The 507,869-nt window shown below is 42.5% G+C and overlaps 5 protein-coding genes, 1 long non-coding RNA gene, 1 other non-coding gene and 3 pseudogenes across 21 annotated transcripts; 4 read left to right on the top strand and 6 right to left on the bottom strand.

Moving 5' to 3' along the window:
* Positions 1–24,915: 24,915 nt before the first annotated feature.
* On the bottom strand, positions 24,916–46,481 carry LOC105476863 (uncharacterized). 2 transcript variants are annotated; one of them, XR_011615675.1, is made up of 4 exons: positions 45,771–46,481; positions 43,396–43,488; positions 30,748–31,142; positions 24,916–28,113 (listed from the first exon to the last, which is right to left on the bottom strand). It is a non-coding gene; the product is annotated as an uncharacterized lncRNA (long non-coding RNA). The 2 variants fall into 2 exon arrangements; XR_011615676.1 differs by having other exon boundaries at positions 24,916–25,272.
* Positions 46,482–80,715: 34,234 nt separating this feature from the next.
* On the top strand, positions 80,716–159,555 carry LOC105476862 (amyloid beta precursor protein binding protein 2). 4 transcript variants are annotated; one of them, XM_011733143.2, is made up of 13 exons: positions 80,716–81,164; positions 103,710–103,798; positions 109,747–109,898; positions 124,692–124,815; positions 137,989–138,157; positions 140,340–140,429; positions 142,685–142,752; positions 142,831–142,936; positions 143,954–144,078; positions 148,670–148,755; positions 150,876–151,066; positions 153,336–153,501; positions 157,200–159,555. In XM_011733143.2, exons 1-13 carry the CDS (start codon positions 81,027–81,029, stop codon positions 157,451–157,453), a joined length of 1,758 nt encoding a protein of 585 aa, XP_011731445.1. In that variant the 5' UTR covers positions 80,716–81,026; the 3' UTR covers positions 157,454–159,555. The 4 variants fall into 4 exon arrangements, with proteins under 4 accessions (XP_011731445.1, XP_070938908.1, XP_070938907.1 ...); XM_071082807.1 differs by lacking the exon at positions 80,716–81,164 and adding an exon at positions 106,931–107,031 and having other exon boundaries at positions 103,711–103,798; XM_071082806.1 differs by lacking the exons at positions 80,716–81,164; positions 103,710–103,798 and adding an exon at positions 107,942–107,963.
* LOC112425749 (splicing factor 3B subunit 6 pseudogene) lies at positions 93,711–94,101 on the bottom strand (annotated as a pseudogene).
* A 4,137-nt stretch (positions 159,556–163,692) lies between the features above and the next one.
* Positions 163,693–169,821, top strand: LOC105476864 (non-histone chromosomal protein HMG-17 pseudogene; annotated as a pseudogene).
* A 3,050-nt stretch (positions 169,822–172,871) lies between these two features.
* Positions 172,872–186,537, bottom strand: CHCT1 (CHD1 helical C-terminal domain containing 1). 6 transcript variants are annotated; one of them, XM_071082801.1, is made up of 7 exons: positions 186,413–186,537; positions 181,110–181,211; positions 180,665–180,840; positions 180,185–180,284; positions 177,396–177,603; positions 174,747–174,887; positions 172,876–173,115 (listed from the first exon to the last, which is right to left on the bottom strand). In XM_071082801.1, exons 2-7 carry the CDS (start codon positions 181,149–181,151, stop codon positions 173,030–173,032), a joined length of 753 nt encoding a protein of 250 aa, XP_070938902.1. In that variant the 5' UTR covers positions 181,152–181,211; positions 186,413–186,537; the 3' UTR covers positions 172,876–173,029. The 6 variants fall into 6 exon arrangements, with proteins under 6 accessions (XP_011731447.2, XP_070938902.1, XP_070938903.1 ...); XM_071082802.1 differs by lacking the exon at positions 186,413–186,537 and adding an exon at positions 186,031–186,052; XM_071082799.1 differs by lacking the exon at positions 186,413–186,537 and adding an exon at positions 185,303–185,458.
* Positions 185,514–439,619, top strand: LOC105476867 (ubiquitin specific peptidase 32). 6 transcript variants are annotated; one of them, XM_071082798.1, is made up of 35 exons: positions 218,363–218,470; positions 218,896–219,094; positions 267,949–268,076; positions 312,737–312,842; positions 320,206–320,324; positions 326,611–326,770; positions 344,722–344,853; positions 346,648–346,755; positions 350,450–350,565; positions 351,082–351,144; positions 362,078–362,161; positions 364,910–364,971; positions 380,645–380,747; positions 390,378–390,570; positions 393,424–393,599; positions 394,462–394,602; positions 396,900–397,059; positions 401,855–402,009; positions 402,978–403,059; positions 405,111–405,185; positions 405,697–405,835; positions 406,093–406,198; positions 407,966–408,139; positions 408,682–408,856; positions 409,297–409,448; positions 410,362–410,473; positions 411,822–412,033; positions 419,112–419,296; positions 425,284–425,370; positions 427,516–427,636; positions 432,572–432,763; positions 433,399–433,687; positions 435,099–435,523; positions 436,190–436,282; positions 437,400–439,619. In XM_071082798.1, the coding sequence occupies exons 3-35, from the start codon at positions 268,014–268,016 to the stop codon at positions 437,571–437,573; spliced, it is 4,734 nt and encodes a 1,577-aa protein (XP_070938899.1). In that variant the 5' UTR covers positions 218,363–218,470; positions 218,896–219,094; positions 267,949–268,013; the 3' UTR covers positions 437,574–439,619. The 6 variants fall into 6 exon arrangements, with proteins under 6 accessions (XP_024647031.1, XP_011731449.1, XP_011731448.1 ...); XM_011733147.2 differs by lacking the exons at positions 218,363–218,470; positions 218,896–219,094 and adding an exon at positions 185,515–185,703 and having other exon boundaries at positions 396,900–397,017; XM_011733146.2 differs by lacking the exons at positions 218,363–218,470; positions 218,896–219,094 and adding an exon at positions 185,515–185,703.
* LOC139359589 (large ribosomal subunit protein eL21-like) lies at positions 260,533–261,034 on the bottom strand. The gene has a single exon (XM_071082804.1). It carries the CDS (start codon positions 261,012–261,014, stop codon positions 260,535–260,537), a length of 480 nt encoding a protein of 159 aa, XP_070938905.1. The 5' UTR covers positions 261,015–261,034; the 3' UTR covers positions 260,533–260,534.
* On the top strand, positions 384,931–385,062 carry LOC112425763 (small Cajal body-specific RNA 20). The gene has a single exon (XR_003016907.1). It is a non-coding gene; the product is annotated as a small Cajal body-specific RNA 20 (non-coding RNA).
* Positions 439,620–439,675: 56 nt separating the features above from the next.
* LOC105476868 (protein FAM106C-like) lies at positions 439,676–451,340 on the bottom strand (annotated as a pseudogene).
* Positions 451,341–455,001: 3,661 nt separating this feature from the next.
* Positions 455,002–464,840, bottom strand: LOC105476870 (carbonic anhydrase 4). Its single transcript, XM_011733151.3, has 8 exons — positions 464,681–464,840; positions 459,159–459,212; positions 457,829–457,984; positions 456,983–457,128; positions 456,767–456,865; positions 456,430–456,496; positions 456,113–456,276; positions 455,002–455,331 (listed from the first exon to the last, which is right to left on the bottom strand). The coding sequence occupies exons 1-8, from the start codon at positions 464,745–464,747 to the stop codon at positions 455,137–455,139; spliced, it is 948 nt and encodes a 315-aa protein (XP_011731453.2). The 5' UTR covers positions 464,748–464,840; the 3' UTR covers positions 455,002–455,136.
* Positions 464,841–507,869: the final 43,029 nt, after the last annotated feature.

The following is a 507,869-nucleotide window of genomic DNA, read 5'->3' as shown; positions in this document are numbered from 1 at the left end:
CCCCCAGCGAGTGGAGAATGAAAGGAGAAGAGTTCACCCTCCTCCTGAGCGAAATGGCGGGAAACCTCCCTTCCGAGGGGCGATTGTGAGCTGGCCGGAACAAGTGCGGCACCCTTAAACTGGATCTGGGTGGGACGTATCCGACTGGGAATGGAGGAGGGAGGCCGTCCAGTTCTGTTTTTAAAAAGCATTTGGGAAATTTCCACCGTCAGCTGCACAGTCTCGGTTCACGTAACTAGGTATTGTCAGAGACGAAAGAGGGCTGTATTCTAACAAATTCTTAGCAGATCTTTTCAGCTTTTGTTAAAGGCAGTGCTTGTTCCGACCAGCTCTGGATACAGCATTTTATTCCTGCGGTATCACTTCAAGTTATCACTTGAAAATAACTGACAAAACCTGCCAAGAGCCCTAGTGCTCTAACGGTTTGGTGATCGTCCCGTCTCTTCACCGAGTCGGTCACAATCCCAACGCTAAAACCTTTGCACTGATTTTCACGGAATTAAGCCGCAGAGCGAGGAATACACTAGTATTTGCTCAGCATACGTTTTGTAGTTGAATCACTTTAAAGTTCACTTTTCCCGTTTTTGGCCACTTCATCATCAATCTGTACTTTACAACCTTTGAGAACTTCAAATGGCCTGAAAACAGTATGGAAACGGGAATGGGGGGAATGTACATACAGTTGGCACAAGAAATACAAATAGAAAAGATCTTTATACCAATAAAAATATAAATAAGAAAAAGCAGCTCAAGAAAATGTAGAAAATCTGAATAGATCAACTAAATAAAAATAAATATAATCGAAGATATTCATTACCCCAAAAAGCACTAGACCAGATGGTTCCAGGGCATGGAAACGCTTGAAAAAGAAAAAAATCCCAGCTTGTTTGGAAAGGTGATCATAACCCTGTTAATAAAACCTAAGTGTTATGAACACTAAAAGGAAACCTACGGACCCTGTTTTGTAACGATGAATACAAAAATCCTAAATGAAATATTAGCATTGTAATAAATCCATATCACAAGACCTGCAACAAGAATGGTTTGTGTAGCTCTATATTATTCATCTTAACCGTTCACCACGTTTCACCCAAGAGATTACCAAAAGATAATTCCATCATGCTTTATAATCCTTTCCACTTCAATCACAACCAATGGGATCTGCGTCATCCCTTTATTGCTCTGGTATCTCCATGCTACTCTACTTCAGCCACTCTGATTCCATATCCCACTCTTCACCAAACATCCTAACCATTTCACTTCACACTTTGGATTTCAACATCTGCCATCAGCCACTTCCCCTTTATTCTTAGCCTCTTCTGTAAGTGTTCCCATCAACTTCCCATTCCAACTGAAACCCGGTTTATCACTTAGCAAAACTACCTCCCTTGCAACTTTTCAAGTACAGGAGGTTATTTTTCCTCTCACAGGTATTCTTATCTGTGGCCTACTCCTCATATTACCTCCAAACCACTTCTCTTCCATCCTCCCTCAGAAACTCAAGTTCTTTTAAAATTTATGCAGACTGGGCCGGGCGCGGTGGCTCAAGCCTGTAATCCCAGCACTTTGGGAGGCCGAGGCGGGCGGATCACGAGGTCAGGAGATCGAGACCATCCTGGCTAACACGGTGAAACCCCGTCTCTACTAAAAATACAAAAAAAAAACTAGCCGGGCGCGGTGGCGGGCGCCTGTAGTCCCAGCTACTCGGGAGGCTGAGGCAGGAGAATGGTGTAAACCCGGGAGGCAGAGCTTGCAGTGAGCTGAGATCCGGCCACTGCACTCCAGCCTGGGTGACAGAGCAAGACTCCGTCTCAAAAAAAAAAAAAAAAAAAAAAAAAAAAAAAAATTTATGCAGACTGCTACTACTGTGAGATGCTGTCAGCAACTGATCCCTGGTGTCTCCCCGTCATTTTTCATAGCCCACTGTCTTCGTTTCTTCCACTATTCATGTCACTTCTCATCCACTTTATTTTTCAAGATACTATCCATATCTTCCATACTGTCTCCTTTTCAAGAGCTTTACTGCTCCAACAGTTATCCTCCTTGCTTGTGCCTTGTCAATCTCTCCTTTCTCTTTCTAAATCTTAAAGACAGGGACTTGCTATGATGCCCAGGCTGGGGTGCAGTGATTATTCACAGGCACAATTATAGCTCACTGCAGCCTCAAACTCCTGACCTCAAGTGATCCTCTAACTTTAGCCCCCAAGTAGCTGAGATTAAGCATGTGTCACCACACCCAGACTAATTTCTCCTCTTCTGGGTCATTTCCATTTGTGTAGAAATATGTTCTGTTTTCTTTCTTTTTTTGAGACAGAGTCTCCCTCCATCACCCAGGCTGGAGTGCAGTGACGTTATCTCGGCTCACTAGCAACCTCTGTCTCCTGGGATCAAGGAAATCTCGTGCCTCGGCCGCCCTAGTAGCTGGGACTACAGATGTGAGCCACCATATCTGGCCACTATTACCTCTTACCTGGACCACTAGACTCGCCTCCTCACAAATCTTTCTTTCACTCTTGGCCTTCTGCAATTCTTTTTCCTCTAGCTACTATAGCGATCTTTCAAAAACCATAAATCAGATCAAGTCATTCTTTTACTCAATACACTCATGGCTTCCATCACATTTAAAATAATATGGGCCAGGCGCAGTGGCTAACACCTGTAATTCCAGCACTTTGGGAGGCCAAGGCGGGCAGATCACTTAAGGCCAGGAGTTGGAGACCAGCCTGGCCAAGATGGTGAATTGAAACCCTGTCTCTACTAAAAATACAAAAATTAGCCAGGCATGGTGGCGTGCACTTGTAGTTCCAGCTGCTCGGGGGAGAGGCTGAGGCAGGAGAATCACCTGAACCTGGGAGGCAGAGGCTGCAGTGAGCTCAGGTCACACCACTGCCCTGAAGCCTGGACAACAGAGACTTTGTCTCAAAAAAAATAAAATAATATGCAAACTCCTTATGAAGGCCTGAATCATCTGTTTGGCCCCTAAATGTTTGTCTAACATCTTTTCATAACACTTTCCCCTTCGCCACTAACTGCTAGCTCACTGGCCTTTTTTCTGTTCCTTGAACAGAAAATATCAAACTATTAGGAGACTTAGTGATTTTTTTTTTTTTTTCATTAGCAGTTCCCTCTCCTTGAAATGCCATCCCCGCTCCCAGCAGCTTTACAAAGCTGGATTCTTCTTGCTACTCAGATCTCAGTTGAAATATTGAGGCCGGGCGTGGTGGCTCATGCCTGTAATCCCAGCACTCTGGGAGGCCGAGGCAGGCGGATCACGAGGTCAGGAGATTGAGACCATCCTGGCTAACACAGTGAAACCCCGTCTCTACTAAAAAATACAAAAAATTAGCTGGGCGTGGTGGCTGTAGTCCCAGCTAATCGGGAGGCTGAGGCAGGAGAATGGCGTGAACCCAGGAGGCGGAGGTTGCAGTGAGCCAAGATCGTGCCACTGCACTCTAGCCTGGGTGACAGAGTGAGACTCCGCCTCAAAAAAAAAAAAAAAGAAAGAAAGAAATATTGAGGGACTTTCTTAACTACCCAATCTAACGTAGCCACCCAATATCTCTGTTTCACATAACCCTATTTTAATTATCTGCAGAGGACTACTCACTAGCTGATCTTTTTTATTTGTCCCAATTAGACTACAGTCTCCATGAGAACAGGGAACTTGTCTTGTTCATTGCTGTACACTCTGAGCCTCGGACAAAGAGTTGTTGAGTGAGTTAATTAATTAATTTACTTAGCAAGAAATGTATACAATTAATATGAGGAAAACCAGGAAAATTTGCTAAAGAAAAAAAGTCCTAAATAACATAAAAAGATACCATGTTTCTAGATGAGAAAACAATTGGTCTCAAATTAATCTACAAATTTATTATAACTTTAATCAAAATTCCAACTGGATTCTTTTTTTGTAACTTGACAAGTTGATTCCAACATTTATCTGGAAGAGAAAATGGATAAGAATAGCCAAGACATTGTTGAAAAAGAAGGTGATTAGTTGTTCTACAGATATTAGAATATTCTTTTTTATTGTTATGAATTTTTTTTTTTTTTTTTGAAGACACACTCCAGCTCTGTCACCCAGGCTGGAGTGCAGTGGCACGATTTGAGCTCCCTGCAACCTCTGCCTCCTGGGTTAAAGCAGTTCTCATGCTTCAGCCTGCCGAGTAGCTGGGATTACAGGCATGCACCACTACACCAGGCTAGTTTTTGTATTTTTAGTAGAGACGGGTTTTCACCATGTTAGCCAGGATGGGCTCAATCTCCTGACCTCTTGATCCGCCCGCCTCCACCTCCCAAAGAGCTGGAATTACAGGTGTGAGCCACCGTGACCGGCCATATATATTTTTTTAAATACTAAAAGAAAACATGGGATAAAAATATCCTTAAAAAAAACACAGTGAAACCCCGTCTCTACTAAAAATACAAAAACTTAGCCGGGCGAGGTGGCAGGCGCCTGTAGTCCCAGCTACTCGGGAGGCTGAGGCAGGAGAATGGCGTGAACCCGGGAGGCGGAGCTTGCAGTGAGCTGAGATCCGGCCACTGCACTCCAGCCTGGGTGGCAGAGCGAGACTCCGTCTCAAAAAAAAAAAAAAAAAAAAAAAAAATCTTTTTAAGTTTCCTTTGTTATATTTCCAGTGGTTTTAAGCTTAAAATGTCCTCAGTGTCCTTTTAAGCTAGGTATTGTGGCTCATGCCTGTAATTCCAGCACTTTGGGGGGCCAAAGTGGAAGGGTTGTTTGAGGCCAGGAGTTCCAGACTAGCAAAGGTAACATAGCAAAACCAGGACCTCGTATCTTAAGGAAAAAAAAACAACAAAAACCCAGAAAATAAAACGGTCTTTTTACTTCTGAGATTACTTATGACTAAAATTTTATGTTTTCTTCTAGTATTTTTCTGGCTAAAATGTGTTTTTACATTCAAATTTATCTGGAATTATTTTGGCATAAAGTGAATTTGAGTTTCTTTCAAACAAGTGTGTTTCCCAATTGGTTACTGATACTCCCTTTATTAGTAAGTTTTTATATATGCTTGGATCTGTTTCAGGGTTAACTGTTGTCATCCACTGATTTGTTCATTTTAGGAGTCATGTCTTTAATTACAGAGTTCAAAATCTTCAAACATACACTCTGAGAATTAATTTTAGGCCAGGCACAGTGGCTCACACCTGTAATCCCAGCACTTTGGGAGGCCGAAGTGGGTGGATTGCTTGAGCTCACAGTTCAAGACCAGCCTGGCCAACATGGCAAAACCCCGTCTCAACTAAAAATACAAAAATTAGCCGGGCATGGTGGTGCCTGCCTGTAATAATCCCAGCTACTCGGGAGGCTGAGGCACAAGAATCACTTGAGCCTGGGAGATGGAAGTTGCAGTGAGCCAAGATCACGCCACTGCATGCCAGCCTGGGTGACAGAGCAAGGCTCTGTCTCAAAAAAAAAAAAAAGAAAGAAAGAAAGAATTAATTTTAGAAACAAAATAAAAATCCAATTAATTTGCTATCGTTTCTTCCCATAGCTAGAAAATATCAGTGAAGTCTACCACGTAGAGTAGTAGTCCATTGTCCATCTATTAGAGCCACTTTGTGTATTTACGGCTGTGAGATGACGTGTCTCAAGAGGTTGAATTCTGTACACCTGCCTTTACTCTGACCCTGTTGCTTTCATAACTCAGTATTTAACAAAATAATCACTCTAATCTGACTACCACTGTCACATTCATTGTGTGTGAATGTAAATTGGTGGGAGACGCAAAATTAGAATCACAGCTGCCAAAGTCCCAAAGGTGTCAAACCTGTTTTGTTCTTAATTAGCCATGGAAATTCAATCTGTCATGTTTCTGCAGATAAGTGGTTTCTGAGTCAATAATGGGGAAAGAACATTTGTACCTTTGTCTCTTCAGATAGTTCTACTGATACACTTGGCCTTTTTTTTCTTTTTCTAAAGAGATGTGGCCTAGTCTTTATTGCGTCATTGCTTTTACTTTATACAAAGTTCCTTGTTTTCCATTTTATGAAAAGTTAAATAAAAGCTATTTGTTTAAATAACTTAGAAAAAGCATCTTTTTCCTTGAGGTAATTACTGCATGGTTTAGTTTTATTCAGCAGTACTATTTACTATACTTCTGCTGCAGAAGATTTTATGCCCTTAATAGTGTACCATCCAGAATTTGAGACGAAATTAGAGAAACCACCTTTAAGATAGAAACTAGGAGTCCGAGGCGAGTGGATCACGAGGTCAGCAGTTTGAGACCAGCCTGACCAACATGGTGAAACCCCATCTCTACTAAAACTACAAAAATTAGCCAAGCATGGTGATGCCTGCCTGTAGTTGCAGCTACCTGGGAGGCTGAGGCAGGAGAGTTGCTGGAACCTGGAGGGCAGAGGCAGCAGTGAACCCAGATGGCACCACTGCACTCCAGCCTGGGCCACAGAGCGAAACTGTCAAAGAAAAAAAAAAATAGAAACTAAAGTTAAACATTCCATTTGTTTGCAGATGTTAACGAAATTTTGGTTTCTGAGCTAGCATAGGAGGAGATTATCTTAAAATACTCACTGTTCCTTTGTGTTAAATAGGCACATTTTTTTTCCACATTTTCCTGCCTCTATCCAGTATGTGGGACTTAACTGAACTTAGAAGGGACTTCAGAAGTATTTATTTATTTATTTATTGAGACAGAGTTTTGCTCTTGTTGCCCAGGCTGGAGTGTAATGGCGTGATCTCAACTCACCGCAACCTCTGCCTCACGGGTTCAAGTGATTCTCCTCAGTAGCTAGGATTACAGGCACACACCACCACGCCCGGTTAATTTTTTGTATTTTTAGTAGAGACAGGGTTTCTCCATGTTGGTCAGGCTGGTCTCGAACTCCCGACCTCAGGTGATCTGCCTGCCTCGGCCTCCCAAAGTGCTCGGATTACAGGCACAAGCCACTGCGCCCGGCCCAGAGCTATTTATTTAGAAACAGAGTCTTGGCCTGTTGCCCAGGCTGGAGTGCAGTGGCGTGATCATAGCTCACTGTAACCTTGAACTCCTAAATCACCTATTTAAAGAGAGGAAGCTTGGTCCAGGTTGGGTGGCTCAAACCTATAATCCCAGCACTTTGGGAGGCTGATCACCTGAGGTCAGGAGTTCAAGACCAGCCTGCTTAACATGGTGAAACCTTGTCTCTACTGAAAATATAGAAATTAGCCGGGTGTGGTGGTGGGTGCCTGTAATCCCAGCTACTTGGGAGGCTGAGGCAGGAGAATTGCTTAAACCCAGGAGGCGGATGTTGCAGTGAGTGGAGATTGTGCCACTGCACTACAGCCTGGACAACAGAGCGAGACTCCATCTTAAAAAAAATTAATTTGCCTTTTTTGAGTCTTTCCAGAGTATTAAATTTATTTTCATAGAGAGAAGTTATTTTTCCTCCACTCTTATTTCATCACGTAATGTAACATTTACTTAAATATGTAATTAATTCAAGAACAACTGGAACAAACAGGTTAGTGAACAAGCATTAACTCAACAGTGGGAGCAGCAGTGTGTGGATGTATCAGAGGATCAGAGGGTTGAAGTCTATCTCCAAGGGTTCAGCACGCACTGGGCTTCTATATCTTTTTTTTTCCTGAGACAGGGTCTTGCTGTATTGCCCAGGCTGGAGTGCAGTGGCACATTCATAGCCAACTGAAGCCTCAAAATCCTGGGCTCAAGTGATCCTCCCACATCAACCTCTCACATAGCTGGACTACAGGGGTATGCCACCACATCTAGCTAATTTTTGGATTTTTTTGTGTAGAGACAGAGTCTTGCTATATTGCCCAGGCTGGTCTCGAACTCCTTGTCTCAAGTGATCCTCCTACCTCAGCCTACCAAACTACTGGGATTGTAGGCGTGAGCCACTGTGCCTAGCTCAATATCTTTTTTTACAGGCAATCGAGGGCACTGATTTAGCTTTATCATTTAATGAATAGGTTTATCATTTAAGTGGTGATTGGTGGAAAGCGGTTCTGGCCCCTAATTATTCTTGGATGGGTTTAATGAAAAATGAGGTAAATAAGTCAAAGGATTTATGGATAATGACAGACTGTCTTTGTAATGAGATTAATATGGCTTATTCTACCTGCTTACATATAATTAACTAAAAATCATATAAAGTGTGTTCTGATACTTTAGTGGACATTTTGGTTTTTCCTTTCCAGTATCCATAACATCCATTCACCCTTCTTTTTTCTTTTTCAACTTTTATTTTAGAATTAGAGAGTACATATGCAGATTTGTTACAGATATATTGCATGATGCAGAGGTTTGGGGTATGAGTGAACCCATTACCCAGGTAGTCAGCATAGTACCCAATGGGTAGATTTTCAGCTCTTGCCCTCCACCCCCCTTCCCCCTTTAGTCCCTAGTGTCATTGTTCTCATCTTTATGCCCATGTGTCTCCAATGTTTAGCTCCCACTTATAAGTGAGAACATGAGGTATTTGCTTTTCTGTTCCTGTGTTAATTTGCTTACAATAATGGCCTATACTCTATCATGTTTCTGTAAAGGACATGATTTTGTTCTTTCTTATAGCTTCATAGTATTCTGTGGTGTATGCGTACCACATTTTTTAAATCTAGTTCACCATTGAGGGCACCTAGGTTGATTCTGTTGTCAACAGCACTGCAATGAACATATGGATGCATGTGTCCTTTTGGTAGAATGATTTATTTTCTTTTGGGTCTATACCCAGTAACAAGATCGCTGGGTTGAACACCCTTCTTTTGTTGAAACAATACAAAGATTTTATCCTGGGTAATCACGCCCTCCCCTACTCTCAAGCTATGTGATTTGGTAGAATTGGTCTCAGCCTCAGCTCTGAGAGAGCTCAGACTGGGTTAGGCCAGTCAACATATTCCATCTCCATGGCCTTACTGAAGGTTCATTAATGAACTCATAACCTAGTCAGAAGCCCAGTGAGATATGAGGACATTTGTTGGAGCTTCTGGGAAAGAAAAACTTCTCCCTAATAAAATGAAGCTACTGGAAGATAAGCTAATTCTTCTTCAGGATCCTGTGTCCTATAAATGTGAAGTTGAGACTGCTACAGCCATTCTGTTACCAGGAACGGAACTTGCCTGAAGATGAAGCTGACACTCAGAGGAAGAGGACCTGGGAGCTAGGTCCTACTAACATGATTTGAACTTTGGATAAAGTCACGACCATCACTGGACTTAGCAATAGACTTTTCTGTTTCCTCTTCTAATGAAAGCAGTTTGCCTTGGATTTTTCTTCACTTGCAATATGAAGAATCTTTACTGACACACATAAAAATCTCGTGTTCCTCGTTGCTAGGGAATTGAGGATACCCTGTAACTAGTATGATTGGTCTTGTTTGTTTGAGCTCCTAACTATACCTAATTCTTGTGTTGCAGTGTTCTTTTCATCCTGTGTGGTCTGTTCTGAGATTTCTGCTTCTTTGTGAGTCTTTTTGATGTCCCAGTTTTTGTTTATGTACTAATTCAGAATATGATTTTTAATATATTAAGACTTTACTCATTTCTCTATAGCAGGAAATTATTTTTATAATGTTCACTAGCTTTCCACCCCTAGACATCCCTACTCCCTCTTGATCCTTCCCTCACTGAAGGACATTTGGGTTTGTGCCTCAGGAACATGATGTTATAGAGGAAAAAAAGTTAAACATTCAGCTTTTTTGTTTCAAAAACATATCCTGGTATACAAAAATATACAATTTAGCAGAGCCAGTTTTTTTGTGCAATGGAGGTGATAAAGATTTTACAAACTCACAAGAAGACACATACAAGGTTGTTCATTGCATCATTGCTTGAAATAGCAAACATTGGCAACATCCATCAATAGTGGAATAAGTAAGAAAATCCCCATAACTGTGATAGCAGTCACAAGAAATATTCTTTTAGGAATGATATACTAGACATTGACTGACTGTCAGCAACCATTCCTGACTCTTTTCTCCATTTGCCACCTTCTCTATGGGACTGAAAAGACTAATTATCCCGTTTCCTAAGCTCCATTGCACGTAGGCCATGGGAAAATAATGATCAATGAGAGGTTTTTTTTTTCTTTTTTTTTGAGAAGGGGTATCATTATTTTGCTCAGGCTGGTCTCAAACTCTTGGGCTCAGCCTTTTGAGTAGCTGGGACCACAGGTGCACCACTGTGCCCAGCTGATCAGAGATATAAATGGAAGTTTGTTGAGGGATTCTAGAGACAAATGCAGCTGGCACTGCACTTTCCCCCTGCATACAGCTGTGAAGAAAGTGCCAGAAGTACAGAGATTCTGTCCCTGACATAACTGAGTTAGGGAAAAAATGCCACAGCTATTGACCTCCAAAATATCTGTATGTGAGAGAAAAAAGTTGGTTCGTTTAAATCACCCTTGGTTGGGTTTTGTGTTATCTTTAGCCAGAAGCATTCCTAACTGGTACACTGTGTCAACATGGAAACATCTCAAAAATAATATTACAAGATATTAAAGGAATAATTGCTTTTTTTTTTGACAGTGTCTCTCTCTTGTCACCCAACCTGAAGTGCAGTGCTGCAATCTTAGCTCACTGCAACCTCCACCTCCCAGGTTCAAGCAATTCTCCTGCCTCAGCCTCCTGAGTAGCTGGGATTACAGACACCCACCACCACACCTGGCTAATTTTTTATACTTTTAGTAGAGATGGGCTTTCACCATGTTGAACAGGTTGGTCTCAAACTCCTGACCTCAGGTGATCCACCCACCTCAGCCTCCCAAAGTGCTGGGATTACAGGTATGAGCCACCACACCCAGCCAAATAATTGCGTTTTTATAATTCTTTTTTTGAGATGGGGTCTTGCTCTGTTGTCCAGGTTGGAGTACAGTGGCAGGCTCATAGCTCACTGTAACCTTTAATTCCTGGACTCAAGTGATCCTCCCACCTCAGCCTCCTCAGTAGCTGGGACTACAGGTGTACATTATTACACCTGGCTAATTTTTGTATTGTTTGTAGAGACAGGGTCTGACTACGTTGCCCAGGCTGGTCTTAAAATCCTGGCCTCAAGCAATCCTCCTGCGTTGGCCTCCCAGAGTGCTGGGATTACAGACATGAGCCATGCACCAGCCTAAGTGTATTATTTTATTTTAAATATTTTAATTTAATTTAATTTAATTTAATTATTATTATTTGAGATGGAGTCACACTCTGTGGCCCAGGCTGGAGTGCAGTGGTGTGATCTAGGCTCACTGCAATCTCTGCCTCCAGGGTTCAAGCAATTCTCCTGACTCAGCCTCCCAAGTAGCTGGGATTACAGGTGTCCGCCACCATGTCCAGCTAATTTTTGTATTTTCAGTAGAGATGGGGTTTCACTATGTTTGCCAGGTTGGTCTCAAACTCTTGACCTCAAGTGATCTGCCCACCTTGGCCTCCCAAAGTGCTGGAATTACAGGCGTGAGCCACTGTTTCCAGCCAATATTTTAATTTAATAAAATAGAAATGGGGTCTCACTATGTTGGCCAATCTGGTCTCAAATTCCTGGCCTCAAGCCATCCTCCCATCTTGGCCTCCCAAAGTACTGGGATTACAGGTGTAAGGTACCATGCCCAGTCCTAAGAGGACGATTTGTTTTTTTATTTTTTTATTTTTATTTCTATTTTTGAGACGGAGTCTTGCTCTGTCGCCCAGGTTGGAGTGCAGTGGCGTGATCTTGGCTCACTGCAAGCTCTGCTTCCTGGGTTCATGCCATTCTCCTGCCTCAGCCTCTTGAGTAGCTGGGACTACAGACGCCCACCACCACGTCTGGCTAATTTTTTGTATTTTTAGTAGAGATAGAGTTTCACCTTGTTAGCCAGGATGGTCTCGATCTCCTGACTTTGTGATCCACCTGCCTCGGACTTCCAAAGTGCTGGGATTACAGGTGTGAGCCACTGCGCCCGGCTGAGGATAATTTAAAATGAATACACAAATTGATATGGCATAGCATATTTATATACACTTCATACACATTCAAGACATTATTATAGGCCAGGTGCGGTGGCTCATGCCTATAATCCCGATACTTTGGGAGGCCAAGGTGGGTGGATTACTTGAGGTCAGGAGTTCAAGACCAGCCTGACCCACATGGTGAAACCCCGTCTCTACTAAAAATACAAAAATTAGCTGGCCATGGTGGCACATGCCTAATCACAGCTACTCAGGAGGCTGAGGCAGGAGAATTGCGTGAACCCAGGAGGTGGAGGTTGCAGTGAGCCGAGATCGCGCCACTGCACTCCAGCCTGGGTGACAGAGCAAGACTTCATCTCAAAAAAAAAAAAAAGACATTATTATATATTGCTAAAGTAAAATAATTTGTGTAATATATATAGTAGAAAGTAACCTAATGTACGTAAAATCTAAAAATTGTACTGGAAAAATACAAACAAATACGGTAGTTGTTATCCTTGAGGGGAGGACATGGTTAATGGGACTCTGGGGTGCAGAGCAAGAGGTAAAAAGAATATAAAATTTATCTGTAATTTTTGTATTTCTTTAAAATAGGGCAGAAATATGACAAAATGTTAATAATCTTTGATCCTTGGTAGTGATGACACACGTTCATTTTATTATTCTCCATATTTTTCTGTATTTAATTAAAAAAGACTGGACTCAGTGGCTCAGTGCTTTGGGAGACTGAGGTGGGAGGATCACTTGAGGACAGGAATTTGAGACAACAAAGCAAGACCCCCATCTCTACAAAAGAAAAATTTAAAAATCAGCTAGGCATGGTGACACGCACCTGTAGTCCCAGCTACTTGGGAGGCTGAGGCAGGAGGATCACTTGAGCGTAGGAGTTGGAGGCTGCAGTAAACTATGATCTGCACTCCAGCCTAGGTGACATCAAGACCCTGTCTCAAAAAACAAAACAAAGCAAAATAAAATGTTTTAAAGTTCTCAGGAAAAAAAAAAATTCTACAGGCTATAAGGGGAGGAGAACCGGAGAAGAAAACTAAATAAATTAGATAGTGGCGTGTTCAAAAGTAAGTTATCCTGTTCCTGGCCCTCTCCACATGTAAGGGCCTGGCGGGGGGAGTCAACTGAATTCCCCCAGATGGTTTGGGACTCAGTTGCAACAGAGTATGTGCCTCATTTTCTTGGACCAACCTGGGAAAGCAGGCACCAGTTTTTAAGCCTTACCTCTATCTTGCCCAGCATGGAGAGGTTGTAGGATAGTAGAAATTGTGCTCCTGGGATTTGGGAGATGCACCCAAGGAACATCATGGTCCTCACAGGGGCCAGCGTGTCAAGAGAAGTAGCAGAAAAAGCTATGTCAGCAGATGCCAAAGCATAGGAACAATGATTTTTTTTTTTTTTTTTTTTTTTTTTTTTTTTTTTGGAGACAGAGTCTCGCTTAGTCGCCCAGGCTGGAGTGCAATGGCGTAATCTCGGCTCACTGCAAGCTCCGCCTCCCGGGTTCACGCCATTCTCCTGCCTCAGCCTCCCGAGTAGCTGGGACTACAGGCGCCCGCCGCCTCGCCCGGCTAATTTTTTGCATTTTTAGTAGAGACAGGGTTTCACCGTGTTAGCCAGGATGGTCTCGATCTCCTGACCTCGTGATCCGCCCGCCTCGGCCTCCCAAAGTGCTGGGATTACAGGCGTGAGCCACCGCGCCCGGCCGGAACAATGATTTATTAACGTTTGCCCCTTTCACCCTTCAAATTAAGTAAAGCTCCATATATGGGACCCCCTGAATGGAATCAGCCCATCTGAATTATTTAAAAGAATGTTCAGGGCCAGGTGTGGTGGCTCATGCCTGTAATCCTAATGCTTTCGGCAGGCGGATCACTTGAGGTTGGGAGTTCGAGACGACCCTGACCAACATGGAGAAACCCCGTCTCTACTAAAAATACAAAATTAGCTGGGTATTTTGGCAAATGCCTATAATCCCAGCTACTCGGGAGGCTGAGGCAGGAGAATCACTTGAACCCGGGAGGCGGAGGTTGCAGTGAGCCGAGATCGTGCCATTGCACTCCTGCCTGGGCAGCAAGAGCGAAACTCCGTCTCAAAAAAAAAAAAAAAAAGAATGTTCAGTTTATTGGCTAGGCTTGTTGGCTCACGCCTGTAATTCCAATGTTTTGGGAGGCGAAAGTGGGAGGATCACTTGAGCCTAGGAGTTCAAGACCAGCCTAGGGCTGGTCACAGTGGCCCACATCTGTAATCTCAGCTACTTGGGAGGCTGAGGTGGAAGGATCACCTGAGCCTGGAAAGCTGAGGCTGCAGTGAGTCATGATGGTGCTACTGCATTCCAGCCTGGGTGACAGAGCAAGACCCTGTTTGAAAATAAAAAGAAAAATAAAAAAAAGACTGGCAATCTATGCCTGAACCCCTCAATATAATACAAGAAAAAAATGATTTGTTGCACAGATATAGGGATATCTCATAGAACCAGAGGGCAGGAAGCCTACATAAGCCTCATTGAGGACCTTGGACAGGGACTTGTCAGGAACCAAGGCAATTGTTCTCTGCTTCTTTCTAGGAGCATAAGGGTCTCCACTATACCTTTCACAGCAGAACAGCCTTTTGCTTGCTCATCAGCACAAATATTCACTGAGCACTTACCATGGACTAAAACTGCTCGAAACACTGGGAATAGAGAAGGGAATCAAACAGACAAAAAACATATTCAACTCTCTCAAATCTACATGTCCTATCAATTCCAAGGACTCATCATTTTTGTATTTTCTATTTCTCTTTTCCTATTCTTCAACATGAGAAAGCAGAGGTCTTAAAACCCTGCTCCAAGTTTCAAGTTGGAACTGTGCAGCCTCCCGACCTAGCGTCAGCAGAGGGCACAATTGAGCCTCAGGTGCAGTGAAAGACGTTTCTTGATCCCAGCCAGTTATCTTCCTAACTTCTATGTCCCAGGTGCCCCTCAGCTATACAAAGAGAGTTGCTTCTGAGATTCCAGGTTGAGGCCTGGGAGCTGGCAGTCATTGTGACAATGATGAGATGCTAGCCTCCATGTAAAATGTGGGAAAAAGATAGAGGAAAAGTTAGTATCCACTGGGAAAAATAAATTAGAAAACCAAACTGCAAATAAAATGTCAATCTGAAGGGGACGGGCTGAGAGACAAAGAGGTAGAAGGAAATGGGACAACAGGAGACCAGATGAGTAAGTGAGTTTGAAAGGTGTATTAGTCAGGACTAAATCCAGAGGAAGGGCTGACATCAGAACTGGTTGATCCAGCAATGTCATCAGAAACCACCTCATTCTTCATCCAGAGCTATAGGATGGCTACCTGTGGCAATCAATACTACATGCTTCCCCATGTGACGGGAGAGAAAGAATAACATCCCATAGCTTCTTCTCAAGTCAAGAACTTTCCTAGCAGGCCAGGTGTTGTAGCTCTCGCCTGTAATCCCAGCACTTTGAGAGGCCGAGGTGGGAGAATCACTTGAGGTCAGGAGTTCGAGACCAGCCTGGCCAACATGATGAAACCCCATCTGTATTAAAAATACAAAAATTAGCTGGGTGTGGTAGCACACACTTGTAATCCCAGCTATTCGGGAGGCTGAGGCAGGAGAATCACTTGAACCCGAGAGGTAGAGGTTGCAGTGTGCCAAGATCGTGCCACTGCACTCCAGCCTGGGTGACAGAGCAAGACTCCATCTGAAAAAAAAAAAAAAAAAAGAACTTTCCTAGAAATCTTCAGCAAGGCTCTCTTACTATTTACCAGAACCAGGTCACATCTGATCTGATTGCTTTTAGACCCGTTCTTCTCACCATGGGCAATTTTTCCCCTGATGGGACATTTGGTAATATCTGGACACATTTTCGATTGTCACAACTTGAGGAGAGGAAATGGTACTAGCATCTAGTGGGTAGAGGCCAAGGATGTTACTACTAAACATCCTTCAATGCACATAAGGACACCCCCACCCTGGAGGCCTCCCCCTGCCACCCTCCTACCCCCTGCAACAAAGAGTCAAGAGTGCTGAGACTGGGAAACTCTGTTTCAGATCAAGTAGGCCCACTCCCTGGCCGTACCCAGGCTAGGGGACAGGGGACACCAAAGAAAGATGATAATGAGTGGTCAGAGAGGTAGAAGAAGATGGAAAGAATGTCCTATTCAAAAATCTAAGGAGACTTTTAAGAAGGCAAACATGGCCAATATCGTCAAATGCTGTAGAGAGGTCAAGTGAGTTTACAACTGAAAATCATCCAGTGCATTTATCCATAAGGGGTTTCTTGTTACCCTTGCTCAAGAAGTTCCAGTAGGGTGGCAGGGACAAGTCAGGCTGATAGGGATTGAGGAGTGAGTGAGGTGATGAGAAAAAGACTCTGGTTACAGTATAGGTAAGTCATTTAAGGAGCTTGTCTGTGAATAAGAGAGAGAAGTAGCTAAAAAGTAAATAGAATAATGACTTTTTTCTCTTTTCATTAAAACTTTTTTTTTTTTTTTTTTTTTTTTTTTGAGATAGGGTCTCACTCTGTCAACCAGGCTGAAGTGCAGTGGCTTGATATCGGCTCACTGCAACCTCTGCCTCCCGGGCTCAAGTGATCCTCCCACCTCAGCCTGCTGAGTAATTGGGACTACAGGCGCATAGTACAAAACCTGGCCAATGTTCTGTATTTTGGGTAGAGACAGAGTTTTACCATGTTGCCCAGGCTGGTCTCTAACTCTTGGGCTCAAGTGATCTGCCCTCCTCAACCTCCCAAAGTGCTGGGATTATAGGTGTGAGCCACTGCGCCCACCCAGAATAATGATTTTTTATTATTAAAGAGACATACTCATTTTAAAAATGCTGACAGGGGCCAGGTGCAGTGGCTCACGCTTGTAACCTCAACACTTTGGGAGGCCAAGGCAGGTGGATCACCTGAGGTCAGGAGTTCAAGAGCAGCCTGGCCAGCGTGACAAAACCCCCGTCTCCACAAAAAAATACAAAAAATTACCCAGGTGTGGTGGCACATGCCTATAATCCCAACTACTTGAGAGGCTGAGACTGGAGAATCGCTTGAACCCAGGAGGTGGAGGTTGCAGTGAGCCAAGATCACACCACTGCACTCCAGCCTGGGCAACAAAAGCAAAACTCCATCTCAAAAAAATAAAAATAAAAAAATAAAATGCTGACAGGAAAAATTCAGAACAGTGGAAAAAGTAAAAGAGAGAGGGAAAAATGAGGAACATCCCTGAGAAGAGATTGTTATTTAGAGCAGAGCTTCTCAAACTTTAGCATGCACATGAACCATCTGGGGATCCTGGAATCATCTGGAGGATCCTATTAAATGCAGATTCAGCTCCATTAGGTCTAGGGGGTGCTCAAGAATCTACAGTTCTAATATGCTGTCAGGTGGTACCAAAGTTGCCAGTCCATGGGCCCCACTTTGAATAATAAGGATTTAGAACAAGTGTTCTCAAACTTTAGCATGCATCAGAATCACCTGGATAGGCTGGATAGCTTGATGAAAGCAGGACAGACTTTATTTATTTATTTATTTATTTATTTATTTATTTATTTATTTGAGACGGAGTCTCGCTCTGTCGCCCAGGCTGGAGTGCAGTGGCCGGATCTCAGCTCACTGCAAGCTCCGCCTCCCGGGTTTACGCCATTCTCCTGCCTCAGCCTCCCGAGTAGCTGGGACTACAGGCGCCCGCCACCTCGCCCGGCTAGTTTTTTTGTATTTTTAGTAGAGACGGGGTTTCACCATGTTAGCCAGGATGGTCTCGATCTTCTGACCTTGTGATCCGCCCGTCTCGGCCTCCCAAAGTGCTGGGATTACAGGCTTGAGCCACCGCGCCCGGCCAGGACAGACTTTAAATGAAAACTTTCCCCGTAGAGATATAGAAGACTTGAGAAGAACCATGTTTAAGAATGAGCAGCCGGGCGCGGTAGCTCACGCCTGTAATCCCAGCTACTCTGGAGGCTGAGGCAGGAGAATGGTGTGAACCCGGGAGGTGGAGCTTGCAGTGGGCCAAGATCGCGCCACTGCACTCCAGCCTGGGCGACAGAGAGAGACTCTGTCTCAAAAAAAAAAAAAAAAGCTGAGCGCGGTGTCTCAAGCCTGTAATCCCAGCACTTTGGGAGGCCGAGGAGGGCGGATCCCGAGGTCAGAAGATAGACACCATCCTGGCTAACACGGTGAAACCCCGTGTCTACTAAAAATACAAAATAATTAGCCGGGCGTGTTGTCCAGCTACTTGGCAGACGGAGGCAGGAGAACGGCGTGAACCTGGTAGGCGGAGCTTGCAATGAGCCGAGATCGCGCCACTGCACTCCAGCCTGAGCGACAATGCGGAACTCCATCTCAAAAAATAAATAAATAAATAAATAAATAAATAAATAAATAAATAAATAAATAGAATAAGCTTGCCCTGCCTGGCGCGGTAGCTCACGTCTGTAATCCCAGCACTTTGGGAGGCCGAGGCGGGTGGATCATCTGAGGCCAGGAGTTTGATACCAGCCTGACCAATATGGTGAAACCCCGTCTCTACTAAAAAATACAAAAGTTAGCCAGGCGTGGTGGCGGGCACCTATAGTCCCAGCTACTTGGGAGGCTGAGACAGGAGAATTGGTTGAACCCGGGAGGGGGAGGTTGCAGTGAGCTGAGATCGTGCCACTGCACTCCCGCCTGGGTGGTAGAGTGAGATTCCTTCTCATTAAAAAAAAAAAAAAAAAAAAAGAATGAACTTGCTTGGAGATTAACTTCCAGAATAGTTCACCTTCGGTGAACTTGCTCTCCCACAAAAACAATGAAAAATCCTGCAAAACCACTAAGACCAACCATTTCAGAACTCTAGAAAGAGAAGCTATTAAACTTTGCTAAGACAGTGTGATCTGTGATATTTTAACTTGTGGCTGGGATGCTATTCCCATCCACCCTCCCTCATCAGCTCAGTAGAGGTAGCTGTGAGCAGCAGTCTCAGCCAATGGCAAGGGCTGACCTCTTGTGGAGCTCAGTTAAAAGAAAGATCCCCCGAGTACAGCCAATATTTAGTTCAAAATTGCAGCTCTCTGGAAAATCTCTATTCCTAGGGAGTTGTAATTACTTGATGACTTAGAACTCAGCTCATCAGAAAAAATGCCCGACTCCCAAGGCATTAACAAAACAAGAGCCATCTGCTAGCAATGTTGAGGCTGACTAAGACTGCACTTTCAGTTGGGGTAAGCAAGAGACAGGTTGGGAATCTAAAAGTACATCATGGAGAATTAGACAATATAGGGAACTAGAAAAGGGAACTAGACATAGGGAACTTTGAAAAGTTCCAGCATATTCCAGGGGATCTAAAAGGCTGCATGCATGCACAAAGCTCTGCACTTACCCAGGAGAGAGATGAGAATTAAGATGTTTCCAGTCACTCGCTTCTGGCTGACCTTAAGGCTCGTAGCAAGCAGAAAATGAAAGCTAAGTCTGTCTTGTAAACAGCCTGAAGTATGAAGGCATGCCTTCTCACACAGATTCCCTTGGCAAAGAAGAGAGGACAGAAAGACAAAGCATTAAAGGAATTCTGACTGATCATTACTTGATCACTAAATTATATTGACCCAGGGATCACACCTAGGAATTCTGGCTTATAATTTTTTTTTTTTTAAGCTAGCAGAGAACTCAATTGCCACACAATGCAGAGAATACAGAATCTACAGAATTATTAGAAGAAAGTCACCAAAGAAGCAGCAACAACAACAAAAAAACAACCACCACCACCACCTCTGGAAGGTATGCCACATATGCAAAACAAAAAGCAGAAAACAGAAAATGTCGGCCAGTCACGGTGGCTCACGCCTGTAATCCTAGCACTTTGGGAGGCCGAGGCGGGTGGATCACCTGAGGTCAGGAGTTCGACACCAGACTGGCCAACATGGTGAAACCCTGTCTCTACTAAAAATACAAAAATTAGCCAGGCGTGGTGGCAGACACCTGTAATCCCAGCTACTCAGGAGGCTGAGGCAGGAGAATCGCTTGAACCCAGGAGGCGGAGGTTGCAGTGAGCCAAGATCGCGCCATTGCACTCCAGCCTGGGTGACAAGAACGAGACTTCGTCTCCAAAAAAGAAAAAGAAAAGAAAAAGATAAAGAAAAAGAAAATGTCCCTGGGTGCATCCAGATTTTGACCTTAGCAGACAAAGACTTTAAATCAGCTATTATAAATATGTTCAAAGAACTAAAGAAAGTGAGTCTAAAGAACTAAAGGAGAGGGCTGGACACAAGGACTCACGCCTGTAATCCCAGCACTTTGGGAGGCCGAGGCCAGCGGATCACCTGAGGTTGGGAGTTCAAGACCAGCCTGACCAACAGGGAGAAACCCCGTCTCTACTAAAACTACAAAATTAGCTGGGTGTGGTGGTACGTGCCTGTAATCCCAGCTATTCAGGAGGCTGAGGCAGGAGAATCGCTTGAACCCGGAAGGCAGAGGTTATGGTGAGCTGAGATCACGCCACTGCACTCCAGCCTGGGCAACAAGAGTGAAACTCCATCTCAAAAAAAAAAAAAAAAAAAAGAACTACAGGAGAGTATGACAAACATCTCGCCAATAGAGGATATCAATAAAGGATATAAATTAGCTCACAATAGAAATTTTGGAGTTGAAACGTGTAAGAACGAAAATGAAAAATTAACTAGAGGTGCTCAATGGTGGATTCAAACTGACAACGAATGACCAAACCTGGGACTGGGTGCAGTGGCTCACACCTGTAATCCCAGTGCTTTGGGAGACTGAGGAGGGAGGACTGCTAAAGGTCAGGAGTTTAAGACCAGCCTGGGGAACATGGTAAGACCCCATCTCTACAAAAAAATTTAAAAATGAACCACACATGGTAGCATATGCCTGTAGTCCTAGCTCTCAGGAGGCTGAGGCACAAGGATCACTTGAACCCACGGGTTTGAAGCTGCAGTGAGCTATGATTGTGCCACTGCACTCCAGCCTGGGAGACAGAGTGAGACCTCATCTTGAAAACGAACACACAAAAGCAGCTTGGTGTGGTAGCTCACACCTGTAATCCCAGCACTTTGGGAGACCGAGGCAGGAGGATCACTTGAGCCCAGGAGTTCAAGATCAGCCTGGGCAATATAGAGACCCCATCTCTAAAAAAAAATAAAAATTAGCCGGGCATGGTGGCTGAGGTGGAGGCTGAGCTAGGAGGATCACTCAAACCCAGGAGTTCGAGGCTGCAGTGGACCATGATTGTGCCACTGCACTCATCCTGAGTGACAGAGCAAGATCCTGTCTCAGATTTATCTTCAGCAAATCTCAAGACAAGTCCACTGACAGCCAATCTGGGGGACAGCAAGAAAATAAGAATAAAGGCCTTAGAGAATTGTGGGAAACCTGCAAGTGCACCAAAATGCAAACAATAAGAGTTCCAGAAGGAGAGAAGAGAGAGAAAAGGGTGGAAATAATATTTGAAGAAATAACGGCCGGGCGCGGTGGCTCACGCCTGTAATCCCAGCACTTTGGGAGGCCGAGGCGGGCAGATCACAAGGTCAGGAGATCGAGACCACGGTGAAACCCCGTCTCTACTAAAAATACAAAAAATTAGCCGGGCGCGGTTGTGGGCGCCTGTAGTCCCAGCTACTCGGGAGGCTGAGGCAGGAGAATGGGGTGAACCCGGGAGGCGGAGCTTGCAGTGAGCCGAGATCGCGCCACTGCACTCCAGCCTGGGCGACAGAGCGAGACTCCGTCTCAAAAAAAAAAAAAAAAAAAAGAAATAACGGCTGAAAACTTCTCGAATTTGAAGAAAGCACAATGCAATCAACATCAAGTGGAATAAACTAAAAAACCTTAGCTAAACACTTCACAGTCAAATGGCCTCTGCTAGCTTCTGGTGGATGCTAGCCCACCTTGGCTTGTGGCCACATCCCTCCAGTCTCCACCTCCATGGTCACATTGCCTTTTCCTCTTCTGTCTGTGTTAAATCTCCTTCTGCTTTCCTCTTATAAAGATACATGTGATTTTATTTAGGAGTGCCCTAGATAATCCAAGATAATATGCCCATCTCAAGATATTTAACTTAGTAACATCTGCAAAGTTCTTTTTTTTCCCCACATAAGATAACATTCACAGATTCCAGGGATTAGGATATAAATATTTTATTTTAGGGAGGATCATTATTCAGCCTACCACACTTAGTATTAATCTGAACTACACATATATTTTTGTACTTTCTGAGTTTTATAACTCATACAGGTATAACATATTCAAAATATATTTGAGAGGGAGAGAGAAGAGTGGGGAAAGAGGGAGGGGAGAAGAGAAAAGATGGTGGGTAGGAAACTTCTTTAAAGTCATGTATCCTCTTCCTCATGCAGGGACAGTTTCTCAACTCTGGGAAGCAGTTTTGTGTGTGTGTGTGTGTGTGTGTGTGTGTGTGTGTGAGAGACAGAGTCTCACTCTTGTCACCCAGGCTAGAGTGCAATGGGGCAATCTCAGCTCATTGCAGCCTTTGCCTCCCAGGTTCAAGCAATTCTCCTGCCTCAGCCTCCTGAGTAACTGGGATTACAGGCGCCTGCCACCACGCCCAGCTAATTTTTTGTATTTTTAGTAGAGACAGGGTTTTGCCATATTGGCCAGTCTGGTCTCGAACTCCTGACCTCAGGTGATCCGCCCACTTTGGCCTCCCAAAGTGCTGGGATTACAGGTGTGAGCCACCACGCCTGGGCTGGGAAGCACTTTTGATTCTGTGATAAGGTGGCAAAGTCTTTCAAAGCTGGATTCTGGGAATGGCCTACCTTAGTGTTATATCTATTCTATTTTTTCATAGTTACTTTTTTTTTTTTTTAAAGAAATGACAACCTTTATTTAGATCTTATCAGTTTTTTTTACTAATATCCTTTTTCTGTTCCGGGATCCAATCCAGGATCCCACATTGCATTTAGTCGTCATGTCTCCTTATGTTACTGACCATGGGTTCTTGGGCTCTCAATGCAAAAGAAATTGACATGAGGCCAAAAGAATTTTCCCTGACAAGGCTTCATTGGAGCTTATGCTGAGACATAAGGGAGGCAGCACAAGAGAAAGAATTCCCTGAAGAGCTGGTAGGGCTTTTTTAGTAGGCAAAGCATGAGAATTGACATCAAGGGTAGGGTATGCAGGCTGGGCTGGACAAAACACGTGAGGGGTAGGGTATGCAGGTCAGCGCAGCTGATTGTGATGGTTTTCTTCAGTAATGGGCCACCTGGTGGTCTGGCCAGGGCAACCAGGCTGTAAATCAGTTGTTCAGCATTCCTTCCTGAGGGGGAACACTTTGCGACCTTGATTATCTCCAAGGCCAGTTCCTGGAATTCTTTAAGTAAAAGGACTATTAGCAGTGACGTCGTCGTGTAAGCATCTCAATGGGAATGCTGTAGTGGGGGGTGCGCTGAAGCCAAGCCCCAACTCTACTCTGTCTTGCTTGTACTCCTCCAATCTGTGACAAACCTAGACTTTGTAAAAACGAAACAAAAAATTCCACATCTATGACAAATTTAGACCTTGCCAAAGAGGTAAAGAAGCCGTTGGAGTAAGGTAATGCAAGCCTAACCAAGTACTGAAGGTGAAACAAATTATTCAGTGGAGAGCTAAATTCTTAGTTCCTCATAAGGCAAATGGAATGTTCATAGAGATTTTCCTTCAGAAGTTTCTACTTAGATCATTCTTTGGAATGCTCTATTTCAACCCTTTGATATATGTAGAGGTAGAGGCCCTTTCCCAGACACTGGTGAGCTGAGCAGTCTCTGTTAAAAACCCGTATTTATTTTTGCACACAAGTCCGAGAAAACATTTTCAATTCTTTACAGGCAAAAGGAGATTTGTTGGGTTTATTATTATTATTTTTTGAGACAGAGTCTCGCTCTATAATCCAGGGTGGGGTGTAGCAGTACGATCTTGGCTTATGGCAACCTCTGCCTCCTGGGCTCAAGAGATCCTCCTATCTCTCCCTCCCCAGTAGCTGGAACCAAAGGCATGTGCCACCATCCCCAGATTATTTTTTAATTTTTATTTTTTGTAGAGACAGGGTTTTGCCATGTTGTCCAGGCTGGTCTCAAACTCCTGGGCTGAAGCAGTCTGCCCACTTGGCCTCCCAAAGTGCTGGGGTTACAGGTATAAGCCACCATGCCTGGCCCAGGAGATTTATTGATCAGCAAATGTATGTTGAGTACCTACTTGTATTTGGATCTTAGGTTTTGAGGTGGAAATAGGTGACCAATAAACAATTGAACAAATTAGCCAGATAAATTTATACCAGCTATGAAGAAAATAAATCAAAGTGATATGGTAGGGTGTTGGGAGTCTGTGTATGGTGGCTACTTTTGGTGGTCAAGGACATTTTCTTTGAGAAAGTAACAATTGAATTAAGATTTGAATGACAAGATGCTGCCAGTCACGTGAAGCCACAGAAGGAAAGTGTTCCAGGCAGAAGGAACAACTCCTCCACATACCCTAAGACAGGAATAGGCTAGTTTGTTTGAGAAACAGAAAGGAGGCCAGTGTGGCAATAGCATAATAAGCATAGAGAGATGAAAAATGGGAATAGACGTCACCCCACTTAACCAAATAAAACATCGGGAGTGAATGAGTATACTTTTCTTTTTACTTTTTTTGAGATGGAATCTCACTCTACTGCCCAGACTGGAGTGCAGTAGTGTGATCTCAGCTCACTGCAACCTCCTCCTCCCAAGTGTAAGCAATTCTTCCGGCTCAGCCTCCTGAGTAGCTGGGATGACAGGTACCCACCACCACGCCCAGCTAATTTTTGTATTTTTAGTAGAGACAGGTTTTCACCATGTTGGCCAAGCTGGTTTCAAACTCCCGACCTCAAGTGATCTGCCCACCTCGGCCTCCCAAAGTGCTGGGATTACAGGCATGAGCCACCGCACCTGGCTCAGAATAAGTATACTCTTCTTAACTTACTAAGAGCAAAAATGGACTTCAGAATACTTTCTCGCTTGTCTCCTAGTGAACACGGATTGGGTTCCATTGAAAGCAGAGGCTGAGACAAGGAATTGAATTAAGGTAGTTTATTTGGAAAGTGATCACAGGAGAGATGGAGGAGAGTGAAATAGAAGAGTAAAAGATCTTATAAAAATAATTATCCAGGTTGCAACTGTGGAGATCAGGCACTCCAGTCAGCCAGGGCCTCCTAGAATGATTCTTCCGAAGGAAAGGAGGCTGGATCATCACTTATTCCCATCCCCCTCTGCCTGAGGGTTGCCTTGGACTGCACTTGTCCATGAGTCTAGCAGGCTCCTGTGGCACTGAAGAATGTCCTGGGCATTGAACAAGATGCACACGTGTACTCATGAGCACCATCAGTGCTAGGTGCATCTGAACTTGCATGGAACTATTCAGCACAGCTGTGTCTAAAAGCAGAGAAATGTGGAGGGGACATTATATAAGACCCTAGGGGGTCTGTCATAGGTCCCTCTCATGATTTTTGAAACTTTCTCATCCAAAAAATTATTCCACCCCATAATTTCTAATAGGTATTTATTTGTGTCCCTTCCTCTAGCTGAAATTGAAATGTGAAATTGCTAGTGGGCAGAGAGGAGGAAATGCACCATTTCCCAAACCTAGGATGGAGCAACACAAAGGAAGAAACAGAAAAGGGCTGTAATGGCTGCTGTGTGACTCAGTAAAGGTGGAGTCACAGATAATTTGAAGTTCCAAGTACTCTCAAAAGTTTCAGTAATTATCTGTCTAAACTCAGAAACTGGATCTCAGTTTTGCCCTGACATTTCTCAAAAGAAGATTTCAGGGATCTTATCTGCAAGTACTCTATATTTGAAACAAAGGAATGCGTCCTATCTTTGTTTAAAAGATTTCCAGAGTTTTCAATTACTACTCTTAGGGGTGGGGAGAAACAGTCATGATTTATATGTTTTTTCAAACAATAAAGTACCTATTGAATTCTCATATTATGTTTGGAATTTTAGTTTAGTGATTTTCCTGCTGAGTGTAAACTATTCTATGCAGTTGGAGAGTGGACATACTAATTACTAACTTCCCATCACTGCCCAGCACATGAACCTTTGTTCCATATACTTTCCCCAAATATTTTGCCATTACAATAGCTAGCAACTTGGACGTCATAACAACATGAATTGGAACAACCAACATTTTCTTCTTGATGTTAATTATTTTGTTTCTTTTCAGACGGAGTCTTGCACTGTTGCCCAGGCTAGAGTATAGTGGCACAATCTCAGCTCACTGCAACCTCCTCCTCCCTGGTTCAAGTGATCCTTCTGCCTCAGCCTCCTCAGTAGCTGCAATTACAGGCATGAACCACCTTGCCCAGCTGATTTTTGTATTTTTAGTAGAGATGGGGTTTCACCATGTTGGCCAGATTGGTCTTGAACTCCTGACCTCAAGTGATCCGCCCACCTCAGCCTCCCAAAGTGCTGGGATTACAGGTGCGAGCCACCATGCCTGCCCCCCAATATTTTCTTTTAAATTATTATGTCATGATTAATTTGGAGGGAAGCAGAAAAGACAGGAGAAAAGTCTTCACAGCGCAGGATGCGGTGGCTCATGCCTGTAATCCCAGCACTTTGGGAGGCCAAGGCGGATGGATCACCTGATGTCGGGAGTTCTAGACCAGCCTGACCAACATGGAGAAACCCCATTTATACTAAAAATACAAAATTAGCTGGGTGTGGTGGTGCATGCCTGTAATCCCAGCTACTCTGGAGGCTGAAGCTGGAGAATTGCTTGAACCCAGGAGGTGGAGGTTGTGGTGAGCTGAGATCATGCCATTTCACTCCAGCCTGGGCAACGAGAGCAAAACTCCATCTCAAAAAAAAAAAGAAAGAAAGAAAAAAAAGAAAAAGAAAAGTCATCACAGGCCATTTGTCTGGTTTGCGTGCTGAAGTGGATCCAGCTGGAGGGTTTGTTAAACCCCTGGGCTCACTCTAGCGATTATCCCATGACTGGTTGTTATCATGAAAACCTTACTAGTTCTGTCCACTAGGTGGCATTTTCAAAATTGAAAGTATAAAATTATTTTGCAAGATATGCTTTTGCCTAATTAGAGAATGATTCAAAGTTATAAGGTTGATGTCTAGTTTCAGAGAGGGTGCATCCTTTATGAAGAAACTAGACCCTTTAAGGACTCTCATTACTAGACGAGAAAGGTAGTATATTACATATTGCCAGGATATAAAAGAGATTTCTGTTGCCAGCCCTCTGTCAGCTACAGAGAATCAGATGTCATCTGGGCTCATGTGCGACTTTTAATACAAATTTGGCAGAGGGTAGAATAGGGGTTTATCAGGATGCGAGGGAGAAAAGAGAGGGGCCTGTCATGAAGAAAGGCTGTGACCATGTAAGTCTAAAGGATACATGAAAAAATCTTTTCTCAGCTGTAACAGTCCTGAACATTTTTCTTTTTTCTTTTTTTGACATGGAGTCTCACTCTTTCGCCCAGTGCAATGGCACCGTCTCGGCTCACTGCAACGTCCGCCTTCCAGGTTCAAGCGATTATCCTGCCCCAGCCTCCCGAGCAGCTGGGATTACAGGCACATGCCACCACACCAACTGATTTTTGTATTTTTAGTAGAGATGGGGTTTCACCATGTTGGCCAGGCTGGTCTTGAACTCCTGACCTCAGGTGATCCACACACCTCAGCCTCCCAAAGTGCTGAAATTACAGGCATGAGCTACCATGCCCGGCCAAAAATATTCTTAAGAAATAGGGAGGATGTCTGGGACCTGAAAGGATTTTGTAAACGAGCAGTTAGTGATTTCAGAAACTGCTGGATCTCCCTCAGAGAAGGTCCAAGTTCAGGAAAATGTTGAAAGATACCCTCTGAAAGCAGCAAATGAAGAGCAGGGCTGGGGCTAGGGCGACGCAAGTGAAGGAACTGGTCGTGCACAGATGCTCACCCACAGGATCCTCCAAGTGCAGATATATAGAATATAGAACTTTTTAATCGGGAGCAATGGCTCACACTTGTAATCTCAGCGCTTTGGGAGGCCAAGAGAGGATCATTTAAGCCCAGGAGTTCAAGACCAGCCTGGGCAACATAGTGAGACCCTATCTCTACAAAAAAAAATTTAAAAATTAGCAGGGTGTGGTGGTGTGGGCCTGTGGTCCCACCTGCTTGGGAGGCTGAGGAGGGAGGATCACTTGAGTCCAGAAGGTCAAGGTCACAGTGACCTGAGCTGGCGCCAACTGCATTACAGGCTGGGTGACACAGCAAGACCTGTCTCAAAAAAAAAAAAAAAAAAAAAAAGAAAGAAAGAAAGACAGAAAAGAAAGGTTATATTTAATTTAGTTAATTGGGTTTTTTGAAATGAGGGTCTCTCTCTGTCACCCAGGTTGTACAGTGGCATGATCAAAGTTCACTGCATCCTTAACCTCCTGGGCTCAATTGATCCCCCCACCTCAGCCTCCCGAGCAGCTGGGACCACAGGTATGTGCCACCATGTCTGGCTAACTTTTATATTTTTTGGTAGAGTCAGAGGTCTCCCTATACTGCCCAGGCTGGTCTTGAACTTCTGGCCTCAAATGATCCTCCTTTCTTGGCCTCCCAAAGTTCTAGGATTACAGACATGAGCCACCATGCCCAGCCAAATAGAACTTTCCTACAATTCAGTCTTAATTTATGACCTTGAGTCCCCATCCTGCCTGAAGCAGAAAACAATCTTGTTAATCTAAGGCAAACTAAATCAAATTCAATTATATCTCAATTCATGTTTAAAATACCTTAGTTCACATTTCTTTCTACTTGATCTTTCTTCCTTTTGAAGTTAATATTCCTGGGAAGGGGGTTAAAAATGCTACCAGGGTGGTTGTAAGAGTGAGCAGAGGTTGTGACATTCTCAGTCTCTACCTATCTGGTCATCTCTGCTGACTGATTTTATCTTCTTTCTTAATATTTTTGCTTTATGAGACATAAACCGCTTTTGAACTTACAAACCAAAATTTACTGACTTTCATTTCTGACATTCCACAGTGATGTCCCCACCCTCCACTGTTGTTTTCTCAAAGCAAGGGGAGATTCAGAACTAACTTTAGGTTGTGGAAAAATCTCATCTGGAAGAAACAACAACAACAAAAATGTGATGATGATCTAGAGGGTAAGGAAATGCACATTAATATTTGAAATATTATAGCCCACTCCACACGCAGAAAAAGACACATGCTACGAGCAGCCTGTGTAAGGGGGTTTGTGAAGCTGGGCATCTGAAAGAACCCACAGGCATTGGAGCCCCTCAATGGGAGCCAGACAGCATCTGTGTGAGAGCAGGCTGGATGCGGGCTCACTAGAAGGCGAGTTCCCTGAGAACTCCACCAAGGAGGTACAAAGTGAAGAGGAAGTTTTTCAGATCTCAAGCTCATTGACTTCGTATCTGACTATAAAACATCTCCATAGGGCAAGAGCATATTATGAAAAGAATTCCTTTTGTTTTTTTTTTTGAGACGGAGTCTCGCTCTGTCACCCAGGCTGGAGTGCAGTGGGGACATCTCGGCTCAGTGCAAGCTCCGCCTCCTGGGTTCAGCCATTCTCCTGCCTCAGCTTCCTCAGTAGCTGGGACTACAGGCGCCCGCCACAACGCCTGGCTTTTTTTTTTTTTTTTTTTTTTTGTATTTTTAGTAGAGACAGGGTTTCACTGTATTAGCCAGGATGGTCTCGATCTCCTGATCTCGTGATCTGCCCGCCTCAGCCTCCCAAAGTGCTGGGATTACAGGCATGAGCCACCACGCCTGGCTTATGAAAACAATTCTAGGCCGGGCGCGGTGGCTCAAGCCTGTAATCCCAGCACTTTGGGAGGCCGAGACGGGCGGATCACGAGGTCAGCAGATCGAGACCATCCTGGCTAACACGGTGAAACCCCGTCTCTACTAAAAAATACAAAAACCTAGCCGGGCGAGGTGGCGGGCGTCTGTAGTCCCAGCTACTCGGGAGGCTGAGGCAGGAGAATGGCGTAAACCCGGGAGGCGGAGCTTGCAATGAGCTGAGATCCGGCCACTGCGCTCCAGTCTGGGTGACAAAGCGAGACTCTGTCTCAACAACAACAACAAAAATAAATGAAAACAATTCTAAGTGTCTGTGTTAGATTCCTAGGCTCTGTAGCAAATTATCACAGACTGGATGTCTTTATTTTCTTCTCTCTCCCTCCCTCAAAGTGTCTTTACACTTTTTGTTTTTTGTTTTTCTGGGAAACAGTCTCACAGTGTCACCCAGACTGGAGTGCACTGCTGTGATCACAGCTCACTGCAGCCTCCACCGCCTCAAGCAATCCTCCCACCTCAGCCTCCTGAGAAGCTGGGATTACAGGCATGTAACAACATGCCCTGTTACTTTTTAAATTATTATTATTTTTTACTTTTTTTGAGACAGTCTAGCTCTATCACCCAGGCTGGAGTGCAGTGGTGGGATCTTCGCTCACTGCAACCTACATCTCCTGGGTTCAAGTGATTCTCCTGCCTCAGCCATCCGAGTAGCTGGGACTATAGGCGCACACCACCTTGCCTGGCTAATTCTCGTATTTTTTTGGTGGAGACGGGGTTTTGCCATGGTGGCCAGGCTGGTCTCGAATTCCTGACCTCAAGCGACCCACCCGCCTCAGGCTCTAATTTTTTTTTTTTTTTTTTGCTTGTTTTTATGGAGACAGGGTCTGCTTATGTTGTCCAGGTTGGTCTTGAACACCTAGCCTCAAGCAATTTCTCCCATCTTGGCCTCCCAAAGTGCTGGGATTACAGGCATGAACCACCAGGCCCGGCCCTGGGTGTCTTTAAACATCAAACATTTGTTCCCTCACAGTTCCAGAGGCTAGAAGTCCAAAATTGAGGGGTCATGCTCTCTCTGAAGGTCCTAGGGGAAGAAACTTACTTTACTTTTTTTTTTCTTTTTGACTTAAACAACATTTATTTCCCACAGTTTTGGAGGCTGGGAAGTCCAGGATCAAGATGCCAGCAAATTTGGGGTCTGGGGAGGGCACTCTTCCTGGTTTGCAGATAGCAGTTGCCTCATTGTATCCTCATTTGGTGGAGAGCTGAGAGAGCAGTAAAATCCCTCCTTGATTCTTCTCAGTTTTTGGTAGTTGTTGGCAATCTTTGGCATTGTTTTGTGGACGCATGACTCCAGTCTCTGCCTCCTTTAGCGTTCTTCGGCTGGGCACGGTGGCTCACTCCTCTAATCCCAGCACTTTGGGAGGTTGAGATGGACAGATGACGAGGTCAGGAGATCGAGACCATCCTGGTTAACACGGTGAAACCCTGTCTCTCCTAAAAATAAAAAAAATCAGTCAGGCGTGGTGGCACACACCTGTAGTCCCAGCTACTAGATAGGGCGAGACAGGAGAATCACTTGAACCTGAGAGGGGGAGGTTGCAGTGAGCCGAGATCACGCCACTGCACTCCAGCTTGGGCGACAGAGTAAGACTCCATCTAAAAAAAAAAAAAAATCACCTTCATTAAGATGTAATTTGTATATGATAAAATGTACTCATTTTAGCTAGGCATTGTGGCTCATGTTTGTAATTCCAAAGACTGAAGGGCTGAGTGGGGAGGATTGCTTGAGGCCAGGAATTCGAGATGAGCCTGGGCAACATAGTCAGGCCTTGCCTCCAAAAAAAAAAATTAAACAATTACCCAGGCATGGTGGCACATGGAGTGCAGTGGCTCAATCTCAGCTCACTGCGACCTCCGCCTCCTGGGTTCAAGCGATTCATGTGTTTCAGCCTCCTGAGTAGCTGGGATTGCAGACATGCACCACTATGCCTGGCTAATTTTTGTATTTTCAGTAGAGACAGGGTTTCATCATGATGGCCAGGCTGGTCTTGAACTCCTGGCCTCATGTGATCTGCCCACTTTGGCCTCCTAAAGTGCTGGGATTACAGGTGTGAGTCACCCTGCCCAGTCTTAACTTTTTTTTTTTTTTTTTTTTGAGGCTGGAACTTTTTTTTTTTTTTTTTTTTTTTTTTTGAGACGGAGTCTCGCTCTGTCGCCGGGGCTGGAGCGCAGTGGCCGGATCTCAGCTCACTGCAAGCTCCGCCTCCCGGGTTTACGCCATTCTCCTGCCTCAGCCTCCTGTGTAGCTGGGACTACAGGCGCCCGCCACCTCGCCCGGCTAGGTTTTTGTATTTTTTTAGTAGAGACGGGGTTTCACCGTGTTCGCCAGGATGGTCTCGATCTCCTGACCTCGTGATCCGCCCGTCTCAGCCTCCCAAAGTGCTGGGATTACAGGCTTGAGCCACCGCGCCCGGCCGAGGCTGGAACATTTTTATGGGACCTTCTAAAAGTCAGGAAAAGTACAGAATTGGGTTGGAACATCCTGGGAGGAGCTGGAGGAACCACAGTGGCTCTAGTGGAAGATGGCTAGAGCTACACTTGTCAAAAGGAGAGCCCTGACACCGAGCTGGTACGTGAGTGAGGCCCTTCCAGCTAGAACCCTGCAAAAGGAGAACTGGGAGAGGGGAAATCTGGAGACTCTAGTGCTTCTTTGGGAGTAAAGAACGGGTGATTCATTTTATGAACATCATTTTCTCTTAAACCATAAGGGAAAAGGAACATACTGTTACATTTCAAATGTTATGACTTTAAAAAATAACTGGCACAGGATCATTGGGGTGATAACATCTAATAACCTCAATTTGAAAATGTAACTGAGTAGTGAATAAGCTATGATTTCTCTTGTAGCGTATAATGCAACTCTTGGATAAAAAGTAAATGTTCTGCCTTGACCCATTTCAAAGGCTTCAGAGGCCAGTATCAAAGAGCCATTCATAAAAGCCTTGAGGAGCTAGACCGCTTGTCTTATCTGCCCCAGTCCAGTGTCTGGGAGGCCAGCCCGGGATGTGTGGGCAGAATTGTCTGATATTACCTTGATCTCCTCCCTTGGAACATGCAAAGGGTACACTGTGTTCCAGGAAAAACCTGACACAAAATGTCAGCATGGGGACAAATTCCGAAAAACTTGCTTACTGGCCTTCCAGTCTTAAGAAGATACTAGAAAACACTGAAAGCCTAAAACAGAACACATAAAAATTTAAACTACTTTTTCTTAGGTCAAAAATTACCAATAATGAAGACAAATTCCAAATGATACCCAGAAAACATTTTGTACCACTTTATAAAGGATTGGTGTTCTCTCTCTCCTCTTTTTTTGTTTTGTTTGTTTTTTTTGGAGACAGGGTCTCACTGTCGCCCAGGCTGGAGTGCTCACTGCAGCCTTGACCTCCCAGGCTCCAGTGAGGAATTTCCAGGAATTTATTTATTGGAATTCCAGTAATTAATTTAATTTCCAGTAAAAATTACCACACTTGGCTAATTTTTAAATTCTTTGGTAGAGACAGGTCTCACTGTGTTGCCCAGGCTGGTCTCAAACTTCTGAGCTCAAGCGATCCGCCCACCTCGGCCTCCCAAAGTGGTGGGATTATAGGCATGAGCCACCGCACCTGGCCAGGATTAGTATTCTTAATATATATTAGAAGCAAACAACTCCCTAGAGGGGAAAAAAGGAGAACAACATAAATAAGAAACTCATAACAAATAACAAACAGCTAATAACATTAAAAATTTTCAATTCGGCCAGGCGCGGTGGCTCAAGCCTGTAATCCCAGCACTTTGGGAGGCCGAGGCAGGCGGATCACGAGGTCAGAAGATAGACACCATCCTGGCTAACACGATGAAATCCCATCTCTACTAAAAATACATAAAAATTAGCCAGGCATGGTGGTGGGCGCCTGTAGTCCCAGCTACTCAGGAGGCTGAGGGAGGAGAATGGCGTGGATTCGGGAGAGGGAGCTTGAAGTGAGCCGAGATCGCACCACTGCACCCCAGCCTGGGCGACAGAGCAAGACTCCATCTCAAAAAAAAAAAAAAAATTTCAATTCACCAATAATTTAAAAATACGAATGAGAAGCCAGGCACAGTGGCGAGTGCCTGTAGTTCTGGCTATTCAGGAGGCTGAGGCAGGAGGATCACTTGAGCCCAGGAGTTAGAGGTTACAATGAGCTACGATTGCACCACTGCACTCCAGCCTGGGCGACAGAGCAAGAACTTGTCAAAGAAAAAAAGAAAAAGAGAAAGAGAGAGAGAGAGAAATCAAGGAGGGAGGGAGTGAGGAAGAGAGGAAAAGACAGAAAGAAAAGAGAAAGAAAGAAAGAATGAAAGAAAAGAAAAGAGAAAGAAAGAAAAAACCCAGAATGAATGCAGTAGTGAGAAAATGCTTTCACCTACTAAAGGCAGCAATGTAAAAGACCAACACTACTCAGTGAATTTTCAGATTATGGAAATTAGGCAACCATGTCCTGTGTGAAAATGCAAATTGTTACAGTTTTTTTTTTTTCTGCAGGGTTTTATGACAATATCTAACAACATTTACAGCATGTATTTCTTGTAAAGCATCAGTTTCTCTATTTAGAAATATATCTTACAGATATATTCATAAAAATGGAAGAAGTTATACAAGGTTGGTCATGACAGCATTATTATAGGAATAACAACCTAAAAACCTAACGTAAATGTGCAATCAATAGAGAGATGGTTAACTAAATTAGTAAACATCCATCCAATGGAAGACTCTGGAGCCATTAAAAATAATGAGATCAATATCTTTTTACTGCATCAGTGTTCAGCTCAATAAATTATCACAATGCAATCACACCCATTAATAGCCGAAATGCCTTCTTATACATCCTCGTAGTCACAGCCATCTCCCCAAAGGTAACTACTTGCTGATTTCTACCATTATGGATTGTTTTGAACTTTACAGAAATGTAATCATACAGCATATTTTCTTTTGTCTGGCTTCTCTGGTCATTATTGTTTATGAGATATATTCAAGTTGAATATACCACAATTTATTTATTTCTACTTTGGGGCTACTAAGAAATCATGCTTATATGAACATTACTTTTATATTTTTTTTAGTTCACAGATGTCTACATTTCTGCTGAATATATGCCTAGGAGTGAGACTATTGTGTCTATGTATATATTTAGTTTTAGTAGATGGTGCCAAACAGTTTTCCAAAATAGTGTGCCAATTTATATTCCCACCAGCAATGTATGAGATTTATCAGCTGCTTATATGAAAAATCTGGAAGCATATATATTAAGCTTAACTAGGTACTTCTGGGCAGTGGAGTTAGGGAAGAATGTGTGACTGTATAGTTTATACGCTTGAGTACTTTTTCTTTTTTAACAACTGCATGTATTTCTTTAAAAAAAAAAAAAAATAGGCGTGGTGGCTCATGCCTGTAATCCCAGCACTTTGGAAGGCTGAGGCAGGCGGATCACTCAAGGTCAGGAGTTCAAGACCAGCCTGGCCAACATGGTGAAATCCTGTTTCTACTAAAAATACAAAAATTAACCAGGTGTGGTGGCACGCCCCTGTAGTCCCAGCTACTTGGAATGCTGAGGCAGGAGAATTGCTTGAACCCAGGATACAGAGGCTGCAGTGAGCCTAGATTGCACCACTGCACTTCAGCCTGGGCGACTGAGAGAGACTCTCTCAAAAATAAATAAATAAATAAATAAAATTTAAAAATAACATTTCAAAATATTTTTCTTCGTTTCTATATCTCACTTATTTTATCATTTAAAGAAGTAGTCTTAAATATAACAACAAAAATATGGTCCAAAGAAATAGAAATGTTAATTCGGCTACTAAGAGTTAGTAATAAGAGTTAGTGAGTAGGCACTAAATTTAATTGTAAAAGCTAGGTGCAGTGGCATGTGCCCATAGTCCCAGCTATTCTGGTCACTGACATGAGAGGATCACTAGAGTCCAGGAGTCTAAGGCTGTAGTACACCATGATAGCACCTGTGAATAGCCACTGCACTCAAACCTGGGTGACATAGCAAGATCCTGTCTCTCTCGGTTTTTTTTTTTTTTTTTTTTTTTTTGAGACGGAGTCTCGCTCTGTCACCCAGGCTGGAGTGCTGTGGCCGGATCTCAGCTCACTGCAAGCTCCGCCTCCCGGGTTCACGCCATTCTCCTGCCTCAGCCTCCTGAGTAGCTGGGACTACAGGCGCCCGCCACCTCACCCGGCTAGTTTTTTGTATTTTTTAGTAGAGACAGGGTTTCACCGTGTTAGCCAGGATGGTCTCGATCTCCTGACCTCGTGATCCGCCCGTCTCGGCCTCCCAAAGTGCTGGGATTACAGGCTTGAGCCACCGCGCCCGGCCTCTCTCGGTTTTTTATTGAGACAGGGTCTCACTCTGTCATGCATGTTGGAGTGCAGTGACATGATCATAGCTCACTGCAGCCTTGACTTCCCGGACTCAGGTGATCCTCCCACCTCGGCCTCCTGAGTAGCCGGAACGACAGGCATGCACCACCACGTCCAGCTAATTTTTGTATTTTTTGGTAAAGATGGGGGTTTCATCATGTTGCCCAGGCTGGTCTTGAACTCCTGGACTCGAGCAATCTGCCTGCCTCGTTTTCCCAAAGTGCTGGGATTACAGGCATGAGCCACCACATCTGGCCATGTCTCTTATAATAAAAAATAAAAATTTAACTTTGAGCTGCCTGACAGCCCAGGCAGGATATAGTCTGAGTAATCAGGGTCAACAGGTATTCCCAATATTGGTAAGCTACTTCAGGAGCCTGGAGAGTGTGATTCATCATGTCTTACCTGATTAGGCAATGACCAGATTTTTAGCATGGTTGGAGACCAAATTTCAAGAAATAGGCTGGGCATGGTGGCTTATACCTGTAATCCCAGCACTTTGAGAGGCTGAGGTGGGAGGATCACTTGAGCTCAGAAGTTCAAGGCCAGCCAGGAGAACACATCGAGATGCCATCTCTATATATAAAAAAAAAAAAACAACAACCACCCAAATTTCAAGAAATAGGGGAGTGACATCAGAGGTAGGGTGGGAATAAGGAAAGAGGCTGAAGAGTAGGTTTAGATTAGATTGTGAAGGGCTGTGAGAGCCATATCATGAAATATACACTTTATGATTTGGGCAATGATGAATCATCAGAAGTTTTCAATCAGGGAAGTAAAATGGTATATTTATACCTTATAAACATACCCTGGCATCAATAACTATGTAACGGTGAGCCAATATCCCATCTTTGTAGCTACATACTTCAAGGAATATGGTTTAATATGTATAACCATTGGCAACAGGGGTCTGGCCTGACTTCCTTATCTACCAAGTGGACCAGCAGATCAACAATGAAGTACGGGCCGGGTGTGGTGGCTCATGCCTGTAATCCCAGCACTTTGGGAAGCCGAGGTGGGTGGATCACCCAAAGTCAAGACTTTGAGACCAGCCTGGCCAACATGGTGAAACCCCATCTCTACTAAAAATATAAAAATTAGCCAGGCATGGCCGGGCGCGGTGGCTCAAGGCTGTAATCCCAGCACTTTGGGAGGCCGAGACGGGTGGATCACGAGGTCAGGAGATGGAGACCATCCTGGCTAACACGGTGAAACCCCGTCTCTACTAAAAAATTCAAAAAACTAGCCGGGCGAGGTGGCGGGCGCCTGTAGTCCCAGCTACTCGGGAGGCTGAGGCAGGAGAATGGCGTGAACCTGGGAGGCGGAGCTTGCAGTGAGCTGAGATCCGGCCACTGCACTCCAGCCTGGGCGAGAAAGCGAGACTCCGTCTCAAAAAAAAAAAATTAGCTGGGCATGGTGGCACTTGTCTGTAATTCCAGCTACTTGGGAGGCTGAGGCACGAGAATCACTTGAACCCAGGAGGCGAAAGTTGCAGTGAGCCAAGATTGCACCACTGCACTCCAGCCTGGGTGACAGAGCCAGACTCCCTCTCAAACAAACAAACACACAAAAAAACAGTGACGTAGACATGAACCCTTTCAGTCCCCAATCAATTCTTTTTCAAACCATGTCTAAGCAACAGGGTATATTTCTAAAGTGAGATTTAGCTACTGTTTTTGGAAACCAGACTCATCAGGCCAAATAAAAATTGGGGCTAGCCGGGCACAGTGGCTCATGCCTGTAATCCCAGCACTTTGGGAGGCCAAGGCGGGTGGATCATGAGGTCAGGAGTTTGAGACCAACCTGGTCAACATGGTGAAACCCTGTCTCTACCAAAAATACAAAAATTAACCGGGCGTGGTGGCACATGCCGATAATCCCAGCTACTTGGGAGGCTGAGGCAGAAGAATTGCTTGAACCCGGGAGGTGGAGGTTTCAGTGAGCCAAGATCATGCCACTGCACTCCAGCCTGGGTGACAGAGTGAGACTCCGTCTCAAAAAAATAAAAAGAAAGAAAAATTACTGGCCGGGAGCAGTAGCTCATGTCTGTAATCCCAGCACTTTGGGAGGCCAAGGCAGGCAAATCACGGGATCAGGAGTTTGAGACCAGCCTGACCAGCATGGTGAAACCCTGTCTCTATTAAAAATACAAAAATTAGCCAGGTGTGGTGACATGCATCTGTAATCCCTGCTACTCAGGAGGCTGAGGCAGGAGAATTGCTTGAACCTGGGAAGTGGAGGTTGCAGTGAGCCAAGACTGTGCCACTACACTGTAGCCTGGGGAACAGAGTGAGACTCCCATCTCAAAAAAAAAAAAAAAAAAAAAAAAGGCCGGTGCAATGGCTCACGCCTGTAATCCCAGCAGTTTGGGAGGCTGAGGTGGGCAGATGACCTGAGGTCGGGAGTTTGAGACCAGCCTGGCCAACATGGAGAAACCCTGTCTCTACTAAAATATACAAAATTAGCCAGGCATGGTGACACATGCCAGTAATCCCAGCTATTCAAGAGGCTGAGGCAGGAGAGTCGCTTGAACCCAGGAGGCGGAGGTTGCGGTGAGCCAAGATCGTGCCATTGCACTCCAGCCTGGGCAAAAAGAGCAAAACTCCATCTCAAAAAAAAAAAAAGGCCGGGCGCGGTGGCTCAAGCCTGTAATCCCAGCACTTTGGGAGGCCGAGACAGGCGGATCACGAGGTCAGGAGATCGAGACCATCCTGGCTAACATGGTGAAACCCCGTCTCTACTAAAAAATACAAAAAACTAGCCAGGTGAGGTGGTGGGCGCCTGTAGTCCCAGCTACTCGGGAGGCTGAGCAGGAGAATGGCGTAAACCCAGGAGGCAGACGTTGCAGTGAGCTGAGATCCGGCCACTGCACTCCAGCCCGGGCGACAGAGCAAGACTTCGTCTCAAAAAAAAAAAAAAAAAGGAAAATAATCAAATATGGGACTTTAACTTATAAGAAGAAGGAAATTGCATTTTGTTTTTACTGATTTATCTGCAAGAATGCATGATTGTGTGGGTCATAAGATCTGGAATCACACTGGAAGTAAGATGCCCAATTGTAACCTCAGACCTAAGGTAAGCTACAATTCAGGAGTACTAGAGTCTTGTGCATATTAACAGAACTGTATGTCAGTTCCCATTTGACCATTTTTTAAATATGTATTCTTCATTAATCAGAACTGGAGTGAAAGTGAGGAAAGGAGCATCCAAAGTCTCCAACAACACTATTCACGAAGGTGTACATCGGTATGACTTTTTTTTTTTTTTTTGCAGGGAAATTTTGTGATATTCATCAAATCTTTAAATGTACATACTCTCTCAGTACTTTCTTTCTTTCTTTTTTGAGACAGAGTCTTGTTCTGTCACCCAGGCTTGAGTGCAGTGGCGCGATCTGTGCTCACTGCAACCTCCGCCTCCTGGGTTCAAGTGATTCTCCTCCTCAGCCTCCCGAGTAGCTGCAATTACAGGTGTGCACCATCATGCCTGGCTAATTTTTGTATTTTTAGTGGAGATGGGTTTTCACTGTGTTGGCCAGGCTGGTCTCAAACTCCTGACCTCAAATGATCCGCCTGCCTCAGCCTCCCAAAGTGCTGGGATTACAGGCATGAGCCACCGTGCCCAGCCCTCTCAGTAATTTCATCTCTAGGATGTTGGGACTACAGGTGTGCACCACCACGCTTGGCTAATTTTTGTATTTTTAGTAGAGACAGGGTTTCACCATGTTGGCCAGGATGGTCTCAATCTCTTGACCTCGTGATCCGCCCACCTTGGTCTCCCAAAGTGCTGGGATTACAGGTGTGAACCACCGCGCCTAGTCTAATTTTTATATTTTTAACAGAGATGGGGTTTCACCATGCTGGGCAGGCTGGTCTCGAACTCCTGACCTCAGGTGATCCACCCGCCTTGGCCTCCCAAAGTGCTGGGATTATAGGCATGAGCCACTGCGCTGGGCTGTCCGAACACACGTTCGTCTTAGGCCATAGGGTCATTCTCAGGGTATGCTTAAATTGTTGCTGTTAGGCACATCTGCCATACAGCAGCCTCCAAGATGGCCTCCAGTGATCCCTGCCTCCTGATGTTTACCCTTTTGTAGTCCCCTCTCATATTGTACCAGATTTGCTCTGTGTGACTACTAGAAAATTGCAATAGTAATGGTATGTCCCTTCAAAGGCAAGTGTATAGAAAGACCTTGTGGCTTTTGCCTTGCTGTCTCTTGGATCAGTCACTAGCTGCTATGGTGTGAAGACATTCAAGCAGCCCTATGGAGAGGTACTTGTAGTGAGGAACTGAGGCCCTCAGCCAAGAGCCAACAAGAAACTGAGGCCTCCTGCTAACAGTCATGTGAGTGAGCCATCCTGAAGGTGGATTCTCTAGCCCCAGTCAAGTCTTAAGAGATTGTAGTGAGCCTAGATCTCACCACTGCACTCCAGCCTCCGTCTCAAAAAAAAGAAGAATGTGTGTTCGGAACTCTGAGCTAAAGAATCTCAATTGCTCAATTAAAGTTCAATTGCTGATCGGTTCACTCCTGGAACCTTCACTAACCAGATCCAGGCAGCCTTCTGGGAGCCACAGCTTCTGGTGGTTATTGATTCCAACGATGACCACCAGCCTGTCACAGAGGCAACTTACGTTAATCTATCTACCATCGCTCTGTGCAACACAGATTCTCCTCTGTGCTATGGGGACATTGCCATCCCATGCAACAACAAAGGATTTAACTTATGGGTTTGATATGATGGATGCTGGTTTGGGAACTTCTGTGCATGCATGGCACCATCTCCTGTGAACACTCATGGGAGCTCAGGCCTGATCTCTGCTTCTACGGAGATCCTAAAGAGGTTGAAAAGGAAGGCCAGGTGCAGTGATTCATGCCTGTAATCCCAGCACTTTGGGAGGCCAAGGTGGGTGAATCACCTGAGGTCAGGAGTTCAAAACCAGCCTGGCCAACATGGTGAAACCCAGTCTCCACTAAAAATACAAAAATTAGCTGGGCGTGGTGGCACGTGCCTGCAGTCCCAGCTACTTGGGAGCTCACTGCGGAGGCTGCAGTGAGCTGAGACAGCACCATTGCACTGTAGCTTGGGCAACAGAGTGAGACTCTGTCTCAAAAAAAAAAAAAAAAAAGATGAAAAGGAAGAGCAGGCTGTTGCTGAAAAAAATCTGTGACCAAGGAGGAATTTCAGGGTAAGTGGACGGCTCTGGCTCCTGAGTTCACTGCTCCTCCGCCTGAGGGTGCAGACTGATCTGAAGGTGGCAGGTGCCCTCTGTGCCTATTCAGCAATTCCTTACTGAAGATTGGAGAGCTCAGCCTGCCACAGAAGCCTGGTCTGCAGCTCCCACTGCTCAGGCCACTTGAATGGGTAGGAACAACCACCAAGTTGTCTTACAGGCTCATAAGCCACATGGAAATAAGTTTGACAGAAAATAAACATGTTTCTTAAAACAAAAACAAACAAACAAACAAAAGGAACCTGGGAGTTGCCAATCAGGAGATTTATTCCTTACCTATGAGGAACATAGGAAGCCCCATCTCATCCCATGGAATGCGGGCCATACAGGGGATCGAGGCCCTTTGTTTTGGGTTAAATCAAGGTTGCCAGGTGGAGGTTGCTAGGGTGAGAATGCTAAGTGAAAATGCTATATAACCAGTATGCCTTTTTTTTTTTTTTTTTTTTGAGATGGAGTCTTGCTCTTGCCCAGGCTGGAGTGCGGTGGCACGATCTCAGCTTACTGAAACCTCCACCTCCCAGGTTCAAGCAATTCTCCTGCCTCAGCCTCCCAAGTAGCTGGGATTACAGGCACGCACCAGCATGCCCAGCTAATTTTTGAATTTTTAATAGAGACGGGGTTTCACCATGATGGCCAAGCTGGTTTCCAACTCCTGACCTCAAGTGATCCACTTGCCTTGGCCTCCCAAAGTGCTAGGAGTACAGGTGTGAGCCACTGCGCCCAGCCAGTATGCTTTTTATAAGCAAATGCAGTTCTCCTGTCCAGCCTGCCACCACAGGATTGCCCTGTATGTAAGTCTCCTCAATAAACCCTATGTCTCAGCCTGGGAAACATAGTGTGGCCTCATCTCTATAATTTTTTTTTTTTTAATTAGCCAGAACGAATGCCTGTAGTCCCAGCTTCTCAGGAGTCTCAGGCAGGAGGATTGCTTGTGTCCAGGTGGCTGAGACTGCAGTGAGCCATGAATACACTACTGTATTCCAGCCTGGGTGACAGAGTGAGACCCCGTCTCAAAAAGTAAATAAATTAATTAAATAAACCGTATGTCTCATTCACTGGCTCTGCATCTCGTCTTCAGCCTCTCAAACATGGTGCCATTCCTGTTGAAGTCAATAGGGGTCCAGCATGACAGCTACCTACCAACATAACATTTTGGTTGCCTCTAGGGAGGGGAGATAGATGGTTTGTGCCTGGAAGGAAAGGAAGATTTTCACTGTGTATGTTTTTGTACTTTTTGAATTTTGAACCCTGTTAAATGTATTAGTTAGCAAAGAAAAACCAGTTCCCCATAATTTAGGCTGCCGATTGTGAAATTTAACATGTCATCAGAATCACCTGAAAGGCTTGTTAAACCACAGGTTGCTGAGCCCAGCTATCTGAGTTTCTGATTCAGTAAGTAGGTCTGGGGTGGAACCTGAGAATTTGTATTTCTAACAAGTTTTAGGGTGATGCTGATCCTGCTGCTCCAGGGACCACATTTTGGGAACCACTGACTTAGACCTGCTTGTCCAATATGGTAGCCACATGTGGCTATTAAGAACTTCAAATGTGTCTAGTTCAAATTAAGATGTGCTGTAAGTATAAAACATACACCGGATTTTAAAGACTTAGTACAAAAAAAAAAGAATGCAAAATATCTCTTTAATAAATTTTATATTGATTTATGTTTAAAAATGTTTTAGATATATTGGGTTAACAAAAAATATGTTATTAAAAAAATTTCACCTTGGAAGAGGAGGAAGTAAAAAAAAAGAAAAAAATTCACCTGTTTCTTTTTACTTGCTAATTACTAGAAAATTTCAACTTATATGGCTCATATTATATTTCTGTTGGACAGTGCAGACTTAGACAATTCTTTCTTCTCTCCTGTTTCTGTGCTGTTTAACAACAGTATTTTGCTACAAGACTAGTTGATAAATCTGATAAGCTGATAGTCTAAATTATTAATAGGTGATGATAACTTAATAGGTTTAAACTGTTTTCATTTTAACAACAATTGCTAATGTCCACGTATAAAAGAGTATCTACCAGGGAGAATTTTCTGACCTCTTGGAAGTCAGGTGGAAACAATACCTTTGGTTAGGCAGTTCTTTTCCCTGCTTCTCAGTCCCTACTAAACTCCAAACACATATGCTGCTGCCTCTTCAGCTCATGGTAGGACAGGGCCTGAAAGCAAAAGAACAACTCATTTCTCACGCTTTTTTCTCATAAAGTAGACATGTTGAGAGAGAAAAGCTAAATTAATTTGGAGCTACAGAACAGCTGTTTTAAAGTTATTAAGTTACTATTTCATGAATGTCACATGTTCTGTTTAAGTGGGTCAAAGGAATTCAGTGAATCCACATACCAGGAAACACTTTCACAACATTTAATCATTTGCTAGTTACTTTATCAAAAAGAAAAATTCACTTTTAATATCCATTTAAGGGCAATAATTAACCAGCTTAGTCACTATGAGTTATTTAATTTTTTTATCTAATACCCTAAATAGAATGATATAAAATATTTTTAATTAGTTTTTTCAGGTTATACAATCATATAATCTAGAATCAAATAGTTCCATAAGTTGAATAATGTAAAAAGCTATTTTTTATTTATAAAATATTTTAATTTGTGCACATTAAAATTCATTGCCATTATATTTATGATAAAATGAATGTTAACGACTTGCTTCCAATAGGGATGAAAATAGAGCTATGAGAAAAGTGTTATAAAGGTGTTTGCATTTTCTCGTGTGTTTAGTGTACATATCACTTTGCATTTCAGAGGTCTTGAAACTGAACAGAACATCAATATTTCATAGCCCTTTTGGATTTCTTGATCTCTACACAATCCTGCTGGATGAATGTCAAGAGCGGCTTTTCGTGGGAGGCAGTGACCTTGTGTATTCCCTCAGCTTGGAGAGAATCAGTGACAGCAGTTTTCAACAGTTCACATTGTTTTGGTTTTCTAATTGAAGGTATACTCCATGCTCCACTTGTCCTGCTGGAGCTTAGCTTCACCATCACCTGGAGCATCCTCTCAGCCCCTGATGTGTATAGAAATTCAGTTTCTCAGGTCCCCCATTGATTATCTGCCATGTTGTGCAGGCATATCCTCTCCTAGCTTAATCACGGTGGAAGGAAAAGGGGAAGCAAAGCACCTTCTTCACAAAGTGGCAGGAAGGAGAAGTAAAAAATGCTATATATTTTTTTTTAGATGGAATTTCGCTCTTGTCACCCAGGTTGGAGTGCAATGGCACAATCTTGGCTCACTGCAACCTCCACCTCCAGGGTTCAAGCGATTCTCCTGCCTCAGCCTCCTGAGTAGCGGGGATTACAGGTGCCCGCCACCACAGCTAATTTATGTATTTTTTTTTTACTAGAGATGGGGTTTCACCATGTTGGCCAGGCTAGTCTCAAACTCCTGACCTTAGGTGATCCACTGACGTCGGCCTCCTAAAGTGTTGGGATTACAGGTGTGAGCCACAACACCCAGCTGAAAAACGCTATTTTTATCCATGCTAATATTATAGTATGATTACTTTCCCTTTTATATTTTTGTTTTTCTGGGGGTTATTGTTTGTTCATTTATTTGTCTTTTTAATTATTTATTATTAATTTAACCCCAAACTTACTCCAGTTATATAAATCTGCTCTTGATACATTAAAAACAGTGGTGTAAGGTATATGGATGTGCTGTGGTTGATAGGCCCAGGTGGATATCCAGGTCTGCATAACTCAGTGAGTTTGGCCCACAGGCACACACCTCCACTTGTTATATAACCTATTTGTGTAAGTTCATACTTGGCTCTGAGCCAGTATTGTCTGTAAAAGGTATAATTGCCCTGCTAATGCTATACAGGGGCTCTGGGCTTGGCTCAATATGGTTTGACATGGAGAGTGTGCTGGCGCCCAGAGAAAGAGAGCCAAAGCTGTCTGTCTTGCAGAGGGACAGGAGGGAGCCATGACACAGCTCAGCTTGCTCCTGCCCAGAGAGAAAAAGAGTTAAGCTGCTGACCCTAAAGGCAAGGCAGAGCTGGCCACACAGGTGTGTGTGGGAGTCGCCGGACTAAGCAGCCAAGACAGGGTGGACAGTTTAAAAGAGCTAGTTTGAGTAAGCTGTGTAAGACAGCTGCTGCTAAACAGAACCAAATTCACCTGCCTATGGCTGGCCACCCAAGTGTTCTTTCTGCTCATCCACCCACTGCCCTTAGACTTCAGCATGGGCTGGACCCAGACCCCAGGATATAACAATTGGTGACGAGGACGCAATGAGGTGAGTGGGTCTTCAGCCCCTGAGGGCTCCCGGGTGGGCTATGTAGCCACAGCATGAGCTGTGGTACCTGGTCGTAGTGGTGCTGCTTGGATAAGCCCCAATGGAAACATGGGAGGCAGTGGCCAGATCCCCCATGAGTGTGGAGAAGGCGCTGAAGCACCTGCAAATGCACAGCATTGAAAGGAACATACCTTTGCCAGCAGAGTCAGATGGGCATTTGCGACTGTGCTGAGGGAAATGAATGCCCAATCCCAGCAGGATGCAGCACAGGGAGGAGAAACCTCCGTTGCAGGCCCGCCGGGTAGTCCGTCAGAAAATAGAGCATGAACAGCTGTTGGGTCCCAAGAGGAGGCCCAGAGACTCCCCCATTGTGGTGGAACACATTTCCTATGATGCCTGTGTCCCCGCTGAGTTGCGGGAGTTAAGCAACTAATGTCTGCAGTTGTGTACAGACTTAGCGCAAGTCATTTGGGAGAAGGATCATTGCTGCGCAACCCAGTCCTGCCCGAGCATTCCAGTTCAAAGAGTACCTGCTGCAGCTGGCGGAAGGGTAAAGCCTTTTCTGCTTGATAAGAGAACTGGCCAAGGTGCCCGGCTTGCGGGGCACTGGACAACCAGAGCCACATGTGGATTTGGCAATCCACTGGTCTCTGAACCCGGATAAGTTTCCGGGCAGAGCTGCATAAACAGCTACGAAAGTTGGTCAGTGAAAGCAAAATCTGGGTCTTTGCATCTTGGCATCGGCTGCTTGGCTCTCCACTTATGCACTATGTATGTGTCTCCCATACCTGAAGACATTCTGAGGGTGGATGTTTTGTAGGGCTTGGCAGCTGTACCGTCTGTCACGGACTTGCTGGACCACTTGACAACGGAACTGGGACTTCTTGTTCAGAGAGCCAGGAACAGTTTGCCTTCATGGGAGGGCAACAGTGGACTTTCTTTTTCTTTTCTTTTTCTTTTTCGTTTTTTTTTTTTTTTTTTTTGAAGTGGAGTCTTGCTCTGTCGCCCAGGCTGGAGTGCAGTGGCACGATCTCAGCTTCTGCAACCTCTGCCACCTGGGTTCAAGCAATTCTCCTGTCTCAGCCTCCTGAGTAGCTAAGACTATAGGCACCCGCCACCACGCCCAGCTAATTATTATTATTATTATTATTTTCAGACAGTCTTGCCCTGTCACCAGGCTGGAGTGCAGTGGCGCGATCTCGGCTCACTGCAACCTCCGCCTTCTGGGTTCAAGCGATTCTCCTGCCCCAGCCTCCCAAGTAGCTGGGGCTACAGGCACGTGCCACCACACCCGGTTAATTTTTGTATTTTTAGTAGAGACAGGGTTTCACCATTTGGCCAGGATGGTCTCAATCTCCTGACCTCGTGATCTGCCCACCTTGGCCTCCCAAAGTGCTGGGATTACAGGTGTGAGCCACCATGCCCAGCCAATTTTTGTATTGTTAGTAGAGATGGGGTTTCACCATATTGGCCAGGCTGGTCTCGAACTCCTGACCTTGTGATCTGCCTGCCTCGGTCTCCCAAAGTGCTGAGATTACAGGCATGAGCCACCGCACTAGGCCCGACAATGGACTTTCATAGTGTTGCTGATGGGCTATTGTATAGCCCCGCCATATGCTGTGGTTTTGTTAATAATGTTCTGTTAACCTCTGATTCTCTTGCAGGTTTAAAAGTGGCAGCACTCCTCTTGCCTGGGACTGGGATGATGAGGCTGAGACAGCCTTTCTGGGTAGTAAACCGAGGGTGCCCATTTACACTAGATGTACATGTAACCACAGATAGTTTTGGCTAGGGACTATATCAGTGCATGAGCGCTTGGAAGCAGCTGTGGAAGAGAGCTGACCTCCAGTGTTCATTAACAGAGAAGCAGTTAGTAATAGTAATAGTAAAAGCATCCCACAGTTAGTAATAGTGGGATGAGTGTGTTCATGCGTAACCACCACCCCAGACTGGGAAAGCAGTTAGTAACTGCATATTCTGCCCTTCAGGCTCATAAGAGCATGGCAGTACGGGCTACAGTCGTGCTGACAACTAACCCAATAGCGGGATGGGTGTGTTCATGGATAACAATCCCTGGACAGGGACAGTGAAGACATCCACTTTGGCGAAGTGCAGTGCCTACTTACTTAGAGCAGCAGAGTATGCTGAATGCAAGTTCCTTAACAGCAGAGTTACAAGAGGTTTTGGGACCTGAAGTCCTAATGCAAGATGAGGCCATGGGGCCCGAGGCACCTCTAGACACTAAGCCTTCACCATTAGGAAGGGCCTCCCCCATTCCTAATAGGGTATCATGTACAAGTGGGTCCAGCTGGGGTGCTACTGCTGGTGCAGTCCAAGCTAGTACTGACACCATATGGTTTGAAAGCAGGTATGGGCAAAGTAGTTAATAAGTTAAAGTTAAGGCAATGTGAATGGTAATCACCAAGGAGGTGACACCTAAGGTAATCTGTGCCAATAGCTGGGCAGTTTATCATAGCTTATGTATGCAAGGGGCCTGCATGCCCAGAAGCTTATGTATGTATTGGGCTTGTGTGCCCAAGGCTTGTGTGTCAGGCTTATGTGTCAAGCCTGTATATGTATCAGACCTGCATGCCCAAAGTTTATATGTCAGGCCTGTGTGCCAAACCTGTGTATCAAACCTGTGTGTCCAAGGCCTATGTCTCCCTCAGCCTAGGGGGTGGAGTGTAAGGTACATATGGATGTGCTTTGGCCAAGGAATAGGCCGAGGTGGATATCCAAGGCCTGTGTAACTCAGTGAGTTTGGTGCATAGGCGCACACGTCCACTTGTTATATAACCTATTTGTGTAAGTTCATACTTGGCTCTGAGCCACTATTGTCTGCCCTGCTAATGCTGTACAGGGGATCTGGGGGCTTGGCTCAGCTCAACATGGCTTGACATGGAGGACACACTGGTACCCAGAGAAAGAGAGAGAGCCAAAGCTGTCTATTTTACAGATGGACAGGAGGGAGCCAGGACACAGCTTGGCTTGCTCAAGCCTAGAGAGAAAAAGAGTTAAGCTGCTGACCCTGAAGACAAGGGAGAGCTGGCTGCACAGGTATGTGGGAGCCACCAGACTAAGCAGCCGAGACAGGGTGGACAATGTAGAAGAGCTAGTTTGAGTAAACCATGTAAGACAGCTGCTGCTAAATAAAACCATATTCACCTGCCTACAGCCCATCAAGTGTTCTTTCTGCTCACCTACCCACTGCCCTCGGACTTCGGCATGGCTGGACCCAGACACCGGGATCTAACAAGTGTTTTTCTAGCAATCGTAATCTATTAATTGACTCTTTCTTTGGAAATCTATTCCAGACCCTTCTGGCCTGCTCCAATCTGTATTAGTTCCTCTCTAAGCCTATACCACTGTCTCATTGGTATCTCCCTTTACCACCATCCTAGGATGGTTTACTTTATACCTCTCTTTTGGTTGTACCCTTCATTTTGTGTCATATTTTTCCTCCTTCTTGGTTTGCTTCTTATTTTGGAGGACTCCATCCCTAGTAGCTTCCTAAATTTTAAAAATATTTTAATTTTTTTTTTTTTTTTAAGCGACAGGATTCTGCTATGTTCCCTGGACTGGCCTCAAACTCCTGGGCTCAAGGGATCCTCCTGTGTAAGGAACATGGCTGCAATGCAGCAAGGGAGGCATGGGCCAAGGTAAACATCCTGCATGACTCAGCAAGTTTGGAGTGCAGGTGCATAACTTTACTTGTTATATAATCACAGCTACATAGCCGTAACATGGGAAGGCTCATCACTTGGCTTGGAGCCACTATTGTCTGTAAAAGGTATAACTGCCCTGCTGATGCTGTACAGGCATGCTTGTGCCCAGAGAAAGTGTTAAGCTGCTGACCTGTAGGGAAAGCTGGCTGTGCAGCTGTGTGTGGGAGTGGCAGAAGTCACAGAGCCAGAAGAGGTAGCCGAGACAGAGACACACAGTGTAAGAGAGCTGCTGAATGAAACCATCTTTCACGTGCCTATGGCCCATTAAGTGTTCTTTCAGCTATATAAGATGAGGGTATCACCATGTTGCCCAGGCTGGTCTCAAACTCCTGGGCTCAGGCGATCCTCCCACCTTGGCATCCCAAAGTGTTGGCATTACAGGTATAAGCCACCATGCCTGACCTCCATATTGAAGGTAGAACTAACAAGATTTACTGATAGGTAGAAGGTGGTGGGGTGTGAGAAAGAGAGGGATGAAGAGAATTCCAAGTGAGTCTGGTGACTTTTCCGTATTCCAAAGATAAAAAGAAACTCATAACTTTTCATGTTTTCTCATATGCAGCAGTAGATACAAAATGACAGTGGAGCAGGGTTTACTGTTTTAGGGAAAAAGGATAATTTTACACTGGTATGCTTGACTCTTTTTGAAATTGCAATTTACCTAGGCAGCCAGAGAGATTGGCTAGCTGAGATCCAACTAATTTTAGGCAACTACAACAAACAAGAAGAGAGAGAACTGGGGACAAAAAGAGAAAGACTCAGCACAACAGTCAAATCACATCAGCAAAGTCCCTTAAGCCTCCACTACTTCCCTTGCTTTCTTGTTCCAGCAGGGTCTTAGCTTGTCAGCCAGTTCCATGGCTACTCATCATACTCAGGGTGAAGCCGGCCAGCAGAATGCTGCAGCCTTGGGGTGGGAGGCCTAGCTCAGAAGAAACTGAATAGCCCAGTAACTGACACAAGTTTTGAGGGAGTGCAAACCATCTATCAACAGAGATTTTTTTTTTTTCCCCTTAAAGAAGCACTGTAGCAAAATGACAGATGAATTACAATAAAAAGCTCAAAAAAGGGCAGGGGTGATATATAAGAAACAGTGATGAGTAGGCTGGGTGCAGTGGCTCACGCCTGTAATCCCAGCACTTTGGGAGGCAGAGGCGGGCAGATCATGAGGCCAGGAGATAGGGACCATCCTGGCCAACATGGTGAAACTCTGTCTCTACTAAAAATACAAAAATTAGCTGGATGTGGTGGCACCTGCCTGTAATTCCAGCTACTTGGGAGGCTGAGGCAGAAGAATCGCTTGAACCAGGGAGTCGGAGGTTGCAGTGAGCCAACATCATGCCACTGCACTCCAGCCTGATGACACAGCAAGACTGTCTCAAACAAACAAATACCAGGCACGGTGGCTCATGCCTATAATTCCAGCACTTTGGGAGGCCGAGGCAGGCAGATCATGAGGTCAGGAGTCTGAGACTAGCCTGGCCAACATGGCGAAACACCATCTCTACTAAAAATACAAAAATTAGTCGGGTGTGGTGGCAAGCGCCTGTAATTCCAGCTACTCGGGAGGCTGAGGCAGGAGAATTGCTTGAAGCCAGGAGGCGGAGGTTGCAGTGAGCCAAGACTGTGCCATTCCAGCCTAGGTGACAAGAGCAAGACTCTGTCTCAAAAAAATAAAAAGAAAAAAAGAAAAAGAAACTGACAACGTTTACAGCTGTATAGGTTAAATAGTTGTCGATAGTGGTTTTTATGTTTAGTGCAATTTGTCAGAAAAGATTCTTAGAAGAGACATAATAAGAAAGATGAATAACAATCTTGAACTAAATCACAACAAAAGCAGAAGTGAGGTATAAGGCAGAGGAGAAAGAAAATCTTGCTAAAGATTTTCTGTAGCAAGCAAAATTATAGGGGAGCAAAATTATAGATACTGTTTCTTGATGGTCATTAAAAATATTGGGCAGAGTGTGGTGGTTCACGCCTATAATCCCAGCACTTTGGGAGGTGGAGGCAGGAGGATCACTTGAGCCCAGGAGTTCGAGACCAGCCTGGGCAACACGGCGAAACTGTCACTACAAAAAATACAAACATTAGCTGGGTGTGGTGACATGTGCCTGTAGTCTCAGCTACTAGGGAGGCTGAGGTAGAAGGATCACCTGTGCCCAGGAGGCAGAGGTTGCAGTGAGCTGTGATCGCGCCACTGTACTCCAGCCTGAGTGACAGAGCCTGATCCTGTCTCAAAAAAAAAAAAAAAAGAAAGAAAGAAAAGAAAAAAAGTAAAAAAAAAAAAAGAAACCAGTGACTCATAACATAATTGTTAACAATTTATATGTAACCAATTGTAAAAGAGAAACAGAATTAAGACAGAAAATGCACACCCAAATGACCACAGGGGCCAGAAGGGTAATGCAGAAGTGGATATTTTTACTTTCGTTTCTTGAAATACAGCTCTTTTGGGTCTTCAATAAAAGTAATAGAGTCATGGAAACAGATATTCTACCATAAAAAAAAAATAGTGCAAGGAGAGATCATAAATATAAACTAAAATTCTCTCCACTTTGGAAAAATAACACAGAATGGGGGGCACTGTGGTGAACCAGAGGGTACATACCCCATCTGGAAGGGCCAGCCACCACTCAGTGATGTGAGATTAGGGGACTTCACATTATAGAGCCTCTAATTTTTAAAGTGTGGATACGCAACTGAATTTCTACATGAAAGATCCAGATTTTAAAACGTTGGATGAGCCAGGCATGGTGGTGCACGCCTATATTCCCAGCTACTCAGGAAGCCAAGGTGGGAAGGATCCTTTGAGCTTAGGAGTCAGAGGCTGCAGTGAGCTATGATCATGTAGTAAATTCTCCCAAAGTCAAAGTCATGTTGAGAAAATAAAACAATCCCAGCTATTTACAATTTACGTAAGATATACCTAAAACAACATGACTAAAAGAGTTTGATAATACTGGGAAGTGTTTCCATCAAAGCAAATGCTAACATAAAGAAGGCTATTGTGACTAATATGATAAGGAAATGTATTGGTTCATAAAACCAGAAGGTTAAAGTTAAGGAAGGGTTTATGGTTATTTATTTCAGTAGCTCAATAATTTCATCAATGACCCAATTTATTAGGTCCATCTGATTTGCTATCTACAATATTATATTCATCCTAAAGTTGGCTTTCTTTTATTTTTTTGGAGACAGGGTCTTGCTCTGTCGCTCAGGCTGGAATGCAGGGGTGCAATCACGGCTTGCTGCAGCCTTGACCTCCCAGGCTCAAGCGATCCTCTTACCTCAGCCTCCTGAGTAGCTGCCACCACAGGCGTGTGCCACTATGCCCAGCTAATTTTTGTATTTTTTGTGGAGACGAGGTTTCCCCATGTTTCCCAGGCTGATTTCAAACTCCTGGGCTCAAGCTATCTGCCTGCCATGGCCTTCCCAAGTGCTGGGATTACAGGAATTAGCCACCACACCCAGCCACTTTCTTTCTTAAGACTCATCAAGTACACTAGTGAGGGCTTTATTTATAATGAGATGGCTGCCAGCCACACTCTGAACATAGGTTTTCAGGTTTATGGGTTGTAGAAGAGAGCTATTTACCCAACTGTTTATAAGTCTGTCCCTGGGTCTAACTGAGACAATTTAGTAACATATCTATTCTTGAACCAGCAAAGTTCGCAGGGGAATGCCACGTGCTGATTGGCTTAGGTTTGGATTCCTAAACTAATCTTGTATTAGTTATCTATTGCCACACAACAAATTACCTCAAAACTAAGTGGCTTATGGCTGAGCATGGTGGCTCACGCCCGTAATGTCAGCAATTTGAGAGGCCAAGGCAGGTGGATCACTTGAGGTCAGGAGTTCAAGATCAGCCTGAACAACATGATTCAACTCTATCTCTACTAAAAATACACAACTTAGCTGGGCATGGTGGTGCACTCCTGTAGTCCCAGCTACTTGGGAGGCTGAGTTGGGAGAATTGCTTGAGCTGGTTAGGTGGAGGTTTTAGTGAGCAGAGATTGTGCCACTGCACTCCAGCCCGGGCAATGGAATGAGACTCTATCTCAAAAAATAAAAACAAAACAAAAAAAATAAACAAAAAAACTTAGTGGCTGAAAACGACAACAAACATTTATTATCTCTCAAAGTTTCTGTGGTCAGGAACAGATTAGCTGAGCAGTTCTGGCTCAGGATCACTCGTGAGTATGCAATAAAGATGTCATCTGAAGGCTTGACTGAGGCTGGAGTATCCACTGTCAAAGTGGCTAACTCTGGCCAGGCACAGTGGCTTATGCCTGTAATCTCAGCACTTTGGGAGGCTGAGGCGGGTGGATTGCTTGAGTCTAGGAGTTTGAGACCAGCCTGGGCAACATGGCAAAACCCTGTTTCCACAAAAAATACAAAAACTAGCCAGATGTGGTGATGTGCACCTGTTCCGGCTACTCGGAAGGCTGAGTTGAGAGGATCACCTGAGCCTGGGAGGTGGAAATTGCAGTGAGTGGAGATCATGCCATTGCACTCCAGCCTGGGTGACAGAACCCAGGTGACAAAACAAGCAAACAAACAACCCCAAAGTGGTTCACTCACATGGCTGATGCCCTAGTTCTTCTTCACAGGGTCCTCTCTTCAAGGCTGCTTGGGTGGCCTCACAATATGGTGGCTGCCTTCCCCCAGAGTGAGTGATTCCAGAAAGAGTGTACTGAATGGAAGCTATGTCCTTGGAAGTCACACGGCATCACTTCCACCATATTCTATTTGTTAGGTGTCAGTCACAGTAGAGAAAGGGAACCTCTCTTTCCCAATAGTTTCAACTAAAGTTCCATAATTGATTTCCATTAGCCTTGCCAGGTTCATCATCACTCTGGCCAAGCCTGGGTCCTGGCTAGTCTCTGGAGCTCAGAGTTGGGCTCAGTCCCATCTGAAACACATGAACGGAAAGTGGAAGAGAGATAGTTCCTCAAAGGGAAATCAGGTGGTGTTACCAGAAGAGAGAATAGATACTAGATGAGCAAAAATAAAAGATGTCCTCTATAATGCCTCAATGTGATTGGAAATCTTTACAGCAATTGTGCATTACTTCATGAAAAAATTTAAGAATACAAAAAATTAAAGATATTAATAGTGATTATCTCTGCATGACACTTTCCTTTTAGTTTGCTATTTATTCCAAATTTCCGTTCATGAGTATGTATTACTTTTATAATCAGAAAATAAAAATAACTATTATTGGCCGGGCGCGGTGGCTCAAGCCTGTAATCCCAGCACTTTGGGAGGCCGAGACGGGCGGATCACGAGGTCAGGAGATCAAGACCATCCTGGCTAACACGGTGAAACCCCATCTCTACTAAAAAATACAAAAAAAAACTAGCTGGGCGAGGTGGCGGGCGCCTGTAGTCCCAGCTACTCGGGAGGCTGAGGCAGGAGAATGGCGTAAACCCGGGAGGCGGAGCTTGCAGTGAGCTGAGATCCGGCCACTGCACTCCAGCCTGGGCGACAGAGCCAGACTCCCTCTCAAAAAAAAAAAAAAAACAAAACTATTATTTTCTAAAAGGTAAAATTCACCACCATGAGAGTGGAAACAGGATACAGTACTTCTGGCCGGGTGTGGTGGCTCATGTCTGTAATCCTAACACTTTGGGAGGCCAAGGCAGGCAGATCACCTGAGGTCAGGAGTTCGAGACCACCCTGGCCAACATGATGAAACACTGTCTCTACCAAAAATGCAAAAATTAGGCCGGGCGCGGTAGCTCACGCCTGTAATCCCAGCACTTTGTGAGGTCAAGGCGGGCAGATCATGAGGTCAGGAGATCGAGACCATCCTGGCTAACACGGTGAAACCATGTCTCTACTAAAAATACAAAAACTTAGCCAGGCATGGTGGCACGCACCTGTGGTCCCAGCTACTTGGGAGGCTGAGGCAGGAGAATCACTTGAACCTGGGAAGTAGAGGTTGCAGAGAGCAGAGATCATGCCACTGCTCTCCAGCCTGGTTGACAGAGCAAGACTCTGTCTCAAAAACACAAAACAAAATGAAAACAAAATTTAGCCAGGCATGGTGGCACGCACCTGTGGTCCCAGCTACTTGGGAGGCTGAAGCAAGGAGAATTACTTGAACCTGGGAGGCGCAGGTTGCAGTGAGCCAAGATCGCACCACTGCACTCCAGCCTGGGTGACAGTGTAAGACTCTGTCTGAAAAAAAAAAGGGATACAGTACTTCTAATCCCAGCATTTTCGGAGGCTGAGGCAGGAGGATCACTTGAGGTCAGGAGTTCCAGGCTGCAATGAGATTTTTGGTTTGTTTTGTTTTGTTTTCTTGAGACAGGGTCTCCCTCTGTCACCAAGGCTAGAGGGCAAAGGCACAATCTTGGTTCACTGCAACCTTTGCCTTCTGGGCTCAAGTGTTCCTCCCATCTCAGCCTCCCAAGTAGCTGGGACTACAGGCATATGCCACCACACCTGGCTAATTTTTTTGGTACTTTTTGTAGAGATGGGGTTTTGCCATATTGCCCAGGCTGGTCTCGAACTCCTGAGTTCAAGCGATCCGCCTGCCTTGGTCTCTCAAAGTGCTGGGATTACAGGCGTGAGCCACCATGCCTGGCCTTGAAGTGAGCTTTGATAGTGCCATTGCAATCTAGCATGGGCGACAGAGCAAGACCCTCTCTCTTTAAAAAAAGAAAACAAAATCCATTTAGCCAAAGTCAAAGACTTTTCTTTCCAGGGAAAAGAAAGAAAGCAAGAATATACAATGAGTGGAAAGTGTAAACCATGATGGCTGAAAGTATAAACATGATGGCTGAAGCAAAATCAGATACACCAATTATTAATATATGAGTTTAATTCTTATATTAAAGGGCAACAACTGTCAGATTTAGCATTTACCAAAAAAAGATACATTACAACGATATGCTGTTTTGACCAGAAAAATGAGTTTTGACCAGAAAAATAGAAGTCAAAATTTCGCAATATTGTCTTTCTGGGAACAAAGCACGTCCCTCCTTTCATTAAAATCCTCTTTTACCTCCCCCTATTGTCTTGTAGCTTTTTCACACAGGTCCATTGCATTTTTTTGTTGACTTTATTCTTCCATATTTTATGTTTTTATTGCTCTTATAATCTTTCCTTCCATTATAGTTTTAACTTATCTATATGTTTTATATATAGTGTATATATACTGTGTGCTTATATATGGATGTATTTGTATATAGGAAAATTACTGCCACTACTGGAAGAATTATAAATGAGTACAACATACTAAGATAAAAATTTCGTCAAAAATAATTGTATCTTTCCATATAATTAGATCTATAGGAAGAAAGGTAAGAGTATCAATTGTTGAAAATAATTGCTAAGGCTGGGCATGGTGGCGGTGGCTCACGCCTGTAATGGTAGCACTTTGGGAGGCTGAGGCGGGTGGATCACCTGAGGTCAGGAGTTCCAGACAAACCTGGCCAACATCATGAAACCCCGTCTCTACTGAAAATAAAAATTAGGTGGGTGTGGTGGTGCACGCCTGTAATCCCAGCTTCTCAAGAGGTTGAGGCAGGAGAATAACTTGAACCTCAGAGATGGGGGTTGCAGGGAGTCAAGATTGTGCCATTGCTCTCCAGCCTGGGTGACAGAGCAAGCCTCCATCTAACAACAACAACAACAAAAAAAAAAAAAAAGAAAGAAAAAAGAAAAGAAAATTGCTAAACATACGAGATTCTGTGGCAGGGCGCGGTGGCTCACACCTGTAATCCCAGCACTTTGGGAGGCTGAGGCGGGTAGATCACTTGAGGTCAGAAGTTCAGAACCAGCCTGACCAACATGGCAAAACTATCTCTCTACTAAAAAAATACAAAATTAGCCGGGCATGGTGGCGCACACCTGTAATTCCAGCTACTTGGGAGGCTGAGGCAGGAGAATTGCTTGAACCCGGAAAGTAGAGGTTGCTGAGATCGTGCCATTGCACTCCAGACTGGGCAACAAGAGCAAAACTCTGTCTCAAAAACAAAACAAAACAAAACAACACTATCACATCTTTACTTGCAGATAATTTTCTGGGAAGAAAAACAAAAACCCAACAAACTATTACATCTCTGACACTGTAAGTCCATGTGGTGAATTCAGATATTTGCAGTTTTTGCTTGCCAGACATTTCTGATCCCATCTTTTGGTAACATCCCCTGATTGTTTTCTTAGGTTATTACCCTTTTTCTAGTTGATGTAGTTTTGGTGAACAATTACATTGACCTGTCCTCTGGCCAAAGGTGGACATGTGACCAAGCGAGCCAATCAGCCTTTCTATCCCTGGAATTTTAATTTTGAGTCGTGTGATCTAAGGACCAAAAAATGCTTAGAGCTGTTTCATCCTGCTAGTGATCAGCATCAGCAAGATGGCCAATGTGTGCCCATCACTGCTGTGCTTTCCTCCTTCTGGATCATAGAGCTTCTTGAGAGGCAGATTTCTCTCTCCTTTCTCCAGGGCACCTTGGAATTGTCAACCCCTGTGACAGGCTGCCAGTGGCCAGTTCGGGAGGCTGCCTAAAGTTCCTAAACACACAGAAATCATTCTGTTTTTCTAAGCAACTCTTGAGTTACCCAAAACACTTCACAGACGCTAGTTACTACCAGATAATTCAAGAGCATCATTGTATGACTCCCATATCATGCTGGGGGGCCGGGAGATGTTGTCTAAGGCCTATCAGCCTGGGCATATCAGGCAGCTGTTCCACTTTGGGTTCCTACTGCCTTTCTCAAATCTTCCTGTGAAAGTAGGTCCTATGTACTCAGACACCACAGATCTTTAGTTTTTGATTCCTACTCTGGGATCCATGGGGTGGAGGTAGTGGTGGGGTGGTGAGGGGACAGGGTGCAGGGTACTTTCTACATAATAAGATTCCTATGCTTTCTACTTTGGGCTTTCCCTCCTTTTCCTTTCTCCTCTCCAGGGAAACTGGCTGGTCTAAGGGATGCAGAAGCTCTATTCATCAAGTTGCTCCCAAATCTACTGCTGTGTCTATGCATATTAGCTCTTTCTATTTCCCTGCAGGGGCTAGACTTTCAAACAAAAGGCTCCTGTTTCTCTTTTCTGTGCCCTCTCACTTAAAACAAGTAAACATAGAACCACAACAGCTGCTGCCTCAATGCGGGGGAGGGGTTGCAGAGTAACTTCAGTGCACATATTAAAACGGTTATGCTAGTTGGGCATGGTGGTCCACGCCTGTGGTCCCAGCTCCTCAGGAGGCTGAGGTGGGAGGATCACCTGAGCCCAGGGAGGTTGAGGCTACAGTGGGCTGTGATTGTGCCACTGTGCTCCAGCCTGGGCAACAGAGTGAGACCCTGTCTCAAAAATAAACAAACAAACATACAAACTGATATCTTACCACATAAACAAACTGTATAAACATCCTCATACATAATCTCCTTGAAGATGGGAGAAAACATTTATAAAACCAGTTGGAATTGAACATTTTTAAGGCTCCTAATATGTTTGCCTAAACATTTTCTAATGTAACTTTAGTGTCTTCAATTCTAAACTTAATATTCTTTTCTTATCAGGCTAGCTCACCCTTCTGTGGATTTTATGAGACAAAATTTTTAAAGTGTATTTTAATTAATTAGAGAGAGCATTTTGCTCTGTCACCCTGGCTGAAGTACTGTGGGGTAATCATCACTCACAAGTGCAGTCTTGACCTCCCAGGCTCAAGCGATCCTCTCACCTCAGCCTCCCAAGTAGCTGGGATCAAAAGCATGCACTACCACAACTGGCTACTTTTTAAAATTTTTAAAAAAATTTTGTAGAGACAGGGTCTCACTATGTTGCCCAGGCTGGTCTTCAACTCCTGGGTTCAAGTGATCAGGAGCCACCACCCAGTCTTTTTTTTAAGAGACAGAGTCTCTGTTGCCCAGTTGCCCAGGCTGGAGCACAGTGGTGCCATTCTAGCTCACTGCTGCCCTAAACTTCTGGGCTCAAGTGATCCTCTCTCATTGGCCTCCAAAAGTGCTGGGATTACAGGCATGAGCCACTGCACCTGGCTACAAAAATATTTTAATACCATTTCACACCCATTAGAATGACTATTATTTTATTTATTTTTATTTTAAATTTATTTTTATTTTATTTTTATTTATTTATTTTTGAGACAGAGTCTTGCTCTGTTGTCCAGGCTGGAGTGCAGTGGCCTGATCTCAGCCTACTGCAACCTGTGCCTCCTAGGTTCCAGCGATTCCCCTGCCTCAGCCTCCTGAGTAGCTGGGATTATAGGCATGCACCCACATGCCTGGCTAATTTTTTAATTTTTAGTAGAGACAGGGTTTCACCACGTTGGGCAGGCTGGTTTTGAACTCCTGACCTCAAGTGATCCACCTGCCTCAGCCTCCCAAAGTGCTGGGATTACAGGCATGAGCCACGGACCCAACTTTTTTTTTTTTTGAGATGGAGTCTCACTCTATTGCCAGGCTGGCGTGATCTTGGCTCATTGCAACCTCCACCTCCAGGGATCAAGAGATTCTCCTGTCTCAGCCTCCCAAGCAGCTGGGATTACAGGCGCTTGCCACCACACTTGGCTAATTTTTGTATTTTTAGTAGAGACAAGGTTTCACCATGTTGGCCAGGCAGGTCTCAAACTTCAAGTGATCCACCTGCCTTGGCCTCCCAAAGTGATGGGATTACAGGCGCGAGCCATCGTTCCCAGCCAGAATGACTATTACTTTAAAAAAGGAAAATAACAAGTGTTGGTGATAATGCTGAGGAACTGGAACCTTTGTACATTGCTAGGGGGGATATAAAATGGTGCATATGCTGTGGAAAACAGTTGCCAGTTCCTCAAAAAGTTAAAACATAGAATTACCATATGGTCCAGCAATTCTACTCCTGGATATATTCCCCAAACAATTAAAAACAGCGACACAAATGAGTACTGTACACTGATGTTCACTGCAGCATTATTCACATCTGCCAAAAGGCAAAAATAACCCAAATGTCCATTGACCAATGAATGAATAAATGAAATGTGGTATGTACATACAATGGAATATTAAGCCTTAAAAAGGAATGCAATTCTGATACATGCTATAGCATGGATGAACTTGAAAACATTATGCTAAGTGAAATAAGCCAGACACAAAAGGGCAAATATTGTATAATTCCACTACATTAGATATCTAAAATAGGCAAATTCAGAGACAGAGTCAAAAGGTGGCTGCCAGGGCCTGACTGTGGGGACAAGAGAATAAGGCTTTTTGTTTGGGATGATGAAAATTTTCTGGAAATAGATAGTGGTGATGGTTGCACAACATTGTAAATATACTTAATGGCAATGAATTGTACATTTAAAAATGGTTAAAATGGGTTGGATGTGGTGGCTCATACCTATAATTTCAGCACTTTGGGAGGCCGAGGTGGGTGGATTACTTGAGGCCAGGAGTGGATCACTTTGAGACCAGCCTGGCCAACATGACGAAACCCCATCTCTACTAAAAATACAAAAATTATCCGGGTGCAGTGGTGCACACCTGTAGACCCAGCTACTCAGGAGGCTGAGGCACAAGAATTGCTTGAGCCTGGAAGGCAGAGGTTGCAGTGAGCCATGATTGTACCACTGCATTCCAGCCTGGGTGACAGAGCAAGACTCTGTCTCAAAAAAAAAAAAAAAATTAAAATGGTACATTTTATGTTATAGCACAATTTTTTTTAAAAAAGAAAGAAAATTTTTCTTTTTTTTTCTTTTTTTTTTTTTTTAGAGATGGGGTCTTGCTATGTTACCCAGGTCAGAGTACAGTGGCTATTCACAGGTGTGATCACAACTCACTGGAGCCTCAAACTCTTGGGCCCAAGTGATCCTCCTGCCTCAGCTTCCTGAGTGGCCGGGATTATTGTTGTGCACCACCACACCAAGCATGAAAAAATATTTTAAAGTGTATGTTTTTGCTACTTTGGGTTTTAAAGAAAGTAAATGTTTTGCGATGCAGCAAACACCTACATAAACACCTATGTACAAAATGTGCTTTTCCCCCCTAGAGAAAAATAGGAAGGAGCTTTCCTTTTCACCCAATTATTAAATGCTCATCCTATATCTGCACTATGCTTGGTACCTGAAATACATATTTATGTTTCTGTCCTCAAGATGCTTATGAGGGCTGGGCACGGTGGCTCATGCCTGTAATCCCAGAACTTTGGGAGGCCAAGGCAGGCAGATCACTGAGGTCAGGAGTTCAAGACCAGCCTAGTAAACATGGAGAAACCCCATCTCCACTAAAAATACAAAAATTTGTTGGGCATGGTGGCACATGCCTGTAATCCCAGCTACTCAGAAGGCTGAGGCAGGAAAATTGCTTGAACCTGGGAGGCGGAGATTGCAGTGAGCCAAGATTGTGCTACTGCACTCCATCCTGGGGGACAGAGCCAGGCTCAATCTCAAAAAAAAAAAAAAAATTATGGACCAGTTTGGGAGATAAGGCACCCATATACAGCAGTCCCTCCTTTTCTGTAGTGGATACATTCCAAGACTCCCAGTGGGTGCCTGAAACCTCAGATAGCATCAAACCCTATATATAGCATATTTTTTCATATACAGTAATGGGTATATACAGTATAGATATACTGTACAAAAAGATGATTCATGTCCTGGGCAGGACAGAGCAGAATGGAGTGGGACCATGTGAGATTTTTTTCACACTACTCAGAATGATGGGCAATTTAAAAGTTATGAATTTATTTCTGGAATTTTCCATTTAATACTTTTGGACCCCAGTTGACTGTGAGTAACTGAAACTGCAGAAAGTAAAATAGCAGATAAGGGGTGACTACTGTATATTACACTATAATATAAATTATAACAAATCATTCTAAGAGATCTTAGGGGGCAGATTATAATGTGATCTCTTTTTCTTTTCTCTTGAATTACACATTTGTCTTAGTCCATTTCTGTTGCTACAACTGAATATCTGAGATGGGGTAATTTATAAGAAAAATAAATTTACTTCATACAGCTCTGGAGGCTGGGAAGTCCAAGGTTGAAGGCTACATCTGGTGGGGGTCTTCTTGCTGGTGGGGGCTCTCTGCAGAGTCCTGAGGCAGCACAGGGCATCACATGGCTAGGGAGCTCAGGAGAGAGAGTCAACCTGGCTTTTCATAACAGATCCACTCTCACAATAACTAACCCATTCCCATGATAATTCATTAATCCATTAACACATGAGTAGATTAATCTATTCATGAGGTCAGAGCCTTCATGACCCAATCACCTTTTAAAAGCACCACCTCCCAACACTGTTACACTATGGATCAAGGTTCATTTTTTTTTCCGTTGAGACAGTCGCTCTATCATTCATGCTGGAGTGCAATGGCATGATCACAGCTCACTGCAGCTGCAAACTCTTGGGCTCAAGTGATTCTCTCACCTCAGGCTTCCAAGTAGCTGGGACTACAGGTTTGTGCCACCATACTCAGCAAATTTTTAAAATTTTTTGTAGAGACAGAGTCTCACTATGTTGCCTAGGCTGATCTTGAACTCCTGGCTCAAGAGATCCTCTCACTTCAGCCTTCCAAAGTGCTGGGATTACAGGCATGAGCCACTGTGCCCAGCCTAAGTTTCAACATGAGTTTCAGAGGAGACAAACATTCAAACCATAGCAATATTCCTTCTCTCTTTTGATATACTATACTCTCTTATCTTTACCTATCATCAACAATTACCATGTTATTTCCCTAGTCCTAAAGCTTTTTCCCAGTCTTCCTGAACATGTATGTGTGTGGTTTTATGTATACATAACATATATTTTGTATATAATATATATTATAATGTATTATACATAATATATAAATATATATTTTATATATTATATAGTATTATTATATGTTGTATATGATATAATATATAATATTGTTATATATCATATAATATATATTATGTATAATCCATATTATATATCATATGCATATATACATATTGTATAATACATTATATATTATGTATTATAATGTATTATATATAATGTATACATTATGTATTATAATGTATTATATATAATGTATACATTATGTATTATAATGTATTATATATAATGTATACATTATGTATTATAATGTATTATATATTATATACACTATATTGTATATATACATTATGTATGATACATATTATATATTATATGTATACACACATGTATATTATGTATATTATGTACATACACACATATATGATGTATATCATATATAATGTATCATATATAATGTGTGTGTGTGTGTGTATATATATTTTCTTTTAAGAGATGGGATCTTGCTATGTTTCCCAGGCTGGATTAAAACACCTCAGCTCAAGAAGTTCTCCTACTTCTGCCCAGCTTCCAGAGTAGCTGGGACTATAGCTGCCTGAACATCTTATAGATACATCAACCTTAATATAATAAAAAGCTGGACCCAAATTCCTCAGTATTTGTTAAGCTCAGTAGATGGCCTCACCATATATGTTGTATTCTAAGTTAAAAACGTGTCATTTGCACATTTTAACTAAAATGTTTGGTGGGAGGTTGGAGGTATATGGGATCACTTAGGATAATGGTATTTCTACCAGATGGCTCAAGAGTTATCATTATTATACGACTATGTTATATTGCCTATAGTTTTCCTTGTTCCTATTTTTTCTTTTCTTTTTTTTTCTTTTGGAAGACAAGGTCTCACTCTGCTGTTCAGGCTGGAGTACAGTGGCACAATTATGGCTCAGTGCAGCCTTGAACTCCTGGGCCAAGCAATCCTCCTGCTTCAGCCTTCCAAGTAGCTGGGACTACAGGTGCACACTACCATGCCTGGCTAATTTTATTTTTCTTTTGTAGAGATAGGGTATCACTATGTCGGCCAGGCTCATTTTGAACTCCTTTTAAATTTTTTTCCTGATCCATGATCTTTGCTATTTTCTATCTCATTAAAGAAGTCATATCACCCTCACAAATAAAGAACTACAATTTTTTGTTGTTGTTGTTTTGGAGACAAGGACTCACTGTGTCACCCAGGCTGGAGTGCAGTGGCATGGTTTTGGCTCACGGCAATCTCTGCCTCCCAGTTTCAAGGGATTCTCCCCTCAGCCTCCTGAATGGCTGGGACCACAGGTGCACGCCACCATGCCTGGTTAATTTTTAAAAATTTTTTCATAGAGACAGGGTTTCAACATGTTGCCCAGGCTGGTCTCAAACTCCTGAGCTCAAGCAATCCAGCCATCTCAGCCTTCCAAAGTGTTGAGATTACAGGTGTGGGCTGCCACAGCCAGTCAAGAACCACAACTTTTATTCACAAACTTCTATGTATTTTATACATTCTGATAATTAGAAAAGATTCCAGAAAATTTTACTAGGTGCAATGTCAAGGTGAAAATGAACCCACATTAAAAAAAAAAAAAAAAGAAAGAAAGAAAGAAAATGAACGCACTTAGAACTGCCCAAGTAAAACTGTTCCAGTATTATTTTCCTATGAGTTTCACTGCAACTAAAAATACTTGAGTATTGACCTATATTGGAACTGTTACAGCATTATTACAACCCAAATCAAGTCATTATCTCCTCCTCCATGTTCCCATAAAATTTTGTGCAAACCCTACCACAGACTTTTCACAATGAATTATCATCGGTTACATGTCTGTCTTTCCACATATATGATCCTTAAGCCTTTATTCTACACATTAAACCAGCCTTCGCAGCACAAATCCAGAACTACTCAGTCCTTCTATGCTGGGTTTCTACTTCAGATTGTCAAGTAGGCAGATTGTATGTGCACAATCTGATCTCCCAGGCTCAAGCAATCCTCCTGGCTTCAGCCTCAGGTGGGCTTCTTCAAAATAAGGACTGGCCTAATCAGAGGTTATACCGTGTTTTGCTTCTTAGAGCCAAATAGGGATGATGTTTTTCGGGGTTTTTTTGTTTTTTTGGAGATGGAGTCTTGTTCTGCCGCCTAGGCTGGAGTGCAATGACATGATCTCAGCTCACTGCAACCTCCGACTCCTGAGTTCAAGCGATTCTCCTGTCTCAGCCTCCCAAGTAGCTGGGATTACAGGGGTGCACAACCATACCCAGTTAATTTTTGTATTTTTAGTAGAGCCAGGGTTTCGCCATGTTGGCCAGGCTGGCCTCAAACTTCTGCCCTCAAGTGATCCACCCTCCTTGGACTCCCAAAGTGCTGGGATTACAGGCATGAGTCACAGTGCCCGGCCTGTTTTTTGTTTTGTTTTGTTTTGTTTTCTCTGAGGCAGGTCTTGTTCCATCACCCAGGCTGTGGTGCAGTGGTGCAATCACAGCTCGCTATAGCCTTGAACTGCTGGGCTCAGGTGATCCTCCCATCTCAGTTTCCCAAGTAGCTGAGACTACAGGTACGCCACCATGCCCAGTAAATTTTTGTATTTTTTTGTAGAGATGGGGGGGTTTCACCATTTTGCCCAGGCTGGTCTCGAACTCTGGAGCTCAAGCAATAACCCTTTCCTCTGCCTCCCAAAGTGGTGCAATTACAGGTGTGTGCCACGGCAGCCGGCAGGGATAGGATTTTTTTGAGACAGATTCACTCTCTGTTGCCCAGGATGGAAAGAAATGGTGTGAACACTGCAGCTCTGATCTCCCGGGCTCAAGCAATCCTCCTGCATCAGCCTCAGCAAACCAGCTGGATGCACCCCACCATACTTGCGTAATGTTTTTAAAAAATTTTTGTAGAGATTTTGTCTTGCCATGTTGCCCAGGCTGGTCTTCAACTCTTGGGCTCAAGTGATCCTCCTGCCTCAGCCTCCCAAAATGCTGGGATTACAGGTGTGAGCCACCACACCCAGCAGGGAGATGTTTATGTTAGTGGTGACAGTAAAGATCAAGAACAAGGGAACAGCCTAGCAGGTAGCGATTTGGATTAATTTTGGCCATAGGATCTATGTCTAACAAGCAGGGTGAATTTAAAAGGGCCAGGACAAGATGGATGGTAACTATGAACATGTTCAGAAAACTCTTTAGTTTTCTGCAAATACGGGTGATGAGGGATGATGACAATTAGGCTGGATTTAGGCCAGGTGTGGTGTTTCACACCTGTCATCCCAAGACTTTGGGAGGCTGGTGGATTGAGACTAGGAGTTTGAAATCAATCTGGGAAACACAGCAAAACCTTGTGCCTACAAATATATACATTTAGCTGGGTGAGTGTCGTATGCCTGTAGTCCCAGCTACTCAGGAGGCTGAGGTAGAAGGATCACTTGAGCCCAGGAGATCAAGGCTGCAGTGAGCTGTGATGGCGCCACTACACTCCAGTCTGGGAAACAGAGCAAGACCTTGTTTCAAGACAAGCAAACAAAAAAAGAATTAGGCTGGATTTCTTATCTACATTGTTTTCTCAGGTGACCAGAACTTGTTGACAAAGACTTGCTTTGATTTTTGGTAGTTTCAAGTTACATGGGTCATTACAAAATGACCTAGTCATTTAGCTTATATGATGTGTGGTGCCATAGGTATGCCACAACAAGACCTTATTTATTTGATGGGCAGGGAATACGTGCATTTTAGACTTGGAGGGCTCTCAAAAAGACCTCGGATTTAGGACAAAAATCGTTGTCTCTATCTTGACACTTTGTGACTAGGCAGTTCACTTTTTTTTTTTTTTTTTTTTTTTTGAGACACTCTCACTCTGTCGCCCAGGCTGGAGTGCAGTAGCACAATCTTGGCTCACTGCAAGCTCCGCCTCCTGGGTTCACACCATTCTCCTGCCTCAGCCTCCCGAGTAGCTGGGACTACAGGCACCCGCCACCATGCCCGGCTAATTATTTTGTATTTTTAGTAGAGATGGGGGTTTCACTGTGTTAGCCAGGATGTTCTTGATCTCCTGACCTCATGATCCGCCCGCCTAGGCCTCCCAAAGTGCTGGGATTACAGGCATGAGCCCAGCCCAGTTCACTCTTTAAAGTGTAGCACAGTCAGAGTCTGTAAATTATGAAAGTTCTCTAGTATAGGCTACGAATCCTATCATTTTCTTTTTTTTTTTTCTTTTTTGAGATGGAGTCTCACTCTGTTACCCAGGCTGGAGTGCAGTGGTACAATCTCGACTCACTGCAACCTCTGCCTCCCAGGTTCAAGTAATTCTTGTCCCTCAGACTCCCAAGCACCTGGGATTACAGGCATGCGCCACAATGACCAGCTAATTTTTGTACTTTTAGTAGAGACAGGGTCTCACCATGCTGGCCAAGCTGGTCTTGAACTCCTGACCTTGAATGATCCACCCGCCTCAGCCTCCCAAAGTGCTGGGATCACAGGCGTAAGCCACTGTACCCGGCTTGAATTTTCATTTTCACGAATGTATCCACGTGCTTAGTGATACATATCCCTGAAAAGGAATAGGTTTATTATGGAGTCTAAGATAATGAGTTCCTGGGAACTTTAGAGGATTGGGATGGGGTGTTCCAGTTATCTATTTTGGCATAACAGACCACCCACAACATTAGTGATATAAATGAACAACCATTTTATTATGCTTTTGTGAGCAAGGAATTCAGAGTACAGCAGGGATGCTTGTTTCAGCTCCATGATGCTGGGCCCTCATTTAGGAAGACTGAAGGTACAGGGTCTCCCAGTTTCCCCCACTTTCTGTGTCCTGACCAAAAATCAGAGCACCTGGACGGCTCTGTGACTCTGCCAGATGTATGTTTTCCCCAGCAAGCTTGAATTCAAACTGGGGCCTTGAACATCCCCAGGCCCTGATAAAGGTATTTAGGTTTACTACAAAGAAACTGGCCCCAGCACTGAGCCAAATTGCTTAAACCCTCATGTAAACTCTCTGCTTTGACCCCTTTGCTGCAGACATACCCAGGTAGAACATTCTTTTTCTCTCGCCCTCTGTCAGGAGGATATGAGGCAGTCCTCTGCATCTAAGTTCCACTAATACATGCTTGGGACTGATCAGCCTGGCATTTAGTGCATCTTTCTTGTGAATCCCAACCAGCCTCATCTTGAGATGGTTTGGAGCACTTCGTGGGAACATTCTTGCCTCCACTTTTGGGGTGACCCAAGCTACAGGTTCAGTGGGATAAAATAAAGAGTGATTCAAATATCTTAGAGTTGGAATCGTCTGAAAGTTCTTCACCGAAACATCTGGTAGCTGGGCTGGGATGACTCAAGGGCTGTACTCTGGGGCTGTAGACCAGAGTGCTTACGTGTAGCCTTCCATGAGGCTTGGGCTTTGTCAGGGTATGTATGAGTAGAAAAACAAACTCAGTTTCTCCTATGATACCCTCATAACATGCCCATGACACCAGCTGTGTGGACTTTTTCCCTCTACACATCAAGCAATCAATCAATTCTGCAGCAGACACCAGGTGGGTATCCTCTAGTTCAATTCAGACACTATCTACTTGGAGAAAGCATCAGATCCCACAGGCTGAGGGCTCAGTCCCATAAGACTGCCCCCAACTTTTGATGCCAACAAATGCCAATTGCAAGCCCCAGGCTGTTTTACTTATGCTTCTGACAGACTGGCTATAAATCAGGGTTCTCATGTAGCTCTTCTTGGGTTTGATTAATTTGCTAGGTGGAACACTTACTTACATTTACCAGTTTATTATAAATGAATTTTTTTTTTTTAATTGAGACAGAGTCTCACTTTTGTTGCCCAGGCTGGAGTACAGTGGCACGATCTTGGTTCACTGCAACCTTTGCCTCCCTGGTTCAAGCGATTCTCCTACCTCAGCCTCCCGAGTAGCTGGGATTACAGGCGCCTGCCACCATGCCCAGCTAATTTTTGTTTTTTTAGTAGAGATTGGGTTTCACCATGTTGGTCAGGCTGGTCTCAAACTCCTGACCTCAAGTGATCCACCCGCCTCGGCCTCCCAAAGTGCTAGGAATACAGGCATGAGTCACCGTGCTTGGCCAGGATATTTTAAAGGATACATATTGTAAAAGAAAATAAAAACAGGACCCTCTAAATTTATTATGCCACTTAAGAAGTTAAGCCCTAGAGACCGAGTCAAATAGCATGTTTGCAAGTTCTGGTTCTTACAGATTAACTCGCTTCCTCATTGTTCTTGTTTTATAAGTGACTAAGGGAGACCACAGCTCCTCCCCTTCCATTCAACTTTGTTGTAGATTAACTGCCTCCTTTATTGCTGTGTACCTAACTCAGACCAGAGGGCACAAAAGACCCCATGACTGCTACATTTTCAGTGTGTAATGTTAAATATACCTTTCCTGAAAGAAAAAGACCACCTGACTAATCAGATTGTTGTAACTATGCAATAAGCCTTATATAGAGCTGGATGCAGTGGTTGGCGCCTGTAATCCCAGATACTCAGGAGGCTGAGGCGGGAAGATCCCTTGAGCATGGCAGTTAGAAGCTGCAATGAGCTATGATTGTACCACTAGACTATAGCCTACACAACAAATAAGACCCCAGAGAGAGAGATGTTGAAATTCTGTTAAGCTTCCCCAATCTCTATCTATATAAACAATCCAAATTTCACATTCACAAAACACTGACTTCCATCCTTTGGAATCTGTATTTCCCAGGAGGCTGTTCTCAAACTGTGCTTGAATAAACTCTCTTTAAACCAGACTCTGGCTGGGTAAGGTGGGTCACATCTGTAATCCCAGTGCTTTGGGAGGTCAAAGTGGGAGGATTGCTTGAGAACTCCAGCCTGGACGACACAGCAAGACCCTGTCTCAATAAATAAATAAATAAACTAGATTCTCACCCTTTTGACTATTTTAGGTTGACAAAACGAACAGCCAGATTAAGAGATACATAGGGTGAGGAAGTCTGGAAGGGTCCCAAGTGTAAAAACTTCCATCCTCGGCCGGGCGCGGTGGCTCAAGCCTGTAATCCCAGCACTTTGGGAGGCCGAGACAGGCGGATCACGAGGTCAGGAGATCAAGACCATCCTGGCTAACATGGTGAAACACCGTCTCTACTAAAGAATACAAAAAACTAGCCGGGCGAGGTGGCGGGCGCCTGTAGTCCCAGCTACTCGGGAGGCTGAGGCAGGAGAATGGCGTAAACCCGGGAGGCGGAGCTTGCAGTGAGCTGAGATCCGGCCACTGCACTCCAGCCTGGGTGACAGAGCCAGACTCTGTCTCAAACAAACAAACAAACAAACAAACAAACAAAAACTTCCATCCTCATCAAGTTGGGATGAACTGCCTTTTAGGCATGTAGATGTATTTTTCTTCAACTTTTTGGAAGCCCCCTGCACTCAATCCTTCTGGTTTTCATGGAGGCCTCATTACACAGTCACAACTGATTAAGTCATTGGTCATTGGTGGCCTTCAGTCTCTCTTTCCTCCCTGGAGGTGGAGGGTGGGGCTATGAGTTCCAACTCTCTGAGCACTCGGTTCACATTTGGTTTATATGTCTCCTTTTAACCAATGCCCTCTTTGGCTATTATATCCAAAATTGCTGCTTTCCCTTCAAAGTTAACCTGTCTCTGGTGATACCCTTCACTTATTCCCCACTGCACCCAGTAATAATCTTGTCTGGGCACTTCTTCGGAATATCTGCAAGCTTTAGGGCAGGAGAGTACTGTGATTTGATCTGACTGATGACTTAGAAAGAAAACTGACATGTAGTGTGAGACTGTTTTGGGATTAGAGGCTGTAAATCTGGGTTATTCTTTAGAATTGCTTCCCTATCATTCTCCCATTTTAAATAAGCATCCCTTGATGTGGAATTTCTTATAGAGCATCATCTTTCCATGCAAGGAAAACAATTTTTACATACTCTCTTCAAATGAAAAATTTATATACTTGGCAAGCAGCAACCCCATCCAGTGGTTATCAAGGGCTTTCTAAAAACCACCTCGTTAATATAAGCTCAGGTGTGGTTGCAAGGGGCTTGTTATAAATAACACAAAACTATCTTTCATCTTTGTCCCGGGAGCTGTTTCTGAGCTGTTTCAGAAACCAAGGACAACAGGTCAAATATTTTCACAAAAGATACTCATATTGCTCTAGTCACTGAGGAAATTACAAGGGTTACAGGAGCTATGAGTTAGGAACCATGGGGAAAAACCAAAAAATATATATCATATCACACAGGGCATGGTGGCCTCAGAGTAGCTGATTTTCTTATATGGTAGCTTAGGAGTCCAAGACTGTTTATTATAGATAACAAGGTGACCTCTGAATGTCCTTTTCTTTCTTTTTTTTTGAGATGGAGTCTTGCTCTGTCACCCAGGCTGGAGTGCAGTGGCGTAATCTCGGCTCACTGCAAGCTCCGCCTCCCGGGCTCATGCCATTCTCCTGCCTCAGCCTCCTGAGTAGCTGGGACTACAGGCGCCCGTCACCACGCCCAGCTAATTTTTTTTTTTTTTGTATTTTTAGTAGAGACGGGGTTTCATGTGTTAGCCAGGATGGTCTCGATCTCCTGACTTCATGATCTGCCCACCTCAGCCTCCCAAAGTGCTGGCATTACAGGCGTGAGCCACTGTACCCAGCCAAATGTCCTTTTCTGATCTAGCCTCAGAAGGTATGCAGCATCACTTTCACTGCACTCCATTGGTTCGAGCAGTCACAATCCACCCAGATTGAAGGGGAAGGTATTTAGATCTCATCTCAGTGAAGGAATCCTTAAGGAAATTTCAACTTAAAAGTTATCACAATGGGGCCAGGCACAGTGGCTCATGCCTATATAATCCTAGCTCTCTGGGAGGCTGAGGAGGGTGTATCACCTGAAGTCAGGAGTTCGAGACCAGCCTGCTCAACATGGTGAAACACCATCTCTACTAAAAATACAAAAATTAGCCGAGTGTGGTGATGCATGCCTGGAACCCCAGCTACTTGGGAGGCTGAAGCACAAGAACAGCTTGAACCTGGAAGGTGGAGGTTGGAGTGAGCCGAGATCAGGCCACTGCACTCCAGCCTGGGTAACAGAGCGAGGCTCTGTCTCAAAAAACAAAAATCAAAACAAAAAACATTGTCACAATGCGCATCACAGTCTCTTAGGATTCTCAGAAATCTATTTGGACAAGACTCATGTCTCAGATATCTCTGTCTGGTGCAAGGCCTCCTGGCAAATTTGAAGGTACCAAAAGTCAAGAGTTAAAGGGGATTTGGTGGACTGTAGGGGTAATTTTGTGATACTATGGTCCTGTGTCTAAAATGGTATAGGTGGCCACAACAGTTTAGGCCTCTTTTGTATTCTACCCTTTTCTATTTTACCCTTCTGGAGCTGGGAGAGCATGATTCTGGATCTTCTTCTGGTTCTCTGTGCTGGTCACAGATTATTGTCATCTTCTTTCTGACGCACAAATCTGATCTGTTTACTTCCCTGTTTACAATGCCTTAAGGATTGCCTATCAGCTCCGAGATAAAGTCCAAGGCCATTAGCATCACATATATGCCCCTTTATGTTCTGTTTCTGATCACCAGAAACTCAGATTCTATGTTCTAGTCCAAAACATGGAAAGCAGCATGGTATAATTACTGAGTCCAAATCAACACTCTGGTAAGCTTCTGGGCTTTCATTAATTTTCTGGGGTGCAAGGGAGGACCTTTCTTCCCTTAGTCCACAAAAAAATGGCCTAGTTTCCACTGGTTTCTCTAGTCAGCCAGTTCTGGAGGGCCCAAGCCTGAAAATGGATTCTAATTCTAGAGCCTATGCTTCCTTTTGACCTTTGACCCTTAGTATAGATGCCAGCCTATTGCTCCTGACTCCTCTAACCCTCATGGTGAATTGTTTTTCAGGGATCTTATCCTTTTTGAGATAGGGTCTGGCTCTGTCGCCCAGGCTAGAGTGCAGTGGTGCTGTCTTGGCTGACTGCAACCTCCAGCTCCCAGGCTCAAGTGATTCTCCCACCTCAGCCTCCTAAGTACCTGGGACTATAGCTGCATGCCACCATGCCTGGCTAATTTTTGTATTTTTTTTTTTTTTTTTTTGTAGATACAAGGTTTCACTATGTTGCCCAGGCTCATCTGAAACTCCTGAGCTCAAGCAATCCGCCCACCTCAGCCTCCCAAAGTGCTGGGATTACAGGCATGAGCCACCACACCTGGCTCCTTATCCTTTAAAAAAAAAAAAAAAAAAAAAAAAAAAATATATATATATATATATATATATATATATATATATATATATATATATATATATATATAAAACTCTTCTGGAGCTGGGAGGGCATGATTCTGGATGTTCTGGTTCTCTGCGCTGGTCACAGATTATCGCCATCTTCTTTCTGACACACAAATCTGATCTGTTTACATATATGTGTGTGTGTGTATGTGTATATATATATATATTTTTTTAGATGGAATCTCCCTCTGGAGTCTCCCAGGCTGGATTGCTGTGGCACCATCTTGGCTCACTGCAACCTCTGCCTCCCAAGTTCAAGCCATTCCCCTGTCTCAGCCTCCCAAGTAGCTGGGATTACAGACATGAGCCACTGCGACTGGCCCAAAAAAAGATATAAATTTTTAATTTTTGTGGGTACATAGTAGATACATACATTTATGGGGTACATGAGATGTTTGATACAGGCATGCAATGTGAAACAATCACATCATGGAGAATGGGGTATTCATCTCCTCAAGCATTTATCCTTTGTGTTACAAACAATCCAATTATGATATTTTGGTTATTTAAAAAAAATGTACAATTGTTATTATTGACCACAGTCACCCTGTTGTGCTATCAAATAGTAGCCTTTATTCATTCTTTCTATTTTTTGGTAGCCTTTAACCATCCCCATCTCCCTCCCAACCCCCCACTACCCTTCCCAGCCTCTGGTAGCTATCCTTCTACACTCTATGACCATGAGTTCAATTGTTTTGATTTTTAGATCTGACAAATAAGTAAGAACATGTAATATTTGTCCTTCTGTGCCTGGCTTATTTCACTTAACATAATGATTTCCTGTTCCATCCATGTTGATGAAAATGACAGGATCTTTCTTTCTTTTGAGACGGAGTCTTGCTCTGTCACCAGGCTAGAGTGCAGTGGTGCAATCTCAACTCACTGCAACCTCTGAATCCCACATTCATTCAAGTGATTCACCTGCCTCAGCCTCCCAAATAGGGGACTAGAGGCGTGCACCACCACGCCCAGCTAATTTTTGTATTTTTAGTAGAGATGGGGTTTCACCATGTTGGCCAGGATGGTCTCAATCTCTTGACCTGGTGATCCGCCTGCCTCGGCCTCCCAAAATGCTGGGATTACAGGTGTGAGCCACTGCGCCTGGCCTGGATCTTTTTTAAGGCTAAATAGTACTCCATTGTGTATATGTACCACATTTTCTTTATCCATTCATCTGCTGATGAACACTTAGGTTGCTTCTAAATCTTAGCTATTGTGAACAGAGCTGCAACAAACATGGGAGTGCAGGTATCTCTTTGAAATACTGATTTCCATTCTTTGGGGTCTATACCCAGCAATGGGATTGCTGGATCACACAGTAGCTCTAGTTATAGTTTTTTGAGGAACCTCCAAACCATTCTCCATAGTTGTTGTACTAATTTACATTCCCACCAACAGTGTATGAGGGTTCCCTTTTCTCTATATCCTTGCCAGCATTTGTTATTGTCTGTCTTTTGGATAGAAGCCATTTTAACTGGAGTGAGATGATATCCCATTGACTACTCTTGCTCTTTTTTTGGTTTCCATTGGCATGGAATATCTTTTTCCAACTCTTTACTTTTAGTTTATGTGTGTCTTTATAGGTGTAGTGTGTTTCTTGTAGGCAACAGATCAATGGGTCTTGTTTTTTCACCCATTCAGCCACTCTGTGTCTTTTTATTGAAGAGTTTAGTCCATTTACATTTGATATTACTATTGATAAGAACTTATTCCTGTCACTTTGTTTTCTAATTGCTTTGTAGTCTTGTTTCCTCCCTGTGTTTTCCTCTAGTGAAAGTGATTTCCTCTGACAATATTATTTAGTTACTTGCTTTTTATTTTTTGTGTATCCATTGTTTGCTTTTTGGTGTGAGGCTACCATGAGGCTTGCAAATACGATCTTATAACCCATTATTATAATCTGATAAAAATTTAACACCATTTACATAAACAAACAAGAAAAAAAACTAATAAAAACTCTATGTTTTAATTTCATCCCTGTTTTTTTAACTTTTTGTTATTTCTATCTTATTATATAGTCTATGTCTTTTAAAGTTGTCACAGTTACTATTTTTGATTGGTCCATCATTTAGTCTTTCTACGCCAGTTTCTATACCACAGTTACAGTGTTATAATGTTCTGTGTTTTTCTGTTTATGTACTATTACCAGTGATTTTGTACCTTCAGATGATTTGTTGCTCATTAATATCTTTTTCTTTCTCATTGAAGTACTTCCTTTAGCATTTCTTTTTTTTTTTTTTTTTTTTTTTTTTTTTTTTGAGACGGAGTCTCACGCTGTTGCCCAGGCTGGAGTGCAGTGGCGCGATCTCGGCTCACTGCAAGCTCCGCCTCCCGGGTTCCCGCCATTCTCCTGCCTCAGCCTCCTGAGTAGCTGGGACTACAGGCGCCCGCCACCGCGCCCGGCTAATTTTTTGTATTTTTAGTAGAGACGGGGTTTCACTGTGGTCTCGATCTCCTGACCTTGTGATCCGCCCGCCTCGGCCTCCCAAAGTGCTGGGATTACAGGCTTGAGCCACCGCGCCCGGCCTCCTTTAGCATTTCTTGAAGGACAAGTCTGATTTGAAATTCCTCAGCTTTTGCCAGGGAAACCTTTATTTATCCACAACCTTTGGGAGTTTGATTATTAAATGCTTTGAGATAGTCTTCTTTGGGTTCAATCTGTTTGGTGTTCTATAACCTTCATGTACTTGGATATTGGTATCTTTCTCTAAGTTTGGGAAGTTCTCAGTTATTATCCCTTTGAATACACTTTCTACCCAATCTCTTTCTCTACCTCCTCTGTAAGGTCAATAACTCTTAGATTTGCCCTTTTGAGGCTATTTTCTAGATCTTGTAGGCATGCTTCATTATTTTTAATTCCTTTTTCTTTTGTCTCCTCTGATCATGTATTTTCAAATAGCCTGTCTTCAAGCTCACTAATTCTTTCTTCTGCTTGAACAATTCTGCTACTAAAAGACTCGAGGCTGGGTATGGTGGTTCACACCTATAACCCCAGAACTTTGAAAGGCTGAAGCAGATAGATCACTTGAGCCCAGGAGTTCAAGACCAGCCTGGGAAACATAGCAAAAACTCTATCTCTACAAAAAAATACAAGCTGAGCATGGTGGTACACACCTGTAGTCTCAGCTACTCAGGGAACTGAGGCAGGAAGATTGCTTGAGCCTGTGAGACTGAGGCTGTAGTGAGCTGATATCCTGCCACTGCACTCCAGCCTGGGTAACAGAGTGTGGCCTTGCCTCAAAAAAAAAAAAAAAAAAAAAAGATTCAGATGCTTTCTTCAGTATGCTAATTACATTTTTCAGCTCCAGAATTTCTGCTTCTTTTTAATTATTTCAATTTATTTGTTAAATTTTCTGATAGAATTCTGAATTCCTTCTTTCTGCTATCTTGAATTTCTTGGAGTTTCTTCAACGTGGCTATTTTGAATTCTCTGAAAGGTCTCATAGTTCTGTTTCTCTAGGACGGGTCTCTGATGGTTTCTTTCTTTTTTCTTTTTTTGAGACGGAGTTTCACTCTCGTTGCCCAGGCTGGAGCACAATGGCGTGATCTCAGCTCACCACAACCTTCACCTCCCAGGTTCAAACAATTCTCCTGCCTCAGCTTCTTCAGTAGCTGGGATTACAGCCATGCACCACCACACCCAACAGATTTTGTATTTTTAGTAGAGACAGGGTTTCTCCATGTTGAGACTGGTCTCAAACTCCTGACCTCGGGTGATCTGCCCACCTCAACCTCCCAAACTGCTGGGATTACAGGTGTGAGCCACCGCACCTGGCCGGTTTCTTTAGTTTATTTGGTGAAGCCATGTTTTCCTGGATGGTGCTGATGCTATAGATGTTCTTCAGTGTCTGGGCATTGAAGAGTTGGATATTATCAGAGTCTTCACTGTATGGGCTTGTTTGTACTCGTCCTTCTTGGGAAGGCTTTCCAGATATTTCAAAGGACTTCACTACTGTGATCTAAGCTGTATCTGCTTTAGGAGGCACCCCAAGCCCAGTAATGCTATGGTTCTTGCAGGCTTATAGAGGTATCACCTTGGTGTTCTTGGGTAAGATCCAAGGAAAATCCCTGGATTACAGGCAGAAACTCTTGTTCTCTTCCCTTACATTCCTTAAACACACAAAGTCTCTCTCTGTGCTGAGCTGCCTGGAGCTGTGGGAGGGATTACCCCAAACCCAGTAACACCATAGTTCTTTGAAGTTCTTACAGACTCTTAGAGGTACCACCTTGATGGTCAAGGACAGCATCTGGGAGAAATTCTCTGGATTACCGGGCAGAGACTCTTGTTCTCTTACCTTACTTTCTCCCAAACAAATGGAATTTCTCTCTCTGTTCTGAGCCACATAAAGTTGGGAGTGGAGTGACAGAAGTACCCCTGTGGCCACCACCATTATGACTGGACTGTGTTAGAGATGAAGCCAGCATAGCATTGGGTCTCACCCAAGACCTGCTGTAACCACTCCCTGACTACTACCTATGTTCACTGAAGGCCCTGGGGCTCTACAATTAGCAGGTGGCAAAGCTATCCAGGCATGTGTCCTTCCCTTCAGGGTGGCGAGTTCCCCCAGGCCCTGGGTAGGTCCAGAAGTATACTCCAGGAGTCATGGACTAGAGTAAAAAGTCTCAGAAGTCTACGTGGTGTTCTATCGTACTGCAGCTGAGCTGGCTCTCAAACCATAACAGTCCTTCCTACTCTTCCCTTTTCTTTCCAAAAGGAGACTAGCCTCACTCTGTAGCCACCACCACCACAGGCCACAGGGAGTACTGCCAGGCTACCACCGATGTTTCCTTAAGGCCCAGGGGCTCTCAAGTCAGTGTGTGGTGAATGCTGTCTGGCCAGAGACTCACCCGTCAGGGCAGTGGGCTCTATTCTGGACCAGGGCAGGTCAGAAATGCCATTTAGGAGTCCAGTCCTGGAATCAGGAACCAACCCCAAAGGCCCACGTGGTGCTCTACCCCTCTACGGCCATGCTGGCACCTGAAGCCAACAAGTCTCAGAGGCTCACCCAAGGTCCTCAACGTAGTACCCGGGTATATCTGCTGGTTATTTAGGGCCCAAGGGCTCTTCAGTTAGAAGGTGATGAATACTGCCAGGACTAAGTCCTTCTCAGGGGCCTTATCCTTTCTGGCAGTTTATCTGCTCTTGGTCAGGACCTCCTAGTCCATCACACACATCTGAATAACTTTCAATCTGAAAGCAGTGAAGAAGGGATTAAGAGGCCCTTTCATCCAGAGTCCCCTTTGTGACTATATACATTTTTTAATGTCTAACTCAGTGATATATGGTTTGGCTCTGTGTCCCCACCCAAATCTCATCTTGAATTGTACTCTGATCATTCCCACGTGTTGTGGTAGCGACCCAGTGGGAGATCACTGAATCATGGGGGTGGTTTCTCCCATACTGTTTTGTGGTAGTAAGTCTCATGAGATCTGCCGGTTTTATAAGGAGAAACCCCTTTTGCTTGTCTCTCTTTGCCTGCTACCATCCACATAAGATGTGTACTTGCTCCTCCTTGCCTTCCGCCATGATTGTGAGGGCTCCTCAGCTGTGTGGAACTGTTAGCCCAATAAATCTCTTTCTTTTGTAAATTGCCCAGTCTCAGGTATGTCTTTATCAGCAGCGTGTAAATGGACTAATATACTCAGCATCTAAGGTCCATATAGCAATCAATATGTGTGTCTGACACACCTTTACCTGTTTACAGGACCTTAGTACAGATCCTGATTTAGCCAAAATGTCCAAGAACATGTGCATTCAATTTCAGGGGATTCATGGATCCCTTCAGGTAGGATTGCTAGATAAAATACAGATGTTCAGTTAAATGTGAATTTCAGATGAACAACAAAGTTTTTTGTTGTTTTTTTTTTGAGACAGGGTGGCTCACTGCAGCCTCAACATCCTGGGCTCAAGTAATCCTCCTGTCTCAGCCTCCTGAGTAGCTAGGACTACAGGTGCACACCACCACACGTGGCTATTTTTAAATTTTTTTGTAGAGATGGGGGCTTGCTATGTTGCCCAGGCTGGTTACAAATAAGTTTTTAGTATAAATATGTTCCCTGCAATATTTGCAGAGATAATAGATAATTATTCTTTTATGTGGGGCAGGGATCCTGAGCTTCAAAAGCACTAGTGTCTACTTAGTGATGAAGGATTTGCTGAATGAACTAATACACTTGAGTGACTCCGAAGGCATGAGCAAAACTATTGCATGGAACATACTTACATTTCAAAACCATTTGTTGGTTATATGACATTAAGATGTGACTGGGCATTTGTATTTTTTTACTTGCTAAATCTGCCAATCTGATCTTGAGGCCATCCACAGCTTTACTAGGTTCATAGATTATAGAACAAGAATTTATATAGACTGAAAAAGATTAAGAGTGTTTGTTTATTTTTTTTGTGGAATTATTTAATCACTTAACCCCGAAGTAGCAGGTGAAGGGTAAACTGAAAGAACTCTTTCCACTTCTTTTAGCTCTAAATATCCACCAGGACATTATTATTATTGCTGTTTTCAGGACTCACATCGTTATACAGTGACTATGAGTTTGATAGTGTCACCAACCATTATGGCCAATAATTTCCATGTTAAATTCCTAGAACAGAAAGATGTTGCATCAAATTCTTGAAATCGCAGACTTAGGAAATTAAGTTACATAAACAGCAGATGTTCAGGCTGAGGAAGGAAAGAAGTTGATACAAGTACTCCCAATTATTCAACAATCCCTTGAAGCCACCACTGTAAGGGAATTGAAACACCATTAAGTCCTATCACGGCCACCACTTAGCCTTTTTTCTCTTACTATTATTTGTAATTCCATAATCAAGCTAGTTTTCCTACTAAGTTCTAGGGCAGGAGTTTTCTTTTTTCGGAAATTTTATTTGGATAAAGAAACATGGTCAAAAAGTTAAAACGGTGCATGCAAACGGTTATACAAAGAAAAACAAGTCTCTTCTATCGTTACCCCTAGTTCCTGGACCGCGGGTTCTTAACTTGGGTTAGGAACTGCAGTCTAAGAATTTTTACAGTAATGTGAATTTTCTCAATGCATAATTTTCAATGTGCAGATAATTTTGCTCGTTTGTGGGGAGAGGATCCAAACTTTTACCTGAGCCTTAAAAGGGTCCGTGATGCAGAGAACCTGCTGAAGTAACCGATGCGCCCGAGTGACTCGGAATGGGGGGTGCAGATATCCTGTAATAATTTGTCCCCGTGTGAAAAGTCTACCCCTATCCACTCCACTCCACTCCACTCCGGGGCCGCTTGGAAAGCACGCTCTCCGTGGGAGGAATCCAGCTCTTCCTAAGTTTTCCGCCTGCCGCATTCCTCCCCTCCGGCGCGTCGGCGTGCTTTTACGTCATGACGCCGCACACGCAGCCCCGCCCCTGCAGAGATCGGCGCTGGGACGGAACCCGGGTTCCTCTCAAACCCGGAATGTGAGGCTTTGGCCTGGCTGGCCCCTGTTTTGTCTCCCACTTTTTACTCGGGCCTGCGTCCGCTGCCGCCGTCCCTCAGTTTGCCCTCGGAGAAGGCAGGGCGGCCGTGCCTCCTGCCGTGCGCCCGCGTGGCTGCCACCGCCCCTCCGAATCCTCCGGGGCCGCAGAGGGGTTCGCTACGGAGGGAGGTGCGGGCCTTCGGGAGGAGGAGGCGGAGGAGGCGGAGGAGGAGGGAAGGAAGATGGCGGCCGTGGAACTAGAGTGGATCCCAGAGACTCTCTATAACACCGCCATCTCCGCTGTCGTGGACAACTACATCCGCTCCCGCCGAGACATCCGCTCCTTGCCCGAGAACATCCAGTTTGATGTTTACTACAAGGTATGCGCCGTGGGCCTCCTCTCTGCTCTCCTCCAGCAACCCCGGGGGCCGCACCCCCTTCCACGTCTGCGAACCCCCGCAGTTAACCCCTCACCCCTCGCAGCAGGCTTGCCTCCCGAAACGTCTGGTGTGGTGTCCGCGTTGCCAATGGAGAAGCACCCTATCTGCCCATGCCGTCTCTTAAGCTTTGGGGCATTGAAATCTTCCTGAGGAGTCTTGTCCCCTTTTGGTGTTCCCTTCTACACAGTGGCCCTCTTGGGTAGGCCTTTTGCGTGGACTTCCTCTGTCGCGCCCCTGTCCCATCTAGTCCTTTCCTTCTAGCCGGTATCTTCAAGATATTTTCCACCCTCTCCATCAAGTGTCAGCATCAGCTGGACTTTTTTCCGTGCTCCTCCCCCTACCCCTTCCTACTTTCTCATCTCGCCGCCTTCCTTACCCGAGTGTTTTGGTGTTTTTGCTTCGTGTTCCTTCGTTTCTCCTTTCCCAATTGGGAAGGAGTTAGGGATTATTGGAAATGATCTGTGTGTTTTATTTGCATGTTCTTTAAAGCTTTGTTTTTTTGTGGGAGAGGAGGGGGTCTGTACTTGAAGTTGAATTAGGGATTTTGTGAAAATGGGAGTGCTGATCAACTGTTTGAAGAGGACAGGGAGAGATCTTTACTGAAAGAAAAAAATACTTTAGATTGTGTTCCTGTGTTTGAAAGTTGCAATCTTGCAGCATTCTTAAATCGCTCCCCCTCAAAAATCTGAACAGAATGTCTCCCAAGCCACTCTCCAAGGAGTTTCAAGGGTAAGTGTCCTTAGTTGTGTTTTGAGAGTGTGGAGAACTTTATGGACTCAGAGCCTGCCTTTTTCTTTCCCCCACATTTGAATGTGAACACTGGATTTATTATTCAGCCCTCCTTGTCTTGAATCTGCGTCGATAACTCCTAAGTAGAATGTAATTTATTTTTTTGACCTTAAATACTTCCTCTTGATCTGTAAGTTGGCTGGAACAGTGTAAACTGACGTTTTAACAAATGTGTATGTTCTTATGTATGTACGGTGTTTTATGGCAATTGTTTTATGGGGAAGATTGCCTGCTTTCTCCACCCCTAGAAAGTTTTTTTTTTTTTTTCCAGAATTAGCAGTTGATGGACTGCTTTCTACTAAATCCAGCTGCTTTGCACCAGTTCTAACAATTAAAGTGGGGTTTCCCCCCTAAATATTTGGAGAAGATTCATTTAGGTCATGCATATTATTATTTTGGATTTAGAGAAAAAGCTCCCTTTATTCCTAATCCCTTTGATACGTTGATTTACTTTTGTGTATATCTAAGGAAATTTTGTTCATTTAAGATACATTCCTCCCCAGGAAGGACAAATTAGATGTGTCTTTCTCAGCCTGGGAAACTGCAGCTTTGTGTGTGCTCTCTGTCCATTTTATTAAATCATATGTAATCTTGTACCGCGTATGCAGTCTCTCAGAGGAAATCATTGGGAATGTCATCAAAGTATATTTACTAGTTGAATTCGCTCAGAATACTTGAATGTTTTTTAGTAACTTTCACTTCTAATTGAAGCTTTTCATTTGAAGATTATTAGTATGAACAGATGGTGGTTTTGTCAGAATTTCTGTTTCACATAGTTCACAGTTTTAATATTGCTTCTTTTTGGTACACTTTTACTTCTTATTGGGAGTATGGCATTGTGCTAAGATGAGGGAAGTGTTAAATATGTGCCTGTAACTGTGTTAAGTAGTTTTATGTGTTATCTTGTTTAATCTTCAGAATTAAACTGTGAAGTAGAGTACAGTATAACCCTGCTTTATTGGTGAGAAGGTTAAGTAATTTAATTAAAGTCTCAAACCTGATATTTAGTTTCTGAGTTCCTTGCTTTTTTACTTAGCTATCTATCTTAAGATAATGGATTATTTTAATGAAAGATATTATAACACTAATTTTTTTGTTAGCCTCTGTAGAAGTAGAGTGAAAGTCAGTCCCAGGACTCTATTCTAGTCTTCAGTGGAGATAAAAGAATAAATTATTATTTTTATTAAAATAAAAAAAAATAGATGAGGTCTTGCTATTTTGCCCAGTCTGGTCTTGAACTTCTGGGCTCAAGCTATCCTCCTGCCTCAGTCTACTGATTAGCTGAGACTACAGGCATATGCCACTGCACCTGGCTTTTCTTCCTTTTGAACACTGTATTAGCATATACATATAAGAAACTTTTTTTGTGGAGACAGGATCTTACTCTGTTGCCCAGGCTGGAGTGCAGTGGTGATCATAGCTTACTGCAACCTTGAACCCCTGGGCTTAAGCAGTCTTTCCATCTCAGCCTCCTGAGTAGCTGGGACTACAGGTGCATGCCACCCGTGCCTAGCTAATTTTTTGTATAGATGAGGTCTTGATATAGTGCCCGGGCTGGAGAAACTTTTTAAAGCAATATAATTGCACACATAAATATAAGATACTCATCCCCTGCCCAACTTGTGAAAATTTTAGGAAGCTTACTGTTTACGATTTCCAATTTTCTGCACTTTAAAGCCAAGGAGAATTTCATAATTACACCTCTCTTGCAGTTCAAATTTCCATTAGTAGGCATAGTCATAGCCAAAATGGTAGTATTTGTGGAATCGTAAATTTCCCTCTTCTGCTTGTTTGGTGTAGTACAGTATGACTGTGTTAATTTTTGTAATAGCTTCAGATAAAGGCACAATCATAAAGCATTAGGAGATGGGGTTATGAAATGAGTGGAAAGTAAGGAAGTGGGCCGGGCGCGGTGGCTCACGCCTGTAATCCCAGCACTTTGGGAGGCCGAGACGGGCGGATCACAAGGTCAGGAGATCGAGACCATCCTGGCTAACACGGTGAAACCCCGTCTCTACTAAAAGTACAAAAAAAACTAGCCGGGCGAGGTGGCGGGCACCTGTAGTCCCAGCTACTCGGGAGGCTGAGGTTGGAGAATGGAGTAAACCCAGGAGGCGGAGCTTGTAGTGAGCCGAGTTCGCGCCACTGCACCCCAGCCTGGGTGACAGAGCAAAGACTCCGTCTCAAAAAAACAAAAAAAAAAAAAGAAAGAAAGTAAGGAAGTAGGAATATTGACTGCTCCATAAGCAGGGAAGGGAGAGAATAGAAAGGGTAAAATATGAATTTTTTTTTTTTTTTTTTTTTAAAGAATGGAAGACATTAGAATGTATTTGTTGGCTGAATGGCAGAAACCAAGAGAGTGAGGTTGAATATCCAAGTGAGGTGGGAAATAAGTTTTGGAACAAGATCCCTGAGCAGGAACATGAGTTGTTGAGTCTTGCCTGTTTTTGGTCTTTCCTCCTTCACCGTGCATAAATTAAGGTATTATCCTTATATTGGAGTTGGGGAAAGAAATCTTCTAAGATCAGAATGAAAGAATTAAAGATATAAAGGCGCAGGGCTCACACCCATAATTCCAACACTTTGGAAAGCTGAAGCAGGAGGATCGCTTGAGCGCAGGAGTTCGAGACCAGCCTAGGCAACATAAGTGAGACCCCCGTCTCTACAAAAAGTAGAAAAAATTATCCAGGCATGGTGGTGCCTGCCTGTCATCCCAGCTACTCGGGAGGCTGAGGTGAGAGGATTGCTTGAGACCGGGAGGTCAGAGCCTGCAGTGAGCTGTTATTGTGCCAGTGCACTCCAGCCTGGGCAACAGAGGGAGAGCCTATCTCAAAACAAAACAAGTAATTAATATAGGTAAGTTTGTAAGAACGATTGTCATGAATGAGGAGGTGAGTTCATTTGCTGAGGGTAAGTGATAGGAGTGGTAGCTTTTATGTAGAAAGTCTAAACAGAAGTTGGGAATGTCTAGTGAGGTGTATGAGAAGGAAAGATGACTAAAAATATGTAAAAGAATTGACAGTTCAATAAAAATCAGAACCCTACAAAATACAGTCATGTGTTGCTTAATGACAGGGATATGTTCTGAGAAACACATTAGGTGATTTCATGCTTGTGGGAACATCAGAGAGTATACTTATACAAGCCTAGATGGTATAATCTACTACACACCTAGGTTATATGATAGCCTATTGCTTTTAGGCTACAAACTCGTACAGCATGTTACTTTACTGAGTACTGTAGGCAGTTGTAAGACGATAGTAAGTACTTGTGTATCTAAACCAGGGGTGTCCAATCTTTTGGCTTCCCTGGGCCGCATTGGAAGAAGATAAAAGTCTTGGGCCACGCATAAAATACACTAACGATAGCTGATAAGCTGAGGAAAAAAAATCTCATAATGTTTTAAGAAAGTTAACGCATTTCTGTTGGGTTGCATTCAAAGATGTTCTGGGGACCAGGTGCTGTGTCTCATGCCTGTAATCCCAGCTCTTAGGGAGACAGAGGTGGGAGGATAGCTTGAACACAGGAGTTCGAGGCCTCCCTGGGTGATAAAGTGAGACCCCATTCTTCACAAAAAGAAAAAAAAAGTAACTCAAAGCTGACCTAGGCCGCATGCGGCCCACTGGCTGTGCATTGGGCAAGCTTCATCTAAACATAGAAAAGGTACAGTACAAATACAGTATAAAAGATAAGAAATGGTACACCTGTATAGGGCACTTACTGTGAATGGAACTTTTAGGACTGGAAGTTGCTCTGGTAAGTCAGTGAGTGAGTGGTGAGTGAATGTGAAGGCCTGAGACATCACTGTACACTACTGTAGACGTTATAAACAGTGTATACTTAGTCTACTCTAAATTAATGTTAAAAAAATAAAGTAATTGGACTACAGTGTCACTAGGTAATAGGAACTTTTCAGCTCTATTATAATCTTATGGGGCCACCTTTGTGTCTGCAGTCGATTGTTGACTGAAACTTTACGTGGCATGTGATTGCAATGGCTTGGATTCTGAAGTTTTCTCTCCAAGGGCGTGCAACCATTTTGGTATAAAAGCTGATAAGATGAAGTGAAAGAATTGTAAGTCAGATGGAGTGATATATGCCTGTAGTCCCATCGTAGCTACCCAGGAATCTGAGGCAGGAAGATGGTTTGAGTCCAGAAGTTGGGGGTTGTAGTGTGCTAGCTGTGGTTGTGCCTGTGAATACTGCACTCCAGCCTGGGCAGCAAAAATCATCTCTTTTTTTTTTTTTTTTTTTTTTGAGACGGAGTCTTGCTCTGTCACCCAGGCTGGAGTGCAGTGGCCTGATCTCAGCTCACTGCAAGCTCCTCCTCTCGGGTTCACGCCATTCTCCTGCCTCAGCCTCCCGAGTAGCTGGGACTACAGGCACCCGCCACTTCGCCCGGCTAGTTTTTTGTATTTTTTAGTAGAGACGGGGTTTCACCGTATTAGCCAGGATGGTCTCGATCTCCTGACCTCATGATCCGCCCGTCTCGGCCTCCCAAAGTGCTGGGATTACAGGCTTGAGCCACCGCGCCCGGCCAAAATCATCTCTTAAAAGAAAATTCTAGAACTCTATACAGAGTGAAAGGAAATAGAGACGGGGCTGGGTTCTTATTCTAAAGAATGAAGTTTATGGCCAGGCGTGGTAGCTCATACCTGTAATCCCAACAGTTTGGGAGGCCAAGCCGGGAGGGTCTCTTGAGTCCAGGACTTAAAGACTGGCCAGGGCAATGTAGTGAGACTCCATCTCTAAAAAAAAAGAATGAAGTTTATGATCTTTTTATTTTAACTACTGAAGGTCTATTTTGTGTTTTTTCCAAATACAAAGTCTGCCATAGAGTTAAGCTTTGTCTGGGTGAAGTGTTTCAGTAGTATGTTCTATGTATAGGTTTCACTGTCTTAATGATTTTTTTTTTTTTTTTTTTTTTGAAACAGTCTTGCTCTGTTGCCTGGGCTGGAGTGCATAGGCACAATCTCAGCTCACTGCAACCTCTGCCTCCTGGGGTCAAGTGATTCTCCTGCCTCAGCCTACCAAGTAGCTGGGATTATAGGTGCCTGCCATCACGCCCAGCTAATTTTTGAATTTTTAGTAGAGATGGGGTTTTATTACCTTGTTGGCCAGGCTGGTCTTGAACTCCTGAACTCGGGTGATCTTGGCCTCCCAAAGTGCTGGCATTACAGGAGTGAGCCACTGCACCCGACCTCCTTAATGATTTTTTTAAAAATTAAAGTATTATGCTGAAAAGAAAAAAAAATAAAAATAAATACTATGCTGAAAACCATACTAATTAGGTTTTGATTTAGGATCAGACTTAATTTTTTATTTTTCTCTGTACATTTCAGTTGTATAGCTATATACAGCCTGAACCAACATTCAGTTTTCTGAGAATTTAAAAAAATTCACTGATGGCCAGGCATGGTGGCTCATGTCTGTAATCTCAGCACTTTGGGGGCCATGGTGGGAGGATTTTGCTTGAGTCCAGGAGTTTGGCAACATAGTGAGATCCCGTCTCTAAAAAAAAGAAAAAATTAGCCATGTGTAGTGTTGCATGCCTATAGTCGCAGCTACTCAGGAGGCTGAGGCAGGAAGATTGCTTGAGCCCAGGAGGCTGAGGTTGCAGTGAACTGTCATTGCACCAGCATACTCCAAACTGGGTGACAGGACGAGACCTTGTCTCAAAAAAAAAAAAATTAAATTTGGCTACTAAAATTATAAAAGTGTCAGAATAAATTATTGGGTCAATGTTTTGCAATGGGAAATGACCAGAATGTCTTCTTTAAAGAAATTGTTTTTCTTTCTTTTTTAAGACACAAGGCCTCCCTCTGTGTCCCAGGCTGTAGTGCAGTGGCATAATCATAGCTCACTGCAGCCTTTGAACTCCTGGCCCCAAGTGATCCTCCTGCCTCATCCTCCGTGCATGCTACCACACCTGGTTAATTAAAAAAAAAAATTTCTCCTTCCTGTAGGAGATAACAACAACAAAAAACACCTTAATTTTTTTTTTTTTGGTAGAGACTGACTGTATCTCACTTTGTTGCCCAAGCTGGTCTTGAACCTTAGCCTCAGGCAGTCTTCCCACCTCAGCCCCGCAAAGTGCTGGCATTACAGGTGTGAGTAACTGTGCCCAGCCTAAAAAATTATTTTTAAGGTAATGTACAAATTATGAAAATGTCAGGCCGGGCGCGGTGGCTCAAGCCTGTAATCCCAGCACTTTGGGAGGCCGAGATGGGCGGATCACGAGGTCAGGAGATCGAGACCATCCTGGCTAACACAGTGAAACCCCGTCTCTACTAAAAAAATACAAAAAACTAGCCGGGCGCAGTGGCGGGCGCCTGTAGTCCCAGCTACTCAGGAGGCTGAGGCAGGAGAATGGCGTGAACCCGGGAGGCGGAGCTTGCAGTGAGCTGAGATCCGGCCACTGCACTCCAGCCTGGGCGGCAGAGCGAGACTCCGTCTCAAAAAAAAAAAAAAGAAAAAAAAAGAAAATGTCAAACACTATAAAAATAAGTGGCCAGGAGCAGTGGCTCATGCCTGTAATCCCAGCACTTTGGGAGACCAAGGCAGGAGGAGGATTGCTTGAGCCCAAGAGTTCGAGACCAGCCTTGGCAACATAGGGAGACACTGTCTTTACCAGAAAAAAAAAAAAAAAAAAATTCAGGCAGGGTGGTACATGCCTGTGGTCCCAGTTGCTTGGGAGGCTGAGGTGGAAGGATCATTTGAAGCTTGGGAAGTCGAGGCCACTCAATGAGCTGTGATTGTGCCACTGCACACTAGCCTGGGCAACACAGCGAGAACTTCTCTCAAAGGAAAAAAAGTAATGTAAAAATAATTTTGAAATCTATCTTTACCTCTTGTCTTATCTTGCCAACACTGTAATGCCATCTTGGCATGAAGAAGGCATTTCTAAGAATGAAACCAAAACCCAGAAGGAAAAAAAAGAAATTGTTGTGTTGGAATGCATTAGAAAGTAGAGCCAGGAGCAGTGGCTCACTCCTATAATCTGAGAACTTTAGGAGGCCAAGGTGGGAGGATGGCTTGAGCCTAAGAGTTTTAGATCTGCCTGGGCAACATAGGGAGACCCCGTCTCTACAAAAAAATTAAAAATTATTCAGGCGTGGTGGCACATGCCTGTGGTCCCAGCTGCTCAGGCGGATCGCTTGGGCCTGGGAGGTTCGAGGCTGCAGTGAGTGATTATCATGACACTGCACTCTCAGCTTCCGGAATAAGACACTGTCTCTCACACACACACACACAAAAAGGTTGGGCATGGTAGCTCATGTCTGTAATCCCAGCACTTTGAGAGGCCGAGACAGGCAGATTGCTTAAGCCTAGGAATTCAAGACTAGCCTGGGTAACATGGCAAAATGGTGTCTCTACCAAAAACAATAAAAAATTAGCCAGGCATGGCGACATACACCTGTAGTGCCAGTTACTTGGGAGAATTGCTTGAGCCTAGGATGCGGAGGTTGCGGTGAGCCAAGATCATGCTACTGCACTGCAGACAGATTGAGACTGTCTCAAAAAAAAAAAAAAAAATTGTAAGCACACTTTAAAAAAACACTATGCAAATGACAGCATTTGACAGATGAAGGGCATGTTTTCTAATACAGAAAGATCTAATACTAATCAGTTTGAAAAAGGCAACTAAGGCAACTAATTCATGTCCCAAAAACCAGCTTACAGAAGAGGAAATATGAATGGCCAGTGAACATTAAAGGATACTCAACTGAAATACAAATTCAAATGCAAGATGAAGCCAGATGCAAGGTAATCATGATGATGATGAAAGAAAATCTGGAGGAATTAAACTTAATTGTTACCTAGCTATAACAATTAAGGTAATATGGTATTGCAAATAGACCAGTGGACCAAAATGAACAGTCCAGAAACAGACTGGCACATATACTATAACCCATATTATGATAAAAGTGACATGGCACTATGATAGGAAAAGGAAAGTCAAATCAATGGTATTGGTTAATTAATTTCTGTATCAGGGAAGAAAGTATCTTGACTTTACCTCACACCACACACAAAAGTCATTTCCAGATAAATTGCTGATCTAAATGTGAAAAAAGTGTTTTAGAAAAAAAGTTTCATGTCAGCAAAGATTAATTTGGATCTCAAAGTGGTTAAATATAAAGGAAGTGTGATAAATTGGTGCTATATTAAGAGCAAGAACACCTCATCAAAAGATATCATTAAGCAAGTGAAGAGTCAAGCCACAGAGTGGGAGAAGATATTTGCAGTACCTGTATCTGACAAAGGACTCCTTGTACACTAAAGAACTATACATTAATAGCAGAGAAAAGGCTGGGCGCAGTGGTTCATGCCTGTAATCCCAGCACTTTGAGAGGCTGAGGCAGGTGGATCACCTGAGGTCAGGAGTTCGAGACCAGCCTGGCCAACATCATGAAACCCCATCTCCACTAAAAATAAAAAAATTAGCCAGGCATAGTGACAGGCACTTGTAATCCCAGCTACTTGGGAGTCTGAGGCAGGAGAATTGCTTGAACCCGGGAGACGGAGGTTGCAGCGAGCTGAGATCGTGCCATTGCACTCCAGGCTGGGCGACACAGCAAGACTGTGTTGCAAAAAAAAAAAAAAAAAACTCAGAGAAAAATACTCACTTTTTTGTTTGTTTGTTTGAAGAGAATTTGAATAGCATCCCAAAAGAAAATACTCAAAAGGCCAAACATTTAGAAAGCAACTCAACCTCATTTTGTCTTCAGAGAAGTACTGTTTTACTGTACACCCATCACAGTGACTCAGTGAAAATGTTAGGAAGGATATGGAGAAATAAAAAACTCTCATACGTTGTTAATGGGAATGTAAGTTGATATGCCATTTTGGAAAAGTAGCATTATGTACTAAAACTGAACATAAACATGCACTGTAACCCAGTAGTGCTACTTCAAGATATATGCACTTATGAATGTTCATAGCACTGCTATTCATAATAGCCCAAAGGTGGAAACTGTCAAATACCCATCAATAGAAGAATATTAATAAAGAGTGGGATAATCATATAGTTGAATATTACACAATGAAAATGAACAACAACTACTTTAAATAATAATATGAATGAATCTTGCAGATGATACTAAGTGAAATAAACCAGTCACAGGAATGTGTACCAGAGGTTCCTAAACTTTTTCCCTTTATGGTTCATGGCAACCCCAGGCCAAAAGAAATACCTGACAGTTCTGTTTATTAAGTAGTTAGATCCAAATAACTTCATATTATTTATGTCCTAACAACTTAAGATCTGTTTTTTAAAATGCACAAAAATTGAAGAAAAAAACTTTCATTCTTAGACAACCGCCTTAACTAATGGGATGTTTGTGTGTTGGGCACTGTACAGCATCTCAAACCTTGGAATCAGATTGGATACCACCACTCTCATCTTTTTTTTTTTTTTTTTTTTGAGATGGAGTCTCACTTTTTCGCCGAGCCTGGAGTGCAGTGGCATGATCTCTGCTCACTTGCGCCTTTGCCTTCTGAGTTCAAGCAGTTCTGCCTCAGCCTCCCCAGTAGCTTGGATTACAGGTGCGTGCCACCACACCTGGCTAATTTTTTATATTTTTGGTAGGAACAGGTTTCACTATGTCGGCCAGACTGGTCTCGAACTCCTGACCTCAAGTGATCCGCCTGCCTTGGCTTCCCAAAGTGCTGGGATTACAGGCGTGAGCCACCGCGCCCAGCTTCATCTGATGTTCCATATTGACTTTTGCATATTACTCTTTTTATCACAGCAACCACTGAAAACACAGCTTCATAAAGATGTCATTGAAAGCAATGTAGTGTAGCAATCTAGTATTTGGGATAGTGCAATGCAGATGTTGAATGTTGTTTCTCTCTAAGAATATCTTGCAGTGCGTCAGGGTACCTTGTTGCAGTTTGGAAACTGGGTGTATAATACATGATCCCATTTATATGAAGTTCAAAACAGGCAAAATTTAGTTGTTGGAAGTAGACACTATCCTTGGACAGTAGTGATGATACAGGGACAGATATGAGGGGAGGCTTCTGAGATTCTGGTTATACTTTTTTATTATCTGGATGCTGGTTACAAGTGAAAATTTATCCAGCTTCACATGTAAAATATGAGTTGTGCACTATTCTGTATGCATGTTGTACTTTGATTTAAAATTTTTAAAATAGGCTGGGTGTGGTGGCTCATGCCCATAATCCCAGCACTTTGGGAGGCTGAGGTGGGTGGATTACTTGAGGTCAGGAATTTGACACCAGCCTGGACAGCATGGTGAAACCCCGTCTCTACTAAAAATACAAAACTTAGCTGGGCGTGGTGACGGGTGCCTGTAATCCCAGCTACTCAGGAGGCTAAGGCAGAAGAATCACTTGAACCTGGGAGGTGGCGGTTGCAATGAGCTGGGATTGCACGGCTGCACCCCAGCCTGGGCTACAGAGTGAGACCCTGTCTCAAAAGAGAAAAAAAAAAGAAGTTTTAAAATAACATCAGCCTTCACCTATCAGATTGTCATGCTTTAAAAATTCAAATCACTCATACCCTTTAACCAACAATACCATTTAAAGAATTTTTCCTCCAGGAATACTTGTTGAATGTGTGGAAAATCCTATTAAAGGATATTCAGTGTTTGTTCATAAATAGCATTGTTTATGATGGCAAAAATTGAAAACAACTTTATACTAATCAGGAATGGAATATCACAGTGCATTTATAAAGAATGAGTATTCTATATATACTAGAGATGCCAGAACATAGAGCAAGTAGGGAGAATAAAAAGTTTGTTACAAAGTAGCGTGAATAGAATCATCTTATGTGTGTGTTTTGTTTCTGTTTTTTTGGTAGAAGTGGGGTCTGGCTCTGTTCCCCAGGCTGGTCTTGAATTCCCAGCGTTAGGCGGTCTTCCTGCTGTGGCTTCCTAAAGTGCTGGCATTATAGGTATGAGCCACTTTGCCTAGCCACCATTGTGGGTTTTTTGTTTGTTTGTTTTAAGATAGGGTCTTGTTCTGTTATCCAGGCTGGAATGCAGTGGTGCAGTCACCACTCAATACAACCTCTACCTCCTAGGCTCAAGTGGTCCTCCCTAGTAGCTGGGACTTACAGATGTTTACTGCATGCTCAGCTAATTTTTGTATTTTTTGTAGAGATGAGGTTTTGCCACGTTGTTCAGGCTGGTGTTGAACTCCTGGGTTCAAGTGATCTTCCTGCCACAGCCTTCCAAAGTGTTGGAATTATAGGCGTGAGCCACCATGCCTGTGTTTTGTTTTTTTTTGGTTTTTTTTTTGTTTTAAATATGGGGAAAACATGTATATTTATGCATTTGCATTGAAAGAAGAATATAGGGGAACACAACAAAAGTTTAATGGTGTTTACTCAAGGGGTAGGATCGCAGTTGCTTTTTACTTTGTACATATATGCTCTATTTTTTTTTTTTTTTTTTGAGACGGAATTTCACTCTTTTTGCCCAAACTGGAGTGCAGTGGCATCTGCAACTTCCGTTTCCCAGGTTCAAGTGATTCTTCTGCCTCAGCCTCCTGAGTAGCTGGGATTACAGGTGCCCGCCACCACGCCCAGCTAATTTTTTGTATTTTTAGTAGAAGTGGGGTTTCACCATGTTAGGCTGGTCTCAAACTCCTGACCTCAGGTGATCCACCTGCCTTGGCCTCCCAAAGTGCTGGGATTACGGGTGTGAGCCACCGCGCCCGGCCTCAAAATAAAAATGTGGAAAACAACATTTCTTTTGGTGCATCTATCTTGATACCATATTTCTCCGTGAGAAGCTTCAGCTGTTCCTCCTCCTTCGTGTCCATCTTCTGAACTGCCTTGTTGGCATTGTAGTACAAAACCGCAAGTTATCTGTCACAAAAATTGAATCTCGGTAGGTGATCACAAGCATTCTCGGCAACAAAGATGTATTCATAGACCACATAAGCTGTTCCTCTAGTTTCAGGTGTGTTCCCTACTCTGATTTGATGAATAGGTCCATATTTCCCAAATATACATTGATTCAACTGTGATTTTGTATGGCAAATTTCTTACGTACAATATCCGATTTACTTCAGGTGGAAGTCGAATGCTTACCCTCTTGGCCGCTTGCATTGCTGTCTTGGCAGACTGATGAGGTTACTGTAGCAAATACTGAAATTCTTCTGGATAGCTTCCAAGCTCACTGGGCTTCAGGTGCTGCATAGCGTCAGGGGCAGGATATCAACACCCAAGCACTGCTGGAAGCTGTTACAGCACCCTCAGAATAGCACTGTCTTATGCCAAGACACATCCGTGTAGCGTTCCATTTCGAATCGACTCCCTGGGCTTTTAAGTGAAGACTTTCAGACTTATTTCTGACACTGTATACTACATATTCAGCATTTCATTCTTTTTTTTCTTTTCTTTTCTTTTTTTTTTTTTTTTTGAGATGACATCTCACTCTGTTGCCCAGGCTGGAGTGTAGTGGTGCAGTCTTGGCTCACTGCAACCTCCACCTCCTGGGTTCAGACTATTCTCCTGCCTCAGCCTACTGAGTAGCTGGGACTACAGGCGCGTGCCATCACACCTGACTATTTTTTGTATTTTTAGTAGAGACGGGAATTTCACTATGTTGGCCAGGCTAGTCTCGAACTCCTGACTTCATGATCTGCCCGCCTCAGCCTCCCAAAGTGCTGGGATTACAGGCGTGAGCCACCGCACCCGGCCCTATTCAACATTCTTGAGGTGCTAACCTGTACAGTTAAAATTAGTAAAAAGCCAGCAAAGTCAACTGAAAAAATATAACAGTAAGATAATTTGGTAAAGGCGTTGATTACATGTTTATAATTAAAAATTCAGTTTTTCTGTGTGCAATATAGGAAGGATTATATCTGACTCAAAATAATAAAACACCTCTTTGGGAGGCCGAGGCGGGCAGATCACGAGGTCGGGACATCAGGACCATCCTGGCTAACATGGTGAAACCCCGTCTCTACTAAAAATACAAAAAATTAGCTGGGCGTGGTGGTGGACGCCTGTAGTCCCAGCTACTTGGGAGGCTGAGGCAGGAGAATGGCTTGAACCCGGGAGGCCGGGCTTGCAGTGAGCCGATATTGGGCCACTGCATTCCAGCCTGGGCGGCAGAGTGAGACTCCATCTCAAAATAATAATAATAATAATAATAAAACACCTCAAGGAGTAAAAAGACACCCAGAAGTCTTCAATAAATGTAGAAGAGACAATATTTTGTTCCTAGATTGGAAGATTTGGGGTTTTAAAGATGTAACTTTTCCCAGAATCTGTATATTCAGTGTGAACTTAATCAGAATCCCCAGAACAGTTCTTAGAACCAAGTTAAAAAAGTTAAAAATGTGTAGTGAGAAAAAATATATCTGTTATATAATAGAGGATTAAAGTTTATTAAGCATGTTCAAAACTCTTGCAAATCAATAAGAAAAGGAGGACTGAAAAGAAGTGTGCCATTATGTTGACAGTGATTTTCCTCTGTAGATGGTAACATTGAGCAATTCTTTATGAAATTCCCTACATTTTCTAATGTTTTTAAAAACTAATGTTTTTAAATACTGAAATCAGAGGAAACAAATGTTTTACAGTTCCTTATCTAGAATACAGAATGAGTTTTCTTATAGAGACAGAAAGTGGTTTTTTTTTTTTTTTGAGATGGAGTCTTAATCTGTCACCAGGCTGGAATGCAGTGACGCGATCTTGGCTCACCACAACCTCTGACTCCCTAGTTCAAGCATTTCTCCTGCCTCAGCCTCCCTTGTAGCTGGGATTACAGGCATGCACCACCACTCCCAGCTAATTTTTGTATTTTTAGCAGAGATGGGGTTTCACCATGTTTTCCAGATAGTCTTGATCTCCTGACCTCGTGATCAGCCCACTTTAGCCTCCCAAAGTGCTGGGATTACAGGTGTGAGTCACTGTGCCCAGCAGAAAGTGTTTTCTTATAGCCATACTGCCCTCTCCTTCTGCCTCATGGAAACACTTTTGATTTTCACCACATATTGGTAGTGAAGCTTCAAGAAGAGAAGCTGAGAAACTTATCCCAAATATAGAGATTGTTGGTATACATTGTGTTATGTATGACTGGTTATCTATCGCCGGCTAGGCTTTACATCTAACTAGATTTTTGTTTTGAATTTCCATTTGTGCTATGGTAACATCTCCTACCACTAACACAGTCATACTATTTTGAAAATTATGCCATTGACTTAGAAAGTGAGCTATAGAGTTGGAGCATCTCGGTAAATACACATAAGTTCGTTATTTTAACCATTGGGGGAAAAAACTCCTGATTTCTTGTTTCATGGATGATTGACCTAGTGACATCATCATCATAAACGGACAGTATATTTAAGTTTTAGTAAAGGGTTGCCCTTTTATTTGAATATTCTCTGAAATAACACTTTAAAGAAGCAACAACAGATAAAAGACCTTAATTGTAAGGTATAAAGTACAAAGAAAAGGAATATCAATATTCTAATATAATTTTTTTCAGAGTACATTTCAGATGAATTTTTTTCCCCACAGAAACAGGATCTCACTTTGTCGCCCAGACTCTGGTATAGTGGAGCAGTTATGGCTCACTGCAACCTCAGCCTCCCAAGTACCTGGGGCACACGCCGTCACACTTGGCTAATTTTTTAAATTTTTTGTGGCAGTGGGGGTCTCCCTACGTTCTCCAGGCTGTCCTCAAACTGCTGGTCTCAAGCAATCCTCCCACCTTGGCCTCCAAGAGCGCTGGGATTACAGGTGTGAGTCACCACGCCCAACCGCAGATGAGTTTTTTACTTTTTAAAATTATTTGTTTTTGAGACAGGATTTTGCTGTGTTGTCCAGGCTGGAGTGCAGTGGTACAGTCATGACTCACTGCCGCCTCGACCTTCAGGGCTCAAGTGATCCTTCCATCTCAGCCACCCAATTAGTTGGGACTACAGGTATGTACTACCATGTCTGGCTAATTTTTTATTTTTTGTGGAGACAGGGGTCTCGCTACATTGCCCAGGCTGATCTCAAACTCCTGGTCTCAAGCAATCCTCTCGTCTCTGCATGCCAAATTGCTGGGATTACAGGTGTGAGCCACCATGCCAGCCTTCAGATGAGTTTTGAGATCAGAGGATAGTAATAAATGAATCATGTAAGTGACAATAACTCATGTTTGTTAAATGAAACATAGTCTTTTATGTTAGAGGTAAAGGATACATTTGTAAGACTTTCTTTTTTAAAAAAATTAAATACGTACAAAAATAGAATAGAATAATGGATTCCTGTCTGTCACCTAGCTTTAACAGTTACCAATTCTTGGCCAGTCTTGTTACTGAATCTGTTCTCCCATTCACTTTCCCCTTTCATGTGGCATTTGGAAGCAAATCTAGACATCAGATGATTTCTTTGTTTTTGTTGTTTTTTGAGACAGAGTTTCACTGTTGTTGCCCAGGCTGGAGTGCAGTGGTGCAATCTCGGCTCACTACAACCTCCACCTCCCAGGTTCAAGCAATTCTCCTGCCTCAGCCTCCTGATAGCAGGGACTACAGGCACGCACCACCACGCCTGGCCAATTTTTGTATTTTTAGTAGAGATGGGTTTTACCATGCTGGCCGGGTTCGTCTCGAACTCCTGACCTTATGATCCACCCGCCTCGGCCTCCCAAAAGTGCTGGGATTACAGGCGTGAGCCACCGCGCCCGGCCTAATTTTTGTATTTTTACTAGAGATAGGGTTTCACTATGTTGGCCAGGATAGTCTCAATCTCTTGACCTCGTGATCCACCCACCTTGGCCTCCCAAAGTGCTGGGATTACAGTCGTGAGCCACCGCGCCTGGCCCAAAATATTTTTTTTTAAAAAGAAAATATTGAATGTATATCTTGTACTAGGCACTGTGCTAGGTATTGAGAATATAGTGGTAACTATGGTCACCTCATAGAATGTAGAGTGTGATGGAATAATATATTTAACAAATGACTGTTTAAGTGAATGCATGCATGTCTTGATGTTACCATGGAGGTAAAAAAACAGTGTGTCATGAGAAAGTTTAACAGGACACAATTTAGATTGCCGAGTCAGGGGAAGATCTCTGAGGAAGTGACATAGTAGTTGAGAGGATTTGGATGAATTATAAACTAACTAGGCAAAGAATTATGTTACCAGTGCTTCATGTAGAGGTAGTAGCATATGTGTGCAAAAATTATCAGCCAAAAGAAACCTAAGGTGGCAGGAATGTAGGAGACAGGGAGAAACAACAATGAGGTCAGAAATATAGGCAGGCATCAAGGCCGGAGGCAGTGGCTCGTGCCTGTTTCCCAGCACTGTGGGAGGCCTCGGTGGGAGTATCACTTGAGCCCGAGTTCATAGACCAGGCTAGGCAACATAGTGTGACCCAGTCTCTACAAAAAATAGGAAAATTAGCCAGGCATGGTTGTGCATGCCTGTAGTACCAGCTACTATCTGGGGCTGAGGTGGGCGGATTGCTTGAGCCCAGGAAGGAGATTGAGGCTCTAGTGAGCCATGATCATGCCACTGCCCTCCTGCTTGTGAGACAGAGGCCAGACTGTCTCCCAGGGAGAAAAAAAGAAAAAGAAAAAGAAAGAAAAAAAGGCCAGGCATGGTGGCTCACACCTGTTATCCCAGCACTTTGGGAGGCCGAGACAGGTGGATCACCTAGGTCAGGAGTTCGAGACCAGCCTGGCCAATATGGTGAAACCCCATTTCTACTAAAAATACAGAAATTAGCTGGGCGTGGTGGTGGGTGCCTGTAATCCCAGCCACTCGAGAGACTGAGGCATGAGAATTGCTTGAACCTGGGAGGCAGAGGTAGTGAGCCGAGATGGCACCACTGCACTCCAGCCTGGGTGACAAGAGCGAAACTCCATCTCGAAAAAAAAAAAAGCAGGGGTCACGTGGCTTTTAGGAGCTCAGAGGTAACATTACAGATTTTGGGTTTTGTTCTACAGGGAGGGTGGCATTTAAATAAAGGTTTTAAACAAGAGAATGGCCTGATACGAGTTTTTCTTTCTTTTTTTTTTTTTTACGATTCTGGCTACTGTGTGGACAGTGATTTTGAGGGAGACAAGTGGTAGTGGAGAGACTAATTCTATCAAACTTTTACAGTAATCTAGGTGAAATATTTGAGACATAAATCCTATACATATATATAAGCATTGTATTATTTCAGGTTCTTATATGATGCATATATAATGTAGATATACAATTCAGAAGCAAAGGTGGAATTTTATTACACTTTTCAGGAACTTGTTCACTTCATTTAGCATGGTCATTTTTCCTTGATAACAACCCCTTTTCATTTCTGAAGTTTTTGGCTATTTAAAGAGTCTCTGAGAGAGTTCCAAACATGAATGAGATGCACAGGTTTCATTGGTATATGTGAGTGTGTGCATGCAATTATGTGCCTTCAGGTTTTCTTAGACCATAGGTGTTTTTTGGTTGGTTGGTTGGTTTTGAGACAGAGTCTCGGTGTCACCCAGGCTAGAGTGCAGTGCACAAATATCAGCTCATTGCAACCTCTGCCTCCTGACTTCGAGCAATTATTGTGCCTTAATTTCCCAGGTAGCTGGGACACGCAGCCATGCTGGGCCAGTTTTTGTTTTTTTGATACAGTCAAGGTTTCACCATGTTGGCCAGGCTGATCTTGAATTTTACCCGTGATGTAGTGCTTAGCAAGGCAATGTTAGCAGGTAGCTTTTAATAAGGCTCTGATATAATTTATTCCATTTAAAATTTTGATAAATCTGGAATTCATTTTTGTTACATTTTATTAGGTAGGCATCTTTGTTTACCCATTTTTATGAACTCTTTATTAAGCAATTTTTTTCTTTCCTCAGTGGTCTTAAAATGCTTTTGTCATACGTTAATTTTTATATACACTAAGGTCTGTTTCTGAACATTGCATTTTGTTCTGTTGGTTGGTCTGTCTTCATACCTGTATAATATTGTTTTAATTGTATTTTTATTGTCTGTTTTTATCTCTGGTGGGAGATAATTTGCCTACTTCTAGAAAAGTAATTGATATAGCCCTTTAATAGCTTCATTATGCTACGGGTACATAATATAAATACTGTAATGAACTAAAATAAGTTTTAAAAATCTTATATGAGAATCATTACCGGAACACAAAGCATCAGTTTTCTCTTTTCTAAGCTCTGTTTCATAAGATGTATGAATCTATGAGGGGATTAACCTTTAAATCTTCTATCATTTCTATAAAAATATTTTAAATTGTCCATTTAATACTTTAAAAAATTTCCTTTTATATTATCTTCAAGAGGCAATGTAGGGTAAGTTGTTAAGAACATGGATATAGAGACAAACTGCCTGGGTCAGATTCCTGCTTTGCCCTATCCTAATTTTGTGATTTTTGAGAAGGTTATTTAACTGTGAATGCCTCAGTTTCCTTGTCTGTAAAAGGATAGAATGAATAATTTATGAAAAGCACTGAGAACAGTGCCTGACACATAAAAGATCTCTGTATGATTAGAAGCTATTTTTATTCTGGATTGGTATCCAAAAGCCCCTTTAATTCATAAAAATGTATTAATTTCAGGCCTGGCACAGTGGCAGACACCTGTAATCTCAGCACATTCGGAGGCCGAGGCAGGTGGATCACCTGCCTGGCCAACGTGGTGAAACCCCGTCTCTACTAAAAATACAAAAATTAGCTGGGTGTGGTGGCGGGCACCTGTAATCCCAGCTACTCCAGAGGCTGAAGCAAGGGAATCACTTGAACCTGGGAGATGGAGGTTGCAGTGAGTCAAGTTCATGCCACTGTACTCTAGCCTGGGCAACAAGAGCGAAACTCCGTCTCAAAAAAAAAATTACTTTGCATTTTTTAGATAAACTTGGTAAGGATGAGTTGAAACAAATTACCCTTGCCCCACAATTTAAATGTGATCCTATTTTATTAACTAGAGAAACTCATACCTGTAATCCCAGCACTTTGGAAGGCCGAGGTGGGCAGATCACGAGGTCAAGAGATCGAGACCATCCTGGCTAACAATGGGGAAACCCTGTCTGCACTAAAAATACAAAAATTACCTGGGCGTGGTGACGCGTGCCTGTAGTCCAGGCTATTCAGGGGTCTGAGGCAGGAGAATCACTTGAACCTGGGAGGCGGAGGTTGCAGTGAGCTGAGATCATGCCACTGCACTCCAGCCTGGGGACAGAGTGAGAGACTCTGTTCCCCTGCCCCCCAAAAAAAAAGAAAAAGAAAATTTAAACAGCCAAATATAGAATCTCATTTAGTAGGATACACCAGTTTTTAGTCATTAAAGGAATACGATGAATTGTAAAATAACATAAATTTTGTTTTTAGGCAAAGTAGTTGTATAACTTGTTTTTGTTTATTCTTTTTTTGTTTTTTTGAGACAGAGTTTTGCTCTGTCACCCAGACTGGTATGCAGTGCATGATCTTGACTCACTGCAACCTCTGTCTCCTGAGTTCAAGCGATTCTCTGCCCCAGCCTCCTGAGTAGCTGGGATTACAGGTGCCTGCCACCACGGGCCTGTTTAATTTTTGTATTTTTATTAGAGACAGGGTTTCTCCATGTTGGCCAGGCTGGTCTCGAACTGTTGACTTCAGGTGATCCACCCGCCTTGGCCTCCCAAAGTGTTGGGATTACAGGTGTGAGCCACCATGCCCAGCCTATTTATTCTATTTTTAAAAAGAAATTCTAAGCCTTAAGTTTGATAATGATGAGTCAGTCATTTTGGTAAGAAGCGAAGATTTTTATCTTAGTGTTTTTGGAGTGTGTTTTTATATTTATTGTGATAATTCTTCTGTCACAAATCAGAAATTTATCCCCTTGTTAAGCCCATGTTACGAGAATGTGGTCATAAGTTCTCAGCTTTATTTTCCCTGAGTTATTCTGTTTTGGTTGTCAAGTAAATAAGACAGCAATTAATAGTAGTGAATTTTACAGGATGCATTCCCAGAAACTCTTACTTTTCTGTAGCAGAAAACAAAGTCCTCTATACGAATAGCAAATATAGGCTGAACGCAGTGGCTTACACCTGTAACCCCAGCACTCAGAGAGGCTGAGGCAGGAGGATCACTTGAGCCCAGGAGTTCGAGACTGCAGTGCTGCATTGAGCTATAATTGTGCCACTGTACTGCAGCCTGGGTGACAGAGTAAGACCATAAATAAATAAATAAATGAATAACAAATCTTTCCTGATGAAGGTTTTAACGTTAACATAAATGTCTAACTATTACGTGAAGATAACATTGCTGCCTTTCCTTCCTGAGCATGTGGTGGTCCCTGTCCCCTCTCCCCTGTAGCAGTTATACATTTTTTGAAGTAGTCATTATGGATTTGGATTAATATATTTACCTAATTTGACCTGACCTCCATTGTGACTAGTGATTTATGCCCAAGAGTGTGCTCAGGTTTTTTTATGTTTTCTGTGCACCAAGTAAACTGGCCCATTTTGAGAGTGACCTTGTCCTCTTTATGAAACCCATGTTCTCATCAACTGAGCTGTTAAGTGTCTGTAATATAAAGTCAAATAAATCCTGCTTTCTAGGGCACTGTATTATTTATATAGCACATGTAAATTCAGAAGCATTTGGTCTTGAGATCAGGAGTTCAAGACCAGCCTGGCCAACATGGTGAAACCCCATCTCTGCTAAAAATACAAAAAAAAAATTAGGCGTGGTGATGCGTGCCTGTAATCCTAGCTACTAGGGATCCTGAGTGGGAGGATTGCTTGAACCCGGGAGACAGAGGTTGCAGTGAACCGAGATTGCACCACTACACACTGTTGGTATTGTATCGCCTGGGCAGCAGAGCAAGACTCCGTCTCAGAAAAAAAGCATTTGGTGACATTGAGGTGGGTTGCAGGGAGGGACAATAGTATTTGTCTTTTTGTTTATTTATTTATGTTTTTGAGGCAAGGTCTCACTCTCACCCAGGCTGTTTTGTAGAGACAGGGTGTCACTCTGTTGCCCAGGCTGGTCTCCAGCTCTTGGGCTCAAGCAGTCCCCTTGCCTCAACCTCCCGAATAACTGGGACTACAGGTGCAGTTTATATTTTATAAATTTATTTATATTTATAAATAGGATCTTATTATGTTGCCCAGGCCTGTCTCAAACTCCTGACCTCAAGCAATACTCCCTCCTTCGCCTCCTTAGTAGCTGGAATGACAGGCTCAAACCACAGCACTCAGCCTTAAAATGTTATTTTAAATTGTAGTTCTAAAAAGTCAGAATGTATAAACGATTATGACATGATTAGAAATCCTGCCATCCTGTATTACTATAGACATGCTTTACTATTGGTGTGTTTTTGAAATGTTATACCCAGGACTGAACTGAGATTTTTGAGGTGGCCGTATTGACCAGCTCTGTTTTTGCTATTATTTTGATAATTTTACATTGACTCTCCAGTTGTAAGTAAAAAAGTTAACAGTTTAACATTTCTTTAATGATTTTTATCTGTATTTAATAAATACATAATTATACAGCGCTTTGTAGTACTTGCCATGTTCCAGGTACTGTTCTAGGTGGTTTACAAATACCAATTTGTAACGATTATATACTACTATTAAAATATTTTTATATCAATTGCAGAAATTTGTTAGTGTTACATTTCTCTTAAGCATCTTTTCTGAAATTAATCAAGTTACATTTATCAAATATGATTAAAGTAAAAATGAGAATTAAATTGCAAAACTTTTAAGTCATAATTAATTGTTTTTTATTTCAGCTTTACCAACAGGGACGATTATGTCAACTGGGCAGTGAATTTTGTGAATTGGAAGTTTTTGCTAAAGTACTGAGAGCTTTGGATAAAAGGTAAATTCTTTTTTTTTTAATTGTAAAATATACATAACACAAAATTTACCATTTTAACCGAATTCAGTGGCATTAAGTATATTCACATTGTGGGCCAGGTGCAGTGGCTCACGCCTGTAATCCCAGCACTTTGGGAGGCTGAGTTGGGCAGATCACGAGGTCAGATCGAGACCATCCTGGCTCACATGGTGAAACCCCGTCTCTACTAAAAATACAAAAAATTAGCTGGGCGTGGTGGTGGGCGCCTGTAGTCCCAGCTACTTGGGAGGCTGAGGCAGGAGAATGGCATGAACCCGGGAGGCGGAGCTTACAGTGAGCCAAGATGGCGCCACTGCACTCCAGCCTGGGCGACTGAGCAAGACTTTGTCTCAAAAAAAAAAAAAAAAAGAAAAGTATATTCACATTGTGCAACCATCAACACCATTTATTTCCAGAACTTTTTCATTACCCTAAACAAAAGCTCCTTACCCACTAAATAGTAACTCCCCATTCCCTCTTCCCCTTATCCTGTGTAGCCACCATTGTACTTTAGATGAGTTTAACTGCTCTGATATCCCATATAAGTGGAATCTTATAATGTTTATCCTTTTGTATGTGTTATATTTCATTTAGCATCATGTTTTTAAGGTTCATCTATGTTGTAGCACAAGTTAGAATTTTATTTTTTTTTTATGGCTAGATTATATTCCATTGCGTGCATATACCACATTTTGTTTATTCATCTATCAGTGGATATTTGGGTTCTTTCTACCTTTTGGCTAGTGTGAATAATACTGCTGTGAACATGAGTGTAGAAATACCTCTTCAAGTCCCTGCCTTCAGTTATTTTGGTTATATACCCAGAAGTTGAATTGCTGGATTATATGGTAATTCTATTTTTATTTGTTTATTTTTTAAGACACTTAGTTTCACTATGCTGTACAGGCTGCCTTTGAACTCCTGGGCTTAAGGGATCCTCTTTCTCAGCCTCCCTGCCAGCTGGGACTACAGGCGCTATGCCACTGCACCCAACTCCTATTTCCAGTTTTTTTGAGGAACTGTCATACTGTTTTCCATACTTTTTTTTTTTTTTTTTTTTGGAGACGGGGTCTTGCTCTGTTGCCTAGGTTGGAGTTCAGTGGCATGTTCGTAGCTCACTGCAAACTGAAACTCTCCTTGGCTCAAAGCCATCCTCCCACCTCAGCCTCCTGAGTAGCTGGGACTATAGGCACATGCTACCACACCCAACTAACTTTTTTTATTTTTAGTAGAGACGAGGTCTCACTATGTTGCCCAGGCTGGTCTTGAACTCCTGGACTCAAGTGATCCCCTTGCCTCAGTCTTCCAAAGTGCTGGAACATAAATTCATTTTTAAGTTACTTGTTTTTTAAAATTCCACTACACCTCTTGTTAATGCATGAAGTTATGTTTATTTTTGACTAATTTCTTATATAGTTTAGAAATTATTTCATAAATATGATTGTATCAGAAAATTTAGAGTGGATAAAATAATTTTGCCTCATAAGTGTAATACCAATATAAATCTATAACATTGTTTCATTGAGAAATTGTCTCAATTAGTTTTTCCATATACCTGGTATTATTTCACTATGAATTATATTTATTTGCAGTTGCTACCAGAACCCCTGTCTTACCTGTTTCCAGTCACTACTTCCCCTCTCCTAGGGTAACCACTAGATTAATTTTATGTGTTTTAGAACATATTACATAAAATATACAGTTTGTGCCCTTTTGTGTCTGGCTTTTTTTTTCTCCAGTATTGTTTTATGAGAATCACCTATGTTACGTGCAAATACAGTGTGTTCATTCTCGTTGCTGTATATATATGGTGTTTTATTACATCAAAATAGTATTCATTCTATTGTTGATGAACATTTGGGCTGCTTCCAGTTTTTAGCTATTATAACTCAGGCTGCCCTGAACATTCTTGTAAATGTTTTTTGGTGAACATATGTATACATATCTATTAGATATATACCTAGAATTAGAATTTGAAAGCAATTTAAGACAACTCAAGGAGTCTTTGCCAGCATCATAGAGAATATAGTAAAAATATTGTGGCACTAATTGTACAACCCAAACAGAAGCTTGGCGACAAAAAGAAGATCATTTGTTCTGCCTCCTCCTATCACTTTTGGAAAGTTAACACTTTGACAGTTTAGCTTTTTGAGTTCAAGAAAGGGAGATTGAATTCATCTTCCTGTTGTAAGTATCATCATGTAGTAGTATTAGCTACAGATCTGGCTTTTCATTGTACTTGCTGTTTTGTGGTTTTTTTTTTTTTTTTTTTGGAGGCAGGGTCTCTCTTCCATCACTCAGCCTGGAGTGCAGTGGCAAGATCATGGCCCACTGTAGCCTAGACTTCCAGGGCTGAGGTAATTCTCCCACCTCGGCCTCCCAAGTAGCTGGGAATACAGGCATGTGCCACCACACCTGGCTAATTTTCTTGTATTTTTAGTAGAGACGGGGTTTCGCCATGTTGCCCATGCTGGTCTCAAACTCCTGAGCTCAAGCCGTCCACCTGCCTTGGCCTCCCAGAGTGCTGGGATTACAGGTGTAAGCCACCGTGCCTGGCCTGCTTGCTGTTCTGTTTAGCGTTCTTCCCTAAGTTTAACTGCCATTAAGTTTTCAGGGGTACATAGTAGGTGCATTTATTTATGGGTTAAGATACTTTGATACAAGCATGCGATGTGTAATAATCACATCAACATAAATGAGGTGTCCATCACCTCAAGCATTTATCCTTTGTGTTACAGACAATCCAGTTACATTCTTTCAGTTATTAAAATGTAGAACTAAATTATTTCTGACTATAATCCTGTTGTGTTAGCAAATAATAGGCTTTATTCATTCTTCTTTTTTTTTGTACCCATTAACCATCTTCATTTGCCCCCCCTCCCAGTTACCCTTCCCAGCCTCTGGTAACCATCCTTCTTCTCTCTATATCCATGAATGCAATTATTTTAATTTTTAGCTCCCACAAATAAGTGACTACATGCAAAGTTGTTCTTTCCTTGGCTGGCTTATTTTACTTACCATACAGTTCCATCCATGTTGTTGCAAATGGCAGGATCTCATTCTTTTTTTATGGCTAAATAGTACACCATTGTGTATATGTATCACATTTTCCAGATGCTGTTTTAGATGCTGGGGCCATAGCAGTGAGTAGGATCTACAACGTCCCTTCCTCATGGAGTTTGTATTTTCGAGAGGGATGATAAGATAATAAACAAGTAAGTCGGCTGGGCGTGGTGGCTCACACCTGTAATCCCAGCACTTTGGGAGGCCAAGGTGGGTGGATCACCTGAGGTCAGGAGTTCCAGACCAGCCTGGCCAACCTGGTGAAACCTCATTTCTACTAAAAATATAAAAATTTAGGCCAGACACGGTGGCTCACGCCTGTAATCCCAGCACTTTGGGAGGCTGAGGTGGGTGGATCACCTGAGGTTGGGAGTTTGAGATCAGCCTGACCAACATGGAGAAACCCCGTCTCTACTAAAAATACAAAAATAGCCGGACGTGGTGGCACATGCCTGTACTATCAGCTACTCAGGAGGCTGGGGCAGGAGAATCGCTTGAGCCCGGGAGGCAGAGGTTGCAGTGAGCCAAGATCGCGCCATTGCACTCCAGCCTGGGCAACAAGAGCAAAACTCTGTCTCAAAAAAAAAAAAAAAAAAAAATTACCTGGGCATGGTGGCGGATGCCTGTAATCCCAGTTACTTGGGAGTCTGAGGCAGGAGAATCACTTGAACCCAGGAGGCCGAGGTTGCAGTGAGCCGAGATCGCGCCATTGCATTCCAACCTGGGTGACAGAGTGAGACTCCGTCTCAAAATAAATAAATAAATAAACAAGTAAGTAAATAGCATGATTTCAGTGTTCAGGGGTAACTTTGAAATGTGGCCTGTGTACTAAGACTATAGAGAAACTTCTTGATTAGTTGATTAAAGTTAGTCTGTAAAAAAAAAAAAATCTAATAAATAAGAACTTCTCATTTTGGTAAAAGAAGACTAGAAAAACTTTTAAAAACATTCCTTACTCTAAAGAAAGGATAACTTTGGGGGTTTGAATCTCTCTAGGTAGTTTTAAACATGGCTGTTGTAAAGATTTAGTGGAATACCTCTTTTTCATCTCTTAGGTTATCTTTCACCAAATCCAAATCTTTTGGTAAGTGTTTTATGTATTTGTGAAACTAAAAGCATGTAATTTGACCTTTTTTTCCTTTATCCAAAGCAGTGACTCTGTTATTTACAATTTTGTTTAAAAGGTTTTTTTCTATTGAAATGTAATTCACACACCATAAAAATCACCATTTTAAATTCTACCACTCAACTATTAAAAGATTTTGCAACCATCACCACTGTCTAATTTTAGAAAATTTGGTCACCACAAAAAGAAATCATTAACAGTCACTCCATTTCCTCTTACCCTGGCTGACCATTTCCTCAGTTAACAGTACCTATTTCCTCAGTTTCTAGCTGACCATTAATCTACTTTCTGTCTGTATGGATTTGCCTAGTCTAGATATTTTATATAAATTGAGTCTTATACTGTATGGTCTTTTGTGACTGACACTTTCACTTAGCATAATGTTTTTAAGGTTCATTCATGTTTTGCTTGCATCAGTACTACTTTCCTTTTTAATGGCTGAATAATTTTCCATTGTACGGATAATACTACATTTTGCTTATCCATTCATCTGTTGATGAACATTTGAGTTGTTTCCACCTTTTGGCTATTATGAATAATGCTGCTGTGAATGTGATTGGGCAATATTTTGTGTGTGTGTTTATATAGTCTCAATTCTCTTGCGTATATACTCAATTCTCTTGAGTATATAATATGGTAACCCTATGTTTAACTTTTTGGGGAACCGCTAAACTGCTTTTCACAGCAGACGTATCATTTTATATTCCCACCACCAATGTATGAGGATTCCCATTTTTTCACCTCATGACAACACTTCAAAAAAAATTATAGTAGGGTGCAGTGATGGGCGTCCATAGTCCCGGCTACTCTGGAGGCTGAAGCAGGAGGATCTTAATTGAGACCAGTTCAAGGCTACAGTGAGCTATGATCATGCCATTTCTCTCCAGCACGGGTGACAGAGCAGGACCTTGTCTCTAAAACATAAATTCAATAAATAAATAAATGCATATTTTAAAAAATTATATTGGGTATAAAGGGGTATCTCATTATGATTTTGGTTTACATTTCCCTGATCATTAATGATGTTGAGCTTCTTATTTCATATTTATTGGCATTTGTATATCTTTTGTGGAGAAACATCTGTTCATATCAGCTGGGCGCGGTAGCTCACGCCTGTAATCCCAGCACTTTGGGAGACTGATGCGGGTGGATCACGAGGTCAAGAGATTGAGACCATCCTGGCTAACACGGTGAAACCCCGTCTCTACTAAAAATACAAAAAATTAGCTGGGCATGGTGGCCCGCGCCTGTAGTCCCAGCTACTCGGGAGGCTGAGGCAGGAGAATCGCTTGAACCAGGGAGGCAGAGGTTGCAATGAGCCAAGACCACACCACCGCACTCCAGCCTGGATGACAAAGTGAGACTCCATCTCAAAAAAAAAAGAAAAGAAATCTCTCTTCTATCTTCATTGCCTTTTAAAAATTGGGTTATGTACCTTTTTATTGTGAATTATAATTTGGTTTTTAAAGCCGATTTTAAAAGTTAACTTCATCCTTCTTTGTCATCAAGTTACACATTGTGTACTTTTCCTGAATGTTGTAGGATCACTCAGTTATCCACTGAGTAAAGAGGTTAGGCTAAATTTTGAATTATGGCCTCATAATTGATAAGGCAAAATGCTTTTTATCTTATTCCATCCTGGAAAATAATGATGCTATTATTTAAAAGAGAAGCAGTTAGCACTTTCTAAAAGGAAAAAAATAAATTACCTTTATAAAATAATCGTTTTCTTTTCTTACAGACATTTGCTTCATCATTGTTTTCAGGCTTTGATGGATCATGGTGTTAAAGTTGCTTCAGTCTTGGCCTACTCATTCAGTAGGCGGTGCTCTTATATAGCAGAATCAGATGCTGCAGTAAAGGAAAAAGCCATTCAGGTTGGCTTTGTTTTAGGTAAGTAATAGTAAAACAGAAGTATTTTGTCGTGTGATGGACTCAGAATTAAACTTGCTAACAAAGAATTATTCCAGGACTTTCCCAAAGTCTACATAAGAAGGTTATGAGAAGAACATCAGAACCACTTAACCCTGTGCCAAAGCATTATACTATACGTTTAAGTAGTATCTTTCTAAATCCTTACGACATTCCAATGAAGTGATTGTATTAATAGCATTTTACAAATGAGGAAACAGACTCAGAAAAGTTGAGCAACTGGCTCAAGTCACATAGCTAGTAGTAGAGCTAAGTTTAGATTCCTGTGTCTCTGTGACTCTATAATACATGTTTTTCTACCAGCCTCTTTCACCTGCTTACTGTAGGCTGTGGCAGGGAACTTCATCCTTTTGGAGCCTCAGTTTTCCCATCTCTAAAATGAGGGTTATTCTGTATTTCCTCGTGGGGATGTTATGAGGATAGTGAAAACAAATGTAAAAGGAACATAGTAAGATCTTAAAAATATGTGATAGGGCTGGGCATGATGGCTCATTCCTGTAATTCCTAGCACTCTGGGTTACTGAGATGGGCGGATCACTGTCAGTAGTTCGAGACCAGCCTGGCCAACATGGCGAAATCCTGTCTCTGCTACAAATACAAAAATTAGCCGAGTGTGGTGATGCATGCCAGTAAATCCCAGCTACTTGGGAGGATGAGGCATGAGAATTGCTTGAACTGCACTCCAGCCGGGGTGACAGGGAGACTCTGTCTCAGGGAAAAAAAAAAAAAAAAAAAAAAAAAAAGGCTGGGCATGGTGGCTCTCACCTGTAATTCTAGCACTTTAGAAGGCTGAGGTAGCAGTATCACTTGAGCCCAGGAGTTCAAGACCAGCCTGGGCAACATAGCAAAACCTCATCTCTCAAAAAATTTTTAAAAAATAATGATAAATATAAAAGTAGTTAGAAAAATGTTTTGTGTGCTATACATGTAGAAAAATATTGTTTATGTATAATATTTTATATGGTTTTCACAAATCTGTATAGATAAGTGTGTTTCAGGCAATTTCTTATTAAAGTTTTTGCTACTTTTTTTTGTTTATTTTGTTTTTTTATTTTATTTTGAGACAAGGTCTCTGTCACCCAGGCTAGAGGGCAATGGCACAATTGTATTAGTCTGTTTTCATGCTGCCATTAAAAACATACCCGAGACTGGGTAATTTATAAAGCAAAAAGAGGTTTAATGAACTCGTAGTTCCACATGACTGGGGAATGCTTCACAATCATGGCAGAAGGTGAAAGGCATGTCTTACATGGTGGCAGACAAGAGAGAATGAGAGCCAAGAGAAAGGGGAAACACCTTATAAAACCATCAACTCTCATGAGACTTGTTCACTAGCATGAAAACACTATGGGGGAACTGGCTGGCCCCATGATTCAGTTGTCTTTCACCAGGTCCCTCCCACAACACATGGAAATTATGGGAACTATAATTCAGGGTGAGATTTGGGTGGGGACATAGCCAAATCATATCATTCCGCCCCTGGCCCCTCCCAAATCTGATGTCGTCACATTTCAACACCAATCATACCTTCCCAACAGTCCTCCAAGGTCTTATTTCAGCATTAACTCAAAGGTCCACAGTCCAAAGTCTCATCTGAGACCAGGCAAGTCCCTTTTGCCTGTGAATGTGTAAAATCAAAAGCAAGTTAGTTATTTCCTAGATACAGTGAGGGTACTTGCATTGGATAAATACAACCATTCCAAATGGAAGAAATTGGCCAAAATGAAGGAGCTAAAGGCCCCATGCAAGTCTGGAATCCAGCAGAGCAGTCAAATCATAAAGCTCCAAAATGATCTTTTCTGATTCCATGTCTCACATCCAGGTCATGCTGATGCAAGAGGTGAGTTCCCATGGTCTTGGACAGCTCCACTCCTGTGGCTTTGCAGGGTACAGCCTCCCTCCTAGCAGCTTTCACAGACTGGCGTTGAGTGTCTGTGGCTTCTTCAGGCACACAGTGCAAGCTTTCGGTGTATCTACCATTCTGTAGTCTGGAGCACAGTGGCCCTCTTCTCATAGCTCCACTAGGCAGTGCTCCAGTGGGCACTCTGTGTAAGGGCCTCAACCCAGTATTTCCCTTCCACACTGCCCTAGCAGAGGTTTTTCGTGAGGGCCCCACCCTGCAGCAGACTTCTGCCTGGACATCCAGGCATTTCCATACATTCTGAAATCTAGGCAGAGGTTCCCAAATCTCAGTTCTTGATTTCTGGGCACCCACAGGCTCAACACCACGTGGGAGCTGCTAAGGCTTGGGACTTGCCGCCGCTGAAGCTATTGTCTGAGCCGTACCTTGGTCCCTTTTAGCTATGGGTAGAGCAGCTGGGACATGGGTTGAAGTCCCTAGTCTGCACACAACAGGGGGGCCCTGGGCTCAGCCCACAAAACCATTTTTTCCTCATAGACCTCTGGGCCTGTGATGTGAGGGGCTGCCACAAAGTTCTCTGAAATGCCCTGGAGACATTTTCTCCATTGTTTTGGAGATTAACATTCATCTCCTCATTACTTATGCAAATTTCTGCAGCTGGCTTGCAATTCTCCCAAAATGGGTTTTTCTTTTCTATCACATCCTGAGGCTGCAAATTTTCCAAACCTTGATGCTCTTTTTTTCTTTTAAAACTGAATGCCGACTGGGTGCGGTGGCTCATGCCTCTAATCCAAGCACTTTGGGAGGCCAAGGCAGGTGGATTGCTTGATATCAGGAGTTTGAGACCAGCCTGGCCAACATGGTGAAACCCCATCTCTACTAAAACTACAAAAACTAGCCAGGCCTGGTGGTGGGCGCCTGTAATCCCAGCTACTTGAGAGCCTGAGGCAGGAGAATCACTTGAACCTGAAAGGCAGAGGCTGCAGTGAGCTGAGATTGTCCCACTGCACTGCTGAGATCACCCCACTGCACTCCAGCCTGGGTGACAAAGCAAGACTTCATCTCAAAAAATAAAAATAAAAAATAAAAATAAATAAAACAGTGCTTTTAACAGCACTCAAGTCACCTCTTAAATGCTTTGCTGCTTAGAATTTTCTTCTGCCAGGTACCCTAAATCATCTCCATCAAGTTCAAAGTTCCACACATCTCTGAGGCAGGGACAAAATGTCACCAGTCTCTTGGCTAAAACATAGTAAGAGTCACATTTACTTCAGTTCCCAACAAGTTCCTCATCTCCATCTGAGACCACCTCAGCCTGTATTTCACTGTCCATATCATTATCAGCATTTTGATCAAAGCCATTCAACAAGTCTCTGGGAAGTTCCAAACTTTTCCCACATTTTTCTGTCTTATTCTGAGCCCTCCAAACTGTTCCAAGCTTTACCTGTTACCCAGTTCCAAAGTCGCTTCCACATTTTCAGGTATCTTTATAGCAGCTCCCCACTCTGCTGGTGCTAATTTACTTTATTAGTTCATTTTCACGCTGCTGATAAAGACATACCTGAGACTGGATAATTTTTAAAGGAAAAGGAGGTTTAATGGACTCACGTGGCTAGGGAGGCCTCACAATCATGGTGGAAGGTAAAAGGCACATCTTACATGGTGGCAGGCAAATCAGAATGAGCCAAATGAAAGGGGAAATCCCTTATAAAACCATCAGATCTCATGAGACTTATTCACTACAACAAGAACAGTATTGGGGAGACCACCCCCATGATTCAATTGTCTCCCACCTGGTCTCTCCCGCAACACGTGGGAATTATGGGAGCTACAATTCAAGAGGAGGTTTGGGTGGGGACACAGAGGCAAACCATATCAACAGTCATAGCTCACTGTAACTTCAGACTTGGACTCGAGCAGTCTTTCTGCTTCAGTGTCCTGAGTAGCTAAGACAACAGGCATGTGTCACCTTATCCAGCTAACTTTTATTTTTGTTGAGACTAGATCTTGCTGTGTTGCCCAGGCTGTTCTTGAACTCCTGGGCTTAAGCATTCCTCCAAAACTACTGGAATTATAGACATGAGCCACTGCACTTGGCTCTTTTTTCTCTATTAAACAAATTTTTTTTGAAGTGACTGTAGATTCATAGGAAGTTGCAAAAGAGTACCCAGAGTTCTTTGAACCACTCCTCCAGCTTCCCCCAGTGGTCATGTATCATATAACGGTAGGGCAATATCAAAACCAAGAAATTGAAAAATGGTGTTATGCCATCAACTAGTCTGCTGACCTTACTTAGTTTTCACCAGTTTTTACATGCACTCATTTGTGTGTGTATATGTCTGTGCAGTGGATTCCATGTAGAGTCATACAACTACCATCACTATCAAGCTATAGTACTGTTTGATCGCCACAAACTACTTCAGTTTTGGGTTTTTTGGTGGTTGTTTTCTGAGATGGAGTCTCGCTCTGTCACCCAGGCTGGAGTGCAGTGGCATGATTTTTGCTCAGTGCAACCTCCGCCTCCTGTGTTCAAGCGATTCTCCTTCCTCAGCATCCCAAGTTGCTGGGATTACAGGCGTGCACCACCACCACACCCAACTAATTTTTGTGTTTTTAGTAGAGACGGGGTTTCACTGTGTTGGCGAGGCTGGTCTCAAACTCCTGACCTCAAGTGGTCCACCCACCTCTGCCACCAAAAGTGCTGGGATTACAGATGTGAGCCACTGCACCCAACCCTACTTTTGTTTTTAACTTCTCTCATTACTGTGTGCATGTGCCGTTTATGTGTTTTCTGTCTTAAAGCATACACACATGTGCATGTACATCCTTCCCAGCATATTTTAATAGTCATCTTTAATCTTTTCCTTTTTTGGGGGGGGGGGGACAGGGTGTCACTCTGACGCCCAGACTGGAGTGCAGTGGCACAATCTCAGCTCACTGCAACCTCCACCTCCTGGGTTCAAGTGATTCTGCTACCTCAGCCTCGCAGGTGGCTGGGACTACAGGCATATGCCACCACACCCAGCTGATTTTTGTGTTTTTAGTAGAGCCAGGGTTTCATCGTGTTGGCCAGGCTGGTCTCGAATTCCTGACCTAAGGTGATCTGTCCACCTCAGTCTCCCAAAGTGCTGGGATTAACAGGCGTGAGGCACCATGCCTGGCCTGTTTAATCTTAGAATAATTATTTGTAGTACTCAAAGATAGGTTGCTGAAGGGACTTTAGAACATATATTTTTTGAAAAGGACCCTCAGCATTATTCTTGTTATTATTATTATTTTAAGATGTGATCTCTCACTGTCACCCGGGCTGGAGTGCAGTAGTGCGATCTCAGCTCACTGCAGCCTCCACTTCCCAGGTTCAAGCCATTCTCCTGTCTCAGCCTCCTGAGTAGCTGGGATTACAGGCACCCACCACATGCCCAGCTAGTTTTTTGTATTTTTAGTAGTGATGGGATTTCACTATGTTAGGCAGGCTGGTCTAGAACTCCTGACTTCCTGATCCACCCGCCTCAGTCTCCCAAAGTGCTGGGATTACAGGCATGAGCCACCGTGCCTGGCCAGCATTTCTTTTTTAAATAGTCTTATGGAATGTCAGTAGCGATAAAGAATTGTCCAAAGAAAGTCTCTAAAAACTTGTGGTCTTGACTAATGTTAAGGATAGTTCTGTACGATCATGTAAAAATGTGTGTGTGAGAGAAATTTAGTATCAAAGAAGATGAAAGGAAGACTAGTGTTCATTGAGGTCCTCTGTCATCTCCACATCTACTTATGCCAATCTGGCCACTGTAATGACCCACATAGATACCTTGGAGAGAGAACCAAGTCCTGGCAAACTCATAGTTATCAGTCGTAATCCTAAAGTTACCCAGAGAGAGAAAAAAATCATACCAGAAGAGTTGTGCAGACATCACAATAAGTTTTAGAACATTGTTACCACCCCAAAAAGAAAACAGTACCCATTAGCAGTCCCTCCCATTTCTCTCCCACATGAAGCAAACATCATCCACTTTCTGTCTCTATAGATTTGCCTTTTCTGGACATTTTATACAAGTGGACTCTTGAAATACATGGTCTTTGTGACTGGCTTGTTTTATTTATCAGAATACTTCCAAAATCCATCCATGTTTTAGAGATAGAATTTAATACAAATAATATTTGTTGACCTCTGGGGGCAGGGCATAGCTGAACAAAAGGCAGCAGTAACTTCTGCAGACTTAAACATCCCTGTCTGACAGCTCTGAAGAGAGCAGTGGTTCTCCCAGCATGTAGTTTCAGCTCTGAGAACAGACAGACTGCCTTCTCAAGTGGTTCCCTGACTCCCATGTAGCCTAACTGGGAGACACCTACCAGTAGGGGCTGACTGACACCTCATACAGCCAGGTAACCCTCTGAGACGAAGCTTCCAAAGGAAGGATGAGGTAGCAATATTTGCTATTCTGCAGCCTCCACTGGTGATAACCCAGGCAAACAGGGTCTGGAGTGGACCTCCAGTAAACTCCCAACAGACCTGCAGCTGAGGGACCTGACTATTAGAAGGAAAACTAACAAACAGAAAGGAATAGCATCAACATAAACAAAAAGGACATCCACACCAAAACCCCATCTGTAGGTCACCATCATCAAAGACCAAAGGTAGATAAAACCACAAAGATGGGGAGAAACCAGAGCAGAAAAGCTGAAAATTCTAAAAACGAGAACGCCTCTTCTCCTCCAAATGATCGCAGCTCCTCACCAGCAACGGAACAAAGCCAGACAGAGAATGACGACGACGAGTTGAGAGAGGTAGGCTTCAGAAGGTCGGTAATAACAGACTTCTCTAAGCTAAAGGAGGATGTTCAGACCTGTCGCAAGAAAGCTAAAAACTTTGAAAAAAGATTAGAATGGCTTACTAGAATAAACAGTGTAGAGAAGACCTTAAATGACCTGATGGAGCTGAAAACCATGGCATGAGAACTGCATGACACATTCAGTAGCCAATTTGATCAAGTGGAAGAAAGGGTATTAGTGATTGAAGATCAAATTAATGAACTAAGAAGAGAAGTATAGAGAAAAAAAGAGTGAAAAGAAACAACAAAGTCTCCAAGAAATATGGGACTATGTGAAAAGACCAAATTTATGTTTGATTGGTGTACCTGAAAGTGACGGGGAGAATGGAACTAAGCTGGAAAACATTCTTCAGGATATTATCCAGGAAAACTTTCCCAACATAGCAAGGCAGGCCAACATTCAAATTCAGGAAATACAGAGAACACCACAAAGATATTCCTTGAGAAGAGCAACCCCAAGACACGTAATTGTCAGATTCACCAAGGTTGAAATGAAGGAAAAAATGTTAAGGGCAGCCAGAGAGAAAGGTCAGGTTACCCACAAAGGGAAGCCCATCAGCCTAACCATGTATCTCTTGGCCGAAACTCTACAAGCCAGAAGAGAGTGGGGGTCAATATTCAACATTCTTAAAAGAATTTTCAGCCCAGAATTTCATATCCAGTCAAACTAAGCTTTGTAAGTAAAGGAGAAATAAAATTCTTTACAGACAAGTAAATGCTGAGAGATTTTGTCACCACCAGGCCTGCCTTACAAGAGCTCCTGAAGGAAGCCCTAAACATGGAAAGGAACAATCGGTACCAGCCACTGCAAAAACATGCCAAATCATAAAGACCATCGATGCTAAGAAGAAACTGCATCAACTAATGGGCAGAATAACCAGCTAACATCATAATGACAGGATCAAATTCACACATAACAATATTAACCTTAAATGTAAATGGGCTAAATGCCCCAGTTAAAAGACACAGACTGGCAAATTGGATAGAGTCAAGACCCATCAGTGTGCTGTATTCAGGAGACCCATCTCAGGTGCGGAGCCACACATAGGCTCAAAATAAAGGGATGGAGAAAGATCTACCAAGCAAATGGAAAGCAAAAATAAATAAAAGCAGGCGTTGAAATCCTGATAAAACAGACTTTAAACCAACAAAGATCAAAAGAGACAAGGCCATTACATAATGGTAAAGGGATCAATTCAACAAGCTAGACCGAACTAACCTAATATATATGCACCCAATACAGGAGCACCAGAGTCACAAAGCAAGTCCTTAGAGATCTACAAAGAGACTTGGACTCCCACACAATAATAATGGGAGACTTTAATACCCCGCTGCCAATATTAGACAGATCAACGAGACAGAAGGTTAGCAAGGATATCCAGGACTTGAACTCAGCTCTGCACCAAGCAGATCTAATAGACATCTACAGAACTCTCCACCCCAAATCAACAATATATTCTTCTCAGCACCACATTGTACTTATTCCAAAATTGACCACATAGTTGGAAGTAAAGCACTCCTCACCAAATGTAAAAGAACAGAAATCACAACAAACTGTCAGACCACAGTGCAGTCAAATTAGAACTCAGGATTAAGAAACTCACTCAAAACCGCACAACTACTTGGAAACTGAACAACCTGCTCCTGAATGACTACTGGGCAAATAACGCAATGAAGGCAGAAATAAAGATGTTCTTTGAAACCAATGAGAATAAACACACAACATACCAGAATCTCTGGGACACATTTAAAGCAGTGTGTAGAGGGAAATTTATAGCACTAAATGCCCACAAAAGAAAGCAGGAAAGATCTCAAATCAACAGCCTACCATCACAATTAAAAGAACTAGAGAAGCAAGAGCAAACAAATTCAAAAGCTAGCAGAAGGCAAGAAATAACTAAGATCAGATCAGAACTGAAGGAGATACACACACACACGCAAACCCTTCAAAAAATCAGTGAATCCAGGATCTGGCTTTTTGAAAAGATCAACAAAATTGATAGACCACTAACAAGACTAATGAAGAAAGAGAAGGATCAAATAGACACAATAAAAAATGATAAAGGGGATATCATCACCGATCCCACAGAAATGCAAACTACCATCAGAGAATACTGTAAACACCTCTAAGCAAATAAACTAGAAAATCTGGAAGAAATGGATAAGTGCCTGGACATATACAGCCTCCCAAGACTAAACCAGGAAGAAGTTGAATCTCTGAATAGACCAATAACAGGCTCTGAAATTGAGACAATAATTAGTAGCCTACCAACCAAAGAGAGTCCAGGACCAGACAGATTCACAGCCGAATTCTACCAGAGGTCCAAAGAGGAGCTGGTACCATTCCTTCTGAAACTTATCCAATCAATAGAAAAAGAGAGAACCCTCTCTAACTCATTTTATGAGGCCAGCATCATCCTGATACCAAAGCCTGGGAGAGACACAACAAAAAAAGAGAATTTTAGACTAATATCCCTGATGCACATCGATGCGAAAATCCTCAATAAAATACTGGCAAACCGAATCCAGCAGCACATCCAAAAGCTTATCCACCAAGATCAAGTTGGCTTCATCCCTGGGATGCAAGACTGGTTCACCATATGCAAATCAGTAAACATAGTCCATCACATAAACAGTACCAAAGACAAAAACCACATGATTATCTCAATAGATGCAGAAAAGGCCCTCAACAAATTTTAACAGCGCTTCATGCTAAAAACTCTCAATAAACTAGGTATTGATGGAACATATCTCAAAATAATAAGACCCACAGCCATTCATACTGAATGGGCCCAAACTGGAAGCATTCCCTTTGAAAACTGGCACAAGACAGGGATGCCGTCTCTCATCACTCCTATTCAACATGCTGTTGGAAGTTCTGACCAGGGCAATCAGGCAAGAGAAAGAAAGAAAGGGTATTCAAATAGGAAAAGAGGAAGTCAAATTGTCCCTGTTTGCAGATAACATGATTGTATATTTAGAAAACCCCATCATCTCAGCCCAAAATCTCCTTAAGCTGATAAGCAACTTTTTAACAAAGTCTCAGGATACAAAATCAATGTACAAAAATCACAAGCATTCCTGTACACCAATAACAGACAAACAGGGAGCCAAATAATGAGTAAACTCCCATTCATAATTGCTACAAAGAGAATAAAATACCTAGGAATCCATTACAAGGGATGTGAAGGACCTCTTCAAGGAGAACTACAAACTACTGCTTGAGGAAATAAAAGAGAACACAAACAAATGGAAGAACATTCCATGCTCATGGATAGGAAGAATCAATATTGTGAAAATGGCCATACTGCCCAAGGTAATTTATAGATTAAATGCCATCCCCATCAAGCTACCAATGACTTTCTTCACAGAATTGGAAGAAACTAAAGTTCATGTGGAATCAAAAAAGAGCCTGCATTGCCAAGACAATCCTAAACAAAAAGAAGAAAGTTAGAGGCATCGTGCTACCTGACTTTATACTACAAGGCTGTGGTAACCAAAACAGCATTGTACTGGTACCAAAACAGAGAGATAGACCGATGGAACAGAATAGAGGCCTCAAAAATAACACCACACATCTACAATCATCTGATCTTTTACAAACCTGACAAAAACAAGAAATGGGGAAAGGATTCCTTGTTTAATAAATGGTGCTGGGAACACTGGCTAGCCATGTGTAGAAAGCTGAAACTGGATCCCTCCCTTACACCTTATACAAAAATTAATTCAAGATGGATTAAAGACTTAAATGTTAGACCTAAAACCATAAAAAACCCTACAAGTAACCTAGGCATTACCATTCAGGACATAGGCATGGGCAAGGACTTCATGACTAAAACACCAAAGCAGAAGCCAGAATTGACAGATGGGATCTAATTAAAGAGCTTCTGCACAGCAAAATAAACTACCATCAAAGTGAACAGGCAACCTAAAGAATGGGAGAAAATTTTTGCCACCTACCATCTGACAAAGGGCTAATATCTAGAATCTACAAAGAACTTAAACAAGTTTACAAGAAAAAAATCAACCCCATCAAAAAGTGGGCAAAGGATATGAACAGACACTTCTCAAAAGAAGACATTTATGCAGCCAACAGACACACAACAAATGCTCATCATCACTGGTCATCAGAGAAATGCAAATCAAAACCACAATGAGATACCATCTCACACCAGTTAGAATGGCGATCATTAAATTGTCAGGAAACAACAGATGCTGAAGAGGATGTGGAGAAATAGGAACGTTTTTACACTGTTGGTGGGAGTGTAAACTGGTTCAACCGTTGTGGAAGACAGAGTGGCGATTCCTCAAGGATCTAGAACTAGAAATAGCATTTGACCCAGCAATCCCATTACTGGGTATATACCCAAAGGATTATAAATCATGCTGCTATAAAGACACATGCACACGTATGTTTATTGCGGCACTATTCATGATAGCAAGTACATGGAACCAACCCAGATGTCCATCAGTGATAGACTGGATTAAGAAAATGTGGCACATACACACCACGGAATACTATACAGCCATAAAAAAGGATGAGTACCTGTCCTTTGTAGGGACATGGATGCAACTGGAAACTATCATTCTGAGCAAACTATTGCAAGGACAGAAAACCAAACACCACGTGTTCTCACTCATAGGTGGGAATCGAACAATGAGAACACTTGGACACAGGGCAGGGAATATCACACACCAGGGCCTGTTGTGGGGTAGGGGGATAGGGGAGGGATAGCGTTAGGAGAAATGCCTAATATAAATGATGAGTTAATGGGTGCAGCAAACCAACCTGGCACGTGTAACCTGCATGTTGTGCACATATACCATAGAACTTAGAGTATAATTAAAAAACTTTTTTTTAATCCTAAAAAGTAAAATTAAAAAATTGTTTTTTAGAAAGGACTGCATTATTAAGTAGGACTATCACCCTGACCAAGATCTTTTCTGACAGGCCACATCTTTATTGTGATGAGGCTATTCAAAGGGAAAACTAAACATTTTTTAACAGGCATATGTTTTTAAATGGTTTGAATTTATTTATTTCTTGTTTACAAGTGTTTAATTTGATGCTTATAATCAAGGAGCACATTTCTTAAAATTAAGTTTTTAATTGAAATAGTAACCTGGCCAGGCATGGTGGCTCACACCTGTAATCCCAGACTTTGGGAGGCTGAGGCGGATGGATCATCTGAGGTCAAGAGTTTGAGACCAGCCTGACCAACATGGAGAAACCCTGTCTCCACTAAAAATACAAAATTAGCCGGGCGTGTTAGCGCATGCCTGTAATCTCAGCTACTCAGGAGGCTGAGGTAGGAGAATCGCTTGAACCCAGGAGGCGGAGGTTGCGGTGAGCCTTGATCACACCATTGCACTCCAGCCTGGGCAACAAGAGCAAACCTCTGTCCCTAAAAAAAAGAAATAGTAACCTATCCTGCGGTTACTGGACTGATACTTCTTCTAATTATAGCAAATGTCCACTTCATTTTCAAGCACAAATGGTCATTGTAAGAAACTGTGACAGCTGCCACAGTTGTGCTGTTGTCTTCTTTTCATAACTCCTTTTGAAAACAAGGATCTCATTCGTTTTGAACAGAGAAAATAAATTTAGTTCTGGATTTGACTTAGCTGAAACCCAGCTCTCTTGTAGTATTTTCCTTGAGTTTAGGTAAATTCTAGGGTCAATATTACAAGTTTTGATTTTATGCTCTAGAATAAACCTAAATTTTTAGGGATTTCAAACTAAGAACCAAATGAAATTAAGTACATTGTATAAATGTTTTCCTTCTCAACAACATGTGGATGAAATAGATGTTATATGTGAATAGTTCATTTCACTAGGCTATAAAATCAATTATCAAGATAAAAAAATAGTATTTATTTAGGAGACAGGGTCTCACTGTGTTACCCAGGGTAGTCTTGAACTCTTGGCCTCAAGGGCTCCTTCCACCTTGGCCTCCAAAAGTGCTGGAATTACAGGCATGAGCCACTGTATCTGGCCTAATACAGATCATTTTTAACCAGATATTAGAGAACTAAAAACGCAAAAAGGGAATAGTTGGTTATTATGGACAAAGCAGCTGTGAGAATTGGCTGCCATACCTATGGCTTGGGGAACCAAGGAAAGAGATTGGAATTATTAAAAATTATAATTTTTAATTATAATTATATAGTTGGAGGGGTTTGCCCCATGGAGCTAGGATGCTGCTAGACTGTTACTAGTGCCTTAGAGGTCTGAAAAGAGGGCCCTTGGGTCTAGGATCTAGACCTCTAGGAGGGGCAACCTGGATGTCTATTGCTGGTGTTTGATGGAGTGCTGTGAAACTGGTTTTGCAAGCATTGGAAAACTGCAAATGGTATTGACTATTATTTAATGGAATGAACTACTACCACCAAAGTAAAGAAGCAAACCCTGGGGTGTTTTTGTCAACAGGAACCTCACTAACAGATACAGGAAGGAGAGTGTCCTTTGCTCTTCCAGTCTTGCAGCCCTTTTCTCTAGTGCCTCCTATGGGCTGAGCCAAACAGGGAGCTAGCTAGCAAAAGAGAAATGTGGTTTGCAGAGTCCTTGTTCAGCATCCTCAAACAGACTCTAGTAGTGTGGGTTTGAAGCTGAGAGACAATATTCTAATAACCAGCACAATACACAATATGTTGGGATGATAAGTAGAATATTACTTAGTAGGAATATGAATAATAACCTCATTATTCTGCTCAACTTGGTGAGGAACCTAGAAAGATCTAAAGCACAGTTCTCTCCAGCTAATTAAAAAATTGCTTAATTACATGTAGCTTTAATTAAATATAAAACATGAGTCTGTGCAAAATATAATATTTTGTTGACTCAGACATTAATACTATTAAGACACCATATTTTTTGTGTGCCAAGAAAAAAAATGGAGCCAATTATTGTAATATACCATTCATTTTATGACGTACTCTAATTTCAGAGTGTTATTGTTGTTGTTGTTGTTTGAGACAAGGTCTGACTCTGTTGCCCAGGCTGGAGGGCGGTGGTGCGATCTCCGCTCACTGCAGTCTCTGCCTCCCAGGTTCAAGCCATTCTCCCACCCCAGCCTCCTGAGTAGCTGGGACTACAGGCACTTGCCACCACATCTGGCTTACTTTTGTTTCTTTTGTAGAGACAGGGTTTTGCCATGTTGCCCAGGCAGGTCTCAGATAATTTTAGATATTTTTTAATGTCCAAAAATTGTATTTTAGAATATACCATGATGGTATGTTACTTTGTGTTTTCTGGTTATTGTAACTAATCCTGAATAGCACTAAGAAATTATTCCTTAATAACTATTGCAGTATAGGGACTACAGACTTAGCCTCTGGAGTCACATTGTGTGCATCCAAATCTTTTCACTTACTAGATTATAAGCTTTGGTTTTCCTGTGACTCAACTTTTTTCATCTGTTACTTTGGGGCAGTTACTGCATTTAAGTTGAAGTTGTGTTGTGAAAGTTAGTGAGTTGAAGTAGTTACCACAAAAAGAAGTGTTTTACATGGTGTAGTAACAGTGTATTAAATGTTAGTCATTTTTAGGGGTCAGAATCCTCAAAAAGATAATATGTTGAGGAAACATTATCCAGGACAGTAATTTCTTGTTTAAAAAAAAATGAGATAATCAATTAAGCATCATGGTCTTTTTATAATCTGTGTATCATCCGTTATGTGCTGCTATATTAAGATTAAGTATATTCAGATTTATCTTTGAGATTGTGTATTGGGAGATGCTAACGTTATGTGTACTCTCCAAGATGAAAATAGCAAAATAATTAGTTAGCTCATTAGCTGGAAAATAACAACTCTTAGGCCATGGAGTATTCTTACAAGGTTGAAACTTTTGATTCCTTATTCAAGGCCTTAGCCTTAATCCTCCTTCCCCTAGTTCAAAACCTTTTTATAAAAATCTCACAATTCATACCTGTGTTTTATGCTAAACACAAGACTTTTAATATCATGGTTTTTTTTTTTTTAATTTAGGTGATATTCACTGTCAGCATGTCATTTTAGCTTTCAGGCTATTAAGTTATCTAAAGTTGGTGTTTCTTATTTTTTTAGGTGGCTTTCTTTCAGATGCAGGCTGGTATAGTGATGCTGAGAAAGTTTTTCTGTCCTGCCTTCAGTTGTGTACTCTACACGATGAGATGCTTCATTGGTTTCGTGCAGTAGAATGTTGTGTGAGGTAAGTTGGAACATATCCTGTAATTATGTGCTATAATGGTATTTAGTGGTTTTTATAGTTTTAGCTCTTATAAGTATATGCCAACATTTGAGTAAATCTCTGAGATGATATTTATATGTCATAGTTTCACTAGTCTGGCATCCTCTCATCTCTAAAATATAGTTAATCTGCTATAGACAGTTAGGTTAGATTTGAGTGTTATGAACCAGAATGTGTTTCTTTTTTTGTTTTTATTTTTGAAATGGAGTCTCGCTCTGTTACCTAGGCTGGACTGCAGTAGTGCAATCTTGACTCACTGCAGCCTCCACGTCCTGGGTTCAAGTGATTCTCCTGTCTCAGCCTCCCAAGTAGCTGAGATTACAGGCATGCGCCACCATGCCTGGCTAATTTTTTTTATTTTTAGTAGAGATGGGGTTTTGCCACATTGGTCAGGCTGGTCTCGAACTCCTAACCTCAGGTGATCCACCTGCCTTGGCCTCCCAAAGTACTGGGATTGCAGGCAGGAGCTACTGTGCCCGGCCCAGAATGTGTTTCTTATGTATCTTTTTGCTTTATCATAGAGCTTGTTTGTTTATTCATTCAACAAGTATTTATTGAATACTTATGTACTAGGAACTGTGGTAGATACTGGATGCTAGGAAACTCCAAAAATGTACTTTTTCTTGAGTGTTACTTTTGTACCACGTGCTTTGTTTACATTTCCATAATTGTGCATAACAAGATTAGTGCTTTACTTATGAGTAACTTTTCTTTGAGGATGCATTTATTACCTTTTTACAGATGTCCTTAAAGTCAAGCAAATCTAGAAGTAACTCTGCTTTATTGTCCTTATTTTTTTTATGCACATGTTACATCTACCTTTACTTTCATACAGGTTTTCTCTTTGTCTCCCAATTTGATTTGGCATTTCTTAAAAAGAATTTTTTATATAAAACTAAAAATTAAAGTCAAAAAATTAAACAGCAGAAATTCTTTATCCTAAGTTAATTAAGTCTAATCAATTTATTGAATTTACAGTCTTCTATTTTTATGGAATTAAGGTACATATTTCCTAGGTATTTTTTAGATGAGTTAATTGAATCTGAATCCCTTCAAAACTAGAATATTCTCCTGTAAAACCATTGTATTTTTGTTTTGGGGTTTTTTAAAATACATTTTTTATTTTTATTAGAAGTGGTGTTTCGCTGTGTTGCCCAGTCCGGTCTCCAACTCCTGGGCTCAAGCAATCCTCTTGCCTGGGCCTCCCAAAGTGCTGGGATTACAGGCATGAGTCACCACACCCAAGCTAGATTATTGTTGATTTAAGCTAAAATTGAGTAAAACTCTCTCTCTTTCTTTTTATTTGGCCAGTTCAGTCTTTTGAGGCTGTCATTGCCCTTTTTTATACAAGGCTTATCTATGTCAGACAGACATTCAAATCCTGAAGTTAATTTTGTAATATGGAAACTTAATTATAAATAATATTTTAGAAGGTGATAATTTCCCACATATACTTTAGAAGTGTATGATAAATTATAGGAATCTTTGTGTGCAGAAACTGTAAAAGAATTAGTATTTAGCCCTATAATTTATAGTACTCATAAAAATAATCGCTCATTTTTTCCCCCTCTTCTGCCTATTTTATATTTTTAGGAATAGGAGACTAGACCATCCCATATGGGATTTGAGGGGTTAGTTATATATTTCTGTGTACATAAACTGGTTAATTTGGAACAAAAGGGGATTTTGTATGATTTTATCATAGATTATTCACTATAGCAATCTTGACCAAAAGATAAAGCACTTTCTTTTTTGTATGTGCTTTATTTTTTTATTCACATATTCAGATTTATTTCACCCAAATACCTGTGTTTCTTCTGATTTTAAAATTCTTGTATAAATTTGACTTTAGCCTTATCAAAAAGTTTAGTTTTTTCACAAGACAAGTCAGTTTCCTTCTCTCCTTCCTAGTATGTCATCTTTAGCAAGTAGCTCACATCATTATGGTTGCAAGTGTTAATAGGCAGTGAGAAGAAGGGAGGGCAAAAAGTGCATGACAGCTGACTCTTCTTTTTTAAATCAGAAAAAAATTGCTTTCCCAGAAGTCTAACTCTCTCTCTTAGATTACCTTTCTTTTAAACTGGAAACTGGGATACATTCTACACAACTTCTAATCTGTGTAATATAGTCTGAGGAGCAAAACATTTTCAATTGTGCATGAATTAACTCATGGGTCTACATTAAGGAAGAAAACATGAGGAATATTGGGTAGATAACTGACTGGGTGCAGTGGCTCACGCCTGTAATCCCAGCACTTTGGGAGGCCAAGATTTGAGGATTGCTTGAACTTAGGAACTGGAGACTAGCAAGATCCCATTTCTATAACAAATATTTAAAATAAATAAAAACAATAGTTAATTAACAATTCAGAACTAGCTGTCTTTTTAGCAAGCACATGTGAAACTAGAATATTGTCTGGACCAAGGAACAAAGCCATTTATAATGCCAACTCACTGCCTGTATACCAAGACATTAGTCTTTATGAATTTGAAATTTCAAAATAAAATTTGCCTCTATTCAACTAACCTTGCCAAATTCTTGGTCATTACAAGTGTATTTAATATAATTTTTTTATAATAAGTACTTTTTTTCATCTACTTAGTATCATTTGAAAAGATGATTAAAATTTTATGGCTTAGTCTTTTTTTAAGGCAGAGAGAAATTTGAGGTATTAATTGACCATGTGTTTAATTGAATTGGAAAAGAAGTGTTTTGCAGAACAGATACGAATCAAATCCTTTGGCCAATCCCAGGGGCTTTGAGCCTGAGGGAAGAATAAAAGTATGTTTTTCAATTTAATGTCACAAAACCAATTTCTAATATGGGGCTAGTGGCAAAACATTATACAACAAAGGTCAGAGAAACTTCCTAGCCTTTCTTGATAGAAAGTAGTTAAAACTGGCACCATTTTTCAGTCCTTTTGTATTCTTTGGAGACTCTGCCTGTTTCCATTTATTCATTTTCTATTTAATGGCTTTGTTTTTCTTGCTTATACGTGTCTGTGGCCAAACATATCCAGAAAGCTATGAGGAAGAAAATTGTTGTCTATAACCCTGCTGCTCAGAAATAACCACAGTTGCTGAATTGGTTTGTTTTTGGGGGATGACAAACTTAAAATCACACCTGCAACCCGCTTTTCAATTTTTTCTTTGTAGCTACTCAGTCCATGTGAGCATGGTTTGTTTAAGGTCAAGAATTTTCTAGAACCTCCAGATAAGGGAACAGAGATTACCTTTGGGCTTGTGAGAGTTGGGCAGAACAAACTCACTTTTTATTTTAAATCCTTTTCTACTGTTTATTATGTTTTTAAACAATTGGCATGTATTCCTTTAGTGGTTTTTTTTTTTTTTTTAATGATAAAAACTTCTTGAACTACTCGACAGTGGGGTGGGGTTGGGGAGTGTATGTATGTGTATGTGTGTGTGCATGCATATGTTTGTAAAGAGTTGAATGTGGCCGGGCATGGTGGCTCACGCCTGTAATCCCAGCACTTTGGGAGGCCGAGGCAGGTGGATCACGAGGTCAGGAGATCGAGACCATCCTGGCTAACATGGTGAAACCCCGTCTCTACTAAAAAGTACAAAACATTAGCTGGGCGTGGTGGTGGGCACCTGTATTCCCAGCTACTCAGGAGGCTGAGGCAGGAGAATGGCGTGAAGCCGGGAGGGTGGAGCTTGCAGTGAACCAAGATCGCGCCACTACACTCCAGCCTAGGCGACAGAGCAAGACTCTGTCTCAAAAAAAAAAAGGGGGGGTTGAATGTGGATTGAAAGAGAACCCTGGGCAGTTGCATTTCCTGAAAGCCAAAGATAAATAGAAATTAGAAGCTAGAAGAAAGCAGCAGTATCTTAGTTACCGAGAGAAAATACTGTACCTCACCAGTTCAAAGGGCAAAAAAAATAATTTTCAAATAAATGAAGACCCAGTATGTTTCCATTTACCTTATCTGAGGGAAATAATCGAGGAACTTCTCTAACTAAATATAAGTTCCAGCCAGGCATAGTACCTTACGCCTGTAATCCCAGCACTTTGGGAGGCCAAGGCAAGAGGATCGTTTGAGCCCAGGAGTTTGAGACCTGCCTGGGCAATATAATGAGACATGTTATGTTATGTTATGTTATGACTGAGTCTTTTAATTTTTTTATTTTTTGAGACGGAGTCTTGCTTTGTCACCCAGGCTGGAGTTCTATGCGATGGCGTGATCTCGGCTCACTGCAAGCTCCGCCTCCTGGGTTCATGCCATTCTCCTACCTCAGCCTCCTGAGTAGCTGAGACTACAGGCACCCACCACCACGCCCAGCTAATTTTTTTGTGTTTTTAGTAGAGACGGGGTTTCACCATGTTAGCCTGGATCGTCTTGATCTCCCGAGCTCGTGATCCACCCGCTCTGGCCCCCCGAAGTGCTAGGATTATAGGTGTCAGCCACTGCACCTGGCTTCTATTTTATTTTAAAATAAAATTTTTAAACTTTTATTTAAGTTCTTATAATAACAAATCCCAAGGTAGGGGAAGATGATATAAAAAGAGTGGTAGGTAATGAATATTGTAATATATATTTCACATATAGATGGAGTAGGAAGAGAATGAAGAACAAATTGAGAATTTGTAATAGACCTAATAAGGATGCTTTTCAAACCAGAGATGAAAAGGAAATTTTAGAAATAACAAAAGACAAAAATTTACCATGTCAAACCTATTACAGGTTTAGTGTCCCTAATCCAGAAATTTGAAATCTGAAACACGATTGGTCCCAAACATTTCAAATAAGGATACTCAACCTGTATTTTGAACAAGAAAGTAGTACTTAGGAAAGAAATGTTAACCTGAAACTTCAGTTAGTGCTAATGTCAGGAAGCTTTATAGAGACCACCTAGCGAAATTTTCTTTCTAAAGAAGTAATGAGGCTGGGTGTGGTGGCTCAATGCCTGTAATCCCAGCACTTTGATAGGCTGGGGTGGTGGATCACCTAAGGTCAGGAGTTCTAGACCAACCTGGCCAACATGGTGAAACCCTGTCTCTACTAAAAATACAAAAAAATTAGCTGGGCGTGGTGGTGGGCGCCTGTGATCCCAGCTACTTCGGGAGGCTGAGGAAGGAGAATTGCTTGAACCTGGGAGGTGGAGGTTGCAGTGAGCTGAGATTGTACCATTACACTCCAGCCTGGGTGATGAGAGCAAAACTTTGTCTCAAAAAAAAAAAAAAAAAAGTAATGAAATTTAGCATATTTAGAATATTCTGGAGGTCATGACCTTATAGTTGTAAGAGTTGGATAATTTTATTAACTGGCTTTTTAAAGATTACTTTGGAAAGTGATGGAGTAGTTCAGTTGTGGAGATCATGGATGTCTACTTGCCATAGGAGAAATTGAAAAGCCCAGCAGTCCTAATGCTTTGCAAATGGCTACTGGTAGCTTTGGATTAAATTTCTGGTGACATCATACAGAGATTCAGAAGTACTGGTTTTCAAACAAATGAAAATGTTTTACTCTAAAAAGCTGTCATTCCAAAGAAGGATTTATTTAGCAGATAAAATAAAAACTGTCAGATGACTCCAGAAATAACTATGGTGATGATGAAGCTAAATGTTTAAGGTACATGTGAATAATTTGGATAAAGTTTTGTAAATTGTGAGGAGGAAAAGTGATTTTTGAAAATTTAATTTAGATTTTAAATATGTAGGTATAAGGAAAGATTTAAATGTTATAAATTTTTATTCTTTTTGTTTTTAATAGAAAAGGGACCTCAGTATGTTGCTCAGGCTGGTCTCAAACTCCTGAGCTCAAGTGATCCTTCTGCCTTGGCCTCCCGAAGCACTGGGCTTACAGGCATTACCACCACACTTGGCCTTAAATAAAAATTATAAGTGTTTTAATGTTATCACATATATCCCCAAAACTTGATATATATGAGTTGGCAAAAATATTTTTAGATGGAAAATGGAAGTTCATCTTACATTCAGGTTTTTAAATAGACATATAGCCTATTTTTAAAATACACATTTGGGAGAATGGAGGAGTTAAAGTGTTACAAAGTTCTCATCTTAGTGGGTAGAGTAGGAAAGGGCATCATTATTTAATGTTTAAACATTATCAGTGCTAGAGATGGATATTTAATGCCTTGGTTAATAGAAAAGTGTGATAGAACTCCCAAACTAGGATGGTGCGAATATGGGTGAGAATGATTTGAAACTTGACCAAGCTAGATATAAGCAAAGAGAATAGAGGACATAACTGATTATGATAAATGAAAAATAAGATGAAAAGGTTAGACCAAATACAATTATTATCACAATACATGTGAATGGGTTCAATTATCCTACCTAAAGATGGTGGTTACCAAGAGGGTTAAAAAATAAAAGCTAGTGCTATATCATAAAAAGAAAACACCCCAAAACAATAATACTAACAATAAGGAAGAATTCAGGATAAAAGTCATTAGTTGATACAGAAGGGATATTGATAATAGAATGTATAATTCACAAAAAGGTCATAAACCTATGTGTAGCAAATAAGATAGGAGCCACCTACATAAGCAGTGCACCTTAAAAATACAAAAAAGATAAAAAGATAATCAGTACAATGTTGAGTGCCTCCAGGGTAGGGTAATTATGAATATATAGAAGTTATTAAGGAACTAGGTTCTTTCAATCTGTCTGCTAATTCTTTGTGTACCAGTCATTTCTTTGGCTAGCTCTCCAGTGCTTGTAAGATTGCTGCCATTGTTTGAGGTATCACATGCAGATTCCACATTCTCTAGCAGAAGAAACACTCTCACACTGATGTCCTCCCTGACTTGAAATTAAAACCATACCAGACTAACAAAGAGAAAAGGAAGACTCAAATAACTAAAATCAGAAATGGGACTTGGAACATTACTACCAACCTTCCACAAATAAAAAGGATTTAAGGAGAATCCTATGAACAGTTGAACACCAGCAAATTAGATAACATAAATAAAATGGACAAATTTTTTGGAAATGGACAAATTACCTAAATGCTCTAAGAAGAAATAGAAAATCCTTCGGGACCTATAACAAGTAAAGAAATTAAATCCATAATCAAAAACCTTCCAATAAAGTCCAGGACTGAAGACTTCACTAGTGAATTCTATCAAACATTTAAAGAATTAGCACTAGTTCTTCTCAAACTCTTCCAGGAAATTGCAGAGGAAACAACACTTCCTAACTCATTTTGTTTTGTTTTTATTTTTATTTTTATTTTCATTTACATGTATTTGCTTTATTTTATGAGACAGAGTCTTACTCTTTTGCCCAGGCTGGAGTGCAGTGGCACAATCTCGGCTCACTGCAACTTCTGCCTCCCAGGTTCAAGCGATTCTCCTGCCTCAGCCTCCCAAGTAGCTGGGATTACAGGTGCCCACCACCACACCTGGCTAATTTTTATATTTTTAGTAGAGATGGGGTTTTGCCATGTTGATCAGGCTGGTCTCAAACTCCTGACCTCAGGTGACCCGCCCACCTTGGCCTCCCAAAGTGCTAGGATTATGGGCGTGAGCCACTGCGCCCAGTCCCTAACTAATTTTAAAAGGCTAACGTTACCTGATACCAAAGACCAAAAATGACATCACAAAAGAGACCATTTCAGACAAGTATCTCTTATGAATATAGATGAAAAAATCATCAACAAAATACTAGCAAATCTAATAGAATATTAAAAGGATTTTACACTATGACCAAGTGAGATTTATCCCAGGAATGCAAGGGTGGTTCAACATAAGAACATCAGTGTGATACACCATGTTAATAAGGTGAAGGGAAAAAAAAAAAAAGTTTATCTCAGTTGACACAGAAAAGTCGTTTAGCAAAATCTAACACCTTTTCATCATTAAAAAAAAAAAATTCACAAAGCTAGGAATAGAAAGGAACTTCCTCAATATGATAAAGAGTATTTATGAAAAACTCACAATTAACATCATACTCTATAGTGAAAGACTAGAAGATTCCCCCATAGGATCAGGAACAAGACATAGATGCCTGCTTTCACTAGTGGTTTTCAACGTTGTACTGGAAGCTTTAGCAGAAGAAATTTGACAAGAAAAATAAAAAGCATCGGTATTGGAAAGGAAGAAGTAAAACTATAGATTTGTTGGACTTAATCAAAATAAAAAACTTTTGTACATCAAAAAACATCAAGAAAATAAAAAGACAATCTATGGAATGGGAGAAAATATTTGCAAATCATATGTTAATTAGGGTTCTAGTATCCAGAATGTATCAAGAACTACAACTGCAAACAACACAATTTAAAAATGAGGCTGGGCCCCGTGGCTTACACCTGTAATCCCAACAGTTTGGGAGTTCAAGGCAGACAGATCATCTGAGGTCACGAGTTCGAGACCAGTCTGGCCAACATGGTAAAACTCTGTCTCTACTGAAAAATATAACAAGAGTGAAACTCTGTTAAAAAACTAATTAATGAATTAATTTTTATTTTTATTTTCATTTACATGTATTTGCTTTATTTTATGAGACAGAGTCTTACTCTTTTGCCCAGGCTGGAGTGCAGTGGCATGATATCGGCCCACTGCAACTTCCGCCTCCCAGGTTCAAGCGATTCTCCTGCCTCAGCCTCCCAAGTAGCTGGGATTACAGGTGCCTACCACCTGTAATTATTAATTAATTAATTAATTAAAATAAAGAGTAGGCTGGGCATGGTGGCTCACATCTGTAATCCCAACATTTTGGGAGGCTGAGGCAGAAGGATTTCTTGAGCTCAGGAGTTTGAGACCTGCCTAAGCAAAATAGCAAGACCTCGTCTCTATTAAAATAATTTTTAAAAAAATCAACCAGCTGTGGTGGCACGAGCCTCTAGTCTCAGCTACTTAGGAGGCTGAGGTGGGAGGATCACTTAAGCACAAGAGATCATGACTGTAGTGAGCTTGATCATGCCACTGCTCTCCAGCCTGGGTGACAGAGTGAGACTCTGTCTCATAAAATAAAAAATAAAAAATGGGCAAAGGACTTGAATAGACATTTTCCCAAGGAAGATACATAAAAGACCAGTAAGCACGTAAAAAGATACTCAGTGTCATTTGGCATTAGGGAAATGCAAATCAAACATAATGAGCCACCACTTTATTCCTATCAAGATGGGTACAATTAAAAAAAAAAAAAAGAAAAGAAGTGTTGGCAAGGATGAGAAGAAATCGAGTGATTCTGCTGAGAGAGCATTTGAAAAAAAGAAAACGAAATTGGAAACTTTGTGCACTGTTGCTGGGAATGTAAAATGGTGCAGCTGCTGTGGAGTACAGTTTGGCAGTTTGTCAAAAAGCTAAACATAGAATTACCATATGACTCAGCAGTTTCACTCCAGCGTATATGCCTAAAAGCATTGAAAGCAAGGAATCAAAAGATATTTGTGTGCTAGTGTTTATAGCAGAATTTTTCACAAGTCAAAAGATAACAGTCCAAGTATCCATCAACAGATAAATAGAGAGATAAAATTTGGCATTTTTACATATATACTCATACAATGATTCAGCCAGTTTTGGTACATGCTACGACATGGATGAACCTTGAAAATTTTATCCTAAGTGAAATAAGTTAGACACAAAAGGACAAATACTGTATGGTTCCACTTACATGAAATATGTAGAATAGGCAAATTCATAGAGACAGAAAGCAGATTAAAGGTTACTAGGGACTTAGGGGTAAGGCAGAAGGGGAAGCTATTGCTTAATGCTTACAGAATTTTTCTTTGGGGTGATGAAAAAGTTTTGGAAGCGAATAGTATTGATGGTTGTATGATACAGTTAATATAATTAATGCCACTGAATTGTATACTTTAAAATAGCTCATATGGCACAAAGTTTTATGTATATTTCACCATAGTAAAAAAAAATTATTAAACCCATACTGGTCTTTATTTTCATTATGCAGCTCTACCCTTTCAAGCTATCATTTATTTCCATTTTTTATTTTTTTGAGATGGAGTCTTGCTCTTTCACCAGTCTGGAGTACAGTGGTGCAATCTCAACTCACTGCAATCTCTGCCTCCCGGGTTCAAGCAGTTCTCCTGCCTCAGCCTCCTGAGTAGCTGGATCTACAGGCACGCACAACCACGCCCGGCAATTTTTTTTGTATTTTTAGTAGAGATGGGATTTCTCCGTGTTTGCCAGGATGGTCTCAATCTCCTGACATCGTGATCCACCCACCTCAGCCTCCCAAAGTGCTGGGATTACAGGCGTGAGCCACCACACCCGGCCAAAATTTTAAACTAGTTGTAAGAAAAAGACACTTATAAGAAGGAAAGAAATTCTTTTCCTTTAGTTTCACTTTTAGTGTATTTTACTTTCGTTATGTCTGGCTGATGAGGCTCTAACTAGTCATGTTCAGTCTTATGGTAAATATATTAGTAAACTAATGACTTACATATGTGTGTATTTTTCATTTCAAACAATGAACAATCAGATAGTAGTTGCTCTTGACAATAGGTGTTGATCAGGTAGACAAGATTTTATGTTATTGTGAAAGTAAAATACTGTGTTTGCATGATAGTGCCACATTTTGAGAACCTGCGTTTTCCTTAGGCCGAATGTTGGGATAAAATTAGACCATAATGAGTTGGACCGCAAGTTCCTTGAATTCAATATACTGCTTAGTGTCAGCCCAGATGGACACACAGAACCTTAAAGAGTCTCCATATGTTTAATTTGCCCTTTTGTTTAAATAGATATTCAGCAGGGACTGGAGAAAATATCAAGCTGTGCCTTTCTGGCCTACAATGTTTATTTTGTTACCTCATCATGTGCCAATTACTAAATAATTTCCACAGATTGTTATTTCAGGAGAATACTTAGAGTGAAGGTCTTTGGAAAGGAAATTCTTAGCATTTTGGAAATGAGAAGTAAGCACTGTTCTTTTTATTCTCTAAAATTTCAACCTATGGGTTTCTCATTTTTTTTTCTTTCAGCTGTTTGGCTATCAAATCTGTGTTTCAAATACTAATCCTTTTTTTCTCAAGGAATTTTTTTTTCTGGACTGTTACAGTATCTTCTGCCTTGGTGGCTTTGCTTCCACTCTTGGCTTTGCTATAATCCATTCTCCACACTGTAGCCAGAGCATTCTTGATACAGTTGCATTGTCCCATATGGTAGCCATTAACCATATGTGATTATTAAGGTTAAGATAATTAAAAGTAAAATGTGCCTCAGTCACACTGGGCACATTTCTAATACTCAGTAGCCACTGTGGCTAGTGGCTACCAAATTGAGCAACACAAGTATAGAACATTTCTAACATCTCAGGAAATTATATTAGATAGTGCATAAGTCAAATCACCTCCCTTACTGTTGCAACCAAAACTCCTTTCCAAGGCAGGCAAGGTGCTATAAAATCTTGCTTATCTCTGCCTTCTCATTTCTCTTTACATAATCTTTTATTCACTGTAGTCTAGATGAATTGGCCTTCTCTGTTCCTTTGACTATGCCAGAATTTCTCCCCATCCCTTCTCAGGGGCTGTTCCTTCTATTTTGCAGTTCCTTCTGTTTTGGAACATGCTTCCCCACCAGATCTTCACTTGGCTGGCTACAGTGTCATCATTTAGGTGTCAACTTAAATTACCACCTCAGGAGAATTCTTCCCTGTCTACCCTAAACACCTCTTTTGAGAATCTTTTGATCATATTACTCTACTTTTTTTTTTATCATCTTTATAGCATTCATCCTTAAATGAAAGTCTTATGTATTTGTATATTTGCCCACGCTAATACCCTTGTCACCACTAGAACATAAGCTTCTTATGGTAATAGATTTTGCAGATAACTGTGTGGTACATGTTGACAGGATACACACTGGCATTGTATAGTAGTCATTACTTTATTGATTAGTCCTGGTTCTTTTGAAGTTAATCTGTTTCCCTGACTATATAAAGGAATGATAGATATTAAAAGATTGTCTGAATTTTTATCATCATGGGTTATTAATCTGTTAATATTTGTGGTATAGATAGAAAAAATAAATTTTATGTATCTGTTGATTTGATGCTCCTAAAGAATACTTCCTAACCTCTCCATCCTTGGTTTTTTTTAAAGTAGCTTTTATACCTTTGTTCCTTCTCAGGCTGAGCATTTCAGAAAGTTGTATTGGCTTGATACATGAACATAATGTTCTAGCTAGCATTTAATAAATAAATAAATAAATATTTGTCCAGTCCTAACACTGTTTGCCTATGTTGTATAGTCTATATAGACACATAGTCTGTTGCTATCTAGAAGCATTGTACTATTTTGGCATATCGTTAAATAGTCAGCATGGTTGTACAGTTACTTTGTGTAAAGAACTCTGTATTTCCACTATAGAGGATAAAGATTTTAAAAGAAATAATTGGCCGGACGCGGTGGCTCACGCCTGTAATCCCAGCACTTTGGGAGGCCGAGGCGGGCAGATCACGAGGTCAGGAGATCGAGACCATCCTGGCTAACAAGGTGAAACCCCGTCTCTACTAAAAATACAAAAATTTGCCGGGTGTGGTGGCGGCGGGCGCCTGTAGTCCCAGCTACTCGGGAGGCTGAGGCAGGAGAATGGCGTGAACCCAGGAGGCAGAGCTTGCAGTGAGCTGAGATTGTGCCACTGCACTCCAGCCTGGGCAACAGAGTGAGACTCCGTCTCAAGAAATAGTTGACACTACTGGTATTTTTGGTAAATTTATCTTATTAGAAAGAAAAATGAACATTATGAAGCATCATGAAATAAGTGGTAACTGATCAAGTGTTAGACTGTACTAAAAATAAGAAAAGATATTTTATGTTGATTTTACTTTCTTCATTATTTTCCAAGTTTCTTATACTGAAGCTATATTACTTGTGGATTTGGAACAAAAAGAGCAAATGTCATTTTTTTAGATGCAGTACATGCTGAGTATACAAAATATATAAAATATTTAGAGAAGATAAGGAATCAACAATTGATGAAATTAATTATGGGAAGCTTTCAGGAAAGAGCATGTACTTCTTTATCGGCATGAGGTCAGCTCCAATTTGGTCCACACATGTATTTTCAAATGCTGCCTTGTAATTGCATTTAATTACCTTAAGTCATTTAGGTGATTGATAAGAGGTCATCAGGTCTACCAAGCTGGAAATATCAAAAATAGAGCAATGTTATTTGTGTTTTATAGGTTGCTTCATGTGCGAAATGGAAACTGCAAATATCATTTGGGTGAAGAAACATTTAAATTAGCTCAGACATATATGGATAAACTATCAAAACATGGCCAGCAAGCAAATAAAGCTGCACTCTATGGAGAACTGTGTGCACTCCTATTTGCAAAAAGTCACTATGATGAGGTAAGTGTTTTAAGGTACATTTCATTGTGACCAATAAGTACCTATAAAAACAGAGAGTAAATCAAATAGTCTTCTCTTATTTTTCTTACAGATCTTTTTTGCTTATTAGGTTTATATAAGGCAGTACACATTTGTAATGGAATATTCAAAATCAGTCAAGCTGAGCACTGTGGCTCATGCCTATAATCCTAGCACTTTAGGAGGCCAAGGTAGAGAATCAGTTGAGCACAGGAGTTTGAGGCCAGCCTGGGCAACAAAGTGAGACCCTGCCTCTACAGAAAATTAGCCGCATGTGTAGCACACACCTGTGGGGGTCACAACTAGATGGGAGGCTGAGGCAGGAGGATCCCTTGATCCCAGTAGGTTGAGGCTGTTGTGAGCCATATTTATACAATCCAGCCTGGGTGACAGAGTGAGACCCTGTCTCAAAAAAATAAAAATGAAATCAGACAAAAGGAGTATTTGTGAGATGAATTTGAAATATATACATGTATAATTTAGAGCCCTTTCTTTTGTTGTTTTTGTTTTAATTTAACCAAATGTTTACCTAAATTGTTTGGATGGGCTTCTTGTAGTTTTTGAGACAGGGAGGGTCTTGCTTTGTCACCCACGCTGGACTCAAACTCCTAGGCTCAAGTGATCCACCTTCCTCAGCTTCCCAAAGAGCTGGGATTGCAGGCATGAGCCACCATACCCAGCCTGACAGTTATTTTCCTTCTACATTTGGATTTAGGGGTTTATACTATGCCTTATTCATGTCTTTGCAACTCTCATCACATTCGTGAGGAATGTTGAAGTCTTGGATAATTTTGAAAGTTCAATCTTTTAGTGATAAATAAGCTTTTCACTGATATCTACAGAAAAGTAAACAAATCTTACAGACATAGTTTGATGAATTAGCACCATGTTTTTGTGTTAGGATAGGCTAGGCTATGCAGAGGTAATATCAACCCCAGAATAGCTTGGAACAATGAAAGTTTCTTTCTGGCTCATAATATATCCCTGTCTTCAGATGGCTATGGCTGTTCTTAACATTATATCTACAGTTTGATCAAGACCCAGTGTGGTTTTGGGTCTATCTGGAACATACCTATCTAGAACATTACCCGCCTGGGCACAGGGGCAGAAACTTCATGGAGTAGTACTGTTGGCTCTTGGACTTTTCTTCCAGAAATGGCATACTTCACTTTTCATATTTTAATTGCCAAAAGAAATAACATGGCCACACTTGTCTTTGTTTGTTTACTTGTTTGTTTGAGACAGCGTCTCACTCCATAAGGCCTGGAGTGCAGTGGCATCATCATGGCCCACTGCAGCCTCCACGTCAGCCCCACCAAGTAGCTGGAACTACAGGTGCACATCCCCACGCCCAGCTGATTTTTTTGATTTTTGATAGAGACAAAGTCTCACTATGTTATAACCCAGGCTGGTCTCAAACGTCTGAGCTGGGTGATCCTCCCACCTCAGCCTCCCAGAGTGCTGGGATTACAGGTATGCTTCACCACAGCCAGCCTGATAATTTATTTTGACTTTTTTATTTCTTCCACTAAGCACCAGGAGAGGAAGGACATTTTTTGTTTTGTTTCCCACTTCATACCTAGATACTAGCATATTTGCCTGCCACTTAACCTCTCCACACCTCAGTTTCCCATAATAGTACATATCTTATAGGGCTGTTGTGTCAGGTAAATGTGTTAATGCACATAAAATACCTTGGACAGTAGCTGGGACAAAGTAAGCACTCAACTAAACAGACAATTCATACATAAAATAATAAATCTTACAGTAGGAGGATGGAATGTATAGGAAAACACAGGAAACCTTGTCTGGGACTGAAACCTGCAAGACAGATGAGTTTAAGGAGTTGGAAGAAGGGGGAATGTATTTTAAGGCAGAGGGAACAGTATGTGCAAAGGCTTCTAGGCAAGAGAGAACATACCTCTGATTTCTGGAAAATATTATACACAAGGTCTGATTCAGACAAGCTATAGATATTAAGAGTAAAAATAATTTAACAGATTTATACTTTGAAGAAAGTTTAGCCTCAGAAAATTCTAACTGTAAATATTTTGTGTGTGTTCTTATTGAAGTGCTTGTAGAAAAATTTTGCAGTCATCTTGTTAAATATTGTCAACTTGATTTACCACAGTTCTGTCTCTTCTATAAATAATAATTTTTTTAGGCATACAAATGGTGCATTGAGGCAATGAAAGAAATTACAGCAGGCTTACCAGTGAAAGTTGTGGTGGATGTTTTAAGACAAGCTTCTAAGGTAAATATACTGTTAAAATTATTAAATGAATTATAGGATTTATCAGGCTTTAAGTTTGTTTTAATTAACCTATTATTTAACATTTTAGTTATTTGTACACTCCATAGACATAGGTCTGTTTTATAAGTTTCTGTGCTCATTTTTAGAAATCTGGTTTCTAACTAAAACTATCACACGTAGATTTTTAGCTAATTTTTCTTTACCAAGAAAACCAGTGAAATAATTCATTTTGATAATTGTTTCAGTGCACTAAAGTACAGATCAAAGTAGTATTTGGGTGCTATTCTGGCTTGAGTTTCTTTTTGTTGTTTTTTTTTTTTTAATATTTATAGCAACCTAAATTCCTTATGCCAAAATCCTGTGAACTTTGGTCACTCTTCTGCTAAAGGATAGCCTGGTGTTAAATCTCTTTGTCATTGTATTGCAGTCTCACAGCAAGGCAGCTTGCTATACTTGACCTGCTAGGCAGTCCTTACTTGATTTTTCTCTAGTTTTTTCTTATTCTGTAAATAAATGCATTAAATCTTTTACATTTTTATTTTATTTTAAATAGAGACAGGGTCTCACTATGTTGCCCTGGCTGGTGTCAAACACCTGGACTCAAGCGATCCTCCCACCTGAGCCTCCAGAAGTTCTAGGATTACAGGTGTGAGCTGCCACGCTTGGCCTGCATTAACTCTTGAGGATATTTAGTAGTAGTTTAAAACTACTGCTTTGGTGCAGTGAGGCCTTAAAGCATTAATGTACTTTTCAGATACACTCTTCTACCCAGAAGTTTCTCAGATTTGAATATTTCATTTTGGTTTATTTTACTTACGAAAATTCAACTAGAAGATAGAGTCCAAAATTATATCTGGGAGAATCCAAGATTTCTGTATTAAGTCAGTCATTTTAGAGTAAGTAAACAGTGTAAATATTCAAGTTATGAGAGCTAGAACAGGGATATTCTTATGTTTTTAATTAATTGAAATAATTGAATATTAATTTAATATAAAGCCAGTGTAATATTTATGCAAGATTAATATTTCTATATACAAATTATATTTAGAGTTTTTAAAAAACGACTAGCTATACTCATGGATCAAAATATTTTAAGAAATAATTGGGAGCTGTGCACAGTGGCACATGCCTGTAGCCAGGAATTCAAGTCCAGCCTGGGCAACATAAAACCTTGTCTCTTAAGAAAAGAAATTATAAGAAAACTTGAAATTCTATGCATTTAAAAATTAGTAAATGAAAATAACAAAAGATTGTTGTAAGCCACTCCAGGACTGGGATATAAGGACCTTAGAAAATGCTGTGGTAAATGCTGCCCCCTTTATTTTATTTTAATAATAGGGAAAAATGGGAGTATACCAGCTTTGTAAGGTGACTTTATTATGACAGATTTGTACTAGGACTGACTGTCAAATTTTTTTTTTTTTTTTTGTTTTTGTTTTTGTTTTTGTTGAGACAGAGTCTCGCTTTGTCGGCCAGACTGGAGTGCAGTGGCCGGATCTCAGCTCACTGCAAGCTCCACCTCCCGGGTTCACGCCATTCTCCTGCCTCAGCCTCCCGAGTAGCTGGGACTACAGACGCCCGCCACCTCGCCCGGCTAGGTTTTTGTATTTTTTAGTAGAGATGGGGTTTCACCGTGTTAGCCAGGATGGTCTCGATCTCCTGACCTTGTGATCCGCCCGTCTCGGCCTCCCAAAGTGCTGGGATTACAGGCTTGAGCCACCGCGCCCGGCCCCAAAATTTTAAACTTTATAATTTTCCCAGCTTATATACATATCTGTTTGTAATAGAATTTTTTTTTTTAAACGGTGTCTCTCTCTCTCGCCCAGGCTGGAGTGCAGTGGCACTCGGCTCACTGCAAGCTCTGCCCCCATGGGTTCACGCTATTCTCCTGCCTTAGCCTCCCGAGTAGCTGGGACTACACAGGCGCCTGCCACCACGCCCGGCTAATTTTTTTGTATTTTTAGTAGAGATGGCGTTTCACCGTGTTAGCCAGGATGGTCTGGATCTTCTGACCTGGTCATCTGCCCGCCTTGGCCTCCCAAAGTGCTGGGATTACAGGCGTGAGCCACCGCGCCCGGCCTATAATAGAAAATTTTTAAGTACTTGGAAGGAAAGAAATTACAAATAGAACCTTTGTATTTATGTTTGGAGGGTTTTTTTCTTATTAACTGTTATAGCCAGAATATATAAACTACACTTATTTTAGCACACTAATGAACTGTTTGAGAGTTAACCGTTTTTCACTTTATCTTTAGGCTTGTGTAGTAAAACGTGAATTTAAGAAGGCAGAACAGTTAATTAAACATGCAGTGTATTTGGCACGGTAGGTGATTATTATTAAAAATATCCTTTTAAATTGTCTCTATACTTTATATGCTAATAATTTTGTATTCTTTTATAGGGATCATTTTGGATCAAAACACCCAAAATATTCTGATACATTGCTAGATTATGGGTTCTACTTACTCAATGTAGATAATATCTGTCAGTCTGTTGCAATTTATCAGGTATGTTAATGGTTACCCTTTTTTTCTTTCAACCTATATTGACTTGCTGACCTGTATTTGTTTGTGGTGTATAAACCACTCTTCAAAAATGACTTTTTAACACCTACCCTTCCCACCAATATAGGTTGCATCATTATTTTATTAAGTATTGCCTAGAAGGCGTAAAAGTTAATGCTTTGGGAACTAAAGAGAATCATTCAGGAAAGGAATTGTTGGGTTGTGAGCTCATATTTGGGAGTAGTTTTCCATTTTTTATTTACCCATATAATGGCTTGTCTTTGTTGTTAATTTAGTAAATGTCGCTAAAGCTGCCTTTGTAATAACAAAGATGGCTGATAATTATTTTAGGCCTTTCTTACTCATTCTCAGGTAAATGATGTATTATGCCATCGGTCTAGACAAGGCATACTTGACTTTAAGGTTCACTTTTTTTTTTTTTTTTTCTTTTGAGACAGTTTTGATCTGTCGTCCAGGTTGGAGTGCAGTGGCGCAATCTCAGCTCACTGCAACCTCCGCCTCCTGAGTTCAAGCAATTCTCGTGCCTCGGCCTCCTGAGTATGTGGGATTACAAGCCCGTGCCACCATGCCCGGCTAATTTTTGTATTTTTAGTAGAGACGGGGTTTCACCATGTTGCCGAGGCTAGTCTTGAACTACTGACCTCAGGTGATCCACCCACCTCGGCCTCCCAAAGTACTAGGATTACAGGTGTGAGCCACCGTACCTGGCCTAAGTTCACTTTTGAAGAAGGACACAGAGAAAAACATTCCCAATGTCTTGATTCTCAAGACATAGGAATGATTATTATTATTAAGCCATTGCCTTTTAAGTCAAACTCTATCTTCAGAAATTCAGGCCTTCTAGGTGACTTTCGTGTTCTGTAATTTAAATATAGCAGGACTTTCTGGGCTTCATAATTTTGTGGTGTTAGGCATATAGATATATATTTAAATTACTAGGATGTTTAATTTAGGTGGTATTTTCCACAGTATTGACAAATATTTTTATGATTCTTTCAGGCAGCACTTGACATTAGACAGTCAGTGTTTGGTGGCAAAAATATCCACGTAGCAACAGCTCATGAAGATTTGGCTTACTCTTCTTATGTCCACCAGTATAGCTCTGGGAAATTTGACAATGCACTGTAAGTTCCACATTCCTTTTCTCTGAAGGAGGAAATACTGTTTTTGTTTTATTTTGTTTTTTCCCATTAGGGAACTATTATTATATTAATAATAGTACTTGATATACTTTATAGATTGAATTTGTCTTCCTGGAGCTTTAACAGAATGCCTAAAATGTTCTTGAAGTCATTTAAAATCATACCAGTTTTCAGGTGCAGAGGCTCTTGCCTATAATCCCAGCACTTTGGGAGGCTGAGGTGGAAAGATTGCTTGAGCCCAAGAGTTTTGAGACCCTGTCTACTCAAAAAATTTTAAAAATTAGCTGGATGTTTTGGTGCATGTCTGTGGTCCCAGCTTCTCTGGAGGCTGAGGCAGGAGAATTGCTTGAGCCCAAGAGGTCAAGGATGCAGTGAGCCATATTCACACCACTGCATTCCAGCCTGGGCAACAGAGTGAGACCCTATTTCCAAAAATAAATAAAATCATACTAATTTATAGGTTATTCACTTAGCCTTTATGTGATTTAATATTGAGACTTGTATATTTTCATGTAGAATGTAACTTATCTTTTGAGTATTTACTTGAATAATTTTTGAGTAATACAGTAGCAAACTTAACCTGAAAACTTCTTGGTCAGAACACATAGAAATACTGAATCAAATATAACAATTGTCTTTTTAAATGTGTAACTGAGCTTGCAAGAGTGAGGGGGAAATCCTCCAAGGGCCAATAATGGACACTAAAATTCAAAGGATTAAGCATGGCCTGTGGTATAACTGCTCTGGGGTGATGGGAAAGTTTAGAGATTTCTGTAACCTTGGTTTAAGAAATAGCCTATAGGAGGCTGGGAGTTAGAACTGAAACCCTCACATGAAGCAGAGTCAAGACTACAGCCCGGCTGGGCACGGTGGCTCATGCCTGTAATCCCAGCACTTTGGGAGGCCAAAGCGGGTGGATCACCTGCAGTCAGGAGTTCAAGACAAGCCTGGCCAAGATGATGAAACCCCATCTCTACTAAAAATAGAAAAATTAGCCGGGCGTGGTGGCAGGCACCTGTAATGCCAGCTACTCGGGAGGCTGAGGCAGAGAATTGCTTGAACCCAGGAGATGGAGGTTGCAGTGAGCCAAGATTGTGCCACTGCCCTCCAGCCTAGGCAACAGAGTGAGACTCTGTCAAAAAAAAAAAAAAAAAAAAGACTACAACCCCAGGGAAAAGACAACAGGTGGACATCTATCTAATTAATAGATGATAGGGAAAGCTGGCCATCTGAGTTTGGTATCACAGTTGAACCCAAAAAGAAGCCTCACAAAACATAATTCTTTACCTATAACACTCTTGAGCTCTTGAGACAGGGATAATGCCTGAGGATCTCCAAACAGAAAAATATTAAAAAGCACTTTGGGACTGCAGGTTTTCCTGGGATGCCTTGTGAGAGAAAATGCAAAACTTGGAAATAATTACCTGTCAACCCAAAGTACACAGACATTTCATAGACAAAGCTTTACCTAAAATGAACTCACCATTAAAAATTACAAAACATAAGAAAATATTTCCTCTGAGTCAGCAGACATAATGAACAGGATTAGAATCCTGAGAACTTTAGTTAACAGAACTTTTTTGGCCAGGCGCAGTGGCTCACACCTGTAATCCCAGCACTTTGGAAGGCCAAGGCGGGCGGATCATGAGGTCAGGAGATCAAGACCATCCTGGCCAACAGGGTGAAACCCTGTCTCTACTAAAAATACAAAAATTAGCTGGGTGTGGTGGCACGCGCCTGTAATCCCAGCTACTCGGGAGGCTGAGGCAGGAGAATCGCCTGAACCTGGGAGTTGGAGGTTGCAGTGAGCCAGGATCGCCACTGCACTCCAGCCTGGTGACAAAACGAGACTCCATCTCAAAAAAAAAAAAAAAAAAAAAAAAAAAAAAGTTTTTTGATTGATGCTATAGTATGTATTCTTTCTATGATTAAAGATACAAAATAGGGGCCGGGCGCGGTGGCTCAAGCCTGTAATCCCAGCACTTCGGGAGGCCGAGATGGGCGGATCACGAGGTCAGGAGATCGAGACCATCCTGGCTAACACGGTGAAACCCCGTCTCTACTAAGAAATACAAAAAAAATAGCCGGGCGAGGTGGCAGCGCCTGTAGTCCCAGCTACTCGGGAGGCTGAGGCCGGAGAATGGCATGAACCCGGGAGGCGGAGCTTGCAGTGAGCTGAGATCCGGCCACTGCACTCCAGCCTGGGCGACAGAGCGAGACTCCGTCTCAAAAAAAAAAAAAAAAAAAAAAAAAGATACAAAATAGGTTGGCAAACTAGGCCTGCAAGTAAATTAAAGTTTTATGTTTTACTGGAACATAGCCATGCTCATTCATTCATGTATTTTCTATAGCTTCGTTCACACTGCAGCAGCAAGAGTTCAATAGTTGCAACAGAGAATGTGTGGCCAACACAACCTAAAATATTTACTATCTGGCCCTCTACAGAAAAAGCTTGTTAACCCTAATATAAAAGAAAGAATGAAGAAAATTCCTGTAAAGGAAATGGGAAGTTTTTTTGTTTTGGTTTTGGTTTTTTTTTGAGACAGAGTCTCTCACTCTGTCCCCAGGCTGGAGTGCAGTGGCGTGATCTCGGCTCACTGCACTCTCCACCTCCCAAGTTCAAGCGATTCTCCTGTCTCAGCCACCTGAGTAGCTGGAATTATAGGCACATGCCACCACACCTGGCTAATTTTTGTATTTTTAGTAGAGACAGGGTTTCACCATGTTGGCCAGACTGGTCTCGATCTCCTCATCTTAAGTGATCTGCCCACCTTGGCCTCCTAAAGTGCTGAGACCACAGATGTGAGCCACCGCGCCTGGCTGGAAAAGGGCAGATTTTAAAATAAAACAACTGATACATGCTACAGCATGGATGAACCTTGAAAACACTGTGCCCAGTGAAAGAAGCCAGTCACAAAGGATCACATATTGTATAATTTCATTTATGTGATGTGTCCAGAATAGGCAAATCTGTAGAGACAGAACATAAATTGGTTTTGTCTAGGCTGGGAAGTTGGAGGGAAATGGAGAGTGACTGCTAATGAGCATGGGTTTCTTTCATCATGGGGTTATGAAAATGTTGTAAAATTGATTTTGGTGATTGGCATACTACTTGGTGAATACACTAAAAATCATTGAATTGTACACGTTAAATGGGTGAATTGTGTGGTATACTAATTACATCTTGAGTCGTTATAAAAATAAATGGCTAGAAATGGAAGTAGTCATTGACATTAAAACTCAGCAGATAGGCCAGGCATGGTGGCCCTCTCTTGTACTCCCAGCACTTCAGGAGGTCAAGGTGGGTAGATCACTTGAGCCCGGGAGTTTGAGACCAGCTTGGGCAACATAGCAAATCACCGTCTCTGCAAAGAAAATGCAAAAAAAATTAGTTGGGCATGGCGATGTACGCCTGTAACCTACCTATCCGGGAGGCTGAGGTGGGAGGATCACCTGAGCCCAGGAGTTTGAGGCTGTGGTGAGCCATGATTGCACCACTATACTCTAGCCTGGACGACAGAGCAGGATCGTGTCTCAAAAAAAAATAAAAACTCAGCAGACAAGTTTAACAGCAGGTTAGTTAGAATAAAAGAGAGAATCAGTAAATTGGAGACAGATTTGAGAAAACTAGTGGTTACCTGGAAGATGGGGGAGAGGAGGCTTGGTGTTGTTTGAAAGGAACTGACAATAAAACAGCTTACCTTCTGTTTGGTGATATGGGCCATAAACAAATAACCAAACTTGTCAGGCGAGAATACATGTTGTGAAGAAGAGTAAAGTAGGCTAAGAGTTGAGAGAATGATGGTAAAATTTTTTTTTTTTGAGACAGTCTTTGTCATCCAGGCTGGAGTGCAATGGTGCAGTCTTGGCTTACTGCAACTTCCACCTCCGGGATTCAAGCAGTTCTGCCTCAGCCTCCTGAGTAGCTGGGATTACAGGCGTTCACCACCACACCTGGCTAATTTTTGTATTTTTTTAGTAGAGATAGAGTTTCACCATGTTGGCCAGGCTCGCCTTGAACTCCTGACCTCAGGTGATCCACCCACCTCAGCCTCCCAAAGTGCTGGGATTACAGGTGTGAGCCACCGCGCCTGGCCAATGGTAAATTTTTTTAGGGCCTTTTATATGATCTGTTCTGGAAAGACATGTTCAGTGAGAAGCGAGCTGTGAGAATGTTCAGGGGAAGAGCATTGCAGAGAGGGTAAAGCCAGGGTGAGAACATGCTCTGCATGTTCAGGAAACTGCTAGGCCTGTGTGGCTGGAGGGGAAGGAGAGGGTTGGTGTGAGAATGGCAGGAGACGAAGTCAGGGAAGTAGCAGGCTGAAAGATCATACAGTGTTGTAGACTGTAGTAAAGACTTTCTCTTTCATTCTGAGGGAAATGGGAGTCTCTGTTGGGTATTAAAAGTTCAGTCTACAGCAGATTGGAAATTCAAAGCAAAAAGCTGAATCTTTACCATAGATAGTTTTAGAAGTACTTTCTATCAGTATTATATTACAGATTGTGATTTTTAAAATTCCTAAATCATTTGTAACTAAAAAGAAATACCAGACTGTATCTATCTGTATTACAGATTTCATGCAGAAAGAGCTATTGGTATCATTACCCACATCCTACCTGAAGATCATCTTCTTTTGGCTTCTTCAAAGAGGGTGAAAGGTATCTTTTGTAATCTAGACTCAGATATTTTAAAATAGATAATATATGGTATAAAATAGGGATATTTGTTTATTTTCTCAGAGGATTGGAGGATTTTCTCAGAGGATTAGACTGTGTCTACGTATTACTAGATAGCCATTTTACCACAACTCTACTTAAGGGATTCCAGTGGTTCATAATGAAAGACTGCATCTCTCATAAAACATTGTTAATAGGCCGGGCTTGGTGGCTTATGCCTGTAATCCCAGCACTTTGGGAGGTCAAGGCAGGCGGATCACCTGAGGTCAGAAGTTTGAGACCATTCTGGCCAACGTGGTGAAACCCCATCTCTAATAAAAATACAAAAATTAGCTGGGTGTGGTGGCACACGCCTGTAATCCCAGCTACTTGGGAGGCTGAGTCAGGAGAATTGTTTGAACCCAGGAGTCAGAGGTTGCAGTGAACCAAGATCGTGCCACTGCACTCCAGCCTGGGCAACAGAACAAGACTCTGTCTCAAAAAAAAAAAAAAAAAGTTAATAAGCCAGAATTTATTTCTTTTCTCTCTCCTTTTTGTCATTCACTCATGCATGCATTAATTTTTTTTGATGATTTCGTGGAAGAATAATACAGATGTTTCTGCACAACATGGATAGAAGATGGGTTTCATAACTTCAGCTTTGTAGTGCAGGATTCTTATCCTGAGCTTCATATCAGGTTACACTGAATGTTGCAAGACTCTTGCCAAATACCCCTATCTTCCATTTCTTATTTTAACTTTCCTTCTGATTACTACCAAGGCTTTTTCATGTAATGTATTTATTTTGCTAACATGATTGGGTTACCTATGTGGTAATTCCATGCATGTTGGGTATGTTCTACCTTAGTTCTGGAACTGAGGTTTTTCTCCCTCTAGGTTTGTATTTTTTAAGTTACACAAGTAATACATGATGTTAGATAGAAAAGAGAAAAAATAAATTGCCTTAAAATCCCACCAATCCTCAATCAACATTTTGGTGAATATTATTTTAGACTTTTATTACTTCAAATAAGATAACTAAATTTTTTTTTTTAGTTTTATAATCTGATTTTTTCACTCAATATATTACAAACATTTTTTCATGTCTCTACATATGTTCTTTTTTCTAATGTATTTAACCTTACCTTTTTAATTTAACTCTTACAATTGTTTTTAACCTTTTATTTTTTAAAAATGCTACAGCGAAGTAAATCTCTTTTTCTTACCTTTGTGTACATAGACAGTTTTCCAAGAAATCAAATTATCTGGTAAAATAATATGTATATTCTTAAGACATTAGATAGAATTTGAAAGTCTTGAATGCAGCTTTGAAATTGAAATGTTTTGCCTGATTTGGTTGGTCAGATGAGGAGGAGGAAACCAGTTCTTAGCTGTGTTTGGTTAAAGGTTATGTTTTATAAAGTGTGGTTTCAAAATTTTCAAAAGTGCTTAGGTACTCCTTGACACAGTTTCATAACTTTTAAAAACTTGCCTTGTCGGCTGGGCGTGGTGGCTCACGCCTGTAATCCCAGCACTTTGGTAGGTCGAGGTGGGTGGATCACAAGGTCAGGAGATCAAGACCATCCTGGCTAACACGGTGAAACCCCGTCTCTACTGAAAATACAAAAAATTAGCCGGGCGTGGTGGCAGACACCTGTAGTCCCAGCTACTCGGGAGGCTGAGGCAGGAGAATGGCGTGAACCCATGAGGTGGAGTTGCAGTGAGCCGAGATCGCACCATTGCACTCCAGCCTGGGTAACACAGAGAGACTCCATCTCAAAAAAAAAAAAAAAAAAACACTTGCCTTGTCCTTCCATTTAATTTGAAAAATAAATTCACATCAACAAAGTATAGCAGTCTATTAAAATAGAAACTAATTCTGCAAAATCGTTTATACCATTGTTTTTCTTAAATTTGAATTTATATACTGTGCAAAATAGAATGACCACCAAAAAGTGTACTTTTTTGTTAAAGTGGAATTCTTTCATCTTGACCAGTTCCAAACCATAATCACATATAAATATAATCAGTAAACATTTTTATTATTTAAGTTTAAAGTAAATGTTCTTATTAGCTTTGGTAGACAGTTTTGAAGTACACTAATTTATTGCCTTCTTTTTTAGCACTTATTTTAGAGGAGATTGCAATTGACTGTCATAATAAGGAAACTGAACAGAGGCTGCTTCAAGAAGCTCATGATTTGCACCTGTCTTCACTCCAACTAGCTAAAAAAGCTTTTGGGGAATTTAATGTACAGACTGCAAAACACTATGGAAACCTTGGAAGACTTTATCAGTCAATGAGAAAATTTAAGGTAGAATCATGTTTTACTATATTTTTCTCTCTTAATCTTAAGTAATGAAATAGAATCTTAAATAATCTTAAGTAAGCTCAAATAAATTATACACTTATATTATTCACAAAGGAATTGAGAGGATAGCGAGTATAAAACAACATAGGCCAAGCACAATGGCTCATTCCTATAATCCTGGCACTCTGGGAGGCTGAAATGGGAGGGTCTCTTGAGACCAGGAGTTTCAGACGAGCCTGGGCAACATAGGGAGACCCTGTCTCTACAAAAATTAGCCAGGTGTGGTGGCACATACCTGTCTTTCTAGCTACTTGGAAGACTAAAGCAGGAGGATGAGTTGAGCCCAAGAAGTTGAGGCTGCAGTGACTGATCACACCACTGCACTCTAGCCTGGGTGACAGAGTGAGACCCTATCTCTAAAACAAACAAAAAATAGTCAAAATATAAATAAAATTTAAAAATCAGGACCGTGGGCCAGGCACAGTGGCTCTTGCCTGTAATCCCAGCATTTTGGGAGTCCAGGGTGGGACAATCACCTGAAGCCAGGAGTTCAAGACTAGCCTGGTCAATATAGGGAAATCCCATCTCTACAAAAAAGAAGAAGTTAGCCAGACGTGGTGGCTCGCACCTGTAGTCCCAGCTTCTCCAGAGGCTGAGGCAAGAGGATGGCTGGAGCCCATGAGGTTGAGGCTGCAGTGAGCTGTGATTACACCACTACACTCCAGCCTACGTGACAGAGTGAGAGCCTGTCTCCAGAAAAAAAAATACATATATATCATGAAAAATTAGGAAACATATCAAACCAAAAAGATTAATATATGAGGCCAGGCACAGTGGCTCGCGTCTGTAATCCCAGCACTTTGGGAGGCCAAGGTGGGCAGAACACTTGAGGTCAGGAGTTCGAGACCAGCCTGGGTAACATGGTGAAACCCGTCTCTACTAAAAATACAAAAATTAGCCAGGCATGGTGGTATGCACCTGTAGTCCCAGCTACTTGGGAGGCTGAGACAGGAGAATTGCTTCAACCTGGGAGGTGGAGATTGTAGTGAGCCGAGATCTGCACTCCAGCTCCAATGGGTGACAGAGTGAGACTCCATCTCAAAAAAAAAAAAAAAGATTAATATATGAAAGTAGTACTTGAGATAAGGAAAAAAAAAAGACAAATATGATTGCTATACTTGACTTCAAACATAGTTCTTAGTATATAATTATTGATATATAATTCTTAGTATATACTAAGTATAGCTCTTAGAATGCCTGGCACATGGCAGGTGTGCAAGAAATGTCAGCTATTGCAACAAGTATTATTAATTGTAGCAATAAATATGACTAACTTCAATGTCTTTTAGAATTTTGAGTTACAAATTTTTCTTTTTTTAATGTAGGTTCTTACTCTGCTGTCCAGGCTGTAGTTCAGTGGTATGATCATGGCTCACTGCAGGCTCAACTTTCCTGGGCTCAGGCGATCCTTTCACCTCAGCCTCCCAAGTAGCTGGGAATACAGGCACACACCACCACACTGCCTAATTTTTGTATTGTTTGTAGAGACAGGGTCTTGCCCTATTGCCCAGCCCTGTTGCCCAGGCTGATCTCGAACTCCTGGGCTCAAGCAATCTGCCTGCCTCAACCTCCCAGACTGTTGGGATTACAGGCATGAGCCACTGTGCCCAGCCTATAAATTCTTAATATTACTAATTTTGGGATCACAGTAAGGAAAGAGTGAGAGGTCTTCTTTACCTGAAAAGCAACCTATATATCCCTGAAGTACCTTGAGTTTAGTTTGTTGGAATAAAAATTGTCAGAATTCCAAAAAATGAAGTATATACCCATGTAAATTAACATATTATGATATAGAGCTTGTTAAGAAGGTTCAACTAAATTTTGGACTGTGTTAACTGTGTTAACCAAACGAAGTAATTTTTGTTTTAGAATGTTTTGTTAATTTCTTGTAACAGTTTCTTGTAATAATTAATTTTGCAAATTTCTTTGTTCTAAAAAATTGTTCTTCTAACAATTTTTTATTACCAGGATAAGTTTTCACTTGTTACTTTTGGCATAGGATACTATTGCTGTCATCAGTTTATCTGCAGTTTCCAAAACTCTGTAATGCTTCCCATAGGCAGTTTTTGGAATAACATAGTATGTTCTTTGATATGATTACTTAATGGCATTCATAAGATGTCTTTGGCATTTAGATCAGTTTTGCTCATTGAGTAAGAACTGTTAAGATGAGAAAAAGTATAATGATTGATATGGCATAATTGTTTTTCAGGAAGCCGAAGAAATGCACATCAAAGCAATTCAGATTAAAGAACAACTTCTTGGTCAAGAAGATTATGAAGTAGCCCTTTCAGTCGGACATCTGGCTTCTTTATATAATTATGACATGAATCAGTATGAAAATGCTGAGAAACTTTATTTGCGATCTATAGCAATTGGTATGTTACATTTAAATTTTCTTTAGTCAGTTGATTACAAATCAGCATGTCAGCATGTCTTATATGTTGTATAAGGAAAATGTTATTAAACACTTAAATGGGGCTGGGTGTCGTTGCTCATACCTGTAATCCCAGCACTTTGGGAGGCCGAGGTAGGCAGATCACTTGAGGTCAGGAGTTGGTGACCAGCCTAGCCAACATAGTGAAACCCCATCTCTACTAAAAAAATACAGAAACAAATTAGCTGGGCATGGTGGTGCGCGTCTGTAGTCCCAGCTACTCAGGAGTCTGAGGCAGGAGAATCGCTTGAACCTGGAAGGCAGAGGTTGTCGTGAGCTGAGATTGGGCCACTGCTCTCCAGCCTGGGCAACAGAATGAGACTCCATCTCAAAAAAATAAATAAAATAAAATAGTAAAATAGTTAATAAAATAAAATAGACTTAAATGGGATAAGTTGCTAAGAATATTCAGGAACCACTCAAAAATCATCTGGAACATTTTGCTAAAGGTGCTTTTTTTGATACTGAAGCCAGTAGTAAGAAGTGTGACAGCAGAGTGTCATGTGTAGGCAAAAGTAGTTATTTTAAAGTATTTGTGCAGTTACTGCCCACTCATTCCTCCCCCTCCCTTCTCCTAACTTTTAACATCATAGATCAGGCTTACCTGTTTTTGAACTTGATAAAGTTATACAATGTGTATTTTTATGTGTCTGACTTATTGGTGAACAATAATGGTAAAATCTGTGATGTTGCATATCACTGCCATATGCTAGATTAGGATGTCATCATTTATCCATTCCACTGTTAATGAACATTTGGAACATTTGGATTTCCATTTCAGGACTATTACAAAATCAAGATAAGGAATCTGTGGCCATCATCTTATGAAGTGCCTGTTAAAACTCTTGCCCATTTTTATACTGATTTATCTTGTCGTTTTCTTACTGACTTGTAGAAGTTCTTTATATGATACGAATATGACAGACCTTCGTTGGTTACATGTGTTGCACATATCTCTTATTCTATTGCTTGTTTCCTAATGGAGCCTTTTAAATAACAATAATTCTTTTTTGTGTGTGAGACAGGATCTTACTTTGTCACCCAGGCTGGAGTGCAAATCAGGGCTCACTGCAGCCTCAATCTCCTGAGCTCAGGTGATCCTCCTGCCTCAGCTGAGTAGCTGGGACTACAGACATGTACCAGCACAGCCGGCTAATTTTTTTTTTTAAATTTCAATAGGGATGAGGTCTCACAATCTTGGCCCAGGCTGATCTCAAACTCCTGAGCTCAAGTGATCCTCCTACCTCAGCCTCCCGAAGTGCTGGGATTGCAGGCGTGAGCCACTGTGACCAGTCAGCCAGTCCTTAATGTAATCAGATGCATCAGTATTTTCTTTCTTTCTTTCTTTTTTTTTTTTTTTTTGAGAGGGAGTCTCGCTGTGTCACCCAGGCTAGAGTACAGTGGCGCGATCTTGGCTCACTGCAGCCTCCAACTCCCAGGTTCAAGCGATTCTCCTGCCTAAGCCTCCCGAGTAGCTGGAACTATAGGTGCCCGCCACCACACCCGGTTAATTTTTTGTATTTTTAGTAGAGACGGGGTTTCAGTATGTTGGCCAGGATGGTCTCAATCTCTTGACCTTGTGATCTGCCCGCCTCGGCCTCCCAAAGTGCTAGGATTACAGGCCTTGTGAGCCACTGCACCTAGCCTGCGTCAGTGTTTTCTTTTGTGAATAGCACTTTTTGTATTCTGTTTAAGAAATCTTTTTGACTGGGCGCAATGGCTCACTCCTTCCCAAAGTAATAAAGATATTTTTCTAGAAAATTATCTTTAGGAAACTTTATTTATATTTAGATCTACAGTCCTGAAACTGATTTTTGTTTTTGGTGTGCAGTAGGGATTCAATTTTTTTTCCCAGTATGGACATAGAGTTAAGCCAAGACCATTTCTTCAAAAGACTTTTTTTGGTTTGGTTTTGTTTTGAGACAGTCTCAAACTCTGTCATCCAGGCTGAAATGCAGTGGCGTGGTCTTGACTTGCTGCAGCCTCCGCCTCCTGGGTTCAAGCGATTCTCCTGTCCCAGTCTCCCAAGTAGCTGGGACTACAGATGCGCATCACCACACTTGGCTAATTTTTTTGTAATTTTTTAGCAGAGGCAAGGTTTTGCCATGTCGGCCAGGCTGGTCTTGAACTTCTGACCTCAGGCAATCTGCCCGCCTCGGCCTCCCAAAGTGCTAGGATTACAGGTGTGAGCCACCACACCTGGCCACAATACTGTTTTTTTCCCTCTGCAATACTGTCTTCATCGTAAATCATTTATCCATATACATGTGGTTTCCCTATTATCTATAATGTATTGACTGACTTGTTCATTCCTCAGGTGCATGTAGTTTAAGAGTTGCTAACCCATACCACTGTGAAAAACAGACCTACTACTTAGAGTTCAATATTCATTTACAGTTTTTGTTTAGCCTGAAGGTAGTATATATTCAGAATACTGTGTTCAAAAGTTACTTGGGGTTATTTACACCCCCTTCCTTCAATGTGGTTATGTTATTCTTTTGCAAAACAATTAGGTTTATTTAACATGTTAAATTTTGCTCCTATCCATCTTTCTTTATTTTGTTAATTTTTTGAGTTAATTAATGGACTGTAATTAGAACTATACAGAAAGATATGCTCAGAGACATGTCATTTTCTCTGATTTCTTCTACCCAGTTCCCACCCACTCACTATGGATAACCAGTCTCACTAGTTTCTGGTTTATTGTTTTTGTATATCTTTTTGCACAATGAACAGATACATATTTTCTTATTTTCCCTATCATACACAAAAGATAGCACACTATAGATACTCTTTGGTATTTTACATTTTTGAATCTTAACAATATACCATCAGTCACTCCGTAACCATTTATAGAGAGCCCAGAATTTCCCCCTCAGTTTGCAGCTACATAGGATGCCATTGAGTGAAGGTACCACAGTTGATTAAACCATTCTACATGTTTTCATTTGTTTCTGTTACTTTGTAATTACAAATACTGTTGCAGTGAATAGCCTTGTGCGTGTGTTTTGGTTTTTTTGTTTGTTTTGAGACGGAGTCTCTGTCACCCAGGCTAGAGTGCAGCAGCCTGATCTTGGCTCACTGCAACCTCTGCCTCCTGGGTTCAAGCGGTTCTCATGCCTCAGCCTCTCCAGTAGCTGGGATTACAAGCATGCGCCACCATGCCCAGCTAATTTTTGTATTTTTAGTAGAGATGGGGTTTCACCATGTTGGCCAGGCTGGTCTCTAACTCTTGACCTCAGGTGATCCACCCACCTTGGCCTCCCAAAGTGCTGGGATTACAGGCGTGAGCCACCATGACTGGCCTGTGCATGTGTATTTTTCTGTTGTTGGAGATGCTGCTGCTGTTCTTTGAGATCTCTTTAAAACAGTTCCTTCAAACCATGAATTTTTATAATTCTGTTCTAGTGAGGCCAGCTTTAGACAAGAGAAAAATTTTTTAAAGTCTTAATGATAGCTCATGGACTGATTTGGGGGATGCTGATACAAGAATTACATCTATTCCTTGCAGGAGAATAAACCTAAGCCTGCCTGTTTAAAGAATTGAACTTGTTCCTATTATAGAAATTGCTTGTTATCTCATTATTTGTGCTTTTGTGCTTTCTTTTTTTTTCTTTTTTCCTTTTTTGTTACTTTCAGGGAAGAAACTTTTTGGTGAAGGCTACAGTGGACTAGAATATGATTATCGAGGTCTCATTAAACTTTACAACTCCATTGGAAATTACGAGAAAGTGTTTGAATATCACAATGTTCTGTCTAACTGGAACCGGTTGCGAGATCGGCAGTATTCAGTGACAGATGCTCTTGAAGATGTCAACACCAGCCCCCAGTCCACTGAAGAAGTTGTGCAGTCCTTCCTGATTTCTCAGAATGTTGAGGGACCGAGCTGCTGAGGGAGGACCTCAGTTAACCAATTACCTTTTCCCGGATTCCAGGGAATTCATACTGTGAAATCAAAACCATGTTGTTTTGGGGGGCTGGAATTTGCATTGAAACACTGGTCCAGTCCATTGAAGACCCTATTTTGGGTGATCCCTATCTTGCAGAGTGTCTGTAGGAATAAGCATATATTCAGTTATATTCAGCATGTACCGCATGTGTAAGTAGTCTGGCCCACATTTTCAACCTCGTAGAACAAACAACAGGAAATCTTTTTTTTGTTTGTTTTTAAAAAATTCATTTTGCAGAAAGCCTGAAAGAATAAAACACACCCCTAAATAAAACTATTTAAGAGTTTAAAAGAGTTGCATTCTTATTATGTAAGGATGATTTTAACAACTTTTTAATATGTAATTCTTCCATGTGGAGGTATTCAATACTGTAGTGTAAAGGAATTTTATGGGAAAATCTTTATATGCAGTATAGAAAAGTTAATACAAGTACTAATAAAAGAGGGACATCCTGACTTATGTTTGGCTACCTTGCCCAGATAAGTGGATACAACCACTCTGTATTACAAGGAAAGGACTGTCAGATTCATCTGAACTGGACCAGTGTTGATCTGTAAGTAACAGAAAATCTGATAGACCAGCACTTCTGACTTTTTTTTTTTTTTTTTTTTTGGTACAACAATGTAAGATGCTCTGATAGCATTTGCTAACAGGACCAGGAGGATCTAAAAAGGACCAGCCTTATGTAGAAGGTGGTTATTTGGACCAGAGGCTTTAGATGATTATTTTAGATCCTATGTATACTTTTATCAGTAGAATGATTTCATTTAGATGTATAATGAAAAAGAATAATGCAAAAATTATGTAATAGATACCAAATTAGGGAAGTTTGGCAATTTCAATGGCATATTTTTAGTCAAGGTACACAGATGGCAGTGCCATAAGCAAGTCTATAAATATCGGCTACAGCCATCCCCCTCATTTTGAACGTTGCCCTAGTAATCAATGCAGTTAACAAGTATACTGACTGTGAGTCATGAAAAAGTTCATGTTCAGATGGAAATGTTAGGTTACTGTATGGTTTATAGAGATTAATGAAAATGAATGCCCAAAAATAAGTCTTAGAAAACCCTCCATTTTTATGGTAAATAGTAATACAACTAGTATTGTCAAATGGAAAGATCCCCTAATAATACAACTATTTCACTAACTTGTCTTTCTGTTTATTGGGTTTTGATTTGATTTTTTTGTAAGCCAGTCAGGTTATTTAATTATGAGGTAATAATCAAATTTAAGAATTTGTGACATGTAGCAATTCAAGAAACAAAAAGGTATTTTGCTGTTACCTCAATTCTTACTGTAGTAGCCCATCTGATGCTTCTATAGTTAAGAATCTGGGTTCCCCCCTATTTTCAGGGGTTCATGACTTGGCTGTTAAAGATGTTGCTCTTAGCTAATGCTTGGAGTAGTCTGTGGGTGAATGGATGTGTGTTGAATTTTAGTTTTCTTTTAACATACATGTTGGGTGAGAGGCGAAAAAATCTAAGCTATCTGCCACATTGAGTATCGAAAAATTGTAGATTTCAAATTTTATTAATATTTTAAGCACTTTTTTCAACTTCCCAACCTTGTTTGAAGCTGTTATTTGCAGTCCTATTAGTTTTGAGCCAGTGCATTTAAGTTCTCTAGGAGGGGGTTGGTTGGGGGATGTACTGAAAGAGATGAAGCATGCCCACACCCTAAGATGATAACTGTGTGATTTAGAAACCTGAGTTTATTCCTTAAATTGAATTATTTTCTTTTTAAATTTTGGAAAGAGTAAATTGATGTACTTGCAGTTTATGAAGCTGCCCCCCACCCCTCAGTTAATTGCAGTCTAATGTCAAGAGGCACTTCTTTATTAATTACCAAATAGTCTTTGTGACCAAGGACTAACATTTTTAAGTTACTCAGCTCTATCCTCATGGGCCTATATATTTAATACCTCCAAAGATATTTTCAGGATAGGCTTTGTATACTTTTATTGGTTATTTAGAATCTAGTGGTATGTTTGTGGTATAGGAATGTCATGGTAAATTGTTTTTCAATAAATATTTTGAAACATGTTTCCATATGAAGTTTTTTTTTTTTTTCAATCTGTATTTTTTGGTTTTGTGCACATACAGCATTTCCTAGGATAAAAATAAACAAATGACCTACAGCCTCATCCTCCCTAACTCAGTTTGAACTCAACTTAGCTCACACTCAGTGATAAAACAACATGATATGTAGAAGCCTAGGATCACAGGGTGATAATGTCAATTGGCAGCCAGTTGTGTTTTTTTGAAACATCATTATTGGCAATTTCTCCTAATCACCACTGCTTTAATGTAGGTTTTTTTTTTTTTTTTTTTTTTTGTAAATCCATATACTTTTGTGCATACACTAGCTAAGAAAACAGATTGCCATTTTTGGTTAGGGATATGACTTAATATGTTATTATTTCTGGTTCTAATGAAGAATAATACCCTATGACTTTTAAGTGTAAGATTCATCCTTTAAGTAGGGATGTTTAGGATAAGTTAGATGTGTGCCACTATGATTTATTGGGTTTTTTAAAAATCTGAAAATAATAAAATTTATCTCACAATAAGTTAACTTGCACAAACTTTTTACATATGGTGAGGTATGTAAGGAAGCCCTGGCCAACTTAAAGATTTTTCTGGAGGTTCAGCAAAGTCATGTTAAATTAGGGGCCTTTGGTCTCATCCTTCTCTGACTCTTCTCTTCTACCCAGTCTCTTCCTAAAGTTCGGTGCTACTCCAGTTGGGTGCATCAGGGAGCTCCGTCAGCACTCGCATGTGTCGCTCAGGTGGCCATTCATGCCTGCATTCCATTTAATAGAGCCAATTGGAATTTTTAGAGCATAATCTTTATGGGTCCTCAAAGCTGACTTTGCCAAAGGGATTGAGACCCTTATTACCATCAGATCTCTGTCTCTGCCTGGTTAAAAACTGACTCACTGTTGCTTTGTAGTAACCCCTGCCCAGGTATTTTTTCATTTGTGAAAATAAAGGATTTGAGAAAGACCTTTGTTCCTAGCCTGTTGGGAAGAGTTTATAATTTTATGAAAATTAAGTACAGAGGCTGCGATCTTAGAAATAATGAAGGTGCCATTTGGCTGCTCCTTAATAGTGCAGACAGAAAACTCAGTAAACACATGCCGAAACATGATTGAAGCCTTTGGCGGAAACTTTATACGTAGAAATAATGATTTGCTCATAACAGGTATCGTTAACTGCCAGTTTTTATGTTTTCCCTAGAATTTGTAGCCTTGCTGCTCCTTTTTTTTTTTTCCCCCTGGGTGGCAAAGTTACTACTGGAAAAACACTAATTTATAAGTACAAATTTTTTAGAGTTTTACCTTTGCTTTAAAAGTGAATGTGTATTTCACCTCTTGGCTGTGGAGGACCTTAGTTGCCAGGAAATTCTTTTTTTTTTTTTTTTTTGAGACGGAGTTTCGCTGTTATTGCCCAGGCTGGGAGGGCAATGGCACCGTCTTGGCTCACTGCAACCTCCGCCTCCCGGGTTCAAGTAATTCTCCTGCCTCAGCCTCCCGAGTAGCTGGGATTACAGGCTCCTGCCACCACGCCTGGCTAGGAAATTTTTTGTTGTTAATATGACATTTGGATTAATCTCCAGCTTCAACACTACTTTTGTCCATAAATCTCAGGAATGTTTTAGGCAGAAAACTGGTTTTACCCTGTTGATAATCAGAAGGAGTGTGCTTTAGGACTTATTGCATAATACTGTTCTTTAATTGCAATCCTAGGTATCTATAGCATGAGTGGCCTTAGTGAGTTTGTTGAAGTGCACATGTTTTTCAAGAGTAAAATTTAAGATTAAAATTATATGCTATATATAGATATCTAGAAAACTTGGTTTGTGGTGCACAGTTAAGTGTTGGATCACTAAATAACCATTGCAGGTACTGTTTGTGTAACATTACTCATTTCTGTATATTCCTTTTATGGGAAGATATTTTGCCATGGTAACTAAAACTTTTCAGTTTAGTTCTACTTTTACGATGTGAATGAATGCTACATTTTATTAAATATTACCAGGTCAGTACTATTTTTATACTTTATTAAGCATCAGGGGATTTTAGTTTAATAGGCTCAAAATTAAAAGTTCTTAATGTAACAGTTAAAAGCAAAACACTAACAATCTTTACGTGAAAATCCCCACTAATAGTGCCACAATAATTTCTATAGAAATATCTAAGGTCATTAAATAGATTTTTGAAGACAGTTCTTCATTGTGTCAGGATGACCTTTCATATCATTCTCACCAACTTGTGCCCACCGTTATTTGTAACTATTAAACCATACTAAGTATGTTTGTAACCAGCATTGTGATATTATTCTGTACTTGTATTGCTAAAAATGAATTATTGACCTAATAAATATAGTGTTCCTGCATTCATAGTGTATCTGTTTCCAATTCGGTTTTGATTGCTTTTGGTTGGGATTAAGCTTTGCAGACTGTTTTTATTAGAGAACAGTGTGAGAGAAACTGTTGGAACTAGAACAAAAGTGCTCTTGTTCAAGAAAATTAAGATGTGTGGCAGAGGAGGCACATGGTAACATCTGGAGATTGTGCTGATGAAAAGCACTTTGAAAAAAACAAAGCACTGCATTAATGCAAAGGGATTTTTTAGTCTTTACAAAAGTATACCATTCTTTTAAGAATCCTGTCACGCTAAAGGCTGAAAATGAATGATGAGACCTGATAAAGTTCTGTTGGAATAGTAAAGAAAACCCTAGATTGGAGTTTCAGTTCCAGCTGTCTCTGAACTGGAAGACTGAGTGATGTCATTCCAGCCCTCTTTGTGTTTTATTTCCTCACTTGAATAAGGGGGTGAAATTAGGTCTTTAAAAAACTTCACCATGAAACAGCATAAGTCTGAAGTACTCAGAAACCAGTTGCAGGAAACGAAGCCATATTTTTAAAGATTAGGAAGAAAATACTGTAGACAAAATCCCCTCATCACTTGGAATATAGTGAGCACCAGCTTCATTGCCTGCCACCTTCAGTGATACTGAGTTTAAAAATGTTTCTTTTTACATCTCCATGACAACCTCTGAACATGCTATTTCATCTGCTTTGTGGAATGTCATTTCCTGGATAGTCTTACTCATCTGTCAAGCTCAAAGATCAAGGGAACCCTTCCCTTAAAGTTTGAGTTGCCACTTGGTAGTAATGCAGTATTTTAGAGCTTTGTGAAAGCAATTACCATGTGGCCATATAACTTGCAGTATTAAGACTATTTCCAACTTGTAAACTGCTGAGTTGTGTATTTTTTCAAGAAACAAAGATTACCCTGTGACAGATACCGTCCTGAGTGTGTTAGCAAACCACACTCAGTTACTTTAAGCACACATTTCTATAGACAAATGCCCATTAGGATGGCTATTACAGAAAATAAGTGTTGGCGAGGATGTGCAGAAATGAGAGCCTTTGTGCACTGTTGGCAGGAATGTAAAATGCTGCATGTGCTGTGAAAAAGTCACCTGTGCCCAAAAAATTAAAAATACAATTACTCTGTGATCCAGCAATTCAACTTCTGGGTATAGATCCAAAAGAATGGAAAGGGTCTTGAACAGATATTTAGGTAACTGTGTAGAAGCATTATTTGCAATAGCCAAAACCAAAAGCAACCCAAATGTCTTATCAGTGCATGAACAGATCAATATAGCAGGCCAGGCGTGGTGGCTCACGTGTATTCCTAACATTCTGGGAGGCAGGCTGACGCAGGATTGAGCCCAGGAGTTCAAGACCACCCTGGGCAACAAGGTGAAACCCTGTCTCCACAAAAAAATACAAAAAAAAAATAATTAACTGGACATGGTGGCACACACCTGTAGTCCCAGCTACTCAGGAGGCTAAGGTGGGAGGATTGCTTGAGCCCAGGAGGTCGAGGCTGAGTGAGCCATGATCACGCCACACTGCACTCCAGCCTCGGTGAGGAATGAGAACCTGTTGATTAATATGGCATGTACATACAGTGGGATATTATTCAGCCATAAGAATATAGGAAATTCTGACATAAGCTATAATGTGGACAAACCTTGAAGACATTATGCTAGGTGAAATAAGACAGTCACAAGTGTATGATTCTATTGTATGATGCACCTAGAGTAGTCAAATCTATAGAAGCAGAAAGTAGGATAGTGGTTGCCAGGAGCTGGGGATAGGGGAAAATGGGGAGTAGTTGCCTAATGCAGGGGTCCCCAACCCCCGGGGGTCCGTGGCCTGCTAGGCATCGGGCCACATGGCAGGAGGTGAGCAGTGGGTGGGCGAACGAGCGGAGCTTCTGTATTTACAGCCTCTCCCTATCACTTGCCTGAGCTCCACCTCCTGTCAGATCAGTGGCAGCATTAGGTGAACCCTATTGTGAACTGCCCATGTGAGGGGTCTAGGTTATGCACTTCCTATGAGAATCTAATGCCTAATGATCTGTCACTGTCTCCCATCACCCCCAGATGGGACCATCTAGTACAGGAAAACAAGCTCAGGGCTCCCACTGATTCTACATTATGGTGAGCTGTATAATCATTTCATTATGTATTACAATGTAATAGTAATAGAAATAAAGTGCACAGTAAATGTAATGTGCTTTACACGGTGGCTCACACCTGTAATCCCAGCACTCTAGAAGGCCAAGGCAGGCAGATCGCTTGAGCTCAGGAGTTCAAGACCTGAACATGGCAAAACCTCATCTCTGCCAAAAAATGCAAAAAGTTAGCTGGGTCTGGTGGTACATGCCTGTGGTCCCAGCTGCTCAGGAAGCTGAGGTTGGAGGGTTGCTTGAGCCTGGGAGGTTGAGGCTGCAGTGAAATGTGATTGTGCCACTGCACCCCAGTCTGGATGACACAGTGAGACCCTGTCTCAATTACAAAAAAATGTAATGCACTTAAATCATCTCAAAAGCACCCCACCTCCCCCTGCTTCCAATCTGTGGAAAAATTGTGTTCCACAAAGCCAATCCCTGGTGCCAAAAAGGTTGGGGACCACTGCACCAATGGATCTAGAGTTTGTGTTTTGCATGATGCAAAAGTTCTGGAGATTAGTTTCACAAAACTGTGAAAATTAATACTAGTGAATTTTACACATAAAATGGTTCAGACGGGGCTGGGCACAGTGTGGCTCATGCCTGTAATCCCAGCACTTGGGGAGACTGAAGCGGGTTGATCACCTGAGGTCAGGAGTTTGAGACCAGCCTGACCAATATGGTGAAACCCTGTCTGTACTAAAAATACAAAAATTAGCCGGGTGTAGTGGTGCGTGCCTGTAGTCCCAGCTACTAGGGAGGCTGAGACAGGAGAATTGCTTGAACCTGGAATACAGAGGTTGCAGTGAGCTGAGATTGCGCTACTGCACCCCAGCCTGGGTGACAGAGCAAGACTCCGTCTAAAATATATATATATATATATTTCAGACAGTAAACTTTATGTGTATTTTACCACAATTTTTAAAAATCAGACTTCATGCCAGGCATGGTGGCTCAGGCCTGTAATCCCAGCCCTTTGGGAGGCCGAGATGGGCGGATCACGAGGTCAGGAGATTGAGACCATTCTGGCTAACACGGTGAAAACCCGTCTCTACTAAAAATACAAAAAATTTGCCTGGCGTGGTGGAGGGCACCTGTAGTCCCAGCTACTTGGGAGGCTGAGGCAGGAGAATGGCATGAACCCAGGAGGCGGAGCTTGCAGTGAGCAGAGATCGCACCACTGCACTCCAGCCTGGGCAACAGAGTGAGACTCCTAAAAAAAAAAAAAAAAAAAAAAAATCAGACTTCACTTTACATAAGCAGTTAAATATGATGCATAAATTTTGAAAAAAAATCTGTGAATGATCACTTCCAGAAAGTGCCTTGAAAAACCTCTAGCGTAATTTAGTTTTGAATTAGAACTTTGGTGTAACAAGTGAAAGTTGATTTGCATTTAAATTCTTTCCAAGTACAGAATCAGGCTTTTTCACTCTTGCTGCTATTTAAATTTTAAAGTTTGAGTATTTTTCTTTCCTGTTACATAATGACTGGTTATTTCTCTCTATGAGCTAAGAATGATCCAGATGTTGCCTTCTGTATTCACTTAGCCATGAGGTGTGTGTTTCTGTTTTGTTTTTGAGGCAGGTTCTCACCATTGCCCAGGCTGGTTTCAAACTCCTGGGTTCAAGCAATCCTTCTGCCTCAGCCTCCTGAGTAGCTGGGATTACAGGCTTGAGCCACTGTGCCTGGCTCATGAATAGTTATTTTTCATTTCTAAACGTTCTATTTTTTTTCAAGTCTGTATACTCTTTTCCTATCACAAATTCTCATGCCTGTAATTCCAGCACTTTGGGAGGCCGAGGCAGGTGGATTGCTTGAAGCCAGGAGTTTGAGACCAGACTGGGCAACACGGCGAGAATCCATGTCTACAAAGAAACTTTTTTGAAGTGAGCCAGGCGTGATGGTACACGCCTGTAGTCCCAGCTACTCAAGAGGTTGAAGCAGAAAGGTCACTTGAGCCCCGGAAATCGAGGCTACAGTGAGCTATCATCATGTCACTGCACTCCAGGCTGGGTGACAAAGTCAGACCCGGTCTCAAAAAAAAAAATAATTAAAAAAATAATAAAAGGCCAGGCGCGATGGCTCATGCCTGTAATCCCAGCACTTTGGGAGGCCGAGGCGGGTGGATCACAAGGTCAGGAGATCGAGACCATCCTAGCTAACATGGCGAAACCCTGTCTCTACTAAAAATACAAAAAATTAGCCAGGCGTGGTGGCGGGCGCCTGTAGTCCCAGCTACTCGGGAGGCTGAGGCAGGAGAATGGCATGAACCCGGGAGGCGGAGCTTGCAGTGAGCCAAGATTGCGCACTGCACTTCAGTCTGGCAACAGAACAAGACTGTCTCAAAAAAAAAAAAAAAAAAAAAAAAGCAAATGTCTGTATACAAAAACAAGAAAAATCATAAAAAGACAGAGCACTGTGTGTGGAGGAGTCAAAAAAGCTTGGACAGTCAGCATCTCAACTCAACTAAGTCAGCCCCTAAGCCCCTGTTTTCTTTTTCCTCCTCCTCCTCCTCCTCCTCCTCCTCCTCCTTCTTCTTCTTCCTGTTATTCCTCTTCTTCTTCTTCTTCCTCCTCCTCCTCCTCCTCCTCCTCCTCCTCCTCCTCCTCCTCCTCTTCTTCTTCTTCTTCTTCTTCTTCTTCTTCTCCTCCTCCTCCTCCTCCTCCTCCTCCTCCTCCTCCTCCTCCTCCTCCTGCTTTTAGAGAGTCTCACTCTGTCACCCAGGCTACAGTGCAGTGGCACAATCTTGGACCACTGCAACCTCCACCTCCTAGGTTTAAGCATTTCTCCTGCCTCAGCCTCCAGAGTAGCTGGGATTACATGCACGCACCGCCAAGCCTGGCCAGGCCAATTTTTATATTTTTAGTAGAGATGGGATTTTGCCATGTTAGCCAGGCTGGTCTCGAACTCCTGACCTCAAGTGATCCATCTGCCTTGGCCTCCCAAAATGCTAGGATTACAGACGTGAGCCACCCAGCCTGGCCCTAGCCTGTTTTCTTTGTAATGGGGAGAAGGAGTTTCCCTCACAAGTTTGACACAAAAATCCAATGAGAATGGATGTAAAACTCTGCCATTTCTCCCGAGTTACATGCATTTGTGATAATTATTATAAAGAGGAAACTGGGTGACTCCTGAGAGACTGGGGTAAGAGTGGGTCAGGCAGTAGTTAGCCATTACATTGGCGGTTAGGAGCCTCTTCCATTTAAAGCTAGGAAAAGTCACCTGGTGCCGTGGCTCCTGCTTGGAATTTCAGCTATTTGGAAGGCTGAGGCAGGAAGATCGATTGAGATCTTCAGAAGTTTGAGGCTGCAGCGAACTGTAATCATGCCTTTGCACTCCAGCCTGGGCAACAGAGTGAGACCTCATCTCTTAACAAAATAAAAGTAAAACTTTAGGGAAAGAACCCTTTATTCTCCAAGGAAAAGGACTCTTCTTGAAGGCTCCGTTAGTGAGGTATTTTCTCTAGGATGAGCCTCATCTCTAAGACAGCATGGGCCAAGGTATGATTTGGGGATTTCCACCAAGGCTTCCCACTTCCCAACAGCTTCTCCAACAACCTGTTTATGGTGTTCCCAATCCAGTGTTATACTTTTGGGTAGAGATACTTTTAAAAAATTAAAACAATCCTAAGAGAAGTAATACATTTTGGCTAGGCACAGTGGCTAATGCCTGTAATCCCAGCACTTTGGGAGGCTGAGGTGAGCGGATCACCTGAGGTCAGGAGTTCGAGACCAGCCTGGACAACATGGTGAAACCCCATCTCTACTAAAAATACAAAACTTAACTGGGTGTGGTGGGGCACACCTGTAATCCCAGCTACTCTGGAGGCAGGGCAGGAGAATCGCTTGAACCCGGGAGGCAGAGGTTGTGGTGAGCCGAGATTGCACCACTGCACTCCAGCCTGGGTGACAGAGTGAGACTGTCTTAAAACAAAACAAAACAAAACAAAAAATAGAAGAAGGAGAAGAAGTAATACATTTTAGTCTTGAGGGTTATTTCCATCTTGTGAGAAATGAGTGTGTGGGCCGAGAGTAGGTGAAACATACATTATTGGTATGTAGGAAGTGCGCTGGCCTGGGGGACCTGAGTGGTGGTTCCAGTTCTGCTTAGAAGAGTCGCCTTTCTTCTTGGGCCTCTGTTTTCCCCTCTGAACCAGGAGGTGGTTGGTCAGAATTCTCTGTTTTGGGTTCGTTCATTCATTAAAAGTTTGCTAAGTACCTATTACATGCTGAATACTATTGTAATTGTTTTGGATACAGCAATGAACAGGACAGACAAAAATCTCTAACGTTGTAGAACTTACATTCTAAGGGAGAAGACAGTTAATAAACAAGAAATATAATAATTGGCCAGGTGTGGTGGCTCACTCCTGTAATCCCAGCACTTTGGTAGGCGGAGGCCAGCAGAGTTCGAGACCAGCCTGGACAACATGGTGAAACCCCGTCTCTACTGAAAATACAAAAAAAAATTAGCCAGGCATGGTGGCGCCCTCCTGTAAGCCCAGCTACTTGGGAGGCTGAGGCAGGAGAATCGCTTGAATCTGAGAGGCGGAGGTTGCAGTGAGCCGAGACTGCACCATTGCACTCCAGCCTGGGTGACAGAGCGAGACTCCATCTAAGGAAAAAATAAAAATAAAAAAGAAAGCTTCAAAACCAAGCCTCACTTATTGTCTATTTTTGCCTTTAGGCGTCCCGATTGGTTCTCAAAGTTGATAAGGGAACCCCTGGCCCCCTTCTCTCCTCTTCATCTTTTGTACACGCTGGTTTGCACACGTTGGTTGAAAGAACAAGGCTGTAGTGTCTCATAATTCCTCTAGGTGGCAGTGCTGCCTTGCCCACTGGGGACACTTCGTATTTTGGACTGTTCCCAAAACAACCACATTCCACTTGTCAGTGAAATCTCTCAGGAGTAGAAAACATTGGAAAGCCCGTAGTCATCATGGACACCCTCCTGCCCGACTTCCCGTCTCTCTGAAATCCTCCCTGCTTTGGCAAAACTGTCAGGGTCTAACCAAGCCAGGCTGGCCCCAGGCCTGTGCCTTGGCCGTCTTATCTTGCCACTTCTAGGAGGCGGTGACGATAAGGAAGAAAGAAATGGCTGCTTCCCCCATTCATGCTTCCCTGAACTCCTTCTTCGAGACTAGACTGATGTTCAGTTTAGCGTTGTAAGTCTATGACGATACTCACTTCTGAACACAAATCGAGGGAGGGAGGGAGAAGAGTCACACCCATCGGCCCTGGCCTCTCCTGCTCCAGGGCAGCCCTGCACCCTAAATGCCGCTGCCTCAGGCAGAGCCCTTGAGAATATGTCATTTATGTTTTTGGGGAACGATTGGACCTACTTTCCCTCCTGGAAATGACAAAAGTTCACAAAGTTTGGAGGAAGAAGAGGCGAGAACGATCCCCGGACCAACCAAACCCTGCGCCCCTGCATCCTGCGCCCAGTGCCTAGTCCCGATGCCATCATCGCCGCCACCATGCCCAAGAGAAAGCTGAAGGGGATGTTAAAGAAGATAAAGTCAAGATGAAGGACGAACCACAGAGAAGATCCCCGAGGTTGTCTGCTAAACCTGCTTTTCCAAGGCCAGAGCCCAAGCGTAAAAAGGCCCCTGCAAAGAAGGGAGAGAAGCTACCCAAAGGGAAAAAGGGAAAAGCTGATGCTGGCAAGGAGGGGAATAACTCTGCAGAAAATGGAGACGCCAAAACAGACCAGGCACAGAAAGCTGAAGGTGCTGGAGATGCCAAATGAAGTGTGTGCATTTTTGATAACTGTGTGTACATCTGGTGACTATACAGTTTGAAATACTATTTTTTATCAAGTTTTATAAAAATGCAGAATTTTATTTCACTTTTTTTTTTTAAAGCTATGCTGTTAGCACACAGAACAGTTCATTGTCGTTTCTGGGGGAAGAGGCATATGTCACTAATAGAATGTCTCCGAAGCTGAACTGATGCGGGGAAAACACCTTTCACTTCTATTTTTGAGAGACTTCATTTTGGCTCTCAGGAAGAGGGATTCCCTACTTTTGACACACATGGCTACCTTGGCACAAAAGCCTTGTGGTATGGAAAAACAAATCTGTTTTTATGTCCTCTTCTCCCTTCACACCTTTCAGCATACACTTAACTCCCTTAAGCCCAGACGTCTGTTGGGACCTGATCCCTAGTCATTGGTTACCAGTGTGTCAGATAATCTGGACTTTCCAGTGATGCCACTGAGATGGCACCTGTCAAAAGAGCAGTGGTTCCATTTCTAGATTGTGAATCTTCAGGTAAATTCTGCTATTTTCATTTCACTTCCTGAAAGTCAGGGTCGGCTTGTGAAAAGCTATTAAACAACATGCTGAATGTGAAACGTCAACCTCTCTCTAAACTTTCCCTGTTAAGAGCATCAGATGAAGACTTCATTGGATTTTATAGTGACTTTCTTTTTGGTAGTCCATTGAAGAATCCTGGGAGTTTGAAAGTTGTTTTATACTGTTAATGATTGTCTGGCCATGTCCTACCTGAAATACCATGATTGTTTATGGAAAGTATCTTTAATAAAGCTGGATACAGTTTGGCTTGGAAAAAAAAAGTTCACAAAATTTGCAGCCTGATGATGTGATAGAAAAATAAAAACTCATTTTCTGGGGAGAAATTCAAGCTGCAGCAGAAATTGGCATAAGTAAGGAGGACCCTAATGCTAATCCTCAAGACAATGGGGGAAAATATCTCCAGGGCATGTCAGAGACCTTCTTGGAAACGCCTCCCATCACAGGCCCAGAGGTCTAGGAGGGAAAAAATGTTTTTCTGGGCCAGGTCCAGGGGTCTCCTGCTATGTGCAGCCTCGGGATTTGGTGCCCTAGAGCCCAGCTGCTCCAGCATGGCTAAAAGGGTACAGCTTGGGCCATAGCTTCAGAAGGTGCAAGCCCCAACTCTTGCAGCTTCCACATGGTGTTGAGCCTGTGGATGCACAGAAGTCAAGAATTAAGGTTTGGGAACCTCCACTTAGATTTCAGAGGATGTATGGAAATGCTTGAATGTCCAGGCAGAGGTATGCTGCAGGGGTGGAGCCCTTATGGAGAACCTCTGCTTGGGCAGTGTGCAAGGAAAATGTAAGGTGGGAAAACTCCACACAGAGTTCCCACTGGGGCACTGCCTGATGGAGCTGTCAGATGAGGCCCACTGCCCTCCACACCCCAGAATGGTAGATCCACCAACAGCTCACCATGTGCCTGGAAAAGCGGCAGACACTCAATGCCTATGAAAGCAGCCAGGAGTGGAGCTGTATCCTGCAAAGGCACAGGGCCAGAGCTGCCCAAGACCATGGGAACCTACCTGTTGCATCAGCATGACCTTGATGTGAGACATGGAGTTCAAAAGAGATCTTTTTGGAACTTTAATATTTGACTGCTCTGCTGGATTTTGGACTTGCATGGGACCTGTAGTCTTTTCATTTTGCCCAATTTCTCCCATTTGGAATGGGTGAATTTACCCAATGCCTGTACCTCCATTGTATCTCGGAAGTAACTAACTCAGCTTTTGATTTTACAGGTTCATAGGTAGAAGGGACTTGCCTTGTCTCAGATGAGACTTTGGACTTGAACTTTTGGTTAATGCTGAAATGAATTAAGACTTTGGGGAACTTTTGTGAATGCATGATTGGTTTTGAAATGTGAGTACATGAGATTTGGGAAGGGCCAGGGTGCAATGGTATGGTTTGGCTCTGTGTCCCCACCCAAATCTCACCTCTAATTGTAATAATACCCACTTGTTGTGGGAGGGACCCAGTGGAAGGTAATGAATCATGAGGGTGGGTTTCTTTCCATGCTGTTCTCATAAGTCTCATGAGATCTGATGGTTTCATAAAGGGGAGTTCTCCTGTACACACTCTCTTGTCTGCTGCCATGTAAGATGTGACTTTACTCCTCATTTGCCTTCTGCCATGATTGTGAGGCCTCCCCAGCCACATGGAACTGACTCTATCAAACCTCTTTCTTTTATAAAGTACTCAGTCTCAGGTATGTCTTTATTAGCAGTGGGAGAAAAGACTAACACATGGACTCAATCGACTCTCCCACCTTAGCCTCCCAAGTAGCTGGGACTACAGGTGCATGTCACTATGAACAACTAATTTTTTTGTAGAGATGGAGTTTTGCCATATCGCCCTGGCTAGTCTGGAACTCCTGAACTCAAACGATCTTCCACCTCAGCCTCCCAAAGTGCTGGGATTACAGGCATGAGGCATCATGCCCAGCCTTAAAGTGTTTTAAACAAGTAGAACATGACCAGGGACAAACAAAACACATCGGTAGCCTTACTTTAGTGCGCAGGCTGTGGTTTTGTGACTGCTGGCTCGAGCCATCATGTTAGCTAAGACCATCAGTGTTGTTTCCTGTTTGGTCTCCTGCCTCTAGCCTTGCTCACTACCATGCACTTTGTTCACAGTCACCAGAACATCTCCCCAATACCCTAGTCACACCCATTCATTCCACTGCTTGACACATCCCTTGCCACTGCCCATCCCAAGCTACCCACTAAATGAAGTCCAGATGATGCAGGCGGGCTGCCAGGCTTGCCATCCTGACCCCAGGCTCCCTCCCTCCCTACCTGTGTGCTCCCCTGGCAAACACCCAGCTCCTTTGTTAACTCCCCTGAGGCCTGCTCCAGTCACCTGCTGTTGTGTCTTTTCTATGTCTGTCTGCTCCACTAGACTGTGATGGTCCTCAACAAAGTGACCACATCTTATTCATCTGTGCATATGTGGGACACCTGCCACTTAGAAGGTGGCTGGCAAATATTTTTCAAACAAATTAAAAATGTATGAATGATGGCTGTTGGCCAAGTGAGGTAGAACTGTCATAAGAATGTTTATTTCCCACTTCATTTATTCCTAATTAAGACCTGAGAATCCTTTTGATAAGGACAATTCTTTTCCCTTTTTGGTCTCCATTCCCCGTGCTCTGAGAGCCAGGGCAAGCTGGCCCTTTGTCCCAGCTGGTCTTCTTATGGGTCAGTCTCTGGAGTTTCTGGGGCTTCCTTTATTCTCCTTCTCTTGAGTTTTGGTTTTGGAGAAAGCTCCCTTAAAGAATCTGAAAAAGAGAAGGTCAGAGACAGTCAGTGACATCACAAACAGTAAGAATCTCAGTCTGTAATACATGGGGGGTGTTGTAGGGGCAGAGAGGAAGAATAGCAAAATCTTATCTTGCTTCCCACCTATATCACTTAGTCTTTTCTCAGAGAAACCCTGTAGAGAGATGGCATTGTCCCCGGTTTACAGACGAGGACTGTCACCCAGGTCCAGGGTAAGGCAATGACCTGCCCAAAGTCTTAACAGCAAGTTAGTGGAAGAGTCAGGGCAAGACCCAAGTTTCCTTGACCTCTGGCTCCAACCTCTGATTCTTCCTTACTCGTCTCCTAGGCCTCATGACCCAATTCCCAGTACTGTTTGCAAACCCCATTGCCAAGTTTTAATTAAGAACTGACTTTATGGCCAGGCATGGTGGCTCACGCCTGTAATGCCAGCACTTTGGGAACCTGAGGTGGATGAATCACTTGAGGTCAGGAGTTTGAGACCAGCCTGGCCAACATGGTGAAACCCCCATCTCTACTAAAAATACAAAAATTGGCCGGGCATGGTGGCACACGCCTGTAATCCCAACTACTCCGGAGGCTTGAACCGGGGAGGCTGAGGTTACTGTGAGCTGAGATTGCACAACTGCACTTCAGCCTGGGCCACAGAGTGAGACTCTGTCTCAAAAAAATAAATAAATCAAAAATAAAATCACTGACTTTATTAACATAGTGCCAAAGAAATACCACATAGGTGATTTTCATTGCAAGGATAGACTCGGTGACTAATCTTAGCCCATTCCCGGTGGGTCCACGAGTTACTCTGTGCTTTGTCAGGTAGTAATGGGAAGAGCATAACCTCATCTCTTATGTAGCCTCTAGCCAAAAACACGTTTAATTTGAACCCATGAAGACTTTCAAATCCTGTTTCTAGAGGAACAAGCTAAAAGATGTCAAAAAGAAGCAACAGGGAATAAATCAGGAAGGAGAACATACTGCTGAATAGAAGTCTCATCTTTTCAACAGGTCAGGAATGTAAAACAAACAAACAAACAAACAAAGAAAACAGTTAGGCACGGTGGCTCAAGCCTGTAATCCCAGCACTTTGGGAGGCCGAGGCAGGCAGATTATTTGAGGTCAGGAGCTCGAGACCAACCTGACCCCGTCTCTACTAAAAATACAAAACTTAGCTGGGCATGGTGGTGTGTGCCCGTAGTCCCAGCCACTCGGGAGGCTGAGGCAGGAGAATCGCTTGAACCTGGCAGAGATTGCAGTGAGCTGAGATCATGCTATGGCACTCCAGCCTGGGTGATAGAGCAAGACTTTGTCTCAAAAAAAAAAAAAAAAAGGACTTTCTTAGGTTTAAAGATTTAAACCTAAGACATGACCAGGTGAAATGCATGGTTTGAGAAGCCAGTGCAAAAGTTCTCTGGCTGTAGGGAAAATTTGCATATGGAGTGTTTAGTCCAATTATTAGATGAAATGAAAATGTTGACATAGAAATCTTGATACAGGGCCAGGCATGGTGGCTCACGCCTGTAATCCCTGCACTTTGAGAGGCAGAGGCAGGTGGATAGCTTGAGCCCAGGTGTCCCAGAGCAGGCTGGACAACATGGCAAAACTCCATCTCTACAAAAAATACAAAAATTACCCAGGCACAGTGGTGTGCATCTGTAGTCCCAGCTACTTAGGAGGCTGATGCAAGAGAATCGCTTGAACCTAGGAGGTTGAGGTTGCAGTGAGCTGAGATCAAGCCACAGCACTCCAGCCTGGGTGCGAGGACTGAAAAACCCTGTCACACACCAAAAAAAAAAAAAAAAAAAAAAAAGAGAGAGAGAAAGAAAAAAGATAGGTTGATACCATTAACTTAAAAAAAGCAACTCCATTGAGACCAGCCTGACCAACATGGTGAAACCCCGTCTCTACTAAAAATACAAAAATTAGCACGGCGTGGTGGGGCGTGCCTGTAATCCCAGCTACTCAGGAGACTGAGGCAAGAGAATCACTTGAACTCGGGAAGCAGAGGCTGCAGTGAGCCGAGATGACGCCATTACACTCTAGCCTGGGTAACAGAGTGAGACTCCATCTCAAAAAAAAGAAAAGCAACTCCAAATCAAAATTGCATGTACAGCATGATCTCATTTCATTTAAAATATATATATTTAGGCCAGGCATGGTGGCTCAGGCCTGTAATCTCAGCACTTTGGGAGACCAAGGTGGGTGGATCACTTGAGGTCAGGAGTTCAAGACCAGCCTGACCAATATGGTGAAACCCGTCTTTACTAGAAGCACAAAATTAGCCAGGCATGGTGGCGCATGCCTGCAATCCCAGCTACTTGGGAAGCTGAGGCAGGAGAATCGCTTGTACCCGGGAGGCGGAGGTTGCAGTGAGCCAAGATCGCGCCACTGCACTCCAGCCTGGGCAACAAGAGCAAAATTCCATCTCAAAAAAATAAAAATAAAAAATATATATTTATGGCTGGGCCCAGTGGCTCACACCTGTGATCCCAGCACTTTGGGAGACTGAGGCAGGAGGATCACGAGGTCAAGAGATTGAGACAATCCTGGCCAACGTGGTGAAACCCCATCTCTAATAAAAATACAAAAATTAGCTGGGCATGGTGGTGCACCCCTGTAGTCCCAGGTACTTGGGAGGCTGAGGCAGGAGAATCGCTTGAACCCGGGAGGCAGGGGTTGCAGTGAGCCGAGATCGCACCACTGTATTCCAGCCTGGCAACAGAGCAAGACTCCATCTCAAAATATATATATCTGTTTTATGTATATATATATACACACACACACACATATATACATAAAAAAGATCTGGAAAGTGTTAATAGTGGTGATGACAATGTGATGTTTATATTTCCTTATTTTTGCTTATCTGTATAATCAAATTTTCTCTATGTTTATATTTATACTAATAAAAATGTTATTAATTTTAATAACTGCATGAAACCCATCATCAAAGACTTTTTCCTGTTACTTCCCTCCGTGTACCTCTCAAATCCTCTTCCATTCACCACCAAGCCCAGGCTGCCTACTCATTGCCCCTCACCTCTGCACTTTATTCCCACTTCCCTGCTTTCCTTCATCCATATCCTTATCCCTTTCTTTAAAGCCTGTCCCAAATTTACCTCCTTCAGGCAGCCTGTCTCGTTTGACACATCCTTTGCCCTGTGGCCTCAGACAGCTGTTTGTAAAAGGGAGATAATAACACCTATCTCATGAGGATGCTACAGAGGTTGAGTGAAATTAACAGATACAAAGCCCCTGGTACAGAGAGAAGCCAGTCCAGAAGCCCAGAGCTCACTTTCCTCATCTGAGTCATGGACTGCTTGGCCCAGAGCATCTTTGTTATAGACTGGTCTTCATTCTCTTGTCTGTTTACATCCTCAACTTAAACTGGGATGGTCCGGGCACAGTGGCTCACACCTGTAATCCCAGCACTTTGGGAGGCCGAGGTGGGCAGATTACTTGAGGCCAGGAGTTTGAGATCAGCCTGGCCAACATGGTGATACCCCCGTCTCTACTAAAAATACAAAAGCTGGGCATGGTGGTGTACACCTGTAATCCCAGCTACTGGGGAGGCTGAGGCGGGATAATCACCTGAACCCGGGAGGCGGAGGTTGCAGTGAGCCAAGATTGCACCACTGCACTCCAGTCTGGGCGACAGAGTGGGGCTCCATCTCAAAAAACAAAACAAACAAAAAAACCTAAAAATAATAATAATAAAATAAAAAAGGCCAGGCATGGTGGCTCATGCCTGTAATCCTAGCACTTTAGGAGGCTGAGGCGGGTGGATTGTGTGAGCTCAGGAGTTCAAGACCAGCTTGGGCAACACAGTGAAACCCTGTCTTTACTAAAAGTACAAAAATTAGCCAGGCATGATGGTGGGCACCTATAATCCCAGCTACAGGGGATGCTGAGGCAGGAGAATCACTTGAACCCAGGAGGCAGAGGTTGCACTCCAGCCTGGGTGACAGAGAGAGACTCCATCTGGAAAAAATAACATAAATAAAATAAATAAATAATAAAATAAAATAAAACAAAAACCTTTCTATAATGAGCACACCTGGGGAAGAGGGGGACTAAAAAGAGAAGAGAAAGTAGAGAAGGAGAAGAAAAGATGGACAGAAAGGAAAATGCAGGATGAAGAGAAGATGGAAAGGAGGGAAGAGGAACTTGTCAGGCTCGGGGCAGAGGCTCCCGGCTGCTTGAGTCTACTCTTGGGGAACACCCAGACACCACTCACAAACCCCTGGGTCCAGGCATCACCCCAACACCAAATGGGCATTACCTCTCTTGACATGATCCTGGGATCTTGGCTCCCCGGGCAGGGGGCTCCCTTGACCCGGGGCCTGCATCTTGGACAGCCTCTCCTTCACACCGCTGATGTTGCCGTGCAGTCCCCAGGCATTGCAGAGCTTCGGCAGACTGTCTTCCTGGTCGGCCAGCAAGGATCTCTCCGGTGCATCCGAGGCGCAGAATGCCACCTGCCACGGAGCCTCCATGTTAAGGAGAGTGTTGAGAAGAGGGGGACCTGAACTTCAGAGTCCCGGCCCCGCATTTGTTGAGAAATACTGAGGTCTGCCTGCCCCTCACACTCGCTAACCAAAAGGATGGGGTAGGAATCACAGATGTGGGAGAGAAAGGACTGTGGGGACATGGAGGGAGGCTGCCAATGATGTCTTCCTGGGTCGTCCTTTATTTTGAGATCATGTCTTCCATCTCTTTTTGGAATTGCAGTGTCTTACTGGTTTTTTGCAATGAAATGATATTTGTTTAAAAGACCTAACTTAACAAAAATTAAATTGGGAGCCTTACTCGGTTAGCTGAGGCAGGAGAATCCCTTGAACCCTGAAGGCGGAGGTTGCGGTGAGCCGAGATCATGCCGCTACACTTCAGCCTGGGTGACAGAGCAAGACTCCGTCTCAAAAAAAAAAAAAAAAAAAAAAAAAAAAATGGGAGCCTTTGTAGGCTTTGAGTCTGTTTAAAAAAAAGTAAAATTTTTAAAAATGAAATAAATTGACAGCCTGAATTTTGAAATTAAAATTCAAAGACTATATATATAAATGTTTCTGCCTGGTGTGGTGGCTCATGCCTGTAGTCCTAGCACTTTGGGAGGCCGAGGAGGGCAGATCACTTGAGGTCAGGAGTTCGAGACCAGCCTGGCCAACATGGTGAAACCCCATCTCTACTAAAAATACAAAAATTAGCCGGGCGTGATGGTGCATGCCTGTAATCCCTGCCACTCAGGAGGCTGAGGTAGGAGAATCACTTGAACCGGAGGTGGAGGTTGCATTGAGCCAAAATCTTGCCATTGCACTCCAGCCTGGGTGACAAGAGCTAAACTCTGTCTTGAAAAGAAAAAAAAAAAAAAATTCAGGCCAGTGAAATCCAGAAATCTAGAAATCAGTAAAGTGGCAGCTCCTCTTATTAAGAAGAGAAATCTTTGAAATGATCCAATCATTACATGGTCAGAGGAAGAATCAGTTGCAGAGAGGGAGAGGACCTGGTTAGGGCTGCACCGCGAGAGTGGTGAGAGGAGGGCGCCGTTAGAGCACGGTTCTCATCCCAGACAGATGGAGGCTGAACCCTGCCTCTTCCTTCCTACTTGCTATAAAGACTGTGACAAATTAACTTACTTCCCTGTATTTGGGATCCTCTTTTACACACTGCGGACAATAATCCTAATTACCACTTAGGGTTACTTTTGAATATTACTCGAAGGGACATAAAGTGCCTGGCACGTAGAATGCCTTTACAACTGCTTTATCTATGATTATTATTCTGGACCAGTGGTTCTCAAAGTGTGCTCTGCAAACACCCAGGAGTCCCTGCAATATTTTGACCTCATGGACCTCCTGAAACCAATGGATTCTAATGAAACCTAGTATGAAAATTTCATACTAGGTTTGATATGAATCTGAAAAGGCTACATATTGTATGATACCAACGATATGACATTCTGAGACAGCAAAACTACAGAGACAGTGAACCAAGATCAGTGGTTGTCAGGGGAGTGGGGGCAGGAGGGCAAGGACAAATAGATGGAGCACAGGGGGTTTTTAGGACCGTGGCACTCTTCTGTATCGTACTGTAATGGTAGATACATGTCATCATACATTGGGCAAAACCTATAGCCCGTACAACATGAAGAGTGGTAGGCTGGGCGCGGTGGCTTACTCCTGTAATCCCAACGCTTTGGGAGGCTGAGGCGGGCAGATCACCTGAGGTCAGGAGTTCGAGACCAGCCCGGCCAACATGGTGAAACCTTGTTTCTACTAAAAATACAAAAATTAGTCAGGCACAGTGGCATGCACCTGTAATCCCAGCTACTCGAGAGGCTGTGGCAGGAGAATCACTTGAACCCAGGAGGCGAAGGTTGCAGTGAGCCAAGATCACGCCATGACACTCCAGCCTGGATGGCAGAGTAAGACTCCATCTCAAAAAAAGACTAGCTGAAACAGGGAAGGGGTGTAAGCACCTCTCCCTAAGACACGCCTACCAATGCTATGTCAGTTTACTATTACCATAGCAACACTTAGAAGTTGGGACTCCTTTCCATGGCAACAACCCAGAAGTACTACCCTTTTTCTGGTAAATTCCAAATAACCGTCCCACAATTTGCATGTAATTAAAAGTAGGGATAAATATGAGCACAGAACTGCCCCTGTGCTGCTACTCTGGGCACACTGCCCATCGGGTAGCCCTGTTCCGCAAGGAGCAGTGCCTCTGCTGCTACTCTACACTGCCGCTGCCATAAACTTACTGTTTAATACCACCAGCTCACCCTTAAATTATTTTCTGGGCAAAACCAAGAACATTCCCGGGCTGAGCCCCAGTTTGGGGGCTCGCCTGCCCCTGTATCAAATACATATGGAGAACTTGATGCTAAGCCTCGGCCTCTTCAGCCCACTGTGCCCAGGGCAGGGGTAAAGGTCGAGCAGCAGAGTCTTGCCCTGGCAGTGAGCCCTGGGAAGAACCAGAGGGGCTCTGGGTGTGTCAGTCCCAGGCCTCCCCCCAAGTCTAAGGACACACCAACCAACCCTCAGCTGTGCCCGGGTGGAAGGTCTCATGCCTCACCAGGAACTTGGCCGGCTGGTTGCTCTTGGTGTACTTGTAAAGTCGGCAAAGCTGCTTTGCTTCCAGCTCTGAGAAGAGGGAGACGAACCGCCAGAGCATCCTGCAAAGGGGGAGACCTCAGGCTGGGGAGGCGGAGCACATGCTTCCTCACTCCAGCATTTGTCTCAGGGTCAGGACCCACCCAGGGGAATATGGACCACATGCCCCTTTGGGGTTTGGGGTTGGGGGAATGGAGGGGTGGGGATTTGCCCAAACTTGAACATCCTATCCTGGTGTTGAGCGCCTGCACGCAGTTGTTCAGTCAGAGACAAGGTGCAATCAGGGCTGTCCTGAGTGACTAGTAGCTCTCTCCATCCCACTAGGCTCCTGACTCCTCCACATAAAGATGAAGGACTGGGGGATCCACTAAGGTGTCCCCTTGAATGAAGAGAAGGTTGCCCAGGAGTAGGTACGGGGAGCAGAGCAAAGAGACTGCCTTACTTCCTCCAGTGTTTGATTTCCCAGGCTCGGCAGTAATGTTGCAGAAAGGTGTTGATGTGGTCCCCTAGGACCACAAGGCTCTGCTTCATGTACTTCAGCTTCTTCTTCTGGGGAAGGTCCCTGGGCAGGTGCAACTTTCGCAGGAACTTCTTTAGTGGTCTTAGATATTCTTTACACTGAGGAGGCAACAGGTGAGGTGAGGGGCCGTGGGAGAAAAGAAGAGGCAGATGGGCAGTCCCAGGTATCCAGCAGATACCACAGCCCTGAGTGGCCCAGTGCTGCGTGTTTTGGGAGGTGGCTCCGGTGCACATCTCACCAAAAGTCCTTCCCAAGAGTAAGACAAGTGGGGCAATGCACTGTGGGCCTGAGGCTTGTCATTTCCTGACTCAGGCCTCCTGACCAATGGGGAAAAGGGGACAGGGTTCCAGGCTGGCTCTTTACTCACAATTTTGAAGGTGTCCTGATCCAGGCCCTTGGCATGGCGCATGAGCGAGTCTCTGGCAGGGCTGGTGCTGGAGCTTGTCTCCAGGCATGGCACATTCGTCACCTGGGAGGAGGCAGGGGGCACTAAGCCGGGGGCTTGGACTGTTACTCCTGGGGGCAGTGCTGGGCAGGGGACTGACCCAAATGGCGGCCAAAGCCCTTCTCCACTGCCCTCTGACCTTCTTGACCCAGCACGGATGTGAGTGAGCCTTGGGCAAAGAAACCCATCTCTGAAAATCTCTGCTTAGAAAACCTAGAATATTCCACCTGTTTCTTTTATAATAATCATAGCATATTCTACTAGGTAACTTTACAAAGCACTTGGTAAACATTAACTCACTTTATCCTCCCACAAACTCTGTCAGGTTAGATGTTGTTATAGGACCAACAGGTTTATATGCCTGCTGGACACTCACAATCCAATATATAGAGACAGCAAAAGTTGCAGCAGACCAGTCTAGGCAATATAGTGAGACCTGGTCTCTACAAAAAATATAAAAATTGGCTGGGCACGGTGGTGTGCACCTATGGTCCCAGCTACCCAGGAGGCCAAGGTGGGAGAATTGCTTGTGCCCAGGAGGTGAAGGTTGCAGTGAGCCGAGATCATGTCACTGTGAGAAAGAGTTTATTGATTGCTGGGTGCTCAGTGAGGAGATGGAAGGAGTCCTTCAAGTCTATCTTCCCAAGGAGCTCTGGACTGGGGTTTTTAAGGAGATCATGGAGGAGGAGGGATTGAAAAAACTGTGGTCATTGATTGGTCAGGGTCAGGGGGATGAAATTATGTGGACATGGAAACTGCATTCTCTGGTGAATCAGGTTTTTGAGGGCTCTTTAGACCCCCTGCCATCTATCTGTAGTTTGAGTGATATGTAGAACCTGAAATAATATTTTAAAGAGAAACCTCAATGCTTCGTAATGTTCGAGCTGTTATCTACAGAGCAGTTAAGGAAATATCATCTCGTAACAATGTCTATGGAATTCTTTTTTTTTTTTTTTTTTGAGATAGAGTCTCACTCTGTTGCCCAGACTGGAGCGCAGTGGCGCGATCTCTGCTCACTGCAACCTCCGCCTCCCGGGTTTACGCCATTCTCCTGCCTCAGCCTCCCGAGTAGCTGGGACTACAGGTGCCCGCCACCAAACCCGGCTAATTTTTTTGTATTTTTAATAGAGACGAGGTTTCACCGTGTTAGCCAGGATGGTCTTGATCTCCTGACCTCAAGATCTGCCCACCTGGGCCTCCCAAAGTGCTGGGATTACAGGCTTGAGCCACCGCGCTTGGGTAGTCTCTTTTTTGAGATGGAGTCTCGCTCTGTCACCTAGGCTGGAGTGCAGTGGCGCGATCTCGGCTTCCTGTAACCTCCGCCTGCCAGGTTCAAGTGATTCTTCTGCCTCAGCCTCCCAAGTAAGCTGGGACTACAGGCACGTGCCACCATGCCCAGTTAATTTTTTGTGTTTTTAGTAGAGACAGGTTTTCACCGTGTTAGCCAGGGTGGTCTCAATCTCCTGACCTCGTGATCTGCCCACCTTGGCCTCCCAAAGTTCTGGGATTACAGGCGTGAGCCACCGTGCCCGGCCTTTTTTTTTTTTTTAAATTCACTCTATCACCCAGGCTGGAGTGCAGTGGTATGATCTCTGCTCACTGCAACCTCTGCCTGCCGGGTTCAAGTGATTCTCCTGCCTCAGCCTCCTGAGTAGCTGGGATTACAGGCATGCACCACCACGCCTGGCTAATTTTGTATTTTTAGTAGAGACCATGTTGACCAGTCTTGTCTCGAACTCCTGACCTCAAGTGATCCACCCACCTTGGCTCCCAAAGTGCTAGGATATTACAGTGAGCCACCGCACCCAGCTGCATCTACGGAATCTAAGGAAACAGGCACCAAAGAACTCCAAGGAAGTGCATCAGAGAGCAGGCTGACCTCATGATTTATGCTGAATGGGCTGCAAGCTCAGTTAATTTTCATTTTTCCCCTCTGTCTTCCTGATTAATTTTATAAAGTTTCTAGGGACAGTTTCAATATCATTAACCCTGGTCACAGATTAGAACAATGAGGCATCAAAAGATTGAAGCAACTCCTTGGGGGAATGAACAGGGATTCATTGACTCACTCACTTGGCAAATGTTTACTGATTGCATCAGACTGGGCCCACTTCTTTGCATCCCTAGCCTCTAGCATCATGTCACGTGATACGGTTTGAATGTGTGTCCCCTCCAAATCTTATGTTGAAACATGATCCCCAGTGTTGGAGGTGGGGTCCAGTGGGAGGTGTTTGGGTGATGGGGGTGGATCTTTCATGAATGGGCTTGGTGCCCTTCCTGCCCTAATTAAGTAAGTTCTCACTCTGTCAGTTCATGTGAGAGCTGGTTGGTAACAAGAGTCTGAAAGGTCCTCCTCTCTCTCTTGCTTGCTCTCTCACCGTATGACAAGCTTGCTTCCCCCTCATCTTCTGCCATGCTTGTAAACTTTCTGAGGCCCTCACCAGAAGCAGATGCTGGGACCATGCTTCGTGTACAGCCTGCAGAACTGTGAGTCAAATCAACCTCTTTTCTTTATAAATTGCCTAGCCTCAGGTATTCCTTTATAGGAATGCAAAATGGACTAATAAACCATGCATCCAATGACCATTCAGAAAAAGTGAATGAGGCCGGGCATGGTGGCTCAAGCCTGTAATCTCAGCACTTTGGGAGGCCGAGACGGGTGGATCATGAGGTCAGGAGATCGAGACCATCCTGGCTAACACCGTGAAACCCCGTCTCTACTAAAAAAAATACAAAAAACTAGCCGGGCGAGGTGGCAGGCGCCTGTAGTCCCAGCTACTCGGGAGGCTGAGGCAGGAGAATGGCGTAAACCCGGGAGGCGGAGCTTGCAGTGAGCTAAGATCCGGCCACTGCACTCCAGCCTGGGCGACAGAGCGAGACTCCGTCTCAAAAAAAAAAAAAAGAAAGAAAAAGTGAATGATGGTGATGACAAGAAAGAACCTTTGACCATGACAGTGGGGCAAAGAAAGCTGAAAATTAGGCCAGGCACAGTGACTCACGCCTGTAATCCCAACCCTTTAGGAGGCTGAGGTGGGTGGATTGCTTGAGCCCAGAAGTTCAAGACCAGCCTGGCCAGCATGGCAAAACCCAATTTCTACCAAAAATACAAAAAAATCAGCTAAGTGTGGTGGTGCACGCCTGTAATCCCATCTACTTAGGAGGCTGGGGCAGGAGAATTGCTGGAACCCAGGAGGCGGAGGTTGCAGTGAGTGAGACGGAGCCACTGCACTCCAGCCTGGGTGATGGAGCAAAACTGGGTGCAGTGGCTCACACCTGTAATCCCAGCACTTTGGGAGGCCGAGATGGGTGGATTACCTGAGGTCAGGAGTTCAAGACCACCCAGGCCAAAGTGGCAAAACTTTGTCTCTACCAAAAATACAAAAATTAGCTGGGTGTGGTGGCACATACCTGTAATCCCAGCTACTCAGGAGGCTGAGGCAGGAGAAATTGCTCCAACCCAGGGGGCAGAGGTTGCAGTGGGCCAAGATCATGCCACTGCAGTCCAGCCTAGGTGACAGAGTGAGACTCCATCTCAAAAAAAAAAAAAAAAGGAAAAAAAAAAAAGAAAAAGAAAAAAGAAAGCCGAAAATGAGTAGCAGCAAAGTGACTGTGAAACAACACTGGACATCAGAACTGGATTTGCCACCTTTCAACATCTTCTCAGAAAAGTATGAATTTTGGTCTGTGTTGGGGGAGAACAAGGAATAACCTGTCCAGACCACTCTGAAAGGAAAGGCCTGGGAAAGGGAGGGAGGTGCATGGAGAGGAGATGGGACACAGGCTCCTCCAGGTCCTGGAGACAGGACTCTGGCCGATCCACTCTCCCAACACAGCACACACACCACACAACCACACACAGACCATGTGTATACACACACATACTCTCAAGTCTTAATAACCAACAACGAGAGGCGACCTCTTCCCCATCGTATCGCCGGGAACACAGGTCAAGCATAAACTTCTGAATGAATGAACATTCTTGTGCTTTAGGCCTCTTGCTATCTCAGGTACCCTACCATTGTTCTTCTCTTCTCTCCTGAATTTCATGTTCTCTACTTTCCAAAACCAGCCCCTCCGGGACGCTCTTTCCCTCCCTCCCTCACACCCCACTTCACCTTCTCTAGTGGCTTGTCCCCTTCACCCCCTTGCCCATCTGAGGCCTCCATCTCAGCAGGTGTGCCGGTAGGCTCCAGGGTGGCACTCCCCACGTCCCCTCTGGCTTCTGACCTACTGCTTCTGTGACCTGGCCGTCTCAGGGAGTGGGCAGATTGGCTCCAGAACTCGGAGCAAAGCCATGGCAACTGCCAACACAGAGCCCAGCCCCCCACCCCGCTCCCATCTCCTCATTCTTAGGGGTGGCCGCAGCTGGCTCCTCCTGCTGGGATCTGGACTAGGGAACGGAGCAAGATGTGCGGGGTCGAGCGAGGACTTTGGCAGAGCGCACAGCTCGCCAGGAGAGGCTGGCGCCCCTTCTCCCAAGGGTACTGTCAGATGCTGTTGATTCTGACACCACCTGGTAAGGCTTTTGAACTCATTTTCCTGCACGTGTGCCATTCCTGCCTGCTGGGTTACGCCGTGGTGGGGGCTCCCCAAGAGAAAGCACAGTTTGTAAGATTGTTTTCTGATTTGGGACAGAGGTCTAGGGAGCGCTGAAAGGGAGAAGGGACACAGCACGCACTGCCCCTGCGGCCTCCAGGAAGTTGTTAATAATAAGCCCTCGGTGCTGGGTGTTGGGTGCGGGGTGCTGAGTACTGGGTGGGATGTGTTTTGGGGGTGTATAAAGATCCCCGCCAGTGCCCACGGGCTCTGTAACCCTCCCCGCGGCCTTCCCTGGGGCAGGTACCCCAGCGGTCTCGCTTCACAGAGGAGGGGCTGAGACGCGGGCAGTCCCGTCGGCTGCCTAGTGTGCGCAGCCACCAGGCGGGGCGCGGGGTGTCGGCGAAAGTCCCGCCACCCCGGCTCTTCCCACCCGCGAGCCCACCAGGGACCCGAAGCCGACGGCGGAAACACGGTGGGCAGAGTCCGGCTGTAGCCTGAGCCGGCCGGGCAGGGCCGGGAGGCGCTCAGGGGACCTCAGGACCCTGGCCCCTGGCGCGGCAGCAGCGCCCCCTCGCGTCCCTGGGCGGCACACGGCGGGGTCCCGGCAATGAGAGACCGTTGCTGCCACGGTTTCCCCACTCGAGCCACCTTTTCTTCCCTGAAACTCGGAATTTCTTCTCCCGGACCTTCCTTCGTGTCCTCTGGGCCCGCGGCCCAGTTGTCCCCACTCAGTGTGGCCCTGTTCTTCGCCTTCCTTCGCGACAGTGCGGTGGGACCGCCGTCGGCCCGGGCCTCCCCTCGCCACCCAGCGGCCACCCCGGCCACAGGACAGGGTCATAGCGGCTTCAAGTAGGGGTAGCCCGGAGGCCCGGGGCTTTGGAGGAGCACCTTTGAGTCCCGAAACTTTTTCACTTGTCCTCTATGCCAGGATGTTCAGCAACCGTCTTTTTTTTTTTTTTTTGGTAAGGGGAAGAATGAACCTTCCACTTATCCGCCTCCAAAATGGAAGGTCTATTTTCTGAGCATTAATTCTGGATTATTTTGTGAGTATTAAGAAGGATAATTATATTGGCAAGAGCAAGGGGAAAGGAACCTTTACATACGTTTCTACTGGCAGTGAGACTGGTAAACAATGTATTTAAAAGTGTTTAAATGTGCATGCTCTGTGACGCATCAGTTCTACTTATAAGAATTAGTCCTAAGGGGAGAAGATGAGGACTGTTACAATAGTGACAATTTGGAAACAATTGCAATGTCACTAATAGAATATATAAATCATGGTATATTCATAAAAACATTAAACATGCCGCTATATATTTATTGATATGGAAAACAGGAACTAAAACCATGTATGGTATGATTCCATTTTGGCTCAAGCCTCTAATCCCAGCACTTTGGGAGGCCGAGATGGGCGGATCACGAGGTCAGGAAATCGAGACCATCCTGGCTAACACAGTGAAACCCCGTCTCTACTAAAAAGTACAAAAAAAATACTAGCCGGGCGAGGTGGCGGGCGCCTGTAGTCCCAGCTACTCGGGAGGCTGAGGCAGGAGAATGGCGTGAACCCGGGAGGCGGAGCTTGCAGTGAGCTGAGATCCGGCCACTGCACTCCAGCCTGGGCAACACAGTGAGACTCCGTCTCAAAAAAAAAAAAAAAAAAAAAGTCTTGAAGGATACACTTCAAAATATCCAACGTAGTTTTTCACTTTCTTCACATATGATCTGTATTTTTTAAAATGACAGATATGCTTTTCTTTTACAGTCAGGAAAGAGGTATTTTGTTTTGTTTTGTTTTGTTTTGAGAGGGAGTTTTGTTCTTATTGCCCTGGCTGGAGCAATGGGGTGATCTCGGCTCACTACAACCTCTGCCTCCCAGCTTCAAGCGATTCTCCTGCCTCAGCCTCCCAAGCAGCTGGGATTACAGGCATGTGCCACCACGTCGGGCTAATTTTGTATTTTTAGTACAGACAGTGTTTCTCTATGTTGGTCAGGCTGGTCTCAAACTCCCGACCTCAGGTGATCCGCCTGCCTCGGCCTCCCAAAGTGCTAGGATTACAGGTGTGAGCCACCGCGCCCGTCCAGGAAAGAGTCTTTTTAAAAAATCTACTCATAAGGACTAAATAACATTATTAAAAACATTATATAATGCTAAGTTTAAAAACAACATAATTCTGCCAGGTGTGGTGGCTCACGCCTATAATTCCAGCAGTTTGAGAGGCAGAGATGGGTGGGTCACCTGAGGTCAGAAGGTTGAGAACAGCCTGGCCAACATGGGAAAACCTCGTCTCTACTGAAAATACAAAAATTAACTGGGTATGGTGGTGCCTGCCTGTAATCCCAGCTACTCAGGAGGCTGAGGCAGGAGAATCACTTAAACCCGGGAGGCAGAGGTTGCAGTGAGCCAAGACCATGCCCCTGCACTCCAGCCAGAGCAACAGAGCAAGACTCCGACTCAAACTAATAATAATAATAATAATAATAATTATTATTATTATTATTATTCTTTATTTTTAACCTTGCATTCAAGGGTACATGTGCAGGTTTGTTATATAGATAAACCCGTGTCATGGGGTTTTGTTGCACAGATTATTTTGTTACCCAGGTATTAAGCTTAGTACCCATTAGTTATTTTTCCTGATCCTCTTTCTTCTCCCACCCTCCACCTTCCGGTAGGCCCCAGTGTATGTTGTTCCCCTCTACGTGTTCATGTTTTCTCATCATTTAGCTCCCACTTATAAGTGAGAACATGCGATATTTGGTTTTCTGTTCCTATGTTGGTTTTCTAAGGATAATAGCCTTCAGCTCCATCAATGTTCCTGCAAAGGACATGCTCTCGTTATTTTTTATGGCTGCATAGTATTCCATGATGGATATGTACCACATTTTCTTTATCCAGTCCACCGATGGGCATTTAGGTTGATTCCATTTAGAAGCGATTGTGAATAGTGCTGTAATAAACATACGAGTGCATGTGTCTTTATGGTAGAACTATTTGTATTCCTTTGGGTATACATCCAGTAACAGAATTGCTGCGTTGAATGGCAGTTGTGTTTTTAGCTCTTTGAGGATTCACTACACTGCTTTTCACCATGGTTGAACTAATGTACACTCCCACAAACAGGGTAGAAGTGTTTCTTTTTCTCTGCAACCTTGCCAGTATTTGTTATTTTTTGACTTTTTAATAATCATCATTCTGACTGGTGTGAAGTGGTATCTCATTGTGGTTTTGATTTGCATTTCTTTAATGACCAGGGATGTTGAGCTTTTTTTCATATGCTTATTTGTTGCATGTATGTTTTCTTTTGAAAAGTGTCAGTTCATGTCCTTTGATGGCTTTTTAATGGGGTTTTTTTTTTCTTGTAAATTTGTTTAAGTTCCTTATAGATGCTGGATATTAGACCTTTGTAGGATGCATAGTTTGCAAAAATTTTCTCCCATTCTGTAGGTTGTGTTTACTCTATTGATAATTTATTTTGCTGTGCAGAAGCTCTTTAGTTTAATTAGATCCCATTAGTCAGTTTTTGCTTTTGTTGAAACTGCTTTTGGTGACAGACACAATTCTGAGAAGATGCAGTAGAACACAAAAAAGGAAAAGTTAATAGTTAAAAAACAACAACAACAACAACAAAACAGAGGCCAGGCGCGGTGGCTCACACCTGTAATCCCAGCACTTTGGGAGGCGGAGGCGGGCGGATCACCTGAGGTCAGGAGTTTGAGACTAGCCTGGCCAACATGGTGAAACCCTGTCTCTACTAAAAATACAAAAATTAGCTGGGTGTGGTAGGGCACACCTGTAGCCCCAGCTACTCAGGAGGCTGAGGCAGTAGAATTGCTTGAACCCAGGAGGCGGAGGTTGCAGTGAGCTTAGATTGTGCCACTGCACTCCAGCCTGGGTGACAGAACAAGACTCCGTCTCAAAATAAAAATAAAAACAAATAAATACATAAAAATTTTAAAAATCAGACCAGGCACAGTGGCTCAAGTCTGTAATCCCAGCACTTTGGGAGGCTGAGGCAGGCAGATCACCTGAGGTCAGGAGTTTGAGACCAGCCTGGCCAACATGGCGAAATCCCGTCTCTACTAAAAATATGCGAAATCCCGTCTCTACTAAAAATACAAAAATTAGCCGGGTGTGGTGGTGGGCGCCTGTAATCCCAGCTACTCAGGAGGCTGAGGCAGGAGAATCGCTTGAACCTGGGAGGCAGATGTTGCCACTGAGATCGTGGCACTGCACTCCAGCCTGGGCGACACGAGTGAGACTCTGTCACACACACACACACACACACACACACACACACACACACACACAAGAAAATTAAAAAATCAGCTGGCATGGTGGCTTACACTTGTATTCTCAGCACTTTGGGAGGCCAAGGCAAGAGGATCTTTTGAGCCTAGGAGTTCGAGACCAGCATGGGCAATGTAGAGAGACTCCCCACCAAAAAAACAGAACATAAAAGGGTATGTATGCTACGTTTCATAAGTGGAAGCAAATATGGATCAAGACTGGGAGAAAATACAGTTAAAAAAAAGAAAAGAAATTTGCCGGGCACAGTGGCTCACACCTGTAATCCCAGCACTTTGGGAGGTTGAAGTGGGTAGATCACCTGAGGTCAGGAGTTCGAGACCAGCCTGGCCAACGTGGTTAAAACCAGTCTCTACTAAACATATAAAAATTAACTGGGTGTGGTGGTGCACACCTGTAATCCCAGCTACTCAGGAGGCTGAGGCAGGAGAATGACTTGAACCCAGGAGGGGGAGGTTGCAGTGAGCTGAAATCACACCACTGCACTCCAACCTGCGTGACAGGTTGAGACTCTGTCTCAAAAAAAAAAAAAAAAGAAAAAAAATTGGGTATATACATACCTATATAAATACATGAATATATGTGTATGTGTGCATGTGTGTGTATATATATCCCTGATTCAATTCAGAAGGAGGAAATAAATGTTAGAACTTCAAAGTTTAGCTTCCCCTTCCTGTTTCCTAATCCCAAGCTACCATTTTCCCTGCCAGAGCTTTCAGCAAGCCCTAGGCTTTGGATGACTGCCCTATTCTCATAATGGTTTTATTATCAACCATGGGGAGTAGCCTGAAGAGACAATTGAACCTAGCAGCAGCCAGGAATAATGGCTCAACATTAACTAAGACAAAACAAAAATCCATTGCCTTTGGGAGCGTTCTTCAAAATTTCATTGGTTAGCATAAAATGACACTATAGGGCAAATCAAGTTATTCAACAAAGCCATCCCTCCACCACAGTTTTTTTTAATCCAAATATGTGCCATATACTTTAGGCATCTGGTAGGTTGGCGGGGGGTTGGGGGTTGTTAATTTGTCCACCCTCCACTTTATGCAGGTTGGCATGCTCTTTGATGGCACACACCTGTTTCATAATCATCACACTTTACCTCCATCCCCCAGTATATGTGATGGAACTCACGAAATTCTTGTTGTATATCCTGAATTAAGCATACATAGAAAATAACTCAGCATCTACTGCTTATACTTCCCCTCATAGATATGAAATCTGCCCATCTCTCTTTCTGAGTTGAACAGTGATGTAGAATCCTTGTATTATCCTAAAGAACTCTCCTCTATCCCCTTTTCTTTATAAGAAACCCAAGAGTAAGCCAGATGCAGTGGGTCACACCTGTAATCCCAGCGCTTTGGGAGGCCAAGGCGGGCAGATCACGAGGTCAAGAGATTGAGACCATCCTGGCCAACATGCTGAAACCCTGTCTCTACTAAAAATACAAAAACTAGGTGGGCGTGGTGGCACGTGCCTGTAGTCATAGTTACTTGGGAGGTTGAGGCAGGAGAATTGCTTGAACCTGGGCCGTGCAGGTTGCAGTGAGCCGAGATCATGCCATTGCACTCCAGCCTGGGCAACAGAGTGAGACTCAATCTCACACACACACAAAAAAACCCCACCACCAAACGTATCTTAAAATTGCCAAAAGAGACTTTTTGATCTTGCTCCAAATTATCCAATTAGAATTGTATAAAGACTCCAAGAAAAGTAAGGTCATTGAAATCCCTGTCATAGCTGGAGTGCTGGGTCTGAAGAGCATGCCAGCACCTCCCAGCTAAGGCAAAGTGACCCTACTCCAAGGCTACCTGGATCTGAATCATTACCTAAGACACTGTCTTAATCCATCAATGGACTTAAGGGAGTCAACAAACCCTTGAAGTGCTATCCAGTGAATTGTATGCAAAGACTCATCAAAGAGGTCTAGCCCCAAAGATATTAGGAACTAAGGATCTAACAAGTCTAACCTAAGCTTGTGGACCTTCTCAGCAGTGATTCTGAAAGTTAGATGGGTCTTTAACCCATGGAAGCCTTCAAATGGAGACACTGTGACAAACACCAGACACAGGGCTGGTCTTGAGAGAAAAAAGGCAGAGGAAGAAGCCAAGCAGGTTTAAAGCCCAACTAACCATAATCCAGGCCCAAGCCAAGGAACCAGGGAGTAAACAGAAGGCCAGTAAGATCTTTGACCATGTACAGTGAAGTCCTGTGTCTTCCCTGCCAGCAGCCTACATCCAGCCCTCCCCAGTGGACAGGAATCTCCTCTTGTGCTAATACAAGGCATCAGGACCTTCCAAGACAGGCTGCAGGTGAGACTAAGCAAGGAACTTTCTTAGGGACCTGCTGGTTACCACCCCCCCAAGCATGAAAATAACAAAAAATTTATTTTCTTTATAGAGGATTATAAACAGAGGACTGAACTCCAACCACCCATTCTTTGTTTTAAATTTCTTCCTGTAATCCCAGCTACTCAGGAGGCTGAGGCAGGAGAATTACTGCTTGAACCCGGGAGACGGAGGTTGCAGGGAGCCCAGATTGCACCACTGCACTCCAGCCTGGGCAACAGAGCAAGACTCCATCTCAAAAAAAAAAAAAAAAAAAAAAAAGGAAAAGAAAAGAAAAAAAAGAAAGAAAAATAAAAACCTAGAGTTCCTTCTAGGGAAATTCCAGGCACCTAGCTAGCCTGGAGAAGTAAATGAGCAACTTGATGAACAAGAAGGCAATAGCACTTTAAAACAATAACTGGCTGGGCACGGTGGCTCATGCCTGTAATCCCAGCACTTTGGGAAGCCGAGGTGGGTGGATCACCTGAGGTCAGGAGTTCGAGGCCAACCTGACCAATATGACGAAACCCCGTCTCTACTTAAAATACAAAAATTAGCTGGGCCTGGTGGTGGGTGCCTGTAATCCCAGCTACTCGGGAGGCTGAGACATGAGAATAGCTTGAACCTGAGAGGCAGAGGTTGCAGTGAGCCGAGATTATACCATAGAACTCCAGCCTGAGTGACAGAGCAAGACTCTGTCTCAAAAAAATAAACAAATAAATCAATAAAACAACAACTAAGGAAGTTAGAGTCAGAAGATATTTTATTCCCTATAGAAACTAAAGATACCATCTTGTCTGGCTCTGTCACCCAAGCTGGAGTGCAGTGGCATGATCTCGGCTCACTGCAACCTCCGCCTCCCAGGTTCAAATGATTCTCCTGCCTCAGCCTCCCAAGTAGCTGGGACTACAGGTGCATGCCACCATGCCTGGCTAATTTTTGTATTTTTAGTAGAGATGAGGTTTTGCCATGTTAGCCAGGCTGGTCTCGAACTCCTGACCTCAAGTGATCTGCCCACCTTGGCCTCCCAAAGCACTGGGATTATAGGCGTGAGCCACCACGTCTGGCTGATAACATCTTAATACGTGTCCCTGAGTTGTTTTTCAGAAACCCAGACCCCCATCCAACTCTGCTGGCACATAGACCTCAAATAAGGGGGAACAAAGGACTGAACTCCAAACCAACCATTCTTTTTAAAAAATTTCTTCCTGAGGAGCCTGGAGAAGGTCACACTCATGAACCAGAGGTAATATTTTTGGTTTTTTTTTGAGACAGAGTCTAGCTGTCACCAGGCTGGCGTGCAGCTGTGCGATCTCAGCTCACTGCAACCTCCACCTCCCAGGTTCAAGCGATTCTCTTGCCTTAGCCTTCCAAGTAGCTGGGATTACAGGCATGTGCCACCATGCCAAGCTAATTTTTGTATCTTTAGTAGAGACAGAGTTTCACTATGTTAGCCAGGATGGTCTCAATCTCCTGACCTCGTGATCCGCTCACCTTGGCCTCTCAAAGTGCTAGGATTACAGGCATGAGCCACTGCGCCCAGCCAGTAACATTCTTTTCTGCTGATCCCAAAGTTTTAGACAAAAGCTTTGCCTTCTTAACCAATCAGAAGTCAAAAATTTTTTGAATCCACCTGTCCTCCCTTCCTTTTTAAGTCAAAATAATATATAACCTTTCTGTACTGGTTTATGACTTTGCCTATAACATCCGTCTCCCTGCGTTTAAAAACTCTTACCTGTAAGCCATCTGGGAGATCAGGGCTTAAGTACGAGCTGCCGACTCTCCTTGCTTGGCACCCTGCAATAAAGTCCTCACTTTCTTTCACTGCTATTCTGACATCAGTATTCTTTTTGCTGGGCCAGGTGAGTGGACCCAATTTCTATAACACAGGGATAAGTCTTTGCCTTCCCCACTGGCAAGATATAGACACACCTTTGCACATAAGTCATGAGCATCTCTCCAACTCCTGCTTCTCTCAAAATAGTTTTCAAAAATGTTTTATACTCTTTTCTTCACTCTTATCTGATATTTACTGTAGTTTTCCATTTAATAGACCCCTGGTTGGATTTCACTTTTTTTTTTTTTTCCTGTAGCAATGTTTTAATTTGGGCTTCATGTGCTCTAAAAATATCTTGTCAGGGTATCAAAATAACACTGCAGAATAGCAACCTCAGAACTTTAGAGCATGTTTCTAAATAGTCTAATGATATGCAAGCGACTGTGATCTTGTCAAATTGCTGGGGCCTAATGATTTCCTCTTGGCTCTTTCTGGAAGGTTTTCTTTGCTAAGACAGAATTCAGGGAGATGAGCAGGAGAGAATTGAATGAATGTCAATGAATGTTGGAGCTGGGAATGATTTTGGAGAGCAAAAAAATGCATCTCAAATTTTGCAGCAATTTCTCCACAAAGGACTCACTCTTACCACCTTTATTCCAGGGCACCATATCTGTACCCTACTCCTTCCCTCCCTTCAGGCCCAGATTTGGTGAGACTGGGGACTAATATCAGAGTTTTTCAGGCTGAGAAAAATCACCTTGTTTTAGATCTTCAGAATCAGAATGCCCCAAGAGGGTTTGGAAATCAGTACTTTTTTTTGTTTTTTGGAAACAGGGTATCACTCTGTCACCCAAGCTGGAGTGCAGTGGTACAGGCTCACTGAAGCCTTGACCTCTCAGACTCAGGTGATCTTCCCGCCTCAGCCACCTGCCCCCACTCCCTCGCCACCCCCATTCCCCACTAGTAGCTGAGACTACAAGTTCGCATCACACACCAGGTTAATTTTTGTATTTTTTGTAGAGATGGGATTTCACCATGTTGCCCAGGCTGGTCTCAAACTCCTGGGCTCAAGCAATATGCTCCATCTTGACCTCCCAAAGTGCTGGGATTATAGGCATGAACCACCACACCTGGCTTGGGGATCAGTATTTTCATAAATATCCTAGGCAATTATCATCATCAGGCAAATTTGGAAAATACTGGTGTGGTAAGCTTGAATTCCAAGTTGGGCTTGTGGGTCCAGTCAGGTAAATTACAGATTCTTTGATATTGTGCTAGAGCTGGCTCTAACAGGCTCATCAGAGCTGATTATTAAGTTTTTGCAATTTTGCCAGTTGTTTGCTAAACACAAGCATTATTAAATATTAAATTATATTGAATGCAGGGACTCAAACAGATACTTGTACACCAATGTTCACAGCAGCATTGTTCACAATAGCCAAAAAGTGGAAACAACCCAAATGTCCATTAATAGATGAATGGATAAACAAAATGTGGTATATGCATGCAATGGAATATTATTCAGCCACAGAAAGAATGAAATCCTCATATATGTACAACATAAATGAATCTTAAAAACTCTACTAAGTGTGGGCCGGGCACGGTGGCTCACGCCTGTAATCCCAGCACTTTGGGAGGCCGAGGCAGGCGGATCACCCATTAGTTTGAGACCAGCCGGGGAAACATGGTGAGACCTCTCTCTCTAAAACAAATAAATAAATTAAAATTAAAATTAAAAAATAGTGACAGAATCTCACTTTGTCACCCAGGCTGGAGTGCAATGGTACAATCAAGGCTCAAAGTGAAGCCTCGACTCCTGGGCTCAAGTGATCCTCCCACCTCATCCTCCTCAGTAGCTGGGACTACAGGCATGCACCACCATGGCTTGCTAATTATTTATTTATTTATTTTTGAGACAGAGTTTTGCTCTTATTGCTGAGGCTGGAGTGCAATGGGGCAATCTCAGCTCACTGCAACCTCCACCTCCTGGGTTCAAGCGATTCTCCTGCCTCAGCCCCCTAAGTAGCTGGGATTGCAGGCATGCACCATGCTCTGCTAATTTTGTATTTTTAGCAGAGACAGGGTTTCTCCATGTTGGTCAGGCTGGTCTCGAACTCACAACCTCAGGTGATCCACCTGCCTCAGTCTCCCAAAGTGCTGGGATTACAGGTGTGAGCTACCGTGCCTGGCCTGGCTGGCTAACCTTAAAAACTTTTTTTTTTGTTGTTGTTGTGGTGAATGTCTCATTATGTTGTCCAGACTGATCTTGAACTCCTAACCTCAAAGATTCTCCCACCTCGGCCTCCCAAAGTGCTGGGATTACAGGCGTGAGTCACCATGCCCAGCCAAATTAAAACTCTTTAAATAAAAAAGTAGAATCACCTGGGCAAGGTAGCTCATGCCTGTATTCCTAGCACTTTGAGGGCCCAAGGCAGGAGGATTACTTGAGCCCAGGAGTTTAGACCAGCCTGAGCAACATAGTAAGACCTTGTGTCTACAAAAAGTTAAAAAATTAGCTGTGCGTGGTGGCACATAGTCCCAGCTACTTGGGAGGCTGAGGTCAAGGCTGCAGTGAGCTGTGATTGGGTCACTGAACTCCAGCCTGGGCAACAGAGCGTGACCATCTCAAAAAGAAAGAAAAAAAGAGGCCAGGCATGGTGGCTCATGCCTGTAATCCCAGCACTTTGGGAGACTGAGGCACACAGATTACTTGAGGTCAGGAGTTCGAGAACTGCCTGGCCAACATGGCAAAATCCCGTCTTTACTAAAAATACAAAAATTGGGTCAGGTGCAGTGGCTCATGCTTGTAATTCCAGCACTTTGGGAGGCCGAGGCAGGTGGATCACCTGAGGTCAGGAGTTCGAGACCAGCCTGGCCAACATGGAGAAATCCCATCTCTACTAAAAATACAAAATAGCAGATGTGGTGGTGGGCAACTGTAATCCTAGTTACTTGGGAGGCTGAGGCACGAGAATCACTGCACAAAAATTATCTGGGTGTGGTGGTGTATGCCTATAGTCCCCTCGGGAGGCTGAAATGGAAGAATCACTTGAACCCAGGAGGTGGAAGTTGCAGTGAGCCGAGATCATGCCACTGCACTCCAGCCTGGGTATGAGAGCAAGACCCTGTCTCAAAAAAACAAAAACAAAAACAAAACAAAACAAAACTCATTTTTAAGTGTAAAGTTCAGAATTTTAATAAATACACCCTTATATAACCATGATCAATGTATAGAAAATTTCTGTCATGCCCTGAAAGTTCCATTTGTTCTTTCCCAATCTTCACTCCTCACACTCCACCCTCCTGACCACCACCCCCAGCCCCAGACAACCGTTGGTCTGCTTTCATCACCCTGGACTGGACTTATCTTTTCTACAGTTTCATAGGAACAGATCATACGGAATGGACTGTTCCCTACCTAACTTCTTTTGCTGAGCATAATGTATTTGAGATTCCTCCATGATGTTGCATGCTCATTCCTTTTTATTGCTGAGTTGTATTCCATCCTATGAATATACCAGTTTTGTTTTGTCTTTTTTTTTTTTAAACATGTGGATATCCAGCTATTCTAGCAGTGTTTGTTGAAGAGACTTGCATTAGTTATCTACTGCTAAGAGATATATTGTTTTAAACTTAATGGTTTACAACAATAAATACTTATTATCTCACCCAATTTCTGTGAGTCAAACGAATCCAGCAGTGGCTTAGCTTGGTGATTCTCAGTATTTCTTATGAATCTGCAGTCAAGATGTCAGCCAGGGCTGTAGTCATCTGAAAACTGGACTGGGGCTGGGAGATCCACTTTCAGCATGGTTCATTCACATGCCTGGCAATTTAGTGCTGGTTGTCTGCAGAAGGCTTCAGTTCTTCATGACCTGGACCTCTCCATAAGGTTTCTTAAGTCTCCTTACAACATAACGGTCATGTCAGACTTCTAACATACAGAAGTATAAGATAGTAAGTTTGGGCCGGGCGCAGTGGCTCAAGCCTGTAATCCCAGCACTTTGGGAGGCCGAGACGGGCGGATCACGAGGTCAGGAGATCGAGACCATCCTGGCTAATACGGTGAAACCCCGTCTCTACTAAAAAAAATGCAAAAAACTAGCCGGGCGAGGTGGTGGGCACCTGTAGTCCCAGCTACTCGGGAGGCTGAGGCAGGAGAATGGCGTAAACCCAGGAGGCGGAGCTTGCAGTGAGCTGAGATCCGGCCACTGCACTCCAGCCTGGGTGACAGAGCGAGACTCCGTCTCAAAAAAAAAAAAAAAAAAAAAAGATAGTAAGTTTGGGCTGGATGCAGTGGTTCACACCTGTATTCCCAACACTTTGGGAGGCCAATGCAGAAAGACTGCTTGAGGCCAGGAGTTCATGACTAGCCTGTGCAACATAATGAGACCATATCTCTACACAAAATTTTTAAAAATTAGCTAGGCATGGTGACACATACTTGGAGTCCCAGTTCTCAGGAGGCTGAGGTAGGAGGACTACTTGAACCCAGGAGTTCAAGGCTGCAGTAAGCTATGATTGCACCACCGTGCTCAGCCTAGGTGACAGAGTAAGACTGTTTCTAAAATAATAATAATAATAATAAATTGTGTTGTTTTAAGTCCATGGCAGGGTCTTTTTGTCTGCTGTACAGATAAAAATTCACTGAGAAAGTGGTATTGCAGTAGAGAAAGAGTTTAATCATCGTACGGCTAGCCAAGTAGAAGGACATGAGTGACTGCTCCACTTGGCCTTCCCTAAAGGTCAGAGGCTAGGGTTTTTAAAGGATAGTTTGGAGGGCAGGAGACTAGGGAATGGGGAATGCTGATTGGTTGGGTCAGGGATGAAATCATAGAGGGTCAAAGCAGTCTTCCTGCACTGAATCAGCTTCTGGGTGGGGGTTACAAGACCAGATGAGTCAGTTTCTTCATATATGTTACTGGGGGTTACAAGACCAGATAGCCCATCAGAATGCAGGGTCTGGAAAATACCTCAAATATCAATCTTAGATTTTACAATAGTGATGTTATCTATAGGAGTAATTGGGGAGATTACAAATCTTGTGCCCTCTGGCTACATGACTTCTGAACCACAATTTTAACTTTGTAGCTAGTTTGTTAGTTTTTCAAAGGCAGTTTTAGTCCCTGAACAAGGAAATTGTTAGTTTTGGGAAAGGGCTATTTTCATCTTTGTTTTAAACCAAGCTTGTCCAACCCTTGACCCATGGGCTGCATACAGTCCAGGACAGCTTTGAATGTGGTCCAACACAAATTCATAAACTTTCTTAAAATATTGAGGCTTTTTTTGAGATTTTTTTTTAAGGTCGTGAGCTATCATTAGTGTTAGTGTATTTTATGTGTGGTCCAAGACAATTCTTCCTCTTCCAATATGACCCAGGGAAGCCAAAAGATTGGACACCCCTCTTTCAAACTATAAATTCCTCCCATAGTTAGTTTGGCCTATGCCCGGAAATGAACAAGGGCGGCTTGGAGGTCAGAAGCAAAATGGAGTCAGTTAGGTCAGATTTTTTTTCACTATCATACTTTTTCTATGTCAGATTTATCTCACTTGTAATTTTTGCAAAGGTGGTTTCAAAGCCACTAAGCTTGTGGTAATTTCTTACTGCAATAGAAAACTAATGCATTAGGTAACCCTTTTTTTGTTTTCCCTCTGATTGCTTGCTCTGGAGTAAGCTAGCTGCCATGTTGAATTTTTTCATTTTGTTACTGAGCAATCAATGGGCTCACTGCCTGACGTGCATAGAGGCCAATACTGTGGCACTGGTTTTTGAGAAATGTTTTTTGTTTTTGTTTTGTTTTGTTTTGTTTTTGAGACAGAGTCTCGCTCTGTTGCATAGGCTGGAATGCAGTGGCACCATCTCAGCTCGCTGCAACCTCTGCCTCCCAGTTTCAAGCGATCCTCCTGCCTCAGCCCCCCTAGTAGCTGGGATTATGGGCACGTGCCACCATGCCCAGCTAATTTTTGTATTTTTAGTAGAGATGGAGTTTCGCCATGTTGCCCAGGTGGTCTCGAAGTCCTGACCTCAGGTGATTCACCTGCCTCAGCCTCCCAAAGTGCTGGGATTATAGGCACGAGCCACTGCACCCAGCTGAGAAAAGTTTTACTGTGAGTCAACTGATAAGGAAACAGGAGGAAATGCTTGACTATGTCTCCCCAAGCTGGGATCTGGGTCATGTTTTATAAGCATAGAGTAATGAGGTATTATCTGATTGGATCTTGCAATAAGGTAATGCCAGAAGGCATGATCTCACTGGACCCTGGCATGGGGTGATGCCAGAGTTTGATCTGATTGGATCCTGGATCAAACTATGTGGTGTCCACTTAGTTCCATCTCTGCTCCTTGGTCTGAGCCTTAGATTCCCCCTATTGTAGCATGCTTGCTTCATCTGGGCATGCTCAGGTTACATAACCTTCAACCTGGGGAGTCCACAGCAACTGAAAACTCACAACTTTGTTATATAGAAGTTGAGCCAGGGCCGGGCGCGGTGGCTCACGCCTGTAATCCCAGCACTTTGGGAGGCTGAGGCAGGCAGATCACAAGGTCAGGAGATCGAGACTATCCTGGCTAACACGGTGAAACCCCGTCTCTACTAAAAATACAAAAAAATTAGCTGGACGTGGTGGCGGCGCCTGTAGTCCCAGCTACTCGGGAGGCTGAGGCAGGAGAATGGCGGGAACCTGGGAGGCGGAGCTTGCAGTGAGCTGAGATCTGGCCACTGCACTCCAGCCTGGGCGACAGAGCCAGACTCTGTCTCAAAAAAAAAAAAAAAAAAAAGAAGTTGAGCCAGATTGGCTGGGCATGGTGGCTCACGCCTGTAATTCCAGCACTTTGGGAGGGCAAGGCGGGCGGATCATTTGAGGTCAGGAGTTGAAGATCAGCCTGGCCAACATGATGAAACCCCCTCTCTACTAAAAATACAAAAATTAGCTGGGCGTGGTGGCATGCACCTGTAATCCCAGCTATTTGGGAGGTGGAGACAGGAAAATCCATTGAACCTGGGAGGTGTAGGTTATAGTAAACCAAGATCGTGCCACTGCACTCCAGCCTGGGTGACAGAGCGAGACTCTGTCTCAAAAAAAAAGTTGAGCCAGATTGATACAATGTGGTTACAAGTTCAGATACTATATTTTTCACCACTAGAAGTTCCATTTGGTTCTTTTTTCTATCTTCTTTCCTCATTATAGTCATGTTTTTCTTTAAATATAGTTATAATAGCTATTTCATCATTCTTATCTGCTAATTCCATAATCTCTGTTATTTCTGGGTCCATGTCTATCACCTGATTTTTCTCTTGGTTTTCCCCCGTGCTTCTTGGTATAAATAGTAATTTTTTATTGGATCCCAGGATGTCACGTTGTTTTTTCTTTTCTTTTTCTTTTCTTTTTTTTTTTTTTTTGAGATGGAGTCTCGCTCTGTGTCCCATGCTGAAGTGCAGTGGCACCATCTTGGCTCACTGCAATCTCCACCTCCCAGGTTCAAGCAATTCTCCTGCCTTAGCCTCCCCAGCAGCTGGGACTACAGGTGCTTGCCCCCACGCCCAGCTAATTTTTGTATTTTTAGTAGAGATTAAGTTTCACCATGTTGGCCAGGCCTGGTCTCGACCTCTGCCCGCCGTGGCCTCCCAAAGTGCTGGAATTACACGCGTGAGCCACTATGCCCGGGCTTTTTCTGTTGTTGTTGTGGTTGTTGTTGTTGTTTTTGAGACAGAGTCTTGATCTGTCACCCAGGCTGGAACACAGTGGCTTGATCTCAGCTCACTGTAACCTCCACCTTTTGGGTTCAAGCAATTCTTCTGCCTCAGCCTCCTGAGTAGCTGGGATTACAGGTATGGGCCTTCATGCCTGGCTAATATGGATGTCACATCGTTGAATGTCTGTATTTTGTAGTCTTCCCTTAAAGAGCATAGGTCTTTGTTGTACCAGGTTGTTAACTTATTTTTGGATTAGTTTGATGTTTTTGAAGCTAGTTTTTAAGCTTCGTTAAGCAGTTCTAGCGTGTACTTTACTCTAGATCTAGTTTAGACCTTTTAGTAAGGTTTATCTCTGCTGCAATTTCTCCTGAACATCTTGGGAGGTCACTAAGTTATTTCGACTCCAATTGGTCATAATTTGAATGTTTCCTAGCTCTGGGAATTGTTCAGTTACATCTCTTCAATTGTTCTTTGCTCAGTCTCCTGGAACTTAGCTCTACTTACAGCTTAATACTCAGGAAAGACTCAAGATCCTATGCAAATTTCTGAAGGTTTTTGCATACCTTCTTCCTTTTTGGAATTTTACACAGCAACTTCCAGCTGCCTCAGGTTCCATGAACTCCAATCTGTGTATCCTCAGCGAGATTGCCATGTTCTGATTTTGTGATCCAGTTTGCACCCCTAGGCAAAAAGCTAGGAAAATCGCAGAATTTACCTCATTTGTTTTCTTTCTCTCAATGATGTCAGTTCTGCACTGCCAGTTGTCCAATGTCTGAAAACAGCTGTTCTGTATGTTTTGTCTAGTTTCCTAGGTGTGTATGGCAGAAGGGTTAATCTGGTCCCTTTTAACTCCAACATGATTAGAAACAAAATCCTCTGTTTCACTGAAATTTGATTAGCATGTCAGTCTTTGAGCAACCGATCAACCTTAAAAAATGGAGTTTGAAAAAAAAAGAAAAAGAAAAAAGAAAGGCTGGACGCAGTGGCTCACGCCTGTAATCCCAGCAGTTTGGGAGGCCGAGCAAGTGGATCACGAGGTCAGGAGTTTGGGACTAGCCTGATCAACATGGTGAAACCCTGTCTCTACTAAAAATACAAAAATTAGCTGGGCGTGGTGGTGGTCGCCTATAATCCCAGCTACTGAGGAGGCTGAGGCAGGAGAATTGCTTGAACCTGGGAGGTGGAGGTTGCAGTGAGCTGAGATCGCACCATTGCACTCCAGCCTGGGTGACAGAGCAAGTCTCCGTCTCGAAAAAGAGAAAAAAAGAAGCAAAAGAGGAATTTCAATGTAGAATTTCGGAATAATGGGCCAGGCGCGGTGGCACATGCCTGTGATCCCAGCAGTTTGGGAGGCTGAGGAAGGTAGATCACTTGAGGCCAGGAGTTTGAGACCAGCTTGGGCAACATGGCAAAACCCTTTCTCTACTAAAAATACAACAATTAGCTGGGCATGGTGGCATGGGCCTGTAGTCCCAGCTATTTGGGAGGCTGAGGCAGGAGAATCACTTGAACCTGGGAGGCGGGGGTTGCAGTGAGCTGAGATGGTGCCACTGCACTTCAGCCTGGATGACAAGAGCAAGACGGTTTAAAAAAAAATTTTTTTTTCAGAATAATAAGTTTTTTTTTTTTTTTTTTTTTGAGACAAGGGCTTGCATTGTCACCCAGACTGGAGTATAGTGGTATGATCACGGCTCTCTGCAGCCTTGACCTCCTGGGCTCAAGTGATCCTCCCACCTCAGCCTCCCAAGTAGCCGAGAATACAGGTGTGCACCACTCCACCTGGCTAAATTTTAAAAAGACATTTTGGAAAGGTGGTGTCTAACTATGTTTCCCAGGGTGGTCTCGACTTCTGGGCTCAAGCAATTCTCCCACACTGGCCTCCCAAAGTGCTGGATTACAGGAGTGAGCTTCTGGGCCTAGCCAAATAATAAGCTTTGAAAGAATAAAATTCTATGCACCATGGTTATGGATGAATTTATTAAATGGCCCTGAGGTGCCTTTTATTTATTTATTTATTTTTATTTTATGTTTTGAGACAGGATCTCACTCTGTTGCCCAGGCAGGAATGCAGTGGTGTGATCATGATTCACTGCAGCCTCCACCTCCCCAGGCTCAGGTGATTCTCCCACCTTAGCCTCTTGAGCAGCTGGGACATTAGGCAACATGCCACTTTGTCTGGCTAATTTTTGTATTTTTGTAGAGATGGGGTTTTGATATGTTGCCCATGCTGGTCTCGAATTCTTGGGCTCAAGCAATTCAACCGCATGATTTTAAAAATACTAACAGTGGACTGTCTGAGCTCAGGAGTTCAACACCAGCCTAGGCAACACGGTGAAACCCCATCTCTACTAAAATACAAAAAAATTAGCTGGGCATGGTGGCATGTGCCTGTCATCCCAGCTACTTGGGAGGCTGAGACAGGAGAGTTGCTTGAACCCAGGAGGTGGAAGTTACAGTGAGCTGAGATTGAGCCACTGCACTCCAGCCTGGGTGACAGAGCGAGACTCTGTCTCAAGAACAACAACAAAAAACTAACAGCTTCTATTTTCTGTTCTTTTTTTTTTTTTTTGAGACAGAGTTTTCCTCTGTCGCCTATGCTGGAGTGCAGTGGTGCAATCTTGGCTCACTGCAACCTCTGCCTCCCTGGTTCAGGCAATTCTCGTGCTTCAGCCTCCCGAGTAGCTGCACAGCACCACACTGGCTAATTTTTGTACTTTTAGTAGAGACGAGGGTTTCACCAAGTTGGCCAGGATGGTCTCCAATTCTTTACCTCAAAAGATCCGCCTGCCTCGGGCTCCCAAAGTGCTGGGATTACAGGTGTGGAGTCATCGTGTCCACCCAAACAGCTTCTAAAATGGGACATTTAGTAGTGATTACTCCTTGGTTGTTTGGAGATTGTGACACTGTAAGTAAAAAGACCAGCCTTCTATTTAAGTGTCCTTTTCACACAGGAAAGATGAGAAGGTTGTTTCTCAGCAGCCACTATTTTTAGAATTTGAACTTTGGGAACACAATGATGGTTCTTCAAGGCAGCTAATCCCAGTCTCTTTTGTTCCAAGGAGGCTGAGGTGCACTCTTCTATAATTTCTGTATAAACCATACATAGCTTCAAGATGCCTTTAGTGTGGTAGGTCATACAAAGATAATTGAAAAGTTGAGTCTCGTTATGCCAAATCTCCTCTCTCAAAGAGGGTTTCTCCTAGAACTAGTTCTTTTAGGAAATGAGATCTGTCTTCTTGTAGAAATCTGGGCAAAGGGGGAACTAAAGGGTTAGTACAAAAATCAAGTCGGGATTTGCCCTGGAATTAAAAATATCAAAATATTTAAAGCTCAGGACCTCTTCCATGTACATCACATTAAAAAAAACCTTTTTATTTGGAAATAATTTCAAGCTTACAGAACAGTTGCAAAAACAAGAATAGTACAAAGAACACTTGCATATACCCTTTATTCAGATTCACCTATTAACATCTGCTCAATTTGCTTTATTGTTTGCATTCTCTCTCCCTCTCCCCCACCTCTCTCTTTCTCTAAAACCTAGCCCCAAATGTAACAGTGTCACTTCTGCTCCATTCCATCATCGAAGCAGTCATACAGTTCTGCCCACGCTCAAGGGATGGGAAATAATCTCCAGAAATATGTGTGTGTGTGTGCATATTTCTTTTTCTTTTTCTTTTTTTTTTTTTTTTTTTGAGGCAGGGTCTGGCCCTGTCACCCAGGCTGGAGTGCAGTGGTGTGATTGCGGCTCACTGTGGCCTTGACTTCCCAAGCTCAAGCAATCTCTTACTTCAGCTGCCCAAGTAGCTGGGACCCACCGGTGTGTGCCACCATGCCTGGCTAATTTTTTAAGTTTTTGTAGAAACAGAATCTCACTATGTTACCCAGGTTGGTCTTGAACTTCTGGGCTCAATCAATACTCCCGCCTTGGCCTCCCAAAGTGCTGGGATTACAGGTGGGAGCCACTGCTCCTGGCCCATGTTTCTATATGTATATAGTCTTCAAATATATATGTGTGAAAAAAATATAGTTTGTTTGTCCCTGAACCATTTAAAAGTAAGTTCAATACATCATGACCCCCTTCTCTTAAATAAACTCAGTGTATACTAAGAGCAGATATTCAAGTCAAAAGGCACTGTATTCGAGGATCCACACCTGAGGAGCCTTAGTCCCCCTGGACCTGATCTAGCTGATGAGATCCTAGACCTCAAGGTGGTTTTAGAAGTGGTGTATGCATCTTACAAGTGGGAGGAATCTAAATTGTAACCCGAGAGCAGACTGTGGCATGACAACATTTCTGGAGATTATTTCGCCTCCCCTTAAACCTGGGCAGAACTTTGTGGCTACTTCAATGACTAAAATGCAGCAGAAGTGACACTGCATTTACATCTGAGGCTAGGTCATAAAAGAGTTACAGCTTGGCTGGGCACGGTGGCTCATGCCTGTAATCCCAGCACTTTGGGAGGCCGAGGCTGGCAGATCACGAGGTCAAGAGATCGAGACCATCCTGGTCAACATGGTGAAGTGCTGTCTCTACTAAAATATAAAAATTAACTGGGCGTGGTGGTGCGTGCCTGTAGTCCCAGCTACTCGGGAGGCTGAGGCAGGAGAATCACTTGAACCCGGGAGGTGGAGGTTGCAGTGAGCCAAGAGTGTGCCACTGCACTCCAGCCTGGCAACAGAGTGAGACTCCATCTCAAAAAAAAAAAAAAAAAAAAAAAAAACAAAAGAGAGGTATAGCTTACCAGCCCTCTACACCAGCCCCCTTTTCTCTCCTCCTTTCTTTTCAAGGTGCTCACCTTTGGAACCTAACCACAGTGTTGTGAGGAAAGAGGAAGCACAATGGGCTTAGCTGTTTTCACTGATGGCTCCAGCTAAGGCCTTAGCTGACAACCAGCATCAACTGGCAGACATGTCATTGAGGAAGCCTTCAGAGGATTCCAGTCCCTAGCTTTCAGCCCACTGCAGCTGACACTAAATGGAGTACAGATTAGCTCTCCCCACTGAGCTTTGCTCATTGCAGTTTCATAAGCAAAATAAATGTCATTGTTTTATGCTACTCAGTGTTTGCAGTAATTTCTTCTTCTTTTTTTTTCTGAGACAGAGTTTTGTTCTTGTTGCCCAGGCTGGAGTGCAATGGTGTGATCTCAGCTCACCATGACCTCTGCCTCCTGGGTTCAAGCAATTCTCCTGCCTCAACCTCCCGAGTAGCTGGGATTACAGGCATGTACCACCACACCTGGCTAATTTTGTATTTTTTTTTAGTAGAGACGGGGTTTCTCCATGTTGGTCAGGCTGGTCTTGAACTCCCGACCTCAGGTGATCCGCCCCCCTCGACCTCCCAAAGTGCTGGGATTACAGGCATGAGCCACCGAGCCTGGCCGGGGTGTTTGCAATAATTTTTTATAAAGCAATGACAACCCAGAATTACAGTAGCACAGGTATACTCATGTAAGCAAAGTGATGCATACTGTGCTGGAACGTAATTCTGACTACTAATTTAGCATTTCAGAAGAATAACTGATCAATAAGGACCAGGCACAGTGGCTCATGCCTGTAATCCCAGAACTTTGGGAGGCCAAAGAGGTAGGATCACTTGAGCCAAGTTCAAAGTCAGTCTGGGCAATGTAGTGAAGCCCTGTCTCTACAAAAAAATAAACAAATTAGCCGGGTGTGGTGGTGTGTGCCTGTGGTCCCAGCTACTCAGGAGGCTGAGGTGGGAGAATCACTTGAGCCTGGGAGGTTGAGGCTGCAGTGAGCCATGATTGCACGGCCCAAACTTTTGTGCACATTAGTAGATAATATAGTAGATGGGCAACAGAGTGAGACCCTGTATTTTAAAAAAAAGAAAGATAAATGAGGGATAGAACATTGAGGATGGAGAAAATACTGTTCCCCTACCAGGCTTTCTCTTTTGAGGGGACAACCACTAGAATGAAAGATCCTTATATTAGTGTTTGTACAATGCAAAATTGGGTGCAGCTAATAAATGCACACAGTGACCTATTAACTAGAATTTCACTTTGTCCACCTTTGTTTTCATTTCACTCAGACAAAAACTAGAATATCTGGGATAAGTTAGCACCCTTTTCCAGAAAGGTTGTCCATGAGGCTAGAACACAGTCTGAGCTACTACAATAGTTAGGGGAGAGTTTGTCTCAGAGGGGGAAATTTGAACCCTTTCTCTATGGGTTTTCTGGGGACAACTTTGTATCTACTGGCTGCTCCCTTAGATTTTTGCATGAATTGATTTGTTTGTTAATATTATCTACTAATGTGCACAAAGTTTGGGCCCCAGTAATCTCTGAGTGACAACCAGGCTGAAGTTCATGCATAGGCAGAGACAGACCGACCGACCGACCGACCGACCTACCTACCTACCTACCTTCCTTCCTTCCTTCCTTCCTTCCTTCCTTCCTTCCTTCCTTCCTTCCTTCCTTTCTTCCTTCCTCTCCTCCTCCTCCTCCTTCTTCTTTTCTTTCTTCCTTCCTTCCTTCCTTCCTTCCTTCCTTCCTTCCTTCCTTCCTTCCTTCCTTCCTTTCTTCCTTCCTCTCCTCCTCCTCCTCCTTCTTCTTTTCTTTCTTTTCCTTTCTTTCCTCTCTCTCTCTCTCTCTTTCTTTCTTTTTCTTTCTGTTTTTCTTTCTTTTATAGAGATGGGGTTTCACCATGTTGGCCAGGCTGGTCTCAAACTCCTGAACTCAAGTGATCCACCTGCCTCAGCCTCCCAAAGTGCTGGGATAACTACAGGTGTGAGCCACTGCACCTGGCCCCCAGAGGTCTACTTTCAACCCTTGATTATCACACTTTAACCAAACACATTCTTTTAGAACAAATTTTGAGGGTGCCCAGAACTTCCTGTCAAGTATTGGACATTGATAGCCCCCAAATTAAAGTAAAACAGAAACCTGACAAAAACCAATAAAACTCTTAAGATCTACTTGAAAGCATTCGTCAACTGCTTATAATTCTTTCTTTCTTTCTTTTTTAATTGAGACAGAGTCTCACTCTATCGCCCAGGCTGGAGTGCAGTGGCGTGATCTTGGCTCACTGCAAGCTATACCTCCTGGGTTCACGCTATTCTCCTGCCTCAGCCTCCTGAGTAGCTGGGATTACAGGCGCCTGCCATCACACCTGCCTCGGCCTCCCAAAGTGCTGGGATTACAGGCATAAGCCACTGAGCCCAGCCTTTTTTTTCTTCTTCTTCTTCTTTTTTAGACAGTCTCGCTCTGTTTCTGTCACCCAGGCTGGAATGCAGTGGCATGATCTCAGCTCACTGCAACCTCCACCTCCCTGGTTCAAACCATCCTCTCACTGAAGCCTCCCAAGTAGTTAGGACTACAGGCACATGCCACCATGCCGGCTTTTTAAAATGTTTTTGTAGAGATGGGGTTTTGCTATGTTGGCCAGGCTGGTCTCAAACTCCTGGGCTCAAGCAATCCTCCCGTCTCAGCATCCTAAAGAGCTGGGATCACAGGTGCGTGGCACCATATCAAGCTAATTTTTAAACTTTTATTTCTTGTAGAGACTAGGTCTACCTATGTTGCCCAGGCTGGTCTCGAACCCCTGGCCACAAGTGATCCCCCCAACTCACCATTCCAAAGAGCTGGGATTACAGGCACGAGCCACTGCACCCATCTTGGTCTTACAACTTTCATACCATCAATCTCTAATGACTCCTCAACCTATGTCTCCAGCCTGTACCTTTTCTAACTTCAGATTTAAATATCTAACTCTCTATTTAACCTATCCACTTGGATGTCTAATAGACATCTCAAACGTAAAACGTCCAAAGCTCTGCTTCTGATCTTGACCCACAAACCTCCTCCTCCTGTTGTCTTCCTCATCTCAGTGAGTAGCAATTCTGAAGTAGTTACTTAGGTCACTAAGTTTGGAGTCATCTTTAAATATTCTCTCATTCATCCCAATCTAATCCTGTTGGCTGTTCTTTCAAAATAATATCTGGGACCTAACCTCTCACCCCTTAACCCTCACGCCTGGATTAATGCAGTCGCCCCCTAATTGGTCTCCCTGTGTTTGCCTTTTTGTCCCTTCTTCTCTCACTCCAGTCCACTTTCAACACAGCAGGCAGAGATATCTTTTTTAAATGGATGACAGCCTGGGTGCCGTGGCTCACGCCTGTAATCCCAGCACTTTTGGAGGCCGAGGCAGGTGGATCACCTGAGGCCAGGAGTTTGAGACCAGCCTGGCCAACATGGTGAAACCCCGTTTCTACAAAAAATACAAAAGTTAGCCGGGCATGGTGGCACACGCCTATAATCCCAGCTACTCAGGAGGCTGGGTGGGAAAAATTGCTTGAACCTGGGAGGTGGAGGTTGCAGTGAGCCGAGATCACACTACTGCACTCCAGGCTCAGCAACAGAGCAAGATTTCATATAAATAAATAAATAAATAAATAAATAAATAAATAAATATGACAGATCTCTTCTCCATTCCAAAACCTGTGACAGTTTCTGATTTTGTGAGCAAGAGCCAAAGTCTTTAAGGAGGATTTGACCCCATCCCCTACTCTCACTGTTCCAGGCACATTTGCTTCCTTGCTGGCTCTTACACCTGGCAGAAGTGCTCTTGCCTCATTCCTCGGACAATCGTCCCTTGGATATCCACAAGGTCTGCTCCATTATTTCCTTCCAATTTTGGCTTATATATCACCCTTTCTGCTTCTCTCTGACCATTCTATTTTTATTTATTTATTTTTATTTTACTTTAATTTTTTTTGTTTGTTTTGAGACAGGGTCTTGCTCTGTCATCCAGGTTGGAGTGCAGTGGTGGATCATGGCCCACTGGAGCCTCGACCTCCTGGGCTCAGGCAATCCTCCCATCTCAGCCTCCCACGCATCTAGGACTACAGGCACATGCCACCATACCCAGCTAAATTTTGTGGTTTTTAAAAATTTGTTTTTGTAGAGACAGACTCTTGCTTTGTTTCCCAGGCTGGTCTCAAACTCCTGGACTCAAGCAGTCCTCCCCCTTGGCCTCCCAAAGTGTTGGCATTACAAGTATGAGCCACCATGCCCAGCCCCATTCTAGTTTTAAATTACAATCTTCATCTCAGCACTTCTTGCCTCCTTCCTGGGCATTTTTTTTCTGTTGAACAACTGATGTACTATTATACTTATTTTGTCTCTCTTTTCCTACTAGAAAGTAAATTCCACGAGAGCAGGAACTTTTACTTTGCTCAATTCTGTATCTTCAGCGCCTAGAACAATGCTTGCCACAGAGTAGGCACAGTGGATTTGTTAGAGTAAATGAATGTCTGAATTCTTATTTATCTTTCAAGATTCACATTCCCCAGGCTTCCTGCCCTCCTCCCACTCCTTCAATCTGGACTAATACCTCTCCCTACTCTAAGTTCCCATAACATCCTGTATTGTAGTACTTTCCAGAGATTTTTCTTTTTGTTATTTCATTTTTTAAAGACAGAGTCTTGCTCTGTCACCCAGGCTGGAGTGCACTGGCATGATCATAGCTCACTGCAGCCTCAAACTCCTGGATTCAAGTGCTCTTCCCACTTTAGCCTCCCAAGTAGCTGGGACTGAAGGCACACACCACTACACCCAGCTAATTAAAATTATTTTTCGTAGGGACAGGGTCTTGCAGTGTTGCCCAGGCTGTTCTTGAACTCCTGCCCTCAATCAATCCTCTTGCCTCAGCCTCCCAAAGTGCTAGGATTACATATGGGAGTGTAATTTCTGGCCAGCCACTGTACCTGGCTAAGCAACTTTGGAAAAAAAAAAAAAATTTGTATTCCTCAGGATTTAGCACACAAAAAGTGCTTTATGAATATTAAAATGAAGTTTTCGCAGCAATTATACTCAATTGTTAGGGTAGTGGGAAGATGTTAAATAGGCATGAGTGAGGGGCTTGCCAACTTCCTCTTTCTTACATGAATTTCCTTCCTCTTTCTAAGAAACCCACATTTGATTCTCTTTGCTTCCCTCCCACCAGAACACCAGTGACTACACAGAGTTGCCAAAATACCTTTTTTTTTTTTTTTTTTTTTTTTTTTTTTGACGCAAGATCTCACTCTGTTGCCCAGGCTTGAGTGCAGTGACGCAGTCATAGCTCACTGTAGCCTCTACCTCTCAGGCTCAAGTGATCCTCCCACCTCAGGTTCCTGAGTAGCTGAGACTACACAGGCACACCACTGTGCCCAGGTAATTTTTAAGATTTTTTTTAGATGGCTATTTAATTTTTATTTTTGTAGAGACAGAGTCTCTCTATGTTGCCCAGGCTGGTCTCAAACTCTTTGGCCCAAACAATCCTCCTGCCTTGGCCTCCCAAAGTGCTGGGATTACAGACATGAAACACCTTGCCTGGCCTGCCAAAACAATTTTAACCAAATGTTATTTTATAGCTTTCAAATCCGTTTGGAAGAAAATATTGGGATTTTTAAAGATGTTAATTGTTGAGTTACTACCACCATGCAAAAACGTTTTATCTTCACCTAGAATCATAAATCACATGGTGCATTTCCTAGCTCCTTTTAAGACTCTAATGATTAACCCCATTCTCACTCCCACTGTAAAACTCTGAAAATTTGAGTTTTCAAATTATACCACAATTGCTAACTATTAAATACCTATAGGTAGGCAGGCCCATCTCTGTCTCAGGATTTTTTTGAGTATCAGGATAATAGTTATTGAACAAAAGGAGGCCTGGGGTCCAAAATGGAGGACAATTGGAAAAACAACAGACCAGTATTTCAGCAAAAGGTGCAAAACAGAATGGAAGCACTGTACTAACAGGCAGTGTGGTGGCTATGCATGGTGGCTCATCCCAGCACTTTGGGAGGCCCAGCCAGGAGGATCGCTTGAGTCCAGGAGTTTGAGACCAGCCTGGGCAACAAAACGACACCCTGTCTCTACAAAAAATTAAAAAATTAGCCAGGTGTGGTGGTGTGCACCTGTAGTTCCAGCTACTCCGGAGGCTGAGGCAGGAGGATTTCTTGAGCCCAGGGTTTAAGGTTACAGCGAGTTATGATCACACCACCGCACTCCAGCCTAAGTGATAGAGAGAGATCCTGTCTCTTAAACAACTGGAAAAAGCCTGATTGACTTTAAATCTCTCATCTACAAGATGAAGAAATCAAAGCCAAAGGTACACAGCTGGAGTTGGCATTTCCCAAATATCTAAGAAAGCATATCAAGATGATAAACTGGTCTTTAAGTGACTTGACAATGTTATTTATTATCTAGAAACTGAAGTAAGGTATATTCTAATGTGTTCAAAGTTGGAGTCTATATTATTCTATGCATTTTAATTGCTGATTAGAATTCAAGTGATGTACTTATTCTCAAGCTTGTAGTTTGTATTTTGCTGAAAGAGACTGGCCTAAGTGTACAATCCAGCTGCCACATGGGAAGAAGTAAAGAGATCAAGGAGAACTGAAAGGATGCTACTTGATTTTTTCAGGAGCTTAGGAAGAAAAAGCAGCCACTGGTGGTACTGTCCATAAGACCCTTCTCCTAACCTTTGTAAACTATTAATTTGAAGGAGATACGAATATAACTTCATTGCAGTTGGAGTACAGAAGGGCAATACAGGAATATAACATAGGGTAAACTTTAATTCACACAATCAGTGAGTAGTTTGTTTGCCACAGATTGTAGTAAAACTAAAAGAGAATCTCCAAGGTAGGTCTAAGTTAAAAGTCGTTATCTTAATGTTTTCTTTCCTAGTCATAGTTTTATTTATTTTTATTTTTTTAATTTTTTTTTTTAAATTTTTTTACTAGTCATAGTTTTAATGTAGGAGTCTTCTGTGTCTTAAACTCTTAGGGGATGGCTCCCGTTGAAATGTTGCCAATTTTAGGCACTTTTTATCTCAAACTCCTGGCCTCAACAATCCTCTTGTCTTGACCTTCCAAAGCACTGGAATTACAGTTAGGGTGTGAGTCACTGTGACCAGCCAGCACTTTTAAAAGAATGATAAACAGAAAGGAGAAATTTCTTTACCTGCAGATTACAGAATGACATAGTTTTAGTCATTCTTTCAATATTTTGGAAGTGATCTTTTTCATTATATACTTGTGTACTGATGGAAAATGAGCATGTATTACTTGTACAAAAATAGCTTCGGGATGGGAGTGGTGGCTCACACCTATAATCCCAGCACTTTGGGAGACTAAGGCAGGTGGATCACTTGAACCCAGGAATTTGAGACAAGCCTGGGTAACATGGTGAAACTCTGTTTCTACAGAAAATAAAAAATTAGCCAGGTGTGGTGGTGTATGCCTGTAGTCCCAGCTACTTGGGAGGCTGAAGTGGGAGGACTGCTTGAGCCCGGCAGGTCAAGACTGCAGTGAGCTCTGATTGTGCCATTGCACTCTAGCTTGGGTGACAAAGCAAGACCCTGTCCCCCCCCCCAAAAAAGCTTCAAGTGCTTTAGTGTAAATAAAAATACAATACACGTAACCACATCCTCATATTGTTTTACTGTAAGGTAACAAGTCCATAATACTGAAAAATCAATTCTCTTAATGTATAGTCACACTTCGTAGAGTGTTGGTCTCACGTTGTGGCAATGAAGTTATACATAAATCAGGTGCTTTTCCACCTCTGTTGTATTGACCTCCCTCTCTCTAGCTTACCCAAGATTCTTTGGCAAGTACTAAAATGACTGTCCTATTCTTATGTCATTTCTCTGGGAGTACAAACTGAGGAACACTGTCATTTATGTTGCCCAATTGGAAGTAGAAATTACATGCCAATCTCCTATGCATTAAATCTTTATATGGATAACCCTTTTGCAGGCATGTAATTATAGTTAAAGCAATGGTTTCCTAAGTACACCTGAGTACTTAAAAGTGAGGTGGCTGGCCAACTCTTCAATGGATTAAGTTAAATATAATAAACTTGAACAAACGAAATGATTAATAGAATTCCTTTCAGCATGACAAGTAGACTTCAGACTTTCTACATTATTAGACTTAAGTACTATATCAATTTTAAGTTTTAGAGGGATGTTTAACATTTCGCTGCCTGCTACTGTGTAATACAAACCAAAATGCAGGTTTTAATCTGGGTTTAACATTTAAAATTCACATCAGACATAACTATCTGCTTCACTGGCTTCAATAATATGCGTAATTTAACTCAAACAAAGGAGAAATAGTATTTCCTAGTCTGCTATCTCAACTTACAATTTTTAGAAGTGCTTAATCCACGGAGTGGAAATTTTTATGGCCTTAGGGGATGCCAGGCCTGAAACTTAAGGAGGAAATCTTAAAAGTTCATGTTAGTACTGCTGTAAATCTTACTTTATAATAACTTCATACAGTCATGCGCTGCAGTCATGTGTTTCAGTCAAAGGAGGACCGCATATATGATGGTTGTCACGTAAGATTACACTGTTTTTTAAACTGTACCTTTTCTATGTTTAGATACACAAATACCATTGTTAAAATTACCTATAGTAGGCCAGGCGTGGTGGCTCATGCCTCTAATCCCAGCACTTTGGGAGGCCAAGGTGGGTGGCTCACCTGAGGTCAGCAGTTCGAGACCCCTGGCCAACATGGTGAAGCCCCCTCTCTATTAAAAATATAAAAATTAGCCGGGCGGGGTGTGTGCCTATAATCCCAGCTACCCAGGAGGCTGAGGCAGGAGAATCGCTGGAACCTGGAAGGCAGAGGTTGCAGTGAGCTGAGATGGCGCCACTGCACTCCAGCTTGGGTGACACAGCAAGACTCCGTCTCAAAAAAAAAAAAAAAAATATTACCTACAGTATTCAGTACAGCAACATGCTGTACAGGTTTGTAGCCTGGGAGCAATAGGCCTAGGTGTGCTGCAGGATATACCGTTTAGGTTTGTGTAAAGTAGTCTATGATATCTGCACCGTAACAAAATAGCCCAATGTATCTCTTAGAATGCACGGAAAAGGACACATGAGGTCATATTCTATTCTTTCCTGAGTATTTTGTAAATCATTTACTATCTCATGAAAGCAGCTAAGCTGCAACTCTAGTCCTATCTTTCAAGTGGGGCAAGTGCCACAAAGAGATACATTAATTTGCTCCCAACTCCACTGCAAATCAAGTGGGTAGATCAACACCCAAGCCTATCCCTTGTATAGCAAAGCCATCTGTAGGTACTGACTGTTTAGGACAGTAATAATGCGTAGTATATGTTGCAATTGAACTCTTGAGGGTTTTCTTCCCTTACAGCTGGGCCCTTTCGTAAGATTCACTTCCCATTAATTACGATAATCTAACTCGGAACTCACACTCTGCAGGCTGAAGATGACTGAGGTGTTTTGCCTGATGTCTGTCTATACCGAACTAATGACCTGGAAATTAAAGGCTTTGAAATGTATTCCCAACCCCCTGACTCATGGCCTTTCAGTAATGCAGCTAATCTGAGGTCTTAAAATTAACCGCCTCACAGTGAACTGGAAAGGGCAGCACTGTGATTAATGCCATGTTGCTGATCTGGTTTGCCAGGAAAGGTGAGTAGACAAACACGGAATATTGGTGGGGTGCGGTGGCTCGCGCCTGCAATCCCAGCACTTTGGGAGGCCGAGGCGGGCGGATCACCTGAGGTCGGAAGTTCGAGAACAGGCTGACCAATACGGAGAAACCCTGTCTCTACTGAAAATACAAAATTAGCCGGGCGTGGTGGCGCATGCCTGTAATCCCAACTACTCGGGAGGCTGAGGCAGGAGAGTCGCTTGAACCACAGAGACGGAGGTCGTGGTGAGCCGAGATCCACCATTGCACTCCAGCCCGGGCAACAAGGGTGAAACTCCGCCTCAAAAAAAAAAAAAAAAAAAAAAAAAAAAAAAGAAAGAAAAGAAAAGAAAAAGAAAAGAAAAAGAAAAAAAGAAAAACACAGAATATTACCTTCTTTATCTAGCAGGGTATATTAGAATCTGTTGGTTTTAGGAACTAATAACCTTTCCCTGGCCCTAAATTACCTAACCGGCACCTTGGGTCTAATCTAATCCAAATGGTTACTTTTTCAATATTGCTTCCTTTTCCAGAAGCTTTATTCAGTGACTTTTAGGTTGAAGACTAACTGAAGCAAACTAAATAGAGTTGAAAATCAAGGAACTAAATAATAATTCCACTGTACATATAGACCCTATTTGGTTTCTCCGTTTATGGCTCCCTATAGGTTGTGTTCACCTTTTTTGGCTCTATAATAATGAGTGAATAATGCTGCTATAAACACGCGCGCACGAATAGCTGTTCACATCCCTGCTTTTCATTCTTTGGGAAGTGGAGAGGCGGACTGGGAGAGTCAGACACATGCTGCCACACCATGAACCTGGAAGGCACGATGCCAAGTGAAATAAGCCAGTCACATAAGAGAAAGGTTGCAGAGTTCCACTCAGAGAAAATACTTAAGAGCAGTGAAATTGATAAGAGTAGGACAGGGGTTGCCACGGGCCCCAGTGGGAGGGGGATTGGGGAGTTACCGTTTAATAGGCAGAGTTTCACTTTTGCAAGATGAAAAACGGTGGGAAATGGGACGTGGCAATGGACGCAAAACAATGTCAATGTTCTTAATGCCACTGAACTCACTTACAAATGGTGAAAATGGTACATTTTGTTACGTATGTTTTACCACAGATTAAAACGACCCCAACGCTAAGCCTTGTAGCCCTCCAGAAACTCTGGGAGAGAGGATAAGCCTTTTGCACAGCGCTTTCCAGAGAATGTGTACAAGAGGCAGGCTCAGGCGGAGAAGGTGGGCCAGGCGGGCGAGATGTCCCGAAAAGGCAGAGCCACTTCGTTACAAGGTCCACTTTCCTCAGGGATTTCCCGCTAGGAGTGAGCATTCTTTTGTCACAGGAAAGCCTTGAGATTCTCCTTTCCTTTCACAAAGCCCTCCCAGTCAAAGACGTCCCTAACGTTGGGAGTTCCCTGCCTGCCCACTCCTTTCTCTCCTGAGCCATATGCCGCATCCCTCAGAACCCCGTTCCTTAAGACTCCACGGTCTTCCATGTTGGGTCCCGGCCACCGCCACACTAACCGTCAGCTGCTCGGACCGCACCCGCCGAACGCCAGAACGTGTGGGCGGGTTAGGGGGGCGTCCTCAAGCGCCCCGGAAGTCACCACCCCCCGTCGCCGGCGGAGGCGCCCGGGCGGGGCGCGCGGCTTTGATTGGCGGCAAGGTGGGACGATGCGTTACGTGCGACGATGCGTCCCCCTCCCCGCCGCTCCCGCGCGCGGTTAGCTTGGGGAGGGGCGGAGCATGCGGCCCTGGGCGGCCATTACCCGGAACAGTCTCCGGGCTCGGGTCCCGTGACCCTCGGCGGAGCTGGCGGGAGGGGGCGGGGGTGGGAAGAGGGCGTGAGGAGGGAAGGGGAGGGAGGAGAGAGAAGGGCGGAGTAGGAGGGAGGGAAGGGGGCGGGGTGGAAGCGCGTCACGTGATCCGGCATGGAGGCGGTGGCGGCGACCGAGAGGAGCCGCCGGGGCAGAAGCCGCACTTGTTAGTGTGGGGGGAGGTGGGGGCGGGGGACGCCGACACCGTCACCGTCACCCAGGGACGCCGAGGAGAAGGCGGGAGGGGGGTGGGGGCGAGATCAGGCTCCGACCCCCTGCCGAGGGGATGAGGGGAGCATGGGTGCCAAGGAGTCACGGATCGGATTCCTCAGCTACGAGGAGGCGCTGAGGAGAGGTGAGGGGGGGAGGGGTCTGGGCGAGCTGCCTGGGAGGCCCGCGACGGGCAGCCCAGAGGGTGGGTGACTGGGAAGGAGAAGGGAGGTTGAGGGCGTGGGGCGCCTGAGGCGGAAGGGAAAGGCGGCCGGCCTTGGGGAGTATGGTGGGGGAGAGAGGTCTGGTGGGAAGCAGCGTTTGGGAATTAGGGCCGTTTGGAAAGGGGCGAAGCTTGCCCTGAGAGAGGGGGATCGGGATCGGCGTTGGCAGGGCAGCGCTCGTGCTCCCTGGTGGCGTTGTGATCCTGGATGTGTCCAGGGAAGTCCTCCTCTCCCCGTTTTCTTGGGCGGCTCCAGCCCTTCCAGCCCCCCTCATCCTTCACTGCCATTTTCTCCTATCATTCCTTCATAAAAACCTCCAATAACATCCTAACCTCGTTCCTAACAGGCTTAGCTGGAAGGGGGCGAGGAGGCGGCTGAAAAGCGCTCCTCCCTGCTACTGGAAGCCCCTTCGTATCTGGGGAGTCCCTGCCTTTTCCGAGGGCCTATGCCTGCCTCTTGGGGGCTGTGGCCATCCACTTCTGCCCCGTTCACCGTTTGAGCGGCTGACTTTGATAAGAACGATCTGAAATGAAGTTGTGTTTGAGGTGAGACTGGACAGCTGGCGTTGCCACCAGACCTTGTCTTAGGTTTCATCTCCTCCGACGTTGACCAGCGCCTTTGACTGCACTTGATTCCCAGTTCTCGCTCCATCCCTCTCCGTGAAATGGCATTGGGAAGTCCAGCATTCGTATATTGTGTTAAAGCTCCCTTTAGAGACTGGCCTGGCTGCCAGTCCCGGCCTGCTGCTTATTGGCTCTGAGGCACAGTATATTGTTGGCAGCCCCAACCCCCTACCACTCACTCTGATACCGCTGTCCGTGTTCACTAAAGCACACACTAACTGAAGTGTCTGTTGCACAGTTTATGGCTGGAATGTCTTAATTTTTCATGACTGGGATTTCAGTGTGTGTAGATCTGTGCATGCTTGTATTTCTTTTAGACATTTAATGGATATTCTTGGTAAGAAGTGAAAAAACATTAAGGAGATTAGGAGCTAGGCATTACTGTTAACAGGTTTCCAAGTCAAGAAATCAGCCATGCTCCAGGTGGTTTTAGTAGCTAAGGATATAAAATGGAAATTAGATTAAAAGACATGTATTCAAAATGAGGCTTGAGAAGGGAACTCTTGTTCGTATATAGGAAGAAGAGGGATAAGTTCAGTTGACCATCACCTGACCGCAAGATACAGAATTGAGATGTATTGGTGGTGGTGGATTTACCAGAATAACACAAATATGCCTTTTATGTCTTTCTTTTTTTTTCCCCCTGTGGAACAGTATAATGATTGTTTTTATGGAGAATCTCACTTGAACTTTTTTCTCTGCCCCAATATGAGAAATAGTCCAAATTCTTGATGTGTTTCCAGCTCTAGTAGGCTAGTCATTTCCGGGATGCTGTTGAGCCTGACAGGTCTGGCGTCAATTAGGCAATGGCTTACATGGTATGAAAGAGGACATTAGTCAAACTGATTTACAGCTTCAAGGTTCAGAAGTGTTTCTTAAGTTTGAGGGTGTGAATACTAGTGATGTACCTGGCATTGAGAAATTCTAAAATTAAACTTGTATTCAGCTCTAGCCTGCTTAATCTCCTTTCAAACTAGAATTGTACGTTTGTAAATACAAATGAAGTTAATTGCGTTTTAAACTGATCTGACTGGAAGGTTTTTGTTCAATTTCTTATACAGTGTCTGTCTGTTGAATTTTAAAACACATGTATTTGAAGAGATAGCAAAATATTTGTTAAGAGCTTATTTGTAACCATTGGAATGAATTTATGTTTTACCAGTTTGCTTTAGAGGAAAATTAAAGCAAAAGAGAGCAGCAAGTTGATAAAATTGTATTTCTAAATGTAAAACAGAAGCCCCCTTCTTTAAGCATGGTACTGTTTAGTAAATGTCAGACTTTAATATAGAATTTAAGATTACAGAAAGAGTTTATGAAGCTTTTTTTTTTTTTTTTTTTTTTTTGAGACGGAGTCTCAGTCTGTCTCCTGGGCTGGAGTGCAGTGGTGTGATCTCAGCTCACTGCAGCCTCCGCCTCTGGGTTCAAGCCATTCTCCTGCCTCAGCCTCCCCAGTAGCTGGGACTACAGGCACATCCCACCACGCCTGGCTGATTTTTTGTATTTTTAATGGAGACGGGGTTTCATCATGTTAGCCAGGATGGTCTTGAACTCTCAACCACAGGTGATCCACCAGCCTCGGCCTCCCAAAGTGCTGGGATTATAGGCGTGAGCCACTGTGCCTGGTCCCAGAAGCTTTTGATAGAGCTAAAAATGGCTTGGAACCTCTTTTGGGCACTTGAATAATATAAATAGTTGCTAAAACCTGCATTCATTGGTTTCATCTACTTGTTTATATTTTGTAAAATGAATGGGGGTACGGGTAGATAGGATTTGACAAACACACATTAGTCCAGTGTGTGCAAAACAAGCTTGACAAAACTACTGAAATACTTGTCTCCTTGGCTTTACTTAAAATTATTGAACGCTAAATAATGCCTAGATGCGATTAGGTAGTATTGAAAAAATAGGCATATATTACCACATACAAACATGGAATTGCAGGCAGTTTATCTTGCAAAGTGGGGCCTTGGAAACAAAGTGTTATGTTAATGACAGATAACACTGGGCCTGAGTGGAAGGGCAGTCTAGTGACTTCAGTTACATTTTAGAAGCACCTAGAAATTAGGAAGATTGGTTTTTGCACGCTATTTTAGCTAGACTGTCAGTTATCTAAACCTTAACATTTTCTGAAAGTGTACATTTAAACACTGGTAGGGAGATGTATTAGTGGTAACTTTTATCTTTTGGCTTGAATATATCTTTCTTCAATATCTTGAGTAAAACACCAGGAAAGCCTTGACTGTTGTTTATATTACGTGTGTTTTCTAAGGAATCATACTTGTACTTCGCGGATACTGGAAATTTGAGCAGCATGTTCTTCATCTCTTTATTTCACCTCCTTGTTGCATCTAAGTTTGTGTCTTGTGTATTCTTAAAAGTGTATTTTAAATGTGTGGAACACAGCATTCAAAAAACACTCAGTGAAAGATGAGTTGCATTTTAGATCCTTTTAGAACTCGAAGACATCTTAAAAATCTTTACCAGTTTTTTAATTCTTCTGTCTTATCTGCTCCTCTGTCCTTACTTTCGTCTTTCTGGAAACAGGATTATAAGGTGATGTGTGTGTGTGTGTGTGTGTGTGTGTGTGTATAAGAATCAGCTGAATTAAAATGATTCTTAACTTTTAAATTGTAGTAATAAAATACAGTGGGTGAATTTCTTCTAATTCCTTTCTTTAAAATCTGGCATTTATATTGCGCTTAGTAGCTGAGTGAACTATAGTGTGTCAAAAAGTTATGTTATGGATTCATATTTTAAAATGTCCTTTTGCTCATTAATTCAGCAGATTTTTTTTTTTATACTTTAAATTCTAGGGTACTAATTCAGCAGATTTTTACTAAAGGCTGGGTGTGAATTAGGCACTAAGGAAATGGATAACCAAGACCCCTCTCTCTAGGATCATATAGCTTGGTTCAGTGATCTCCACTAAGTGTATATAGACAATCCCTGACTTACAATTTAACTTTACGATGGTGCAAAAGCTATATGTGTTCAGTAGAAATCATAGTACAGTATTAATATTTAGTATTAATAACCGTAATAGTATTAATAACCATATTTCAGTATGCTAATAAATTACATGAGATTTTTCAACACATTACTGTGTTATTTTGTCCAACACTATACTAATATAAGTATTCTAAGCATGTTTAAGGTAGGCTAAGTTATGATGTTCAGTAGATTTGGTGTATTAAATACATTTTTGACTTAATGGTATTTTCAACTTATGATGGGTTTATTGGGAGGTAATCTCACTGTAAGCTGTTGTATCAAAGAATGTAAGCCTATTCATAGAGGATGGGAGTAAAATACTAGAAATTCTGTTTATAGTTCTAACTTATATATGTTTAATAATGCACATAATATGTTCAAAAGTAGTATATATGCATATCATTTATAAATGATCAGCTTATGGTATAATAAGTGCTGCAGTGCTATAGGAGAAAGTGCTATGGAAATATAGAGTGTGTATGGTTTCTCTGATGGCCTGGAAGGGCCACTAGCACTATGCTCATTTTATAGTGTATGCTCAATATAGTCACTTACAGGTAGTTGTGTTTACTAGTGGAATAATTAAGCATGTAACAGTTGACAGTTTAGTACTTTTCATTTTGCTTATCCACCAAATCTAAGATGCTTTAAAACAATGACTCCCAACTAAGATTTTGTTTTCCAATTTCTCAGTATTAATCTTAAAATTTCATTACATTTATGCTACCTATGATGTGATGTTAGCTGGTTTAGCATAATGTATCATTCTATACATGGAAATTGAATTTCACAGTCAGTACCTTCTGGGATGCAGTATTTATCTCCCTTATTAAAGCACTTATTTTACCTTCCTATGAATTTTTAAAATTCACCAGTGAACTTTCTAGCATTAGTTTGGAATTGTTGGTTTCATTTAAGCCTTTTAAAAGTATACCTAGCCAGATCTGACTATTTGTAAAGGAGAAAATGGGGCAGTTTTTAATTAGTCTGCTTATATAGTCACCTGAGTGGTTACAAAGGTGCTGTTTTCACAGATCTCATGGTTTCACTAATTTCACTGTTTTCACCTCACTAATCTTCAGTTCGTAAGTTTGGTGTGTCACTGACAAAGAGGAGATAAATATATTGATGAACTCTGGATTTGGGGGGATGAGCAAAATGAGGTGACATCACTTGCTGGTTAGTGAGCTCCGCATTTACCAAACTGGACAGCTCTTGTTTGTTTTTTCTTGTTCATTGTCTCTCTTTGTGCTTAGTGAGACTTTACAGTGACAGCACTCAGAGTTGCCTTCCAGAAAGATGTGTAAGGAAGTTAGAGTTGGGACTGTGATGCCCAACCAATAGCCAGATATTTTCTCAGGATGAGAAAGGGAAGATTTTTGACACTTGATTATATACTTGGATCACTGGAAAAGTTAGAGAAGTTATTATTTTTGTTGTCACTATAGAAAAATCTGTTTTTGCAGCACTGGAGTAATACTGAGAGTTTGAATTAGAAGCTTTAATGTTAAACAGCTGCAGTGGTGGAGGGATTTTTTTAAATTTATGGACTAAAAATTAGTAGTTGGATAGTGTACTGAGAAGATTAAGGTGGGACTGACAGTTCTTTTCATACTGTATCCAGGAAGCATGGCTTCTCTTTTGAGAGCTTGTTTATGCCTCTGCTTTTGCTTTCTGGGCCTCATGACATATTTGTGTTTAAGTTGAGCAATTTCATGTCTTTTCTGCATTCCAATAAGTCGTCTCATTTAATAATAAAGAACTCTTGGAAGTTAGAGGTATGTAGTTAATTATTGATACAAAAGCCTGATAAAAACTAGCTTTTCAAGTGTTTATTGTTCTTTCTGTTTGTTTCTTTTGTGTTGTGTGTGCGTGAGATATGCAGCAATAGAAGAGAATTTTCTTTTATAGTCAGCAATCTTTCCTAAGACATATCTATTCAAAGATGACCAGTATTCAAGGCCTTCCATTAACACCCCTCTTTATTAGGGATTTAGTATTCATTAACATAAGGCTCTTTTTAATTTGTTTTTATTTCTTTTTCTTTTCTTTTTTTTTTTTTTTTTTTTTGAGACTGAGTCTCTGTCGCCCAGGCTAGAGTGCAAGTGGCACTATCTTGGCTCACTGCAGCCTCCGCCTCCCGGGTTCAAGCTATTCTCATGCGTCAGCCTCCCGAGTAGCTAGGATTACAGGCACCTACCACCATGCCCGGCTCATTTTTGTATTTTTAGTAGAGACAGGGTTTTACTATGTTGGCCAGGCTGGTCTCGAACTCCTGACCTCAATCCACCTATGTTGGCCTCCCAAAGTGCTGAGATTACAGGCATGAGCCACTGTGCCCGGCCTATGTATTTATTTTTGAGACAGAGTCTTGCTCTGTCACCCAGGTTAGAGTGCAGTGGCGTAATCTTGGCTCACTGCAACCTCCACCTCCCCGATTCAAGCAATTCTCCTGCCTCAGTCCCCCAAGTAGCTGGGATTACAAGCACGGTGCTACCATGCCCGACTAATTTTGTATTTTTACTAGAGATGGGGTTTCTCCGTGTTGGTCAGGCTGTTCTCCAACTCCCGACCTCAGGTGATCCGCCTGCCTCGGCCTCCCAAAGTGCTGGCATTACAAGCGTGAGCCACCGCGCCTGGCCTAGGGAATTCTTAAGCTCTTCGCCATCTCGTCTATAAGATTCAGGAGAACTGATGTTTTGAAACCTTGCCTATAACATGTTTCTTGGGATACTAGACACTGGACTGCATTAAAAGCAAAACTATGCTAAAATGAGATTTTATAGAGGAAGTTCTCCAGTGTCTTTCATTTCTATAAAGAAGCTTGGTTGTCCCAGCATCTTATCCTGTGGCAAAAGCCTTTTAACATTTGCTGTGGTTGCCTTTTGGTAATGACTTGTGAAAGGGTCTGGAGAGATTCCATTATGGAAAGGATCCTTCTATCAAGATAGGCCTCCACTAGTCTTTCCCATGACAGCAAATGGCATCACTATTGCAACCCAAGTACTATACTGAAAAATCTAGAGATATCCTCAGTTTCTCCCTTTCTCTCATTTCTGACCATATCCCCTTATCTCCAGTTAGAATCTGTCACCAAATTTTATTAGTTTGGTATTCAGTTTAGTCTGTTAGCTTCTGCTTAATTGCCTGCACTTTAGTCCCCACTGCCATCTTTTGCTCCAAGACACTGCAGTAGTTTCCCACAGTCAGTGTATTCTTAAAATCCAAATCAGATCTTGTTATTCCTTTCTTTAAAGTCTATAATTAATTTTTAAAAATGTAGTCTTTATAATGGTCTACAAGGCTGTAAATAATTTGGTTCCTACTTAAAACTCCAACCTCAGTTGTAGTAATTTACCCCTTGCCTCCTATACACTAGCTACACTAGCCATCTTCTTGTTCTTGGAACCTGTTCTGGCTTGCAGCCTTTGCATTTGCCACTTTCTCTCATCCTGGAAAGACTACGAATTTTTACATGTCTGGCTCATTCTCGTATCTGATGCCCACAGCTCAGATGGCCTCAAGGATGCCTTCTTTTATCACCTCATATGAAGTGGTATTTGTCTATCACTATTGTGCAATATTCTGAACAGTTTGTGTACAGCCTTTATCATAATACGTAATTATCATGTTTATTGTCAGGTCTGTTGCTGAATCCCCAGTGTCAGGATAGGTGCAGTGTCTAATGTATTTTAAGTGCTCAGTAAATATTGGATGTCTGGATGAATGTATAAATGTATAAATGATGGAGAGAAGATGTGGAGAGCTTTCATGTTTGTAAGGTTGGGGGGTAAAAAATAAAGACAGGGATCAAGTTATACTAAATGTATCCACCTCAAAATTTCTTTTCCTTTCAGCAGCTTTTAAAAAGTTTGTGCTTAAAGTTTTTTTTTTTTTTTTGAGACGATGTCTGTCTCTCTTCCCAGACTGCAGTGCAGGTGGTGCGACCTCGGCTCACTGCAACCTCCGCCTCCTGGGTTCAAGCAATTCTCCTGCTTCAGCCTCCTGAGTAGCTGAGACTACAGGCACAAGCCACCACGCCCAGCTAATTTTTGTATTTTTAATAGAGATGGGGTTTCACCATGTTGGCCAGGATGGTCTTGATTTCTTGACCTTGTGATCCACCTGCCTTGGCCTCCCAAAGTGCTGAGATTACAGGCGTGAGCCACCACACCCAGCCTGTGCTTAAAGTTTTTTTTTTTTTTTTTTTTTTTTTGAGACGGAGTCTCGCTCTGTCGCCCAGGCTGGAGTGCAGTGGCCGGATCTCAGCTCACTGCAAGCTCCGCCTCCTGGGTTCGGGCCATTCTCCTGTCTCAGCCTCCTGAGTAGCTGGGACTACAGGCGCCCGCCACCTCGCCCGGCTAGTTTTTTGTATTTTTTAGTAGAGACGGGGTTTCACCGTGTTAGCCAGGATGGTCTCGATCTCCTGACCTAGTGATCCGCCCGTCTCGGCCTCCCAAAGTGCTGGGATTACAGGCTTGAGCCACCGCGCCCGGCCTTAAAGTTTTAAATGATAGTTAAAAATAAAGTCTTAATTATATTACGTAGTTTTGTCTGTTTAGTTCAAATACTTGAAGCTGGTAAATAAATTCCTGAGAGATTAGTATGGGGTAAGTATTGTATTTATGAACACTTGAGAATTTCCTTTGGGTATATATAAAATTTAATAATTTTATATTAATTTTTATATGAAATAATCATTTTTATATGATGACCTTCATGTACTTTTCATTTATGATGACAGGTATTATCCTACTGCTGTATGTGAAGTTAGAGTTGGAAAGTTATTTGCTTAAAGTGTTTTACAGAGTTATATAAAATTCAACACACAGAGCTCTATCTTGGTTCTAAATAATCCAGGTGCTTTTAAATTAAATTTTATGATTAACTTTTTTTTTCTTGGTCTAAGACTCTTTTTCTCCTATGTTCCATGGCTGATGCTTCCCTCCCTCTTTTCTTAGTCTTTTGGGTTTTGTTTTTATTACAATGGTATATATACATAGTTTAGAATCAGGTGGGAATACAGGGCTTGTTATGAAAATGGTACTGTTAGCTGGGCATGGTGGTTCAGGCCTCCCAAATAGTGGGGACTACAGGTGTGCACCACTACACCTGGCTAATTTTTTTTTTTTTTTTTTTTTTTTTTTGAGACGGAGTCTTGCTCTGTCACCCAGGCTGGAGTGCAGTGGCCGGATCTCAGCTCACTGCAAGCTCCGCCTCCCGGGTTTACGCCGTTCTCCTGCCTCAGCCTCCCGAGTAGCTGGGACTACAGGCGCCCTCCACCTCGCCCGGCTAGTTTTTTTGTATTTTTTAGTAGAGACGGGGTTTCACCGTGTTAGCCGGGATCGTCTCTCGATCTCCTGGCCTCGTGATCCGCCCGTCTCGGCCTCCCAAAGTGCTGGGATTACAGGCTTGAGCCACCGCGCCCGGCCCACCTGGCTAATTTTTTAAAAATTTTGCAGAGACGAAGCCACACTATGTTGCCCAGGCTGGTCTCAAAATCCTGTCCTCAAGCCTCAGCCTCCTAAAGCATTGGGATTATAGGCATGAGCCACTGTGCTGACTGGCTGAGGCCTCTGAGAGAACTTGACATCTGGGCTTAGTTTTGACAGATAAGGATCTAGCAAGGCAGGTAGTTCAAGGAGAAAGGTATGTGCCAGTTTGTTGGTGAGGTTATTCAGTATGCCAGCCTCTGGAAATAAAAATCATATACTGGCCCTAATTTCAAGACACTAATAATCTTGTCAGGATTTTCTACACAGAGAAGATGCATAAAATTTGTTCTTAAAAATGAGTTCACCATGCACACATACACACAAAAAAAGTAAATACTGCATTACTCTGTATATATGAGGTTCAAAAATAGGCAAAACTAATTTGTGTTGAAAGAATAGTGGTGACCTCTGAGGGTTGGTATTGACTACTGGGAGAGAACAGGAGAGAGCCTACTGGGGTGCTGGAAATGTTCTGTATTTTAATTTTGCATGATAATTTCTTGGATGCATCCCTAAAAATTCAGTCAAGCTATATAGTAAGATTTGTGCAGTTTATGTAAGAGGAGAGATACTAAGGGGAACCTGTGGAGAAGCAGAGCATTTCAAGATCTAGAAAGCAACATTTGCAAGGGTACACAGTGTTCAGACAGGGTCCAAATCATAGAAACTACTAGGGCTTGCCATGCTGAAACAACTGACTTCAAACCATAGGGCATAGGTACCTTCCACTGAAGAAGAACATCTGAGTAAAATGACTAGAGGTGCATTTCAAAGATTATTTTATTGGACATATAAAGAATGAATTGGAGGAGTAGGAGGCAAATAGTCCAAGGAACAGATAAAGACCTTTTTTTTTTTTTTTGGAGACAGGGTCTCCTTCTGTCACCCTAGCTGGAGTGCAGTTGTGCAGTCATGGCTCACTGCAGCCTCTACTTCTTGCGCTCATTCAGTCCTTCCATCTCAGCCTCCCAAGTATCTGGGACTCCAGATGTGCGTCATCACACCTGGCTAATTTTTTTATTTTGTTGTAGTGACGGGAATCTCACTGTTGTTTCCCATACTGGTCTTGAACTTCTGAACTCAGGCAATCTTCTGGCCTTGACCTCTCAAAGTGCTGGGATTACATGTGTGGGCTACAGTACCTGGCCTTATTAAAATGTTGACATAATAAATGGGACTACCTAGTGCTGTGCGTTCTCCTTAAAGGAGAAAGCTGACAGAATACAACTACCAGTAATAGTCTGGTAAACTGTTTTCTACAGAGTAGATTTTGTTTGTCTCATGACATTTGTGCAAATACTCAAATGTTTCAGGAATGTAAACATGTAAAATTTGGGTTATAAATAATGCCTCCTGGCTCTAAAATTATCTGAATCCATGAAGCAATCAGTAGTAAATATGAAGGAAAAATGAAACAGCCTTATATGCAAGGACAAGCACAAATTTCTAATTTGTGTTATAATTTGGGTGCCCACCTGGTTTTGAAGGTGAACCTTGGTTTAACTGGTTCTGAGACATTTCTCTCAAATAGCAAATGAGTAGTGGGTATGAATAGAGTACATTGTAAAGTCATGTCAAAATTCCATGCAATTTTTGGAGCCTTTTTTCTCCCATGTAATTTATATAATTTGACATGTATTCCTGTGTAAAATATTTAACCTCTTTACAATAAGCACTAAGTGGGCTAATTAGTATGCTCTTCTTATTTCATATTTCTGTGGTTTCTCTTATCTGGAATGACTTTTTTATGCCACCCAGGCTGGAGTGCAGTGGCACATTCACTGCTTACTGCAGCCTCAACCTCCCAGGGTCAAGCAGTTCTCCTATTTCAGCTTCCCTAGTAGCTGGGACTACAGGTGTGCACCACTATGCCCCATTAATTTTTGTGTTTTTTGTAGAGACTGGGTTTTTCTGTGTTGCCCAGGCTGGTCTTGAACTCTTGAGTTCAAGAGATCCGCCCACCTCGACCTCCCAAAGTGCTGGGATTACAGGCATGAGCCACCGCACTCAGCTTTTTTTCTAATTTATTTATTATTCTGAGATCAGATGAGATTGGGCATGTTCAGGTTGGTATGGCCATAGACTGCTTTTATCCTAATAATTTTGTATTGTACAATGTGTTGGAAAGGCAAGATGAAGTTAGATTATGAAGGGTTCATTCCCTTTCAATTCTGTCTATCCTTCTGGTCTTTGCCTAAATCTTACCTTCTTTGGAGCTTTCCTGAATTTATTTATCTCCCTTGAATTCTTACATTTGCATCCTTTGTATTTGAGTATTTTTACATACATATGTACTTAAATAAAACATGTTTTATGTGTATTAATTTACTCTCCCAACTAGATTGAAAGCTGCTTGAAGAGTAACCTTTTTTAAAAACCACATTGGGCTGTTTTAAGCACAAATAGGTGTTTAGCGTATGCTTGATGATTGAGAGAACCATATGGTTACAGTTATTGGTGTGTCTATGATTGTGATATATTGCTATTTAAAAATCAATAGTTATTTCTTATTTAGTTTTCTTTTAAGCTATAACCTTTTGCTTTCATTTATATGTCTTCTGAATGTTAAGTAACATGTGGCTCATATTTCAAACTCCTAATTTGGAAGTTTAGAGAACTGCACTACACAGCAGTTCTCTATATGTTAGAAGAATTTATTAGAATATAGACAATTGTAGGTTACAGTGTAATTTAGAAGACTTTTGCTCATCTCATGTATTTGTGTCGGTTTGAGAATTTGAAAATGCCCCCAAAATGTCTGTTCTTAACTAGTGCCTCTTGTGATCCTGGCAGGGATAAGCTAAACTGAAACGGTAGACTTTTTCTGTTTATCTTAGTATCCTGAGTCCCTATATCTGGAATGTAGTAGATGTTTGTGCATTTCCCTATGTGAGTGAAGTCAAAATACTACAGATGGATTTTTTAGCTTTTCAAAGTTTTCACATTTACCAAGTCCTTCACAGTTATCTCCTAATAGTTAAAAAACTATTTGCCTTAATTTGTGCTAGTGCTACTTTGACATTTGCATTGCTGTGAAACCCTTACTAAAAGGTATATTTTTCTAATACACAAATACATGTATGCAGCTTTTTCTCGTATCTTTGAGAAAGCAAAAAATTGTACTAAATTATGATTTCTGACTGTAATAGGAATATGGCTTAGTCATGATCAGTATTATATTTTCAGCTATGTCTTATTAGGATTATTGTAAAACACTTTCAAAATAGTTCATGTGAATTTTTGTCTGATCTTCACAAACTCAGGTATATACATAGCTCTCCCCTACCTTCCCCTGGCTTTGCCAATTTATTTTATTTTTATTGTGGTAATATATATATAACATACCATTTACCATTTGAACTATTAAGTGTACAATTAGTGGCATGAAGTACATTCACAATATTGTATAACCATCACCACTATCCATTTCCAGAAGTTGTTCATCATCCCAAACAGAAATTCTGTATCCCTTTTTTTCCCCAGTCCCTGCCAACCTCTATTCTACTTTCTGTTTTTATGAATTCGCCTACTTCATGTAAGTAGAATCATAAAATATTTGACCTTTCCTATCTTATTTCACTTAGGATAATGCTTTCAAGGTTTATCCATGTTGTAGTACATAGCAGAATTCAATTTCTTTTTGGCTGAATAATTTGTATATACTACATCTTGTTTGTACATCCATCTGTTGATGGGACATGTTTGGGTTGTTGTCACCTTTTGGCTATTTTGAATAATGTTGCTGTGAACGTTGGTGTACAAATATCTGTTTGAGTCCTGCTTTCACTTCTTTTGGGTATAAACCTAGGAATGGAATTGCTGGGTCATATGGTAATTCTATATTTAACCTTTTGAGGAACAGCTAAACTGGTTTCCACAGCTTCTGTACCATTTTATATTTCCACCAGCAATGCACAAGTACTCCTTCCATTTTCTCCATATTCTCTATCCAATACTTGTTATTTTCTGTTTTCTTTCAATTAATAAGCATCCATTCTAATGGGTGTGACATGGTATTACTGTGATTTTGATTTTTAGTTCCCTAATGGCTAATGCTAATGAGCATCTTTTTATGTGCTATTGGTCATTTGTATGTCTTTTTTTGAGAAATGTCTATTCAATCCTTTGCCCATTTTTGAATTGAGATGTGTGCTTTTTTGTTGTTGAGTTGTAGTTCTTTATACATTCTGGATGTTATTCTCACATCAGATATGTGATTTACAAATAGTTTCTCCCAAATATTTCTGTGGGTTGCAGATATATTAATATCTGTGCTTTGTCTTTCATGGTCTTGATAGGATCTTTTAATACCTAAAAGTTTTTAATTTTGATGAAATAATGTATGTAGTTTTGAACTTAAACAATGTTACAGATTGTGCAAAGGATACAACCACGAAATTCTGATAGATTGACCCCACAGCTGCGGAAAACCAGAGTAGAAAGAAGCCTACTCTAAAACCCAAAAGACCTCCCCAGATAGAGTCCTTTGAAAATAATTTTCCAAATGATTTAAATAGCCTGTGGGTAAATTAAGAGGAAATGATATCTGTAACAGTGCTGCTTGTGATGAAAACACAGAAGAGTCAACCATATTATCAAATCTTAGCTGGAATGGAAAGTCAGAAGGATATTTATTAGCAAACATTAATAAAAGGTTGGCCTTTATTATTGTAAGCATGTACACAGACGACAGCAGGTAGTCTCTACTGTAAGAATGAGAAATGCCTCCGATCTTTATGAATTCTGAAATTTAACCTTTCTTAACCCAATTGCTATAAGGGCCTAGGCTTTATTTGTTATGCGTGTTATTGGAGTAGAGACTGTTTGAAGGTTAGGGGGGTATTTAGTGATGCAAGTAACATTTATTTGTTTTAAAATCTGCTTTTCTAGGCAGTTTTTAAAATGAAATGCTGTATTTTTAAACTTTAAAAACATTTTTATTATTTTTTGTAGAGATGGGGTCTTGCTCTGTTGCCCACACTGGTCTCAAACTCTTGGCCTCAAGAGATCCTCCTGCCTTTGCCTCCCAAAGTGCTGTGATTACAGGCGTGAACCACCGTGCCTGGTCTAAACTTTTTGAAGACTTTATTTCTGGAGGCAGGTTCTCAAAAGATGCCCTATCATAATGGGCATACATAGAGAGAGTAGTAGGTGATTTTAAGGGGGATGTAAATATTGGCTAAAAGAGGTTTCTTTTGGGTACCCCTCAAATGTAGCCCTTTGAATATCAAAAGTTTGTTATGGCAATGTTCTTTGTGCATTTTTATTCGATGTCAGCCATTCATCTAATAACTCTTCAGAAGATTTTATCTCGGGGCAGTGGCATTTTATAACTTCATATGTGGAAGAAAACTTTTATCCGACTAATAACTGATATGCCAATGTGTTAGTATGAAAAATTTTTCCCAAAACTCATACCAGCTGTGGTGGCTTAACCTGTAATCCCAACACTTTGGGAGGCGGAGTCAGGCAGATCACCTGAAGTCAGGAGTTCGAGACCAGCCTGGCCAATGTGGTGAAACCCTGTCTCTGCCAAAATACAAAAATTAGCTGGGCGTGGTAGCAGGCACCTGTTATCCAAGCTACTTGGGAGGCTAAGGCAGGAGAATTGCTTGCATCCGGGAGGTGGAGGTTGCAATGAGCCAGGATTGCCTCACTGCACTCCAGCCTGAGTGACAGAGTGAGACTCTGTCTCACAAAAAGAAAAAAAAAATGGAAAAAAAAAAAAGAAAAAACTTTGCCAAAATTCAAACGTTGTTTCATTGAGTGGCCTTGTTTGATTATCAATACTTTAATAGTGTGTTTAAAATTAATGTTTATTATTTTTAAAAATCAGCTTCCTTAGGTTGAAGAAACACGTTTAGTATTAAGCTATTATTGTAGCTTAGTGTAGTTACAATAAGATACTGGAACTCATGGAAGGGGTTAGATTTTCTTCATCTTAGAAACTTACTTTTCATAAAATATATATTGTGTAATTATATATGAAATTACATAATAATTAGATATAAAAATAAAAAGTCGGATTATAGTTGGGCTCAGTGGCTTGCATTTGTAATCCCAGCTCCTTGGGAAGCTTAGACTGGAGGATATCTTGAGTTCAGAAATTTGAGGCCGCAGTGAGCTATGATTGTGCCACTGCATTCCAGCCTGGGCGACAGGAGTGAGACCCCATCTCTAAAAATAAAAACTAAAAAAAAATTAGATTGTAATTGGCAAAAGACTGAGTGACAGTAAAAATGCAATGAATATTTTTACTACTGTGTTTTGATTACATACATAGGAAGATAGGAATTTTTCTGTCTTTCCAAATTAGTTTAGAAATTAAAGATTTGGCCGGGCATAGTGGCTCACGCCTGTAATCCCAGCTCTTTGGGAGGCTGAGACGGGCAGATCACCTGAGGTCAAGAGTTCGAGACCACCCTGGCCAACATGGTGAACCCTCGTCTCTACTAAAAATACAAGAAAAATTAGCTGGGCATGGTGGCGTGCACCTGTAGTCCTAGCTACTTGGGAAGACTAAGGCAGGAGAATCACTTGAACCCAGGAGGTGGAGGTTGCAGTGAGCCAAGATCGCGCACTGCACTCCAGCCTGGGCAACAGTGCAAGACTCCAAAAACAAACAACAACAAAACACCAGAAAAAGGAAAAATAGTGTTAACTAAAGAGATAATCTAGTATGTATTGGTTGTACACTTAATGGGTGTGTATATATGATGTGTTTGGTTTTATAGTGAAAATCCTAACAGTCTGCTATATGGTTTATGGTGCATTGTAGATGTTCCTTTAAGCACTCAATGATAAAGATTAAAATTACTAAGAGAGTAAATCTATATTATATGTAGTCATTTCTCAATTTGCATAGTAGTATGGGACTGTAAAAATGACATGCTAGCTGAGACTATTCAAAGGGATCATAATAATCAGTGGAAAAAATTACAATTGTTCTGTGTGACCTTTAAAAATTTTTGTCAAAATATTAAATACGCTCTCACAGTTGATTATAGATATATAGGGTAAGAAGCAGCGTGGTATCCACAGAGGAGGGAGCTTCGTAAACAAAGACAAACAGGAATATCAACCACCAGCCACCAACAGCACTTTTGTAAAACTTATTTAAATATTACACAAAACAATATAACAAGATTACTAAGAGATTGGAAAATAAAGGGAGAACATTTCACTTATGATCCTATCACCAAACACATCTAATTATTTGCTCTTACTCTTTTTTCAAATTAATGTTTAGTATTGTTTTAATCATAATACACATAACATTTGGCATCTTGTTTTTTCTGAGGTGTCTGTTTCTATCAATGTTATACATACCTATACAGTCATGTGCTGCATAATGATGTTTTGGTTAACAAGGGACTGCATACACAACTGCGATCCCATAAGATTATAGTAGAGCTGAAAAATTCCTGTTGCTTAGTGACATTGTAGCCATTTACTTTTTTTTGCTTTTTGCTTTTTTTATATAGTCATTTACTATATTATACCTTTAATCATTATTTTAGAGTATACTCCTTCTATTTATTTAAATAAAAATTGGCTGAATGTGGTGGCTCACACCTGTAATCCCAGCATTTTGGGAGGCCAAGGTGGGTGAGTTGCTTGAGCCCGGGAGTTTGAGACCAGTCTGGGCAACATGGTGAAAACCTGTCTCTACAAAAAATACAAAAATTAGGCACGCACCTGTGGTCCTAGCTACTCAGGAGGCTGAAGTGGTAGGATCACTTGAGCTTAGGAGGTTCAGGCTGGGGTGAGCCTTGATCACTCTGCTGCACTCTTCCAGCCTGGGAGACAGAGTAAGACTCTGTCTCAAAAAAAAAAAACAAAACAAAACTTAACTGTAATAGCCTTAGGCAAGTCCTTTAGGAGGTATTTCAGAAGAAGGCATTACTGTCATAGAAGATGACAGCTCCAGGCCGGGCGCGGTGGCTCAAGCCTGTAATCCCAGCACTTTGGGAGGCCGAGACGGGCGGATCACGAGGTCAGGAGATCGAGACCATCCTGGCTAGCACAGTGAAACCCCGTCTCTACTAAAAAATACAAAAATTAGCCGGGCGAGGTGGCGGGCGCCTGTAGTCCCAGCTACTCGGGAGGCTGAGGCAGGAGAATGGCGGGAACCCGGGAGGCGGAGCTTGCAGTGAGCTGAGATCCGGCCACTGCACTCCAGCCCGGGCGACAGAGCAAGACTCCGTCTCAAAAAAAAAAAAAAAAAAAAAAAAAAGAAGATGACAGCTCCATGTGTATTACTGCCCTGAAGACTTTCCAGTAGGCCAATATGTGAAGGTGGAAGACAGTGATATTGATGATCTTGATGCTGTGTAGGCCTAGGCTAAGGTATGTGTTTATGTCTGTCTGTTTTTTTTTTTCTTTTGGAGACAGAGTCTTGCTCTGTCCCCGAGGCTAGAGTGCAGTTGCGTGATCTCTGCTCCTTGCAACCTCCGCCTCCCCGGTTCAAGTGATTCTCCTGCTTCAGCCTCCCAAATAGCTGGGATTACAGGTGCATGCCACCACGTCCAGCTAATTTTTGTATTTTTAGTAGAGACGGGGTTTTGCCATGTTGGCCAGGTTGGACTCGAACTCCTGACCTCAGATGATACGCCCACCTCGGCCTCCCAAAATGTGTGTCTTCATTTTTAACAAGAAAGCTTAAAAAGGAAAATAAAACATGAATAGTAAAAACTTGTAGAATAAAGATATAAAGAAAAAATATTTTTGGACACTGCACAATGTGTTTTAAGGTAAGTTATTATAAGAGTCAACAAATTAAATTTAAAAGTTTATGAAGTAAAAAAGTTACAGTAAGCTGGCTTGGCCTGGTGGCTCACGCTTGTAACCCAGCACTCTGGGAGGACAAGGCAGGTGGATCATTTGAGGCCAGGAGTTTGACACCAGCCTGGCTAACATGGCGAAACCCTGTCTCTCCTAAAATATGCAAAAATTAGCCAGTTGTGGTGGTGCACGCCTGTCATCCTAGCTACTCAGGAGGCTAACTCTGAGGCATGAGAATTGCTTGAACCCCGGAGGTACAGGTGGCAGTGAGCCAAGATTGTGCCACTGCACTCCAGCCTGGGTGACAAAGCAAGATTCGGTCTCAAAAAAAAACAAAAAACAAAAAAAAAAACCCAGTAAGCTACAATTAATTTGTTATTGAAGAAAAAGTTAGTAAATTTGGTGTAGCCGAATTGCACAGTGTTTATAAAATCTACTGCAGTGCTCCATGGTAATGTCCTAGGGCTAGGCCTTTGACATTCACTCACCCCATGTCTCTCACTGACTCACCCAGAACAACTTCTCATCCTGCAAGCTCTATTCATGGTAAGTGCCCTATATAGGTGTACCTTTTTTTTTTTTTTTTAATTATTTTTTGTCTTGAGACAGGGTCTTATTCAGTCACACAGTAGATTGAAGTGGCGTGATCACGGCTTACTGTAGCCTCAAGCTCCTGGGCTCAAGAGATTCTCTCCCACTTTAGCCTCTAGCTGTCCTCCCACCTGAGCCTATAGAGTAGCTGGGACTACAGGTGCATGCCACCACACCTGGCTGATTTTTTGTTTTGTAGAGACCTTGCTATGTTAGCCAGGCTATTCTTGAACTCCGGGGCTCAAGTCCTCCTGCCTTGGCCTCCCAAAGCTCTGAGATTGTAGGTGTGAGTCACCAAGCCCAGCCTAGGTGAACCATTTTTTTAATCTCTTTCTCTTTTTTTTTTTTTAAGACAGGATCTCACTCTGAGCCTGGAGTCGTATAATCATAGCTCACTGCAGCCTGGACCTCTTGGACTCAAGGGCTCAAGTTATCCTCCTGCCTCGATGTCCTTAGTAGATTGGAGGCACATGCCACCAAGCCTGGCAAATTTTTTTTTTTTTTTTTTTAATGTAGAGAGCGGAGTCTTACTGTGTTGTCCAGACTAGCCTCAAGTGATTCTCCCACCTTGGTCTTCCAAAGTTCTGGGATTACAGGCGTGAGTCACCATACCTGGACATTTTTTATCTTTTAGACTACATTTTTACTGTACCTTTTCTATGTTTAGATATATTTAGGTACACAAATACTATGTTACAGTTGCCTCCAATATTCAGTACAGTGATGTGCTGTATAGGTTTGTAGCCTAGGAGTGCTAGGCCATCCCATATAGCCTAGGTGTGTAGTAGGCTGTACCGTCTAAGTTTGTGTAAGCACGCTGATGTCTGCACAGTGACGAAATCACCTAACGATGCATTCCCGTCATTTGTGATACATGACTATAGTTTAAAGTGTTAAATAGCTTGAACAGGATTTGTTAAATGATAACCAGCTCCCTAATCTTACTTGGCATTTTCTTTCTCTTAGAGGAGACCACTTTATATTCTTTTAGTTGATCTTTGGTATTTGGTCGTGATTTTTCAGTTTTAGCATTATCTGTTGACTTCCCTCTTCTGAGCATGAGAATTTAGTTGTCTCTCCCTTCCTTCCATCTTAGCCACTTCCCCTTCCCCTCTCCCTGTTACTTCATCCTACTGCAATAGTTATATGGTAATTTTAGTTAGATAACTGTTAAATGTTTACCTTATTATAAGCATATGCATAGGATTCACAGCTGAAATTAGGTAGTAAGTTTTGATTACTTTTCTAGCACAATGTTTGTTTTCCTTGGAGCTAATGACTGTGATTTTATTTGTGTTTGCTTAGTATTCTAAGTGTTTATCACTAATTCAACCCTAAACACTGTCACTTGCCTACGCCTCCTTTCAAGACTATGAGTTATTAGTGGTTTCTTCTTCTAATGTCTCATGTGTCCTTTTTACTGGCTTCAAACTGGACTGTTTGGACTCTGAATCTGTCCCATAGTTAGACTCCTATGAATTTCCTTAACTTTATCTTGGGGATTCTCCTGTACTACTTTGTTTGTTGTCTGTATTCCCTACCTTCTGCTTTCTACATTGTATCTCATTTTGGTAGATGATTTCCTCCAAGAACTTTTTGAGAAAGCGTTTTTGTGAGGTAATTCATTTTGAGATTCATAAGTCTGGAAATACCATTTTTCTGAGTTAATTTTAAGTTAGAAATCATTTTTCTTCAGAGTTTTAAAAAGGTATTGCTTCATTTTTAACCTAGCTTCTCATGTTGCTGTTGAGGTATCCAGTACCATTCTGATTTTTGCACTGTTATTTGTTTTTGTTTCTAGAAGTTTGTAGATATTCTGGAATTTCACAATGATGCCCTTGATTAAATTAATTAATTTATTTAGAGACAGGGTCTTGCTCTGTTGTCTAGGTTGGAGTGCGGTGGTGCAGTCATGGCTTACTGCAGCTTCTACCTCCTGGGCCCCAGCAATCCTGTCACCTCAGCCTCCTAAGTAGCTGGGACTACAGGTGTGTGCCACTATACCTAGCTAATTTTTTGTTTTGTTTTGTTTTGTAGAGATGGGAGTCTCACTGTGTTGCCCAGACTGGTGTTGAACTCCTGGGTTCAAGCGATTCTCCCACCTCAGCTCTCAAAGTGCTTGGATTATAGGTGTAAGGCACTGTACCTGGCTTATGATACCCTTTGGTATGGCTCTGTTTTCATCTTTTTGCATGTATAAATGGGTTCCTGTAATGTAAGGCCAATGTCCTTCAGTTCTGGGAAATTTTCTTTAGTTATTTAATAATTTTCCTTTTACATTTTCTTTTTTCTGAAACTTCTTTGTTTGGATGTTAGACTTCCTGGATGGATCTTCAAATTTTTCTTTTTTCTTTTTGTTTTTTTGAGATGGAGTCTCACTCTTTGCTCAGGTTAGAGTGCAGTGACACGATCTTGGCTCACTGCAAGCTCCACCTCCCGGGATCACACCATTCTCCTGCCTCAGCCTCCAAAGTAGCTGGGACTACAGGCGCCTGCCACCACACCTGGCTAATTTTTTTTTTATATTTTTGGTAGAGACGGGGTTTCACCGTGTTAGCCAGGATGATCTCAATCTCTTGATCTCGTGATCCGCCCACCTCAGCCTCCCAAAGTGCTGAGATTACAGGTGTGAGCCACCACGCCTGGCTAATTTTTTCTTACTTTTTTCTTCTTTTTTTAATAGGCTTTTTAGTTTTAAAATTGCATATAATAGAGACAGGTTCTTGCTATGTTGCCCAGGCTGGTCTTGAACTCCTGGTCTCAAGTGATCCTCCCACCTTAGCCACATTTTTTCATCTTTGTTATTTTACTACTTTTTGGGAGATTGCTTCAACATGATCTTCCAATTTTTCTATTGATCTTTGGTTTTCTGCTCTTTTTAATTTTTAAGAGCTCTTAGCTTTTATACTTTTTTCTTTCTTTCTCTCTCTCTCTCTCTCTCTCCCTCCCCTCCCCTCCTCTCCCCTCCCTCCTCTTCCAAGATGGTCTTGCTCTGTCACATAGGCTGGAGTGCACTGGTGCAATCTCGGCTCACTGCGACTTCCGCTTCCCAGCTCAAGTGAGATTCTCCTGCCTCAGCCTTCTGAGTAGCTGGGACTACCGGTGCATGTCACCATGCTTGGCTAATTTTGTTTTTAAGGTTTTTGTAGAGACAAGGTCTCGCCATATTGCCCAAGCTGATCTTGAACTCCTGGTCTCAAGCAGTCTTCCCACCTCAACTTCCCATAGTGCTGGGATTACAGGAGTGAGCCACTGTGCCTGGCCACATTTTTTATTTTTATTGTAGAGATGGGGGTCTCACTGTGTTGTCCAGGATAGTCTCAAACTCCTGGTCTCAAGTGATCTTCCAGCCTTGGCCTCTCAAAGTGCTGGGATTATAGGCATGAGCCACCATGCCTAGCTGCTTTTAATTTTTTTAGATATGGAATCTTGCTATGTTGCTCAGGCTGATCCCAAACTCCTGGCCTCAAGGGACACTCTTGCCTCAGCCTCCCAGTTGCTGGGATTACAGGCATTGAGCCACCACACCTTGCTGCTCAAAATGTATTTTTTTCTCTTTTCTTTTTTTTTTTTTTTTTTGAGACAGGAGCATTTCACTCTGTCACTCAGGCTGGAGTATAGTGATGTGATCACAACTCACTGCAGCCTCAACCTCTCGGGCTTAAGGGATCCTTCTACCTCAGCCTCCTGAGTGACTGGGATTACAGGTGGGCACCACCATACCCAGCTAATTTTTTTTGTATTTTTTTGTAGAGGCAGGGTTTTGCCATATTGCCCATGCTGGTCTTGAATTTCTGACTTCAAGTGATCCACCCGCCTCGGCCTCCCAAACTGTTGGGATTACAGGCGTGAGCCACTGTATCTGGCCTCAAATAATTTTTTGAAAGTGGAATCTGAGTGTTAATTTACTAAAACCCTTTCACCATTTGGTATTATCATTTGCAAAAAATTCTTTGCTAATTGGATAATCTAAAATGATAGCTTGTTTTAATTGGTATTTTTTTGGATTGGTATCAAAGTAGAACCTTTCCCATTTTTGGTAGTTGTATTTCCTCATTATTTCATTGTCTTTTGTCCTTTGTTGTTGTCATCATTTTAGTTCTTAAAGATGTGTTTGTTTAAACATTTAAAATTTTTTTTTTTTTTTTTTTTTTTTGAGACGGAGTCTCGCTCTGTCGCCCAGGCTGGAGTGCAGTGGCCGGATCTCAGCTCACTGCAAGCTCCACCTCCCAGGTTTACGCCATTCTCCTGCCTCAGCCTTCCCGAGTAGCGGGGACTACAGGCGCCCACCACCGCGCCTGGCTAGTTTTTTGTATTTTTTAGTAGAGACGGGGTTTCACTGTATTCGCCAGGATGGTCTCGATCTCCTGACCTCGTGATCCGCCCGTCTCGGCCTCCCAAAGTGCTGGGATTACAGGCTTGAGCCACCGTGCCCAGCCTAAACATTTAAATTTTTAAAAAAAATTTTTATAATTTTTTTCTTTAAGTTTCTGGCTAGAGGCTGAGACAGGAGAATTGCTTGAACCCAGGAGGTGGAGGTTGCAGTGAGCTGAGACCGGGCCATTGCAATCCAGCCTGAGCAACAAGAGTGAAACTGTCTCAAAAAAAAAAAAAATTATTTTGTAGGCTGTGCACGCTGGCTCACACCTGTGATCCCAGGAGTTTGGGAGGCCAAGGTGGGAGGATTACTTGAGGCAAGAGTTCGAGAGTAGCCTAGGCAACGTAGTGAGACGCTGTCTTTACAAAATATTTTTTGAAATTAGCTGAGCATGGTGGCAAGTGCATGTAGTCCTAGCTGCTTGAGAGGCTGAGGCAGGAGAATCACTTGAGCCAGGGAGTTCAAGGCTGCAGGGAGTTATGATTACTGCACTCCAGCCTGGGTGACAGAGCAAGAATCTGTCTCTTAAAAAAAAAAAATTATTGTGTAGAATTTAATAAGTACCTTGAATTTAATCAGCTCTTTCACTAATTTGCTGCAAGTATTTTCTCCAGTTAGTTTAACATTGCTATTTGTTTTGTATTGCTGCTTTTAACGTGTATGAGTTAAAAATTTGTATATAAGTCAGATCTTCCAATTGTGTTTCTGTTTCACTTCTGAAGTTTTACATTTTTACTCTTACATATATCTGAAAAACAATTCTAACTTATGACTTCATATTTCTAGTATTTAACTTTTTAAAATTCACCCAAAATTTATCTTGGAGTGTAGTAAAAATTTAGGATCTTTTTTGCTTTTTTTTAGGTAGGCGTCTTGCTATGTTGCTTAGGGTGTCTTGAACATCTGGGTTCAAGTGATCCTCCCACCTCAGCCTCCCAAGTAGCTGGGATTACAAGCAGACATCACCACGCCTGGTTTAAAAAATATCTTTTAAAAAATGATTTGTATATGCATAATAACTCCTTTTCTGCCTCATATGTTTTGTTTTAATTTTCTGCATGTTGTCTTGCATCAGAAACTTGCATTTTCTCAGAGAAACTTGGACTGCATCGTATGAAGTCCAGACTTTTGTTTGTTTTGGTTTGGTTGTTTAGGAAATGTTTGTATACTTTTGCTTATATGTATTAAAACTTAATAATGTTGCCATTTCGAGGTTGTGTATAGAACCATGTATGATTCTTAAGAAATTGCTGACAACTGTGAAGTGCTTACTATGTGCAGTTAAAACATAAGCCCCTAGACTTACTTTATGTTTACTATTTTTTGATGGGTAGATTTAATTCTTAGTTTTAATAGTTTTTGTGTGTATGTGGGGTTTTTTTGGTAATGTTTTTGGTTTTTCACTAGGACCTCAGTTTAAACATATTTTCCCTTTGTTTCCCACCCCCCACCCCAACCTCAGTGGCCCTTTAACTAGTAGCCTTGTTTTGTTTGAAGCAGGGTCTTCTGTTGAAAAGATTTTCCTCTAGTAGAGAAGCTCTTTTAAATGTTTATATCGGGATTTCTTACTAACTATAACAATAGAACACTTTTCCCTGTTGACGTCTATGAAAAAATATTTACTACAGAGTGAAATAAAAAGCAATCTAATGCATATTTAATTCTATTGGGTTAAAAATTACGCTAAAATAAACAGGAAGCATTATACTATCCAGTACTGTTGTACAATGTGAAATGCTTCAATGTCTCTAAATACTGTATTTCTCTTGCAGCAGGAAGGATGGAATTGTATGAAACAGGGTGAAGTTGATTAGGTGGAATTTTAAGTTTTTTTGTTTTGTTGTTGTGCTGGTTAGCTTATATGGCTCTTTGAGGGACAGGAGTCCCTTGGTGTCTGTGGGGGATTGGTTCTAGGACCCCTTGCAGTTACCGAAATCCAAGGATGCTCATGTTTCTTATATAAAATGGTGTAGTATTTGCATGTAACCTAAGCAGAGCCTCCTGTTATCTCTAGATTACTTACAATGCCTAATACAGTGTAAATGCTGTGTAAATGGCTGTTACACTGTATTGTTTAGGAAATGATGACAAGAAAAAAAAAAGACCTGTATGTGTTTGGTTCAGAGGTAGCCTCCATTATTTTTTGGCATATTTTGTTTTTGTTTTGTTTTAGACAGGTTCTCACTCTGTTGCCCAGGCTGGAGTACAGTGGGGCCATCTCAGTTCACTGCAACCTCTGCCTCCCAGGTTCAAGTGATTTTCATGCCCCAACCTCCCAAGTAGCTACAAGTATAGGCATGTGCCACCATACCCGGCTCATTTTTGTATTTTTGGTAGAGATGGGGTTTTACCATGGCGGCCAGGCTGGTCTTGAACTCCTGACCTCAAGTGATCCACCCACCTCAGCCTGCCAAAGTGGCTGGGATTATAGGTTTGAGCTTCCATGCCTGCTCTGAATATTTTCTTTCTTTTGATTTTGTGAGACAGGTTCTGTTGCCCAGCTAGAGTGCAGTGGCATGATTAGGACTCACTGCAACCTCAACCTCCTGGGCGCAAGTGATCCTCCCACGTCAGCCCTCCAGTAGCTGGGACTACAAGCATGAGCCACCATGCCCTGCCAATTGTTTTTGAATTTTAGTAGAGACGAGGTCTTATTATTTTGCCTCAGCTGGTCTTGAACTCGTGAGCTCAAGCAACCCTCCTGCCTTGGCCTCCCAAAGTAGTAGGGTTACAGCTTGAGCAAACACTCCCGACCTCTGAATATTTTGTATCCTCAGTTGGTTGAATCTCTGGGTATGGAACCCATGAATATAAAGGGGCAACTGTATGTGAGATTCTTTTCAAAAGTGGGTTTAGGCCGGGCGCGGTGGCTCACACCTCTAATCCCAGCACTTTGGGAAGCCGAGCGGGGTGGATCACAAGGTCAGGAGATGGAGACCATCCTGGCTAAAATGGTAAAACCATGTCTCTACTAAAACTACAAAAACAAAATTAGCCGGGTGTGGTGGCGGGCGCCTGTTGTCCCAGCTACTCAGGAGGCTGAGGGGAGAATGGCGTGAATCTGGGAGGCGGAGCTTGCAGTGAGCCGAAATCGCACCATGGCACTCCAGCCTAGGTGACAGAGCAAGACTCCGTCTCCAAAAAAAAAAAAAAAAAAAGGTGGGCTTAAAAATCTTTGTATACTCTAATAATATAATAGCAGTGTGTCTCTGTTTCTTCGAGAAAAGCAGCATGAAAAAAAAAACTTTTTTTTGAGATGTCTCGCTGTGTTTCCCAGGATGGTCTCAAGCTCTTGGGTTCAAGTGATCCTCCTGCCTCAGCCTCCTGAGTATCTAGGATTACAGGTGTGCATCACTACACGTGGTTCATTTTAGTTCTAAATGTCATCCAAGAACTATTACCATTAAAAAATGGGGGGCTGGGCACAGTGGCTCACACCTATAACCCTAGCACTTTGGGAGGCTGAGGCGGGCGGATTACCTGAGGTTGGAAGTTCGAGACCAGCCTGACCAACATGGAGAAACTCCATCTCTACTGTGGCTCACGCTTATAATCCCAGCACTTTGGGAGACCAAGGCAGGTAGATCACGAGGTCAGGAGTTCAAGACCAACCTGGCCAACATAGTGAGACCCCATCTCTACTAAAAATACAAAAATTAGCTGGGCGTGGTGGCATGTGTCTGTAATCCCAGCTACTTGGGAGGCCAAGTCAGGTGAATCTCCTGAACCTGGGAGATGGAGGTTGCAGTGAGCTGACATGGCGCCACTGCACTCCAGACTGGGCAACAAGAGCAAAACTCCATCTCAAAAAAAAAAAAAAAAGAACAAGATCCTCTCTCTAAATAAAAAATTAACTGAAAAACCCCACATAACCCTCCAAATGGATTAATTTCTCATGTCAGTTTGGAGTTGACACTTTGCAGAAGTTTGTATTCAAGGCCAAACTCTTTGGTAGATTTTTTTTTTTTTTGAGGCGGAATCTTGCTTTGTTGCCCAGGCTGGAGTGCAGTGGCGCGATCTCGGCTCACTGCAAGCTCCGCTTCCCAGGTTCACGCCATTGTCCTGCCTCAACCTCCCAAGTAGCTGGGACTACAGGTGCCTGCCACCACGCCCGGCTAATTTTTTGTGTTTTCAGTAGAGACAGGGTTTCACCATGTTGGCCAGGATGGTCTCGATCTCTGGACCTTGTTATCTGCCTGCCTCGGCCTCCCAAAGTACTGGGATTACAGGCGTGAGTCACCGCGCCCGGCCACTCTGGTAGATTTATTCTGGTTTTTCTCTTACATACTTGTTCTGTGGCATTATTTTTGGTATTTTAATAAAATTACATACAAAATTTTATTTATAAAAATGATTTATCGTAATGAATTCTTTTAATAATTACTTTGTTTTCTGACAACTTCATAACTATTACCGTGAAGTTACAATATAGACTAATGAAAAAAGTAATAAAAGTTTTGTACTTAACTAGGACAAGAGTTCCTTGGGGAAATATTGAGTGAATGATTACAGGGAAGGTAATTCTTTAGTTACAGATTAATTGCCTTGAAAGTTAAATTCAACTTTAAAACATGGTCATTTTTATTTTATTTTATTTATTTATTTATTTTTGAGATGGAGTCTCGCTCTGTCACCTAGGCTGATTGCAGTGGCCTGATCTTGGTTCACTGCACCCTTCACCTCCTGGGTTCAAGCGATTATCCTACCTCAGCCTCCTGAGTAGCTGGGATTACAGGCACGTGCCACCACACCTGGCTAATTTTTATATTTTTTCAGTAGATACGAGTTTTCACCACGTTGGCCAGGCTGGTCTCGGACTCCTAACCTCATGATCCACCCGCCTTGGCCTCTCAAAGTACTGGAATTACAGGCATGAGCCACTGCGCCTGGCTAAAACATGGTCATTTTTAAAGAAATAAGCTTGTTTATGAAATTAGATTAACTGAATAGAGCTTAGTTGATAATGAAGACTGGAAAATAATGAACATTTTCTTCATTTAAACAAAACTTTCACTTGTTGAAATAACGTGATTTCTTAACTAAAAGGTATGAGGAATTAACTTTCAACTTGAATATTACGGGTTTAGATAGTACTAGTAGTAATGTATAAGATCTGATCTTTTTGTAATCATTTGATGAAGATGTAAATCTATGATGTTATTTGTGGCTTTCTTTACAAATATAAAATTTGAGTCTAAAATACAAGGTTTGATTTGTACACAGAAGATGAATCTCATTAGAGGATTAGGTTTTTGTTTCTTCACAAACATATTAGTGAACAATGGAATTTATGGAAAGAGGAAATTTAGGATAAATTATGTTGGCCTTTATTATGTTGTAAAAGACTGCTCATAAAAGTGAAATAGAATGGACATAGTAAATGATTGTACATTCATGAATATTAAATATGATTGGCTTGGGCCGGGTGTGGTGGCTCACGCCCGTAATCCCAGCACTTTGGGAGGCAAGGTAGGCAGATCACTTGAGGCTAGGAGTTTGAGACCAGTCTGGCCAACATGGTGACACCCTGTCTCTACTAAAAATGTAAAAATTAGCCAGGCATGGTAGTGCACACCTATCCGAGCTACTCGGGAGGCTGAGGCACGAAAATCACTTGAACTTGGGAGGCAGAGGTTGCGGTGAGCGGACATCGCGCCACTGTACTCCAGCCTGGGTGATGGAGTGAGCTTCTGTCTCAAACAAACAGACAACTCCCCCAAAACCAAATAAATAAATATGATTGGCTTAGCAGTTGCTATATGATCTGAGTGTGTGTTCCCTTACACCACGAAATTCATATGTTGAAACCTAATTTCCAGTGTTATTGTATTAAGAAGCGGGGCTTTCAGGAATGATTACTTCATGAGGGCTCTGCCGTCATGAATGGGATTAGTGCCCTTCTAAAGAGGCCTAAGAGAACTTGCTTTGTCCCACCATGTGAGGACACAGAAGGTGCCATTTATGAAGAAAAGGCTTTCACCAGACACTGAATCTACTGGTACTTTGATCTTGGACTTCTCAGCTTCCAGAGCTGTGAGCAGTAAATTTCTGTGGTTTATAAATTATCCAATCTGAGACATTTTGTTATAGCAGCGTGAACAGATTAAGCATGTTTTGGGGGAATAACAGTGAAAGAGAATCATCACTAGTTCCTTTAGGGAACCTGAAAACGTGTAACCTTGTGTGTAAGGTGCCCCCCACCACTTCCTTCTTTTTCCCTCCCTTCCTCCTCCCTTCCTTCTCCCAAAAACAAAAGAACCAACACAGAGTTGATAAATTATAAGAATTTTATGAAATTATACCTATTCAGATATAGTGACTCACGTGTATAATCCCAGCACTTTGGGAGGCTGAGGTGGGAGGATTGCTTGAGCCCAGGTGTTTGACACTAGCCTGGGCAACATAGGGAGACTCCATCTCCACCAAAAAACCCCTCAAAAAAAACCAAAAAATTAGCTGGGCATGGCAGCATTGACCTGTGGTCCCAGCTACTAAGGAGGGTGAGAGTGGGAAGTCAAGCCTACAGTGCACCACTGTACTCCAGCCTTGGCAACAGAGTGAGACCCTGTCTCAAAAAAATTTTTTTTTTTTGAGATGGAGTCTCGCTGTGTCACCCAGGCTGGAGTGCAGTGGCACAATCTCGGTTCACTGCAACCTCCACCTCCCGGGTTCAAGCAGTTCTTCTGCCTCAGCCTCCTGAGTAGTCGGGACTACAGGCGCATGCCGCCATGCCCAGCTAGTTTTTTGTATTTTAGTAGAGACGGGGTTTCATCGTGTTGCCTAGGCTGATCGCAAACTCCTGAGCTCAGGCAATCCGCCTGCCTCAGCCTCCCAAAGTGCTGGGATTACAGGCATGAGCCACTGCACCTGGCCTCAAAAAAATTTTTTTTTAATTTAAAAAATGTAATACTATTTTTAAAAATAGAGATGGGGTCTCACTTTGTTGCCCAGGCTGGTCTTGAACTCTTGGTCTCATGTGATCTTCCCTCCTTAGTCTCCCAAATGTTAGGATTATAGACCTGAGCCACTGTGCCTGGCTGAAAATTCTTTTTAAAGAGTAAAATACTGGATTAGATGTGACTTTTATTATTAATCTTATTTTGTTTAATGAGTTAAAGACAATCAGTTATTACAATTTGGTTAGATTTGTAAAGGAAATTGGGCTGTTAGCTATCTTTTGACTAAGGTGGTTTTTTTTTTTTTCTTTCCTGGGGGAAAGAAGGATACTTGGAAACATTTTTTAATGTAGTTGAACTGATGAGTGCCCCATTTTTGATAGCTTCAGAAGTTTATGAACCAGGAGAATGATAAATTGTATATTTGATTTGAGAAACTGCTGGAAGCAAATGAATAAACTAGAATATTTGTCATCAACATATGTTAAATAGTCATTTTGTTATATTATGGAAACGAAAAAAACTAATGAATACTTAAGGACAATTCTCTCCATGATATGTTTAAAACTCTCCTGCAGTGTTTAAATGTACAACAGATTTCCTGTGACAATAAGTGATATCTTTTTAAATTTATGTTCTGTTCTTATGGGCAGTTTTCAAAGACACATTCCTCCTCAGAAATTAATTGAAATTGTTAATTTTATAGTGGCATATTTTACATGTTTCAGAATGGGAGCATTCATTCTTAGTAGAGGAAAACCCATCCAACTTGCATATTTCTCCATTTGTCCTCTAAAGTTTATAAATTGTTACTGGTTGATTCACGGATGAAGTAGCTTTGTTGTACAACATACAGATTTCATTTTATATTTTTCTTCACATTTTTATGCTTGTTAATAAGAACTTTCTGATAGAAAAGAGCAGAATTTTCTCAGACTACAATTTTTTTAGTGTGATGAATTCAAGCTCGGGGATGCTGGGGGAACAGAAGTAGTGGCAGATGGGGCAACCTGATGCTTTGCAAAGATGGGGTGGTTCATTTTGATTACAGACACTGGCAGTCTGTGAAGTAAAGATATGGAGCCACAATCCATTCTACAGGCTGTACTAACCATGTGTATTGTGGTAAAGCCAATAACAACTTTGTATGGACATAGTAGAAGGGAAGAGTGGATCCACTTTTAGTTTCCAGGCACACACCCACATATGGTAATACTGTTAACACTATATCTTTGTGTTAACATTGAGCATTGAGGCCAAATGGCATATATATATATATATATATATCTCCATACTGCTTTCTACTTTGAATTACAGATGATCTGCTTGGGAATAGAAATTAGGATATAATAGCAGGGTGCCAGATTTATACCTTCTGAATGACAGGATAAGTGGATATTTATTTTTCTTCATTGTTTAAACAGCTACCCTTAGCTATACAGGATAGATTCTTTTATAATTTTTAAAAAGTTGAATTGTAGAAACTATATAAGCAGTAGTGAACAGGAGGCTAGGAAAAGCACAATTGTGGGAATGTAAATTGGTAGAGCCACTTGGAAGAAAGTTTGGCAATATGTATTAAACCAAAAAAATGGGAATGACCCGAGTGCTCACTGGAGAAGCACTCTCTATATGTATCTAAGGAGGCATGTATATGATTTTTCATGAAAAGTGTGTGAAGGAAAAAAATGGGTAACAGCCTAAATATGAACAGTAAGTGAATACCTGTATATTACTAATGTTATATAATGAAATACTATATAGCACATAAGGAATGAACTAAATCTATATGTAGTAAGTTGCATTATAACATGTATCATATGCTAACCACTGTTTCTGTGGGGGTACATCTTATAATAGCATGGAAAAAGATCTGAAAGGAGACAAACCAAACTGATTATCTCTTGGGGAAGACTGAATGGGTATGGGAGGGATCAGGACTGAAGGGAGGAAGTAAGTAGGATTTTATGGTACTGGTATCTTTAGCTTTATATATACAGGGTTTTTGTTGTTGTTTGTTTGTTTTGAGGCAATGTTGCTCTGTTGCCCAGGCTGGAGTGCAGTGGCATGTTCTCAGCTCACTTCAACCTCCACCTCTCAGGTTCAAACAATTTTCCTGCCTCAGTCTCCCCTGTAGATGGAGTTACAGGCATGTGCCAACACATCTGGCTAATTTTTGTATTTTCAGTAGAGATGGGGTTTCGCCATGTTGGCCAGGCTGGTCTCAAACTCCTGACCTCAAGCCATCTGCCTGCCTCAGCCTCCCAAAGTGCTGGGATTATAGGTGTGAGCCACCACGGCCGGCCTACTTTATGTATACTGTTTGAATTTAGAAGAAGAATGCATTCACTTACTGCTTGTGTAATGAAAAACTAATTTAAAAAATTAATCCCAGCACAACCACATTTTTTTCACATTATCATCTACTTCTGTATATATTTTGTATAGTTTTTTTTTTTTTTTTTGAGATGGAGTCATGTGATCTCAGCTCACTGCAGCCTCTGCCTCCCTGCAACCTCCGCCTCCAGGCTCAAGCGATTCTCCTGCCTCAGCCTCCCAAGTAACTGGGACTACAGGCACATGCCACCATGCCTGGCTACCTTTTGTATTTTTAGTAGATGCGGGGTTTCTCCATGTTTGCCAGGCTGATCTTGAACTCCTGACCTCAGGTGATCCACCTCAGCCTCCCAAAGTGCTGGGATTACAGGTGTGAGCCACTGCACCCGGCCTAATTTTTATATTTTTAGTAGAGACAGGGTTTTGCCATGTTGGCCAGGCTGGTGTCAAAACTCCTGACCTCAAGTCAGGAGGCCACCTTGCTTCCCAAAATGCTGGGTTTACAGGTGTGAGCCACTGTACCTGGCGAGTTTTAAGAATCTTTGTCTTACAGGGCTGGGCGTGGTGGCTCACGCTTGTAATCCCAGCACTTTAGGAGGCTGAGGCAGGCAGATCACAAGGTCAGGAGATTGAGACCATCCTGGCTAACACGGTGAAACCCTGTTTCTACTAAAAATACAAAAACATTGGCCGGGCATGGTGGCAGGCGCCTGTAGTCCCAGCTACTCTGGAGGCTGAGGCAGGAGAATGGTGTGAACCTGGGAGGTGGAGCTCGCAGCGAGCCGAGATTGCACCACTGCACTCCAGCCTGGGCAACAAAGCAAGACTCCGTCTCAAAAAAAAAAAAAAAAAAAAAAAGAAAAAGAAAAAAGAATCTTTGTCTTACAAACATTTTCATGTTTCTATGAACTCTTCATTTATCTATTATTTTCAGAGACAAGGTCTTGTTCTGCATGGAGTGCTGGAGTACAGTGGTTCAAACATAGGTCACTGCAGTCTCTAATCCTGGACTGAAGTGATCCTCCCACCTCAGCCTCCTGAGTAGCTGGGACTACAGGTGCACACCACCATGCTAATATTTTAATTTTTTGTAGAGACAGGGACTCCCTGTGTGGCTCAGGCTGGTCTCAAACTCCTGGGCTCAAGTGATCCTCTCATCTCATCCTCCCAAAGTTCTGGAATTACAGGCTTGAGCCACTGTGTCCTGCTTGAAAAAACATTTTTTCTGAGTTCTTACTGTGCGTCAGAAGTTGTACTAGATGCTGAGGTTCAGTAATAAGCATAAGGCCTTGGACAAGAGAAGAGATAGCACATTCATTTGATCATTTAAAAAATTCTGTCTTTATCCAAAAATATCAATAATATTTAAGGTTCTTTGCTGGGTGTTGGGGATACATATAAATAAGGCAGTTTCTCTGTTCTTAAAGAGCAGAGGGAGATATACAATTCAATAAACAAATTCCATATAAGCTGTGTTATTTTAAAGTTGAGAATTTGATATTGAATAAGTGATTATAAGGAAAATTATTTTATAGGAGGGACATCTAACTTTAGGTGGTGGGGCATGGAAGCAATTAGAACAGGCTTCCAAAAAATAAAGGAGGGATGTTAAGCCAAGCCTTGAAAGATGTTGGATTGTTGTTCAGAGTATGATAGGAGCTCACAGGCAGAGGACACTGCAAGGACAGTAACAGTGAACATAATGTGGTTAGGGAATGATAAGTAGTTTGCAACAGCTAGAACTTCTCGTATGTCTCTACCTTCTGGTTCTAAGGTTTGCATTTTTAATTTTTATCAGTTTATTGTGTGTTAAAACATTTTAAATCTTTTTGGCCAGAGATTCTCAATCTTGTCAAGTGACATCCCTCTGGGCCCTGTAACCATAGACTAAGCTATATTTTCTTAGTTGTCAGTGGTGCCCCATGATGTAATATCAAAACCTTATGAAGCACTGTCATTCTCAATATCTGGTCTCATCTAGTTTCTCAAAATTACATCTGTGATAAACTCCTTCTGTAAGAATAATGCTCATTTTTAAATCTCATTTTTAGATGTTAGAAACTTACTTGGCCTTCTGTTTTCCTAGTGGTCTTTCATCTTGATGCACAGAGGATTATTACCTTTATTTTTATTTTTATTTTTTTTGAGACAGAGCCTTGCTCTGTTACCCAGGCTGTAGTGCAGTGGCGTGATCTTGGCTCACTGCAACCTCCACCTCCTGGGTTCAATGAATCTCCCACCTCAGCCTAGCAAGTAGCTGGGACTACGGGTACCCGCCACCACACCTGGTTAATTTTTGTATTTTTGGTAGAGGTGAAATTTTACCATGTTGGCCAGGCTGGCCTCGAACTCCTGACCTCAAGTGATCCACCCACCTCAGCCTCCCAAAGTGCTGGGATTACAAGTGTGAGGTACTGTGCCCAGCCTGGATTGTGTTCAAAAGTTTATCTGGAATTTAAAACTTATTTTCCCATAGAAATAATGTTTTAAGTGATGATTAGGTTCATAGGGTGGTGGCTTACAGAAAATTAAGTCATAGTATAGCTGAAATACTCTATATTTGCAATAAAAAGTAGTAGAAACAATACTATGGGAATGCTAGATGAAGCAGATAATTAAATGGAAAAAGTCATTTAAAAATGTATCTAGGACTGGGTGTGTTGGCTCACACCTGTAATCCCAGCGCTTTGGGAGTTGGAGGTGGGTAGATCACCAGCGATCAGGAATTTGAGACCAGCCTGACCCACATGGTAAAACCCCATCTCTACTAAAAATATAAAATTAGCTGGGCGTGGTGGCACATGCCTGTAATCCCAGCTACTTGGGATGCTGAGGCAGGAGAACCACTTGAACCTGGTAGGCGGAGGTTGCAGTGAACTGAAATCGCACCATTGCACTCCAGCCTGGGCAACAAGAGTGAAACTCCGTCTCAAAAAAAAAAAAATCTAAATGCTAAGACTTGAGAATATGAATAATCTTCACTGCTAGGTCATCCAGCCCTTTCCAGAGATTAATTCAGCTTCAGCCTGAGAGTGTTTAATGATGTTAACTACTATTAATCACTTGGAAAGATAAAGGTACCCTTAGGAAATTTTTGTCCTTTTGTATAAGGAATTGGGAATTGTCAGTAAGAGATGTATGATTATGCATATAATGTATATATATATATCATATATATTTATATATATATTTATTTTTTAGTGTTTTTTTTTTTTTTTTTTTTGAGATGGAGTCCCACTCTGTCACCCAGGCTGGAGTGCAGTGGCACCATCTTGGCTCACTGTAAGCTCCACCTCCTGGGTTCGCCATTCTCCTGCCTCAGCCTCCCAAGTAGCTGGGATTACAGGCGCCCGCCACCATGCCCAACTAATTTTTTGTATTTTTAGTAGAGGCAGGGTTTCACCATGTTAGCCAGGCTGGTCTCCATCTCCTGACCTCGTGATCCACCCACCTCGGCCTCCCAAAGTGCTGGGATTACAGGCGTGAGCTACCGCGCCCGGCCTATTTTTTAGTTTTTAAGAGACAAGGTCTTGCTCTGCTGCCCAGCCTGGAGTGCAGGGGTTCAGTCATAACTCACTGCAGCCTCCAACTCCTGGGCTCAAGCAGTCCTCCTGCCTTGGCTTCCCATGTAACTGGAACCATAGGTGTGTGTCACCATGCCTGCGTGATTATTATTTATTTTTTGTAGAGATGAGGAGATGAGGTCTCCTTGTGTTGCCCCAGCTGGTCTTGAACTCCTGGTCTCAAGCTGTCCGCCCACCTGGACCACTCAGAGTGCTGAGATTGGAGGTGTGAACCAGTGCCTGGCCTCTTCATTTATTGTTCTTTCTCTTCCTCAGACTGGATAATCAAAATTGACTATCTTCAAGTTTTGTAATTGTTTTATTTTTTTGAGACAAGGTCTTACTGTGTTGCCTCAGCTGGAGTGCAGTGATGCAGTCACAGTTCACTGCAACCTCATACTTCTCAATTCCAGAATTGTTAATTGGTTTCTTTTTATCATTTCCCATCTCGTCTCACTATTGATATTCTCCATTTGGTCTCAAGTATGAGACAGTGTTCTCATACTGGAAGTCATTAGGCATGTTTTTTTCTCCTTCTTTGAACTTGTTTATAAATAGTTCATTTAAAGTGTTTACCTAGTAAATCAAATATCTGGACTTGCCTACAGTTTCTACTTAATGCCCTTTTTCCTGTGTATGGGCTTCATTTTCTTGTTTGAATGCTTTGCAATTTTTTGTTGAAAATGAGACATTTTAAGTACTGTAGTGTGGCAGCTCTGGAAATTGGATTTCCTACTTTAAGGTTTGTTACTGCTATTTGTTGTTGTTCCTGCTGTTATTTATTTGCGTAGTGACTTTCTTGGACTGATTTTATAAGTTTGTATTCTTTTTTGTGTGTGCTTATTTAGCTTAGTGGTCAGCTAATGATTGGACAGGGATTTTTAAAAATGCCTTGAACCTATAAGTTCAGCCTTAGTTGAGGGGTTCTATACTACTCAGGTGTGTCTTCAAATGTTGCACAGTCAATTTACAACTCTGCTTTAGCCTTTACTTCCTGCTTCTGTGGAGCTTTAAGGTCAGCCAAAGTGAGAGATACGGGAATTTGGGGGCACATGCACAGCTCTCCATATGCAGGTGGCCTTTTGGATTTCCAGGAATATATCAGAGCCTTTCAAAGCCCTTGAGGACTTGCTGTTTTCCAGGTTTTCCTTTCAAGTTTTTTGGTTAGCCTCTTTTTTTTTTTTTTGAGACAGAGTCTCGCTCTGTCGCCCAGGCTGGAGTGCAGTGGCCGGATCTCAGCTCACTGCAAGCTCCGCCTCCTGGGTTTACGCCATTCTCCTGCCTCAGCCTCCCAAGTAGCTGGGACTACAGGCGCCCGCCACCTCGCCCAGCTAGTTTTTTGTATTTTTTAGTAGAGACGGGGTTTCACCGTGTTAGCCAGGATGGTCTCGATCTTCTGACCTCGTGATCCGCCTGTCTCGGCCTCCCAAAGTGCTGGGATTACAGGCTTGAGCCACCGCGCCCGGCCTATGGTTAGCCTCTTGTTAGCCCCCTCTGGCAATGCTTTCTCAGGCAGCTGTGAAGTTATGTAGTTGCCACTGATTGTTTTTAATGAATGCCTGGGAAAAAGTAGTGAACTCAAAGCCAGATCAAATAAAGACAAATCTTGAGAATGAAACTTTTTAGTGAGCTACCAGATAGGTCAAATATTGACACTTCTTTTGAGAAGCTCTAAACCCATTCTGCCTCCTTCAGTGGCTGCTTGACTGTTGGTTTTTACAGCTTAGGGAGATTTTTGGTTTTCAAAGCTATTGCATAACTGGGGAGAAGGTGATGGGAATAGAACATGTTAAAACACCACAAATATTGCTTTTTTTATTTTTTATTTTTTAACAGAGGTTCAGCCATTATTATTTTTTTTCTTTCTCCTTTTTTTTTTTTTTTTTGAGAGAGTGATCTGTCACTCAGCCTGGAGTGCAGTGGCGTGATCATGGCTGACTGCAGCCTTGACCTCCCAGGTGCTAGCGAGCCTCCCACCTAGTCTCCTGAGTAGCTGGGACTACAGGCGTGTGCCACCAATTTTTGTAGTTTTTGTAGAGACAGCGTTTGCCATGTTGCCTAGGCTGGTCTCAAACTCTTGGGCTCAAACAATTCATCTGCTTCAGTCACCCAAAGTGTGAGCCACCACACTCGACTCAGTCATTTTTCTGGAATAAAGCTCTATGGATTATTGCAAGCATTTGGTTGATTTGTAGAGTTCTGAAAAAGTTGGGTTTTGACAGTTTTTGATAGTGTTCTTGCTGCTTTTTTTAGAAGAATGGATTTTCAGAGGTCTTTACCATTCCAGCAATCAGCCTCCTTACATATTTTTTTTGGAGGGAAAATTTTTATATCCTAAAATACAAAAGTTATGTGTTCATGCATTTTGATAAGATACAGAAGATTTCTATCACCTATGAAAGTTGACTTGTTCCTCTTTCCAGTAAATCTAGCCCATCCTCAGAGGCAATAACTGTTCTGACCTGTCATCATTGATTAGTTGTTCCTGTTCTAGAACTTGGGGAATCATAGATTATCTGTTCTTTTTTTAATCAGCCTTCTTTTACTTTGTATAATATCTGTGAACATTATCCATGTTGTTACATATATCAGTACTTCTGTTTTTCCTTTTTTTTTTTTTTTTTTTTTTTGAGACGGAGTCTCGCTCAGTCGCCCAGGCTGGAGTGCCGTGGCGCGATCTCGGCTCACTGCAAGCTCCGCCTCCCGGGTTCCCGCCATTCTCCTGCCTCAGCCTCCCGAGTAGCCGGGACTACAGGCGCCGCAACCATGCCCGGCTAGTTTTTTGTATTTTTAGTAGAGACGGAGTTTCACCGTGTTAGCCAGGATGGTCTCGATCTCCTGACCTTGTGATCCGCCCACCTCGGCCTCCCAAAGTGCTGGGATTACAGGCGTGAGCCACCGCGCCTGGCTGTTTTTTCCTTTTTATGCTGAAAAGTATTCTATAATAAGAATGTATCATACTTTTAAGTTTTTGTTTTTGAGGCAGAACCTCACTATGTTGCCCAGGCTGGAATGCAGTGGCGCTATCTCGGCTCACTGCAACCTCCACCTCCTGGGTTCAAGTGATCCTCCTGCCTCAGTCTCCTGAGTAGCTGGGACTACAGGCATTGCCACTATGCCCAGATAATTTTTGTATTTTTAGTAGAGAGGGGGCAAACTCTGTTGGCCAGGCTGGTTTTGAACTCCTGACCTCAAGTGATCTGCCCATCTTGACCTCCCAAAGTGCTGGGATTACAGGCGTGAGCCACACACCTGGCCTTATATCATACTTTTTTGGATTCATTTGTTCATGGACATTTGGTACAAAGTCACCAGTAGCAAAAAAATTGCTAGTTGTAGGCCCGCTCTTGCCTGAGATGCCCCATCTAGATTTTATCATCTACCTGAAGTGGCTCTGCAGTAGCTCTTTTTAGCAGGGACCCTACCAAAGTGACTTTTGGTGGTAGGTTAATTCACTTCAGATCAGCTGCACCAAGCAGATTTACAAATAGTTGGTTGTGTTTCTTTGCTGCATTATACAGTTTCTTGTCCTAGGTTTGTAAATTCTTAGCCCACTTTGGCAGTGAAAGGCATATTTCCCAATGTTTATTTATCTTTGTGGTTATCCTCTGATTCAGATGTTGTTAAATTTTCCTCTTTGCCTTTGGAACCAAACTGTTAAAACAGCAATTCCTATCCTGTAACAGAAATCTGAATGCATGGTCCTGCCTTGGCTGTCTTAAGAGAAAGAAATAGAGATGAAGAATAGACTTGGTCTTTGCTCTTAAGATACTTAAATATACTTGGAGAGATAAGACAAATATTACCTTTGGAAAAAAGTTATGATATAAAGCAGCATATAATAGGGGAATAGAACACCAGTATTGTGGTTTATTGTGAAATATTTTATACCATCTAATGAGTAATAATAATAAAGTACTGAATTTTAAGAAAAAAAGCTTACCTTTACAAAAATGGATTTAATTTCATGCATTTTACACATGCATCTGATTTCTTGATTGGAAGTAAAGAGTATAGTTGCCGCTAGAATTTAGGGAATGCTCATGGTAATGACAACATCCATCCTGTGTCACTGCAGAAAAGGTGAATAACTACTGGTGTAGACAAGGTAACTTCTAAGAGTTTAGAGCATGACAGTGAGCATTGTGCTGCTCTCATGTTTGTTTTGTGCATTGTTAAGTACATAATTTTATTTTCCTTTCATGGACAGTGAGTTCCAATCTCTTCATATGACTTTGTAAAAGCCATTTACATAGATTATCTAAATTATTTTTTATTTTTATTTTTTTTTAGACAGAGTCTCTCTCTGTCACCAGGCTGGAGTGCGGTGGTGCGGTCTCTGCTCACTGCAACCTCTGCCTCCTGGGTTCAAACGATTCTCCTGCCTCAGCCTTCTGAGTGGCTGGGATTACAAGTGTGCACCACCATCCCTGGCTAATTTTTTTTTTTTTTTTTGAGATGGAGTCTCGCTCTGTCGCCCAGGCTGGAGTGCAGTGGCGCGATCTTGGCTCACTACAAGTTCTTCTTCCGGGGTTCAAGCGATTCTCTTGCCTCAGTCTCCCGAGTAGCTGGGACTACAGGTGCCCGCCACCACGCCCAGCTAATTTTTTTTGTATTTTTACTAGAGATGGGGTTTCACCATGTTGGCCAGGCTGGTCTCGATCTCCTAAACTCAAGTGATCCACTCGCGTCTGCCTCCCAAAGTGCTGAGATTACAGGCGTGAGCCACCGCGCCTGGCCATTTTTGTATTTTTAGTAGAGATGGTGTTTCTCCGTGTTGGCCAAGCTGGTCTTGAACTCCTGGCCTCCGGTGATCCACCTGCTTTGGCCTCCCAAAGTTCTGGGATTACAGGTGTGAGCCACCGTGCCGGCCTCTATCTAAATTAAAATGGAGGAGTTGGTCTATTTACTATTGGTACTATAGAAATGATAGTAGTCAGCTTGGGCTACCATCACAAAATACCAAAGACTGGATGCTTAAACGACAGAAATATTATTTCCTGTTGGAAATAACGTTTGGTTCCAGCAAGGTTTTGTTTTTGGTGAGGGTTCTCTTCCTGGCTTGCAGAAGATAATCTTTCCTGCTCACTGCGTCCATATATGCTCTTTCCTCTGTGCCTGTGTTGCGCTTGAGCCCTCTGGTGTCTCTTCTTATATGAACACTAATCTTGCAAGGTCAGGGTCCTGTCCTTACAAGCTTATTTAATAATAATTGCTTCCTTACCCCAAATACAGCCACACTGTGTGTTAGGGCTTCAACATATGAATTTGAGGGAAGGACCCATACATTCAGTTCATAAGAGAAATGTAAATACAATGTAATATATTTAAATTCTCCCCTAGACTTATCTTTATCAGTAGCACTGACTATATCTTAGAAACAGGCAGACACCTTGAAATCATCAAAGATCGTTTTTTCTTTCTTGTCCTTTGGTAGCTAATTATTCAGTGAACCCTGTTCAGTTACCTTTATCTCTTGAATCTGCCTTCTTACCTCCCTTTTTACTTTATGCCTTAGGCCTGTAATCCCAGCACTTTGGAGACAGAGGCGGGAGGATCGCTTGAGGCCATGCCTTGGAGTTCTTCTCTTGAGTTCATCTCTTGTGTGAACAAAAGCAGTAACCGCTCAACTGGTCTTTATATGGCCATTCTGACCTTTTCTCAGTCTGTTTATTGCATTGACACCAGTGTGCATGTAAACCTGATTGTTAGTTCTTTGTTTAAAGCCAGGAAAGGATTTTTAACATGGCTTAGAATGTCCTTCCATAAACTTGTACCTGATACCTTTATCAGTTAGGTTTAAGTCTGGATGTATATTAAACAAAATAATAGTTTAAATAAGATATAAGGGTTTATTGTTTTTCACACGTAAATCTGGAAGTAGGATATCCAAGGGTCATATGGCAGTTCCATGGTCATCTAGGCTTTTTTCTTTTTTTCAGCCCAGAGGTCTTTTATTTTATTTTATCTTATTTTATTTTATTTTATTTTATTTTATTTTATTTTATTTTTTTTTGAGACGGAGTCTCACTCTGTCCCCCTTGCTGGAGTGCAGTGGCCAGATCTCAGCTCACTGCAAGCTCCGCCTCCCGGGTTCAGGCCATTCTCCTGCCTCAGCCTCCCAAGTAGCTGGGACTACAGGCGCCCGCCACCTCGCCTGGCTAGTTTTTTTTTTTTGTATTTTTTAGTAGAGACGGGGTTTCACTGTGTTAGCCAGGATGGTCTCGATCTCCTGACCTCGTGATCCACCCGTCTCGGCCTCCCAAAGTGCTGGGATTACAGGCTTGAGCCACCGCGCCCGGCCTATTTTATTTTTTTTAACATCTATTATGCCATGAATTCATAGGGAATAGGTTCCAGCAGCTCAGGCTCCTTCCTATTGGTTCTCACAAAGTGTGCTTCTCTGGGTGGAGCAGGCTGGCGCTTCAGTTGAACCCAGGTACCTTTCTCTTTGGCTTCTTTCTTTTTCTGATCATTTTCCTTCACGCGTTTCAGGAAGCTATCTCGGCTCTTAGAGTGCTTAATGTGCTCAATACGCACATTAATTCTCTTGGCAAGAATCTTGCCCTTAACTTGTTTGTTTACAATGCCAACAGCATGCTGGGTAACATGGTAGACTCTTACAGTTTTGCCATGGTAACACTTGTGGGGCATTCCTTTTTGAACAGTACCCATTCCCTTGATGTCTATGATATCACCTTTCTTACAGATTCCCATATATGTGGCCAAAGGAACAACTCCATGTTTTCTAAAAGGCCTAGAGAACATGTATCGGTTGCCTCTCCTCTTTCCCTTTGTGTTCGTCATTTTGGCAAATTACTGGAAGATGGCGGTTCTGGCCGAAAGGCCATCTAGGCTTTTAAAAATCTTTTTGATCTCGCCATCCTTACTGTATGGCTTATAACTTTTGACGTTCACTGAAATATAGATGTGTAAAATGGCTGCTGGAGATGCAGTCATTGTATCTGAGTGCCAGATGGGAAGAAGAGATAAGGGCAAAAGGATATTTGCCAGCTGTTACCTTTTAAGAAGCCTTCTTGGAGGTCCCCCCTAGTCATTTCTACTACATTTCATTGGCCATTTCTAGTTGCAAGGGAAACTGAAAAGTAGAGTCATTTAGCTAAGGACATTACTATCTTGACTAAAGTCAGGGTTCTGTTTTGTCTGCCATTATCATTCTAACCTCATTTCTGGCAACTCTGCTTCTTATACCCTATACTCCATTTATATCATACTACTTGCAATTATTTGATTATCCATGTCACTTTATTCTTTTATATGTGTTTTCCCTGCACAGAATAGCCCTTTGCTTTTTTTTTTTTTTGGCCAGGTGAACCCCTACTCTTTAGGAATCACCACTTCTTAGAAGCCTTTCCTGATTATTCCCTATTTTGCAACTCCATTGAATACCTCTACTTTAATGTTTCCTATCTGGTATTATAGTTATTTTTGTTGTGTGCTATCTTTTCTACTAAATTTTGAAGTATTAGAATATGGAGACTATGTATTACTCATCTTGACTGATATAAGTAGACATTTAATAAATGCCTGACAGCTGGGTGCGGTGGCGCATGCCTGTAATCCCAGCACTTTGGGAGGACGGGAAGGTGGATCACCTGAGGTCAGGAGTTCAAGACCAGCCTGGCCAACATGGTGAAACCCTGCCTCTACTGAAAATACAAAAATTAGCCGGGTGTGGTGGTGCGCATCTGTACTTCCAGCTACTCGGGAGGCTGAGGCAGGAGAATTGCTTGAACCTGGGAGACGGAGGTTGCAGTGAGCCGACATCACTCATTCTAGCCTGGGGCAGACAGAGTGAGACTCCATCTCAAAAAAAAAAAAAAAAAAGAAAAGAAGAAAAAAAAAAAAGCCTGGCACAGTAGACATTTAATTAATGCTTGTTGAAAATAATCAGATAAAAGTACAATTTAAAAATAGCTAGGAAGGGCCTGACACAGTAGTGCATGCCTGTAGTCCCAGCTACTTGGGCAGCAGAGGTGGGAGGATCACTTGAGCCCAGGAGTTGCTGAAAGGTTGGTGTGAGGGTGATGGGGGTTTGGGTAGGTGGTAGATTGGTGCCTGATTGCCGTGTGCTGCAAGGAACCAGAGAGTCTAACCACTCCTTGTAGACTTTCAACCAATCTCTATTTTTTTTTCACAGCCTCACCTTTTACCCCCCTGACTTTTGTGGTAATTGGTACCATCCATTTCTGAGCCTTTTGGGGCTATGGTCAGGGTAAATTCGTTTGCTTCTTGTTTGAATTTCTCGGCTGCTAGTGCTTAGGTTTTAACTTTCTTGGGTTGGCTTAGGTCAGTGACCACTTCAGATACTTAATGTGCACCAGAAAATTTTGACTGTCTCTTAGGTTCTCATTTCTCTCTTCTCCTATTGTTGTCTTTGTGAGTTTAAAAAAAAATTTCAATAGCTTTTGGGGTACAGGTGGTTTTTCGTTACATGGATGAAGTGTACAGTAGTGAAATCTGAGATTTTAATGCACCCATCACCCAAGTAAGGTACATTGTACCCATTATGTAGTTTTTTTTGTTTGTTTGTTTTATTTTTTGTTTTTTTGAGACGGAGTTTCGCTCTTGTTGCCCAGGCTGGAGTGCAATGGCACGATCTCGGCTCATCGCAACCTCCGCCTCCCGTGTTCAAGCAATTCTCCTGCCTCAGCCTCCCGAGTAGCTGGAATTACAGGCATGCACCACCATGCCCGGCTAATTTTTTTTGTATTTTTAGTAGAGATGGGGTTTCTCCAAGTTGGTCAGGCTGATCTTGAACTCCCGACCTCAGGTGATCCGCCCACCTCGGCCTCCCAAGGTGCTGGGATTACAGGCGTGAACCACCACGCCCGTCCCATTATGTAGTTTTTTATCCCTCTGTCCTTGTGAGTTTATATCTTCTTTTATTCTCACTGTAATTTTACTGAGAGAGGGATAGAGGGAGAGAGAGATTTTTAAAAAGTCCCTTTTTCCTTTTCTGAAGCTGCTTTTTCTTTCTAATACGAAGATAACTAATATCATTTCCTTATTTAAAAAATTTACCACACCTGGGCCGGGCACGGTGGCCCATGTGTGTAATCCCAGCACTTTGGGAGGCCTAGGCTGGCAGATCACTTGAGGTCAGGAGTTTCAGACCAGCCTGGCCAACATGGTGAAACCCCCTCTCTACTAAAAATATAAAATTTACCCAGTGTTATGGTAGGTGCCTGTAATCCCTTCTACTGGGGTAGCTGAGGCAGGAGAATCGCTTGAACCTGGGAGGTGGAGGTTGCAGTGAGCTGAGATCATGCCACTGCACTCCAGCCTGGGCAACAGAGCGAGACTCAGTCTCAACAACAACAAAAAAAAATTACCACACCTGTAATCCTAGCACTTTGAGAGGTCAAGGCAGGCGGATTGCTTGAGCTCAGGAGTTTGAGACCCCGTCTGGGCAACATGACAGAACCCCATCGCTACTTAAATATTCAAAAAATTATCCACACGTGGCAGTGGGAGCCTGTGGTCCCAGCTACTTAGGAGGCTGAGGCGGGAGGATTGCTGAGCCTGGGAGGCGGAGGTTGCAGTGACTGAGATCATGCCACTGCACTCCAGCCTGGGTGACAGAGTGAGACCCCATCTCAAAAAAAAACAACAACAACAAAGCAACGACAACAACAAAAACCACAGAACAGAAGTTAGGCTTGATTCTGTTATATTTTCTGTCTTGCTTAAATTTTTATTTTCAAAATTTTCAACATTTCACTGTATGGTGAACATTTTAATGTATTTATTTTCAGTAAATATGGATCTATAGGAACATTTCAGTGTCTGATATTCTAAGTGTATACAATAATTTATTCAATCTGTCCTTTGTTGATGGACATTGTTTGCTTCTTATAAATGCTTTAAAAGCTTATTTATATGTACATTTCCCGACAGTTTAAATGAATAAATTCATTAGTTATCAGATGGCTATATATATATGTATATACTTTGTTGGTTTTTTTTTTGAGACAGAGTCTCACTCTGTCATTGTCCAGGTTGGAGTGTAGTGGGGCTATCTCAGCTCACTGCAACCTGTGCCTCCTCAACTCAAGCAATCCTCCTGCCTCAGCCACCTGAGTAACTGAGTAACCCACCACCTAGGCTGGCTAATTTTTGTATTTTTAGTAGAGGCGGGATTTCACAATGTTGGCCAGACTGGTCTTGAACTCCTGGCCTCAAGGGATGCACTTGCCTCAGTTTCCCAAAGTCCTGTCATTACAGGTGTGAGCTATCATGCCCGGCCACCAGATTATATTTTTAAAAAGCATGTTACCAAGTAGTTCTTCAAATAATCTGTAACTAACAGTATAGGTGATTATCTATACTGTTATATAGGTAATCTGTTAGATTAATATACAATTAATAGATTAATTTTATGATAATATATTCTAATATGTTATTCTAATATTTAATTATATATTATTCTAATGTTATTCTAATAATATATTATTCTAATGTTTAATTTTCTTGTCTCCTTCACTGGAATGTGAGCAACCTAATTTGTTGCTAAAGCCATTAATGAAAATTAGGCATCTTGAAGAAATACGTATTCTGCAGCCGAAGTTACCTCCTTCAATTGCAAATGTTAATATTATAAATCCAATTTTAAATAAAGTACCTAATAGTCATACTTTTCTCTAGCTACTTATTAAACTAGTCGTTCTTATTGTTTTATCATTGCTCTACATGTTGATGAACCATGAACCCTCCCTTCCTACCACAAGCATTTATTGAATTGATTAGCTGTGTGCCAAGCACTCTTTAGTCTTTATCTTTTTTTTTTTTTTTTTTTAAGACAAAGTCTCGCTCTGTCACCCAGGCTGGAGTGCAGTGGCATGATCATGGCCCACTGCAGCCTTGACTTCCCGGGCTCAAGTGATCCTCCCATTTCAGCCTCCTGAGTAGCTATAGGCACGTGCCACCATGCGTGGCTAATTTTTCTGTTTTTGTAGAGACAGGGTCTCACTATGTTGCCTGGGGTGGTCTCTGACTTCTGGCCTCAAGCCATCCTACTGCCTTGGCCTCCCAAAGTGCTACGATTATAGGTATGAGCCACTGCACCCGGCCTAATCTTTATCTTACTGGTCCTTTCGGCCTTAACTTGGTAAGTCCCCTTTTCCTGACCTTTGGAGCACATACTCTTCTGCTTATCCTTCTTTTCTCCTGACTCTTCCATATCAATTTTCTTCCTCTCTCTTAGTTTTTCCCTCTGTTTCCTTCCTCTTGTAGACACTACAAACACTGGCTTCTTGTAGTTTGGTATGTCTCATTATGCTTCTTCCTCATGGTTTTAATTACTACCTCTATACTGATGACTCCTATCAAACCTCTCTTAAGCTTTATATTTAACATTCTAAAACCCCATTGCATTTTCCAAAGTTTCCCATATTCAGTGTCCTTAAAGTTTATCATCTTTTTTCCTGACTTACCCTTTTTTTTTTTTTTTTGAGACAGGGTCTCGCTCTGTCGACCATGCTGGAGTGCAGTGGTCTATCTTGGCTCACTGCAAGCTCCGCCTCCTGGTTTCACGCCATTCTCCTGCCTCAGCCTTCCAAGTGTCTGGGACTACAGGTGCCCACCACCACACCCAGCTAATCTTTTGTATTTTTAGTAGAGACAGAGTTTCACCGTGTTCGCCAGGATGGTCTCGATCTCCTGACCTCGTGATCCACCTGCCTTGGTCCCCCCAAGTGCTAGGATTACAGGCGTGAGCCACCGCGCCTGGCCTTTCCTGAGCCTCCCAAAGTGCTGGGATTACAGGCGTGAGCCACTGCGCCTGGCCTTTCCTGACTTACTCTTACATTCTCTGTCTACAAAATAACATAATCCTTGAAGTTTCTCAGTACTGGCTGGGCGCGGTGGCTCATGCCTGTAATCCCAGTCAAGGTGGGCAGATCACTTGAGGTCAGGAGCTCAAGACCAGCCTGGCCAACATGGTGAAACTAAAAATACAAAAATTAGCCTGGCGTGGTGGTGAGTGCCTGTAGTCCCAGGTACTTGGGAGGTTGAGGCAGGCAAACTGCTTGAACCTGGGAGACAGAGGTTACAGTGACCTGAGATTGTGCCACTGCACTCCAGCCTGGGCGACAGAGCGAGACTCCATCTCAAAAAAAGAAAAAAAAAGCTTCCCAGTACTGCTTCTACTCTCAGTCTAGCTTCAAGTTCTACTGACCCGCTGGATATTTCCCAAATTTAGCTCCTTTTCTTGTAGTAGCAGGCTGTCGCATCCAGATTTGTTCTGTTCTCTATATTATTGGTAAAGCAAGCTATCTGAATTATATCTAACTGTGTTTTGTTTCTTGGCTGCCTGCAGTTTTTATCTGAGTTGTATCTGACTGTGTCCCTTCCTTATGACAGGACAGAATCTCTGTGACTTGGTCTCACTACCTCTCCAGGTTTATCATTTGCTGCTCTGTGCTTTGTTTATTTTGTTGTAGTAAGATACTTTTATCATACGTTTCTATACTTCATTGTACTTTGAAGCAAACTGTAATTTCTGACCAGCATGTCCCTGTTCATTTTGCTTGGTTTAGCCTTTAAAATTTAATGTAATCCTCTTCATCTGGAAGAATTTGTTTTCTCTAGCGTGGGTCAAAGGTACCATTTCTGTCCCTCTATTGTGATTGTGGTACTGATCATGTAATAGTAAAGGGTGTTTATTTCTTTGTTCTTGTAGATAGAGATTGTTCCGTATAGTGAAAAAAAGTTTTCGATGCATAAAATAATGGCTCAGTAATTTTTTTATTTTTGATAATGAGTATCTAAAAATTTTAGGTTGTTAATATCATCTATTTATTAATTATTTTCTTTGTAAATAATGACAAAATCCAAGCTAACCTTGAGAACTGTTCTCCACATGGATGGAGATGTACTCAAAGAGTACAAATAATGTAATTTTTGTCACAAAGGAGATTAATGTATTGCTACTGAAAACATCAATGCCAGAATCCAATGGCATTTAGCTTACCTGCTAATTTGAAATATTCGTTACTTCTTCTTTGCCCCTGCCTAAAATTTGTATGCGTGTATTAAAGTTTTGTCTTTTGAAAATTGAGGGTTAAGAATTTTGGCTTGGCATGGTGGCTCATGCCTATAATCCCAGCACTTCTGGAGGACAAGGTGGGAGGATTGCCTGAGCCCAGGAGTTCAAGACCAGCCTGGGCAACATGGCGAGATCCATCTCTTTAAAAAAATATATATGTATATATACTTATTTTCTAAATTAGATGTGAAAATATTAGAATTATGACTAAATGTCATAGAGTTTGTTTTACTTAACCAAAAAAGAAGTGTAATGTTTGCCAAGTTTTCTTTTTTTTTCTTTTTATTTATTTATTTTTTTGAGACAGAGTCTCGCTCTATTGTCCAGGCTGGAGTGCGGTGGCATGGTCTTGGCTCAGTGCAACCTCTGTCTCCCAGGTTCAAGTGATTATCGTGCCTCAGCCTCCCAAGTAGCTGGGATTATAGGCGTGCACCACCACGCCTGGCTAATTTTGTAATTTTTGTAGAGATGGGGTTTCGCCATGTTGACCAGGCTGATCTTGAACTCCTGGCCTTAAGTGATTCACCTCTCTTGGCCTCACAAAGTACTGGGATTATAGGCATGAGCCACTGTGTCTAGCCTCAATTTTTCTTAGGAACCAGGTTGAAAAAAATTATGAGAGACCTCTTTTCTCTCCTGATTTCTTACCCATCTTCTGTTTCCAAATTGCAGTTACAGATGTAGAGCTAAAACGACTGAAGGATGCCTTCAAGAGGACCTGTGGACTCTCATATTACATGGGCCAGCACTGCTTCATCCGGGAGGTGCTTGGGGATGGAGTGCCTCCAAAAGTTGCTGAGGTAATCGTTTTGTTCTAAGTTTTCCTTTGAGGTAGTTATCCACCAGCCTAAGTTCCTGAGGGGCCTTCTGCTCTTAAAAGATTTGATCTTACCTGTAGTTATTTTTCTTCCTGAGTGGGTAAACAAGGTTTTGTTTTAGATGTCAACATGGCTATGTTCTTAGAGGCCAAATGGGAGTACTACAGAGCTGTAATTCTGTTTCTTTTGTACTTTTGAGCTTTAATAGCCACTGATTATGATCATGGGAACATTTCCATGATTGGCTTCTTATTCTTAAAAAGTTAATCTCTGTGACATAAAAATTTTTATGTTGCAAGTATGTTTTATAAATTTTATGTTAAATAAAACTTTTGCATATAGTAAAATGTAGTTAATTCTATAAAATTCAATGTTGCAAATGAAATACTAGCTTATTGGGACTTAATTAAGTTTTTATTTAAGTTCTACTAAAATGTTTAGGTAGAGATAAAATGTGCTAACTTGATATAAATATTCTCTTTCTAAAAATAATATGTTGAACCAGGCGCCACTGTGCGTACCTATCGTCCTAGCTACTTAGGAGGCTGAAGCAGGAAACTTGCTTAAGCCCAAGAACTAGAGTCCAGTCTGGGCAACATAGTGAGACACTGTCTCTAAAAAAATAAATAAAAGTTTACTATTTTGTAGTTATATACACAGATATGCATTTTGTGATTCTAAATGAGAAATAAGAATAAAATTTATTGGCTGGGTATGTTGGCTTATGCCTGTAATCTCAGCACTTTGGGAGATCGAGGCAGGAGGATCACTTGAGCTCGGGAGTTCCAGACCAGCCTGGGCGACATAGCGAGACCTCGTCTCTACTTAAAAACAACAACCAAAAAAAATTAGCAGACGTGGTGATGTGTGCCTGTAAGTCCCAGGTACTCAGGAGGCTGAGGCAGGAGGATTGTTTGAGTCCGGGAGATTGAGGCTAGAGCGAGCTATGATTGCACCACTGTACTCCAGCCTGGGTGACAGTGAGACCTTGTCTCAAAAGAAAAAAAGAATAAATTTTATAAGATAATAAAAATTATGGCTGGGCGCAGTGGCTCACGCCAATAATCCCAGCACTTTTGAGAGGCTGAGGCAGGTGAATCACAAGGTCAGGAGTTCGAGACCAGCCTGGCCAACATGGTGAAACCCTATCTCTACTAAAAATAACAAAAAATTAGCTGGGCTTAGTGGCGGGTGCCTGTAATCCCAGCTACTCAGGAGGCTGAGGCAGGAGAATTGCTTGAACCCAGGAGGTGGAGGTTGCAGTGAGTCGAGACCATGCCACTGCACTCCAGCCCGGGAGACAGAGTGAGACTCTGCCTCAAAAAAAATTATATATATTACAGCAATTTTAGGCTTGGTATATTATATAGAACCATTCTTTGCCATTTTTAATTAACCCTAGTTTCTATTTTATTTTATTTTTTTTGAGACAGAGATTTGCTCTTGTTGCCCAGGCTGGCATGCAATGACATGATCTTGGCTCACTGCAAGTTTCGCTTCCCAGGTTCAAGCGATTCTCCTGCCTCAGCCTCCCGAGTGGCTGGGATTACAGGCACCCACCACCACGCCCAGCTAATTTTTTTGTATTTTTAGTAGAGACAAGATTTCACCATGTTGGCCAGGTTGGTCTTGAACTCCTGACCTCAGGTGATCTACCTGCCTTGGCCTCCCAAAGTGCTGGGATTACAGGCATGAGCCACTGCGCCTGACAGACAGTTTCTTTTTTTTTTTTCTTTGAGACAGAGTGTTGCTCAGCTGCCCAGGCTAGAGTGCTGTGGCATGATCTTAGCTCACTGCAACCTCCACACCCCCAGGTTCAAGCGATTCTCCTGCCTTAGCCTCCTAAGTAACTGGGACTACAGGCACGTGCCACCTTGCCTGGCTAATTTTTGTATGTTTAGTAGAAAAGGGGTTTTACCATGTTGGGTAGGATGGTCTCAATCTCTTGACCTTGTGACCCCCTACCTCAGTCTCCCAACGCAGGCGTGAGCCACCTCATCCAGCCAACAGTTTCTATTTCTTTCGGAGTCTCGCTCTGTCGCCCAGGCTGGAGTGCAGTGGCTGGATCTCAGCTCACTGCAAGCTCCGCCTCCCGGGTTTACGCCATTCTCCTGCCTCAGCCTCCCGAGTAGCTGGGACTACAGGCGCCCACCACCGCGCCCGGCTAATTTTTTGTATTTTTTTAGTAGAGACGGGGTTTCACCGTGTTAGGCAGGATGGTCTCTATCTCCTGACCTCGTGATCCACCCGTCTCGGCCTCCCAAAGTGCTGGGATTACAGACTTGAGCCACCGCGCCCAGCCAACAGTTTCTATTTCTAACATATGTTGTGTGCTTTTGACTCTTGTGATTTATATAGTATTATATAGTATAGAGATTGCATTTGTTTTTGTTTGCTCTTGCTTCTCTAGTTTTTTTTTTTTTGAGATGGAGTCTGACTCTGTTGCCCAGGCTGGAGTGAAGTGGCGCGATCTCGGCTCACTGCAACCTCTGCCTTCTGAGTTCAAGCGATTCTCCTGCCTCAGCCTCCCGAGTAGCTGGGATTACAGGCATCTGCCACCATGCCCGGCTAATTTGTTGTGTTTTTAGTAGAGATGGAGTTTCACCATCTTGGCCAGGCTGGTCTTGAACTCCTGACCTCGTGATCCACCCGTCTCGGCCTCCCAAAGTGCTGGGATTACAGGCGTGAGCCACCACTCTGGCCTTCTCTAGTTCTTTTAATTGTGATGTTACGGTGTCGATTTTAGATCTTTCCTGCTTTCTCTTGTGGGCATTTAGTGCTATAAATTTCCCTCTACACACTGCTTTAAATGTGTCCCAGAGATTCTGGTACACTGTGTCTTTCTTCCATTGGTTTCAAAGAACATCTTTATTTCTGCCTTCATTTCATTATTTACCTAGTAGTCATTCAGGAGCAGGTTGTTCAATTTCCATGTAGTTTTGTGGTTTTGCGTGAGTTTCTTAATCCCGAGTTCTAATTTGATTACACTGTGGTGTGAGAGACAGTTTGTTGTGATTTCTGTTCTTTTACATTTGCTGAGGAGTACTTTACTTCTAATTATGTGGTCAATTTTAGAATAAGTGTGATGTGGTGCTGAGAATGTATGTTCTGTTGATTTGGGGTGGAGAGTTCTGTAGATGTCTGTTAGGTCTGCCTGGTGCAGAGCTGAGTTAAGTCCTGGATATACTTGTTAACCTTCTGTCTCATTGATCTGTCTAATATTGACAGTAGAGTGTTAAAGTCTCCTGTTATTATTGTGTGGGAGTCCAAGTCTCTTTGTAGGTCTCTAAGGACTTGCTTTATGAATCTGGGTGCTCCTGCATTGGGTGCATATATATTTGGGATAGATAGCTCTTCTTGTTGAATTGATCCCTTTACCATTATGTAATGGCCCAAGATGGCCAAATAGGAACAGCTCTGGTCTGCAGCTCCCAGCGTGATTGATGCAGAAGACGGATGATTTCTGCATTTCCAACTGAGGTACCTGGTTCATCTCATTGGGACTGGTTGGACAATGGGTGCAGCCCACGGAGGGCGAGCTGAAGCAGGGCAGGGTGTCTCCTCACCCGGGAAGCACAAGGGGTCAGGGGATTTCCCTTTCCTAGCCAAGGGAATCTGTGTCAGACTGTACCTAGAAAAACTGGACATTCCTGTTCAAATACTCACTTTCCCCAAGGTCTTAGGAACCAGCAGAGAAGGAAATTCTCTCCCGTGCCTGACTCCGCGGGTCCCATGCCCACGGAGCCTTGCTCACTGCTAGCGCAGCAGTCTGAGATCAAACTGTGAGGTGACAGCCTGGCTGAGGGGCGTCCGCCATTGCTGAGGCTTAAGTAGGTAAACAAAGCTGCCAGGAAGCTTGAACTGGGTGGAGCCCACCTCAGCTCAGCAAGGCCTACTGCCTCTAGACTCCACCTCTGTGGGCAGGGCATAGCTGAACAAAACGCAGCAGACAACTTCTGCAGACTTAAACGTCCCTGTCTGACAGCTCTGAAAAGAGCAGTGGCTCTCCCAGCATGGCATTTGAGCCCTGTCTGACAGCTCTGAAAAGAGCAGTGGCTCTCCCAGCATGGCGTTTGAGCTCTGAGAATGGACAGACTGCCTCCTCAAGTGGGTCCCTGACCTCCGTGTAGCCTAACTGGGAGACACCTCTGAGTAGGGGCCTACAGACACCTCATATAGGTGGGTGCCCCTCTGGGATAAAGCTTCCAGAGGAAGGATCGGGCAGCAATATTTGCTATTCTGCAATATTTGCTGTTCTGCAGCCTCTACTGGTGATACCCAGGCAAACAGGGTCTTGAGTGAACCTCCAGCAAACTCCAACAGACCTGCAGCTGAAGGACCTGACTGTTAGAAGGAAAACTAACAAACAGAAAGGAATAGCATCAAAATCAACAGAAAGGACACCTACACCAAAATCCCATCTGTAGGTCACCAACATCAAAGACCAAACGTAGATAAAAACTACAAAGATGGGGAGAAACCAGAGCAGAAAAGCTGAAAATTCTAAAAAAAAGAGTGCCTCATCTCCTCCAAAGGATCGAAGGAACAAAGTCAGACAGAGAATGACTTTGACGAGTTGACAGATGTAGGCTTCAGAAGGTCGGTAATAACAAACTTCTCCGAGCTAAAGGAGGATGTTCGAACCCGTGGCAAGGAAGCTAAAAACCTTGAAAAAAGGTTAGACGAATGGCTAACTAGAATAAACAGTGTAGAGAAGACCCTAAATGACCTGATGGAGCTGAAAACCATGGCATGAGAACTTTGTGATGCATGCACAAGCTTCAGTAGCCGATTCGATCAAGTGGAAGAAAGGGTATCAGTAATCAAAGATCAAATTAATGAAATAAAGTGAGAAGACAAGGTTAGAGAAAAAAGAGTAAAAAGAAATGAACAAAGCCTCCAAGAAACATGAGACCATGTGAAAAGACCAAATCTACGTTTGATTGGTGTTCTCTCAGCAAAAGCCCTACAAGCCAGAAGAGCGTGGGGGCCAATATTCAACATTCTTAAAGAAAAGAATTTTCAACCCAGAATTTCATATCCAGCCAAACTAAGCTTCATAAGTGAAGGAGAAATAAAATCCTTTACAGACAAGCAAATGCTGAGAGATTTTGTCACCACCAGGTCTGCCTTACAAGAGCTACTGAAAGAAGCACTAAACATGGAAAGAAACAACTGCTACCAGCCACTGCAAAAAGTGATGGGAAGAATGGAACCAAGCTGGAAAACACTCTTTAGGATATTATCCAGGAGAACTTCCCCAACCTAGCAAGGCAGGCCAACATTCAAATTCAGGAAACACAGAGAACACCACAAAGATATTCCTCGAGAAGAGCAACCCCAAGACACATAATTGTCAGATTCACCAAGGTTGAAATGAAGGAAAAAATGTTAAGGGCAGCCAGAGAGAAAGGTCAGGTTACCCACAAATTGTAAAGACCATCAATGCTGTGAAGAAACTGCATCAATTAACGGGCAAAATAACGAGCTAACATCATAATGACAGGATCAAATTCACACATAACAATGTTAACCTTAAATGTAAATGGGCTAAATGCCCCAATTAAAAGGCATAGATTGGCAAATTGGATAAAGAGTCAAGACCCATTGGTGTGCTTTATTCAGGAGACCCATCTCACATGCAAAGACGCACACAGGCTCAAAATAAAGGGATGGAGAAAGATCTACCAAGCAAATGGAAAGCCAAAAAAAGCAGGGGTTGCAATCCTAGTCTCTGATAAAACAGACTTTAAACCAACAAAGTTCTAAAAAGACAAAGGATTTTTGTATTTTTTGTAGAATCATGGTTTTGCCATCTTGCCCAGGCTGGTTTTGAACTCCTGAGCTCAAACGATCCTCCCACCTCAGCCTCCCAAAGTGTTGGGATTACAGGTGTGAGCCAGTGAGCCTGGCAGGGGTGGTAATTTTGAAGCTTGAATTTAGTTTTAGAGGGTAGATAGACTCGTGGAATGGATGATCTATATTCCACAACTGCAGGGAGATCAAGTTAAATGATGGGATTTATAAACAAGGTAATTAGTTGCAAAGCTTGGGAAGGGTCAGTACATATGACCCTTGTGAGTTCTGTTTTAAAATACTACGGAGAAAAAAAAATCCTATGGAGAGCTTGGACCTTTAAGTCTGAGTAAACAGAGGATCATTATTCTTGGTGAGATTTTGAAAGTAACGTTTTGAGATATAATAACAATATTTTAATATCAATATATCTATAAAGAACGCTACAGGACTATACAAGCTGCCAATTGTAGATGGAAACAACTGTATTCCCTAGCTAATAATTTGTTTTTTTTTGTTATACTTTAAGTTCTAGGGTACATGTGCACAACGTGCAGGTTGTTACATATGTATACATGTGCCATGTTGGTGTGCTGCACCCATTAACTCGTCATTTACATTAGGTATATCTCCTAATGCTATCCCTTCCCCCTCCCCTCAATGTTTTGTTTTAATAGTAAAAGTAATAACATATTTTTTAAGAGCAAGGAAAGGTTTTTTGGGATTTTAGTATAAAAGGATCATGCACTTAAAAAGGATAACTATTTTAGCATATATTATATAAGGGAGCAGTGTAAGTTTCTAAATTGTTTTCCTGAAAACAGTAGCTTTACATTTTTATTTATTTATTTTATTTATTTATTTTTTTTGAGACGGAGTCTTGCTCTGTCACCCAGGCTGGAGTGCAGTGGCCAGATCTCAGCTCACTGCAAGCTCCGCCTCCTGGGTTTACGCCATTCTCCTGCCTCAGCCTCTGGAGTAGCTGGGACTACAGGCGCCCGCCGCCACGCCCAGCTAGGTTTTTGTCTTTTTTAGTAGAGACAGGGTTTCACCGTGTTATCCAGGATGGTCTCGATCTCCTGACCTCGTGATCCGCCCGTCTCGGCCTCCCAAAGTGCTGAGATTACAGGCTTGAGCCACTGCGCCCGGCCAAATATTTTTAGAGCAAAAGAGAGATTTATCTAGGATTAATGGAGCTCTAATTTTCACTTCTGAAGACTTACTGTTATAAATTCCAATGCAGACAATATTTTAGGTGAGGAATAAGAACTCATGGTAGTTTATACTTTTTTTTTTTTTTCCGAGATGGAGTTTTGCTCTTGTTGCCCAGGGTGGAGGGCAATGGCATGATCTCAGCTCACTGCAAACTCCGCCTCCCAGGTTCAAGTGATTCTCCTGCCTCAGCCTCCCAAGTAGCTGGGAGTGCAGGTGCCCACCACCACACCTGGCTAATTTTTGTATTTTTAGTAGAGACAAGTTTTTAGCATGTTGGCCAGACTGGTTTCGAACTCCTGACCTCAGGTGATCCCCCTGCCTCGGCCTCCTAAAGTGCTGGGATTACAGGTGTAAGCCACCGTGCCCGGCCATTTATACCTTTTAGCACTTATGTGTATATCTCATTAGACACACTGTTTTGAGAATAGATTAGTGTACTTAATATTTTTTGTTCTTCTAATCCGGGCACAGTGACTCATGCCTGCAATCCCAGTACTTTGGGAGGCCGAGGTAGGCAGATCACCTGAGGTCAGGAGTTTGAGACCAGCCTGGCCAACACGGTGAAACCCCCGTCTGTACTAAAAATGCAAAAATTAGTTGGGCGTGGTGGTGGGCGCCTGTAATCCCAGCTACTCGGGAGGCTGAGGTAGGAGAATTGCTTGAACCCAGGAGACAGAGGTTGCAGTCAGCCAAGATAACGCCACTGCACTCTAGCCTGCACTCTAGCCTGGGCGACAGAGTGAGACTCTGTCTCAAAAAATATATATATATATTTTTATGTACTTCTAATCTTGCTTATAATAGTAACCATGTATTTCTTGAATAAAATAATGAACAGAATTTGAGGGGATTGAGAAAACAAGGTAAATGGAAAATAAATGAAAAATATATTCTCCTTGAGATTAGTCTTTTTCTGAACCAAGGCCACTATATATTTTTTTGAGACAGGGTCTCACTCTGCCACCAAGACTAGAGTGCAGTGGTGCAATTTCGGCTCACTGCAGCCTCGCCCTCCTGAATTCAAGCCTCTCAAGTAGCTGGGAATACAGGTGCATGCCACCACGCCTAGCTAATTTTTGTTTTTTTTGTAGGGATGGGGTTTCATCATGTTGCCCAGGTGGTCTTGAACTCCAGAGCTCAGGTGATCACCCTGCCTTGACTTCCCTAATTGCTGGGATTACAGGTGTGTACTACCATGCCTGGCCTCACCCACTCTGAATTGTCTAGTGTTTTTATTTTCTTTAGGGTGCCACCTCCTCAGAACATCTACTCCCCTCAAACAAATTTAATAACAAAACATTTCTATATAGTTTTTTTTTTTTTTTTTTTTTTTAGATAGAGTCTTGCCCTGTCACCCAGGCTGTGCGGTGGCGCCATCTTGGCTTACTGCGACCTCCAGTTCTCAGGTTCAAGAGATTATCCTGCCTCAGCCTCCCATGTAGCTGGGAGTATAGGCATGTGCCACCATGCCCGGCTAATTTTTTATATTTTTTGTAGAGATGGAGTTTCACCATGTTGCACAGGCTGGGCTTGATGTTTTGGACTCAAGCTATCTGCCTGTTCCAGCCTCCCACGGGACTGGATTACAAGGCTTGAGCTACCGTGCCTTGCCTGCGTCCAACAATTTTAGCCAACATTGTTTTTCTCCTATCCTGAACTCTCTTTCAGGCGTTAAAGTCTGAATCTGTAGTACGTAGCACATTTTATTAGATAATGGCCCATTCACTAATTGTTCATGTATGTCTTGTCTAAACTTATTCATGTAAATCTTGAGACAGTCTCACTCTGTCTCCCAGGCTGGAGTGCAGTGGCACGATCATGGCTCATTGTAGCCTCGACCTCCAAGGCTCAAGCGATTTTTCCCACCTCAGCCTCCCAAGTAGGTGGGACAGAGGCATGTGCCACCATACCCAGTTAATCAGTTTATTTATTTTTTGTGGAGACGGGGTCTCACCATATTGCCTAGGCTGGTCACAAACTCCTGGGCTCAAGCAGTCCTCCCCTATCAGCCTCCCAAAGAACAGATTACAGGCGTGAGCTACCATGCCCAGCCAAAGTTGTTATTCTTGATGAGCAGACTTTACTTCTTAAAAAAAAATAATATGCCCCAGAGTGCTGTGCATATTGTGTAAACTTAGCAAATGTTTTATTTATTAATACTTTCTTTTTAATAGTTGTATTATTCTGCAAAATCCTATTAAAAGAATGACTAAGACAATAACCAAGAGATGAGGAGACCTGAAGTTAGTTAGCTTTGCTAACTTTGCAAGCTTTGAACACTTAACCTTTTTCTAGATTAGAGGAAACTGTATATATTAATCAAAAGCCATGTCAGATTCTGGAGTGTTTTTAAACATAGTGATCAACATGTGAAAACAAACAGCTGATTAGTAGGATATTTTCCTATTAGTGTTGGTGAATTCATGTTGAAGTAGTCTTGTTGTATTTAGATGTCCTCTGGCTGGGGGTGCCTGCATATTTACCAGATAGTCTAGGTTTAGGGAGAGTATCACAGAATAGTGATTTGTATTTGGTTTCTTTGATGTTAGTTATCTATATTATTGATTAAATCCCTTTATGTTAGACTTACTAGCATTAAGGGCTAACAACTTTCTTGACAACTCTAGTCATTGATAGCTCCTGATACTGTTGGTCGCTGACTGTTGTAATATAGTAAAATGACTAACTTGTTTATATTAACTAGAGAAAAGCAGCTAACATTTTTGTTATGGTAAATCTTGATCTTGACATTATAGCTGACAGAACAACAAACAGGTTACTGGTTTGAAATCTTTCCCTGTAACTAGAATCTGTGAGATATTCACTAGTACATTATGTTGATTGCCTCTCTTTTTGTTCATAGTGTAACATTCATGCTAGTTCTTAAATTTCATTATCTTAATACATTTCTTTTTTTTTTTTTTTGAGATGGAGTCTCGCTCTGTCACCCAGGCTGGAGTGCAGTGGCCGGATCTCAGCTCACTGCAAGCTCCGCCTCCCGGGTTTACGCCATTCTCCTGCCTCAGCCTCCCGAGTAGCTGGGACTACAGGTGCCCGCCACCTCGCCCGGCTAGTTTTTTGTATTTTTTAGTAGAGACGGGGGTTTCACCGTGTTAGCCAGGGTGGTCTCGATCTCCTGACCTCGTGATCCGCCCGTCTTGGCCTCCCAAAGTGCTGGGATTACAGGCTTGAGCCACCGCACCCGACCCTATCTTAATACATTTCTTTTTATAAGACAGGACAAAAAAGATTTCACGGGTTCTGTAAGATGACAGTACAACAGAGTGTATCACTCTGTTCTTTCAAATGTATATGAACTTTAAAAAATGTGTGCATTATTATCTTGATGGTCCTTAATTGTCAAGTTTTAAGCTAGAGCAAATTTAAACAGCTTTATAAGCTATTGAAAAACAGAGTTTGTAATAGAAGATCTAACATATAGTTAAGCATAATGGGACTAGTGAACTCCTTGTAGAAAACTTTACATCAAGAACATTACATAAATTATGGATGTTCTAAGTGGTATGCCAGATGTTGAAGAAATAATTTGTACAAAAACACTCTTAGAGAAAATACCTTATGTATAATTACTTATTTCAAATTCTTGGTGTATTAACTGAACTACTGACATGACTAGTGTAGTAGATGATAAAAACAGTTGGAATCCTATCCAAGTGAATCTTTATGAGAAACTTCTATCCTTAATTGGTATTATAAGGTAAAATAAGGTTAAGTTTATAACTGTCAGTGTTACAGACTCTGCCAAAATTTAGCTGATAAAATTTATCTGAATTTGGTCATACATGTTGTAAAATTCAACGCAGCCACAAGATCTGTGTGATCTTCAACAAAAGCACATGACCCATTGCCCACTTCTTGAAAAATAATTGCTAAGGAATAAGGTTAAGGGCCAGGGAGTGCTGTAGACAGTGTATTTCTCTCAGGGAACAAAACCTGGACTTGTAACTGGGCTGACCAAGAAATGTACTCTCCTGCCCTGGCAGTTTACCTTCATGACTTCCATATGTTTTCCACTTTTCCCTTTTCTGAATGGAAATTTCTATTGTAGATATATTTTTTCTGCTTCACCATTGCATAATACATGTAAGAGATCAACTTGCTTTTTAGTTTATAGATCACTAGACCACAATGAGTCACCTTTAGAGTTAGTGGAAAGAATTGAAAATCACATAGAGACCTTGGACTTGAATGTAGGACCTGGATAGGACTTTGTGGAAGTCTTTGTTAGGAATGGAGACGTTTTATGTGTAGAAGAAAGATTTTGTGTGTAGGAATAAGTCGGTGTTTGGATGACGAAAGATACATACTTAATATTTGCAGGGACTGAGGCAAGGATACAAATGGAGGGCCGGGTGTGGTGGCTCACACCTGTGATCTCAGCACTTTTCGGAATCTCAAGGATTGCTTGATCCCAGGAGTTTAAGACCAGCCCTGACAACATAGTGAGACCTCTTCTCTACAAAAAATAAAAACAATTTAGCTGGGTGTCGTGCACGCCTGTAGTCCTAGCTACTTTGGAAGCTGAGATGGGAGGATCACTTGAGGCTGGGAGATTGAGGCTGCAGCGATCATGCCACTGCACTCCAGCCTGGGCAATAGAGACCCTGTCTCTTAAAATATATCAAAAAACGTCAGCAACTATGAAATCAAAAAATGTGACTGGGCACGGCGGCTCACGCCTGTAATCCCAGCACTTTGGGAGGCCGAGCGGGTGGATCATGAGGTCAGGAGTTTGAGACCAGCCTGACCAACATGGTGAAACCCTGTCGCTGTATATATATTGAGCTGCTGAAGCTAGATACAGTTGACCCTTGAACAACATGGATTTGAACAGCGCAGGTCTACTTATACACAGATTTTTTTTCAATGAATATATTGGAAAAATATTTGGAGATTTGCAACATTTTGAAAAAGCCACAGATGAACCGCATAGCTTAGAAACATCAAAAAATTGAGAGAGGTATGTTGTGAATGCATAAAATACAAGTAGATATTAGTTTATTTTACCAGGTACTACCATAAAATATATACGTCTATTATTAAAAGTTAAAATTTATCAAAACTTATGCATACAAACAGATCATACATGGCATCATTTGCAGTCAAGAAAAATGCAAACAGAAAAATGTAGTATTAAACCATAACTGCATAAAATTAACTGTAATATATATTATATTACTATAATAATTTCATTGTTGTTTTTATGGTAAACTCAAATATTGTAAGTATTTGAGGTGCTAATCATCTCCACGTGAGCACTTCATCTTTCCAGTAAATGGCATATCACAGTAAAAGTGATCTCTTGTGTTTTTTATATTTTTTATTGTGTTTAGTGCAGTACCCTAAACCTTGAATAACACCATGTGACCCATATCAAGTGCCACTGGTGATCCTGGAAGTGTTCCCAAGAAGCAGAGAAAATCATGACATAGGAAAAAATTGAACTGTTTGATATGTAAAGTAGATTGAGGTCTGCAGCTGTGGTTGCCTGCCACTTCAGACGGATGATTCTTACTTTAAACAGATGACATAAACTTATGATATATACAGTAGAGTACTGAAAATGTATTTTCTCTTCTTTATGATTTTCTTTCCTTTTCCTTTCTTTTTCCTTCCCTCCCTTCTTCCTCCACCTCCCCTCCCCTCTCCTCTCCTCTCTTTTCTTCCCCTCCCTCCCTCCTTCCCTTTTCTCCCTCCCTTTCTTTCTTCCTTCCTTCCTTTCCTACCTTTCTTTCTTTTTTTTTTTTTTTTTTGAGACAGAGTCTTGCTTTGTCACCCAGGCTGGAGTGCATTGGTGCAGTCTCAGCTCACTGCAACCTCCACCTCCCGGGTTCAAGTGATTCTCCTGCCTCAGTCTCCCAAGTAGCTGGGACTACAGGCACATGCCACCATGCCTGGCTAATTTTTGTATGTTTAGTAGAGACGGGAGTTTCACCATGTTGGCCAGGCTGGTCTTAAACTTCTGACCTCAAGTGATCCGCCTGCCTTGCCTCCCAAAGTGCTGGAATTACAGGCATGAGCCATCATGCCCTGCCTTTATGATTTTCTTAATAACATTTCCCTTCTCTGCTTGCTTTACTGTAAGAATACAGTGTGGAAGGCACATAATATGTGTTATCAACTGTTTATATTTTTGGTAAGGCTTTTGATTGTTAGGCTATTAGTAAAGTTTTTCTGGACTCCAAAGTTATACTCAGATTTTCAACCTTGAGGGGAGTAGTGCCCCAGCTTCTGTGTTGTTCAAGGGTCAACTGTAATTGAAGTCTTTAATTTCTTTTTATTTTTCCTTAAGTATTATGATACCAGTAATTTTTTTTCGTTGAGCAGTCTTTCTTTGACATTCTCCCTTTCAAAATAGAAATATCTTGAAAATATAAGTTCTTTGTACTATAAATAGAATAAGATGTTTTCACAATGAGGATTTTCTTTTTACTTCTTCGTAAAATTTTATTAGATGATTCAGTGATAAAAAGGAAGCTCTATTGATACATGCAACAACATGAATGAATCTCAGAAGCATTATGCTGAATAAATTAAGCCAGGCAAAAATAGCATGCATGTTTAAGATTCCATTCATATAAAATTCCAAGAAATGCAAACTAATCTATTGTGAAAGGAAGCTTGCCTGGAGACCGGGTACTGGTATTGGTGCAGGAGAAAAGGGAAAGGATAGATTATATAGGGGCAGAGTAAACTTTTTTTTTTCTTTTTTTTTTTTAAGACAGAGTTTCTTTCTTATTGCCCAGGCTGGAGTGCAATGGCACGATCTTGGCTCACTGCAACCTCCGTCTCCCGGGTTCAAGAGATTCTCCTGCCTCAGCTTCCCGAGTAGCTGGGATTACAGGCGCCCGCCACCACACCCGGCTAATTTTTGTATTTTTAATAGAGACGTGGTTTCACCATGTTGGCCAGGCTGGTCTCAAACTCCTGACCTCAGGTGATCCACCCGCCTCGGCCTCCCAAAGTGCTGGGATTACAGGCTTGAGCCACCGTGCCCGGCCCAGAGTAAACTTTTGAGGTGATAGAAATGTTTGGTTTTTGTTTTCTTATTTGTGTTTAGTGACTGGTATATACTCATGACAAAACTGATCAGTTGTACACTTTTTTTTTTTTTTAACTTTGAGACAGCATCTCGCTCTGTCACCCAGGCTGGAATGATCTCTGCTCACCTCAACCTTCACCTCCCAGGTTCAAGAGATTCTTGTGCCTCAGCCTCACTAGTATCTGGGACTACAGGTGTGTACCACCATGCCCAGCTAATTTTTTTTTTTTTAGGTAGAGATGAGGTTTTGCCATGTTGCCAAAACTGGTCTTGAACTCCTGAGCTCAAGCAACCCTCCCACTTCAGCCTCCCAAAGTGCTAGGATTACAGGTGTGAGCCACTGTGCCTGACCTCAATTGTATACTTTAAATGTGTGCAGATTTTTTAATATTAAAGTTTATTTTACTTATTTTTTTGAGATGGGGACTTACTCTGGTGGCCAGGCTGGAGTGCAGTGGTACAATCACAGCTCACTGCAGCCTTGACTTCCCCAGGCTCAAGCAATCCTCCCGCCTCAGCCTCCTGAGAAACTTGGACTACATGTGCATGCCACTATCTCTATTTTTTGTAGAGATAGAGTTTTGCCATGTTCCCCAGGCTGGTCTTGAACTCCTGGGCTCAAGCCGTCCACCTGCCTTGGCCTCCCAAAGTGCTGGTATTACAGATGTGAGCCATCATACCCAGCCTAAGTATGTGCAGTTGTATTGTATTTCAGTTGTTCCACAAAAGTTGGTAAAACGTTAAATTAAATATACTTTTTGGGTTTTTCAGGAAGAATACTTAACACTATTTAGGAAAGTGAGCCTGGGATATAAAAGTTGACTATTGGACAGAACTATCATTTCCTTTTCTATCTTTGTTAGGATATTTGTGTTTTGGTTCTAACTTTATTATTTACTTAATGGTCTTTTCCTGGTCATTTAAATTCTGAGACAGAAGAACTTCCAAAACTTTGATCGGAATTGTAGGAATTTAGGTATATGACTAGCTTGACTGAAATTAGAAAAGTTACAAGTACAGTTAAATCGTGATGTTCTACCATTGACTTGGAAACTTGCCTGGAATGGAGGGGAGAAGGCTGAGGACTGGGTTAGGCTGGGGAAGTTGGGATAGCGAAAAGAAGAAATGTTCAGTGATAAATTTGGAACTCTCCCTTTTCCTTATGATACGAAGTTATATTTGGGTTTAACTAAGCTTTTAGAAAATCTCCAGCCTGGCCAACACAGTGAGACCTCATCTCTACAAAAAATACAAATATTAGCCGGATGTGATGACATGTGTCTGTAGTCCCAGCTACTCAGGAGGCTGAGGCTGGAGGATTGATTGAGCCTGGGAGGTTGAGGCTGCAGTGAGCCATGATTGTGCCACTGCACTCCAGCCTGGGTGACAGAGTGAGACCCTGTCTTTAAAAAAAGAGAGAGGGAAAGAGAGGAAGGTTGGGGAGGGGGAGGAGGAAGAGAAAGAAAAAGAAAAGAAAAGAAAAGAAAGAAAGAAAAGAGAAAAGACAGAAATCTAAGTTAAAGCAAGGAGACTCCAGAAAGAAAGAGAGAGAGAAGAGAAGAGAAGGGAAGGGAAGAGATCTAAGTTAAAGCAAGGAGACTCCAGAATGAGGTTACTGAGGATAGAAGATCCAAGATAATTCACTTCAAGAAAAGTATGGATAATAAAGTAGAATAAGGACAGATAGGAGGAGCCAATTGTGAGGACAGGGAGGCCAATTTTAAGATCATGGATGAAAGTGTAGAACAGCAAAGAAAAAAGCTACTCAGGAAGTCTCAATAGGCAAAATTCAGAGCTACTAATTTTAAAGAGAGCAATTTTGACTTGAAACCTAGTAGTTGAACCGGAAGCCTTAATAGGCATTTTTGGGCACCAGCAGACCTGAGGGGAATTCAATTTCTTCCTTGGGTTGGGAATAGATCAGCTATTGAGTAGGGACAAATATTGCTTTAAAGGAAGCTAGTGAGTGGAAAGGGAGTTACAACCTAGAACTTCAAAGAAATTATTTAATTATTTTAAACCAGTGCCAAGCTAATTGCAAGGGCATATGAGTAACTTACTTCATTGATCTCTAGTAATACTGTAGCTTACGCTCTGAGTATCTCTTATAGTTGTGTATTTAAATAGACCTAAATAGATAAGGTACCTTCAGAGGCAAGAAAAGGAGACCGAGTCGCAGGACTTAGTGTTCTATGTGTTGGCAGCAGGAAGTTGCCTAAGGCAGAGTGGTAATCTGGTTTGTGGAATCAGTCCTGGAATTGGTTATTGGTCTGACAGTCTGTCAGATATAAGTAGGTAATATTCTGAGGTATTCTAGGTATTTTGTGTAGAAAAGGCTCCTTTGCTTTTAGAGTTGAGGAAGGGAGAAAAGTAATAAGGAGTGTTCTATTCTCTAAATTTAAGAAGAGGCTGGGTACGGTGGCTCATGCCTGTGTCCCAGCACTTTGGAAGGCTGACGTGGGAGGAATGCTTGAGCCCAGGAGTTCAAGGCCAGCCTGGGCAATATAGTAAGACCTCATCTCAAAAAAAAAAAAAAAAATTATAATGATAAATTTAAGAAGAGTATTAGTAACTTTCTGACGATCGTGTTCTATAAACATTTTATGGTATGCGCTCATATCTAGCATATAATAGTCAACAATTCTGTGGGATATATTGTCTGACACAGTCCTATCTTAAGACCGCTCTGGGACTCTTAGGATAATTCTTTTTTTTTTTTTTTTTTTTTTTTTTTTTGAGACGGAGTCTTGCTCTGTCACCCAGGCTGGAGTGCAGTGGCCGGATCTCAGCTCACTGCAAGCCCCGCCTCCCAGGTTCACGCCATTCTCCTGCCTCAGCCTCCCGAGTAGCTGGGACTACAGGCGCCCGCCACCTCGCCCGGCTAGTTTTTTGTATTTCTTAATAGAGACGAGGTTTCACCGTGTTAGCCAGGATGGTCTCGATCTCCTGACCTTGTGATCCGCCCGTCTCAGCCTCCCAAAGTGCTGGGATTACAGGCTTGAGCCACCGCGCCCGGCCTTCTTAGGATAATTCTTACATGAAAAAGAAAAAAAAAAAAAAAAAAAAAGAACACACACATTGTCAGACAAAAACAATAAAATATACCAAGAAGATGGAGCAACTAATATCTTTTTGTTTTTTTCTGGAAGTATTACTTGATGCTTTCTTTTTAAGAATAAACAGTTTCCTTTTTCTTTTCTTATATTAATTTACTTAATAATTATACATATTTATCTAGTACAGTGTTGTTACAGGATCTTTAAGATGTCTCCTTTCTGGCCAGAAACCTGTGGCTGGTGGTGCCTTGGCCGGGCCCGCTGGGCTTGTTGCATCCACTTGGCCTGGCAGGCTCACGCCATGGGCCTGGATTTCATGCCTCCAAGGGAGACTGCAAGTTAGGCATGGAGCCGAGGATGGGTGTGTGAGCTAGAGTGGGGTCCAGCCAGTGCGCAGTCAGACACGGTGGCTGCTGCTACGGAGCAGGTAGCTCCAGGTGCTGGCATGGGCATTGCCTTCATGCAAGGCTGCAGCTGGACCAGGTACACTGTAGGCAGCTTCCTTGGCTGCTCCTGGGGAGTGTGATGGCATCTGGAAGCTTGGAGGCACCAGGAACCGCAGGGCCCCAAAGAGGGACTCAGCCCTGGCTCAGGGAGCTCCCAGGTCTGGGCTTCCCGAAGGGCTGCAGCTCTTTTCTCCTTCTCTTTGCCCACAATGTGGTAAGCAAGGGGAATGTTTCAGCTCTGTTTATGTTACAACTCTTTTAGCCTCACCATTTAGTGGATCCTAAGTTTTTGTCCTACAACCAGGAAGAATGAGGTATGCAGATGGAGGGTGAGGAAGATGAAGAGGAGCTTTATTGAGCAATAGAACAGCTCAGAGGAGACTTGCAGTGGGCAGCTCCTCTCTGTAGCCAGGGTATCCTGATGAGTGTTCAGTTCTCAGCAGAGAGGGTAACTTCTCTCTTCAGCTGGTCATCCCGTCCTCGGTCCGGCTCTCAGCAGAGAAGGTAACTCCTCCCCACAGCTGGTTGTTCCATCATCTGTGCAGCTCTGGCTGATCCTGTGGCTTTTATGGGCCTCAGAGGGGAGGAAGTATGCACTGATTGGTCTATGGATTGCTGTGCCTGGAAAAGGCACCACAAGTTCCCACTCCAGTCCACAGGACTGGCAGCCGGGCCCCCAGCCTTCAGGCCCTCCCTGGCCTGAAGGTGGGGCCTCACTGGGGACCTGCCCCCTTCTGCCCAGGAGCCTGTCTGCTGCCTGCCAACATCCATGGCTCTCAGGCTGCTCCTGCCAAGGGGCACCTGCAGGCCAGCACCAAGCTGTGCTAATCTCCCCTTGACTCCCCTGTCTTGCTTGTTGGTGCCCAAAGTCCCAATGGGGCTTAGGCAGCAGGCAGCTGGCATATCAACACTGCCCTAAGTGTCTACATACCTGGCCAGGCTGTGACAGTGCCCGGGCTTGGCCTCAACCCTGCTTCAAGATCGGAGCAGGTGCTGGGAGTCGGGAGAGGCCAGGCAGCAGGAGCAGACGCTCCTGAGCCTGCAGGGGCAGGGAGGCCTTCCCAGATCCCTGAGGGTGCAGAGTCCAGAGATGTCTGGGTCCTGCACCTGAGAGGGCGGGGCTTTCGCTCACTCCCTGGAGCTTGTCGGCAGCCCTGGCTGCATCTCCTTGCAGCCTGGGGTGGGGGCTCCAGGTCCTCGCTGGGCCCCTCTCTGCCTGCCCGTCCTGTGCAACCATGCTGCTCTTCTGCTGGTGGGCAGCTGAACCTGGCTCCCAAGGTGGGGAGGTGAGGGGGGCTTCCACTTGTCCCTGGGTTGCGCTGTCTTTGTGGAGCAGGCCACTGTCACAGACACAGGCCCATCTCCGCCACCCCTCTCCCCCCAACAACCCACATTGACAACTGTGCAGTGGGCTGCCTCGGGGATGTGGAGCACAGGGGACCCACTGCCACCATTGCTGCTCTTGAAGTCAATCCTGCCGCCACCACCTGTGTCTCCCTGCTGCAGCTGGCGTGACGTCAGCGGCCACTCCAGAAGGCCCACTGCTGCAATCAGTGTGATGTTTAGATATATGTATATAATGCCAAATAGGCCATTACACATGGCCATTAGCATATCCATCATCTCAAACATTTATCATTTCTTTGTGTTGGGAACATTAAAAAATCTGTTCTTCTAGCTATTTGAAAATATACAACCAATTGTTGTTAATTATAGTCACCCTAACATGCTACAACTTTTTCCTCCTATCTGGCTGTACTTTTCTATACATAACCAACTTTTAGCTATCACTTCCTCCCACATCCCTTTCCTCACCTCTAGTAACCACTATTCTACTCTCTACTTCTATGAGATCAACTTTTTTAGCATCTGCATAAGACTGAGAACTGTTTACCTTTCACGAAGTGTTTATTTTTTAACAATAAAATAACTTGGCAGGATAGTAATCTATATAAATATAACTCAGAACATCATATGGAAATAACTGGTTTTATTTTCATAAAACTTAGTAAGCCTTTTACGGGGGGATATTTTATACTCTGTGCATGAATTTTCTTTTGGTGATTCTCTGAGGGAACCTAAAAGAAATAAACATCTTACATAGTATCTCATACTGAGATCCACAAATTAAATGTGCTGCTGCTATAAGTATTAAGTCCCAGTAGAATGAGAAAATAAACCATCGCTGGGCGCAGTGGCTCATACCTTTAATCCCAGCACTTTGGGAGGCCAAGGCGGGTGGATCACCCAAGGTTAGGAGTTCAAGACCAGCCAACATGGTGAAACCCCATCTCTACCAAAAATATAAAAATTAGACAGGTGTGGTTGTGGGTGCCTGTAATCCCAGCTAATTGGGAGGCTGAGGCAGGAGAATCGCTTGAACCCAGGAGGTGGAGGTTGCAGTGAACCGAGATTGTGCCATTCCACTCCAGCCTGGGCGACAAGAGGGAAACTCTGTCCCAAAAGGAAAAAAAAAAAAAGGAAACAAACCATGGTGTCAAATAAGGACCCGAAATCAGGTTACCAGGGCAGAGGGTGTGATGAAATGCAATCTTTGATTTACGATGAATCTATGTATCAGTAGGAAATGCATCACCTGTTTTGCAAATAAATCTTATTTATTTATTTTATCAAAGTGACATATGCACGTAGTTAAAATAGAATAAAAAAGAGTTAGTGAAAGCAAGAGTTCCTATCCTTACCTACCTCAATGTTATCAGGGTTCCAGAAGCAACCAGTTTCTAGTAGTTGCTTCTGGTATACCATTTAGTTGTAAATATTATTATTTACTTTTTTTTTTTTTTTTTTTTGAGACAGAGTCTTACTCTGTCACCCGGACTAAAGTCCAATGACTTAATCTCAACTCACTGCAATCACCTAGGCTGGAGTGCAGTAGCGGGATCTCAACTCACTGCAACTTCTGCCTCCCAGGCTCAAGCAATCTTCCTGCCTCAGCCTCCCAAGTAGCTGGGACTACAGGAATGTACCACAAATGCCCGGCTAATTTTTGTATTTTTTGTAGAGACGGGGTTTTGCTGTGTTGCCCAATCTGGTGTCAAACTGCTGAGCTCAAGCGATCTGCCAGCCTCAGCCTCCCAAAGTGCTGGGATTACAGGTGTGAGCCACTGCACCTGGCCCTTTACTGTTATTTAAAAATTAATTTTAAACTTACCTTTTGCTTTGCAGTTATAGAAGAGATACGTATTTAACTTTCTTACATCCCTCCCCGACAAAATCCAGTGCAATTATGTCACAATTTTTGGTTGAATCGGTGTTATTTATAATATTATGACTATGTAAATATTCCTTGCAACATAGTGTACTATGATATAGGTTTCTTTCTTTTTTTTCTTTTTTTTTTTTGCATTTTGAGACAGGGTCTTGTGCTGTCACTCAGGCGGAAGTGCAGTGGTACAACCTTGGCTCATTGCAACCTCTGCCTCCCAGGTTCAAGAGATTCTCCCTCCCATCTCAGCCTCCCAAGTAGCTGGGATTACAGGCGCACACTGCCATGCCTGGGTAATTTTTGTATTTTTTCGTAGAGATGGAATTTCACCATGTTGGACAGGCTGTTCTTGAACTCCTGACTTCAAGTGATCTGCCTGCCTCAGGCTCCCAAAATGCTGGGATTACAAGTGTGAGCCACCGTGCCCAGCTAGGTTTCTTTCTTATTCAATATTTTGTTTTTCCTGGTTTTAAAAATTGCCTTAATTTTTCCTATGCTTAGTTTTCATAATACCTGTAGTTAAATCATTTCAAGCTTTCCAACAGTTTTTTTTTTTTTTCTTTTTTGAGACGAAGTTGCACCCTTGTTGTCTAGGCTGGAGTGCGATGGCATAATCTCAGCTCACCGCAAACTCTGCCTCCTGCGTTCAAGCCGTTCTCCTGCGTCAGCCTCCTGAGTAGCTGGGATTATAGGCATGCACCATGAAGCCCGGCTAATTTTGTATTTTTAGTAGAGATGGGGTTTTCTCCATGTTGGTCAGGCTGGTCTCGAGCTCCCAACCTCAGGTGATCTGCCCGCCTTGGCCTCCCAAAGTTCTGGGATTACAGACGTGAGCCACCATGCCTGGTTTCCAACAGTTTTTTAGTGTAATTTTCTGAAACAAAGGTTAATTGTTTATATTGCTTTTCAAAATGTATTTTTTATTTCTGTTGAAGTAATGTGACACATCAAGATAAAGTATCAATGCATTCAAACAAAGAAAAGATAAAGTATCAAAGGTGAAATGAGGGTGACTTTTAACCATACCATTTACATGTTGTTAATTACCATTACTAACAATGGGAAAATATAAATATAAAATTCTATCTACAGGAAGCCATGATCTCAGGGGTAGGGGAAATCAGGCTTAAGAATTGGTTTCTTCTCTTGCCTCATATGGAAGACACTGAGATAGTCTTTTTAGAATCAAGTCAGTAGCATTTTTGAAAATGTGTTTTTACTTTTTTGAAGAATCTGGTTAGTTTTTAAAATAGTTTTTAATTAAAAAAAAAATATATATTTGAAACACGGTCTCACTCTGTCGCCCAGGGTCAAGTGCAGTGGTGCAATCATAGCTCATTGCAACCTGGAACTCCTGGGTTCAACCAATCCTCCCACTTTAGGCTCCCAAGTAGCTGGGACCACAAGTACACCACCATGCCCAGCTAACTTTTAAAAATGTTTTTGTAGAGATAAGGTCTCACTATGTTGCCCAGGTTGGTCTTGAACTCCTGGCCTCAAGCAATCTTCTTACCTTGACCTTCCAACATGCTAGGATTACAGGCACGAGCTACTGCACCTGGCCTGGTTTATATTTTTAAAAATCATTTTATAGTTTGCACTGCTGATGGGATCTAATAATAGATAAAGTAGTTTGCTTAAGTTATTTCATGTATGGGTGGCAACTTTACTAGTATTCTACCTTTGAAGAATTTCTTAATTTCCAAATGACAGAAGCTGTAGAGATGTTTTGACATTTTTAAGAAAACAGTAAAGCATATAATTCTTCACATGGAGGTTTATCTTGAACTATTTTTCCAGTCTTCTTTCTTGTTATATTTAAGAAATTATAAGTGAGAAATAAAAAGCCTTGTAGGAGCAGTATTCAGCAAAGTGTGTTTAACCAACTTTGTTACATACACCAGTTCTTTGCTTTAAAAGAAATAGTGTTTTGTTTTTCTTAAAAGCTTTTATTGAGCTATAATTTACATGTCATACAATTTACACATTTGAAGTATACAATTCATTGGCTTTTAGTATGTTCATAGAGTTGTGTACCCATTACCACAGTTTCATCTCCCCAAAAAGAAACCGTACTTAACAGTCATCCCTGTTTTCTTCATCCTCTCCTCTCACAGCCTTTGGCCAACTAATATACTAATCTACTTTCTTTCTGTCTATATAAATTTTACTATTCTGGTAATTTCATATAAATGGAATAATGGTTTTCTGTGATTGGCTTCTTAGATGAATCTTGAAAACATGTATCAGTCCTTTATTCCTTTTTATTGTTGAATAATATTTCATTGTATGGATATATACAACATTTTGTTTATTTCATCAATTAATGAATATTTGGGTTATTTCCATTTTTTTGTTATTATAAATAATGCTGCTGTGAACACTTGTATACATTTGCGTGGACATATATTTCAGTTTCTTTGGATATATACCTTGCATAGAGTTTCTGGGTCATATGGTAACTCTTTAACTTTTTGAGGAACTGCCAGACTATTTTCCAAAGCAGCTGACCATTTTACATTTCTACCAATAGTATATGAGGGTTCCAATTTCCCTATATCCTTAAAGTTTAATTATCTGTGTTTTTGATTATAGCTGTCCTAGTGGGTGTGAAGTTGTATCTCATTGTGGTTTTGATTTGCATTTTCCTGATCTCCAGATGTTCAAATTTCTTGATTAAATGGACTAGTAAATCTGAAATGAAAATGTTTATACATTCCTGTGGTGTACAAGTATATGGAAATTTGTGATTGGCATAATTGCCTCAAGCCATTTTAGTGCTTTGAAGAATGTTAAATCTTTCTGTTTTTTAGCAATAAATATCTTTAAAATTTTAAAGTAGTGATTGTTAACCAAATTTAATGTTGATATATGGTATTTATATTTTATATGGTAGTTCTATAAATTTAAGTCCAAGTCTAGAACCTAGGGTCTATCTCCTTTTTTTGAACCCTGAGTCAGTTATTTTTCATGTTTTCTAATCTTGACCCTTTTTTTAAATTCTTTTTTTTAGTATGTAGAACAAACATCAGAACTTTTCTGAAATTACATCTATTTATTACAATCTATTTTTTAAATATCCATTAAGTTACTAATTTTGTGTAAATAAATTTTTGTGAAGATTTACTAATAAAGAGAGCCAAAATGAAATCCATGTGGATTTCAAGTTGTACATACCATGCTTTTTCTTGGCTTTTAGTATGATACTTATTAAATTCATTGATTTAATAACAATATCTTAAACACTTAAATATGATTTAGGGAGCCAAGCATAGTGGTATGTTCCTGTAGTCCCAGCTACCGAGGAGGCTGAGGTGGGAGAATCCCTTGAGCCTAGGAGTTTAAGGCAAGCCTGGGCAACATGGCAAGAACTCATCTTGAAAAAACCTTAAAAAAAAATTGGCCTATAGAGTTACCTACTCATTTCACTTTAAAGAACCAGCATGTTGAGTGTTATATTAAACACATCTTATAAAACAGTGGGCCTATTTTGTATCTAGTTGTCACATTTTACTTACCTTTTTTCTCTGTCGTATAAAGACATGCTTTTATTCTATTTATTTCTGTTTATTAAGTTTTCTCAACAATCATTGAATGCCAGCTGTGGGCACTTTATTGCAAAGGATTGACTAAAGTTGTGGCTAAGTTCAAAGACAATTTCTTTTTCAGTTAATATCACTAGGGCTAAAAAAAAAAAAAAGCCATCTGATTAAAATAGTTACCACTGAGGTGTTAATGATTAATAGAGTTGACCGTCACAAGGAATGGTCACTGTTAAAAGAGAAGCTTGTCTTTCCAGATTTCCAGTTGATAGATTTAGGGAAGTGGCTTAGATTTTTGTTGTTGTTGTTGTTGTATTTTCCATTGTAAACTTTTCATTTGGTGTTCTATATCTTCTTTTTCTATGTTTAAACTGTCTGTGCTTCCATTCATTTCAAGAGTGTTTGCCCTCATTTCTTTGGGAATTTTTATAATAGCTGTTCTAAAGCCTTTGTCTATATCCAGTGTGTCTCACCTGATTGTTGGTACGTGTTGATTGTTGTTTCCTAATTGAGATGATAATTTCCTGGTTCTTTATGTGCTGAGTGATTTCAGATTATATTCTAGACATTTGGAATATTTTGTTATGAGACTCTGAGTCTTGCTATGGAGATGTTGATATATTTGTTTTATCAGATCATTGATAATGATGGGCTCAGGACATCAGTTCCCACCAGTCTTATGTTGGTTGTAGTTCCAATGTCAGTTAAGTTTTTAGAGTCTTTATAGTGGTATTTGGATCTGTCCCATATTTGTACCACCCAGTGGCTAGACTGGGACCTGGGTTTTGGTCTATGCTGAATTTTAATTCTCAGACGTTGATAAGCAATTTAGGCTTATAGCCACTCATATACAGCTAGGAAGTATACCAAGGAGTTCAAAAAACAACTTTCCTGAGCTTCTTCCTCTCCTCAGTATTCATTTTACTTTCCATTTCCCTGGATCTCCAATTTTCAGTCCTCTGGTTAGAGAGTTAGGGCTTTTAGTTATACTACTGTGCTACATTCTTTCTGCTACTGCCTCTGTATCCAGAGCCAAGCTGTAGGAGGTAAGAGGACAGAGATAGGGAAAAAAAGCGATGAGAATTTGTCCCATTCTCCTAGGACCATAGCTACTCTGTTTGGAGAGGGTTGTAGGCTAAATAATGGCTTCAAAGATCTCCAGATCCTAGTTCCTGGAACCTGCATGTGGCATTTGCCTGGAATTCTAGTAATCATTGTACATGTTCTAAAATGCTAGTTTTATTGCTTATTACCCTTTCTGAAAATATTTTTATTTATTAGGGAAACTCTTCCTTGATTACTAAATAGGTTTATATAACTGTGCAGCAGGTCCTCAAATAATGTCATCTCATTCACTCATTCAGTGTTGTTTTTCATTGTAATGTTGATGAAAAAAATATCAATTTCTGGCCAGGGCCACTGTGTGGTTTGCATGCTCCCCCACATGTCTGTGTGGGTTTTCTCCAAGTACCCCAGTTTCTTCCCTCATCCCAAAGATGTGCACGTTAGATGACTTGGCATGTCTAAATTGTCCCAGTCTGAGTGAGTGTAGATGTCTATGCAAGTGTGCCCTATGATGGGATGGTGTCCTTGAGCTGCTGACATAGGCTCTGATTACCTGTGACACTGAACTGTAATAATTGGGTAAATATAGTCATTTATCTTACTTGTTTTGATTAATCTTTCTCAAATGTATGTATAGCTCACGTTTATTTCAATGTTTAATATTTGAAACTTTTTGGGGTATTTATTTAGAAGTTTGGTGATGTTTTTGTGACCAGAAATATACCTCAGGAACTTGACTCTTGTTTATATCAATTAACCTGTGGTAAAATTGGTTTCATTTTACCAGGTTTCATTTGAAGTTGCAGTTTCCAAGAACCTATCCATGATGTTAAATGAGGACTTAATTGTATTCTTGGTAGTTTGTTTAAATAACAGTTTGGGATTTTCAACAGATTACTCCCTGAAAATGTATTATGTGAGAGAAGAGTTCCAATGCTGATACTGAAGATACTTATACAGTCACCCTTGGTATCTGTCGGGGATTGATTCTAGGCCCACCAGGGGCCAAAATCTGCAAATGCTCAAGTCCCTTAAATAAAATGTTTAGTATGCGCACACCCCTCACCCCCTGTGTACTTTAAATCATCTCTAGATTATTTACAATACCTATTGCCATGTAAATACTATGTGAATAGTTGTGATAGTGTATTTTTAAATTTTGTATGATTTTTATTTTTGAGATGGAGTCTCACTCTGTCAACCAGGCTGGAGTGCATTGGCGCTGTCTCAGCTCACTGCAACCTCTGCCTCCTGGGCTCAAGCAATCCTCCCACCTCAGCCACTTGAGTAGTTGGGACTACAGGTGCACGTCACCACTTCTGCCTAATTTTTACATTTTTTTGGTAGAGATGGGGTTCACCATGTTGCCCAGGCTGGTCTCAAACTCCTGGGCTCAAGCAATCTGCCTGCCTCGGCCTCCCAGAGTGCTGGGATTACAGGCATGAGCTACTGTGCCTAGCTCGCAGAAGTACTTTTTATCTAAGTGTTTATTATACTTGTATTTATTATCTGAATAGTCTTAATCTGAGTCCCTGTATTTTACTATGTTTTAAAATTTTTATTGTGGCAAAATATATAAAACGTAATATTTGCCATTTTAACCATTTTAACGTGTACAGTTCACGGACACTAACTACATTAACAATATTTTGTAGCCATCACCACTATCTTTTTCTAAAACCTTTCATCATCCCAAACAGAAACTCGACCCATTAACCATTAATGCTCCCAACCCCTTCCCCTAAACCCTCATAACACCCAGTCAACCTTTGGTCTTTATGAATTTGCCAATTCAAATTACTTCACGTAAATGATATCATATAATATGTGTCCTTTTGTGTCTCTGGCTTATTTCACTTAGCATAATGTTTTCAAAGTTCATTCATGTTGTAACATGTATCAGAACTTCATTCCTTTTTATGACTGAATAATATCCCATTGTAACTAATAACTTATTTTAAAAAGTGGTCAGTTTTTCACTCACATCCTTCTGTAACATTTCTCTCAAGGCTACAGTTTTTGTATCATGCTAAATGTTGGATGTTATAAATTGATGTAGCACACCAACTTGAAAATGATGTAGGATATCATTAATTCAGTAAAATTTTTGTGTTTTGGTTCTACTCCATTTAAGTTTGGGGGCAGTAAAACAATTCTGTAAATTCCCCTGACCTAGTCCCAGCCTCGTTTTCTGGGTTTGGAGGTGGGGGTGCAGCTAAAAGTCACTAATGATTTTGTCACACTTTCATAATCCTTAAATTTTTGTTGTCTTTACTTGAGTCTCAACTGGAAATCCGCTGCTTCTTGGAGGTGGAATTTAGCTGTTTGAATTGGGAAACTGGAACTTTCCCTTCTAGAGATGTGAACAAGTCTTTTTTACTGCTGCTTCTTAACCACAGTTAATATACATAATGGTTAATCCCATGCTGTTCTCTAGATGGAATTAGATTAGTGAACAGTAGGAGAATATTTAATTCTTTAATCACTACCATTCAGCATGAAATTATATTAGCCTAAACAAGCAAAAAGGTCATCACTTTGTTGGCTAAAAATTTCAAGCTTGATCTTCTTCTATATATTTATATATGCTGAGTTTATAAGGAAACTGCAATTTAAATAGATTAAATGTAATTTTGTTGCTTTTAGCCTAGTGTCACAGCCTAAGATGAATTTGATTTAATTCTATTACCTTTTAGCTATCCCTACCAACTTTGTCATTTACAAAACTGATACACATGCTTTCTATGTCATAATTTGTACCACTGATTTTAAAAATGTTTAACAGTCATGATCAACAAAAAAGCCAGTTGGCTGTTTTTTTGTTGTTTGTTTTCTGTTTTTTTGAGACAGAGTCTGGTTCTGTCGCCCAGGCTGGAGTGCAGTGGCACGATCTCAGTTTACTGCAACCTCCACCCTCTAGGTTCCAGTGATTCTCCTGCCTCAGCCTCCCAGGTAACTGGAACTACAGGCGCACGCCACCATGCACAGATAATTTTGTACTTTTAGTAGAGACGGGGTTTTACTATGTTGGCCAGGCTGGTCTCACTGTGTTGCCTAGGCTGGAATGCAGTAGTACCTCAATCTCTGAGGCCCAAGAAATCCTCCCACTTTAGCATCCTGTGTAGCTGGAACTATGGGTGCATGGCACTACACCTGGCTAATTCTTGAATATTTTGTAGTGGTAAGGGTCCTGGCATTAAGCGATCTTCCTGCATTGGCTTCCCAAATTATTGGGATTTATGACATAAAATTAATCATTTTAACTTTTTTTTTTTTTTGAGACAGGGTCTCACTCTGTCACCCAGGCTGGAGTGCAGTGGCTTGATCACGGCTCACTGTAGCCTTGACCTCCTTGGCTCAAGTAATCTTCCCAGCTCAGCCTCCCAAGTAGCTGGTACTACAGGCATGCGTCACCATGCCTGGCTAATTTTTAGGTTTTTTTTAGTAGAGATGAGGTCTCACTACATTGTCCGGGCTGTTCTCAAACTCCTGGGCTCAAGTGATCCTCGTGCCTTGGCCTCCCAAAGTGCTGGGGTTTTAGGCATGAGCCACTGTGCCTGGCCCATTTTAATCACCTTTAAGTGAACATTTCAGTGGTATTTATATTCACAGTGTTGCCCAATCACCACACCTATCTATTTTCCATCACTCCATTTTTCTCAAATTCACATGGAAAAATAATTCTTCTTTCATCACACCAAACAGAAATACTGTACCTGTTAAGCAATAATTTCCCATTCCTCTTCCTCCCCAGCCCCTGATAACCTCCAGTCTACTTTCTGTTTTTATGAATTTGCCTGTTCTAAATATTTCATATAGTAGAATCATACAATATTTGCCATTTTATGCCTGGCTTATTTCACTTATCATAATGTTTTCAAGATTCATACATTTGTAGCATATATCAGAACTTCATTCCTTTGTTTGTTTGTTTTTTTGAGTTGGAATTTTGCTCTGTTGCCCAAGCTGGAGTACAATGGCATGATCTCTGCTCACTGCAACCTCCACCTCCCAGGCTCAAGCAATTCTCCTGCCTCAGCCACCCAAGTAACTGGCACTACAGGCGCCCACCACCACACCCGGCTCATTTTTGTATTTTTAGTAGAGACGGGATTTCACCATGCTGGCCAGGCTGGTTTCGAACTCCTGACCTCAAGTAATCCATCTGTCTCAGTCTCCCAAAGTGCTGGGATTACAGTCGTGAGCCACCGTGCCTGGCCCATTCCTTTTCTTTGCAGTTACAGGAACAACACAGAAGAGAGACAATATTAAAAATATGTACTTACTAGTTGAACTGTGGAAACTTGCTCACTGAAACACTCTGACTTGCATGAATGCTTTATATACCCATATTTATATTAAAAATTCTCATGCAACATGAAAATAGAAAAACTCCTTGTACCTGATTTCTGTTCCCCGTTTTCCCACTTGCAGTCATTTACTTAGGTAGCTTTTTACCCCATGGGGGAAAAAAATCTAGGGTTCAGAACTACCAGTAACAGGGAAGAGAGAATTTTTTTTTCTTTTTTGAGAATGAAGTGTTTCTCATCATAGCATATTCTTAAGCATGTGCTCCATATATGCTGCAAGGTAGCTGAATGTCTTTTGGCATAATTGTTACATGTTTGGCATGGCTGGCAGAGTGGTTGATGTCTCCAAAAAGGTCAACCATCATTGCAGAGCACCAGTAGCTGTATTCTGGAAGCACAGATCTGTTTTGAAGTCCCATACCAGATGCTGGAAGGGAGGTTTGTGAATCAGAAGTTCAGTGTCACAGAGTACCAGGCCTGTAATGATGGCATTTCTTTACCCCTCCAACAGAGGGTGCACTCTTGTGAATGGCTTTTATGGCTAATTGCTTCCTGTGTGCTTTACCATGGTCAATTTGCAGGCTCTCTTTTGTACAGGCCATGCTGTGTTTGAGAATGTTTACTTATTCTTCAGCTCCCTCTGCAGGAGCTCAGTGAACTAGAGGTGCTGGAGAGCTGTAATGGCTGCAAACACCCATTTTTTTGTGTGTGTGGCTAAATAATACTTCACTGTGTGTATATACCACATTTTATTCATTCATTTTTTATGGGTTGTTTCCACCTTTCTTCTATTGTAAATAATGCTGCTGTGAATATTGGCATACAGGTATCTGTTTGAATCTCTGTTTTCAGTTCTTTTTGGATCAGAATTGTCAGGTCATATGGTAATTCTGTGTTTGCCTTTTTGAAGAACCACCAGGCTGTTTTCCAGAACAGCTGTACCCTTTTACATTTCAACCGACAGTGTATGGGTGTTGCAGGTTTTTTTACATTCTTGTTAATTTATTTTATTTTATTTATTTTTTTGGAGATGGTGTCTCACTCTGTCGCCCAGGCTGGAGTGTGGAGTGCAGTGGCGCGATCTCGGCTCACTGCAACCTCTGCCTCCCAGGTTCAAGCCATTCTCCTGCCTCAGCCTCCCAAGTAGCTGGGACTACAGGCACATGCCACCATGCCTGGCTAATTTTTTTGTATTTTTAGTAGAGATGGGGTTTCACCGTGTTGCCCAGTGTGGTTTTGAACTCCTGAGCTCAGGCAATCCACCCACCTCAACCTCCCAAAGTGCTAGGATTAATTACAGGCGTGAGCCACCATGCCCGGACTTATTCATTTTATTATAGCCATTCTTGTAGGTGTGAAGTTGTATGTCATTCTGGTTTTGATTTACATTTCCCTAATGACTAAAGATGTTGCATCGTTTTATTTAAGTCATTTGCCCTTTTTAAAATTATTTGTGATTTTGTTGTTGGATATATAATCTTAGGCTGAGCTTTTTTCTTCTTTCAGTATAGTAAAGTTGTTTCTTCTGTTGTCTTGTGGCTTGCATTGTTTCTGATTACAAGTCAGTGATTATTCTTATTTTTGTTTCACTGTATATCTTTTTCCCTCTTAGTGCTTTCAAGATTTTCTCTATTACTATTTTTCAGGAATGTATGATATACCTTTGTTTGGACATGTGAGTTTCTTTGAGCATTTTGGATCCATGGGTTTATCATCAAATTTGGGAGGTATTTCAGTACTGTTCTTCAAATATGTTTTCTGTTCATCCTTCCCTTTTCTTGGTCTCTAAGTACGGGTATGTAAAAAGCTTGGTGGTTTTTCACAGGTTACTGAGACTGATTATTTTCTTTCCTTTCCTCCCCACCCACCCCCAGTTCTAGCTCTTTTTCTTCACTGTACTTCAGATTGGATAGTTCCTATTCCCCTTTCTTCAAGTTCACTGCTCTTTTATTCAGTAGTGTTTAATATGCTTTTAAGGCTACACAGGGCCAGGCACAGTGACCCACCCCTATAATCCAGCACTTTGGGAGGCCTAAGCAGGTGGATCACTTGAGCCTAGGAGTTCAAGACCAGCCTGGGCAACATGGCGAAACCCTTCCTCTACAAAAAATACAAAAAATTATCCAGGAGTGGTGGTATACACCTGTAGCCCCAGCTACTTGGGAGGCTGAGGTGGGAGGATTGTTTGAGCCTGGGAGGCAGAGGTTGCAATTAGTCAAGATCATGCCACTGTATTCTCCAGCCTGGGCAACAGAGAAAGACCCTGTATCAAAACAAACAAACAAACAAACAAAAAAACACCACACAATAACTTTTTAGTTCAGATATTATATTTTTCACTCTAAAGTTTCATGTTTCTTTTTAAAATATAGTTTCTATTTCCATGTTTTTATTTTTGTTTAAATTCTTGAGCATATTTATAATAGCTGTTTTAAACTTCTTGTATACCAGTTTTTATCATCTCTGTCACTCTTTTGCCTAATACTTTTCTGGTGATTGTTTACAATTTTCTGTTTCTTGTATCTAGTAACTTTTTGATATCTCGTAGACACTGTAAACCTTATAAGTACCTGAATTTGTTGTCTTTATTTTTAAAATGTTGGATTTTATTCTAGCACACACTTAAACACAGATTAGCTAATCCTCTTGAATCCTGTGTTAAAGCTTTGTAATGGTGAGTCTTGAATAGACTTTAGTATAAGTATGGTTTGCCTCGATACTAAGGATTAACTCTTTTGGGGTCTCTCCTAAATACTCTGGATGTTCAGTGAGGTGTCTCTTCTGCCTGACTGATCAACTCAGTGTGGGCTTTGGGTACTATTCTGCTTTCTAATCCCTGGTAGTTGTTTCCTCAGTATTTGTTCTTTGCTTAGACTTCAGGAATTTATACTTTGCATTTGTATGTTATTATTTACAGAATTTCAAGGGGCCCTTTATTATTTTTTTGGAGCTAAGCATGACTCTACCTTAAGATATTTACATACCGGAAAGAAATGAAATGGTTAGTACTATGAAACACATTTGAAGTAAAGAAACATTTTGTTCTATTGGACTCTGCACTGAAGAAACAGTAATGTAAACACACATACTTTTTAGTTTTAGAAGGAACATTTTTTTCAAAACACACACATATAGGAACAGAGCTTGCATTTTTTAATCTTACTTTATTTTATTTATTTATTTATTGAGATGGAGTCTCACTGTCACCCAGGCTGGAGTGCAGTGGTGTGATCTTGGCTCACTGCAACCTCCACCTCCCAGGTTCAAGCGATTCTCCTGCCTCAGCCTCCCGAGTAGCTGGGATTACAGGCACCCGCCACTATGCCTGGCTAATTTTTGTATTTTCAGTAGAGATGAGGTTTCACTATGTTGGCCAGGCTGGTTTCGAACTCCTGAATTTAGGTGATCCACCCAGCTCGGCCTCCCAAAGTGCGGGGATCTGGGATTATAGGTGTGAGCCACCACCCCAGCCACGGAGCTTGCATTTAAATGTTAACATTTGAAACTATCAGTAGTAAGTATGTTTTATGCAAATGAGTACTTAATGTTTTCATAGTGTATATACCATGAGCCTTATGTTGTGTTTGAGTTATTCTTCGAAACTCACCAACATACAACATGACTTATTTTATGAATTCATAGTTCATCTTTGTCATTACCTAAAGATGGTTTTTAAGCATGTATGTTGGTGACATCAAGTTCTTTGGGAAGGTATATATTTTTTGCCTTTTTAACTTATGTATACTTTACTTTTTAACTCTGTGTCAGTCAAGATAATTTTTTTTTAGCCTGGGCAACATAGTGAGATCCCATCTTTACCAAAAAATGAAAAAATTAGCAAGGTGTGATGGCATGTGCCTGTGTTCTCAGCTACTTGAGAGGCTGAGGTGAGAGGATCACTTGAGCCTGGGAAGTCAAGGTTGCGATGAGCTGTGGTTGTGCCACTGCACTACAGCCTGGGCAATAGAATGAGACCTTGTCTCCAAAAAAAAAAAAAAGTTGAAAAGTATTGATCCTCATGAGAATTATATAAAATGAAAATTTGAAAACATTAATTTGGTTCTGTTGATGAATTAATCAAGCAGTTAGATTGGTGTACTAGAGTTTACTCTGGAAAAATATTTTCAAGCAAAAGTTATGAGCTCATCAGTGCTGAATTCTTACTAGTTAACAAAGTGACTTCAAACTCTGGCTTCCCCCTGCTGTCCTGAGATAAACCACCCATGGGCTGCTTTCCAGCTTAGGTCCTAGAATGAGAAGACTTGGCACATTGCTTCAACATATGTGTCATGGAATGCAACTAAGGCTCAGAAAGTTAAGTGATTTGCTTAAGACCACACAGTTGGTATATTAATAAAGCCTGGCTTCAAAGTCAGGCCTTTCTGATTCTAAAAGCCATGATAAAACAGTATCTGTCACGTAACTATTTCCTCTAAGGAACTGTGGGATAAGGGATAACCCTTTACCCTATATCCATTAGACAGTGGAAGGACCAGTATCTGAAAGCAGCAGTTGAAATGTGCTACAACTGTTTCTGAACTCTGGAGACCTACACACATCTACCTTTTTTTTTGTTTTGTTTGAGATGGAATTTCACTCTTGTTGCCCAGGCTGGAGCGCAATGGAGCGATCTCGGCTCACTGCAACTCCACCTCCTGGGTTTAAGGGATTTTCCTGCCTTAGCCTTCCCAAGTAGATAGGATTACAAGCGCCAGCCACCACACCTGGCTAATTTTTTTGTATTTTTAGTAGAGATGGGGCTTCACCATGTTGACCAGGCTGGTCTCGAACTTCTGATCTCAGGTGATCCTCCTACCTCGGCCTCCCAAAGTGCTGGGATTACAGGCGTGAGCCACTGCACCCATCCTACATCTACCCGTTTTTGACTTCTTAACTATTAGGCAAGAGGTAGATTTTTGGTATATTATAGTATAAGTCTTTTTCTTTGACAATACAGACAGATTTCCCTCTAATCATATTATTTACTGGGCTAATCATATTATTTACTAATCGTATTGTTTAGCTAATCATGTTATTTACTGGGATGACATCATTGTCTGAGAGGAGGCTAGTGAGATCATTACCACATACATCAATCTTCTATATTAGTATGACAGTATACTGAGTCTCTGACTAGATATTCATGGCTACAAAATGTTTAAGAAAGTGTTTTCTTTTCCTTTAACGAGGCATAATAGATGTATATTTTTGGGGGGGTACATGTGATCATTTAATCCATTCATAATTTGTAAATATCAAATCTCAGTGTACTTGGGATATTCATTACCTTAAATGTTTGTCCTTTATGCTAGAAACATTTGAATTAATTTTTTCTGGTTATTTTGAAATGTACACTAGATTATTATAAGTTATAGTCACCTTACTGATCTAACACTACATTTTATTTCTTCTGCCAAACCGTATATTTGGGCCCATTAATCAACTTATCTTTATTCCCCTTTCCTCCCCACTACTCTTCCTATCCTCTGGTAAACACCAATCTACTCTCATCTTCATGAGATCTATTTTTAGCTTCTACATATGAGTGAGAACATGTGATATTTGTCTCTCTGTGCTTGGCTTATTTTTGTTTTTTGGTAGTGATGAGGTCTCACTTTGTTGCCCAGGTTGGTTTCAAACTCTTGAGCTCAAGTGATCCTCCTGCCTTGGCCTCCCAAAGTGCTAGGATTACAGACATGAACCACCACACCTGGTCTGCTTGACTTTTTTCACTTAACATTATGAACTCCAGTTCCATCCATGTTGTTGCAAATGGCAGTATTTCTTTTTTTTTTTTCCTTGGAGGGAGTCTTGCTCTGTCGCCAGGCTGGAGTGCAGTGGGGCGATCTTGGCTCACTGCAACCTCTACCTCCCAGGTTCAAGCGATTCTCCTGCCTCAGCCTCCCGAGTAGCTGGGACTACAGGTGCGTGCCACCACACCCAGCTAATTTTCGCATTTTTAGTAGAGGCAGGGTTTTGCCACATTGGACAGGAAGGTCTTGATCTCTTAACCTCGTGATCTGCCTGCCTCGGCCTCCCAAAGTGCTGGGATTATAGGCGTGAGCCACAGCACCCAATCTCTTTTTTCTGGCTGAATAATATTCCATTGTGTGTGTATATACCACATTTTCTTTATCCATTCATCTGTTGATGGGCACTTAGGTTAATTCCAAACGTTGGCTATTATGAATGGTGCTGCAATAAACATGGTAGTACAGGTATCTTTTTGATACATTGATTTCCTTTCTCTTGGATATATACCCAGTAGCAATTTTCTGGATCATATGGTAATTTTATTTTTAGTCTTTCGAGGAACAGCCGTGGCTGTTCTAATTTACACAATGCCTGTACTAATTTACATTTCTCCACATCCTCACCAGCATTTGTTATTGCCTGCTTTTCTTTTTCTTTCTTTCTTTTTTTTTTCCCCCCCTTGATGGAGTCTTGCTCTGTCACCCAGGCTGGAGTGCAGTGGCACAATCTCGGCTCACTGCAACCTCTACCTCCTGGGTTCAAACAGTTCTCCTGCCTCAGCCTCCCGAATAGCTGGGATTACAGGCGCATGCCACCATGCTCGGCTAATTGTTGTATTTTTAGTAGAGATGGGCTTTCACCATGTTGCCTAGGCTGGTCTCGAACCCCTTACCTTGTGATCCACCTGCCTTGACCTCCGAAAGTGCTGGGATTACAGACGTGTGCCACTCTGCCCAGTCTGCCTGCTTTTCGATATAAGCCATTTTAACTGGGGTGAGATTTTATCTCATTGTAGTTTTGATTTGCATTTCTCTGATGATTAGTGATGTTGAACATTTTTTCATGTGACTGCTGGCCATTTATTATGTCTTCTTTTGAAGGTTTCAGATCATTTGCCCATTTCTTTAATTTTTTTTAGACAGACTCTCATTTCATTGCCTACGCTGGAGTGCAGTGGTGCAGTCTTGGCCCACTGCAACATTAGCCTCCTGGACTCAGGTGATTCTCCCACCTCAGCCTCCCGAGTAACGGTGATTACAAGTGTGTGCCACCACGCGCAGCTAATTTTTGTATTTTTTACAGAGACGGGAGTTTCTGCCATGTTGCCCAGGCTGGTCTCGAACTCCTGAGCTCAAGTTACCTGTCTGTCTTAGCCTCCCAAAGTGCTGGGACTTTCCCCATTTAAAAATAGAATTTTTTGTGGGTTTGTTTTTGTTTTGTTTTTTGCTAGTAAGTTGTTTGAGCTCCTTATACAGTCTTGAGGGTATTTTGCAAATGTTTTCTTCCATTCTACAGGTTGTCTCTTAATTTTATTGATTGTTGCCTTTGCTGAGCAGAAGTTTTTAGCTTGATGAAATCCGATTTGTCTATTTTTGCTTTTGTTATTTGCCCTTTTGAAGTATTACACAAAAAACATCTCTTCCCAGATCAATCTCCTGGAGCATTTCCCCCAATGTTTTTTTCTAGTAGTTTCATAGTTTCAGGTTTTGGATTTAGGCCTTCAGTCCACTTTGATTTATTTTTTGTGTATGGTGAAAAATGAGGAGTCTAGTTTCTTGTTTTTTATTTTATGACAGTCTTGCTCTGTCGCCCAGGCTAGAGTGCAATGGCACGGTCTCGGCTCACTGCAACCTCCGCCTCCCGGGTTTAGAGCAATTCTCCTGTCTCAGCCTCCCCACTAGCTGGGATTACAGGTGCATGCCCCCATACCCAGCTAATTTTTGTATTTTTAGTGGAGACAGGGTTTTGCCATGTTGGCCAGGCTGGTCTCGAACTCCTGACCTCAAGTGATCCACTTGCCTTGGCCTCCCAAAGTGCTGGGATTACAGACACGAGCCATCCTGTCTGACCTAGTTTTTTCTGCATATAGTTATCCATTTTTCTTAGCACCGTTTTTTTTAAAAGACTGTTCTTTCCCCCCATTGTATGTTCTTTGTGCTTTTTTGTGAAGATGAATGGATTGTAAATGTGTGGATTTATATCTGGGTTCTGTGTTGTCCACTGGTCTGTGTCTGTTTTTATGCCAGTACTGGATCGGAAAGGTTTCCTTGTCCCCCTTGCAGGGTGTGTGACGGGGGTGTGGCTTTCTTCTTTAGTGCCCTGCTGTTCAAACCTCTAGGGAAAAACATACAGATGGGCAGGTTGTGGGGCTCTGACACCACAGGCAGCGTCTAGTGGTGAATGTTTACAGCTCCTGAAGCCCCAGTGGGTTTGTGTTATTGTGTGCTCTTTTAGTTTTGCCATCTCTAGGTGACTTGTGTTTATCAGTTCATTAGACACTCTGCATTATCCCAAGGGCTTTCTGTATCCTGGATTCTTGCCTTGGTGTACCAGAAAAGTCGGATCACTTGTGGGCTTGGAGAATGAGTGTAAGATTTTTTTGAATGGTGGAAGTAGCTCTCAACAGATGGACTGTGAGCCAAAAGGGGATTGGGAAGGCGGTTTTCCCCTGGAGTTGGGCCGCTCAGCTGCTGGACTTTCCTCTGACTGCCCCAGCCAAACTCTGCGTTGTTCTGTTGGTCAGTGGCTTGCCGGCATCTGCCAGTGCCTGTCAGTGTGCTTTTCAACTGATGTGTTCCTCTGGACATCCAGCCACTTGTGCGTTCTTCTGCTGATATGTTCCTCTCAACTTCCAGCCACTTGTGTGTCTTTGCTTGCTAGGGTCTTGGGATTTTTATAGGCACACGATGGGAGCGTGGCAGGCCAGGTTGGTCTTGGAAAATGCAACATTTGGACACCAAGGCAGGAGTGCCTGTCCTCACCTAGGTCCGTGGGCACAGGCCTGAGGGTGGAGCCCTAGCCAGGCACCTGCCTTTCTCTACCCAGCACTTCCCTGCCCTCCTCCTGTACCATGCTGTTTCGGTTACTATAGGTTTTTAGTAAATTTGAAGTCAGGTAGTTTGATGCTGCCAGTTTTGTTATTTACTCAGGATTGTTTTGGCTATTTGGGGGTCTTTTGAGGTTTCATGTACGTTTTAGAATTCTCTTTTTCTTTCTCTATGAAGAAAGTCATTGATATTATGATAGGGATTGCATTGAATTTATAAATAGCTTCGGTTAGTATTGTCATTTTAACAAAATGAAGTCTGGCTGGGTGTGGTCGGCTCATGCCTGTAATCCCAGCACTTTGGGAGACCAAGGCAGGCAGATCACTTGAGGCCAGGAGTTCAAAACCAGCCTGGTCATCATAGTGAAACCCCATCTCTACTAAAAATACAAAAAGTTAGCTGGGTATGGTGGTGCGTGCCTATAATCTGAGCTACTCGGGAGGCTGAGGCAGGAGAATCGCTTGAACCTGGGAGGTGGAGTTTGCAGAGAGCCAAAATGGACCCACTATACTCCAGCCTGGGCGACACAACGAGACTGTCTCCAAAAAAAAAGGAAAAAAAATTAATTATTCCAATCCATGAGCATAGAATATCATTCCATTTTTGCATGTGTCCTCTTCAATTTCTTTCATCAGTGTTCTATAGTTTTCCTTTTATAGACCTTTCACATCTCTGGCTAAACTGATTCCTAGGTATTTTATATTCTTTGTAGCTATTTTAACTCGGATTACTCACTTGGGATTTCTTTTTTAGATTATTTACTGTTGGTGTATATAAATTCTATTGATTTTTGTATTTTGATTTTCTATCCTGCAGTCTTTCCTGAATTTATCAGTTCTAACAGTTTTTTGGTGGAATCTTTTTAAAATACAAAGTCATGTTATCTGGTAACAAGGCTAATTTGATGACTTCCTTTCAATTTGCATACGCTTTATTTCTTTCTCTTGCCTAGTTGCTCTGGGCTTTCCTTTTTTAATAGCTAAATAAATTTTTTGTTTTTCTTTTGAGACACAGCGCTCTGTTGCCCAGGCTGGAGTACAGTGGTGCAATCTTGGCTCATTGCAACGTCTGCCTTCTGGGTTCAAGTGATTCTCCTGCCTCAGCCTCTCAAGTAGCTGGGATTATAGGTGCCTGCTACCATGCCTAGCTAATTTTTGTATTTTTAGTAGAGACAAGGTTTTACCACATTGGCCAGGCTGGTCTGGAGCTCCTGACCTCAAGTGATCCACCCGTCTCGGCTTCCCAAAGTGCTGGGATTACAGGCATGAGCCACTGCACCTGGCCAGAAAATTATTATAGGGATTTTAAAACAAAAGTCTTGCAACAAATTGTATAAATAACACTTTACCTTTATTAAGTGCTTTTCAAAAAATGACATCAAGACCACCCTGGACTGCCAGCATCCTTGCTGTCCTATTCACACTCTGTCTTCTAAATCCGAAAATGAAAGCTGATTAGTAATGAACATGGCACTTAATATTCCCTAAATGTTTAAATGGTCACCTATTATAAGGTCTTTAAATATTTAAATGGTCACCATAAATGATCACCTTATAATAGGTGACCATTTAAATAGTTCTTTTTTTTTTGAGTGAAAAAAGAGTACTTAGACATTAGAGGTGTTAGATGCATACTGCTTTCTGAAACATTGATAAAAGGCGGAAAATATGTACATCCTAGAATTTAGGAAATGGTTTGTTTTTGGGGGCTTTCTCTTAATCATTTGTCAGATGAATTGGGTGATTCTAGAAGGTTATTGCTGTACTTGTATTTTGGGAGTGATAGGGAGGTAGCAGTATATTCCAACCAAATTTATTCCATACAAAATCTGTTACATTTTACAAGTACTTGCAAAACTGAAAGTCATACCCTACTCAAAATTTCCTTGTTAATTTTACCGTCACTGCTTTACTCTTTGTATTAAAGTCAATGAAATTGTCAAAAGTGAAGAGACTGGATTATCAAGATACAGTGAATGGAAAGGGATGCCAAAAACACAGTGTTTATAAATTGAATTTGTTACCGTTTGAAATTTGTTTGTTTAATCTTCAGGAGATTTCACCAAAATGATGTATGTCTTGCTGATGATGTCTTTCATATAATTCTAGACAAATTAACTAGAAATGAATGTATATAATTGATATAGTTTGGATATTTGTCCCCTCCAAATCTCATATTGAAATGTGATCCCCAGTGTTGGAGGTGGGGGCTGGTGGGAGGTGTTTGGATCGTGGAGTCAGATCCCCCATGAATGCCTGGGTGCTTTCCCCACAGTAATGAGTGCACTGTCACTCTGTTAGTTCATGAAAGAGCTGGTTGTTTAAAGGAGCCTGGTACTTTCTCTTCTCGCACATACTTCCTCTCTCACCATGTGACATGCTTGCTCTCTGTTCCCCCTTCACTTTCTGTTACAAGTGGAAGCTTTCTGAGGCCTCATGAGAAGCTGAGCAGATGCTGGTGCCATGCTTATACAGGCTGCAGAACTGTGAGCCAAGCAAACCTCTTTTCTTTATAAAAATTACCCAGCCTCAGGTATTCCTTTATAGCAATGCAAAACAGACTAACATATTACTTGTACTATAGAACTAAAAGTTAGTTAAAAATTCAGTTTCAGAAGCCTGTCTTTCCTAGGTTAAAATTCTGACTCTGCTGCTTCATTGATGTATGACTTTGGACAAGTTACTTAATCTCTTTGGGCTCTGGTTTCCCCCAGCCCTAAAATGAGGATGCCAGTATTCCTTGTGGAGTCATCTAAAGGCTTAATACTAGTAAAGAACTTACAGTAGTAAAATGCCACATAATAAGCATTTAAATATTAGCTATTGTTTTTATTATTATAAAAATAAGAGTTTATTATTGAGGTCAATGTTAGGCTTAAACACTAGAGTACTAAGGTCATGTAATTTCCTGGTGACTGGCAATTTAAAGATGAGATATACCACATGTGAATTGGTATAATAAACCATTTAATGGTGTATTAGACAACATTTATGTGTACTATACAACAGTATACTTCCAATTCCTTTCTCTCATCCTCTGTGCTATTGTTACGTGTTTTACTTTTACATATTCTATAAAGACACATTACATTTCTTCTCTTACTGCTGTAGACTGCTAGTTATCTTTCACAGTGTTTAAAAATAAGAAAAATGCTTTTATGTTTATCTTCATTTATGCCATTTCCAGTATTCTTATTTCTTTATGGAGGTACATGTATCTCTAATGGCATAATATTTCCTCCAGCCTGAGGTACTTTTTTGTGTTCCTTTTTTGCTGGTAATGACTTCTCTGTTTTTGTTTCCACCCCCCCAACAACAAAAAAGAGAAGCAAAATATATTTTCTTTTTGAAAGATATTTTCACCAGGTACAGGACTTATGGTTGAGTTTTTTTCTTTTAGTGCTTTCAACATTTCACACCATTGATTTCTGGCTTACATAAGTTTTGATGATAAATCAGTTATAATTTTTTGTTTCTTTCGATGTAATTTTTTTTTTTTTTTCTTCTGGCTTTCTTAAACATTTTTTTATTTTTGGTTTTGAGAAGTTTCAATATAATTTGTCTAGTTAGTTTTTGGGATTAGAAGTGTAATCTATTCTGCCTGTTCTCTGAGCTTCTTACTATCTGTGGTTTTGTGTCTATTTGTTTTGAAAATCCCCAACCTTGTCTTCTCCTTAGATATTTCTTTTGCCCCATTCTCTTTTTTTTTTTGTAGGATATCAGGATTACGTGAATGTTATGTCATTGACATGATCTCACAGCTCTTGGGTTTTCTGTTCTGTCTACCTTCCCCTGCTAGCTGTCCTCACATTTTCTGCCTTTTGTTTCGTTTTGAATAATCTCTTATGCAACTCTTTTGAGTTTACTCTTGAGCTGTTCCAAAGCATTTCTTCAACTCCGTTAGCATATTTTTCCTTTGTCTTTGACAATATATTGGAGTTTTCCTTTTTCTTTCTGTGACTTAAAATTTATGGTTGAAACATAAGTGTTTCATATAGGACAGAAGAGACTGAGCCAAGTAGTATCCTTTTTCAGCTTGGGAGGTTGAGTCATTATAGTCTGTAGTTAAGCTTAATTTTGGTCTTGTTGCTATGGTTACCCTCAGTGCTATATAGGCTTCAATTTCCATTCTAGGGTTAATTTTTTTTTTTTTTTTTAAGGGGTTTGGGCTCTTTCTTAGAGATTTTTTCTAATGTTTGCTCTACCCTCAACTTTTGATCTTACCTTCTATTTGTTATCACACTGCAGAGAAGGTCTCTGTCCACAAACTCTTCTTCCCCTCCAGCTGTATACTATAGTTATTTATTCCTCAGTGCTTGCTAGCGGAAGGGTGGACGGTGGGGAGTGGTAGGGAGGGGACGCTCTCTGTAGTCCTATTTCTGTCTCAGTTTTAGGCAGGTGCTGTGTCCCCAGAAATTGGGAATGGGACCTTTACATAGATCTTCCTTCTTCCCAGTGGTAGGGGATCTGTAAGGTCTGGGGCCATTATGTTTTCCTGCCCTTCCCCAGGGATAAATGTGTTTTTGTTTTTGTTTTTCGCTGTTATTTTCTTCTAGTTCGGAGTGGGAGATGGGGCAACTAAAAATAGTTACTGTATGAAGTGTGTTAGTTCTGTTTGTTTTTTTAAAAAATATTTTTAATGTTCTGTAGCTGTTTCCTTTGGCTAGTTATTGCTGGGTTGAGTTATCACTGGCACTAGGATAAATAGTTTTTGACATCAGTTGTCAGGTGTTATTAAATATATAAATATTATTTGGTGAATAGTATATATTTTCAGTTTTCATGTTGACTGTTAAACTTCTCGAATTATTTTTTAATCATGCATTTTTATTGACAGAAATTTTGCCTGACAAATAGTAGGCACTCAACAAAGAATTGTTGAATGAATGAATTTATTGTGATTTCTGTTGTCCCTTTCCTATGCATAGTTCTTCTTTATTTCTGATTGCTATAATACTTATTTCTGAGAGTGTTAAAAAATGTTTTTTGGAGTCTCTTTGAATTTCTGAACATTCAGTTAGAGAGTATCTTTTTTTCCAATCAAAGTAATGTGCATGATATTTCCAAAGGTTGAAGGAAGTTATGTAATTGCACAAAATTCTTATCACATTATTGTGGCTGTTGGAGGACCTTTGTACTCTCGGACCGTGGTAAGGACTCCCAAGAGAAAGAATAAATAATTCAATTGTGTGAGTCTGTAATATGCAGATACTCCTCTACTTACCCTGGGATTACAGCCGGTAAACCCATTGTAAGCTGGGAATATTGTAAGTTGAAAAGGCATTTCATACACCTAACCTACCAAACATCAGAGCTTAGCCTAGACTGTTTTAAACGTGCTCAGGGCGGGCGCAGTGGCTCATGCCTGTAATCCCAGCACTTTGGGAGGCCGAGGTGGGCAGATCATTTGAGGCCAGGACTTCGAGACCAGCATGGCCAACATGGTGAAATACCATCTCTACTAAAAATACAAAATTAGCCCAGCCTGGTGGCGCATGCCTATAATCCCAGCGACTTGGGAGGCTAAGGCAGGAGAATCACTTGAACTGGGAGGTAGAGGTTGCAGTGAGCCAAAATGACACCATTGTACTCCAGCCTGGGCAACAGGAGCGAAACCCCATCTCAAAAAATAAATAAAATAAATAAATAAATAAATAAATAAATAAATAAAATAAAATGTGTGTGTGTATATATATATGTGTGTGTGTGTATATATATATATATATATATATATATATGTGCTCAGAACACTTATATTAGCCTTCAGTTGGGCAAAATCATCTAATGCAAATCACATTTTATAATAAAGTATTAAATATCTCATGTAATTTATTGAATACTGTATGGTTTCTACTGAATGTGTATCACTTTCACACCATTGTAAAGTTGAAAAATCAAGTTGGTGACCATCTGTATGTATTTTACAGTAGACAGTCTATTCTTGACTGAGTGCAATAATAACGTCTAAAAGAGGAAGAAGAGGGAGAAACTTAACATCATTTCCCTAAAATTAATCAGGGCCTTTTCTGGAAGTGGAGATAAAATTTGTTAAAGGTGATAGCTGCCTCAGATTCCTCAACAACTGAAATGCATCCTAAGGTTGGCTTTATCATCTTCTTCCAGGTGATCTACTGTTCTTTTGGTGGAACATCCAAAGGGCTGCACTTCAATAATTTAATAGTTGGACTTGTCCTCCTTACAAGAGGCAAAGATGAAGAGAAAGCAAAATGTAAGTACTTTTATTATCTCAAAAATAATACCACATCTATGTATAGAATAATTTATCTCAAAATTCTGATGACAGGTAGAGGATTTGAAGTGACATTTTCCCAAAGAAGATATACAAGTGGCAACTAAACACCTGAAAAAATGTGCAACATAATTAGTCATTAGATAAATATAAATTAAAACTACAGTGAGATACTACTTCACACCTTCTAGAGTGGCTAAAATTAAAAAGCCTGATAATGACAAGTGTTGAGGAGGATGTGGAAAAATTGTAACCCTCATCATACATTGCTGATGGGAGTATAAAGTACTGCAGCAACTTTGGAAACCAGCCTGGCTGCTCCTCAAATTGTTAAACGTTGTTACTGTATGTCCCAGCTATTCCACTCCTAAGTATATACCCAATAAAATTTAATACATATGTTTACCACACACAAAAAAAAACTTGTATGGAAATAGTCATAGCATCATTGTTCATGATAGAAAATGGAAACAACCCTAATGTCCACCAGCTGGTAAATGGATAAATAAAACATGATATATCCATATGCTGGAAAATTACTCTGGTATAAAAAGGAATAAAGTACTGATTCATGCTACAGTATGGATGAACTTGAAAACATTTTGCTTAGTGATAGATGTCAGTCACAATAGGTATGATTCCATTTATATGAAATTTCAAGATTAGTCAAATCTGCAGTGGCAGAAAATGGTAGATTAGTGGTTGCTGGAGGTATCGGGGAGAGGGAAATGGAGAACAACTGCTAGTGGGTACAGGGTTTCCTTTTGGGTTGGCGAAAATGTTCTGGTGAAAATGTTCTGGAATTACATAGGAGTGACAGTTGCACAACCTTATAAATATACTTTAAAAATCACTGGAATGTTTACTTTAAAAGGGTGAATTTTATGAGATGTTCATTATGTCTCAATATAACTTATTTTTAAAAATTCTGATGACATAGATGTAGTAGTCTGTTCTTTGTTTCACAAACAAAACCGAAGTTTACTTACTTGATAATATTTTATGTACGTTCTTTGTAAAAGGTTTTTTTTTTTTTTTTTTTTTTTTTTTGAGACGGAGTCTCGCTCTGTCGCCCAGCCCAGGCTGGAGTGCAGTGGCGCGATCTCGGCTCACTGCAAGCTCCGCCTCCCGGGTTCACGCCATTCTCCTGCCTCAGCCTCCCGAGTAGCTGGGACTACAGGCGCCCACAACCGCGCCCGGCTAATTTTTTGTATTTTTAGTAGAGACGGGGTTTCACCGTGGTCTCGATCTCCTGACCTTGTGATCCGCCCGCCTCGGCCTCCCAAAGTGCTGGGATTACAGGCGTGAGCCACCGCGCCCGGCCAAGGTTTTTTTTTTAATGTTTTACTTTTAACTTCAGAAATTAATTTTATTAGGTGAATTATCTAAGCACAGAAAAGAGTGGCACCTCATTCATTACCTTTAAATCCTGCTAATCAGGGAAACACTATAATAAGAGGACACCATTTCCCCTGCTAAGTGTGAAAGGGAAGATAATCTCAGTTGCTTGGTGTCCTTCTGTGCTTTGTAGGATATAGATTTATTTAGTTTAAAAAAATTCGTTCATTTATTTGTAAGGTCTTCTGTCTCCTCATTGTTTTGTTTGAGCTCCCCAAAGACAGATCTGCCTTACCAAAAGCATTCATAAGCATTGCATATGTTATTGAAGATTTCCCAGGGGAAGTATGGAAGCTGTTTATATTACACAGAATGTAACATTTTGTTCCCAAAATTCCTACACTTTTATTCTTAACCACCATATTCTGGGTCTTTCTCTCTTCCTTCTTCCTTTTCTAATCTGCCTACTATGGTCTGAATGTTTGTGTCTCCCTCAAAATTCATATATTGAAATCCTAACCACCAAGGTGGTTGGTATTAGGGGATGGGGCCTTTGGGAGGTGATTAAGTCATGAGGGTTAATCATAAGTATCTTATGAGTGGGATAAAGTGCCCTAATAAAAGAGGCCCTAGAGAGACCCTTTATATTTTCCTCCGTGTGAGGATACAATGAGAGGTGGCTGTCTGTGAACTAGGAAGTAGTCCTTCACCAGACACCAAATTGATGGTGTACTTCCCAGCCTCTAGAACTGTGAGAAATAAATTTGTTATTTATAAGCACCCAGTTTATGGTATTTTGTTACAGCAGCCTCAACAGACTAATATACTGCCCTGGGACTGCTTCTGAATTTCTCAAAATCCTCTCCTATTCCTGAATCTAGACCATTATTTTTAATTCTTGCTAAGGTTTGAACACATTACCCAAAGTTCATGGGTAGAAACTTAATCTGCAGTGCAACAGTGTTGAGAGGTGGGATCTTTAAGAGATGATTAGGTCATGAGGGGTCTGCATGCATGAATGAATTAATGCTGTTACCTCAGGAGTGAGCTTCTTATCACAGGAGTGGCATCCTTATAAAGGAAGAATTCAGCCTCCTTCTCTCTCCCTCTTGCATGTGTTCTCTTGCTCTTCTACTTTCTGCTATGGGATATTAGAAGAGCAAGAAGGTCCTTGCCAGATGCAGGTTCCTTGACCTTGGACTTCTTAGCCTCCAGAATTGTAAGAAATAAATCTCTGTTCATTATAATAAGTTGCTAGATCTGTGGTATTCTATTATCGTAGCACAAAATGGATAAAGAGATCATTTTTTAAAAAAGTTTTGAGGTATAATTGTCATACAATAATATGCACATATATAAAGTATATATTATAATACGTGTTTTTTTTTTTTTTTTTTTTTTTTTTTTTGAGGGGATGGGGGACAGAGGAGATAACCTCACTCTGTAGCCCAGGCAAGAGTATAGTGGCACAGTGGCACATAGCTCACTGCAGCCCTTAACTCCTGGGCTTAAGTGATCCACCTACCTCAGCCTCCCAAGTAGCTAGGACTATAGGTGCATGCCACCATGCCTAGCTAATTCATTTTCTTTATTTTATTTTTGTAGAGATAGGGTCTTGCTAGGTTGCCCAGGCTGGACTCAAACTCCTGGCCTCAACTGATCCTTCTGCCTCTGCCTTCCAAAGTGCTAGGATTAGAGACATGAGCCAGCATACTTAGTTATACATTTGTATATGTTTTGACACATGTATATGCCCAGTAAACCATTACCATAATCAAGATAATGAATGTATCCATAAACCCAGTTTTATGTATTAGAATGTAATTGTGATCTTGGTTTTTCCAAATTAGCATTTCTTCACCAGCAGAAATAGAAATTGGCCCCAGGCAGCAATAATTAAAAATACCGGACAGGTATGGTAGTGCATGCCTGTAATCTTAGTTATTTGGGAGGCTGAGGCAGGAGGATCTTTTTGAGGCCAGGAACTTAAGGTAACAGTATAGCAATAAAAATAATACAAATAAAAAGCAACACACTGTAACAACTATTTACATAGCATTCACATTGTTTTAGGCACTATAAATAACCTAATGATGATTTAAAATATATGGGAGGATGTGGATAGGTTTTATGTGTCAACTGAAAAAAATTATGATATCTCTAAATTTGGAAAGGAGACTTTATTTAATTATATCTATAAATTTGGAAAGGAGACTTTATTTCTTATAAAGGGTTACAGCCTGCAAGGTGGCCATTCTGACAGCCTGAGAAACATAGCCTCCAGCAGATAACCCCAAACAGGTACTATGCAAGGATGAATGGAACAGAGACTTATGCTGAAGAGGTTGGCCAGTTGTACATATTCAACAACTTATCGGAGGGGCCATGAATATTCATGAAGTGGTTCCTGACGCATGTGTACTGAACAAATGTACATGTTATACGTGTCCCATGTTTACTTTGGGGTGGAGAATTAACATTTAAATGTATTACAGTTTTAGGCCCTATAAGTCAAAAGATGAAACAAGGACACCAAGGCAGTCAAGTGGGCAGCCTCTGTAAACCAGCCAGAACCAGTCCGTGGTCAGTGGTCTTCTTATCAGGAGACCACTAACTTGTTGATAGTTACTGAAATAGCTCTCTTGTCCAGTCAAAGCTGTAGTTATAGCTTGTGGAACAGGAGTCAGTATGTTAGCATTTTGTGGTAAATGAGCTGCAATTGTTTTAGTATTGCTTCTCTCAAGGCCAGTGCTTATTCAATAACTGCTAGAGAAAAAGAAAAATGGCCAGGCGCGGTGGCTCATGCCTGTAATCCCAGCACTTTGGGAGGCTGAGGCAGGTGGATCGCCTGAGGTTAGGAGTTCGAGAGCAGCCTGACCAACATGGTGAAACCCCGTCTCTACTAAAAATACAAAAATTAGCTGGGCGTGGTAGCGTGTGACTGTAATCTCAGCTACTAGGGAGGCTGAAACAGGAGAATTGCTTGAACCCAGGAGGTGGAGTTTGCAGTAGGCCGAGATTGTGCCGCTGCACTCCAACCTGGGCAACAGGGCAAGACTCTGTCTCAAAAAAAAGAAAAAGAAAAATATTGTAGCAGTTAGAACATAATTTATTGATTGGTTGATTCAGACAAGGTTTCATTCTGTCTCCCAGTCTGCAGTACAGTGGCAAGATAGCTCACTGCAGCCTTGAACTGTTGGGCTCAAGTGATCCTCCTGTTTCAGCCTTCTGAGTAGCTGGGACTACAGGCATGTGCCACAATGCCAAGCTAATTTTTAAATTTTTTGTAGAGATAGGGGTCTCGCTATGTTACCCAGGCTGGTCTCGAACTCCTGGCCTCAAGTGATTCTCTCGTCTTGGCATCCCAAAGTGCTGGGATTACCAATGTGAGCCACCACACCTGGCAGTTTATTCTTTAAGTGTAGAGGTACATGACTTAATCCTTGCCTGGCATAGCTTTAGGTTTTGTTTGCAATTTGGTATCTTTCTGCCACAAAGAGTCTGTCAGTCTTATGCTCTTTAACATTAATGCTGTTTAGTTGTTGCATCTAAACCGCAAAAGGGATTGGGTATAATGAGATGTGTCTGACTGCCCATCCTCTCATGACCAGTATCTGTTTTTAAGGATTTTCTGGGGCCCCCTTGGCCAAGAGAGGGAGTCTGTTCAGTTGGGTGGGGTGCTTAGGATTTTCTTTAGTTTTCACATGCAAATACCATGCCATTTTATATGAGGCTTGAGCACCTGCAGATTTTAGTGTCCTTGGGGGTTTTGTAACTAATCCCCTATGGATACTGAGGTACAACTGGTAACAGTTTTTTAAGTCACACACATATTTTTAAAGTTTCTTCGTTTTTTTTTTTTTTTTTTTTTTTTTTGTTGAGACGGAGTCTCGCTCTGTGGCCCAGGCTGGAGTGCAGTGGCCGGATCTCAGCTCACTGCAAGCTCCGCCTCCTGGGTTTACTCCATTCTCCTGCCTCAGCCTCCCAAGTAGCTGGGACTACAGGCGCCCACCACCTCGCCCGGCTAGTTTTTTGTATTTTTTTTAAGTAGAGACGGGGTTTCACCGTGTTAGCCAGGATGGTCTCGATCTCCTGACCTTGTGATCCGCCCGTCTCGGCCTCCCAAAGTGCTGGGATTACAGGCTTGAGCCACCGCGCCCGGCCAGTTTCTTCGTTTTTTAAAATGTGATTGTGTTAGTTTTCTAGGGCTGCCATAACAAAGCACCACAAACTAGGTAGCTTAGAACAACAGATATTTATTATCTCACAGTTCTGAAGGCTAAAAGTCTAAAATCAAAGTGTCAGCAGGGCCATGCTTTCTCTAAAACCTGTAGGGGAAAATTCTTTCTTCTCTCTTGCTTCTGGGATGACTACAATCCTTGGGGTTCCTTGGCCTGCAGCTGTATCATTCTAATCCCTGCCTGTCTTATCACATGGCTTTTTTTTCTGTTTGTGCTTTTCTTCTTATAAGGGCAGCAGTCATATTATGTTGGGTCCCACCCTAATGACCTCATCTTAACTTGATTATACCTACAAAGACTCTGTTTCCAGATAATCTCACATACACAGGTACTTTAAGGTTAGGACTTCAGTATATCTTTAGGGGGATAAAGTTCAGCTTATAACAACAATATTTCAAACATACATATAATACGTACCTCCACCTAGCTTTACTATTTCTTAACATTGCATCCTATGTCCCTGATTTGATTTTTTAAAAATATTAAAACTAAGGTGAGGTTTTCATTGTATCCCTTCATGATCCCATTCTGTTCTTCCCTCTACAGAGGTTACTACTTTCATGAATTTGGTGATTCATTTCTCATGCTGGCTGTAATACATTTATAACATGTTTATGTGTCCTAAAACATTGTCAACTACTTTGCAGTTTTAAAGTTTTAAATAAATAGTACACATTAGTTCCCCCTTATCTGCACAGATCTGTTCCAAGACCCTCCCAGTGGATGTCTGAAACCATAGATATTCCCAAACCCTATATATACTGTTTCTTCCTATACATACATATCTATGATAAAGATTAATTTAAAAATTAGGCACAGTAAGGTATTAACAACAATAAAATAGTACTATTATAACAACATACTATAATAAAAGTTATGTTAATATGGTCACTTGCACTCTTAAAATATCTTACTGTACTCACTCTTCTTGTGATCTATAAGTCTGATAACCAAAATGGCCACTAAGTGACTAACAGGCAGATAGCATGTGGATACACTGGACAACAGGATCATTCAGGTCCCAGGTGGGATAAAGAGGGAGGCAAGTGATTTTATCATGTTACTCAGAACAGTGTGCAATTTAAAGTTTATTAATTGTTCATTTCTGGAAATTTCCATTTAATATTTTTGGACCTCTGTTAACCACAGGTGACTGAAACCTTGGAAAGCAAAACCATGGATCAGGGGGTACTACTGTACTATACAGATGATTTTGTCATTTGCTTTTCCTCTGAATATTATATTTTTTGATATTTATCCATCTTGAAACATATTTTAACTTCTATGTAGTATTTCATTGTGTGTATCTCATTTTACCTGTTCGCTTGTTGATAGACATTTACCTTTTTTCCCCTAAGTTTTGCTCTTACAAACAGTATTTCGGTGAACATCCTGTATTTTGTACGCAGGTATCAGAGTTTTTCAAAGATGGATGACCTTTACTAGATTTTGCCAAATTACTCATGAAAGTGGTTGCAATAATTTATGCTCCTATTAACAGTGTATAAGAGGTCATGTTTGTCCTAGTCTTTGCTAACACTTTGTATTGTTATACCTAAAGATGTTTGCATATTTGGCATGTTTGAAAAGATACTATACTGCTGTTTTAAATTTTTGTTGCTGGGTTATTTTAAGGAATAAACTGTATTTATAAAGTGCTTAGCCCTAGTAATCACTCAGTTATTGTAGCTTTCTCTTTCCTCCCTACTTCCACCACGTATATTTGATCTTTTTAAGATTAATTTATTCTTTCTTTCTCTTAGACATTTTTAGTCTTTTTTCAAGTGAATCTGGGAACTATGTTATACGGGAAGAAATGGAAAGAATGCTCCATGTGGTGGATGGTAAAGTCCCAGATACACTCAGGAAGTGTTTCTCAGAGGTATATTTAAAGATTTACATTTTATCCCTTTTCGTTGACAAAGTATTAACTCTTAGTCGTGTAATAAGTTTTAAGTATGACAAACAGATGTTTATGTGCAGATTACTTTTGGTATTTTTATATTTATTGATGTTTCTATTTATGTGCTATTCCATGACTCTCATTACTGCTATATTTGTGAATCTGAAAATTTTCAATTCTACTGTAAAGGCAACTATTCATACTTAGAGTATAATGAAACACAATCCTATATGCACACATTAACACAGCAATACACACACACACACACACACTCCTGCAGGAACCTGAAACAGTGCTCATGTTGTAGTGTCTTTGCTTTTCATCATGGATATCATTCATTCATTAGCCTTGAGCCATCTGTGACCTGTTTTATCAAGGCCTATTTTGTCATTTATTTCACCTAGTTGATTTGCATAGTGAAATATTTGTGTTAAAAAATTGTCATCTTTGGGCCAGGCAAGGTGGCTCACACCTGTAATCCAAGTACTTTGGGTGACCCAGGCGAGAAGATCTCTTGAGCCCAGGAGTTCAAGATCAGCCTGGACAATGTAGCAAGACCCCAACTCTACCAGAGGGGGGAAAGTCATTTTTTCTGTTTTCAAAAATAATATATTTTCATTGTGCCTTTATAGAAAAATTAAACAATAGAAGCAATTCAATGATAGAAAAAGTATATCTTTTAACAGAGGGAATTATTTTATTTTTCTTTTCAGAGGTCTGCTAGTATGTGAAAAGTCCTTAGTGATTGTAGAGTAAACATCCCTTTAGAAGTTCTGATTTGGCCGGGCGCAGTGGCTCACACCTGTAATCCGAACACTTTGGGAGGCCGAGGCGGGTGGATCACGGGGTCAGGAGATTGAGACCATCCTGGCTAACACGGTGAAACCCCCGTCTCTACTAAAAAATACAAAAGAAAATTGGCCGGGCGTGGTGGCGGGCGCCTGTAGTCCCACAGGCGAATGGCATAAACCCGGGAGGCAGAGCTTGCAGTGAGCCGAGATCGTGCCATTGCACTCCAGCCTGGGCAACAGAGCGAGACTCCGTCTCCAAAAAAAAAAAAAAAAATCCAAGAAGTTCTGATTCTTTCATGCAGCACTGAGTGCTGCCCAGTTTCTTATGGGTGGCTTTTTGACACAATTCCGTTTCACCAGTATGACAGTCCTTCATTGTTCTTTATTTTATTTGAGGAGTTAGCTCTGCCTTCATGACTGTATAGACATTGATTGTCTGTATTTCAGTCGTTTGCATGTATCTGGTTCTGATATATATTTGGACTGTCTATCATTAGTTTCTTACCCCTCTGGTTTTGAATATCTCCTGTGTTGATATCCCCTGGTGATATCTCTTTCTTGCTTTTGAGCTTAGCGTGCAGTTTTTGGTGGTGGTTATGTTGTTAACATTTTATCCAGCATTTCCAAGTGTCAGGTGCAAAAGGATGCGCTTCCTGTGTTTTTGGTTCTGACATATTGACTGGAATTTGCTGTGATAGCAATTTACAACTTCAGGACAAACTGAGCTATGATTTGTTTTTTTCCCCATAATAAAAATTTGCTTGTAAGAAAAAAAGATAATCTAGCAAACCTGACTGATTGGATTTTTGACATAGATGTCCAAAACATTAATACTCTTTTTTCTTTTTCAGGAAGTATGGTATTTTTTCATTTTAATAAGGTTTATGCAGACATTCTCATTTTTGCAGATGGAAACTAAGTGTGGTTGGCCACCCAGTACTCTAACAATTTAAGCACAATAGCAGGCACATGTATTAGTTGATAATTAGGGCTATAGGGGAAAATAAAGTAGAATAAAGGAAGAAGGTGGTAATATCGAAAATCTGAATCTTGTTATTTTATATAGAATGGTTAGGTCTGTCAGATAAGTAAGATTTGAGTAAAGAATTTATAGCAAGTGAGAAAGAAAACCATGAAGATATCTGGGGGACCACTTTTCATCAAGAGAATATAGCAAAGACCTTGAGGTGGGGGTATAGTTGTATGTCCAAGGAACAATAACAAGGCAATTTAATTGGAATGATGTGAACAGGGGAGTGGTAGGAAATGATTATATATTGTCCTATAGAACAGTGTGAGTCCTTTGACTTTTACCCTGAGTGAGATAGAAACCACTGGAAGGTTTTGAGTAGAGGAGTAACAAAATATGAGTTGCTTTTTTTTTTTTTTTTAACACGTGATAACTTTGGATCTTATGTGGGAAGTAGGTTGAACTGAGTCCAGTTGAGGTATCTGAATAATCCAGGCATGAGGATTATGATTACCAAAGGTCAATGATTTAATCAATCGTTTAGATCATGGTGTAGCAGTGAGGTAATGAGAAGTTTTTAGATTCTGCGTTTATTTCAGAGGTAGAGTTGGCCTAGAATTTTTTCTTGTATTGATTATGGACTATGTGACAGAATGAGTAGAGGGAAGATGATTAGTATTTAGCCTGATTCAGTAAATGAATGGAGTTACTACTACCTGAGATGGCTAAGAGTAATGGAGAAGCAGATTAGGGGGTTGGATGTCAAGAAAGATGTAATTACACTTGAGAATCCTATTAGGCACTCAAGTGGAGTTGTCAAATGTGATTTTTGATATATAAATTTGTTGTTGAGGAGAAAGGATTTGTTGTTGGCTTACAGGTGAGGATGAAATCATCTAGGAGTAAGTGTAGATAGAAAACAGGTTGGAAGAGCGAGTCCTGTAATCCAGTGTTTAGAGTTTGAAGAGATGAAGAGGACTCAAAACAGATCAATAAGAAATGGCCTGCAAGAAAAGAGGATTAATAAAAGAGAATAGTGTCCTAGAAGCCAACTGAGGCCAATGTTTCAAGAAGCAAGGAGAATTCAACTATGTCAAATACCCTGAAAGGTCTAGTGAGTTGACCTTTGATCACTGAGAAGTGATCATTAAATTTGGTGACCTGCAGGTAGGTCATTGGTGTAGGTCCTGTGGAATTAAAAAATTGCTGGTGTCAGTATGCTAGATGGAATGTGCTCATAAGAGGAAATTGTGATGGGAAGTTGGAATGCTTCAGTTTCAATAATGGGAAGGGGAAGTAACTATAATAAAGACATCATAAGACTATGGTAATTAATGCCTAAGTTGGTGGTATTTTTAATAAGATCTTTAGAGAAGAAAAGATCAAAGAAATGTGAAGCTCATGTATATGGCTATTTGAATTATTAGATACCTCTAGTTGGTATAAAACCAACCTTGTAAATGGGCTATTGGTATTTGATTCAACTATTTGATTTATTTGCCTGCTCTAGTATCTGAGTAGTGTGTCTGATGATTGTATGTAGAACCTTGCTATCCAAGTATTTATATTAGAATGGGTTAGTTCAGACCTTCAATAACAATACTTTGTGTTGTTTTTGTGTTTACACACACACACACACACACACAAAGAAAAGCACTTTAGGTAAAATATAAGGACCTAGTGCTTAGATTTAAGTGATATGGGTCTCAGCTTTTTCTGTCTTGTGCTTTATTATTACCCTTGACAGATGAAGTTGTAAAGAAATCCACCTAGGTGTTGTATGAATTTTTCTTTGTCACTGACTTCTTTTAGGTTGTTGACTCTTAAAATGGAAATTTATATTTTATACTATTCTTCTCTTTTTAGAAGAGATTCATGACTCAAAAACAAAAAATCAGATTTGACAGTGTAATTTTTGGTCTGCCAATTTTGTGGAATGATTCCCAATTAGCCAGTGAACTTCAGCGATTACTTTGTATTTCACTTAGACAGGCAGTGTGCTAACTTTGGAGCCTGGACTACCTGAGTTCAGTCCTCTTTCTTCCACTGTATAACAGTACGCAAATTCCTTAACCTTTTGGTGTCTTGGTTTTCTTATGGTAAAATGGGGGTAATAATAGTGCCTTCTGTAGGGAGTGTTTTGAAGATTAAATTAGTATTTGAAATATTTAGAACAGTCACTAGGACATTGTAAACATTTGGTATTAGCTATATGTGAAGGTGGTAGAAGGGTCTACCTGGAGATAGCATCAGATCCCACAGGTTGAGGGATTAGTTCCACAAAACTGCCCCCTAGACATCTTCACTAGTGATCATGATTGATTAAATCGTTGACCACTGGTAATCAGCCCAACTTTCAGCCCTCTCCCCTCCCTCCCTAGAGGTTAATCATTTTTTTTTTCCTTTGGCCAGCCCCCATCCTGAGGCTATCTAGCAGCCCCCTACCCAGCCTTGGGTCAATTCATTAGCATGCAGAGTCATTTATCACTTTGGAGACTACAAGAATTTTAGGAGTTGCATGCCAGCAAAAGAGATGAAGACCAAATATATATTTAACAATATCACAACCGCTAAGAAATTACAATTAAAGGATGCTATTGATTTTAAGACTTATCCCAATGTCAGAGATGTTAATGTGGTAAAAATGTGCATCGGTTTGTAGAATTTATACTACTAAGCTTCTTTCTAGACTAAATGTGGGATACAGAAAGAATATGGGGAGGAACTCTCATTTCTAAACATGTTGGCGGTGTACTCATATGTCCCTACAACATGTCTGAATGTCATTGTCAATGTCAAAATAAAAGTGTATAGAGCATACATGCAGACTGGGTGGTCTTCAGTATGTCCAAATAACAAAGAAAGGTTGGGAGTTTTCTAAAAAAGGGAATGTTACATGTGATCCTGAGAGAAAGTTCTTTGGTGTTAGTAAAGCTTTAGGGAGCTGGCAAACTCCAGTTGGTGGGCGATGGTGGTGGGCAGAATTAGTTGCAGCAAATCATCTCAGCAGCTGGACTTACAGAGAATTTATTTCAAGAGCAATGTATCCTGAATGCTTCTCCCCTGGGCCTGTTGACTCTGATTTAGTTATGACCCAATTTGTGTGATCAACTTTCACACCATATTCTTCCGTTCAGAAAAACAAGACTGTCAATGTCTTGATTGCTTGGATTGCACTCATGGTAAATGTTCTGAAACTACCAGGCTAAGAGTATTGCCTCACTTAATAGGATGCTACTAAACAATGTAGATATGTTTCTTCCATATCTCTTTTAGGTAACTAATTATTTGTATTCTTTAACATGTCTATTAGGATTAGAGCTGCTCTAATCTTGACTGTCATTATTCATTGTATTTCTTTCTTTCTTTTTCCTGATCAAATAGTTTAGGTTGTAACTTCATTGTATTTCCTTGTGAATTGCTTCTTCCTTTTTCTGCTTAGAAATACCTGGCTCCCACTAAACCTAGGATCTCTTGTCTTCCAAGCAAAGGGATTGGCTTGAACAACCGTATGATGCTCTTTTTCAGCCTGGATACTTTTCTCCAGAGATTTATCAAGACAATTACCTGGAAAGAAAGCAAAGAAACAGAAATCAACTTGCTTCTTTTTGTTCTCTGTGTGCATACATGTTTTCAGTGATGCCTTCTGGGATCCTGATTGTCTACTCTAGGAGGACACCTGGATAGTTGTTATTAATTCACAAATGGAATTTAAAGAGTATTTTAATTCCATACAGATTTAATTACAATATAGTAACTCAGGCAGATTAAAGAGTGCTAAAGAAGAGGGATAAGGCAAACGAAAAATTGGATTTATTAAATGTTTAAAGAAATGCAGATGGCTGGACACGGTGGCTCACGCCTGTAATCCCAGCACTTTGGGAGGCTGAGATGGGCAGATCACGAGATCAGGAGATCAAGACCATCCTGAGCTAACATGGTGAAAGCTCGTCTCTACTAAAAAATACAAAAAATTAGTTGGGCGTGGTGGCAGGCACCTGTAGTCCCAGCTACTCGGGAGGCTGTGGCAGGGGAATGGCATGAACCTGGGAGGTGGAGCTTGCAGTGAGCCGAGATCACGCCACTGCACTCAAGCCTGGGTGACAGAGCGAGACTCCGTCTCAAAACAAACAAACAAACAAACAAAAACAACAACAAAAAAATGCAGTTTACTGATTTTAGGATATATTTTAGCAAACAAAATCTGGCTTATTGGCAGTGTACCGCTTTACTGAATTGATGAAATAATTTGTAATTAACATACAGATTTTATGCAAGTAGAAGTTATGAAGTACAATTATTTTTTAAAACAGTTTGATTTCCATATATATATATATATACATACACACACACGCACACACACACAGCAGTGTTATTAGATAATCCTTCCTTTATAGATATCAGAAAGGTAAATACCAACTAATTGTGAATTTTAGGTTGTACAGGTTCCAAGTAAGATACCTTAAAATTTGACTAAACTTATGTTTTCTTGTTTTAATTTTAGGGTGAAAAGGTAAACTATGAAAAGTTTAGAAATTGGCTTTTTCTAAACAAAGATGCTTTTACTTTCTCTCGATGGCTTCTATCTGGAGGTGTGTATGTTACCCTCACTGATGATAGTGATACTCCTACTTTCTACCAAACTCTGGCTGGAGTCACGCATTGTAAGTAATGACATTTCATTGTTTTCTTTTTGCCTTTTTAAAAATATATAATTGACTGGTAATATGAGAATATGCTTATAAAGGAGAAATTTATTTAAATTTTTAAATTTTTTATTTTTTTGAGACAGGGTCTCGCTCTGTCCCAGGCTGGAGTGCAGTGGCACCATTGTGGCTTACAGCAGTCTCAACATCCTGGGGTCAACCAATCCTCTCACCTCATCCTTCTGAGCCCCTGGGACTACAGGCATTCACCACCATGCGTGGCTAATTTTTTTTATCTTTTGTAGAGACTGCAGGGGTCTGTGTTGCCTATGTTGGTCTTGAACTCTTGGGCTCAAGTAATCCTCCCACCTCAGTTTCCCAAGGTGCTATGATTACAGTCGTGAGTCACTGTGCCCAGCCGAGACTTTTTTTTCTTTTTTTTGAGGTGGAGTCTCTGTTGCCCAGGCTCGAGGGCAGTGGCGTGATCTTGGCCCACTGCAAGCTCCGCCTCCCAGGTTCACGCCATTCTCCTGCCTCAGCCTCCCGAGTAACTGGGACTACAGGCGCCCACCACCACACCTGGCTAATTTTTTTGTATTCTTAGTAGAGTCATGGTTTCACCATGTTAGCCGGGATGGTCTTGATCTCCTGACCTCGTGATCCACCTGCCTCAGCCTCCCAACGTGCTGGGATTACAGGCATGAGCCACGACTCCCGGCCTAAGAAACTTTTTTTTGTCAGTATTTTGTTTTTTTCCAAAATGTAATAAAAAGAAATGTTGGGCATGGAAAATATAGCCCTCTGTGAATTGTCCTTAACTAAGCTATATTAGTTTCCTAGGGTTGCTGTAACAAATTACCACAATTCAGCCTGGCGCAAGCCTGTAATCCCAGCACTTTGGGAGGCCGAGACAGGTGGATCACAAGGTCAGGAGATCGAGACCATCCTGGCTAACACGGTGAAACCCCGTCTCTACTAAAAAATACAAAAAACTAGGCGGGCGAGGTGGCAGGCGCCTGTAGTCCCAGCTACTTGGGAGGCTGAGGCAGGAGAATGGTGTAAACCCAGGAGGCGGAGCTTGCAGTGACCTGAGATCTGGCCACTGCACTCCAGCCTGGGCGACAAAGCGAGACTCCGTCTCAAAACAAAAACAAAAACAAAACAAATTACCACAATTCATAAACTGAAACGAGACATTTAACAGTTTTAGCAGCTGAAATCAAAATGTTTATATGACTGTATTCCCTCTGAAGTCCTGTTATAGAACTGGAGTTGGGTCTGCTTACCTGGCTCAGTAAAATCACATATCTACACCAGAGTTTTTGTAGCAGTAGAAAGGAAGACATTTATAGGGCATTAAGCAAAGAGGACCAGGTATATGCTCAAAGCCTGACCTCCCCAAGGCTCACGGGTAGGGGTTTTTAAAGGCAAGGGTAACTTTCAGGAATATAGAAGCTACAGGCAAAAATCATAAATCAATACATGAAGGATACTCATTGGTTTTGGCCTAAAAGGGTGGGATATCTTGAAGAGGGGGAGCTTACAGGTAGGTAATAGGTAGGTAGACAGATTTAAAGGTTTTCTGATTTGCAATTGGTTAAGGAAGAGAAGCATCTTCTTAAAATTTGAGGTCAGCAGAAAAGAACATTAACTGGCTCATGGGTATGACTCCCTCCAGGCCCTTCAGGAAGAAATTAATTAATTAATTAATTTGAGATGGAGTATTGCTCTGTCGCCCAGGCTGGAGTGCAGTGGCACGATCTCTGCTCACTGCAACCTCCACTTCCCAGGTTCAAGTGATTTTTCTGCCTCAGCCTCCTGAGTAGCTGGGATTATAGGTGTCCACCACTTCGCCCAGCTAAATTTTTTGTATTTTTAGCAGAGAAGGGGTTTCACCATGTTGGCCAGGCTGGTTTCAAACTCCTGACCTCAAGTGATCCACCTGCCTCAGCCTCCCAAAGTGCTAGGATTACAGGCATGAGCCACCACACCCAGCCTGGGAAGAAATTTAGAACAAAGAAGGATAGTAAGCATTGAATCTTTAGTTCCCCTGTGGTCTAAGGTCTGATCAGCTCAGTGTGGGTTCTTGGTGAGGGAGAGGGTCTGTTCTTCTGAATGACAACTCGGGCACATATTAAGATGTTATCTTTAGTTGCTATAGGGAAATCAAACATCTTCTTTTAGGCTACTATTACTTTCTGGCGTAACAAGTTACTTATTTCTCAGGGCTCGCTAGATAGATGCCTAGAGTTTCACTTGAAGGAACTCAGGAATATCCTTTATTTCCATGCATTCAGGGACCCCTAGGCCCCTCGGCCCCTCAAAAGGTGCTTCCTGCTCTGCCTCAGTCCCTAGAAAAGAATTATTCCTTGCCTCTTCAATTTTTTGGTGACCCCAAGCATTCCTTGGTTTGTGGCAGCATCTCCCATTCTTTGTCTCTGTCTTCTCCTGGCCTTCTCTATGTGTTTCTGTGTCCTTTCCTCTTGGATTCAGGGTCCATGATAAATCCAGGATAATTTTACCTCAAGGTCCTTAATTCATTACATCCGCAAAGACCCTGTTTCCAAATAAGGCCGTACTCTGAGGTTCCGGATAGTCATGAATGTTTGGGAGACAGTATTCAATTCACTACACAGGCCTAAGTGTTAATTTCTACTGTTCTTCTTTCCATTGGATACAGAAAACTGTTAATACACTCTGCTTTTCCGTTTTTTTGTTTTGTTTTGTTTTGTTTTGTTTTGTTTTGTTTTGACACACAGTCTCTCTCTTTTGCCTGGGCTGGAGTGCAGTGGTGTGATCTCAGTTCACTGCAGCCTCCACCTCCTGGATTCAAGTGATTCTCCTGCCTTGGCCTCCCAGGTAGCTGTGATTACAGGCATGCACTACCATGTCTGGCTAATTTTTGTATTTTTATTAGAAACGGGGCTTCACTATGTTGGCCAGGCTGGTCTTGAACTCCTGACCTCAGGTGATCCACCTGCCTCAGCCTCCCAAAGTGCTGGGATTACAGGTGTGAGCCATTGTGCCTGGGCTACTTTTCCTTATGCTTCTTTCTATCACTAAAATGCCTTCTCTTTTTCTTCTGCCTGTTAAATCCTAACAATCATGCATGAAGACTTAAATCACATACTCTCTTTTTTTTTCATGAAACCTTTTCTTGCCTTCTTATCAGAAATTATCTCTCATTTCTCTAACTCTGATAACACCTTACTTGTACCTTTCTTCAATTAATTTATCCCATTCATCTTTGTATTATAACTATTTATAGCATTCTGCTTATTTGTACATGTCATGTCTCCTAACTCATAGGATCCTTTCTGTCATAGGGGGTCTGCATTATTATTCTATCTTTCCTCCCTTGGGCCAAGCCTAAATAAGTATTTGTTGACTGAATAGAGGAATTTGGGTGTCAAGCGCTATTTGTATCCATTGCTTTATATGACATATAACTTGACTACTGATTACATATCAACTACTTTCTCCCATTTTCATTCTGTTATTATTAAAAGTTCTGACTGGTAAGTTCTGGCATGAATAGGCAATAAGCTTCATTCTACTACTTTTCAGTGCCCTTGTCTTTAAGTAGGAAAGCCTTTAAAAAAATTATTTTGCTTAAAATATTGAGGGAACCTTTTTATACTCACTGTGTAAACTCTAACTTACCTTAGTATTTAAGTTGTCAGTCATATGAATATTCTGTTGAACTTTCACTTTTATTTGTGATTGTATGGTAAATTATTTTTCTGTTAATATTGACAAGAGTGTGACTGCTTTCCTTAAATGCCTTGTTGTGTTAAAGAAAAAATTATTCTGATATTTGTTAAAACAGTAAGGAAGACATTATTCAAGACTACTGCAATTAAGGGTATTGCAGTAAGAGAGAGAGATAAGCTCAACTCTCAATATAACAACAACAAGTGGGGATTTATAGCCAAGAATTAAGGTGAGGTGGTCAGTGGATGGAAAAATTACAAAGAGGAGACATCAAAGGTAGGCGATTCTTGCTAAAATGGCCCCAGTTGAGGGGAATGACTATTGCTGGATTCTTATCTAAAACTGGTCTAGGATAAACCAATGACAGGAAGGGGACCAAGAATGAAACTTAGTAGAAGTGAGCTTAGAGGAACCTAAAAAATTTGGTCAGGGAGCTAGTCTTTGTCAGTTGATTAAAAAATTACTTTGAATGCGGAAGCTGCATATTGTCTGTTTTTGAAAGCACTGTATTAGTAGAGAAAACAAATTTATTTAATCAGTCAAATAATTTTCAATATGTTAAAAATGGCTACATTTTATTTGAAAATAATATTTTCTATTTACCTTTTTATTAATTGGGAAGTTTTTTGAATTTTTAATAGTATCTAAAAGTTAAAAATACTTTTGTCTTGTTAAGAAATCTTGAATTAGGCTGGGCGTGGTGGCTCACGCCTGTAATCCCAACAGTTTGGGAAACCGAGGCGGGTGGATCACAGGGTCAGGAGTTCGAGACCAGCCTGGCAAATATGGTGAAACCCTGTCTCTACTAAAAAAATATATACAAAAATTAGACTACAGGTGGCAGGCGCCTGTAGTCCCAGCTACTCGGGAAGCAGAGGCAGGAGAGTCACTTGAACCTGGGAGGCAGAGGTTGCAGTGAGCCAAGATCATGCCACTGCACTCTAGCCTGGGTGACAGGGCGAGACTCCGTCTCAAATAAATAAAACAAAATCTTGAATTATTTGAAACAAGTATTCCTGTACATTCATTGTTTCACCTACAATAATGACCTTCTAATTCCTAATGATTATTTTCTTTTTAGTTTCATGTACCCCCTAACATCTCTGCAGCATTTTAACACTGTTGACCAGTTTTCTTCAAACTCTCTTCTCCTTTGACTTTTGAAACATTGTAGTTTCCTGATATTCTTATTATTTCTTACGAGTTTTACAGTTCCCCTTTTACCACCTACTTTTAAAATAAAAGTTATTTTGAGCAGATCAGCCCTTCACTCTATTTTGTTCTCGAATGATGTACATGCTTTGCTTCATCACAGCCATTTCCATGCCTCACCTATCCTTCCTATCTTTGCAGGTGATACCTAGATGAACTTTTCTGCTTTTGAGGTATTTCTGAAACTGCAGATTCATTTTAATAAATGCCTCCTGGTTATATTTTCTAGCACCTAAATCTCATATCTAAAGCCAAATTCATCTTCCCCTGCCTCAATCCACCTAAAGGTATTAAAAAAAAAAAAAAAAAAAAAGGCAAACATGTTCTTCCTTCTGTGTTTTATATCCTGGTTGATAATATTTTTAATTCCAGTGTCTAACTTGACTCACTTTGACTTTTCCTTGTCAAGCTTCATATTAGATTCTGTCCATCTTAACTCAGACATATTTCTTGCATCTTTCTTTCTTGGTGCCATCATTACAAATTTCTTATCTTTCTTGTTTTACTGCCTCTCAATGATATGAAAGTATGAAGGACAATTTTTTTTAATGTATTTTTAATTCACATTAAATTGACATTGCATTTCTTTTAATTACTTCACTTCTCTGCTCAGAAACGTTTGCTTAAATTCCTTAACATGGCTTCAGAGTCTCTTAGTTTCCTATCCTTGACTTAATTTCCCATGCTCATTTCTCCTCACATGTGTTCTCTGCCTCAACTACAGAGCACTGGTCAATATACCGTGACCACACCATGAACTTTATATTATAGCTACCCTATATACATCACTCCTTATCTTCCTTCGTTTAAGAATGTACCTCATCTTTCAACCCTTGACAATTGAGATGATTCTTTGTCATCAAAGCCCAATTCAGATAGATGCTGCCTGTTCTTTCATGCTTGTCCATTTCTCTTTAATTTGAGTTAGTTTATTTTACTATTTGCATTTCTGCAACACTTTATATTTCAATTAAAACAATTAATTTGCTTCTTGCCCTATCTCTAAGTCTGTTGGAAATGGCTTTGTTTACCCCAAGTTGCAAGTCCCTTGAGAATATGACTCAGGTCCTATTCCTCTGAGTTTTTCTTAGTTTAGTTGACTAAATGCATTTTGTTGGATTGAACTGGATTGAAAATTTTTCAGCCTCTTGAAGTGTACATTCTAAGTCTTGATTTAAACATTTTATTGCCTCCAGAGTGAGCAGAAGGTATGTGTCCTCTTAGGACTGTAAGGCTAAAGCCGTACCAAGGGGAGAAGGACCAAGATAAATCATCATGTTTAAATAAGGTTTAACAACTTCATAAGCATGGGGATGTTCTCATAAAAGTTGACTATATTTGGCTGGGTGCGGTGGCTCACGCCTGTAATCTCAGCACTTTGGGAGGCCGAGACGGGTGGATCATGAGGTCAAGAGAATGAGACTATCCTGGCCAACATGGAGAAACCCCATTTGTACTGAAAGTACAAAAATTAGCTGGGTGTGATGGCATGTGCTTATAGCCCCAGCTACTCGGGAGGCTGAGGCAGGAGAATAGTTTGAACCCAGGTGGTGGCAGAGGTTGCAGTGAGCCGAGATTTTGCCACTGCACTCCAGGCTGGCAACAGAGTGAGACCCTGTCTCAAAAAAAAAAGGTATACTATGTTTTTAGGGGGAAATGAATTATGATACTTACACATTTAAAGAACTGTCGAAAGTTGCAAAGTTCTAAGGTCTTCCAAAACTTTTGGTTAGCTAAATGATGGCAGATATGGAACATTGATTAGCATTCAGTTTAGGCATGTGAAGAGTCAGTTTGCTTTAAATACATGTAGTGATTTTAACTGCTCTTACAATGTGCCCATTGATTTGCGTGGTAGCCATTGAAATAAATCAGTAGCGTATGGTAAAAGCCTGAAGAAATATGCTGTCTTCTCAGTTATTTATAACATTCTTATTTGCTGGCATCTTAGTTGAGTTTTGTCCTATCCTTATTTCTTGCAAGAGAAATACCCCCAAATTAAAAACAAGTCAGCCATAATATACTATGGTATATTGGTAGTTACCAGCTATATTGAACATTGGAATTATTTGGAGAAATTATTAAAAGTGCAGGTTACTGGCTATGTCAGCAAATGTTTTTATTTAGTGGGCCCTAGGACTCTGTACTTTACAAACATCCAGGGTGATTTTGATGTAGATGGACCACGAACTGCATTTTGAGAAACACTGATAAAATATTTAGTAGTTCTACAACCTCTGTGTCACACAGACTACCCCTGCCACTTACTGTTGCTGAGGGAGATAGATTTCACCTCTTCGAACTTCTTTTTTCTCCTTTGTAAAGCAGGGCTAATGATACAATATACCTTATAAGGCTGTTTTAAGGAGTAAATTAGGTAATACCTTTTATTATTATTAATAAAAGGACTCAGCCCTGTGCCTGGTATAGAGCACGTATGTTTTTGGTTTTTTTGTTTTTGTTTTTGTTTTTTTGAGACGGAGTCTCACTCTGTTGCCCAGGCTGGAGTGTGGTGGCACGATCTCAGCTCACTGCAACCTCCGCCCTCCAAGTTCAAGTGATTCTTCTGCCTCAGCCTCCTGAGTAGCTGGGATTACAGGTGCCTGCCACCATGCCTGGCTAATTTTTTGTATTTTTAGTAGAGATGGGATTTCACCATCTCCGCCAGGCGGGTCTTGAACTCCTGACCTCGTGATACCCCTGCCTCGGCCTCCCAAAGTGCTGGGATTACAGGCGTGAGCCACCGCACCCGGCCAGAGCATGTGTTTTTTAATGCATATGCATCCTCTTATATTTGTGAACACTTGGCTTTGTGAATATCAGTGGTCCTTATCCCTCTGTCTTCAGAGAATAATTGTTTTGGGATCAAGCAAATTTTCAAATAGAGGGCTGTAGATCAGTATAAAAATTAACTTGCCCAGATTTGTGGAAAGAAAGTGTTTCTTACCAGTTCGTTTACTTTTATTGTATAATTTATAAAAACAAAGAACCAACAACAAATTTATTCAACAGACAACTGAATTGCTGCTGGCTTCTGGCAAGCGGCTACTCTCTTAGTGGGTCTTACCATGAAAAGCATTATCACAAAGTCAGAATTACTGCTAAACTTCTTAGAGAAATTCTGACATGGTTAGGTTTACAATGTGATGACTATGATTTATATTACCTATAAATTCTCACTCTGATTCTGGCTAAACAATTCACTATTGATGCTTTGCAGGCTCTTCTACTCAAATAATATTTGGTACATTGAACTGTTCTAATAATGTGTTAGGAATGTGGAAACGTGTTAAAAATAGGGAATGTTATTAACTGATTTATAAGTAGACATTTATTTTAAAGCATCAGCGACTCCATTTAAATTTGTGTAATGAGCCAAGGTATCTAGGAAACAAAAAGGAATGATAATTTTTAACTTCTGAATAACATGTTGGCATGCAGATGCCTTTAATTACTTTTTCATACACAATTCCAAAGTAAAATTTGAAGTCACAGTAAGTTGAACACACTGCCATGTTTAATCATATTTTGTTCTCTTTGATGTGAATCAGAAAGGAAACTGTAGAGCTATTTGTATTCAGTATAGACTTAGAATAATTAACTTACTGGATTTGGCCAGGCATGGTGCCCCACGCCAGTAATCCCACCACTTTGGGAGGCTGAGGCGGGCGGATCACCTGAGGTCAGGAGTTCAAGACCAGCCTGGGCATCATGGTTAAACCCCATCTCTACTAAAAATATAAAAGTTAGCTGGGTGTGGTGGCAGACATCTGTAATCCCGGTACTCAGGAGGCTGAGACAGGAGAATTGCTTGAACCCAGGAGGCGGAGGTTGCAGTGAGCCGAGACTGTGCCATTGCACTCCAGCCTAGGTGACAAGAGTGAAACTCCGTCTCAAATAATTATAATAATAATAATAACTTACTCAGTTTATCCAAGATTTTAAATTTTGTCATGGCAATTACATTTTTCTGAAGTGCAAATTTCAAACTATTGTTACCTTATCTATTATTTAAATTAAGAAGTGGAATCAGAACTTTAGCCCAAAGTTCAAGTGTTTATGGTTTAATACATCTTAACTAATTTTTAAATCAAGACCATTGTATTTTTGTACCATAATTTGCAGTTTAAATACTTTATTATTATTATTATTGTTATTATTATTATTTGAGACAGGTTCTGGCTCTGTCGCCCAGGCTGGAGTGCAGTGGCCCTATCTAGGCTCATTGCAACCTCCGCCTCCCAGGCGTAAGCGATCCCCCCACCTCAGCCTCCCAACTTGCTGGGACTGCAGGCGCATGCCACCAGGCCTGGCTAAGTTTTGTATTTTTTGTAGAGAAGGGGTTTTACCATGTTGCCCAGGCTGGCCTCAAACTCCTGGGCTCAAGTGATCTACCTGCCTCAGCCTCCCAAAGTGCTAGGATTATAGGTGTGAGCCAGCATGCCTGGCTATTTAAATACTTTAGATTTTATTTGTAAAATTACTTGTGAAATATAGATAAGTTTATTTATTTTGAGACAGAGTGTTACTCTGCAGGCAGGAGTTCATTGGCACAGCTATGACTCAGTGCAGCCTCGACCTCGCAGGCTCAAGGGATCCTCCTGCCTCAGCTTCCTGAGTAGCTGGGGCCACAGGTGCATTCACTGCACTCGGCTAATTTCTAAAAATTCTTTGTAGAGATCGGATCTCAACATGTTACCCAGGCTGGTCTCAATTCTCCCCTGCCACAGACTCCCAAAGTGCTGGGATTACAGGTGTGAGCCACTGTGTCCAGTCAACAAGATTAATGACAAGTTAATCTTTAAAGCCGTTTGTACTGAAGGTACAGGAGGACAGATACGATGTTTGTGATGATGCTGAACATCTCGATGATGATGATGTTGAGTCAGAAAGCCTGTATAGGGAGCATAAACATTCTATGTAATTAAAAGTTTGAAATAAGTTAGTATAGTTCTTCCCTCTGCTCCCCTGATTCTACTTTGAATGATCAAACCCTAGTCATTTTTGTTTTTTCTTGTAATACCCTTTCTTTTTCCATTTTGTCCATAGTTGTTTAATACAGTGTTGGAGTTTGGAGAGACAGACTATAAAGTTAAAACGTAATTAGTTTTAATTGATTAGTTTTAATCAGCCTTTCACTGTTTTAAATCTGTCTATGCCATCCCCATACTGTAGTACATGAGTAGTCCTCTCCAAGCAGTCTAGCAGCTCCACGTCGTCTTCTCTTTGAAATGTTTGCGTTGCGACTGAAATGCCTACTATTCCACGTTCAGCTGTTATCTTTAACACTTTTTTTTTTTTTTGTCATTGGAAACTAAAATTCTTTCTGTCTTTTGCCTTTTATCTTGGGTCCATGGTATAAACCTTTCTGTAGGTGATCCTGTTTCTTGTGCTTGAATTAAAACTTAACTGCTTTTTTGTCTTTCTGTCCTATTACTATCTGTTTTATCTTCAGACTTTTACACATCCTGTTTTACCTCTGCTTATAATTTCCTTCTTCTGCCACACTCCTTTTCTTTCTGTAGTTAACTTTTAGATTCCCTTCATGTACCTCCTTAAACATCAAGACCTCCAGGGCCTACCCACATATGTGCTCCCAGAAAACTCTCTATTTTTTCATTGTACTTTCCACACTAGAAGAAAATGATCAGTTTTCACTTCTAGAATCTAAACATAGTTGTCTTGTTCACAGTCATATCTGTAGTTTTTAGTACAATGTCAGGCATATAATATGTTTTTACTAAATGTTTCCAGAATATGATGTGGCTTTTAAAATTTTTATTTATTGTCCGGGTGCAGTAGCTCATGCCTGTACTCCCAGCACTTTGGAAGGCTGTGGTGGGAGGCTCACTTGAGCCCAGTAGTTCAAGGCCAGCCTGGGAAACAGCAAGTTCCCGTCTCTACAAAAAATTTAAAAATTAGCTGGATGTGGTAGCACATGCTTATATTCCCAGCTACTCTGGAGGCCGAGGTGGGAGGATCACTTCAGCTCAGGAGGTTGAGGCCACATTGAGCCATGATCATTCCTGGGTGACAGAGTGAGACCCTATCTCTTAAAAAAAAAGAAACTGGCCGGGCGCGGTGGCTCAAGCCTGTAATCCCAGCACTTTGGGAGGCCGAGGCGGGTGGATCACGAGGTCAGGAGATCGAGACCATCCTGGCTAACACGGTGAAACCCCGTCTCTACTAAAAATACAAAAAACTAGCTGGGCGTGGTGGCGGGCGCCTGTAGTCCCAGCTACTCGGAGGCTGAGGCAGGAGAATGGCGTGAACCCGGGAGGCGGAGCTTGCAGTGAGCCGAGATCGCGCCACTGCACTCCAGCCTGGGCGACACAGCGAGACTCCGTCTCAAAAAAAAAAAAAAGAAACTATTATTAAGTTATTTTCCTTAATAGTCATATTCTTTTGTAGAATTCAGCAATATTTGGAAGAAAACATGTATCTATTCTGTCCTGTAAATATGTTTTCCAATAAATTAAGAAAGTTTTTGACATTTCCCCAAAATATGTCATAATGTATTCAGCTTGCTAACAGTGATTTCTTTGAATGGTAGAATCTGGATTCTGAAGTAGTTAAAATTGTATTTTTGGTGATGGGACTTTATAATTCATTTTGATTATTTCTCTTTTCAGAGTTAACTCAAGAAATTTGTATTGCCCCTGTCTGTTTTAGCATTTATTTCAGCTAACAATATGTATATTATTATGGTCCCTTACCACATTTTAGTTTACAATGTTAAAGCCTTCTGTCAATAGGGAAAAAAGTGCTTTGGTGATTCTTAGACCATGAACTGCCTTGTAAATCTGTGTGCCTCTCCTTCATTATCCTCTTATCTGTTAGTGATGTAAGGCTTACAGCCATTTTAAGTAGATCTCAGAAGGTCATTGCTCCTGAGAAGAGGTTGTTTTTCATAAATGTTAAAGAAATGTGTTACTGTATGAAAATACTTGGATATTGTGCCTGGCCTTTTTGATGAGGATTCACTTCTGGCATTAAAGAGTTGTTGTCTGCAGCTGGAGCCTTTGGTGAGGTGAGATCTGATTAGGATGGCCCAAAGTGCAGACCAAGAACTACTTAGAATGTTGGGAATATGGTATACTGCTGTTGTGACCCAGAAAAAATTATACCTATAGGTGGGTGATAAATTCATTCTTATTTAGCCAGTAGAGTATAAGTTTTAATAGTGACTTATGCATTGCAAATAGAAAGAGTAACTACTGAAATTACTGCTTCAAACTTCTTCAAGTGAAAATAAGGTTAGTAAACTCCCTCTTCCTAGCAATTTAGCTGCCAATTCATGTAAAATGTTTGGTAATGATATTATATATATAAAATCTACTTTAGCTTGCTTTTGACAAATGTTTGATTGAGGATTGTGCAGTCTATATCCAGAAAATGAACAGATCACATACACTTAAAAGTCAGCACTAAAGGATGGTTTTCATTGCTGATCATGACCAGTCTGATCATTTTTTTCTTGTAAATATGTTCTACTTGTCTTTCCAGATTCCTGCTTCAGCAAATAAATTGTGTTTTTTGAGGAGATTGATAAACATAGTTTTCAAAGTAAAAAAAAGAATCACAGTTAATACGATTTTTCTGTGTTCCAATTTACTGTATTATGTAAACACCAATTAATCAGAATTACTTATTGAACACCTATTATATTCTCAATACTGAGAAGTACAGAAATAACATCAAGACTGCTGTCTTCCTCCTTTTGTTTCAGGGTTAGATTTTTTTATATGCTGATCTACTACTTGGAAGAGTTTAGGACTTGAAAAAGCTAATGTTTCTCTGGAGGAATGAAACGCTTTTTCTTTTCTTTTCTTTTCTTTTTAAGCATCATAAATGGAATAGACAGACGTCTTATTTAGGAATCTCAATTTATATATCACATTACTTTGTTGTTCTCCCTACTGCTAAAATTTTAAAATACTCTCTCCTTTTAAATAAATTCAGTTATCTGAATATTTGAAGTAGATACTTCAGCATTAAAAAACTAAAGCAGCATTCTTCAGTATGAGTTTCATATCTTTTATTTTGTTACAAAAAAGTTGAAATGGGGTCTCACTATGTTGCCCAAGCTGGTCCTAAACCCCTGGACTTAAGCAATCCTCCTACCTCCACCTCCCAAAGTTCTGGGATTATAGGTGTGAGCCACCACACCCAGCCTTTATATATTTTAAAAATTAGATCCCATTCCAAAGTAATTGGACCTTTGCAAACATTGACCCATCAGGAGATTACAATCTAGTGAATTAGTTATTTAGTTTAAAAAGCAATACTATATGACACAGTGTGTATTCCTCTGTGAAAATTTTATCTTTATTGCTCCATACTTTTTTTTTTTTAAAATAGAGACAAGGTCTCTACTAAAAATGTAAAAAATTAGCCAGGTGTGGTGGCGGGCGCCTGTAATACCAGCTACTCAGGAGGCTGAGGCAGGAGAATCACTTGAATCTAGGAGGCAAACATTACAGTGAGCTGAGATCACACCACTGCACTCCAGTCTGGGCAACAGAGTGAGATTCCATCTTGGAAAAAAAAATTTTTTCGGGAACTTTGTTCTTATCTTTCCAGGTAACTTAAGAGTTACCTTGCTAAACTGACCTAACAGGAAAAATAATGAATAAATGAAAGTTACCAGATGCCAAGGTCATGTCTGGTACTAATTGTGATCTTTTTTTTTTTTTTTTTTTTTTTGAGACGGAGTCTCGCTCTGTTGCCCAGGCTGGAGTGCAGTGGTGCGATCTCGGCTCACTGCAAGCTCCGCCTCCCGGGTTCATGCCATTCTCCTGCCTCAGCCTGCCAAGTAGCTGGGACTACAGGTGCCCACCACCACGCCCGGCTAATTTTTTTGTATTTTTAGTAGAGACGGGGTTTCACCGTGTTAGCCAGGATGGTCTCAATCTCCTGACCTCGTGATCCTCCCGCCTCGGTCTCCCAAAGTGCTGGGATTACAGGCGTGAGCCACTGAGCCCGGCTCTAATTGTTATCTTTTATCACAGTTAGCATTATCCTAAAGAGGGGTGTGGGGGTATGTGTGTGTGTGTATGTATGAAACAGCTCAACAAACAATTTTTTTTTTTTTTTTTTTTTTTTGAGATAAGAGTCTTGCTCCATTGTCCAGGCTGGAGTGCAGTGGTGCAGTCTCAGCTCACTGCAACCTCTGCCTCCCAGGTTCAAGCGATTCTCCTGGCTGACCTGCCTCAGCCTCCTGACTAGCTGGGATTACAGGCACGCACCACCATGCCCGGCTAATTTTTGTATTTTTAATACAGACAGGGTTTCACCATGTTGCCCAGGCTGGTCTTGAACTCCTGACCTCAGGTGATCTGCCTGCCCTGGCCTCCGAAAGTGCTAGGATTACAGACGTGAGCCACTGCATCCGGCCAATACTTCTCATTTATTCATTAAACTTATTTATTGAGTGCTCAAAATGTGCCTGATATTATTCTGGTGTTAGACACAGGGAACAAAACATACCAGAAACTCTGCCCTCAAGCTTATGTTCTAGTTAGGGGAGACTCAATAAACAAAACAAATTAATAAACTTTTTATTAGAGTTGATAAGTATTATGGAGTAAAGTAGAGCAGAGAAGAGGGACAGAGGAGTGTCTTTGAAGGTGGTGCAGTTTTGGTCTGAGAATGTCACATTCGAGTAAAGATCTGAAGGAGTTGTGGGAGTAAGCCATGCAGGTATCATGGGGACGTATTGAAAGGTTTTGAGGTAGAGAAGTCACATTTTTAGCCTTATTCTGTTTACATAGATACTTAACTGGCCTTCCTGCTGTCTGAAGAATGCCCTTTAATAGTCCTTTTGGTGTGGTTCTGCTATTTCTGCTTTGTTTGTCAAAAAAAAATCTGTACTTTGAATTTATTTTTGAAGAATATTTTCACGTGATACAGAATTGGAGGTTGACAACTTTGTTTTCTTTTTCAGCACTTCCCTGTTGCTTTCTGGCTTTATTTCTGGAGATAAACTATTATCTTGGTTCTTTTGTTTGTAATGTGTTTTTCTCCATCTTACTCTCTTTTAAGATTTTTTCTTTATCACCAGTTTGATTATGACTTGCCTTGTTAGGGTTTTGAGTTTTCTAACACAAGGTTCATTGAACTTCTGGATCTGTGGGAATATAGTTTTTATGAATTTTAGAAAGTTTTCAGCCATTATTTTTTCAGATATTTTCTGCCTATCCCTTTCTGGGATCCCAATTGTATGTATGTTTGATACTATCTTATAGGTCTCTAAGATTCTAATACATTTTTAGCCTTTTTTCTCTTTATGCTATCATATTGCCTATCCTTCAAGTTCACTAATCTTTCCTGTCTAGTTTATAATCTGCTGTTAAGTCCTCTAGTGAATTTTTTTAAATTTCAAATATTGTATTCTTCATCTTTAGGAGTTCCAGTTGATACTTTTTTATAGTTGCCATTTCTTTCCTCAGTATATGCATGTTTTTCTTTAATTCCTGAGATACTTATAATAAATGTTTTAAAGCTTTGCCTGTTAATTACATCATCTGTTATTTCTAGGTCTTTTTCTATTGACTAATTTTTTTTTTTTTTTTGAGACTGAGTCTCGCTCTGTTGCCTCAGGCTGGAGTGCAGTGGGGCAATCTCGGCTCACTGCAGCCTCCATCTCCCAGGTTAAAGTGATTGTCCTGCCTCAGCCTCCGGAGTAGCTAGGACAACAGGCACCCGCCGCCACACCCAGCTAATTTTTGTATTTTTAGTAGAGACGGGGTTTTACCATATTGGCCAGGCTGGTCTCGAACTCCTGACCTCAAGTGATCCACCCGCTTCGGCCTCCCAAAGTGCTAGGGTTATAGGCGTGAGCCACCGCGTCCAGCCCTCTATTGGCTAATTTTTAATCCAGATTTGCAGTCACATTTTTCTACTACTTTCATATTTTCTTTGGATGATAGACATTGTGGATGTTACATAGCTGAGCATCTGGATTGTTGTCTCTCTTTAAAAAAGGAACTTGTGTTTTATTTTGATAGGTAGTTAAGTTACTTGTGGATCAGCTCCATGTTTTCCAGGGTTGTTTGTAAGCTTTGTTGGGACAAGTTTAGAGTAGCCTTTACTCTAGAGTTAGTTTTTCCCTGCTTATTAAGTAGAGACCCTCTGGAGTTCACAAATGCTCCCAATGTCCAACACAGTGTTTCCACTTCAGCCGGTCACAATCAGACATCTCCCATCCCTGTATGAGCGCTAGGACTTTTTTTAGCTTACACTTTCCTAGCATTTGGGCTGGGTGCAGTGCCTCATGCCTGTAAGTAATCCCCGCACTTTGGGAGGCTGAGGCAGACAGATCAGTTGAGGCCAGGAGTTTGAGATCAGCCTGGGCGATACGGCGAAATTCCATCTCTACTAAAAATACAAAAATTAGCCAGGTGTGCTGGCGCATGCCTGTTATCCCAGCTACTTGGGAAGCTGAAACATGAGAATCTCTTGAACCCAGGCCGGTGGCGGAGGTTGCAGTGAGCCAAGATCACACCACTGCACTCCAGCCTGGGTGACAGCAAGATTCTGTTTCAAACAGCAACACCACAAAACAAAACAAAACAAATTTCCCAACATTTATACCTAGCCCAGCCTCAATGTGTTTCACTTCATGTATACACAGCTTACTTTCTGCCAAAACTCAGTAAGACACATGTGCAGATTTCTGGAGCCCTTTCTTGGCATAACTCTTTCCTCTCCAGTACTCTGTTATGCAAATTTCAGTTACCTCACCTCCAACCTATCTTCTTAACTCAGTGAAATCTCTTTGCTTATAGTACTCATCCCTTGTTTAGGTCTGGAAAGTGACTGTGGGGAGAAAATCCAGGGCAATGAAAAGGCTCACCTTATTTGTTTCCTTTCTCTCGAGGATCACAGTTCCATACTGCTTGTTCTCAAATTTCTAGAAACAGTTTTATATATTTTATACAGTTTTCTAGTCATTTGTGGTAGGAGGTCAAGTCTGGTGCTAGTTACTCCATTATAGAAAGAATTTGAAATTTCTAGATTTATATTTTAATAGTATCACTTTGGTTCCTATGTTTAGTTGAGAATAAATGTACTATGTATGCTTTCTAAATTTTACTTTAGTTCCTTGGAGGAAAAACAATCACAGATAAAATGGTTTAGAGCCTATTTGTGATTTTTGATGTATATTCTGAGGAGTAAGGAGAAAAAGATGTTCATGCTTTCGTGGCTTTGCTATTACTATCACACAGGGACTCCTACTCCATCTCCTCTGTCACTTAACTGACTTTTTTCATTTATTCAGTAAGTATTGAATGTGTAAGTCATTAATTGTATTGATAGGATGAATCAGACATAGATCCTGCCATTATGTTTACAGTCTAGCCAGGAGAGAAGCTGTACATAGAAACTTTAAATCCAAGATAGAGATTGAAAATAAACAAAAATGGCTGAGCACAGTGGTTCACACCTATAATCCCAACACTTTGGGAAGCAGAGGTGAGAGGACTGCTTGAGGCCAGTAGTTTGGGACCAGCCTGACCGACATAGAGATACCTCATCTCTACAAAAAGTTTTTTAAAAATTATCTGGATGTGGTGGTGTGTACATGTAGTCCTAACTACTTTGGAGGTTAAGGTGGGAGGATATCTTGAGCCCAGAAGTTTGAGGCTGCAGGGAACTATGATCGTGTCACTGCACTCCAGCTTTGGAGTGACAGAGCAAAACCCTGTCTCTTAAAAAAAAAAAAATCAGTACAGGTAAAAGTGGTGTGGGAAACCCAAAAGAAATAGCTTAGTTGTATATTATTTTAAATGTTGGATTTAAACAGCCTACTTAAATGGGGAATTGTAGATTTCTTTTTTCTGTTTTAAAGTCTCGTTTTGGTTTAATTTTCTTACCATTTTGGATATAATAAATTTGAGTTTTGGTTTTGGTCGTGATTATTTTTTAGCAATTGAATTGTGAAACTAAAATATATGTGTGGAAGATATATTATCAGGATGAACTGAACTCCCGAGAAGAGAATTCTGAGGTTTTATAATCTTTTTTGATTTGACCCTTAGTGGAGGAATCAGACATCATTGATCTTGAGAAACGCTATTGGTTATTGAAGGCTCAGTCCCGGACTGGACGATTTGATTTAGAGACATTTGGCCCATTGGTTTCACCACCTATTCGTCCATCTCTAAGTGAAGGTAGGAATCATTCCATTTTCTACATATGTTCACTGGTAAACATACCTGGGCCCATCTCATATTTGAAACCAATACATTTTAACTCTAAGAAACCATCTTCTTATATGTTTGCAGGTTTAATGGAGTGGGGAAAAATGAATGGGAATTAGTATTATAGTCTTGAGCTTGATCTTCTACCTGTTATAACCTTGCATAAATCAGTTTAGCTCTCTGCACCTGAGGATACTCATGTATAAAATGTGTTTGACCAAGTCAGTGGCTGTGATACTGTGTTCCAGTGAGGTGCATTAGTAGCTAGTGCCTGGAGTCATGTGGTGGCCACTGAATGGGCAGAGCTCCATGTTTCCACATATGACCTTGTCTCTTCCTCCAGTAGGGTGCCTCTACCTTTTTTCTTTTGCATAAGAAGATTCCACTGCTGTATTCTCCCCTCCAAAAAACATTTAAGAAACAATTAGACTAGACCATCTCTGAGGTGCTCTCTAGCTCCAAACTTAGTGCTGTTACTTTTTTTTCTTTTTTTTTTTTGAGGCAGAGTTTCGCTCTTGTTGCCCAGGCTGGAGTGCAATGACGCGATCTCGGCTCACTGCAACCTCTGCCTCCTGGGTTCAAGCGATGCTCCTATCAGCCTCCCGAGTAGCTGGGATTACAGGAATGTGCCACCACGCCTGGCTAATTTTGTATTTTTAGTAGATACGGGGTTTCTCCATATTGGTCAGGCTGGTCTTGAACCCCCAACCTCTGGTGATCCACCCACCTTCAGCCTCCCAAAGTGCTGGGACTACAGGCGTGAGCCACCGCTCTCAGCCTGCTGTTACTTTTTTAAAAATAAGGAGTACAAAGAATAATTGTGAGCACATCATAAAAATCATATTTGGAGTATGAATACTTGGGTTCTGCTTCCAGCTCTCACCTTTTAAAACTTATATTTGACAAATCATGTAGTCTTCTCTGAGCTTTAGTTTTCTAATCCCTAAACTGAGAGCACATCGTTAGATTCTTGGAATATACTATCTGTATTCTTCAAATTTCTAGGGTACTTTGGAGTACTCGTCAGGGGAGCCAGGGGAGATAGGGCTCTGGGTTTCTACCTACTTCAACAACAGTGCATTGTGTTTTTACCTTTTTAGAATTGGGATTGATGTATCATTTCATTTGAAAACAAAATTATTTCATTTCTTTTTTTTACAAAATGTTTGGAAACCACAGGATTAGATTATAAATTCCCTTTGTGAAATTTAAAATATTCATGTATAAAAGATTAAACAGTACAAAGAGACTCTGTAGTAGAGAATTTCTTTCTCTCATGTTGCATAATGTATCTTCCTTTGCCTCATGAAAGAGCTTTATGGGAGCTTATTAATGATACTGTAGTGTATCTTTGAGCATTTAATAAGCAGTTCAGTTTTTCTTTCTTTTTTCCGTTTTTCTTCTCTGTCTTTCTAAGTAAGGATAATTGTTGTAATTTCTGACCTTTTTTTGGTTTTTAATTTTTATTTATTGACTTCAAAAATATATAGGCATTTTAGCTATTAAAAATGTTGTAAGATAAATATAGATGGACATAACCAAACACTAAAGAATTGTAATGTATTTTCTGCCATGATCACAAGTTTCAGTTATAATTATACCAAGAGGAAAGAGATACTTCCTGAAACATTAGGAACTGCTAATAAACTTAAAAAACAAATTCAGTCAGTTTATGGGAAAGAGTCATTCCTCCTTTTGTAAACATGTCATTATTAACACTAGGAAGCTTGGCTGTGATTTATGGTGCCTCTTCCTATTTTACAGGTTTGTTTAATGCTTTTGATGAAAATCGTGACAATCACATAGATTTTAAGGAGATATCCTGTGGGTTATCAGCCTGTTGCAGGGGACCCCTGGCTGAAAGACAAAAATGTAAGTGTGTTAAACATTGTCAAAAAATTGCAAACTATGTAATAGAGAGAAAATCAGTTTTCATCAATGTAAAATTATCTATGGATTAAGGCTTGAATTTTTATAACTTTGTCAGATTAGCAAATATTAATCTCATATTGGGGTTTTAGTGAGGTCACTCTAAGGAATCAATCATCTCTTCTTTTTTACTATGGAATAATTGGGATCTTTGCTATTAACAATGGGGTTGATTTTCCTGAAGAATCTGCAATTCATGATAAATGAATCAGATCAGCTATGATGTAATTGAAAATTTTAAACATTTAGGAAATATTTTCTGATAGAATTTTGTGTCTTACATAAGTTGAGGCATAAGTCATTTTCCGTCACTGGCACGGATTAATATTTCATTGGCAAAATAAAATTTATGGTCAAAACTAATTTTATTAAATGCTAAAATGATCTTTTTTAACCTAACTAAAATGTTGCAGCATAATTTGGAAGCATAAATACATTGTGTTATTAAATCTTAACCATATTTGAAAAAATGCAGGCATTTACATTTAATTGGAAACTAAAATATATTTACTGGGGTCATTATCTCCACGTCTTTCTAAAATAAATCTTCACAAATGTTGCGTATTTTGGGTGTGGTGTTCAATATTTTTATCTTATTTCGTACTGTTGTACTATGATGCACTCAATTGATTTAATAGCCAGAATTCTATTATGGAGGTATATGAAATAATTTTTCAACTAAAAATTCAAATATCTTTTTTTATTCCCTGTTGTTATACATCTAACAATGTTATAGATGTTAGATGTTATACATCTAACAATTTACTGTTAGATGAGGAAGCTAAAATCTCTGATTTTTGTTGTTGTTGTTGTTGTTGAGACAGGGTCTTTTTCCGTTGCCCAAGCTGGAGTCCAGTGCAGTGGTGTGATTGTAGCTCACTATAACCTTGAACTTCTGGGCTCAATGGATTCTCCCATCTCAGCCTCCTAGGTAGCTGGGACTACAGGCATTTACCACCATGCCTGGCTAATTTTATTTTATTTTATTTTATTTTTAATAGAGACAACGTCTTGTTATGTTGCCCAGGCTAGTCTCGAACCTCTGGCCTTAAATGATTCGCCCACCTCAGCCTCCCAAAGTGTTGGGGTTATAGACATGAGCCTCCATGCCCCGCTGTGCATTTCCATTGAAGTTAATTGTTGCCTTAAAAAAATTTTGTTTTAATTTCTTTTTTTGCTGATGAACTAATGGAAGTTAAACTAGAGTGATTCATTTGGAGTTAAATAGCAAAGCACTGGTGTTCTAATTCTTACCATGTTGTGTTTGAATTTCATTAAAGAGTTAAAATTGTTGGCCAGGCATGGCTGCTCACACCTGTAATCCCAGCACTTTGGGAGGCCAAGGCAGGTGGATCACCTGAGGTCAGGAGTTTGAGACCAGCCTGGCCAACATGGAGAAACCCAGTCACTACTAAAAATATAAAAATTAGATGGGTGCAGTGGCAGGCACTTGTAATCCCAGCTAATTGGGAGGCTGAGAAAGGAGATTCGCTTGAACCTGGGAGGTGGAGGTTGCAGTGAGCCAAGATTGTGCCATTGCACTCCAGCCTGGGAGACAGAGCGAGACTCCGTCTCAAAAAAAAAAAAAAAAAAAAAGGCCTGGTGCAGTGGCTCACACCTGTAATCCCAGCACTTTGGGAGGCCGAGTCAAGCGGATCACAAGGTCAGGAGTTCAAGACCTGCCTGGCCAATATGGTGAAACCCTGTCTCTACCAAAAATACAAAAGTTAGCCAGGCATGGTGGCTGGTGCCTATAGTCCCAGCTACTCAGGAGGCTAAGGCAGAAGCATCGCTTGAACCTGGGAGGCGGAGGTTTCAGTGAGCTGAGAACTGCACTCCAGCCTGGGTTACAGAGCGAGGCTCCATCTCAAAAAAAAAAGATTTAAAATTGTTTTTTACAAAGAAAGATTGAATGTACATTAATTATACTGGAAAGGTAACAGGGAAGTGGACTGTCTTTATATCAGCTTATGATTCTTGATATAAATAGGATTTTTTTTTTTTTAATACGAAGTCTCGCACTGTTGCTCCGGCTGGAATGCAGGGGCATGATCTTGGCTCACTGCAACCTCCGGCTCCCGGGTTCAAGCAATTCTGCCTTAACCTCCCGAGTAGCTGAGATTACAGGTGCCTACCACTCTGCCCAGCTAATTTTTGTATTTTTAGTAGAGACAGGATTTCATCATGTTGGCCAGGCTGGTCTCAAACTCCTGACCTCGTGATTCGCCCACCTCGGCCTCCTAAAGTACTGGGATTGCAGGCATGAGCCACCGTGCCCAGCCATAAATAGGATATTTTAAGCAAACAAGAAACAACTCTGCTGACCTGGCACCGTGGCTCACACCTGTAATCTTAGCACTTTGGGAGGCTGAAGCGGGTGGATCACTTCAGGTTAGGAGTTTGAGACCAGCCTGGCCAACAGGGCGAAACCTTGTCTCTATTAAAAATACAAAAATTGGCCGGGCGCGGTGGCTCAAGCCTGTAATCCCAGCACTTTGGGAGGCCGAGACGGGCGGATTACGAGGTCAGGAGATCGAGACCATCCTGGCTAACACGGTGAAACCCCATCTCTACTAAAAATACAAAAAAAAAAACTAGCCGGGCGAGGTGGCGGGCGCCTGTAGTCCCAGCTACTCGGGAGGCTGAGGCAGGAGAATGGCATAAACCTGGGAGACAGAGCTTGCAGTGAGCTGAGATCCGGCCACTGTACTCCAGCCTGGGTGACAGAGCGAGACTCCGTCTCAACAACAACAACAAAAAATAAAAATAAAAATAAAAATACAAAAATTGGCCAGGCGTGGTGGCTCACGCCTATAATCCCAGCACTTTGGGAGGCTGAGGCGGGCCAATCACAAGGTCAGATCGAGACCATCCTGGCTAACACAGTGAAACCCTGTCTCTATTAAAGATACAAAAAATTAGCCAGGTGTGGTGGCACGTGCCTGTAGTCCCAGCTACTCAGAGGCTGAGGCAGGAGAACTGCTTGAACCCGGGAGGCAGAGGTTTCAGTGACCCAAGATCATTCCACTGCACTCCAGCCTGGGTGACAGAGCAAGACTTCATCTCAAAAAAAAGAGAAGAAAAGAAAAAAAAATCACCTGGGTGTGGTGGTGCGCTCCTGTAATCCCAGCTACTTGGGAGGCAGAGGTTGCAGTGAGCTGAGATCATGCCACTGCAGTCTAGCCTGGGTGACAGAGGGAGATACCGTCTCCAAAAAAGAAAAAGAAAAAAAAAAAGGAACAAGAAACAACTCTGCAATGATCAATTTTGAATATTAGAAATTAACCTAGGGGCTTGCATTACTTCCTTAAAACTTGTAAGGTATTGTAATATTTATTGTGTAGTAACTTGACCCTTTCTTTACAGTTTGTAAGGCATTTAGCTTTAGATTTGGTTGAAGGGTAGGGTCTTATATCTGAATAATGATTTAGAGATATAGATTCATGATATGCAGGAAGTCCTACAAGTTCTGAGGAGTATAATGACATAGTATAGTTTATTACAGATAAGAACTGTTCCAGGAAACATACACTTGCTTTAAAAACCTAAGTAATTATACAAGGGCAACTTCTAGTAAAATATGTTATACCTCAGAATACAAAAATAATTTTCCTCCACAAGAGCTTCTTTTCATTAGTTTGCTTCAAGGTATTTGATGTTGACCGTGATGGAGTTCTCTCCAGGGTTGAACTGAGAGACATGGTGGTTGCACTTTTAGAAGTCTGGAAGGACAACCGCACTGATGATATTCCTGTAAGTTCTGATTGTGTATGTCTTATTGCATATAAACTTCCAACAGGAAATTGCAGGGAATTATTTTCTTTAAAAGGATAAAATAATTTTTTACTGCCTTTAGTTACTGTATTATGCTACTCAAAATATTTACAGCTGAAGATGCAAAATTGGGAAGAGAGTTTGGGTTAGAAAATCTTAAACTCAACTATGTAAAATAAGAATGAAACCATAGGAAAGTTATCTTAAGTTTTAAGCATATATGAGAATCTATCTACGGTAATTATAAAAATACTTGAGCAAGGCCGGGCGCAGTAGTTCTTTCCTGTAGTCTCAGCAATTTGGGAGGCCAGGGTGGGAGGATCACTTTAGCCCAGGAGTTTGAGATAATCCTGGGCAATGCAATGAGACCTCATCTCTACAAGAAAAACAAAACAAATCTTGCTCTATATACAGTAAACTTTAGCCATTGAATAACAAAATCAAAAGTATATCCACTGACTCTTTTTCTAATTACTCCTTTGGGTTGTTTTAAAGGAATTACATATGGATCTCTCTGACATTGTAGAAGGCATATTGAATGCACATGACACCACAAAGGTGAGTCTAGGTAGAACTAATGTATCTTTTTCCAAAAATATCATGTACTCTGTTTGGGATGTGTAGCTTATATACATGCTTGAATCTCTTCTGCATCCTCCCTACCAAGTACTTATCTGGACCTGTGGGTAAAACACCTCCAAGTTATCTCCAAAGAGAGCCATTCCATCTTTAAGCAACTCTGAAACTGTATGTGCAAACATTTATTATAAGTCTGTGCTAGGCATTTTATAAGAATTATGTAGATACAGCCCTTGACAACTATAGCCTATAATCTATATTTCTTCCATTTGACTAAGTTGTGGTAAGGCTAACGTTATATTGAGCAAAAGAAGTCGAACAAAAAAGAATATATACTGTATGATTCCATTTATATGAAGTTGAAGAACACAGAAGCAAAACTAACAAATAGTGATAGAAGTTGGAATAGTGATTTCAGGGGTGTGCAGATTAATTGGGAACAACCATAAGGATATCTGAAATGATGGAAATGTTTTTTTCTCTTAATTTGGCAGTACATATATTCTTTCTCTCTCTCTTTTTTTTTTTTTTTCTTTGACAGAGTCTTGCTCTGTCACCCAGGCTGGAGTGCATTGGCAGGATCTCAGCTCACTGCCACCTCTGCCTCGCGGCTTCAAGTGATTTTCTTGCCTCAGCCTCCAAGGTAGCTGGGACTGCAGACGTGTGCCACCATGTCGGCTAATTTTTTTGTATTTTTAGTAGAGATGGGGTTTCGCTATGTTGGCCAGGCCGGTCTCGAACCCCTGGCCTCCAGTGATCTGCCGGCCTTGGCCTCCCAAAGTGCTTGGATTACAAGCATGAACCACTGTGCCTGGCCAGTACATCTATTCTTTTAAAAAATTTCTTCTTTTTTTTTTTGGACACAGGATCTTGCTCTGTTGCCCAGGCTGAAGTTCAGTGGTGGGATCTTGGCTCACTGCAGCCTTGACCTCCTGGGTTCAAGCAATCCTCCCACCTCAGCCTTATGAATAGCTGAGACTATAGGTGTGCACCAACATGCCCAGCTAATTTTTTTTTTTTTTTTTTTAAGAGACCAGGTCTCACCATGTTGCCCAGGTTGGTTGCAAACTCCTAGGCTCAAGCAATCCTGCCTCAGCCTCCCAAAATGCTGGGATTACAAGGCATGAGCCACTGTGCAGGCCTAAAAAAATTTTTAAATGGTTGTGCTAAGGACCTCTCCTGTGTCCTTTAGTGGCAGCCAGAATAAGCATGTAATAGCAAAAATAAACATGTACTTTATAAATAAAAAATCCTTGACTTATTTAGTTTGGTAACATTTATTACTAATGTTATCATAATAGATTTACTATATATTTAATATATATGTTTACTATATAAATATAAATATATTTACTATATATTTAATATATAGATTTATATAATAGATTTACATAATATATTTATCCTATAGCTTGCATTACTATGATGTCTATGTGTCCCTGTGAAATTGAAAATAAATTACCTGTATGAGACACATTTGCATAAATTTGAGTCTTTCTACTGAAACATTGACACGTACGTACCAAGTAGCAAGTTGGTAGGATCTATACCACAATGGTGTTATTAAATAGAGGTTTTGAATAAATAAAGAACATCAGTTTTTTTTTTCTTTCTTCAATCAGTTTTTTTTTTTCTTTCTTCAATCACAATTTCAGAAGAACTTGTAATGGCTCTATTAACTGATTCTCAATAGAAACAGATAATAGATATGAGTTTCAGGCTAGAGCTTTGACAATTCAGTCCCCTTCTTTCTCCTCTCTCTGCCAGAAACTAAGGTATCGAATTCTGTTTGGTGTGTATGAGAGCAAAAACCAGGAAAAATTTCGGTTAGAAAATTCCTTGTGTAGAGATAAAAGTTTGAACACCTTTTTTCTAAGTGTTTCATAGGTATGTAGGTATTTTTGCTGTCAGCTTTTAGGTAAGATGGGGTTTCTACTTCTTGCTCTGCTGTGAACATTAAACAAGATCATTTAGCTGCTTCAATTCCATGTAACCATGATAATGAGATAGTAGTAGTTTAGGATAGAACTTGGATTTTTTAACCAAGCCTATTAACAATATTTGCTGGTGACTAGATTGTACATTACTCATTCTTTTCCTGACTACCAAGTCTTCTCTGTCTTATCTAATTCATCTATTGACTATTTAATGATACTCTGTAGTGGCTCAAGAGATCTAGATGTTACCCTTTGATAGTTTGTAGTATAGAGGTAAAGATAGACAAGTGTAATCAGGGCTATGTTAGAAGTCGAGGCTGGGCATGGTGGCTCTCATCTATAATCCCAGCACTTTGGAAGGCTGAGGTGGGAGGATCACTTGAGTCCAGGAGCTCTCAGCCAGCCTGGGTAACATAACGAGACCCTATCTCTACCAAAAAAAAAAAAAAAGAAAACCCAAAAACTTAGCCAGGCATAGTAGCACATGCCTATAGTTCCAGCTACAAGGGAGGCTGAGGCAAGAGAATCATTTGAGCCTGGGAGGTCAAGGCTACAGTGAGCCATGATTACACCACTGTATTACAGCCTGAGCAACAGAATGGGAACTTGTCTCAAAAAAAAAGGTTAGCACCCGGTATTATGGTGGGAGGATAGAAAGGGAACCATGTAAATTGAACTTTGAAAGTTCAGATTTCTGCTGGGATGCAGCACTTTAATAATTAGTTAATTATGGTTAACAGAAGTAAAAAGTTGAAAGGTGATTCCTAAAAGAGGTAACAACTAGGGGTAGAATAGAAGACATTGCCGGGCGTGGTGGCTCAAGCCTGTAATCCCAGCACTTTGGGAGGCCAAGACGGGTGGATCACGAGGTTAGGAGATCGAGACCATCCTGGCTAACATGGTGAAACCCCGTCTCTACTAAAAAATACAAAAAACTAGCCAGGCGAGGTGGCAGGCGCCTGTAGTCCCAGCTACTCGGGAGGCTGAGGCAGGAGAATGGCGTAAACCCGGGAGGCGGAGCTTGCAGTGAGCTGAGATCCGGCCACTGCGCTCCAGCCTGGGCAACAGGGCGAGACTCCGTCTCAAAAAAAAAAAAAGAAGAAGAAGAAGAAGACATTATTACGGTATAGGACTGTACAGTAAGACATCCTGTAAAGTCCTAGAACTGCAAATATTCTGATGTGGCTGGAATAACGGATTCATATATTGAAGGCTATAGACCTAGATTGGGGCCGTATCTTGAAGTGCCTTGGGTACAAACCTCAGGAGTTGAACTTTATACCAAACTGTGGAGAAACCTCCAAAGATTTAAGTAGAACAGAGCAAGCGATCAGCTGACACTATTTTGAAAATCAAGGCCACATTTATTTTTATTTATTTATTTATTTTTGAGACAGAGTCTCGCTCTGTTGCCCAGGCTCGAGCGTAGTAGTATGATCTCGGCTCACTGCAAGCTCTTCCTCCTGGGTTCACACCATTCCCCTGCTTCAGCCTCCCAAGTAGCTGGGACTACAGGCTCCTGCCACTGCACCCGGCTCATTTTCTTTTTTTTTTTTTTTTGTATTTTTTGTATTTTTAGTAGAGACGGGGTTTCACCGTGTTAGCCAGGATGGTCTTGATCTCCTGACCTCATGATCCGCCTGTCTCGGCCTCCCAAAGTGCTGGGCAGGCATGAGCCACCGCGCCCGGCCTAATCAGGGCCACATTTAAATGGAGGACATTTACAAATAAGTCATATAGGTTGAGCATGGTGGCTCACGCCTGTAATCCCAGGACTTTGGGAGGCCACGGTGGGCAGATCAGCTGAGGTCAGGAGTTTGACACCAGCCTGGCCAACATGGCGAAACCCTGTCTCTACTAAAAATACAAAACTTAGCTGGGCTTAGTGTCGGGTGCCTGTAATCCCAGCTACTCAGGAGGCTGAGGCAGGAGATCCACTTGAACCTGGGAGGCGGAGGTTGCAGTGAGCCAAGATCACACCATTACACTCCAGCCTGGGCAACAGGAGTGAAACTCTGTCTCAGTTAGATAGATAGATAGATAGATAGATAGATAGATAGATAGATAGATAGATAGATAGATAGATAAAATAAGCCATATAGTCAGTGAATTTGCTTTAGGAAAAGTTCATATTATCGATACCTTGCTTAGCAGTAGTCCTAACTGCAGTCAGTAAAACATCCACTAAATTGGGAGAAAATAAAATCCATTTACAATTCTAGTTTTTAAGCGTAATGCTGTATATGTTTTTACAGTGTGTTAATTATTACTCAGGTGTCAGTATAGCAAATGGGCTTTTGACCATCATTGTATGCATGATGATTCTGTATGCTGGTATCTATTATTTCTTTTCATGATGTTTCTTTCCTTTTGGACAGTATTAACATATCTTTGAGGTCAGTATACCCTCACTCTGAAAATTCTTCCTTGAATATTTGTGATTACTAGTTTAACTACATAAAAGAATCAGATTATCATCTTAAAAATACTTTTTACCATCTTAAGCATTTTATATTTTGTTCTGCTAGATATGCAAGGTTCTTATACCATGTATTAATAATTTATTGCACATATCAAATTACATTTGTCCTTTTGTTTTTGTTTTTGTTTTTATTTTTGTTTTTTTGAGACAGAGTCTTGCTCTGTTGCCCAGGCTGGAGTGCAGTGGGGTGATCTCGGCTCACTGGAATCTCTACCTCCCGGGTTCACGCAATTCTCCTGCCGCAGCCTTCTGAGTAGCTGGGATTACAGGCTTGCACCAACACACCTGACTAATTTTTGTATTTTTAGTAGAGACGGGTTTCGCCATGTTGCCCAGGGTGGTCTCAAACTCCTAACCTCAAGTGATCCACCCACCTTGGCCTCCCAAAGTGCTAGGATTACAGGTGTGAGCCACCGTGCCTGGCCTACATTTGTACTTTTTAAACAGCCATTATTTTATTCTTATTAGTAGCATTTTAGATTTTCAAATGATAAAATTAATAGAAGTTATTACATTTTCATATTTCACTATGATTTCCCTATCTGTTCTAAATGCTGAGTCCTATAAAATTAAAATGAGTTTACACTAGCTGTTAGTTTTGTCATCAGTGCAGAATCATTGACAATTATTACTTCAAAGATAAAATGTAGCATTTTGAAATATAGCTTATGTTCAACATAGCTTTTCCCTGTATTGGCATTCTTCATTTTTCTGTCCTGGAATTTTACTTGTGACTGTTCAGTGTAAAACTTCTTAATGCGATGGAATTTATCAGAGCATAATATCCTCACCCTTAGAGTTCATTAAGTTATGTGACATGTTTTTCTGTTGCCTCCTCATGACTGAGGTACATGATGTGGCAGAGCTTGCAGTTCTTCTGGGGTTTTTTTGTTTTAAGAATTAAAATTTTAGTTATTCTCAATGAATGTTATAGGGAAAGATACACTATTCTGACTACTATCAAGTGTAGGATAAATTTACATGTGTTGTGTGTATTCTTTATTTAAAAATTGAATAATACTGTATAAGTCATTCTGCAATAATTTTTTTTGAATTTTCCTAAATCTATATATAATTTTCTATCTAGCATATGAAAGACGCTTAGTAAATAAATGTTTACTTAAAAAACTTAGTGGAATGTTTACTAAGCGTCTTTCATATGCTAGATAGAAAGTTATGTATAGATTAACTTAGTCTTTTTATCATCTGCATAGTATTCCATTATGATTATGCTATGATTTATTCCTGAATCTTTTTTATTTCTTTTTAGTCTTGCTCTTGTTGCACAGGTTGGAGTGCACTGCAACCTCTGCCGCCTGGGTTTAAATGATTCTCGTGCCTCGGACTCCTGAGTAGCTGAGATTACAGGAGCCCGCTACCACACCCAGCTAATTTTTTTGTATTTTTAGTAGAGACTAGGTTTCACCATGTTGGCCAGGCTGGTCTTGAACTCCTGACCTAAGATGATCCACCCACCTCAGCCTCCCAAAGTGCTGGGATTACAAGTGTGAGGCACCACACCCGGCCTATTCCTGTATCTTTTAAAACTGTATTGCTATAGCCAAAAGTAATTTTCAAAGGCAAGGGGAATACTAATGACGGATGGTTATGGAAGTAATTGACAGTTCTGATAGCATTGTAATATGAACAACAGGTCTCTAAGTCAAAGATCCTTTTGTGCATAATGTATTACAGTTCCAGATGCCTTTAACTTCTTGTACAGTTAGTACTCACTTAATGTTGTCTTTAGGTTCTTGGAAACTGCAACTTTAAGTGGAAGGGTATAGAACAAAACTAATTTTACCTTAAAATTAGTTTTAAGGCAAACAAGAGTTAAGTTCCCACAGCATATTTCTAGTCACAAAAACATCACCAAACTTCTAAATAAAGACCCCAAGCACTTCTAATATTAAGCTTTGAAATAAATGTGAACTATAAATAGATCTAAGAAAGATTGATAAAAACAAGATAATTATTTACCCAGTTTTTGGTGAATCAGTGAGTGACAGCAGCATAGTGGTGATGGGTTAAATCAAGGGATAAATGTTTGCAAAATGAAAATTATAAGAAACACCTCCTACCACCTTGCAGTTCAAAAACTAACAATAACAAATATGGGAGGCTCATTGAGTACTTTCTTAGCATATCATTTATTATCATACATTTGTATGATTGTTGCATACTTTATGAGTTGTTATTTTATGGTAATTTGTATTCATTTCCAACCCGCTTATTCCAGTTCTGGTTAGTGGCTGGCCAGAGCCTATCCCTGCAGCTCAGGGTACAAGACAGGAACCAACCCTGGACAAGATACCATCCCACTGAAGGGCGCACTCACATGTGTATCCACACTCACTCATACTGGGACAATTTATTATTTTTTCATTTTTTTGTTTTTTTACATCACAACATTGTTACATGAATTGTTTACAATACAAACAAAAAGTGCATATATGCTATCTATGAATACAGCTCAGTGCAAAATAGTGAATTCTCTTTAAGAGGCCGTGATTCCTATTTCTAGCAAACTAAAGAGACTGCAAGTTGGTTTTTATCTTCTCAGTGTTGCCTAGAAATGATCTGTAAATGCATCTTCCTCCTGCTACTTACCATAAAATGTAAAAAGGGAGTTAAAGGAAAGCTTCCTTGCTGGTTCCTACCATGTGAAAGATGCTATATTCTATTTTAGCAGGGCCAATATGTGGAAAATACCTAAATTTAAGTGTTATTACAAAAATGAAGCAATAATGAGATTCTGGCTAAAGAGGGCACTAAATAAGAATAATATATATTTAAAGGATTTAAAGCAAACAACAAAAAAAGATTGTTTAAAAAAGTAGTTCTAGGTGCACTGTAAGCATATAGGGTTTTTTTCCCATGTGTATTTTTAAACAATGGAAGGGTGAAAAAATAGGGTCACCTGTGTTAGACTAATTTACCTTATTGTATATGCTGCATCAGATGGAACTTTTGCATTATAGTTATAGAGAAGCATAGTTTGCCTCATACTATGGCAATTTGTCTTCAATCAAAACCTTCCAGAGTCATTTTATTTTAGAATGTCCTGTAAACATTCAAATCACCAGAACATGACTGTACAACAGCGAAGTGTTCTCTTGCATTAAATTGAAGATATCTGTTTAATTTTTTAAAAAGGAAAAGAAAATGTAGGAAAGGCACTTAGAGCTGCTACTTTATAAGTACACAACACCCTACAATTCAAAGCATCTTAATCTCCACCAGGATCAACAACAAAGTCATTTTTGTCATGCTGTTAAATCCATCATAATGGCTGATGCAGATTGGTCAGAGGGATCCAGCAAACACTGATGTCCATAATGGTGTTTTGGCAGCTAATATGTAACTTGGTCAATAGAGAGTTTAAAGGTTCTTCCCTTTCTTCTTGATCTTTGCCAAGATTCTTGAAGAGTTCTGATGTTCTAAAATACATTGTTGACTTTTCAGTTTGCTTACTCATCCTCAAACTGACAGTGGTTTTTCTCTTAATTCTTTTTGCTGTGCTTCCAAATTGTTTTTTATTTGCATTAAATGAATGTAGTATTCATTTATCATTTGCGTCATTTCATGTTTTTCATTTGCATCATTTCATGGCACCATTGGAGCTCAACTTCAGAATCCTTCAGGTTTTGAACTACTTACTGACCATCTCAAATACCTGCTGTCTTGATCTCCATCTTCTTCATCTTACCTACTTGCTCCCTTTTTCCTTCTTCCATTTGTGCCAGAGGAAGACTCTCAGTAAGCTGCCATTTATTCTGTTATTGAAATTGTGCCCTAAAGAGTTAAAGAAACCAATGACTATACTCTTGGGCTTACAGGATAGCGGCTAAGAAAAGAAACAACTTAGTAAAAAGCTGAAACTAAAACTTTTCCCCAAAGAGTAGGAAACCGACAACCAGCAGAACTCCTTGAGTTTGCAGAATAGCGGATTGAAGGATAAAAACACCAAAAAACTGGCCTGTGTGGTGGCTCTCGCCTGTGTAATCCTAGCACTTTGGGAGGCCAAGGTAGGAGGATTGCAAGGACAGGAGTTCAAGACCAGCCTGGGCAGCATGACTAGACCTTGTTTTTTTTTTTTTGTTTTTTTTTTTTAAGGCAGTTTTGGTAACCTGTGCCTGTAGTTAGGAGGCTGAGGCTGGAGGATCCCTTGAACCTAGGAGTTTGAGACTGCAGTGAGCTGTGATCACACCACTGCACTCCAGCCTGGGTGATAGAGTGAGATCCTGTATCTCTTTTAGAAAACAAAATAAAATAAATAACAACTTGCTGAAATGCTAACCCTCTCTCCATTGTGAGATTTTAAAAACTGGCTGAATTGGCTAGAACCAATGTGGCTAACTAGAGTTTACGCAGAATGAGCTTGCTAATTCCCGTTGCATGTTTCATACTGACTCCCCCCAATTTCCACGTGCGATCCATGAAGTAACATGAAGAAATAACTGTGCATGCCCAAGGACTTTCCAGTCCTCTCCTTCTAGCAGTCACCTGCCAATCCCAGAATCTACCCTATAAGGCTTTTTTAAATAAAATTATTGCCTTAAAACCAGCACAGGGAGACAGCCTTGAGCTGGACTGCCATCTCCTTTTTGGTTGACCTGTTTGCTTTGCTTTTCTCAAAAACCCAACGTCATAGTATTGGCTTCTATCTCATCAGGCAGCAAGCCTCCTTTGCTTGGTAACGTTATCAACTCCATTATGTCACAGCTGCCAGTTTTCTGCTTCTGTAGTTCTTCATTATTAGTAACATCTTTCAAGTTCTGCACGTGTGTTCTTACCAATATATTTCTTAGAATGATGAAATCACATTGTTCGTCAGTGTTTTTTATTCTATGGGAAGGACTTGGATACTGTGGAGAATACAAATCTGTGAGGAATAATAAGTTGATTAATGTTAACTGGCCCAATCCAGATTCACCTGCTACCATAAGTGTGAATTCAAACCCTCTCTTCACCAATTTTTTGTATACTTGATTTGGGAGATTGGCAGATCTTACATAGCCTTTGAGGTTCTTCTGTTGCCATGGTGCTGGGATTGATGTTCCTCTCCTCACAGCAACAGATATCACACTATAGTGGGACAATTCAGACACTCCAGTTAACCTAACATGTATGTCTTTGGGATATGGGAGGACACCTGGAGAAAATTCATGCAGACATGGAAGGAATATGCAAACTCCACACAGATAGTGGCCCCAGCTGGGAATCCATTTTTTTTTTCTTATCAACATTATAATAAAATGATGTTGAATGAAACATTATTCAAGGACCTCTGCTGTACTGATTTGAGTGGAAAAAAACCCTTATCACAGCACTTCCTCTGTTGTAAGTGAACAGGACAATTTTTTGAAAAGTGATCATGATAAGAAAGATTCTGTGATTCAGTGTTAGTCATAATCTAGTGATTTGCCTACCCCTTTCCCTGCCTTCTGCTTTTTGAATGTGAACTTGTTTGTAAAAACAGAAAGGAGTTTTTATTTTTCTTCCTTTCCCTTTAGCTTATTTCTCTACCCTGATTTGGAGGATTTTCTTTATTATTATTACTTTTTTTCAAAGAGATAGTGTCTTGCTATGTTGCCCAGGCTGGACTCATGCTCCTGGGCTCAAGCGATTCTCTTGCCTCAGCCCCTGGAGTAACTGGGACTACAGGCACATGCCACCATGCCCAGTGATTTTTCCATTAAATCCCTCACATGTCTGTTGTTTGATTATAAGACAGTTGATCTAGACACCTCAGTGATTCTGCAAGTCAATATTTTTTTCTCTTTAGAAAACAATGTATATATATTCCTTGTTAATAGTGCAGACTGCCACCAATACATTTGAGGCATAAAAGGAAGCGAGGACAAATAATGTTACTAGAACATGTTTATTGATTTAGTTATCTAAACCTTTTAAAGAAAATGGGCAGTATTTCTTACTGCGTTGATAAAATTCCCAGATATTTAGTGAATTTTACCAACCATGTATGATTAAACTATATATGTTTGCATTACCACAAATTGTAAAATTTTGCTATTGAATGCATTTAGGGAAACCTACAGGAATGAACTTGAACTAGTTTACCTTCTGCATTGTAGGGGAGTTAGGAAAAAGTAAAGAGGAAGAAATTGCTTTTCTGTGTTAGTCAACATTTAGATCATGGTGGGTGCCTGCAATCCCAGCACTTTGGGAGACCGAGGTGGACGGATCACGAGGTCAGGAGTTCAAGACCAGCCTAGCCAACATAGCGAAACCGAGTTTCTACTGAAAAATACAAAAAGTTAGCTGGGCATGGTGGCGGGCACCTGTAATTTCAGCTACTTGGGAGACTGAGGCAGGAGAATCACTTGAACCCGGGAGGCCGAGGTTTCAGTGAGGCAAGATTGCGCCATTGCACTCCAGCCCAGGCAACAGTATGAGACTCTGTCTCAAAAAAAAAAAAAAAAAAGAAAAAGAAAAGAAGATGTTCCTAACATGAATGTCTCTGTTTCAGATGGGTCATCTTACTCTGGAAGACTATCAGATCTGGAGTGTGAAAAATGTTCTTGCCAATGAGTTTTTGAACCTCCTTTTCCAGGTATGTTTAAGGTAAATAACAGCAACAGAGGGTAGTAGTACCAGTACTTCTACATCTTTTCCATCATATAGTAGTCAGAGTTGTTGTATCTAGGCTGCAAAACCATATATTATTAAAAAAAAAAAAAAAAAAAAAACCAGAACTACATTACACATCTGAAAGATGGGTGCTTGCTGAAGTTTCTCAAAATGTGATGTGGGAAATAGGAAAGTGGGATGTAGATTATTTTAACTCATTTTAGAGTAGTACACAGACATATAGAGAGTAAGTTGCAAAAGCCATCATAATTTGCTAGTTTCTTCATTATTGTCTTTTTAAAAGGGCTTCCTTGTAATAAGACTGACCAGGAGAATTTTTTTAAAAGAAAATGAATAAATAAATAAATAAATAAATAAATAGCCTTCCTAATAAGTAAGGCAGTATGACCAGAAAGATGAATCATAAAGAGGTAGCTATACATTTTTCTTTTCTTTTTTTATTATTTTATTATTTTTTTAAATTTTGAGACAGGTCTCGCTCTGTCATGCAGGCTGGAGTGCCGTGGCGCAAGCATGTCTCACCGCAGCCTTGACTGTGCAGGCTCAGGTGATTCTCCTTCCTCAGCCTCCCGAGTAGCTGGGACTACAGGCGTGTGCCACCACGCCTGGCTAATTTTGTATGTTTTGTAGAGACAGGTCTTGCTATATTGCCCAGGCTGGTGTTAAACTCCTAGGCTCAAGTAGTTCTCCTGTCTCAGCCTCCCAAAGTGCTGGAATTACAGGAGTACACCACCACACCCAGCCCAAGTTTTTCAAAGTATACAATCTCTCTGATTAAGAGATCATTGAAGGTATGAGGCTGTTTCCTAATTTTTATTATTTAGAAGGTCCAAGAAAGAGTAAGCGGGAAGGAAGAATGAAAGCTACCAGAAGTCAACACTAAGTCATAGAGCTTGCCAAATTTTAACTATTGTCCTAGTTAAACTAATTCTCTTGCTCTGATTTTTAAGGATAATTTAAGTTTTCCCATTTTTATAGTTATTCGTGAATATTTAACTTGACTTAATAGTGCTTATTTTAGTTTCTTCTTTATTTTATTTTTCTTTTACCACTGTGAAGGTCAGAATGGTTTAGTATGTTTATACGTATCATGATCTACCATTTTAAATAATGAACTTGTCTGCAACACATCTATGTTGGAATAAATGGAAATTGGTCTCTTCCTGAGAGCTAATGACTAAGTTTTATGTATTTAAAACATATATAATCTGATAGGCCTGTAAATCAATTATTTGCTTTATTACAAGTTATAATTTTCAGCATAGATTCAAGTTGATGGCTTTATAAAATATATATGAAAATAATATAGATCACCACTATAAACACAACAGAATTGCTTGGTAACATGAAAATTCATCAACTATTTTTTATTTTTATTTATTTATTTTGAGACAGAGTCTTGCTCTGTCACCTAGCCTGGAGTGCGGTGGTGCAGTCTGGGCTCATTGCAACCTCCATCTCTCAGGTTCAAGAGATTCTCCTGCCTCAGCCTCCTGAGTAGCTGGATTACAGGTGTATGCCACCACCCCCAGCTACTTTTTGTATTTTTAGTGGAGATGAGGTTTCACCATATTGGCCAGGCTGGTCTCAAACTCCTGACCTCAGGTGATCTGCCCACCTTGTCCTCCCAAAGTGTTAGGATTATAGGTATGAGCCACCACGCCTGGCCTGGTCAACTATTTTTATCTCATTTAAAATAATATCCTCAGTAGTGGGTTCTGTAGGCTTTTTTTTTTTTAATTGAACTATTGTTATTTTTTAAAGTAACATTCTCATATTCAGTGTACGAAGTTATTGTATGAACAGTACATGAACGTATTCAATGTATTGCTTATGTACAGTTGACAGTTCATATACTGTTTGTACATGAACATATTCAGTGTACTCTTTATCTCATATTCACTGTATGAACATTTTGGTCACTTAAGTTTGTGTCTGAGTCATGTTGTAGCTCTCACAGAGTATAGCATTTTGACTTTTAGTTTTGCCTTTCCTATTTCGTCATTCTTACTGTGGACTTGGAGTGGCACTGTTTCTGTGACTCTTAACTTATGAATAAACATATACTTTAGATTTGCTTATGTGTATGCTTCCAACATTTTATACTGAAAAGCTGAAAAAGTTTTTTTCAGGAAACACCCTGAACCTAAATTTTACTATATTTTATTTACTCAACACCTAAATTTTATTATATTTTATTGTATGTGCTTTGTCACATATTTGATTATGCTCATATGAGCAGACAGTTATGCTAAATTGTTTTTATTTTTATCTGTGTTTTAAAATTGATAGAGTTAGCTTGTTAGGTTAATGATACAATATTGAATTATGCTTTTATTTGCCAAGATCTCCCACATGGCTGAGTGTTTTGACTATTTAAAATCTATCATATGCAAGTGTCAGAAGAATTATTCTGAAATCTATTCCTGAGGTAGTATCTTCCCCTTTCCCTTTTTCTTCCTTCCCTTTCTCTTCCCTTCTTACCTAGAGATTTGAAAGTTAGCCTCCATTGGAATGGCTGGTTTAAAAAAAGCAAACAAAACCCCAAAACCACAAGGCTAAAGTTAAAATTTGCTCAAGTGAAAAATTGATAATTCATGAGTTGAAAGCTGTTGCTAATTCAGATTCCCATTTAAGAAGTGGATCTCATGCAGAGAATGTGAAATAGTATGCAGTTAATAAACTTTGATTTACCATTTTTTTCCCCTAGGTGTGTCACATAGTTCTGGGGTTAAGACCAGCTACTCCGGAAGAAGAAGGACAAATTATTAGGTAAATTTGTAGTTTCAGTTATATAGTTGAAATTTCAAATACTTGAAATATATTGGTTACTGAGGAACAGCATGTCCTATTTTAATGTAATTATTAACTGTTTCTCAAAAATAGTTACATATTGAAATATTTTTGTTAAAGTACCTTCCTAGATAAGGGAAGGTACTATAGATTAATTAAGAAGGCAAATTCTATTTAACATTAAAATTGCCCTGAATACTAAATTTGATTTTTTGAAATGAGATAAAAAGTAACCAGTTTTCTTTAGTACCAAAATATGTTTATTGTTGGAAAAATTAGAAAATAGAGCTAAACAAAAAGAAGCAGAGAAAGATTTTATAGATAATTTATAGATAATTGCTGTAGACATTTTTAATATTTATATAAACATATGCCCACAATGATATTTGTACGATTTAAATAAAAATGGGAATATTCTGAAATACCTATTTTATTCCCTGCTCCTATTTTCACTCTAGATCATATAAAATACTGCTTTAATATATATTAGAATAAAGCCTTCTTTGAATATAATTTTAAATGATTGGTTTGCAGCCCTGTTCATCCTCTATTATTCTTTTTTAATATAAGCTTATTGGACCAATTTTGTTAATAAAGTCTCTATGTCTTGGCTTAAGGATTTACTTTAGGATAAATTACTTAAGATGAACTATCTGGATTATATTTTAAAAACAAAGGTATGCATGTTTTATAGCTATATTCTAATTTTTAATAACTTGAGTGTCTTTCATTGCTTTGTGACATTGCTGTTATGCTACACATTTGTGTAGATAGTTTCAGAAATATGACTGAATTTCTAGTAAACTCTGCTTTTAAAATAAACTCTCAATAGGTACTGTCACTTGACTTTTTCTTGAAAGTATTGTGCATACAAACTCTTCAGTAGTTTCTTCTGGCTTGGGTTTCTGGATAGATGGGAGTTTACTAAAATAGAGTTGTTTGGAATACCTGAGAACAGGATTACATATTCAACGTTTAAACAGGACATGCCAGTTAATACATAGATAAAGTAGTAGATATATTTCTAAGTTTTTAAATGACAAGTTTTAAAAATGGTTATTTATGTATTATTTATTTATTTATTTTTAAGTGAAAGCAAGTTTATTAAGAAAGTAAAGGGGCCAGGTGTAGTGGCTCATGCCTGTAATCCCAGCACTTTGGGAAGCCAAGGCAGGTGGATTATTTGAGCTCAGGAGTTTGAGACCAGCCTGGGCAACATGGTGAGACCCTGTCTTTACAAAAAATAAAAAAATTATCGAGGCTTAGTGGTACACGCCTGTGGTCCCAGCTACTCGGGAGGCAGAGGTGGGAGGATTGTTTGAGCCCGGGAGGTCAAAGCTGCAGTGAGCCAAGATTATGCCATTGCATTCCAGCCTGGGTGGCAATGTGAGACTCTGTCAAAAAAAAAAAGAAAAGAAAGGGATAAATGGGTGGCCACTCCATATGCAGAGCAGCATGGTTATTTCTTAAAGAAGATTAAGCAAAATCTGTTTTTTTAAATGTTACTTTCATAAAACTCCAGTCTCACATAGTTTTTATTTGTTTGTTTGTTTTATTTTCTGTCTTTGATTTTTTTGAGATGGGGTCTCACTATATTGCCCAGGCTGGTCTTGAAATCCTGAGTTCAAGACTTTTTTTCTATTACAGTCTAATTTACTATAGTAATATATTCTGAAGTAAATATCACTTAGCACAGATAGAAAGAAAGAATGCTATGTAGCCCATATTTATATTTATTGGCTTATTTTACAACTACTCATAGCATCCCTATTTCAAAAAATAAGGTTGATATAATCTTATATTTTCATAGAAAGTTATTCTTTGCAAAATACGTGTAATTACATTATCTCATCTGGCCCTTAGAATAACTGCATGAAATTAGTGTCTCCCATTTTGTAAAAATGAAAACTGAGATTTATAGAAGTTGAGGACCTGAAATTACATGGGACTGGCAGAATCAAGTTTAGGACCTCTTTCTTAAAAGTACCAATAATCTGCTTTCTGTATTTTGTATTTTTTAATAAGTCTAGATTTAAAATTGTTGGTTCCAAATTGGTTCATTTCATCTGTGGGTTTTTTTTAATTTGTTTATTCATTTTTAGTGTTATTTTATTTTGCCTCTGCTGTTACTTATAAAAATTCATTTGACTGTGATAATTATTAAAGGATGATTCAGGTTGGTTCATATGCAATGAGGTGAAACAAATATTTGTCTCTAACTTACAGTCAGTACATTGTTAAAAAAAATAAGTATCATGATTTCTGGAATGGCCGAGTGAAGATCTCAGCAAACCCTTTTCCCAAAAGCACTTAGAAAACTGAACAAAATTGTCAAACAACCATTTCAGGACTCTGGAAACTGACCAAATATATACAAGAAATTAAGAAGCATTTATTCAAGAACTACTAATCTTTGGTGAGAACAATGGAAGTGTGTGGTAATTTAACCAGGAGCAGCTTTCATTTCCTCCCATCCAGCAAATCTGCATGATAGTTCAACAGGGCAGGTCAGAATGGGCTGACAGTCTGATTTATGATTTGAAGGAGAGCATGAATAAATGCCTCTCCAAGGATATTATAAAACAAATACATACCATCATGGTGGTAAAAAATGAGGGGAAAAGGGAAACTGACATCACCAGCTTGGGGATAAAATACTGGTTAGGGGAAGCAGCAGACTAACAACAGACCAGTCAAATTTTTGACAGGGAACAGGATCACCATAGTGAGCCTTAACAAGCTTTCTCATGTCCCCAGTGATCTGTAGACTACTTGTACAAGGCTATACACAAACTCAGGAGAAACCAAAGTGGGCTTTAGCCCTTTATTCCTCCCTAGTTGAAGGTGAAGCCTTGCATGTGCAGAAAGTAAAAGCCAGGTAGGCTTGTAACCTGCCTGAACTTTAAATGCATTCTCCAAACCATGTACAGATCCATCAAGAAAAGGATGCGAGTGTTACTGGCTCAAGGTGTTTCAGCACAGCCTCTCAACAGTCATTGGCTGACCAGTAAGTTAGGCTCACTCCAAGAAAGCCAAGCTTAACAATAAAAACAGAGATAATAAAAAAGAAAACAACAAGAAGCTGAGCAGCTTCACATTGCAAGATACTGTATGGGAAGTTAAACTCTACAGAATTGTTCCGGGAAGTTGTAAAACAAAACAAAACAAAACAAAACAAAACACACGGGGTTCAGAATCCAGAGTTGCTAATGTAAAGTATCAAATGTGTTCAGTTTTCAACAAGAAAAAATTATCAGACATGGAATAAAACAGGAAAGTGTGACCCATATACAAGAAAAAAACAAACAATAGTAGAAACTGTCTCAGAGGTGGCACCAGATGTTCTACTTAGCACACAAAGACTTCAATGCAGCTATTATGAATGTTTTCAAAGAGCTAAACGAAGCTGTATTTAAAGAATTAGAGGAAAGTATGATCTCACTGACTTGTCCAAATAGAAAATAGCAATAAAGAGATAGAAATTTTAAAACAGAATCAAATAGAAATTCTAGCAGATTTGAGTTGACAGAGAAATACTCAGCAAAACAGAGTATGTATCAATAGAGATTATTTCATCAGAAAGAGAGAAAGGAGACCAAATAAATGAACAGAGTTTCACAAAAGGTGGAACACCATCAAGTCTACCAAAATATGCATAATGGAAGTCTCAGAAAGAAAGAAGCAGAAAAAAGTTTGACAAGATAATGTCTGAAAGTTATAAAATTTGTTGAAAATTATTAACCTTAGAAGCTTAATGAACTCCAACTGTGTTAAACACAAAAAGATTCACACCTAGACATATCATTGTCAAAGTGTTGAAAACTAAAGACAGAGGAAAAAGTTGAAAGCCACAAGAGCAGAAAGACTCATCATATAGAAGGGAACCACAATGTGATAAACAGCTGACTTTTTGAAACAGTAGAGCTCAGTATGCAGTAGGATGAGAAAGTGATATAAGGAAAAAAAACAAAAAAGCAAAAACTGTCAATCCAGAATTCTTTATCTAGCAGAACTGTAATTCAGAAATAAAGGTGAATTACTACCTGACTTCAAAATATACTACAAAGCTATAGTAACCAAAACAGCATGGCACTGACATAAGAACAGACACAGACCAATGGAACAGAGCAGAGAACCCAGAAATAAATCCAGGCCAGGCATGGTGGCTCACGCCTATAATCCCAGTGCTTTGGGAGGCTAAGGTAGGTGGATCATAAGGTCAGGAGGTCGAGACCATCCTAGCTAACACAGTGAAATCCCGTCTCTACTAAAAATACAAAAAATTAGCCAGGTTTGGTGGCATACGCCTGTAGTCCCAGCTACTCGGGAGGCTGAGGCAGGAGAATCGCTTGAACCCAGGAGGTGGAGGTAGCAATGAGCCGAGATTGCGCCACTGCACTCCAGCCTGGGTAACAGAACAAGACTGTGTCTCAAAAAACAAAACAACAACAACAACAAAAAAAACCCACATTTAGAACCAATTCTTTTTTGACAAAGGTGCCAAGAGCATACATTAGAGAAAGGACAATCTCTTCAATAAATGGTGCTGGAAAAATTTGATATTCATGTGCAGAAGAATGAAACCAGATCCCAATTTCTTAGCATACACAAAAATCAAAATGGATTAAAGAGTCTGGGCGAGGTGGCTCATGCCTGTAATACCAGCACTTTGGTAGGCCAAGGTGACCGGATCACCTGAGGCCAGGAGTTCAAAACCAGCCTGACCAACATGGTGAAACCCCATCTCTACTAAAAGTACAAAAACTAGCTGGGCATGGTGACAGGCGCCTGTAATCCCAGCTACTCAGGAGGCTGAGGTGGGAAAATTGCTTGAACCCGGGAGGCGGAGGTTGCAGTGAGCCGAGATTTCCCCACTGCTCTCCAGCCAGGGTGATAGAGGGATATACTGCATCTCAAAAAAATAGAAAAGAAAATGGATTCAAAGACTTAAATCTAAGGCCTAAACTACTAGACGAAATTGGGGAAATGGTGTAGGACGTTCGTTTGAGTGGTATGACATTGTATAATACCTTAAAAGCACAGGCAGCCAAAGCAAAAATGGACGAATGGAATTTCATCAAGTTAAGAGGCTTCGCAGCAAAGGAAACAATCAACAGAGTGAAGAGACAACCAGCAGAATAGGCGAAAATATTTGCAAACTATCCATCCATTCAAGGTTTTAATAACCAGAATATATAAGGGCCTCAACTCAATAACAAAAAACCAAATAACCCAATTTAAAAATGGGCAAGTGATCTGAATAGACCTTGCTCAAAAAAAAAAGACATATAAATTGCCAGCAGACATATGAAAACATGCTCAACGTCACTAATCATAATCGAAATATCAAAACCACAATGCAATATTAAGACAATAACAGATTCTGATGAGGATGTGGAGAAAGGGAAGTGCTAGTACACTATTGATGGGAATGTAAATTAGTAAAGTCAATATGGAAAACAGTATGGAGGTGCCCCAACAAACTGAAAAGAGATCCACCATATTATCCAGTGATCCCACTGCTGAGTATATATTCAGAAGAAAGGAAATCAGTAAAGCAAAGAGCTGTCTACACGCCTGTGTTTATTGCAGCACTACTTACAATAGCCAAGATACAGATTCAGCTTAAGTGTCCATCAGTTGATGAATGGATAAAGAAAATATATATTATATATGTATACATATATATACACACATACACACAAAATAAAATGTTATTCAGCCGTAAAATGAATGAAATCCTGTCATTTGCAGCAACATGGATAAAACTGGAGGTCATTATGTTAAGTGAAATAGGCCAAGCATAGAAAGACAAATATCACATGTTCTCACTTTTAAGTGGGAGCTAAAAAAGTTGATCTTGTGGAATTAGAGAGTATTATGATGGTTATCAGAGGCTGGCAAGGGCAGGAGGGATGATATTGAAGAGAGGTTAATGACTGTAAAAATACAGTTGGATAGAATGAATGACTTCTAGTGTTCAATAGCACAGTAGGTAACTATAGTTAAAAATAATTTATTGTATATTTCAAATTAGCTAGAAGATTTGGAATATTCCCAACACAAAAAAATGATAAATATTTGAGGTGATGAATATCCTAATTACCCTATTTGATCATTACACATTGTATGCATATGTCAGAATATCACATGTACCCCATAAATATATACTATTATTATATATAATAAATTTTTTAATCGAAACATTTTTAAACCTTTTTTTAAAAAACTTTAAAAAAAAAAAAGAAATGAAGATGAACTAAAGACATTCCTATATGAACACTGAGAATTTGTTACTAGGAAATCTGTCTTTAAATAGTAAAGGAAGTTCTTCAAGCTGAAAAGAAGTGACGCCAGACAGTAATTAACATCCACGTGACAAAATAAAGAGGCTCTCTTCCTTGGCGGTGCCTATGGAGGTGGCAGCCATCCCCTACTTGGCATCATAGCTGCCCTTAGTCCCCTTGTGAAGTCCAAGATCATCAAAAAGAGAACCAAGAAGTTCATCCAGCACCAGTTAGACTGATATGTCAAAACTAAGTGTAACTGACAAAAACTCAGAGGTATTGACAACAGAGTTTGTGGAAGGTTCAGCAACAAAAAACAAAGCACATGCTGCCTAGGGGCTTCCAGAAGTTCCTGGTCCACAACATCAAGGAGCTGGAAGTACTGCTAATGTGCAACAAATGTGCTGAGATTGCCCACAGTGTTTCCTCCAAGAACTGCAAAGACATTGTGGAAAGAGCAGCCCAGCTGGCCATCAGAGTCACCAATCCCAATGCCAGCCTGTGCAGTGAAGAAAATAAGTAGACAGCTCATATGCATGTTTTATGTTTAAATAAAACCATAAAAATGCCAAAAAAAAAAAAATAAAGAGCACCAATAGTAGAAATCACATAGGTAATAATAAAAGACAGTATAAACTATTCTATGTATTTTTGTTTACTGGTTTAAAAAACATTTTTATATGACAATAATTATAAAAGCATGTTGTTCCCATAACATATAATGATCTTATATGAGTTACAACCGTAGCACAAAGATGAGAGTAGAAGGTAGAGCTATATTTGAGCAAAGTTTCTATGTTTTAGTTTCTATACTTTTTTAGTTTCTATACTTTACTGGAATAAATTAGTATCAATCAAACATAGTAGACTATGTTGGCTGGGTGCGGTGGCTCACGCCTATAATCCCAGCTCTTTGGGAGGCCAAAGCAGACAGATCACTTGAAGCCAGGAGTTCGAGACCAGCCTGGCCAACATGGCAAAGCCTCATCTCTACTAAAAATACAAAAATTAGCCAGGCGTGGTGGTGCATGCCTGTAACCCTATCTACTTGGGAGGCTGAAGCAGGAGAATCACTTGAACCCAGGAGGCAGAGGTTGCAGTAAGCTGAGTGGCATCACTGCACTCCAGCGTGGGTGACAGAGCAAGACTCCATCTCAAAAACGTAAAATAAAAAATAAAGTAGACTATGTTAAGATCCATATTGTAAACCCTACAACAATCTCTAAGAAAATGATCCCCCAAAATAGTTTTATTTAAAAAGGCATTAAAATGTTACCTATTTAAATTCCTAGAAAATACCTATTTACCACAAAAGAAAGAAGTAGATGAATAGAGGAAGAAAGATACATAGAAAACAAATAACTAAATAGCAGACATAAACCCACATCTGTAATTACCTTAAATATAAACAGATTGAACAGATGATCAAAAGCCAAAGATTTATACTGAATTGTTTTTTAAAAATCCAGCTACTTGGCCGGGCGTGCTGGCTCACGCCTGTAATCCTAACACTTTGGGAGGCTGAGGCTGGTGGATTGCAAGGTCAGGAGATCAAGACTATCCTGGCTAACGCGGTGAAACCCTGTCTCTACTAAAAAAATACAAAAAAATTAGCTGGGCGTGGTGGTGGACGCCTGTAGTCCCAGGCGCTACTCGGGAGGCTGAGGCAGGAGAATGGTGTGAACTGGGAGGTGGAGCTTGCAGTGAGCTGAGATCGCGCCACTGCACTCCAGCCTTGGTGACGGAGCGAGACTCCATCTCAAAAATAAACAAAAAAACACAATCCAGCTACTTGAGATTCAAAGGCACAAATAGGTTGAAAGTAAAAGAATAAAAGATGAAACCATACAAATATAACCATAGGTGAACTAAAATTACTTTACTGTTAAGAAAAAAAATGGCTTTTAGGTTACAAAAGACAAGTTACTGGAGCCAGAGAGACATTTTATTATGATAAACGATGATATATGCACCCACCAAAGAACCCTTCAGCCAACAGCAACAGAATACATATTCAAATGTACACAGAGTATTGTCTAGGATAGACCATATACTAGGTCAGCAGTTAGTCAGCAGACTATGGCATATTCGCCAACTTTGGCCCACTGCCTGATTCTGTACAATCTGCAAGCTAAAAATGTTTTTACCTTTTTAAGTGGCTTTGAGAAAACCAAAAGGGGATATTTTGTGACACCTTACAATTACATAAAATTCACATTTCAGTGAACATAAATAACATTTTACTAGAGCACAGTCATGCTCATTCAAAACCTTGGGGGAGGGAAATTCCTCAGTCTAAAAAGTATCTTGAAAAATATACAACTGAGATCATATTTAATGGTAGAACACTAAAGCCTTTTCCCATAAGATCAGGAAAGGATACTTGCTCTTGCCACACTTACCAACATTGTATTAGAGCTTCAAGCTAGTTAAATCAGGCAAGGAAAGGAAATAAAGGCATCCAGATTGTAAAGAAAAATTAAACTGTCTGTAACTGCAGATAACATGATCATATGTGTAGAAAACCGAAAAGAATTCACAGAAAAACTGTTAGAATTAATAAAATGAGTTTAGCAACATGACAGGATACAAGATCAATAATTAAGGAATCAATTGAATTGTCATGTACTAGATAGAATAATTTGAAAGTACAATTAAAATGAAGACAACAGCTCCATTCACTATATTGTCAAAAGAAATCAAACCCATGGAAATAAATTCAACAAAAGAAGTGCAAGACTTGTGCATGCAAAGATACAAAGCATTGCTGACAGAAATTTAAGAAAATGTAAGTAAATGGATTTGAAAACTTAATGTTGTGAAGATGGCAATCTTCTCAAATTGTTCTGTAGATTCAAAACACACCCAATCAAATCCCAGCTTTTTTCTATAAATTGACAAGCTATTCCTAAATTGTATAGGGAAATGCAGAGAACTCAGACTAGCCTACACAACTTCAAAATAATGGCAGAAAATGGAAGACTTAGACTTCCTGATTTCACAGTTTACCTAAGGATACATTAATCAAGTACTGGAATAAGTAGAATCATAGAGATCAGTCAAATAGAATTGACATTTTAAAAGGAAACCCTTGGCCAGGCATGGTGGCTCATGCCTGTAATCCCAGCACTTTAGGAGGCAGAGGTGGGCAGATCACTGATGCCAGAAGTTTGAGATCAGCTTGGCCAACATGGCGGAACCCGATCTATACTAAAAACACGAAAATTAGCCAGGCGTGGTGGCACACGATTGTAGTCCCAGCTACTTGTGAGGCTAAGTCAGGAGAATCACTTGAGCCCAGGAGGCAGAGGTTGCAGTGAGCTGAGACCATGCCACTGCACTCTAGCCTGGGCGACAGAGTGAGACTCTGCCTCAAAAAATAAAAAAAGGAAACCCTTATATTTTTGGTCAATGGTTATTTTTATTATCATTTTTATTATTTTTTAAAGATGTCAAGAAAATTCAGTAGAGAAAGGACTGACTTTAAAAAGAAAAAAAAAAGGTGCAGAAGGAGCTGAGCCAGTAGTCCCAGCTACTCAGGAGGCTGAGACAGGAGGATCACTTAAGCCCAGGAGTTCACAACTTTAGTGTGAGTATGCAGTGATCACACCTGTGAATAGCCACTGCATGCCAGCCTGGACAGCACAGCAAGATTCTGTCTCTTTAAAAAACAAAAAAAAAGGTGCAGGAAAATTGGATATCCATATGCAAACAGATTATTTTAGATCCCTTACCTCACACTATGCTTAGAAATGCACTCAAAATGGATTCCATATACCTAAACATCAGAGCTAAAAACATAACACTTCTAGAAAAGCAAATGTAGAAAATCTTTATGATTTGGGGGTAGAAGGTTTCATAGATATAACACCAAAAGCACAATTTATAAATGGGGGGAAAAGTGTAAGACATAGAAAAAATTAGAAACTTTTGAGATTCAAGAGAGAGCATTAAGAAAATAAATGCTACAGCCTCACAGCTCTAGAGAAAATATTTGCGAATTATATATATGATAAAGGATTTGTGTCCAGAATATATAAAGGACTGTTACAACACATTAAGACATCAAGAAAATCTAATTTTAAAATGCACAAAAGAGTTGAATAGACTCTTACTATACATGTATGAATCGCTAATATAAGTACATGACAAGATGTTCTGCTTCCTCAGAGAAGGCAAATTAAAAGCACAATGAGAGGAGTGACTCAGTGAAAATTATGTAGTGGGTAGCTCTAAGAGCCTGTCTCTCCACAGAAACATTGAAAAATAAAGAACTGCCAATTTCAACTTTGTCAGAACTCTGAACAAAGAGACAAAGATTTATAGAAACTAAGCAAATGTTGATTTTTTAAAAATTATAAAAAATTATAAAAATTATTTAAAAGCCTGTTTATATATTTGCCATTGCCTGGTTTAGTAATGGCAGCCTTGAAGATGGCAACCCACATGGTCCCTGGTTTCAGAGAGAGCAGAGCACACCTTATTTATAAAGAGTTGTGTTTGTCAGGCTGGGTGCGGTGCCTCACATCTGTAATCCCAGCACTTTGGGAGGCCAAGATGGGTGGATCAGTTAAGGTCAGGAGTTCGAGACCAGCCTGGCCAACATGATGAAACCCCGTCTGTACTAAAAATACGAAAAATTAGTTGGCCATGGTGGCGCACACCTGTAGTTCCAGCTACTCGGAAGGCTGACACAGGAGAATCACTTGAACCCGAGAGGCGGAGGTTGCAGTGAGCTGAGATTGCGCTACTGCACTCCAGCCTGGGTGACAGAGCAAGACTGTCTCCAAAACAAAACAAAACAAATAAAAACAAATTGTGTTTGTGTAAACAGTCTGGGGCTACCAGAAAAGCTACTGGAAGATGCTCAGCTATGTTATACTTAACTCAGAATTTACCCAGGATGGAAAAGCAGGGGCATTCATCAGAAGTTCTGTAAGGCACACGAACCAGCCACCTGCAGTCACCTGGGGTAAAAGATTTTAATTGAGGCATATAATAGAATGCTGAAAGTCTTGGGAGTGGTGGGAACTTGAGTTTCCTGGGGAAATTAGGGTACCCAAAAGCACACTGTACACTGGGTAATTTAGAAAGCTTTGCACATGCCGACAACAAGATACACAGTCAGAAAATACCTTTTAAGACCCCTACAGTTTCACCTCTGGCTGAGCTTCTAGACTAAGAGTATACAGGTAGTGAAGGCTAAGGCATAGTTGTAAACCACTGTAGGAATGCCCCAGCACAGCGTCATTCTGCAAAGACAGTAGTGGTTTTTGTCTTTGTCTCTCTGTCTTTGTCTCTCTCTCTCTCCCTTTTTTCTCTTTCTCTTCCTCCCTCTCCCTCCCTCTCTCTTTTCCTCTCTCCCTCTCCCCGCTTCTGCCGTTCTAAGAAATCACTGTCGGAATGCCAGCTTTTCGAACACACGTTAAATGAAGACTTAAGAAACTACACATAACAAGGAAGACAGACTTTATAAAAATATTTTAGAAAAGTGACTAAACAAATAACTATAGCAGTCAACGAAAGCAAATCCTGAGGTGGAGGGAAATATGATTAGTTCTAGAGTTACCATTTATGCTCAAAATGTTGTTCTCAACAAAAAATTGCAGAAACAAGAAAGTGTGGTCCCTTCACAGAGGAAATTAATAGAAATTATCTTTGGGGAAGCACAGTTATTGGACTTAGTAGACAAACATTTAAAATCAATCATCTTAAATATGTTCAAAGACGTAATAGAGGTGATGGACAACAAACTAAAGGAAACCAGGAGAAATGGCTGGGCGTGATGGCTCACGCCTGTAATCCCAGCACTTTGGGAGGCCAAGGTGGGCAGATCACTTGAGGTCAGGAGTTCGAGACCAGCCTGGCCAACATGGTGAAACCCCATCTCTACTAAAAAATATACAAAAATTAGCCAGGTGTGGTGGCAGGCTCCTGTAATTCCAGCTACTCGGAAGGTTGAAGCAGGAGAATCCCTTGAACCCGGGAGGCGGAGGTTGCAGTGATCTGAGATTGTGCCACTTGCACTCCAGCCTGGGCAACAGAGCGAGACTCCATCTCAAAAACTAATAAATAAATAAATAAATAAATAAATAAATAAATAAGTAAAGGAAACCAGGAGAATGATATATGTACAGATAGAGTGTATCAATAAAGAGAAAGTATAAAAAGGAACCAAACAGATTTTGGAGCTGAAAAGTATAATAACTGAAATGAAAAATATATTAGAGGGGTTCTCCATCAGATTTGAGCAGGCAGAAGAATGAATCAGAGAAGTTAAATAAAAGTCGATTGAAATTATTGACTGAGGAGCAGAAAGAAAACAGAATGAAGAAAAATGAACAGAACGGAAGAAACCCATAAAACAACATCATGTGTGTCAACATAAGAATCTTAGGAAAGCAGAGAGAAGGAAAGGGCAGAATATTTGAATAAATAATTGTCTTAAACTTCATAAGACATGAACCTACACGTTCAGAAAGCTCATTGGACTTCAAGAAAGATAAACAAAGTGATCCACACTGAGAAGCATTATAATGAAACTATTTTACAAAGCCAAGAACAAAGAGAGAATCTTGAAAGCAAAAGAGAAGCTACTTGTCCCATAAAATGGATCATCAATAAAATTAATAGCATGTTTCTCATCAGAAAGCATGGAATCCAGAAGTGAGTGGGATGACAATTTTTTTAAAGAGCTGAAAGTGGCGGAAAAACTGTAACCAAGAACTCTATATCTAACAAAACTTTTTCCTCAAAAATTATTTAAATTTTGCAATGGAATGTTAGTTGTAACACCAAAAGCATGAGCAACCAAAGAAAATACTGCATTTCATCAAAATTTGAAAGTTTTTTGTTTTGTTTTGTTTTTTGAGACAGTCTCACACTGTCACATAGGCTGGAGTGCAGTGGCACCATCACAGCTCACTGCAGCCTCAAACTCCTGTGCTCAGGTGATCCTCCTGCCTCAGCTTCCTGAGTAGCTGGGACCACAGGCGTGCACCACCACAACCAGCTAATGTTTGTATTTTTTGTAGAGATGGGGGTTTGCCATGTTGCGCAGGCTAGTCTTGAACTCCTGGGCTCAAGCGATTCGCCTGCCTCAGCCTCCCAAAGTGCTGGGATTACAGGTGTGAGCCACTGTACCTGGCAAAACTTAAAACTTTTATACATCAAGGGATATTATTTTTAAAACAGAAAAGACCACCTATAGAATGGGAGATAATATTTTAGAAACATACATCCAATAAGGGTCTAGTAACTAGAATACATAAAGAACTCCTACAGCTTAACAACAAAAAGCAAACAACCCAATTTAAAAATAGACAACTAAAAATAGACTTGAATACATGTTTCTCCAGAGACATTCAGTGATCATCAAGCACATGAAAAGATGCTCAACATAATTAGTCATTAGGGAAATGCAAGTCAAAACAATGTAATTCTGCTTCTCAGTAAGATTATTAGAATTTTTAAAATGGAAGATTTTGGCGAGTAGGGAAATCAGGGACTCATATATTGCTGGTAGAAATGTAAAATGGTGAAATCACTGTGGAAAACAGTTTGGCAGTTCCTCAGCAAGAATTTCCATGTACCAGCAATTCTACTTCTAGGTATTTACCAAAATAATTGAAAACAGGTACTCAAATACTTGAACACAACTTTCATAGTACCACTATTCACAATAGCCAAAAGGTAGAAACAGTCTGTACGTCCATCAGTGGATGAATGGTTAAACAAGATGTTGTATATACACACCATGGAATATTATTCAACCATAAAAAGGAATAAAGTACTGATACATACTACAACATGGTTGGACCTCACAAACATGTTAAGTGAAGGAATCCAGACATAAAAGGTCATGTGTTGAATCATCCCATTTATATGAAATATCCAGAATAGGCAAGTCAATAGGTCCAGACAGCAGACTGGTGGTTGTTAAGTTCTGGGGGGAATGGGGAATAACTATTTAATGGATGACTTTTTAATTGAGGTATATGGAAATGTTTTGAAACTTAATAAGAGGTGATCGCACAGCATTTTGGATGTACTAAATGCCATTGAATTGTATGATTTGAAATAATTTCACGTTATGCCATTTTCACCTCAAAAATAAATAGTTTTTGGTTGGGCACAGTGGCTCATGTCTGTAATCTCAACACTTTTGTGAGTTCAAGACCAGCCTGGGTGACATAGTGAGACCTTGTCTCTAGTTAAAAAAAAAAAAAAAAAAAAAAAAAATTAGCTGGGCATAGCAGCGCACATCTGTAGTCCCAGACACTTGAGAGGCTGAGGCGGGAGGATTGCTTGTGCCCAGGAGGTCAAGGCTTCAGTGAGCTGAGATTGTACCAGTGCACTCCAGCCTGGGCTACAGAGTGAGATTCTGTAGATAGATAGATAGATAGATAGATAGATAGATAGATAGATAGATAGATACATACATACATACATACATACATACATACATACATACATAGAGAGAGAGATAAGGTAGATAGATATGGTAGATTTTGTTTTATAATCACAGTGTAACAGTGCTTCACACCCACTAGAATTGCTGATGGGAATGTTAAATGGACAGCCACTTTGGAAACTGACTTGCCAGTTTCGAATGTTCTTTAGGTGTTGTATGGATAAACAAAATGTAATAGATACATACAATGGAACACTATTCAGTAATAAAGCACAAACAACTGATATCTGCCACAATAATAAATGAACCACAAAAACATGCAAAGTCAAAGAGGCCAAATTTTTAAAAGGCCATGTGTTTTATCATTTTATTTATATGAATAGTTGAGAAAAGACAAATCTGTAAGAGACAAAACATAGATTAGTGGTTTCCTGTTGCTGAGGGTGGTAACAGGAATTGACTAAAAGTGGGTACAGGGGTCTTTTTGGATTAATTGAAATGTTCTAAATGTTCTCAAACTGATTGTGGTGTTGGTTGCACATATCTGTAAAGTTATCAAAATCACTGAGTTGTACCCTTCAAATAGGTAAGTTTTATATTTATGTAAATTATTCCTTAATAAGGCTGTTTTGAAGAACATCATTGGTTACATTCTGCAAAAAATGTAATTAATTAATTGGGAACACCAGTTGTTTTTCTAATTTTTTTTAATTTTTAATTTTTTCCTAGAATCTTTTCCTGAAGTAATTGTTCTTGATACTAGCCTGTGACTCTTGAAATTGGTTTATCAATAGAAACAGTATTGTTTTACTAATTGGATTTTGGCAGTCTCTCCTAATTACATCTAAATGTTTTGTGGTTTTTCTTATAAAACTTCTAACGATATTTTTGTGCGTCACCACCTATTTCATACAACTTTATTTGATGTATTTAATTTCTTTTGTATGTACAGAGGATGGTTAGAACGAGAGAGCAGGTATGGTCTGCAACCAGGACACAACTGGTTTATCATCTCCATGCAGTGGTGGCAGCAGTGGAAAGAATATGTCAAATACGTGAGTTAGATTCCTGTCTATTTACATTTTTCACAGATTTTCAACTCCGTCAGTCTTCCAGCCAATAACAAAATGCTGTGACTACCAGCCAATAATAAAATGCTCCAACTTAGATAAAGATTCAAAGGGAAAGGAAATGAGTGTTTATATGATACTTGCTATGGGTAAGGCTTTGTGATTACACTTCCACATACATTTCTTCCCTTGCAACAACCCTAAAAAAAGATAATATTGGGCACGGGGGTACCTGTATATATCACATACCTCATGTCTCATTTAATTCTCATACCATCCTTGTGAGGAAGATAGTATTATACCCATTTTACCTTTGGGGAACCTGGTGCTGAAAGTAAAAGTAACCTGAATATCGTGATCAGGGTAGAAGATCTGGGATCAAACCTAAGGACTGACTTTAAAGCTTATATTCTCTCAACTACATCATTTACATTGTCCTTTATTTCACTTTTTCCATTAAAACGGAATTTTTTTCAGAACAAGAAAACTGAAAAGAATAATGCCCAGAATCAAATATTTGCCTTCTTGGAGAGCCAGCTGATATATATACTCATTGCCAAATGATCAATAACCAAAATTCTAATCATTTGATTTCTATTTTCCTGTATTTCTTCTGTCACTGCTTATTATCAGAATATTGGTAGTTACATACTTTTTACATTATCTATCTCATCATTCTTTCTCATCCTTTTTCCATTTTGCAAAGTTTATTAATGTGTTTTCACATGTAAAATATATTAATTGGGAAGCACGGGCTTTGGTGTCTCTGAAGGAATAAAAAGTAGACAAATGACTTCCTGGACCTTTTAAGTAGATAATGATGGTGTATGTGGGTAGAAAATGAGAACATTGGGGTGCAGCATCAATCATTATTTTGAAATACTTTTTTGGTTTTTATATTTGTAGTTTGGCCTTAGATTGAGTGGTTGTTAATGTTTTAATGGGTATAGACTCAAAGAATAACATAGTTTTGTCTTGGATGTATTACATTAAGTTTTCTGTAGGAACACAATAGACGTCTTACTCTTAGCAGCACGTCCCTTATAAACAGACTGAACTGCACTGATAAGAACATGAACCTGGTTTGTTGTTGCCTACCATAATCCTTTTGTGCACTAAAGAAATTTGGGGAGGGTAGTAAGGGAGAGGTGTACATGGGAGAATCTACATTCCCTTCTCCACTCTGGCATTTGATATTATTTTCTAGCATGCGTCTGTCAAATGCAAACTTTAAAATCTACTTAAGAATGAAGTCTGGCTGGGCCTGTAATCTCAGGACTTTGAAAGTCCCAGATAGGGGGATCACTTGAGCCTAGGAATTCAAGATCAGCTTGGGCAACATAGTAAGACTCCATCTCTACAAAAAAATTTTTTTTTTTTTTTTTTTTGAGACGGAGTCTTGCCCTTGTCGTCCAGTCTGGAGCATAGTGGCGCGATCTCGGCTCACTGCAAGCTCTGCCTCCCAGATTCACGCCTTTCTCCTGCCTCAGCCTCCCGAGTAGCTGGGACTATAGGCACCTGCCACCACGCCCAGCTAATTTTTTTTTTTGTATTTTTAGTAGACGGGGTTTCATTGTGTTAGCCAGGATGGTCTCGATCTTCTGACCTCATGATCTGCCCTCCTTGGCATCCTAAATTGCTGGGATTACAGGCGTGAGCCACAACGCCCGGCCCAAAACTTTTTTTAAAAAATTAGCCAGGCTTGGTAGTGTGCATCTGTAGTCCCAGCTACTTGGAAGGCTGAGGTGGGAGGATTGCTTGAGCCTGAGAGGTCAAGGCTGCAGTGAGCCATGATCACACCACTACACTCCAATTTGGGTGACAGAGCAAGACCCTGTCTCATAAAATAAATGAATAAATAAAGGCAAACTTAGAGTTAAAAGAAACCTGGGAAGAGAGGAGTTTCGCTTTATATGGAGAGAAAGGAAGCAGAGAACTATGGGAATTTATTCAGTAAGATGGGCAAAAATGTAACAGCAGTACTTTCTGAAAGTGCATATTAATTAGAAAAGTGTTTTTACTAAATAGAGAACTATGGCAACTTATTAATAAGGTGGGGGAAATGTAAGTTGACTAATAATCCTCTGAACATGTTTTAATTAGAAAAGTGTTCTTTTCTAAAAATAACCTTTTAAATGCAAATAACTGCACACTGACAGATTTTTTAAAAATGTTTTTAAAGTGAATTCAAGTAACCTTTTTAACAAAGTGACATTCTGGGCTTTGTTTCCTCCATTTGTAAAATAAGAGTAATAATAATAATCTCCCTCATGGTGTTAAAAGGATTAAATGAGTTTGATGCATGTTAAGTGTTTTGTTGTTTTTGTTGTTTGTTTGTATGTTTGTTTGTTGAGGCAGGATCTTCCTTTGTTGCCCAGGCTGGAGTGTAGTGGCACAGTCATAGCTCACTACAGCCTTGACCTCCTGGGCTCAGGCAGTTATCCCACCTCTGAGTAGCTGAGACTCCAGGCATGCACTACCACACCTGGCTAATTTTTTGATTTTCTGTAGAGATGGGGTCTCACTATGCTTGCCAGGCTAATCTCGAACTCCTGGGCTCAAGCAATCCTCCTGCCTTGGCCTCTGAAAGTGCTAGGATTACAGGCACCCAGACTCCTGTAAGTATTTTAAAATAGTGTCTGGTACATAGTAAGTACTAAATAGGTAGCTATTATTATGAGAAACTTGAAAAACGTAATCGTAGTGAGCTTGGACTCTTGTCCCTTCCACTTGCTTTATGACCTTGAATAAATTGCTACTTCTTGCTGTACCTCAGGTTTCACATATAAACAATGAGATTAATAGTAATATCTATTTAAATAGGGATGTGAGAATTAAATGTGTTAATACATGTGAAGCACTTAGCCCAGTGCCTGGCAGATAGAAACTCTATGTAAGGTTAAAGGTAATAATGGTGATAGTAGTAGCAGTAGTTATATAAGGATTTAAATTTCTCCTTTCAGGCCAGGCATGGTGGCTCATGCCTGTTATCCCAGCACTTTGGGACGCCAAGACAGGCAGATCATTTGAGGCTGGGAGTTCAACACCAACCTGACCAACCTGGAGAAACCCCATCTCTACTAAAAATACAAAAATTAGCTGGGTGTGGTAGTGTATGCCTGTAATCCCAGCTGCTCAGGAGACTGAGGCACAAGAATCGCTTGAACCTGGTAGGCGGAGGTTGCAGAGAGCCAATGTCATGCCACTGCATTCCAGCCTGGGCAACAGAATGAGACTCTGTATTTAAAAAAACAAACAAACAAAAAAAAAAAAACTTCAAATTTCTCTTTCCAGTCCATGTGGCAACTTTGACAAATGCCTTGTTTAAAAAAAAAAAAATTTGGGCCAGGTGCAGTGGCTCACACCTGCAATCCCAGCTCTTTGGGAGGCTGAGGCAGGCAAATCACTTGAGACTAGGAGTTCCGGACCAGCCTGGCCAACATGGTGAAACCTTGACTCTACTAAAAATAGAAAAATCAGCTGGGCGTGGTAGCGTGCGCCTGTAGTTCCAGCTACTTGGGAGGCTGAAGCAGGAGAATCTCTTGAACCCAGGAGGCAGAGGTTGCAGTGAGCCGAGATCATGCCACTGTACTCCATCCTGGATGATAGAGTGAGACTTCATCTCAAAAAAAAAAGAAAAGAAAATTAGTGTTGACATGTCAGATAATTTGATCTTACTCAGAGCTTCATCTGCCTACCTAAGGTAGTACTTAGCTTTAGTTAGTTTTTTCTCTTCATAAAATGACATATTTACTTATGTGAATTACTAATTGTGAGGGCCGTATGTTTCAAATACTGCCAAGACTAAATGGAAAGATCAGAGACCAAGGGATCAGGAAAAATGAGCCATCCTTTCTTAGAAGTGGCTAACCCCAGATTTGCTGATTCACTGGAGCATGAATAATTTGTGTCTCTGCTCGTGGAATCTTACCAATCTTTTCCCACTTTAATGTGTCAAGCTTTATTCTTCTATGTGCAATCTCCTATAAAAATTTAAATGGGGAAAAATGGTGGAATCTTTTCTGTTTATCATCATTGTAGTACATAATGTGTATGTTTCTTCCTTTTTGAGAACTACGAAGGAGCAGCTATTACTATTCACATACAGATTTTCCTATTTAGTTATAATGTAACTTTAGAGCTAAAAAGTACTTTAAAGCACCTTTCGCGCCTCTCTCCCATGGGCTGTGGGGGGGTCCCTGTTCTCCTCAGCCAAGGCTGGAGGCCAAGAGCAGCCCTTGAGGATCGTCGTCAGGACTGCCACGAGTGGAGCAGCCTTGTTTTCCTGCCTCAGACATGTGTAGTTGAGGGGGAAATAAAAGGAATGCAACACCTCTCTTCTCTGAATTTACAAACGAAGCTTCTGAGGTCCTTAGGTTTTATAATTGCCCAAAGCTGTATCAGACAATTATTTTATTACCTGATCTAGCACTCTAAAGCAGTTTCCTGAGTCCTGCCGTAGTACCTAATCTGTTGCTCCATGCTGCCCTCTATTTTTCCAAAGGCAGCATTTCAGACTAGTGACATATGAAATTGATGTAACTGTTAATTATTTAAGATCATTGATGCTTGTAACGTACATATGTACGGGGCATAAAAAGTAGTAGTATCATCAATGGAGAAAAAGGTGAATCTTGACCCATATTTTAGAACACATATTCATACAACACACAGGGAATCCTAAAATCTCAAAATAGAATTCTCTTATATTAAAATAAGTACCTTGTCCTTTTGTGAATTGTTGACTCAGAGAAAGTGAGGAAATTTCTCTCTACAGGTGAAACTTTACCTATTTAGAAATCTATCTTCTGAAAACCAGGATTCTAGGATAATTTTGAATAGTTCCAGACCCCTGAAGTCAATAAAAACAAAACATTATCCTTTGATGTTTTAGAAAAACAAAAATTTCCACAAGCAGCCAGAAATGAACAGTCAAAAAAAGCTAGTGACTCTAAGATTCTGCAATATATAACTGTGATTCGTTTGTTCATCTTGTAGAAGGAAAGTGGTAATGAGATTAATTGGATGAAAGGGTTAGGTATTTCACTGAAAGTCAAGAAGGGTGGAAGGAACAAGAAAAATAAGCGTGTGGGAAGCGGAAGAAGGAACCTGAGTAGTGCTGACAGTTTCAGGCAGTGGAGAACAATGAGAGCATAAGATTCCTGTAATAGAAAAGAAAGCCAAAGACAATGAGAAGACAGACCACTCTAATTTGTTTGGGACATTGGAAGAGAAGCAAAGAAAAGCCCATGTTCTCCAAATCTAAAGGGTATTACTTACTGTACCGTGTTAAAAGCACGTGGTACAACCGCAGTTGCTAGAGGCATATGTTGCAGTCTCTGAGAAGTTATTACAATCATCCTGTTCACAAATTATTATAAAATTTAACCTAACAATTTTAATACCTGTTAATATTTTTATTATCCTGTTTTCTTGCCAGTGATATGTATAGATTTAACCTATGAACTGAGCTCTTCAGAATGAGAAACATTATTACAGGAATGGTTTCATTTACATTTTCTTTAGAAACATAGACACCATGTAAAATTTTCAAATATGTTAAAACATTTAAGATGCAATTCCAAATATTACTCCTTGAAATTCTCTTAAATGCCCATCTTAAAGGAAAACTTGAAGAAAATTGTTTGCTCAAATAGACCTAATCTTCCTCAAAATATATTACTACAGATTTTTTAGAAAGTAATTTGTGGTCGGGTGTGGTGACTCATGCCTGTAATCCCAGCACTTTGGGAGGCCAAGGCGGGTGGATCACCTGACGTCAGGGGTTCAAGACCAGCCTGGCCAACATGGCGAAACCCTGAAATACAAAACCACTGAAAATACAAACCACTGAAAATACAAAAATTAGCCAGGTGCAGTGATGCGTGCCTGTAATCCCAGCTACTTGGGAGGCTGAGGCAGGAGAATCGCTTGAACCCAGGAGGTGGAGGTTGCGATGACCCAACATTGCACCACTGCACTCCAGCCTGGGTGACAAAGCAAGACTCCGTCTCAAAAAAAGGGGAAAAAAAAAGTAATTTGTAATGCATCAACTTTATATAAATGGAATAAAGAAGTGAGTATAAATTTATAAAGAGATTACCTGCCAACAGTTTGATGGTTATTGAAACATCATTTAAGATCATTTATAGCAAGACTAAAGTGATTTTTCTGGAGGAAAACAAAGTGACTTGGAAGACTTTTAATTTTTGTCAAAGGTGGCGCTGTTACTCTTTCAAAATGGTTTTACTATCTGTCTTGCTCCATCTTTATGGGCAAGAAGCAAATGACCTGAAAACTAATTAAAATCTAAATCTTCTTCTAAAACACAAGTTCCAGAGCAAGTAGCCGATTTAATAACAAGTCAGTTTCTAAGCTCTCAGCATCTGGAGCACATTATAAAAACAAATGCATGAGACTATAATCCTCACTAGGGCAATAGTTATTAATTCTGGCTGCATATGTAGTGAGATCACATACAGAACTTCAAAAATGAAAAAATGCCTTTGGCCAGGTGACTCATGCCTATAATCCTAGCACTTTGGGAGGCCAAGGCAGGAGGATTGTTTCAATCCTCCAGTAGTTTGAGACCAGTCTGAGTAACATATTGAGACCCCATCTCTATGAAAACTTTAAAAATTAGTTGGGCATGGTGAAGCATGTGTGTGGTCCTAGCTGAGGTGGAAGGATCACTTGAGCTCAGGAGGTTGAGGGTATAGTGAACTATGGGTGACCGAGCAAGACCCTGTCTAAGAAAAAAAGAGCCTTTGCTATACTCCAAACCAAATAAACCAAAAAGTGTAAGTGAAAAAAAAGTTGAACTGATTTAAATAATAAGGCACGTGTGTTTATGGAAAACTTTCTTTTGAAACCTAATTTAACCAGGTGAGGTGGCTCACACCTGTAATCCCAGCACTTTGGGTCACTGAGGCAGGAGGATTACCTGAGGCTAGAGTTTGAGACCTACCTGGGCAATATAGTAAGACTCCATTTCTACAAAAAAAAACAAAAAACAAAAAAAAAAAACGGAAGAGTTTGCTCTGTTGCTGTGACTGGAGTGCAGTGGCGTGATCTCAGCTCAGTTCAACCTTTACCTCCTGGGTTGAGGCTATCCTCCCACCTCAGCCTCTCAGGTTACTGGGGACTAAAGGTGCGTGCCACCATGCCCCACTATTTTTTTTGTATTTTTTGTAGAGAAGGGGTCTAGCCATGTTGTCCAGGCTGGTCTCCAACTCCTGAACTCAAGTGATCCACCCACCTTGGCTCCCAAAGTGCAGGGATTACAGACGTGAGCCATCATCCCAGGCCAAAAATTGTTTTAATTAAAAAAAAAAAAAAGAAACCTAATTTAAATGTATTGTATTTTGTGTTGGTATGGTTCCATATTACTACAAAAGTGAGAAGCTTGATATTATCTTTAAGAAAATTAACACTTAGGACTAATTTATACTTCTTTTTTGACATAGATCAGTTTGGTTCTACTGTCTTGTCTACAGGGTTTTGATTTCTAGGCTGGGCACAGTGGCTCACGCCTGTAATCCCAGCACTCTGGGAGGCCGAGGCAAGTGGATTGCTTGAGTTCAGGAGTTCGAGGCCTGTATGGTGAAACCCCATCTCTACTAAAAATACATCAATTAGCCGGGTGTGGTGGCAGGCACCTGTAGTTCCAGCTACTCAGGAGGCTGAGGCAGGAGAATCATTTGAAGCTAGAGGCAAAGGTTGCTGTGAGCCGGGACCGCACCACTGAACTCCAGCCTGGGCAACAGAGCTTGACTCTGTCTCAAAAAAAACAAAAACAAAAAAGAAAAAAAAAAGAATTTTGACTACTTTGGTGAATCATCTAAAAAAAATTGATGATCCAAAATGCATATGTAATATAGATATATATATTCCTAGTTATTAATCATTTTTTTAAGTATGGTCACCATTTTTCTCATATAATGCCATACAATTAACTTACATAAATAATTTTGCCATTTTTACTTAAAATTTAAAAAAAAATTGGGGCTACTCAAGTGAAGCAGTGGTAATGGACAAGGAACATAGAAATTTGTAACTGGTTGTGATTAATTAGTTGTTTAATCATATTTTCAAAGGAAACTTTGTCTTACTACTTTAAGTTAGAAAACTCGTGTCCGCTGGGCACAGTGGCTACGCCTGTAATCCTAGCCCTTTGGGAGGCCCAGGCAGGAGTATTGCTTGAGGCCAGGAGTTCAAGACTAACCTGGCCAACATAGTGAGACCCTGTCTCAAAAAAAAAAAAAAGTTATTGGGCATGGTGTCTCACGCCTGTAATCCCAGCACTTTGGGAGGCCCAGGCAGGCAGATAACCTAAGGTCAGGAATTCAAGACTAGCCTGGCCGGTATGGTGAAACTGTGTTTCTACTAAAAATACAAAAATTCTCCGGGCATGGTGGCACGCACCTGTAATTCCAGTTACTCGGGAGGCTGAGGCAGGAGAATTGCTTGAACCTGGGAGGTGGAGGTTGCAGTGACCCGAGATCGTGCCACTGCATTCTAGCCTGGGTGATACAGTGAGACTCTGTCTCAAAAAAAAAAAAAAGAAAAGGAAACTAGTGTCACTTGCCAGAAATAGAAGGCAATAATATTATTAAATTCCAGCTAATAGTATTGTCTTTTGAAGACTGCTATTTAGGACTGTTCTCTCTTTGTTAAAAACAGAAATAGAGAAAATATCAAATGTTAGATTAGCATATTAGCACCATATAAACAATACAATGTTTGGTGAAAGTAGAAAAATATGATTTTTTTTTTTTTTTTTTGAGAAAGAGTCTCACTCCATTGCCTAGGCTGGAGTACAGTGGCGTGATCTCAGCTCACTGCAACCTCCGCCTCCCGGGTTCAAGCGATTCTCTTGCCTCGGCCTCCCGAGTAGCTGGGATTACAGGAGCCCTCCACCACGCCCAGCTAATTTTTGTATTTTTAGTAGAGATGGGGTTTCACCATGTTGGTCAGGCTGGTCTTGAACTCCTGACCGTAAGTGATCTGTCTGCCTTGGACTCCCAAAGTGCTGCGATTAAAGGTGTGTTTAGTTATTGTAGAAAGTCACATAGCTATAAGTCATACATAGCAATGCCTTTCACTGTATGTACATACACCACTCATCTTTTACACATATATATTTTTTTCAGTCACAAGAACTAAAACACATAGTTATTGCTAAATGATGGAATCTGAGTACATGTGATATTTGTTTTCTTCATGTATTCTATATTTTCTACATTGACCATGTAATCTTTAATAATAAAAAAATTATATACATTCATGTACTATGAGAAGGAAAAGAAGAAAAAAATGTAAACTTTATTTACTTTTAATGTTAAAAAAAGGCTTCCAACAGAATAGAGTTTTATTACTTTATGTGGCACAAAATCCTTCACAGTCTGTTTTGTCTACCTTGCCAGTTTTATCTATACACATACTTTTCCTCCTTAAAGAGATTAAAATCTAGCTATGTATTAGAATGTTTTTAAATGTCTGTGGCCCACCATAGGAGACTTAGAAAAGTAGGTAATTGTGAGATTCGTTTCTGAAGACTACGTAGTTGTCAGATTATTAAACTTTGCTTCTTATCCTCTGGTTTCCTGATTTTAGGATACCAACCCTGTGGTAATTGAGCCATCATCTGTTTTGAATGGAGGAAAATACTCATTTGGAACTGCAGTCCATCCTATGGAGCAGGTCGAAGATAGAATTGGAAGCAGCCTCAGTTATGTTAATACTACAGAAGAGAAATTTTCAGACAACATTTCTACTGCATCTGAAGCCTCAGAAACTGCTGGCAGCGGTAAATATGACCTATTCCCCTGAGGTTTATTGGTTTATTCCCCATGGATAGGTCTTTTTTTTTTTTTTTTTCCGAGACAGAGTTTCACTCTTTCACCCAGGCTGGAGTGCAGTGGCATGATCTCTGCTCACCGGAACCTCCACCTTCCAGGTTCAAGCGATTCTCCTGCCTCAGCCTCCTGAGTAGCTGGGATTACAGGTGCCCACCATCACGCCCGGCTAATTTTTGTTTTTTTTTTTAGTAGAGATGGGGTTTCACCATGTTGGCCAGGCTGGTCTTGAACTCCCGACCTCATGATCTGCCCACCTCAGCCTCCCAAAGTGCTGGGATTACAGGTGTGAGCCACCCTGCCCGGCCTCCCCATGGATAGTTATAAAGGGAGTCTAATTTGACAGAGGCTGTAGTGAATAGGGTAATAGGAGATCAGGCTTCCATTAACGGAAATAAGTTTTAAATGAAATGGTCAATTGTAAAATTCTTGAATATATTAGTATTTTTACAAAGAAAACCTCTTTTCCATGTTATACTTCATTAAATATCTCAATATGGAAATATTTTCATTATTTTCTTTTGAGATAGGGTCTTGCTCTGTCACCCAGGCTGGAGTACAGTGGCAAAATCACAGCTTACTGCAGCCTCTGCCTCCTGGCCTCAAGCAGTTCTCCCACCTCAGCCTTCTAAGAAGCTGGGACTACAGGCACGTGCCACCATGCCCAGCTATTTTTTGGGGTTTTAATTTTAGAGATAGGGTTTTGCCATGTTGCCCAGGCTGGTCTCAAACTTCCAGGCTCAAGCGATCCTTCGGCCTCAGCCTTTGAAAGTGCTGGGATTACAGGCATGAGCCATCACACCTGGCTATTTTCATTATTTTCATCAATCAAGCCCCATCTTTCCATATTGCTATTAAATTTATTTAGTCAGTAAATTTAAATTTTCAAAGATAGTCATCTCCAGGACTCTCTCTAGCTATAAACATACTTTAATTAAATTAAATGCACCCCATAGCAGATTCTATCTATATTTCAGGCCAAAATATGGAGATTATTTTGTTAAAATACTGAGAAAGAATTCAGATGCCTCCCATAATTCCCTTTAGGTCTTGGTACTTACCTAAAACTTCATGTTTCCATATCTACAGGGAAGATGCTATGGTATTTCTGTGGCCCAGCCCAATTGAGTTGATTGCTAGTATTCTGGTACAGTAGCAGAACCCTCAGTCTTACCCTATTATTTATTTGTGTACTTAAAGAGACAGGGTGTCACTCTGTTGCCCAGGCTGTAGTGCAATGCCATGATCATAGCTCACTATGACCTCCAGTTCCTGGGCTTGAACGATCCTCCTGTCTCAGCCTACCTAGTAGCTAGGACTGCAGGTGTACACTGCCACACACAGCTAATTTTTTAATTGTTTTGTAGAGATGAGGTCTCATGTTTCCTGTGCTGGTTGCAATCTTCTGGCTTCAAGCAGTCCTCCAGCCTTGGCCTCCCAAAATGCTGAGATTACAGGCATAAGCCACTGCACCTAGCCTGTGTTATTATTTCTTTTTGTTGTTGTTGTTGAGACGGAGTCTCGCTCTGTCGCCCAGGCTGGAGTGCAGTGGCGTGATCTCTGCTCACTGCAAGCTCCACCTCTCGGGTTCACGCCATTCTCCTGCCTCAGCCTCCCGAGTAGCTGGGACTACAGGGGCCCACCACCACACCTGGCTAATTTTTTGTACTTTTAGTAGAGACGGGGTTTCACCGTGTTAGCCAGGATGGTCTCGATCTCCTGACCTTGTGATCTGCCCACCTTGGCCTCCCAAAGTTCTGGGATTACAGGCATGAGCCACCACGCATGGCCCTGTGTTATTATTTCTTCCAAGATAATTTTCCTTTTCTGTGGAAGGTGTAAGCAGATTGGACAGAGCTAGCATTTTCTTTACAAAGCTCCTTGTAGAATCTGCTTCTTCCCTCCCTTTCTGATATTATAAAGATCACTTAGCAGTCCTACAAGTGCTGTCATCAGCTTTAACACCAGGATTATTTCTTAACCCTATCTAAAGATCTTGTTTGGTATGTGCTTACCATATAACCTGTGACACCCAAAGGCTGCATATCACAGGCAGAAGGTTACAAAGTAATGACTGCTACAATGTTTACCAAAGATTAGCATGTAGTTGACAGTTGAAATGCCTTAAAATACCACTGAGGTTCACAACTCTAAGCCATGGTTAATCATTTTCTGTGCATATTTTCCTATTGTAAAGATAATGTGTTTCTTTCAAAAGAACTCATGAACATTGAGTTCATAGATAAAATAGGATCTATTCACACTGAGGTTCACAGCTCTAAACCATGGTTAATCATTTTCTGTGCATATTTTCCTATTGTAAAGGTAATGTATTTCTTTCAAAAGAATTCGTGAACATTGAGTTCATAGATAAAATAGGATCTAGCTCCCAGTATTCTTTTGTTGGAATTCTTGTTTTAGTTCTTTTTAATTTAGTGACTTCATATCACCATTATCTACCGAGAACATTTGGAATATTTTTCTAGTTTTAGGAAAATAATTAAAGGATGCTATATGAAAGCCCAGCTACTTAGCCAGCTCCTCCCTTCCAATAGGAGGACATATAATTCTCATTATGAATTATTAGATATTCTAATAATTTTAAAAGCTCTTATTTTTAGTACCATGCTATGTATTGTCCAGAGAAGGATAACATTTCTTGTCTTCTACAGAACTACCAGAATCTGAATCTGTACGGACATGTCAACAGAGTAATACAATACATGGGCATTGAGTTCATGTCCTCAAGCCTGTTTATGTATAATAACTAAAAATAAGAGATTCCATCCTCTTTTTTTTCATAGGCTTTCTGTATTCTGCCACACCAGGGGCAGATGTTTGCTTTGCTCGACAACATAACACTTCTGACAATAACAACCAGTGTTTGCTGGGAGCCAATGGGAATATTTTGTTGCACCTTAACCCTCAGAAACCAGGGGCTATTGATAATCAGCCGTTAGTAACTCAAGAACCAGTAAAGGTAAGTAATTTTACATCTAAACTTAAAATTATTCTCTTGCAAGCTATTAATAAATTTCATTCCAGAGGTTTTAGCACATAGCAAAACATTGGAGGTTCATTTAATTACTCTATTATAGATGGAAATCTCTTTGTATAGTACATTTCTGTGAGAATATTTATGATTTGGAACTTATATAGAAGTAGTTTGGTGACCCTTGGTAATATTGTTATTCTTACTTAGGACAGCTATTCTGAAAATGTTGTTTCACATACACTATGAGTTTTTTTTTTTCCCCCAAACTAGTATTTTTTATTGTTTGAAAGAAATCTGTGAAGTTATTTCAAGTACTTTGGTGATTTTTCCAAGTGATATGCTTTGAGTTTCATTTCTTCCATAGTTTATTTTGAAAGTCAAAAATAAAAATCTCTCATTAAAAATTCAGTTTTTTGGCTGGGTGCGGTGGCTCATGCCTGTAATCCTAGCACTTTGGGAGGCCGAGGTGGGCAGATCACCTGAGGTTAGGAATTCGAGACCAGCCTGGCCAACATGGTGATATCCTGTCTCTACTAAAAATGCAAAAATTAGCCGGGTATGGTGACGTGTGCCTGTAATCCCAGCTACTCAGGAGGCTGAGGCAAGATAATCGATGGAACCCCGGAGGTGGAGGCTGCAGCGAGCCAAGATCGTGCCACTACACTCCAGCCTGGGCGACAGAACAAGACTCCATCTCCAAAAAAAAAAAAAAAAAAAAATTAAGTTTGTCCAGCAACATGAAACTCGGTGGTGATATATGAGTTTGTTTTCCTATATCTAGGTATTGCTGAGACCCAAAAACCTTTGTAATATTGAAAGTCAACATTGTCATTCTATTCTTTCTCAGGCTACATCATTAACACTAGAAGGAGGACGATTAAAACGAACTCCACAGCTGATTCATGGAAGAGATTATGAAATGGTCCCAGAACCTGTGTGGAGAGCGCTTTATCATTGGTATGGAGCAAACCTGGCCCTACCTAGACCAGTAAGTATAGCTAATAGTGCCTTGTATAAGGAGCAGTCATAGATGGGGGTCTTCTGTTACTTTTTCTACATGACTCTCACCACAAACTAGCTCTTACCTTGTGGTAGAAGAGTGTTCTGAACCTGTTTGGATTAACTGAACAATGTTAGGTTCCTTCACATTCATTCATTCATTCATAAATAAAGGCAAGGAAATAGGAGGCTGTTGAATGTGTTATCCACATAAAAGTAGACATCACCTAAAATATGCGGAACTTAGGCTGGAGGGAAAGACAGGCCAAGAGCCAGTGCCAAAAAGTTCAGTGAATGTAGGGTGTGGTACAGCGGTTATTTCTGAAACTACTATTCCTAACAGTCACACAGGTATCTAGTTAGGGACTGGATTCTTCTTGTAGCTTTTGGTGGATTTTTGTGGTTTATGTTTTTGAAAGAGGGGCATATAAAAGATCACAGCATAGGATAACAATATTATATTAAAATATTAGTATATAGCACCATTTGTTGTGCTTACACAGTAAACAGCACTTGGTACTCTGTACACTCACTTTTTACATTGTTGATGCAGTAAAATATAACAAGATGTTTTGGTGGGGATTTTTTGGTGTATTAAGAAACACTCTTCTGCCTGTAATCCCAGCACTTTGGGAGGCCAGGGTGGGCGGATCACGAGGTCAGAGGGTCGAGACTAGCCTGGCCAACATAGTGAAACCCCGTCTCTAATAAAAATACTAAAATTAGCTGGTGTGGTGGCACGTGCCTGCACTCCCAGCTACTCGTTAGGCTGAGGCAGGAGAATCGTTTGAACCCAGGAGGCAGAGGTTATAGTGAGCCAAGACTGCACCATTGCACTCCTGCCTGGGTGACAGAGTGGGACTCCATCTCAAAAAAAAAAAAAAAAAAAAAAAGAAACACTCTTCCCTTTATAATGTCCAAGTTAAAACTTCCTTATGCCAGGAAGGTTTTGTATAGATGAGATATGGTACTTTAACTTCTAAAAGAGTAAAAATCTGTTATAAAACAGACTAATGTAATTTCGATGTTGATTTTGAGTTCCTAATAATTATGTTTATGAAAAATAACTTGAAGCTGCAGGGTTGGAACAATCATCCCACCTCACCCTCCCCAGTAGCTAAGACTACAGGCACACACCACCATAACAGCTAATTTTTAAATGTTTTAAGAGACAGAATCTTGTTGTATTGCCCAGGCTGGTCTGGAACTCCTGGTCTCAAGCAGTCCTTCTGCCTTGGCCTCCCAAAGTACTGGTATTACAGGCATGAACCACTGCACCTGGCCTGTAGTGTTGTTTTTATTTGATTCTTTATTGCTTCCTCTTGATACTAAAAAAAAAGGTTCTGTTGCAGAAGATACTGGTTACGAGAGTAAAGGAAAATAAAACCTGGTCACCTGAGACTTAAAAGACTCCGTAAGAGTTTCTGTTTTAAAGAGTTTCAGTGTTAACCCTGCTATCCTTTTAGAATATGAAATTGATAATGTACTACTCTTACAATATTTTGATAATTAAATGTTTTCCTGTGTCTGTGGGCTTGTAAGCAGGTTAAAACTACTTAAAAACCCTGTTCCAATCATGTGAAATCTGAGTTTTTTACATCCGAATGTTTTGTTTAAGTCATAGACAAAACATATATGAACAGACTGGTTACACAAGTAGAACATAGTAAATTTTTATGTGGGAACAGTTGTGTCCTCACTACTAATACAAAAAATAAAATTTTAAGCAATTTATAATACTCTTCATATTAACAAAATGTGGATGTTTCTAAATGATGTCCAGTGATAAGGTTTTATGAGAGTAGTATACTCATACATTACTGGCAATAGTGTAAATTGCTAAACTTTAGATGGCAGCATGACTATATAGCTAATGAATACTTCCATAGTTTTTGACTTTTAACTCAATTTTTATTAATTTGTCCTTAAAATGTCAGTCATTTATATACATGAAACATGTTAAAATGAAAAGGCTGATGATGTGAGGGTAGTAGAATTATAGATAATACTTAAAGGAGTTTTTTTTCCTCAGTGTTGTTACTTGCTTTTAAATAAAAGGGGAGAAGATATCTACAAGGAGTTATAATCTTAGGAAATGGGTTTCAGAGCAGGAATTTAACAGTATTCAGATTCATATAACTTAAATGTGTGAGTTTCGGTAATTACTGAAATGTAGCTAGTGAACTTGTTGGACATTTGGTTTAGAAATAAATCTCATAAGTTAGATTAAAATGGCAAGTTTTGTTTCTTTTTTTAGTGGTCTCTTTTTATCTTTTAAAACAATAGGTGATCAAGAACAGCAAGACAGACATCCCAGAGCTGGAATTATTTCCCCGCTATCTTCTCTTCCTGAGACAGCAGCCTGCCACTCGGACACAGCAGTCTAACATCTGGGTGAATATGGGTATGATGAGCCTGAGAATGTTTCCTCAGCATTTCCCGAGAGGTAACTTAAGAATGCAGCAAGAATACCATGCATTTCCTGAAAAAAAAAAAAAAAGAAGAAAACTATGTTGCTCGAAGTCTGGTGCCACTGTATTGATACACATTCCCATCAGCTTTCCTACAGATTTCAGTAATTAATTTTTACGGGTCTTAGATCTACGGTCATGCGCAAGACTAGATGAGGGGTCGAAGCAAAAATCCCAACAGCAAACTGAGATAGGATGTTTCCTTTTCTACTTACAAAGAAAATAAATAGAAATATATTTTACGTGCTTTATTTCTTTGAGATAAGCCATTGTAAATTGTTACTAGACTAAGTAGTAGTCTACCAGTCATTGACTGGTCTTTTCAACTCCACTCAAATTTGTAAAATGTAATGCCTTTTATACTATCATTTTTGTTTTTTAAGGTTTTTGTTGTTGTTTGGTTTTTTGGCAAAACATGATACATTTCTCATGCTTGATCCTAAAGAGGCTTTATATAAGAGACAGACAGTACAGAGCAAAAGGGATATTTTTGAAAATTAAAGTGATATATTTGCTTTGAAAAAACATGAAGCCTATCAAAATGACATATAAATTAGTTCCCTTTTTAATGTATAACATGCAAAAAGTTGCCCTTTCATTTCTCTATAAGGTTAAACTTTATTGATGGGCAAGACTTTGCTCTGTGCTTTTGCTTTGCAAATATTTGAAATTATTCTTCAGCAGCAAAGAAATAATAAGCTGGGCTCAGTGGCTCATGCCTGTAATCCCACACTTTGGGAGGCCGAGGTGGGCACATTACTTGAGGTTAGGAGTTCAAGACCAGCCTGGCCAACATGAACCCTGTCTCTACTAAAAATACAAAAATTAGCTGGGTGTGGTGGTGCTGTAATTTCAGCTACTTGGGAGGCTGGGGCAAGAGAATCGCTTGAACCCAGGAGATGGAGGTTACAGTGAGCCAAGATCACACCACTGCACTATAGCCTGGGTGACGGAGTGAGACTCTGTCTCAAATAATAATAATAAGGAGCAACCATTTACACAAATTATCAGACTATATTAACAATACCAGCATGTTATTATAATTAAAATAACTTAGTATGCAAGAACTACCTCTAAACCCCAACCAAAATAAGTACTCTGTCTCCTTTGAAATTGAACAGGGTTAGTTTTGTATCTTCATTAAAGGTTATGTTAATATAATATATAAAGATTCTTTTTTTTTTTTTTTGAGACGGAGTCTTGCTCTTTCGCCTAGGCTGGAGGGCAGTGGCACGATTTCAGCTCACTGCAATCTCCGCCATTCTCTTGCCTCAGCCTCTTGAGTAGCTGGGACTACAGGCACCCGCCACCACGCCCGGCTAATTTTTTGTATTTTTAGTAGAGATGGGGTTTCGCTGTGTTAGCCAGGATGGTCTCAATCTCCTGAACTCATGATCCGCCCGCCTCAGCCTGTTTGGTAAGAATTCTTTCAAAAATGTTTGGTAATAATTATAGCAAAGCATTGGCCTCTGCCTACCAAACTTTGTCTTTGGGGAAAACAGCAAAATCAAAGAACAGTGAGGCCGGGCATGGTGGCCGATGTCTGTAATCCCAACAGATTGGGAGGCTGGGGAGGAGGATCATTTGAAGCCAGGAGTTCGAGACCAGCCTGGGCAACATAGTAAGATCCTGTCTCTACAAAAAAATTTTTTAATTAGCTGAGCATAATGGTGTGCCCTGTAGTCTCAGCTACTCAAGAGGCTGAGGTGGGAAGATCTCTTAAGCCCAAGAGTTCAAGGCTGTGGTGAGCTATGATTATGCCACCATACTCCAGCCTGGGCAACAGAGCAAGAGCTTGTCTCTAAAAAAAATAAAGACAAAAAGAAGGAACCATATTTTTAAAAAGGAACAGTGAGATAGAACCTTTATGAAACATTCTTGATTTAATTTTCCGTTAGAAATATTAGCCTTGCTTCCATGGCACCCATTACAACTTTTTCAGTTCTCTTTGAAAGATAACATGAGGCCGGGTGCAGTGGCTCATGCCTGTAATCCCAGCACTTTGGGAGGCCGAGGCTGGTGAATCACCAGAGGTCAGGAGTTTGAGACCAACCTGGTCAACATGGCGAAACCCCATCTTTACCAAAAATACAAAAATTAGCCAGGTGTGGTGGGCAGGTGCCTGTAATCCCAGCTACTCGTGAGGGTGAGGCATGAGAACTTCTTGAACCCAGGAGGCAGAGGTTGCAGTGAGCCGAGATCGCAGCACAGCACTCCAGCCTGGGCAACAGAGTGAGACTCTGTCTCAAACAAAAAAATAAAAGAAAGATAACATGAGAGGCAAGATGTGTTGCTGTGCTTTTAGTAGGTATTCTTTGTAACTCTTGTGCTGATCCTAGATTTTTGCTGCTTCTATAAATTCTGCTAGATTTGTTGGTGCGATTCAAAAGCACAACATTATGTATAATAAGTGGCTGCCTGCTTAATGAGCTATGCTATAAAAACTTTCTAAAACTCAAATTTTTGTATTGTGGCTTAGGACAATAGAGATTGACTTGAACACTATAAACTATATGCTCTTGAATCCTAGAACTGCGTATTTCAGATGCTCCAAATTTGTTTTTAGTTTGAAATTTTATTCCTTGCTAATTAGTTGTGAAATCAATCATTAATCATTTTAAATTTTATAAAAATATGCTTTCTTGCTGTACTCTTATAACTAATCCTAAAATGTATAATTGGAGAAATTTGCTCTTTTGTTTTCTTTTAGAGATTATCCTTTGCTTGTTAATTGTAAAAGATTTGCTTGCTATGTGTTTAAAAACTGATCACGGATTTTGTTCTGCCGTAACATAATGTTCATCTTTCTCAAATACTCAATTTGTTACAGTTGTTTACTAGGCTCTTTTATTCCTTTTGAAGTGACAAGTATTCAAACCTTGTTACAGTTACAATGACTTAAATGTAGCCTTTTCTACAGACAAGGCCATAGAAGGCGTTGTTTTTAGATGACTTTTTAGCCTACCTTAGGTGAGGGAATTCCTTTTCTGAGGTTCTAAAAATGTAGATGATGCCCACATTTTTCTCAGCTTTATTTAGTGAGGAAGACTCACTAAAAACATGTTTCAGGAAGAAAAAAAATCTAACTCGTGGTTGAATGGGTGGAAAATTATTTGGAATGTACATTATATTGATAAGTTTATATTTTTAAGTTGGGTTGCTTGATAAAATACAGCCTCGGCAGAGATGACTGTTTTAAGCCACAGCTTTTGTCTAGATTTTTGGCTAAATAGTTAACCAGGGTTTGATGAGCTTTTTTTTTTTTTTTTGCTGCCTCTCTTTGATTTCCGTAATCTCTTGTCATTTCATACCTCTCCTCTTTTGAAGTATGTAGTGAGACCTGATATATTCTTTCTTCGCTCTTTATTCTTTTCCCCTGTATTACCACTCTTCTTATTTCTACCTTTAGCCCTTCAGGAATTCAAGGTCATGTCTGTCATCATCTTACTGGGTGGACAGGCTAATATGATTTTTTTTTCCTTATAGGGCATTTACTTATTTGGCCATGGAAAACTTCTTGGTTGCATTTTGAAACTCTGTTTTGGCCAAGTGTGGTAGCTCACACACTTGTAATATCAGTTTGTAATCCCAGCACTTTGGGAGGCCAAGGTGGGATGATTCCCTGAGCCCTGGAGTTCAAGACCAGCCTGGGTAGGAAGCTAAGGTGCGAGGATCACTTGAATGAGGGAGGTTGAGGCTGCACAGAGCCATGATTGCTGCACTGCACTACAGCCTGAGCAACAGAATGAGACCTTATCTCAAATAATGATAATAATGATAATAATAATAATAATAATAAACTCTGTTTGGCTATGTAGAGTCTATACCTATTTAGAATTTTAAGTTGAATTCTTTTTTTTTTTAATTGATATGTAATAGATATACCTATGTTTTCTGGTGCAGGTGTACCACTGTGCCAGATAATTGAGCTACTTAATGACTGAGAGTGATGGGATTAGTGATTCAAAGAAAGTTTAGGAAAGTGGACCAGGTGAATCCAATTATCTATCTGTGAGATTCAAATCCCATCCCATTTTCTCTCTTCCACTGAGGTTTTTCTTTTTTTTAACTCTGTCTTAATTTTTTTTTCCACTGAGTTTTATTTCATTTTGCTATTGACTGTGACTCAGCTGAGTGCAGCCAGATATCAATGCCAATTGTTTTCTGGCATGTTCCTACTCTTCTTGGTATCCAAATATTGCCAGTTATTTAGACCTTGGGCCTTGGGCCTTTGCTCATCTTTTCAAAGTTGAGACTTTGGACTTTAAAACACCTGGAAGGCTGGGCTTGGTGGCTCACGTCTGTAATCCCAGCACTTTGGGAAGCCAAGGCAGGTGGATCTCTTGAGCCCAGGAGTTAGAGACCAGCCAGGGCAACATGGCCAAGACCCTGTCTCTACCCAAAAATATACAAAAATTAGCCAGATGTGGTGGCATATGCCTGTAGTACCAGCTACTCAGGAGGCTGAGGTGGGAGGATTGCTTGAGCCCTGGAGGTGGAGGCTACGGTGAGCCAAAATCACAGCACCGCACTCTAGCCTGGGCAGCATAACAAAACTCCATCTATTAAAAACAAACAAACAAACAAAAAGAACTTGGGTCTTCTGTCTGCATTTTAAAGCTTTTTGGTACTCTTCGTTTATAAAATTATTACACCTGTAGTTCTCATTTCTCATCATTATTTCCTAAAATAGTATGGTCCCCATTGGTGAGAGGGGTGCTTCTTTTTTCACATCTGCCTTTTTTCTTACTGTGATTACTGTAACCATAGGAAATGTACCTTCTCCGAATGCACCTTTAAAGCGGGTATTAGCCTATACAGGCTGTTTTAGTCGAATGCAGACCATCAAGGAAATTCACGAATATCTGTCTCAAAGGCTGCGCATTAAAGAGGAAGATATGCGCCTGTGGCTATACAACAGTGAGGTAAGAGGCATCTCAGAGTCATGGAGAGCCTGATTGTTGGTATTTTTAAAATTTTAAATAGTAAAAGAAATTTGCTAATCTTATTTGTATTGTTCCAATTTTAGTACACATGTTGCCAAAGAGCACAAGGATGATCAAATGTTAAATCATGTTTCATGAGTATGGGGATTTTGCCTATAGTAATTATGCTAAAAGCCATGTCTAGGATATCAGTGAAAAGTTCATCTTTTAAGATACTATCTGTGTACTTGTAATATTTGTCTCTAAGATCCATAATAGCAATTGATCAGCATGGACAGTACCATCTTACAAAGATTATTGCTACATATAAAGATTACGTGTTTTACATGTTACAAATATTGTATGTTATATTATAAACTAATGGTGTGGCTCAATGCCTGTAATGCCAGCACTTTGGGAGGCCAAGATGGGTGGATCAACAGAGGTCAGGAGTTTGAGACCAGCCTGGCCAACAAGGTGGTGAAACCCTGTCTCTACTAAAAATACAAAAATTAGCTGGACTTGATGGCGTGCGCCTGTAGTCTCAGCTACTCAGAAGGCTGAATCAGGAGAATTGTTTGAACCCAGAGGTGGAGGTTGCAGTGAGCCTAGATAGCACCACTACACTCCAGCCTGGGCAACAGAGCCACACTCTATCTCAAAAAAAACAAAAACAAAAGCAAACAAACAAAAAAAAACTTATTCATGTAACCAGCCACCACCTGTTCCCCAAAAACCTATTGAAATTTTTAAAAAGAGAAAGATAATGCTTATGAAGTATACATTGTCTTTCTCTCATATTGCCACTTAAATTATAAATATTTATGAACAACTATAGTAGGCCAGATATTTGTGATATAAGTTATGTAACTACAAATAATTTTTTTTAATTGTTACTCATTTTTATCTCTGTATTTGTTTCTAGTTTACTAACCAAATAACAAAAACATTTCCTCCTCCTTACACAGAACTACCTTACTCTTCTGGATGATGAGGATCATAGATTGGAATATTTGAAAATCCAGGATGAACAACACCTGGTAATTGAAGGTACAAGATGGAAGCATGCATCTATATTAAATTTTCAAGGGGAAGAATTTAAAGTTACTAATAACCCATTTTATAATTTTCCCCAAGACAACTATTATTTGATCATTATGTTTTTATGGTAAAGAAACCCTTTGGAAAAAAAAGAAAAAGAAAACCCTTTGAACTCTTATGTAATCCTACCATACGATTTAGATTGCTTTAAAGGAAAAATATCCTGTTTTTAGTCATTGACTGACAAAGGATGGGAATGGTAGATTTAAAAAAGTGAATTCAGAGGCCGGGCGCGGTGGCTCACGCCTGTAATCCCAGCACTTTGGGAGGCCGAGATAGGCAGATCACGAGGTCAGGAGATCGAGACCATCCTGGCTAACACGGTGAAACCCCATCTCTACTAAAAATACAAAAAATTAGTTGGGTGTGGTGGTGGGCACCTGTAATTCCAGCTACTCGGGAGACTGAGGCAAGAGAATGGCGTGAACTCGGGAGGCGGAGCTTGAAGTGAGCCGTCATGGCCCCATTGCACTCCAGCTTGAGGGACAGAGCGAGACTCCGTCTCAAAAAAAAAAAAAAAACAGTGAATTCAGTTTACAAATTTTTTTTTTTTTTTTTTTTTTTTTGAGACGGAGTCTCGCTCTGTCGCCCAGGCTGGAGTGCAGTGGCGCAATCTCGGCTCACTGCAAGCTCCGCCTCCCGGGTTCACGCCATTCTCCTGCCTCAGCCTCCCGAGTAGCTGGGACTACAGGCGCCCGCCCCTGCGCCTGGCTAATTTTTTCTATTTTTAGTAGAGACGGGGTTTCACCATGGTCTCGATCTCCTGACCTTGTGATCCGCCCACCTCGGCCTCCCAAAGTGCTGGGATTACAGGCGTGAGCCACCACGCCCGGCCAACTTTCTTGCATAGTTAGTAGCACAGGCTTTCATTAGTCATCAACACTGGCTACTCACTGACAGAGCTACTTGTATATTCATAGATTTACACACTGGCATGCACATGTTATTAAAAACTCTTTAAGTGTATCTTTTCCCATCCAGTTTTGTGGCAACATTGTTAGTTGCCTTTGTATTAAAATGAATAGGCTGGGCGCAGTGGCTCATGCCTTTAATCCCAGCACTTTGGGAGGCTGAGGCGGGTGGATCACTTGAGGCCAGGAGTTCGAGACCAGCCTGGCCAACATGGTGAAACCTGTCTCTACTAAAAATACAAAAATTAGCTGGGTGTGGTGGCACGCGCCTGTAGTCCCAGCTACTCAGGAAGCTGAGGCGCTGAGAATCAGTCAAGTCCAGGAGGCAGAGGTTGCAGTGATTCAAGATCATGTCACTGCACTCCAGCCTAGGGGACAAAACCAGACTGTCTAAAAAAAAAAAAAAAAACGGGAAAAAATTACCCTGACAGCTGTTACAATTTAAGAAAGAATTATAATATTCCTAATGTTTTAAGTATAAGAAATTCTATTGTTTCCGAACTTTAATTACTTCTGTAGATGGTTGAGTATAATTTTACTTCAAGTTGGTAATTGAGGGAAAGGATTATTCAAACCAAGTGACTTTAAAGTTCTCAATATGAAGAATAGGAATGGTTTTAGAGCCAATTACAGGCATGTGCTGCATAAAGATGTTTCAGTCAACAAAAGACCTGTGTACAGCGGTGGTCCCGTAAGATTATAATACGATATTTTTACTTGTACCTTTTGTATGTTCTAACACGTTAGATACACGAATACTTACCATTATGTTACAGTTGCCTACAGTGTTCAATACAGTAACATGCTGTACAAGTTTGTAACCAAGGAGAAACAGCCTATACCGTACATAGCTTAGGTTTGTGTAAGTACACTCCGTGTTGTTCACACAAAGACATAATCACCTAGTGATGCATTTCTCAGAATGTAACTCCATTGTTAAGCAACGCATGTACTAAAATTAACTAGATTTTAAAACTTCTGATTTAGGAATAAGATGTCTTTAAAAAAAAAAAAAAAAAAAGCAGAAGCAATCGAGTGGGTGTAAATTAGATAGATAAGAAATTAACACATTCCTATCTGTCCTTCCAGTTCGCAACAAAGATATGAGTTGGCCTGAGGAGATGTCTTTTATAGCAAATAGTAGTAAAATAGATAGACACAAGGGTAAGTCTCCAGTATTATTTTTTAAAGAGATTATTTTAAATGTATTCTTTTTTTTTTCTTCTCTCAACTATTAAAGTGCTAATAACTTTTGGTTTTCTAGTTCAAAAGTAATTAGGCCCCTGCTTCTTTTTCTTTTCTCCTGAAGCAGCATTTGATGTTGGCAAACCCACCATCAAATTATTTTCCAGATTTCTAACTCTGCAATTAAATAATTTACATGTTTTAAAAGACATACTAGATAGAAGAAGAATTGTTTGAATTCTTTTGAAAAATCATAGCAATTAAAAAGAATAATTGCTGCTTCTGGGTTACAAATGAGCATGGATCATCACTGTTACCAGACACTCCATGAAAAGCCTTCTCTAGCATTTCAAAGACCTGCTAGAGAATTATTAGCACCATTTAGCTGATTATGAGAGTTATAAAAAATCTTTTCATTGAATGTAATTAACTGTTTGTGCTATGGCATATTACTACAGCTAAGCTTTGGTTCTCATATTGTTTGTTCCAGTTCCCACAGAAAAGGGAGCCACAGGTCTAAGCAACCTGGGAAACACATGCTTCATGAACTCAAGCATCCAGTGTGTTAGTAACACACAGCCACTGACACAGTATTTTATCTCAGGGAGACATCTTTATGAACTCAACAGGTAATCTTTCTTGAGTCACTGGCCTCTTAACTTGTGACTTTGATATAAACCCAATATCACCTAAATTTCCTCTTTTTTTACCCTGCGGGAGAAAGACTTTATCTTATTTGCCCTATTTAATATGAAATAGGCCAAGGAATACATCTCTTGTTTCAAAAAGAAAAGATATTTTGATGTGAGATGCTAGGCATTTTTGTGCCCACATGATTGTGATTTATGAGAATCTTTGGCAACAAATTTTCCTCTCAAACTTCTAGGACAAATCCCATTGGTATGAAGGGGCATATGGCTAAATGCTATGGTGATTTAGTACAGGAACTTTGGAGTGGAACTCAGAAGAATGTTGCCCCATTAAAGCTTCGGGTAAGCAGGTTAAAATAATATAAAAGTATGTAATTCCTAAATAGTTGTTTAATCATTTTTCTCTACTTGTTTTTTGTGTTTAGCCTTTTAGCTTAATAAATGTTTTTGGATCCTTCACTTGGTATAAACAAGATGCCAAATTCTTTTGCTTGTTTAAATATATGCAAAATACTACTGTATATGTAGTGGGTAGGAAAAAGACCAAAGGTGCACTGTAAATTTGGGATATCATTCATTTTACTAATTTGTCAAACATCTTATATGAAGAGTAAACCTTTTTTGGTAATACTTCACTATTAGCGATATTCTAACTGCAAGGTGGACCTCAGAGTCTTATTAATTACATCCAATCCAATACATTTTCAACATAACTAAGATAATTCTGTCTTTAGAATATAAAGAAGTAGGCTGGGCGCAGGGGCTCACGCCTGTAGTCTCAGCATTTTGGGAGGCCAAGGCAGGTGGATCACTTGAGGTCAGGAGTTCAAGACCAGCCTGGGCAACATGGCAAAACCCTGTCTCTACTAAAAAAAAATTAGCCGGGCATGGTGGCGCATGCCTGTAATCCCAGCTACTTGGGAGGCTGAGGCACAAGAAATGTTTGAACCTGGGAGGAGGAGTTTGCAATGAGCCAAGATTGCACCACTGCACTCCAGTCTGGGCAACAGAGTAAGACTCTGTCTCCAAAAAGAAAAAAAAAACGTGGCAGGATGAATGAATGAAACTAATGAATATAAGTTTTATATTAATATCAGATGTAGTAGATTTTAGTGAAGTTAGGATCATTCATTATTTTTATTTAAATACAAAGCAAAAGCTTTTTATATTACAAATTAATAACTATAATAGCTACACATTTAACTACTTACCTCTTGCCAGGCACTATTCTAATTAATGTATATGCATTAACTCATTTAATCCTCTAAGTAGTTCTATAATATAATGCAGTTAATAAAAGTTAGAATGCAACAAGACCAGAAAATGTGATTGTTGAAGACATTACATTATATAAAATACTATATACACATATTATTTTATACATGTATTATGTATTATTATATACACATTATGCATGCATTGTGTATATATTATGTACCTATAAAGTATACATTTTTTTTTTTTTTTTGAGACGGAGTCTTGCTCTTTTGCCCAGGCTGGAGTGCAGTGGCCGGATCTCAGCTCACTGCAAGCTCCGCCTCCCGGGTTTATGCCATTCTCCTGCCTCAGCCTCCCCAGTAGCTGGGACTACAGGCGCCCACCACCTTGCCCTGCTAGTTTTTTGTATTTTTTAGTAGAGACGGGGTTTCACTGTGTTAGCCAGGATGGTCGCAATCTCCTGACCTCGTGATCCACCCGTCTCGGCCTCCCAAAGTGCTGGGATTATAGGCTTGAGCCACCGCGCCCGGCCAAAATATACATATTTTATATGCTTATAAAAATGTGTAAAACATTATAGAACAGGATTATCTTTCAATGCGAGCAAATGCTGTTTTACTATTTCTGTCTTAAATAACATCTATGTGCCTGAAGAACAGTTGACTGAACTAAGGACACAGTATTGGCCAAAATACTTCTTTTTTTTTTTTGTCATTTGACATTAAGATTCAAAAGATTTCATGATTATCCAAAATATATTTGTTGAAATGGAGGCAGACTAAGTACTATACTATTTATTTTCTTACAATGGCTCTGATTGGATTATAGGACATACTCATTCCAAATTTTATGGGTAGGAAATAATGACCGTGACTCCTCTTATATTTATAGTGGACCATAGCAAAATATGCTCCCAGGTTTAATGGGTTTCAGCAACAAGACTCCCAAGAACTTCTGGCTTTTCTCTTGGATGGTCTTCATGAAGATCTCAACCGAGTCCATGAAAAGCCATATGTGGAACTGAAGGACAGTGATGGCCGACCAGACTGGGAAGTGGCTGCAGAGGTTTGTCAGTTTTGAGTTTCTAATGTAAGCAATAGACAAAATGTTCTGGCCACAAATACATGTAGCACAATTTAAATGCAAACTAAACTATTCTGAGATCAGAATTTTACTGCGAAAATGAAGGAATTTCTATCTGTATGCTTAATGCTTATGCAGTGTTGCCAAAACAAAAACACCTTTAATGAAAATAGAAAACTGTTGCTATTTCACATTGTAAACTTTATAGTACTGGATGTAGGAATAAGTATCCAGTGGAATTTAAAGAGTCCCCATAATTGCTAAAGTAATGCATACAGTGACCTATAGGCATGCTTTATACTTGTTAATGGACAAATAACTTTAATATTTACCATTGTTACTGTGATAAGAACAAATGAAAAATAGGATATTCCATCTCAATTTAATATTTTGTGGTAAATGAAGAGTAAGGATTATATTCTTTACATTTAAATCCAATATATTTAACCAGTTTCTTTGAATTTATATAGAAATGCCTCTCTTTTGGATTTTTGAGAGAAAATTCTCATCTTTTTTATTGCTAGGCCTGGGACAACCATCTAAGAAGAAATAGATCAATTGTTGTGGATTTGTTCCATGGGCAGCTAAGATCTCAAGTCAAATGCAAGACATGTGGGCATATAAGTGTCCGATTTGACCCTTTCAATTTTTTGTCTTTGCCACTACCAATGGACAGTTATATGCACTTAGAAATAACAGGTAGGTCGCAAAGTTCTGAAAAATTACTTGACTCCATTAAATTTGTTTTATTTAAATAGCCTGAATTTGTAAGCATAGTTGTTTGTTTACAAATAAAGACTGGTAGGCAGCATATTATAATCGAGCAACCTAATTTTAGGCATGACTTGAGGTTTCAAAGATTTAGATTGTGGCATGTTTTTTTGGTTTCAAATATGCCAGCAACTCTCTTTAAAACCTGCAAAGCCACTCAAGCTTTTATGTCAGATGAACACGAGAAAAATACTGATTTCACTCAATATTATCCCGAAGTACCATCTGTTTTCATGTTTACACATGAAATAAAAATTCTAGGCTGAAATATTTGCTTATATTTACAGGTCATATATATCTATACACAGTATGTAAGACTTTCGATGAAACCTGCATTTTACTGATAAAAGATCTTTTCTCTTTACTAGTGATTAAGTTAGATGGTACTACCCCTGTGCGGTATGGACTAAGGCTGAATATGGATGAAAAGTACACAGGTTTAAAAAAACAGCTGAGCGATCTCTGTGGACTTAATTCAGAGCAAATCCTTCTAGCAGAAGTACATGGTTCCAACATAAAGGTAATGTTAACTACTCTAAGAAACTTTTGATTCTATCCTTCAAAGATGACAGTTTTCTCAATTATTGTGATCACTTGTTATGTGACCAAGAGAGATACTAAAACATGACAAAAGCTGAACAACAACAACAAAATGCCAAGTTTTCCAACCCAGAAACTTAAAAGAGTTTTCTACCAGAATAAAGGAATAATACTGGTGGTGGTATTTTTGAAGAAGGGAAATATGTAAGGCTGCCTATATGGAGTGATCTAGCTGTGTCACTATAGTAAGGGTTTCCTCCAAAGACTGCTGCTGTTACCAAAGACTGCTACTATTACACTTGACAGCTCTTCTGTATTACCACTGTTACTAGAATTCTTCCTAGGTTAAAGTATTTTATGTATTTATGAATATGTGTTTTTAGTATTTATGAATATATATACTTGGTCTTTTAACACACTAAGAAATTAAAAGAGTAAAGACAAATTAACACCAATCATGTCTTTCTACATACCAGCTGGGGAAATAAATAATCTAATAAATATATTGCCTACTCTAAGCTCCTGCAACTGGTATTATTTATATTCATCTTTGGGATTTCTGAACACACGCCCACCTCATTGACATTTTCTTAATATGAAATGTAAAAATGGGGTCTCTGAGAGTTGGAATTTAGATCCCTGAAACGAAGACAAAACTGAAGAAGTCAGTCATATACAACACACTTCTTCCTGTGGAAAGAGATACTAGTTCGACAGTTGAGCTTAGTTTTCAGTTATTTTTATCAAGCATTCATCCTTTATGTAGTTGAAATCATCTTGTTGGTTTTACGGATGAAAGCACCTAAGACATTCTTTTGAAATACATTAGAGAGAGAACTTTTCCATTTTATCTGAAACATCTCCCCCTTCTCATCTTGCTGCTGCTTCTGTAGAACTTTCCTCAGGACAACCAAAAAGTACGACTCTCAGTGAGTGGATTTTTGTGTGCATTTGAAATTCCTGTCCCTGCATCTCCAATTTCAGCTTCTAGTCCAACACAGACAGGTAAGATAGAACTAGAACTCCTTCTCATGATTGCACCTTTAAATGTTTGTCTAAGAGTTGTCATCTTTTTTATATTTCTTCATGCTGAAGATACTATAGCAGAATAATTTTGGAACCCAAGGGAAACCTTACTGATTATTCCATATTTTTTAGATGAGAAACCTAAAATTTAGGGAACCCAAGTGACTTCAGTTAGATAGGTAGTTATTATTAGCTAATATACCCTTGGAATTCAGATCTATTTGATCTAATACTAACATGGCAACAGCTAGTATGAGAGGAACATACTACCAGAAAATATAAATAATAGATATAGCTAGAAAGAAATCCAATATTATATGTAATTTAATGTGGTCACTCACTGAGTCCTTTTAGCCACTGGTATGCTTTGTCTATTCTTTATATTACTTACAATTAGGCTAATTCCCCAAGTATAAAGGGCTTTATGAGGCTCCCCTCATTGACGTGTAGTAGGTAGATAGTCCTGACGGTGAGTTGATGGATGATTTAATTTTAGTTTTAATTTAGAGCATCACTGTCCAATATAATTCTGCAGTGGTGGAAACTTCTGTGATTTTGCCATCCAATACAGTATCCACCAGTCACATGAACTGTTAAGCACTTGAGATGTGGCTAGTGTGACTGACAGTAATGCATTTTTAATTTTTATTTTATTTTATTTATTTATTTTGAGAAAGGGTCTCACTCTGTCACCCAGCCTGTAGTGCAATGGCATCGTCTTGGCTCACTGCAGCCTCTGCCTTGTGGGCTGAAGCAATCCTCCCACCTCAGCCTCCCAAGTAGCTGAGACTACAGATGTGTGCCACCATGCCCAGCTATGGTGTATCTTTTGTAGAGATGGGTTTTCACCATGTTGCCCAGGCTGGTCACTGGCTCCTGGGCTCAAGGGATCTGCCTGCCTCAGCCTCCCAAAGTGCTAGATTACAAATGTGAGCTGCGGCATCCAGCCTAATTTAAATTTTAAATGCAACATCTGGGTAGAGGTTACTGTATTGGACAGTGTCTTCAAAGGCGAAGAGAAGGAAAAGAAAACAAGTGGTAGAACTGTTTGTGTGCTACAACATGGTGCTGATACAGGTTTCTGCAAAAATTCTGCTTAATAGTTTCCAGCAGTTACTCTTTCCTTTTCATTTAGTTAAAAGTATGAGTTAGGGAAGTAAAATTGTAAATTAAAATCTTCCAATAAATCTAGAATTATTTATACTATGATTTCTCCCTGCCCTGTGTTAAGAGACTACACTGTCTGTGGTCCTCAGGATACTTGAGAAAAGAGTAAAGATAAAAGTACCACAAGCTTATGATGCTGTACTTATCTTTGAATTTGTAGATTTCTCCTCTTCGCCATCTACAAATGGAATGTTCACCTTAACTACCAATGGGGACCTACCCCGACCAATATTCATCCCCAATGGAATGCCAAACACTGTTGTGCCATGTGGAACTGAGAAGAACTTCACAAATGGAATGGTTAATGGTCACATGTCATCTCTTCCTGACAGCCCCTTTACAGGTTACATCATTGCAGTCCACCGAAAAATGGTTAGTTAAATGTTAGGCAACTCACTGCCGGTCTTGCTAGTGTCATTTGTGAAATAGCCATTTTCTGTCTTTGCAACATCACTGAATGCATTTTCTTCTCTTTTTTTCTTTAACTTTTTAAAATTTAATAATTTTACAAATTTTTTTAAAATTTTTTTATCCTGTCCTCAAAATCTGTTGCTATGAATGCATTTTCAATGTATTATATATGCTAATATAAGTGATCAGAGCCAGGATTTAGTATTACTCATGATGGCTAATGTATGAAATGACATTCCTCATCCGTATATTAAGAGGCAACAGGATAGTCAGTGCATCTGAGTACTACTTTCTTTAAAAATTTGGGTCTCCTGGCCAGGTGCAGTGGCTCACACCTGTAATCCCAACACTGGGAGGCTGAAGCAGAAGGATCACCTTAGCTCAGGAGTTCAAGGCTGGCTTGGGCAACATAGTGAAACCTCATCTCTACCAAAAAAAAAACAAAACAAAAAACAAAAAAAAAACGAAGCCATGATGGTGTGTGCCTATAGTCTCAACTACTCTGGAGGCTGAGGCAGGAGGATCACTTGAGACTAGGATGTCAAAGCTGCAGTGAGCCATGCTTGCTTGCACCACTGCATTCCAGCCTTGGTAAGACCCTGTCTCAAAAAAAAAAAAGAAAGAAAGAAAGAAAATGGCTGGGCGCCGTGGCTCACACCTGTAATCCCAGCACTTTGGGAGGCTGAGGCAGGTGGATCACCTGAGGTCAGGAGTTTGAGAACAGCCTGGCCAACGTGATGAAACAAAAATTAGCTGAGCATGGTGACATGCACCTATAGTTCCAGCTACTCAAGAGGCTGAGGCAGGAGAATTGCTTGAACCCGGTCAGCAGAGGTTGCAGTGAGCCAAGATTGCGCCACAGCACTCCAGCCTGGGTGATAAAGCGAGACTTTGTCTCAAAAAAAAAAAAAAAAAAAGTGTCTCCTAAGCCAAACATGTTTAGGAGGATCCCTTGAAGACAGGATTTTGAAGCTATAATATGCTGTGATGCTGACACCTGTAAATAACCACTCCACTCCAACCTAGGCAATAAGTGAGACTTTGTCTCTAAAAAAATTAGAAAAAAACAAAAACCAACACACACACACACAATTTATGTTTCCTGTGTGTTTATGTAGGTATGTACATCTTCACTATCACATAAATGCGGACAGCTTTGGAAAAGTTTGGGTGGTTGTTGTTGTTTTCTTAGAGGACACAAGAATGTTCTTGGGCAAAATCAAGTTGTGCATAATTCCTCTCTTGATAGTCTAATATATAACTATTGCATTAAAGGTTGACTCTTTGGTAAAAAAGAAAAAGGAAGGTTTGAAAACTGGTCAGTGGATAATGGTTACAGAGGAGGTAGTCATCGGGTATAGTGGCAACTTGGTAGAGTAGAAAGGGCACTGAACTAGGCATTTAGCAACCTATGTTTTAGTTCTAATGCTGCCACTAGATAGCTGGTTGAGCTCTTTGGACTTTAGTGTCCTAATTTCATAAAATAAAGGAGAGCAGGGCTTCTAGATCATTTCTAAGATCCATCCGTTACCCCTACCTCTATTCAAAAATTCACTCTATTTTTACTTTTTATTCCCATCTTATTTATTATATTTATTGGATAAGATATTCTGTTCTCTACTCATGTAAAGAGCAGATGAACTGAGCTTTGTAAGGATGCAAAGTCAATAAAAAAGCAAGTAAATTGATTGTATAGCAGCAACAAGAGAAAATGAAATTGTAAAAAAGGTACTGTATTGGTTTCTTAGGACTACTATAACAAATTACCATAAATTTGGTGGCTTTAAACAACAGAAATACATTCTTTTTTGGGTTTTGTTTGTTTGTTTGTTTTTTTGAGACGGAATCTCGCTCTGTTGCCTAGGCTAGAGTGCAATGGCGCGATCTCAGCTCACTGCAGCCTCCGCCTCCTGGGTTCGAGCAATTCTCCTGCCTCAGACTCCCGAGTAGCTGGGACTACAGGCACACACTGCCGTGCCTGGCTAATTTTTGTATTTTTAGTAGAGATGGGGTTTCACCATGTTGGCCAGGATGGGTCTTGATCTCCTTACCTCGTGACTTGCCTGCCTCAGCCTCCCAAAGTGCTGGGATTACAGGTGTGAGCCACTGCACCCAGCCCAGAAATTTATTCTTTCACCGTCTGGAGGCCAGAAGTCTGAAACCAAGGTTTCCGTAGGGTGGGGGCTTCCTCCAAAGGTTCTAGGAGAGAATGCTTTCTTGTCTCTTCCTAACCTCTGGTGGCTCCAGGCATTCTTTGGCTTGTGACTGCATAATTGCAATCCCTGCCTCTTCATGTGGCCTTCTCCTTCTCTCTGTCTTTCTCTGATAAGGATACTTATCATTGAATTTAGGGCCCACCCAGATAATCCAGGATGATCTCATCTTGACATCCTCAACTTAATTATATCTGCAAATATATAAAAATCTTTTTACCAAATTAGGTCACATTTACTGGTTCTAGGGGTTAGAACATGGATATACTGTTTTAGGGGCCACCATTCAACTCAACTACAGATATTATTAATCTTAGTATCAAAAAGATTAAATGCTGAGAGAAAATTAAGTACCTAGGAATAAACTTTTAAAATGACACATAAGACATCTATATAGAAAATAATATATTGATAGAAGTTAAAGAAGACTTTAATATTGGAAGGAATAAACCATGTTCATGGATTAGAAGACTCTATATTTTAAGATATCAGCTCTCTACAAACTAATCTACCGATGACAATGCACAATCCCAATAAAAATGCAAAGTCTGCGCATGTGTGGTGTGTCAGTTAATAAGCTGATTCTCATACGTGGAAATACAAAGAACTGGGAATAACCAAGATACTCTTGAAGAAGAATAAGGTATGAGGATATCATCAAGATTGGATATCATCCAGATATCAAGATTTATTTCACAAAGATATGATATTTAAAATAATGTCATACTGGTATAAGAAAAGACAAATAGACCATTGGGATAGAATAGAGAGCCCAGAAACCAGTTCACAAATGTATGAACACCTGATTTATAACGAAGATAACATTGCAGAATGGTGGGAGAAAGAGAGTTTTCTCAGCAGATGGTGCTGGGACAATTAGATATCCATATGAAACTTGGCACCTACCTTTCACCACAATTCCAGGTGGACTATAGAGCTAAATTTGAAAGCAAAACAATGAAACAGCCCTTGAAAGATAATAATGGTGAATACATTCCTGACACTACTCATATAAAAGAAAAGATTAAATTGGACTTCATTAAAATTGATAACTTGGCCGGGTGCGGTGGCTCATGCCTATAATCCCAGCACTTTGAGAGGATGAGATGGATGGATCACAAGGTCAGGAGTTCAAGACCAGCCTGGCCAATATGGTGAAACCCTGTCTCTACTAAAAATACAGAAATTAGCTGGGCGTGGTGGTTGTTGCATGTAGTCCCAGCTACTTTGGGAGGCTGAGGCAGGAGAATCGCTGGAACCCCAGGGGCAGAGGTTGCAATGGGCCGAGATTACACCATTGCATTGTAGCCTGGGCAACAGAGCAAGACTCCATCTCAAAAAAAAAAAAAAAGTGATCAACAACACTAGTAATCAGTGAAATGTAAATTAAAACAATATTATGATATCAGTGCACTCACCTGAACAGGTAAAATTAGACTGACAGAGTTGCTAAGTAGAGCAACAGGAACTCTCATACCATGCTGATGAGAATATAAATTAATACAACTACTTTGGAATACAGTTTTCTAGTTAAAGATAAGCAGTTCTACCTCTAGGTATCCACCCAAAAGATATGTGTACCAGGAGATATGTTCAAGAATATTCATAGCAGCATTATCTGTAGTAGCCCCAAAATGAAAACATTAAATGTCCATTAATTGTAGAAGGGATTGGGAAGTTGATATATATTAAGATAATGGAACATTATACAGGAATGAAAATGAATGAATTTGTAGTTATATCCAGTATAAATGAATCTCATAAACCTAATGTTGATGGAAAGAAGCCAGACACAAAAGAATTAGGCTAGGCACAGTGGCTCACACCTGTAATCTCAGCATTTTGGGAGGCTGAGGTGGGCCAATTGCTCGAGCCCAGGAGTGTAAGACCAGCCTGGGCAACATGGTGAAGCCCTATCTCTACAGAAAATACAGAAATTAGCTGGTGTGGTGTCACATACCTGTAGTCCCAGCTACTTGGGAGGCTGAGGCAAGAGAATCTCTTAAGCCCAGAAGGTGGAGGTTGCAGCGAGCTGAGATCACACCACTATACTCCAGGCTGGATGACAGAGCTAGACCCTGTCTCCAAAAAAAAAAAAAAAAAAAGAATTAAGTAATTATATTTATAAATAAAAACTTTTAAAACAGGGAAAATGAAATCTAGTGTTTATTTACTTCTGCATAGGATATAAAACTGTAAAGAAAAGCAAGAAAGTGATTACTGTAACATTTAGAATAATAGTTACCTTTGTGAAGAAGGGAGAATTTGTGATTTGGAGGAAGCAAATGGGAGGCTTTTGAGTGCTCACTATATTCTGTTTCTTAAACTCAGTGGTAATGGAAAGCTAGTTGCTTTGTGATAATAATTTAAAATGGTCTTTTGTTTTTTTTTTTTTTTTTTTTTGCATTGGAGTTTCGCTCTTGTTGACCAGGCTGGAGTGCAGTGGCGTGATCTCAACTCACCGCAACCTCCGCCTCCTGGGTTCAAGTGATTCTCCTGCCTCAGCCTCCCAAGTAGCTGGGATTACAGGCATGCGCCACCATGCCCAGCTAATTTTGTATTTTTAGTAGAGACGGGGTTTCTCTGTGTTGATCAGGCTGGTCTCGAACTGACCTCAGGTGATCCACCCACCTTGGCCTCCCAAAGTGCTGGAATTACAGGTGTGAGCCACCGCACCAAGCCAGAAATGGATTCTTTTTACCTCTGATTTTTTTTTTCTCTGAATTAGTAGCCCTTGGCTTAAAGTTTCTTTTTTTTTTTTTTTTTTTTTGGATTTGGAGTCTTGCTGTTGTCACCCAGGCTGGAGTGCAATGGCATGATCTCTGCTCACTGCACCCTCTGCCTCCTGGGTTCAAGTGATTCTCCTGCTTCAGCCTCCCAAGTAGCTGGGACTACAGGTGCCTGCCACCATGCCCAGCTAATTTTTGTATTTTTAGTAGAGATGAGGTTTCACCATGTTCGCCAGGCTGGTCTCAAAGTCCCGACCTCGTGATCCGCCCACCTCGGCCTCCCATAGTGTTGGGATTACAGGCGTGAGCCACTGCACCTGGCCCTGGCTTGAAGTTTCTAACCATGTTAATAACTGGGAGTAGAATTTATCTCAGTAGTAACTGAGAAAGTATGGGCCCTAGGGCACTAGGGGAAGTTCCTTAATGAGAGGATGAAAATTGTGTGGGTTTAGCTACATTTTAAAATTTTATAAAATATTTGAACTGAACTCTGTCTGGATTTCTCTGGGTCTTATAATAATAGTAACATATGAAATAGGGTCTTAAAATTACATATTTAAGCTTAAATGAAAATGGCAAAATAAAATGCTTAATAATCTGAATAAAGAAGGGTCTTTTTACTTAGAAACTAGCTAACTTAACCCCTAGTGAGTTGATAAGTTGTTGATTTAGCTTTTCTAACTACTCAATAAATACCAAACTTCTTAGGAAATTACATGTTCAAAGGTTCAGCAGCTTTGAATAACCTTGAACTCTCACCAACCATTCCATTATACTAAATGTTTATTAAACAGCCATTTCCGGGATAATTCTGTGCAGTATCTCTATATTAAGGAATATCATTAAAATCTCTTTAACGCAGTGGCTCACACCTGTAATCCCAGCACTTTGGGAGGCCAAGGCAGGCGGATCACGAGGTCAGGAGATCGAGACCATCCTGGCTAACACGGTGAAACCCCATCTCTACTAAAACACAAAAGTTAGCCAGGCGTGGTGGCAGGCACCTATAGTCCCAGCTACTCGGGAGGCTGAGACAGGAGAATAGTGTGAACCCGGGAGGCAGAGCTTGCAGTGAGCTGAGATTGCACCACTGCACTCCAGCCTGGGCAACAGAGTGAGACTCCATCTCAAAAAAAAAAAAAAAAAAAAAAAATCTCTTTAACATACTCAAAGCAAATTTTTAAAATTTTTACCTTACTTTTATCCTATCATATATTTAAAAAACAAAAAAAAAAGATTAAAATCACTTAACTGCTTTTAGGAAGGTGGATAAGCTTGTTGCAAAACAGAATTACTAGGTTTTACAAATCTCCAAAACTTTGGGAATTGCTACTCCAACAACCACTATCCACAGCTTATCCCTAGAAAACTATAGTTGAGAGAGTCTTTTTTTTTTCCACTGGCATCTTTTCATTTCTTTGTCTTTTTCGAGACAGGGTCTCGCTCTACCTTCCAGGGTAGAGTGCAGTGGTACGATCACAGCTCACTGTACCCTCAACTTGCCAGACTCAAGCAATCCTCCCATCTCAGCCTCCTGTATAGCTGGGACTACAGACACATGCCACCATGCCCCACTAATTGTACTTATTTCTTTATAGAGATATGGTCTCCCTACATTGCCCAGGCTGATCTCAAACTCTTGGGCTCAAGGGATCCTCTTGCCTCAGCCGCCCAAAGTGCTGGGATTACAGGCATGAGCCACCACACCCAGCTTACTGGCATATTTTCTGGAGAAAGAAAGAGTCTTAATTGTTTAAAAGCCTTTAGCTATGAAGCTATTACTAGTTTTTACATTTGATTCACTGTATGTGAGAAATGTTTATCAAAGAAAACTGTGGTTTGAATATATTAATTGCTGAAACCCAAGTTTCATAGAACAGGCAACAACTTTAAAACTGGCAATACCTCAGCCCTTTTAATGACTCCACTGTCACCGTTCTCTTTGTGTCAGTAAAGATGGCTTTATAAATATAGAGAAGAATGTGATAGTGACTAATTTGAAATGGTGATAATACCTGTTATTGGCAGGGTTAGAACTAAAGGGAGGAATCAAAGGCCTGTCTTCTCAACTCTCTATTCTCTTGTTTGTACATATAGATGAGGACAGAACTGTATTTCCTGTCATCTCAGAAGAATCGCCCCAGCCTCTTTGGAATGCCACTGATTGTTCCATGTACTGTGCATACCCGGAAGAAAGACCTATATGATGCAGTTTGGATTCAAGTGTCCCGGTTAGCGAGCCCACTCCCACCTCAGGAAGCTAGTAATCATGCCCAGGATTGGTAAGTTCAGGGGATCCATCTAAACCTGTGGTTTCAAAACTCTAGAAAAATAATTTATATGAATTCTGTGTGACTGATAGGACCCAGCCTATGTCAAGTTAATCACTCTTGGAAGAACCACTCAGAGAGCATACAATTCAACCATTTGGTTTGTTATTTGGAGTAGGAGAGACTATACAGCTTCCTTTTGCCAAACATTCTAGTGTCTAATAATCTTTCAATTCTCTAATCTTTTGCCTCGATTCGTCCTGCTAATGCTTCAAGTAATATCCTTGTCTTCTGTGTTGCAAAAGTAGAGAATATGAATTCACCAGGAAATTTGTATAATCTCAGTCCTCTGAAATTCAGAATGAGATTGATTGCATACATAAACTCTGAAAAGTCTCATGATCCAAAAAATAATTCTGTTGGATTATTTCCATACCATGTCATTCTTTTTTCTTTTTCCCATACCATGTCATTTTAACATGAAGTAATTTCACAAATCTAGATAAAAATAATAAACATTTTCTGTTTTCTTTCCCTTTTTCCTACCACTGTTCTCTTTGATTAGTAAGTGCATTTACTTTGAATAATTTTTGGGATTGCGATGATGTCTTATTTTTATCTCAATCAAATTATAGATCATTTTCTTTTTCTTTTTCTTTTTTTTTTTTTTTTTTTTTACGACAGAATTTCGCTCTCGTTGCCCAGGCTGGAGTGCAATGGCACCATCGTGGCTCGCTGCAACCTCCACCTCCCGGGTTCAAATTATTCTCCTGCCTCAGCCTCCCGAGTAGCTGGGACTATAGGCATGCACCACCATGCCTGGCTAATTTTGTATTTTTCATAATAGAGATGGGGTTTCTCCATGTTGGTTAGGCTAGTCTCAAACTCCCAACCTCAGGTGATCTGCCCGCCTCAGCCTCCCAAAGTGCTGAGATTATAGGTGTGAGCCGCCACAGTGGGCCTGTAGATCATTTTCTTGCCATCATGGTACAAATAAGAGTTCTGTTTTATGGGAACTAAAAAAAAGTTCTTTACTTATTTGTTATGATATGGAGTCTTCTGATGATTAGGGTAGGGCTTAGGATAAATCTTTTTTTTTTGAGGCAGATTCTTAATTTGTCATCCAGGCTGGAGTGCAGTGGTGCAATTTTGGCTCACTGCAAACTCCACCTCCAGGTTCAAGTGATTCTCATGCCTCAGACACCTGAGTAGCTAGGATTATAGGTGCTCACAACCACACCCAGCTAATTTTTGTATTTTTAGTAGAGACAGGGTTTCACCATGTTGGCCAGGCTTATCTCAAACTCCTGGCCTCAAGTGATCCACCTACCTCGGCCTCCCAAAGTGCTGGTATTACAGGTGTGAGCCACCACACCTGGCCAGATTTAAATTTAAAGATTTACGGTGGCTCAAGCCTGTAATCCCAGCACTTTGGGAGGCCGAGACGGGCGGATCACAAGGTCAGGAGATCGAGACCATCCTGGCTAACATGGTGAAACCCCGTCTCTACTAAAAATACAAAAAACTAGCCGGGCGAGGTGGCTGGCGCCTGTAGTCCCAGCTACTCCGGAGGCTGAGGCAGGAGAATGGCGTGAACCCGGGAGGCGGAGCTTGCAGTGAGCTGAGACCTGGCCACTGCACTCCAGCCTGGGTGACAGAGCGAGACTCCGTCTCAAAAAAAAAAAAAAAAAAAATTTAAAGATTTAAATAAATCTTTACTTAAATACATTATTTATTTATTTTTATTTTGTATTTCTTTGAGATGGAGTCTCGCTCTGTTACCCAGGCTGGAGTGTAGTGGCGCAATCTCAGCTCAATGCAGCCTCCACCTCCTGGGTTCAAGCGATTCTCCTGCCTCATCCTCCTGAGTAGCTGGGATTACAGGTGCCCGCCACCACACCTAGCTAATTTTTTTTTTTTTTTTTTTTGAGATGGAGTCTTGCTCTGTTGCCCAGGCTGGAGTGCAGTGGCGCAGCGCGATCTCGGCTCACTGCAAGCTCCACCTCCTAGGTTCATTCTTCTGCCTCAGCCTCCCAAGTAGCTGGGACTACAGGCACCTGCCACCATGCCTGGCTAATTTTTTTCTTTTTTTTTTTTTTTTTTTTTGTATTTTTAGTAGAGACAGGGTTTCACTGTGTTAGCCAGGATGGTCTCGATCTCCTGACCTCATGATCCACCCGCCTTGGCCTCCCAAAGTACTGGGATTACAGGCATGAGCCACCACACCCGGCCTAATTTTTGTATTTTTAGTAGAGACAGAGTTTCACCATGTTGGCCAGGCTGGTCTCAAACTCCTGACCTCAAGCGATCTGCCCGCCTCAGCCTCCCAAAGTGCTGGGATTACAGGCATGAACCATCGCACCCGGCCAAAATAAGTTATTTAAATAAATAATTATTTGAAGTATTTAAGATTTAAGTAAATCCTAAAGGGAAACTGCAAATAATAGATAAGCAGTTCTGTTGATGAATGTTGCGTTTAGTAAAGATGAAAGTTGGACAAGATTAAATTTGAAGGAAGTAATTGAATTAAAGGGCTTCTAGACTAGGGCTTTTCCTAGGACTTGCTAATCAATTGGATGTGGAGCATAGAGAAAGAGGAATCCAGGCTGCCTTTTTTGTTGTTGTTGTTTTTGTTTTTGTTTTTTTTTTTGAGCTGGAGTCTTGCTATGTCGCCAGGCTGGAGTGCAGTGGCACAACCTTGGCTCACTGCACCTCTGCCTTCCAGGTTCAAGCAATTCTTCTGCCTCAGCCTCCCAAGTAGCTGGGAGTACAGGTGCATGCCACCACGCCTGGCTAATTTTTGTATTTTTAGTAGAGACAGGATTTCATCGTGTTGGCCAGGATGGTCTCGATCTCCTGACCTCATGATCCCACCTCAGCCTCCCAAAGTGGTGGGATTACAGGCGTGAGCCATTGCACCCAGCCCAGGCTGGCTTTTTACCCTGAGCAATTGTTTGTGAATTGTGGTACAATTTGATGGAAAAAGGAAAACTGGAGAAGGAGCATGTTTGGGCAAGAAATGACAAGAATCAAGTTAGATGCAAGAAGTCTATTATATATTCAAGTGGGAAATTCACTTGAATGTCCTTTGCTGGTGATATAAATACAGATGTCATCAACAAATAGGTGATATTTAAAGCCCTGAGACCAGATGATTAACATTTAGAGGGTGAGAGTTAAATACAGAAGATTCCCATGATCTTTACATGAACTCTGAACTGAGTTCATAATGCATTCCGACATTTAGAGATTAAAAAGGGAAAAAGAAGCGTCAAAAGAGATTGAGGCTGGGTGCAGCGGCTCATACCTGTAATCCCAGCACTTTGGGAGGCCAAAGTCGGAGGACCACTTGAGGCCAGGAGTTCAAGACCAACCTGCCCAACATGGCAAAACCCCGTCTCTACTACAAATGCAAAAATTAGCCGGGCATGGTGGTACGTGCCTGTAATCCCAGCTACTTGGGTGGCTGAGGCATGAGAATCGCTTCAACCCTAGAGGTGGAGGTCGCAGTGAGCTGAGATCGCACCCCTGATTCCAGCCTGGCCGACAGAGCAAGATTCTGTCAAAAAAAAAAAAAAAAGAAAAGAAAAAAGAGAGAGAGAGAGAGATTGAGAAGGAGCAGCCCGTAATGTAAGAAGAAAACCAGGAGTTAAGTGAAGAAAGTATTTCAAGAAAGGAGTGATAGTCATTTCAAATGCTACAGAGGACTGGGAATTGCCTGCTGGATTTGATAAAATGGTCTTTGGTGATCTTTGTGAAAGCTATTTTAGTATAGATAAAGGAGTAGAGATTGGAATGGGTTAAAGAGAGAATGGTCCTTCGGACATTAAAAAAGATAGCCAGGCATGGTAGCTCTCACCTGATTCTAGTGGTACTTGGTAAAGTTATGGATGAAATAAGAGTGACCTGGAGTTGATGATTATTATAGTTGGGTAATGAATACATGAGTTTTCATTGTATAGTTCTTGACTTATTGAGTGTTTATGTCAATGAATTTGAAATTTTAGATTAAATGAACAAAATCCTGGAATTCAGGGTCTATGTAGAAGAGTGACTATTTTCAGGGACAGTGGATAAAGAGGAAAATAAGGATTTCAGGGCAGCGATTGGAGGTTTCTCTTGGGTAAAAGAATCATTAAAATATTAAAATAGGGATGTTTGAATAAGTAAGTGACCCAAAAAGATAGGAGGTGGTGGTTGCAAAGTAGGATACTTGGAATTGATATATTGGAGGTAGAAGAGTTTGTATTCACAAAGTCTAGAATATGACATTTAGAGAGGGTTTACATATGGGGTGGAGGAAGTTATTGTTGGAAGAGAGAAGTTACTGTTGTATTAATTGCGTTGATGTTGATGTCACCAAGAATAATAATAGGAGAAGTGGTGGAGAAAAAGTACAGTGAACTGGGCGCTGCAGTCTTTAGTGAGTAAAGAAAGGATCTACCTTCCAAGGAGGAATAGCAGGTGGCATAATTCAGTAGCACAAGCTACAAAGAAGCTGGAATGTTTTAGAAAAGGAAGGAAGAAGAAATCATGTACAAGTGGGATAGGAGTAAGGAAGAGATCTATTTTACCTCCAGGTTCTGGATTGTATGAGAATAAAAAGTGCAGGGGGTAGGGTATGGTGACTCACACCTGCAATCCCATCACTTCAGGAAGCTGAGGCGGAGGATCACTTGAGCCCAGGAGTTCAAGGCCAGCCTGGACAACATGGCAAAATGCTGTCTTTACAAAAAAATGTAAAAATTAGCCTGGTATGGTGGTGCGTGCCTGTAATCCTAGCTACTTGGGAGGCTGAGGTGGGAGGATCACCTGAGCCCAGAAAGGTGGAGGCTACCGTGAGCCATATTCACACCATTGCACTGCAGCCTGGGTGACAGAGTGATACTCTGTCTCAAAAAACATGGAAAAAGTCTGCAGGGGAAGCAGGATTCTCAAGAAAGCCAGGCTTCATTCAGTTAGAGCAAAAAGGTAAAAGAAATTTTCAGAAGAGAAGTGCTGCTCAGCTTTCTATGAGAGTGCTACTTGATTGTTTTATCCCGTTACCTTTCTTTTGATTCCTCACTTATTGCTGGCCTGATTTGGATATGGTACTAGATTTGGATATGGCTATCAATGGTCATTCACTGGACGAGTTATGCAGAAAGATGAGAACTCCTGTGTCAGATGTGATTCTCACTTTTGCCCTTACAGTGACTCTTTATCATGGTTTCATTACCTTCAGTAGCCCATGTATTAGCCACTATCAGTTGCCAGATGAGCTGTAAAGTATGCCACTCTTATGTTATATTCCTTGCGTTGCTTCCTTCTCCCCTACCTCCAGCTTTATTGAACTATAAGTGACAAGTAGGAATTGTATATACATCTAAGGTGTACAACTTATGTTTCAATAACATGTATAAATTATTGCATTGCTCCTTGTTAGGGCAAGGATGAGTAAATTTTTTTAAAAGTTGGAAAATTCACGGGGCCATCTTGACATAATCATTGACAGTTAAAAGAAGTTACTCCAAAAAGCTTATAACTCTGAGTAGTTAAGGCGGTACTTAGCATGTACCACATCAGCGATTCTGATTAAAGAAGACTTCTAAATATACAGCTTTCTGCAATGTGTCAGTGGTCTTGTCATGGAAAGATCTAATTATTTTAGTTTAATGTGAATTAAATCCTCTGATAGAATTAAGGCTGAAGGATAATTGGTATTTGATTTCATGATTAGCTTATCTTATAAAATTTTCGTGGGCCACATGGACTCCCTTAGAGACATCTGGCAGTTGTATGTCTACCCTTCTGTAAGCCCGGATACAGGATGGGAAGCCAGAGTGTATTTGGTACAGGGCTGCAGCTAATGGATTAGGGTAAGTAACATTGAGCTGTCAGCATGAGCATACTGCTGTGGCAAATGCCCCTTCCTAGGATTACTTCAAGAGAAGATGAAAAGGAGTTGGACCTCGAACCCAAAATGCTTCTTACACTCTTTTTGTTCTCTTCTGTTTCAGTGATGATAGTATGGGCTATCAATATCCATTCACTCTACGAGTTGTGCAGAAAGATGGGAACACCTGTGCTTGGTGCCCATGGTATAGGTAAAGTGACCTGCAAAAGAATTATTTTAGTAGAATTTCAGCTTTAGATACTATAAAATTTTCATAAGATTTCCAGTTTTGAGAAGTAATTAGTGAACAATGAAAAACTTAAGAATTGTGGCTGGGCACGTGGCTTTGAGAAGCCAAGGTGGGTGGATCACCTGAGTCAGGAGTTTGAGACCAGCCTAACATGGTAAAACCCCATCTCTACTAAAAATACAGAATTAGCGGGGCGTGGTGTTGCATGCCTGTAATCCCAGCTACTTGGGAGGCTGAGGCAGGAGAGTCACTTGAACCCAGGAGGCGGAGGTTGAAGTGAGCCAGGGTCCCGCCATTGCACTCCAGCCTGGGCAACAAGAGCGGAACTCCGTCTCAAAAAAGTTTTTCACTTCCTTTTGAGGTCAATAGATAAGTTTTGCTTTTGAGACTTAGCTGATTTTATAAACTCTATAGTCCATACCAAATTCATAACTTGTGATAAACATTTATTACTCTGTAACTTCTCCTCTCCTTTTTTTTTGTTTTTTTGTTTTTTTGTTTTTTTGTTTGAGATAGAGTCTCACTCTGTCGCCCAGGCTGGGGTGCAGTGACTCAATCTCAGCTCACTGCAACCTCTGCCTCCTGGGTTCAAGCAATTCTCCTGCCTCAGCCTCCTGAGTAACTGGGACTACAGGCGTGCACCACTGTACCCAGCTAATTTTTGTATTTGTAGTAGAAATGGGGTTTTGCCATGGTAGGCTGGTCTTGAACTCCTGACCTCAGGTGATCCACTCACCTTGGCCTCCCAAAGTGCTGGGATTATAGGTGTGAGCCACCACGCCAAGCCTCTCCTTAGATATAAATAAGTTTGCCAGTTCTGAGCACAGTAGAACAGTCTTTACTAGACCTTGCTGGAAATCTGTTCTTGGTTTTTAAAGAGTTATGGAGATTGATTGGTCATTGCTGTTACAGCAGTGAAAATGCCTAATGATACTAAAGTCCACCTTTAGAGAACTGCAACAGACTTAGCAAACTGAGTCTAAACTAGGCATTAGCTGGGCATGGTGGCTCACACCTGTAATCGCAGCACTTTAGGAGGCCGAGGCAGGCAGATCATGAGGTCAGGAGATGGAGACCATCCTGGCTAACACGGCGAAACCCCGTCTCTACTAAAAATACAAAAAATTAGCCGGGCGTGGTGGTGGGCGCCTGTAGTCCCAGCTACTCGGAAGGCTTAGGCAGGAGGACCCGAGAGGCAGAGCTTGCAGTGAGCCGAGATCATGCCACTGCACGCCTGTTCAGGTGACAGAGCGAGGCTCCATCTCAAGAAAAAAATAATAATAATAATAAAGTAGGCATTGGAACCATGACTTAATATTATATCATCCTCCCCTACCCCATCTCCCACCCCACCCCTGCAACTCTAGAAACTTTTTTTTTTTTTTTTAATAAACAGAATCTCACTCTATCGCCCAGGCTGGAAGTGCAGTGGTGCGACCTCAACTCACTGTAACCTCCGCCTCTCAGGTTCAAGCAGTTCTCCTGCCTCAGCCTCCTGAGTAGCTGGGATTATAGGTGCCCACCACCATGCCTGGCTAATTTTTGTAGTTTTAGTAGAGACAGGGTTTCACCATGTTGGTCAGGCTGGTCTCGAACTCCTGACCTCAGGTGATCCATCTGCCTCGGCCTCCCAAAGTGCTGGGATTACAGGTGTGAGCCACCATGCCTGGCCTTTGTAAACTTTTATATGCATTTATTTAATCTGCCATTTTACAAACAAGGAGCTAGGTGTTATACCAGATAAATTGTCCTACCTCAGAGCATTAAATAACTGAATTTGGAATTTCTTGAGTGCTGTAGCATCTCAAACAGTCAATTCCCATGTCATTTATTTGCCATAAAGTTCACATCTTCCTGTGATTAACAGATGGTTATCAAGTACTTTGTAAAAATAGACTTGAACAGTGAAAAGCATGATTTCCTGAAATGCTAATAATTATTAATAAGTATCCTTACATTTATCAGAGTCTGAAGTTAGAAACTCATGACCAATTGTGAGGCCCAAGAGGAAAGCAGAAAAGTAGGAAGGGAGAATATTTTTTATGAAGAAAATTTAGATTCCTTCATAATTATTTCTTCCTCTGTGGATCTTTTCCCCCTTTTTAGATTTTGCCGAGGCTGTAAAATTGATTGTGGGGAAGACAGAGCTTTCATTGGAAATGCCTATATTGCTGTGGATTGGGACCCCACAGCCCTTCACCTTCGCTATCAAACATCCCAGGAAAGGGTAAGTATTTAGGGCCACCATAAAGTGGTGGTTTTTATATGGGAAATTTCCCCCAGTTTAACTCTTATGCCATTTCTGTTTTAGACAATTTAAAAACAACCAGAAAAACCTTCATTGGGATCCTCTGTGGCACCTAATATATTGACATGTTTGCTTGGGTTTTTTCATTTTCCAGCTTCTGGAGTTCATTGTATTGGGGCATTGTCTTTGTCCATTTTGTGTTGCTGTAACAGAGGACGTGAGGCTGGTAACTTACAAAGAAGAGAGGTTTATTTAGCTTACTGTTCGGCAGCCTGGGAAGTTCAAGGACGTGGTCCTGGCTTCTGGCAAAGGCTTCTGTGCTGCATCATAACATGGCAGAGAGAATCAAAGGAGAACAGACACAGGCAAGAGGGAGGACCAAACAGGAGGAAGATCCTCGCTTTCTAACAGCCTGCTGTCTTGGAAACTCACTACTGCAAGAATGGCCCCAAGTATTTATGAGAGTTTCACCCCCATGACCCAAACACCTCCTACTAGGCCCCAGCTAACAAGGCCACATCGGGGATCCAATTTCAACATGCATTTTGGTGGAGACAAACTGTATCCAACTATAGCAGGCATTAAATTTCAAAAATATTAATAAGTGAACCTTGAAACAAAACTGTGTCTGGCCATGACATATCAATAAGCATCTCTCTGTTAAATATTACTGAAGTTGCAGCATTTGGTAACCACAGTTACTTAGTTCAAATGTGTCCCAGGGCTATAACTGCTACCTTTAATAGACATAGTGATCAGAAAAGTTAGAGAAAGGACTGAAATGTTTCAATTTTGGGTACCTAAGAGCACATCTCAATGGCCACTGTTCACACTTCACATTCTTCTATTGTTGCTCTCTGACCAGAGCAATTTTTAAATTTTGAAAATGTTCCTTCAGAAATAGTTTTAACTCCGTACCTAAAAATGTTTGCCTCAGGCAGTTTTAATCAACCAAATATTATTTGAAGGGTAAAGACATTAAGAATCTGATAGGTAAAAGCAACAGAGTCAAAGGAGTTTCTTAAGTCACATGAGGAATTGTAGTGGTTTTGCATTTTTATGACTCTTGATAGTTGGAAATTTCCTTTACTATTTTTTAAAGCATTCCCTTTGGATAAGTTAGTAACAGTAACTGACTTTTCTGTCTTGTTATGCTATGGAGGACTGGGGAAACTACCAATTCTAGACTTAGTTTCCTATTTAGATCCCAAAATATGCCCCACACACCAAGGCTCCTGGGAGCCCTTTCTAGCCAGAAATAAGTATAATTTGTGGGTGCTTGTCAAATGAAAGATCATTAGGCTAAACTTAAAGAAAGCTGAAAAGAAACTAATGTTCTAGATCATGCTCACTAGCAAGGAGGGAAAATTTTACCAGTTGATAGATTCATAAATCTTTGTCAGCACAAAATCTGACAGGGCATTATTCTGACAAGACATTACTGTCAATGATGATAAATTGTTTGGCTCTATGAATCTCTTCCCCTTTTTAACAAGTCCAGTGTGCAATCTGAAAAGCTCTTTAGGACATCCTGCTTATAGGAAACGGCCTACGTGACCTGTTAAATGTTACCCTACTTCCACTTTCAGTGATGCACTTAGGATACCATGGAAACGAAGGGCTATTGATGCCTTGCTAGGGAGTGGGGCCATATGACTAATCTGGGCTCCCCTACGTGTAGGGTTTCTGTATGTGCTTAGAAAGTCACATAGACAAAACAGATACCTTGGTTCAAATTGGGATTATTGCCCATATGCTTTATATTTTTTGTTCCAGTGATTTCCCTTTTAGGAATTTATCTGAGGGGAGAATACTCTGTAATTACTCCATAATTTGCAGGCAAATATCATCATAGCATTTTTTAGGAGAGTAAAACTTATTAACAACTTACATTTTTCTCACATTAGAGGAATGGTTAAATAAAGCATGGTGTGTTCATTGGATAAAATATAATGCAGTTGTTGAAAATGATTACCAGGAGTTTTTGCTAACATTTACGGGAACATGCTTATGATATGTGAAAGTTTTTTTAAAAACAAGACATAAAGTTGCATATACTGGAAATAATACCTTCAATATTGAAAAAAAATACTATTTAGGAAAAAGGACAGAAGAAAATCTGCCAATATTTTGACAGTGGTTGCCTTTGTATTAAGAATATAAAAGGATTCCCTGCCTTTTTACATTTTTCTCTGCTTTCCAAAATTTCCACATGAATATTATACCTGGTAATCAGAAAAAAAATAGAGGGGCAATCACTCTTATCCTTTACATTTCTCCCGTTTGGACCTCAGATTCCTCAGTAGAAAATTAAACTAGATGCCAGCCTGGGCAATATGACGTCACCCTGTCTTTACAAAAAAATGCACAGTTTAGCCAGGTGTGGTGGTGTGCACCTGAAGTCCCAGCTGCTTGGGATGCTGAGGTTGGAGGATTGCTTGAGCCCAAGAGATCAAGGCTGCAGTGAGCTGTGATCTCGCCACTGCACTCCAGCCTGGGTTGTAATAGAGCAAGACCCTGTCTCAAAAAAGCAAAAAACAGGAAGAAAGAAAGAAAGAAAATTAAACTAGACAAATTATTAGGCCTCTCTCCTTTTTTAATAGTCTTACAAATATATATAAACTATTACTTCATTTCCCATGTTTTGTGTTAAAGATGAACTTTAAAGCAACTTTGAAAAAGAAGAGGATGCCTATAAGTAATTTATAGACTGTTTAATAAGTTAAATAGAGTAGAGGATCTAAGCGTAGATCCCAAGAGGTAAAGGGAATCTTTATCACTTTGGGAAATTTTACTGATAAATAGAAATTATTGTCAGTGCAGTCCATAAATATGTTTTTTATCAGCCTTCTTTCCTCCCTGTCTTCATCTAGCACTATAGCCTGTGTTCCACAGAAAATATAGTCAATAAAACCAACATTCTTTACTAGCTTACTCTAATTTGTGGTTGGCTATGAAGTATTCCTGGTAGAGGTAATAGAGATAGTATTTAATTGGCTATGAGAAAAGAAACACTATCATATATGATACACCCCTTTTTCTACTCATTCCAACAACTATGATACAACGTGTTTCCTTTTGAAGCACGTCAGTTTTTTCCTTGAGTGACCAGTTCAAAAGATGATGACAGTTAATATCTTGTTACTACAGAATTTGTACTCAAAAAAGAAGTCTATAACCCAAGTCCAAACCAGATTTCCTTTTCTAAAAAAGGAATTTTCCTCTAAGTTCCCCTTTTTAAATGAGCTCTTTAGCCTGGTTAGTTATGCAGTGCTAGAACCTTAGCTGCATGATCAAACCCAACCTTGCTAGTTTATAGCAGCATTTGACAGCCTCGTGACTCAACCATCCTCTCATGTAGGGAAAAAGTCTCACCTGAAAACCCGTTCTAAACTGAATGTCTTGAGCTGTGCCAATTTGTATTCCAGGCAGCCTAATGTTCCCATCATGAGTTTCAGGAAGGGAAATTCATGGAGGAAGTTGCCTCAGGAGAACCTGTTCACCTCTGGAAGGGAGGAGCAATAAATAGGGTGGGTGATGGACATATGTGACCTTTGCCACCGAGAGGCAGTCAGTGTGGGCCTTGTAGTCCGGGCTCTGCTTTGGGACACAAATATATACTGTGTGAGTCTATTGGTAGCATCTATAACCCTGATGCTTCACCCACCTTCCCATACATTAGAGGGACAAACAGAAGGATCCCAGCTCTGTGGTTCTTGATTGTTTGTCAGGTAGCAGCCAGGAATGGAGAGGGAAAAATTCTTTTTTTTCTGTTGCACTCTAGATCCTTCCTTCTCTCCTTCTTCTTCATTCCACACCACCCCCAACATACATCCCTGCACCCCACCCACTCTTTGCTCTCTCTCCTTTCTTACACTTAACTCCTTCTTGCTCCACAGCCTAACATGCTGATTAACAGGACCCCAAAGGTTTGGGTGGGTATTAGGGGCCTTCTCAACAAAAGCAGCACACTCTTGAGCTTGCTCTTCCTTTTGTTGCCATCTCAGATAAAAAGGCCCCATGAGGGAGGAGACAGATAATTATAGACTTGGTATTCTGATAACTCTTATATGGGATCAGATGCAAATGAGTTGTACCCTGTGGGGTTTCAGGCTCTGCTGTGTTGTCTTCTCATGGTGAGCTTTTCTGTGCCCTTATCTCATCCAGATCTGGCTTCTGCGTTTCATGTTATTTCTCCTAGCCTCTGTAAAGTCTGCAGCACACTAATAATGCTCTGGCTTTCTGATTAAAAATAAATGGCTTTCTATCAGCACTCCTGGCTTGAGGGCCAGCTCACATGTAATCCCTTATAGGATTCCAAAGCTGTTAAATAAATGCAGTTATTTTTGTTTTTGTCATTTTGAAGCATTCAAAAATTTTTCAAGAAAAGCTATGGTCATATAAATGTAAATTTTATCCAGAATGTTACTGATGTAACATTTGTGAATAAATGTGTACGTGCTGTATTTGCTTAGACTCTAGTTTGGGTTGTGTTTTCTTTTCCCTTATTTTTGAGACAGGGTCTCTCTCTGTCATCTGGGCTGGAGTGCAGTGGTATAATCACAGCTTACTGCAACCTCTACCTCCCAGGCTCAAGCAGTCCTGCTGAGTATCTGGGACTACAGACATGTGCCACAACGCCCGGCTAATTTTTAGATTTTTCTTTTACAGAGACAGGGTCTCACTCTGTTGGCCAGGCTGGTTTCGGACTCCTGGATTCAAGCAATTCCCCCACCTTGGCCTTCTAAAGTGCTGGGATTACAGGCATGAGCCACCATACCCAGCCAGTTGTATTTTCTTTTTCCTTATATAGAGTAAAATAAGGGTAAGTGACGGAGAGGTTAATGCATAGCTAGATCACCACTTTAAATGCCTTCCCACACACCCCTTTCCTCCTGTTCCCTCTACCTGCAGGTTGTCGATGAGCATGAGAGTGTGGAGCAGAGTCGGCGAGCACAAGCCGAGCCCATCAACCTGGACAGCTGTCTCCGTGCTTTCACCAGTGAGGAAGAGCTAGGGGAAAATGAGATGTACTACTGTTCCAAGTGTAAGACCCACTGCTTAGCAACAAAGAAGCTGGATCTCTGGAGGCTTCCACCCATCCTGGTATGTTACAGTCCTACCTCTGAGAGAGCAGGAATTTAGCATGAAAGAAAGAAGACATGAACAAACATGAGGTTTTGTTATTTCTGAGAATACGACCCTTCCTGCAGCAGTGTTTAAAACACTTTCTGTACAAGGTTTTTATGTTGAGTACAGAGATGAATCTTTCTACAAATATTTAGTAGTTCCTTTTCCTAAAGAGCTTATAACCTAGAAGAAGAGATCAGTCAGGTACACAGTAACTGCAATTCAGTGCGATGTGAGAACTGCCACAAGGGGTAAAACATGGTGAATTTGAACTTCAGGAGAGGGTCAACTTCTGGCTCTGTGGAGAGAGGAAGCTTCGGCTGGCCCTTTGTGGACTCTAGAAGAGCAACTGAGCCCAGAGGCAACACCCACTGCACTGTCACATGGCTGTGGCACACTGCTGAGTGTGTGTGCACAAGCATACCAGTGCACTGGGGCCTGTGTGGAGGCCTTTATGAAACCATATTTTTGAAGTCTTTAAAAAATTATGAAGAGTAAATGTTCTGTTATATATTCTCAAACATTCACATGTATTTGACTTGTTTTTTCCATGTAAATTTTGTATCTTCAGAACCCTTTAATGCAGATGTTTTCTACCTTTACTTCTCCAGATTATTCATCTTAAGCGATTTCAATTTGTAAATGGTCGGTGGATAAAATCACAGAAAATTGTCAAATTTCCTCGGGAAAGTTTTGATCCAAGTGCTTTTTTGGTACCAAGAGACCCGGCTCTCTGTCGGCGTAAACCACTCACACCCCAGGGGGATGAGCTTTCCGAGCCCCGGGTTCTGGCAAGAGAGGTGAAGAAAGTGGATGCGCAGAGTTCGGCTGGGGAAGAGGACGTGCTCCTGAGCAAAAGCCCATCCTCACTCAGCGCTAACATCATCAGCAGCCCGAAAGGTGAGGCCTGGGGGCCTTATGCAGGTGCTTTCTTGGGACTCCTGTAGGCTACCTATGTTTCTCTGTGTTTTGTTTCAGAACATCAGGTTGGTTGGTGAAAGGAACCTATCTGGAATCAGACCTATCTGTATTTGAGCTGTGTAACTTTTAGCAAGAGATTCAGCCTCCCCGAATCTATTTTCTCATCTGTAAAATGGAGATAATACCAGGTTTACAGAGTTGAGAGTTTGACACATGGAGAGTAAAGCACTTCACACAGTGCCTGATATATGGTAAACAGGAATGATAGCTGCTGTCTTGTCCCCTTATAGCAAAAGTTCTGAGTTTCCCCATCTTTCAAGGGGTCTGGAGGATCAAAACTCTTTATTTTTATTTTTTTTATTTTTTATTTTTTTGAGACAGGGTCTCACTCTGTCACCCAGGCTGGAGGGCAGTGGTGCAACACAGATCACAGATCACTGCAGCCTCGAACTCCTGGGGTCAATCGATCCTCCCACCTCAGCCTCCTGAGTAGCTGGGACTACAGGCACACACCACTGCACCTGGCTAATTTTTGTACTTTTTTGTAGAGATGGGGCTCTACATGTTTCCCAGGCTGGGCTCGAACTCCTGCGCCCAAGGGATCCTCCTCCTTTGGCCTCCTAAAGTGCTGGGATGACAGGTGTGAGCCACTGCACCTGGCCCAAAACTATTTTCATAAAAATACTAAAACAATATGTACCTTTTCACTTTCATTCCCTCACAAGTGTACAATGGTGTGAGAGACAAGATGACATGGAATAATATTGTCACTTTGACAGTGAATTCTGTGCTAATGTATTGTACTTTCTCATTCCTGTTTTAATTTCTGATATGGGAAATATTGATAGATAAAATTCACATAAAATTCTAAGGGTTCTCAGTAATTTTTAAAGGTATAAAAGAGAATTGGGTAAGAGGCTATGACCAAAAAGTTTAAAGCCTTACAGGATTTTTGTGAGACATAGAGGTAACAATGGACAGCAGGAAATTCCCAGTACCATGCCTAACAATAGGAGGTACTCAGTACATGGTAGTCACATTTTTTGTCTAATTTTACAAAGGAGAGGAATCTGTGTTTGGAAAACTCCTTACTCTAATAGTTAGATTTTTTCCAGCTGAATCTGACATAAATCATCTTTCTGCTATTTTCTGAGTCCCTATAATGTACTTTACATTTTCAGGACATTGTTGCTTATAGGGACTTGGCATTGAAGAAGACAAAAATGTAACTTACTGGCTACATAATAGGAACTAAAGAGCAGCCAGTCACGACTCCCCTGTCTTTATCTTTGTGTGTACAGTTGTGAAGCTAACCTCAGAGTTAGCATTTGGGGCCGGCTTACCTTGTGGCATTTGGATTTGTGAATCTTTTCTTCTGTCCTGTTCATAGGTTCTCCTTCTTCATCAAGAAAAAGTGGAGCCAGCTGTCCCTCCAGCAAAAACAGCAGCCCTAGTAGCAGCCCACGGACTTTGGGGAGGAGCAAAGGGAGGCTCCGGCTGCCCCAGATTGGCAGCAAAAATAAACTGTCAAGTAGTAAGGAGAACTTGGATGCCAGCAGAGATAATGGGGCTGGGCAGATCTGTGAGCTGGCTGACGCCTTGAGCCGAGGGCATATGCTGGGGGGCAGCCAGCCAGAGTTGGTCACTCCTCAGGACCACGAGGTAGCTTTGGCCAATGGATTCCTTTATGAGCATGAAGCATGTGGCAATGGCTACAGCAATGGTCAGCTTGGAAACCACAGTGAAGAAGACAGCACTGATGACCAAAGAGAAGACACTCGTATTAAGCCTATTTATAATCTATATGCAATTTCGGTAAGTGGTTTATTATATGGTTTTCAGAGAGTGGTCTGTGTTTTGTTCAGTTGTCTTCATGTATTCATCAGCAAGTATTTTTTCAGGTCCTGCTTATTTCCTAGCATTGAGCTTAGTGATAGACAAAGTTAACATAGAAATCTTGGCCTGTCCAGGTGTGGTGGCTCACACCTGTAATCCCAGCACTTTAGAAGGCTGAGGCAGGAGGATAGCTTGAGCCCAGAAGTTAGAGACCAGCCTGGGCCCCATCTCTTCAAATAATTTTTGAATGGAGTTACGTATGGTAGCATGTGCCTGTGGTCCCAGCTACTTGGAAGGCTGAGGCAGAAGGATCACCTGAGCCCAGGAGGTCAAGTCTTTAGACAGTTGTGATCACTCGACTGCACCCCAGCCTGGGTGATAGAGCAAGTCCCTGTCTCAATAATAATAATAATAATATAGTAATTACAATTATAAAATGATTGTTTATCCACACAAGACTTGGAGCTTATGACTTTTGAATTTTGCTTTTTGCTTATTTTCGTTTTAGAAAAAGAGAGTTCTAAAATATTTTTTCACCTACTGATCATTTACATGATCAGTGTTCTCCTACTCAGATCCTAGCGCTATACCCTGGCCATAGTACAGTTTACTACTAACATACCTCCACTCTCTTATCTCTTACAGTGCCATTCAGGAATTCTGGGTGGGGGCCATTACGTCACTTATGCCAAAAACCCAAACTGCAAGTGGTACTGTTACAATGACAGCAGCTGTAAGGTAAACATTCTCAAACTTTGAATGAAGGTTAGAAACAGAATATCAACAGAACTGGGGAACATTTGTTGAAATAATGGATTATCTCTTGAATAGGAAATAGATATTTCTGTTAGAATCAATATATAGATGCTGTCAGTATTAAAGGAACAAAAGTGATATGCAGAGTAGGGAATGAAAACATGAGTAGTGAGGAAAAATGAAGAGTTAGTTGACTGGGCGCAGTGGCTCATGCCTGTAATCCCAGCACTTTGGGAGGCTGAGGCAGGCTGAGGAGGTGGATCACTTGACGTCAGGAGTTGGAGACCAGACTGGCCAACATAGTGAAACCCCATCTCTACTGAAAACACAAAAATTAGTCAGGTGTGTTGGTGCATGCCTGTAATCCCAGCTACTCGGGAGGCTGAGGCAGGAGAATGGCTTGAACTTGGGAGGTGGAGGTTGCAGTGAGCCAAGATTGCGCCACTGCACTCCAGCCTGGGCAACAGAGAGACTCTGTCTCAAAAAAAAAAGAAAAGGGGGAGTTAGTTAATGCAAAAAGCTCCTATCTTCTAGACTGTTAGAATTTGATGGGGTTGGGCCGGGCGTGGTGGCTCATGCCTGTAATCCCAGCACTTTGGGAGGCTGAGGTGGGCGGATCATGAGGTCAGGAGACTGGGACCATCCTGGCTAATATGGTGAAACCCTGTCTCTGCTAAAAATACAAAAAATTAGCCAGGCATGGTGGCACGCGCCTGTAGTCCCAGCTACTCGGGAGGCTGAGGCAGGAGAATCACTTGAACCCAGGAGGCAGAGGTTGCAGTGGGCTGAGATCACGCCACTACACACCAGCCTGGTGACAGAGCAAGACTCCGTCTCAAAATAAATAAATAAATAGAATTTGATGGGATTTTAGGTCATTCTTTTTTGGCTTGTCTATGGTCAAAATATTTTCCCCAAAGCAAACATTGGAAATAATGGGGCTCATTTTAAAGGGGCATGTGTGAGACAGCCAAACTAGTGAGCTTATTGGAAGCCATCAGGTTTAGTAATTGCAGAGGGTTGGTCTTCCCTTTCCTGGCAAGGATTTAGAGCCATAATAGTGATGGCTTTTTGTTAAAGGTTTTTCTTGCCCTTTCAGGAACTTCACCCTGATGAAATTGACACCGACTCTGCCTACATTCTTTTCTATGAGCAGCAGGGGATAGACTATGCACAATTTCTGCCAAAGATTGATGGCAAAAAGATGGCAGACACAAGCAGTATGGATGAAGACTTTGAGTCTGATTACAAAAAGTACTGTGTGTTACAGTAAAGCTACCACTCTGGCTGCTAGACAGCTTGGTAGTGAGGGAGATGACTCCTTGTAGCTGACATTTGGCAAAAGTGTCACTGAAAGGCAAGCTAAATGTAGTTATTTTATCCTGTGACCCTGAAGCACAAAATAAAAATTCTAATTAAAATAGTTAACTTTAAGAGTAGTAATAATTTTATTTTGAAGTCTCATACAAGCTCTCCGATAGAGAACTTTCAGGCAGATCCCACCATTAGCCTGTAAACAAAAGGTTTGGCACCAGCCACCTGGGACCAAATAAGAATTCAATTTGTGCTTGTCCAGATATGAACAAATATGTAGTGAGTATAGAGTTTACCAATAATCATAACAAATATTAAAGATTTCCTTGGAGTCAAAGTAAAAAACAAAAAATTATAATGTTGTCTAGGGATGACATGATATGCTACCTCCTTTTTCCTGAAGTTTTATTCCATTATATTGACAAGATGGAGAAAGCAAGATCATGAAGGTGTGCAAATGATTCTTATGGCATGGACGAAGATTTTTCCATTTATTTTTAAAACTGTTTCGCTACCCTTTCTTTGTCTTTCTTGCTTTTTGTTTTTGTTGTTGTGTTTATGTTTGAGACACAACCAGTCATTGGTAGCTGGGGCATATAGTGGTCAGTCTAAAAGGGAGGCTCTCTTAAGAGCTATGTGCCTTCCACTCAGAGACCCAGTAGAAGACCCAGTAGAAAGAAAAAGCATCCTGGGAAATCCAGCTACCATGGCCCTCCCAGCAGAGGCATCTTACATTTAGGATACTTCAAGTATCCTCAGAAATGTATTCTGCACCCCCGGCCCTGCCCATGCTGAGGGAAGGGGGGCAGTTGCCAATATTTGCACCATCTTCACATGCACATGTTGCAACAAGAGCTTCTGGGAAGGTAAGCAGCATCGGAGCTAGATCGCGTTTCACAATTAGTGGTTGTTCTTTTCCGTGTTTGCTTTGCACTTTAAAAAAGAGAGAACACATGCAGATGAACTTGCTTGTGTGTATTTGATGGCTCTAAGGGCTATAAATTACAAACAAAACACATCCTAGACATTAGGAGTTCATAAGTATATTTAATGAAATTGGTGGTTTTAGGAAGTCAACTTTAGTTTTGCTTTGTTTGCATGTCCAGTAATTTTTTTATTTTGATATTTGTCTTTTTTTTTTTAATTTTACAGTAGTCATTGAAAGTTATGTTTCTTTGCTTACTTCATTTTTTCCTCCAATTATTCAAGACTGGAACAAAAGTATAAATATTATTTATTTCAGGTAGCATTTTTTTCATGTAGTTTTTTAATATATACTTGAAGGAAATGTTTCACCTTATTTTTGGTCTTTGTTTATTCATTTAGATCCTGCAAGTTGATTCTCATTAATTGTCAGATTCCACTACCCTTTCTTCCTCATAGGTAGTAATTACCAATGTAACTAAGCATTTGTGTTCTGATATCTGAGGCCAGTAACTATTAATATCTAGTTCTCAAAGCATTTGGAAAGGTTATCTTAAATGGCTACCTAAAGTGAAATCCTTTTCAGAGAAAATATAATTGCAAGTAGGTAGGAGTGGCCTCAATTGTCTAATGTAATAAAGTCAGACAAAATGCATACTTTATAGTTTCAAGATTTTCAGTATATAAAATCTGTCCATTCCTACCTGGACATGTCCCATTAAAAAGTGGAAGATTTTAAATAATTTCTTTACAGATGTTTTATTTAAGCAGGTAGCACAATCTACTAATGTTGTTTGATCTGTGTTTGTTATACTGGTTGTAATTAATTTTTTTAATTCATGAACTAGCAGAAAATTTATTAAATTAACTATTAACTACATTCACCTTGTAAATTACTGTATAAAACTTGTTGACAATGCACTGACATTAGAAAGATGTTAATGTACATAAATAGAGTGTAAATAAAATAGTGTTGATGTACTGAAATATGAACTGTATAAAAAGTATTGGTAATTGTATATGGGGTGTACCTGTTTATCTGTAACTATTATCCAAACAAATTAAATACTGTGGATGCCTCTATGTGTTGTTTTTCCTCATACGAGTAAACCCAGAAAGTCAAATTCTTCAGCCTCCCTCTCTGTGATCCTGTTTTAATTCTGCTACTTGAATAATTTCTTTCTGACTTACAGAGGGGATGCTTCATCTCTGAGGCTGGAAACTCTGTAGGGCAGGATTCCCCACCTTCCGGGCTGCAGACCAGTACTGTCCATGGCCTGTTAGGAACCGGGCTGAACAGCAGGAGGTGAGCGGCGCGCTGTATTTATAGCCGCTCCGCCTGGCTCCCATTACCGCCTGAGCTCTGCCTCCTGTTAGATCAGCAGTGGCATGCGATTCTCATAGGAGGACGAACCCTATTGTGAACTGTGCGTGCTACAGTCTAGGTTGTGCACTCCTCATGAGAATCTAATGCCTGATGATCTGAGGTGGAGCAGTTTTATCCTGAAACCATTCCCCCCGTCCCCCCAGTCCGTGGAAAAATTGTCTTCCACGACACCAGTCCCTGGTGCCAAAAAGGTTGGCAACCACTGATGTAGAGGGTAGAACAAGATCCCTGCAGTGACCAGGTGACTTTAAACATGGCTCACATCCCTTTTAGAAAGTTATGGCAGGGAAGCAAGTAGAGAGCAGGTGGTAAACTGAGGATTGGTGCCTACATTGGTACCTACGGGGGTCCTACAGTCTTTTTTGTGCAGATCAGGAGATGAGGTGAAGAGAAGGAAAGCTTCTCATTTGCATAATGCCTTGAAATGAGTCTAGGTTTGTAGGGGGCACTGAGAAACCAGATATCCCTAGTTGTCTGTCTGGGAGATCCAAGGAGACAGTTGGCAGTGTTGCGAAGAAATGAAGGTGACAGCTGTAGGTCCTTCACCCTCGGCTTCTATTTGTTCACCTATAAAATTAAAATACCTTACACTCAGGCTCGTAAGAATTAAATGGACACAAATGCCTGGCACAGTTGCTTGGTAAGTGCTCAGTCCAACGATATTCAATCCTGTCTTACAAAGAGGGTTTTTTTGGTTTGTTTTGTTGTGTTTTTTTTTTTTACCTCTTTACTATACCAACTCTAAAAGAGTTTAATAGCCCTCTGTTCACATTTTCCAAAAACAAGAATACATATTAAAAATGTATAAAATGGGCCAGGCCCAGTGGCTCATGCCTGTAATCCCAGCACTTTGGGAGGCCAAGGCAGGCGGATCATCTAAGGTTGAGAGTTCAAGACCAGCCTGACCAACATTGAGAAACCCCATATCTACTAAAAATATAAAATTAGCTGGGCGTGGTGGTACGTGCCTGTAATCCCAGCTACTTGGGAAGCTGAGGCAGAGGTTGCAGTGAGCCAAGATCACGACATTGCACTCCAGCCTGGGCAACAAGAGCAAAACTCCGTCTCAAAAAAAAAAAAGGTATAAAATGAAACATGTTGAATCAGCAGCAGTGGCAGCTTGTTTAAGGAAAGGAACAAACAGAAAATTAATACAGAAAGTCAAAAAATGAAGCACAACTCTTTTAAGTGCCAGTCTGTTTTTCGGTTTCTTTCTTTTCTTTTCTTTTTTTTTTTAATAGAGGCAGGGTCTCACTCTGTTGCCCAGGCTGTAAATGCAGTGGGGTAACCATGGCAGCCTTGACCTCCCAGGCTCAAGCAATCCTCCCACCTCAGCCTCCCCAGTAGCTGGGACCACAGATGTGCGCCACCACACAGCTAATGTTTGTAGAGATGGGGTTTCATCATGTTGCCCAGGCTGGTCTTGAACTCCTCGGCTCAAGCTATCTGCCCACCTCAGCTTCCTAAAGTGCAGGGATTACAGGTGTGAGCTGCCATGACTGGCCAAGGCTGTCTTTTAAAAAGCTAAAAGTGGGCTGGTTCAAGGCCAGTCGGAGCAATATGGCGAGACCTCATTTCTTAAAAAAAAATAATAATAATAATCAACTGGGTGTGGTGGCCCATGCCTGTAGTCATCCCAGCTACTCTGGAGGCTGAGGTGGGAGGATCGCTTGAACCCAGAGGGTTGAGGTTGCAGTGAGCCTCGATTGTGCCACTGCATTCCAGCCTGGGTGACAGTGAGACCTTGTCTCAAAAGAAAAAAAAAAAAAAGCCTTGGAAGGACCAGCCTCGAGAGACGGGCAAGCACTTTGTTTCTAGTTTCTGAATGGCCCTGTGCGTTGAGAGGTCTTGAGCCTCCCAGCCTCTCTGGCTGAAGGTGGCGATTCAGCACGGAGTCTCTCCACCACTTGGTGGCATTGCTCACGGTGACTTCTTACTTCTAAACACCACTGAATTGGAGCAAGTAAGATGATTTGCCACATTTTTCCCAGCTAGTTTGAAGGCTGAATATAGAATTTTACTGGGACACACCAGAATGTGTAACTTGGGGAGCAGCGATCCCAGTTTCCCTTAATAATGTACCAACAGCTTCCTTAGTATTGAAATCACAAGGTCAGAAATGCACACACCTCTGTGATCAGAGATCCATACAGGAGAAAGCAACAAAAAGAGGCCTTTTAAGTTTGCCAGACTTTCTGACCAGTGGGAAGCAAGAGAGTAGGTAAGTGTGCACCCAGGCCTATGAGAACCTAGTTGGGAATAGGATGTAAGAGAATAGGGAGTGATGGGGACTGTAGTGAGTTCTAGGCACATGCCCATCTAAAGGCTCCATGTGACTGTTGCCCTGCAGGAATGTGGGCCCCAGTGTTCACCAAACCTTTTTTGTTTGTTTGTTTTTCCCATGAAGAGAAGCCAGAAACCCAGATATTAATACAAAGTATCCAGTTTAGAAGTGTTGGTAAATTTTTAAAATTTTGAACACTGTGCTGCCCAACGAAGGTATCGTCAAGCCAGATACAAACCGGCAGTTCATGCCCCCTGGTAAGTAGAAAGGTCATAGACTTTGAGCCCTTTATGTCGGAGGTCAAATTCTAGTTCTGCTGTTGCAACAACTGTAAACGAAAGTTTTCAGATTTCTAATGCCCAATGAAAATACCACTTTATTTCCAAAGGTTATTAAAAGGAATGGATCATGTATGTAAGTAGGCACAGAGCTTGCCACCTATTAGGTACTCAAAAGCATTCTTCCCTCACTTAAGGAAACAATACAGGCATAATATAACAATAATGTTATGATCAAGTTCATTATCAGGAGGCATGCACCCAAACAATAGGGGAGTGAGCACCTGGCAGCTCTCTGCTAGGTTCTCTGGCAGCAGCAGTTCCCAACCTGATAATTCGTCGGCACCATCAGAATCAGCCAGCAGCTTGTTGGATATGCTGAGTCCAGAGTCCCGCCCATATTACACCTAATATCCTGTGTCTATTACAGCCAGATTTATGAGATCCTCCTTTCCCATGCAGTCCAAGAATCTGCATCTAATAAGTTCCTCAGAGGAAGCTCTTTCGCAGCTAGCTTGCACTGGTCAGTGGGTTGGTCATTTATGGAAACCACTCCTCCAGGGAAGGAATCATTATTTCCAGTCTCACTAGGGAAAGATGATATACATATGCACATGTGTAAGGAGGAGTGACCAGTAATTAGCCAAAAGCTTTGTAGACATAATTGTCTCTGATGAAGTGCTGACTGATGACATCAGACAGTAGGCTGTTGACAGTGTATCCCGGGGAAAGCTACATGCAAAAGGGAAGCGAACTGCCTCCTCATGAAGTGAGATCAGGATTGCCGGGTCAGAAACGTGGAGAGGGTGATTCAGATGGACAAAGGAGCAGAGGCAGGATTCAAGTGGTGCGTTTTGGAGGCAATGCAGCCTGTTCGTGCTGAGTGGAAGATGCAAGAGGAACATAGACGATAACAGCAAGGCAGGGGCCATGAAGGCCTTTGAAGGTCAGGCCAGTGGTAATAGAAGTATTTCACATTGTCAGGTATCTTGGGATGGTTGCCAAACATTTTTCTATGGTTTGCATAAGTACATATCTATTTTATTTATATATTTATTTATTTTAGTTTTTTTTGAGACAGAGTTTCACTCTTGTCGCCCAGGCTGGAGTGAAGTGGCACTATCTCGGCTCACTGAAACCTCCACCTCCCGGACTCAAGTGTTTGTCCTGCCTCAGCCTCCCAAGTAGTTGGGATTACAGCCACATGCCACCACACCCAGCTAATTTTTGTATTTTCAGTAGAGACAGGTGACCAGGCTGGTCTCGAACTCCTGACCTCAGGTGATCCACCCGACTCAGCCTCCCCAAGTGCTGGGAATACAGGTGTGAGCCACCACGCCTGGCACATACATTTCTATTTTAGACCATTTTATTATAAGCATAAGTTCTGTTTGCTGTAATTTCTCTCTTTTTCATATTCACAATCTGCTTTGGCTAGAATTTCTCTTGATAACAAACTTTAGACCTTACCACGAGCCCAAGAGGAACTCACAGATGGGTACGAGGCTTGAAATGCCCCAGGAAGACTGAAGGAAGTGGAGGAGGAAGAAAAAAGGAGGCAGAAGGGGGAAAACCTAGAAGAACTTTGACAGGGAGGAGGCATGCCAGAGAGAGGAGCCCAGTCACAGCTGAGTGCAGTCCAGGAAGGAGACATGTGCCTGGTTGGAGGAGCCGTCCAAGGCCCTGGGGATAAGGGGACAGGACTTCTCTGCTGATCTGATGATTTTTTCAGTACCACCCTTCAGTTTTCTGTAGCAGGATCCTCTGCTGCTGATGGCTAAACCCCAGTGCCCACTGCGATTACAAACTGGGGAGGAAGAAGGGGACTTCCACATTAGGGATCAACAGGGAGCCTCCAGAATGGAGTAGGAGATGCCCGTGGTCATCATCAGAGGCTGCCGTAGCTCCAGGTTCAGAGCAGTCATCTTAGCTGATGCCATGGAAAAGCAGTAGACCAGGAGTCCAGTCCGCAGTGTTTGCTCTGCACTTGGCAGAATTGTATGACCTTGGGGATCACTTGCCCCCTCTGTGCCTCGTTTCCCCCTGTGAATAGTCAGGGAGTTGTCTTCAGCTTTTATTTTGAAACAACACTGAGACCCAACCCTGTCTTCCAGCCATTCCAGCCATTCCAGCCACATTTACCTGAAGGACCCATAGCTAAAGCAGATGAGGTTGGAGTTGCTGCCTGAGGTGTGGTGCTGCCTGAGCAACCGCTGTGGATTGGATGTCCGCTAAAGCAACTGTCACCTCTAAGCATTCAGAAAGCCAAGCACACAGTGCTCTAGCAGGGCCTGAGGAGCTCCCAGAGAATTGTCTCCAGCAAGAGGAGTTGACAGTGCTACCAGGAAAACACTCATTTGGTCTGCTAGAAATCATGGTGACCACAGGGTGGGCCTTTTCAAAGGCCGTTTTCCTAGTCAGTATACTGGGTAGCCAGCTAGAGTGAAGAAGCCACAGGGAGTGCCCGGAGCAGCCAGCCTGCTGCCTGGCCTCTGTTTCCCAAGACTGGACATCCGTAGGGAGCAGCCCCAGGGCCTGTGGCCTTTCATTGTTGTGCCAGCTGGAGAAAGTTACTGCTGCCACTCCTTGTTTGCAGAGCTCTCTGCAGCACGAAGCTGCAAATAAACATCCTGTCACTTGGGGAGGGATGGGGGAAAGGAGAGGGCTAAATCATCCAAAACATGTTCACTTGGCTTAAAGGACAGTCCTGAGCTTGGAACTGGAAGAAACGCTGGAGATGGGCTTAGACATTTATTGGACTTCTATCTGCCAAACCCCATGCTATGCTATGCATGTTTCACTCATGATTTGTAAATGTTCATATGAGGGATGCATGATCACCCCTTTTTCTAGATGAGGAAGCTGAGGCTCAATCAGGTTAAGTCACTTGCCTGTGGTGTCACACAGATGGAATGTTTCTGAGCTGGATTCAAACCCAGGTTCATCCAGCTGCTTCTTTACCACCCTATCTCCCCCTGAACTGGAGTCTGTGATCCACCACTTAGCAACTCCTGGCACAACAGTAGTCACCTGAGCCTCAGTGGCCTCATCTTTGACAAGGGATCAGTGTCACCATGATCCTAGCTACCTTAGACTCTTGTAATAGGCCCTGAATAAGAAAGTGAGTGTGGAACCCTTTACAACCAAGGACACTTGTGCAAATGCAGTGTGTTGTTACGTAAGGAGAGGAAGTGGGTGTCCCCAAAGCAGCTCCTCTTCTTATTCCTGGAAGATGAGAAACTCTGGTGCAAATAAAGAGTCATGCAGGCCTCTTGATGGAGAGTGATGTCTTAGGTTTGTTCTGTTCGCCTCTGATGGCCGAGGGACCTTAGCAGCTGGATAGAGAGAAGAACTGTGGGGGAGCAGATGGGGAGATGGGACCAGGGAGGGAGAAAGGATTCCAGATTGAGTCAAGCAAGGACTGTAGTTCCCAACTGGACTTTGGAGTATCTGAAAGTATCTTATCAGAGATTTAACATCGATGTGATCGTTTCAGAGGCAGGATGGGAAGGACAAGGGTCCAATGTGCTATTGTTGTGAAGGCAGCCACCAGCCACAGCAGTCATGAGAAACTCGTGCTCCCCACTGGCCCCCTGCCAGACCGGGCTACCTGACTGTGCTTCATCCACTGAGGACAATGCCTTCTCCCTTAAACTGGGGCCTTTTCCTTCCTGGCCTTTCCTGGGAAAGGAAAGAACAATTGAGTCTGATCATTTATCCCCAGCTGTTTATGCCCCAGTAGCGTGGGCTTTAAACCAAATACCACATGTCCATCCGGACACCATGACAGGCTCGTCACGCGGCCGGCACACTCCCCGGCTGCCTGCCCCATTCCTGCATTCATTCAGCCCTGACTCTGCAGCGTTCCAGAGCAGCCTGTTGCTTTTTCCCCTGGGATTAAGAGCCCAACTCTGGTTTTCTCATCTCTCCTCTGGATGGTAGTGGAAATGCTAGGCCTCAATCCAAAACTGATACGTATTCAGAAAAAAAGAAAGAGAAAGAGAAATCAGTCAGGCCTAATTTGAACTGGGGAAATAGCCAATGTAAATTTGGAGGAAAATTCAAACTCCATAGCTGACTCGAAAAATGTCAACATTGGCCGGGCGTGATGGCTCACACCTGTAATTCCAGCACTGTAGGAGGCCGAGGTGGGCGGATCATGAGATCAGGAGATTGAGACCATCCTGGTTAATACGGTGAAACCTCATCTCTACTAAAAATACAAAAAAATCAGCTGGGTGTGGTGGTGCACGCCTGTAGTCCCAGCTACTTGGGAGGCTGAGGCAGGAGAATTGCTTGAACCCAGGAGGCAGAGGTTGCAGTGAGCCGAGATCGCACCATTGCACTCCAGCCTGGCAGCAGAGCAAGATTCCGTCTTAAAAAAGAAAAGAAAAATGTCAGCCTCTAGGGCCTGTACCCACCCGGATGATACCTGCTTGGGAGGGACAGCATCAGCACCATGCCTGCAGAGGCTTAGGTGTAATTGTGTTTACATCGATAGTTTATGCCTGTCTGGAGCATAGGCCAGCTCCACTCCCTGAAGCATCACCAAATTCCAAGCAGTAGTGTCTCCATGAATCTGCTACTGCTGCTGCTTTTTTTTTTTTTTTTTTCTTTTTTTGAGACAGAGGGAGTCTCTCTCTGTTGCCCAGGCTGGAGTGCAGTGGCATGATCTCAACTCACTGCAACCTCTGCCTCCTAGGCTCAAGCAATTCTCCTGCCTCAGCCTCCCAAGTAGCTGGAATTACAGGCATCACCACCACCCCCAGATAATTTTTATATTTTTAGTAGAGATGGGGTTTCACCACGTTGGCCAGGCTGGTCTCAAACTCCTGACTTCAGGTGATCTGCCCACCTTGACCTCCCAAAGTGCTGGGATTACAGGCGCAAGCCACGGCGCCCGACTGTGAATCTGCTTCTATGCTGGCTATATTTCCTGGTCACAGCAGCCTCAGGCTCAGCGAAAGGCCACTCGCTGTAATGACTCAGGTTTCATTGGTTCTACCCTTGATCCCCCTGCCAAGACCCACTCTCCCCCTAAATACTGATGGCAGCCTCCAGAGGGAATCTCAAATGTGCTCTTAAACTAGCCCTTTCAGCTGCCACGTGGTGTCCTCTGAGCAGGACCACCTGATCTTCTGAGCACCCCTCGCCCAACATGACCACTGCCTCTAGGCATTGCCTCCCAGGCTGGACACCAGGGGCCAGAGTTGCTCACTGTTCCCTTTACACTCCATGAAGGCGTTCCCAAAGCAGAGCTGTTCCTATTTCCATGAAATCACCCTTCCCCCCGGCCCCCCCACAAAAAGTAAGAAAGAAATCACCTTTCCCTTTTTCACGTGCAGTTTCCATTCTCCTTATACACCTGATGTGAGTCCCAGAGGCGGAGTGATCACTGCCACACTGAACTCAGAGTCCCTCCTCCCCTATATCTCCATCTCTGAAGCTTCACTTGGACCCAGCTTGTCATACCCAACCCTATTCCTTTAAGAGGGGTGTGTCCCAGGGGGCCACGCAGGTAGTAGACCCAGGCGAGTCTGTCCTATCATGTTGCAAGCAGCTCCTGATGTGGCTTGACCCCAGGGGCTAAACGAGGATACACAGCTTCATCTAGAGTAGAATGAACTCCGATTCAATAGCCTGGTGGAGACTGGGGACAGACCCGGCAGCAGAATGGAGGTGCAAAGACACTTAGGGCCCAAGAACTGGGAAGCGGATTCCCTGGGGAAGACACATGGAGGTGGGGAATGGCGGAAGCTGAGGATCAAGCACCTCGTACACCCAGACCCCACATGTGGAAACCGCTGATCAAACTGTAACGATACCAAGTTGACTGTGTCAGCCCCTGAGGGAAAGCTGGCATAAATAGAGCCTGGAAAACCAGGCTTATCTTTGCCCAATGGGCAAGGTAAATATTTAGTCCCAGCCCTGGAATGGTGCCTGGTAGTTCCATTCTTTGCTATCATTTTTCCTTCTAGTCACTCATGCTGCAAACATTTGCCACCTGCCCTCCCTCTATGTGACCAACCTTGGCCTGGACACTTCGATGCTCTGATGGCTCTAACGATCCCCCATTATTTTCCTCAGGGACTCTTGCTGGTGGAGCAGACAGGGAGCAGAGATCAGGCCAGGCCTCACACGCTGGGTCTTGGCTGGCACGTAGACTTCACAAGAGGAAGCAAGACTGCGGGGAGTGGCCAGGGAGAGCGCTCCAAGGCTAGTGTCACCAGTGCTCTGGTGTAAGTATGTCCTGTGTAATTTAGGGATATAAAAAAAAAAGGATTTGTTATTTATCTGACATTCAGATGTAACTGCGCAGCCTGTATTTTGTCTAGGTGAACCCATCTAGACAAAACTGAAGCCAAGGGTGGGGACAGGGGCAGGCACCCATCCTGTGCTGGGGGAGACTGCAGCAACTCTACACAGGATAGGCTTGTGAGAGGCAGAGCCAGCAGCAGAGAGATGGACACGTGACAGAGCCAGCAGCAGAGAAGCCCCGGGAAGTGGGAGAGGAAGGGTTAGAGGGAAATGAAATGGGAATTTGGTCCCCAACCCGATCAGTCCCCACAATGAGAAAGCAGGAGGAGCCCTGGCCAAGAGCCCCTTCTTTCAGGGATGTGGGCTCAACCTGACTCTCAACTCTGCACCCGCCACCCCCCAGGGCAGGACATAAGAACCGCGGGGTAGCCCTGGGCCTCAGAGGGCCCCCTTTTCTCCCTCTGATGCTCTGGATGACCTTAGACAATTCTAGGTGAAGGTCAGGCTAGGAGGTCTTCCTCTGTTGTGTGTGGTTGGGACAGAGTGCTGAGGGATGTCCCTAAGTGTCTGGGCAGAAAGGTGGCCCCTTGAAGGGTCTTAAGATTTCTCCCTTGGTTAGGAAAGAACTGCCACCAACCACAGATCAGAGTTCATTATGCATCACTCTGCATAATTCCAGCCTCCGCCCAGTGTTCCCTACTCCCCACCTGTGGGTCTTGCCCGTCCTTCATTGCTCTTTCCAATGTAAAGAATCACCATAATAATTATAAATTATTGAATATCGTCTCTTGGCCCGGCATCTTGTTTCATCTTGACAACAGGCCCATGAGGTAAATGCTGTCATCACCGCCATTTCACAGATGAGGAAACTGAGGCTCAGAAAAATGAATTAAACTATCAAGGGCACCTAGAGAGTCAGCAGTGGAGGGGGATTCCGCCCCAGGCCAGTGTGAGTCTGGGCTGCATTCCCAGATGTTTCTGCATTCCTCTCTTGACTTCTATGTTGTAGACCTGGTGCTCCTGTGCCCGCTGTGTCTGCCTGCCCTGCAGTTGGGAGTCTTGGAGGAAGAGCCCAGACTAGGATTTTCCTCCCTAAATCCTCTGTCCCTTGCACAGAGGAAATAATAGTGTTTGTTGAAAGATTAAGGCCGGGTGTGGTGGCTCATGCCTGTAATACCAGCACTCTGGGAGGCCAAGGCAGGTGGATCACCTGATCACCTGAGGTCAGGAGTTCGAGACCAGCTTGGCCAACATGGTAAAACCCCATCTCTGCTAAAAATATGAAAAAAATTGGCCTCATGGTGGCATGTGCCTGTAGTCCCAGCTACTCAGAAGGCTGAGGCAGGAGAATCACTTGAACCTAGGAGGCAGAGGTTGCAGTGAGCCGAGAACATGCCACTGCACTCCAGCCTGGGCAACAGAGCAAGACTGTATAAAAAGAAAGAAAAAGAAAGAAAGAAAAGAAACGAAAAGAAAAGAAAGAGAAAGAAAGAAAGTAAGAAAGAAAGAAAGAAAAAAGAAAGAAAAGAGGGAGGGAAAAAAGAGAAAGAGGGAGGGAGGGAAGAAGGGAAGGAAGGAAGGAAGGAAGGAAGGAAGGGAGGGAAGGAGGGAGGGAGGGAGGGAGGGAGGGAGGGATTAAGTTTTATTTTTTTTGTTTTTTGAGGCAGGGTCTCTCTCTGTTGCCCAGGCTGGAGTGCAATGGTGCCTGAACTCCTGGGCTTAAGCCATCCTCCCACCTCAGCATCTCAAGTAACGGGGACCACAGGCATGCCACCATGTCTGGCTTTTTTTTCCCCTTCGTAGAAACAGGATCTCCCTAAGTTACTCAGGCTGATCTTAAACTCCTGGGCTCAAGTGATCCTCCCACCTTGGCCTCCCAAAATGCTGGGATTACAGGTGTGAGCCACTGCACCTGGCTGAAAGACTACATCTTGATAGAAGATTAAATCTTGTTCCAGAATGCACCCACCTCCCTTCCGTGTGTCCTGCTCCACTGCCCTCTTCCTGTCCTCCAGGCCTTGCCGAAGCTGACACTTGGAACAACCTGAGGAGCCTCCCACGTGTCCAGCCATCTGCGGAAGGAACTGACTCTTCTGTCCCGCAGCTCTTCTCCAAAGGAAGCCCCTCCCTGGGCCTTGGACATCGTCCTTCGTCCCTGGGGGAAAGAATGCCTTTGTCCCCTCTCAAATAAACAAACACAGCGGCTAGGACATGTGTAGTGCGAGGTGCAGGAACAGTTCCCCAACCTCAGAGATAGGCCTGACCTTCCTCCCGAGGTCACCAGGGACAGCAGGAGCCCGGGACAGCCAGGCCCAGTTAGATGGGGGGACCAAGGGTAGCCCCTTCTGCAGATGGATGAACCGAAGCCCAGAGCAGCAAGCATGCCCATGGAGCCACCAGCTTCCTTACCTCTTCCCACCCCAACACACACACAAGCTCAGAGCCTCGGGGTTGCACCACGTGGGGAGCAACAGTGGGGAGCACTGTTCACAGTGAGGTTGCAACAGTGGGGGGCACTGTTCACAAGGCGGTGTCGGTATAGGCGCCCCCTGGAGTTTTGAGACACCGCAGCCTGCAGGAACCATGGGCAGACGTCCACACCGCCCCCACGACTCCAGGCCCCCTGTAGACCCTCCTCCACCCCGCCTTCCTCCCCCACCCCCACACTGTCAGATCAGAGCCACAGGAAGCAAGGCCAGCAAGTGTGCAAACCAAGAGCCAAGATGGGGAAGTTTATTTTCCAAGAACCATCTAAACACATGGGAGTATTTTTAGCCCCTGGCTCCCATCCGGATGCCGAATCTAAACAGGGGGCCAAAGAGATGGCCCACTGGGGATGGACAGCAACCGGCAGAGATGGGTGGGACAGGGTGCTGCGGCCCTCACCCTCCCTGGACACAGATGGCTCAGCTGAAGGATAGAGCCGGCCAGGGGAGCCAAGGAGTTGCAGGGGAGTGGCCCCAGGTTCCGACAAGTGCCTGGTCCCTCTCTGTGCCTTGGCTTCCTTGTCCATGCCGTGGCAGGGATAACGCCACCCTGATGGGATTGCAGCATGGCCCCCACCTGGCACATGGTAGGCACCCAAAAATGTGCTTCATGCTGTGCTGGGCGCCGGCCAGTGACCCCCTGAGAAGTCAGGTTGTGGGTAAAACCATTAGCCTGCGAGCCTCCCCCAGGCCTGACCAGCTACAGTGAAGGAGTGAAGGCCGGTGTGTGTGTGTGTGTGTGTGTGTGTGTGTGTGTGTGTGTGTGTGCGCGCGCGCGCGCGCGCGCGCGCGCACCCCATGCGGTCACCCACGGGGCATCAGAAATAAATGAAAGGAGGGCTCGGGGCCAGGCTGGACCCTCTTTGTGAATAAGGGGGTTCTCCTCCCTCACCCTCAGAGGAAACTGTCTCAGAAGCCAGACGAGACTGGGCACAGGGAACTCAGAGCCGCCATCCCCAGGGTGGGGTCTGCTGGGGGTGGCGGGGGCCGCACAGAGGGAGTGAATTTACTAACAGGAAACGCTTCATGAACACGCGCATGTTCACAAGAAGGAACTCCATCAGTGGGGGCCTCTGGAGGCGGGGGCCAGTGCCCGGAGTGAGCTGCCCACTTCTGCAGTGGCTGGCCCTGGCGATTTGGCTGGGAGTTGAGTGCTGGCAGCACCTGCGCTGGCCTCTGGGCCACAGGGAGGGCAGGCAGGACATGGGAGGTGGCCAGAGCCCCAGGCCGTGGACAAGCTGTGCCCGTTCTTGCTCCTGCTGGCCAGGTTTATGATTTGGGGACCAGGGGGACGGGGAGGGTCAAATGCCTTCTGCCTTGGGTTGGAGAGGTCAGGACTTCCTGGTCCTGCTGCCACATTATTCACTAAGGTTGTCTGGAGGGCAGGGACGGGGGTGGGGATAGGGTGCCATTGGGGAGCAGGGAGGGGCCATTCTGACCTCAGAGCCCTGAGCCTTGAAGGGGCAGCTTAGATTCCCCGCAGTCTGTGTGGGAACCAAAGAACAGGTTCCAGGTTCTGCGTCCACACACCCCCTGCTGACAGGCGGCCTGCGGTTGCCATGACAACAGCACTACCACCCCTCCCCCACAGCTGCGTGGTCACCAGGGAAGGGAGGGGGGACTTATTTTTGGTCACAAAAGGGAAGAGGGAGGGAAAGGGAGGAGGGAGGGGAGCAGCCGTCTCTCCTCTCCCTGGGCTGACGGGGGGTGGTCAGGGGCATGGGGGGCACGGGGAGAGAGAAGGCTTAGAGACCACCTCCTCCCACCAGCTCCCCTCCCACAGCCAGCAAGGGATTCTGGAACCAGGTGATGGAATCCCTCAGTGCTCTCCTGGTGGGCACGCCTCCCTGTGAGGAAGCTCTCTACCTCCGGACTTTCAGCCTGCCAGAGGGGTCCTCATGCCCAGCCAGGGAAACCTGGGTCCCCCATTCACTCAGCCAACCCCACTCCAAGGCTCACGAATTCCAAAATCCAGTCCTACTCCTGACAGTGAGGTCTGAGAGCTGTGGGCCCTCAGTTCCTGGCACCTGGGGCCTGACCTGGCTTAGGGACCTCATGGGTCCCCTTCTTTCCTTCTCATTCTGGTGTCCTGGACCCCCTCTCACCAGCCTCCTCCCAGTTCCTCTCCCTCCACTTCCCTCGGGGCCACAGGAGGGAAAACAACCCGTTAGAGATAGAGATGTAATCACGGCCGCAGTGGGGACCTTCCTGACAAGTCCCAAGGGACCAGGCCCCACATCCTTGGACACCCCCATGAGCCCTCCCTCATATGTCACTGCTAATCCATCAGCAGATCAGCTCCTGGGCGCTGCGGCAGCTTCTGAACTGTCCCTGTGTTCTGCCCTCACCTCTACAGCTCCCCTGCTCCAAACCAATGCCCCCTACCTCGCTCTCCTGCCTCCCCTGTCCCCACTTCCTCCCTCCTTCCCTCTATTTCTCCCTGTTGTTTCTCCCCGAAGGCACCCTCCCCACCGCACCTCAACACTTGCAGTCTCCAGAGGCCACCTTCCCTGGCCTCCTCCCAGCCTCCCCTTTCTTAGGGCCTCCCACCTTCCCTGCCCTGAGTTCTTTTTTTTTTTTTTTTCTTTTGAGATGGAGTCTCTCTCTGTTGCCCAGGTTGGAGTGTAGTGGTTCAATCTTGGCTCACTGCAACCTGTGTTTCAATTCTCCTGCCTCAGCCTCCTGAGTAGCTGAATTACGGGTACCTGCCACCACGCCGAGCTAATTTTTGTATTTTTAGTAGAGACCGTGTTTCGCCATGTTGGCCAGGCTGGTCTCAAACCCCTGACCTCAGGTGATCTGCCCGCCTTGCTTCCCAAAGTGCTGGAATTACAGGCATGAGCCACTGTGCCCGGCTCCCTGCCCTGAATTCTCTTTTTCCCATGCACTCTCTGCCTCCCGATCTATTAGGCAACATATCTGCTTCATTTATGGGCTGTCTCTCCACTGGACTGTGGACTCCAGGGGGGCAGGCATTTTTGTCTCTTATTCTGTGCCATATCCCCAGTGCCTAGAGCATAAATGCTCAATAAATATTTGAGCAAACAAACGAACTTCCTGTCGCCCACCTTGCCTAGGCCATCCCCACACAGGACACCCTTTCACCTCTAGCACAGGGGAGAACACACAGGGCTGGGGTTGCCTCCATGCAGTCGGCTCTGCCCTGGCCTCACTATGCGGCCTCCAGCCAGCCGAGCAGCCTCTTCTCTCTCGCTCTGTTGCCCAGGCTGGAGTGCAGTGGCGCAATCTCAGCTCACTGCAACCTTCACCTTCTGGGTTCAAGCAATCCTCCTGCCTCAGCCTCCTGAGTAGCTGGGACTACAGGTGTGCACCACCACGCCTGGTTATTTTTTGTATTTTTTGTAGAGACAGGGCTTCATCATGTTGCCTAGGCTGGTCTTGAACTCCAGGGCTCAAGTGATTCACCTGCCTCTGCCTCGCAACATGCTGGGATTACAGGCGTGAATTACCATGCCCGGCCCCAGCCTCTTCTTTCTCAGCCTCAGTTTCCCCCTCTATATGATGAAGAGATTAGATTGGAATTCCTCTAGCTTCCACTGTGATGAAACTCCAAGCTGTCTTCAGCATCTCTCCAAGGTCCAGATCCCGGTAGAAGGGAGTGGGGTGTGGACACGGAATTCACAGAAAACAAGAGTGAGGACACCTGGTGGTACCTACTCGGGAGAAATCTTCTGGCCTTAAAGCCCCCGCCCTGGAACAGGGGTGGGTGGAGGGGGACAGGGTGCGGTAGTTGTGGGAAGCTAAAAACACACTTGAGAAAGGTTTCTCCAAAAATATGTCCATATTTTAATCATGCCTAAAGTCCCACGTGGGAAGCCTAAGGACTGGAATCCCAGGACTTGGAGAGCTGAGGCACGGAAGAGGCTGTGTGCAGAAGTGAGCCATCATCGCAGGAAGCTGGCCAGCAGGCGGGCCAGTGTGGGGCCCAGCAGGGCAGGCAGGACCCAGGGCAGCAGCTGACCCGGGGCCCCGGCCCTGAGCACCACGCGCTGCCCTGGCCGCTGCAGGGGCCTGATATTGTTTGTCATGTTCAGTTTCTGGTCCTTGTCGTAGTACAGCTTCTGAGAGAATGCCAGGATCTGCGAAAGCGACGGGCTCAGCGGGTGGGGGCAGGGGGAACTGCACTCCCTGCCGTGTGACCTCAGGCAGGCACCTCGTCCTGACCTGGGAGCCCTCATTAGGAAAGAGGGGCTCTGAACCCCTGGCTCTCAAGGTGGTCGTGAAGATGATAAGAATAGGGGATGTAAATGAGGTGCGTGGCATAGGTGAGGGCTAAGCGCCCATTGGCTTCCTTTCATTCACACCCCAGGGGGCCAGCAATGCCTGCTTCTCTTGTTACTCTTACTACAGGACAGTGGCTCTCAAACTTGAGCATGCGTTAGCATCAACTGGGAGGCGGGCTTGTTGGGCCCCAGAGGCCTGGGCTCCACCCCCAGAGCTCCTAATTCAGTAGCTCTGAGGATTAGCATTTCTAGCAATTCCCCTGGTGATGATGTTGACTCCACTGGTCCAGGGGCCGCACTTTGAGAACCACTGTTTTGGAATGGAAGTAGTGCAAGGGCAGACATTTGGGCCCTCTGGACTCACGGCTGTCTCCCCAGAGCCTCCTTCATTGTAGAAACCCCAGCACAATTTTCTGAATGATTCCACCTTCCCCTGCCTCCCATCTAGCCCCCAGTCTGGTGATGGAACGGCTCAGGCCTTTCTTGCCTGTCTTCAGTGAATGTCCATGATTAACAATGGACTTCAGTTCCCTGGGCTCCCCACCCGTATCCTGAGGGACTTCTGAGGGCAGACAGAGGGATAATTTCTGGGGAGCCAGGCAGTGGGAATCTATGCCCTACCCCGGGCCCTGTGCACCTGTTCTCTGTGAAGCTGAATAGGCTCCTGGAACACAGTCCAGACGACCTTCTCATCGCAGGTCGGTGTGGTGAGTGAGCCCAGGTAGCGGAAGTAGTTCCTCAGTTTCTCCTCCTTGGGGAGCAAGTCCAGCAGGCTGCTCTCTGCCATCGTGGTGTTCATCTCTGGGGTGGGGAAAAAGGACACTGTCAGTGAGGGTGGGAGAAGGAGCCCCACTTCCCCTGCACTCTGAGAGCCCAGCTCCCCCACACCCACTCCTTCCTTTGTGGGAGGAATCCCCTCCTCACCCCACGCCCTTCTCCCCAATCCTGACTCACCAGGTTTGGGGATATTAGACAGTGCCTCCACCAGCGGCTGGAAGCCCTTGTTCTCCTGGGGTCCAGCCTGGAAAGGGAGGGAAGGGTCTTGAGAGTCTGCAGGGAGCCAGTGGTGGTGGCCAGTTCATTCTCCTGATCTGGGGACGGAAGGCCAGGCAGCTTCTGGGATTGAGGCTCTGGGCTCCCCACCTGACCCGGGGACATGCAACCCCAGAAACAGAGGTGGAAGTTGGAGTCTCCCCACCCCCTCCTGCCTCGCTGGAGTCCCAGGTCTCTGGATCCTAAGAAGAAGCTCTCAGCCACAGGTTCCCTGGGAGGTGAGGAATGGGAGTCCCACCTCCACCAGAAAGGCCAGCACCGCGATCTCGTCTTCAGGGTCCTGGGCCTCTTTCATGTTCCTCGATGTCCCCTTCTCTTTCTCATGTACTATGTGCACCTGGTGGGGGTGGAGGGGTGAAGAGGCAACCTATGAAGGACCTGGGCTACCCTGCTTGCCCAAGGCAGGTGCACACCCAGAGCCCAGACAAGGTCCCAGTCCGGAAGGGGCCCTCACCTCCATGGCAAAGTGTTCCCCATCCAGGCTGTGCTCGGAGCCCTTATCTAGAAAGTTGGACCAGTGCAGATGCAACTGTGTGGCCTGGTACCGGGCAGGCAGTCCTCCTCCAGAAATGCTGGCCTTGTTCCCCAGCAACATCATCACTGGGGGCACAGAAGGGGCAGAGTCCTCGAACCGGTCTCCCTCAGCCTCTTCCAGGCCCTCATCCCAGCTTCACCCAGATGGGACATTCTCTCCTGCCTCCCACCCTTCATGGGCTCCGGTCCTGGCCTGCACAGGTGGGGCGGGGTGGGACAGCCCTGGAACTTTCCCTGGCCTCCTCCTTGGCCTCCCTGCCTGTCTCCCCCTCTCCTGCACCCTCCACTGCCCCAAACTGCAGCTCTGGCCTGGTGCCTCCTCTGCGTCCACCTCCTCTGTGGTGCCCTGGCGTCCTCGGGGTAATGTCCAAACTCCTCAGGCCTGGGTGACCTGCCCCTGGGTCCCAGCCCAGCTGCCCCTGGGCCTTGCTTGGGCTCCGCCTGGGTTCACTCTCTGTTCTTCATCCACACAGAGCTCCTGGCAGTTCTCCGAACGTGCTGAGCTGTTTCATGCCTCCGCAGCTTTGCCCATGTCCTTCTTCCTGGAACGCTTCCTTCCCCCCATCCTAGACTGGTCTGACGAAAGTACCGAAAACATACTAGAGTGTTCTCTCCTCTCGGAAGCTGTCCTCCCCCATAGGATTTTCAGCCCCCTCACAGCACAGATGGGCCTGGGCCTGGCGTGCCCTCCCGGGAGGAGCCCTATCCTCTCAGTCCTCGGGGAGCTCGGGTACCCAGGCCTGCCCGGGGCCTCCGTCCAGCCCACCTGAGTGCCCGTTATTTTGGACCGTCCACGTTTGCTTCTTATCGTAGCCGGAGAAGGAGAAGCGTCCCAGTTTTTTGTCCACCTTTGCCTTTCTGGTGACGATGTTGATGGGGGACTGGCGGTCCTTCTGGCAGTTTCCACCCCACTTGCCTGGCACTGAGCAGGGAGAGAGGGTGGATTGCGAGAGTCAGGGGTGCCTGGCACCAAAGTGTAGCCCCCACCGCCCCACTGAAGTCAGGCCCACCCACTCAGTTCCCACACGGCAATGCTTTGAGGCGGCCTGAAGGCTGTGCTTCAGGGATGCTCAGCTCAGAACTCCGCCCTCACCCTCCCTGGGCCTTCCTCCTCCTCCTCCACAGACACACACAAGCAAGGCTGGGGAGTCTAGCCCTGGTGTGGGACAAGGTGGGAACAGAGTTGCCAACTGTTAACTGTGAGCTCCAGGGCAGGGACGACTTCATGAGGTGGTGCACATCACCTCTCCAAGCCCTGGGTTTCCCAAATGTAAACTGGGAGCTGCAGAGATAATCTGCTTCCCTGGGATGCCAGAGAGTTTGAAGGAGATGGATGCAGAGGGCTTTGGAAGCAAAGGAGTGGGACTCCCTGGGGGTTTCTGATGAAGGGCGCTGAGTATCATCTGAGGAATGGGAGGGAGAGGAGTAGCCCTGGAGGAGCTGGTTCCCCGAACCCTGGTGACCCCAACACCAGGAGGGCCAGGGTCAGGAGCGGGTGGGCGCACTGCTCAGTCACCAAAACACAGCAGACTGCAGGGTTTGCATTCGAATTGATCAGCATTGGAATAAAAGCGTAAAGGACCATCGCTCAGGCCCCCTGCAAGGGGCGTCACTGGGATAGAACCAACTCCCCGTTTTGTTATGGGAAACAGCAAAATGCCTTTCCTCCTTCAATGCTGCTGCCAATTCATTCCGCAGATGCCCTCTTTGTGACAGCAGGTGCCAGTGAAGACTCAGGCCACTCTACACTCCCTGGTCCTTGAGCACCAGGACAGGAGAGAGTGAGTGTGTGTTTGTGTGTGTGAGAGTGTGGGTTTGTGTGTGTGAGTGTGAGAGTGTGTGTGTGCGTGTGTGTGAGTGTGCATTTGTATATCTGTGTGTGTGTGTGTGAGAGAGAGAGAGTGTGTGTGTGTGTGTGAGAGAGAGAGAGAGAGAGAGCGTGCGTGTGTGTGTGTGTGTGTGTGCGCGCTGGGAACTGATATCTGCCTAGGAGGCCACCATCACCTCTCACCTTCCCACCCTTCCGGGGTCTCCATTTCGGCCTGCGTGGTGCCCACCATGCATAAACAGCAGTCCCCCGGACTGGTTGTACTCACCCAAGCAGGTGTCCTTGGAGGAATTGGCTTGACTTTCGTAGCACCAGTGTGACTCTGGAGCAGAGAGGAAAGGTGTGAAGTGTGCGTGTGTGTGTCCTGTTGCTCCCACACACAGGAGGATTAGAGGCTGGGCCTACCCCTGGGGTTGGAGCCCTCCCTTGGGCTGGGATGGCGTGTTCCTGGCAGTAGGATTGAGGACCTAGGGAAACTCAATGGAAAACTAAGCAGGGCTGATCAACAGGTCAGCTGGTGTAGGGCTCTGTTCCCCAGGCGGGGCCAGGCCAAGCAGCCACCAGCCCTCCAGGGAACCCCTGCAAGGCCACTCAGCTCTAACGTGGGGCTGGCCTGGATATTTCATTCCTTGGTCACCAGCCGCCTCCTCCCCGCTTACCTCCCCCACCCCAAACCTGGAAGGGAGACTCTGGTGAGAGGGGAAGAGGAGGACTCAGCCCAGCCTCCGCTCCTGGGACAATAGAGTCAGGTTCAGCCGGGCAGCCTTCCCAGATCCGAGCTGAGGGAGGAGATTAGGCGGTCCCTCCCCAGAATGCCTCCCCACCTCCCCCCGCACCCCACCGCGTGTTACTAAGATCCCTTCTTGGCTAGCGTCTCACGGCTCCCGCTGGGGGGAAGCAGCCAGGCTTTCTCCCCCGCCCCCCAACCCCACAGTCCTGGTCTTTGGGGCCAGGCTGAGGGCTCTGCCTCAGGGCAGTAGAACCCAGCATCTCTGAAAAAAAAGGCTGCACCTCACATGTCCCACATGGATGCAAGATGTTAATAAGAGGGGAAAATGCATGCAGGGCAGAAGGGCCTATGGGAACCCTCTGTACTTCCTGCTGATTTTTTATGTGAGCCTAAAATTGCTTTAAAAATAAAGTCTATTAATTTTTTTTAAGGTTGCACCAGCAGGGCGAACAGAACATCTCATCCAGAGCTTGGCATTCTGGCTAGGCCGCTCAGGGGCCTTAGATGGGTTTGGGGGCAAGCCCCTTAAGCTCTCTGAGCCTCACAGTTGTATCACCTGTAATATGAGACAAACATACCCACCTCACAGGGCCGTGGGGAGGATTAAAGGAGGTTTTAGGCAGCTTGGCACTTGGTAAAATCCCATCGACAACTCCTTCCTTCCCCCTCACCCCCACCCCCACGGCCTCCTTTTGGGAGCAGATGGCCAAAGCCAAGGAGGGGCAGAGAGAGGCGAGAAATGAAGTGACTTGGAAAGAACTCAGGATGAGGAAATTCCTAAGAAAAGCACGGTTCCCACTCAGCCAAAGCTGAGGCCTCTGAGCTCATCCGCCCTCTCCCTTCTTGCCTGGGCTGCCTCCACAATCCCATCTCCTTATAGTCTAAGCCAGGACGGAGTCCCTGGAATGGGGACAGGATGGGGAAGGAGCCATGAGGGAGCATCCCCAGGAAAGCTGGCCACGAAGAGCCGCTTTGGGCTTTGGAGTTTCCCAGCCCTGATCACTGCCTCTCCTGCTCTGCTGGCGTCACCTTTTTCAGAGTTGCGGTGTCTTCCCCCTGATGGCCCATCCCCAGCCCCGGGCAGGGCTCTGCTATCCCTGGGAGTTGCTGCACTTGGGTTACCCCCATGTGGGTGGATTCTGCAGAGAGCAGTGGCCACTTGCCACCCCAGCCCCAGCAGTAGTGGGGCAGAGCTCCGAAACCTCCAGCTCGCGCTCTGCCTTTGCTCAGTCTCCACAGAAGAGTTATCGGACATTCCAAGCCCCACAATCTTCCTCTGACAGAAGGCCTGTTACAGGAAAGGGGTCCCGACCCAGATCCCAAGAGAGGGTTCTTGGATCTCACACAAGAAAGAATTCAGGGCGAGTCTGCAGTGCAAAGGAAAAGAAAGTTTATTAAGAAAGTACAGTGGTGACTGTCGCCTTCACACAGGTGAACTCAGAAGACAAAGGCGCTTTGGCTAAGCTGGCGGAAGCTATCAGGACCAATTACAATGAGATACAATGAGATCTGCTGTCACTGGGGCGGCAATGTCCTGGGTCCCAAGTCTGTGGCTCATATCGCCAAGCTCCAAAAGGCAAAGGCTAAAGAACTTGCCACTAAACTGGGTTAAATGTACACTGTTGAGTTTTCTGTACATAAAAATAATTAAAATACAAATGTTCCTTAAAAAAAAAAAAGTACAGTAGTGAAAGGACAGCTACTCCATAGACAGAGTAGGACATTCCCAAAAGTCAGAGAAGGAACACGTCTGATGCGTTATATACATGAGGACGTGTGCTCTGCTACAGGTGTTTGTGATAAAGGATTAATTTTCTTAATTACTATATTATGCAAGAATCGACATTGTTATTATTATTGAGATGGAGTCTCCCTCTGTTGCCCAGCCTGGAGGGCAGTGGCACGATCTTGGCTCACTGTAACCTCCACCTCCCAGTTTCAAGCAATTCTCCTGCCTCAGTCTCCTGAGTAGCTGGGACTACAGGCATGTACCACCATGCCCAGCTAATTTTTGTATTTTTAGTAGAGACAGGGTTTCACCATGTTGGCCAGGCTGGTCTCGAACTCCTAACCTCAAATGATCCACCCTCCTCGGCCTCCCAAAGTGCTGGGATTACAGGTGTGAGCCACCGTGCCCGGCCGATATTATTATTTTTAAAGCAAAATTAGGAATGCCTTTGGTCTCCAGATATCGGGGTATCTGGACCTTCCCAAGTCTGGGTCTGTGTCATAAACATTATTAATTTGTTCCGTTAACCATAAACATCTAGAGCTAGAAATGTGTGACTTTCTGAGAATGCAGCCCAGCAAATCCCAGCCTCATTTTCCTAGCCCTCACCCAAAATGGAGTCGCTCTGGTTCAAACGCCTCTGACAGGCGCAGCCACCAAATTCCCAGTGCCAGCGACTGAGGAGATAATAAATCAGAGGGCATTTGCACCACGACCGTTCCTTGCCATAATCCTCCCATGTCCCCACCCGAAGAGGTCTTGAAGGCAGAAGGGGTTTTGAAAGTTGGGCTGGTCTCTCCTCTGACTGGAGGCCACAGGGGCAGCCGTTCCAGGAGAAGCCTCCCTCGAGCCAGTGTCCCCAAGAGCCAGCTGTGAAGGGTGGAGCCCCCTGTGACTCGCCTCACAGCCTCCCTGGGGCACATCTGGTCCAGGCTTAGCTTTTCTTAGGAATTTGATCTTCCCTGGTTCTGGTCGCAGCTCCTAGGTTTGTAGTGGTGACTGCTGATCCACTGTCTTAATCATGAAGACTTTTGACCTGCTTGGCTGAACGCGCTTTTAACTACCTTCTTCAGGAAGCAGAAGCCAGGAAAACGTAATGGTGGTGAGGTCAAGGTCAGGGGTCCGGTCCATGTCCGTGGAGGGAAGGTGGGGTTCTGGTGGCAGGATCACCCACCACTCAGGTTCTTGTCCTCGTTGAATGAAAGGGCCACCCTTGCAGATAAGTACCAGCCCACTGACTCAGGTCACTCTGAAGAGGGCCTGGGAAGGAAAGGGACTACCTACCCATAGGTCTCAGTGTCCAGTGCCACATCCTACCTAGTCCATCCACCCTGACCACAGGTTAGAGACTGAGAGCCCGTCGCCTGTCACCCAGCTACTGCCCCCCACCCTGACTGACCTGCCACCCCTCCCCCTTGTTTCAAGATGGCTGAGGAAGCGTCTCTAATGGACCTTGCTCACCCCACCTCCCCCTCTGAGGGACAGGGGATAATCCTGAAAAACAGCTCAGCACAACCCAAGTGTGCCCTGGGCAAAGTCTCAGCAGCTCCCAGCCAGGGGTCTGGGGCTCTGAAGGGGACCAAATATCCTCTCCCGTCCTCCTGTCTCAATGGACAGAGATGCTCTGGGTGTCTCCATATGCAACCTGGTCCCTTCTCAGCTTGAGTCCCCCATGGGATGAATGGACATCAGGTCCCGGTCAGAAAGCCTTGGCACTAAAGGAGATCGCAGCTTGTGTGAGGGATGAGCTGAGACACATTCCTAACACTGGCCCCAGGCTTGGGGGAGAGCCCCATAAAGGTGGTATATGGAGCACCGGCCACGTGCCACACAGGCACTGCACTAAGCACTTAAACCCAGTATTTTATTCGAATCCTTAAAACCCCTGAAGTCAGAATGACTACACCTGTTTTGCAAATGGGAAAGGAAGTGACTTACCCAAGACCACACAGCTACAAAGCGCCCGAATTGCAAAGCATTGCTCTTTCTACTGTCTAGCTGCTTAGTAGGTTTCCAGTGTCTAACCCTACAAATAAAAGTTTTCACATTCTGCTTTTTCTCTTTCTTCCCCCAGGGGCCCGGAGGAGAGGCTGCAAGATGCCCCTCGATCCTCTATGACAGCTCAGCCAGTCCCTGCTGCAAAGGGCACATGCTAGCTCCTCTGTGCAGAGGACACCTTCACCCCTCACTCCGAGGCTTTGAGGGTGGAGCACCTAACTTGGGAGAGGAGGTTTCAGCCTGCGTGGACCCCAAGAACCATCCGAGGGGTGGGTGGGCTGAAAACTGGCAGATGGGGTCTTCTGGTGATGGGGTCTGGGGTTGCAAAGAAGGTGCCTCCAGGATCGCAGTGTACAGCCGCTTGAAGCGCCTTTAGCTCCTTATCAAACATTAACATGCCTTTCCTGCCACCTCCCACCTAGAGGAATAATTAAGAGCTCGGCTTCACCATTAATCTTTAAACGAAAATCACCCTGTCCGGAAAGACCGGCTCCGCAGAGGCCTCGGGGCTCCAGGTCCCCCCGCCCTGGCCCACCAGGCTCCCAATTCAGCGCTGGGGGCTAGGGAGGCCGGGGGAGCTTGCGACCCTCAGGGGCAAGGAACCCGGGTGGAAAGGGGGACTCCCAGGACCCTGCCACACCGCCCTTGCTCTGGCCGCGGGGCAGTCGCCCAGCGCTGAGTCCCAGCAGGACGGACGGAAACCCACAGACAGACGGAGGACGCTGGGTGAGAAAACAAGGCTTGCGTTGAGGCCGGTCTGAGAAGCATCCTTTTTTTTTTTTTTTTTTTCTTTTTTATGAGACGGTGCAGCAGGTTGGAGTGCAGTGGCGTGATCTCACTGCAACTTTCAGCTCCTGGGTTCAAGCAATTCTCCTGTCTCAGCCTCCCGAGTAGCTAATGTTTGTATTTTTGGTAGAGATGGGGTTTCACCATATTGGCCAGGCTGGTCTCGAACTCCTGGGCTCAGGTGATCCACCCGCCTCTGCCTCCCAAAGTGCTTGGATTACAGGCGGGAACACCCGCGCCCGGCCTGAGAAGCATCCTTATCAGGGACTCCCAACTCTTCTTGCCCCGGGACGCCGGCCACGCGCACACCCTCACCGCGTACACGCGTGCACACGCTCCCCCGGCCGCCGCGGACACGCGTGTGCACACACAAGCTCGCGCGCTGCTCGGTCCTCCCGCACCCTCGCGGCCCCCAGCGCACACGCAACCCGGGACCCACGCGCCGCCAACGCGCACAGGCAGCCCGCGGGGAGCCTCTGCGGGGCAGGAGCTGGGGGCACGGAGGGGGCCGCCGAGGGGCACCTGGGGCCGGAGCCCGGGAGCTCACCTGCAGCGGCCGATGGCCGCGCCGCGGACAGGGCCAGGAGGGCCAGGAGCGCCAGCAGCATCCGCATCTTGCGCGACAGCAAAGAGGCCTCTGGGCCGGGGGTCGCGCACCGAGAAGGCCGCCGCGGGTGCAGCGATCCTGCCGGCCTGCGTTTTATAGCGGAGCAGCAACGGGAGGGAGCCCCGACAGCTGGACGCGGGAGGCGGCTCCTCCCACTGGCGGGGCCTGCCCTCGCCTCCCCACCTTCCCCCTGTCCCTCATCTGAAATCCTCCGCTCTCCCTGTCCCCCACCCCGACCTGCCACCTCTTGCCCTGTGCCCGAGGCCCCCTCACCCACTCCGCGTCCTCTCCACTCAGAAGCGGCGCCCTGCCCCTCCCCCATCCTACTCCTGGTCCCTGGTTTGGGAACAGGGACGCGACACCACAAAGTGCTTGACCCACACAAAGATGAGTGCCCCGATGATGACTTCGATCATTTTGGCGCCACCCCTGCGCAGTGGTCTTGAATGGGAATGGCCTTGGGATGGGGGTGGGGGTGGAGATGGCCTGGAAGAGATGAGAGGCTGAGGGGCGTGTGATGCCGTTTGTTGAATCAGTGGCCGCAGAAAGCCTCTCTTGTCTCTCCCAGGCAGTGGTCATTGACCCTCTCTCTGGGTCTCATCTCTTCCATTTCCTCCCGGGCTGCTCCAAACTTAATTTCTAAGCAGACCAAAGACCTTTCTTCAAACACAGAGCAAAGCTGTCCCTAAACTGCCCTTGCTGGTGTTTATGTGATGAGCAGGGAGGGTTGAGGGGGCAGAATTAAGAAATGGATTGTAAGAGGACTCGGTGAAGGAGAAACTGATGGGGTCAAAGGGGAGGAGCTAGGTTCTTTGAGCCCCCCAGGTGGAGAGATGAGATGGGAAGAGAAGAGACTGGGATCTGAACGGACCCCTAGTTCTCCCATTTGCCAAGATCTCCAGAGGAGTCCAGGGAAAGTTCCCTTAAGGGCGGCTCCAACATTTGGGGAAATGGGGTATCCCCGCAATGCCCCCAAGCTGCCTCTTGTCTCCTCTCTTAGCTGTGCCCCCCTGCTACTGCAGGTCCTCTGTGTCCCATAGAGGGTGGGGGCTTCTGTGAGAGTTTGGGAAGCTCAGGCTGGGGTGCGGGAGAGGGACGGGGAACCCATCTGTGGACCTGGACTCTTCTCCTTTAGCCACTTCCCCACCCGCTGCCAACCTGTCAGTCCCCACCGACCTTCGAACCTGGGCTAGGGACCTCTGAAGGGGGATTGCCTCACCCAGAAGGATTCAGGCAAAAACGCTTCCTCCTTGCTTTGAGTGGAGGCTGACTCCCTGCTCCTGGCCCAGGATCACACAACCTCAGGGAGCAGCTTTGATCCTACAGAGAGGCAGGAGGGAGGGGAGGGGATGTCCATGCCAGGCTTAGGGCTCTATTATCAACACCACTGTATAAGGTAATCACCAGCCTGCGACCGTGACAGCCGCGGGAGGGATTCCACACCCAGAGCCTATTCTAGGGAGTGCATTTGTGTTCACAGGGCTATAAAAACGTCCCTTTCAGGACAGAGGAAGCCTGTTCCTGGGAATAAACACCACCCCAAGGAGTCCCTGTGGCCTCTGGCCGGCTCCCTGATGAGCAGGGGAGAGGCTTGGGAACCTTTGGTGGAGTTAAGGGACTGTTGATCAATTACTCACTTTAAAGTTCATTGCTTTGGGGCCCCCCAGAGACAGGGGGGCCCTGGGTGCATCTTGGGCCCATAAAGATGGGTGAGGAGAACCAGTCTCTGGTGGGGCATGCCCTCCGAGGAATGCGGGGAGGGGTAAAGCTGTGCACTCTCTCACGGATGCATCTTAATTATGAGCACCGCAGAGCCTGCACATTGGCGATGGGGTGGTGGAGTGGCTTCTGCTCCATCTGCCATCTCTAACTTCAAGGTTACACAGGGTGAGGGCCCTCCCTTCCTGTACCTGGTCTTAACATTCTCAGCCTTATCTCCCAGCCCTGACCCCAGTCCTGGTCTGCCATAAACCAGTCACCTGTCACTATTTAGGCTACCTGGGGCCCAGCTTACCTGCAGGGTGTAAGGCCTGATTTAGGGTCATTACAGCTGGAATGGGTGCTGACATGTCCCAGTGACTTACAGGGCCCATAAAGCTGCCAGCCCAGGCCACCTGAGTGGGAGAGCCTAGCCCAGCAGCCCCAGCCTCCTTCCTCTTATTCTGCGGAGGCCCTCAGTGTTCTGAGTTCAAGTCTTTGCTCTTCCTCTGACTCATGGATGACCTTGGGCAACTTTCCTGCACCCGGCTGATTCCAACTTCCTCATCTATAAACTGGAGATGGTAATCCCTGCCCTGCTGACCTCCACCAATAAACAGTTATTTGGAGTCTGCTGTGAACCAGGGCCTGCCCAGTCCAGACTTCCACAACTGGCCTCTCAGTGCCTGGGTGTAGCCGCTGGCCCATGGCGGATGCAAAGATGAATCACACTCCTGTCCTTTGGGGATGTTTGCACGCATGGCCCTGTCAGGAACAGAACGGAAGCCGTGGGAAAGCTAAGGGGCTTTGAGACACACAACCCTGGAGTTACTTCTGGCTCTACCCACTTGTTCTGTGATGGCAGCTGAGCCTCAGTTTTCCTCATCTGTGAAACGGAAATCATCCCCCAATCTCTCTCAAAGATTGCCATGAGGCCTCAGTGAGCTAAAGTCTGAGGAGGTTGGGCCCACGGCTTGGCACATTGGCACATGTGGCCATGACCTCTAAGCGGAGCCCCCTTAGCTGGATTAAATTGACCCTAGGCGGGTGTGGAGGCAGCAGTGGGTGGGATGGGACATTGAGTTAGCACTGCAGAGGGGCCCTGGCACATTCAGGTTCTTCCTGGACTACCGGGGCAAGGAAGGGAGCCCCAGCTGTAGACCTGGGAACATGAGGATCAGGTACAGCCCCCACTGGGACTGTGAGAGGCATAGGGTGGAGGCACAAAGGGAGCTGAGACCCTGCACACCTGGGTTCACAGCTCAGGGGAAAGTCAAATAGATTGACCTAAACAGAAACCTATCATACCTTATGCTCAGCGTAGCAGGCGGGCAGAGAGAGTATAAGGCAGAGGATCAGAATAGGAGTAGGAGCCACACTGCCCGGGGTCTACATCCCAACCCCGACACTCAGCTTTCACCCCCGTCAGGCTCAGTGTCCTGATCAGGAAAATCATCAGCCTTCGACCATGATTAAAAAAAAAAAAAAAAAAAGCAGAAATAAAAACAGCAGCTGCCGGGCACAGTGGCTCACGCCTGTAATCCCAACAGTTTGGGAGGCCAAGATGGGCAGATCACTTGAGGTCAGGAGTTCGACACCAGCCTGGCCAACATGGAGAAACCCTGTCTCTACTAAAAATACAAAAATTAGCCAGGCAGAGTGGCAGGTGCCTGTAATCCCAGCTAAATGGGAGGCTGAGGCAGGAGAATCACTTGAACCCAGGAGGCAGAGGTTGCAGTGAGCTGAGATCGCGTCACTGCACTCCAGCCTGGGCAACAGAACTATAATGCTGGGTGAAGGGCCTGTCTGGACATTTACTGAGTGCTCAGTAAACCTCAGCTGTAATTCTTAGTTGTTAAGGCCACAGTGGCCTTATGCCCAGAACAGCACAGGAGCCCAGAGGAGTAGCACCTAACCCAGTCTGTGGGAAAGAGACTGGGGAAGCCTCCTTCAAGAGATCTGACCCACTCTGAGTCTTCAAAGAAAAGTAGACCTTAACTTAAAAAGGGAAGGGAGATGCAGGTAAAGGAAACAGAATGAGAAAAGGCATGGAGGTGAGGCTGGAGGAGGGTTTGGGACCAGACAGGTCTTGTCTGTTAGGATTGGAAGGTTGGACTGATCTTTCCTTTGTTGGGGGATAGATATCAAGATCCTAATTTTATAGACCAGGAAACATTCTCAGAGAGGGTCACTCGAGCCCAGAAGCAGGCAGGGATCTTCAGTTACTTCATTGAGTTACAGAAGAGGAAGCTGAGGCTCAGAGAGGACAGTGGCTTGCCCAAATTCACAGCAAGGAGAGAGGAGTAGAGGTAGGATTAGAACTTTGGTCTCCTGCCCCACTTCCCAGTGCTCTTTCTGTGCCTTCTCACCTCCTCCCAACACCACATGCTTCCCTCCCACTGGGAGCCCCAGCCTCCATCTGCCCTCGCTTTCCTCACCCACAGATTCTCCGCTGACTCGCAGATTATTCAGGGAAAGGTTTGCAGGAATTCCAGCTTTTGTGTTCCTGGAGAGTGAGATTAAATCCACACAAAAGAAGAGTTAGTCAATAGCCCGGGCTCCACCTCTCCCCAGCCTGGATCTCTGCTGTATTCCAGCAAAGACGAAAAAACTCCTTTCCTGCCAGCACCTATGGAGGCTGTGCACCCTCTTCCCATTCTCTACGCCTGCCCTATTTCTCTGGACTGTGCAGAGAATCTGCGAGAGGGGAGAGGGGAGCCAGCAGAGAGAGCTAGAGACTGTTACTGGGGAAGGACAGGAGCCTTTTTGGTAGAGGAGTTGGCAGAAACTTCTGGTCCTGAACATTTTGAAATAACAATAGCAGTAATATGTGTGGAAAAACCCAGGGATAGAGGTGACATATGTTCTGTTCCTCCCCTGCAGAAAACTCAGGAATACTCCTCCATGGTTGTCCCCTCCCCTCTCAGCATCTTGGCCATAAGAGCCCAAGCTCACACCAGCAGGAGGTTGGGATCAGAGGAGGTCGGATTTTCCAAGTGTGCTTATTTACATTCTGGTTTTGTGGTGGAGGGATCCCCTAAAGAAGGTGACGAGGAGGAATGGGTGGGGAGAAGAGTCATACAAGCAACTTTGGTGGGGAAGGGAAGGTGCCTGCCTTAATTAACATGGTGACAACATTAAGAAAACAGGCTCACGGGTGGCTTGGCTGTGACTTGCACCTGTAATCCCAGCACTTTGAGAGGCCAAGCCTGGCAGGTTGCTAGAGCCCAGAAGTTCGAGACCAGCCTGGGCAAGATGGTGAAGTCGGTCTCTACAAAAAATACAAAAATGAGTTGGGCGTGGTGGCACATGCCTGTAGTCCCAGCCACTTGGGTGGTTGAGGTTGGAGAATCACTTGAGCTCAGGAGGTGGAGGCTGCAGTGAGCCAAGATCACACCACTGAACTCCAGCCTGGGTGATAGAGTGAGACCCTGCCTCAAAAAAAAGAAAAGAAAAAAGAAAAGAAAAGAGAGAGAGAGAGCAAGAGAAAGAAGAAAAAGGAAAGGAAAGAAAAAAGAGGCTTGACCAGGCGCAGTGGCTCACAACTTTAATCCCAGCCCTTCGAGAGGCTGAGGCAGGAGGGTCACTTGAGCCCAGGTGTTTGAAAACAGCCTGAGCAGCATAGCAAGACCCCTTCTCTACAAAAAATAAAAAATTAGGGGAGTATGGTGGTGCACATCTATAGTCCCAGCTACTCAAGAGGCTGAGGTAGGAGAATCCCTGGAGCCTGAGAGATCGAGATGGAGGCTGCAGTGGGCTATGAGCACGCCACTATACTCCAGCCTGGGCAACAGTGCAACAGTGTGAGACAGAAAGAAAAGAAAAGAAAAGGAAAGAAAAGAAAGACTAGCAGTGGTGGAGGCTCACCCCTGTAATCCCAGCACTTTGGGAAGTGGAGGCAGGTGTCATCTGAGGTCAGAAGTTTGAGACTAGCCTGACCAACATGGTGAAACGCTATCTCTACTAAAAATACTAAAATTAGCCAGGTGTGGTGGTGGTGCGTGCTTGTAATCCCAGTTACTCAGGAGGCTGAGTCAGGAGAATCGCTTGAACCCGGGAGGCAGAGGTTGCAGTGAGCCAAGATCATGCCACTGCATTCCGGCCTGGGTGACAGAGCAAGACTCCATCTCAAAAAGAAAAGAAAAAAAAAGAAAAAAAGAAAAAAAGGAAGGAAGGAAGGCAAGCAGAAAGGAAGGAAGGAAGAAAGCAAGCTCTTTCAGGGGTGTGTGTGTGTGAACTTCTTTTTCCTGATTACCCAAATAACACTTGCCCATTGTAGAATATTTGGAAAGGAGAAGAAGAAACATTATCCATAACCTTATCTCCCAGAGGCAATCATTTTACAATTTTGACATATTTTTAAGAAAAAACATGCCACCTCTATCAGCATTTAATTTTTCTGTGTCCCCTGCAGTCTTTATCTATATGCAAGCACACTATTGACATAGTGAACAATAAAGAGTCCTGCTTTTTAACGTCCACATTTCAGTGTAAACATGAGTCTATGTTGCAGGACAGCCTTCGCAACTTTAATTTTGTGGCTCCACAATACACCCAGGTCGTATCATCAACTCACTCCCCATTATAAAGAACATTGCGGCAAACGCCTTCCTGCTACATGGACAGGGCCACTGGATGGACAGGGAAACTGGGAGTCTCAGCTCCTCTCCCCAGCTCCCCACTGAGGGGAACTGCCATAAGTTCATGAAAATAGTTGAGGGGTGCAGTGGGGGCTAGTGAAGGTCCCTTGGTGGCCAGTCAGAGAATCAGAGCCTGGAGTCCTAACTCTGACCTCTGATGTGCCTGTGAGATGGGGAATATGTGTAAGGTTGGGGGTGAGGTGGTTCTGAATAGATTTGTAGAGTGTGAGGGAAAAAACGTGCTTGTGGGTGCCTCCTCCCTGAGTGCCTTTGTACAACATTGGCGCCCTCTGCTGTCCCTGCTCATCTAACACTTTGGAAGTCCTTCTTTCTGTCTGACTGTAGATCAGTCTGTCCTTCCTGTCTCTTTTCCTTTTAGGGAGAGAGTATCATTTAACAGCAATGAAGTAGCATTCAGAGAATTGAAGAACAACTCTTTAGGTCCACCCTAAACCCAGTACCCAGAACTTTAGCCTCCTTCAGGAGACTTCCCTATTAGAACTACTCTCTCTCTTAGATATTGAGTTGGGGGTGGGGGTTGGGGACTGAGACAAGCAGCTGAGAATAAGACAACAGGTTGCCTGAAGACCCTGTCCTAGCCACTCCCTTCTCCAGATGTGGCCCTGGGGAGGGATGGCTGTATTACAGCCGCAGAGAGAAACTGAGCGTTTGGCAGCTTATCTCACCTCCAGTATCTGATAAGGGTGACACATGGGTATACGTGGGTACACGTGGGGTGGTTAGATGGGTCTTCCCTGCCTCTTTGTTTATTATGCAAATGGGGAACTGGGGAATGGCTTTTTCCTAGTAAGTAACTCCGAGATTTCTGAAGTGTAAAGTTTAATAAGCCTTGTGCGGTAGAGGATTAGGGGCAGGTCTGGCTGCTTGGGGCTTGCCTAGTTGCAGAGGGTCTGCACTTATAAGAGCTCCACATTTTCTTTTCTCTTTTTTTTTTCTTTCTCTCTCTCTCTCTTTTTTTTTTTCTTTTGGAAACAGAGCCTCAATCTGTTGCCCAGGGCGGAATGCAGTGACACGATTTTGGCTCACTGCAACCTCCACCTCCCGGGCTCAAGTGCTCCTCCTACCTCAGCCTCCCGAGTAGCTGGGATTACAGGCACGAACCACCATGCCCAGCTAATTTTTGTATTTTTTTTTTTTTTTTTTGAGACTGAGTCTTGCTCTGTCGCCCAGAGCTGGAGCGACAGCTGTCTTGGCTCACCACAAGCTCTGCTTCCCAGGTTCACGCCATTCTCCTGCCTCAGCCTCCGGAATAGCTGGGACTACAGGCGCCCGCCACAATGCCTGGCTAAATTTTTGTATTTTTAGTAGAGACCGGGTTTCACCATGTTAACCAGGATGGTCTCGATCTCCTGACCTCGTGATCCACCCGCCTCGGCCTCCCAAAGAGCTGGGATTACAGGCATGAGCCACTTCACCCGGCCCATATTTTTATTTTGTAGCTTATACTGGAGGCTGGCGTTTGGGGGAGTGGTGTCTGTCTTCTGGCTGTATCTCTATCCTCCCAGGGCGAGCGGCAAGGGGTGTGAGATTCTAAAAGCCGTGAGGGAAAGCTTCCCAGGGCCCAGCCTCCCCGTACAATTCATGGGACAACTCTGGAGTGAGCGAGGACTATGTCCATAAAAGGAAAGAAAAGACAAGACAATATTGCCCAATGAGTCAAGCGTGATCGTAGCACAAAGAAGCAGGGCACCAGTTCAGAGAAGAGGTCGGGAGCAGCTGGGCGATAGAGAACAGTCCTCTTACCAGCTGCCCTTGCAGGGCCCTCGGCTGGCGCAGGTTCAGCTTTCTCACGGGAAACGCTCCCCTATAGATGCTCGCTCACAGCCCATTGCGCCGCACCGCTGTGGCCTCTGTGCCACGGAAGGCCTCTCTAGCAGCCTGGCAGTGCTGGAGGTGAGGGCCCCCTTTCAGCCTCCCGAGCCTGCCTACTCCTGGCGGTGCCGTCTGACAGCTAGGTCAGCGGCGCGACGTCCACGGGGGCCCTGCGCGCTGAGCGCTATGTCCAGCCCGATCGAGGTCCCTACGCGGGCCAGCCTCGGCCTGGGGCACTGTCTGAACTGGGCGCTGGCTGCACACTCAGGAGGCCTGGAACGCCCTGGACGACACCTGCCTGCCTGACTTCTGCCTCTACCATCTGGCCTGGCATTTCGCCCCCGGGCTGATGATAAGAAGGTGCCAGGAGGCCCTGAGACACCGCGCAGGAGCACGGCGGGAGCCATATGGGGCATAGCCCTGGACCGCCTCTCTGAACTGGTCTCTGCTCTGGGGAACAGTGTGCTGCTTCTTTGTGCTACGATCACGCTTGACTCATTGGACAATATTGTCTTGTCTTTCCTTTTTCTTTCTTTTTATGAATATAGTAGTCTTCATGCACTCCAAACCTGTCCTATGAATTGTATGGGGAGGCTGGGCCCTGGGAAGATTTCCCTGGGCTTTTAGAATCTCAACCCCCTTGTGGTCATCCAAGCTTTCCAAAAAGGAAATACATTTCTTTTTCTTTTCTTTTTTCTTTTATGTTTTTTCTTTCTTCTTCTTCTTCTTCTTCTTCTTCTTCTTCTTCTTCTTCTTCTTCTTCTTCTTCTTCTTCTTCTTCTTCTTCTCCTTCTTCTTTTTTTTTTTTTTTTGACACGGTCTTGCTCTGTTGCCCAGACTGGAGTGCAGTGGTGTGATCACAGCTCACTGAAACCTCCTGGGCTCAGGTGATCCTCCCACCTCAGACTCCCAAGTAGCTGAAACGATAGGTGCAGCGCCATCACTCCCAACTAATTTTTAGGTTTTTGTTTGTTTGTTTTTTTTTTTTTTTTTTTTTTTTTTTTTGTAGAGACGGGGTTTCACTATGTTGCCCAGGCTGGTCTCCAGCTCCTCAGCTCCAGCGATCCGCCCGCCCCCGCCTTCCAAAGTGCTGGGATTACAGTCGTGAGCCACTGCGCCTGCCCAAGCTTGTGATTTTTACACCCTCAGGAGCAAAAATCTGGTCCCGAAGTTGCTGTACCCAGTGTCAAAGAAGGGCGTATTCACTTTGTGAAAGATGTGCGGGAGGAATTCCAGGGGTTTTTCTCTCCTGCTTCGCAGGTAGCAGTGTTGGCACAGTTCGGATGGCCACACCCGGGTTGAGATTCTAAAAACAGAGGGAAACCTTCCCGGGGCCCATATAGGACAGGTCTGGAGTGAGCGCAGACTATCTCCATAATAAGTGAATTCCTGCCAGTGCCGGGACAGAGCATGGGGTTCCAGCTTCGCCCACCTCTCCCGCACCGCCTGGGGCTGGACAAGGCAGAGACCTTCCCCTAGTCTTCTCAGGCAAACTCCGACCTCCCCGGTGCTTCCGGGTGAAACCCGCGGTGGTTTGAACAGTAGAGGCAGGCGACGATCCATGAGGGCTGTTGGACCAGTGTGGACGCGTCCTGGAGTTCGGGTCGAATCCTGAGTGGAGGCTGCAGCGTGGACGCGGCTTCCCTTAGATGGCAGAGAGGAGTGGGGCGCTTCAGCACCACGGGGTGGACAGCACCCTGGAAGCAGCCGCGTAAGCCTGCAGCCGAGGTCGCAGCCGTGCTCCCCAGACCCCCGCCTGTTCAGCGGTCTTTACCCTGGAAATAGAGGCGAAGGGACAGCCCCACTGGGGCCGAGCTTCGGGACTCGGACCTCACGGCCCACAGGCTGTGCGGAGCTTGGGCCTGCGCTTGGGGCATCTTGCCGAGCTTGGGGTCAGGGATGAGGAGGAAGTAGCCGCGGAGGAAGGCTGGAGATCCATCCAGCAGCGCGCAGCCGGAGGCAGAAGACCGAACCTTGGTCGTGCCCCTGGAGCCCTCCTTCGGTTGGCTTGGAATTCCAGTGTAGACACCGTCGCGGGTGCCAGTTGAAACCTACCCTCAGGCCCCCGCCGGCCCAGACTTGCAGCCTCATCGGCAACCTCCCCGCCCCAGGTTAAAAGGCACAATAACGGCACCTGGAGGGGCAATGAAGTGCGGACGGGCTGTTCGAGGGCAGCGGGGCAGAGCGGTCCCCGCTGCGCAGCGCTATGACAGTGACGGAAGCCACGGACCGTTTCTAGGAAGCAGATAAATGGAATTAAGTAGAATTAAGATTCCAAGGCGTTTTACACGGGGTCCCTTCTGAGCCTCTCAGCAGCCGAGGAAGGTAGGCCCAAGCATCAGCTGTCATCACGTCGCACGGCCGAGGGGCTCTGAAGCCGGGACTCGAATCCAGGGTTCTGCACACCGGATCTCCTGCTAATCCTTGGCACCTGCTGCCTCGCGGGAGCCCAGTCGCCTGCAGGACAGGGCGTCCCTGCAGCTGCGCCGTTCGCTGTGTCTCCGGGATCAGTTGTGGGAGCACCAGTCCAAGCGCGGCCTCGGAACTGAACGGACAAAGACAGGGGGCTGGAGACGCGTAGGGATGGCGGCGGCAATTACGGCCCTGGGAGGGGGAGCGCACCTGGCACGGGAACCGTGGGCAGGCGGGGCCCCCTGATCCAGTCGGAATGAGGCGCGGGGCTCCCGGTTAGCAACTTGTGTATACACAACGCCCCATCTCCTGAGCTCGCTTTCAAGGCCCATCCACAGTTCCACTCATTCAGGGCCGGTCCATTCCACAGGCAGTTCCCCCGAGCCGGCCAGGTTCTACCTTCTGGCTCTTTCAGCTTCCTGAATTTCTGATCCCACCTACCCCTAACAGCCTTCTGGACTAGCCTGGCGGGACAAAGGCAAGTCTATGGTACTTAGGAATGTCCACTAGTCAGGGTCTGCACAGTTGCTGCAGTCAGCCAAACACCTTGTTGGGGAGGAAGGAGAGGGATCTCTGGTGACTGGGGAGAGCCCAGGTCCAACTTTTTGGGGCTAGGGAGCTACACTGTGTAGGGAACCACACCCTGTCCAATGGGTGACCAGCGAGGACTATAGTCACTGTGCACCAACAATGACAGGTATTTCTTTCCTGGACTCCCAGGAAGTTCTCCTCAGACCAGAACTTAGTCCACACCTCCCAGCAGCTGCTCAAAATATATAGTCTTTTGGCCAGGTGCGGTGGCTTATGTCTGTAATACCAGCATTTTGGGAGGCCAAGGCAGGTGGATGACTTGAGCCCAGGAGTTCCAGACCAGCCTGAGCAAGATGGTGAGACCTTATCACTGCAGAAAAAACAAACAAACAAACAAACAAAAAAGCCAGGCCTGGTGTTGCATGGCTGTAGTCCCAGCCACCCAAGGAGAAGCTGAGGTAGGATGATCACTTGAGCCCAGGAGTTTGCAGTTGTAGTGAGCTATGTTCATGCCACTGTACTCCAGCCTAGGTGACAGAGGAAAACCCTGTCTCTATTAAAAAAATTATATATAATATTGTATGTTACATATAATCTCAGCAGGAGGGATGGCTGAAAGCAGGCCTGGGTAGGTTTTGTAAAGAATGGATTCCCCTGCAAAACTGGATTCCCCTGCAAAACTCTACCTGTGGAACCCAGAGCCAAGGCCTTGCCACTTCCTCCCCACTGGGTAAGGCACAAGTGGCAAGTGGGCCAAGGATAAGTGCTAGGGGGACACGAGGGTGTCCAGCCTATTAAAATGGTCACTGCAGATGTCATGCTGGCCTAGGAGCAGCAGGGCTTGGAAAACATCTGCTGCTGCCTGCCTGCCCAGATAGGGTGAGGAGTAAATGATTCAGGGCAGGACCCCAGAGCTGATGGCTTGGTTGGGCACAGCAGATTCAATTTTTTCCTTTTTTTTTTTTTTTAATACAGAGTCTTGCTGTGTTGCCCAGGATAGACTGCAGTGGTGTGATCTCAGTTCACTGCAACCTCCACCTCCCGGGTTCAAGTAATTCTCTGCCTCAGCCTCCCGAGTAGCTGGGACTACAGGCTCACACCACACGCCTGGCTAATTTTTTGTATTTTTAGTACAGACGGGGTTTCGCCATGTTGGCCAGGCTGGTCTTGAACTCCTGGCTTCAAGTGATCTGCCTGCCTCGGCCTCCCAAAGTGCTGGGATTACAGGTGTGAGCCACCATGCCTAGCCTAGCAGATTCAGTTTTTAACAATCTTCCTTCTCTGTCCCACCTTGGAGTCCTCCTGATTTTGTCTGTTTATCTGGCAGGCACCTGGCGTTGCCGCTGCGTGGGCGCGGGTGTGTGCGAGTCGCGCTCCAAGAAACCCAAACACGTCGTGGGGCTGCCATGTGCCGCAGAGAGCACTGAAGGCCGGGTAGGGGCTAAGGCTCCCCGCAGCCTTCTGCGTGTTGTCGAGTACGCAGTTGAAATAGTTCTCCAACCTGGCTCGTCCTCCGAGACCCTTCCCAGGCGCCCAGACTCTGTCAACAGAGTCCATTGCTAAAACTCCTCGTTAGTATTTACCACCCCTCCAGTCTCTGTTTTGAAGCAGTGATTTTCAACCACTGCTCGTTTTCAAAAGAAATCATCTCAAGCGGCCCTGTGCTGCTAAAAGCAGGGCGGGGAGGTCTCGGTGCCGGACTCCACCCTGCAGCCCTTTCCTTTCGCCACCGCCCTGTGCTGTCCCTCCTTAGGGAAACCTTAGGGTGGAGCGATGAGTCGCCCTTGACTAACTCTTCGGGGTCAACCTCTCCTTCCACGCCAAGGAAAGGATTCCAGGGTGATGTTTCTGGAAATGGAAATCTGACCAAGCCACTGCCCTGGTGAAAATTCAGTGGGTCCCTAGCACCTAGTGCAGCGGCTCCTAGCCTGAGTATTGCCCTCTTTCGGTGGGGAGGGGTTGGGTTTTTTTGTAGCATCTGTTGATCTGATCTCCAACATCCTCCGCGTCAATTCCCACTCCACCCACATCCCTTACCCTATACACAAGTTTTCCAGCCACGGTGCTGGCTTGAGTGGGGGTGCGTGCAGTGCTGACACCAAAATGGAGGTCCCGTGTTTCTGAGAGTGTCTTTCAGGGAAATGCAAACCTGAAACGCCTCCTGCCAAGAGACAGTTTCTGGAAAAACTAAGGCCTTTGAGAAACAAAGCTGAGGTGAGTAACTTAATTAAAAAAAAAAAAAGAGAGAGGAGTTTCAAGAACACTAAGTGGGAAGAAAAGGAAGGAGTCTGGGGTGGGGCAGGGATTCGGGGCACAGCTTCCTTATCGCTGAGCATGGGGGGCGGGGGAGGCGGGGCGTGTGTTGTCACGGGAGGCATTGATAGAGCAACCTCCTTCAGGGAAAGAAAAATGGAGGTAGGAAGCAGAGTGAGGAAAGACCACGGTGGAGTGTGGGGGCTGCGGGGTGGACTTCTGGCAGGAGCCTTCTCCAGCCATGGCTTTGGGGCTGATACGGTTAGGCACTCTGTGTCCCCACCCAAGTCTCATCTTAAATTGTCATCCCCATAATCCCCACGTGTGAAGGGAGAGACCTGGTGGAGGTAATTGAATCATACAGGTGGTTTCCCCCATGCCGTTCTCATGGTAGTGAGTGAGTTCTCAGGAAATCAGACGGTTTTATAAGGGGCTCTTCCCCCATCACTCCACACTTCTTTCTGCTGCCTTCTGAAGGAGGTGCCTTGCTTCCCCTTCTGCCATGATTGTCAGTTTCCTGAGACCTCCCTAGCCATGCAGACTTGTGAGTCAATCAAACCTCTTTCCTTTCTAAATTACTCAGTCTTGGGCAGTTTTTTGGTTTTTTGTTTTGTTTTGAGATGGAGTCTCACTCTGTCACCTAGGCTGGAGTGCAGTGGCGTGATATCGGCTCACTGCAACCCCCACCTCCCAGGTTCAAGCGATTCTCCTGACTCAGCCTCCTGTGTAGCTGGGATTACAGGCGCACACCACCATGCCCAGCCAACTTTTGCATTTTTAGTAGAGACGGAGTTTCACCATGTTGGCCAGGCTGGTCTCGAACTCCTGACCTCAAGTGATCTGCCCACCTCGGCCTCCCAAAGTGCTGGGATTACAGATGTGAGCCACCGTGCCTGGCCTTTTTGTTTGTTTTTGAGGCAGAGTCTCACTCTGTCACCCAGGCTGGAGTGCAGTAGTGTGATCTGGCTTACTGCAACCCCCACCTCTTGGGTTCAAGTGATTCTCCTGCCTCAGGCACCCACCACCACACCCGGCCATGGGCAGCTCTTTATGGCAGTATGAAAACAGATGAATACAGGGTCCCTCTCGGTTGTCCTGTCTGGGGCTGTCAGTTCACCTGAGCTAGACTCAGGCAGGTGGGCTTCCTTTGGCTTTGCTCACCTTGCTGCTGCGGGTCCACTTCAAAAAGATGACAACAAAGCAGAGCTCACCTGAGGACGTGCAAGAGCCCTTGTTTATGGAGCTTGCAGACTCCACAAGACTCCTAAGAATTGTTGAACCATCCCTGGTTGCAGCTTCTGCAGATGGATTACTTGCTTGTTGAAGCACCTGCTTGCTTGACTCTTGCTGCCTGAATTCCTCTTTTTCCCAGGAGACCAGCTAGGGTGGGGAGAGCCTTGCTGGAGCCCTAAGCAAGGAGGGCTGATTTCCAGGGGTGTAGACTGGCTGACACGGGTGTCACTTTGTTATGGATTAAGATATTCCACATAAACAATATGGCAAAGTTTTTTGTTTGTTTGTTTGTTTGTTTGTTTTTTGAGACAGAGTCTGGCTCTGTCGCCCAGGCTGGAGTGCAGTGGCCAGATCTCAGCTCACTGCAAGCTCCGCCTCCCGAGCTTACACCATTCTCCTACCTCAGCCTCCGGAGTAGCTAGGACTACAGGCGCCCACCACGTCGCCTGGCTAGTTTTTTTGTGTGTGTATTTTTTTTTTAGTAGAGACGGGGTTTCAACGTGTTAGCCAGGATGGTCTCGATCTCCTGACCTCGTGATCCGCCCATCTCGGCCTCCCAAAGTGCGGGGATTACAGGCTTGAGCCACCGCGCCCAGCCTGTTTGTTTGTTTTTTGAGACAGAGTTTCACTCTTGTTGCCCAGGCAGGAGTGCAGTGGCACAATCTGGGCTCACTGCAACCTCTGCCTCCCAGGTTCAAGCAATTCTCTTGCCTCAGTCTCCTGAGTAGCTGGGATTACAGGCATGCGCCACTATGCCTGGCTAATTTTGTATTTTTAGTAGAGACAGGGTTTCTCCATGTTGGTCTTGTTGGACTCAAACTCCCGACCTCAGGTGATCCGCTTGCCTCGGCCTCTAAAAGTGCTGAGATTACAGGCGTTAGTCACCACGCCCAGCCTATACGGCAAAGTTTTAACACCATTTTTACTAAAACAAATATCATAAAGGACTTTGTAAAGAATATATTACAACCGATTAGGCCAGTGGCTTTTTGTTTGTTTGTTTGTTTGTTTAGCGGATTTTGGTTGAACCTCATCATGCTATAGATCTTCCATTCAGGGATGTGGGCATAGTTCAGTGGAGGCTGCCTGCAATGAAATTGGGCAGAGGCAAGAATAGAGAGGTCAGCCTTAGCCCAGCTTCCAGGAGCACCAGAGACTAAGAAGGATATCTCCCAGAGGGAAAGCCAGAGGCCAGGCAAGGGAACGTATATGAACACCCAGCCTGTGCTCTGGTGTGAGGTTGCAACAGGAGTAGGATTGGTTCAATCAGCATGTTTTCTTTCATGTACTAGGTTGAAAGTATTAGCCCGTTTTATAGGTGAAGAAATGGAGGCTCAGAGAGATGACATGACTTAGCCAAGTCCACTAAGTGAGTAGACAGAGATGACCTGAACTCTAGAGTTCTGCCTCTAACATACCCTAGTCCTTTCCATAATATACAAACACAGTGGCCTAAGAATATTTACTCCCCTGGTCACTGTTTCTTCAGCTGGAAAGGGAAACAAATTAATAACATTTGAAAAAACAAAAACCCAACAACTAAAAAAGCGTTACTAAGTGCAATGCCGTTTGAGAGAACAAACTGTCAACAAAAATAATACTTAATTCTCCGGAAGTGAAATTAATTAAAAATTCAGAGTAGATACCAGAACACCAGCTGGTAGGCTTAAATAAGTGAAGGACTAGCTGGGGCCAACATAGCAAGACCTCATCTCCTCAAAAACAAAAAAGAAAAGAAAATTAGGCATGGTGGCATGCACCTGTAGTCACACCTACTTGGGAGGCTGAGTGGGAGGATCACTGGAGCCTGGGAGGCCAAGGATACAGGGAGCCATGATTGTGCCACTGTACTCCAACCAGGACAATAGAGTAAGACACTGTTTCAAAAAAAAAAAAAAAGGAATGTGGGAAATTCCTCTCACTGTATCAATGCAAATAATTCCCACCTGCAGCTATGGTGAAGTGCAGGCATCTGCTTTACCTGGCAGGGTTAGGGACAGCTGTCATCCCGGCTTCCATCCTGTGCCCTCTGTGGACAACTAGACTATGTTGCCTGCCCTCTGCTATGGGATAAGTGTGGCCTGGAGCTGTGCTGGGGCAGGACAGCCACCCCATGACATACGACCACCCTGAGGCAGTGCTCTTATGGAGATGACCACAGCCCCATTGTGGTGTTCCTTTTGGACAGTGTCATCACTGAGGCTGCCTGAGGAACGTTGGCAGCAGGCCTGGAGCACCAGGGGCTCTGCAAGCCCCTCATTTCATAGGCACCTTGGCCAGGACCAGTCCCAGGGGCCAGAGGCAGGTCACTGCCCCCAGGAGCCAGGTCTGCACTGGGTGCAGCGGGAAGGGGCTCAGGGAACCCTGGGAGAAGAGATTTTTCCTCCATACCCTTCCAGTTCTTTGAGCTTAAAAAGCAAACATTCTTTGTAACTAGCTTTCTCTGGTGCTTTTAACAGACACTGGGAACCAAAACTTTGTTTTAATACATTTTGTCAGTACCTGTCTGCAAGCAGCTAGAGTCCTCTATCTGGGCGGCTCTGTGTGGCAGCCCTGGCCCTGCTTTGCCAGGGTCACTTTTTTATCCCGACTTTTATCCTAGAGGAACACCTGGTCACTGAGGTTCAGTGGCTTGCCAGAAGCCACCCAGCTATCAGGGCAGAGCCGGCATTCCTCCTCGGGTCTGTCTGGTGCCAAATCTCTCCAGTGCTCTCCCAGCCTCACTCTCCACTGTGTGTGCTGTGTGTCCTTGGTGATGGCTGCAGCCTCTGGGTATGTTTCCAAGTTCACCACCAACAATGGCTAATAGTTTCCTCCCGAAACTGAACAAGGAGAAAAAAGTGCCATTAAAGCTATCAGCCACCATTAGAGCTATGAGCAATGCCAGCTTTGCTTCAGTTTGAAATGTATTTTTCTTTTCTTTTTTTTTTTTTTTTTTTTTTTTTGAGACGGAGTCTCACGCTGTTGCCCAGGCTGGAGTGCAGTGGCGCGATCTCGGCTCACTGCAAGCTCCGCCTCCCGGGTTCCCGCCATTCTCCTGCCTCAGCCTCCTGAGTAGCTGGGACTACAGGCGCCCACAACCGCGCCCGGCTAATTTTTTGTATTTTTAGTAGAGACGGGGTTTCACCGTGGTCTCGATCTCCTGACCTTGTGATCCGCCCGCCTCGGCCTCCCAAAGTGCTGGGATTACAGGCTTGAGCCACCGCGCCCGGCCTGTATTTTTCTTTTCTATGAAGACTATATTGTGCTTCTTCATAAAGTTCAGTTCTACACTCAGCACAAGCAGCGATTATTTCAAAAAGTACCTCACACTGCCCTCAAGGCTGGAAAAATGCCTCCATTTGTAAGAGGCATGTAGGAGCTGAGACTGCTGAGGGCCCGGCAGGGTGTCAACTTCCATCACAGGTTCAGTCCAGGACACACACCCAGGAAAGGGAAAGAGTGAACTGCCTACAGCTTTTGAAATGATTTCTATTTCTCTTTTATGCTTTTGTTTGCAAATCCTCAGTGGAGTTTGTCCATGATATGAAATGCTAATAAAAATGATGACCTGTGGATGGTGGGCAGCTCACATGAGGATTTTTTAAAACCAGCTTCATTCAGGTATAATTCTGGTATACAACAAACCGCACCTTTAAAATGTATGGTTTGATGCCCTTTATATTTATTTATTTTTTTGAGACAGGATCTCTCTCTGTCACCCAGACTGAAGTGCAGTGGCACGATTATGGCTCACTGCAACCTCCACCTCCTGGGTTCAAGAGATTCTCGTGCCTCAGCCTCCCAAGTAGTTGGGACTACAGGTGCGCACCACTGCACTCGGTTGATTTTTTTGTTTTGTTTTGCTTTGTTTTAGTAGAGATGGGGTTTTGCCATGTTGGCCAGGCTGATCTTGAACTCCTTGCCTCAAGTGATCCACCCACCTCGGCCTCCCAAAGTGCTGGTATTAAGAGGCGTGAGCCACTGTGTCTGTCCTTTTTTTTTTTTTTTTTTTTGATAAATAGAGACATGGCCTCACTCTGTCACCCAGGCTGGGGTGCAGTGGTATGATCATAGCTCACTGCAGCCTCATATTCCTGGGCTCAGGCAATCCTCCCACCTCACCCTCTGAGTAGCTGGGACTACAGGCCAGTGCCACTACACCTGGCTAATTAAAACAGAATTTTTTTTTGTAGAGATGGGGTCTCACTTTTGCCAGTGCTGGTCTTCAGCTCCTAACCTCAAATGATCCTTCTGCCTTGGCCTTTCAAAATGCTGGGGTTACAAATGTGAGCGGCCAAACCTCACCATGAGTTTTGACATATGTGTACATTCTCGAAACCATCTCCACCATTATGATGACAGCATGGTATAGCCACCACCCCACACTTTCCTTGTGGCCCTTTGTAATTGCCCTAGGTGCCCCTTCCCACTCTGCATTCCCAAGGGACCAGTGATATGCTTCTGTCATTGTTGATTAGTTTGCATTTTCTCGAGTTTTATATAGATGGCATCACAAAGCACTCACCACCAAACCCCATATAATCCTGTGGCTTTTCGTGTTTTTGTTTTTATTTTTGTTTTTGTTTGAGACGGAGTCTTGCTCTGTAGCCCAGGCAGGAGTGCAGTGGCACCATCTCGGCTCACTGCAAGCTCTGCCTCCCGAGTTCATGCCATTCTCCTGCCTCAGCCTCCCTGAGTAACTGGGACTACAGGCGCCCGCCACCATGCCTGGCTTATTTTTTATATTTTTAGTAGAGATGGGATTTCACCGCGTTAGTCAGGATGGTCTCGATCTCCTGACCTTGTGATCCGCCCGCCTCAGCCTCCCAAAGTGCTGGGATTAGAGGCATGAGCCACCACGCCCGGCCAATCCTGTGGGTTTTCCTGTGTCAATGTCCCTCAGCCAGAGACCACCAGGGTCACTTGCAGTTGGGCAGGTTGGGTTTACTACTCATTGCAGGGAGGGAGAACATGCACCATGGGAAAATATTTCAGTAAATGATGTTGAAAAGAACCTGTTATAGGATTTGGGTGATTTGAGAGAGCATCTAGGGAAGTGAGGGTTCACTCTAGAATTGAAGCTTTCAGAAAGCAGGGGCAATTCTATAATTGGATACTGTCTTAGTCTGTTTGTATTGCTATAAAGCAATAACTGAAGCTGGGTAATTTATAAAGAAAAAAGGTGCCTTTGGCTTACAGTTCTGTAGGCTGTACAAGAAGCACGGTGCCAGCATCTGTTTCTGGTGAGGCCTCAGAAAGTTTCCACTCATTACGGAAGGTGAAGGGAGCCAATGTGTGCAGAGATGAGATGGTGAGAGAGGAAGCAAGAGACAGGGAAGTGCTGGGCTCTTCTTTAACAATCAGCTATCATGGGAACTAATAAAGGAAGAACTCACCTTCCCCTCACAGTGCATTAATCTACTCATGAGGGATCCACCCCCATGACCCAAACACCTTGCACTATGCCCCCACCTCCAACCTTGGGATCAAATTTCAACATGAGGTTTGCTGGGGCAGACATCCACACTGTAGCACGTACCTTAACAAATCTTATCTATAGAGGGCAGACTAGAATAAAGGTAAAGCTGTATTGGGGGAGAAAAAGGAGCTGTCACCTTGGATTAGGCAATGGTTTCTTAGACACAATTCCTAAAGCACAAGCAACAAAAAATAGATAAACTGGATATAATTAAAATGTTAAAACTTGCATGCTTCAAAGGAGGACATCAAGAAAGAGAAAAGAGGTCTGGTGCGGTGGCTCACGCCTTTAATCCCAGCACTTTGGGAGGCTGAAGCAGGAGGATCTCTTCAGTCCAGGAGTTAGAGACTAGTCTGAGCAACATAGTGAAACACTTTCTCTAAAAAAAATGTTTTAAAAAGTTAGCCAGGTGTGGTGGCGCATACCTGTAGTTCCAGTTATTTGGGGGCCCAAGGTGAGAGGATTGCTTAAGCCTGGAGGTCAAGGCTGCTGTGAGCCAGGATCACACTACTGCACTGTAGCCTGGGTAACCAAGCACAACTCTGTCCCAAAAAAGAAAAGAAAGGAAAGTGAAAAGACAACCCATAGAATGGGGGAACATTTTTGCAAATTATGTATCTGATAAAAGACTTGTATTGGCCGAGTGCAGTGACTCACACCTGTAATCCCAGCACTTTGGGAGGCCGAGACGGGCAGATCACGAGGTCAGAAGATTGAGACCATCTTGGCTAACACAGTGAAACCCCATCTCTACTAAAAATTTTTTTAAAAAAATTAGCTGGGCGTGGTGGCAGGTGCCTGTAGTCCCAGCTACTCCGGAGGCTGAGGCAGGAGAATGGCGTGAACCCAGGAGGCAGAGCTTGCAGTGAGCCGAGATCATGCCACTGCATTCTAGCCTGGGGGACACAGTGAGACTCTGTCTCAAAAAAAAAAAAACTTGTGCCGGGCGCGGTGGCTCACGCCTGTAATCCCAGCACTTTGGGAGGCCGAGGCGGGCGGATCACAAGGTCAGGAGATCGAGACCACGGTGAAACCCCGTCTCTACTAAAAATACAAAAAATTAGCCGGGCGCGGTTGTGGGCGCCTGTAGTCCCAGCTACTCGGGAGGCTGAGGCAGGAGAATGGCGTGAACCCGGGAGGCGGAGCTTGCAGTGAGCCGAGATCGCGCCACTGCACTCCAGCCTGGGCGACAGAGCGAGACTCCATCTCAAAAAAAAAAAAAAAAAAACAAACTTGTATTTACAATATATAAAGAATTATTACAACTAATAACAAAAAAAAACCCAATTTTAAAATGAGCAAAGGATCTGAATAGACACTTCTTTATTTTTTTATTTTATTTTATTTTTTATTTTTTGAGATGGAGTCTTGCTCTGTCACCTAGGCTGGAGTGCAGTGGTGAGATCTCGGCTCACTGCAACCTCTGCTTCCCAGGTTCAAGTGATTCTCTTGCCTCAGCCACCTGTGTAGCTGGGATTACAGGCACTCACCACCTCACCCAGCTAATATTTTTATTTTTAGTAGAGACAGGGTTTCACCATGTTGGCCAGGCTCGTCACTGGTCTCGAACTCTTGACCTCAAGTGATCCACCCCCCTCGGCCTCCCAAAGTGCTGGGTTTAGAGGAGTGAGCCACCATGCCTGGCCTGAATAGACACTTCTTTAAAGAAGATAAACAAGGGGCTAATAAACGCATGAAAAAGTGTTCAGCATCACTAATCATTAGGGAAATGTGAATCAAAACCACAGTGAGATACTACTTCACACCCATTAGGATGTCTATTAAGAACAAGAAAGAAAAGAGGGAAAATAGTAAGTGTGGTGAGATTGTGGAGACGTTGGAAGCCTCATACACTGCTGTTGAGAATGTGAAATGGTGTTGCCACTGTGGAAAACAGCCTGGCAGTTTCTCAGCATGGAACTACCATGTAACCCAGCAATTCCACGTCTAGGTATATACCCAAGAGAAACAAAAACATGACCGGGTGCAGTGGCTCATGCCTGTAATCCCAACACTTTGGGAGGCCGAGGCAGGTGGATCACTTGAGGTTAGGGGTTTGAGACCAGCCTGGCCAACATGGTGAAACCCTGTCTCTACTAAAAAATATATCTAAATTAACCAGGTATGGTGGTGGGCTCCTGTAACCCCAGCTACTCTGGAGGCTGAGGCAGGAGAATTGCTTGAACCCAGGAGGCAGAGGTTGCAGTGAGCTGAGATTATGCCACTGCAATCCAGCCTGGGCAACAGAGACCCTCTCTTAAAAAAAAAAAATGCAAACGAACATACAAAAAGGCTGAACATCATTAATCATCAGATAAATGCAAATCAGAACTATAATCAGATGTCATTTCACCCCAGTTAAAATGTTTTCTGTCCAAAAGACAGGCAATAACACATGCTGGCGAGGTTGTGGAGAAAAAGGAACCCTCATACACCAAGGATGGAATGTAAATTAATACAGTCACTATGGAGAACAGTTTGGAAGTTCTTCAAAAGACTGAAAATAGAGTTATCATACGACCAAGCTATCCCACTGCTAGGTATGTACCCAAAAGAAAGGAAATCAGGCCGGGCGCGGTGGCTCAAGCCTGTAATCCCAGCACTTTGGGAGGCCGAGACGGGCGGATCACGAGGTCAGAAGATCCAGACCATCCTGGCTAACACGGTGAAACCCCGTCTCTACTAAAAAAATACAAAAAACTAGCCGGGCGAGGTGGCGAGCGCCTGTAGTCCCAGCTACTCCGGAGGCTGAGGCAGGAGAATGGCGTAAGCCCGGGAGGCGGAGCTTGCAGTGAGCAGAGATCCGGCCACCGCACTCTAGCCTGGGTGACAGAGCGAGACTCCGTCTCAAAAAAAAAAAAAAAAAGAAAGGAAATCAGTATGTCTAAGAGAACCCTGCACTCCTGTGTTTATTGCAGCACTATTCACAATAGCCCAGATTTAGAAACAACCTAAGCGTCCATCAACAAATGAATGGGTAGAGAAAATGTGGTACATATACACAATGGAGTACTATTTAGCCATAAAAAAGAATGAGATCCTGGCCGGGCGCGGTGGCTCAAGCCTGTAATCCCAGCACTTTGGGAGGCCGAGGCGGGCGGATCACAAGGTCAGGAGATCGAGACCACAGTGAAACCCCGTCTCTACTAAAAATACAAAAAAAAAATTAGCCGGGCGCGGTGGCGGGCGCCTGTAGTCCCAGCTACTCAGGAGGCTGAGGCAGGAGAATGGCGGGAACCCGGGAGGCGGAGCTTGCAGTGAGCCGAGATCGCGCCACTGCACTCCAGCCTGGGCAACAGCGTGAGACTCCGTCTCAAAAAAAAAAAAAAAAGAATGAGATCCTGTCATTTGAAACAACATAGATGGAAATGGAGGTCATTATGTTAAGTGAAATAAGCCAGAAAGACAAACATCCCGTGTTCTCACTTATCTGTGGGAGGTAAAAATTAAAGCAATTCAACTCATGGACATAAAGAGTAGAAGGATGATTATCAAAGGCTGGGAAAGGTAGTGGTGGGGCAGGGATGGGGAGAGGGGATGATTAATGGGTACAAAAAAGATTAGAAAGAACAAATAAGACCTAGTATTTGCTAGCACAACAGAGTGGCTGTAGTAAAAAATGATTTAACTTCATTTAAAATTAACTAAAAGAATATAATTGGATTATTTGAAACACAAAGGATAAATGCATGAGGTAATAGATACCCTTTTGACCCTGATATGATTATTATGCATTTGATATGCATTATATGCATATCAAAACATCTCATATACCCCATAAATAAATACACCTACTATGTACCCACAAAAATTAAAAATTAAATAAATATAACATGGTGATTGTTGCATGCTTCTGTGAATACAATTTTTTCAATGTTTTTAGCTTTTATTTTAGGTTCAGGGGTACATGTGCATGTTTGTTATATAGATAAATTGTGTGTTATGGGGGTTTGGTGTACAGATTATTTCATCACTCCAGTAAAAAGCATAGTATCTGGTAGGTAGATTTTCTTTTCTTTTCCTTTCTTTTCTTTTCTTTTCTTTTTTTTTTTTTTTTTTTTTTTTGTGAGACGGAGCCTTGTTCTGTCGCCCAGGCTGGAGTGCAGCAGCATGATCTCGGCTCACTGCAACCTCTGCCTCCTGGGTTCAAGTGATTCTCCTGCCTCAGACTCCCAAGTAGCTAGGATTAACAGGTGCATGCCACAACGCCTGGCTAGTTTTTGTATTTTTAGTAGAGACAGGGTTTCATGTTGGCCAGGCTGGTCTCGGATTCCTGACCTCAAGTGATTCATCCACTTCGGCCTCCCAAAATGCTGGGATTACAGGTGTGAGTGTGCCTGGCCAGTTTTTCTATCTTCACTCTCCTTCCTCCCTCCTCCCTCCGCCCTCAATTAGGCCTTAGTCTCCGTTACTCCCTTCTTTGTGTCTATGTGTACTCAATGTTTAGCTCCCACTTATAAGTGAGAACATGTGGTATTTTGTTTTTTGTTCCTTCGTTAGTTCACTGATGATCATGGCCTCCAGCTCCACCTACATTGCCACAAAGGACAAGATCTCATTTTTTTAATGGCTGCATAATATTCCATGGTGTATACATACCACATTTGCTTTATCCAGTCTACCATTGATGAGCATTTAGCTTGATTGCATATCTTGCTATTGTGAATAGCACTGGGATGAACATACATGTGCACGTGTCTTTATGGTACAAAAACATAATTCTGTGAATATAATTAAAGCCATTGAATTATATACTTTTTTTGAGACAACATCTTGCTCTGTTGCCCAGGCTGGAGTGCAGTGGGACAATCATAGTTCACTGTAGCCTCGACCTCCCACCTCAGCCTCCCAAATAGCTAGGACTATAGTTGTGCACCATCATGCTCAGCTGATTTTTTTTTTTTTTTTTTTTTTGAGATGATGTCTCACTCTGTAGCTGAGGCTGGAGTACAGTGGCGCAATCTCGGCTCACCACAGTCTCTGCCTTCTGGGTTCAAGCACTTCTCCTGCCTCAGCCTCCCAAGTAGCTGGAACTAGAGGGGCATGCCGCCATGCCTGGCTAATTTTTTGTATTTTAGTAGAGACAGAGTTTCACCATGTTGTCCAGGCTGGTCTTGAACTCCCAATGCTCAGCTAATTTTTAAAATTTATTATATTATTTTGTAGAGACAGGGTCTCGCTATGTTGCCCAGGCTGGTCTCGAACTCCTGGGCTCAAGCGATTCTCCCACCTTGGCCTTCCAAAGTGCTGGGATTACAGGCGTGAGCCACTGAATTGTACACTTTGAATGGATGAATTAAATGGTATGTGAATTAGATCTTTATAAATCTGTTCAAAGAATAGCAGTCACTCATTTTAGCCGAGAGAATTTATTTGGTATTTTATGGGTGACAGCATAGTGACCTTGTTTTTGTCAGTGCTTAGACAAAATTATGACATGGTCTTGCCTTGCCTCATTTTATCATGGTCTCAGAGTAACCTTATTGGAGGTTGGAATTCTGTGAGTCTGTTTATGTTCCCCATGAGAGTCAGAAGAGTTTGTGACAACATTGAGGTCTAACTGCGAATGTCAAATCAGCTCCGCATGTCAGGAACTGCTTTTTTTCTTTCTCAGCTAATGTTGGGAAGCTCAGCAGGGCCTTGGGGGCCCACAGGAATGTGAATAAACATACTTGGAAAGTCCACAGAATCTCCGGTCGCAGCCTCCTGCTGGTGTGAACCTGGGCTTCTGTGCCTGGGACCCTGGGAGGTTGAGGGACACTGGGCCGGAGGAAATAATGTGCCATCTGGGATTTTTTGTGCTTTCTTATGTCTGTTGCTATTTCAAAATATTTAAAGGCAGAAAGTTTACCACCTGCTCTGTCAAGGAGGCCCCGTCATACCCCAATGACTGCCTCCAGCTCTCACCCCTCTCTGTTGACCCCCTAAGAATCCCTTGACAGTTCAGGGAGGACTTGTACAGTGGGGTGAAGGGCAGGGACAGGAGCTACAGCCTTTTCTGGCCCAGGCAAGAAGGAAACTTCCTGTCTTTCCATTGCAGATTTGGGATGAAGCCTTATTTTGCATTGGGTTTAATCTCAACGGACACCGAGGGGCACCTGGAGTCCTTGCAAAACCTTGTCTGGTATCAGCTACCTATCAGAGGATGCAGAGGACAAGGTCACGTAGAGGCTGTGTTTCCAGTGAGAGGAAGGCAGGGGGAGGGCATGGAAGGAGCACTGGGAATGGGGTGGAAAGACTAAGGTTAGAATCCCAGCCCTGCTCCCTCCATGCAGGGCTACTTGGGTGAGTCCCTGCCCTGTCTGGGCTCCCTCCCTCCCTCCCTCCCTTCTTTCTTTCCTTCCTTCCTTCCTTCCTTTCTTCCTTCCTTCCTTCTTTCCTTCATTCTTTTTTCCTCCCTCCCTCCCTTCCTCCCTTCCTTCCTTGCTTCCCTCTCTCTCTTGCCCAGGCTGGAGTGCAGTAGCATGACCTCAGCGCACTGGAGCGTCGACCTCCTGAACTCAAGCCATCCTTCCACCTCAGCCTCCTGAGTATCTGGAGCTATAGGCATGTGCCACTACACCCAGCTAACTTTTGTATTTTTTGTAGAGATGGGATTTCACCATCTTGTCCAAGCTGATCTTGAACTTCTGGGCTCAAGTGATCTGCCCGCCTCGGCCTCCCAAAGTGCTGGGATTACAGGCTTGAGCCACTGTGCCTGGCCTGTGTCTCAGCATTCTATCCTATGACTCAGAGAGATAGCTGAGCTCCATCTTCCAAAATCAAGTGACTATCACTGAGACTGTCTCCTCCCCTATAAAATCAGGATTGTGTTACTAATTGTAGAAAAACCAGTAACCCCAACAAACAAGTTCACCCTCCTAGTTCCACAGACTTCCCCAGTCTCATCTCTTAAGACTCCTGCCCTTCACAAGATGCTCTGGCGCACCCCAGCCCTGTGCCTCCTCTCATTTGGTTCCCTCTGCTTGGATTGCCCTTCTCACCTTTTGTTGGTGTCTACTCACCTTCTAAGACTCAGCCCAGTCCTCATCTCCTCCAGGAATCCTTCCCCAATCTCCCTTCCTCTGGCTGGGTTAGGGACTGTCTCTTGGGCTCCTATCACGTCTGGGTCATTGCTGTCCTAATAATATTGCTGATCATTCATAGCTAGTCATTATAGTTGTAATTTACTGAGCCCTTACTCACAGCCTGCCCCTGAACCAGACCCTTTATACAGCGTCATCTTATTGAATCTGACAAAGTAAAACTCAGCTCTGAGTTCAAAGTAAACATCTGCCCTGCAGTTGATCCTGCTGAGATAACAGGAATAAAGCCAGCTGCGAAGTTAACACGAAACCGTAGTTCTCCCAAGCATAAGGTACAGCTAGAAAGTGCCATAACCACCCCCTTCTTTGGGTTACTAGTGCTTTCTTTCTGATTGATATTTTTTTTCCTTAAAATCACAGAGTATCAGAAATGTTACTGTTCAGAAGTACATCAGGATGAATGACGTATCCCACTCTTGTCTAGAGGATAGAAATCACTTTGACACAGAGTCGGTTGAGCAGCCTTGATTCCCAATCAGGTGTGGAGCTTCAGATAAGGTTTTCTAGGCCAGGCACAGTGGCTTGTGCCTGTAATCCCAGCAAGAGATGGGTGGATCACTTGAGGTCAGGAGTTCAAGACCAGCCTGGCCAACATGGGGAAATCCCGTCTCTACTAAAAATACAAAAATTAGAAGGGCATGGTGTCACACATCTGTAATCCCAGCTACTCAGGAGGCTGAGGCAGGCGAATCATTTGGACTTGGGAGGAGGAGGTTGCAGTGAACTGAGATTGTACCACGACACTCCATCCTGGGCAACAGACTGAGATTCCATCTCAAAAAAAAAAAAAAAGTTTTCTGGACACCACATTGTTGCAGAAAGTCAGGGACCCTGAACGGAGGGACTGGCTGAAGCTGCAGCAGAAGAACATAAATTGTGAAGATTTCATGGACATTTATTAGTTCCCCAAATTAATACTTTTATAATTTCTTATGCCTGTCTTTACTGCAATTTCTGAACATAAATTGTGAAGATTTCATGGATGCTTATCACTTCCCCAATCAATACCCTTGTGATTTCCTATGCCTGTCTTTAATCTCTTAATCCTGTCATCTTTATAAGCTGGAGAGGATGAATGTCACCTCAGGACCCTGTGATGATTGCATTAACTGCACAAATTGTTTGTAGAGCATGTGTGTTTGAACAATATGAAATATGGGCACCTTGAAAAAAGAACAGGATGACAGCAATCTTCAGGGAACAAGGGAGATAAGACTTGGAGCCTGACTGCCAGTGAGCCAGGCAGAACAGAGCCATATTTCTTTTCTTTCAAAAGCAAATAGGAGAAATATCACTGAATTCTTTTTCTCAGCAAGGAATATCCCTGAGAAAGAGAATGCGTCCTGAGGGTAGGTCTATAGACGGCCCCCTTAAGGTGACCGCTTTTTATGGTCGAAGCCGAAGGGATGAAATAAGTCCCGATCTCCTGTAGCGCTCCCAGGCTTATTAGGACGAGGAAATTCCCACCTAATAAATTTTGGTCAGACAGGTTGTCTGCTCTCAAACCCTGTTTCCTGATAAGATGCTATCAATGACAATGCATGCCCGAAACTTCATTAGCAATTTTAATTTTGCCCCATCCAGTGGTTCTGTGATCTCACCCTGCCTCCATTTGCTTTGTGATATTTTATTACCTTGTGAAGTATGTGATCTCTGTGACCCACACCCTATTCATGCACTCCCTCCCCTTTTGAAAATCGCTAATAAAAACTTGCTGGTTTTATGGCTCAGGGAGCATCATGGAACCTGCCGACATGTGATGTCTCCCCTGGACACCCAGCTTTAAAATTTCTCTCTCTTGTACTCTTTCCCTTTATTTCTCAAACCAGCTGAGACACTTAGGGAAATAGAAAAGAACCCACGATAAATATCGGGGGTGGGTTTTTTTCAACTGATACCACATTCCATGTTTATGTAGTTTTCAAGGAAAACAGAACACTGGGTGCCCTTCATAGTCCAGGCCTTGGCATTCATCCCTATTTTGCTTTGAGTCTATAAAAAATAGTGCATTAGCCAAGTACTGTGGCTCCCTACTGTAAGAAGACCCAGCTATCCCGGAGGCTGAGGTGGGAGGATTACTTGAGCCCAAGGGTTTGAGTCCACCCTGGACAATACAATAAGATCCTGTCTCTTTTTAAAAAAAAGTTTATTTATTTATTTATTTAAAAGTAGAAATGGGGTCTTGCTGTATTGCCCATGCTGGTCTAGAACTCTGCCTTCAAGTGATCTTCTTGCCTTGGACTCTAAAATTGCTGGGATTACAGGTGCAAGCTACTGCACCCAGCCAAAAAGCTTTATTTAAATTCCATCTACACGCTACTTTTTCTCCCGATACTACAGTATAATAACTATATTTTCCTTTGTTTGGTGAGGCAATCCCTGGGTCCTCCTGTGTGTGGTCTCCTCTATTACTAAGAGAGTCAATAATCTTTACTTAGTCGAAGTACAGGTCTGTCTCTTGTGGTCTTAGGCCAATTGACCCAGGACAGTCCTAACCACAACCCTGAAGGAGGGGCTGTCTTGACCCCCTTTTCCTAGCTGGGGTCACCGAGGCTGAGGAAGGTGAAGGGATTCGTTCCTGTGTTGTACTTGACATGTGAGCTCAGGACAGTGTTGGTTGCTCCAAAGCCCACCGCAATCCTCTGCCTGGTCCTCTTCTTCCCAGTGCCCCTGGCCTTAAGCCATGGTGGATTTCTGTTTGAGGCATGCGTCAGACCCTTCTTTGAGCTACAGACATCGGAGTACAGGGCCCCAGCTCCCTTGCTTCTGCTCCACATCCAGAATAGTTCCGGTAGCACTGAACCCAAATCTGGCATTATCTGGTCTACAAATACCCTCCCTCTCACTGCCCTGCCACCCCAGGCCTTGGAGATACCAGAATACCCTGTCATCTACCAGAGATCCCATGTGACTGGACTCATAATGTAGACTACACAAACCCAACCAAGGACCCCTTTCCAGCCATGCTGGGTCCCTGCCCACAAAGGGCACATTTCTGACTTGAGGTTGCAGGTCATCAGCCACAGTCGGCACAGGACATGAGGCAGGAGATGGAGCCTGGTGCCCCTACCTCAGACCCCAAGCCTCAGCTCCCTCTCTATAAAATGGCCTCCGAGTGGATTAAAAAGTACACATATAAAGCACTTGGTGCCAAGCATGGCAGATGCTCAGGGCACCTCAGAAGTTAACTGGGCTACTTATGGAAAAGGGTTTGTTGGAGCAGCCTGCTTGCCGCTTACTGGCACCCCTCTCATATCTGTTCCCATGGAGGCAGGGACAGTGCTGAGGACTGGCTGGGGGAGGACAAAGGCTCCCGGCGTGGTGTGGGCCTCTGGTGGCAGCACCATGGCTGCTGCAGGAGCATGTAGTGTGTGCCAAGTGGCAGTGGCACAGCTGCTCAGAGGGGACTGCCTGCCTGGGCCTCACTCATGCCCTGGCACTTCACTCTCATCATGAACTCATTAGTGCCCATGAACTCGATCTGCCATCATCCACGCATGAGTTGAACTCCCTTCTTGTGCCAGCCCCGGGCAAGGCACCAGAGGTAGGAGGGTGGGGCAGGGCGATGACCAGTGCATCTTCCAGGCTTTCTGAAGCTCTCAGACCTCCCGCTCCTGTTTGGGCTGGCTGCTTCGTGTTCCTGCTATGACATTGTCATGCATGAGTGTTTCTGCCCCTTCATTTGTGGGGTCCCCAGGCACTCCCCTCCCACCCTATGACATCCCATTTTTCTGAGTCCCACAGTTTCTTCATTTTAGTTCACTTCTTTATGTTTGTGAAGCACATTCTCTGGAAGTTTCCTGGTAGAGATACACGGAAGGTAAAGTTTCCAGACCCTGAACATCTAATGATATCTTTTTTCTACTCTTACATTTGATCAATATTTTGACTAGATATGTACTTCTATATGGAGATAATTTTCCCTCCAACGTTTGAAGTTTACTTCTGTATTCTTCCAGTGTTGCTATGATAATTTCTAGTCCCTAGGGGGTGGATTTCTTTTTTTTTCCCCCAGAAGTTTTAGGATCTTCTGTTTATCCCATAGGCATCTTTCAGAATTGCCAGTGCTGTGCCTTGTATGGCATTTTTTCATGCATTATGTGGATCTGTGGTATCAGTTCCTTCAGTCAGTAAACATATGCTCTTCCATTCTGGGGATTTACAAAAATTAGTTCTAATATTTTCCTCCCTATTGTTTTCTCTTCCTAGAACTTCTACTAATATGGAGTTAATCAACTAACTCTTTTTGTCTCTCTCCCTTCCTTCTTTCCTTCCTTCCTTCCTTCCTTCCTTCCTTCCTTCCTTCCTTCCTTCCTTCCTTCCTTCCTTCCTTCCTTCCCTTTTACTCCAATTCTCCTTCCCCCACCCCCCACTAACTTCCTGGGAGATTTTTATGAACCTTATCCTCCAATCTTATTGAATTTTTATTCAACAGCTTAAATTCTTTATAACAATTTTCTTAAGAGATGGGGTCTCACTTGTTGCCCAGGCTGGTCTCAAGAGATCCTCCTACCTCAGCCTTCAGAAGCTCTGGGATTATAGGTGTGAGTCACCGCACCTGGCTAAACAGTTTAAATTCTAAAAGCTCTTTCTTTTTCTTAGAATAGTTCTTTCTGGCCAGGCGCAGTGGCTCACGCCTGTAATCCCAGCACTTTGAGAGGCCAAGGTGGGCAGATCACCTGAGGTCAGGAGTTCAAGACCAGCTTCAACATGGAGAAACCCCGTCTCTACTAAAAATACAAAATTAGCCAGGCGTCGTGGTGCATGCCTGTAATCCCGCTACTTGGAAGGCTGAGGCAGGAGAATTGCTTGAACCTGGGAGGCAGAAGTTATGGTGAACCAAGATCATGCCATTGCACTCTAGCCTGGGCAACAAGAGCGAAACTCCGTCTAGGAAAAAAAAAAAAAGAATAGTTATTTCTTTACATCACATTGGTTTTGTTTTGGTTTTTGGTTTTTCTTGAGACAGTCTTGCTCTGTTGCCCAGGCTGAAGTGCAGTGGCACGATCCCGGTTCATTGCACCTTCTGCCTCCTGGGTTCAAGTGATACTTGTGCCTCAGCCTCTTGAGTAGCCAGGATTACATGCTGTGCCACCATGCCTGGCTAATATTTTTATTTTTGGTAGAGATGGGGTTTCACTATGTTGGCCAGTCTGGTCTTGAACTCTTGGCCTCAAGTGATCCTCCAGCCTTGGCCTCCCAAAGTACTGGGATTACAGGCATGAGCCACCACAGCTGGCCTCAAAAAGATTAGCAATCTTTGACTGTCTCTTCCTGTTTGGGAATGAGGCATTAAAAAACTTCTCAGAAGTTCCAGCAGAAGGGGCTACTCCTAAGAGACACAGGACCAGAAAATACAAACTCAAAAGTAGGCCTTGGTGCCCTGGGGCTGTCCCTCATCCTCCAATGGGCCTTTGCATCTGTTCTAGGCTCACAGAGGGAGCAGAAGGGGAAATGGGGACCACTCTGGGTGGTGTATGGAGGATTGCATTCGTTCTGTACACTGCCCAGTGTGATGTTCCTCAGCCTTACTGCAGGCTGTCCAGATGGTAGAATTCTTCTGGTTTATACAGATGCCATATTATTCTATTTGGCAGGAGCCTTGCACCCTGGACTTCAGGGAGACCCTCTCCCAGGGCCCCCTGGGTTTTTCCCATTCTACCAGGCTTGCTGAATGAGTTTGGATTCACATTCTTCCCCAACAATTGCTATCACAGTTGTAGATTGGCTACTGCCATGAGAAGTTGAGGCAGCACTTTGTTGCTCACTGCCTGAGGGCCCAACAGGTGTGACCAGCAACCAAATCCCAACATCTGCACTTCCTCCTGGCTCCTGCCCCTCCCCAGTGTGTGCCCAGCAGCCTGCTTTCCTCGTTGGATGCTGTTCATGTCCTTGCCATGGCTGCCAAGCCAAGGGATAACATGTTGGTCCTCAGGCCACAAAAGCCCTCTTCTGTCCCTCCAGGAGGATTACTTTATTAAGATCCTGGAGTGGCTGTTTGTTAACTACTATAATAACCACAGCAGTCTAGCTCTGAACAAGGGAGCCCCATTAGCATCAGCTCCTTGATGGATGAGGTGGAGGGCAGGAGACAGGGAAGAGGATGTTGCTGAGAAGTTTGAAGAAGTTAGTCATTAGGAGCCTTGGTGACTGTCCTGTGCCCTCTCTGCCCCTCTGTCTCCTCTAATGTGTTCACTAAGACTCACCTTGTCTGTTTCTTGGGGTCACTGTGATGTCCATGGTGACACTTGTTATTATCTATTGCCATGGGTCCCACAATGTGAGGACCATGAGGGAGGGGAGTTAGGTCTTTCTGCCCCATGGTTGACAGTCCACACAACTCCCACACAGGAATATTCCCTCAAGGGGCCGAGCAGCACCATCTGTCTCAGACATCATCCAGGGTGTACCAGCAGGCACCTGAGATAAAGAAGGGGGCCGGCTACTAGAGTCAAAAGCAATATGATTCAGTATGCAGCACAATCATTTTAAGAATCCTGATTCTGGGCTGGGCACGGTGGCTCATGCCTATAATCCCAGCACTTTGGGAGGCTGAGGCGGGTGGATCACCTGATGTCAGGAATTAGAGACCAGCTTGGCCAACATGGCAAAACCCCGTCTCTACTAAAAATACAAAAATTAGCTGGGCATGGTGGTGGGCACCTGTAATCCCAGTTACTTGGGAGACTGAGGCAGGAGAATCACTTGAACTCGTAGGGTTGAGGCTGCAGTGAGCCAAGATCATGCCACTGCACTTCAGTCTGGGAGACAGAGTGAGACTCCATCTCAAAAAAAAGAAAGAAAGAAAAAAAGAATCCTGATTCTGGGACATCTCAACAGCCCTGAGGCCATCACCTGCTCTTTGCCATAGTGTGAACTCATCCCTGACACAGAGCCTGGTCCCTTGGGGCCCTGCTCACGGGATCTAGCCAGAATGCTCTCCACAGCTCGAATTGGAGCCGCCTAGTAGATGGCAGGGCCAGACCTGAGTACTTGAACACATCTGCTGAGACTGGAGACCAGGACGTGACATTTGTATCTACCAAATGAGTGCTGGCCACTTGCTCTGCTCCCCTGGAACATCCTCTCAAAACCGTTTTGCCTTGACTATTACCTCATCGAGAGAGGTAATAGTCTTGGCACTCCTGGCTTGCACTGATCCTTGGCCGACTCTAAGGAGTCACCCACGGGGGCCTGGGGTGAGCCAGGTCATGGTTCTGGGCACCAGCACTGCCATCTGGCTGCTCCTTCTGGGTCCTTCCAGCCTCCTTGCTGGACTAGTGCCTGGCCTAATATCACTGCCATCATGATCACGCTCAACTCGAGGGATATCATTTACTCCTTAAAGGGCAAGATTCTAGACCCCTCACTGCAGAGGCCTTCACTTGGGACACCCGGTCTTCCTTGCCTGCTTGGACATTGAGGGTGGAGGGAGGAAGGGGTTGTGGGCATCCATGGAAGCTGTGGGGGGGCATCCAGAAAGAAGTGAGAGAGGCATCTTCACTGCTGGCCCTGTGCGGGACCAATTCCAGGGATTGTCTCTCTGCTTGTGCCCCCGCCCTCGCCCCCCATAGGTAGCAGGGTCTGCTGGGCTTGGATGCCAATGGGAAGAACGCGTTCTTGGAGAGTGAGTGGACCCTCTCCTGGGCTCACTAGAGGAGACGGGTCTGGATCAGGCAGTGGAGCTCACTGGTGGGGACGGGTCTGGAGTAGGCAGAGTGAGCAGGTGCCTGAGGAATCCGGGATGGAGCGCAGGAATGGAGCTCCACACTCTCCCTCTTGCCTGGCCCGGGACAAGCATTGGCCCTCTCTGGGCCTCCTCAGGAATCTCGAACCTCCGAGGCTTAAACTGGCTTAAGCAGACGTGCATTCGGGCGGATGATTAGCCGGTGTGGGCGCGGCCTGGAGTCGGCCGGCTCGGGAGTGACGGCTGCACGCGGTGACGGCTGTGTTCAATGAGTCAGGGCCCGGAGCGCTTCAGCACCGCGGCCTGGACAGCGCCCCGGGGCAGGCGGTGGGAGCCCACCCCGCAGGGACAAATGCCCCCAGGGCCGGCATTTCTCACCTAGACAACGGGACTAGATTACACGGGCTAGATTACAAGGGGCTAGATTAGCCTGGGGTTGTGGGCGGGTGGGGAGAGGACGAAGTGGGGGCGGCCTTTGGAGACGACTGCAATTTACCGCCTTAGGCGGGCAAGCGAACGAGGCCCGGGAACCCTGAACAGGTTGGAGTGCCCCTTGGGGTCGGGGTGAGGCCCGGGCTTGCGATAAAGCGTGGCGGCGTCTAGACATAATCTCCCATCTCCTGAACCCGTCAAGGCCGGTGGCACCCAGCCTGGGGGACTCATCTCGGACCAGTCCACACCCAAGACCCCAGGACCCAAAACCTCCTGGGCTGGGTCTACCTGGCCCAGGAGGGCCCCTCATCCTGGGTTCTACTGTTTTGGCTCAGAGGCCACGTGGCAGGCCCCTGGTCTGCACCCTGCTCAGCCTCCCCTCTCCACCCCGAAAAGTGGAGGGCCCCACCACTTCCCCAGAAAACCAGTCTGCTCCCCGCGCCCCAGCGCAGCTCCATTTACCATCGGTCAGGAGATGAGCTTCGCCTTCTTTCCGCAGCGAGGATGGCCCGGGCTCCCGCGTGAAGCCAGACTCAGTGACCCGGCGGTGGCGCGGATCCAGGTTAGCCAGGGCGGAGCCGCGTGACGCAAACGGGAAGACAGGAGCAATCCAGCTCTGTCCCAGTGCTGCCTGGCTGCTGCATAAGCCGCCCTTTCTTCCCTGATAAACACTGTCCAGATGGGCAACAGGTCCGTGTCTCCTTTGGCAGCCACTGTCTCTAGAGAGGGCAGTTAAGGTGGTCAGAGCCCTCAGGTAAATCCTCCCTCTCCAGGAGTCAGCCTTTCGAGCTGCAAGGAGGACAGTTAGTGGGATGTGGGACCTTTGCAGGGCTGGGAGGTGTCATCTACTTTTACCCTCACATAGGAAGAGTGGAGGGGCTGGGCCTGGAGGTCCTCTTAGGTCCTTACTGTGCAACTTGGGATTCTAGGTTGGAAGGAGTCCCCCTACTGCTCAGTCAGCTCTGTTTGCCACATACCCAAGAAGACTCATGGGAATGGAGGCTGCAAGACACTCTAGGGCAGAGTGACAAGGAGGGATTGATTCCAAGACTCCTTGGAAGAACCAGATCCCTGAACTTCTCAATAAAACCGGGGGCCACCTCTGGCCTTTGCCCCTCCAAAGCGGAAGGCAGGAAAATGGTTAGAGGCAGTTTGGCAGGAGGGGCCTATAGAGCGCGCAGGGGACCAGAGCCAGTTCCTAGAAGTTGAGCAAGGGGATGTGTGTGCCAATGCACATGACTGTGCACTAGGGACCTCCATCTCCTATCCCCTGGTCCCAAGGATGTCATGATGGTTCAACCTCTCTTCTAGGACATTCTCTAACTGAGGCAGCAGCCATATCTGTTGACCTGGTAAAGCCACTCCAGCCCTGGTACCCTGTGACATGACCCAGGAGGTGGGGAGCATATGTAGTAAGTGAGTCCGGAAGCAGAGTAGAGGATGAAGAGGACCACCGCAGGTGCCAAACCAGCACTCTCAGTGCAGTGGACTGGGCTCACAGAAGCAAGGGGCTGTGGTCCTCAGTGACGCTTCTTGGCTCCCAGCTAGAGTGACAGGAAGTTGTGGACAAATTCAACCAAGGACTCTGAAACTCAGGTGAAATAAATAAAGACAGAGAGAGAGAGAGAGGAAGGGAGGAAGACAGAGACAGGCAGAAACAGAAAGAAAGAATTTCAAAAGATGCAGGCAAATCAGCTCTCCTTCTGCCCCATGAGCCTGTGTCCTGGACTGAGTCTGAGATGGGAGGTGAGACCCTGCTGGGCCTCCTGCCAATCTTAGTTTCTGTAGATATTTCTCCAAAGTATGGCTTGTTTGAGAGTTGGTTTAAAACATAGTTTCTGGCTGGGCATGGTGGTTCAGGCCTGTAATCCTAGCGTTTTGGGAGCCTGAGGCAGGCAGATCACTTGAGCCCAGGAGTTGGAGACCAGCTTGGGCAACATGGTGAAATCCCATCTCTACAAAAATTATAAAAAATTAGCCAGGCGTGGTGGTGCACACCTGTAGTCCCAGCTACTCAGGAGGCTGAGGTGGGAGGATCGCTTGAGCCCAGAGGGTGGAGGCTGCAGTGAGCCTAGTCTGGGTGACACAGTGAGACTCTGTTTCAAAAAAACAACAAATCAAAAAAATCACAAGGTAGTTTCTGACTTTCATGCTGACTGTAGAACTTAACTTGTATGAAAAAACATATTTCAAAACTTTATAGCAACTCTGGCAGCACTGCAGAGTCAGGTCATTCTTCCTGGACTTCTGTCCACTTCCATTATGGTATTTCTCCACTGAGCTTCGCCTACATCATCTCTGAATTTGAGGCCTAAAGTGTGACCAGATTTAATCAAATCCTGCTTGGAAAATACAGGACCATTCAATGGTGATCCATTCTAGCTAAAGACTTTTTATGGGGACATTTCAATTAGAATGTATTTCTTTTTTGTTTGTTTGTTTTTGAAACAGGGTTTCATTCTGTCACCCAGGCTGGAGTGTAGTGGCACAATCACGGCTCACTGCCTCCCAGGCTCAAGCGATCCTCCCACCTCAGCCTCCCAAGTAGCTGGGACTACATGTGCACACCACCATACCCGGCTAATTTTTATATATTTTTTGTAAAGATGGGCTTTTGCCATGTTGCCCAGGCTGGTCTCCAACTCCTGGGCTCAAGTGATCCTCCTGCTTCGGCCTCCCAAAGTTCTAGGATTACAGGCATGAGCCACTGCACCAGGACTGGAATCTCTTTGACTGTTTAAATGAATTACAAGATAATTGGCATTTTTAGTACATGGGACTAACATTCCATCATTTATGTACTCTTTAAAGTTTTTCAAATTTGTGTATAATTTCCCCCACAAAGTTTTCAGATAGCAATCTTACAGATCCCCTGGAGAACTTTGGAAGACAATGGTGGTTCTACCCAGGCAAAGCCAGAATAAAATAAGGTTTACAATTCTGGCTGAGGAATGAAGTAGGATTAGGCATGTAGTTACTTTTAAAAGGGAACCAAATGTTCATTATTAATAAATAAAAGTTTGCCAAATGATGTAATCTTTGATTATGTCTATCTTAACTATTCGAAAAACCAAAACAACCATTTGACAGTTGATGAGTGTCAAATTTTCTTTCCACAAGGAGCTTGACACCTGGACTATTCCATGTGTCTGAAACATTATCTACACAGATAAAGGTGAAAGGCCTGAATTGCCTGTGTTAGTCTGTCTACACTCCTGGAAATCAATCTTCCTTGCTTAGGGCTTCAGCAAGCCTCTCCCCACCCGAGCCTGAGTCTCCTGGGAAAAAGAGGAATTCAGGCAAGAGGAGGCAAGCAGGTGACTTAGCATGCAGCAAAGAGAGGTGCAACGGCAAAGAAAAAAGGCAGTGGAGAGGCAGTACCAGGCCTGGCATTGGTGAAGGAGAGGTGCCTTGCAGAAAGAGAGGCTGGAGCCACACTGTGAAGGGCCTTTACCACCATACTGAGCCATGGGTGACACAATCAGACCCATGTTTAAAAAATATATATCTACAATGTCATGTGCAGGTGGAGATTGACTAGATTGACAATACCCAGGTTAGGAACCTCTGCATGAGGTGCTAGGGAACCCTGGAGAAATCCACCAGGGGAGTGAATTTGCCAGATCCACAAATTCAGAAACATCACTACTGGCAGCAATAGGGTGGCAAAAACGACTTTCTCAATACCCTAAGGGATCCTGGTGGAGCTTCGCAGGGCTGCTGTGAATGACGGATCCAGGGAGGTGTTTGGGACTCCATATCCCATCCCTGATGGAATGGGAGCTGCAAAGTGGACAGGGGAGCGTGTAGGTGATCTTCCCCTGAAGTCTGGCCATCTCCAGCTGATTCTTCTCCAAAGTTAGGTTGTCAAACTGTCCCTCTGAAGTCAAGCCATTTCTCTCTGACATTCAGCCATAGTGCCTGATGTCCAGCTCCTTCTCCTTTCTGACGGCTGAGTCTGGGGTCTTTATAGGGACAGGATGGGGTGGAGCAGGACCATGTGTAGTTTAGGAAAAGGCAACATTTGAGCAGGAAAGCACCAATAGAAGTTCTCACTTTGGGTCTCAGGCTTTTTGGCTTGAGTCGGGAGGGCTTCACCAGGAACCCTCCCCCACCGTGTCTACCTAGAATTTCTCGGCCTTCTTTAACTATCATTTCCCTGCTCTGAGGCACATCTAACTGCTGTTAGGATACAGACAATGACCAATCTAAGCTGCTTCCTACTGACAGGGGGCATTGTTTTGGGGAGAACAGTAGTCAGATTCTTCCCAGAGGTCTACCTAAGGGTTCCCAGCAAAAGGGAGCCGTCATCCAGGGCTCTGCTTGCCTTGACCATTTGGAGTTTGATGGTCTCTAGGTGAGAAGAAACAAGTTCTACAAGGTTAAGTATGCATGAATCAAATATGTGTATTATACAAAAAGGGATTAAAAGGAAAGAATCTAGTGGCAAAGATTACAGAAATAAGAAGTAAAATATACAAATTATTCTGAAAACAACATTATATCCTGTGGTATAGAACAGAATGAAGGTAAGAACAGAAAGCGTAGCCAAGACTTTTAAGGAAGATATCCATGGAAGGTTAATTATTAACACTTATCTTTTGTGATTTTTTGCTTGAGGTCCCTGATCTCTTCACATTGGTACTTTGAGTGCTCTTCTGGGTTAATGGAGGTAACTCCATTAGCTTCCTAGGCCTTTACTCGGGTATAATGAATCTAAGAATCTATTCCAGTAACCTTCACTGCCATAGGAGTAGAAAGAAGTACAGTGTAAGGTCCCTCCCAATCTGGGCTTATAGAGGGAGAAAGGGAAGGAAGTACCTTTACCAGTACTAGGTCCCCAGGGTTAAATAGAGGTGGTCCCGGTTCATGGGATTGGGCCTCTCTGAAGTTGTTTCAGGTCCTGGTGGAAATGGGCCAAAGAAGTGATATATTTAACCAAATCAAAGGTTTCTTGGTCTAGCAAGAAGTCATTGGTGAGAAAAGGTCATCCATACATCATTTCAAAAGGATTCAAACCTAGCCTTGAAGGGATGTTTCTAACACAAAGTAGATATATGGGCAGAAGGGTAGTCCAGGGGAGGTGAGTCTCCTGAGGTGTCTTTTGATAACATCATTTGTCTTTTCTACCTTTCCTGAGGATTGTGGTCTCCAAGCACAGTGAAGAACCATCTTCATTGTACTGTATGCCTAATGCCTTTGAGATCCCCTGGGTGACAGCCACATTGAACAAGGGGCCATTATCACTCTGGAGCTACTTAGGGAGTCCAAAGTGAGGAATTATCTCATTCATTAGTAAACCTTATATCCTCTATTAGCCAGAAAATTAAGAAGAGCCTTGCTGCCCTCCTGAGAGATTTTTTCAGTTAGGGTACAGAGGAGAATGTCATCTACATATTGTAAAACTTTAACCTGAGGATAAAGGAACTTGGAGAGGTCTCTTGACAATGCCCGCCCAAAACAGTGGGGGCTGTTTCAGAATGCCTGAGGTAACACCATCCAGATTAACTGGCTGGTCTGGTTAGAGGGAACCTCAAATGCAGACAAATACTGGGAGTTGGTATAATGGTATGCAGAAGAAGGCACACCATTGTATCTTTAGGTCCAGGACTGTGAACCATTTAGTTCCCTCAGGTATGTGAGCTAGCAGGGTATACGGATTGGGAGCCACTGGGTGAATTGGAACCACAGCCTCATTAACCAGATGAAGGTCCTGAACTAGTATCCATTCCCCTTTGGGTTTTTGTACCCCCAATATTGGGGTATTACAAGGGCTGTTGCAGAGTTTGAGGAGGTACTGCAACCTTAAGTTATCAATGATGGCTTCTGGTCCTTTCTTAACTTCTAGTTTCAGGGGATATTGTGTCTGGTTAGGAGAGGCAGTGGGATCCTTAAGGTGGGTCCAGACTGGTATGGCAGTTGTGGCTCAGCCAATTTTCCCTTGAATTACCCAAACTTCTGGGTTAATATCAGTCTCCACTAGGGGAGACAAAGAGTTTGTCCTGGGGCCATCAGGATGGTGGTCCCCACAAGGGCCAGAATACCTCTACCCAACAGAGTAGTTGGCCTTTCAGGCATAATTAGAAAGGCACAGATGAACAAGAGGTCTCCCCAACTACAACTAAGGGGTTGGAAAAAATATTGGGTTTAAGGCTTTCCTGGGATGCCCCTCACAGTCATGCTAAGAGAGGAGAGGGGGCTTGGATTGGAGATGAAAACCGACAGACCAGCCCCAGCGTCCAGAAGGAGGTCCACTTTCCTCCCTTGGATAACCAGAATTGTAAATTCTGGGGCTCCTGGATGGTAATGGTGATCTGGACTACCGCAGTCAGGGAGAGGAGCCCCAGGACTTGTCAGTCTTGCTGGATCATTTGGAAGATTGACTCTGGGCCTGGTGACTAGTGCCCCTGGGGACAGTCCACCTTCTAGTGGTCCCCACTGCACGTTGGACAGGGCCAGGGTGGCTTCCTCATGTTGCCTGGGCAATCTTTCCTAAAATGCCCTGGCTTACCACATCTGTAGCAGTTAACAGGTGTAGCTTTGGGATTCTGGGGTTTGTGGGCTTGCACGGTGGCCCTTAAAGCCTCTGCCTCTTGCCTGTATCTCCTCTTTATCTCTTCTGGCCCTCCCTACCTTATTATAAAAGACTGAGGTGGCCACTTTCAGGAGATTCTCAAAGGTACTATCTGGTCCCAGGGCCTGTTTCTGCAGCTTTCTCCTGATACCAGGGGCTGCCTGAGTAATAAATGTATCCTTTAGGATTAGTTGTCCCTTGATGGAATCAGGAGCTAGAGAGGTGTGCTTTACCAAGGACTCTCTTAGCCTCTCCAGGAAGGAAGTGGGATGCTCATCAAATCCCTGGTCTATCCTTAGTATAGTTGAGAGGCTTAGTTCTAGTCCTACGTAAGCCCCCTATTATGCACACCTGAAACTGTCTCCTCTTCCATTGTCCCCTCTTGTTGTTGGGATCCCATTTAGGGTCATTCATTGGTACTGCTTCTCCTCCAGTTGGATAAAGTTTGACCCCTTCCCTGACACTATATGTGATACAAATCTCATCCCCAGATCTCTCTGTCACTTGCAGAGTAGGCTGCTTCTCAGTGTTAGTCAGGGTTTGATTCAAAAGTAACATAATGTCTTTCCAGGAGAGTTCAAATACTTGGGTTAAATTCTGGAAAGACTTTATATATCTGTCAGGGTCCTCTGAAAACTTGCCAAGATCCCCCTTAATTTGCCTTAAGTCCTGTAGAGAGAAGGGGACCTGGACCAGGGGGCCAAATTCACCAAGCATCTGTTGGAGGGCAAGAGTGAGACTGGGGCTTGTCTAGGGTGGGGATTTCTGAGAGGGGCCAAGCTAGAGAAAGAAACTGGGTAGGGAGGATGGGGTGGACCCAGAGGAGCAGGGCCAGAGGGAGCTGGTTTCCTTGCTGGAGGTGCCTCTGGGGTTCGTTTCTTTAGTTCTCTGGGATTGTTCTCTGAGATGGCAAACAGGAGGGCTGGAGCAATTCTACACTGTCAGCAAAGGTTTGGATTGCCCTGCAATCCCAACACTTTGGGAGGCTAAGGAGAGCAGATCATGAGGTCAGAAGTTCGAGACCAGCCTGGCCAACATAGTGAAACCCCATCTCTACTAAAAATGCAAAAATTGTCTGGGCACGGTGGTTCATGCCTGTGGTCCCACATGGCTAGACCTCTTTGAAGAGAAACAGAGCTAACATTCCTTTCACCTGAAAGAAAGAGAGAGGTGGCAGGGTTGCATCCTGTCCTCTGCAAATGGCATAGCTCAGAGGGAAAGTCTGAGGACAAGAAGTCTTAGGAAAAAAAGTGAAAAGACAGATCCAGCAGATCTGCATTTACTTGCCCT

The sequence above is a fragment of the Macaca nemestrina genome, chromosome 17, assembly GCF_043159975.1.
Source record: "Macaca nemestrina isolate mMacNem1 chromosome 17, mMacNem.hap1, whole genome shotgun sequence".
Classification (NCBI taxonomy): Eukaryota; Metazoa; Chordata; class Mammalia; order Primates; family Cercopithecidae; genus Macaca; species Macaca nemestrina.
This window is presented reverse-complemented; position numbering and strand designations above follow the sequence as displayed.

Excerpts from the sequence above, each read along its gene's own strand:
- CHCT1 (XM_071082799.1), bottom strand. The coding sequence starts at position 185,353 with ATGGAGGCCTCAGATGGGCAAGGGGGTGAAGGGGACAAGCCACTAGAG. Across the intron at positions 180,841-181,109 it reads ATCAGGACACCTTCAAAATT|TGTAAAGAATATCTAAGACC; the intron begins GTGAGTAAAGAG and ends TTGCCTCCTCAG. Across the intron at positions 180,285-180,664 it reads GAAATCAAACACTGGAGGAA|GATGCTCTGGCGGTTCGTCT; the intron begins GTAAGGCAGTCT and ends CCCCCTTTGCAG.
- LOC105476862 (XM_011733143.2), top strand. The coding sequence starts at position 81,027 with ATGGCGGCCGTGGAACTAGAGTGGATCCCAGAGACTCTCTATAACACC. Across the intron at positions 103,799-109,746 it reads CTGAGAGCTTTGGATAAAAG|ACATTTGCTTCATCATTGTT; the intron begins GTAAATTCTTTT and ends CTTTTCTTACAG. Across the intron at positions 109,899-124,691 it reads TCAGGTTGGCTTTGTTTTAG|GTGGCTTTCTTTCAGATGCA; the intron begins GTAAGTAATAGT and ends TTATTTTTTTAG.
- LOC105476867 (XM_011733146.2), top strand. The coding sequence starts at position 185,595 with ATGTGCGGGGTCGAGCGAGGACTTTGGCAGAGCGCACAGCTCGCCAGG. Across the intron at positions 268,077-312,736 it reads TGCCTCCAAAAGTTGCTGAG|GTGATCTACTGTTCTTTTGG; the intron begins GTAATCGTTTTG and ends ATCTTCTTCCAG. Across the intron at positions 390,571-393,423 it reads CTCAGAAACTGCTGGCAGCG|GCTTTCTGTATTCTGCCACA; the intron begins GTAAATATGACC and ends TTTTTTTCATAG.
- LOC105476870 (XM_011733151.3), bottom strand. The coding sequence starts at position 464,747 with ATGCGGATGCTGCTGGCGCTCCTGGCCCTCCTGGCCCTGTCCGCGGCG. Across the intron at positions 456,497-456,766 it reads TGCTGGCCTTTCTGGTGGAG|GCTGGACCCCAGGAGAACAA; the intron begins GTGGGACTCCCA and ends CTCCCTTTCCAG. Across the intron at positions 456,277-456,429 it reads GTCTAATATCCCCAAACCTG|AGATGAACACCACGATGGCA; the intron begins GTGAGTCAGGAT and ends TCCCCACCCCAG.
- LOC139359589 (XM_071082804.1), bottom strand. The coding sequence starts at position 261,014 with ATGACGAACACAAAGGGAAAGAGGAGAGGCAACCGATACATGTTCTCT.